This window comes from Leucopleurus acutus, assembly GCF_964270905.1.
Source record: "Leucopleurus acutus genome assembly, chromosome: 11".
Taxonomy (NCBI): Eukaryota; Metazoa; Chordata; class Mammalia; order Artiodactyla; family Delphinidae; genus Leucopleurus; species Leucopleurus acutus.
In genome coordinates, this window is record NC_139152.1 from 88,715,922 (window position 1) to 89,292,637 (window position 576,716).

Genomic DNA, 576,716 nt, shown 5'->3' on the forward strand with positions numbered 1-576,716 from the left:
TCCATGGGCCCAATATGGCTACTGGAGGTCCAGCCATCACATCTTCTTTCCAGAAAGGAAGAAGAGGGAGAGCAAGGGTCAAGAGAGAGGCCTCATCCTGCTGAGCTGTCTTCTTTAAGCAGCTCTCCTGAAAGCCCCACCCAAATATTTACATTTATATATCCCTAGCTGCAAGGGAGACTGGGAGAAGGAGACTTTTAGCTAAACATATTGCTGCCCTGAATAAGATCAGAATTCTGTTACTGATGAAGAAGGTGAGAAAGGATGATGGGTAGATACCTGCTGTCTCTAACACAGATAAAATTTCTTTTAAACATTCTTTGTTTTGTTTTGATTTCTTAGGGCTGAGTGGGTAGGCATGCAAACTCACTTGTCAGAGTTAGGTCAGCACCAAAACTAAGTGGTTTTCCCCCAGCTGATTAGTTTTCTTTCAACTATATCAAAGGTCTGGATTATAGGAAATGAAGGGGAAAAAAAAAAGATGTAAATTTCTCCCACTATTCTTAGCTATGCCTTTAGTTTCTACTTCCTTCTTGGTAGTTTCATTGCAATTTGGGTTTTTACACCTGAAGTTTCTCCTATCAAGGTCTCCTTTGATCTTCCCATTGTCTAGATTTAAGGGTTCCACTTCAGTACATATCTTTCCTGAACTCCTATAGCTTGGCACCAATGACCGCCCTGTGGTCTTGAAATCATTGACTCCCTCCTGCTTCTAGCTTTCAACTCTTTTTTCATTGTCTCCCTGACCCCCAGGTCCTATCCCAAACCCCTCTTCTCTTCTTCCTCCAACACACTTCCTGAGGAATGTCAGTCATTCCAATGACCATATGCTAAAGCTACCAAATCTGTACTTCGAGCTCAAACTTCTCTCTTGAGATCTGGAATTATATATTCGAAGGCTCATTGGACATCTCCACTTGGAAGACTCAGAGATCCCTCTAGCTTAAGTTCAAAACCGAGCTCATCATCTTTCCCCTCAAATCTATTCCTCCATCTTTTTCTGTTGAGGGCCACCTCACCCACTCCAGGTACTCATGCGGAAACTTGGAAACTATTCTTTTTCTTGTCCTCCCTCTCCACAACCGATCTTAAAATCCCACTGTTCTGATTTCCTTCATATCTCTTGAATCTGTCCCCTCCTCCTATTTCCCCTTTCATTCCCTGGGCTCTGGTTTGCATGGTCTTTCTCTGTGCCTTTTTTTTTTGGCCACATCTGCTCCCTTGGCTTGTGGGATCTTAGTTCCCCAAAAAGGGATCAGAACCTGGGCCCCCAGCAGTGGAAGCAGAGTCCAAACCACTGGACCACCAGGGAATTCCCTTTCTCAGTGCCTTTTGTAGTAGCTCAGTGCCTTTTGTAGTAGCTCCCTTACTGCCTTCTTCTCTCCTTCATCTCAAATGCATTCTCCCCACTACTGACAGAGTTTACTTTTTAAATGCAAATATGATTTTGTTGTTTCCCTGATTAAAGATGTTCTTTGGCTCCTGCTTAGGCAACAATGGAATTTAAAACTGTAACATGGCACACAGGGATCTTCATGATATGATCTCTTTTCCTTGTCTTGCCTAATCCCCTAAGATTCTCTCCTGAGTGTTCCACCACCAAATCTATAACTGAAGTCCTACATTTATCAAATATTTTAATTCATTCATCAAATGAATGTTTATTGACCACCTACTGTCCTGGGTATGGGGATACAGCGGTGAACAAAACAAAATCCCTGGCTTCATGAGGCTTCCATTTCTGGTGGGTGATGGTAGTGGTGGTGAAAGGCATAAACAGATAAATAACATGTCAAGTGGTGATAAGTGCCATAAACAAAAATAAAGAGACTCAAAAGAGTGTTGGAGGGAGGTTGCTATTTTACATAGGGTGGTCAGGGAAGACCTCTTTAATGAGGTGACTTTTGAACAGGAACCTGAAAATAACGAGAGGGGGAGCCATGAGGATATGTGGGAAAATGGCATATGTCAGGGAGGTTGCAGTGATTGCAAAGGCTTTGGGACAGGAGCGTGTTTGGCAAGAGCATAAAGGAGGCCTGTATAGCAGGAGTAAAGTGAGCAAGGGGAACAGTGGCTGAGGATGAGGCCAGAGAAGTAGAAGGGAAACCAGATCATATAGGTTCTTACAAAGCCATGGGAAGGATTTGGATTGGTCTGAGTAAGATGGGAAGTCATTGGGGAGATTTGAGACAAAGAAGGACAAGATATGACAATGTTTTGAAATGATCTCTCCAGTGCAGTGTGTGGCATCCACACTGTAGTGGGCAAGCATGGAAGCAAAGATGCCAGATGGAGGACCACATAAGTAAATTGGGCAACAGATAATGGTGGCTTGGACAGGATGGTTGCCATGGAGATGGTGAGATGTGGTCAGAGTCTGTATATAATCTGAAGGTAGAGCTAACAGGATTTGCTGTGGAGCTGGATTATATGAGAGGAAGAGAGTCATGACTCCAAATTTATGGCTTATCAGCCACATGGAATAATATGGCACCACTAAAGCCATAATTATGAAGACTGAAAATAGGAAAAATATTTATGGTAAATGTTAAGTGAAAAGAGTACAATTCAAAACAGTGTTTTTTTTTTTTTTTTTTTTTTTGCGGTACGCGAGCCTCTCACTGTTGTGGCCTCTCCCGTTGCGGAGCACAGGCTCCGGACGCGCAGGCCCAGCGGCCATGGCTCACAGGTGCAGCCGCTCCGCGACATGTGGGATCTTCCCGGACCGGGGCATGAACCCGTGTCCCCTGCATCGGCAGGTGGACTCTCAACCACTGCACCACCAGGGAAGCTCCAAAACAGTATGTTTTTGATGATTCCAAATCTGTACATTGCCAACAAGTAACATGGTAATATGCCAACAAGGTAATATGCCAAAATAATAATAATTCTGTGATCAATAAAATTTATTTAAAAATTTATCAGCCTTGGGACTTCACTGGTGGCGCAGTGGTTAAGAATCTGCCTGCCAGTGAAGGGGACACAGGTTCGAGCCCTGCTCCGGGAAGATCCCACATGCCGCAGAGCAACTAAGCCCGTGCGCCACAACTACTGAGCCTGCTCTCTAAAGCCCACGAGAGACAACTGCTGAGCCCAAGTGCCACAACTACTGAAGCCCATGCGCCTAGAGCCTGTGCTCTGCAACAAAGTCAAGCCACCGCAACGAAGAGTAGCCCCCGCTTGCCACAACTAGAGAAACACGCACACATCAATGAAGACCCCACATAGCCAAAAATAAATAAAATAAATTAATATATATATATATCAGCCTTAAATCCAAGGGTAACAGTGGCAAAAGGTTAGTGTGCCCTTTTCAGGATTTGGCCGTCATATAACTTCACAAATTAGCTCTTTTGATCTCATTGCATAAGAAATGGAATCACAGAATTTAGACATGAACAGGGCTTTGAAGATCACCTAGTACAACCCTCTCCTCTTACAGAACTGAAGCCCCTAAATGTTAAAGGGTTTCCATAAGGTCACACCACTAATTATGAGCAGAACCCAACCTAAAGCACAGCCTACTAATTCCTCACACACTAGTCCATATAAATTCTTGCATCCAATTTTATTTTCTGGTTTTAAAATTATCCTGGAAATACATTTCTTATAGTTTACTCAAACCTTGTCTCTTGGTGATTTATTCAAAATCACTATACTCAGACTTGTTTGCATGCAAAGTATACCCTATTTTCAAAGTCGAGAAGATGTGAAATGTCTTTTGCTTTGCAAAGCCTTGCACAATATGTAAATCCTAATATTAGACCTTCAAATGTGGAAACTTGGTAAATCCCATATATGCATAACAAATGCTTACTCCACATTTTTTCAGGGTCTCTGATTTATTCAGCAGGGCAAGTTATTAATAACTCTGTAGTGTTGAGTGAGAGAAAGTTACCTGTCATAATACATTTGAGTCTGGAAGTAAGTTAAGTCAAAAACTGGGAAAACCCCACAAAACCCACAACCACCTATTTTTATTATATTTCCATCAATGTCACATTCCTGTTACCAAGGTTTTTGAGTGAATACTAAGGAGGAATTGGAGAGAAAACCCCCAATAATAGGATTGGTTACATATCTTTTAGAGGTATTCAGATACTGCAGAGAGAGAGAGAACAATGAGTCTTGAAGAGAACGTAGAACCAAATACTGGTATTACTGGATTTATGATATTGAGGTAGTACTAGGTGGTAGAAAGAGCTTTGGGTTGGAATTCAGCATACCTAAGTCCCAGCCCCTGTTCTCCCACTAGGATGAGCTAGTTTACTCATTCAGCTTTGAATGCCTAGTGCTGACATTCAGTCTACAAATATTTATCAAGCTTCAACTATGTCACAGACTGCTGCAGACACTGTGAGTGGCCAACTCAATATTCATCCCCTCTTCTTACTCGCTCACAGATCCCTGGGTTTTTGAGGGGAGGTAATGTGCTCAGTTAAAAAAATCTCTTTCCCAACTTCTCATGCAGCTAGGGGTGATCATGTGACACAGTTTGGGCCAATGAAATAGAAGCAGAAGATGGCTGGAGATTTACATGGAGGTCAGAGGTTCCTGGGATGCAGAGAAGAATTGGTTCCTTCCTACAAGGAGTTCAGAGTCTTGTTCTGTCTATTACCAAGTTCTGTGGCAGAGGAAGGGTACCCTGCTCAGCCTGTGAGGGAGAAGAGAAAACAGAAAAGTTATTGGAGGAGGTGATACTTAAACTGGGTCATGAAATATCTCTGGGCTTCTCTTTCCTCATTTATAAAACAAGAGGAATGAACTAGATCCACTATTTATGTCTTGAGTTAAAAAAAAACCCAGTGATTAAAAAAATCATAAACACAGAGGAAATTGAAAACAACAACAAAAAACACATTCTATTGGGAGCCAGGGCAAAGAATGAGCTGTATTGCAAACCGTGGCCCCAAGATGTACAGAAGTCATTTCTATTAATTTGTTTTGGACTCATTTTTTAAAATCATTCTTCCTTGGGCCAAACTCAAATTGCAAAAACTCCAAACAGTGAAAAAAACTACTTTCCTGTTAATAGAGGTGAGAGAGAATGGAAGGAAGTGAACCTGACCACCTGAGAGAAAAGGAGGGGGGAATTAACTTGACAGCACCATGACCAGAGAGAAGGAACTTAAGAAGGCAAATGCAAATTTGACTCTCTGTTACTGGAGATGAGAACTAATCTTGTCTAAAGCTTTATTGTGAACAAAATGTTTCCATATCCCTTATCTTATTTGATCCTCGCAACAACCTGACAGAAAGACATTATTAATAACCTTGTTAGACAGAGAAGAGAGATGATGGGATCTGAGCAAGGTCAGGCAGCATAAGTAAGTGGTAGAACTTGAACTCATACTCCAAATACTGTATTCTTTATATGATTCCAGAACTGCATAAAAAGAAAAAATTTGGATGTCCCCTAACAGAAAAAAAAAAAAAAAATCCATGCAAATATTTCCTACACAAAATGGTCAAAACAAAAATCTTGGTTAAGGAAGCAAGTAGACAATTTTCTACTCCAGTCTTTTATTACAGCTATTATAATTTGAAGCCAAGAGTGGGGAATTTGAAAGTGGAATTGCAGGAGGTAACTACAGAGAAAAGTGCCTTACATTAATCAGGATAGGCTAACTGCTATAATAAAGAACCATTAACTCTTATCAAAATAAAAGTTTACTGGTCACTTTCAAAATGTGGCTTTTCCTGGTCACGTGACTGGATGTTTTTTATGTGAGTAGTGATTTAGATATTAGGGTCTTTCCTGTATGACACCACAATCTTTGCACCTGATCTCCAATGTCACTGTGGAAAGAGAGTGAGCATAGGTCACACTGCATACCTAAGTCTTGGCTCTGCAGAGACACACATCACCTCTTCTTTCATTTCATTGGCCAGAACTAGTCACCTGATCCCCATCTAGAGGAACGTGAGGCTGGGTAATGTAGTTCCTGACTGGGTGGCCACTTCCCACTACCAAGGGTACATAATGGAAGGGAAACATGGATTTTTGGTGGCAGCTGTCTCTGAGGTAGGCTTCAAAGTAATCAGGCATGTGGTTCTTCTCACCCTACTAAAACCTAGAGAGGCCTAAAAACATTGTCCCATTGCAGCAATCTAGAAGGAAGGCATTTTGTACCAGGGATATTTGCAGAATTAGAGGTGTATTGCACCATCCTCATTGGCTCAGATAAAATAAGCAAAGCAAAAGTAGCTAGCTAGAGCCAGAGCAATGCTGAGAAGTCTGTGCTTTAAAGATGTGTTGGTGGTTACCATTTGGTACCCGCTTCATGTGGTAGTTTTTGAAGCACAGTGTCATTGAGGCTGCATGCTAACCATCTCCTGTGCACCCCCTAGATCACTCTCACCGTTTTCTGCTCTGCTCTGTGCCCTAGGAGCTTCCCTATATGTTCTACGTTAAATGGTTCCATTGCCCTCTGCATCCTAGATGGGTTTGGCCAAGGGGAGTCCTTGCAGGAGACTGGAGGGAAGGGACAGGGACTTATGCAACCCCTACCACCACCCTATTCCTGCAAGGTCCCTCTACTGAAGGTTACTGCTCTCTCTCAAGGCTCCTTGCTCTATATGACCCTCTCTTCTTCCAGGTTCTTGTCATCTCTCCTCGGGTCCCTTCAGTCCTAGGTGTGGTAACAACTCCTCTGTTGCTAGCGCCAGGATTTCTGCACCATCTTTGTGGTCCCCCTGGATCCCATTCACATTTTCATTCTTAGTTTCTTTGTAAACATATTATTCTAATTTTATTTTACCATTTGTTTCCATTTGTTACTTCTTCTTTTATCTGTTAACATTGTGGTTCCAGCCCCAAGCAGCAGGCCTATTCTCTGTATAAACTTCAAGAATCCTTTTTTATTGTTCTTAGCATTTTTAAATAAGCCTTAGAGATTTGGGGCTTTAGCCTCTCGGACATTATGGACATTATTCTTACCGGCCTTTGCTAGTCTTTGTACATTCAGATTGGTTCTGTGTCCCTCATCCCTCCTCTTGTACATGCCCTTTGAAAATATGAGCTCATCAGCACACTCTCCATCCAGTCACATGTCTCTCATCATTGCTCCCTGGATCTTCTAAAAGAAGAAATTGCTAACAAGGCAAGTGAAACATTCATCAAATATTTTGCTTTTTGCAGAATGAGAGTTCCATCAGATATGAAAAAAAAGCTGAATTAGGACAAACCCAGTACAGGAGGTAAAAACTTGTTTTGAGATTTCCTGTTACCAGAGAAATCCAGATACATTGGATACCAGAATTCAGCTGTGCTTTGTCCAGTTCTTTTTCTCCCTGATTATTTTAGAAGTCTGTATTTGACTTTTCGGTTTTACCTGTTTCTATCCCAGTTCCAAACTGAGTCATCTCCCTCCCCCAATTCTCTCAAATCTCCAAGGAAGATTTTGTTCAATTTCCAGTTCCTGCTCCTAGCCTACACTTCTTTGATCCTGCCTAGCTGAGAAGCAACTTTCTTCTAGCCTTGACTGTACTGAACCCTCTCTTCCTTTTCATTTTCCTCTTCTTTTTATTCTCCTGAGCAGCAGTGTAGTACAGTGGTAAACAAAAGGGTTTTTCAGTCAGATAGATCTAAGCTTGAATCCTGGCTCTGTTGCTTTCTGAGTGACCTTGGGGAGGTTACTTAACCCAATTCTCAGTTTCCTTATTTATAAAATGGAGATATAAAGATTCTAAATTTAGAGAACTATTATGAGGATTCAATGAGAAAATGAATGTACGATGTGTGGCACATAGTGATCCCTCAATAAACCTTGGTCATTTTTTTATTATAACCCTCTGCATGTCACTCAAATACAGGGCTGTAAATTTGATCTGTTGTTCAAAGTGGGACCTGAAGTCTTTATATTGCTTCCAGAAGACCCCATAAGTGTTCTTGTTTGTTCATTGCCCACTGCTGCCCATTAATTACTTCTGGTTATTGCTCTGAATAGAGAATAGGCACTAAAAATATGTTATGCAGAATCAGATCCAATCAGTATTCATGGAGTACTAAAATCAGGTATTTTGCTTATAGATTTTCTACCAAAAAGGTTAATGCCACCACAGAATCAGACACAAATAATGAGTCGCTTTGTTTTGTAGTACTGTAGATAATCTTCAACTCTTTTATTCCTTATTCTGGCTTGACATGCAACTTATCCTAACCATCTGACCCATAGATGATCTTTTCTAGTAAGATGGCAGTTTTAAAAATCAACCATAGGCACATAAAATTTAGATGGGAAGGGGTCATTTTGAAGTCAGTTGTTTTCAGAACTCTTTTACTTATCAAAAGACAGCACTTACTTTGAATATAATTTCAAAAGGCTTTTTTATGGTGATTTGTTTCTTGATAAAGCTGTACATTTGTTCGGGTTCTATTTACCCTCTAATTCTGTTCCTGCAAACTGTGCCAGCTCTTTTCCCTCCTCCATAGAGACCTGGCCCAATTTTCGTTTCTATGGGCATTCCAATGTTCATTTCAGCTCTTTATCCTTGTCACCTGGTTGATATATCTAAGTTTAGCCACCTCCAATTGTTTTTTCCTCTTTTTAAACTTTTCCTATCCCTTCATATATTCCAGGACAGTTGCCTTTTTTTCCCCCCTTTTGAAATGTTGTTTAATACTCTGATAATTTTGGGCCTGGAAACACCTCTGAAAGTTATCTGCTTTGTTAGGAATGTTCTTGGCTGTAAGTAACAGGATATGCAAATAAACTGGTTCAAACAATAGGGGTTCATGTTTTTCAAGTAACTCTTGAAAGGCACTTCCAAGACTGGAAATAGGTTGTCCTGGGCTTGTTTCAAAGGCTCAAAAATGCCATTGAGGACCCTGGCTCCTCCAATCTTGCTGTGCTGGATCTTTAGTGTGCATACAATGTCTCCTTTCAAGGACCCAGACAAGCTGCAGCAGCTCCAGGTTGTACAATCTCACATCTCAGAATTCCAAGAAGAAGGAAATGGATAGGGCCAAAAGGTCCTTCTCATGCAGCTTTCTCTTTTATCAGGGAGGACTTTTCCTGAAAGCCTCCAGTAGATTTCCTCTTAATTCCATTGGCCATAACCTGATCACAACCTTTAGATCAATTAGTGCCATCGCTGGCTTAAGCTAATCGTTATCCCCTGAGGGTGGGCACATTGACACCAACAAACGATTGGGGTTCTGTTGTTCAAGAAGAAGGTGAAAGGACTGCTGGATAGGCATATATTTTCTCCCACCACCATTTATAGATGAGGAATCTGAGGTTCACTGAGGTGAAGGGCTTTGTTAATGACCACGTACCTAGAAAATATCAAAGCCAAGACCAAACCCTTGGTTTTATGTTCTAGAGTTAATTTCTCTATCCTATGCTCTTTACCATAAAAGTTCTGGGGAAGAAATGGAAGTCAGTGAGCAGCCAGGTCAAGGGGAATTTCTGTTTGTATTTCTAAGTCTAAGACTAACAGGGTGATGAACTTGTCATGTCCCAATGTGTGAAGTTATTTCATTCGTTCACTCAACAAATCTTTATTTTCCTCTTACAGTATGTTAGGAATAGTGGTAGGTGCTAGAGATACAGTTCATTTGGTTCATTTTCATAATTGCCTCCGCAAATATTAAATGGAAATCTAGGGGTAAAATTATAGAAATCATTGTGATTGGGGAAAGAGGTAACCTATACATTTCTCAAGTCTATTTATTTTCCTCTTCCTAGTCACATAGGAAGACTCCATTTCCCAGACTACTTTGCAATTGCAATTAGGTTGGACCATGTGACTGGCATGTGGCCAATGGGATGTGAGCAGAACTAGTGTATGCCATTTCCAGACCTGGCTGTAAAACATATTATACTCTTTTTTTTTTTTTTTTTTTTCCAGTACGCGGGCCTCTCACTGTTGTGGCCTCGCCCGTTGCAGAGCACAGTCTCCAGACACGCAGGCCCAGCGGCCATGGCTCACGGGCCCAGCCACTCCGCGGCATGTGGGATCTTCCCGGACTGTGGCACGAACCTGTGTCCCCTGCATTGGCAGGTGGACTCTCAACAACTGTGCCACCAGGGAAGCCCTATACTCTTTTTTTTTAAAAAAAATATTTATTTATTTATTTGGCTGTGCTGGGTCTTAGTTGAGGCATGTGGGAGTTTTGTTGCCGCATGTGGGATCTTTAGTTGCGGCATGCAAACTCCTAGTTGTGACATGCGAACTCTTAGTTACGGCATGTTGGATCTAGTTCCCTGACCACAGATCAAACCTAGCCCCCCTGCACTGGGAGCATGGAGTCTTAGCCACTGGACCACCAGGGAAGTCCTGTAAAACCTCTTGTACTCTTGACAGGGGTCTCAAGGTTAAAGCAAGGCCATCTCTGCTAGTCATTTTGCCAGTTGTTTGGATTGTGAAATAATACCTCCACCTTTTCCCCCTTTAGCTTCATATGATTTAGAAAACTGATAGCTGTGGGGGTAGTCTTGAACTCTCATAGCTTTTTTGTTTTTGTTTTTTTTTTGTCTGTACGCGGGCCTCTCACTGCTGTGGCCTCTCCCGTTGCGGAGCACAGGCTCCGGATGCGCAGGCTCAGCAGCCACGGCTCACGGGCCCAGCCGCTCCGCGGCATATGAGATCTTCCCGGACCAGGGCACGAACCCATGTCCCCTGCATCGGCAGGCGGACTCTCAACCACTGCGCCACCAGGGAAGCCCTCTCATAGCTTTTTAATTTAAATCTTTCCCATGGATTCCTTTTAACTAATAGCTTCATCTTGTTTTACTTCAGCTTCTTTAAAATGAGGAAAGGTTTTCCTCTTTAAAATCTTAAACAGAACTAATCTTCCATCCAGGGAGGAAGGTCTAGAAGTAATGACCTTGTTAGTGGAGGTTCAAGCCAGTCAGAGAAAGTGGAGAATGGGGTTGAGGCTCCTGTCAGGGCTTAGGCTTTAGTTATTGCTTAAAAGCCTTTCATTCTTGAGATTCTATGTTTTCAAGCATTCATCCTGTTTCTCCCTCCTAACACCAACAACCCAATGGGGACAGGAAAGAAAGCAATAACAAGTGACAAGATAAATCTAAGCCTTTTAAAGGTCTAAGCTCCTCACCTTTAAAATGGCAATAGCAAACCCAACTTCACTGGGTTGTTGGAAAGATTAATGAGATAAAAGATGAGATGGTCTCACAATAGGGCCTAGAATAAAATAAGAGCTTAAAAATGATGTTATTTAAATTATTATGCTGTTGTTGAGAGACCTCAGAGCGCAGAGGTTAAGAACCTGGACCGCCTGTATTCCAATCCCTGCTCAGCCATTTACTTTTTATGTCACTGTGTATTACACATTGCTCCACTCTCACACTGCATGTTGTCCCCATCTGCAAAATGACAATAATGATATTAACTCTTTCACGAAGTTGTTTTAAGGATTGAGTTAAGCACCCCAAAAATCTTAGCTATTAGTGTAGAAGTTTTAAGTTCCCTTGGCCTAATTCCATCTCTTTCTCAAATGTGGTAGCATGGCACCTAATAGCCATCATGACTCAATATAAGCCAAGTTATATTGGCCCTTTTGAGTTCTTCATGTTAGAAAATGGGAAAATCTTTATTCTGGTTTTCTACATGCAGCTTACTCTTGCTGTGTCTTTTAATTCTCTGTTCAGTGCTTGATATTAATAATAGGTTCATAATCAATTCTGTATTAAAATTATATGCCTATCCTTGATTATATATGCATAAATGTTTTTTCATATGAAATGTTTGGTTTTGTGACTGTTTCACATGTTCTAGTATCCAAAAGTGTTAAATCATTTCTAAAATCCATCTAATACTTGTGTGAATGAAAACTACATTCTCATAGAAGTTGAAGAAAACGCAAATTGTTAGCCTTTGAAAACTTAGTGTACCATGAAGTGCTTTGAATTTTTACCCCTCTTCAACTGAAACTTTAACTTCTCAGTTAGTGATTCAGTGTTAGCTATTGGCTACATATAAAACATCTCATAGGGCTTCCCTGGTGGCGCAGTGGTTGAGAGTCTGCCTGACATTGCAGGGGACACGGGTTCGAGCCCTGGTCTGGGAGGATCCCACGTGCCACGGAGCAACTAGGCCTGTGGGCCACGGTTCCTGAGCATGCACTCTGTAGCCTGCGAACCACAGCTACTGAGGCCTGTGCGCCTGCAGCCCATGCTCTGCAGCGAGTGGGGGGGCCACCTCAATGAGAGGCCCGCGCACCGCGGCGGGGAGTGGCCCCTGCTTGCCGCAGCTGGAGGGGGCCTGCGCGCAGCAGTGAAGATCCAACGCAGCCAAAAATAAATAAATAAATAATATTAAAAAAAAATCTCATAAGTAAGCACTGGAGATTGAGTCTTAACCAATATGTCATTAAAATGCATGGGAACATTGAAAAGATAACCGATGATAACCAGTGACCTATGTACTATAGGGAAAGGTTATCCAACTTCTAAGCCATTTATAGCTGATTTGAACATAAAAAGAAGATAAACTACAATACTTTTGAATCTTCTGAATTGACAATAGAATCAATTCCATTAAGTCTTTGTTCTAATAACACAAGTGTTCAAGCTAGCCTGATATGGGTTTCATTAAAGATAATCTATTTGTGGAGATTAAAACCAGGGACAGAAAAAGCAATAGATTGACTCTCACTCCACTTCCTCAGTTTAATAGGAGTCAAGTTCAAGAGGACACAAGAACAACAAAGTCAGTGGAAGAACCCGCAGAAACCAATTATTCATGAGCCCTTGTGTTGCTCTTATCTACCTAACTCAGGAGGATGGGAGACCAGTATTGGTTATTACAACACAATGAAATTGTATAGGGTTGTGGCTTTAACATAAAACTAGAACTGGATTTGAGTCCTGGCTCCATTATTTCCTGGTTATATGGCTCTGGGGCTCACTGCTTCATCTCTACAGTGTCACATTTTCCTCATCTGTAACACAGGGATAACATAAGAAGTATGAGAATTATAAAACACTTTGCAATGGATTTGTGAAGTAGTAAGTGCAAAATAAATGTATCTATTATCATCATTATGTTTAATTTTCATTAGGTAAGTTACCTTGGCTCTCTGGGCCTCAGTTTGCCTCAGAAGTCAAAAGGAATATGACTATTTGTACTCATCTGAGGGTACCAGGCTGCATTAGATGACCTTCCAAGGTTATGTTTTTCTTGGATGGACATATATATATATATATATATTCACCTACTTGTCTTGAGAAGAGCATAGGATTAAGGCTGATTCCATAATGAATCAGGAAATGCACAAAGCCAGCCCCATGATGGGGTCATTTTGATAGCTCTCTTTTCCTCACACCTCATATTCAATGTATTATTCATTAAACAAATACATAACAAGTATATATTGAGTGCCGGTTGTATGGCAGGCATTATTTTAGGAACTTGGAAAAAAGTGATGAAAAGTCAGACAAAACAAAAACTCAAAGTTCTTGCCTTTTTGGAGGTCATTTCCTACCACCAGAAATGGACAATAAACAAACAAGTAAATGAATACCATGGCAGCAAGTCCTGGGGACTGTATCTTCAAACTATATCTCAAATCTGACCACGGCTACTGCCTTTCCTGATACCAGTGTACAAACCACCATCATTTCTGGCCTTGGTTACTGAGCCAGCCTCCTAACTGGCTGCCCTGTGTCCACTCCTGGTTCCCTAAGGTCTAGTCTCCACCCAGCAACATATGGGGATATCACATCATATCACTTCCTTTTGAAAAGCTGCAGATGGCTTCCTATCACACTTAAAACAAAAGTCAAAGTCTTTCTATACATGATAACCTTTGGCAATCTCTTCAAAGTCTTCCGACCACTCACCCCCACAGAGAGGTCTTCCCAACTACTCTTTTGAAAAAAGGTCACCAATCCATCTCTCTTTAGTCCTTTATCCTGCTTTATTTCTTTTCATAGCACTTATAATCCCATGGCATTCCATAGTTATTGGTTTGCTTGTTGATTGCTGTCTCCCTGCAGTGGAATATAAGCTCCAAGAAGGTTGGGGTTTTGCTTCACTGCTGAACCTCCAGCCTCTAGCACTGTCTCTGATCCACTGTGGGCCACCCACACATGAGGAGCACACGTTCTGGAGCTGGATGGCCCAGGTTTGAAGCTCCTTCCCCTCCGTTGTGAGATCTTAGGCAAGTCCCTTAACTTCTCCTCATCTGTACAGTGGGGATAATAACAGGCATGTAGATATAAGGTAGTTATTATGAGGATTAAATTGGTTAATGTTTGTAAAGTGCTTAGAACAGTGCTTAATGCATGATAGGAGTATGCAAGTATTTGCTAAATTAAAAAAAACTCTGTGAAACGAATGATGACATGAGGCCTACCTGTCCACAAACATCTTACACAGCCAGCCTCAGTGTCTTGAACTCTACCATTATTGATGAATTAATGAATTTGTTTTACTGCTTAATGAATGCTTATCATATCCTGCCTTTTATTGTCTAACTTTCCCCCAAGGATATGTCTTATTTCTCTAGCTGGATTGTCAACTGGTAGAGGACATGGACTTTTTTTTGGCCATGACACATGGCATGTGGGATCTTAGTTCCCCAAACAGGGATCAAACCTGTGCCCTCTGCAGTGGAAGCCTAGAGTCCTAACCGCTGGACCAGCACAGAATTCCCCAGGGACTTTTTATTATACTTAGAAACTTTCACTCTCCTTCTAGCTAGCATCTCCCCTTAGTCTCCCTCTCACGCCCCCCTCCTCATCCCTGGATCCACACACACACGGCACCTATTCTTAAGAAATATTCCTAAAAACATAGCACCTTAGGTATAGAAGATCCCTTAGAGCCCATCAAGTTACCATCTGATTTGTGAGTCCCTCTACCTCTCTGCCCAAGTGGCTGTCTGCTTTTATGCTTTCAGTTACCAGGAACTCTTATTTTTTAACCAACATTTTGTTTTACTACAATTTATTGACCACTTACTACATGCCAAGTACTGCAATAAGTGTTTGATATGCATTATCTTCTCTAATCCTGACAACAACTCCAGGGTATAAATATGGACATTATGCCATTTGCAACTGAATTGCAGGAACTCCGTAACGGAACTGGGTTCTGAGCCCAAGCTGACAGTCTGACTACTACGTATTACTACACTGCCCCTAGAAAATTCCTCCTTTATATGATTCCTTTGGTACTGGAAAGCTTCTTAAAATTTCCTTTTAATCTTCCCTATCTACATAAGAGTATCTGTTCTGATATATCTGTTTATCCCATCGCTATGAGCCTTTAAAGCTGGGGATGGAGTCTTATTCATTTTTGCACCTCCACCATCTAGCAGAGCCTGGCAGGTAATAAGCATTCAGTAAACGTCTACTGAACTGACCTCTGTTAAAATGTGAACAAAGCTGGGAGGGGCTTGCTAGGCAGAGTGCAGCCTCAGCCCTTCCTTCCCCTCCCCTCTCTCTTAGTCAGCCTCCCTCATGCCTCGTCAATGCCACACTGTTCAAAAGTTTTCCAGGATGTGGATTTTTAAAACTAAAGATTATAAATAATAGTCACAGAAGTGGACTCTCTTTGGCTCTGCTCTAGTCTGTGAGAGGAATACAGAACAGCAGTGGGTGGGCGGCCAGAGGAGGAGCGGCTCTGATGTATAAGTTAGGTGAACTGGGAAGTTTGGACATGGTGTATGCACACAGACACACATGTATCCTTTTTATATACAGAGAGAAACAAAGCGAAAGATTTTCCCCATTTCTCCTGCTTTAACCGCAGAATGTTGTTTTAGTTTGCTGGAGTGGGTGATTATCTACTCCATAGAAAATTACTGTTTTGGTTTTTGCTGAAGGGTAGTTTGTTCTACAGTAGAGAAGTTCAAAAAGACTAAGTTTCCAGACGGAGTATTTTTGTCATATAGCAGAGCACCAGGGCGTGGAAGAAAGGATGCTTGCTGGCTTGGGGGTCAGGAGTCCTACATGTACACCCTCCTTGGCCCTGGGCAAACTATTGCATTGGGGGCAAGTCTCCTTTCTGGGTATCAGAGTCTTGCCTGGGATTATTGCTCACCTATAAAAGAAATGCTAGGGAAGTAACCCTTATCTCCCGTTCTCTCCTCTGCAATCCGACCTATGGTAACTCTTGGGAACCAGGAGTGCAGGTTTGGGGGAAGATGGAGCTAAGACTCAGCTTGGCTGCTTCATGCTGGAGAGTGAGCCTCTGGGAGCCCCCGTGTCCTCCTCTATGAACCCGGTAATAGTTGTGCCCACTTTCTAATGTTGCTGTAAGGATTAAGAAGGGATGTGTGAGCACACTTGGTTCGGTGTTTGACACAAGGTGTATGTCCTTGACAAGCGTTAAGTATAAGAATAGTAGCAATGACAGTAATTATCAAAAGAACAAACTGTCAAAAATTATCAAAATAACAGAATAATGATCAAAAGAGCAATAATTATCAAAACCATGTGCCAGAAAAGAGATGGGAGGTACAAAGCAGAAGACACAGTCCCGGACCTTGAGGAGACAAGATGTATAAAATATGAAAACAATAAAAGCCAATGTGAACTGAGCACCAGGAAGGGGTAGAGAGAAGTGATATCAGGATTCAGAGGCAGCGAGAGCCCCTCAAACTGACCTGGTCCACAGAAGCTTCCCAGAGGTGGTGGGAGAGGAGCTAATATAATAAATATCTGGGTGCCAGGAAGGAAGATGGTGAGATTTCCAGGAGAGGATGTAATGGGCTCTCAGGGGTCAAGACACAAACTGCTTTGACAGACCAGAGGGTTTTTGATAAAATATAAGTGGATCAAAGGCCTGTCTGGCTTTTTTCCCAGCGAATACAGATCAATAGTCATTGTTTTCTTTCTATACAAAATTCTAAATCTGAAATTTACTTCAGTGAAAGGCTGGCTTTGTGCTGGGGATTGCGTCAATATGGCTGGAGCAATGAGATGTCTGCCCCCTCCTGGGGTGTGTGTGTAACTTATGGACACAGCCTGGACCGGCTGGGGGCAGGGGACAGTGAATGTGCTCACAAGAGCCAATGCCAGCTGTCCAGCTGGCCAGGGCCTCCAGGTACACAGAGAATTTGGCTGGAGAGTACTGGAAGGTGAGTCCTTCTTGCTATGTCACTTTTATGGGCTTGCACCATTATCGGTGGTTTGGATCCCCTGTGGTGGCCACCCAGGAGGCCACGTGTCCAGAATTATTCTGTTGAAGAGGCCTTGAGTCTGTGTGTTGAGCCTCACAGTTGGCTAAGATTCGGAAACAGTGTAAGTTATTAAACACACACATACAAGACTAGCTTAGTTAGTATCTAGTTTCTCCCCTCACCCCTAGGGTCTCTCACTGTGGTCTAAAGGACAGTTGTTGAGTAGGCCCATCCCCTGAGAGCAGAGACTGCCCAGGAACCAGGTCAGGTGACAAGTAAGCACGGTGTTTGTGCTTACCAGGCCCAGACGCTTCAGTGTCTCAAAGGGTCACGTTACAATTGCAGAATTTACAAAACAAATTTCCAAGGACAATTCTGAATTGTGATCCTTGAATCCCTCAGCCAGATTAAGGGTATAAAAAAGGGCCAGAGTGTGGGAGAGGTTTGTTGAGAAGGTACTTTGGGGAGGTACTGTGCAAGTCCTGTCTATCTCCCTAGGAGGGGAAGGGAGTTCAACCTTCTTCACCACAAGTTTAGGTCAGTCACAGCCACAATCAATTTTACAACATTTTCATCACCCCAAAAAGAAACCCCATACTCATTGGCAGTCACTCTCCATTTTCCGCCAAGCACCTCAACCCTAGGCAACTACTAATTACCTTTCTGTTTCCATAGATTTGCTTATTCTGGGCATTTCATATAAATGGAATCATATATTACATGGTATTTTGTGACTGACTTCTTTCACATAGCATAATTGGTTTCAAGGTTCATCCATGCTATATCATAAATCAGTACTTCATTCCTTTTTCTTGCCCAATAATATTCCGTTATATGAATGTACCACATTTCCTTTATCCATTTTTCAGTTGATGGACATTTGGGTTGTTTCCACTTTCTGGCTATTATGAATAATGCTGCTATGAACATTGGTGTACAAGTTTGTGTTTGGACATATGTTTTCATTTCTCTTGGGTATATATACCTAGGAGTGAAATTGCTGGATCATATGATAACTCTATGTTGTAACCTTTTGAGGAACTACCAGACAGGAGACAAATATAAAATTGTGTTTTGATTATGTCACAAGTTGTGCTTGTTCAACATACTGACCGCAGTTGAATTCATCCCCCACCTCACCTCAGCCACCCTCTGTGGTCAGGACAAGATCACTAAGTGAAAGAGAGAGAGAGAGAGAGAGAGAGAAAGGGAGAGACAGAGACACACAGAGAGAGAGACAGAGAGAGAGACAGAGAGAGGGAATAAGCAAACAGGAGGCTAAAAACAAGGCATAGAGACAGCAGATGAGACCTCAGGAGTGGTCAGAACTGGGTAAGAAGTGGTTTGGATCTAGAGGTCTGTGAATCAATTGAGCTAACAGTATGTACTTGGAAATTAACATAGCATTTAATGCCTGTGTGCCTACTACTAGGACTACTGTGTGCCAGGTGAGGCTATGATTATGCATACACTGTTTTACCTCATCATCACAAACTATGCTGTGGCTATCATTATCCCATTTTACAAATGAGAAAACTCGGGCTCAGGTAAACAACTTGGTTGGAGTCCTACAACTATAAGTGGCAAGCTGAGATCAGAAACCTGTCTGCCTGACCCTGAGGCCAGTGTTCTTAACCACTATTTACCTCTCAGTTAGCCTGGACTTCTGGGCTTCCCCTGCCAGATCCTGAGTGACTAGTTCCGCATGCCTCCCCAAACCCTTCTATGTTGTGTGGTGCACTGGTAAAATGGCCCTCAAAAAGAGGGTGGGGGCAAAATATGTAGTACATGCCAATTTCTATGGTGTAAATATTCCCACCACAGCAGGTTTCAGGCTACTATCATTTTAAAAAGTAGCTCACAAAATTCCTGAATATTTAACAATTAGCTTTCATGAACCAGTATTAGCAACTTAGAGCATATCCCTGCTTCTACGCCTTCGAGTTGTATGGACCTTTGCGCTTAGACTTTTGAGTGTGATGACCAAAGTTCCTGGATGACATGCATCCTTGAGTGTTCTGGTTAATTGAAGGGTTTAACCTGTAATACTAACTCAACAAACCATCTTTTGGGGGAAGACATGCCTGTAAAACCTGGTGTTTCGTGACCCGCAGAAATAGAAGCAAAGTCATATTAAAGAAATGCACTAAATTTGTATGCATTTTCCTCTTTTACCTCTAAGTAATAGTTAACATACTTTTAGGCTGATTCCAGAAATGTCAGTTATAAGCCAGTGACCATATGATAGAAGCTAAAATTGAGGGAAGCCAGATCTTCTTCAACAGGGTATTTCTCAAACTGGGGTCTGCATGTTCCACCAGAATTAAAAAATGTAGTACATATTTTCTTCAAAAAACTTTATCAGTTATAAAGATAAAGGTAAAATTTGTGCATGATTCGCAGCCATTTAGTAAAAAGGCTTTAGTTTTTTATGGGAATAAATTCTTGGTGGGGGGAGAGGGGAGTAACAGCTTTTTCCTTTAAAATGGGTGTGTACACACTTAGAATCTGATCACCTTTTTTTTTTTAATCACCCTTCTATATTGTTTCCAGATTTTTTTTTACAGACTCTTTTCAGCTTTATTCAGCTTCTTTTGTTTGCATACAAACAGGCAACTGGTGACAACCCTCAGCTCTCATTATGTGACAGATCAGTGAGAGCAGGATAAATTGGCAATCTGTAATCCTACAACCAATTTCACGTGGTTCACCAGAGCAAGAGCTGCAGGAATGGTGTTTCCTAACTGCTAATGACCAACTTCATTACCACACCACCCTGAGCTAACATTTTGCCTTTGGCTTATAATGGGAGTCATTAGATTCTAGAAAATTCCCTGTTTGTCCTGTTTCTAAATTTGATTTCCCGAGAATCAGAGAGAATACAAATTCTTCTGAGCTTTGTGTATGACAAGCGAACGTGTGAATGAAACAAGAACCTGCATCACCTCGGTGCTGCCTGAGTTCCGTGCCTGATCCAACTGAAAGGAGTCAAGCTCCAAATGGACACTGCAGCTTGGGCTTGCTGGTATAGCACACGTGGGATTTTCCCTAGGAAGTCAACTAAATAACACTCACATTTTTTCCCTTCTCTCCTTTCCACTCTTCACTTCCCCCTGTAATGAAACAGCTTAAGCTCAGCACTTTAGCTCTCTGGCAGGGGCAAAGCACTTGACAATTTCATTCTCTTGTGACCCTCTGATCAAAACGTCTCTTCTCTCCTTCACTTGCTTATTCCATAAAGTGCCTCTCATCAAAGCTATTGTATTTCACTGAAGACGCAACTTTCTGAAAACAAGATGCCCTGAAATGATAGTTCAAAGATGCATTCCTTAAAAAAAAATGGCAAAAGTGGCTCTTTAAAGAGAACCCAATCACATTGTAAGTGGATCTGGTCCTGTATTCAACAAAATAATTGTGGCACAGTCAAATAGCAGGTTGCTAATGCCGTAGACATAAAATCATCCAATGAATCGAAATGAGGGTCAGATCTTCCCCAAGTAGTCATTCTCTTGTTTAATGTCTGTGCTCCTTCTTCATAATGAACCCAGTAATGGAAGGTTTAAATGGAAATGTTCAGTAGCAATTTAAAAATATTGATGGAGTGCCTGGTAGGTGCAAAGCTACTATCTATCCACTTTAGAGACACAGTTCAGCGTGGACATGACCTACAAGGCACAAAACTCTAACAGGTGATATGGGGTATATGTGTAGGTGGTCCCTTCCCTCAGAGAGTTTGCCATTTAGAGTAGAAGAGAACTAAGTATAGAAATAACCAAAATGCAGGTAATTAACCATGCAATGTATATTCCCTGAACTCCTCTGATGGGCCAGGCACTTTGCTACAATGATTGAGACACTGGTGAGCCAAGGAGAACTGGTACCTCCCTTAAGGGAAAATGCAAGTGTTAAAATTCTGTCCTTCTTTCAACAAATATTTATGAGCATGTGCTATATGTCAGTTGCTCTTCTTGGATCTGTGGATATAGCCATGAGCAAAAACAAACTCCCGATTCTCACAGAGATTATGTTCTATTGTGGAGGTAGAAAAACAAGCAAACGCATATACAGTTTCAGGTAGGAGTAAGTGCTATGAAGAATATAGAAAGGGGTCAGTGGATTAAAAGTGACAGAAGGCGCTACATTAGATAGAGTGGTTGGGGAAGTCCTCTCTGGGAAGACCTTTGAGCAGGGACCTGGTTGTGGAAGAGAGAAGCCCATGCAGATCTCTTAGTTAGAGGGAGTCTCAAGTGTAAAGGCCCTGAGGTGGGAAGGAGCTTGGTGTGTTTGTGGAAGAGCAAAGAGGCCCATGTGGCTGGAGAAGGTGGAACCAGGCGAGAGGGGAGTTGGAGAGGTAGCCGAGGTCAGATCGTGTGAGGCCTTGAAGGCCTCGGTAAGGACTTTAATTGCTGTTCTGAGGGTTATGGGAAACCAGTGGAGGGTCTTGAGCAGGAGAATGATCTTACTTGATTATTATTTTTGCATTATTCTGGATGTTGTGTGCGGAATAGATGGTGTGTGGGAAACAGCAAGGGTAGAAGGCAGGAGGAAGCTAACTCTCCTCCAAGTAAGAGAGAATTCCTCCCACCTGACTGCCTTGCATCTGGGACCTCAGCTTTTCCTGCCTTAGAACTTGAACTGAACTGTTTTTTCTTCCTGAGTCTCAAGCCTGCTGGCCTTTGGACTAGGATGAGGCCATTGACCCTCCTGGGTCTCCAGCTTGCTGACTCATCCTGTGGATCTTGGGACCTGTCAGCCTCCATAATCATGTGAGTCTTTTTGTTCTATTCAAGAACAACTAATTGGATGAGGTTCCCCCACATTAGGGAAGACAATCTGCTTTAATCAATCTACCCATTTAAATGTTAGTCATCCTAAGATACCCTCACAGAAACATCCAGAGTAATATTCGACCAAATACCTGGACACCCTGTAGCCCAGTCAAGTTGACATATAAAATTAACCATCACACTACTGTTGGGGTGCCCCCCACCTCTTTTTCCAGCCCCATCTCTCAGTCACTCTTGTATACACTCTACGCCCCAGTTGAACAGGACTCCCAACTGCTTTTTAATCAGGCCCACCTCCCTTCCTTGGTCCAGAGGGGTCCCTGCCCCGTCTCTGCCTGTCCAGCTCCTGCCCACTTGTTGAGGCAAATGCCACCTCCTCCAAGCAGTGGGTCCTGCTCTCCTTACTGCTCTGTGTCTCACCTCTCCTTTGTCCCTCCTTTGTTTATGTCTCTCTTTAGCATTTAACACACTTCCGTCATATAGCCATGATTACTTGTTTGTAATTGAAGTGAGATACTTAGCAAGAACTATCTTTTTCCTCACACTCTTCTGAGAGATGTTCTAGGGAGTCACCTAGGAGCCACTGGAAGGATGGAATCCCTTGTGAAGTTCTTCTACAGGAATAAATCGCCTTGGCAAATGGTTTGCTGTCTCTTGCTTCCTCCTCTGGAAAGTGAGGATAATGACAGTACATACCTCAGAAGACTGTTGTGGAGACTAAATGAGATGATGATGTATCGCGGTCACCGAACACAGGATGTGGTGAAGAGTAAAGAGGAATTGTTGCCATGGCCACCGAGGAGAACCTCCCTCTGAGAGGTAGATGCATGGCTCCCACGAGGGGAGTTTCGCACAGGAAGGTGGAGCAAATAGGTGGGGCAGATAGACTGGAAAGGGTGTGAATTGAGAAATACATCTTTTGTCTAAGATTGAAAAGGAACTGGTCTGTCCCCTCTGTATTTCCCAGGAAAAGGCAAGTGGTTCTGGATAGGAAAGAAGTTGATGCTTAAATGATTTCGAAAAAAACCCTTACGGGGCAGCTGGACCGTGGAAGGTGGAGGATGGGAGAGAAAGGGCTGTGCAGGGAGCTGAGGACCTGGGGAGGCTGAGGCATCCTGGGTCCTGCTTAGCTTGGGGGAGGGGAGAGAGTGGAGCTGGCATCACTCAGAGGACCGTATCAGCCTTCTGACACGGGAGCTGAGCTGGGCCACAGAGGCAGCACTGACATGGGAGTGAACTGGTTTGTCCTGTCAGGACTCTGGCAGGCCTTGCCCCAACCCTATTTATTTACATTTTTTTTCATTTCATTTATTTAAATGAACATATTTTGAAAGTCTAATACATATGCAGAAAAGTGTAAAGATCAAAGTATAACAGCTCAGTGAAGTTTTATAAAGTGAACCCACCCCTGTAGCTACCACTTAGGTCAAAAAATAGATCATCACCAGCAACCCAGAACCCTTCTGCCCTGTCACTCGTCTCCACCCCCATCCCAAGAAAGAATCACTAGCCTGACTTCGAGAGCATAGATTAATCTTGCCTGTTCTTCATCTAAATGGAATCATACAGAATGTGTTTTTATGCGTCTGACTTCTCTGGCTCAAGTTATTTTCAAGAGAGTCATTCATTTATTAAGTATAAGATTATTTCATTCATTCTCATTGCCGAATAGAATTCTACCATATGAATATGTCGCAGTTTGCCCATTCTACTGTTAATGGACATTTGGGAAGTTTCTGGTTTGGGGCTATTGTAAACAATGCTATTATAAGCATTCTAGTACATTCCTTTTGGTGCCTATACCTTTGCATTTCTGTTGGGTAAATACCAAGAAATTAAATCCTGGGACTTAGGAAATGCATATGTTTAGTTTTCATAGTAAAGTGGTTGTGCTAATTTATACTCTCACAAAGAGCGTATGAGTGTATCCATTTCTTCATAGCAGTTTCTCTACAGCGTTGCCAATACTTGGGGTTGGAAGACTTCTAAACCTTGGCCATTATACTGTGTGTGGTAGGATGACCAGTTTTTAATAGCGCTGCAGTGTAGCAGTGGAAAGTAATTGCCAGAATGGGTCTGGCCCATTACCCTTGAGGTCCTCAAAGTGAGATGTGCTTCCCTAAGAAGGCACAAAACAAGAGGTAAGAGGAGGAAAGATAACTTCTATTGCATATATTTTAAATTTATTTATTTATTCATTAACTTTTGGCTGCATTGGGTCTTCGCTGCTGCACACGGGCTTTCTCTAGTTGCGGCGAGCAGGGGCTACTCTTCGTTGCGGTACACGGGCTTCTCATTGCGGTGGCCGCTCTTGTTGTGGAGCATGGGCTCTAGGCACGCAGGCTTCAGTAGTTGTGGCTCGCAGGCTCTAGAGCGCAGGCTCAGTAGTTGTGGAGCATGGACTTAGTCGCTTGGCGGCATGTGGGATCTTCCTGGACCAGGGCTCAAACTCGTGTCCCCTGCATTGGCAGGCAAATTCCCAACAACCGTGCCACCAGGAAAGCCCCCTGAGTATATTTTAAAAACAGCTTTATTGAGATATAATTCATATACCATAAAATGCACTCATTTAATGTATACAATTCAGTGGTCTTTAGTATATTCATAGATATGTGCAACCATCATCATAGTCAATTTCAGGAACCCATACTCTTTAGTGTTATCCCCACCGGTCCTAAGCAACCACTAACCTACGTTCTCTTTCTATAGATTTTCCTAACCTGAACTTTCCTATGAGTGAAATCACATTCTGTGTGGTCTTTTGTGACTGGATTCTTTCACTTAGCATAATGTTTTCAAGGTTCATTCATGTATAACATGCACCAGTAGTCCATTCCTTTTTATGACTGAATAATTTTCCACTTATGGACATACCACGTTTTGTTTATCCAGTCATTTTTTTGGTGGACTAGATGTATTTTTAATCATTTAAATAGTTGATGTTTTTTGTGTTTTATAATATGACACACTATACTAATATATAATTTAATATATTAATATAGAAGGACTCATCTGTGATTTATAAATAAGTAAATGTATACATATATTCATACAACCTCAGAAAGGCTTTACTGATAGGAGTTCACAATCAACAGTGTTTTAAGATTCCTGCTTTAGAACAAATGTTCTCTTTCCCTTGGAGTTAAAAGTTAAATTGACTCTCCTTTTGGGCTGCCTAATTCCAAGAGTTTGTTAATTTCAGATACTCAAGGTGGAAAAGGGAACCAAAAGAGTGAGTATTTCTGCTAATGTGGCAAATGAGAGTTCCAGCTAGTTAAATTTAAACTTAAAAAAATAAAAGAAATATGACCATATTTCTACCTCGAATGTTAAGGAGCTGTTCATTCTAAAATTATTCTCTCTCTAGTAGCCTCTAACAGCAGAGGCCGTGTTTCTCTCAATTTTGTGTCTTCTCAAGTCCAGCCTGGCTCTTCTGTCTGGAACACCCTTTCCGCTGTCAATGATCTGGCAACGCTTAGGGAGCACCCAGCCTCCTCCAGGAAGGATCTCAGTCAAAGCCCTTTGGGGTGCAAATAATAGAAGCTCACTCACTCTAGCACAGTGGTTGTCTACAGAGGTGCAGCTTTGCCACCTCTCCCATCCCCCAGGGACATGTGGCATTGTTTGGAGACATTTCTGATTATTACAACTAGAGAGTGCTATCGACATCTGGTGGGTCAAAGCCAGGTAGAGGCCAAGGATGCTGCAAAACATCCTACAGTGCACATGGTAGTCCTCAACAAGAAAGAATTATCCAGCCCCCAATGCCAGTAGAGCCAGTCTATGGCACAATAGCGCCAGCACCCCTTCCCCCCCCGCCCCCCGCCCCAATCTCTGGCTTATCTTTCCATGTAGTAGCCTGTCTTTGCATCTCTCTGGCTGTGAGTTTTATTCTCCCCTGTTTACAGACTGGCTGTCTGTTTCTCTAAGCAGCAGTAGAGGGTGACCTCCCACAGCTCTTAAATTCACAGGTTCTTAGTTCAAGTGAACAGTAAAGACTAACGAGCATCCCTGAACCCCAGTTCCAAAGGGGAGAAACCAAAGTCATCCAGCCTAGGAGAGTTATCCACCTCTTATCCCATCTGTTATGACCGATGGCAGGATCACTGTCCCACATCTTTGCCAGGTCTTATTCCTGTGGATCCGAAGGGGCAGTTTTCAGCGAAATGAGAGCCTGGGTGGAACATACTGTGGTTAACTGTTTCATAATGCCCACCACACTTTCTAGAAATCTTTTGCTATACTCTTTTGGCTCCTCTACTAGACCATAAGCCCCCGAGGGCTAATCTCTATAGCTCCAGTGCCAAGCACGGCACCTGGCACATTGTGGACCCCCAACAAAGACTCCTTGAATGAAGGGGCATTTACTCATTTGCTTCCAGATATAAATGATCATGGAAACCTCTGTTTACAAACCTCTCAAAACACTGCAAAACAAAATGCAGTAAGTAAACAATGACAACAACAGTGAGGGTCTTGAGGCACATCCTTTGAACAGAGAGAAAAACAAACCTGAAAAGTGCTTGCCTGGAAAGTTACTGACAGTGGAAAACTTTTCCTTATAAGACAATCACTGTCAGTCATGGGCAGGACAACTATTACATATGAAAATATTGGTGTCAAACCTCATTATGGAAGATAACTTAAAACTTCACTTGGCATTTCCTTCCATATTCTGAAACCAGAACTTCTTTACATAAAAAAGAAAAAAGACCACAGACATTGCAGTCTCGGAAACAACCTCTGTGTTAGGGCCTCTTACCAACAATCTTCTCAGCCCAGGCTTTACTATCTAAAGCCTGCTTGTGCAAAAGTCCCCTGTGTTGAGGACAGAGTGATCATAGACATTAAAAAATGAAAACAATATTATTAAATCACTGTTGTGAGCTGAATTGTGTGCCCCCAAAATTTATATGTTGAATCCCTAACCCTCAGTGCCTCAGAATGTGACTGTCTTTGAAAATAGGACCCTTAAGTAGAGGTGATTAAGTTAAAATAAGGTCATTAGGTTGACCCTTAATCCCATCTGGCTAGTGTCCTTATAAGAAGAGGAGATTAGGACACACGGAGACACAAGGGATGCCCATTTGCAGTCACAGGGAGAAGGTGGTCATTGCAAGCCAAGGAGAGGGACCTCAGAAGATACCAACATGGTCAGCCCCTTGATCTTGGACCTCCAGTCTCCAGAACTCTGAGTAAATAAATTTCTGTTGTTTAAGCCACACAGTTCTGTGGTGTTTTGTTATGGCTGCCCCAGCAAAGCTAATACAATCACTCTCTCTAATGGCTCCTCATCCTTTCAAGTATAAGGACTTTTAATTTTATTATTTGCTTATTATATAAATTTACTTAATTCAACAGGCAAAGGAAAAGCACAGAAAATTTAACTCCATAATAAGTTTATCAGACATGCCCAGAAAGAAAGCCTGAAAAACCAAGGATTAGGACCCATCCTAATCTAGGATGACCTCATCTTAACTTGATTATGGCTACAAAGACCCTATGTCCAAATAAGGTCCCACTCACAGGTACCAGGGGTGAGGACTCATATATATTTATGTGGGGTGGGGGGCACAATTCTACCCACTACAAATGGCAAAGCTTGAGAGGAGTTGAAGAGTGATTGTAAGAAGCACAAAGAATCTTCTGGAGTGCTGGTGACGTTCTTGTTCTTGATCTAGGTGCTGGTTATACTGTGGTTTCAGCTTATGGGAATTCATCCAGCTATTCCCTTATGACGTGTGCACTTTTCTCTATGGATGTTATGCCTCAATAGAAAAAAATTTTTAAGTCACTTTTGTTTAGAATTCGCACTTGTTTATTCTTTTGATTTACGTCTCTCTAAAATGTTAGGGAAAAGCAAATCTATCAGTGTCTTGAAATAAAACAAAAGAAGACTGTAATTAGATATATCACCACGGGCTTTGATTTCTCCCCTGTATCTGTAATCAAGAAACTCTATAATGAGTAAAAGCCACAATGTGTTCAATATTTTAAAACTGATATCTTTCTCTTCATAACAGCATCTATATAAATTTGAAAAATATTTGTACATAAATGTCTCAAGTATTATATATCTGTTTATAGGTTATGCTTGCCTGCCGTACGGATTCACAGACATTTTGTACTGGTTCCACGGCCACTCTATAGTCACGGGTCATGGATCACTTGTCTACAGCCCTTCAGGGAAAAATGTACAGTGGTGAAGAGCCTGGAATTTAGAGTTAGTCTGTCTGGGTTAGAATCCCAGATTGTCATTCTTCTGGTATAGGAAATTGGTGTGTGCCTCATTTTTTCCACCTGTAAAATGGAGTGATAATAATAGTATCTAACTCATAGATTGTAGTAAAAAGATGAGTTAATACATGTTAATACACTGTAATTGGGCCTGATTATATATAGATATTAGCTATTATTATTATCAAGATTTGTAAGCCAGAGTGATGGTCCAAGGCTGGTAGCTGCCCTGCTCCTGATTGGAGTAGATATTAGGGGTACATATTACTCCAGGGGAGTCTTGTCTTTTGGCTATTGTGAATAATGCTGCCATGAAGATGAGTGTACAGATATCTGTTCCAGTTCCTGCTTTCAGTTCTTTTGTGTACATACCCAGAAATGGAATTGCTAATCAAATGATAATTCTGTTTAATTTTTTGATGATTCGATTTGCTAATTATTCATTTTTGAACTGTCATACTATTTTCCACAACAGCTCACTGTTGTATATTCCTACCAGCAATGCACAGGTGTTCTCATTTCTCCACATCCTTGCCAACATTCGTTTTCTATCTTGTTTTGTGTGTGTGTGTGTGTGTGTGTGTGTGTGTGCTTGTTTATAAGAGCTGTGATGGTTAATTTTATGTGTGAACTCACTGGGCCACAGTGCCCAGATAGTTGGTCAGACATTTTTCTGGATGTTTCTGTGGGGATGTTTTTGGATGAGACTAACATTTAAGCTGGTGGACTTTGAATAAAGCAGATTTCCCTTCATAATGGGACTGGGTCTCATCCAATCAGTTGAAGGCCTGATTAGAACAGAAAGACCTACAAGTAGTGGGAATTCTCCAGCAGTTGGCTCTTGGACTAGAACTGGAGCACTGGCTCTTCCTGGTCCTCCGGCCTGACAGGCTTTGAACTGGAACAGCATCAGCTGTCCTGGTGCTCCAGCCTCCTGGCCCACCCTGCAGATTTTGGACTTGTCAGCTTTATAATCACATGACTCAATTCCAGAGCAAATATGTAATATCGTATTGGTTCTATTTCTCTGGAGAACCCTGACTTATATAATAGCCATCCTCATGGGTGTGAAAGTCTCATTATTATTTGAATATGTATATAAGTACATGGCATATACACACTGTATCTAAAACCTTTATTGAGACTTACCATGAGCCAGGTACTGCCCTAAGCACTTCACATGTCTTAACTCATGTGATGTGCACAGCAGCACCCTGAAGCAGGCATTAGCACGACCTCTAATCTATAGAAGGGAAGAATGCCCTGAAGCAGGCATTAGCACGACCTCTAATCTAATCTGTAGAAGCAAGCACATAGAGGTTGAATAACACTGGTCTAAAGTCATGCAGCTGGTGCGTGATGATTTGAACTCAGCAGTCTGGTTCCGGAATCTTTGCTTTTGCCAAATCATGCTCAGACACCTTCTGTTCTAGTAGTTGTACAAGTTGTTCTAATCATCTTGGTGACCTCTTATGCACTAGATTTCCCTTTCCATCACCTCCCCTCTTCCTGAAAGTCCTTCTGTACTTCTGTTCCCCCAAATCAGTCAAGGCTGGGTGCTACAATATTCCCTACTGTGGCTTCTGGTGTCAAGGGGAAGAATGATGGTTTCTGGTTCCAACAAAACCCTGAAAATATGCCCTTGAGAAAAAAAAAATTAGGAACTGCTGAATCCTTTACCCTGGAAGGGGAAAAGTTAAATCGCTTAAAAATGAAAATTGTTCCCATAGTGTATTTCAGCCAAATAATTAAAGTGTATTCATGTATTAATTACACTTCAAGACTCTCCTTGCCCTGCTTTGTGAGGTTCTCCTTTTTCCTGGGGTTAAGTGAGGACAAGCTTTTTGAGGCACTGAATTCCAGTTCAAGAAAAGCCTCACAAGTCTGGTTAGATGAAGATTCCCAACCAAAAGAATTGCCCAGCCAAGCAATTAAGTCACTTTCAGAAGTTACTAACTTCCAGCTGACTTTTGTGGAAGCCATAGCTGCAGTTATAACTCACAGGTTTGATTTTTTTAAAAGATCAAACTCCCCTCCAGGAAAAATATATCTAGCACTTGACACTTGGAAACAGTACTAAGTCAGATTCCTCTCTTTAGAATTGCTGCAAATGTTTTCACATCCAGTTGACCTTACTGTGTCCCATCTTTCAAAACCAAAGCCTGAATAATTTCATCAACGCCATTTGCTTTGACCTTGATGGGTTTCCCAGGATAATTGTCTTCTGCAATGTATCTTGGGAACGTGGACTCCCCCCAGGATGCAAAGCTTTAGCTACTGCTAGAGGCACAGCAGGGCATGTCACATCTCGAATGGTATCAGAGACTTTTAAATCAGAGAGGGCTCTCAAAAACCATCAAATTATACTCCTTAACTTTACAGATGAGGAAATGGAAGCTCAGGATGGTCATAGGAAGACGCTGAAGGATTTTAAACAGGAATGGGCCAACAGGGCTCTTCTGTTGAACTCACTTATTAAATTTATGGGTGAGACAAAGCAAAGACTCAGATTCCATTATAGGTTGAACAAACCAGCATGATAAAACTTAACAAACAGTAATGATAAAGCACTGCTTCCAGCTGCAGAACCAGCAAGGCTCTCTAATAACCTGAGGATATGGAACAGATGGGGTTTGGCTGACCGCAATCTCTATATGAGTCTGCAGAGACAGTGGCCAGCCAGATGTTTACAAACCTAATTAAATTCTAATAATGGCACAATCACGTTGTGTTAGTATATGGATGCATTCTTGAAGGACACATAAAATTGTTCATGGTAGTTATCTCTGGGCAGTAGAACTAAGAGGAAGAGAGGGCTGTACTTTTTACTTTAGACATTTAGATATTGTATTACTTGACTTATTTTATGATGAATACTTCCTTAATTTTGTAGTAAGCAAATCTTAAAAACTTAAAAAATAGTGATTAACAAAACCTGGAGCTGAAGGAGAGTATCCAGATGAAGGACAGGAATGTGCTAGATAGAGTATATGGGATGTCTACTGTCTAGTCTTGGGTATCCAAGGGATATCAATAATTTTAAGTATCATATTTAGGAGGCGTGAGATCACGGTGCTGGAGGGGGCTGTGAATCAGGTCACAGGGGGAATTATTGAGCAAATTTAACTAACGTCAAATTTTCAAAAACTCAGCATGTAAAACAGACTCATTGTCTGTCTCATTCTGAAGAGCTGGTCCACGGAAATTCATTTGTTCATTCATTCATAAAATAGCCTAAGTGTAACTTCCTTAAAAAGGCATTTGAGAACGTATTTCCCCTAGCAAAGAACTGGGCTACTTTCAGAAGAATGAGCTGCTTATTCTGAAATGTATTCAAGAAATGGTTGGCTTGAATTTCAGAGACAGACAGCTGCGTTTTTAAGGAGGATGGACTAGGAAATATCTAATGATTCTTATCCGTTTATACTTATACCATTTTCCTGCTCAAAAATACTGTGAAGGCTCCATAACAATGTCAAGGAAGGTCAAATTACTCACTGTGATGTTCAAGGCCCTTCAGAATGTTGCTCCAATGGCCTTTTCCAATTTATCTTCTGCCATTCCCCATTAGGCACCCACTTCCCAGTCTCACTGGTCCATTTGTCAGGTACCTTCTTGCCTCCTTGTTTTTTCTTTTTCACACTGTTCTTTTCTAGAATGCCCTTTTGGCTTTTCTTGACTTAGTGAAATGCAACTCATTTTTCAATTGGGATCATCAAATACTACCTTGCTTTAAGGCTTTCCCTCTCTCCTAGGTATTACTTTTGAAAACTGACAGTCGCTGGTAGGAATTCACAGTCATACCAGTAATTTAGAGCTAGGGTCCACTCTACTTGGTTGGTCGGTGCCCACACGATAGTAGAGGTTAAAAATGTAAAACACTACCCTGCTGTCACTGTAATATATCTAATATTGTGTTATGGTTAATTTTCTATGTTCCTGTATCTGCTGTTAGACCTGGAGCCCCTTGAGGTCAGGATCATGTCCATTCAAATCCAGAGCCCAAGCGCTTAGTAAAAGGCCTGTCACTCCACAGCTATCTGGAAATCTGAGTTGAATGAATTAATGGACTTTAAATAGCTCTGGTTCTAACAGTCACCAGCCGGTTAACATTTCCAACTTCAGAAAGCAGTTACCTCCTTCATGTTTAGAGACTTTAGCTGAAATTGGTATAATATACCAATGCAGTATGTCTTACCACTTTAGAGGTCTTTGGGAACATTCTGCGAATACACCTAGTTGATGTAGTTAAACTTTCAAAGAGGCAGAGATAGCTATGATCCCCATTCTCAGAAGGGGTAGAATGAGCCCTGTAGAAGGAATCTACTGTATAGGACCATCCAAATTAAGAATCCAACAAATTTGAATTCTGTTTATGCCAAGTGCTGGCCATGTGAGCTTGAGTAAGTTATTACTGTATCTAAGCCTCAGTTTCCTCATCTATATAAAGGGGATAAAGATGGTTGTTGGAAGGAGGATTCCATAAGATACTGCATACAAAGTACTAAGCCCAATGCTGGCATGAAAGTAGATACTATTGCAGTGTTCTGGATTTGGCAGCTGTAAAAACAACCTTGGATTCATGAGCAGCTACTACCTGTTGTACCTTCCTCGGCTTCTCATAATACATATACATATTTCTACTGCCTGGTTCCTAAAAGGCATTGTAAGATGTTGAATACACTCAAATATATATTTCAATGTTTGCAGCATTTAGATTCCAAGGAATATGCTTTTATGTTTGCTATGTTTTAATGTTACAGTTTTTGCCTTAAATTCAGCAACAGGTTGACTTGACCCATTTGTGTTAAGCCCTTTACATGAGCAGAGCATTGTGGCTTGCACTTACTCAAATCCAAATTAAGATCTAAATCTGAAGAAAGAAAATCACCTTTTTAAAGAACCAAACTCCATGAGGAGAGAAAGTAGGCCAAGCACCCGCTGGACAAACTGTTAGAAGGGATCCATCATTTCTTTTAACTTTTGTTACTTGTTACTGGCGCTAAAATAAATCCATTTGTGCCAACACCTATTATTTACCCACTTCCAAAAAAGGTCAGCATTCAAACAATACAGAAGATTCTGGATAGGACCTCATAATAATGATTTTTCTCATGGAAAGTTTAAGTTCTGGTTCTGCATATTTCTGGCTGTGTGATTTTGCCATACCTCAACCCTTTAGAAGACTAAATGAAATATATATATATATATAAAAAATATTTATACTATATATTATATATACTAGTAATTAGTATATATAATATATATACTATATACTGTATGTATATACATAATACATAAATATATACTAATTACTAGTATATATAATATATATATTCTAGTAGATTGTATTATAGCCATTCTAGTGGATGTGTAGTGGTATCACACTATAGTTTTTTTTTTTAATCTTGCATCTAGTATTTATTGTCTAACATCTTAGGAACTTCTTTTGTAATTTTTAAAATTAAAGTATAGTTGATGTACAATATTTTATAAGTTACAGGTGCATAATATTAGCGATTCACAATTTTTTTCTTTTTGCGGTACGCGGGCCCCTCACTGCTGTGGCCCCTCCCGTTGCGGAGCACAGACTCTGGATGTGTAAGCCCAGCGGCCATGGCTCACGGGCCCAGCCGCTCCGCGGCATGTGGGATCCTCCCGGACCGGGGCACAAACCCGCGTCTCCTGCATCGGCAGGCGGACTCTCAACCACTGCGCCACCAGGGAAGCCCCGTAGTGATTCACAATTTTTAAAGGTTATACTCCATTTATAGTTATTATAAAATATTGGCTATATTCCCTGTATTGTATAATATACCCTTGCGGCTTATTTTATACATAATAATTTGTGCCTGTTACTCCCCTACCACTATATTTTCTCTCTTCCCCTCTCCCCACTGGTAACTACCAGTTTGTTCTCTATATCTGTAAGTCTTTCTCTTTTTTGTTGTATTCACTGGTTTGTTGTATTTTTTAGATTCCTCATATAAGTGGTATCATACAGTATTTGTCTATCTCTGTCTGACTTGTTCCACTTAGCATAACACCCCCCAAGTCCATCCATGTTGCTACAAGTAGCAAAAATTTCATTCTTTTTACGGCTGAGTAGTATTCCATTTTAATATTTATATACTACATCTTCTTTATCCATTAAGCTGTTGATGGACACTTAGGTTGCTTTTATCTTGGCTATTGTAAATAATTCTGCTATGAACATTGGGGTGCATGTATCTTTTCAAATTGGTGTTTTTTGGGGTTTTTTTTTTGGATATATATGCAGGAGTGGAATAGTTGGATCATATAGTAGTTCTATTTTTAATTTTTTGAGAACCCTCCATACTGTTTTACACAGTGGCTGCACCAACTTACATTCCCACCAGCAGTGTAGGAGGGTTCCCCTTTCTCCACATCCTTGCCAACATTTGTTATTTGTGTTCTTTTGGATGTCAGCCATTCCGACTGGTGTGAAGTGATATCTCTTTGTGGGTTTGATTTGCATTTCTCTGATAATTAGCGATCTTGAGCATCTTTTCATGTGCCTGTTGGCCATCTGCATGTCCTCTTTGGAGAAATGTCTATTCAGCTGTTCTGCCCATTTTTTAATTGGGTTGTTTGTTTTTTTGTTGTTGAGTTGTATGGGCTGTTTATATATTTTAGATAGGAACCCCTTGTCAGTTGCATCATTTGCAAATATTTTCTCCCATTCCATAGGTTGTCTTTTTGTTTTGTTGATGGTTTCCTTTGCTGTGCAAACACTTATAAGTTTGATTAGGTCCCAGTTGTTTATTTTTGCTTTTATTTCTTTTGCCTTGGGAGACCGATCTAAAAAAATATTGCTGCAATTTGTGTCAGAGAATATTTTGCCTATGTTCTCTTCTAGGAGTTTTATGGTGTCATGTCTTATATTTAGGTCTTTAAATCAGTTTGAATTTATTTTTGTATATGGTGTGAGGGAGTGTTCTAATGTCATTGATTTACATGTAGCCGTCCAGCTGTCCCAACACCACTTGTTGAAGAGACTGTCTTTTCTCCATTGTATATTCTTGCCTCCTTTGTTGTACATTAATTGACCATAGATGCTTGGGTTTACTTCTGAACTCTCTATTCTGTTCCATTGATCTATGTGTCTGTTTTGTGCCAGTACCTCACTATAGTTTTAATTTGCATTTTATAATGATTGGTAATATTGAGCATCTTTTTATTTACACATTAACTATTTGTATGTCTCCTTTGGTGAAATGTCTATTCAAATATTTTGCCAGGGCTTCTCTTGTGGTGCAGTGGTTGAGGGTCTGCCTGCTGATGCAGGGGGCACGGGTTCGTGGCCCAGTCCGGGAGAGTCCCGCGTGCCGCGCAGCGGCTGGGCCCGTGAGCCGTGGCCGCTGAGCCTGCGCGTCCGGAGCCTGTGCTCCGCAACGGGAGAGGCCACAACAGTGAGAAGCCCGCGTACCGCAAAAAAAAAAAAAAAAAAAAAATTTTTTTGCCAATTTGGCAAATATTTTGCCAATTTTGTCTTTTTAGAGCTGTAAGAGTTCTTTGTATACTCTGAATATAAGTTCTTCAACAGATACGTGATTTGTAAATATTTTTTCTCAATCTATAGCTTACCTTTTTATAGTCCTAGGTGTTTTGTTCTTTTTGATGCTACTGTGAATGGAGTTGTTTTCTTAATTTCATTTTCAAGTTGTTTGCTATCAGTATATAGAAATACAACTGATTTTTGTATATTGATCCTGTTTCTTGTGACCTTGCTATAATCATATATTAGTTCTAGTAGGGCTTTTAAAAAATTTTTGGTGGATTCCTTAGGATTTTCTACATACAAGATCTTATGTTTTAAATTAGGGTGAAATTCACATAACATAAAAATTAGTTATTTAAAAGTATACAGTTTGGTGGCATTTAGTGCATTCACATTGTTATGCAGTTACCACCCCTGTCTACTTCCAAAACATAACACCCTCAAAGAAAACCCCGTGCCCATTAAGCGGTCACTCCCCATTCCCGCCTCAAACCTCCAGGCCCTGGCAACCGTCTGCTTTCTGTCTCTATGGATTTGCCTGTTTTGGATATTTCCCATAAATGGAATCATACAATATGTGACCTTTTATGTCTAGTCAGCATGTTTTCTAGGTTGATCTGCATCGTAGTATGTATCAGTACTTTATTCCTTTTTAAGGCTGAATAATAGACCTTTGTATGTATAGATCACATTTTATTTATCCACTCATCCATTCATGGACATGTGGGTTGTTTCCTTTGGCAGCTGCACATAAGCACTTGTGACAAGTATCTCTTCGAGTCCCTGTTTTCATTTCTTTTGGGTATACACCTAGGGAGTGGAATCAACATATTATATAGTAATTCTGTGTTTAATTTCTATAATTTTATAAATTATTTCTATAAGTTATTTCTATAATTGTATTTTTTATTGAAGTATAGTTGATTAACAATGCTGTGCCAATCTCTGCTATATAGCAAAGCGACTCAGTTATACACATGCAGACATTCTTTTATGTTTAACGTCTTGCTTTCCACAGCATTTGCAGTATTTGACATCCTCACCAGCAATGTATGTGGGCTCCAAATTTGCACATCCTCACCAAACCTTGTTACTTTCTTTTCTTTTTTCATTATAACCATCCTAGTGGATGTGAAGTGGTATCTCATTGTGGTTTTGATTTGTATTTCCCTAATGAGATCATATTTTGTAACTCTCTATATTTTTAGTTGTTTTCTTAGCGATTGCTTTAGGAATTATGTGTCTTAACTTATCATATTTTACTCGAGGTTATTCCTGACTTAATTTGAGTAACATATATTCCCCCCCTTTTGTGCTATTATTTTGTGCTATTATTCTCATATACATCATACTTATATATACATATTATAAACCAGGTAATACCAGTGTTATAATTACTGCTTTACACAGTTTATGTCTTTTAAAGACACTAAGGAAAGAGAAGAGACAAAATATGTTTATACAGTTTTTTATATTTACCATTTGTCTCTGTCCATTCAAATTATCATCTGGTGTCATTTTCTTTCAGTCTCATGTACTTCCTTTGGCATTTAGTTTAAGGCAAGTCTCCTAGCAACACACTCCCTCAAACTGTTTATCTGCTAATATTGTTATTTTGCCTTCATTTTTGAAGGATGGCTTTGTTAGATATAGAATTCTCTTTTGACAGTTTATTCTTTCAGCACTTTGAATGTGTTATTCCACTGCCAATTGCCCTCTGTTGTTTCTGATGAGAAGTCAGCCATTAATCGTACTGCTGTTTTACTGTAGGTGATGTCATTTTCCTCTTGCTGCTTTTAAGATTTTATCTTTGGTTTTGGCATTCAGTAGCTTGGCTCAGGGGTTTTACAACTTCCCGGATCTAAAGATTAAAGCACGCAGGCTCTGAATTAGCCAGGGATGTGTGGAGAACTTATCTAGCTCTTGTGACTCATTTCCAGGAGCTCCCTATTAAATTTCTGGGTAGTCCCCCATTCTGCCACTCACCCCAACCAGCAATGCAACTTCAAACTATAGTAACTGTGGGCTTTCCCTGTTTGTTTCCTACCAAGTTTGTTACTTTTACTGACAATGTGCTGGTCACAAGTTTCTTTTCCTCCACTCCAAATCAAGCCTCCTCCAGCAGCAAAGCTGCTGGTATTTAGAGACTACCCCACCCTGGTAGCACTACTATGCCATGAGCTAGGTGGGAGGAGAGGTGCAGCTCCAGGCAAGAATGCCATAGAGTCCTTCTGTCTTACCCAATGTTCACCAGTTTTTCATGAATAAATAGTTTTTCTATTTCCTATTTGCCTTTAGTCAATTTCCAGAACTCTGAGATGATCATTTTCCAAAATTTTGTCCAGTTTTATTGTTTTGTTTTTTTTTGGGGGGGTGAGAATTTACCTACCTGTTCTCTCTGTCCTAGCCAGAGGTTTTGCCTACACATGCATTTTTTTTTAATACTTTTGACACAGAGAGACAAATTTCTCTCCAGAAAGAATGACACCAATTTGTGCTTCTGTCAGTAGTATGTGAGAGTGCCAATTTCCACATAATTTTTCCAGGATTGGATAATAGCTTTAAATAAATCTATCATAATTTATAGGTGAAAATCTTACAATACTACAAGTTTAATTTAAATTTCTCTAATTGCTATTACATCAAGGATCTTACTCAAGAATAAGATGAGATGATATTATATGTGTTAAAATCCTCTGGATGTAAAAATTTTCTATAGAAATGCAAAGCACATACTATTATCTTGCAATACTTTAAAGTCTGACCGCAAACCAAATTGTTCTCACAAATCCTTGTGTTCAAGATACTTAGGATAAGCCCAGAAAGATCCTTTCTATATATATGGAGAACTCAGGGTTTAATGCATGAATCATACTCATCCTTGGGGAACATTAGTGATGATGTTCCAGAAAACCAAGGCTAGAATAATTTCTTAGTAAATGCAGGAACTGCAGGATTTGGCAGGAAATTGGGGGAGGGAGAACAAACCACAATTCCCCCTGACAGCTCGGAGATTGCAGACCAGTTCTGATATCGATTTAACATATCAAAGTGTCAAGACAACAGTTCTATGACAGTGTCTTATGACCTTCCAGGAATGATGTATGAAATGCGGAAGTTCATTCACCATTTCCTCTGAAGGGAAAAGGGAATAAGAAGGAAAATCCTTGGAAAGTCCATAAAACCTGGAAGATGAGGGCATGGACTTCTTTCTCTTTATAACATAATATATTTTTACTGTAGAAAACACAGAAAATTCAGATATGCAAAAGAACACAACATCTATTCACAGTCTTGTCACCCAATGATAACTATTGTTATAAGTTTGTGTATACCCTTCTTGGTTTTATATATGGGAAAAGGAAAGAGAGGAAGAGATATTTCATAATCCATGTGAGATTTTTTTTTAACTCTGCACTTCTTTTTAGCCCTTCAGTTGGGAGAGGAGGCTGCCAAGGAGAAGTCAGAACAGTGGAACCCGAGCTAAGACACAGAATCAATTTTTAAAGCCCATGTGGTAAGATGCTGATGAAGAATCTATGTACACTTAGATAATGAGATGTTCCATACCTGGAAAGATAATATCAGTATCTGTAGTAGGAGGGGAGAAGTGTGGAACAATGAACCATGAGTGTGAGCAGTACTTCTCAAATCACCTGTGGTGATGGATCTGTTTTAAATTTCCAGTCCATGCTAGACTGATGCTTTTGTGAAATATTTTAAAAATTATGCCTTGGGATGTCACAGCAATTTCAAATTGCTATAAATTACTGTAAATTTCTGAAGTTATTGCATAATCATAATAAATAGTTGATAGGCCAGCACAGGTCTATGGATCCCACATTGGGTAGGACTGTTGTAAGTACTTGTCTTGTTACAGCAACAATTTAGATATCAATAAGGGTAAAGACAGTGTGCTAGTAAATGTTTAACTGGTTCTCTGGAGGGGAAAACCCCTGATTTTAGCATTTGATGATATCCGTGGTGTAAATACTCCCACCGTGACAGATTTCAGGCTACTAAGATGAAGTCGATGAATGCAAAGTAGAGAGAGATGAGTACAAGTTGTCTGAAGCACATTGTTATATAACAAAACTTACAAATGGGCCTCTAGTTAATGGAACCTTCATAAGGACAAAAATAGAATATATGATTTTTAAACCAGCAGAAGAAAACTCACTCTATTCAATGGAAAGCAGGAAAGCAAGATAAAAAGAAACACCCTTCCTTTGACTGGAGTATTTCTCACATTATACAACCTGCCCCTTACGACAGAAGACAGAATTCACTTTCCAGCTTCCTCTGCAGCGTAGATGCAGACATGTGACTTAGGCTCAGCCAATCAGATGGCTTCTTTCTAGACCTCTATTCAGAAGAGAGCATCATGAGGAAGCTTTGTGTAAACCTTAGAGACAAAGATGTCCAGATCTTGGCAAGTAGCAGCAAAAGGAAACTAACATCAGTTCCAAACCTCATTAGTGAGAGCTGAAGAGTCTGTGGTGAGTGGTGGTTGCCCTGGAGGAGTTCCCAAGGTGTGGTTTGGGGACTGACACCTTGACTCTCCTGGAAAGTCTGTGGGATTCCTAATAGCCTTAAGATGCCCTTTTCTGCTTAAACCATCAACAGTAGATTCTGTTGTTTGCAACCAAGAACATGATTGATACGGCATCTGTATCTCATTTTAAAAATAACGTATTTATTGAGATATAATTTATATACCATACAACTCACATATTTAAAGTGTATAATTCAATGATTTTTAGTATATATATTAGCATTACTTCCTAAAAGGAAGCAGATATCAACTCTCTATAAGCTACAATATTCTAATAGTAAAGCTGGAATGGAAGGTGGTGAGCTTCTAATCACTGCAAAATCAAAATCAGGAAATTGGACTGACCAACTGTTAAGATGTTGAAGAGGAAACATCTGCACTGGATTACATGGTTTCCAAGATCCTCTTCTAATCTAAGATTCTATTCATTCATTCACTCATTTATCCATCCATCCATCCATTCTTTCTTTGTCCCAAGAAAAATGTTAAGAATCTTACAGGGGGCTTTGCTGGTGGCGCAGTGACTGGGAATCCGCCTGCCAATGCAGGGGACACAGGTTCGAGCCCTGGTCCGGGAGGATTCCACATGCCGCGGAGTGGCCGGGCCCATGCGCCACAACTACTGAGCCTGCGCTCTAGAGCCCGCAAGCCACAACTACTGAAGCCCATGTGCCTAGAGCCCATGCTCCACAACAAGAAAGGCCACCACGGTGAGAAGCCTGCTCACTGCAGCGAGGAGTGGCCCCCAACTGCTGCAACTAGAGAAAGCCCACGCACAGAAACAAAGACACAATGCAGCCAAAAAAAATAAATTAATTAAATAAAAATTAAAAAAAAAAAAGAATCTTACAGGAATTTACAAAATGCCACAAGAGAACACAAATTAGAAGAAGTGAGAAATAGAAACAAAATAAGCCAGGTTATAGATATTAAATGAAGTCAGGAGTTAGGCAAATGCAAAAGGGCCTGTCTTACCAGCCTTTATGTAGTTAGATGTAAACCCACACATCTGGCTTCCAGTTTTCCAGTAGTCAAGGCCAAGAGGGCGACTTGATCAGCTACAAAATTTACAGTGTCCATTAGGTGCAATTCTTTTTGGTTCTAAGACCAGAAAGAAATGTCCCCTGATCCCAGCCACACAAAAGTCACTCCTTTATATGACGGCATTTCCTTTTCCAGTTCCCCTTTGGGCTTTTAATCACTTTTGCTAACTGCCTTCTCTCTCATATTGGGTGGCACTTGGGAATGCTGACAGCTCTGAAGCTGAGAGCTATTGCCCCACAAATGAAAATAATAAAAATGCCTTTCCTCCTAAGAGTCCCAACACTCAAGTCCTCCTTGAATTGGCTCTTATGATGATGCCTTTTGAGTGATAACCACAACTACCATTTATTAAGCATCCGGGCACTTTACTGTCGTGACCTCTAGTCTTCACAATAATCCCGAACAAGATAGCATTTCCCTGTTTTATAGATGGGGAAACAGACTCAGGGGAAGTGGTCTGTTCAAGGTCACAGAGCTGGTAAGCAGCAGAGCCAGGGTTCAAATCTAGGCCTGTCAGGCTCCATAGGCTGTCTTCTTTCAATACAATCCCACTACTGTTTCTAACTTTTTCCCTGATGATTGTTACTTTCTAACTTCTTAGAGCTTTACCTAAAGACCTTCATGTTAGTTAGGCTAAAGTTAATCTGCTGTAACAGGGAGAGCCAAATGTAGTTTCTTTTTTAAAAAATTTTTATTGGAGTATAGTTGATTTACAATGTTATGTTAGTTTCAGGTGTACAGCAAAGTGAATCAGTTATACATATATCCATTCTTTTCTTTTTTTTAGATTCTTTGCCCATATAGGCCATTACAGAGTACTGAGTAGAGTTCCCTGTGCTATATAGCCGGTTCTTATTAGTTATCTATTTTATATATAGTAGTGTGTATATGTCAATCCCAGTCTCCTAATTTATCCCTTCCCCCCCTTATACCCCGGTGGCCCTAAGTTTGTTTTCTACATTCGTGACTCTACTTCTGTTTTTTGGGGTTTTTTTTTGCGGTACGCGGGCCTCTCACTGTTGTGACCTCTCCCGTTGCGGAGCACAGGCTCCAGATGCTCAGACTCAGCGGCCATGGCTCACGGGCACAGCCGCTCCACGGCATGTGGGATCTTCCCGGACCAGGGCACGAACCTGTGTCCCCTGCATTGGCAGGCAGACACTCAACCACTGCACCACCAGGGAAGCCCTGTACCCTTCTTTTTAGATTCCACATAAAAGCAATATCATATGATATTTGTCTTTCTGTGTCTGACTTAGTTCACTAGTATGACAATCTTTAGGTCCATCCATGTTGCTGTAAATGGCATTATTTTGTTCTTTTTTATGGCTGAGTAATGTTCTATTGTATATATATACTACATCTTCTTTATCCATTCCTCTGCTGATGGACACTTAGGTTGCTTCCATGTCCTGGCTATTGTAAATAGTGCTGCAGTGAACACTGAGGTGCATGTATCTTTTCGAATTATGGTTTTCTCTGGGTATATACCCAGGAGTGGGATTGCTGGGTCATATGGTAATTCTATTTTTAGTTTTTTGAGGAAACTCCATACTGTTCTCCATAGTGGCTGTACAAATTTATGTTCCTACCGACAGTGTAGAAGGATTCCCTTTTCTCCACACCCTCTCCAGCATTTATTGTTTGTAGATTTTTTGATGATGGCCATTCTGACTGGTGTGAGGTGATACCTCACTGTAGTTTTGATTTGCAAAATGCAGTTTCTTTAACAATGTAGGAGTGTTTTTTCTCTCTCATGAAGAAGTGTAGCCTTGAGTGGTCTGGGACAGCAGGAAGGCTTTGTCACTCATCACATAGCTTCTCTCATCACCATAGATCAGCTGGTGGGAAATGGGAGAAAGAAAAAGTCAACCAAGGACAAGTAAATTTAAGGAAAGGGTGTAGAAATTGCACACAACATTACTGCTCATATATCATTGTGATGAATGGACCATTGTAGCCCATTCTTCAAGGGCTACAAGGAACTCTGGGAGATTTTGGTTCTAGATGGATGATCAAGTGCCCAGCTAAAATTTGACGTGTTTGTTTGAATGGGGGTGAGGTTCTCTAACCTAAAAGAAAAGGGGGAAACAGTCTGCTGGGAATGGTTACAGGCTCCATCACAGTCCCCCTAGGAATAGTTTTCGTCTTTCTGATTCTGAATTTTCCTATGAATCAGCATTCAACCACCAGTGACCAGATAGCCTTTTTGCTATTTGCTTTATATCTTGCTGAGAAAAAGCAAGATTCTATGTCTCTTGTTTTTTTCAAGTTTTATTCCTTTTTTATTTCTTCCCTCTGCCCTTTAAAGCAAAGCCATTATTTACATAGAAATTTGGAGCTAGAAAAGACTTTCTGATTTTACAGATGGATAAATTGGGATTCAAACTGAGTGACTTATCCAGGGTCACTCAAATAAGTTAGTAACAGAGGTAGGACTTCAACCTGGGTAGTTTGGTTCCACCCCATCAGATGGATATAAGTCCTTCTCCACCTAAGCCCCTTCCTTTGCCTTTTTTTTTTTTTTTGGTGGGGGACAATGGCAGGAAAATTAACAACACATCTGGACAGCTCTAAAATTTTCCTTAGAAAATCATTGAAGATGAGGCTAATCAGAACACAGACAAAACCTTCCACCTGGATAAAGCACAGTCATGCTCATTTGAAAACTTGTAGAAGCACTCCAAAATAACCCCTAGTCATTTCCAGGCTTCCTACAAATCCTCCTGACACACCTGAAGGTATCCTTCCTAATCAGTCTTGTAGTCTTGTCTCTGTTAACTGACCTGTAAAAGGTTACTGGAAGCATCAGAAATTCCTGCTCCTGTTAGCACCCAAGATAACACTGCTTTTTCTCCTTTTCTGTCTACTTTTCTCAGCTCAAATTCAATGCTGCTTGAAGGGCTGGAGGAATTCCATGAGCTCTAGGGTCTGGATGAACTAGCTTCTCAACAGCATTGAGATCAGATGGGCAGCCGTCAACAGGGTTGCTCAGCCTGGCATTTCAAAGGCTGGCTTTTCTTCATTGAAGAGGAGAAACAAAGAACAGAGGGAGGGATGCAGAGTGTGATAGACACTCCGCTCTAGGGGTGTATGTGTGAGGGGATGTGGGTGCAGTGTGTACAACAAGTGTGGGTGAGGGTGTGAAATGGGTCTGTGTATTGTACAGAGGAGAGAAAGAGAAGAGGAAAAGAGAAAAAGAAAGAAGAGAAAGAAAAAGAGGAAGAAGGACTTCCCTCGTGGTCCAGTGGTTAAGCCTCTGTGCTTCCACTGCAGGGGGCACAGGTTTGATCCCTGGTCAAGGAACTAAGATCCTGCATGAACCTCGGAGCAGCCAAAAAAAAAAAGGAAGAATTCTAGAATGTGTGTCAGCAAAGTAAGCTAAAGGGGAACACAAGCGGTAGAGTGAAAGTGAGACAGCAACAGAGAGCAGGTAAGAATGTGTGGGAGGAAGGAGGGGGAATAAAGCACAGCTGGGGGAGCTCTTGATAGGGAGAGGCCCAATTTAAGAGCAAATACTCCTTTAAGAGACTGGCTGTCAGCCTGTCTGTCCGTGTATCAGTCAGTCACTGGCAGTGTTGTACAGGCTGTAGGAATGTCAGATGTTTGGGGGTCATGGTCCCACCCACAAGGAGCTTATAAGGAGATGGGGAGCTCCAGGAGAAATACCTGAGGGCTCCAACACAAGGGGTAAGTGAGAACGAGTATCAGCTGTGGGGCAAAGTTGTTAGTTTGCTGGGGGGTAAGGGTTGGGGAGGGAAGAGGACTCTAGTCCAGCACTGAGTTCAACAAGAGGGAACTGTTAAATAAATTATAATCTGCCATATAATGTACCACTAGGAATAATGACATAGATGCATATTGATTGCCATAGCAAGAGATCCACAATTTAATGTGAAGTAGAGAAAAACCAGCAGGTTGTGAAACAGTACATATGGTATGATGCAATTTTATTAAAAAATTATACGTTTAGATATATGAAAAAGGATACATGTAGAATTGTTAACAGTGATGATTTTTGGATGGAGGGATCTTGATTTCCTTATTTATTTTCTTTTATTTTTTTCAGTAGGCATGTATTTATTTTACAATCAGGAAAATAGGAAAGAATGTGTATGAGAGAGAGAATGAGAGGCTGTGGATGGGATAAGAGCAAGTGCACATTTATCAGTTCTGTCTTGGAGGGTGCAAAAGGCTCTACTTGAAAGCCCAGAACTAACCAATGACCACCCATGGCTGATCAGTGACCAACCAGTGATGACACCATTGTGTCTTCCATCTCCCCCTCCCCCTCCTTTTCTCCTACCCTCCCTGGTCCCCTGCTTCCCCCTCTCCTGGCACTGGGGGACGGTCCTGCTGATCTTTGGGAAGGTGCCCCCCTAAACCTGTGCTGAGTCGGACCCAGATGGAACATGCCCTTGACCCCAGGGAGGAGGAGGAGAAGGAAGGAACAGTGGGGTTCCCTTCAGGTTTTCCCCCTCCATTTCGCAGGAAGCAGAGCTGAGCCAGACCCCAGGGAAACAAGGACACACATTCTCCTGCTCAGATGGACTCAGAGGATGACTTTGTCCTGCCCCATGTGACACCTAGATTGGAAGTTCTTGTGGAGAAAAACCAGGGAGCATGTTCTCGGCAGCTGACTAATCTGATTAATTCTTTTGTAGTTTGGGTCTGAGGTTGGCTCACACCGCTGAGGCCGTCTGCCAGGTGGGCAGGTGTAGCTCAAAAATCAGCACACTGCGGGGCTGGTGTAAAGGGAGACTGTGATAAACACCTTTTGGGGCTAACCCATCTCAGAAGGTGGACTTACTTTGGGCTCTTCTTGTTCATCTTGTTCAAGCCCGTCACTGGGCATACAAATGAGTTTTTTAAACTATGCATATCAAACAAAAACAGACCTTACTTAAAACACAGTTGCTAACAGCTGTTTCTGCTCGCAGTGATATACATTCTCTCCAGAGCAGGTGGCCTTTTGGTTAGCAAAATTCAATTCAATTAGGAGCTCAAGCAAGCACCCCTCCCTGTGCCCCCTCCTGCCCCAACCAGGGGTGGTTGAGAAAGTGACAAGAAAGCAGAGAGAGTTAAACTCTCTGATAAGAAATGAATAGAGGGAGACGCAAGAGGGAAGAGATATGGGAACATATATATGTATATGTATAACCGATTCACTTTGTTATAAAGCAGAAACTAACACACCATTGTAAAGCAATTATACGCCAACAAAGATGTAAAAAAAAAAAAGAAGAAATGAATAGAAACTTTGGGACGTGGAGAAGGGAGAGCTTAAAAATGAAATGGTGGCAGGTAGAAGCTATGGAGAAACATGCCTAGAAGGGTCCTAGTGTCTAAGGTGGCTTAAGGACAACTAAAACCAAGTGTATTTTATATTCAGTGGTTTTGTTTTTGAATCAGTTCTGAGACTGTAGCCCCCCTCTGTCGCTCCATTATAAAGAGCATTGTTCAAGTGACAGAGTGAAGCACCAGTGGTTTAGAAATTGGGTTCTGGGTCAGGCTGCCCAGTTTGAGACCCGGCTATGCCACTTGGGGGCTCTGTAACTTTGAATAAGTTCCTTTACTTCTCAAAGCCTTAGTTCTTTCACCTGGAAAATGAAAGTAATGGTATTTGTGAGGATTAAATGAGATCAGCTGTATAAAGCACTTAGTACAGAGCTTGGCTTATAGTAAACGCTTAGTGTCAGTGGTGGTCATGGTGATGGTGATGGTGATGTTGGAGGAGGAGGAGACAATGATAACACAGCAGCTGCAGCTGCTTTATATAGTCTTTCATCTGCCAGTATTTAATATCAACTAGAGAAACCATAGAAGACCTAGCTGGACATTGGACTTTAGATGAATTTGTACAGTGGTTTTCAAAGTGTGGTCCCTGAACCAGCAGGATCAGCAGCCCCTGGGAACTTGTTAGAAATGCTGGTTCTAGGCCCCGCCCCAGATCTACTGAAACAGAAAATCTGGGTATGGGTCCTGTAATCAGCATTCTAAAAAGCCTTTCAGATGATTCTGGTGCCCACTTTAAATTTGAGAACTACTGAATTCGTGAACGCTGCTTTAGTGACTTGCAAGAAAGGAGCCCAATTGCCGGTGGGTTAATTTTTTTCACACGTGTTCTAACGTGGCCAGTATACAATCATCATAATTTCACTGCATGCGATTATAAAATATATAGTGGAGTCAAAATTTATCCAGGTGTGAAAACTAGTACTTCCGTTTTCTAAAACTGATCTCATCTTGCTCTGGAGTTCCCATTCTTCTGGGGAAAGTCTTTTTCAGTTTAGCTCATTGATTTACTTCATCAATTCAAAGTTCAAACTCCTGTTGGGGAAGTATTTTGTCCTCCCCTCACCACCTTTCTAGGATGGCATCTGGTGCTAGAGGGAGCTAAGGCAGCCTCATGGTAGCAGGGAGAGGTCTTCGCACATGCTGGGTGTCCTCCCACCGTGGGTGTTTCTTATCCCTCTGGGCTCACAGATGTGACTTTGCTCCAAGACTCTGGGCTCCAGCCATTCCCACCTGGTCTTTTGGTGCCTTGTGCTGGCACCTGCTGCTGGAAGCTGTGATCCCTGTCACAGTTTGCCCCACTGTAGCCTTCTCATCCCAATCCTACTACCTAGACCTCCTTGGATCCTGGTGACCTGGACAGCAGACAGAGCCCAGACTGCTTCAAACCAGGGAGGAGGCAAGGGAGAAATGCAGTTAGTAAGAAAGGACAAAAATCAATGTATCCCATAGCTATTCACCCTCCTCCCTCCCTTCCTCTTCTCTCTTTCTTCCTTTATTTCTTTTTTAAAAGAATTATATATATATATATTTTTATCAAAGTATAGTTGATTTACAATGTTGTGTTAGTTTCAGGTGTACAGCAAAGTGATTCAGTTATATATATATATATATATATATATATATATATATATATCAGATTCTTTTCTTTAATGAAAAGCCAAAAGGGAAGACATCTGTCTTGGAAATTGAGATTTAATAAAAGCAGGTAATACTCGGGGAGGACCTGGTTGCTAAAATTGCTTAAATATTCAATTCAAGATTATTCCCAAGAACTCAGGGTCTAGGTTATATGACAAGACACATCAGGAATTAAATTTTCTTTTTACATAGGTAGAACAAAAATTAAAGTCTTGGTAATTTGGGTTTAATATAAAACCAGACCTTTTCTAGTTATTGTAGGACAATCTCTTTCTCTTCACTGCCTTCTAGAATATGTACTATATTAAAATTTTTCATTTATTTAGCACTTCTAATAAGCAGTGAAGACTTATTTAATATTTCATTTTTCTTAAGTCTTGCTTCTGTTCTACAGGAGTTATAAGCTGCTCAAGGGCAATGATTGTAATAATGATAGCTGATAGTAATTTGAGAGGTTGCTGTGTACCAGGTTTGTTAGGCAGGGTGGACTAGGTTATGCTGTAATAACAAATGACCTCAAAATCTCAGTGGCTTAACACAATAAAAGTTTTCTTCTTGCTCATTGTGTATGTCCACTGGGGTCATCAGGCAACCTCTGCTTCAGATAAACTCCCTGGATCCAGGTTGACAAAGGGACCTGTGCTCCCACAGTCTCCCCAGCAGAGCGAAGGGGATGTGGAAGATTGTACAGCATTGCTTAAAACTTCTGCCTGGAAGTGACATTTCAGTCCTGCTCACATTTCATTGGCCAAAGCAAGTCATACAGTCACTCCTTACTTTAAATTGGGAAGGTACACACTTACCGTGTACTTGGAAGGAGGAGAGAGAAAAATATTTGGGGAGTAGCACTAATGATTATACCAGGCAATATGTTAAGCTCTTGATTCATGTCTCCATCTTTACAACTCCATGATGGAGGAACTGTATTAGTCTCATTTTTTATAATATGAGAAACCAAGGCCTCATGATTTGTAAATGGTCAAACAGGATTCAAGACCAGATCTGCTGGATTCCAATATTTGTGCTTATAACCAAAAGGTTATTCTGCTTCTTAAAGTATAGTGAGTTAACTTTTATTGAGCTCAGAGATTATCGAGGCACAACATCTAAGTGTTTTGTACACTTTGTCTCATTCCATCCTCACAGCGTTGTGAAGTAGATTCAATTACTGGTCCATGCTAAGGGAAACCGAAGCTTAGAGAAGTTACAGTCTCACAAGGAAACTTCACCCTCCTCTAACTCCAAAGACTATTGCCTCAATCTACACTGAACTGCACTGTTTCTCAGAGTGAATGTTCTTTATGAGAAGCACAGGGTGCTTATTCACTGCTGGCTCCTGGACCCGCTACTGACCCACTGAATCAGCCTTCTAGGGAGGGGCTTGGGAAGGACAGCTCTGATGTTCACAGGAGTTTGATATCGACAGTCCTCTTATCACTCTCATCCATGGTTGTCCCACTGCCCCGGCATGGCAGTTTGCTTCTGGTGGCAACTAAGCTAGTAAAAAACAACCCTCTATCCCACCACCAGACCAAAAAGAGATGATTATTTCTTTGCCACTTTGCTGGCACTTACGGGAGAAGATGAAGAAATGAATACATTCAGCACCGGGCTCCTAAGCAAAATCCCCACCATCAACACTTTTTAAGACTTAAGGCAATAAAGGAGGGGGAAAAGTGAACATTATTTCTCACTGAAATTAACTCCACAATTTAAGTCATAATTACAGAACTCATTACTGACCTAAAGCAAAATCGAAAGACATTAAGATTCTGTGAGTGTATACGGTGGGTCCCTTTCTCCCTCCATACCCTACATGAAGGCAGCTAGATTCTGATGCTCTGAACACAGAAAGGGCAGGTCCATTGTACACAGCTGTGCAGGCTGAGCAGTGCATGATGAGGATGCCATTCCCATAGCCTGTGATGTACCTGCTCTGAGGAGGGGTCACAGATGTGGTTAAGGGACCTGATTTCTGAGCCCGTCTTGGGCTTACACCTTCCTAGCTGGCGTGGCTTGCGCAGACTCTTACCTTTTCTGGACCTACAAAATGTCATGATTTTGTGAGGTGCACTATATGGAGATTTTACGGATTATTACATTTACTGAATACTTTATATGCCCCAAGCCCTATGCCAGTACTTTGTCATGTAAATTTCAAAATAACCCCTTGAATTAGGTACTGTCTCCTTTTCACGGATGAGGAAACAGGCACAGAGAGGTTAAATGATTTGCGCAAGGCCTCCCAGCTGCTACGTTATAGAAACAGGATTCAAATACAGGCGGTTGGCTCCTTAGCTCAGGTCTAAATAGCCCTTATACGCTATCAGCTCTATTCTATGGTACCCAAAGGCAGCAGGTGCAAAACTTGGCATCCAGAATGAACTAGTCCGATTTACTTGAGCAGGCCAGACCACAGTCAGTGGTAGGCTTAGCGCTAGGTGATTTACTTTAAAAGAGGCGTGGACTAATTGGAGGTGATTCAGAGAAGGCTGGTTAGTACAGTAAGGAAGCTGGAGCCCTGTCATCAATAATAAACTCATGGGCTTCCCTGGTGGCGCAGTGGTGGAGAGTCCACCTGCCGATGCAGGGGACACGGGTTCGTGCCCCGGTCCGGGAAGATCCCACATGCCGCGGAGCGGCTGGGCCCGTGAGCCATGGCCGCTGAGCCTGCGCATCTGGAACCTGTGCTCCGCAACGGGAGAGGCCACAACAGTGAGAGGCCCGCGTACCACAAAAAAAAAAAACGAAAAAACTCACACTTACTTAGTGCCTGACTATATGAAGTGCTTTACCTGGATTGATTTATTTAAGCCTTTATGACATCCTTGTGGAGTAAGTCCTAAAATTATTCCCATTTGATAGAAAAAGAAACTGAGGCACAGAGAGGTTAAATAATCTGCCCACACACAGCTAATAAGTATCAGGGCCAGAGTGCAAACCCTGGCAGTGTGAATCCAAACTGTAATTTACATCAGTCCTGTGCACAAATCATGGAGGGATCCTGTTAAAAATGCAGTCTCTGATTCAGTAGAGCTGGGGTGAGTCTGAGATTTTGAATTTCTCACAGTTCCCAGGTGATGCTGCTGGTCTACAGGCCACACTTTGAGTAGCAAGGCTTTCAACCACTCTGCTTTACTGCCCCCCAGGTGAGAGGAGATGGGAGGAACCAAGAGAGTTTAGCCTTCAGGCAGCTCAGTAGGTAGGGTTGAAGAAGGTCATGGCTGTCCTCAAGTATTTAAAGGACCTCTGTGTGAAAAGCAAATCAGACTTCATTTATCAGCCCCAAGGGTCAGAACGACACTGACATATCCCTGACCTTGCCCCTGAGCTTCAGACTTCTATATCTAACTGCCTACAGGACCAGCCCCCTGGGTGTGTCCCTCAGGCAACTCTAACTCGATGCGTCCATGTACACCCATTGACTTTCCCCTGATTTTCCACCCCAGTCACCCACATCAGGAACTTGAACCATCCTAGACTACACTCAGTCACCCCAAATCCCATCAGCCATCAAGCCCATTTTACTTTCTGTTTCTTCTTTTTTAATTTTTCAAATTGAGATATAATTGACATATCACATTGTATTCGCTTTAGGTGTACAGCATAAGGGTTTGATATATGTATATGATGTATGTATATATGTATTACAAAATGATTACTACAAGTTTAGTTAACATCACTACATATAGTTACAATTTTTTCTTCTCATGATGAGATCTTTTCAGATCTACTCTCTCAGCAACTTTTAAATATAAAATAAAGTTCTGTCAACTACAATCACCATATTGTACATGACATCCCTAGGACTTATTTGTCCTAAAATTGGAAGTTTGTACCTTTGGATCCCTTTCACCCATTTTGTCTGCCCCCGACCCCTGCCTCTGGTAACCATCCATTTGTTCTCTGTATCTATGAGTTAGAGTTTTTTGGGTTCCACATATATGTGATATCACACAGTGTTTGACTTATTCACTTAGCACAATGCCTTCAAGGTCCCTCCTACCTTCTATTTCAACACATCCTCCCTCAGTTTCTTTGCCCCTATCTACTGTGTTCCTTGAGTCCCTTAGCATTTTTTTACCTGAACTACTATTATAGCTTCTACACTGACCTCCAATCTAATTGCAACTCCTTTCTCCACACTTTGCCAGAATGATCTTTCTGAAGTCCACACCTCACCGTAGATGTTCTTGTTTTAACACCGACCCACAGCCCCTCACTGTTCTCAGGATAAAACCCCACCTCCTTAGAATGGCCAAGACTCCTCCCGGCTTGTGCTCTGTGCACTGTTCCAAACTCATTTCCTTCCACGTCCTTGCACACTCACTTCTGTCATGCCTGGTGCTTAGTGTTTTCCTCAACACCTCCCTAATTTTCCTGCTTCCAGGCCTCAGTCAGGCTAAGTCCAACCCCCTGGAAAGATCTTCACCTGCCAACCTTACAAACCCAAGCTTCATATAGCTGTTTCTCCCTTAGGAAGCCCTTCCTACCCTTTTCCTGGGTTTCTAAGTATATTCATTTTAATATTTAGCCTATTTAATAGTCTTTAATGTTACTGTTTTTTAATCTTGAAAATAGAAACTTTTAAAACTTTTTTTTTGCAGGGTCTTTAATATATTAGGCCCTAATATATAAAAATGATCTGGGAATGTGTCTGTCTCTTTTTGGGGAGTACATAAACCAACTGTGTTTTATTCATAGGGTATCCCCACCATCTTACACGAATATTTGTTGACGTAGGTTGCTTGTGGAATTATCTCTGACTCTCTTCTCACTTTCATACCCACATCTAATCCAACAAGTACTGTTGGTTCCACCTTTAAAATACATTCAGAATCCAACCACTTCTAACCCATTTGCTTCCTGGACAACTAGAGCAACGTCTGCACTGGTCTCCCCTCCCTCCCTCTTCCTCACCCTTCTGTTCCCACACAGCAGCTGGGGTGATGCTTTGAAGACATCAATCAGCTCATGCCATTCCTCTGCTCAAAAGCCTCTGGCAGTTTCCCATTACTCTTAGCGTGAAATCCAAAGTCCAAAGTGTGGCCTTCAAGGTCTTCACGCTCTGCACTCACAATCTTCCCTGACGTCTTTCTCCTGCCTTTCTCTCCCGTATTCACCACTGTCCAGTCATCCTGGCCTTCCTGCTTTCACTCAGATGTGCTGAGCAGGCTTCTGCTTCAGAACTGCACCCTTGATGCTCCTCCATCTGGAATGTTCTTCCCTCAGATATTTATAAGATGCCCTCTCTCACTTCAGTCGGGCCTCCAGGGTCACCTCCCCAGGGTGGCCTTCCCTGACCATCTTTTTAAAAATTGTACTGTCCTCACTCTCAATCTCCTTGCCTTGATTTATTTTCCTCATAGTTCTTAGTACTATCTGTTTTTATCTTTATATATAAACTGTGCATCTCTCCCACTAGAATCTAAGCTCCTTGGAAATAAGTCTTTATCTGTCTTGCTCTCTGTTGTGTCCCAGGACTTAGAACAACGCATGGCACGTAGTAGGCCTTTGACAAAGACTTCATGAATATTTATTTCATGAATAAGACCAGTGAGTGGAAGACTTTGTGTCATGGGAGGCTGAAGATGGAAAGCACTGGCTCTGGATGGGATAAATCCCCTGTCATGGAGACCTTTCATTCACAGAAAAGCTGGGCAACAACTGTCTCATGGGCTTGCATACAGGGGATTTAGAGCAGCTGGGGGGCTGGACGGGACGGTCTCTAGCACCCCTCAAGGCTTTGGCTGTATTTGGTTTCATGTACCAGCAAATGATCCTCGGGAAAGCCTGATGGGCACCCTTGAACTTGACTGAAGGAGCCGGGATGCCAAAAAAGTCACAGTTAAATGCTTTTCAACATAAAATTTATTTTTTCAGTTTTTCAAGGAAATATATGATCATTCAGTAAATTCAGAAGGAAGGGGAAGGAAGAAAACATATACACATAATCCCCCTGGAGATGATCACTGTTAATACTTTGGGGTATCTGCTTCTTATTTTTTTTAATGTATTTTTTGCTGTTACTTTATATAGTTATATATTTTGTATACTTATATATTAGTTATCTATTGCTGAATAAGAAATCGCACTAAAACTCAGTGCCATAAAACAGCAACAGTCATTTATTATCTGTGGGTCAGGAATACAGGAGCAGCTCACCTGGGACTTCTGGCTGGGGTCGTTCATGTGGTTGCAGTTTGGCTAGGGCTGGGACGAGACTCCTTTCGATGGCTTCTACATTCATGAATCTGGTGCCTGGGCTTGAAGACTCAAGTAGCTGGGATTCCTCAGGCATCTTTCTCTCTTTGTGGTCTGGCCACATAGTCTTTCCAGCATGTGCTTGGGGGACAAGGTGGACATCTAGATGGCAGCTCAGGTTTCCAAAGGTAGTTGTCTCAAGAGAGAGAACCAGGCAAGGTTCTTTAATGAGCTAGTTTTGGAAGTCAATAGCATTTCTGTCACTTTTACTGGTAGAGGCAATTACAAAGTTCCACCAAGGGAGGAAGGTTAATGTAACATTGTGAAAAAAGTATCTATCCATCCATCCATCATCTATCTGTCTATCCATCCATTCTCTCTCTCTCCCTCCCCCCCACCCCAGCTTTGGAAAATCCAGTGCCTATAAGTTATAATCATAAAATGTTTCCTATATTTAACAAATTTATTATAACATAAGCCTCCCCTCAAACTATAAACCCTTTTAAACATTTTAATTGCCAATAATATTTTGTTCTAATTAATTGTACTTGGTTTTGGACCTATATTTGGTTTCTAGTTTTTTTCCCTACTATAAACAATCATGCAATGAACATATTTATTAATTATGAAGCTTTCCCTTCTTTATCTCAACAATCGGGGTTATGAAACTATTCTATAAAATTACTGATTTAAAAAGTATGAACATAGGGCTTCCCTGGTTGCACGGTGGTTGAGAGTCCGCCTGCCGATGCAGGGGACGCGGGTTCGTGCCCCGGTCCGGGAAGATCCCACGTGCCATGGAGTGGCTGGGCCCGTGAGCCATGGCCTCTGAGCCTGCGCGTCCAGAGCCTGTGCTCTGCAACGGGAGAGGCCACAACAGTGAGAGGCCTGCGTACTGCAAAAAAAAAAAAAAAAAAAAAGTATGAACATAAAATCTATGTTTCCCTCTTCTAAATAGGATAGAAATGTTTCTTTTAATATTCTCAGTACATATTACCAAATTGATTTCCCAAAGTGTTGTGCCGACCAATTTATATTCCTGCTACAATGTATGCAAGTGTCTGTTTCACCTAACCTTAGAAATTACCACTAAAATAAAATGGTTGCTAATTCGACAGGCCAAAAAAGTATCTTGTGTTACATTTCTTGAATTACTAGCAAGAATGAGCATGTTTGCCTCTTTCTGATAGCCTGCAACATTCAAACATTCTCTTCTTAAAAAACATTTTATAATTGAAAACATAAAGCATTCAGAAAAGTAGAGAGAATATTGTAGTGAACCTCCATGTACCCATCATCCAGCTTTATGACATCCAACCCATGGATGGATGGATTTCATCTATTACCTGCTTACTCTGCCTCCTACATTAGATTATTTTTAAGGAAATCCCAGACATCATATCTTTTCCTTATAAATATTTCAGAATGTACCTCTAAAAGATAGATATTTTTATAAAATATAACCATAAAACCATTATGACACCTAAAATATTATTATAATGTTAATACCAAAATATTCTTTAATGTTCAATATCCAGTCAATATTCAAGTTTCCCTGCTTGTCTCAGAATATTTTTTTAAAGTGGAATTTGCTTGATGTGTATCTTAAGCCTCTTTTAAATTTATAGATTTCTCCCCCTCTCTCTTTTTTTTTTTAGTTTTTGCAATTTATTTTTTTAAGAAAACAGGTCACTTGTCCTACAGAATTTCCCATATTCTGAATTTTGCTAATTGCATCCTTCTGCTGTTCAACGTTGCTCTGTCCTACGTATTTTCTGTGAATTAGTAATTAGATCGAGAGAACTGATCTGGTTCAGGTTTGAGTTTTGGCAAACAGTAATTTACAGATGACATTGTACACGTCCGCTAGGAGCCATGACGTTTAGTTCTCTCTTTTTGTGGTGGTAGCTGCTGTTGATGACCATTGCCTGGAAACGTTGTTTCCTAAAGGGCTTTGCAAAATAGTTATTTAAAAGATGTTTTCATCCCTTCTTGATTTATTATATGGAAAATATCCATATAATATCCATATCCATATAACATAGTTTTCTTCATCAACTATTTGTTTACCTCGAGGTATATAGGAAAGGCAGGTTAAATGCTTGATTCTTTCCCTTTATTTACCAAATTTCAGAATTATGAGTTGATGTATTAGTTTGCTAGGGCTGCCACAACAAGTACCACAGACTGGGTGACTTAAAAAACAGAAATTAATTGGGGCTTCCCTGGTGGCGCAGTGGTTGAGAGTCCACCTGCTGATGCGAGGGACAGGGGTTCGTGCCCTGGTCCGGGAGGATCCCACATGCTGCGGAGCGGCTAGGCCTGTGATCCATGGCAGCTGAGCCTGCGCGTCCGGAGCCTGTGCTCTGCAACAGGAGAGGCTGCAGCAGTGAGAGGTCCGCGTACAGCAAAAAAAAAAAAAAAAAGAAAGAAAGAAATTAATTTTCTCACAGTTCTGGAGGCTGGAAGTCTGATACCAAGGTGTTGGCAGAGTTGGTTTCTTCTAAGCCTCTCTCCTTGGCTTGTAGGTGGCTGTCTTCTTGCTGTGTCTTCACATGGTCATCCCTCTGTGTGTGTCTATGTCCTAATCTCCTCTTCTCATAAGGACAGCAGCCATATTGGATTAGGATCTACCCCGATGATGTTATTTAACCTTAATTACCTCTTTAAAGGTCCTGTCTCCAAAAATGGTCATGTTCTGAGATACTGTGTGTTAGGACTTCAACATATGGGACACAATTCAGCCCCTAACAGTTGATTCCCTATCATTCTCCAGAGGTGACCAGTGAGAATCCGCCCCCCTAGTATCATTATGAACTCATGGCTTTTAACGTATTTGATATAATTTAATTAATTGTGGTTATTACTCTAATTGGTGCTTAAATTGTCCCATCTTTGACTAGTGGAAGACTCTTAAAGTTGACTCCTGAGTCCTTTAGACATAGCACAGTTGTCTTTGATAGATTTCTTGTGTTTTGGCATAACAAAATGTTCCAGGTTCATCTATATATGTCTTGCCTCAGACAAAGAATCAGCCATTTCTCTGAGTAGCCTTGCTCCTTTTCATGGGAAATGGCGATCAGGGCCCACAATATAGGTATAAGGGATGCTCAATACTACTGGGTTGGTTATTGAAATATTCATATTTTTACAAGTAAAATGCCAAAATATTGATGGGAGGTGATGGGATTATACAGTAACCAGAAAACCCAAACTCCTAGAAGGATGGGAGACAATCCTTTACTCACACCAGATCTGCTTCACCGATTCACACTTTCATTGCTGTCAATGTCATTTGGCTTTACAAGTATGAACTGAGTGATTCCTAAGGGCAGGGCACCTGCAATGTGCTGGGGACCCAAAGATGAGTAAGGCATGGTTCCTCTTGGCAATTTGTTTTCAATCTAGTGGCTGCACCCACATACCATTATTTTCTTTGGGTTGCTTCAATTATGTTCAATTACTTCAATAATAGGTCTAACATTGATCGGGTGCTTCAAACCCTGGTTCTGTGAGTTGCTAACAGGTTTAAATGAATTAATCCATAAAAAGCACTCAGCCCAGTGCCTGGCTTATGGTGAGGGCTCAGTAATGTCAGTATTTGCTGGTTAACTGCCTGTTTGCACTCCGATTCCCCCCTGCCCTTCTCTTGCTCTGATCTGTATTTCAGGGAACAACATTTTCCCAGCTCTTTGACCCTATAGCTCCCAGGGAGGTTCAGCCATGAAAGATTTTGGTGGAAAACTGGAAGACAGGATTTGGGGAGAGGCCAGAGTATTTCTCCTCTTTCTATCTGCATCCTGTGGCATCTCCTCCACGGCTCCAGCTCAGACCCTGCTGTGGTTTCAGCCCCTGCAGGACAGCCTCCTACTGTCCCTCCAGCCCTAACAGTGTCCCACTATTTCTAATGTCTGAGTTGCTTTATGGGCATCCGTTTGGTGTCTCAGCTCTGTTGTCTCCTGGATCACTTATTTCCTGTATTAAATTCCGGTTGATTGAAAGACCTAGAGTGGTTCATATTTCCTTGCTGGAAGAGTTAGATGCTAATGTTAATATTTGTATCTCATTTAACTGTATAATCACTCTATCGGGTGAATGCTATTATTATCCACATTGTATAGGTGAGGAAACTGAGGCAGAGGGAGGTTAAGTCACTTGTCTCCAGTCAGATACTTAGTAAGTGGTGGAGCCAGTATATGAATCCAGAAGTATCTGTCTTCAGTCTGGTTTTGACATGCGTGATTAGGTAAGACAACCATCTTCCCACTCACTGTGCTTTAAGAAACCTCTTCTTATGCTTTCTAGCCAGTTCCTAACCTGAGGAGAGGCACCTCTTGGTATCTTGGTGTTATTTCTCTTCTGGGAGTTTTTCCAGGCCATTTTCTCATGAAGCTCCTCTCCCTGGAAATTCATGAATGAATAAAATGTCATGGTTCATCTGCATTGTTCTGTTTTAGTGATTTATCAATAATTTAGAAGGCTTTGCTGTCTAATGTACAGGCATATAACGGAAAGTTGATTAAGCACAGGGTTTGTGGTTACATCTATAAAACATGGAGTATCAGCCCTCGGAAGGAACGTAACTCCACATGGTAAGTGTTTCCCTCATGTACCTAGAATCAACTGACAATATCTTTTTCTAAAATGCCATCCATAATAGTCCCAGGAATGCTCATGTTATTCAAAAAGACACTCAAGGGCTTCCCTGGTGGCGCAGTGGTTGAGAGTCCGCCTGCCGATGCGGGGGACGCGGGTTCGTGCCCCGGACTGGGAGGGTCCCGCGTGCCGCGGAGCGTCTGGGCCCGTGAGCCATGGCCGCTGGGCCTGCGCGTCCGGAGCCTGTGCTCCGCGGCGGGAGAGGCCGCAACAGTGAGAGGCCCGCGTACTGCAAAAAAAAAAAAAAAAAAAAAGACACTCAAAATTTAGAACAGCTGCCTTTGAGTGGGATGAAAAGTGAGAGAAAGCTTTACAAAGTGGAAAATTACTATTGTTCCCTAGAGCCCAGTGTGAGAAATGGAACATCAGATTAGTCTCATACATGAAATAAAAAGTATTAAAAGTCCCTATCGTCCCAGAAAGGCATTAAACATGGACACTGATGAAAGATTACTTTCTTTCAGAGAACTGGGGCTTTTTCCTTACAACTGATAGCATTGCTATAAGAAGGCATTTGACCACTTTAATCATGAATCTACTCTCGGATTTTGCCAGTTAGGCGGGGACTAAATTTGGGGTGAGCTGATAACTCAGGACTTTACGAGAGCCCATGTCACCTTGGCAAGTCCGGTTGAGCCCGTTGTGTAACAGGGTTGCTGGGTTTGTGGGTTCTGCCTTCCTAGGCTCCAGCCATGAAAATCATTTCTACCCAGCACCTTGGGTGATTTGAAGATTGGTTACATCCTCCCTAGTTTGGTGTTTCTACTGTAAACAATACTGGAATGAGAGTCTTTAATGAGGACTTTTGAAACAGGATCCAATTACAACGGGATGCTAGAGAGGCTCGGGAGAAAGACATCCCATCCCGTACATCACACGCCCTGCTCCCTGCCCCCTGCCCCAGGAAACTAGTGAATCCTTTCTTTATGGTCTTTTCCTGTTTCTCAATTCAAAGTATCCTCTGTTCACAATTATAATAAAGCTGATAGGGCTCAAGGCCACATTTAGATAGCATATTTAGAGAAACCATTCTGCACTTTTAATTCTTTCGCATTTTCTTTTTCCTGACCACTATTCATGGTTGCAAGACACTGTAGCCAATTAATTTTCACTTTATCACTCACCTGATAATTCTGTTGGCTCCTTTTCTGTGGTAATTCCAAAGGACCGAAGTCGGTTCAAGCCCACGATCAGTCTCATTAGATCCCAAACTCACCAAATTAGAATCATGGGGCCAGGCGTGATGTACAAGCCCCTGCTCGAATAAGTCAGTAGAGGCTGGCTCACTGTGCTGACCTTTCAGAGTCTCTGCCATCTTATCAATAATGCAAAGAGCAGCCCTCACAGCTTAGGGCAGGCACAGAACAGATAACTCCTAAGGATCAGAAGGCATCCCTACCACTGTTCCAGAGGATAAATATGGAAAAGGGGGGCCAGCGTGTATCAAGAGAGCAGGCTGCAGCCAGCACCTTGACCAAGGGCCCAGGCTGACCCTGACAGTAGCTAATTAGTGAGGAACAGAAAGAAGTTATTAGCCTATTTGCACGTCACAGTATGACACCATCTCAATTTTTAGCACAAGGCAGAGAACTTTTCCAACTTATGACCATCAAGCTCAGAAGAGAAGAATCTTCCAGGCTTCCTGCTTCCAGTCCCATCACACCCAGTGAGCAGAGTTCTTGAGGCCACTATGGGGATAAGGCTTTGCTGTAATAGTCAGTGATTGCTAATAAATGTAAATCTCCTCCTTTCAAGAGACATTCGGAATGAACTAAAATCTTGTAGTCCCAATCCCAAACACCCAGGATATGGATTCTGATTTGTTCAGCATGAGTCACCTATTCATAATTGGTCCAATCAACTTTGAGTAGGGTGACAGAAGCCTCATAGAACACACATGGCTGCCTGGGCCCATCCCTGTAGGTGAGGGGCAAACTAGGATCCTTGTGAGCTGAGGAGAACATGCAAATAGTATATACTATGATTGTTTGGCAAGAAAAGTCTGGATAGCAATTCCTGTTCTTAGAATAGAACACCACAGCTCTAACACTATATCTTCCTTCTTTAAATTCTCCACTTTCTGATTTAATTGTACTTTCAGAATTCAGAGCATCTACTGTTAGATGGACACAATGCTAAGGATTCCAGATCCTAGGTTTTGAATTCTGCAACATGGCTGCACATTTTTCTAGGCTCAGTATTAGCTAGGTCCACCCACACAAGAGCCACATTAAATGAAGAGCCAGACTGTAATGCGTAGGTGCCAAGGTATGCCAGACATTTTCAATCTCTCATCCTTTGTTCCTGCTGTCTTCTCAGCCTGGAATAGTCTTAAATAATCCAGCTATTGAAATCCTATTCATTATCCCTCGAGGCACAATTCAAATGCCAATTTCTCTCTGAAGTCTCCCTTGATCCTCCCAAGTTTAGAGTTGCCAGATTTAGCAAATAAAAATATAGGATACCCAGTTAAATTTGAGTTTCAGATCCACAATGAATAATTTATAAGTATTCCTCAACTATTTCATAGGACATACATACACTAAAATTTTATTTGCTGTTTATCTGAAAATAAACTTTAACTGGGTATCCTATATTTTTATCTGGTAACTCAACTTCAGTTGGATTTAGGTACAATCTCTTCTCACTCCCATCATTTAGCCTACACTCTTTTTTCACATTTATTTTATTCTGCTGTGGATTAGTTGATTGTTCCTGTTTCCTTCTTTCTCACTAAATTGTAAGGTACTTGAGGGCAATATTCTTCCTTGTTTTTTAAAGACTTTTTTAGAAGGGCAGTTTTAGGTTTACGATAAAATCAAGAGGATTACCCATATAAGCCCCTCCTTCCCCCCCCCCCCCCCCGTGCATAGTATCTGCAATGTCAACGTCACTCATCAGATTGGTACCTTTTTTTTTTTTTTTTTACCAAGAATGAACCTACATTGACACATCATAATCACCCAAAGTCTATAGTTTACCTTAGGGTTCACTATTGGTGTTGTATACTCTATGACTTTGGACAAACGTATGATGACAATTATCCATCATCATAATATCACAGAGTATTTTTACTTGCCTTAAAAATCCTCTGTGCCCTGCCTATTTATCACTACCCTCCCAGAACCACTGATCTCTTTATCATTTCTGTAGTTTTGCCTTCTCCAGAATGCCGTATAGTTGGAATCATGCCGTATAGTTGGAATCATGCCATATAGTTGGAATCATACCGTATGTAGCCTTCTCTGATTGGCTATTTTACTTAGTTGTTAATATGCATTTAAATTTCCTCTATGTCTTTTCATGGCTTGATAGCTCATTTGTTTTTAGCGCTAAATAATATATTCCGTTGTCTGGATGTACCACAGTTTATTTATCCATTCACCCACTGAAGGACATGTTGGTTGCTCCCAAGTTTTGGCCAGAACTTAGGCACAGAGCCACATCTTGCTGCAAGAGAAGCTGGGGAATGTCATCTTGTGGTTGTCCACATGCCCAGCTAAAGCTCAAGGGTTCTTTACAGGAGGGAAGAAGTGGAGAATGGGTTTTGGGCGCATCCAGCAGTCTCTGTGATAAGCGTCAGAGTAAAGGAGGCAGAGGAGCTGTTAGAGTATGAGACTATGAATTCAGGGAAATGGAGAGTCAGAGGGGTGAGAATATAGAGAAAATAAGGGAAGTCACAGGTGAATGGCTTAGTCAAAGGCTGTGCTGGATTTTCACATCTCCCTGAGCTCCCTGGAATCTCCCTGAAGGTGGGTGTAGTGGACGTTTGCCATTCTTTATGGCCACCCAATACCTTGAACATCCTTCCTATGCTTGAGAAATTCTATACTTAATGAGTCAACTTCCCCACCTTCATCCTAGGTAGAAGCCAGAAACTTGCTTTTGCAGCCTCCTTGGTAACCAGGATACAGTCAATGGGATGCACCTGCTCTAAATAGTAAACTGGAAACTAGTGAAGCAGAAAAGCAGTTTCTGGGTAGAATCCATTCTGATGAGAATGCTGGCAAACACCTCCACTTACAAGAGGCAGTAAGGACAGAGGTTCCAGGAGTTGCATCTAGGGCCCAGCATTGGTGGTGTAAACTGAAGAGGATATGCCCATGGGTGGCAGCATTGGGAGTATGATAGACTGGAAAACTGTCTCCACTCTTCACTGTCTCCCTATCATAGAATCCATGCCTTTGGACCGGTAACTTGCAGTGCCTCCCATGACAGTAGACAAAGTCTACATTCCAGACCCATTCGCCTTGAGCTGGGCTATATGACTTATTTTGAGCCATGGAAAGTAGATGGGAGGGATGGTGTCTTAATTCTATCTAGGCTGAGGGTTTTAGAAGCATGGTGAGTTTCCATTAGCCCACTGGAGCCTCCACCCTCACCATGAGAAAAGCATGCTCCATGTAGCCGTTGTCCCTTCAGCCTGGGTCCTAGGATGAAGATACCTGAAACAAACCTGAACCTGACCCGAAATCTGGACCCAAATCCCAACGAAGCTCAGCTGAGCCCAGCCAAGATGAGCCAAACCACAACTGATCCGCTGAAGATAAAATAAAATGCTTGTTGTTGAGATTGGAGAATAATTTGTTATGTTGCATTATCATAGAAGAAACCTGACTAATACAATGTTCCTATTGGAATGTGTCCAAAGTATGATTTGGACAGGGCTGATATCCAGCGATTATGTTCCAGAACAGCTGTAGAGGTTATTTACCATGTTCCACTATTCTGATTAGTTGGAGTCTACGTCAGATGGTTGTCAAATATTTGACAATCATCCCTAGGTTCAGTTGTCCCTGGCTATGTGGCTTCTAAGCCTGGTTCTTTAGCCTTTCTGGACTTCTGTGATGTACCTAATATCCTTGAAGAAATTAAGTTTTCTGCTTAATAAAAGGAGAGAGCATGTGTTGATTTGCAACTTAAAACCTTGACTAAAAGAGATGAGAGTGCCAAGGTCGAGGCCATTGAGAGGGTCTCTCATGTCCCTCAGTGACCACAAAACATTTTCAGATTTGTTTCATGAAAGCATTTCAGCAATTCCTATCTTTGGACTTCGGGTAAAAATGTCAACAACCTGAGAACTATGATTCCACATTTTACAAACTTGGCACCAGTACTCAAGACTCTTCTCTTTGGTGCCCCTGGGACAGATTTCCAGTTCAGTGGAAAGAAGACTTGGCCATGACCCAAGAGACCTAGGCTCCAATCCCAGTTGTGCTAGCAAAATCTGTGTGACCTTGAGAAAGTGACTTTACTTCTTTGGGTCATAGTTTCCCTGGATGCAGAATCCCAGGACACGAACATCTGCTTTCCTTTTTATGATGGTGGCCAGAGAAAAAGAAATGATGGGACTATGTCATGGAAAGTCACAAGATCTAAATATATGCAAAGTATATGGCATGCATCTCTGTTTAATATGAAGTCCGGCACTAATTATGTACGAATGTATGTATAAGCACACATAAATAACAGTCTAAAAGGAAATGTGCCAATATGCTATTTATGGTTTCCTCAGGGCTCTGAGATTATGGGTGATGTAAATATTCTTTCTTAAATGCTCCTGAATTTTCCACATTTTCTATAAGGAGCATTTATTACTTTCATAATGAGGATATTATTTTTTAAAAGAAAAGGAAGGCACTAATATACTATCTTAATGTAGGGCATTTATTATAAGTTCTCTTGAAAGCGCTTTGACTCAAAGTGGGACCTCTTTTCAAGTAAAAGTAAACATAAGGAAAGGCAGGGGAAATGGAAAGAGGGAGCAAGAAATGGTAGCAGGGAAGGGCCCCCATTTCAGTCAGGGAACTGGCCCCTTGCAGGAAGGGAGATGAGGAGAGGGAATAAGGATCGCCCTTGTAAGTCCAGGACCCACCCCCTCCCCTTAATGTGGCACTTTGAGTCGTGGAATCATTCATTAGCAGTTAAGCCACGACCACCAAATGTACAGGAAGTCGAGCAGAAACCTGACCGCCCAGCATTAAGCTATAGTGACTGTTATTCCTGCCCCCCAGCACAGGGCCATAAAGGATCTGGTTACACACATCCTCAGGAAATCCTCAGGAAATAATCTGGGCACATGACCCCGGTGAAGAGGGGCCAAAAACTTTCTCTTGGTCTTGGGTTTTTCGAGATGCCTGCAGCAGCCAACTTCCAAAAAGCTTTCCCATTGTAAATGCAATGGAGATGAGGGAAACTGAGGCTACAGTCTGAGAGTGGGCAGAGGCTGTAGAGTTTGGTTGCCGCCTGACCCTTACTTTTTCATCCCATCAAGACAACCCTGGCCGTACCAAAAAAAAAAAAAAAATGAGAGAGGAAAATCAGTTATGGGCATATTGCTTCTAAGCCTAAGGACAGCCCTCTCCTCCCCTCCTTCAATGCATGCTTCCTGAAAAGTTGCCAGATTCATTCCACAAACCTTTATGGAGCACATCCTGTGTTCCAGGCGCAGGGCAAGGCTAGGAGTACAATGGGTGTGTCAAGATTACGGTCTGGTGAGAGAGATAAACAGACACACAGGTTTCAATACCAACTGGTGGGTTCTCTAAGAAAGAGTTAGTAATGATAATTGCTAATATTTAGTGAGGGTTCAATATATACCAGGTATGTGCTGGGTTCTTCACATGGGTTATCTCATTTAAGCTTCACACCAATACATGATGTAGGTACTATCATCGACCCTATTTTACAGATGAGAAAACCACAGCTTGGGGAGTTTAAGTAACTGGCTGAGGTCACACAGTTTACTAGTAGAGGAGGAGATGTGTGAATCTAACTCAGCTGACTCCAAGCCCACTTGCCTAATCCCTCTGCTGTACGACACAGAGAGGGAAGACAGAGGAAGAGCAGTCCAGTTGGCCTGGGGAAGGTCAGAGAAAGCTTCATGGAGGCGGTGACTCTTGAGCTGGGTCTTGAAGGATGATCAGGAGTTTGCTTGAGGACAAGGAGGCAAGAAGGACATGCCAGGCAGGGAAGCAGAATATTGAGGCAAGGGGTGGAGAAGCAACTTGGCTTCTTCTGGAAATACCAAATATTCTGGTACAGCTGGAAGGTAGGGGGCCAGCAAAGGTAGGCTGTGTAGATGAGGAGCTTGCTGAGACCCTTGGCTCAGCAACTCCTTGCACCTGGTGGCTTCTCCTTGGAATCCTCACCAATATGTGGCGATGCCAACAGGCAGGGTGTGAGCCAGCAGTGGCCCGTAGGGTCTGGCGCTCCCAGCCCAGTTGGGGCTCCTTTCCAAGGAGCTAGATTGGGTGTTTTCCAAGATGTTCCCTGGTGAACCTGAAGGCAGCCTGTCTGAGTGCCAGATACAGCAGCGGTATTGGAATGTGAGAGGGAAAGTTCTGGCAAGGAAAGGCAGGAGAAATCTTTCACCTGACTGCAGGCTTTGCCTACAGAATGGTGGACTGGAAGCCCAGCTCCTCCATTTACCTACTCTGTGACCTTGAGCACGTCACTTAGCTGCTCTGCCCCTCCCTGTGGGCACCATCACACTGATTTCTTAGGCCATTTGTGAAGATTAAATGAAGCAATTCATATCAAGTACTTAGCCTAATGCCTTGCACAGAATAAACACTCAGTTTATAGTGGTCTTTATTATAAGCAGTCATGGTTACTCATTCAACATTCATTAGGCAAAGATTTATTGAGTGTTTTCTCAGGCCTGCCCTGGATTACGGCCATGAACAAGGAACACTAAGTCCTTGTCTTCCTGGAGCTTATGTTCTAGGGAGGGAGACAGAAAATAAGCAATTAATATGCCTAATAATTTCAGATAATGATGAATGCTATGCAGATAGTAAAAGGATAAAGAGTGAAACATGCATGTGTGTGTGCACATGTGAGCTTTAGGTAAGATAATCAGCTAAGGTCTCCTTGAGGAGGTGACATCTGAGCAAAGACCTGAATCAAAGGAGTTTATCTCATGCAAATGTAGAGCAAAAATGATGCAGGCCGAGGACACTGCAAATGTAAAGGCCCAGAGGCAGATAAGAACTTAACATATTCAAAGAATTACAAGAAAGCCAGTGGCCTGGTAGGGGGGGAGAGTGATAAGAAATGAGGGAGTAATGGTAATAGTAATAATAACAACAATGATAATAATTTTACGGAACATCTGCTCAGGGTTAGATGATTCATACTCATCTTCACAACTCCTCTCTGAGGACAGGGATATCAGGGTTCCTTTTTTTTTTGTTTTTGCGGTATGCGGGCCTCTCACTGTTGTGGCCTCTCCCGTTGTAGAGCGCAGGCTCAGCGGCCATGGCTCACGGGCCCAGATCCCATGTGGGATCTTCCCGGACCGGGGCACGAACCCATGTCCCCTGCATCGGCAGGCAGACTCTCAACCCCTGCACCACCAGGGAAGCCCTAGAGTTCCCATTTTTAAATTGGGAAATTAAGATTCATCGAAGCAAAGAAACTTGCCCAAGGTCACACAGCCCACATAGGACTGCAGAGCCAGGATTTGAGCCCACAAGATGGCTCCAGAACCCATTCACAATCACTGCCCTATTCTACCTCCACTGGGAAGGCACTCAACTATGTATCCAGACCTGTGTGTAGCAGAGGAATGTGCAAGTGTGTGTGTGCACGCATGTGAGTGTGTGTGTGCATGCACGTGGGATCAGAGGAGGTGGAGGACAGTGAGAATTACAGATGTGTCTGAGCTCTGAGTTGTGGAGGCGAGACTAACATGCCAGCCAGCATAGTGACTAATTCAGGACAAAATACTATTAGGTGACAAGTTTCCCCTAGTACCTTAGGAACTCTCTAGAGAAGGGGGAATTGATGAAGCGAGCAGAGGGAAGCAGTACAGTTTACTGATAAAAAGAAAGGACTCCAGACTCTATGGATAGGGCTCAAATCTCAACTGCTCCACCTGTCAGTTTAAACTCTCGGCACCAGTTTCCTCATCTGTAAATTGGGAATAATAACAATATTGTGAGGATTAAGTGAATTAATCTACATGAAGTACTTAACATAGTGCCGAACAGAGAGTATTTGCCATTAAGATTTTTTTTTTTTTTGCTATTTGGTTCTAGATTTTTAAAAATCACTTCACCAATAAAACATACATTTTCATTAATAACCTCTTTACTTATAATTTATTAATTTATTTCTACTACCGCTCAGTGCTGCAGTTTCAATACGGATGATCCATCCCCCTTCCCCACCACCCGACACCTTGGTGTTTCAACTCCTTGAACTTCTTTCCTCCAACAACCTTCTTCTTCACCCTCTGTCAGTCACTCTCATAGCCACATCCTGTAACCGCACTCCATCCCGAATCTTGATTTCTGTGTCTACTCTCTAACCACTATGGTCTTTCTCTAAAGTTCCCCAATGCCAACAACACTTTGTCCCCACTGGGACCTCCAGTTCATTGATCCTACCATGTCACTACCCATGGCCAACAATTATAGTACTATAGTATGTCATGTAGTATATAAATACCATATATATAGTATATACACACATATATGCTATATATTACATACTATTACATGTACTACCACCCTTATAGTATGTAGTATATACTATATACAGTATATACTTATAGTACGTATATATAGCATATACACTATAGTATAGTATATACTGTATACAGTATATACTTATAGTATAGTATATATACTATATATATAGCATATATAGTATAGTATATACTGTATACAGTATAGTATCAACTCCCTTGCCCCCTTTAGCTCTGTCATCCTTTCTGGGCAAAATGAAACCCTGGTTAAATCCAGCACCACTGACTCCATATCCAAACCCACACAGCTAAATGTGGCTGGAGAGAATTCACACAGACTTCTTGCTGGTTTCACTTTAAATTCATGACCACAAACTTCACATGATATGTCTCTAATGAAATGTAGATGAACTTTGGCTTCGATTTAAAGCCAGTCCCTCCTCCTGTACACAAAATCTCATCCCCTGTATTGAAGGGCATCATTTCAGCAATTCTCTCCTTTCTCTCCTGGATTTTTCCCTCTACAAGATCATTTACAACAGCATACAAACCTGTTTTCTTTCTCTCTTCTTAATAAACCTTTATCTAGTCCCACTATATTAGGTATCTATTGCTACTTACCAAATTACACCCCAAAATTCACAGCTTAAGATAATAAACACTTATTATTTCACAGTTATTTTGGGTCAGGAATCCAGGCATGGCTTAGTTGGATGTCTCTGGCTCAAGGTCTCCCTCAAGGCTGCAGTCAAGATGTCCACGGGGCTACAGTCATCTCAAGGCTCGAGAGGGGATGATCCGCTTCCAAGCACACACACTTGGCGGTTGGCAGGCCTCGGGTGCTTCTTGGCTGTTGGCTGGACCCATTAGTTTCTTGCCATGTGGGCCTCTCCATAGGGCAGCTCACAATATGGCAGTTTGCTTCCGTCAGAGTCAGCAGACCAAGAGTGTGCCCAAGACAAGCCTTTTATAACCAGCGTTGGAGGTGACAGCCTGTTATTTCTGCCTTATTCTATTTGTTAGAAGCAAGTCAGTAAGTCAGCCTGGGAAAAATTGTGCACCAGGAATGTAAAATGGTGCAGCCATTGTGGAAAACAGAATGGTGGTTCCTCACAAAATTAAAAACTAGAATGACCATAGGATCCAGCAATTCCACTTCTGGTTATGTACACAAAAGAATTGAAAGCAGGGACTCAAATACTATCTATAAACCCATGTTCAAACAGCATTATTCACAATAGCTAAAAGGTACAAACAACACAAATGCCCATTAATAAATGAACAGATAAACAAAATGTGGTATGTGCATACAACTGAAAATTTTTCAGCTTTAAGAAAGAATGAAATTCTAATATATGTTACACCATGGATGAACCTTGAAGATGTTATGCCAAGTGAAATGAGGAATCTGGAATAGTCAAATTCATAAAGACAGAAAGAAAGTAGAACAGTGGTTACCAGGGGCTGGGGGAGAGGTGGGGAGTGGTGCGTTAGTGTTTAATGGGTACAGAGTTTCAGTTTGGGATGATGAGAAAGTTCTAGAGATGGATAGTGTTGATGGTTGCACCACAATGTGAATATACGTAATGCCACTCAACTGTACACTTAAAATGGTAAATTTTACGTTAAGTATGTTTTACCACATTTTTTTAACTGGTAGGGGAAAAAAGTCAGCCCACACTCAAGGGAGGGAATGAATATGTGAACACAAGGTCATGAACACCAGAGAGCAGCTCTAGTTGGTGGGTGGTAAATGTTGGGGTTTATGTTGGTGGTAGATGTATACCCCCATCTGTTTCATCTGGTTTGGATGCCCCCAACTAGAAGAAAGTTGATTCTTGGTGGGAGAGAGAAAAATCTTACTTATTTTTTATGTAAATATAAAGCACAGACGCATACATAGTACCTAACCAGATGGACAGTATATCTGTATTATTGACATTTCATGGGAAAGCTATTAGAAAAAAATGTTTTCAAATGCTCCTTTGGGGAGGGCCATAATAACACTGGGTTAAGGCAGAAAGCTGGCCTCTTCCGGCCACAGTTTTGTGAGGTGGGGTTGTGGGAACCCAAAATCAATGATGAGAATCCCATATATTGATCTTACTCCATAGAATTTACCAAGGGCTCTTGAGTATGGCGGGTGTTCTTAACTCTAGATCTGTGGACTTTTAAGTGACAGTGGATGGGCTTTAGGGGGATAAATCTGTGACTTTCCTGAATTGTAGGCACAGTCTAGGTACTCCTGTATGAGGAGCAGTGAAGCATCGTTGTTAAATCACTGAGTTTAAGTCAGATGACCTGGGTTCAAATTCTGGCCTTGCTGCTTACTGTGTGACTTGGACATGTTACTTAAACTCTCTGAGTTAGTAACAAATCATAGGTTTGCTGTGATGATTAAATAAATGAAGCTGCTAGAACATAGTTAAGTATTTAGCGAATGTTAGCTATTATGTCCACACATGTTAATATTTCTGGGAAGAGAGTATACAGATTTCAGAAATTCTGAAAGGGATCCATGACTTCCAAAAGGTTAAGAATCTTGGAAATGCAAGAGTTATTCTCATCAGAAACCCACAAGGTAATATACAATTCTCATCCTGTTTGTCCATAACCAAAGAACCACCATGTTCTGTCCATTCAACTACTATATCATCCACTACCTTAGCTCAGTCACTCACCATCTCACTCCTGGACAGTTTCAACAGCCACTTCCCCCAATCCCTCACTCCTACCACCACTTCATCCCTTCATCTCCCATCTTGCCCTCTTTCAATCATCTGGAATTGTTATTAGTTTATTCGTCGGGTTTTTAAAATCTTTCAACTCCTAGCCAATCTCTCCCCTCCTGAAAATTCTTTGGTGGCTCACCATGACTTTTAGAATAAAGGCCCAACTCCTTTGCATGACATAGTCATGACCTGGCCCCATCCACCCCTCCCGGCTCATGGTGGCCACTCCCGGCTTCCTACACTATGCTGGAGCTGTCCTGAGCCTACTCCTCTCCACACTTCATGCCTTTGCAGATGCTCTTCTCTGTCTAGAATGCCCTTATCTCTCTAGAAGCAGGTCTCAAGCTCAAAGCATTGCCTGGTATAGTCTGCCAGACAGACTTTTGTGCTTTCTCTATACTCCTGTTGAATTTTTTTTTTTTTTTTTTGCGGTACGCGGGCTTCTCACTATTGTGGCCTCTCCCGTTGTGGAGAACAGGCTCCAGATGCACAGGCTCAGCGGCCATGGCCCACGGGCCCAGCCGCTCCGCGGCATGTGGGATCCTCCCGGACTGGGGCACAAACCCGTGTCCCCTGCATCGGCAGGCGGACTCTCAACCACTGCACCACCATGGAAGCCCTCCCATTGAATTTTAAAACAATTTTTCCACTGTTTTTTGGTCTTTTTATTTATTTTTTTGGCTCCCCAAAAGACAGGGATCAAATAGTTTCATCTTTCAGCATCAGTGCAAGCTCAGTGTCTAGCACTTAATATATGCTCAATAAATACGTGAATAAATGAATAAAGTTTAATAACTTGCCCAGGCTCATATGTTAGTAAGTGGAACAGCTGAATCTAGAATTCAGTAAATTCAGACTCTTTTGGATCATAAGGGACAGCAAAACCCCAAGTCAGCGTAGCTTAATTGAAAAGAGCAATAGGCCCCAAACAGTGGGTTTCAGTCCAGGTGCAGCTGGGCCCTGGGGGTCCAATGACAGCATCAGCATTCTATGCCTCCCTCTCCACACCTCAGCTCTGTTTTCTTCTCAGCTCTTCAGTCTTCCATAGGCTCTGTCCACTGCTGATGGCCTCTATCAGCAACAGGCGTAGTTCATCCTTAGAGCTCCATGACTCTAGAAGAAACAAAGAAACTCTCCCTGCTGGCCACCACAGATTGAATTACAGATCTTCCTTGACTTACAGTGGGGTTACATCCTGATAAACCCATCGTAAGTTGAAAACATTGTAAGTCAAAAATGCATTTAATACACCTCACCTACCGAACATCATGGCTTGGCCTAGCCAACCTTAAACGTGCCAGAACACTTACATTAGCCTACAGTTGGGCAAAATCATCTGACACAAAGCCTATTCTATAATAAAATGTTGACTATCTCATGTAATCTATTGAACATGGTACTGAATGTGAAAAACAGAATGGTTGTAAGTGTGTCTGGTTGTTTACCATCATGATCGCATGCTGACTCGGAGCTGCATGAGAGCATTGGACCACATATCCCTAGCCCAGGAAAAGGTCAAATTCAAAATGTGAAGTACAGTTTCTACTGAACGTGTGTCGCTTTAGCACCATCATAAAGTTGAAAAGTCGTAAGTCCAATCACCATAAGTCAGGGATTGTATGCACTTGGAGGGGCTCTCCTTGGGTCTTGTGTCCCCCCAACCCCACCCCATTACAATGAATCACTGTAAGAAGGAGCTGGGGTTGGCCAAGCCTGAATCACAAGTCCATCCTTGTGGCCTCTGTCTGATGACGTGTTCTGTGTAGAGGATATAGGTGGTTATCTAGGGGCAATATTGAGCCTCATCTTGATCCCCGCTGCCCTGCGGGGATCTCTTGGCACCCTTGGACAGCCCACGTCTCCTACCCTTTCCTCTAACCCCTGCTGCCTGACAGGGTGCCTTGGGAGTCTCTTACTTCCTCTTTTACACTCTCAGATAGCTGCAGGAAAGTGGGCTGGGGTAGAGGATGCCCCATTCTCTTCCTGTGCTCATTATCCATGGCTCCTTCTCTCTCAGCCATCACGGGCTACTCCAACAAGCCTCTTGCCTTCAGAGATCTCCAGGCAAGAAGCCCCTGGGTGCATGCCAGACTCCCCCCCCCCCCCCCCCACCGAGAGCTTCCACTAAATACACACTCTGCCTTATGCAGACCGTAAAAGGGCACCCCATCTGAGTGGACAAATTACCAAAAAGTTTCCCTTTCCAATCGCTCCTCAGCCTCTATTCACTCCTTCAGCCAGGCATCCTAATGCAGGGCAAAAATGCACAATCCTATACTGCAGCCTTCGCAAATTCTGGGGGACACACACCAAGTTCTCCCAAGAATCCCCTCACCCCTGATGGCAGCCCACAGTTTGCCTACTGACTGCAGTTCCTCAAGCATCCAGAGAGGGAGCCAGTCTCTACTTCTTGCATGCATCCCCTGCTCAGTGATTTTCTTGATGTTTCAACTTCTCTCAATTTACTAGGACAGTGGTTCTTATAGTGTGGTCCGTGGACCCCTGGCGGTTTTCAAGACCCTTTCATGGGGTCCACAAGGTCAAAATTATTTTAATAATAAAATATTATTGCCCTTTCACTGTGTTGACATTTGCACTAATAGTACAAAAATAATTGGTGTGTAAAACTGCTGGTCCCTTAGCATGAAGTAAGGCAGTGGCACCTGAATGTTCTAGTTGTCATTGGATTCTTCACCACCACGCATGGAGCAGCAGAAAAAACTCCAGTGTCACTTAAGAATGTCTTGATGAAGCAGTAAAAATGATTAAATTTAATCTCAGCCCTTGAGTATGTCTTTATAATAATATTTTGTGTGGCAGAATGGGAAGTACATGAAAAGCATTTCTGCTACATGCTGAAGTATGATGGTTGTCTTAAGAAATGAACACTTTTGCAACTGGGTTGTGGCCTGAACTAGCCTCTTCTTTCACGGAACACCGTTTTTTACTTGAAAGAAATACTGACATATAAACTATTGTTGTTCCGAATTGGGTAGTTGGCAGTAATTTTCCTGAAAATGTACAAAGAGACCTTGTCAGTTCCTGAAAAAATATCTGACAGTATTTGTCACCAGTGATAAAAGTTGAGTTTTCAAACAGTAATTGGAATTTTGCAAAAACTTGCATCTGAAACCATGAATTTGATAGCTTCCTTTACTTAAAAGACTTCTCTGATGTCACTGCTAGTGATGATAATGAATGTGATTTTTTAAATAGTAGATGTAATGTTTTTATTTGAAAGATCTACATACTCAGTGAACTAATATTTTCAAATGACCAATCAATGAATGATGTTCCAAAAAATTGGTAAAAGCTTCATTCCTGGTAGAAGATAGACCAATGGATTAAAACAATTTTTTAAATTGAGATATAATGACATATAACATTATATTAGCTTCAGATATATAATACAATGATTTGATATATTTATTGCAAAATGGTCATCACAATATGCCTAGTTAACATCCATTACCACACGTAGTTTCAAAATTCTTTTGAATTTTGAAGATTACTCTGTTAGTGACTTTCATATATATTTTTGCTAAATGACTACCATGATAAGTTTAGTTAACATCCATACCACACATAGTCACAACTTTTTTCTTGTGACGAGAACTTTTAAGATCTTTTCTCTTAGCAACTTTCAGATATACAATACAGTATTGTTAACTATAGTCACTATGCTGTACATTTACATCCCCAGGACTTATTTGTCTTAAAACTGGAAATTTGTGTCTTTTGGCAAACTTACCCATTTCACTCAGTGGATTTTAATATAACAAAGTACAAAAAGGATTGAAACAGTTTCAGATTCCACTTAAGAAATTACCACTTGTTGAGTTTTGGTGTAATATCAAAGGAGAATATCCACAGTTATATAAAAGGCTATGAAATATTACTCTTTTCCAGCTACATATCTGTATGAGGCCAGATTTTCTTCATATTCTTTAATCAAAGAAATATATTGCAACAGATCAAATGCAGAAGCAGACATGAGAACCCAGTTGTTTGCTATTAAACTAGAGATTAAAGAGATTTTCAAAAATGTAAAACAATGGTACTCTTCTCATTAATTTTTTCTTTTTTTATTGAAATATAGTTGATTTACAATATCATGTTCATTTCAGGTATATAGCACCATGATATATATATATATATATATTTTATATTATATATATTTTATATATATATATATTCTTTTTCAGATTCTCTTCCCTTATAGGTTATTACAAAATATTGAGTATAATTCCCTGTGCTATACAGTAGGTCCTTGTTGGTTATCTATTTTATATATAGTAGTGTGTATCTGTTAATCCCAAATTCCTTATTTATCCCTCCCCCCTGCTCTCCCCTTTGGTAAACCTAAGTTTGTTTTATATGTCTGTGAGTCTCTTTCTGTTTTGTAAATAAGTTCATTTGTGTCTTTTTTTCTCTTTTTTTAGATTCCACGTATAAGCAATATCATTATATTTGTCTTGCTCTGTCTGGTTTATTTCACTTAGTATGATAATCTCTAGGTCCAGCCATGTTGCTGCAAATGGCATTATTTCATTCTTTTTTATGGCTGAATAATATTCCATCTTCTTTAGCCATTCCTCTGTTGATGGACATTTAGATTGCTTCCATGTCTTGGCTATTGTAAATAGTGCTGCAATGAACACTGGGGTGCACATATCTTTTTGAATTATGGTTTTCTCTGGATTTATGCCCAAGAGTGGGATTGCAGTCATTAATTTTTTATTCTTGGAAAATAAAATTATTTTTCACTAAAATGTTATTTATGTTAACATGTAATATATTTATTATTTTTTAATGAATTAATAAGTGTATAATTTAAAATTTTCTAGTTTTAATTTCTAATACTGTGAATATTCATAGATAGAATTCATGTAAACAAAAGCTCCTTAGGGTCATCAATCATTTTTAAGAGTATAAAGGAGTCTTAAGTCTAAAAAATTTGTTAACTGCTGTGCTAGGAAATGAGGAAGCACCCCTCCCATCCACTGTAGAAGAAAAATTCTCTGATCCCAAATCAGTAGGAGCCACTAGGCCTGTGACTAACTACCCAAACCTCCCACAACTCCTCCCCTCCGGTATAGAACCAGTCCTTCTGTGGCTCTTATGAAGTCCTGGGTGGTTAACTGGCCCAGTTATTTGTGGCTCTATTTAGAAGGTTGGGTATGTGGAACCTTCATTCCATCTTAGTTATCAATTCCAGGAACTAAGAAGCTTCCTGCTTAATATCTTATTAAATAATCTTTAATAGTTGGACGGTATTTATTTTTGTTCCTTTGTGGGAGAATAGTTATTCTGTTGTAGTGTAGACTCACTCTCATTTAAAAATGTTCATATTATTTGGTATGACAAGGAAGAGAAGTCAGAAGATAGGGTAGTGTTTTGAAAAGAGCATGGGCTTTAATTTAGAATCCCAGCTTCGCCATTTACAGAGTAACTGACCTTTCTAACTTTGTTTTCTTATCTGTAAAGTTGGGATAAAAATATACCTGCCTTTCAGGTTGCTTAGGGATAATGCATATAAATTGTCTGACACATAATAGCCAATCAAATGAACTATCATCATCATCATCATCATCATCATCATTATCCTAGTACAGGAGTTGGGAAAGGGTTTCTGTTGGAATCCTCTGAGACAAGTATGATAAATCCTTTTTGGTGCCCTTGCTAATTTCCTAGTGGCCTCTTATTTACTTTCTCACCAGAAACTCAGAGTTTCTCTCTGAATACTGGGGAACAGCAGATCGATTGGACAAGATGAATATCTGCCACCTTCTTCCACATTCTGTCTTGACAAAGAGGGATTGTTTCACCCTGATCGAAGGTCATTCTCCCTAAGAGCCTTCTTACCTCTAATGCCCCTCAAGGCAAACACCTTTCTCTGGGCTTCTCCTAAATTCTAGGCCTCAGTGTAGGCTAGAATGAACCAAAAAACCACCACTGAATGCCATGTTTGGCTGACAGTGGAAAAAATAAACAGCTGGGTGGATTTTATGGGGCAAGATTTGCTAAATAAAGAGCTTTGTGAAGCTGCAGAGAATGTTCCCTTGAGTATTTTTTTTTTTTTTTCCTTAGATAAGGGCTCCAGGAGGGGATTTTTTAACGGAATGATGCATGGGAATGGTATGCTTCCTCATGCTGCTAAAATGGAAGCCCTGGGTTCCTTTCGTGGCTAAGGGAGACAGATTAACGGGTTGGGGTGTGTGGCTCCTGCCTCCCAGCAGCTGGCTCAATTACCTCTCCTGCTCGAGTTGGGCTGTCGGCCTCGGCACACAAGTCTGATGGAATTCTGACCTTGCTGGAGGACTTTGCTCCTTCACTGAGGCTGCCTACTTCTAGCTTGAATATGTCCTTTACTTCTCATAGATAGGTTTGCTGGAAACATGGGTGTGAGGGAATTGTCCAGTGAGTTTCTTTTTAAAAACAAGGAGAGTAAATGAGATCATGAGGATGTTAACAAATGAGAAGCTCTGGGAAGAAAAGTTATATCTATTTGGGAAAGGATCTTAGTACACTTTATTCTAATGAAGCATTTTGGTGGGAGAAGTGGCTTGTCCCAAGAGGTTGGTCAGAAATCATTTGATTGCAAGTGCCAGAAACCCACTCAGATTAACTCAGGTAAAACGTGGCTCTCATGTAAGACATTAGGTACACCTCATGGATTCCAAATACAGAAAGAAGAACTGAGAATTAAGAGGTTTATAGTTCTATGGCTAAGTGTAGGTTTCTAACTCAAGTTGCCTGGTTTCAAATTCTGGATCTATCACTTACTCTGCATGGCTTTGAACAAGGTACTTTTCTCTCTATGCATCAGTTCTCTTCTCTGTAAAGTGAGGGAAAATAAGAATTTAAGAAATAAGCATTATATTTTAGAATTGTGTTGAGGGTTAAATGAGTAGACACCCATGAAGTACATGGAGCAGTGCCTGGCACATGTTAAGCTCTTAATAAATGTCAGGTATAGAGGGTTTCCATAACAGCGATCTTGTCTCACCAAATACAATGAGAAAAGCTGAATGAAAATGTCAAAAATCATTCCAAAGATATTGGAAAACTATCAAGGCTGAGAGGCCTTTAAGAGCCTAAGATCTCAGAGAGAAGGAAACAGAGAACAATGAGCCTGAAATTCTGTGCTGCTTTTCCTCCAGGGCGTTTGCTAGTTGACAAGCATTACCTAAGATACTGAGAGGCTGCAGAGAAAAGACCGACAGGTGAAAAGCTGAGCATCGCTTCTGGCAGTTTTATGGGGGTGGAGGAGACACCAGTGAAATTTAGGGTCTACCAAAGGGGAGGAACCATGGTGTTTACCCTACTCTTTCAGTTAGAACTCCCAAGGGTTATAATCCAGAAATATGGATGAACTATAAATACATCAACCCTCATAAAGACTGAAGCCTGGTTCTGAATCTGTTCACTGATATAATTAAGGTGGGCCCATCTTGCCAGAAGCAAAAATAATCCTCTCCAGAGGAAGATAACACCATCCAGAGCCTTATATATCTCATATCCAATCCAAAATTACCAGACTCACCTGGAGGCAAGACGAAATGTCCGAAAACTATGAGGGAAAGAAACTAAGACAATATAAAGAAACCAACAGGAAATAAAAAATATTGGAGTTAACACAGACACTAAAACGTCTGTCATTAATGTAGTCAAGAAGTTAGATGATGAAGTGGTAATTTTCAGCATCGATTAAGAAACTATTAAAAATGGCCAAATTAAAATACTAGAACTGAAAAATACAGTAGCCAAAATTTAAAAAAAAACAAAACTTAATATATGGAGTTACTAGCAGGTTAGAAAGAGCTGAGGAAAGGTTAGTGAACTGAAGAATTTGACAGAAGAAAACATCTGGACTGGAGCATGGAGAGATGAAAGAATGAAAAATACAGAAATGAACCTAAGAAACATGGGACAGAGTGAAAAGTTGAACAAATAAGTGGTTAGAGTCACAGAAGAACAAGAGGGGTAGAATGGGGGAAAGCAATGTATGAAAAAGGGATAGTGGATGAAATTTTTCCAAAACTGATCAAATACATTGCACCACAGATTCAAGAACTTTTATGAACTCCAAGGAGGATAAGTAGAAAGGAAACCACACATAGGCACATCATAGTAAAACTACTCAGAATCAAGGATAAACATTTTAAAAGCAACCAGAGGAAAAAGGCATACTACCTTTAAAGAAGCAACAATAATTTAATAGATGACTTCTCACAAGAGCAATGGAAGCTCCACCGTGGAAGAAGACAAGTGAATGACATCTTCAAAGTGATGAAAGATAATAGTTGGCATCTAGACTTCTGAACCCACTGATAATAACTTTAAAAATAAAAGTGAAATTAAGCCATTTATAGACAAAGAAAAATGAGAGAATTCGTCACCAGCAGACCCTCACTAAAGAAATACTAAAGGGTGTTCTTTAGGCAGAAAGTAAATGATATCACAGGGAAACATGGGAAAACAGGAAAGAATGAAGATGAATGGAAAGCAAAACATGAATATATATCTAAATGAATGTTGAACATTTAAAACAATATCTTATATGTTTGAAAATAATTATAGAATTAAAGTATATGACAATAATAGCATTAAAGGTGGGAGGGTGGTGAATGGAATTAAAGTGTTAAGTTCCTTGAATTTTCAGGAAGGAGTAAAATTACTAATTTATACTGGACTTTGGGAAGTCTTTCTGTATAATTGTCTTCAGGACAAGCAGTGACAGAATAAAGAATAAATGTGTAAAACTATGCTAATGGATAGGTGGAATAATTAAAAATACATAATTTATCCAGAAGGGGAAAAACTGAAAAAGGAACACAAAACAGGTGAAACAGTGAAAACAAACTCATAGTCAAATTTAAAAATTAACCCAAATGTGTAGGTAATTCCATGAAATACAAAAGACGTACTACTCTGATTAAAAGCCAAAGGTTGTCAGACTAAAAAAGAAAATAAAGCCATATTCTTCTTATAACACACACTTTAAACACTAAGATGCAGAGAACTGAAAGCAAAATGTCAGGAAAAAAAGGTATACCATGTAATGCCAACCAAAAGAGAGCTGACATAGTTATACTAGTAGCAGACTAAGTAAGTAGACTTTAGGCAAGAAGAATTACTAGAGATAAGAGGAGCACTTCAAAATGATAACACAGTCCATCCACAGGAAAATGTAAATTTTCTGTTTGTATGAACCCATTAACAACACCTCAAAAAATATGAAGCAATAATGACAGAACTAAAAGAAATAGACAAATCTATAAGCATACTTGGAGATTTCAGCATTCATTTCTCAGTAACTGACAGAACAAGCAGACAAAAAGTTGACATGGGGCTTCCCTGGTGACGCAGTGGTTGAGAGTCCCCCTGCCGATGCAGAGGACACGCATTCGTGCCCCGGTCCAGGAAGATCCCACATGCCGCGGAGCAGCTGCGCCCGTGAGCCATGGCCGCTGAGCCTGCGCGTCCTGAGCCTGTGCTCCGCAACGGGAGAGGCCACAACAGTGAGAGGCCCGCATACCGAAAAAAAAAAAAAAGTTGAGATGATTATAAAGCTTGGCTTAGTTGAAATATCTAGAACTCTACATCTAAAAACTGCAGAATACAAACTCTTTCCAAGTACACATGGACATTTACCAAAATTGGCCATGTGCTGAGCCTTAAAGCAATTCTCAACAAGTTTTAAAGGATTGAAATTAAAAAAATATATCTATTGTCTAGCCACAATCGAATTGAGCTCAAAATAAATAACAATGGGCAACTAGAATATCACCAAATATTTGGAAATGAAGCAACACACTTCTAAGTCGTCCATAAATCAAAGATAAAAATCACACTGGAAATCAGAAAATATTTAGAATTGGATGGTTATGAAAATATGACATATCAAAACTTGTGGGCTACAACTAAAGAAGTGCTTAACAGGAAATATGTAACCTTAAGTGCATATATTGGAAAAGATGAAAGGTTGAAGTTCAATTATGTATGTATCCATTTTGAGAAATTTAAAAATATCCAGCAAGTTAAACCCATAGAAAGTAGAAGGAAAGAAGTAATAAGTATAAGAGCATAAATTAATAAAACTGAAAATAAATGTACAGGGACTTCCCTGGCGGTCCAGTGGTTAAGACTTCGCCTTCCAATGCAGGGGGTGTGGGTTCGATCCCTGGTCGGGGTGCTAGGATCCCACATGCCTCATGGCCAAGAAACCAAAACTTAGAACAGAAGCAATATTGTAACAAATTCAGTTAAGACTTTAAAAATGGTCCACATCAAAAAAAATCGTTAAAAAAAGGAAAGAAATGTACAATAAAGGAAATCAAGAAAACCAAAAGTTATTTGAGAAGACTCATGAAATCAATAAATCATGTGAAGAAAGAAGAAGAAAAGAAACGAAGAAAATAGGTACAGATTTCAGGGACAGAAAAGGAGATGTTACTACAGATTCTGTGAGTATTAAGAACATACTAAACAACTCAAGACTATTTGAAAACTTGGAGTTTTAAAGGAAATGAACAAATCCCTAGGAAAGCAAAGCTTAATAAAATTGACATATGAGGAAATGAAAGATATGAACAGTATTATACCTATAAAAGAAATATAAATAATGATTTATAATTTTCCTACACTTTAACCTTCAGGCCCAGACAGTTTAATGTTGAGAGTGGTGGAAGAAATTTTCACATATTGAGGTATGGGGAAGTCATTCTTGCTTATACCTGATTTGGCTTGAACTTTATGCGTTGTGCATCTGCTTTAACCATTAAAGAAAAGAATGAATTTAAAAATCAAAATGGAGTAATTGTGGTTCAGGCATTCAAAATGGAACCAGGTGGCCATTGTAGATGTGGTTTCAGACACGTTCCTGAATCACTGAGAACTTGAGTTTTCTGAACTGTATCAAATTCAAGGATACCACCAGCCGTTTTCTAAACAATGTCTGCTAGCAGCTACCAGCTGCACCTTTATGGTCTTAAGGTCTCCCCTTGTAACTATGCAACCATTTAGGACCCCAACCAATCCTTGCTTAACAAGCACGCTTACTTCTTGCCAGCTCCGATCCTAATTCTTGACAAACAACTTATGTAGCTTTGAGATTTTTGCATATATAAGCCTCCCCCATTTTGTAGTCTGGTGGAACACAATTCAGGTGCTTCTTCAATCTGTGTCTCCAGGACTATAGTCCTCAGTTTGACTTGAATAAAACTCTCTTCTATTCTTATTATAGATTGTTGACTATTTGCATCAACAAGAGAATAGGCAAAGCAGGAACACCTCTCAGCTTCTTTGTTACAAAAAAGAAAAATCACCAATGAATTTATCTAATAATTGTAGATCTAAAAAAATCCTAAGCTGGAACATCCCCAGTGGCGCAATGGATAAGAATCCACCTGCCAATGCAGGGGACACGGGTTCAATCCCTGGTCCAGGAAGATCCCACATGCCGTGGAGTGACTGAGCCCATGCACCACAACTACTGAGCCTGCGCTCTAGAGCCCACGTGCCGCAACTACTGAGTCCACGTGCCGCAACTACTGAAGCCGGCGTGCCTAGAGCCCATGCTCCACAACAAGAGAAGCCACCACAAGGAGAAGCCCGCGCACTGCAAGGAAGAGTAGCCCCCGCTCGCCGCAACTAGAGAAAGCCTGAGCACAACAACGAAGACCCAACACAGCCAAAATTAAAAATAAAATTAAATCTTTAAAAAAAATCCTAAGCTAAATATTAGCAAATCAAATTTAGCAACATATTAAAAGGATAATACATTACATCTAAGTTAGATTTACTCCAGGAATGCACAGTGGATTTAACAGTAGAGAGTAATCAATGTAATTCATTATATTCACAGAATAAAGAGGAAAAGTCATAAGCATGAAATAGTTACAGAGGAAATTTGCTAAAACATCCAGGAGCACATCAGGTTTTTGTAAGGCCCAAAGCTGGTACAATTTCTAATATTAATAAAAGTGATATAAAATTACCAGCAAAAACCAAAAGACATGGAAGTGAAGGTTTATCTAGCATGAGAAAAGAAATCCCAACAAGTTACAAACAGTAAAAAGCTGACAAATCCCACAGGCATCACAGAGCCCGGAAAAATTTTAAATTACTTTGATTATCTGTCTGACATAACTCTACAATAGTTTTCCTTACATTTTTTGGCTGAATAAATCTTTGGTCACTCCCTTTTATGATAATTATTTGTGCAATACTTTCTATAGAGAAAATAAAAAGATAACTTGGTCTTTTTTCTAGCATGATTTATTTTAAAAATTTTATTACTTATTTAGAAAAAGTGTATTTTATCTTTAAAGCTTGTTATCAGCAATGAAATGTAAATACCTAGGATTGTTGTCAATGTGGGGAAAATCTATCAAATTTCTTTCATATAAAATTTCTGACATTACAGGGCATATGAATTTTTCTTCTGTAGTGGCTCTTCTAAAGAACTCTTTGACTTGATGACATTCATTAATCAATAGGCATATTCTCAGAAGTCATTCCTACAGTAGGACAGCAGCAATGACTCAACTATTCACAGATCTGACTGAAAACTACATAAATATCCCATTAAACACTAAGTATATTCCAAACTCAATTGCTACCTTCCCTACATCCCCACAAATGCTCATGGCCACTTCAATGCTACCTGCCATAAAGGGAAGTATAATGAGAGCAAGCTGGAATGGAAAAACACGCTGATCTTAACTGACTGTAGTGAGTATATCTTTTTCACATTTCACATAGTACATCTTCATGTAAACACATTGCTAGGGCCTTTCTCAGAGCCCTAAGGAAAAGATTAATGAATTGGTCTATATGAAAAAAATGAATTTTTGTTCATCTAAAGACACCATTAAGAGAGTGAAATGCGAGCCAAAGAGCAGGAGAAGGTATATATATTAGATGTAATCAGCAATGGAGTTGTGTCTGCAATACATAAAGAACTGCAAACCAAAAGGAAGAAAACAGAGAACCCAATTTTTAAAAGTGATGGCTTACAAAAGGGGAGGATATTCAAATGTCTAACAAGTATATGAAAACATTATTATAACAATTTATTAATAATCATTAACATTATTCACAAAGGAAATGTCAATCAAAACCACAAAGAGACACCCATAAACACCCACCAAAATGCCTAAAATGAAAAAAGAAACACACCCGACTATATCAAGTAGTTGTTGAGGATATGGAGTAACTGGAACTCTCATACATTGCTGATAGGGATGGAAATTGGTACAAACTCTTGGGGAGACTTCCTGCAGTGTCTATTAAAGCTGAATGTATCCATAAACTAAGACATCCATAAACAACCCCACCCCTAGGAGCATATACTCAACGGAACGGAAATGAGTTTATATGGACACCAAAGGACACAAAGAAGAATAGTCACAGCAGCATTACTCTTCGTAGCTCTAAGTAAAAACAATCCAAATGTCTACCAGTGATAGAATGAGTAAATGAGAGGTGGTATTTTCATTCACTGGGATACTAGAGAGAAATGAAATTGAGTGAACTAGTTCTACGTGAAGTAACACGGGTGAACATCATAAAGATAATATTGAGGAGGAAAAGCCAGATGTAAAAGAATACATATGATATGATGCCATTTATATGAAGTTCAAAAATGGGCAAAATAAAGAGAGAATGTTGGCTACCTTTGGAAAGGATGGAGGGGGTAGTCATTGGAAGGGGGCATGGATGCTGGGTAATGTCCTATGTATTTAGTTGCTTATTACATGGATGTGTTGATGATTGTGCACTTTTATGTATGTATCTTACACTTCAATAAGAGTTTTATGTATGTATGTTATGTTACAATAAGAATTTTATTTTTAAAAGGTTAGCTATTATCATCATCATTATTATTATAAGGGACTGGTGAGGAAAGCAGCTTAGGGTTAATTCATACTATACATGTTTCCTCAGACCCTCCCCTAACATTTGAGGGTCCTGGAATGAGGATACCTCTAGAGTGTACCCAAATACCATTTATATAAGTATTTAAAAGTTATAGATCAGGCTGAGACTGTTCACTAAAATATGCTCTATCTTCCTACTTGGAGAAATATGCCTTTATACTGCCCTTGAAGGCTGGGTGAGAATTTAGAATTCTCAGTTTCCTCCAAGTTCAGAGCTGTCAGTAACAGCCCAGGGAGAGGCAGCCCTCAGTCCCCAGCCTCCAGCCCACTCTGCCTCTCTTCCCATATCTGACTCTCTGCAAGGAACCTCGTGCATTCCCGTGGACATGCCAGCCTGCACAGGCAAGCTCCTTCCACACTCCCAGCAAACAGCTACCCCATGGCCACCCCTCAGGTCCAGGGGTACATAAACCATCAGCGTGGCTCAGCTTTGGGAGGACAGATCTGAAGAAGCCTGCAAGGCCCTGGGGACAGACCCAGGGACATTGTGGCAGAGGATACAGAGTCAGGGATACCAAGAGCATGGTGTAGGAGGATAGCATGCAGCTTTGGAGTGGATGTATGTCCTTGGCCTCATGGACTCCTCTCTCGGTGTGCAGGCGCACGGGCAGAGGAAGGTCAGAACAGGACCCTCCAAAGTGTGGGCCAAGGGTAGAGTCTCTTGCCCAGTTGTAAGGGAAATAGTGCATTTTCTTATAAAAAGCCAACTATGCATTTTCAACCATTAAAGAAATAGAGGGAGACAGAGGTAAACATACATATAGAGAGAAACAATGAGAGAGGCAGAAAAAGATTTCTAAGTAGAATGGGGTATACCACTCAATAAGCATATGTCCTGATACAAATCTCCCTTCAGGTTATAAATACAATAAATATGGGGATTTTTGATTCATTTTTCTCACTGCTATATGCACCCAGAGCCTGTTCCTGGTAGGACTCAATAAATATTTGACCAAAAAATGGATCTGCATTTCCCTCAGTTGTTATCAGGTGCTTCTTCTAGCGTCAGCATCTTGCTAATGCCAGTGTTTAAAGACACAGCACAAGTATTTTGAACAACAGTGAAAAGGGGGTGAAGTCTGCTGGCCCCAGATTGAAGGGTTTGGGATTACAGACCTGAAACCTGGAAAGGCCCTTATTCGTCCTTTAGGCAAGCATCTCAGGGAATCCAAGCACCCCAGAAGCTGGGTGCAAATCTGAGTGTACAAATGTTCATTTTTCTGGTGAGATGTCCAGAGCTTTCATACAATTTCTAAGGTGTCCACGACTCCCAAAATGTCAAAAGCAGAGCTGTCAGTGACAACTCTTGTTTCACAGATGGGAGGTGTGTAGCACGAGGAATTGAAGTAATTGAAGTTCACTCAGAGCTCTACTTACATCTACTGATTCCTGAAGCTTCTTTTTATTGCCTCATAACAGAACTCACGTCCTCAGGTGGAATGGGGTAGGAGACATTATTAAGCTCTCCTTTGCAAAGGTTCTCAAATGTAGCCACACATTAGAACCATAGTGATTTCAGGTGGGGAAGGTGTTTCCCACGTGCAGCCCGGGTTGCAAATCACTAGGTTAGAATATTTCCCTCAGAAGTGTGCTGTGGACATGGTGGGGTGAGACTAGTGCCAAATCCTGTTCCAGGAGTCTCCTCATCCCAGAATTTTGACTGTGAGAATCCAGAGTTTAGATAACAAGGAAAAAGACCTAAATGAAAAATAAAGTTCCACTCTATTAATGGATGAGCAGGTGCCCCATTACCCCACGGTCAGTCATGCAAGTTAGCCGTTTCTGGTAAACAGAGCCCAATAGCTGAACTTCAGCTGGGAAACCCAACTAGTACTTCCTATTTCTTTGCCCCTGAAAAGATAATATAGCCCACAGAGCACACCCCACCTGGCTGACCTACGTGGGTACAGGTGAAGAGGCTGGCACAGGGATGGGAGGATGGCTGGGCTTGCAGGGCAGGGCTGCCTGGTCTCTGTCGTACCCCGGGCTGCATATTCTCTTACTTTACCAACTGTACAGAAGAGAAGAAGTGGAAAAAAGAGAACGTTGACCAAGTTACCTCCCAGACCCTCTGTTAGTGGCAGGGGAAGCCCAGAAAAGTCCTGACCCTCTTCAGGAAGGATAAAGATTTTTTGACCATGGCAACCTCGCTCACTAATGAAATGTGGCCGAGTCAATATCTCAGGTGCATCAAGTTAGCAATTACTTTCCCATTAGGTGGGGGAGGGGAAAAGGTGGGAATTAGAAAAGAGTGACCTGGCATGGGAAGGAGAAGAACATCTCACCTCAACAGCAAAGAGTGATGAGAGTTAACGTCAGGCTTTATTGGGCTGTAGAGGAAAGAGCTACTGACCTGTGTGGGGCAGAGAGTGAAAGGCCAAGGGCGGCTTTATGGAGGAAGTGCCTTTCTAGCTGGATTCTGAAGGAAGAATGCAAGTTTTCCAGATGAACAGGTGGAGGGAAGTGAATTTTCACATGCATTATGGCATAGAGAGTGAGTAATATGGTATTTGAGAGGACTGTAAGAGTTGAGTCTGACTAGAATGTAGAATGCCTGAAGGTGTATTTGTAATGGGTTATTAAAGTCTAAGAATTAGGTGTGGCAACCACTCCATGAATATTGCTTAGGATGAATGAATTACTTAGCTGAAATTAAAGAAATTCTTTTCATCTTCTTGGTTTGGAAAATTTCCACTAATTTTGATCAGCTTCTCTTTTTTCACTAGACTTTGAATAATTCTCTAAGGACAAGACTGCTTTGAATTTGACCCAATATGAGTCACAAATAACAATGCCTGACTTTTCATCAATTCTGAATTAGTGCATTCTAAATACACTTTCTAGGCCTGAACCTCCACAGGAGAATCTCAGAATTACTGAAAGCTCTTGAATTGGCCCATGTATAAACAAAGTGTAATCCCCAGAGTGGAGATGTCTTGTGCAGGTTACAAAGAAAATGTTCTTGCGATCAGCTGTTGATGCCAACACTGACAAGGTCCCCTATGGGGGTGTGTGGTGAAGTAGAAGTCTTTGGAGCCAAACAGGCCTGGGTTTGAATCCCTGATCAACCATTTACTGGCTAAGAGCTTCAGCAGGTCATGTTGCCCCTCTAAGCTTTGGTATTTGGTACATTAATAATGAGAAATAGGGGCTTCCCTGGTGGCACAGTGGTTGGGAGTCCGCCTGCCAATGCTGGGGACACGGGTTCATGCCCCGGTCTGGGAGGATCCCACGTGTCGCGGAGTGGCTGGGCCCGTGAGCCATGGCTGCTGGGCCTGCGTGTCCGGAGCCTGTGCTCCGCAACGGTAGAGGCCGCAGCAGTGAGGGGCCCGTGTACCGCAAAAAAAAAAAGAGATATAATACTTATCTCATGGAATTGTTGTGAGGATTAAGCTGGAAAAATGTTTGTGAACAGACCATCCTGGCCAAGGCTCTTTTTATTGCAAGGAACAGGAAACCACTGAAACTAGTTCAACTGAAATCAAGGAACAGAAAATAAAATAGTCCTTGGGGAGTAACCAAGAACTGGATTGCTGGAATCCAGGTACATGCTCCGTCTCCCAGGAGCCACAGAGTCTGCCTTATGGGGTCTCCATCTGTTCCTCTTTGCACATTCTCCCCTCTTTGCTCTCCACAGACTGGTGTCCTTAGCTTTCCTCAGCTCCTTTCCACCTCTCACTCCTTCCCCCTTCTCTAGACCTTTCTACACCCTGGCCTTTCCACAGAAAGTCCTGTTCAGCTTTCTGGTGACCAATGCTATATTTCTGGGAGAAGAACTGGATCAACTGAGTTTAGGTCCAGGGTCCACCCCTGGTCCAATGATCTGTGACCAGGATGTGAGACTGTCATGTAGTATAAACATGGCCCTGGCTAGCCCACCCCTTCAGCTCTGTATGGGGGTGATTCCTAGAGACAGGGCCTGCAGGAGTGCAGACACCAAAACATTTCAGATGCATCTTGCACAACAAACATTATCCTCCATCTCTTTCCCCTCTCCTTACTTTACCAGAGCAGGTTTCCATAATGAGCCCCATACAAATTTATGATTAACTTTAGGTTTTCACTTTTACTTGGACTATACCTCTCAGTAAGGATATCCTACTCAATCCACCCCTCCCTCCATCCACCCCTCCCTCCATCCACCCCTCCCTCCATCCACCCATCCCTCTATCCATCCATCCCTCTATCCATCCATCCCTCCATCCCTCCATCCCTCCCTCCATCTATCCTTCCATCCACCCATCCCTCCCTCCATCTATCCTTCCATCCACCCACCCACCCATCCCTCCCTCCACCCGTCCCTCTATCTGTCCATCCCTCCATCCACCCGTCCCTCCCTCCATCTCTATCTTCCTTTTATCTTCTATGTCCTCTAGGAAATCTTCAATGATATCTTCAACCCCTCTTGATCCTCTTCATTTCTGACAATTCCTTATAGTCTGTAGCATAAAATTTCACACAAAATTATACAATGGTTTGGATTTTTCTCTCAGTCACTTTTAAGGTATTAGTCTTATAGTTTCATCTAGATTATAAATGCATTCAGAGCAGAGAGTACCACTGGGCTAAGAACAGAGAGGAACAAAGAACGAATGTTCAATGAATGGAGAAAATTCCAGCACAGTAAAAATTCTATAGCTGGAAGGGATTTCAAAAATAATTTAGTCTAATCTCCTTGATTTCAGAAGAACTGAGATCAAAATAGAAGAAGTACTTTGGGTTGATTGAATATAAAGAATGAAATGGAGACTAGATGTTATATATGTAACAGAAGAATCCTCTGCAATCATACTATGGAGTAGCATCTGAAGAATCACAATACATTTGACCTGGAAGGGAACTTAGAGGTGTGCTAGGATGTGCTGTTCAGATTTATGGATGAGGAAAGCCTCTCCCACGAAAAGGAAGTGATTTGTCCAAGCTCATCCACATATTCAGTGGCAGAGCTGGGATCAGGCTCTACATCTCCTGCTCACTCCTATGATTTTCCCTTGCCCTCCACTGTCACCAAATCCCTGCCAGTAGCATTAGGTATTCTCATTCCCTCCCTAAACCATGCACCTGGCACCACGAAAGAGGTGAGCACCAGACTCATTTGCCCTTCACAGTCATTTTCTGTATTAGCTGCCCTGACCCGTTCCTTGCACTGTAGTCCTTTTTGGCCTCCTCTTCCTCCTGTCTGTTTTTACCTCTGCTCTCCTTGTCACATTTTGCCTTGCCTTGCCCTGTGGACTAAATGGTTGGTCCTGTCTCCTTGGCTATAACTGATTTTGCTCCTGACCTCTGGCTGGTGTAAATACCCTTCCCAGTTCAGCCTGGCCTCAGGAATCGGTATTGCCCACTATTGGCTAATTTGTGCATTGATTCAATACAAATGTACTGTGCATGTCCTCTGTGAGAGGTTCTGAATTCTGAGGGATTCAGAGATGAAGAACACTTAGTCCCCACCTCAGTAGGCTCACAATCTGGTGGTGAGAGGTAGACATTTTAAGACAATGTGACGTGTGTATTCATTTCAGAGCTTTATTCATAAGGGAGCCCCAAACAGAGCCTGGAGTGGTGGAAAGGTGACCATTCATGGAAGACTTCCTGGATGAGGTGTCCCTAAGATGAGGCATTAAGAACAGATTGGTGGATAAGTGTTAGCAGATTGGGCAGTAGGGTGGGGGAGAATGGATATGCAGTCAGAAGGAATAACACAAGCAAAGACATAAAATTATGAAATAGCAAGGAGCATGAAAGAAATTACAAGCATCCTGACATCCTTGAAGGATAAAAGGAGGGCAATGGGCAGTGTGAGATGAAGCTGATGAGGTGGGTAAACCAAATGGGAGGGCCTGTCTGCAAGTAAGATAATTCTACTGTTGGGACTTAGGGCACTAATAAATGACACCCATGTTCCCTGCCCAGGTTCCTAATTAATTGAGAAAAACCCAAAGAAGTCATCCCGATGGAAATTAAAATGTCAGGTTTATTGCTGATGAAACAATAAGCATGGCTTAGATCTGGCCAAATTGCTTGCTAACACTTCCCAGTACTGAACTTAATTCCCAAACACAGGCGTCTCCTACAGGGACAGACCTGCTTAGAGCTGATGAGCATCTGGCCCCCGGAGAAAGAGAGAGATGAAACTGAGCATGCTCACCTCCTTGTCCTAAATTTGCCAATCAGATAAGGCACTCCTCATCTGGGAGAAGAGGGAAGAACTGTTACTTGAATGGTGGTCCCTCTACTTGGAAACATGAAGCAAGGGGAAAGGAGGTTCCCACTTAAAATATATGCACCATTTACTGAGCACCTACTGTGTGCTGCCATGCAGAATGCCCTGGTTTCACAAACTGGAACTGGACAGAATCAGAATTAGGTTGGGAAGATTCTCTAACAGAATGGGTAAAAGGACATGGAAACCTCCACCCTAGAATGTCAGGAATGAAAGAAACCCAAAAACTCATTGAATCTTGTTTTCCATCAATGCTTGAAAATATCTATAGCATCTTATCCTTGCAAAATGGCCATTCACCCTCTGCTTGGATGTGTCATTGACAGGAAACTCACTATCTCCCATAGCACAGACACAGCAGAGAAAATGGCTGGGGTGGGGCTATCTACCTTAGATGGGGTGGGGCTCCCTAGAAAATAATGCCCATAGTGTTTGTTTTCACCTTCTACTTTGCTGAAATTTTCACAATTTTATTTTACTGTGGAACAAAGAGAAAACACTGCTTTATAGTTTCCATGTTTGCTTTGGCGGACTTTTGACAGGTCTATGGAATATCCAGTTCTTACCATTTTTTTCCTTCCAGGACAGTCAGACGTTATTTTGGGATGTTGTAGGAAAGGCAGCCCCACCGCCACAGAGCTCCTGCCGCTGGGTTTATGTGGATCTATCAACAAACTGTTCTGACTTTAAGAAAGTTCCTCCTGACTTTGAATCTCCATGGTCTCTTTGTAGCTCTCACTGTGGTCTTGGTTGCAGAGCCTGAAGCATTGTGGGCTAGTTCTGGCATCCCCCTCTCCTCTGGCAGACCGAGCTGGTCTTCGAGATTCATCAGATGTTGAGAAATACAACACACGAGTTAGTCTTCTGAGCCCAGCCCTGACTGTCCAGTTACAACTCCTTAGAGATCCACGTGGAGACCAGACTAGACATGGATGGCACAGGCCTCTACGCTTGTACAGTGCTGCAGCCAGAGTTCTATGACCTTGCATTAGAAACCTTCCTCAAAGGAGGGGCTGCAGCCCATTAATCAATATCCTTTGGGCACAGTCATTTGGCCAGTTATACATCCACCTAATCCAACTACCATCCATACTGTACAGCTCTATCTAATCTCTAAATCTCAAGGATATATCAAGAGACCCTGACAAACCCCTGTCTTAACTGCTTAAGCACGACTACAGGAGACTTGGAACCAAATAATCCAGGTTTGGATTCTAATACCAGCACTTACTTTCTGTTTTGTATCATGCAAATGACTTAATGTCTTTCAGTCTCAGATTCCTTATCTGTATATTGAAGATAAAAGTATTTCCTGCTTCCTAGGATTATGGTGAGCATGAAGTGTGGTAACATACCTGACTCACAGGGTTAGCAGAGCAGAGTGGTTACGCTTGCTGTTGGCTTCAGAGTCAGGTTACCTGGGCTCACAATCCATTTCCACTGCTGACTTAATCCTGAGGGACAGAGGTGAGGGTGTGCCCTTTAATAAATGTATTTTTTTATGTTCGTGTTATGTGAAACCTTCCAAGGAGCAGGGCCCGGGGCAGAGGTCCCATCAGGCCAGGTCTAACAGAAGCACTGGAATTAAGAGTGGAGGGTGACGTGCAAGGGTGTGTAGCAATCTTTTCTTATGTTTTATCTTGGTGAGAGAGCTTTGGTGTGATGATGTCTAGTACAGTGCCTGCCCGGTGGTAGGTGCTCAGTAGTAATAATAACAACAGCAAGGATAGCAGCCAATATTTCTTGAGTGCCTACCAAGATCCTGGCATTGTTCTAAGTGCTTTATATAAGATTCTATCATTTAACCCTTGCAACAGCCTTATAAGGTAGAGAATATTAATTGCCTAATTTCATTAGAAGTTAAAACACAGAAAGGCTTTAATTTACTCAGAGTCATATATAGCCAGTAACTAGAAAAGCTGGGAAACAAACCTATGCAGCTTCATGCTAGAGCCATACTCTTAAGCACTTTACTATTCTGCCCCAATCATTTTTGTGTTGTTATTGAATTGCTGAGCAGGAAGAGTGCTGGGGTGGGGTAGCTTATTCTGAGGGTGGGGGACAGGGTGATGCCAGGATGCATGGGTTCGTTCCAAATTGACAAGTGAAGAAAAGTAGCTCTTTGATTATCCTAGAGAATCAGTGTAGGTTGCCATGCGAGGGAAGAAGATGGGAGTACAGAAGGGAATTCTATTTGAGTGGTGCAGACTGTATCTTACTGGAGCGTCCACCTCCCCTATTCCATCGTGGGCACGTCCAATCAACTCTACCTCTGCAGTGTTTCCCAAAGACTTTTCCTCTTTAGTCTCCAGCCACTGCCCTAGGTCAGGCTTTTATAATTTCTCACTTGGACTTTTGCTTTCATCTCTTAAATGTGATCCTTGCTTCCTGTCTCTGCACCTTCTAATCCATCCTCTGCTCAGCTACATATAAAACCTCTAATGTCTCCCCACTGCCTACAAGACAAGGTCAAATCCTGGCATGAAATTCAAGCTCCTTTGAGGACCTTCCCTAGCCCATCATATTTACCATTTCAGATTCCTCTTTAGATACTACTCGCATCTCCCTTGTAACCTGAAACCCAACCACAGAAACTTACTCTTTGTGCCCCTAATACACCACACTTCTAGGATTTTGCATAAGTCCCTCCCTCTTCTTTCAATGCCCTTTATCTCCCTTCTCTGCCTAGCTGGTCAACAGAAATGGCATAACCCTTCCATACTGCAGAGTTGCTGCCCATGGAGATGGGACCATGCAACTAGCACCAATGGAATATAAGCAGAAATGTACAGCACTTCAGGCTGATGTGGTCTCTGTTTGGGGTTCACAATCCTTTGCACACTTTCTCTTCACTCAGTGGCCACTGGATTCAGAGTATCCGGAAAGGACTCTGAGGCCTCAGGGGACAGTGGAGCCACTAGATGGAAGAGGCTGCACCCCCTGAGTCACCAGGTGATGGAGAGGTACCCAGGAGAGACTCCTGACCAGTTATGTCTGTATTCACTTCTGCGTGAGTGTGAAACTTCTATTTGTGCTAGTCCCCTGAGATTTGGGGATTTACTTGTTACCACAGCACAGCACACCCTATCCTGACTTACACTTACTCTCTCTTCGAGGTCCAGGCCAAAGGTCACCTCCTCTCTGAAGCTTCCCCTGACTCCCCTGTGCAGGTGGCCTTAGCTACCACTCCCTGGACCATGCTCCTATTGTTCTATGAACCTACAGCTAAAACCCCATTCACCAGATTTATATTGTAACAGTTTCTTTTGGTCTATCTTCTCCATTCATTAACTTCATTCATCTTCTTCTTCATTAACCTTCATTTGGTCTATCTTCTTCATTAACCTCCATTAATCTTCTTCATTAACCTTCTTCATTAATCTTCTTCATTAACCTTCATTCTTTTGGTCTATCTTCTTCATTAACCTTCATTAACCTTCTAGCTCCTTCTGTGCAGAAATCATCTCTTAGTATTTCTGTAATCTCACATTGCTTAGCACAATACCTGGCAATGCGTTGACTGGGTAAATGAATAAACAACTTAATTAATGAATTAACTGATTAATTAATTAATATTTGTCTGTAACTAAGAGTTTGATAGGAAATATAAGGTGAGGCCCTTTGGGGTTCAGGTAAACCTGCCGAATGGAGGTTAGGAGTATGGCAAGCATTGCTAGTTTCCTGTCTAATATTCATTCTCTGTCTTCCTTACTAAAGAACCCTGACTTTCTTCAGGGTAGCAACACACCCAGATGAAAACAGCTACATTCCTAGACTTCCAGCAGCTGTATTTGGACATAGAATATATAAACTTTTATTGGGAAAGCTTTTATATTTCTGATATAGATACCACCTCTTCCTGCTTCCCTCTGCTACTCCCTGGATGGAATGCAGAAGTCATGGCTAGAGTTATAGCAGCCATCTTGTGTCCATGAGAATGAACGCTAATCATCTATGGCTAGCAGAGCAGACAGGAAGATCCAGGATCCCTGATGGCATTGCAGTCTCCACACAGCCGGAATTGCCTTCTTCCAACATTCAGTTGTGCGACAAAGGTAAACATCGTGTGCTTAAGCTACCACAACTTGGAATTTCTGTTGTTTAAGCTGATGCAAACCAGTTGATATTAAAAGGAGAATTCTGAAGTACTGGTAATCCTACCCTCTACTAGGCCAAATTTAAATTAATGACAACCCCTTCAAAATAATGGATGGTGAGCTAGATCTAAATTCTTTGATTCTCTAAGGGAATTTGATAAATCTGAGTAAGTTAAGGATAGATTAAGTCCTTAGATAGCTGGGTAACCTGGAAAATCTTATGTTTCTCTGATGTATAATATATACATTTGGAACTGTCATTTTCTAAGCACCTAGAATATAGCAGGCTAAATGGTAAATGAGTTACAATAGGTTAAGTTGCACAACAACCTGATAATGTAGATATTTTAAACTTCTATTTGGAGATATGAGGAAATTAGGCCTCAACAAGTTTACTTACCCAGTGCCACAGAGAGGTGAAGCCAGGATTTGAACACACAGTTTTGACTCCTAAACTGTACCCTTAATCATTATTATACTTGCTTGGACTAGTAGGCACTTGATAGATTTTCATTTAGTGATCATATGAATAAGTGAATACAACTATCCCTTTCTGTTCTAATATCTGATATTGCTATAGATATGGGGGTCAAGGCTTAATTAATCTGTGTTGGTCAAGAACATTTCCCTGCAAGTAGAAGAAACTCAATTCAAACTAGTTTAAGAAAATTTTTAAAATGCACGGGGTAAGGGAGGGATATGTAATTTTTGGCCCTGAATAATCAAGGAGTTGTACAGGCTAGTCTCCAAGACATCTGCCCCAAGGAGGCTCAAATGCTATTATGTCTCTCTGCTTCTTGTTCTGCTGTCTCTCCTTGTGTGGGCTCTATTCTCCCCTAGTGGGGCATCAAGCCACCAGCAGCTGCAGGTTCCGAATCTATGACCAGAATGAATGAAGCTGAAGGGCGATAGGTTCAGCTGATGTCACATGCTCATCATTGAACCAATCACTATGACCAGAAGAAACTGGCCTTCTTATTCGTCCATCTTGTGTGACTGTGGCAACCCCAGAGGCCAGAGTATGGAACATGGCTAGTAGCCTCTGTCAAGGGGTGGTCCCTCAAAAAAGGGAGGAACATCTATCAGTTGAAAGAGGGTAACTGTGGAGACCTCCAAACCCCCATTAGTTGCCAACTACAGAACCCAGCCTCCAGTGTCTAAGTGTCTGTCATCCCTTCTAATTCTGAGAGTTCTTTCCTGCCACAGAGGAAACGGTTCAGAAAAGAAAAAGCCAGTGGGAAGCTAATTCTTTGTAGGAGCAGAAGTTGATACAATGCATATGAATACAGACTCAGAGAATATGTGCTGCGGCCTGACTCAAAGAATCCAAAGCTGGGTGGAGAGTTCTGAAGGAAGGCAATAGCTGAGTCAGCCTTGACAAGAAACCCAAGGAAAATGCCAGAAGGGAAGACAATGAACCGGTTTAGCAAGAAGTTGGGAAGACTTGGCAGATGTAATTTTGCTTTTATTCATAAAACTCATCAAGTTCCAGTAAATAATCAGCTTGTGAGCAGGTTAAAGGGCAGTGGAGGTGGCCTCTGGGTTTGTACCTGTGCAGGTTTTCAAGGTGTGCAAGTCTTTTCCTTGACTGCCTTCATCTCTGTCCAAATAAAAATGAAAGTTCCCTTTCAATCCCCTTTTGTAGTGAAAGTACAATTCCTTTCACTATCCTTTGCTTTTCCTTCATTGTGCTTGGACCAGTTAGGATGCTTTGAACAGAACAATCAGGATGTTCCTAGAAAAGTTAGGTTGCAGTGAACAGAACACCTGACTAAATATAACTTCAATAACAGCATTTTATGAGTCTCATGTAATAAGAGGTTTACAAACAATGCTAGGGTTGGTGCAGTGGCTCAATTGTGTGGTTGGGATGAGGGACAGGTGCCTTGTGCCCCTTCCTGAAGTTTCCTTCCATTTGAAGGAAGCTTAATCACTGTAACTCCTCTCTTTCTTCCCCTTTATTCTCTCTGTCCCTGGCGAGGAAAAGTGGCTTATCTGTTTGGTAAATTTGGTCAAGTTCCTCTTGGGACGGAACTTACCACACGCAGCCCTTGGTCTCTGCTGCTCTGGGTGTGAGCTCTAACTTGGTGCTAAGTCTGCCTAACCTGGGGGCTCAGACCCAACTGGTTCTTGCATTAAGTTACATCCTCATAGTTAGCATTTATCAGCAACCAAGGTGATATTTTCCCCTTCATCTCTGCCTCCCTTATCCGATTTCTCAATTTGTTCAGAACTCAGAATGGGAAAAAGGGAGCTATTCATTGGGTTCAAACAGATGCTATCAAGAACCAAGCTATGTTCAGTCTGCCTGCTCTGCCATCATCAGTCTGTCAACAATGTGTCCCCTTGGTGTCACACGATGACTGCCACAGCTGCAAATATCACATCACCACATGACTGCATCCCAAGCAAGAAGGATGGAGAAAGGGGCAAAAGGGATTTTCTCTTGAAAATATTTCTTAGAAGCCCCCAGTAGACTCTCCCTGACAACCTATTGGTCAGAACTGGGTCACATGTCCACTCCAGACCAATGACTGGCAGAGAGAAATGGAAGTATCATGACAGTTTAGTTCAATTCAACTAAATGATGTTGAGTCACTCAGAACCGGGGATATGGCCTCTCAAACAAAGCAGGGCTCTGTTAGCCAAAGAAAGAAGGGAGCGATGATCTCAATAGGCAGCTACTAGTGTTTGTTGCATTAACTATTCACAATTTATGGTTGACTATTTATCGGTTTGACAGTTCATTAATGATCTGACTATCCTTTCCAGCCTAAGTCCCAGGAGGCAGGATGGGCGGCTGTGTTGTTCAGTGCTGTGTCCTCAGCACCTGTTATAGTGCCTTCCACAAAGTCGGGGCTCAATAAATATTCATGAGAACGTATGAATAATTACATGCTCAGAATTGCTGGGCACTGTAGTGAATACCAAGCGAAATGTCAGACACACTCCTTGTTTCAAAAGACTTTATGGTACAGATGAGGCAAGACTAATACATTTAAATCCTTTTCTATCAACATGAGACAAGGTGTCTCCCTTCCTTCTTCCAAATAATACTTATCAGGTGTCTGCTACATGCAGACACAATGACAGGTGCTGGGGATGTAAGCAAGACCCGATGGTGAAGGGTTAGTGAGGGAGATGAATGAAGAAACCACCATGATAAAGACAAGTAGGGTGGCTGGGGGAGCATAGGAGAGGAAGTTCTGTATTTCTTCTTTGCCCCCAAATCCACAGGTTCCAGCCCAGGGCCTCGTACCTCATAAACACTCAGATAATAGTGGCTATTGATTGTTGCAGGGGAAAAAATACACACACACACACACACACACACACACACACAAACTTATCAAACATTTAGGGCAGGCATTGTTGATCCACTTTGCAGATCAGGAAATTGAGACCCAGAAACACTAAATGACCTTCTACAAATAACAAGGGACATAACCAGGAGGAGATCCCGGCTCTGCTTATGGCTTGCTCCTTGTTTCTGCTCCTCCCTGCTTTCCTGGTGAGGTGACCAGCTGACATCAGATTCTTAGTCTCGGGAGTTGTTCTGTGTCTGGCGTCCTCATGTGACCCATGAACGTCTAGACCCATCTTCTCACATGAAGTTCAGAAAGCAGCATTCATTTCCCTCCTGTCATTTCAGCTATAGCAGCCCAGCACGCGCAGACGGAGACAGCCAGTGCTGGGAGACCAAGGTCTAAACGTGTAAGATTTATTTTTCTCCTTTTCTTTTAATGACAGTATGTCTTTTGTATTTAAGCACTAGTTATAATTAGTCACTTCCTAGAAAGTGTGCAAACATCACAGCACAGCTGGGAGCCTGCATAATTTAACCACGATTGCTCATTTAACTTCACAATCTGGGATTGTGTGGGTTTTACAAAAGATACCTCCAACCCTGGAAGGTGGGGAGGAAAGTCCTTTATCTTCTTATCAGAATCTTTCTCCTAGTGCTCTGCACAGGCCTTTGTATGGATTTATAAGATTTCACATGAAAATGCTAACAATCAAAATATTTAAATACTATTATTACACTAAGCTTTCAAAGAGGCTTGGTTTGCCAATTCCCAGCTATAATTTTTATACTTTAACGGGTATGAATAAGCTGTTCTCTAACTTGGGTATACAGGAAATAGCATTTTTTAATTTCCTTTAAATCACCTTCATTATGACACTAGACCCTTATTCCCCGGGGATGTGGAAAATTTAATCTCAGACTTTATTGGAACGTCTTCAAGTTCCAAGGCTTTAACAGGACCTGGGAGACTGAAGTGGTCAGACGTCCTTACTGTCCAAGCTCGCGGGGGAGAGGGGACCTTGAGGTCCAGAAGTCCCTGTTTCTGGGCCAGTCATGGGGTTTGGGAGTTTTTTCCTGATGGGGCCAGGGTTTCCCTGCCTCAGGCACACCAACCAGTCATCCTCTCGGAAGCTCTTCCATCTTCTAGACTAGGCCACAGAACAGTGCGTGGGGCTCCGTGCATGGAGAATCCACGTCAGTACTCCCCTCCCTGGCTGGGCAAGTCATCCTCTTTCCAGAGTCTCTCTATCCTCCCTTCTCAAAGTCTCCCTGTCCTCCTTGGCGTTTTCTCTTCAAGTGGCTGAGGCTTCAATAAAAGATTGGAAAAGCTCTCAGCTCCAGGTTGCTTTGGCTCTTCCACCCCGTAAGCAAGCACGCAAGTCCACCTGGCTCCCTGCTGTAACTGCAAGGAGGGAAAGGTTTAGGAAGAACAAACACAAATTCATCTCTTGATATATGATCCTGCCACATTAGGTAATCCTCACCAACCAGTAGTTTTTTTTCTCAACCTAGAGAGATTAATTTACTAAGAATACCCTATATATTTATTCAAGCAATATTAGCATCTCATGTGCAGTGCAGTGTGCTGTCTACTGCAGGCACAGCCATGTAATGCAGTGCATTATTGTTCCCAATTCTTCACCCATCCCTGTACCTGCGCCCTTTGCAACTGTCCCTACTAGAGGCGGAGTATGTTACTCCCCATGTTACTGAGGTCAGGCTTGGCCATGTGGCCCACTTTAGCCCATGGGTTGTGGACAGAAGTGACTGTGTGCCAATTCCAAGACTTGGCCTTGAGAGACTTTATTTGCTTTCAATGCCTCTTGCACTTCTGTCAGTGCCATGAGAAAAACACGCCAGTGGTTCTAAAGAATAAGAAGTACTGTCAGCTTGGAGTTAAGTTCAGTGGAGACCAGCCTAAATGTATCAAACTGCAGCCAACCTGTGGCTATATGAGTGAGAATAAATAATTGTTGTAAGTTACCATGTTAGGGCATTGTTTATTATGCAGCATTAGCTGACTGATACAAGTGGTGAATGAAAAAGACATATCTCTGCCCTCATGGAATTTATAGTCTAGAGGGAGAGGCAGACATTAAACCAATTATTACACAAGCAATTTTAAAAATTATAATTGTCATGAGTGTCATGAAGGAAGTACACTAGAATACATAGTGCTGAAAGAGTGTGTGACAGGAACATCTAGCCAAGTCTTTTTTTTCCCCCGCAGGGGGAAGATAGTTCTAGAAAGAGTAACACTGAGGTTTCCTATCTGTAGCTAACTAATTATACTGTCAAATTCCTTCAGATAGTTGACATTGTTGCATTTGTACGAACGTTTTAAGCTATCTTAATCCTAAGAAAGAAAACAACTAAAATACACGAATAGATACTGATGATGTGTACATGTCTATGGCAGAGCTCTGGAGCATTCAGGTAGTATGAGATTTGATGTGCTCTCTAGCTACTGGGGTTGGGGGAAGCAATATGCAAATTTAACAATATGAAGTGGTATACTATTAGTCTCAGAGTGTCCCAGGTAAACCTTGATGGACAGGTGAGCTACACATCGCTTGTGGCCTGCTTCTCTTCTTTCCCTTTTCTATCCTAGGAGAAAGCAGTGTGTGTGCCCAAAGATTTGGGAGTTGAGAGACTTTTTAGGCAAAATCCCATGAGGATATGCCAATAACATATTCTGCAGACGCAAGTGGTCTTATGGGAGTGGGTACTTCAAATTCATTAATGCCCACAGTACAAGATGGAATAGGAGATGCAAATAGAGCCAAGTGGGGCAGTGAATAAAAGTGGATGTCAGTGCCAGACCAGCCTAGGTTTGAGGTGCCACTTAGTAGTATATGATCTTAGGGAAGTGCTGTAACTTCTCTGAGTCTCATTTTCCTCCTCTGGGAAATGGGAATGACGACTATGGCTGAGGCTGCTAGAGTTTACCAATATCTGCTTCTGCTCCTTCCTGGGCACACAGCCTGACTATATTTGATTGAGTTCTGGTCCCTAGAATGTAAGTGGAGGTGATGTGAGCTCTTCCAGGACTGGTTGATATAACTCTCCCATGTGCTGTCCTCATTCTCTCTCTCCCCATCTTGCAGCTGAATAGAGAGGATCCTGATACCCTAAAGGAGGGTCCAGCCACAAGGTGGAAGGATCCTGGGTCCCTAAATGACTGCATAGAGCAGAGCTTCCCCTCTTAACCCAAATGACCTAACCCTTGTGAGGTGAGCAAGATATAAATTTTCATCGTGTTCAACTGCTGGAATTTTAGGGGTTGTCTTGTTATAGCCATAAACTTATCCTGATTAATCCAGTCATCTACTTTGCATGATTGTTGTGAGAAAGCTTGTGAAATGCCTAGCTTAGGTGTTCAATACATGGTCCCCTTGTTACTGTTAAGATTATTAATAAGTCCTATAAGAATGGTGCCAAACAAAGATCTGGGGCTTCAGGGGAGCATGGTGGTTTCCTGTCTGGCCCTCAGTTCCTTGAGTGTGGGCCCTGCCAAGCCACTGAGATTATACGAAGTTTAAGAAGCTGGGAGACTGGGCCTCGGAGTTTTCTGCTACCTGCCCAGAGGCCAGCAGAGTGATTGCTCAGTGCAGGAGACAGAGGAAATGAGAACAGCCTCGGAAATCGATGTACTCAGAAAAAAGCAATGCCATTGTCTCCAGAATACAGACAAACAGAGGGTTCCCATTCTCAGAAAGCTCTTCCCTCTTTTCCCAGATGATGATTGATGCCGGAAATGGGGAGCCTAGACATGGCAAAGCCACAAAGTGCCTTCTGAATCAACCCCAGAACCAGCCTTAAATGGATTGTAGGATGCTGTAATTCTTGGAGAGCCAGCCATCTTTGACTGAGTATAAGTCTGGTGTCTGGTAAGTCAATTAACTAGCATTTTTCACTTAAACAGAATACAGTATTCTCCAATCCCACACTTCCAACTTGCAGCCCAACTTTAAAAAATTGAGCTAGTTGCCAATTTTTAAAAACTGGAAGACTTCACATAAACATTTATATTTCTAGCATCGCTCTAATAATCAAATGACCTGGTAATGCTGGGCCCACATTTCCAACTGGCAGCGGTTGGCTGCCGCTGAGTAGAAGCTGCCTCCATGAGATATGGCAGACATCGTAGCATTGGCCACTGTACTTACCCAACCCTGTTTTACCATTTACACTACTTTCTTGGCCTTGATAGTCTCCTGAGTTTGCAACCCCTAGATTAACTTACGATAAACATGACTTCGGTATATGGTATAATTGTTGGCGATTATGACTTATGGTTATCATCTTTATGCCAATGGTATTTTAAATACACTCATTTATTTGTTCAAGAAATGCTAATCGGGCAGTTGTTATGTGCAATGCACAGTGCTGCATATTGCAGTGATACAAAGATGCATTGTATTCTCAAGAAGTCCTAGTCCAATATGAGAGATATAATATGTACAAAAACTATACTAAAAGCTACAAAAGTATCCATTTCTAGGGATGGAGAAGGGAAATATTGCTTTCTCCTGAAAAGATAAAATAAGCCTTATGGAGGAGGAAGTATTTATGCTGGGCTTTGAAGATTTGGTATGAGTTAGGTGTGTAGAAATTGCAGGGATAGACTGCTAGGAAGGGGAAACTGCATGAACAAAGGCATGGAGGTATTCAAGTACTCAGTGTGCACAAGGAATAAAGAATAGTTAAGTTTGATGGGACATAGGACTCATGAATGAACGTGGTGGCAAATAAACTGGAAAGCTGGATGAGACCAGAGCATGAAGGTCTTTGAGACAATCTAGAGAATTCAAACGATTTCTGTGGACAATGGGGAGCCACTGAGAGGTTTTGAGCAGGAGAAAGCCAGGCTCAGAACTGTGATTCAGAGAGAAGAGTTCAGAAATGATATGGAATGTAGATTAGTAAAGAAAGCGACCGGAGATTATTGCAACTTCCTAAAAAAAAAAAAAAAAAAGTATCAAAACCAAGGTCATAGACATCCAAACAAGACAATGGAAGTGAGAGATATTAAGGATGTAAAGTCTCTGGGCTTTTATAAACAGTTGGTTGTTGGGGACCAAGAAACAACTAGAATTGAATGCTTCTGAGAAGTGAAGGCAAACATGGAGAGTTAGGAAGAAGTGGGACATGTAGGCAACTCTCTGAAGAAGTGTTGCAGGAAAGGAAGGAGGGCGAGCGTGGCCCGGTGGAGAGATGGTTTTGTAATAAGGGTGCTTGAGCACGTTTGGATTCAGGGAGAGGCAGGGCTTTAAGAGGCAAGAGGGAGGAATCAATGAGGCAGGGCCTTGGAGGAAGCAGGAGGTGGGATCAGAGAACAGGAGGAGGAGCAACCCTCAGATGCTGTCTGGCTGGTGAGAGTGACCCTTATCCAGATCAGCCACTGTTGGTCTCAGGACCATGTCTAACAGGTAGGACACATTGACCATTTACTTCTGCTGAGTGGAGTGCTGCTGGTTGATGCCTCCTTGTGCTGTTGTGGATGATGCCAGCCTGGGAGGCCATCTCTGGGACGCTGGTAACACCAGCCTGACAGTTTCTTAGCTTCTGGCTATCCTTTTCAATCCATCACCTGAAAAGTGATTTCCAACCAAAGCACGTCATGCCCCATGGAACATGTTATGTTCTCTGGTTCTTCCCTACAACAGATGCAACTTACTAACCACAGCAGACTGTCAACACAAGGCTCTATAAAAGTTCTTATATATCCTCACCAGGCCATGCTTTCCAGGCTGCTTCTATTTCCTTTTTGCTTTTATTCTCTGTTCTCCATATATGAATATGTTGGTGATTACAACTAAAAGCTGCAGAGAGAGTGTTTAACATCTACGAAGTGTTTTCTCATTTGATTCTTATAACAACCTATGTGGTGGGTATAATCATTAAACCCATCCTACAGATAAGGAAACTGAGGCTCAGAGAAGTGAAATATTTTGTGCAATCATTGACAGGTAATAAATTGCAGAGCTGGGATTTAAATACAAGATACAAGTTTCCAGAGTTTGTGTTGGAAGGAGCTAAACCATCCAGACACTCCATCTGAATGATTGATTTTGAAGTTTCAGGAGTTTAGATTTAAGCAGCTTCAGTTTGAAGTGTATGTCAGTTATCTATTTCCACTATAATGCTGTGTAACAAATAACCAGAAAACCTCAATGACATGTGACAATAAACATTTATTAGCTAACAAGTCTGCACGGTCAGACTGTTCTGGGCTGGGCTGGGCTGATCTTGTCTGGGCTCACTCACGTGCCTGTGATCAGTTGTGTTTTGGCTAATCAGTTCTGCTAAACTCACTTCCAGGTATGGGAACTGGCTGGCTGTTGGCTGATCTAGGATGGCCTTGAGATGACTGGGTCCCAGCTCTGATCCATGTCTTTCTCCTTCCAGCTAGCCCAGATATGTTTTATGATGACAGAGGAAGTAGAAACATGAAAGTGCTTTTCCAAGTCTCTGCTTGCATCACATTTACTAACAGTCCTTTCAAGGTAAGTCATACGTCCAGCCCAGATTTCAGGTAAATCTTTATTGAGAATTGGAAAGTCACATGAAAAAGCACATGGATATAGAGAGGGGTGAAGAATTGAGGTTATTAATTCAATCAGCCTACCATGAGATGAATGTCCAAATTGAGACTTTCACATTTCTACAGATTTACTATAACATCAAAATACAGCTAGAAAGCAATGCATTTCAAGTTCAGTGGCTTCCTGTGGCACTCAGAGTAAAAGTCAGCTCCTTCCCATGACTACAAGGCCCTCCATTAGCTGGCTGACAACCTCTGCAAACTCAGCTCTGACCACTCTCTTCGTCTCTCCCTGTGCTCCAGCCACACTGGCCTCCTTAGCTCTTCAAACAGGCCCAAATTTCCTGTCTCAGGGCTTGGCACGTGGCTGTTCCCTTTACCTTGGAACCTTCCCCACCCCCACTCCTCACCCTTTGTTTGCCGCCTCCTCTGCATCCTTTAGGACTAGGCTTAAATGTCGCCTCCTCAGAGGGGCCTCCCTGCAACTCCTGAACCAAAGTTTTAGTCTCTATCTCAGCCTCCTATTTGGACTCCTACTTAATCCTCATCACCCTTTGCAGTAACATGTTTTATTTGTATGCCCGTCTTTTTGTCTGTCTTCCCCACTGGACCACAAGGCCTAGGACGACAGGAACCACTTCTATCATGTTCACCATTGTATCCTTGCACCCAGCACAGCTCTTGATACATAGCAGGCCCTCATCACACACTGGAATGAATGAATGAGTGAAGATCTTGAATAGAGTGTTTTCTTTCTGATAAACTCCTAAAAATAGAGACCAAGCTCTCTGGACTTGGAATTCAAGGTCCTGCATCCTCAGAGACACCCCCATGACCTTAGACAGAATTTCTAGATGCTTGGCTTATCAGGGAGAGCAACAACACAGAATGTCTTTCCTCTTGTGTGGTAGGGGTAGGTGGTAGGGGTAGAGCAGGACCAGAGGAGCCATCCCAAACCCTTGGCCATGAGCAGCGGGGAGAGCCATGGAATCTGTGATGGGGGAGGGTAAGTACCACAGAGCACTAGAGATGGATTCAGGGAATTGGAGCTCTAGCCCTGCTCTGCCCCTGTCCTGCCCTGTGTCCTTGGGAAAGTCCCTTGGAACTTGTGTGCCTCAGTTTCCTCATCTGTGAAAAGGGAATAAGAATCTCCAGCTTGCAGGATAGATGCGAGGGTGAAATGCTCATGGCATAGGCACCTCTCTCCAAGGATCAAGTTCAGGGCCAGTTCAATGAGGATCGGTTCTCCATTATTTCTTCTTCCCCGCAAAGGTTCAGGGTGTTTCCCTTCCTTTTCATACCTTCTCTGGAGCACTGATCACTCTGGATCTATTTCCTAGCGGCCCAGGTTTGCCAAACACTCTCATGTCAGACCAGGGAGCTGCACCTACTGCAGACAATTGAAGTCATTTCTGAGCAAGTGTAGGATGTTACTCAGCACCATCCCTAAGCCCGTGGACAGACTGGGGAAATGGTAGGAACATTGGCCAACACTGGCAAACAAGGCCCTTAAAGTTGGCCTGCTGATCCCTCCATGTCCAACAACTGGGTGTGGGGAAGAGAGTTAAACATATTGAGCACCCACTGGTGGCCTGACCCTCTGCTACACACATTCACACACATTTCCTAGTGCAAGTCTCACACTAATCCTATTAGTATCATCCCCATTTTACAGATCAAGAAGCTGAGGCTCGGGGACATCAGGTGTCTTTAGCCACTGCCCAACTTTTATACAAATGACCTGCTGAAAATGTGTTAAGTTAAATGTCATAAGAGGTGAAGGAGGGGAGGCTTCCTCCCAGTTGCAGAAACACAGTGGAATTTCTAGTCATGCATCATCTTTGATGATATAGGTCCCTTACTTTGTACGTGTTCTGTCATCTTATTCTTTTCCTTCACCAATGGATATGGTTGGTCAGCTTACGTCAGTAAGCGTCAACATGAGGCTGAAAATCCACTGATTTGTCTGCTCCATGTTCTCCCTCTTGGTTCTTAATATTGTGTTACATTTCTGAGAGCCATGTTTCTTAGTACTAATACCCATGTTATCAATTTTCTATTTTCCACTCATTTTTGTAGAACAATGAGGGCAAAATGAAATAAAGTAGCTAACATTCATTAAGCGCCTTACTGTTTTGTGCACTACCCGTAAAAAAATGTATAGTGCATTCACAGTCACGTATGCTGCATGATGAAGTATTTTCCTGAAAAGAGAGAAATTCTGGTTTGATTAGACTTGGCTGAGAACCCAGTCCTCCACTAAGAAATTGACGTGTCTGATGCTTTAAGGAATTTTCCGCAGACAGGGCAATGCCTTGCTACATTTTAAGCCTGTTTCTCCCTGCCACCCACTTGCTTCCAGTGCCAGGCTCTGTAGGACACTTTCCTGGCACTGTGTCATCTTTAGCCCTACACCTTCAGGTTACGATGATGGACGGGTGCCACAGTGGGTCATAGGAGTGCTCTGGAAGCCATTCCCACACTAGGTGGCAGGCAATAGCCTAACCACACACATATAAGACTGTGAACCGCAAAAATATACCCCTGGAACCAAACTAAATTGTTCCTCTTAGGCCAGACCCCCAAAATGCCCATGACCATTTCAATGCCTCCTGCATGAGGGGAAGTAGGAGGAAAAGGAGGTATTGTTAAAATATATTTCTTACGCAAATCAAATATATCTATATCTGTATATATCTCCCTCTGCAATTGCTAGAGACCCACCTAGGGCCTTAGAAGAAGCCTGTACAAGTGCCCTGATGTAGCTGAAGCTTCAGTAGCTCCATAGTAATCTTCCTGTGCTGTCACAACTGAACTGGAGTCATCTGGACTCCGTATGTCACCAGGAATGGGCATGGTTGTAGCAGGTGGTAGAAGCAATGGGAGAGCTAATAGGAGAAGCAAGTGAGTGATGACATAGTGCAGAGGTCAGCAGACTATATGGCCCACAAACCAAGTCAGGCCCACTGCCTGATTCTGCAAATAAAGTTTTATTGGAACACAGCTACACTCATTGTCATGGCGATCTTTGCACTGCAATGGCAGAGTGGAATCATTGTACCAGAGACTTGTCCGTGAAGCTGAAAATATTGACTATCTGGCCTTTTATATTAAAAGTTTGGGGAAAATTAAGAAGGCCTTGAAATAGAAGAAAATGAGGCAAGAAGAAGCTAGCGCTAGATTCAAATTATTGAGATTTGATTCTGGCTCCATCATTTCACAACTATGTGACTTTGGGCAAGTTATTCAACTTTTATGAACCTCAATTTCCTAATCTGTAAAAGGGGATAACAGTTCTTCTAAGGAAGCAGGAGGTGGGATCAGAGAACAGGAGGAGGAACAACCCTCACAAACTTTCTATGAGGATTAAGTGAAACCCTGTGTGTAAAGTGCTAGTACAGTGCCTGACATAAACCCGGGGCTCAATACATGCCATTGGCTATTATTAGCTGACAGCCACCAAGATACCAGTTTTTATTGTTGGTCCAGGTAGAGGATTTTATGTGTGCCATGAAGGCCTATGGTTCAATGCCAGTGCTTTTTCCCTTGCGAAGTTCTCATTGCTGCATTCCTGCTGTCTCTCCACCAATTCATTGCTCCATGTCACAACCAAAGTCTAGATCATTTTCCTCTTCTTTAGGACCCTCACCATTTTCCCAGAGGCAAGTGAATTCTGCAACTCCTTCATTCATTCACCTCATCTTAGAAGAATGGCTGGATTTTCCAAGGAAACATCAGCTGTGCAGACCCAATTGTTCTGCAGTTACCACCTTGCCTTTCCTTTCTTTTCTTATCCCAGACCTATCTTCTTCATCTAATGCATAACAGAGAATGGGGTTGGCAGATGAAACCTTTTCAGAAATAAATCTGTATCAGTTAAAACACTTTGGGTTACAAATAAAAGAAAGCCCAACTAAATTTGGCTTATGGAATAAGAACATTTATTAGTTTGTTAGCTCTTATAACCCTAAATGCAGAGATAGGGTACTTCCAGAGTTGGAAACTCAGGTAGCTCAGAAACATCAACAAGCATGTGTTCCTTCCATTGTGTTGGCTCATTCTCTTGGGCTGGCTCCCCTCATGGTCCCAGGATAGCTGCCCCAGCTCCAGTCATCACATGTTGATGGCAACATCAAGAGCAGAGGCAGATTGCCATGAAGCTAATGAAACTTGAGCTTCAGTGTCCCTCACTTTCATAGGACCCTTCAAGGCTTAGCAATGTACTCAAATGGCCATATGCTTTTGTGAAATTTTCAAAAATAAAAGGTATATGTATTCTTTTACATAAAGAAGGTGTTTCAAATTATGTAAGCTATATGCTCCACAAAATCTGGACCTATCCCTAGTGCTAAGACAGAAAAAAAATTGTCCTACCCTGAATTCCTTTTCTAAGAACAAAGACAAGCTTCCTGGGAGCCGCTCCTCCCACCCAACTTCACTTTGCATTGCATTGGCCAAAATTGTATCACATGCCTACACTTTGTTACTTGGTGTGTTGGTTCAGGTTCTCTAAGAAGCACATGCTGAGATAGGATTAAACAAGCTAGAAATTTATTAGGGGAAATGCCTGTGAGGGAAAATGGGGAGGGAGCTGGAGTCTGGGAGAGCCATCAGATAGCAATGCAGGTCTGACCCTGAGTGAAGAGGGGAGAGAAGCAAGGAAGGTTGGGTGAAAGCATCTTACCCTGCAGCGCAGCCTAAGGAAAGTTTGGCAAAACCTTTGGGGAGCACTCAAGGTGAAGTGACCTGCCGGAGAGTCCTGTGTCTCCCAGGAACAAGCCTGCCTTAATATCCCTGCCACATACTGTCATTGGCTGGGAGCAGCCCATGGGAAGCATGAGTCAGGACCAAATCAATGACAGCTTTTCAAGCACAGCAGGTGGGCCGATGTCCAGTTATGCTCCCTGCATTAGAGGATCTAAGAGATGCATTCTCATGGCCACCACAGTTACCAAGGAGAACAAGAACCCACAGCTGTCAAAGACCAATAAAGAGTCATCCCTGGGGCAGAGAAGGGGCCGGTCTGCACAGGGACTTGGCCATTCAGAGCAGAGAGGATAAAGGTGAGGATTCCCCTTAGTAGAAGGAAGAGAGGAGTGGTGATGGGGAGGCAACAAGAGTGTCTGCCCAGAGAGATCAGACTTGTGGTTGCCAAGGGGGAGGGGGTCAGGAGAGGGATGGACTGGGAGTTTGGGGTTGGTAGGTGCAAACTAGTACATTTAGAATGGATAAACAACAAGGTGCTACTGTATAGCACAGAGAAGTATATCCGATCTCCTGGGATAAATCATAATGGAAAAGAATATTAAAAAAAGAATGTCTATACGTGTATAACTGAATCACTTTGCTGTACAGCAGGGATTGCCACAACATTGTAAATCAACTAGACTTGAATTTAAAAAAAAAAAAAAGAGTGTCTGCCAACCTCTTCCCCCGACTCCACCACTCAACAAATCTCTGGTACCAATAGATGGCCACTGAGTACATCTGTCTCAGCCAGACCCAATCAGATACGACTGCCAATTATCAGGAGACTTTCCTGACCCCAGGGCCAGCTTAATATGTGCAGTAGAAGGGGGAAAATATCTCTTCCTTTTGGCTATCCAAATCTCAATATTTGTGATGCACCCCTTCTATCATGAAGTCAACAAAAAGCCTTGGTCCCAGGTCTTCTCTGCAGATCACCTGAGTCTGGGGCTGGGCTGCTTTTGTTTTTGATTTTTGTAGGGGGTGTGAGCCTTGTTGTCCTGTGTCTATTCTAATTTGGCTAATTGCATGTTGCCTATTTAAAATCTCCCCCACTCTTTCAATTAGATAAGGACTTGACAAGTCAGGTTGCAAAGCACTTGGGGTCCTCCCCTTTGGAGGGGAGGTGGGTATCATTAATTGTGCATGAGGTGTGGTGGGTTGAATAAATCATTTGAGTAATGTTGTCATACTCTTGTCGATAATTTGGAAAGCAAGGAAACATTTTATGTGGCACAAACCTGGATTATTGCAGTTGTCTCCTAACTGGTCTCCAGGCTTTCACTCTTACCCCCCACTCTCTATTTTCTATTCTCTACTCAACACCCAGAGCGATCCTGGTAAGATGCAATTCAGATCATGTCACTCCTATGCTCCTACCAATCGCTAACCAGTTACTTCTAGTAAATCCAAGGTCCTTATACTGATCTACAAGGCCCTGCATTAGATCAGCAAACTATGACCCTCCAGCCAAATCCAGCTGCCTGCTGCCTGCTTTCGTAAATAAAGTTTGGGAACGTGGCCACGCCCATTTGTTTACTTAGTGTCTATGGCTGTGCTTTCTTGTAGAGTTGAGCTGTTGCAGCAAAGACCACGTGGGCTGCAAAGACTAAAATCAAACGGCCCTTTACAGCAAAGGCTTGCCAACCCCTGCCCTATACGATCGCCTCATCCATACTCCCCACGGTCACCTCTCAGACCCCTGTCCTCCTACCCTGCTCACTTTGCTCCATCCACACACTCGGATCTATGCTAGTCCCCTAACTTAGGACACATCTTTCCACCTCAGCCTTGAAAGGCTGGTCCACATCTGTGGGGATATCCTTCCCCTCAGTATCCTCATGACTTGCTCCCTAACTGCCTGCAGGTCTTGATTCAATGAGTCTCCTCACCAAAGACTTTCCTGGTCACCCCATTTAAATTGCAACCCTCCCTCTCCCAACAGCCTCCATCCTCCTTTCATGGTTTACTTTCCTCCTTAGAGCTGCGCACTAACGTAATACATATTTCACTGCTTGTCTTGCTTATACCCTTGACCCCAAAAGTAAGCTCCTTGAAGACAAGTATTTTTGTCTTTTTTGCTCTGCTCTATCCCTAGGGCTTAGAATAGTGCCTGGCACATAGTAGACGCTCATTAAATGTTTGTCAGATGGATAAATATAACATCAAAGGCTCATAATTCTGCTGCCCAACAGAAGACCCAAAAAATAGTGGCTTATTCAGTGATATCATGTGACATTTGTCTTGCTCTGTCTGACTTACTTCACTCAGTATGACAATCTCTAGGTCCATCCATGTCGCTGCAAATGGCATTATTTCATTCTTTTTTATGGCTGAGTAATGTTCCAATATATATCTTTAATATAGTGGCTTTTTCAGGTCGTAGGGTGGCTTCGCCATCAGGACCCCTTGGCCCCTCCTCCACCTCCCCTCCCTGCCGTCTTTGGTGGTTGGCTTTCTTTTCCCTATGGTGTCCTCTTGAACACAGGATGTTCACTCCACTCTGGTCTCCCCTTCATGCTGGTTAAAGTAGGAGGTGACAGGGAGGAGGAGGTGACACTTACATCAGGAAAGAAATCTTTCCCAGAAATGCCTAGCATGCTCCTGCTGACATCTCTTAGGCCAGAACCAAGTCCCACAGCCACCCTCAGCTGCAGGAGAGGTTAGGAAATGTGGTCTTACAGCAGGACACATGACTATCCTAAAGAACATATCAAGTTTCTAGGAGTAAGGAGAAAAGAGAAATGGATATTGGAGAGGTGACTTATAGCATTTGCCTCATCTGCCTTTTGATTTTTTTTTCTCAGCTGGGAGAAATATAGAGGGTGGGACTTGGGAGAACTTCCAGGACTTTGGAAGTTCTGATTGCTGATTTTATAAGAGTTCAGCCCAAACTTTCCCTGTAGTGTAGTCTCCTAGCTTGCTGAACGTCCCTTGTCATCCTACTTCTTGTGAGCTTTATGTCATGCTCGCCACTAAGCATGTCCTCGGCAGTGTGTGTCCCATGAGGTAGATGCTCAAGAACTATTTCTACATGAGTTAATAAATGAAGTGAAATGTGTATACACCCTGAGGAGTGTATACACACACATAGGTACATATATGTGGGTGTCTAAATGCCTCTATTTCATTTATTGCATGTTTCCTATATGCCGTCACATATATTCAATTCTGCCAACAATCCTGGGAAACCAATAATAGCATCTCCATTTTTGTGGTGAGGTGTCTCTGTTCCATGGCTCAGTAACCATAAGGAACGTGTACAGCAGCACACAGCTAATAAATGTTAGAGGCAAGACTCAAACCCTAAGTCACTGAATCTAAAACTTATGTGCCCCTGATCACGTTCATTCAGTGAATCATTCAACAAATATATACTCACTGCTTCCTGTGCGCCAGGTACTGTTGCAATAATCATATTTCCTGTGTCAAGAAAATATTGCTCAAATCAAAAGACAAATTTTGTCAAGTAAAGTGCAGCCTCTCACTGTTGTGGCCTCTCCCGTTGCGGAGCACAGGCTCCGGACGCGCAGGCTCAGCGGCCATGGCTCACAGGCCCAGCCGCTCCGCGGCATGTGGGATCTTCCCGGACCGGGGCACGAACCTGTGTCCCCTGAATCGGCAGGCAGACTCTCAACCACTGCGCCACCAGGGAAGCCCCCTATCTCTTTTTTATCTGTGTGTTTCTTCTGAACATTTCTAGGTAAAGAACCCACCCATGTGCCTTCAGGGTCACATGACTTATTTTAAATTTCTTAACTAGTTTCATTTAATTCTCAATTTGTATGCATATTATTTGTTTAAAGAGATTGTAGGTTACTTGAGATGAGGTGTGTCTTATTCATTACTGAGTTCCAATTTTAAACTTGCCTGAAGTTAAGACAATGATAGGCACTCTGGGCTCAATAGACTCCTATTGCATGAAACAGAACTAACTAGTATTAGGCAGGGTTTGGGGCTGCAAGCCATGGAAACCTGTCCTGAGTGATTTATGCAGGAAAGGGATTTATTGGAAGGATATAGCTTGCAGGAAGAAAGCAGGAAGGAAGTGAGTGTAGGTAGAAAAAATACAGCCAATATCATGGCTGGTTAAGCTACTACCACTGGCAGCACCACTGCTGGACACTCAATCTACCATTTGCTGGACACTGAATGCTGATGTTCACTGCTGGACTACTGTATCAGTGAGATTATGCTGCAATGACAAACAGCCCCAACATCTCAATGGCTTAGATGACAGAGGTTCATTTCTCACTCCCGTTATATGTCTACAATCATGGGCCCAGGCCAGCGGACGCCTCACGCTTCCATGATCTCAGAAACTGGAAAAGGGAAAGGCATGAAGCCAACTGCAGCTAGCCAACCTAACAGCTCTTAAAGCTTCTTTCTGATGTAGCACATGCTACTTTCCCTCACATCTAACTGACCAAAGCAAGGGAGGCCTAATCTTTTACAGGATGAGAAAATACAATTCTACTAAGCACCCAGATTGAGAATTTTTATACTTGTCATCAGCTTTGATGACTCTGACAGTTCCAATACCACTTCTACCATGAACACTTGCTCACTAGCTTTGCACTTTATGTGACTCATTTAGAATTCAAAATCCTGGTGGAGCATCCCACCAGCCAAGATAAGGTCATGTTCAGTGCTCCATCAAGAAGGCACATGAGGGAGGGCACATGCTAGTCAGTCAGAAGGCTACAACATGACAGAATCCTTCCCCATCTTTTTCGGTTGGAATCTGTACTGCTGATCAATTAAGCCTGCTTCTTCTAGGATGATGCATTCTCAGAGGGACTCCTCAAATATGAGCTAAACTCTGAGCTCTTCAAGGAGGCAGTGCTACATACTCAAAACATATATTTTTAAAAGGAATAAATTTAAAAATGAATTGTCTTATATATTCTTATGCCTTAGGACCTAGCACTCAATACATATTAGTTTTGCATGTTTCCTGAAGTGTTTTTCTAAGTTAAAAGCTATTACTTGAAAAAAGTTAGGAGGTCAAATAAGTGTGGAAAATGCTGGGTTGTTTCAGTCATTCTTTGTGGTAGGCAGCCTCTAAGCTGGTCAGTGACCCCCATCTCCCAATAATCACACCCTGTGTAAGCCTCTCCCCTGGGGTGTAGGTTGGAGTTATTGACACATCTAACAAACAGAATATGACTGAAGTGATGGATGTCAATTCTGATGTTAGGTTATAAAAAGACTGTGGCTTCCGTCCTGGGTATCTTGATCTTTTGCTCAGAGAGCAGCCAGCTGTCATGTTGTGAGCTGCCCACGTGCAAAGAACTGAAGCCTCCAGCCAATAGCCAGTTAGGACCTGCAGGCTTTCAACAGCTGTAACTAATCTTGAAAGTGGGTCCTCCCCAAACGAAGCTTGAGATGACTGCAGCCCAGCCAACACATTGACTGCAGCCTGGGAGACCCTGAGCTAAGGACCCATCTAAACTGTGCCTGGGTTCCTGATGCACAACTGTGAGCTAATAACTGTTTGTTGTTTTATACCACTAAGTTTTGGGGGTAATTCTTTATCAGCAACAGATAAAGAATTCAATATATACCTAACAGCAGTATGTGAAGCTCTTGTGACACATTAATGGGCACAACAGACCTGACTTATGCCCTTATGGAGTTTAAATTAATTTAAATGTGTTTCTATGCTGCGGGAATAGACAGAGCCTTTAATATGCAAGTGTACACCATCAGTCTCTAAGAGGGGGAGGATGGGTCTCTTACTTTTAAACTTTTTTTTTTGCTCTGCATTTCATAGGGCTAATGTTTTATGGAATACACACTGGAAAATTCTCTTATTAGCTAAATGAGTAAATGAATTAAAGTTGTAATTTTAAAGGTTTAAGCTCCCCTGCAAAAATTTCAGAGTATGCCACCCTTTGTTCATTATAGACTTAATAGCTATTCTTCTTTTCCTGGACCCCATGCACATTTTCACTAATTTACTTAAGCAAACATTGACCGATTATCTACTACAGGCACCGAATAGTTACTTGGGCGATGGGGCTGCTGTATTTCTCCTGAAGTGTATTTGGAAATGCACTAATTGTTTCGTTTTGTGAGTAATGGTTTCAGCCACAATATTTGGACAAAGAGCCACGGAGAGAAAGAATGGGATTGGTTAATGTTAAAATCAAAGCTTTGCTGAAAACTGTAATGTGTATTGAAGCAAAGCATTGTGCTCAAGGAGAGAAGACATAATCGGTATTGAAACAGTGCCTGAAACACTTCATCGGACTGTATTTAAAATGTTTGAGGAACTCTTGGAACAAATAAAGCCCTGAAAAGTTCTTTCAAATTGAAATGAATTCTTGGCATGCTTTCCCCTCAACTACCACCGCTCTCCACACAATAGCCTGCTTCAGAGAAGCCTGTGGAAGCAGGGCTTTTGTCTTAATTGTCAAACATGTGTCAAGTGTTTCATATTTTAGGTGAAAAGCAGGAGAAAAAAGGTACCTCATTTATGAAACAGATTGAAATGGCAATCCTATTTTGTCTTTGGTGCACCGCTCCTTGGGATTGCACATGACATTTCCAGATTTAATGAAGTAAGAGATGTCCCGGGACCAACCCCTCAGCAAACTGTGTCCCATTTCTATCCCTGGTAGGCATGAGGCAATGCCGGTGTTGGCAAAGACACAGAGAAGTGGGATGGGTTGAAGATTTAAAAGTAAAATGTGAAGATGTAAGATAGGATAATATTTATCCTCTTGGGAGGAAGGCAGACTTTTCTAACTTACCAACATTAAATGAAAGAATTGACAGTTTTGGGCTTCCCTGGTGGCGCAGTGGTTGAGAGTCTGCCTGCCGATGCAGGGGACACGGGTTCGTGCCCTGGTCCGGGAAGATCCCACATGCTGCAGAGCAGTTGGGCCCGTGAGCCATGCCCGCTGAGCCTGCACGTCCGGAGCCTGTGCTCGGCAACGGGAGAGGCCACAGCAGTGAGAGGCCCGCGTACCGCAAAAAAAAAAAAAAAAAAAAAAAGAATTGACAGTTTTAACAGTGAGAAAATTAAAATCTTATGCTAAACAAACAAATAAATAAATACAAATGGCAAGCCATGGAGCATTACCTGCAGTGTATATGACAGAGAGAGTATTTTTATTCTGTAAGTGGTTCCTAAAAGTCATTAGGAAAAAGACAAACATCTTAGGATGCTCCCTCCCCACTCCAAAAAGAGAAATGACATAAACAGGGAATTCTTATGGGCAAAGATATAAAAGACAAACAAGTGAAAAAATTCATCTTCTGGGTTGATTAAGTAAATGTTAGACTCTATATTGAAAGGTAAGAGCATAAAGCAAATAGTGGCACAGTCTTTGGATTCAGGCTGCCTGGGTTGCTGCCTCAGTCTCCTCATTGATATCATACAATTGTAATAGTGCCTGGCACACCAGGAGTGGTATATAAATGCTAGTTATTATTTCTCGTATTAAATTGATAAATACAAAAATGATAATAGCCAGTGGTATCAAAGGAGTGAGACAGGCACTCTTGTACACTGCTGGGGGGTATAAATTGGTACAATCTTCTTGGAGGGCAATTTGGCACTGTGCATTAAGCTCTTAGAATGCTACATTGCCTTGTGCCAAACTCCATGGTAGGCATTTTCCCCAAGGAAATGAGAGGTCAAATATATAAAGAAAAAGCTGCTGCAAAGACTTTTCTTCTGATCTGGATATAATTGTGCAATGCTGGAAAGAACTTAAAGGTCTAACAATAGATTCATTGAACAAATTACTGGACATCCATTAGGTAGAATTCTACGTAGTCATCAAATGACATAAAGACCCACTAAAAGGGCATTTGGGGAACAATTGAAATATGACTTAGATGATGTTATTTTATCAGTGCCATTTCTTGAGTGTGGTAATGGTCCTACAGCTCTTTGTAGGAAAATGTAGGATACATGCTGAAATGCCATGATGTTTACAGCTTACTTTCAAATGGTTCAGGAAAAAAAGAACATAACACACCATACACACACACACACACACACACACACACACACACACACACACACACACACACACACATCATATATATATCCATAAATATCTCACAGAGAGAGAAAGCAATGGTGAATCTGGGTGAAGGGTAGATAGGATGTTTATTTTATCTATCAACATTTCTGTCTGTTTGAAATTTTTCAAAATAAAAAGTTGGAAAAATGTAAGAAAACATTTAAGGACAGGAAGAAATGATATATTTTAAGGAAAAATGTAGTTTACAAAACAGTATATACAATATGATCTCAATTTTTTTGTTGAAAGATTAGGATTAGCTGGTATTTATTGGAGCCTTCCCACATGCCAGACACTGTGTTAAGTGTGCGTTGTCTCACGTAGCTAAAACCCTATGAAGTTCTGAGACATTATGATTTTCCCTACATAAAAGATTAACAGATAGAAATTCAGAGATTAAAATCTTACTAAAGGGGATTCCCTGGCGGTCCAGTGGTTAAGACTTGGTGCTTTCACTGCTGTGGCCCGGGTTCAATCCCTGGTTGGGGAACTAAGATCCTGCAAGCTGTACTGCATGGCCAAAAAAAAATAAAAATAAAAACTTACTAAAATCACATGGCCAGCCACTTGTACTCAAACGTGGGTCTTTATGACCTCAAGTCCACACTCTCTTTTTTTTAATTGAATGAACGATTCTTTAAATTTTATAGTGCTTTACAATTTTCAAAAGGTTCACACACATGATTTCATATAATCCCATAACAACCCTTTTGTTCCCCCTACCCCTATCTTGCCCCTCCCCCCTTCCCTTTCCCCACTGGTAACCACTAGTTTGTTTTCTATATCTGTGAGTCTGCTTCTTTTCTGTTTTATTCACTAGATTGTTGTATTGTTTAGATTCCACATATAAGTGATATCGTACAGTATTTGTCTCTCTGTGTCTGGCTTATTTCGCTCAAGTCCACACTCTTAACTACCACGCTATTGCACAAAGAGCAGGAGGCTGCTGGAGCTGCTGACCGTGATATTGATTATGGCTAAGAATTATTGATAAGGGCTGTAATGGAGATACATAGTCAATGTTTTAAAGAAGCAAAAGCAAAGGGAGAGGCTAGTTCTATCGGGCAGGAGGACAGGAGGAGTGTAGTACTTACTACAGTGGTACCATTTGGGATCGGCTTTGAAGGATCCATAGGAGTACAATAGGGGGAACAGCATGAGTAAAGACACTGTATTTAAGAAAACCAGAATTAGTTTGTAGGGAGTGTAGGGGCAGTTAACCAGGGAAGATGGCAACTTATAAGACTGGACGGGGACCAGCATTCCTCCCTTCTGATGGTGAGGGGAACTGCTTATGGAAAATGACCCAGGCAGCAGAGTAGTCCAGATGGGAAAGTGAGACTGTCACTGGGGAGACCAAGCGAGGGGCTTTTGGGAACCATCCCAATAGGAGGTGATGAACAATTCTACCAGAGTAAGAACAGTGGGAATGAAGAGGGGACAGAATCGAAGCTTCCTCCTCTGAAAGTTTGCAGTATTACTCGGGGACATGCCATAATAGATACATGTCTTGAAATATCATCTTATCTTCCTGAGTTGGTCCTTTGCTTGTTTGTGCTCATATCCATCTAGTTTGTATCACAGGAACTACCTTTCCCGGACTCCCTCACCCTCCAACTTCTTGGTGGGTTTGGCCAGCGGGAGACACTGGCAGGAGATGTGGGGCAGAAGGAGGGGTGAGCCCGGGGCTTTTCTGTTCCTCTCTGTCTGCTACAGGTCGTGTTCCTGGCAGCAGCTGTGTCTCATCCATGAGCCCAGATCCTGCTGGGCAGCCCTCCCAACACGGAGCTACCTCTCCTGCTTGGTCTCCACTGCAGCTCTAGATCCTAACAGACGGCTTGGCTTCTGGGCTCTGGTAACACCATCTTCTCTCTGTCCTTCCAGCCCTGAGCATGGCAGAAGCTTCTTGCTGATGCTACTTTCCCCCTTGTCTCCTTCCTGTCCCATTTAGCTCCTCAGCTCTCCCATCCTCTCTGGAACTGATTCCTTGCATTAGATTCCTTCAGATTGAAACACCTAGAGTATTTCTGTTTCCTGGCTAGACTCCCCACCCATAGCAGAATTTCCTAATGGACAGGCACTGTATCTCTCCATTTTTATAATTCTACAAGGAGAAAGATAGAATTACTCAAGGAATAGTTGATTGATACCTGGCCTTGGATCCCAACAGTAAGGATCCCAACAGTAATCCTCATTGGCTCACTTGTGTGGGATCTGAAAAGAGAAGACACGAAAGAAATGAGTTCTAATTCCTTCTTCCAGGTGCTTAGCTTGGATTATGGTGTAGTTTCCACCCATTCATTGATTCATCCAATCAACAAACATGTATTGAGTGCCTAGCAAGTACTAGGCACTTTCCTAGCTGCTGGGGATATAGCAATGATCCTTTCCTTGAGGAGTTTACATTTTAGTAGAGGACTTTAATGCACCAGTAAGCCACTGGGGAGAAGGGGCTGGCTCATTTTTTCTAGTCACTGCCTGGAGATCCCCCATCAGATAATCTGGTTAGGAGATGGAGACTTTCAGGTAGAAAATAAAAATAACAGTAATATCATTTGGGGGGCAGATTCTGTGCTAAGACACCTATCCATCCAATCCAATAAGCATTTCTTGAGTACCCACTATGTAATAGGTAATGTGGTTTACAGAAGTGAGCAAGACAAATAGGTCCACACCCTCTGGATCATATAGTCTAGTTGCAATGAAAGACATTAAGCAAATAGTAAGGTGTATATATAATTAAAATTAGGGCACACGCTCTGAAGGAGAAGTAAATGTGCTATGAGAGCTGATAATAGGGGAACTTGACCTAGCCTAGGGGTACTGGTGGTCAGCTAAGGCCCCCCCAGGGAAGTCAAGTTTTGGCTAAGCCTTGAGAGCCCAGTGGGTTGGGTGGTAGAAAGTGTTCTGGAGCAGTTTTCATTTGCCATCTCATTTAACACTGCCATCAGAGGGTCCAGAAACTCGAGAAGCAATTTCCTATTTTCTTACTGCTCTCTAAGGGCTTGTCACCAACATTCTCAGATTTTAACAGACCAGATTGCTTGCAAATAATGAACTTGGAAAGATCAGCATCTCCTCCAGAGTCTGTCAATTAAACTGTCCTCCTATGGAATAACACTCCTAGTAGAGCAAAAGCTGCATTTGTGGTAGCCATTATGATTGTTCACAAATATTCCAGTTTCCTTTCTGGGTACATGTGAGATTATGCTTTCAAGTTCTTTTGCAATTAGATGCAGTCATATGAATGGTGTTAGTCAATGAAACATGGGCGGAAGTGATGTGTGTGTAACTTCCAGGTGAAAACTTTGAAAGTCAAGAGTGTTACTCTTATGTCCTCACCCCTTTTCCTGCCTCATCAATTTTGGAAGCGTGTGTTGAGATGGTGCTTCCAGCAGCCTGGGTCCCTAAGTGAACACTGTAAGTAGTGTAGCCAACCCTATCGACCCACATTGCACATTGGAGCCTGAGCAAGAAAGAAACATTTGCTGTTTTAGCCTGCTGAGATTTGGGGACTGCTTGTTACTGAAGCATAACCTAGTATATCCTGACTGATACAGGATTGTTTGTGTATTTTCTTTTCCTCTTCTCAGTGATGAGTGACCAGTTGCTCTCAAACAGACAAGCCAGGCATATTACGTACCTTATGTTAATGAACTCTCCTAACTCTAACAGTTTGAGGTAAGCATTATATTTCCCAGTTTTGCAGCTGGAAGTCAAGAGCCATCACAGATAGGGCTGCCACTGGGCTTTGCACACAGGACCCTACAGTATCACCTGGCTCCTAAGGAAGAAGGGCAAGGGGTTTATGGAGCTGAGAAAAGGGAAAACCTTTGGCTTGGGTAAGGCCATTTACAGCTTTACCTAAAATCTCTGGGCTCTTATGGGCGTAAGGCGAATTGGTTCTGAATGACTGTGGCCCTGCCTTCCTTCTCATAGTTAATCTTGTAGGTCTACTGATTTTTGGATTTCAGGGAGGCAGGGCATATTGGCCAACCGTGGTCTGAAATTGGTTCAGGATTAAGTCCAAACTCCGTAAAATACCCTCTGGGACTTTACGCTGGCCTGTGCCTTCCTTCTCCGTCTCATTTTACAAATCCCTTTTTCTGCCTCTGAGCTCAGCAACACTGACCTTCTGCCAGTTCCTCCAAACAACTGAGTTCTCTTTTGCCCTGGGACCCTTGTATGTGCCATTTCTGCTTTTTGGGAATATTTCCCATAGTGGGTAAGTTCCTACTCGTTCTTAAAGTCTGACCATCTGTGTCACTTCTTCCAGAAATCCGTCTCTGACTCATCCACTGTGGGTTAGGATCCCCTCCTCAGAACTCCCTTGGCATACAAAATGTCCCCTATCACAGCCCCGTGGTACTGATTCAGGAAATGGAATGGAGTTGGAATGTCTGGGTTAAAATTCTATGTCCACATTTCGTAGCTCTTTGACTTTGGGTAAGTTGCTCAGCTTCCTTGCACCTCAACTTTCTCATCTATAAAGTGGGGATTCTGTGGGGAAGGTACATGAACGGTGCATAGAACCGTTGTCTGGCACAAAGTACATTCTCAATAAGGGTTAGAGTTTATAATGATTATCATATTAATTGACAATTAGGACAATTACAGGTGTAATCTTGGGGGTCAGTGAACCCCAGATATTGTATACCAGTTGAATACAAATAATGTTTATGCACACGCATGCAGCTCTACCCGTTTATCAAAGGATGTATGACCCTAAGACACGAAGACTCACTGCCATGAGGGTCATGCTTGCACTGGGATCTGCTCTCAGAGCTGCCTTGTATTAAGAGGTGCAACTCTACCCCTTGCTTAAAAGTTACCTCTTTATAGCTCCTTGAGTTGTGTGACCTATCTGCTCTGCAAATGAGCAAGCCATTATGTTGACTCTGTAATTCTTTCTTTCAGGACAAAGTTCAGAAGAAGTAGGCACATACGTCCCTTTCTGATGTGGAGCAGATTGAAATTGGGTTGGACTCATCAGTAGTCTTCTACCTAGTGATAGAGTCTTCCACTCACAAAGACACTCACATGGCAAAGGGCTCATTGCAGAGCTTTATACACACTGACTGTACATCCAGGAAACAGCTGGTATTTGCCAGGGGCTTGCTCAGAAATGGTGCAGTGAAACATACACAATCTGTTTAATTTGTGTGTGTAATTCTTGAACTTCCTCTTTCCTGAAATTCATTGCACTTGCAGCTTTTATTAACATCTGTCTTTCAACTAAAAGCTCAACAAGGGCAGGACCCAGAAGGAAAGCTGAGTCCCCATTGCCCCCAACAACCAGCACTGTGCCTGACCCATAATAGAAGTAACCAACCCTAGTTGAGCATTTACAGTGCTGGCCAGACACTGTTCTAATGATCTCATTTAGTCCTCACAGCCAACCAGTCAAGGTATTGTTATTATCCCCAATTAAAGATGAAGAACGGAGGCATGGAGAGGCACAGAGAGGCTAAGAAACTTGCTCAGGATTACATAGCTAGAAAGTAGTGAAGCCAGGCTTCAAACCCAAGCGGCCCTGTTTGCTCCTGCACAGTAGACGCATAGAAAGCACGTGACGAAGCTCTCAACGCGTGTGACCCTAGCTAAATGAGGCCGGCTCACATTATGGTTGTCGGGTTGGTTGCTATGCTTGCTGCTTGGTTTCTAGAATGCTGAAGGACGAAAGATTATATTAATACTTTGATTGACAGGTAGGCTTCAGAATAATGGGCAGAAAATTATATAATTTTCTTCGGAAAATAGCTTTCTGGCTCTGGTAAAAATCCCTATTTATTGTAAAAAGTTCAGAAGTATGAAGAAGAAAGTTAAAAAAAGATCATAAGAAAACAAAAGAAAAAGAAAAAAACATCAGGGATAGAACTAGAATCAATAAAGCTCCTTTAAAAAAAAATCACCAGAAATCCAACAAACTAGTTATAGCTATTATTTCCACCCTTTGAGGCAAGTTTACATATTTATATACATATTTAGCTCTACATAAAGTATTTTACATAAATGGGATCATATTATATGTGCAATTCCAAAACCTATTTTTAAAAACTTCTTCACTCGCCAATATGCTGTGGAAATAAAGATCACCATCATTATTCTTTGCAACTGCTAAATATTTCCTTGTATGAATTAATATAATTCATTTCATCAGGCCTTATTGAAAGACATTTAGGTTGTTTCCCAAAGTCCTGTGTTAAAGCAGCATTACAAAGAACATTGTGTATACTTTTGAAAAATTTACAAGGATCCCCTTAGATAATATCAGAAGATATGACTTCTGGGAAGTCCCAAGGAGTGCACACTGACATTTTGATACATATTGACAAACTGCCCTCCCAAAAGATTGCCCCAATTTATGTCCCATTGTGACACACATTCAGCACGACTGACTTTATAAATCTTTGCTAATCTGATAGGCAAAATAACCCCAGTAATTTATTTCTGTTTTCAAAAAATCTTTAGTATATGTTTATTGTTGATCTGCATTTCTCCAAGGATAACATAGATAAAACTTCTAGTTTTGAAGAAGAGAGTTATTTATGTACAAAGAGGTTCATCCCAGCATTACTTACACCAGTTAACAACCAAATAGGGAATCAACCCACCAGTTAAGGTATAAACATATGTTGGAATATTTCATAGTGACAAAAAAGAATGTTTTGGATGAATATTTACTAGCATGGGGAAATGATTATAGTATCAAGTTTGAGAAAACTTCTTAAGGAAAAAGTCGAAATGCAAAATGATTTACAGAATAATTCCAACTCTGTTAAAATATATATGTTAAAAGAAAAAGATGGGAAAAAATTAGAAAGACTTGAAGGAAACACAAATCATTAATGCTGATCTCTGTAAGATGGAATTTGGGATGATTTGAATTTTCTTCAGACTTTTTTGCAGATGCCAAATTTTCTCATAGTATGGGGCTAATATTGAACACATGGTTGGTGTGTTTATTATTCTCAGTGCTTGGGCTCACTTGCCCTCAGTCACTTAGCGTTATCATTAATGATCTATTTCAGTAAACTAAACAGACATATGCTTTGGTTTATCCATAAAACTAACTAAGGGACATGCTCATTAGTACTGGAACTGTGTTGGGGGCAAGGCCTGGCTTGCAAGGAGTGTGACTTCTGAAAGGGGAGAGGAGCCATCTGCACATCTGTAGCACAACAGGCAACAGCATGTCTACTAAGATATGGCCAAGCCTCCTAGACAAGGTGGCATTTCAGCCCAGCCCTGAAGGATCATTTGGATTTTATATGTAACATTTGTCATTTGTTTCTGACTCTATAAGAAATGTGTTTATTACAGAAAATAGGAAAATGTATAAGATAATAACAGACACGTATAGGGTTATTATCATGTGTGGAACACTGTGCTAAATCCTATATACAGAAAAATCTCATTTAACCCCCCAGCAACCCAAAAAGATGGGTGTGATTATTTATGCATTTCAAAGGCAAAGGAAGAGACTATAAAAGCGATTGAATATACATGATTGGAAAACTGGCAGAGGCAGTAATGGAACCCAAGTTGACCTGGTGCCATCAAAAAAGTAAATCAATCAATGTTAAGCCCATTGCTTTCAGTCTCTTTTCTTCCCTGTGTATGAGCTTTTCTTGGGTTCTTTTGCTGCTTACACTCTGAGTGGTCATCACTCAAGCATCATCGGCACATAGGTGGGAACTGAAGGCATACAAGTGGACGAGATCTCCAGGGAAACACACAGAGAAGAGAAAAGGCTCTGGGAACAAATCCCAAACAACAGAGATGGAGACACCCTCCCAGGTCTGGGCTGGGTGGACAGGAAGCAACATCAGGGAAAACTTCACTGTGGCGGTAACCTTGGAGCTGAATCTTAGAGGATGAGGTTTGCCAGGTTCAGAAGACGAAGACAAGGTCTTTGAGCAAAGTGAGCAAAGGAAAGAACATCTGCAAAGACTTATCGGATGCAAGGGACAACATGTTAACTTGGAAAACCAGCAAGTGATTTCAGTATGGCTAGAACATAAGCGTGTGTGTGTCTGTGTGTTCATGTGTGTGCAGGTATCTGTGTGGGAGTGCATCTGTGTGTTTATGTGACTGTGAATATGTGTTCAGGAGGCTAGGGTGATGACGGAGAGCCTAGAGGGGGAAGCAGGGTTCAGATCATTAAAGACTGTGTATCCTTGTATTCGATGGTATATGAAAAATACATATAGAAAAAGACTTATTATGAGGAATTGGTTCATATAATTATGGAGAATGAGAAGTCTCACGATCTGATGTCTGCAAGCTGGAGGCCCAGGAAAGCTGCTGGTATAATTCAGTCCAAGGCCAAAGACCTGAGAACCAGGGGAGCAGGTGATGTAAATTCTAGTCTGAGGGCTGGAGAAGATGAGATGTCCCAGTTCAGTCCGTGATGGGGGGTGGGGAGTGATGAATTCTTCCTGCCTCCACCTTTTGTTTTATTCAGTCCCTCGCAGATTGGATGATGCTCAACCACATTTGGGAGAGCAATTTACTGAGTCCATTGATTCAAATCCTAATCCCACCTGGAGACACCCTCACAGACATACCCAGAAACCATGTTTAATCTGGGCACCTGTGGCCCATTCAAATTGACACATAAAATTAACCATCACAATCCCTTTTAAAAGGTTTGGAATGTTATGGAAAAAGTCTGGGAACAAAGGGTGGAGATCCTGAAGGCCACTAATCAGTATAAACTTTATTTATTTGGAAGGCAAATGGGAACTTTTGAATTTTTTTCAAGAGAGAAATGACAAGGTGAGAATTGGGCTTTTGGAAGATTCTCGGGCTGGATAGTTTGGAGAAGGAAGAGGCAGGAGAGGAGACCAGTTGGTAGAATATTATAATAGTCAATAGAGAGAGGTGATGAGCATATGCATTAGGATGATAGCTACAGGGTGATGGTAGTATACTGGGGTGAAGGGATGGGTGATGGTGGATTTGGGCTGACAGAGATGAGAAACATCAGACAATCTCCTGGGTTATCTGGCAAAATCCACTGTTGAACATCAAACCAACAGTTCAAAATCATGTCCTTCTTTCCTTTCATGCATTTACGACAGATATTTACTGACTGACTACTCTGTGTCAGGCCTATTCATGGGGAACCCCTAGTTCAGTGTGGAATCTAACAAGTAAGCAGACTGTAGTAACCTAGTGTTACAAGGGGCCAGAAATCAACAGCCTCGGAAGTGGTGGAGGCAGCTGAAACACCCAGGACAGTATTGAGTGTTAACAAGTACCAGGCCCCAAATGGAGTCACTTATGCTAAGCTCCACTTCACCAAACTGAGACACTTAATTACAGTTTTGGCTCTCCCAGAAATGGAATCTTAAACTAGTCAATCAGGAATCACCTGATCAGCAGTAGTTAGGTAATCTGCCTTATAGACCCCTGCCACCTCCTAGAGGAAAGTAACCTTGCAATAAGCAACCTGCTTTTTAACCTAGTATAAATTCCTTGTTCCTTCTCCATTGTGTCTATGAAAAGTCTTTCATTTTGTACAGCTCCTCCAAGCTCCCTTCTATCTGCTAGATTGGATACTGCCAGATTCGTGAATTGTTGAATAAAGCCAATAAAGAGCTTTAAAATTTACTCAGTTGAATTTTGTTTTTTAACATGAAGGATATGGGCTACCTTCTTGTAGAATGGCACTTCTAAGCTGGAAACTCAGAGGAGAGTCGCCTACAGGCAGAGACAGTGGGAGCTGGTGATCCCCAGGTGAATAAGATATGGTTTCTGCCCTGGTGGATGGGGACAAATAAATAAGACAACGCCACTGGACATAAATGCAACTAAGTCATGCATATATACCATTCTTTATTCAAAAAAGAAACCTCTCCTCTGTGCAAATTTATCCTTTTTAAAGCTGAGCTCTCTGGACCATTACCCACCAGAACGTCAAAGTGGGACATAAGCCTTCCCTCCAGTGTACCCCCAGGCATTTGAAGGATGGGCTCAGCGTCCTCCTTGCTACTGAAGGAACGTAGTTAATGAGTGCTGGTGGCAGACGGCTAACGTCCAGAGACTCAGCCTTCCAGTGATGTCCACTTCCCTGATCCCTCTGCTTGCCTGGTTTCTTAGTTCCCTCCGCTCTGGGGCAAACTGGGACTGAAAGAGGACCGTATTAATTGGTTTGGGGACCCGAAGGTGAGGGAGGCTGGAGAGGGAGAAAAAATATGCTTTGTGTACTAGAGAAAGAAAAAGGAAAGTGAAATCCGAAACGCAGGGGCAGAAAGCGACCCCAGGCAGACACTTTGTAAACCGCTGGGGGGAGCACAACTCGGTGGGTGGGTGGGTGGGTGGGTCACATGCCCAACCTACCATTCTCCAGTTCTGGTATCAAAGCCGAAGGCTCAAGGGCAGGGACAGCAGAGGAGGGGTGGGGTAGCATCTGCGTCTCTACGCTCCCACAGGTCCCCCAATTCTCAGGCCCTGGCTCCCCACTTCATGGAGCCTCGGTCACGGGCCGGGGGCGTGTATGAGGGGCGGGGCTGCGTGGAGCTGAGGAATAAAAAAAGAGGTAATTAGCATCCTCCAATCCCATTGGCTCTCCGCCGGCCCTGCTTTACATACGCCCGCCCCCTCGGGCTGCCCGGGGCTTGCGGGGTTTTGTAGGGTTTGCAGCTGTCGCGGTCGTTGCTGCGCTTCAGTGCCGGGCAGGCGAGCGCCGAGCGAACCCCGGGCCGGGAACCGGGAGCCGGGGAGCCGAGAGCCGAGAGCCAGCTGCCGGCAGAGGTGCTGCCGCGGGCATCTGGGTCGATTTCCGTCCTACGAACACCGAGGCCGGCGCCCAGTGGTTTCTGCGCCCAGCCCGGCTCGGTGGGGAGCGGGTCAGACAGTTTTATTTTATTTTGGAAGAAAGGGACGAGTCCGGCGTGAGCTTCACCCCCGGCCTGGCTCACTCCTCAGCGTGTCCCAGCTCCGGCCCGGGCTCTGGAAGATGACTCTCTGCTCTGCCCTGCGTATTGCAGCGGCGACGGCTTGGGGAGGCATCCGAAAGTAGTAACAGTAGGTAGTAGCGTCTGGTGGAAAAGTGAGCCGAGGCAGCGCGGACTCGGTTCTTCCTGCGCCCCGGCGCCCGCTTTTCCTCGCTGCTGCTTCCCCTCGGCTCCCCGGCGGCCGCAGCATGAAGTGGCGCAGCGATGGCCAGGAGAGGTAAGAAACCCGTGGTTCGGACGCTGGAGGATCTGACGCTGGACTCGGGTTATGGTGGCGCGGCGGACTCGGTGCGCTCCTCCAACTTGTCCCTGTGCTGTTCCGACTCGCACCCGGCGTCCCCGTATGGCGGGAGCTGCTGGCCGCCTCTAGCTGACTCCATGCACAGCCGGCACAACAGCTTTGACACTGTCAACACTGCCCTGGTGGAAGACTCCGAGGGGCTGGACTGCGCCGGCCAGCATTGCTCGCGGCTGCTGCCGGACCTCGACGAGGTCCCCTGGACCCTCCAGGAGCTGGAGGCGCTGCTACTGCGCTCGCGGGATCCCCGGGCAGGCTCGGTGCCCCCCGGCGGCCTACCCAAAGACGCGCTGGCCAAGCTGTCGACGCTGGTGAGCCGGGCGCTGGTACGCATCGCCAAAGAGGCGCAGCGCCTGAGCCTGCGCTTCGCTAAGTGCACCAAGTACGAGATCCAGAGCGCCATGGAGATCGTGCTGTCCTGGGGCCTAGCGGCTCACTGCACGGCGGCCGCGCTGGCCGCGCTGTCCCTCTACAACATGAGCAGTGCCGGTGGCGACCGCCTGGGCCGCGGCAAATCGGCGCGCTGCGGCCTCACCTTCTCCGTGGGCCGCGTGTACCGCTGGATGGTGGACAGCCGCGTGGCGCTGCGCATCCACGAGCACGCAGCCATCTACCTGACGGCCTGCATGGAGAGCCTTTTCCGGGACATCTACGCGCGGGTCGTGGCCTCCGGGCTGCCCAGGAGCTGCAGCGGCCCGGGCCCGGGCTCCAGCTCCAGCTCCGGCCCGGGTCAGGGCTCGGGCCCCGGAGCAGCCCCCGTGGCGGATAAGGAGCGGGAGGCGCCGGGAGGGGGAGCGGCTAGCGGCGGCGCCTGCAGCGCAGCCAGCAGCGCCAGCGGGGGCAGCAGCTGTTGCGCCCCGCCGGCCGCCGCTGCCGCCGCCGCCGCCGCAGCCCCACCGGCAGCCGCCGCCAACCACCACCATCACCACCACCACGCGCTCCACGAGGCGCCCAAGTTCACCGTGGAGACGCTGGAGCACACGGTCAACAACGACTCCGAGATCTGGGGGCTGCTGCAGCCCTACCAGCACCTCATCTGCGGGAAGAACGCCAGCGGTAAGTGGCTGCGCGGGTGCTGCCCCCTCCCACCCAATCGGGCCAACTCTCGTCGTAAGTTTGCCTCCCGGCCCCCTCCCGCGCCCTTCCGGCTGCCCGCTGCAGTCTTAAGCCTCCGAGGGAACCGCCGAGCTGGAGGCGGCTAGAAACATTCCTGGTCCCTCCTGCTTTCGGGATCCGCGTACTTTACGCCGATGGTAGGGTCCCAAGTCCGAGAGGGCGCGGTTCCGCCCCGGATTCGGGGCGGGACAGCGGCTGCCTCAGGCAGGCGGTGGGAAGAACCCAGCATCACTTTGGAGGCACAGGTGTGCGATCATTTGCGCCTAGTACATATTTCTGCCAGAGCCCTGTGTTTCGTTGTTGTTGTTTTTTTATTTTAAACATTTTATTTATTTAAATTTATTTTTGACCTTGAAGATGCCACATACCCGGGCGCAGGAGTTTGGCTCCTTGGAACTCAGGAGGAGGCGCATTCCGCCCTCGCCGCCCAGTTAGCATACTTCCCCGAGCTCTCGGGGACACCGTCGGTGAGCGCAGGAAGGCAGGGCCCTGCGGCCGTAAAGGCAGAATGTTTGAGAGCTCGCTCGGCCTAGAAACAGTCAGGGAGAGGTGGGACCTATAAGCGGGAAGGCTTATAGGTCCCGAGTTTTTTCCGGGGCAGTTTTTGAGGGCCAGAGCTCACAGCTGGTGGCTGCTGCGCAATGGGCTGACCCCCCAGATTCCGACCTCTTGCCTCTGTCGGTTGGCTAGGAGGTGCAGGCGTCACCACTTGGCTTAAGGAGCGCCACAAGGGACCCGGTCAAGATGGGAGTGGGGCGGGGCTCCGAAGGGACTGTCAGTTTAAGAGGTCGTTTCCAGCAGCTTCTGTCATTCCTTTCCGCACCCCTTGTTTAGAAGGCCGGAGCTGGGTGGGTTTGAACCTGCAGTTCTGGTGGCGGAGGGGTGGGGCCCGGGGCTCTTGTTTTGGAGAGCTCCAGCTGGCGGTCCTGCGTGTCTGCGAAAGCCGGAGCTAGACACTTCAAAGCTTCAGTTTTCCACAGGAAATGGTAGAAGCGTAACTGGAGACTCCAAAAGCGAAATAAAACTTTGTTGCATATTCGGCGGTTTGGCTGGAGGTTGCGTGGTTGGAGCTGAAATGCAGTCTTTCTGGGCAGATTTCATTCATGTTGCTGCCTGTCGTTTCCCCGGGGCTGCAGCAGAGATGCGGCGGGCGTGGCCCGGCCTCTTGTGGGTGCCAAGTGTGTGCATAGGAGTGTGTGCGTATTTGTGAGAGTCTGTGTGCGCGCGTCCGTGCGTGTGTATGTAAGTGTGCCTGTGAGTGTGCGCAGAGGCAAGCAGCTCCCGCAGAAGCCCTTCGGAAACAGAACCTCCAGTTGTCAATCCCCTCACCTGGCTTTGGTCATCGTTGGGGGAGGGGAAGGAAGAAGCAAAGCTTGTGTGTGTGTGTGTGTGTGTGTGTGTGTGTGTGTGTGTGTGTGTGCGCGCGCGCGCGCGCGCGTGCTCGTGTGGTGGGGGCAGGATGGCGACTTCTGCGTTTGATCGCCAAGACTCCTCTGGCCTCCTTGGCAGAGCCCTTCCCCCTCTGCTGCCAGTAGAGGGCTAAAGCTCTAAAGGGAGGGTGCCTGTGAGGCTCCCCGTGCCTGCCCACCTCCACCCGTAAACTCCTGATGAAATGGAAACACCTGGGAGAAGGCATTGGTCTTTGTGTGTGCTTCTTCCGGAGGAGGAGTCGGATTCATCTGCAAAACCCAGGAGCTTTGGACTGGACAGTTCTTTGTTTGAAGCCCTACCCCAATAAAAAGTGCAGAGAGGCGTAATTTTCTTCCCTCTGCATGCGCCCACCACCCCTGTTCTTACCTCCCCATTACAATCTACTGGCCCCCCAGAACCTTACCTGCTGGAATCTCCTCCCACTCCTGTGTGTCCTTTGGGAAGAAGGAGCATTCCCCTTTGGGCTCCAGTTTGGGATGCTGGGTGCCCTGGTCCAACTCTGCCTTGGCCGTTCTCTTGAAGTTATGACTGCGGGTCATAACTCACTTTCCTTCTCTGGGTCTCAGTCTCCTCATCTATAAAATAAGGGCCTAGATCTGTGATACACCCCCAGGTCCGCTTGTAGCTCTGTCTGTTTTTGTTAGTAGCCTCTGCATTTTTTCAAATTGGTTTTACTTTTATGATCTTTAACATCTTTTAAAGACAGATTTTGTGTTTATCCTTTTTGGAATAAGTATAATTTGAGGAAGGAGAAGACCGCAGAGCTGGTTTGGGGCAGGGTGAATGTGTGGTGGTTAGGGTTTGCTGCCATCACAGCATTTCCCACACCACAGAGCTTAACTCGTAGGTTTCAGGGCCCCTTCGCCATCTCCTGGTATGAGATATACTGTAATTTCATTGTGATCTCTTCATCTCTTTTCCTTGGGCTTGTTAAAAATGGCAGGAAGCAGTAAGAAATGAACAGTTAATTTCTTAGGTATCTGAAACATACATTAAACATCAAACCTATTTCTTCAACTACTTTGCATGACATTCTTTCTGATATGCAAGCTTTATTAAGGAGCCCATGCTTTACATAACCTTTTCCCCCCTTTAACTCAGTAGCCTCACTTATTCATTCGTGAATTCATTTGTTCATCAATATTTATTGAGCAGCTACTAAATCTAGGGGCTGCTCAAGTACTGACGTACAAGCTAATAACAGCTAACATGCATCCAACACTACTCTATATATTGACCCATTTACTCTTCAACATTCCCTTGAAAAAGTACTGCTATTATCCCCATGATACAGAGGAGGAAACTGAGGCACAGGCAACTTAACTGTTTTTCTCTTTAGTGACAGATGAGTTCCCTGCCTTCAGGCCATCCTCCCTGCCCTTCATTACCTACTCAGTTGACCAAGGCCCTTGATAGCCTGACAGTCCTTCTGTTCTAACACACCATATGTTCCTATTAAACTGAACTGGGCAGTACTGGATTTCACGTTTTTATATCCTCTGTCAAGTCTGAGAGGGCCTGGTACACAGTTGGAGCTTATTAGATGCCTGTTGAGTTGAGCAATCTATTGTGTAATATTGTACAATGATATCCTGAAAGAAACTATTGAATTATGAGTTCCTTGAATCATCTTTTCAAGTCTTTTTACCTTGGTTGCCCATTCTTACTGCCATCTCTGCACCTGTCCGCCTTTCTAATTTGCTGCTGCTATGGCTCGAGGAATCAGGAAACGGATCACATGGGACACATGGGGTGATAGCAATGTCTCTTCTATCTATAGGGATGTGGGTTCAGGGGTACTTGCATTTGTCAAAATGCATTGCATTGTAACGTTAAGATATGTGTGTTTCGCTGTATTGCAAATTACACTTCAGTAAAAAAAGGAAACATAAAAAAGCCATAGGCATCCTTGGATGAAATTTTGTTTTAAATGCAGAAAGAATTTGAAGGGAAGACTGCAAGAGGCAGTGTGGTGTGATGAAAGGGAGAAGGGCTTTACACTTAGAGAGATCTAGCCTCAAATTTCGGCTCTGCCACTTTCTAGCAAGTGACTTAATTTTGCTGAATTTGTTTTTCTCATCTGCACAGTAAGGATTACAAAACAAAAAAAGACATGAAAAAGGAAGAAAACCCAAACCTACCACATAGGGTGATTAAAAGCATTAAATCAGATCAGATATGTGAAAACCACTGTCACATAGTAGGCACTCGATAATAATGGCTCTTCCTTAAAAAACAGATTATTCAGGCTGGTGATAATAATAATAAGGTGATTTGGAATAGTCTCTTTCATTGCTGGGATCCCCAGTCACTTTATAAATTTTAATTAACATGAGCCCTCGCCGCACCAGCACTGGTTTGGTGGGTAAGTTGGTGTTCAGGTCTTTTGCTCATAAACTAAATGCTTACTCAGCAGTTTTGCTGCCTGCCCCCCCGGCCCCGCCCATCACCCCATCCACATCCCCGGAGCTGGTTCCACTGTTCCATGGTACAGTGTTGCTGTGCTGGACAAAAACATCACAGAAGAAACCCAGCTTTTTACAAAGAACTGCAAAAGCTATCTCAGCAGCCAGCCATGTCAGTGTCTGTGCTCACAGAGCATGTTTTTAATTAACTAGCTTAATGTAAATTAAAACTTGGAATTCAGGTCAGTGGAGGGTTATTTGGTTTTCTATTCAGATTTGCCAGTTCAGTGCTGGGGCATTTGTAAGTAGAATGTTTCCTGAAACACACCATAAAAATAACAACAAAATAAACAATGGTGGACCAACCTGGAGATCTGGGGTCAGGGGCGGGGTGGCTAATGGCCTTTGAATAGAAGAAAGGCCTCTAATTCTGGGTCTGTTATTATTTGTGACCTTGAGCCAGGCACCAAACTTACCTATAAAATGGGTCTGATTATCATTTACTGAGAGGTAAATATAAAATAGTAATTGACTTTGGAGTCAGACACACCCATAACTTGCAGTTTCCCTGTCTGTAAAATGAGTATTATAATAATAATAGCTACACTTGTATAGTGCTTATTATGTGCCAGGCACTTTTCGAAGAGTGCTATATGTTATAATTGTTGTCGTTACATTAGCTATTATAGAAGGCAAGCCCCAAATCTTAGGAACTTAACACAATAGAAGGTCCTTTCTTACTCACTAAAGTCTGATTGTGGGAGGAGTGTGGTGGGAGGGTGCTGGAGGGTCATTTAAGTACCACGACTGATGGAGGGAGTGCTTTCTTTACCTTCCATATGTGGACTTTAGGGCCTTCCTTGGACACTTATCCAGCCCGTAGGTAGAGAAAGAAGGAGAGTATGGAGGATCTTAAGAAAGGTGTTATGGGCTAAGCCTGAAAGGAACCTTCATCACTATGCCCATATACCATTGGCCAGATGTGTCACTGGCCCCCTTGGCCACCAGATATCTATGTGCCTCCTTCTTCTCACACACAAAACATGCTTCCCTTCCCCTGAGGGAGGATATTCATGTTCTGGCCAATCAGTGCTTCCAACTTAAAGTGCAAGATCTTTGGGTGAATTCCTGTCCTGTCCATGGGATTGAATATGGCTTCTTATGGTTCAGAGACCCATGAGCTAAAAGAGACTCATTATCTTCCCCTCTGTGCCCATATACCATATTGGAGGATAACCCCTTAGGAAAAGGCAACAGTGGAAGACGCACAGAAGTCACCGGCCCTTAGGAGTTATGAAACCTTGCCAAGCAGACACTGTGTGGCCATGACCTGGAAGTGGCTGAGGCTCCTTGCTTAAGCCCTGATTCTGCTCTCTGGAAGCAGTTTCCTGGTTCACTGTCCTCCATGGTCGTGGCTCTGCCCTGTGGCAGGATTTTCTTTGTCCATTATTCCTCTCGGCCACACTTGAAATAGGTCTTGGGGAATATGACCTCCTTGAGGCTCTAAATCTGGTGTAACCTAGTTCCTGCCCTTGAACTTCAAGGGGCCCAAGGATTGTTTTAATGCTTTAACAGTAAAAGGTTTTTAAAATCCAAGCTTATAGATTTTGCCAGAACAATTCCCACAACACCTTAGTAGGATTTTCATCTATGACGGCTAGTGTGCCAGCAGTCAAAGTTATTTCCTAGACCTAATTCTCAAGCCTGGATTATTTCTTGGCTTTCTTAACCCCATACCTCAATTTCTCACTCAACTTAATGACGGCTACCTTGAGGCCATCAGGCTTATGTGGTGGGAAGCTTATACACTTCATCTGATATTTATTTCACTTAGAAGTCTGCTCAATCTTTACTCTTATTGTTTGGGATCTAGGAATATCGTCTTCTTCATGTCTACACTATTCCTTTCCAGTTTTACTTGCAAACTGACTAATTCATGCCTGAGATCCTCTCTTTCCCTAATACCTTGCTAAACTCAGCCAGGAACGAGCAGCAAACTCTCCTACCATTATTTTTCAGTCCTTTTTCCTCTAGCACTTACAGGCTCAGTAGACATGAGTTCTGCCTTCTAAGTTGTGATAGGTGACAGTTTAAGCAAACCTTTTATTGCTGTATAACATGGTGCTCCAGTTTTCCAGCCTCCAACATCATAACCCACCATCTGACTTCTAAGCCAATGCCACATACGTAAGGAGCCCACTCACGGTGTCAATTTCTTTATTAGTCAGGGTAATGCAAGCTGTGGCATCAGATAAACCCTAGCATCTTAGTGGCTAAACACAATAAAAGTTGTTTTCTCATTCCTGTTGAGTCCCGTTGAAGGTAGGGGAGGGAGGCGCTGTGTTCCATGGAATCTGATGGAGGGTCTGCCCTCTGGAACACGTGACTCCCAGGAGCTTCCTTGATTGGGGTCAACAGTGTGGAGGATGGGGATGTTTTTATAGGAGAGTCTGGGATGTGGGTATATTAATTGCTTCCACATTCCAGACACCAGAATTGAGTCATGTGGCCTCAACTAGATATCAGAGGCTGGGAATTATGGTCTCTGGCAAGGCAGCCACTCCCAGCCACAATTCTGTACTGTTAGAGGGGCATCAATTTTTGGTAGAGTGCTAGATATCTCCGCCATCATATATTAACTGTTTGAATCCTCACCACAACTATATGAAATAGGTGCTATTATTATTATTGTTCCCATTTTACAGGTTAGGAAGTCAATTAGGAAGTAAATTCAAGAATTTGACTAAGGCGACACAGCTAGCAAGTGTTTGGGTCACATTTGAACCGGGGCAGTCTGGCTCTGGACTGCCTTATGGAATGTTTATGAAGATCAAAGTAATATTAAAATAATAATATGGTGGGTGCAACGTGTTTTCCCCAGTGTCTCGTACCTGGTACATACTTAACAACTGTTATCCTTTATCTTTATTATTCTTGTTATTATCATCCTGTTCTGGAAGTGGGATGCTATATGGATTAACAACGAATTGGTGTGAAGGTCTCAGGCATGGTTAAAATATGAATCCAAAAGAGTGGGTGCTCCAGGCAAATTGTACTACACGCCTGTCTTCTCCCCTCTGCCACCCCCTGCATTTCATCCACTCGGGGAACTAACAGTTGCTGAGCCAGGTACTGCATGGGGCCTTTCACACACGTTAGCTCATTTAATCTTCACACTGTTCTTGTGAGGTGGGTGTTTCTTATCCCCATTTTATTGGGGGAGGAAACTGAGGCTCAGACAGGTTCAGTGACCAGTCCGAGATGCCATAGCTACTAAGGGGTAGAGTTGGCATTTGGGGTCCAGAGCCTGTGCTCTGAACAGCTATGGCACAGTGGTGAAATCCAGTTCAAATGAGACTCTGAGAGGATCCCAGATGGACTCCAGGGCAGCTTGAGGAGCGTGTGGAGTGGAAGCGGGGCTTGCCCTGGTGCTGGTGGTCATGGTTGATGATGCACCTTTGTATAATGTGTGGTCCTACGTCTTTTTTTAGCCCCTGCTGGCTTCCTCTTCCCTGGCTGCCCCGTGAGTCACTGCCCAGCTGTCCATGACGTTGCTGTGTAGCCTCTTCAGCCGAGACCCTGGAGCAGCGGGTGGCTTTGTGGCCTCCAGGGGACAGCTCCTTCCATATCCTGTCTAGCTGGGTAGGCTCAGTGCCAGAAGGAGCTCAGGCCTTCTTACCAGAACTGAATGTAGAAATCTGAGGCTTGGTGGGGAATCTGTCCTCCCTGAGAATCACAGACTGAGTTTTCCCAGACTCTGGAATTAGGTGGACCAAGTCTCTACCACCCATAAGCCAGGTGACCATGGGCAAGCCAGTCAATCTTTCTGAGTCTCAGTTTCCTCATCTGTTAAATGAGGATAATGGTAGTGCTCCCCCCTCCACCACTGAGGGTCACTGGGAGCATGAGTTAATTTATGAAAAATCCTCAGAATAATATTGAACGTATCATAAAAACTCACTGTCTGTTAGCAATTATTATTATTATTAAATGCTTAAGAAGTACCAGCCTCCTTGCTTAAAGACCTGTCCCCTGTCCCCTGCTTCATTTATTGAGTGAAAGGTTTTAAGTAGTTTGCCAGTAACCAGACTTACATGATTTGACCACTCACTAGCTGTGTGATATTGGGCAAGTTACCTAACCTCTCTGTTATTCAGTCTTCTCTTTTGTTAAATGAGAAAAATAATAAAACCTAATTCTTAGAGCTTTTGGGAGGTGCCTGGCATGTAGAAATTGCTTAATAAATGTTGGCATTGTTGGATTTTATTATGTTCATGAAGACTTTTTCTACAGGCACTGTGTTAGATGTTAAGCAACATGGTCTCTGCCCTCATGGAGATTGCAGGCCTGTAGTGGACTTAGTTTTGTCATCAAACAATCAATCATGCAGATGTAAATTTACAGCTGTGGCAGTAGCTACAAAAGAGAGATGAATGAGGCTGTAAGAGTCTTTACTGAGGCTCTGGATGTAGTCAGGAGTGAGGAAGGGAAGCAAGGAACAGTGAGGCTTGAATGAGGTTGAAGAATGGTGTATTTGGTTGAAAAGGTAGAAGAGTACTCCATGAATGCAAACAGAATGCGCAAAGGGCCTGTGGCAGAAGGGAGCTCGGTAAGGAGGAAAGCAGCCAGTGTGGCTGGAATGGGAGAACCAAGTGAGTGGAGCTGGTTAGAGGTTGGACTAAGCGTCTGCCAGATTAAGGAGTCTGTCTTTCCCAAGGACACTGTAGAGCCTTTGGAAGCTTTTAAGGAGGGAGATGCTGTGATCAGATTTGTGTTCTAAAAAGCTCATGTTGGCTGCAGTACAGAAAGCAGACAGGAAGGGAAGGGTGAATGTGGGAAGGGCAGTCAGGTATTGTTATCACCTCCATCTTACACAAGAAGAATCTGAGGCTATGAAACATTTAGTAGCTTTCCCAGAGTTGCTAAGACAATAAATGGCAGAGCAGGGATTTGAACTTGAGGGACTTCACATTCCACCTTCCTCCCACCCGTGCCATGCCTCGTCCCAACGGAGCTTCTGGTTCAACTCTCACATTTTACAGATGGGAAAACTGAGGCCCAGAGCGAGATACTGCCTTGCCCAAGGTCACAAGGTCACGTGGTAGATCTGGACCAGTATCCCAGGTTTCTGGATGCTTAGCCCATCTCCCCTCCACTGTGATGCATTGTCTCCTCCAAACCAGATCACTCCTGGGAGGCAGAGTGGGGTGAGAGGCTGCCTTGACGACAGACAGCAGTTTTGGAGATTAATTTGCCACCTGGGTGTCACATTGCGGGTTTTACTCTACGTACGTCTCACAGCAGAAGGGAATGCGAGTCTGGAAGCTTGCAGAGGTCTCCATAGCTTGTGCCAGGGAAAGCAATTACTGTGCAGATCAGGTGAGCCGAAGGTAGAATCAAATTAGTGGTTCCCCAGCGCATTAACGTCTGAAAGCAAATCAGAGAGGCAGCTCTACGGGGTGAGTGGAATCTTAAGGAGGCTGAGGTTGCTTGGATTCAGCGGGGGTTCTTGGGTAGCGTGTGCCATTGTTTCTTCCTAATCCCAGCTCACAGTGCCACCCAGGGGCGCAGGATGTGTGTGACCATCGCGCACACACAGATCACCTCCTGCCTCCCTCTCTCTCTCTCTCTCTCTCTCTCTCTCTCCCCGTCTCCCTCTCTGTCTCCCACTCTCTCTCTGCCTCTCTGTCTTTCTGTCTCTGTCTCTGTCTGTCTCTCCCTCTCCCTCTGTCTCTCTCCCGATACCTCTAAAATGTCAAGCACTGGGGAGCATACATGGATACATGGTTTTTCCCTCCCTCGGCCTCCTCCCTCAGCCCCTTCACTTTGAGGGTTAGGGCCTGGGTTCATCCTTGTGAGCAAAACTACACATGGTTCCTGCCCTCATGCAGCTTGCGGGCCTGAGGCAGGTTTAGTTTATTCACAAAGTATCACCCAGATGTAAAACTGCACCCATGGCAGGACCTACTTAGGAGCGGTTCATGGGGCCCGAGGACAAAGCCCCCTCCGGTGCGGGCTGAGTCCAGCTGCCCCTCCCTTGTGCTTCTGGGATGGCTGTGGCCAGCACAGGGAGACTAGACATTTGGGGCCCGGGGTGGGGTTGGGGTTAAGACTCAAAATTCTCTTCCCATGTTGGAGTTTGCCATCAGGGCCGGCAGGGGAGAAGGACCGGGCATCTCCTCCGCGGGTCGGCGTCTCCGAATTCTGCATCTGTTCCTCTGTCTTTAGAAACCTACCCTCACCCCCACTCCTGCTCGCTCCGTCCTGCAGCTGCCATATTGGGGGCCAGTTTATGAGTCCCTCGATGCTTCATATTCAGGTCACGGGGGCAGGTGTGGGGCCAAAGGCTCAGTTCCAGGGGCCGGGGCGGGGCCCCAGCCTCTCTCTGCATCGCGACCTCCCCCACGCCTCCCCACCTGCTTCCACTGCTGTTGCTGATTTGGTTGCTGTTCTAAGTCCTCCTTCCTCCCAGCACGAGAGCTGTGGATTAAGGAACAGACCAAGAGCAAGCTGGTGATTTCATGGCCTCTGATGGTCCCATCATGTGGAACCTCTGGGGGCTTCTGGGAGCCTGAGGAGGGGGGAGGAGGGGGTACAGGAGGGGAGATGAGTCCTCCAGTGAGTGGGAAGACCTGGGCTCAGGCGTAGCAGGGGGTACCCATGCTGTGCAACCTTGGACAGGCTGCCATCCCTCTGAACCTGTTTTCTCATGTAAGAATGGGAAATCATGATACTACCAGGTTCTGGTATTCATACAAAGTTACGTGTCAAAAGAGGCAACACTTTGGAAAACCATTACCAGCCCTTAGGAATGGTAAAAGCTAACACTGATTGAGTCATGTGGTTATGGAGGCCAAGAAATCCCACAATTTGCCACCTGCGAGTCAGAGAACCAGGGCCCCAGGGGGTCTCTGGTATAGGTCCTGGAGTCTGAAGACCTGAAAACCAGGATTTGCTGCCCTCGGGTTTCCCAGTAGCCTGTGCAAAAAAGGAGCCGTCGTGAGCAGATACACAATTCAGTGTGATGGATGAGACAGAGATAAACTAGCTGCTGTAGCTGTTCCTGGGGCTCAGGCCCAAAAGAAATTTCTCAGCAGGAGGCTAGAAGCAGTTATTAAGTTGTACTTGTGACCTCACATTTCAGCCTCTGATTGGTAAGAAAGAACAAGGAGGACCTCTTCTTGTTTTGCAGTGTCTCTCTCCGCTCCCTGCTGCCCGCACCTCCTCCCTCATTCCTTACAGAATGTCCAGTTGTGGTGATAATGTGTTTTCACAGAAGCCTGGGGGTGGGCAGCGTATCAGTGTCCTTCCTGTATTTGGGAGGAGGGTCTTGGGGTTAGAATCTGGCCTTGGAAGCTGATGTCTCTGTCACATGGTCCCTAGAAACCAGATATGAGTTCATTTGAGTGAAAGTGTACAAATGCTCCTCTGGGTGGTGGTGGGGGGAAGCATCCTGTGTACTGAGCCTGTAAATGTGGTCCCCAGCAAGCCGGGCTATGAGTTTGGGGAGGCAGGTGGGGCCTGGGCCTTGGAGAGATTGGCACCAGTGTGGTCAGATCAGATGCACTTGAGGGTTTAAGGACAGAAGAGGAGGGCATGAGACCCACTGTGGAACAAGCTGTGTGATCTTAGGCTAGCGATTTAGTCTCTCTGGGCTTGTTTTCTTATCTGAAAAAAACCAGCAGAGTTTTTTTTTTTTTTTGGAGCAGAAGAAGGTTTATTGCAGGGCCAAGGAAGGAGAATGAGTGGCTCGTGCACAAAAACCCCTGAATTCCCTCTAAGGGTTTCAGCAAAGCATTTTTAAAGGCCAGATGAGGGGGAGGGGGGTTGCAGGGTATGTGATCAGGTCACCCACAATTCTCTGACTGGTTGATGGTGAGGTAACAGGGAGTTAACCTTAACAATCTTTGGGCACCAATAGGTCTGGGGGCTCATGATCAACAACTAATTAATTTCTTCCATTTGGTGGGGGATTTTAGCATCTGAAAAACTTAGGAAATATGCATCAGATACTATTATCTGGGTACTTCAGAGAGGAGCTACAGCAGAGGATATGGCAGGGCGGGGGGTGGGGCCCTGTCCTGGGAAGGCCCCATAGGGTCCTGCTGGGTTACTGGGAGGATTTAATTACCAGCAGAGTTTTGAGGCTCAAATGAGTCCTCAGATGTGAAAGTGATCTGCAAGCTGCAAGCTAATCATTCATTCATTCAAAAGATGTTTACTGAGAGCCTATTATGGAAGAGGCATGGTTCTGGGCACTGAGCATACACCAGTGTGCAAACAGACAAAAATTCTTGCCTTCATAGAACTTGCATTCTAGTGGAGGGAGGCCCTAAACAATCAACATAAGTGAATAATATAGGATGTTAGAGGTTGATATCTACCATGCAAGAGATAAATCAGAGTAAGGGGGATCTGGAGGGCTGGTGATGTTTGGTTGTAATTATAAATAGTGTGGTCAGGGTGGTCTCACTGACAATGTGATGTTGGTGCAGGGAGAGGTGAAGGTGCTGAGGGATTTACCATGTGAGTATCTGTGGGAAGAGTGTTCCAGGCAGAGAGAATAACCAGTATAAAGGCTCTGAGGCAGGAATAGCAAAGAAGCCATTGTGATGGAGAGAAGTGAGTGAGCCAAGAGGGATAAGACAGGAAAACAGAGAGTCCCTAGGAGCCAGCTTGGGTAGGTCCTCATAGGCTATTGTAGACTTTGGGTTTTGCTCTCAGTGAACTAGGAAGCCACTGCAGGATTTTGACTCAGGATCTGAAGGTCTGACTTAGGATTTAAAAAGCATCACTTTGGGATCTTCCCTGGTGGCACAGTGGTTAAGAATCCACCTGCCAATTCAGGGGAACACGGGTTTGAGCCTTGGTCCAGGAAGATCCCACATGCCAGGGAGCAACTAGGCCCACGCGCCACAACTGCTGAAGCCTGTGTGCTAGAGCCCGTGCTCCGCAACAAGAGAAGCCACCGCAATGAGAAGCCCACGCACCGCAACGAAGAGTAGCACCCGCTCGCTGCAACTAGAGAAAAGCCCGCGCACAGCAATGGAGACCAACGCAGCCAAAAATAAATATATAAATAAAAGAAGATCCCATTCTTCCTTTAAAAATAAAATAAAAAGAATCACTTTGGCTGCTGGTCAAAAGTAGACTCTAGAAGAGCAGGAGGGAAGGCAGGGAGGCCAGTGTGTGGAGGCTCTTACAGTAATCCAGACAGGAGATGATGGTGGCCTGGACCAGGGTGGTAGCAGTGCAGGTGTGCTAAGAAGTGATTGGATTTGGGTCATTATGGAAAGGAAGAGTCAGCAAGATGTTGCCGCACTGGGTGTGGGGTGTGAGAGAACTAGAGGAGTCAAGGATGCCTCCAGGGACAGTGTGGAGAAAAGGGAACCTCCTATACTGTTGGTGGGAATGTAAATTGGTGCAGCCACTATGGAAAACTGTGGAGCTTCCTTAGAAAACTAAAATCAGAGTTACCATATGATCCATCAATCCCACTCCTGGGTATATATACAGAAAACTCTAATTCGAAAAGATACGTGCCCCCCAATGTTCATAGTCGTACTATTTATAATTGCCAAGACATGGAAGCACCCTAAGTCTCCATCAACAGCTGAATGGATAAAGATGTGGCACATATATACAATGGAATATTGCTCAGGCATAAAAAGAATGAAATAATGCCACTTGCAGCAACATGGATGGACCTAGAGATGATCATACTAAGTGAAGTAAGCCAGACAGAGAAAGACAAATATATGACATCACTTATATGTGGAATCTAAAAAACAGTGCAAATGAACTCATTTACCAAACAGAAGCAAACTCACAGACATAGAAAACAAACTTATGGTTACCAAAGGCGGGGGGATAACTTGGGGAAAAAAAAAAAGGATGTCTCCAGGGTTCAGTCTGAACAAAGGGAAGGGTAGAGTTGCCATAAACTAGGTGGGAAAGACCTTGGAAAGAGCAGGTTTGGAATAGTGGAAAGATCTGAAGTCCAGATCGGGATGTACTAAGTTTGAGGTGCCTTTCAGACATCCAGGCGGAGATGTCAGGTAATAGTTGGATAGCCATGGCTGGTGTTCAGGAGAGAGGATGGTTTGGAGATACAAATTTGGGAGCTGGGAGCATGTGAGTTGTTTTAAAAGCCATGAGAAAGGACAAGGTCACCTAAGGAGTGAATGTAGAAGAGACCGGAGGACCAAGGATGGAGCCCTTCCTTGACCTGGGCAGAAGAGGAGAACCCAGCAAAGGAGACTGAGAAGGAACAGCCAGTAAGATGGAGAGCCAGAAATATCCCAAAAGTCAACAGAAGAAAATATCTAGGAGGAGGAAGTGATCAACTGCATCATGTGACAAGAGAGGTAGTTCCCACCACTGCTCCCCGAGCTGTGGGAGTATTTCTGCCTGCTACCCCTGGGCACTGTTTGAGGCCCAGTGAACAAGCATCACTGATGTGCTTAATGGGAATCACACTAACCATAGTGAACCAGAAGGATGTTTTGGATGTTTTCTCAAAGGGATGGAGGCAAAATGGCCTCAGTGTGTCATCTATAAATTGAGGGAATTAGGCCAAATTGGTGACTTCAGTCTGGGCTTTCTTGAGTCTTAGGTTCCTATAAAGGGCCTTAGGGAGTCCTATAGGGGTCACATGGGGAGACTCCCCGCACACACACACATTTCATCAGAGTTGCTACCCTTTCATCTGTTTTTATATCGGACTTTTGCATAAGATGCATTTGAAAAAGGGATTCTGTTGCCAGATCAAGTTTGAAAGGCACTGGCCTGGAGGATTAGCAAGTCCTTGCTGCTCTGACATCCCAGGAGGCTCAGGCTACCCAGGGAGCAGGGATCACACAGTGTGCTTTGGCTTTGGCTGTGGAGACAATCCAGGAGAGCGTGTCCCGCTGAGGCTTGGAGAAGCACTGAGCGAGGTTGGGTGGCGAGAGGGGAGAAAGCTAAGTGCTGTGCTTGGAATCTTGTAGAGCTCCTGGACCCAAAAGAGATGGAAAAGAGAAAAAGGGAATGAGGGGAACCAATACTGGGAAGAGACAGAACTGGTAAGAATGCAGGGTCCACTAACCAGATGTTTCAGAGTCGAACGTGACTCTCCTCTCCCCATCCTCACAATTATTTGCAGCTCTGCGTGCTGCCTGATGCAAAGCTCTTCTTTTTGTTCCTCCTCCGCTGACTGCTGCATCCTCACCTCCCAGGTGGCATTTCTGATATAAGGGAGCAGAGGTAGAACTCTGCTATCAAAGCTGTCTTGTTACCCAAAATAACCCTGTCCAGCCAGACACATTCCAACTTTCCACGCCAAAGGGCTTGCTTTCATTTGTTGAAGTCGGCACATTCACCTGTGGTTTTCAAAGGTCTGAGGTTCAAACTGGCTTGCCTCTGTATTAAAGAAACATGTATATTTTTTTTTCTAAGGGGTTTTGTGGCTAAACCAATTTTACATAAACAGAAAGGATCAGTCCTGAATTCCTAAACCCCGACATAGGAGATGGTGACTTTAGGATATTGTGACTCACGGGCTATTAAGTTATTTACTCACCAACATGTCTAATCTGGTTGATGGTTTGGAGAGCAGTCAACATGGTGTATCGTGTCATGTAACCAAGGGTCTGAGGCCAGAAGCCTGGGTGCCCATCCCAGTGCCATCCCTTACTGGCTGTGCCACCTTGGACAAGGTCTTCTCTCTCAGCCTCAGTTTCCTCCTCTGTAAGAGTGGCCACCTCGTAGGAGTATCTTGGGGATAAAAAATGAAGTGACATGACATTTCTATGCACTGAGTTTGGGGTAGTGAATGCCCGATGCATGTCAGCTGTTATTGTTGGGATTATCATTCCCCAGTCATCTGAAACCTCTATTATTATTGCACTCGTCAGGTTATACTGAATAGTTCACTCGCCTGTTAATCCTTACAAGTCAGACTATGTCTTCTTCATCTTTGCATCTCTGGTACCACATCTGGCACATAGTAGGCACTTAAACATATTTGTTCAATGAATGAAGGAGGCCATAGAATGTAAGCTCCATTCAAGCAGGGGAGCTTGTCTGATTCATTCACCACAATCACCTGGCATATAGTGGGCATGGAATAAATACTTGTGGTCTGTGAAATGAACCATGAATCAATGGAACTTCATGGACAGGAAGGCCGGTGCTAACCATTGGCTAACTGGCTGGGTGTCTTCCCCTGTTTCTGAATTCTCCGCACTGAAAATCTCTCCTTTTCAAAGCTTCCTTCTCTTTGAAGAACAGAAAAGAAATGATTGCTCGTTATTCCTTTATACCCGGTTTCTTCCTGTGAGATGGCACCTTGCTCTAATTCAAAGTTGAAAGCTGTGTCTGCAGAGACCCTTGCATCTTAGAACTGGAAGGAGCCTGCCCAGCTCTCCTGATGCAGCATAGTCTGGGTATCAGGCGGATTTTTCAAAGCAGACACCTGAGAACCACAGGGATGAATAGACATGTGTGAGGCCACACAGCCACCGGCAGATGAGCGAGCTCTGTGGGTGAGACAAGATCCCGAGTTTTAGAGGTAGAAAGTTCTGAGTTCATGGTGGGGCCAGCCTCAGCTCCCCGAACCCCCAGGTTGGCATCTCTCCACGATGCCATGCTGCCCCAGGAACAAAACAAACACGGCTTTGTTTTCTTTCCTTAGTTGTGAGTAACCCCGGGTCCCATTGATGGAGGCCTGCTGCGCCAGGACTTGTGCTGAGCAATTTCCCGGTATTCTCTCATTAAGCCCTCCAACCCCGCCGTTGAGGTCAGCGTTGTTAGTTCCACGCCTCAGTCAGGGAAACCGACTCAGACACGCTCAGGGACTCACTGCAGGCCACGCACTGGGGGAGCAGGAACTGGGATTCCCACCCCAGTCACCTGGTGCGTTATCCTCAGGCGTTCCCGTTAACCCTGTTGGCTGCTCTCTCTGTGCTTCCCAATACCACTCCGTGAGCATTCTTGGCGCTCAAGTATTTTGAGAACTTGGATTGACTATCGCAAGGGGATGTGTGAATAGTACACAGCGGCCCCACCTGAAGACTCATCAGGAGGTAGAGATTAGCCCAGCCTTTGGATCCCCCAACCTTTGGATGTATGGAGTTATTCTCTCCCTCCCCTGCATCCTCTCAGGTCTCAGTGGAACCTTGAGTCTGACCCTGGCTCCCACCTTTCCATTTTCAGCCGTAGGAGGGACCACCCAGACCATTCTGATTTGGGCTTCAGGTGCTGCTCCTTGAAGGTCAGTAAGTGTGTGGAGTGTCCACTCAGAAGAGAGAAGGGACCGTGGGAGGAGGTAACCTCTGAATTATCAGAGCTTCTGTGGGCTCTGCAGACTGCAGATGGACCCTTCACCAACTTCCCACTGGCCCCAAAGGAAGGGGCCTCCATCGTGGGCCACTTGAGCCTCCCCCATAGCGGAACTTTCTAGAGGAACAGGTGGCCCAGCCTGAGCTCACTCTTGCTGAAGGAAAACGCATGTAGAGGCTCACAAAGCCCAGGGTGCTCAGCTCAGCTGTAAAATCCATTCCGTCCCCACACCAAAGAGGTCTTTCCTGGATACCTGGAAAGATGGGTGTGCCCTGTGGTAGACACGCTGCCGGCTAGGTCTTCAATTTGCCAAAAGTTTTCCATTGCAAGGACTGTCACAGTCAGAAATCCTTATGTATTCCATCCACAGGGTCTCTGTTATGGATCTTAATCACTCATCATGTTTGCCTTAAAGTAAAATGAGTTTTCTATGAAAAGAGAAGTGGGAGGTTATTGATCATGCGTCGTACATCAAGGAAAGCTTCAGTTTGTTTTCGTTTGGATAAAGTGAAGGAAAGTAGTTGTTACTGCAGCAGAGACCCGGGAAACAGGCAGCCACTGTGTGTGTGTGTGTGTGTGTGTGTGTGTGTGTGTGTGTACGCACGCACATGCACAAGTGCCTACATCAGCTCAGCAGAATTGTCAGAAATCAAACATTTGCCATATCTTCTGAGTTTTGATAGCTAACATTTTGTAGACTGTCATATAGGTGGTTTTAACATTTTCCAAAACTCTAGCCACCCTATCTTTGGAGGGACCATCCTGTGTCACCCTCAAACATACCCATTAAGTGTGTGTTATGGCTGGAAAAAATTGTACTGGTTTTGCTTTGAGAATTATTTTGCTCTGTGTGTATCTTACCTGTTTTACCGTGGGCTTTGATTTCTCTCCCATCGTCACGTGTCCTCAGGAATTCTCACAAAATGAGAAAAACCTAACCAGCTTCCCTACCCTCACCCCAACAGTAATGAGACTGTTAAGAATATTGAAGTCAGCAATTCATGATGTTGAATTCATGATATGTATTTTAGTCACTTAATTACACTTAATTACAGTTATTAATTATGGCCTTGCAGTTTTCTTTTCATGTTTTATAGCCGATAATTTTAACTTATAAGGCATCAGATAGTTTAGTAGGCCCAAGAAGAGGCCCTAAAACTGAGTTGCCCAGTGGAAAGAAAAGGCCCTGTGCGGTGACATCAAGAAACTGAGTTGAGATTGGCCTCAGAAAGGTCATTCTGAGAGTTTCAATGCCCAACTGAGGTATCACACACACACACACACACACACACACACACACACACGCGCTATATAGTTGTTGAGGTCATTGGAATCTCATGCAAAGTCAATAGTGAGTCCTCTCCTGCATCTCCCGCTCCCTGTGGGTGGTGCGGCATGTCTTCTACAAATCTGGATAGGAAGTCTCATTCTACAGGTGTTTGGGCTCAGAGATGTGGAATGAAAACACAGTTGGTGCCTGCAATGTGATTCCTTGTTTATACACTTCACCGGGCTCTTTTCCTGCAACTACATGGAGCATTGATGCTGCCCTCAGGGGTTGATTAAGGCCAACCTTCCCATTTTAGAGAGAAGAAGAGAAATGAACACTCAGGCAGGAAAAAAAAAAAAAAAACCACTCCTGGGAGATTCACCAGAGATTTCCCAAGATGGAGAATTTTTCTAGCTTAGTAACTTTACCATCTGCACATTCTCAACTGCATTTTCAAAGACTTGCCAAATGTTTGTAAAAGATCACGAATTTGGTGAAGAGAAGCAGAAAGGCAGTGCTGAGTGCCTGTTCTCGGCCAGGCTTGGTGCTGGAGAGACACGATGGATGTGATGCAGTTGGTGCCCTTGATGAGCTTGAACCATTACTCAAGCATAGGATGCCGTGAGCTGTAATGCAGGTTGGAGACAGTGGCGTGGGAAGGCCTGGGGCACAGACTCCAAGCCCTGCCGTAGGTAACTGGGAACTCTGAGTCAAGGAGCCAAGGATGCCCTGTTAACCACGTGCCCGAGCTCGGTCGCCTGCAATGACTGGGTGCGGTCCAGGCTTGAGTAACCGTGGCTCTGCCACTGTTGCACTGAAAGCCGTCTCCAGCCCCTTTCAGTCATAGCTCTGTTTAGTAGATGCTTATGGAGCACCTACCTTGTGGTGGGTTTTGTGCCAGGAGCTGGGGGTCCAGCAGTGAATGGGAATAGCCTTGCCCCAAACTTGTGAGGCTGTCTGGGAAATGTAAATGTTAGCTGAGTCATTACAAGTTCAATGGGGGTGACAAAAAAGGGAGTGCACCGTTCAGTGGGCTTCAGTAAGATGAGGGATTTGCTTTTAAAATCGCTCTGGTGGGTAAAGAGACTCTAAAAGAAATTAGCATTGGACCAGAGTTGTTTGTCGGTGGCTTTCAGACTTGGTGGTGACCCTTTGGCTTGGAATACAGCTTTTTGGGGAACATCAGGACGTGAAACAGGAAAAAGCAGAGTTGTTTTGCTTTGTGTATAGGGGACCCTACTGCTGTACTGAACCCACTTTGAAAACTGGTGGGTGAGATGGTCCTTCAGGAGCCTTCCAGGAGCCCATGCTATTCTAGAATTCTGTGACTTCTTGATGACAGATGAGGTCCCTTCCATTTCAAGTCATCACGATCTTGTGTCTGGAATCCTGAACTGTCAGTTGGAGCAGGGCTGGCTAGCATCTTTCTTTCTGTATGGATGCCAGACTCACACTCTTTATTCTTCCTTGGGGGACTGGAGGAGTATGAATGTCAAAGCTTCCATCCAAGGAGCCTGCCTGCAGGGGAGGAGAAGAGGGATGATGTGCAGTCAGTTTGCTCTGTCCCTCTAGCTGTCCAGAGTGACCCTCAGCCGGACAGACCGTGGTGGTACCGTTGCTCCTGTCATCCCATCTGCTACACTGGCCCCACCCCCACGCACAATGTCCCAGGAGCCCACAGACCACAGTCAGCCTCCTTACTGGAGCCTCACCTTAGTCTTGTTTTCCGCCTCCTCCTCGTCTCAGTCTGTTCTTCCTGACACCCCCGATTAGCCTTGCTCTGATAGTATGGTTTCCGTCTTGGCTGCACGGTCAAGTCCAAGCTCCTCATCCTGGCACCCCCTAATCCTGCCTCAGTGGAACCTCTGTAGCCTCCAAGGCTACTCTCATCCTCCCGTGAACACTTTCATTCCTTCTTCTAAGCTTCTCCTCAGGCTGTTTGTCCACCTGGAATGGCTCCTTTCCTACCTCCTTTCAGTTGCACTGCTCCAGGCCAAGCCCTTCCTTTGTCCTGGGGCTGCCCCAGGACAAGCAGCTTTCCCTGTCTTTGAAGTCCCACAGCATTTGCTTACTGTCTGAAACACGTCGGCTGTGGGTCATACAGGTCCTTATGCTGTTGGAAATCTTTTGCTGTGACTGTGACCTGCCTCTCCCATTAGACCATAAACTCGTTGAGGGAAGAGTCTGGATCTTCCAGTTCTTTTGTCCCCTTTTCTGCCCTATACTCACTGAAGCTATTACTTGATCAGCTCGCCCTGAACTGGAGCACAATCCAGTGTATTCAGTTAGAGCATTCTGATTGCTAAAGGTGACCAGAGGTGAAGGTGCCATCCTTGACCAATAAGAACACTTGATTTTAACTGGCCAATCTGATGTCAGATTGTATTTGACTGCTAAGTGTCAGAGACCAAACTAACAGTGGCTTAAACAAGACAGCGAGGTGGTCTTCTCTTTTATAACAGTCCAAGGCATGTAGGCAGTCCAAGATCAGGAAGGTGGTTCTACAACATCTCAGGATCCTTTGTCTTTCTTCTCTGCCATCCTTAGCATGTGGTTTGCATTCTTAAGGTACCCTTGTGGTCCCAAGATGGCTGCTACAGCTCCAGTCATCACTTCTACATCTTAAGCAGGATGAAGAGTGATGAAGGGTGGGGGAAAGGGTGCCTGCCGGTGGAGTCAGCCCTTCTTTTAAGGAACTTCACCGATGCCTCACCCAGTAATCCTGCTTTTTATCTTTCTGGCCAACAGTTAGCCCCCCAGCCACCATTTTTCCAAGGGAGGCTAAGAAATGTAGTTCTTTAGCTGGACGTATTTTTCTCACCACCACTACTCAGTCGGAGGTCTCTTAGTAAGGAAGAAGGCAGGGAGGAATATTGATTGGGTTGGCAGCCAGCTGCTGTAGCTGGTTAATGACACTGTTGTGTTTCAGGCTGAGTAGGTGTCTGTCAAAGAAGGCAACAGATTTGTCCAGTCCATACTTTGCAGTTTTCTGCCAGTGAATCCAAGGACTTCAAAGGTTGGGTTTCTCCACAACCTCATCCTCAGATGAGTGTTTCTTGAATGATTCACCCTGAGCCCCCAAAGTCACTGAACTGTAATTGCCCTCGTAAAGGGGTGATGGCTGACACCCTTGTCATGGCCGGCTCAGCCTTTAGCACTAAGGAAAGGTCCTGGTGTTCTGGATCACTTTAAAGATTTGCTAAAGCCAGGCCACACCCTCTACATTAAATTCATTGTCCCTAGTACTTGATTATGAGCATAATCTTGATTACACACAACTATGAGCTTCAACAAAGATTTCCTTTAATATTTCTGTAGATTTTAATTTGACAACCTGATTAACAAGAGTAAATTTTGATTTTTAAAAATGATCGATTTGCTTTTAAAATCACTCTGGTGGGTAAAAGGACTCTAAAAGAAATTAGCATTGGACCAGAAAGCACCCCACCTCATGATTTTATGGTCAGACCTTGTTTATTTCCAAAGGAAGACAATGATCTTCCAGCCTGTCGTTTCATCCCAGCTCACCGAATAAGCCTTTCAGCTGGATCCCACCCCTGCTTTTACCATTGCTTATTATGTTCTCTGCCTGGAAGGAGAGTCCCTTTTTACCCATCTCTGTTTTCTGTTTGCAGGGCGTTTAGTGTTGAGAGATGAGAGTAAAGTATCTTGTTTGTGGATTACCATGGTTTGTCTCAAGGTTGAAAAGATGGGCGAAATCAAGTGTGATGGAGGCAAGAGATCCTTTATAAACAAGCAGACACTTCGGTGGGCCTGAAAAATGTATCTGTGAGGCCACTTGTAAGAGAAGTAGATGCTTCATTCCCTGGCTTTAGAGCTCTCTGTGAAGGAAGAGTTCTATAGGATTTGTCCGGCAAAGAGAATTGGTTTTGTCCTTGGATAAAAAGGGCCTTGTGTCTTCGGATTCTTTCAGATGCGAGTGATGAAATATCCAACCCAAACATCCATGTAGGGGAGACACTGGCTCATGTAAATGAGAGGTCCAGAGACAGGGCTGGTTCAGGGGCTGCTGGATTGAGGCTTCATCATGTCCTCGGGCCTCAGCTGCTCTTGGTACCTTTCAGCGGCCCCTTCCTCCCTGTGTGGGTTTATCTTCAGCTCGTCTTCTCACGTGCTAGCCAGATGGCTGTCAATACCCCAGACCTGACTCCCTCATATCATATCAGGAGGAGAGAAGGACCTTCCCCTCCGCAGACATCCTGATAAACATCTGGTGTTCACTGGTCCTGACCGAGTATTGGTTGGGCCCATCCCTGACCCAGTCAGTGTGGTAGGGAGGTTACCCATGCTGAAATGAGGTTTCCTCCAAAAGGAGGGTGGCCCCAGAGAGCTGGAGACCAAACAGTTCCAACATCCAGAAATCCCAGAAGATGGAATTGGGATCTAGAATGGCCAAGAAGGGAAGTTTTGTGGGGCCCCAGAGCCTGCAGCAAGAAAGCCGTTCCTTCAGGGTGTCGTGTGCTCTGTTCTCACCAGCGTGTCCATTCATTCATTCATTCATTCAATTGTTTGTTCATTCACTGCCCTGCCCCACACAAATGCTGGGCCCCTGCTCAGGCCAGACCCTGTGCTAGGCTCTGGGACCATGAAGATGAAACATTCATTCCCTGACTCTGAGAACTTACAGCTAAGTGGAGGAGACAGGGCACCTGGGCAAGTGCGATAAGAGACTCAAAAGTGTGGATTAGGAGCATGGAAAGGGAGACTGGGAGGTGGGGGGTGGCGGGATGAAGGAAGTTCTGTATTAGACCAATCAGGCTTTGAGGAGGGAAGCAGAAGGGCAGGGGTGCCTTCTCCCCCCTAATTTGAACTGACATTGGGCAGGTATTGGGGGTGGGCCTCGGGGGGTGGGCAGAGTGCAGAGGGAGCTAAGCAAGAACACTGGGGAGAAGAAAATGAAGGGTGAACCGGACAGACTGCTCATAAGCGGGGAGATGGTCTCCCACTCCTGGTCTGTGCCGTCTGTTCAGCTAGAGCAGCTCCTTTCATTGAACATTTACTACCTTCTAAGCGGTTCACAAGACGTTATCTCACGCAATCTTCACAGTAGTCCCCTGAGGTATGAGCTGTCCTTGGCCCCCATGGACCCAGTGAGGTCACGTGACTTGTCTCAGGCTCCATCGTCTGTAAGTAGCAGAATCGGGACTCACACCTGGGGCTGCTGAGATGGAGTTTGTACCTGTTCCCTCTGCCGCCCAGCACACCAGAAGTGTCCGGTTGAAAAAGGCCAGGGCTCCTGAGCAAGGATTCGACCAGGCCCTGGCATAGGGGGCCCCGAGGGCCCTTTTGGTGCTGAGTTTATGATTTGGAGGAAGATGGAGGTCTGGATTTGGGTGGGGCTGAACTGAGAGGACTTGGGAGGCATGCTGGTGCAGAGCATGGCCTTGTGGTGGTCCAACAAAGGCATCCTGTAGCCAGATCTCTCAGCTACAGGCGGTATCCCATGACAGGAAGCCCTTGTAATTGAGTCTGCCTCTGAATTTTTACCAATAAAAAGCAAATGCAGGGCTTCCCTGGTGGCGCAGTGGTTGAGAGTCCACCTGCCGATGCAGGGGACACGGGTTCGTGCCCCGGTCTGGGAAGATCCCACATGCCGCGGAGCAGCTGGGCCCGTGAGCCATGGCCGCTGAGCCTGCGCGTCCGGAGCCTGTGCTCCGCAACGGGAGAGGCTACAACAGTGAGAGGCCCGCGTAACGCAAAAAACAAACAAACAAAAAAAAGCAAATGCAATTTTCCTGGAGGCAGACACCCTGACTTGCCAGACAGACTCTGTCTCTGAATGCCTGGGAGTAAATAGCCAAGGCCATAGGAACACATCTCCATTCTGGTCCTGCAGGCAATGAAGAAATTGTCAGGGCTTCCTAGTACCAGACACAAAAATGGGGTATTTTTATGCGATGTTTTTGTAGTAACTGTCATAACCGGCAATATTCCTAAAACTTACTGGGGGTAATCATGGTTTTACTTCATCCCTACAAAAGTCTTTTGTTTAGAGCAGTGAATAATATCCTGTAAATCTCCGTATAAATGCTACCCATTCATTTTTCACACGGGCCAGGTAGTAGCTTCAGCTGATTGCAGAGGACAGTTTAGTTTTATTTATTGAAGTAGTCCTCCTAACTTGGGGAAAATCTAACACGTCATTACTTGTATTTAATGTTTTATATGTGTGTGTATGTGGCTATATATAAATATATGTGTATATTTACATAGGTGTATATAAATATATATATACATATACACATACCCATATAAATGTATGTGTGTGTATATATATGTGTGTGTGTGTATATATATATATATATATATATATATATACACATAAAATTTTTTTTACACCGAGACCTCCGTTCAGTCTTTCACTCAGCAAACATGTCCTGAGCGCCTAATGTATGCCAGACAGTGTTCTAGATGCTGAGGATGTGGTGGTGAGGAAAACAAAAGCGGTGAACAAGAGGCTGTTCTTGGAGCTTACATGTTATGCGGGAGACCAGCAGTCAACAAGTGGACAGTTCAATCGTGATGTGATTTCGGGTAGTGCTGAGCCATAAGGTGGAGATCTTATCTGTTTTAGACAGAGCAGCTGGAAAGCCTCTCTTGGGAGGTGACACTTAAGCAAAAGTGGGGATGCTCTTGGGCAGAGAATTCCGGGAAGAGGGAACAGCAGGGCCTGTGTGAACTGCTTTGGCACGTATTGTCCACCTCGCACCCTGGTTCTCTCTGTAAACCTGCCTTGTTGCACCGTGGGCTCTCTGAGGTCACAGGCTAGAGCGAGGGGCGGGGGACCCCTGTCCGGAGCTCTGCTGCTCTGAGCCAGAGGAGGGCAGCTGCAGGTGGGGGATGGTCAGCTTCCAGGCCTCGAGCTCTAGGGCGATGGCTTCCCAGGGTAGTGAGCAGCCTGTTCTGTCCAGACACCCCCCCCCCACTCCACCCTGCCGCCCCCCGCTGTTCTGGCACCAGGAGATTTGCTTTCACTTAGGGAGAACCTGACCTCATCTACAGCATCAGTGTTGTTCTCGGGAAGCTGGCCCTTTCCCAAGAGGAGGAATGTGGGGCAGGGTCATTGCGGTGAGCAATCTTGCTAATAAGGAAGTGTGGCTGGGATTCCAGAGAGGGAGGGAATGATGACTCAGAGCAAGGCGCATAACAGGTTCTCTAGCTACTCATCTTCTGCAGGTGTGCATTCATTCGTTCTTTCTCCAAACCGTCTACCAAGCATGTAGATGGAAAGTCAGAGGTTCAAATTCAGCTCTGCCACCTACTAGCTGTGGAATCTCAGCAGGTTGTTTAGCCTCTCTAAGCCTTTGTTTCTTTAACTATAAAATGAGTATTATACCTATTTTTCAGAGCTGTGAGGATCAGATGAGAAGAAGCCCTGGGGATAAGATTGCCAGATTTAGCAAATAGAAAGGATGAGATGCCAATGAAATTTGAATGTCAGATAAACAAGGGGTATTTTTTAGTATAAGTTATGTCCCCAATATTGCATGCTTATCTGACGTTCACTTTTAACTGTTCATCCAGTATTTTAACCAGCAACCCTACCTGGGGATAAAGATGACGGAAAAAAAAATGCCTGCCTTTGAGGAGCCCGTGGTAGTGGTCAGACAGACATGAAGAACGTCACTGCCATGCTGGGTGACGTGAGTCATGTCAGAGGTACAGACAGAGTGCGGTGGAAACAGACATCCCCCTCTGGGCTCTTAAGAAATCCAGACTCACTCACCCTTGCGGATTGCTGCCTTGCTTGTTGAGCCCCCACAGTGACCGTAGGATTGACGCCACGAGAGCACAGGGTGTGAGCAATTAACTGAGACGGACAATTGAAGTTTGCTTTTCTATCAAGTCATCGGGAAGATGAACTCTTCTTCCCTCTCAAAGCAAAGGGTGATTTTTGTTGATCAGGAAACAGACAATCCGTTACTTATACTCTTTTTCTATAAGCTATTTAAAAATAAAATGAAATTAATTTGAGGGGATTGTTGCCCGACTTTATGGTCTGTGCATCTCTCAGATAAAATGCTGATAATTCATTATTCTGCTTCCCTGCAGATCTAGAGATAAATTTGCCATGCGCCACCCAGGGATCTAATAGGAGACACACAATTGGAGTCTGGCTCCGAACTACAGTCTACCCAAAGCCTCTCTGGGTAAAGCTGCAAGCATCAAAACGCGGGGAGGAGAGTTTGGGAATATTTTGCAGAAGGTGAAGCTGCCAGACACATTCTTGTCTCCCCTTGCAGATGCACCGCCTGGGCTGGAGCGTGGTCTGATCAGCATTACTGAAGGCTCCCTCTTCTTTCCCAGATATGGCAGGGGATAGTTTAGTTTTTTTTAAATTTTTTTTGCTGTTTTTTTTTTAACATCTTTATTGGAGTATAATTGCTTTACAATGATGTGTTAGTTTCTGCTTTATAATACAGTGAATCAGCTATACATATACATATATCCCCATATCCCCTCCCTCTTGCGTCTCCCTCCCACCCTCCCTATCCCACCCCTCTAGGTGGTCACAAAGCACCGAGCTGATCTCCCTGTGCTATGTGGCTGCTTCCCACTAGCTATCTATTTTACATTTGGTAGTGTATATATGTCCGTGCCACTCTCTCACTTTGTCCCAGCTTACCCTTCCCCCTCCCCGTGTCCTCAAGTCCATTTTCTACATCTGCGTCTTTTTTCCTGTCCAGCAGGAGATATTTTAGATAGAGGGTTTTTTTTTTTTGAAAACCCTGGAAGCCTCAAGGCCATTTTGGAGTCCCCTCAGTTGCCTGAAGCTGCCCTCAGAAACCGAACCCCCTGTGAGGTTTGAGTTTTCCCCTGTACCATGGTGAGGGATGGGAGGGAGTCAAAGGTAGGATTTGTGCTGATGGGATTGGCAAAGGGGAGAAAGCAGGGCCTGGGGTTGAGTCCGGGGTGGAGGGAGGGTGCATCATGGGGTTATAAAAAGCATTGTTCCGTTACAGGATTCACAGATAGTTTTAATTGACTAGTAAGTGTCCGGCACTGTGCTAAGTGCTTTTCATACAGCATCTCTTTGATCCCACTCATACCTCATGCAGTAGGTGCCTGGGTTCCGTTTTACAGAGTGGAGACTCAGTGTTCAAATTAGCTGCCCAAGGAAACATGGTTAATAAGTAGCCCTGGGCTTTCTGATTGCAAAGCTCTTGTGCTTAACCACTGTGTTCTACTGCATTTTGCCATCAGAGTTTCTCTAAAGGAGTGTTCCGTGTGCTTCAGGTACTTCTGCTGTCTCTGTCTGCTGTGGTAGGTGGAGGATTGGCCTGGCTTCTAATGCCCTCTCCCAATGGACCGCACATGCGTGACCTGAGGAAAGACGTGGAACCTCCCTAAGGCGTCAGCCTCCTTCTCCATAAAATGATGGGTCAGGCTGAGTTAGTAGGAGTCTTCTGATCCAAAATCCTGGTGTGTCCTACCAATGACAAGCAATTTTGTTTCATTCACTTACCTCTTCATTAGTTGATGAATTCATTTATTCAATAAATGTCTCCCTTGTGCCAAGTATGTGCCCCAGATACAATGGTGAATTGGTGAATAAGCAGCTGGTTCTCGCCCTTGCAGAGCAGTGGGTCTGGGGGAGAGACAGCAGAGTAAACAGGCTATCGTGGTACTGGGTGAAAAGAGCTATAGGAGGGAGGTGCCAGGTGCCCTGGGGTCACCCATCTAGGACTTGGTGGGGTGAGGGGAGGCTCTAGTGAAGTGGGGGACATCTAAGGTAAGGGCTGAGGGATGTGCAGGACTTGGCCGGGCTTGGAGGGAACAGTTTGTGCAAAGGGAGGGCATGCATGGAATGCTTGGGGGATTGAGAACTGTGCTGACTGTCTGGATGGAGGATGGAGTGCAGTGGGGAGGGAACAGACTGGAGGGGGAAGAGCATGCAGAAATAGACAGGGACCACATTGTGCAGGACCTCAGGATCCCCTGGCAGGAGTTTGGTGTTTGTTCTCAGAGCATTAGGCAGACACTGTAGGTCAGGGCCGCCCTGGGCGGTTTCCCAGGTTGTGTCCTGCACAAGGGTGCCAGCTAAGGGGAGCCCCTCCACCCACCAGGGCGTGGGCCCCAGTGTAGGGCCCGTGTCTGCCTGGAGGAGGGCACCTTTTTCTCATTCTTATCAAGGAACCTTAAGGGTCGGTGCTTTCCTTGATATCAGGAGAATGATGTGATCAGATTTGTGTTTTCAACCCTTTTCTCTGGTTGCAGCATTTGCTGGATGACGGATCAGGAGGGAGGGGGAGAATGGTGGGGTGGGGGGAGGGTTGGGCATGAAAGAGATGGTGGCAGCCTGGGAGGCAGTTAGGATGGAAACAGGTGAATGGGTCTGAGATGCAGAAGTCGTGGCCTGTACGAACCGCCTGGTTCTCATTGCCTCCTATGACTTAACGAGATGAGGACATTCTTTCTGGAGCAGAAATACTAAATCGCGAAGGAACACAGCCTACAGGATTAGTGTTTCGCCCCCTGGCTCCTGAGAGAGCCAGAGTTAGGTGTGGTCCCTTGCTCTCCAGCTCACACTCAGGTATTTGATCCAACGGTAGGAGGCCCATCAGATGGTGACTGTGTGGTCTAGTTGCCAGACTCAAGGCCGAGTGCCAGGGGACCCAGGCATGGGGTTCATCATAGCTCTTCTACATTTCCGAATGGCATTTTCCCTGCCTGTCTTTCGTTATCCCCTGATTATACCCAAATATTCGTGCACTGCCTGCTAAGTGCCTGGCTGTGTGCCCAGCGCAGTGGGGGATACAGGGTCCAGAGGCACAGAGGTCCAGAGGGTCTTGGCCCTCAAGGGACTCACCAGTGGGGCAGTAATGAGACTTCTGAGAGGTGCACAAGGAATGTTCCAGATTATCAGTGTGCAGGCGGGCAGAGCACGTGGGATCTGGAGTCAGAACTGAGTTCAGAATCTGACTTTGAAAACACTTCCTAGTTGTGATCCTGGGCCAGTCACACAGCCTCTCTGAGCCTCAGTTTGCCCACCTGTAACATGGGGATAGTAATACTTCAGTGGTTTGAGGATTAAATAATTCGAGGCATATAAGGTACTTAGCAGAGTGTCTACTAGAGGGCAACCGTTTTTAATACCGATTAGGTTAGGCTTTTTTTTTTGTAGCTTTGGTGTAGAGTTCTGAATTTTGACAAGTTCATAATCATGTAACCAGTACCACAAACCAGATACACATTATTCTACGACCTCCCTCCAGATTCCCTTGTCTTATCCCTTTGTAGTAAACCCTCCCTCCTTTTGTTTGTTTTTTATCACAAACAAAAACTCTTGTTTTCTTTGTGATAATTTATTCTCTTAGTTTTTGCAACAGCTTTCTTGAGATGTAATTCACACACTGTACAGTTCACTTATTTAAAGTGTACAGTTGTGTGGTTTTGCAGTACCTTCACAGCATTGTACAGCCATCAGCACAATTTTAGGACAGTTTCATCGCTGCCACAAGAAACTCTGGACGCTTTAGCGGTCACAGTCCTTTCCTGTGAGCTCTCCCCTCCTCCCCTGCCCCAGCCCCTGACAAACACTGACCTACTTCCTATGGATTTGCCTACTCTGGACACTTCATATAAATGGAATCATACACTATCTGGTCTTCTGTGACTGGCTTCTTTCACTGAGCAGAATAGTTTTCAGGGTTCACCCATGTTGTAGCATGTATCAGGACTGCACTCCTTTTTATTGCTGAATGATATTCTGTTTTATATGGATATACAGCATTTTGGTTATCTATTTGGGTTGTTTCTGCTTTGGGGCTATTATAAATAATGCTGCTGTGAACATTAGTGTACCACTTTTTTTGTGGACATATGTTTTCCTGTGGAAGTGCTGGGTCATAGGGTAACTCTGTATAACCTTTTAGAGGAACTGCCAGACTCTTCCACAGCAGCTGCAACATTTTACAGTCTCTCGAGCAGTGTCTGAGGGTTCCAGCCTCTCCACATCCTTGCCAATACCTGTTATTATCTGTATTTTTTATCCTAGCCATCCTAGTGGTTGTGAAGTGGTGTCTCAGTGTATAATCTCCCCATACATGTCCTTCTTCCCTGGCAACCACTGATTTACTCTCTGGTCCTCTCGTTTTGCCTTTTCCAGAAGGTGATAGCTGTAACCATACACGATGTAGCCTTTTGATTCTCCTTCTTCCCTCCAGCATAAGCCCCTGGAGGTCCATCCATGTGGTTGTGCGCCTTTTCATGGCTGAATTGCATTCCTTCCCTCGCATGGATGTACCCCTGCCCCTATGCACAGTAGAGTTAGACGGACCCCTTGCCCAGGGAATCAAAGACTAAGGCTCACTCCTTGCCAGGGCCTTTTATAGTTTGGGAGGCCTTTTCCCAGCCTCCCTGGGCTGCCAGCATTGCAGGACTCCCAGGCTGTTCCTCTTAGAGGTCCCTCTGAGCTGCAGAGCTGAGTCCAGTGAGCTGGAGCCGCTGGGGAGTGGAGACCCACCCGGGGTTAGAATTTATGTATCGTGGCTCTGACATGCCATTCTTGGCACGATGCCTCTGTATGGGGGCTGCAGCCCAGTGAGACAGGTGGGCCTCGACCACTGAGGCAGCTGCTGCTGCGGACCCTGGGCCTCCGCTGCCCAGCTGTCTCCCTTCTCATCAGGGAGCCCCGGAAGCTCCTTGGGCTCATAAATAAAGCCATTTTCTTGTTCCCTTATCTGTCTGCATGGCTGGTGGACAACTTGGAGCATTTGCCAGCCCCCTGCCCCAAGTACAGCAGCTTCCCAACTCTCTGTTATAGGCACAGGGAGAATATGATGTAACGATAATAAACTAATAATGACTTTGCACCTACCAGGTTTATTATCTACAGCAGAATCCACAAGGTAGACATAATCACTTTATGCAGGAAGAAATCAAGGTCCCAGGTGGGTAAATAACAAGTTCAAAGTCACCCTGCTGGTAAGCAGCAGACTTGGGATTTGAACCCGCCATCTGCGCTTTCATCCACTCCCAGTGGGTTTCAGACCTCAGTCATCTGCATCCCACCTTTGTGAGTTCCTTCTACCACCTGCGCTCTAGTTATCTAACATTTTTATTATCATCAACTTCGCAAGAACGGTTTTTGTTCATCACAAACAAGGCCAGTGCACAAATTCACATAACACAGAGGGTTTGATGTGCTCGTTGTGCTTTGGGGGGATTCTACATGAAAACAAACACATAACTCAAGATAAAAATGTTCATCCATATATCACCTAAAACCAGCTCATGTCTACCAGTGCTATGTGGATCACACTTTGGGGAAAGAAACACATGATGTGCAGTGATTTGCTTACAGGGCTGTCTTTCCCCCTCGATGAGGAGTGACAAGTAGGCTGTGCCTGGGATTTATTCATCTTGGCATCTTCAGCATCCAGCGCCGTAACAGACCCATTATAGGCGCTTGCTACATGAATAATGGGTACATGACAGAATGAATGGAGCCATAAAGAGGAAGGGGAAGAGTGAGTGGCGTTTCCCCTTCCTTATGGAGAAGACCGGAAGAAAGCCTCTTTCCCTGACCGTTGATGAGATGGGGAGGCTGGCAGGGAGCTGGAGCCTTAGCACCAGGGGTACAAGAGTGCTTAGAAGCTACGATGCCTGTGGTCACCACGGAGGTGTTGGGAGGCTGACATTCTCCACGTGAAGTCCTTCCTGCTCTCTCAAGCTCTTGGTTTGTGGGACCGTGGACACTGTCATCTTCCTCCAGTCCATCCAGCCGCTTTGATCTCTGGATGTGGAAGGATCAGCCTGCTTCTGGCTGTTTCCCTTGCCAAAAGAGTTCCCACCCTGTGTACCACTGGCTGCTTTCCTTCCTCCTCCAGCCTCTTCACAAAGTCTGACAGTGCTCCAGGCAGATTCTGCACCATCCCCCCTAGCGGAAAATGCAGCAGCAACTATTTCAAGAGCTGGTGAGACCACAGAGTCCTGTTCGATATCTGGATGAGTCAGAAGATCTGTCAGTGAACTCACCAGCCAACATTTATTGAGGACCTACTATGTGCCAAGCACTGGGCTAAGTGCCCCTAATTCTCTCCTACTTTAGGATCAGACCATCTAGGCATAGACGTTGAAGCCAGAACTTGATTTCTGAGTTGAAAAGGAAAAACTCAGCTCAACAAATATTTATTGAAGCCCGACTGTATGGGGGTGGGAAGGCTGAACTCAGACTTGAGAATACAAAGATAATAAGTACCCGCACTCAAGGAGCTCAGAGGAGCCTGAGGAATCTTGTTGACTTACAGCTTGGGAAGTTGCATGTGTGTTGGGCAGTGTCTTGAAATGTCGTCATACTTGCACCCTTAGACAGCCAGCATATTATGGGCACATTCAACAGGCAAATGTCATTCATGGGTTCAACCAACACTTACGGGGCATCTTCTGGCAAGTGTATGGCTCACGTGTGCTCCCATTGTCACCATCTGCCCCACAGTGGGGGTCCTGGAGGTGGCCTCTGCATCCTTTAGTACCCCAGGCATTCAGAGTTGGTATTTGAAGTGAAATCTACAGCCCTTTCTCTGATACTTGAAAGGCGCTGGGACTAAAATGTCCTTTCTTTAATGAAATGATGGTGCTCAGAACACTGTGTGGCACCACGCGTGCTGTGTATCGTCCAATTCCTGGGGCACTATTCACTCAGGCTACCATGTGCTCAGCAGCCTCTGGTCCACCCTGTGGGGTCCTGAAGGGATAGGAGATGGTAATTGATGTTTCTGGGCTTTTAAAGCACTTACTCGGCAAAATAACAAAGTCAGTACCCACACTGTTGATCTGCAGCTATTACAAGAATATTACTTGTCTGTGAAATTCCTTTCTTCCTCCTTTGCTTCCTTCTTCCCTTCTCACTCTTTTTCCCTCCTTCCTTCTCTTCTCTCTCTTCCTCTCCTCCCTGCATCCCTTTGCCCTTTTCTCTCTCCCTTCCACAAATGCTAGATTATCTACAATATACCAGATACTATTCTGGGATACAGCAGTAAATAAAATAGACAACCCCACTTGCCCTCATGGAGCCCACATTCTGGTGGGGTGATACAAAAATAAATACAATCAATGATATAAAATATATAGTATGGGGACTTCCCTGGTGGTCCAGTGGTTAAGAATCCATGCTCCCAAAACAGGGGACCTGGGTTCGATCCCTGGTCAGGGAACTAGATTCCGCATGCATGCCGCAACTAAGAGTCTGTATGCTGCAACTAAAGATCCCATGTGCCACAACTAAGACATGGCATAGCCAAATAAATAAATATAAAATAAAATAAAATAAATAGTATGTTATGCGGGGATAAGTGCTACAGAGAAAACAAAGCAGGGAATGGGGATAGTAAATGTTGGGAGATGGTGATTGTAGATAGGGCGGCAGGGGAAAGCCTCATTGACAGAGTGACATTTTAGTAAAGACCTTTAAAGAGGTTAGGGAATGAGCTATACAGGTAACTAAGGAAGGGCCCTCTAGGCAATGGGACAGCACATGCAAAGGCCCCTGTGCCTGGCATGTTTGAAGAATAGTGAGGAGGAACAAGGGGAAAGTGTAGGAGACAACTTCACGCAGGTAATGAGGGATCAGGCCCAGACCTTGCAAGGGTTTGGGAATTCTATCCAAATTAATGGTTCTCAAAGTGTAGTCTCTGAACCACCCCAGATCCACTGAATCAGAAACTCTGGGGGTGGGGTCCACAATCTTTGTTTAAAGAAACCCTCCAGGGGGTTTCTGATGCCCGCTGAAACGTGAGAGCCACTGATAGCGAACATCTGGGCCACTCCTGACCATCCCCGCATGGTCTACCGTTCCCTCTGGTGTGCAGTATAAAACAGAGGACGTAATCATCACTGACCTCCCTCCTCACCCCCAGAAACGCCATCATCTTAGTGTCTGGACGTTGACATTTAGACTAATAAAAAAAAGTCAGACGCTGCGCCTGTGCTCAAACTGAGGTCAGGTGAGTTGGAGGGACGGAAGGTAGGAAGAGAAGGCAGGGATGGGTGGCCCAGTGCCTCTGCGCTGGGATCATTGATTGTCAGGGTGGAGAGACCCTGAGGACATCCGGTCCTGTCCCCAAATTTGTCAGAAAAGACTGAGGCCTAGAAGGGGGAAAGGACTGCTAATTGGATACACGGTGGGTTCCTGAGGGCCCTCTGGACTTCTGGGCACCTGCTTCGTTTCAAATTGTGCCTGTAGGCTCAGAGCTTTGTGGCACCCAGACACCATTGCTGCTGGATAGATGCAGGGGATGTCGGCAGTGTAGGTAGCTGTAGGGGGCATTAGTGGTGTAGGTAAGTGTAGGGGATGTAGGTGGTGCGGGATCAGAAAGAGGTGGAGGATGTTGAGAAGAAACACTGCAGCAGGGGCTTTGAGGGACCGGTGTCTGGACCATTTGAGGAATGGCTAGAGCTTTGTGGAGCTGAGCCAGTGGGGTAAGGATGAGGGCCAGATCCAAAGGCCACGAATGCCGAGCTAAATGGATGGGACTTTAACCTTCGGCGGTGAAGGCCCCAAAGTCCCGGGTGCCCATTTCCTGATAGTTGTTTCCAGGCTGTTCTCAGCCCCTTTCTTGGGTCACCGCCTCCCCTACTCGGCCACGACTGACTGTCCCACAGGGCTCCTACGGAACCCTGCCCCGACTTCTATCAGAACAGTCAGAACAACCAGACCTCAATGACAAGTCAGGGAGGACCCCAGACGATCTGAGCACAGTCCCGTTTACCTAATGGCTCAGTTTCCAAAACGAGGCCATGTCCATCTGCGGCTGAGAAGTACAGGTTGAGCTCTCTGAAGGAGTTCTTGCCGCCAGCCACTGCACCCTTGGCTTTTGAAAAATGAAAAATACGTTCTTTTCTTATTTTGAAGGAAACACATGTACGTTAGGGGAAAAAGCATTTACCTAAGCAATAAAAGAAAAAATTTAAATGACCCACCATCTCACCATCTAGAGAGAAAGTGTTAACAGCTTGTTGTATATCCTTTCCAAACGTTTTTACGCATTTCATGTTTTCCTTACAAAATAGAATCATCTCGTACATATTGTTCTGTACTTGCTTTGTTCACTTAGATTATGAACATCTTTACATGCTGTTACATACTGTTTGGTAGCATCGCTTTAAATGGCTGTATGATGTGCTATCTCACAGTCAGTTCCCTAATGTTGGACATTTAGGTTGTTTCCCATTTTTCGATTCTATAATCAGCTCTGTCGTGAATTGCCCTGTAATACAACTTTCACGTGGGATTGCTTATATGCTAAGGTTAAATTTCTAAATGTGGGATTGCTGGATCCGACCAGCCAGCTCATAAAAGGCCTTGAATGCCCACCAGAAAGATTGTAGTGACCATAATCGAGGTTGGAGGCAATCCAATAAACAGCACTTCTTTCTCTACACCAGTTCTCATATAACTGAGATAGACACGGGAGAGATCAGGTAGATGGAGGTGAAAATGCTGCTTTTATTATTAATAAAGACTAGTTAGGAGAACGTGGCTTAGATGTGCAGCTACGATTGGCTTTCTAATACTGGACCCTGCCACTCATCAGAGGTGAGCACCTACTCGTGGGCTGTGCTGGAAGACTGCAGACCTCACCCTGGAAAACTATGGCAGAGCAGGAGCTCAGAGGACCACTCCCTTCTTGTAGGCAGCTGGCTTCCCGGGAGAAGGTAGGAGGAGCTAAGCGAGGCCTGCCCAGCACCTCCTCCCACGCTTACTAACAGGATGAGTCATTCCACCTCGCCAGGGAAGGAGAAAGAGGGTAAAGAAAAGCCAAGACTGTTATACAAATGGATGTCCCTCCACATGGCAGGAAAAGAGCAAGGGAGGGCAATAACCATTCTCTAGTAATAATTATAAAAATGATAGCTCATTTGTATTGAGTACTATGCTAGGCTTTGTGCATGCATCTTCTCCTTCGATCCTTCTAACAATGAAATAGCCATTCTGGCCATGTCTATCTTGTAAATGAGGAAACAGGCTTAGAGGATTAAGTAAGATGTCCCCAGTCTTCTAGCTGAGGGGGAGGGGGAGCTGGGATTTGAACCCAGACAGTGCGACTCCAGAGACCAGTCATTAGGAATCTGCTTCCCACCATCAGCATCACCTGACTTTTGAAAGGTTGACAACCCCTAAACTTAGAGGAAGAGTGAGCTAAGAGCCAGACCTGCCAGCCTGTGAGTGTCCCCAGGTTGAAAAGGCATGCCCCTCACTGGCAGACCTTCTGACCAGCCCTGTTCCCATGGAATTCATTAATTGCTTTTGAGAGAACCACTTAACCAAGTGTCCTGAATTACAACGAGCGGCGATTATGATGGACCGCACAGGACAGAGAGGACCTTGACAAGTGTCCTTTTTCACAGAGAACTCAGACACATTCAAGTTCACGATGTGAGGTTTCTGATGATTCCATTCTATCTTAAGGATCTCAGCAATTCGTTAAGGATTTGCTTGGATTTAGGGAGAAAATAATGAATCTGTTAAAGAAAAATTTTTTTCAATCAGAAAGAAAACATGTAATTTGGGGGGATGGGGTGAGAACACTAATTATACTTTTAATTGTATCTATTGCCCTTTAGGGTAAACTCTAAGGAATTGGGTAAAGAAAGAGAAACTGAGTTTTTCTTTAAGTGGCTTACGATCGTTCCAGGCAATTCCCTAAAGAACAGTCACCTCTGTTGCAACCCATTTTTGGTTTTAATTGCTTTACAAGCAGAAGCTAGGCTTTTGTCTTCTTCTTCTTCTTTTTTAAAGCAAGCAATTTTGGTGCTTCTTTAATTATATGTTCTTATAATTCCTTTGTTCTTTAAACATTGGCTAAGATTTACCAAGAAACTTATAGACCTTGATCTTTATGCATTAGTATATCTGACTGGTAAAAATGTTAGTGAGGAAATGTAGGGTACTGACTAAGAACATAGATTCTGGAGTTTCCATTCTTGAGGTTCACAGCTGCTCTACCTTTTATTAGCTGTCTGATCTTTGGCAAGTGACCTAACTTCTCTGTGCTTTAGTTTCTTGTCTATAAAATGGGCATAGCAACAGCACCCCCATCATAGTTGTTACAAGGATTCAAGATAGTCAAGATGGGCTAGCTTATGCTCCAGTAACAAATCTCAAATCTCAGAAGTTCGATGCTACCAAAGTGTATTTCTCACTCCTGCAGAGTCCTCCAAAGATCTGGATGATTCTCAGTGCAGTTGCTGTCCATGTGTTGGCTCAACATATTCATTACAGCCCCTTCATATCAACATGCTTCCATGCTTGCTACAGTGGAGAAGACAGATGGGGAATTATGTACTGGCTCTCAAAGGTTTTGACAGGCAGTGACACAAATCATTTCTGCTTGTGTTTCATTGGGGAAAGCAAACTGCATGGTGATACATAAATTCAAGGTGGCAGAAAGGGGCTAGAAGCAGAGGAAAACCAGGGACATGGGTGAGCAGCGGTATGTCCACCACCATGTGCATAGCGCTTGTTAGAAATAAGCATGAAATAAGAGTAAGCTGTCATTGCTAATGGCTAGCACTGCCAAAATATAATTTTAATTTCTATTGAGGCTGTTTTTTCTTTTTTAAAAAATAAATATATATATATATTTATTTATTTATTTTCAGCTGCATTGGGTCTTTGTTGCTGCAGGCAGGCTTTCTCTAGTTGCAGTGAGCAGGGGCTACTGTTCGTTGCGGTGCATGGGCTTCTCATCGCGGTGGCTTCTCTTGTTGCGGAGCACGGGCTCTAGGTGCATGGACTTCAGTAGTTGTGGCATGCAGGCTCAGTAGTTGTGGCTTGCAGGCTCTAGAGAACAGGCTCAGTAGTTGCGGTGCACGGGCTTAGTTGCTCTGTGGCATGTGAGATATTCCCAGAGCAGGGCTCGAACCCATGTCCCCTGCATTGGCAGGTGGATTCTTAACCACTGTACCACCAGGGAAGTCCCGAGGCTGTTTTATCTTTCTTTTTAGATTTGGTCTAAGGAATAACTTCTACATACTCAAAGAGGCCCAAATAGACTCCCCTGGGAGGTAGTGGGTGTAGCTACTGTCACAGTGGTTGCTTTAGTGTCCTGTCACTTAGTAGGTGGCACATATTTGAAAGGTAGCATTAGTTGTGTTTGAGAACCTGGGCTTAGCGTCAGGTGGACTTGCATTTGAATCCCAGAACTAACACCTACTGAATGTAATCTTGACAAGGTGATTTAACCTTTCCTGGACTCAGTGACTTCCCAGTTAAATGGGGTCGTCTTTCTAATTTTGTTATTCATTTTTCATTATGTCCTTTTTAATATCTGTCTTTTATTTTTCATTGGTTTATTTTTCATTATTTTATCTTTTATGGCAAAATTGCCTTACAGCCAATTAGTTATGCAGTGAAAATGTTGGTGGCAAAAATGTTGGCAGCAAAGATGTTTACAGCAAAGAAGTTCACAGAGGTAATACAGGACACAGATTAACAATTTCCTGAACCCTCAGCTTGCTCATCTGCAAAATGAGAATAATAACACTAACAGTTTAGAGCTTTTTACATCACATACGTGGACGCTTAATACACAAAGTGAACACCAAAAGAATTTTTTTTCCCTCTCTCTCCACCTGCTTCATAATTGTGTCAGACTGTGATCCTGATCTAGCTGTAGGAGAGCCATTCGGGACATGTGCAACTCTTCCCTGCCTCTCAAAGTTGCTGAGGGGTAAACGAGCTGATAACATTTACCAGTGTGGGTGCATAGCAGCTGCTCAGTAGATGTTGTTTTCCATCACTTTCCTCCGTCCCATCATGTCCTCTTACTACAATGCTCTTCCCACAATGGGATGGAGTTGCAAACATCAGGGAGGGAGATGTTTCACGACATTGGGTGGGTCCAGCTTGGCACTGCACACATCTCACCAGACAACTGCCCGTTCCACCTGCTGCAGTGAATTGACCCAGCACAAAGTGAAAGGTTATATTTCACTCACAAATGGGCGGCATTCATGGAATTCGACTGCCTTTGAAAGAATACTGGCAGCCAGCGACCACCTCACACTAAGACTGACCAGTAGTTGGCTGAGGTGCCCACGGGTACCCATGGGAGCTGATGAAGCCAGAGTGAGGATCATGTAACGTGAGAACACATCACACATCCCTGATAACATTCCTACCACCAGCACCTTTCCACACTGTGTCTTCTAGAAGGCTTCTGAGAATGTTCCCCGCTTCTCTGAAGCCCTTTCCTCCCCTTCCCGGCCAGTCGGCCACTCCTTGCTTTGTGCCCTACTTAAACATCTGGTCAGTATCCATCAGTGAGCCTTCTGGAGGGGAACTGGATCTCATTCATCTTGGCACCCCAGACACTAGCACACAGTAGGCAGTTAACAGATGATTATTGAATGAATAATTACGGGAGGAAATCAGGGACCTTGAAAACAGCGATTTTCCAGAGAAAACATCTTACATAAACCCTTTGGATATAATGAGTCTCCTGAGAAGAGAAGAGTGAATATTTTCCTTCTCATCTAATTTTTTTTTTTTTAAAAAAAGGAAGAAAATGAAAGTAAAAAAGGAAAAACTTACCACCAGGAAACTCTGCAGGGTACCATTTGAGGCTGCGGAAAAGGTTCAGTGATTGATTAGTCATGCCTGCTGGGGAGAGGGCAGGGAGGAGGGCAGCATTCATGCCTGACAGCTGCCATCTCTCTTAAACCTTTAACTAGTGACCAAATTAGTGAAAATGCAGCTTAAACAGTGAAGTATGGCCTTTGCTTCAATGTTTAATTGGGACATTTAACAAATGTGTTTTACTGTTAGAACGAAAATGGGGTGGAAAAGAAACTTCATTTTATAATCCATTTTTTTTTTTTTTTTTTTTTTTTTTTTGCGGTACGCGGGCCTCTCACTGTTGTGGCCTCTCCCCCTGCGGAGCACAGGCTCCGGATGCTCAGGCTCAGCGGCCATGGCTCACGGGCCCAGCCGCTCCGCGGCATGTGGGATCTTCCCGGACCGGGGCACGAACCCGTGTCCCCTGCATCGGCAGGCGGACTCTCAACCACTGCGCCACCAGGGAAGCCCTATAATCCATTTTGAGTATATATTGGTACCCTATCAACAGAAAAGATTCTGAGAAGGAATGCAGCCCCCTATATCTGAATGACTGATTATTCTTTCTGGCTAGAAAGGGATCTGATGATAGTCCTGGGGACAGGGAGGAGGAATGTTGCTTATACACCAATAGCCACCTATAGGGGTGGGTCAGTATCCCACGTTATCCTTGGCCTTAAAATCACAACACCTATGTTTTCCTTCCAACTTTTTTTTAATTGAAAATTTTCAAACCTACAGAAAAGTTGAAGGACTAGTACAGTAAATACCTGTATACCCCTTATCTTTAGCTTGATTCACAAACTGTTAGCATTTTGTCCCATTTGTATGCCCCCCTCCCTTTCTCTCTCTTTACACATACACACGCACACACATTTCTCTTTTGCTGAACCATTTAAAAGTAAGTTTGAGGTATCATGACACTTTATCCCTCATCTTCACTGCATATGTTTCAGCTGCTTTTCCTCACGACATGGATATTCTCCTACATAATTATAAGACCATTACCACAATCAAGAGATTTAACATTAATACAATATTATCATGCCTCAGAAAATTATTTATTCATTATTCATACTGAATGAAAATTATTCATTCAGTTATGTCATCTGCTACTCAGTCTTTATTTAATTTTCCTGAAATGGCCCAAGAATGATTTTTATAATTTTTAACAAATCTAGGAAGCAACGTATTACATTTGATTGTGAGATCTCTTTAGTCTCTTTAAACCTAAAACACCTCCCCTGCCTTTTTATGTTTTCATGACACTTTTTTTTTTTTTACTTTTGGCCACACCACACAGCATGCGGGCTCTTAGTTCCTCGACCAGGGATTGAACCTGCATGCCCTGCAGTGGAAGCCCGGAGTCTTAACCTCTGGACCTCCAGGGAAGTCCCTTCATGATGCTGTTTTTGAGGAAGAACAGACCGCGTGTCTTGTAGAGGGTCTCACATTCTGGATTTGTCTGATGGTTTCCTCGTGGTTATAGTAACGTGAAACACGTTGGGCAGGAATACCCACAGGTGTTGCTTTGTATTTGTTAATACATCCCTTTGGGAGCACATAGCATCGGGTTGTCCCACAGTTGGAGACATTAAGTTTGATTTCTTGGCTAAAGGTAGTGACAGCAAGAGCTCGCCACTGTAAAGACACATTTCCCTTTGTAACTATTAACCTGTGAGTGATATTTTGAGAGCATGTGAATATCCTGTTCTCCAACAGTTTTCCTCCCAGAAGTCTTAGCCTCTGTTGATGATCCTGACCTGAGTCAATGATTACGCTGAAGATTGCAAAAGGGTGATTTTTCTAGTTCTATTATTCCTTCCACATTGATTAGCTTACATTCCAGAAAACTGTGGGTTGATTACTTACCCTCTTTGAGCTTTACCCTACTTATCTATATAAAAAGCATAATAAAAGAGTGTTGATATAAAGATTAATCTTGTTAGTGAAGAACCTTGTATCACATGTTTGACAATTGAAAGGAATTACTATTATTTACATTCTGTGTGTGGGGGGTGCCTCAAATAAAATGAATGCATTTATCTAAGTTGGTGGTTTCTAAAAGAAAATGAATTAGAAGCATACAAACAGTTCAGTTCAATTCAGCAAATATGTATAAGCTTCTGCTGTGTGCCTGACACAGTGCTAGGCATAGAGATAAATAGCTGCAATGTCCTGAGTTAATTGGATGCCTAGGGGGAAAGAAGATGTGTAAACTAGAGATCATTGGAAGAAAAATTAATTTGTTAATCAGTTAACTCATTTGCTCATTCATTACTTTATTCATTCAATAGACATTTGATGAGGTGCTAGGGATGTTAAGTCAAATAATCCCTGGTCCCTGCCCCCAGAGAGCCAACAGTCTGGTGCAGAGACTTACAGCTTCTTTCTGGGGCGCCCCCTGAATTCAGACTCAGGTCTGCCTGACTCCAAGCCCAGCTTCTTTACAGTACTCCAAGGAAAGAAACGATGGCAGGGACCTTCTCCGGTGAACTGTTTGGGCTGAGCTGTGTTTGTTGCACAGTCACTGCTGTAATGTGTCTACAGAGTGGATTTCCAAGCCAGCCTACTGAACCCCACTTCCTCTTGGGACCCAGCAAATTCAGGCTGAAAGTCTTGCATCATCTCCTGCCGGTGCGCACCTGAGCATGACTTGCTGGCTCACCCACTGGCTGACCATTTGTTCTCAGCTGAGATCCTCTCAGGAGCCGGGATCACTCCCCACAAGGGGGGATGGAGCCCATCAAAGCCATCGACTTGTGCCATTCGGGTCTTGCTTCTCCATTCCGCTTGTTTGCTGCCCTGTTCCCTCACAGGGGTGCCTTTCCTCAGATCACGGTGAAATGAGGTATTGGCAGTAGCTGCTGTGGCTGTAATCTTTGTACCAAGGAAGCGTAGTAACCGTGGAGGTTGTAAAGTGAAAGTCTGTCTGGGTCAATTAAAACTTGGTGGGGAAAGGGAAACTCTGTGCTTTCAAGTCTCATTGGCATGAAGACTGATTGCCATAAAATGCGTACAGAAATTAAATAAGGAAAGTTATGTACAACTCTTCCCCTTGCCTTTTCTCCTTTGATCTCAGATATAATGGAGAGTTGAGTAATTCATACTCATAAGTTTATGGAAGTTTCATTTTGATCAATGCAAAGTTCTCTCTTGTTTTAGTTCTTAATTTTTTTGTCTTCATCTGTGATCCCCACTCCCCTATAGGTACCCATGTAAGGTGTCTAATATATGCCCTCAAAAGGGCGTGTGTCCGAAAAAATACAGTATTGTTTTGTGTGTGTGTATTAATGATTTATAGAAAGGATATTCTGTCAAGGACCTTGTTTCTGTTCTTACCATTTTCACCCATGTTCTCACTCAGGTTTTAAGATCTATCCATGTTGTTGGCTGTACATCTAGTTTATTGCTTCTAACAGCTGCATAGTTGTCTCAATCAAGGTAGGCTATGTTATGGTACATTAACAACACCAAATTCTTAATGGCTTAAAATGATAAAGGTTTACTGCTTGGCCATACTATGTGTCCATCAGGTCAGCGCGAACTTTGCTTCACATCTCACTCAGGTCATAGGCTGATGGGGCTTCCACCATTCACCATGGCGGGGAGAGGAGAAAGTGGCAAATAACACACTGGCTGGTAAAGACTGTCCAGAAGGTAGCAGATAGCACACTGGTCCACAGGTGGCCACAGCAAGTCACATGGCCGTTCCCAGTTTCATAAGGGATGGGAAGTATAATCCTACCATGAACCTAGAAGGAGGAAAACTGGAAATAATTGGTGAAAGGTGCTGATAACTACCACAAAGTAGGTGCCCACCATATTTTGCGTTTATCCATTCTTTAGCCATAGGCAACTAGTTGCTTCCAATTCCCCATCACCACGAGCAGTGCTATCACAAATACCCTTGGCTTGTCCCCTTATAAACCTGTGCAGGTATCTCTCTGAGCTCTATCCCCAAGTGTGTGTGTTTTTAGTCATAGGGTTTATACGCACTTGGTTTCAATAATCACTGCCAGATGAGTCTCTAGAATGGTCACACCAATCTAGACTCCCACCAGTGGTGCGTGGGTTCCCATTTACCCATACCCTCTCCAACATTCAGTATTAAACATTCTAATTTTGCCAATCTGTTGGGTGTAATGAGGAGTCGCGTCATTGCTTTCATTTTCATTTCTCTCATTACCATGAATTTGAGCATTTTCTATATATCTGTTGAGCAAGCTAGAATTCTAGCTTCCACTTTTTTTGTACTGCCTGTTCATATTCACAGACCATTGTTCTGTTGTTTCCTGTTGATTTATTGGTGTTTCTTGAGTAGTTGAATGTTAATCGTTTGTTGGGTGTAGATGTTGAAAAATCTATATCTTTTTATACTATGCCACTTCTCTGTTAACTTTATCCATAGTGCCTTTTGTTGAATGGAAGCCCTTCATTTTGATGTAATCAAATCCATCTTTTTTTTTTTTTTTTGCTTTATGAATTGTGCTTTGGGAATCTTGTTTAAGAGGTTCCCCCATACCCTAAGTTCATGAATATAGTCTCTCACACTTTCTTCTATTAGCTTATAGATTTCTTTCTCCACATCTATGTTTTTTATTCATTTGGAGTCTACCTTTATATATGTGGGGTATGGGAGGTATCCAAATTCATTTAGTGAGTCAGTTTTCTCAACATTATTAAAGAGTCGGTCCTTTCTCCATTGATATAAGAAGCAACTTTATCATAAATCAGGTTCTTGTGTGCATGGGTTTGTTTCTGAGCTTTTTGTTCTCTTCTGAGATCTCTGAACCTTACCATTTGAAAACTAAAGAAGAATGAGGTTTCTGTTTTGCACAATTTGTACGTTGTGTCCTGAGCAAGGGAGCCTTGACAATTTCCTGTAATGCTGAGAGGTGGTGAGGCATAACGAAAGCAGCAGGGTTCTTGGGGTCAGATAAACCTGCCCTCAGCCCTGGCTCCACCACTTCCCAGCCACGTGAACTTGAGCAACCCCTCTGAGCCTCCATCTCTTCATCTGTAAAACAGGGAGGATAGTATGCACCTCCTAGGATTATTGTAAGAATTAAAAGCTATAATGTATACGAATGCATAACACTCAATAAATGTTATTTCCCCTCAGATCATCATCATCAATGACTTAAAAAAAATTTTTTAAATTGAAATATAGTTGATTTATAACGTTGTGTTAGTTTCAGGTGTACAGCAAAGTGATTTCGTTTTATTATGTGTGTATACGTATGTATGATATACATATATACACACATACATATATTCTTTTTCAGATTCTTTTCCATTATAGGTTATTACAAGATATTGAATATAGTTCCCTGTGCTATACAGTAGGTCCTTGTTGTTTATTTTATATACAGTAATGTGTATCTGTTAATCCCAAACTCCTAATTTATCCCTCCACCTGCTATCCCCTTTGGTAACTATAAGTTTGTTTTCTATGTCTGTGGCTCTATTTCTGTTTTGTAAATAAGTTCATTTGTATCATTTTTTTAGATTGCATGTATAAGTGATATCATATGGTATTTGTCTTTCTCTGTAAGTGTTTAACTTACTTCACTTAGTACGATACTGTCTAGGTCCATCCATGTTGCTGCAAATGGCATTATTTCATTCCTTTTCATGGCTGAGTAGTATTCCATTGTATATATGTACCACATCCTCTTTATCCATTCATCTCAGACAGTGCCTTTAAGGGTGCTCTGAGCTATTTCCCCAGGCCTCACCAAGGTGTGGGTATAAATGGGGGAGCATGTTACCCTCAATCCCCCCAATGTCATTGCCTCTTGCCCCCACCTGCTAATCCATGACTTCCACTCAATTATTTCTGGTGTCCCATGTTGTCCCACGTGGGCTCGTGAAAGCTTCCGCTGGCCTTTCCACCAGCACGTCTGTGGGCACCGCCAAGGCCTCCATAGAGCACCTGCTCTGTCCAGCCCCATGGGGCTCTGAGACGAGGGCCTGGCACATGGCAGATGCTTAGCTGGGCCCGTGGAATGAATCATCCGGATGCTCGTCTTGCCTGGCCATTTCTGCACGTGGGCTTCAGGAACACGTAGTATTTCTGCTTGGCTCCCCTGCCCCTCTCAGCCCTTTCTCCTGAAATGAAAATAAAAATAGAAACAAAATAAAGCAGGGTCTCTGGGCCACAGGTTTGAGAGCAGCACCAACGACTTCACAACCAGGCTCTGGGCTGCTCAGCCTGTGCCTCTGGAAATAGTTTGGTTTAAAGGTGGCACAGAGCTGGCTCTGTGAAGGCACTTTTTTTTGGCTGCCTTTCAAAAAAGGACTTTTTGAAAAAACTTTTGTGATTTAAGCTTTTGATCCCTTGGTTGCGGCTCTGTTCTGTCCCCTTCTTTCCTGAGCTTTGGAGGGCTGTCCCTCTAGGTGAGAGGACACATGGTTCCTCTTCACTTGGCGCACTGGCCAGCAAGGGCGACTGCCCCCTCCCAGCACGGCTGCGCTTGGAGGGCGAAGGGCGTGCCTCTGGGGGATCCCCCTGACCCTTCTCTCCCCTCCCTTCCCATTGTGTGTGTGGTTTTTTTTTTTCCCGTTGTGTTTTGAAGTACCGCTGGCCCAGCAGAGCAAGAACACTCTCTTTCCCCTTTCCCTTTGCGATATTAATAAAGCAATTCCATCTCTCTCTGGATCCTGAGACCCGTGTGCTGCCTTTGGCTCAGTCCCAGCTTGCCTAGCAAGTGGGAATATCATTCTGGAGCTTTGTTGTGTCAGAATCAGACTCAATCCCATCTCTGGGCTGCTGTTCTTTTTTTTTTTTTTGCGGTACGCGGGCCTCTCCCTGCTGCGGCCTCTCCCGTTGCGGAGCACAGGCTCTGGACGCGCAGGCTCAGTGGCCATGGCTCACGGGCCCAGCCGCTCCGCGGCACGTGGGATCTTCCCGGACCGGGGCACGAACCCGTGTCCCCTGCATCAGCAGGCGGACTCTCAACCACTGCGCCACCAGGGAAGCCCTGGGCTGCTGTTCTTGAAACAGCCTGAAAAAAGGGCAGTGGACAGAATCCCAGAGATAGGAGACTTGGGAAGTTGGTCCCAAACCTGTTGCTGAGCAAGTTTGTGAAGGACCAGGCGGTAGCAGGGTATCTTGTCCTGTCTCTCCAGGCCCTGGGAGGGAAGGATTTGACTGGCAAACCCAGTTCTCAGAAGAGATTTCACTGCTTTCCTGCCAGACTCCTCAGTACGGCCTCCTGTGGAGCTCTGGGGAGGAGAGGTGGGAGGGTGAGGTGTCTGGGGAGGGATCCTCTGTCCAGAGCTCGGCCCCCAGATTTTAAGTGGTGACACCCTGGCGGAGTCTTACTTGTAATTAATCATTTAGTAGCAGAGAATTCCTTGCTCTCTCTCTTATTTCTTAAATACTCCTAGAGTTGAAGAGGTAAATAAATGTACACTCAATGTTATGAAATTGAGTTTTTTATGCTCCTCTGTTTCCACTTCAGTAGTGTAGCATATTAATTATATTTCTATGTTCATCATGAAAAGGAAGGACATAATTCACTTTTAAAGCCACATTTCCACTTATTTGGTCTCCACTTAAGCTTGGATGACAAAAAAAATACTTGGAATGTCTGCCACGTGGCTTCCTTGTTCATAGCAGACCCAAGTAATTGAGCACAGCTCTTTTTCTCACTGAGTTCATATAGGATATCAGAAGTCTTCTTAACACTGTTCTAGGCACCTCTGTTGATCAGTTGGCAAGTGAGATGAAAGCTTATGCTATCCAGCCTTATATGTAGTCATCTGTTCTTCATAGTTCTTTGTTACTTCTCTTCAGCTGGTACTTTGTACCTTATATTATTAATTAGATATACATTTTAACTTTTCTACTACCCCATAAGTTGCTGGAGAGAAGAATCTGTGCGTGATTCATTGTTGCATTACCCCAGCTCTGCCCTGAGGTTATCTCCAATAACTACTTGTTGGATCAGTGAATAGATAGATACGTCTTCTCATTAGGACTAAGAGGACAGTGCAGAAATTCTATTCACAACCAGCTCTGGGGCTTGTGACTCCCTCCTCAGTGATACTTATCATTATATTCTCTCTCCTGAAATGAATGAAAGCCAACCAGCAATCACAAAATGAAAACTAAAAGCACATTTAAACTCATTTCCTGCCCAAACCAGAACAAAGTAGGGGCAATTTGTCTTATGCAAATTTCACAATACAGGAAACTGCCTTCCCTGAGTCAAAATACAACTCAGCTTGGCGTCTTCCTCAGCTTGGGTCCAGCAAGTGTGTGGCACTGAGAGGTTGCATACAAGGGCATGACCTCTGTCCTCAAGGAGTGCACCACCCCTGGGGGCCAGAAGATATCCACACAACTAAATAAATTGTCCCAGTCACTTTCTGACCTCATGTCCGACCACTCACTCCCGGCTCGCGGGCCTCCTGCTTCACCTGAGGATGCTCGTGTGTTCTACCCGGGGCTTTTGCCCATCACATCAGGCAGCTATTGGTTCACTCCTCATTCCCCTCTGGTCTCTCCTCAATGTCCCCTTTGTCCCTGGTGAACGTGTCACTCTTCCCTCCTGTCCTACTGTGTTTTTCTCCTTAGCGCTTTGTGCCGACAGACCCCATTTTCTGTCCACTCTTCTGGGATGTGAGCTCCAGGAACACTGGCCTGTTTGGTGCACCACTGGATCCCCAGGGCCTGGAGCAGAGTTTCTCAGCCTCAGCACTACTGACACTTTGGACCAGATAGTTCCCTGTTTTCGGGGGGCCTCCCTATGCTTTGTGAGATGTTGAGCAGCATTCCTGGCCTCTACCCCCTAGATGCCAGTAGCACTGCCCCCTCCAAGTCATGACTTTGGATTCCAGGTGCCTGGGCTGTACGTGCTTGAGAAAGGGATGATCTTGTAACTCAGCATCCTTCACAGCTCCCAGCCCAGTGCCTTCTTCATGCTCAATAAATATTTGTGGAAGAATTGAGTGCACAACCCAGCAAATAAAAGGGACAAAATCACCTCTGGTTGAGAACCACTGGCCTAGAAACATGTCGCACATAGTAAACATGAGTATGTGTCTAGAGAATGAATTAATTCAGCATTTATTCACACTCCTACCATGTGCCAAGCACCGTGCAAGATCACTCCCATTTACCATTGCGTCTGTGTGCAGGCGGAGCAATTCCCACTTTGTGGGGTGATGGCAGGGCTTAGGAATAATATCCATAAAGCAACTGAAACAGTTCTGGACACTTACTAGTAGGTGCTCAATAAATGGCAATTATGATGTTGTGCAATGGCCCTGACCTGACCCCTATTTGCCCTTTAGGCTTATCACTCCATATCCCCACCTCCAAGCCCCTCCATTCTACAGAAAAAGAACTGAAATTGAGACAGCTGGAGGAATTTCTTCAAGGTCACACAGTTAGGAAGTCTTGGAGCTGGACTTTGGATCCCAGGTGCCTGGGCTGTACCTCCTTGAGAGAGAGATGACCTTGTAACTCAGCCTCCTTCACAGCCCGCAGCCCAGAGCCTTATTCATGCTCAATAAATATTTGTGGAAGAATTGATGCACGACTCAGCAAATAAAAGTCAGACAGGATAAATGCTGGAGTGGAGTTTATGCAGGGAGCTCAGGGTACGTGGGAGGGAGATATTCTGGCAGAGAGGACTTTTAGTGAATTATTTTTATTTTTTTATTATTTTTTTGTGGTACGCGGGCCTCTCACTGTTGAGGCCTCTCCCGTTGTGGAGCACAGGCTCCGGACGCGCAGGCTCAGCGGCCATGGCTCATGGGCCCACCCGCTCCGCGGCATGTGGGATCTTCCCGGACCGGGGCACGAACCCGTGTCCCCTGCATCGGCAGGCGGACTCTCAACCACTTTGCCACCAGGGAAGCCCTAGTGAATTATTAGTGAGTGTCCTGGGCAGCAGCCTGGCCTCGGGTCTCCGTGTGTCTCCTCGGTAGGAAGGGATGCTCGGCTCCTGTACCACTTAGCCCCGGTGTCTGTGGGCGTGGGCAGGGGAGGGGCTGCTGGCAACTCTGCCTCTGCTCAGCCTGCCTCCCCAGCACCCCTCACCCTGCTTCATCAGAGCAATTCTTTATTCTTCCCCCTCTGCTCCTTTTCCAAATCAGAAGCTTTGAGTCCCACTTGGTCCTTTGCGCATTCTACTTCCTGTCGCTTACGGCCGCTGCCTGACTTCCCGACAGGCAAGCCCCAGCTTCAGAACTGCCCTAGATGCCTAACCTACATTTCCTTCCCCTGCTGCGCGCACCTGTCAGGCCCCTCCTGGAGCTGCGAATGATTTCTGCCCTGCTCCACAGTGCGGGGTAGATTCCGAGGCCTTGCGCACATCCTCACATCATTTCCCTGCTCCTCGCCCTGCAGGGCTGGGACCCTCCCCACCCTGAGCCCAAGACTGGGCTTTCAAACCTTTGCACGTGGGTGGGCCGGGCGGGGAGAGGGGGGTGTGTTGACGGGTGGACTTTTCCTCAGTGCTCTCCTTCCTCCTGGCCTTCTCCAAAGGAGCTGCTGTGTTCCCAGTCCCTGACGTGGTAGCCCCTCCCATTCTGTTGGGACAGGGGTTCTCCGCTGCCCTGCTTGCAAGTGATGCTTAATGTATAGAAAGTGAACCTCAGGGGTGCATTTGCTTTCTGGGCCCTGGCAGAGTAAGATGGACTCAAACGAGCGGCTTCATGGCTTATGGCCCTGAATCTTCTCATGCCTTTCTCCGCAGGCACCCCTCAGCCGGAACAGTTAGGAGCAGAGCCTCTCCGTGGTGAATTGTCTGATTATTTCATACATTGGAGACTCTCTGGTAGCCACACTCCCTGAGAGTTGGGCTGTTTTCTCTCTTGGGTCCTGGGCTGGACCCACGGATGGAGGAAGCAGGCAGCTCTGGGGAAAGGTTAAGTCTTTTTGGCCTCCTCCCATGTTTGGAACAGAGAGTGTCTGGTCAGAGGCCACAGAGAAACCATTTAACTGGCACCTCAGCTGCTGTGACTGAGGAACCTCCCTGAAATGTTTCTTTTTACAGCTTACGTTAGTATTAGGGCTTGCCTTAGAACAGAACGGCAACAGCAACAAAAACCGAAACCCGTTCGGTCCTCAGCGTGGGCTGGCTGGCGGAGCACTTCCAGAGGAGAAGAGAGAGTCCTGGCCCCCGTTCTGCCTCTCACTGGCCACAGAACCCTCGGCAGATCTCTTGACGTCTCTGGGCTCAGATTACTCCTCCACCACATGGCGATATTCATCCCTTAGTTGCTGGAAGGCAAGCAGCTGGGCCAGATGCTCTCAGGAGACTTCTTACTGCTCTGGGATCTGGGATCCTCTCCCTTCTTCCTCCACTGACGGGTGATTTTTAGTTATGAGACTTCTCTTGTGTCTTGGAATCCCATGCACCCCAGCAGGGTTCCTCTCCTGCTCAAAAACTTGCCAGGGGCTTCCTTCCCATCACCCTTGGAGGAGGAGCCAGAGTTCTCACTCGGCCTGAGGCTCTGTATGGTCCAGCTGGGCTGCCTCTTCAGCCTCAGGGCCCTCCCCCTTGTTTATGGTTTTCCGAGCCCCGGGGGCCCTTTTTGACATTCCCCGAATATGACAGGCAGCTCCCAACCACCAGGAAGGCGTCCCCCAGACACCCTGCGGCTCCCTTCCTCACTTCCGTCTGGAGTTTGCTCACTGCCCAAGATGCTTCCCTGATCATTCTGTCCAAAACAGCCCTCCCCTTCCCCACCATTCCGCCCCCAGCCAGCCGCCTCTGTCCTCATGCCTGGCTATGTGTTCCTTCTTAGGGCCTGTGTTACAAACATACAGTAAGTCCCCTACGTATGAACCTTCAAGTTGCGAACGTTCAAAGATGCGAACGTGCGTTCACATGTCCAATCACATAAGTTAGTTCATGTGTCTGGTGTACATTGTCACATGCGTGCATCCTCTACCAGTGGTTGTGCTTTTGTGTACTTTACTGTGCAGTATTGTATAGAGTACAGGAGTACAGTATCTTTATTTCAAGCCCAGGATGTCCAGAAGCAAGCGTAAAAGCAGCGGTGATGTAGCTGGTACTGCTAAGAAGCGGCAAGAGAGACGAGGAAGAGGTAACTGAAGAACCGGAGAGATTCACGACGCAGGGAACGGCGAGGGGATTTTCTTTATTGACGAGGCACTGTTAGTTTTTGAGGCACAGGATCTGAACATAGAACGGTGCGCGAAGGTTGCAGCAGCCGTTCAGAATGCAATCCAGTGCTACTGTGTCATCTATGACGAGAAAAAGAGCTACTACCCAGACATCACTGGGTCATTTTTTCAAGAGGGTGGATAGAATCGAATCCAGCAAGGAACCAGAACCTGTGCCATCCACGTCAGGTGTGAGTGGAATTGCAGCTCGCCCTCCATCTCCTATTGCTGACGATCCTTCAGCTCTACCATCTCCCACCTCCTCTCCCTCCTCCAGTCAGTAACTCTTCTTGCCTGTTCACTTGATTCCAGCCCCTGTATGCCAGCTGTTATACTGTACTACTGTACTTTTCAAGGGACTGTACTGTAAGATTAAAAATGTTTTCTTGGGCTTCCCTGGTGGCACAGTGGTTGAGAGTCCGCCTGCCGATGCAGGGAACGCGGGTTCGTGCCCCGGTCTGGGAGGATCCCACGTGCCGCGGAGCGGCTGGGCCTGCGGGCCATGGCCACTGGGCCTGCGCGTCCGGAGCCTGTGCTCCGCAGTGGGAGGGTCCGCGGCAGTGAGAGGCCCGCGTACCGCAAAAAAAAAAGTTTTCTTTATTTTTTGTGTTTGCTTGTTTTTTTATGTATTATTTGTGTGAAAGGTATTGTAAACCTATTACAGTACAGGACTATATAGCTGTACAGTATACTACTATATAGTTGGGTACCTAGGCTAACATTGTTGGACTTACGAACATGCTCTCAGAACGGAACTCGTTCACGTGTAGGGGACTTACTGTATTGGTTCTTTTGTTCCACTCAACTCCATGAGGGCCAGGCTTTCTCCATGGGTCACGACAGTACTCCTGGGACCTAGAATTGTTCCCTGTATATAATTGTAGGCCCTGAATAAATTTCTGATGGATTTGTACATATGCTGCAGACCCTGTGAGACTAAGAAATACACGACTGCTGTGCCCTGAAGTAAGCAGTGTCTGCCTCCATTGTGGGCTTGTAACAATGACCAGAGTTGCCTTTTATGGAGTGATTACTGTATTCAGGCACGTGTGTTGTCTTATCCAGTCCTACAGCAGCTGAATGTGGAGATGTTATTAGTGGCCCCCTTTTACAGGTGAGGGGCTTAGAGGTGTAACGGGCAGGTTCTCCACTGGAGCCCAAGCCTGTCTGATTCCAGAGCTCAACATCTCAACCACTGCCCTGTTCTGCTCTTCAATGGGGAAAAAGAGTCAGTGGCTGTCCCTAGGGCTCTCGGACTAGAGGTGTGCTACTGGGGACCCCTTCAGGACTGAAGGCCACTCCTCGCTGTTTGAAGTGCTGCTGGTACAGCCCTGGGCTTGCAGCCGTCTTCAGAAATTGCCTCTGTTCAGAAGAGTATCTGGGCCTGCATGGTATCACTTATATGTGGAATCTAAAAATTACAACAAACTGGTGAATATAATGAAAAAGAATCAGACTCACAGGCAGAGAGAACAAACTAGTGGTTTCCAGTGGGGAGAGGGAAGTGGGAGGGGAAATATCAGGATGGGGGAGAAAAGAGTTATTATGGGATTATGTGAAATCAGGCGTGTGAAACTTTTGAAAACTGTAAAGCACTAAAGAATTTAAAGAAGCTTTCATTCAATTAAAAAAAAAAAAAAAAGAGTATCTAGGCCAAAGTCATGTCCCTTCTGTAGGGAGCCCTCACTCAGCGACCGTTGAGTCTGCTTCTTTTTTATTTTATGTCGGGGATCTAAAACCTGGGCCGCCACTCACCAGCTCAGGACAGCTCTGAAGGGTCACCCCAGCTTCTGAGCACCCAGTGGGCTGGGCTGAGGCCTCCGCTGAGACCGCATCGCAGCCCAACTTCTGCCACTGCCCAATCTTGCTTCTCACCTTCCCTTAGGCAGGGCCGAGCCCAAGAGCACTGCTTTGTCTCTGTGCGCCTAAGTCCTACAGATACACCTCCACCTGCTCAACTCCATCTGCTTTTCTGCTTCTCAGGGAACCCACCTTGCCGTGTGACTGCCCCCTGCATCCCCTCAGAAGTGTCTTGAGTCTTGGAGGGCCAGCATGTGCTGGTTGAAGCCTTGGGACTGTTCATTGGTAGCGATGACCAGAGGGAGGGGACCGTCGAGTGTAAGACTCAGCATAGTTTCTCCTTGCGGTTCTGAGTTGTGATGGTCTACTGATGAGATGAATAACTCTTTGCTGTGAGCCACTGTGAGCCCATACTTGGGTCTCCTTAGGAAATGCTTGTTGAGGGAACAAGAGAGGCAGAAATGAAATTGCTCTTTTAAGATTTCACACACAGCCCGCACAGGAGAGGGAAGGACCTTATTTTGGGTGGGCAGTGGGATGTGGCCAAGTGGAATGCATAGGTCACCTTCTGGTTGTTCAATGCTTATGTCCGGTTGCTTCATTTTCAGCCCTGTCCCAGACTCCTTTTAATGCTCTTCTAGTTTCCAGCAGTACCACACCAATAGATGGTGTGGGAGCATCTATTGGTCTCCGCCACCAATAGATGCTCAAGAAGTGTGGGAAGAAGCTCAATGAATCAGCAGGGAGGGGAGTCATGGGAGACCAAGCCAAGGGAGAAAGTAGGGAATATAATCTCACCATGGACTTTGGGAGACCCACCACTTGGACATTTCTCGAACCTTGGTGGAGTGCTCACTCTGCAAAGGCGATGTCAGGGGCTGGAATATCAGATGATTCAGCCGCGGTCCCTGCCCAGAAAATGCTGTGACTCAGCCTTGGGCATGTTCCTTAATGACGGTCTTTGCCTTGGCTGTATTCAGACGTCGTCTGTTAACCTCATGTCACTTAAAGCTTGGGGGGTGATGCCACTGCACCTTCTTCCATCTCACCTGCTCATGCCTTTGCCTCCCCTTACTTTGCACACCAGTTACATGACTGGACCACCACCACTCTTACTGGTTGAGCACTTCCCATATGCCAGCTCCTGTGCTTGAAGCAGTTTGTATACACTACTGAATCCTTATCACAGCTCTGTAAGGTAGGTACTATTATTATCCCCATTTTATAGATGAGCGCCTGGAGCTCTGGGAGGTCCAAGGTCTCACAGCAAGTGAGCGGCCAATTGATGTAGCCCCTTCTCTTGGTGCTTCTTCATCCGTTGAACCTCCTGGTTCCAGCTCCACACACTGGCTTGTCCTCCCTGTTTCTCCTTTCTCATCTGCGTCCTGACTGTTCATGCCCAAATCTACAACTGCGCTGGCTCCTTTTGCCTTTGGGGATGAGAGTGGATCTTCTGTCACGTGAGAATGTCCCCTGACAGGGCTTTGGCTGCACGCCCTGCCCTGTAGACAGACACTGGGGTTCCCCAGGGGTATCCCAGGAGTCACCGAGTTGCTGCCTCCACCTGGTGTGAGAACTGCTCCCGCCCTTACAGCACAGAGTAGCAGAGGGTGCCGGAAAGAACTCAAGAAGCACGGTTTCTGCTCCCAGTGGCAGGCAGGGTGGGGTGGTGGTTAAGCATCGGAGCTGTCAGAGCTGACGTTCTGGGTTGACCACGTACCTGCCGAGTGACCTTGGGCAAGTTACTGAACCTCTCTGTGCCTCCATTTCCCCTTCCCCTTCTAAACAATGGGGATTACAACAGTACCCTCCCCAGAGACTGCTGGAAAGAGTAGCAGAGACATTGCTTTTAAAGCACTGGTTGCTCCAGCTGATGTGAGGTAAGGGTTCTGTGAACGATTGTTTTTAGCACTGTTCTTAGTATTGGCAGACAAGACATAAACTGAATTTCCCTCTCTCATCTCCCTCCATCCCTTCCTCAATGTTAGTCACCTTCTTCTACCGGCAAAGCCTTGTGCTGGGGAGTGAGAGGCAGAGATGACAAAGACCGACTCAGCCTTGAGCTTACAGAGCCTTCCAAGGAGAATGAGGATTCGTGGGTCAGGCTGCCGGGAAGCCTTGGCCTTAAGTCTCGCCTCCACTCCTCGCTGTGTGACTCTGGGACAAGTTGGTTTCTTGGAGCCCCAGGTTCCTGAACCTAACAATGGGCTTTACTCGCATCCACCCTGACCCCTCACAGTACTGTCTGGCCACAGTCCAGGGATCCAGCAAACCTCCACCATCTACGTACTTTGCAGCAACAGAATTCCCAGGCCCCTGGCATCCCTGGCGTTGACGATGCTGAGATTCACCTGTGACACTTAAAGGACCTGCCCTTAACCCCAGCGGGCGTGCGGAACAACAGAACGGGTTCTCAGCGCCAGCAAATGTGCTCTGAACGGAACGCCAATAAACGGACCTGGGATTTCTGAATGGGCGTCACTGGCCTGCTGTTTTACGTTTTATCACCAAAGAATTATGGAAGATTGGGAGCTCTTATTTCAGCGGATGCTTTATGGTTTTCATTACTCTCTTGCATCTCTGCATAATTCGCTGGGGTTAGAGATGGAGTGCCTTTGTTTCTTTGTTTGCATTTTTTTCCCTTTCTGTGTAAACCAGTAAAAATCAACAAAAGGCCAGCAAATGAAAGCCCTGCCCACACCAGAGCTTGGATGAGTGTTGCTTCAGGACCAAGTGGGCCCCCTTCTAGGTTGGAGAACAGTGGTGCGGTTCAGGTTGAGGGAACCTGAGCCAGGGTCTCTGGGCCCTTGGGGATTTAGACCACAACCTGCGTTTACAGATGGGGAAACTGAGATCAAGAATTAGGAAATGACTGTCTGGGCTGACTTACCTAGCGTCTACTGAACCCCATTTCCTGAGTCACCTGACAGATTATTTTGGGGTGTCTGCTACGTTTAATTAGCCAGGATCAGGGAGTGGCCTTGTTACTTTGTTTGCGGTTTTCCTTTTTAACACTAAGTGGAGCTGACATTCTGGCACGGTGGTCTCTCAATCAGGGTACACGCGTGAGTGTGCAGGATGAGGCACCAGGAGGAAGGAGGAACGTTCCAGAACGCCTCTTCCTCGTCATTTTTTTCTCATCCTTGTGGTATTTCTATATTTTGTGTCTATTTTATAATGAACTGTAGAACAGAGTAGTACGGCAGTGATTAGGATAGTCTATGATTATGTGTTCATATACTGGAGAGGTACCCTCAAGAATTATAGGGTAGATTCCATATAGACTTGAGGACACCAGGAGGGGGAAGGGTAAGCTGGGAGGAAGTGAGAGAGTGGCATGGACATATATATACTACCAAACGTAAAATAGATAGCTAGTGGGAAGCAGCCACATAGCACAGGGAGATCAGCTCGTGCTTTGTGTCCACCTGGAGGGGTGGGATAGGGAGGGTGGGAGGGAGACGCAAGAGGGAGGAGATATGGGGACGTATGTATACGTATAGCTGATTCACTTTGTTATGCAGCAGAAACTAACACACCATTGTAAAGCAATTATACTCCAATAAAGGTGTTTAAAAAAAAGAAGAATTATAGAGTATATGATCAAAAAAATTTGGAGACCATTGGTTTAATGAGTGGATGGCCATCCCCAACCATGCTAATATAGCCTCACCCCATTACTCTCTTTCCCTCTCCTCTGCCTTTGTCTCCATCGTTCTCCCTGACATTATATTATATTTTTGTTTCTTTCTCATGCGTCTCCTGCATTAGAACGTCAGGTCTGCATGGTTGGAGATTTTGGTTTGCACGCTGCTGTCTCCCCAGCACCTGCAAGGCTGGGCATGTAGTAGGCATGCAGTAAATATCTGCTGAAACAAATGAATGGTTGGGGAGCCACTGCAGATGAGTGAACACACATGCCCACTAGAGTGGGCTACACACAGGGTTTGGGGGAGTGCAGGGTCCTAGGAGGACGCCAAGGGGGCACCTGACCCAAGCCTTTGGGGAAGCTTGCTAAGCTGGAACCCTGAGCTGGAACCTGCAGAGTAAGAAAGGAGTTGGTCAAGAAAGATGAGAACTCCAGGTAGAGAACGGCAAAGGCAAATGGCAGAAACAACAAAGGACAGGGTCTTCCAGAAGTTTCCTCGGGACTGGAACTTAGTGTGTGCATCAGGGAATGGCCAGAATGAGGCTGGAAAGGAGACTAGATCTGATCACCAAAGGCTTCCTCATCGTGTCAGGGAGTTGAGGCTGCATCCTGAGGGCTAGTGAGAACTATTCGAACCGCTGTGTGGTGTGGAGCAAGGACTTGGCAAGCAGACTGCCTGGATTCTCATCCTGGCTCTGTCACTTAGGCAAGATATTTAACCCCTTCTGCCTCCACTCCCTCATCTGTAAAATGGGGAGGTAATTAAGACCAGCTGCAGCAGGGTGATGTGAGGATTAAATGAGCTAATTCATGTTCATCACAGAGCTTGTTCCTGGCGTGGAATAACTGCTCTGCAAGTCTTATTATAATTCATTCAACAAATATTAACTGCATATCCTACCGTTCTCCAGGCTGGGGTTACATCGTGACCAAATTATACATAAACCATCGTGGCATGGAGCTTGCATTCTAATTAGGGGAGAAAAATAGTAGATGAATAAATAAATGAACAGGAACAAATCAGCCAGCGATAAGACTAAGGGGAGAATTAGAGCAGGGATGTACAGAGGTGCAGGGGGCTCCCTTGTGTTTGGTGTCCAGGAAGGGCCTCCCGGAGGAGGTGACTTATCTGCAGTGAGATTGTGAGATTGGGTATATGCGAGGGCCCAGAAGAATCAGAGTGTTGGAGATGAAGCAAGGGATGGGGAGGGAGGCCAGGATCTGGTCTATGAAGGTAAGGGGTTCGGGTAGAAATGCACTGGAGGGCTTAGGAGGTGATGGGATTTGGCTCCTTTTATTTTCTTTCCATTTTAGAAGTTATTTAATGAATAATTTGCATATGTATTCTCATGTAGAAATGAGTACAGGTTTCACATTTGACTTTATCAATTAATAGAGTCTAATATTAACATTGTCAGACTCTTCAGTACATTTTTTTTTTTTTTTTTTTTTTGCGGTACGCGGACCTCTCACTGTTGTGGCCTCTCCTGCTGCAGAGCACAGGCTCCGGACGCGCAGGCTCAGCGGCCATGGCTCACGGGCCCAGCCGCTCCACGGCATGTGGGATCCTCCCGGACCGGGGCACAAACCCACGTCCCCTGCATCGGCAGGCGGACTCTCAACCACTGCACCACCAGGGAAGCCCTCTTCAGTACATTTTAAAATCACTAATCATGTCTTAAGTTGAAATTTAGCTGTAAAATAATATATATATTTTTTAAGTATGAAAACTTTACTACAAGGAAAATAGCACATATATTTTACAATAGCTGTTAAATATTTCAGTTTAGTCAGTCCTCCCTACCCCCTTTTTTCTTAACATCTTTATTGGAGTATAATTGCTTTACAATGTTGTATTAGCTTCTGCTATATAACAAAGTGAATCAGCTATATGTATACGCATATCCCCATATCTCCTCCCTCTTGCGTCTCCCTCCCACCCTCCCTATCCCACCCCTCTAGGTGGTCACAAAGCACCGAGCTGACCTCCCTGTGCTGAGCCGATCTCCCTGTGCTATGCGGCTGCTTCCCACTAGCTATCTGTTTTACATTTGGTAGTGTATATATGTCCATGCCGCTCTCTCACTTGGTCCCATCTCATCCTTTCCCCTCCCTGTGTCCTCAAGTCCATTCTCTACATCTGATTCTTTATTCCTGTCCTTTTGGCTGCTTTTAAAAAGACGCTTGTGGCTGCTGCCTGGACTCATTGCAGAATGGGAAGCAAAGATGAGATGGAGAGAAAGACGTGTTTATCTGTGTCGCTCTTGCGATGGCACTTGGCCTGCCATTGCTACCAGTGCCCGTGTGTTGTCTCCCTGACCCCGTGTCATGCTCTGATGCTCATTCAGGCAAAGATCTGAATGTCGGCAATAGCCTACTTAGGGGCTCTTGGTTTGAGGCAAGATCAGCCAGCGAGTGAAAGCCACGTTTGGGGCACAGACCCAGTCCTGAAGCTGGGGTCGTAGGACTTCCCTGCTCCTGCATGGATAGCTGGTCTGAGACTGTCACCCTCCCTGGCATGTCTTCTATCCACAGCTCTGACTTTTGCATTTGTCCCTGGTGACACTTTGCCTCTTGGGTTTGGGGAGGCCACCAGCTGCAGGGAGTAAATGAGCAGTCCCCTGGGTCAGGGCCTGCTTCCACTCCTGCTGGCTGGGTGACCTCGGCAAATTCCTTAACCTCTCTAGATCTTAGTTGCCTCTGTACAGTGAGGATAACAATAGAGGTAACCACTTCACAGAGTTGTAAGTGAATTAAAATTTACAAAGCCCTTGAAACAGGGCCCCGCGCAGAATAAGTGATCGGTGAGTATTGTATTTGCCATTACTGTCAGTATTATTTTCCTACCTATTCAAGGGGAGAAGCGCCTGTTCTCTGCCTACCTTTCAGAGATGGCTACAGGATTAATGAGATAATGATTGTTGACTGTCTGGAGGTTTGCAGAACAAAGGCACTGCATAAATACACATGATTATCATTGTCATCTTTATGCTTTGTGGACAGGCCGATTGTGTGGTTGGTTGATTTATGGAAATGGCGTGTCCCTAGTTGATCTGAATCAGTGATAAGCAAATTTCAGACAGTTCAAATAACAGTATTTTCCATGTGCTCCGGGTCTTTCATTCTGAAAGCTTCTAGAAGGCTGCTAAGGAGGAACAGCAAGAGGACACCCATGCAAGCGTCGCTCCTAGCATCTAGGCATCACTCCCAGCATCTAGGCATGCGCGCAGCCATTTACCATCCACCCAGTGATGAGCGTCAGGCCCAGGCTGTGGTGGGCTTGTCGGGCTGCACCCCTGCACATTGGCACCCCTGCACACCGGCACCCCTGCACCCTGCACACCAGCACCCCTGCACACCTGCACCCCTGCACATTGGCACCCCTGCACACCGGCACCCCTGCACACTGGCAACCCTGCACACTGGCACCCCTGCACCCCTGCACACCGGCACCCCTGCACACCAGCACCCCTGCACCCTGCACACCTGCACCCCTGCACACTGGCACCCCTGCACCCTGCACACCTGCACCCCTGCACACTGGCACCCCTGCACCCCTGCAGTCCCTCTAGGAGAGAAAAGACAAACATACACCTTGTAGAATTGGCCACAGCTAAGAGCTAATGTGTCTGGGGCACTTGCAGTGTGACGGGCTGTGTTCTGAAGACTTCCTATGTATTGATGTGTGTGATCTTCAATGTCCCGTGACAGAGGATTTCATTTTACAAAGGAGAAGACAGAAAAGACTTAGGCGTAGGCTCATGTAGCCAGGAAGGGTGAAGCTGAGTTTTGAACTCAGGCAGCCTGGCTCCAGAGGCAACTATGTCCTTAACTAGCCCAAGGCCATTTCTAGCCAAAAACAAAAAACCCCCAGGTCTCAGTGGGCTGAGGAACGGGTTGCCTGGGAGCCATGGCACTGACCCAAAATTGAGGTCCTGGTCAGGTTTCCTTGGTTTCCAAAGTGCATCTTGGGAGGTGTCTTAGGTTGGGTTTCCTGGCAAGGAGACTCTCGGATTTGCCTTCAGGGGGATGGGTGGAGCGTGCTCCTGCGATCGGCATGGGGAAGCAGAAATGGACAGATGCGGAGGTTGAACTGCAATAGAGGTCTCTGCTAGTGCCCTGGGGAGCTCCAAAGCTGGAATGTCCCTTCAGGGCTGTCCCCAATTCAGGGAAGGGGGCCAGGCCATTGTACCTCCACGTGGACCAGTCATTAGACACAGCTGTCCTGTGCTGGGACATGATCGTGGGCAAGGCCCTTCCTTACGCTGAGCAGTTCCTGGAAAGGGTTTCAGCAGCTGGGGGCAGGGTGCCTTGAATCTGAAAAGGGGGCCTTGGGAGGAAGCCCTACAGACTCTATCTACTACATGAGGCATTACTGACTCTGACCAATTTTGTATCTTTTATTCCCTATGGAGTCACTGTGGAATCAGGAGTCATAACCAGAAACCAAGAGAATAGCTTGGACTTCGTGTCTTTCTCAGCCCTGTGCTGCACCACCAAGTCATGCCATTTCTCCTCGGGCACATCCTTCCTTGCCGCCACTCCTCCGCATCACCATCCTTGGGCTGGGTTCAGCACTTCTCCCTGGACTAGACGTAGGCTCCGAAGCTTACTGGGCATTGGGAATAAGTCCAGCCTTTCGGGGGGTGATGCGCGTTAGTGGGATAATGTATAAAGCTCTCCCAGCCCAGGGCCTGGCACGTGTACAAACTCCACACTAGTTATCTTTCTTCTTTCCTTGAAGGCAACCTTCCTCCCTCCCTCCCCCCTCCCTCCCTCCCCCCTCCCCCTCCCTCCCCCTCCCTCCCTCCCTCCCCCTCCCTCCCTCCTCCCTCCCTCCCTCCCCCTTCCTTCCTTCCTTCCTTCCTCCCTCCCTCCCTCCCTCCCTTCCTTCCTTCCCTCCTTTCTCTTTCTGTTTATTGTTCACTCATTCCACAGCTATTTACAGAGTAAGTGCCGGGTTCTGGGATACAGCAGTGAGAAGGCAGGCAATATGGGCTGTCTTCATGGCGTTTACCTTCTCCTGGCAGACAAGTTAACACGTGGGATAATTTCCAGCAGTGATGAGTGCTGTGATGAAAATAAAGCAAGGTGTTGGGGGTAGTGACTGGAGGGCCTCTCGGTGACAGAGACAAGTTTGTGGCTTACACATCTTTGCATTCCCTGCTGCCTAATGCAGTCTCCCCTTACATGATAAATATTCAACATTTGAGTGCAGCTGAATGACAGGCTGGCCTAACTGCCATTGTCAAGGCTGGGAAGCCTGTCTTTCCTTCCTGCTGGCTGGGGTGGGGCTCCACAAAGCTGCTCCGGGGGTGTGGTGCCTGCTCACTGGGCTGTCCTCTGCCTGGCAGGGCTGAGATGCTCCTTGGAAAACCTCCCACCTTGGTCCTTGCCCAGTGCCTCATGTAGTGCCCTAGAAGTGAGGATCAGAGCAGCTCTGCCATGAAGACAGCTCTTGGGGCCTGATGGCGACACATACCCTCCCTACCACCCTCCCCAAGGCCAAACACAAGTTGGGCAATCTTGTGAGAATGGGCGTTCTCTGCTGTTTCCTGCTTCTCGCTGGCCTGGAATGCCTTGTGAGAACAGCCCTGCCCCTACCCTGCTGCCATCCCCACCAGCACGCCCAACCTAGCCTGAGCCAGGACCATGGCAGACCCGGAAAGGGGATCCTGGGGGCTTTGAAGATTTCATGGAGTTTCAAAAACCAGGTTTTGAGTCAGAACTCTGGGTTCTGATCCTGATTCTGCTGTGTGGTTCTCTGGGTTTTAGTCCCTCATCTGTAAAATGGGGATAAGGTGAACACAGCCTTACCTGCCTCCCAAGGTATTCTTTCCTGCCTCAGTGCCTTTGCACAGGCTCTTCTCTCTGTTAGAATGCTCTTCCTCACCCCTTTCCCTTTTACCTAATGGATCCCATTCCTCCTTCATGTCTCAGTCAATCATCACACCTGCCTAACCGGTCAGTTCCCCATTATCCACTCTCATGGGCCTCCACAGAGCTGCATTCCTTCTCTTGGTCACTGGTCAGTTGTCAGCCGGCATTTGTTTGTGGGATTCTTGGATCAGTGACATCCTTATTTGCTCCATTGAAGGCAGGCACCTTGTTGTCTTGTCCGTGGCTATATCCCCAGCATGCAGCAGAGTGCTTGGCGTATAGTAGATGCCCAATAAATGTTTGTTGCTGAATGCCTATTCAGATGAGATTATGTAGGTGAAGACCTTTGTAAATGAAAAACACTAAACAAAAGGGAGGTGTGTTATCAACAGGATCGTAACATCGACCTGGGGGAAGCATCTCAGTATCTTCAGGGGTTTGGGTAATTCGTCTAGAACCTAAAAGAACACTTGTCCAACTCTGTCTTGTGTCAGCCTGTGCTCAGTGAGCTGACAGTACTGACCAATCATTCCTTGGCCCTTGTTGCAGACCAGGCGAGGGGAGGTGTTCCCGAGGCCCTGGAAGATCGGCTTGCTCAGCCGCTCCCTACTCCATCCTTTGACTGCAGCTGCCACACACAGTTTTCTAATTGCATCATGTCACAGTGATATCCTTGGTATGTCACAGCAGCCTGGGCCTCCCGGGGTGGGAGGCTGAGAAGTCAAAGGAAATGGAAAGTGTGTGTGTGTGTGTGTGTGTGTGTGTGTCTGTGTGTGTGTCTGTGTGTGTGTCTGTGTGTGTGTGGTGTGGTGTGGTGTGGTATGGATAAGACACGCAGCTGCATTCCAAACCCACGTTAAACCTTCACATCTTCGCAAGCCCGATCCTGCAGACAGGGCTCTTCTGCCCCTCTTAATATTAGGCAGTCTCTGTCCCTAAGTCAGTGCGAATCAGTGAGTACTGTGTGTCAGGTGCCTGACTAGGTGCGGAGGACTCCCTGGTAACAACACAGGCAGGATTCTTGCCAGCCTGCAGGGGACTATTCAGTGAGAAGACAGATGTTAAATGAATCACCAGATGTAGTTGTCATTCGGTCTCAAGGTATCAAGTGTTCCAGGTGCTGCAAGGAAAGGCGACAGGGTAGGTCCGTTGTTTTTAAGTTCATCCGTTCATTTGTTCAATAATCTCTTGAAGCACCCACTCTGCCAGGAAGTGTGTTAGATAATTAATAAGCACATTTCCTTCTGGAAGCTTCCTAGACCACCAGGCCAGAGTAATAACTCCCTTTCCTCTGAATAGCCCACATCAGCTGCATCTCCCATTTGAGATGTGGGAACTTTTGACTTTGCCAATTAGCACTGATTTAGCACTGATAAGCATGCATATATATTGAGAACAGTCAACACATCAGGCCCTAAGTTCTGGGAGATGAAGATGTGTAAGAGCCTTTCCTGTCCTCCAGCATCTTGTACAAGAGCTTTGTTGCCTTTTTCGTAGGTTTGGTTTTTATTCCACCAAAGAGTTTGAGGATCCCTTCTTCCTTCTTTCCTTCTCTTCCTCTTCCCCCTTCTCCTCTTCCTCCCTCCTCCCCTCTTTTTTTTTTTTTTTTTTTGCGGTACGAGGGCCTCTCACTGTTGTGGCCTCTCCCATTGCGGAGCACAGGCTCCGGACGCGCAGGCCCAGCAGCCATGGCTCACGGGCCCAGCCGCTCCGCGGCACGTGGGATCCTCCCAGACCGGGGCACGAACCCGCGTCCCCCGCATTGGCAGGCGGACTCTCAACCACTGTGCCACCAGGGAAGCCCCTCCCCCCTTTTTCTCCCCCTCATCCTCCCTTCTTCTGGAGTCCTGGCCCAGCTGTTCTTGAGCTCTTGACGGCCTCTGCTGGGGGCTGGGTGAGTGTCATCTGTGTAGCACCGAAAGGTCTCCTTTGCTGAGTGTTCCTTATCTGCCCAACGTCCATATCCTGGATGGCCCCAGGGCTCTATTAATAGGTATAAAGTGCTTTGCTCAGTGTCTGGCGCATAGTCAGTACTGATCATGTTGGTTATTAGGAACCAAGGTTTCCTCTTCAGTTCTTTCATGGATACGTTCCTTTAACAAAGATCAGATAGGTTTCTCAGATCTTGTGTTCCTTGAGGGAAAAGCATTCAGTGTTTATGTTTTTCATGTTGGAGTGAATCAACATTAAACATCAGAGTTCAACTTTTTGGATTTCGTTTTTCAAAGAAACAGGCATGGGCTGCAGATGAGGATTAACCCATGGTAACTGGGGCTACACCTCTGTGCCTTGGACATCACAAGCCAGCTCTGTTTGTATGCTTGGGGATGGAAAATGGAGCCAGAGGGTAATGGGATTGACCTCAATAAATTTGCAACAATATTTGGGAAAATTTTTTTAATTAAACAAAGACTCCTCAAAGAAGCTGTATCATTCAAGCTGTAACTCCCTACTTCCTCCAGTCTTTTCCCCATAATAGCTAACAATTTTTATTTCTTATGTACCAGGCATTTTGCATCTTTTATCTCATTTATACTTCCAAAAACCGTATTTTTCTGTTTTACAGGTAAGCAAACTGAGATATAAGCAGGAATTCTTCCCAAGGGTCACATAGCATATAGATGACAGAGCCCGGACTCACACCCAGGCAGCCTGACACCTGAGACTCCACACTTCCCCACAGTGACATTCTGCCCCCCCAACAAGAACCTGTTAGCTTACAGATTCTGAAACTGGCATGGCAGTTGTCTCTCCTCAACTGGCAGTTGAGTTGGATCTCCTCCCATGGTCCTGTCCAGAGTGAATATTTTGGTTATCAATTGCTACATAACAAACTACGCAAACTATAGTGACTTAACAGTGTCTTATCTCTGGGAGTTCTCGGTGTTGGCTGGGCTCAGCTGGGTGGATATTCTGCTTCAGTGATGTCAGCTGGGGCTGTGGTCAGCTGGGGGCTCTGCTGGACTGGCATCTCTAGGACAGCTCACTGATGTGTCCAGTGTCTTAAATCTGAAGTCAAATGGGATGCTGGGACACCTGGGGTGTGTGTCTGTCTGTTCCCGTCCCCTCATAGAGGCCTCTTCATGTGGCCTTTCCACGTGGTCCCTCCACATGGTCTTTCTAGCACAGTAACTGACCTGGTGATTCAAGGCTCCCAAAAGCTCAGAAGCAGAAGTTGCCAAGCCTTAGTCTATGGCCAAGGTGGTTCAAGGCTCCCAAAAGCTCAGAAGCAGAAGTTGCCAAGCCTTAGTCTATGGCCAAAGTCCTGTCTAGTTCATTGTGGGAGGAGACTAAACACGGGCATGACATTGGGAGGGATGGTCTTTCCGGGGTTACCTTTGGAGCCCAGCTAGCCTGGTCAGGCTGGTTAGTGCTGACACGGTACTTCTGAGGATGGAGAGAGAGTCCAAGGACTGATGACCTCAGATGATGCTTCTTGGAGGCAGTGGGACTTACACTGGACCTTAAAGAGTGATCGGGATTTGGAAAGAAGTCTGAGTCCAGGGTGGTGATCATTGAACTTACATGTGCTACATAGGGCACTTGTAGCTTTATATGAATTAATTCATTTAACCCTCAAACAACCCAAAGGACTGAGTGCCACCATTATTGCCACTTTGCAGATGAGGAAATTGGGGCACAGAGAAGTTGTAGCTTGGCCAAGTACGTACAGCTCCTAACATCATGGAGCTGGATTCAAACCCAGTCAGGCACCCAAGTCGGGATCCTAATCATCAGGCTTTCCCACCTCTCATAAGGGAGGCTGGCTTTAGAGGGAGGTCCTTGTGGGGGGGTCGTGGGTAAACCAGCTTGACCAAAATATTAAGTGCTTATAGGGCAGGAATGGGCAGAACCATACTCAGCACTTAAATAGTGTCCGCTTAATTCCTGATTAATGCCTGTCTCCTCTGTAAGACCGTATACTCCCTGAGGGCAGGAATCACATCCACTGATGAGCCGAGTCCAGCGTTGGTCACAGAGTAGGCATTTACTACGTGTTTACTAGAGTGAATGGAAGTGTAAAGTATAGGCTGTGTTCACAGGGAAAAGGTCAGTCCTTTTTTCGGGTATCAGAGTTTCTCTGATCCGGGGGAGGTCTTCCTCCCAGTAGGAGCCCTGTTACAGACTCACGGTGGACAGGTCACCAAAAGGCCCAAGGAAGATGGCGGACGGAAAACTGTGAGGTGCTTTGGTTCTTTCTGGATTTGGCCTCAGAACAAGAACCGCTGGTGAGGTGAAAGAGGAGGCAGGTGTGCAGGACGTGCCCATCCCAGGTCCCCCTCGGTGCCTCTGCAGCAGCTGTTGAAAAAGCTGTTGATTGGCATGTAGGTGACTCAGGAAATGCTTCCTTGAGGGACGCCGGGGGCGATCGGGCAGGCACGGGAGCTCCTGCTCAGCAAAATGCAACCATCATTCCTCGTCTTAAAAATAAATCTTCTGTGGTTTTCTAATGAGGTCACAGGAAGAATGCTCTGCGCTTTCTAGTAGGAAGGGTGAGCAGGGCAGGGGAGACGATCTCTGAGTCTCATTTCACATCTCAGGCAGAGGCGCACAGGGGTGTGTAGGTGTCGGGGAGATGGGAATCCAGAAGCATCTAGGCCTCCCCCAACTCATGCACTGTGGAGCAACAGGGGCAGGAGACAAAGAGCTCTGAGTGATGACGGGGACCCTGGGCTCTAGCATTTACAGTAGTTTCCCCAACGGCACTGACTGTGGCCAGGCAAGGTGGGATGCCCTCCGCGGAGGTGATGTCATTTAATCTTCACTGCAGTCCACTCCACTTTACAAAATCACACCTGTCCCGTGTCAGGGTCATAGTAGGTGCTCGGTAAATGCAAATGAATGAATGACAAGACCAAGGCTCAGAGAGGTGAATTCACTTCCTCAAGGTTGCACAGCCAGCAGGGTTCACATTCTCACCCAGGGCTGCCTGACTCCAAAGCCAGGGTTCTTAACCATATGGAACAAGGCCCATACTGGCTCATTTTTTCAGACGGGAAAACTAAGGCTTAGAGAGGATCATCCACTTACCCAGGGTCACACAGTAATTGCTGATAGAATTCCAGAGTCGAACCAAGTATTATAAAGACATTTCTTGAGGGAAGTTTGCATCCTGTTAGCTTAGTTCTTCCTCCTGAACCAGAATTTCTGTCTGTTCTGACCCCAGCCAGCCAGGTAATGGTGGGTACAGCATCACTGCATTAAGACCACTTGAGGCTCGAATGAGGAAATGAATACCGATGTGCTTCTGTTAACACTAAAGTGCTGTTCAATGTGAACTGGTTTTTATAGCCTGACTGTTGGAAAATGGGCTTTCGAGCCAAACCATGGGGTTCACATTCCAGCTCTGCTACCAGCGGTGTTACTTAACCTGTGCCTCCGTTTCTTCCTCTGCATGATACTACTACTTTCCTCGTCAGGCTGTTGAAGTTAGTTAATGCATGTGAAGCGTTTAGAACAATGCCCGGCACAGAGCAAGCTCTCAGTAAGTGGCAGCTCTTGTCACCTTCACCATCATCATGATCATCAAGAACATTATTATTCTTCAAAATACAGGTGGGCCGGGGCTTCCCTTGGGGTAGCGTGAAGGCTCCCAGCAGAGCCAGCGCAGCCCTGCGGTCAGCCCTGGAGGCTGCTCTGGGCAAAGGTCCGGGGGCTTTTACCAGGGCTCTTGTTCTTACCATTACGTTTTACTCTCCTCTGGCCTTTCTGTGGAGCCCTGAGCTCCGCCCACCTGCACACCTGGCCCAGCCCAGTCTCTGACCTAGGTATTTGCCTTTGCAGCCCCCCTGCCCCCCATCAGCAGGTGGCATCTGGAAGTGCTCCTGTTGTCCTCACCTGTCGGAGTCCCAAACACCCACCTGCACCTGCATTGAGCGTTAGTCCCTGCCCCACTGGTTTACCTGTTCATATGCTGGGGCTTCCTGGCTTGGCCTTTAGGTCACCTGCTAATGCTGTCTAGAGGTCTAGGTTATTTGCCTGTGGCCGTGACACCCCCTCCCATACACACACACCCCTGGGATTCACCTGTGCTGCTTGCACGCCTAGCCAGTAGCTCCAAACTGGTTTGTTACGTGTGTTTATTGAACACCTACTCGGTGCACTGTTTGAAGCCAACTGTCTGTGCCAGCTGTGTCCAAGCATTTCCTCAATTGCAAGCACCTCCCTGCTCAGGTGGGTGCTGCCACCCACCCATCAGAGGATCTTTCTGTGTATGTCCATGGCCTCCCTAATCGGCCATACTCCCAGGTGCCGTGGGGATGACGACCACCCCCAGCAGGGCCAGCCCTAGTCCCTTCCCTCACTCCAGGCCCGTCCATCCCAAGCTGCCTTTCCTCTCATACCCAGTGTCCTTTAAGTTCCCATTTTTTTCCCACAAGGGAGCCAAGGCACAGAGAGTGTAAGTAATTCACAGAAGGCAGCACGGAAACCACATGTGGGGCAAATGGATGGTGACCAGAGACACTCAGATCACGGTGTGATGGGCACCGGAGGGCTGGGCCGGGAAGGATGCTGGGAATGATAGGACCAGGACCTGGGCACTCTCCCAAAGTGGGCAGGGAGCCGTGAAGGTGCAGGCGTGGCCAGGGCAAGCAGGTGTTTCCTCTTAGCTCCCCACTCCAGCCGGACCTCATCCTGCCTAAAACCTGGGAGGTCCTGGGCCAAGCGTGCTCAGCCTTTGCATTTCAGACCCTTTACAACCCAACCCAACCTCTCTCTGCCTCTCCTCTTTGTCCTCTGCTTGTTAATAATACTTTCCTCGTAGGGCTGTTGTCTTGTTTTAATAGGTTACTGCATATGAAGAATTTAGAACAATGCCTGCAGCTCATGTGCTCTGCCCCACCTTCTCCCCAGCCTCCTGCTTCTCGTGTAAGTGTATGCCCTGAACTTTGCCCACCTGTGTGGAGTTAGATCCAAGTTCAAAGTCTGCTTGCCTTGTGGGCTTGGGCAAATCTCTTCACCTTCCCAAACTGTAGCTGTCTCATCTGTACAATGGGGGTGCTTTCAAAGACTGCTGTGAGGACCAAATGAGGTAATGCATTAAAAAGGTCTGTTCAGCCAGCGCCGCAGACTGTGGCCAGCACTCTGCGGAGCTCTGCATTTGTACCAAAACACGAGATCCCAAGCTCCGCCCTCCGGGGAGGTGGACCCGAACTAAATAGTGTGACATGGATGATTTTTTCACACGATGAATTTTAATTTTATTTGCTTTGGGATTAATGTTCTTTACAGTAATTAACAACACAGAGTATATGAAAAACCCAGTAGAATTAACAGTAGTTAATAATTTCTCATATTTGCATGATTTTCTCAGATAAAAGAAGGAACACATTTTAGTAAGAGCTGAAATCCCTTTTGTTAGCCACACCCCCAGTCCTTCCCCCTTCCCTAGAGGCAAGTACGATCTTGAATTTGGGGGAAGTCTTCCAATCTGTCTTTATACTTTGCGCTCTCTCTCTGTGTGCATAATTCATGGATGGTCTTTTCTGTGTTATATTTACGATATATAACATCAAACTGTGGGTGATATTCTGCAACTCAGTGTTTTCACCCAGTATTGTGTTTCAGATCCATTCATGTTGAAACATTGAGTTCACTCATTGGATTGCTACATGCTATTCTGTCAATTCCCCACCTTTGCTCTCTCCCAGGGCTGTCAGTGATCAGGCGGGTGTGCCTCTCTTCCAGCTCCCATGGGAGGTATTCCTAGAGGTAGAATTGCTGAATCACAGGGCGTGCGCGTTTGCGGCTTGGCTGGACAGCGCCAACTTGTTTTCCCAAGTGTTTGTACCGATTTACTGTAGCAACATATGAGAGTTCTTGTTTCTCCACATTCTCACCAGTGCTTGGTATTATTAGACTTTTTAATTTGTGCCAATCTGATCGGATGTGGAATGGCATCTCATCCCTGTCTTCATGGTCACATCTCTGATCACCAGCAAGTTGGACATGATTCTAAGCTTTCTGAATATTCGGGTCTCCTATTCAACAAAATACCTGTTCATATTCTTTACCCACTTTTTTTTCCTGTGGGCGTTCCTGATACATCTTGGGGACTGATTCTCTATCTGTTGTGTATTTTTCAAATGCCTTTTCCCAGTGTATTGCTTATCGCTGAGCCTTATTCATTAGGCTTTTTGTCATGCGGAAGGTTTTAATTTTGTTACGGTCAAATTGATCAGTCTTTTAGGATTACAACTTTCTTGTCTTGATTAAGACCTAAGATTGTAAAGTTACTCTCCTATGTTTCCTCCTCATAATTTTGAAGTTTGTTGTTTTAGTTTCACGTGTGGGTGGTTGATCCATTGGGAACTTATTTTCGTGTGTAGTGTGAGGTGGTTATCTAATTTAATTTTTTTCCCCTAGGGAAAGCCGTTTGTCCCAGCACTGTTCTGTAACACCACCTCTGTTCTATACTGAGTTGATATGTTTATGTGGTCTTCTTCTAGGCTCACTGTTTTGTTCTCTCTATCTAGACGTAAAGTATTACTTAATCATAATTGGGGCAAATGTCATCGTAGAAAAGCCCAGGATGCTATGAGAACACACAGCAGGGGGACTGGCAGGCCCTTCATTCCTTTGCTCTATTCTGCTGCTTTCTTAGCTTTTATATGAGTTACAGACCTCTTCATTACACAGCCTGATCGCCTTATGTAAACTGTCTGCCCTGACATGGGGGTGGGGCTGGATGGGAGAAGAAAGCCTGACCCATTGAGCAGTGACAGATGCCACACCAGCCTGGGTGGCCGTGTGCAGGCAAGGTCCAAGTTTGTTTGCAGAAGCCTGGTGTTTATGCCCACCTGTCCTCACTGCCATAGAGTAATTTTTCAGAGCAATTTAACCATGGCCACGGGCCTGTCCCCACAGAGACTGGATAACACAGACGCAGGACAGCACAAATTGGCTCCCACAGAAAACTTTAAGGTCTGTGAGCTCATTGGCAGGACAAGTGGGCATCTTCCGACTGAACGAGGAGGCCAGAGGTAAACTCCCAGGATGGGTTCTCCCATCGGTTCCCAGGAGCAGAGCCCATCAGTTGGAAAGCAAGCACGCTGACTGCCCGGGCCGCGCGGAGGCTGCATTTCATGTGCCACGTCCCTCCCTCAGCACTGGCCTTGGCCCTGGGGTGTCCAGAACCATCTCTTCATTTCCCGCTTCTGGCTCTTGCATCCAGGGCGCTGCATCGCACGCAGTCCTCACGCTGCTCAATCTCACTTTACAATCCAGTGCGTGCAATTTAGGAGACCACTAAAGTGGGGCTGACGGGGACTTGGAGGGGGCGGGGGAAGGTGATTATTTATATTTTACACTGAGGGTCTAAACTCACGCGGGACTGACTTAGCAGGGAGTTCCAGGGAGCTCTGTACAATTCACAAGGCCCAGTCTGGCTTCCTAGTACCTTCTAAGAATCAGTACAATCAGTAAAACGTTAAGAGCCTGGACTCTGGACAGCAGACCAGGGTTGAGTTCTGTGTGATCCTAAACAAGCTACAGTGAAGTCCCATCTTGCGTGGGGTGTGGGCAGGGGATTATGTCTAACATCAGTGCTTTAAGTGAGAGTCTACACTATGCTGGAAAAATCCCTTACATTATCTACAAAGTGTGACGTATAGACATCCATTCTCAACACAGGTCCACTGCAGCTAGTTTTTCCTCTGTTATTGGAGCAGACCACCATTTCTTTGGTGGAGCCCCAGATTCCCCAGCAGGGGCACAGCTCCCCATCCCCAAGCCTCTTCCCTCTAGTGTTAGAACCTGGCTCCGCCTCTGTCTTTGAACACTGGGCTGACACTCAGGGCCAGGAGGGGAGCCCATTTAGGGAGAGGGGAGTCCTAGAGGAAGCAGAACACTCAAGACCCCCATCTCCCCTATACTCCGGGCATGAGCTTATCGATTAGAAGAGTGGGTGGAATCACCTGCCCCCAAAATGGTAATGAAATCATACCACTCATATTATTACAGCTAATGCTCTGTGTCCAGCACTGTTGTAAATGCTCTCTCTGTATTAACTTACTTAATAATATGTATGTAATAAACACTGCAGTGTGCTCCATGATAAGATCGCCTGGGGTGCTCATTCACCAGACAGGTTGCCAGGCCTCTCTGCTGGGATTTCTGATTGAGTAGATCTGGGTCAGGGCCCAGAAATCTGTGTTTTTTAACAAGTACTCCAGGGAATGCTTGTATACGGGCTGGTTTCGGAAATGCAGAATTATTTCTCTCCGTTTGTTTGCTGCGCTGGCACGGTGAAGTTTGTGTCAGTTTCCACGCGTGTGCCTGTTCCCCTGAACTGAGCCTTTCTGAGCCTGTCTCCTCTTCTGTGAAATTCGAATGGTAACAGGATCTACTGCCCAGTAGATGATGAAGACGAAGAGATGAAGTAGAGATGAAGCATTCAAAGCGTGAGGTCTGGTACCTGGTAAGTGGCCAGCGCTACCATTGTTATTGCTATTATTTAGAGGCGTACAGAGCCCTAAGAGAGGCTCACACCCCTGCATCAGTGTTACCGGTTGGAGTGGACTTTACCCAGTTTACTGCCAGGATATGCCCAAGCTAATCTCCTTTTCGCCGGTTCTCACATGTGGATCTCGCACCTGGAGGAAAATGGATTGGCAGAGAGTTGATTACTTCCTAACTCCCTCAGCAGCCACGTTTCAAAAGGTCCCAGTCAAATTAAAATGCATTAACTGCGTTTGTCAAGGAGCCACCAGCCATCTGGGAAGGCCCGTGCCCCGCCTGCCTGTGCCAGGCCACCGACCGTTCACGTTCACATGCAGGACCACGCAGTTCCAGGACCTTTCCTGTGGCTGTAGCCCGGCTCCCATGGAAACCTGGGGTTTGGTTCTGAGCCTGGAGACAAATGAGGTGGCTGTCTGTACCGTGTTCCCAGATGGGTTCTCTTTCATGTCCAGTATTTTCCCTGCCTATTGTAGAGGCTCAGCCTCAGAAAGCAAAAGCAAAAGCACACAAAAGCCAAACGGAGAAATAGAGCAACGGAAAGGGAGCCAAGGAGAGATGATTACATAAGCCGGCAGCTAGGCTGTCTGCAAGCCGTATGACTTATTTAGCTGTCTGTCTTTGCGGGACATCAGACTCCATCCTTTCCAGCTGGCTCTCTGCTTCGGTGATTACATTAACACTCAGTAATTATAGGAAATAGACACCTCTCTAGTCACCAGCATTCCCAAGTGGCGGGATGGGGGAGATTCAATACCAGGAATGCCTGATCGCTGGTCCGCACGCTGGTCCCCTACCCAAGGTCTCGACCATCTGTGGCAAAATGAGACAGAAATAAGGGGAGAGTAGTGAGTTTGCCCCCGAATACTGCAAAATATATACAGCTTGAAGGCTGGTGCTTGATCTTGAGCTGATGTCAGAATGTCCTTTAAGAAATCCAAAATGATGGTGATAATAATTTGTGGTTGCCTCTGTCATTTTGATACGACACAAAGTTGGGCCCTAATAATGGTTTCTACTTTGGGGTGAAATTCCTGATCTATGAAATCCTCAAGTCTGAGAATCACTGCTTTATATAGAAAGGAATAGTGTCATGTAATAAACCAAATGAAATAATAAGGTATAAAAGCAACCTCTCTCCTTTTTTAACCCACGTGCATAGCATTTTTAGCCTTGACCTCTGCTCTTTACACAGTAGGTAATGCCCGCATAGGGAATGACTCCTGCTGGCTCCTCCTGCTTTGTTTCCTACGGCCCCCAACCCTGCCTTACCCCACTGAAGACAGAATTTCTAGCTAATGACATCCTTGCACTTCTGCTAACCCCTAAATTCCTCCTCTTCCTGGGTTTACATCTCTGTGGCTGGCCCAGTGGGTTGGAAACCTGTGAGGCCAGCAGTTTCCAGGAGGGTAACTGTAGCTCTTGGGTTTGTTCCCTTCCCACGCTGTGCTGTTGGGAGTTGGGGAGGGGTGGTCCCCAGCCGCAGCATACCTTAGGCACAGATCCTAGGTCCTTCTCCCCGCTTTGCCGCACGTTGCTGAGAGGGCCCCTGCAGGCCTTGGGTCCAGGTCATGCATCTGTTTGCGTGGATGCCCTTTAGCGTGGCACCTGTGATGCCTCAGACGTGGTCTGTAGATCCCATATGTAAGTGAATTCTCCTGACTGCTTGTGAGGTGGGTCTCATTGGTTCCATTTGACAGATGAACACACCGAGGCCTGGCAAGGGCAGAGAGAGATGTGCATGTCGCTCATAGCCCATTCGTCATAGATCTGCCCTTGCACAGTCTAAATATCCTGTGCCTCATATGACACAGGCTAGAAATGCAGTGGGTGTTTAACCAGGCTCCCTCAATTTCCAGAATCCATAAGAAAGCTTGGGGGATGGGTGGCCCCAGCTCCCTGCTGGCTCCATCTGCCCAGGGTATGCCTTCACCTCTCCAATGAGCCTTGGTTTTCTCATCCCTCAAGTGGGTCTACAGATGCCTAATAATACCTCCTAGGGCTGTAAGGAAAATAAAATGAGATTGTGTCTAAAACGTGTTCACCAACAGCAGACATTTAATAAATGTTATTCTCCTTATTCTTGATAAAATCCTCCATCCTCCAGCAACATTCTTGTTTTAAAAACAAACAAACAAACATACAGCTCTCTGAGGGCACAGACTGGGTGGTCAGGGAGCCCTTTGCAATCACAGATCCCAGAGGGCAGAGGGAATGCCAGGCAAGGAATACACTTCTCCAAAGGCTGCCCGTTTACTCGAAACTCTGAGGATACCAGTGAGAGACCCTCCTTTCCAGGCCTCCTCCCCAAATCAGAAGTGCACAGTTAGAGGAGACCAGATAAGATGCCTGGAAGTCTTTGGAATTTATGGATAAACCAAAGTCAATGGCAACCAGATTTTATTCTAATGATCCACGTCCCATCTGTTGGAAAGAACTTGTTCCCACAAGTTCTTTCTATGCTCTCCTGAGCAGGGTGAGAGGGGCCAAAGAAATTGCAGTTTTGGAAATTGGCTCCATGAAGACACGGCCTCTGCTCCAGACAGGCAGTGTGGCGGCTGTGCTGTCTCCCCATTGCCTCTCACGAGCTCTCACTGCCTCCTGTCTCTTTAAAATGCGTAATCAAGACAGATCTGCTCAAGACTGCCTTTGAAAGCGGCGCCAGCATCTCACGTAGCACCGCAAAAGATGGAGTATTTTGAAACTGCCTGCTGGATTTGACTCTCCTGGGGCTTCCTCTGGCTTCTAGGAATGATGCATACCCAGTTTTCCTACCTGCTTGAGGAGCACTGATTAATGGAGCTGTGACGCTCATTGGAAGCAGGTGCTTTTTCACTGCTCAACTGGCCCTGATGGATGGCACAGCCTCTTCCCTGGCTGGGGTGACCTCAATCGAGGCTCCCTCTCCTCATTCCAAGCTTCATTCGTCACAGTAGCTACTATGGCCCCAATGCCGGCTGCATTGGAGGCACTGTTCCTGTGTCTGTGCTCCTGTAAACTTCATAATCACCCACAGGGAAAGCACTATTATTATGGTCTATTTTGCAGTTGAGGACAGTAAGGTCTGGTGAGGTTTAGGAACTCCCCCAGGCCTTGCATCCGTATAATGTGGCAGATCCACGGTGCAAACTCAGGTTGGTACGAGCCCAGGGCCCTGCTGTTTTGCTGCAACGCTCTGCTTCAGTGAGCAGATCTTGGGAGTGATGTAGACAAAGTGCTGGTTTGATTTAGCTGCCTTAGGAGGCACCTCTGTCTGGGCCGTGGCATACAGTTGGCCAGGCTGTACACTGCACAACCACAGAGGGTATCGATCACAGTGTAGTGTTTTGTGAATAGCACCCTCTAGAATTGTGCAGTGCACAAGCTGTGCAACCAAAATAGTGGCCCTGGAATTCTAGCTGTTTTCAGCTGTTTACTCATAGGTGGGCTCAGGAGAACGTACACCATCCCATCAGGTCTGGGTTGGACAGCTGGCTCTCTGCTTCCACTTGTGTGACCTAGGACAAGTTCCTTAACCCTTCTGTGCCTCAGTTTTCTCATCTATGAAATAAAGAATGAGAGCACTGTCTTTCTCCGGAGGTTGGTGTGACGATTACGTGAGTTCATCCATGTACAGTGATTGGGACAATCCTGGCCTATAGTAAACGCCCCGTGAATGTTGGCTGCTTACGTTTGCTGTTGTTTTTATAACCTGCACAACTTTACTTCCCACCGTCCCTTTCTCTACCCACCTTCTAGACAAATGAATTTCCTCACACATTCCTCTACTTTCCTACCTCGGTGCCTCTGCTCATGTTACTTGCCTCATGTAGAATGCCATTCCTCATTTTTACCGTGTCCAAATTCTACTGTCAAGGTCTTGCTCGGGTACAGCCTCTTGCACGAAGCCTTCTCTGATCCCCCCTCCCCTGCTCTAAGCTTTCTTATCATATAACTTGCTTGTCTCTGACAGTGATCATATCACAGCTATGCCTCCTGTGTGAGGTGTCTCCCCCACCAGGCTTTGAGCTGGTTGAGGACATGACCAGTTGATCTGGCCATACGTCTTAGTCCCCACAGTACCTTTGCCCAGGGCTTAGCACATAGTAGGTCTTTAATAAATGGTTTGCATTTTTAGTTGAATGAATAGGTTAATATCCCCCTAATGGTAACCTAACAGCTGGAGTTTTGTATATGATGGGCACAACCATATACATTTTCCTTTTTGTTTTAAAATGTAAACAGCTATCATTTATTTCACCTCATCTTATTTTTCTTTTTTGAATTCTTTTTAATTTTTTAAGTGTAGAATTCAGTTGTTTTTAGTATAGTCACAAAGTTTTCATAACCTCAGGAAGAAATCCCATTCTCATGAGCAGTTCATCATAATCTTCCCCTCCCCCCAGCCCCTGGCAATGGCTAATCGACTTCTGTCTCTAAGGATTTTCCTTTTCTGGACATTTCATATAAGTGGAATCATACAGTATGTCGCCTTTTGTGTTTGGCTTCTGTCGCTTGGCAGTATGTCACGGTTCATCTGCGTTGCAGCGTGTATGAGAACTTCGTTCCTTTTTATGGCTGGACAATATTCCATTGGATGGACAGGCCACATTTTGGTTATTCCTTCCTTAGTTGATGGACATTTGGGTTGTTTCCACTTTTTGGTGATTGTCAATAACACTGCTATATGAATATTCACGTACAAGTTTCTGTGTGCCCTTTTCATACTGCCCCTGACATTTCTACATGTTCAGAAGAACAGTATGAAAGGGACTGTTGCAGAGAGTGGTGAGAAGGAGGAAGTTTTGATTGAGATTGCCTCCCAAGTGCCAGGCTCTGTGCTGGGTGGTAGGTATCAGCTGTCAGCTATCTCCTTTCAACTTCACAAAGCTCAGTGAGGGTCTCAGAGAGGCCGAGTGCCGTGCTTAAGGACCTGTCATGGGTAGGATCCGAACCCACACTTCTGTGTCTTTGAAGTTTATGTCCAAGCCGCTGCCTGGCCGTGGCTGCCTCTGTGAAGTGAGCAAATCCACTTAATGAAAGATGCCCCTTTCTTCTTCCCAGAGAACTCATGCCTTTCCAGCCTGTCCCCAAGCAATCACGGATGGGGGTGCTCTTCCCTGTTTGTCCTGGGCCACCCCAGCCGGCATCCTGGGCCTCTCAGGCATGGGCCACCTAAAGCCCAACATTCAGGCTGCTACCTGCCAGTGTTCATAAGGATTGATGTGGGGTGGAAGAAACCAAGTATCTGTCCCAGCCGGGAGTGCCAACTGTGACCCAGCAAGCCGTGAAGAAGCTCTGCCAGACAGGAGCTCTGGGCAGGGAGGGCCCCCCGTGCTCAGCAGACACCATGACGACAAGTTTATGTGGCCCAACCTTATGAAGACGGACAAGGGCTGCAGAGACTTCTGCTAGGTGTGGCTTACTCTCTGTCTTGGCAATGGTGACATGAACTGAGCATCTGAAGGGGGCTCACTCTTCTTTTTGAAGCAGGGGATGCAGGGCCAGAGGCTGACGGTTGGTAGCGTAGTGCAGTAAGTGTCATCAGGGTCCAGAGGAGGGCAAGGTGGGGTCTGGGCAGAATTGACAACCGTGTACATTGTCACGCAATGTCAGAGGCCCGTGCAAAAAGACACAGGCAGAGGACCGCGCTGTGGCCAAATCTTCCACCAGGTGGGGAAGGCAGCAGGCCCCTTCCAGAACACTGGTGAGACCCAGCGCTGAGCTTCTTGGCCCAGGACAAGCTTCGGATCACAGCTTCCAAAGGATCCATCTGAGGTTGTGAAGGGAAGGTGATCTGTTCCCTGGAGGGTGGGTGAACTGGCCCACGGGGTGTGTGTGTGTGTGTGTGTGTGTGTGTGTGTGTGTGTGTGTGTGTGTGTGTGTGTGTGTGTGTGTGTGTGTGTGTGTGTGTGTGTGTTTGTGTGTGTGTGTGTGTATGAGAGAGACAGACAAACGGATAGACCCTAAACCAACTGACGAATGCACGTGGGCTCTACCTAGAGAAGGCTCAGGCTGCGGCTCAGAGGCCATCGTAACGGCTGACATTGGTTGGACGCCTACTGTGTCACGTGTCTCAGGAATGACCACATCTCGTTTATTCCCTACAAACAACCCTATGTGGTGTTAACATTCATTTTATTTTACAGCTGAGAAAATTGAGCGCCTGGGAACAGCTCCTCTAAGGCAGCAGAAGCAGTGGTGCTGCGATCTGGACCCAGGCCATGGGGTGCCCCACCCCAGCCCCTTAGTCATTACCCCCTCCTCCCTCTGCAACCCTGGCCACGCCCAAGGCTTTGCCAGCCTGCTCGTGGCCCAGCTGGCCAGGAGGCTGCCTGGGTCTGGCCCCAGCATGGTTACTCATTTGCTGTGTGACCTTGGGCAAATCACTTCTCCTCTCTGAGCCTTAGTTTTCTCATCTGTAAAATGAGGGTTTGGCCCCAAGCAGTGGTTTTCAGAGTGGGTTCCCCAACCCCCAAGGATCCTATGGGGACTCAGAGACCGCTGACACTAGAGCACTACCCGTGTTATTTGTTTTGTTTATCAGATTTCTGAGGAAGACTTTAATTAAAGGCTTCTGGTAGTTATAAATAAACAAATAAGTAAGCATTAAAAAACCTCCAAACTAGATACTAAGGAATTTCCCAGCTTTGACTACCTGAGATTCAGAGAAGCAGCCCTGAACTCCCTACCAGCAAGCTCCAGGGGAGACTGGACCTGTATGCTGGGCTGTCCCATTCGGAGGGGCTGCATTGGTGTGAGGGTGCGGCATGCCCAAAGAGGCCAGCCACGAACGGGCTGGGACAAGACAGGTCTTAGGATGACCCTGAGGTGGTGGAGTCACCTGAGTGGCCACAACAAACCCAGGCAGTGTTTCCCCAGCTCCAGTTATTTGAGCGCTAAGCCATGATTTTTGCTGCGTCTCCGGTACAAGAGGCAGTATAGCCTGATGGTTAGCAGTCAGGCTCCCTGGGTCATCTACTTATTATCTGCTGCCTTGGGCAAGGTACTTAATCTCTCTGAGCCTCAGTTTCCTTCTCTGTACAATGGGGATGAGAGTAGGGCCTGTCCATGGTGTTCTCATGATTTAAGACATGCAAAGCATTTGGCACAGTACTGGGCCCACTGTTAGTGCTGATTATTACTGAAGTGATGTGACCTTGGCTCTTTCCTTCTATTTCCACATCTGTTAAATGGGGATAATGATGAAGGCAACCTATCAGGTCTTTGTCAGGATCGAATAGAAAGTCATCATTAAATGGTCGAAATGGTCGCTATTTTTATTTACTTGTATTTTTCTTTAAATCCATGCACACCTTCTCCTTTGTTTAGCCTCATCCTCTCTTGAAAGCAACCACCATCTGAGCGGTGGGCACAGGTGAGTGGTCAGTGCTGGTGAGGGTGCCCAGGGCTGTCCTGCCGGGCAACTGAAGGAGAGCCGCAGAACAGCAGAGGTGGAAATCCTCAAGTCTGGGCCAGAGCCACAGCGGCCGTCTGACCCGCCAGCTCACGCTGGGAGGGGAAGCCAGTCCCTGGAGGGGTGCTGTGCTATAGACAGACACAAGCCTGGCATGGACGCTGGCCAAGGAAGTCCTCCCTGCCTGGAGTTGGTGGAGTTGGCTCCTCTGTTTCCCTGCCTTCCCAGGGTCCATCGTCCGCATGTCCCATGAAAGAGGGATTGAGCTGGGCCTTTAGAGATCCAGTGCAGGTCCCTTTTCTGCTCCTGACCAGCGCCCTGACTTGGGTGTGATGCTCCCACTCTCTGTCCTCAGTTTCCCCATCAGTAAGTGAGGACGTGGTCCAGATGACCTTGGAAACTCTCTTCTTTCCCTTCTCTGGTTTGTTTGAGGGGCAGCATAGGGTAGTGGTTAAGTGAAATGGAGTCATACATACTCCTGTGTTCTAATTCTGGTTTCGCCACTTCTTAGCTGGGGGACAGGTTACTTCACCTCTCTGGGTATCAGTCTCCTCATCTGTAAAATGGGTTGGTGGTGGGGCTGTGATAGTACCTATCCCAGGGGCTTGTTGTGAGGATTATGAGGGTGTTTAGAATGATGCCTGGCACCAGCAGCGCTCCACCATTGGAGCTAGTTACTTACCAGGCTGCTCCTTAAAGATCCCCTGGTTTTCCTACTTGAAGAGTTAGTCCCACCGTCCCAGGCCTCAGGGTCTAGCTGCTGTTAAGTCCAGGAGTCGCCAGCCTTAAGTCAGCTCAGTATGCTGGGGTGGTCTCATGCAATCCACGGTCTTCATTCACTGAGTACTCCTTCATTCATTCGTTCAGGACTGCCTAGTGAGCACCTGGGGTGTGCCAGGCCCTGCTCTAGGCACTGGAGATGTGTCTGTGATCAGAACAGGCAGAAATACCTGTTCTCATGGAGCCTGCAGTCTCGTGGGGGACAACAGATACCCAACAAATAAGCAAGTAGAATATAAACAGGAATCTCCATGCGTTGCTTTGGAAAAACCATAGGTGACTTTCTGATTCCTACCATCCCCATCACCGGTTGAGACTCATTGATCTAGAAGCCCCTACTGTATTCCTCTGGGAGTTCTGAGTCACCCTCCTCCAAACTAAGCTCTCATTCCATTATTCCTCCTGAGCTTGGGCTCTGGAGTCAGACAGCCTGGGCTTTGAGTCCTGGTTCTGCCAATCCCTGGCTGCTTGACCTTGGGCAAGTCACTTGACCTTTCCATTCCTGTTTCCTCATCTTTAAAATAACATCGCCCACATCCTAGGACTGTCAGGAGGATGCAGGGAGTTAATACATGTAAAGCATTTAGAACACTGCTTGCCCCTGTATGACCTTGGGCAAGTTACTCTTGGAGCCTCAGTTTGCTCATCTGTAAAATGGGTGTAAAATAGTTCCTAACTCACAGTGGGAGCCCGAGATGTGATAATGTATGTGAAACACTTGGCTTAGCACAGAGTGGTGGTTTTTCCTCCTCTCCTGTATTGATTAATTATTGCTGCATAACAAATCACCCTGAAACGGGGTGGCTTATAACAACTATTTATAATTGTTTACATACCTGTGGGTGAGATAAGGCAGCTGAATTATTCTAGGCTAGACTGGACTGCTGTGCTTTAAAGCACAGATCTAGCAGGACTTGGCTCCTCGCTGGGGTTTGGGCTCAGATGGCTCCACGTGTGGTCCATCTTGGGGCTTGTCTCAGAGAACAGTAGCTGCCCAGAGAATATGCTTCTCATTGCAATGCAAAGGTAAAAGAGGGCAAACATGCAAGGCCCCTGAAGGCTCGGGCTGGGACAGTACTGTCCCTTGCACCTCATTCTGCCTGTAAAAACAATCACATGGTCAAACCCAATGTCAGGAGGTAGAGAAATAGATTCCAGTCTTTTAGTGGAAGGAACTGCAGTCACATGGCAGGGGGTGTGAAGAATCTCAGGGACATTAATGGGCTCTGCTGGGCCTCCCAAGAACCCCCAGGAGAGGACCAGTGTAAGAACTGCAGCGAGGGGCAGTGATTTGGGGAGTCCTTTATATTTTCAATTGTACATGGGGACAATAGCCCTGAAACACTCACTGGATCATCGCTCCAGAAAATTGCTCCCATCTTGCACCCAGATTGCCTGGGGTTGTAGCCTGGGATTTTTTCCCCAGGAATGTTGTGCAGAAGTGGAGGATGGGTACAGGGAAGCTGGACTGCAAAGCCCTGGGATGCCACCCTCTGACCAACCTGTCTTCACCACAAAATGAATAAAACTGTCAGCTGGAAAAATGAGGGGCCAGCCGACCAAATATGATAAACTGTCTCTAGCTGTGTATTGTACTCTCCACGATAAAACCCCAAGCAGATGCTAAAAATGTATGCAGCTTGGTGAGGAAACAAGCAGGCTCTGTGTGGCCGAGATTTCTGAGAAAGGTAATTTAACTGCAACACGCATAAAGGAAAGACATGCATAGAGCGGTAATTTGGAAATTGTACATCAGGTGCTTTTAAAAAATTGATATTGTTGGTTATTTTTCTTTTATTAAAACCCACAGTCCTGCAGACTGCTGTCCCATCCTTATCTAGTTCATTGGAGGTGCATGTTGACATTTCTAATTTGCACATTTAAAGATTGTCAGGAAATGGTTTAAACACGTTGGGGAGCTCTGTTAGTGAGGAGAGCATCTCTGGGAAGACGGTTGTGTACGGGCGGGGCAGGGAGAGCTGGGCTGGATTTGGGGAGACTTGGGAAGAGCTAACATTTACTGAGCACTTAGTGTCAGACATTACTCTATGTGTTCTACACATATATTTTATTTTACATTAAACCTGTGGTTTCCATTTTGCAGATAAGGGCAATGAGACACTGGAAGGTTAAATAACCTGCCCAAGGTCACGCAGCTCCTAAGTGGCAGAGCTGGCATTGGAACCAGGCGTTCCAGTCATTTCACTGCCTGAGCATTAGTTTTCTCCTCTGTGTAGATAGTAATACCTACCTCGTGCGTAGATTAATTGCGTTAAATGCCATAATACGTGTAAGGCACCTGGTACGTGCCTGGCCGTCCTTAAACGTTGCCTGAGTGAAAGTGGGATATTCACTCGGTAGGCACTCAATAAACATTAGCATCCCCTTCTTTCTTACTTTCCTTCGGAGCCTGCAACTGGCAAGCTCTGTTGCCTTGGTGAGTCTTGTTACCCCTCTGGTCCTCACTTTCCCCATCCGTGGGAGGACTGTCAGCCTCTGGGCCACCATCTCTGATCCTGTGGTCCGTCAGCTGCAGGGTCCTATGGAACCGGACAGATTTATGCCCCTGGCTTCCCCTTACCTCATCCCTCAGCCCTGCAGGACTGACTGACCAGTGGTACCCAGTGGGGTGCATTTTAACTGCACTGACGAGTGGATGGCGTGGTTTCTGATCTGAGCTCCATCTAGCCCTGCTCAACCGGTGGTTCTGGCGGCGGAGAGCAAGCGAGTCCCCTTGTGGCCTGTAGCCCTGGGAGCCACAGAGCAGTGACTCACTTTGTGTTGGGAGTGTTTGCTCCTGTGTCAAGAATGCCAGGGCCCCAGCAAACCCTGACTCAGCAGGAGAGATGAGCAGCTTCAGTGTCGTTTAGGAATTGTGGGCCTTATGACAGCCATTGGCAGTGTTTAGAGGGCGGCCCTCTATTACTCTACCTCACTGCCACCATCAACAGCAGACATTTATTGAGCTCCTCATGTTTGCCAGGCACTCTGCTAACCCTCTGTATACAACCCCTCTTTGTATTCCTGCAACCGCCTGTGTGGTGTGCGTAACGCACTTTTCTGTATTTTGTAGATAAGGAAGCTGAGGTTTGGCAAGTTCAAGTTACCTGCTCCAGGCCACACAGCTCGTGGTCTGAGCCTGGCCCAGATGCCAGAGCCAGCATTCTTCCTGTTGGATATTATTCATCCAAGCAGGACACATCAGTCTTACCAGGTTGAAAGAGGCAGTGGAGAGGAGCCATTTGTGCTTAGCATCTTCCAAGGGGTGATGCATTCATGAAAATGCATTAACAGAGGAACGCAGAGATGTAGGAGGTTGGAACAGGGCCTCAGAAATCCTTTCGTTATTTTGCGAATGAGAAAACCGAGGCCCAGGTTGATGAAGGGCTGTAAGGTGATATACACAGATTAATGAAGACGCATCCTTCCCTGACCACGGTCAAACTCGAAGCCTAGCTCCCTGCTCAGTTAGGGTGCTCCTGCTGGGGGCAGCAGCATGGGGTTGAGGTGGTAGGAAGGTCAGAGACCCCCATATTAGAGAAGCTCTGAGTTGAGGGACTTCACCTTCACTTGGTGGCCTCCACCCTCCACCCTACCCATCTGGTGCCTGAATTATCTAAATGGATGGCCCCCAAACTCATGGATCATCAGAATCACCTGGCAGACCGGTTAGAACTGCAGACTCCCAGGCTACGGCCCTAGGGCTCCAGATGCGGTATGCCTGGGCTTGCCTCTGGGAAATGGAGCGCCTTTAAAGGCCCCGCTGATATTAACATGCAGTCAAATTTGGGAACTGCTGCCGCCTCAGTCCAGCATGCCTCAGAATGTGCTTCGCAGAACACCAGCTCAGCTCAGTTCCATGGGGAGATGAATAAGTATATGTAAAACAAACAAACAAACAAATTTCCGGGCAAGCAGGTTTGGAAACTGTTGAGTGAAAGGAGTGATTCCCAACTGTAGCTGCACATTGGAACTACCGGGGAAGCTTTGACATCTGCTCCTGTTCAGGCTACACCCCTGAGTCCCTCTTTAGAGGCGGGACTCAGGCATGAGGATTTTATAAGGCTCCCCAGCCACTAGGTTAGACAAAGTTAGACAGGTTTTTTTTTTTTTTTAACTTCAGAACTGCTCAGGGCCTCTAATACCCAATGTGCACTGTGGATCTCCAAAAAGAGAAATAAACAGAGGATTTTCTGATCTGGTGATCAGGGGCATGGGAGAGAAAAGAAGGCGTGGCTGGAAAAGGAAGGGCCCTTTTCAATATGGAGAGAGTATGTGTTAGGAGGAGGTGATGGTAGGCCATGTGAAACTTAACAGGCCAGTAGAATTTTTGAACTCAAATGAGCATGAATGTTTTGTGTAATGGGGATAATTTGGTAATTGGTAATGGTTCTAATACATTTTACGCTATACAGACAGCTTTTCTGTAAGCGATAAGCACAGTGTTACCTGTATCATCTTGCTGGGGCCTCCAGACACACTGGGTGGGTCTTATGGGCCGGGCAATTTGCTCCATTCTGTAAGGAGTGATGCTTTAAATTTTAAAGTTTAAAAATATCAACCAGCTCCTCTCATTCTCCCATTTAAAACTCGTGGAAGAAAAAAAACAAAACAACAAACAAACAAAAAAAACTCCTGGAAGGCTCACGATCCCACTCCACACGCTTTTTCACAAAGTTCTACTTTAGCGATGTCTAAAGTGTTTTTACGTACCCCGCCCCCAAAATTTGAGCACGCACCTTCATTATATGCCTATTCATTTAGAACTTACATACCTGTACTACCAACAATAATATAGTGAAATTCGTTGAGTTTAATTTCTTAGATTGTTAGATCCGCAAATCAGTGTAGCCGGAAGTTCTCATTTTTTCCTACACCCAGTCATCATAGCGTGGAACCCTCATGTGGTTTGGTCCCTTCCTTTCTCCAGCATCACCTTTCCCCAGCTTATCCCTCGCCCACTATACTCCAGCCCCACAGCTCCTATCCAGATTTTCAAGTGTGGCTCAGCCTTTGGGCCTTTACACGAGCCGTTCCCCCTTCTTGGAATGCTTCTCCTCCTGCTTTCTGTGTAACTGGCTGCTGCTTGTCCCTCAGATCTTATTTACAATGTTACCTCCTCCGAGGGGCCACCACTCCATCTAAAGCTGCAGTTCCGCTACTGTGCCCGCCCCTGCCCATTTTAATTCTCTGAATAGCATTTATCGCCATCTGGGATTTTTCTTGTTGTTTGTTTATGGCCTGGCTCCTTCCGCAGAAAGGAGCAGTGCTGGCCACAGGGTGAGAGCTCAGTAGCTATTGAATAAACACACAGACTGAGACTCAGAGGTTAGAACACTGGTCTAGGCCTTGCTGTCAGTAAACGGTGGGGCTAGGCTTTGAACTCCAACCTGTGTGCCCCCAAGTTCAAGGTTCTTTGCATCACACCAAGCTGGCTCTTGTCCTTCAGAGGCTGGCTGAGCATTGTTTGAGCCCAGATTCTGACAGTTTGAGTCTGAAATCTGTTATGATGTCAGACGACTATGGAATGTGAAAGAGAGAAAAAAAAAAAATGACTGGCATTTTACGCTCTGTTTCACAACCAGCCAGTAATGTGAGTTTGGAAAAAATTCCAGAGTCTGAAAGAATTCAGGCAGGCCCAGCAGCAAACTGGAAAGACTGTGGTCAGGAACCGCAGCAGGTAAACGCAGCCTGAAGAAATGCCTGGTCCGCGTGTCATACGAAGCCCAGAATGGGAGGAGAGGCACCGGGGTCCATGTGTTTGTTGCAGTGAGAAGAAAGTCCCTCCATCTTCCCTTCTGTTTCTTGTGCAGTTTTGAAGTGTGATGTCAAGAACTGAGCCCTAGATAAAGAGATATTGGACATCCACTTCCTTCTTGAGCACTGCAGCTTGAGAACATGTACCAGGTTCTGGAAATCCAGCTGGTCGGCCCTTCCTCTAACTGGAAGCCACCGCGCCCATCCCTGAGGCCTGGGGAAGGAGACAGTAGAAAAGAGATTGAACTCCTGAGGCCCTTGACCTTTGGAAGAATGAACGGCTCCTTGTGATGCCTAGTTAGGTATGCGTGTTAAGACACCTGTCACTTCTTTGCACGACCTCTTTCTCTCCTTCCAGGTGTGACCCGCTCACGTTTGAGCTGAAAAGCAGTTGGTTGCCTGACTCGGGCTGGTGTTCATCTTATTTCACTTCATGGCCTCTTCATGCAAAACGTGCTGTTCCCTTCTTCCCTTTCTATTGAGCACGGGGAGCCCTAGTGGCGAATGAACAGGCAGAATTAAGAGTGTTAAATTTGACACCTGAAGGCAAAGAAGTGCAATTGAATTTTTTTTTTTTTTTTTTTGGCCTGGATCTCCCTCCTTTCTATCCTGTCACTGAAACAATATAGATCTTCTGCTGTAGTGAGGTTTCCTCATTCCTTCCTTCCTTCATTCATTCGTCAAACCGTGGATCCATTCATTCATGGTTAAAAGCACAGCATTTGGGGTCAAACGGACCCACCTCTGCCACCCACTAGTTTTGTGACCTGCATTAGTGTCCTAGGGCTGCTGTGACAAATTACCTTAAAACAATAGAAATGTATTCTCCCAGTTCTGGAGGCTAGACACCCAAAATCAAGGTGTCGCCGCAGGGCTGCGCTCCCTCTGAAGGCTCTGGGGGAGAATCCTTCCTCTCCTCTTCCAGCTTCTGGCAACTCCAGGTGCTCCTTGGCTTGTAGCCACCGTTCTCCAAGCTCTCCCTCTGTCTTCTCATGGCCTCCTCCTCTCTGTCTTCTCTTCTGCCTCTTATAAGGACATTTGTCATTGGATTTTGCACCCTCCCAGAAAATCCAGAATGATCTCAAGATCCTTACCTAACTACCTCTGCAAAGACTCTTTTTTCCAAGTAAGGTCACATTCACAGGTCCCGCCATTCAACCCACTGTTCAACCTTAGGGAGGTTATTCAACCTTCCTGAGCCTCAATAACTTTAGCTGTGAAACGGAGGTGCCCCTGCTATATACCTCATAGGAATAGTGTGTGGAAAGCTTTCTCAGTGCCCATTCATAGCTCACACTCCATCGATGGCCATTACTCTTACTTACTGAGTGTCCGGTGTATGCTGAGATATCGTGCTGGGCCCACACGGTCTCCCCTGACACCCCTTTCTGATACAGTCTGAAGAACCTGTGTTTAATTCCTACGTGCATCCAAGGCCTTCCCAGTTACGCGAGTGCCCAGAAGTTCTGCAAAACCCAGTTTTCCTGTATACGTGTGGAATGACCCACGGCCCCACCTGTAGGGACAGTTCTAGAAAATTCCTCAGCTTATCGTAGGATACCTTTCTGGGGATTGTCAGGACAGAGGAAACCAATGCTTGGCTTTTGGAAGTCATTCCAGCCCTGCATCCTGTCCCCCTACCCTAGCCCCGAGGGTCTTTTCTCCGTGTTTGGAATTGATGAGGACCCTTCTCATCCACCACCTGGTGGGTAGGGCACAGATGACAGGGCTGTGAACACTCTGAGAGCAGGAGCAGCATGTTGTAGCCTAGAAACTGGACAGCCGAGAAGGAGTTGGCCTGATGGAGAGCTGGCAGGAGTGTTCAGCCTGCTCTGCAATTTCCTTGTATGACCTTGGGCAAGATTCCGAACTTCTAAGGCCCAGATATTCAGCTGGAGGTGCACTGGGGCCTGCCTTAGAGCGGAAGTTCTCCTGCTTTTTAAAAAAGCAGTAAAGCTGCTTTAAAAGCTTTCCCAGAATCCCATTTTGCATAACCAGATGTCTGCTCAGGGCTCCCTGGCCTCAGTCCTACCCCCTGTGAGAGTCCACTGGTTTCCCCATGATTTTTTTCAAGTGTCCGCACTTGCTTCCTCATTTGCAAGTACCTTCCTTGATATCAGAATGCAGAACTCACCTCCCTTCCTCTCTGGCAAGAACTCCCCTCACCCTGAGAATTTCTGTGGACTTTACTGAAGGTGAAAGAGGGCCATGAGAAGGGGTCACATCCTGGCCCGAGCTGGACTGGCACCCTCCACATGCCTCACCCGTACCCTTTTCCTCTCTCTACTGCCTGTCTTAATGCCCCATCATCACCCCCTGTCTCAACATCCCCTCACCATCCCCACTCCCGACCCACACCACCACTACCAAGGGAACTGCCACATTCCTTCCATGGTCGCCCACAGGGCTGTTCTACCCCTGCACCATCCCCGCCAACAGGCCCAGAGCAGACGTGACTAACCCATCACAGTACTTCTTCCCACAGACCCTGAGTGTGGTGAACACGACCCTCCAGGTGGTCCTGGAGCCGGCCCTTCAGATGAAACCTCTCTGCCCTCCCATTCGTGAAGGGGAGAATGGGGACTGGTGTGGGGCAGACACACTGCAGGGCTGCAAGTTGGCCTCCGCAGCTTGTCAGGAGCAGGATTTCTCCTTGTTATGGGCCGTGATCCCCAAGTTATGGGTTTTGGGGTTCCTTGTGCTTTACCTCCTTTCTTCCCATTTTTCTTTCACACTGCTTTCACTACCACCACGAGAGTTATCTTTCTCAAGTACAGATCTGATCAGGTCACTGCCCTAACTTATCAGGCTTAAAAATCTCCTGGCACTCCCTAGTGCCCACAGAGATATTCCCAAGTTGCAGACATGGCATCAAAGGCCTAGAAAGCCCAGCCCCAAATACTTTTCAGTGTCACCTCCAGCCAATCTCTGCATGTACCCTATGGCCAAGCCCCCTCTTGGTTTTCTAAACCCAACTGTGCCTTTTAGGCCTCTGTGCCTCTGTGTGTGCTGTTCCTCCTGCCTGGGAATGCCCTTCCCTACTGCATTAGTTTCCTATTGCTGCCATAACATATCACCACAAACTCAGTGGCTTAAAATAACACAGATTTAGTATCTTACAGTTCTGGGGCTGAGAAGTCCAAGGTGGGTCTCACTGGGCTAAAATGAAGGTGTCATCAAGGCTGTGTTCCTTTTGGAGACTCTTGGGGAGACTCTGTTTCTTGCCTTTTCCAGGTTTAAGAGGATCCTGCATTTCTTGACTGGTGGCCCCTACCTCCATCTTCAAAGCCAGCGAAGGCCCGTCTAGTCTTTCTTACGTGACATCACTCTGACTTCACATCTCTTTCTCTGACTCTGACCCTCCTGTCTTCCTCTTATAAGGACCTTTAGGATGACACTGAGTTCACCCAGATAACCCAGGATGATCTCCCCATCACAAGATCCTCAGTTTAATCCCATCTGCAAAGTCCAGTTTGCCCTGTAAGGGAACATAATCCCAGGTTCCTGGGCTTCGGGCATGGACATCCTTGTAGGGCCGTTATTCTACTATTCCACCCACCTTTTTCTGTCTGTTGAATTAGCCCTTTAGGGGCATTTCAAGTGTTCTCTCCTGTCTATAGCATCCTCTGTTTCTTCGACAGAATTACTCTTTCATCTTTTTTTTTAGTCCATGGCGTTTGAGCGTCATTCTGTTAGACCACGTACTGCCTGCTATTGTGGTTCCTTGTGTGCAGTCTTGCTGCCTTGGCAGACTGTGAGCCCACTGGAGGCAGAATCCTGAGACCATCGTCTTTGGGACTCAGTGTCTTCCATAGTCAAATATTTAAGGAATTCGTTGCATTTGTCTTTCCTTCAAGAGGCATCTCATGTGCCACCTCCCCCGCTATGCTCTTCCATTCCCTTTAAAATGAACTTTCCCCTCTTATGAATCCCAGCACTAACCACATCCTGGTGCAGAGCCAAGGCCCAATGGATCCGGAAGAGCTGACAACCTCTTCTAGCCTCTGATTACACAGTGGAGCCACACCTCACCCAGGCATTGTGTTCAAAAGTGGTGTCACAGTCAAAATTACCCTTGACACGGCAGAATCACACCCAGGATCCAAGATGCTCCCCTTCTGCTGAGCCCGTGGAAACCCCAGGTTCCTGTCTCCCATCTCTCCCGTATTCCCTGGCATCTGCACATCGACTGGGATTGTGGATAAATCTGCCCACACTGTCTGGATTAGTTTTTTCTCTCCCTCCCTGCGTTGCTGGGTGGGAGCGGTTGGATTTGCATAAGGAGAATAACTGTAGGAGGAAACACCGTGGACATCCACTTCCCCCAACTCAGGCTGCGTCCCCGCTCCTCTGTTCCCAGGTAGCAGATGGCCTGCTAATTTAATGCCATTACAGGGAGCAGGTCACTGAAATTTAATTAAAAAACAAAAACACTTTGAGAATGCCTGTTCTCAGAGACAAGTGTGAGGACAGGGTGAGCAAGGTCACTGGGATTCCCAGTCCCAGGGGCTGCATTCACAGCAGAGCCCAGGTGCACAGCCCCCCACAATGTGGTGTGGAGCGTGGCCTGTGTGGCTATGTGCAGTGGCCTGCAATGGAGGGAAAGATGTTTGTTCTGAGACCTTTTCCTCTCCCATCCCACTCCTCAGAGCACGACCTGCTTGGTCTCCTAGTAGGCCAATGGGACGCTTAGAATAAAATCCAGATCCTTTTTAATGGCCTAAGAAGTCTGGTCCCTACCTGCGTCTCCAGACCCTCCTAGTACCAGTCTCCCTTTGCTCACTACACTTCTGTTTCTCTAACATGTGGGATGATTCGTGTCACAGGACCTTTGCACCTGCTGTTCCCTCTGCCTGGATTGTTTTTCCCCAGATATTCCCGTGACCACCCCACACTCCTCATTTAGATCTCAGCTGAAATGTTACCTACTCTGAGAGGGCTGCCTGGAGTGCTCTATTTTTGCTGCTCCCTATATTAGTCAGTTTAGGCTGCCCTAACCAAATACCATAGACCTGGTGGCTTAAAGAGCAGAAATGCATCTTCCCACAGTTCTAGGAGGCTAGAAGTCCAAGATTAAGGTTGTGGCTGATCAGTTTCTGGTAGGAATTCTCTTCCTAGCTTACAGATAACTGTCTTCTTGCTGGGTCCTCACATGGCAGGAGGGAGAGAAAAGGAGGGTGGAGCACTCTGGTGTATCTTCTTATAAGGACACTAATCCTATCAGATCAGGGCCCCACCTGTATAACCTTATTTAACCTTAATTACTTCCGTATAGGCCCTATCTCCAAATATAGTCACTTTGGGATTAGGGTTCCAACATATGAATTTTAGGGGTACACACACATTGAGTCCATAATACCCCCCATTACCACCCTGTCACTCTCTATCCTGTTACCCTCAGCTACTTAACTCCCCTGTGCCTTGTCTTCTCACCTATGAATTAGTGACACCTTACCACCCAGGATGGTTATAAGGATTGAATGAGTTACTACACGATGAACACAGACCAGTCTAGCACGGAGTGGGTATTCCATAGTGTTAGTTAATTTCATTGTCACTCTCATCATTATTTCCAGTCCAGACTTACCCTGACTTATGGCTTCAAAGAACGCTGTTTTGAACACATGCTGCAAGAACAAGAGTATTAATGTAGGTACAGGAGTTGAGTGAGGAGTTGGGGGAAGGGCCTGCCTGACAGAGGGAAGAGCATGAGCAAAGGCAAGACGCAGCATCGTGAGCTGAGAGAGCCCAGTGAGTGATATTAATAAAGTGGAGTGTTTGAGGAGGGAGAAGGGAGACGAGGGTGGGGGAGTCCCCGAAGCCCCTGTCGGCCAAGTTGGGAGGTTGGCCGTGGGGAACCAGTGAAGGGTTTTCAGCAGGGTAAGTTGTGGCCAGATTTGCGTGTGGAATGATGGCTCTGCACCATTTTCCCCACACGAGGATGAAACCCAAGACAAGGGTCCCCATTACTTCCCTGCTCTCTCAGGGACCCCAGTTTGCTAATCCAGCGGTGGGTTTTCAGTGATGTCCTTCCTGATCTTTCTGCCGCACATGATGGTTGACCACACGCCGTTCCTCCCAAGCCTTCCACATCCTTGGCATCCCTGGCCTTTTACTAGGTTTCCTGGGAGGTGGTGCAGGGTGCTGGAGAGAACTCTGACCTTGGTCCTGAGGTGGAATCACGGCCCCATCCCTGTCTCTGCTGTGGGACTCAGGCAAACCCCCTACCTGTCTCCTTCAGAAGCTCCTTCGTTCTCTGGAGATGAAAAGAACTGCCTGGGGATTGACATGAAGTAAATAGAAGTCATTCCCCAGCCCCCGTTTTCTTCCATCTCCGGCATTCCTTTCTCCTCCTGCCACCAAATGCGGGTATTCTCCAAGGGAGCTGCCTGAATCAATACTGTTCAAATTACATAAGCCTTGGTTCCCAATTTTGCTTGTCTTCTCTGCCAGCTTTTTGAGCTATTGTAAAAGAGGAGTGAGGTCTCAGAGCCTCTTTCCTGGGAGAAGGCCACTGAAGGGTTATTGCCTGAGGTTCACAAGGTTAACAAGGTTATCGCCTTGTTTTTCTTTTTTCTTTTTCATGTGCTCAATATGCTGAGTCTATGGAGGAAAGTTTTGCCTCAAAGAGAAGGTGCAAGAATAGGCAAGAAGCACAGTCCTACTGAGACGCTTTTTAATTAGCCTCATACACGGATCGATTTTCTCTTCCTGTTTAAACTTAACGTCTCTGCAGTTTTAGAGAAATTTGCCAATTTCTCTAAATTGCATGCGGTAAAAGAAAAAGGAGAGATTATTTTGCCCTGTAAGGAGGAGGGAAGGGATTTCCTTTAAACACCCATAACACGGGGATCTCTCTGCTGAGACCTTCCATGGCAGAGGGGGTTGGTTGATATTATATTGTATGCCAGATAATATATTGGCACCAGAAGCCAGTAACCCCTCTGTGCTACTTTAATGAAAAGAAAGAGAATCTGCTTAGACTTTCTCAGAGTTTAAGGCAAAGAGAAAAAGCCTGCAAAGCTTTTCTGCTACGAGAAAATGTAAAAAGTGCTGAAATGACTTAGAGAAATGGGAACTGTGGACTTGTAGGCCCAGCACTGAAGTCATCCAGCCTTCTCAGCCACCTCATAATAGCGGTACACTTTTGTTTCTTCTGTGGAACCCAATATATAAAAATAAAAATTGAGGGGCTCTGTCAAAGCAGGGAGGTGGCCCCAGAGTGCCCCCGAACCCCACTCAATCTAAAAGTGAACTATACTTTGAAAACCGTAGATCTCATCTGATCTCTTCCTTCACACATGGAAAAACGAATGGACCATAGAGGCTGCTAATTACCCAAGGTCATTCAGCACACGTTCAGCACTTACTCAGGCTCCTGACAAAGACTTATTGAGCACCTGTGGTGTGCCAGGCACTGTTCTGGGCCCCGGGCTACAGCAGCGCGCAGGACCAGTCAAGGCCCTGTCCTATGGAACCTACACTCCAGTGGGGAAGACAAGCAGTATACAAATGGAAAAATGGATTATGTCAGACAGTAGAAAGTGCTACAGAATAAAGTAAAGTAAGGCAAGGGAGTAGGAGTGAGGGGGGCTAATTTGGATGAGATGGTCAAGGAAGTCCTCCAGGAGGTGAAATTTGAGCAAAGAGAGGGAGGCGGGAGAATATGGGGAGAAGAGGGTTGCAGACAGAGGAAGGAGCAGGTGTACAAACACAGAACAGCAGGGAGGCCAGCCTGGAGGACGAGGATGGGAGAAGGGTCAAAGAGGAAGCTGGGCTAGCTCTGCCTGGGTTTGCAGGTCGTGATAAAGTCCTACAGGTGCTGGAAGGCCTTTGGATTTTATCCAAAGTGGCATGGCAGCCATTGCATGGTTCTGAGCAGAAGAGTGACGTGGTCTGAGATTTTAAAAGGCTCTTTCTGCCTGCCTGCCTGCGAAGTGGAGAATAGTCTGTAGAGAGATAAGAAGGAAAACTGTAAGACCCAGTGGGAGACTCATGGTAGTTTAGGTAAGAGATATTGGTGGTTTGGACCTTGATGGTAGCAACAGAGGTGATGAGAAGTGATAAAATTTGGGATAGATTTTGAAGACAGATCCAGCATGATTTGCTAATAGAATGAATGAAGACATAACTCCTTACACTTCCTCTGTGCAAAGCACTGTAGTATGTTATATGGGTCAGGACTCTTGCTTTGTAAGAGCAGAAAACCAGCTCACACTGACTCCAGTCACTGAAGCTGTACATGGGCTTCAGGTATGGCTGGTTCCAGGAGCATGGATGATATCTTCAGGATTTAGTCACTTCTCTCTTTTCATATATTAGTTTGGCTTCATTTCTCACATGGTGGCCCCCAGCGGCTCCAGGCTGACATGAACCTTACAGATAACAATTGCTGTAGGAAAGGGGTATTTTTTGCTCAATGGTTTCAATAGAATTGACAATTCACCCACCTTAAGTCATCTGCACATCACTCTGTCCAAGGAAATAAAATACACTGATTGGTGCCCTGTGTCTTGTGCTCAACCTGGAATCAGGGCTGGTGGCAGAGAAGAACACTCTCCCTTCCCCGAGAAAATAATTGCATCACTAGGAGAAGGGAAAATGAATGCTGTGTAGGCAAAAATAACCTTAGCCCTAACCCTAACCTGAACCCTAACCCTAACCTTAACTCTACCCTAACCCTAACTTTAGCCCTAACCCTAACCCTAACCCAGGCATAATGAGATTTTTTTTTAAAAATAAATGAGAATTCTGCCTTCTCGTTTTTCTTGGGTCACAGAATATGCTTTCCTGGAGACACAGAAAGTAATTGTAGCCATGAGAACTACAATATGCTGGATTCCAGTTTTCAAGGAACCTCCTCTCACAGGATCCAGCTGCAGGGCATGATAGCTCCATGCCAGGAAAGGAGCTGGAGACTGAAAGGCTGATGGTCACATGTTCTGTAGCCACCTGATGAGTCCAGTGAGAGCAGAAAGAAGCACAGTATTTCCTGCATTCTGAAGGGACAGAACACTGTATTGTATAAGGAGAGTGGAGAATCATAATCGCCATGGTGGGGGGGGGGGGGACGGGGCAGGAGAGGAGCTGGCTCAGACAGCAGGGGGGACCATTGCACAGAGGTCCAGATTTGTAGCCTGTGATGCCTAATGACCCCTGGACATCAGGTTTTCTGTTTAAAAAAAAGGATGGCTGAGTCACTTTGAATTATTCAAATGCAAGTTCAGTGATAACCTGATACCATTCCAAGCCTGGCCCTCGGAGGCCTGGGCTGTTTGGCCTTGAGAATGCAAGCTGGACTCATTTAAAGAAGCATTCTGAGAAGATGCTGTTTTTTGCTTCATTAAAATAACGGTTCCCCCATTGCCACTCTTGCTTTGAATGATACCTGATCACGTCCCCAAGTTGCCTTCTTTGGGTAGTTTTGCTCTTGCCTAGGTTTTGTTTGCTTCTGAGGCTGCTTTATTCGTGCCAGTTAAGAAGCTCCCCAAAGCTCCAAATTTGCCCATGAAGTTGTTAACTTGCGTCTTCCTCCCCACCATGACACCGTAAGCTGAGCCACGTGACAGGGGGAGGGAATCAGCTAACACCATTACCTTGAGAGGCCAGAGTGGGCACTTAAGTGGTGTAAAAAACATACATAGTTCTGACTCTCCAGCCTGGGGACGTCTGCCTGGTTACCTTACCTGAGGCTGCTTCGTCCTTGTGACTCTGGGGTCTGATTCAGGTTCAGCACCATCTCCAGTGCATCCCGGCAGATTTTAAGTGTTTACTGGGAAAACGTTGTCCTCCCCGTTGTTTTTCCTTTCTCCACCACCCTCCCCCCACCCACTGCACTTGAACATCAAGATGGAAAAATTGCTGCTCTGTGGTATGGTCAGGCCCATATTCCATCTCCCATGGATGTGCTGAGTGGATTTAGAGCTTGAGGAGAGGAGTGGGAGCTGCCAGGAAAGGATTGAAAGGCAGCTGGGCTTAACGGAAAGTTCAGAGGCTTTCGAATCAACCAAATATGGGTTCACACCCCAGCTCTGCTATGTGAAAAAAAGCCATATCGCACTTCTTAGCTCTGTGGCCTTGCGTATGTGGCTTAATTTCTCTGAGTCTCTGATTTCCCGTCTGTGGAATGGGAACCCCATCCATTCTGTAATGCAGACTTCTGTAAGGAATCAATGGAGCAAGATTCATAAACGTTTCTCTTCAGCCCAGGCTCCTCTCCTGACCCAGACCCAGGTGCCACCCAACTGCTGCAGGAAGGGTCCACCTGGACGACCCACAGAACCCTGAAACCCAACTCGCCCACAGCAGATCACCTCAGCTCCTCTCATTTCCACCCTCAGGGCATCTCCTCCTAGAACTCATCTGAGACTCCTGCATCTCACGGTGCAGGGTGGGTGGGCCAAGTCTGCTATGTTCGCCTGCCTAACACACTGGCAGCTGGTCCTGCCTCTATGTCCCCACAGCTCCTGCCTTGGTCCTGGCCCCATCACCTCCCAGGAGCCGCCCAACTGGTCTCCCCGCATCAGTGGTCCATGCCGCAGCCAGTACTTCTTTTCTAAAACGCAAGCCTGGTCATGTCACAGCCTGGTTTGCCTTCCATGGCCCCTGTTACCCAAGCAGAGAGCCCCTTAGCTTGCTCGGCCCTGCCTACCTTCCAAGCCTCGTCGTTTGCTGCACATCACCCCTCCAGCCATCCTGACCTCCGTGCGGTCCCCGGAGGATACCCGCTGTTTCATGCCTCCATGCCTTTGCTGATACCCCCTCCTCCACCATGAACGGCCATCCCTCCTTGGTCTCCCTGGCTCACTCGCACCTACTCATTTTTCAAGATCGGCTCAAGAATCAGAATCACCTCCTCTATTATTCACCCATGAAAAGGAGTGAAGTATTGATACATTTTACAACATGGATGAACCTTGAAAACATTATACGGAGTGGAAAAAGTCAGACACAAAAGGTCACCTATTGTCTGATTCTATTTACAGAAATGACCAGAAAAGGTAAAAAAATACATAGAGACAGAAAGCAGATGGGTGGCTGCCAGGGGAATGAGAACTGTTTAATGGGTATAGGGTTTCCTTTGGGGGATGACGGAAATGTTTTAGAGCTACATAGAGGTGGTGGTTGTACAACATTATGAATGTACTAAATGCCGTTGAATCGTTCACTTTACAATAGTTTATTTTATGTTTGTGTGAATTTCACCTCAATTAAACAAACAAAAAGAATCTCCTATTCTATAAAGACTCTCTGAACCACCCAGGTGAAACAGACTCCTCTTTCCAGGGTGCCCCTATGCCCACCATATGCCGTCTAGATTTTTATCAGATCCCCTCCCCCCGCAGGACTTCACTGCGCTCATTTATTTCCACATCTGTGCCCCCGGCGGCCTGTGCGCATCTTGAGGGCATCCATCCAGCTCCATCCAGCCTGCATCCTCTGCTTTAGCACAGGGCCAGGCACCAGGTGATGCTCAGATGTTGAACCTCCTACCCCACCTTGTCTTCCTAGGAGGTTGTAACCTTTCAAGTCCTCCTGTTCTGGAGAGGGGAGGCGCCCTCTGCCCGCTTGGGTCGGACCATCGATCACAGCCTCAGGAGATGCCCAGAATATAGACTTCCAAGGATCTCTCCTGCGCTGAGAAGGCATTTGCATCTCCCACACGGGCTTCCAGACCCATCTCCCTCCCACCCTCTAGCAGGGGGATTCACAGAGCTCTGGCCTAGTTGCATAAATGCTGGCATCTCCTTTTCGCCTCCTCTCCCAGGCGTTTCCTTTCTATTTACTATTCTCTCCAATTCTGTGCCATCAGCACTTCACAGCAGAGCTCCCTCCCACTTTTTGGAGCAGTTTAAACTGATTAAGGACAGAACTAGGGCCAAGTAGTGGCCCGCTGGCCACATTGTGTCTGGCCAGGCTGAAGGTGGATGGATGGGGACAAGGGAGGGGTGACTCCGTGCTTGTGGTGGGGACTTTGAGGCTGCTGTGAGTCAGCGCAGATCCCTCCGGGCCGCCTTCCCCATCCCTGGTGTGACACAGCCTGCGAATCGACGCATGGACTGATTCCAGCTAGAGGTCTGTAGTGGGCTCCCAGCCTGCTGTGCAGGGTCAGCTCCAAAGCTCGGGTCCAGGGGCACTGCTGACCTCTCTTCCCGCTCTCCCAACCCACATCCTCTCCCCTTCCTTCCCTGGTCACCCAGGCAACATCCAGATGTTGTTTCTGCAGCCTCCCACTAGGGTGTCTTGCACAGCTTGACTGGGTTGGTTTTCTGGATTAGCTCCCTGGCATGCAGTGGCCTTGCTGAGGGTCAGGGTGCAAAGAAAGGCAGCCATTATGGAGAGGGAGGGTCAGCACTGCCTTGACCCCTGGGGGCAAGAGGGCTGGAACTTGAGTCTCCCCCAGGTAGACCTCAGCCTTCTCTTCCTCCCACCATCCTCTGCTCCCTCACCCAAACCAGAAACCTGGGCATAACTTTGCCTCCACCATCCCCCTACTCTCCCACCTCTGCCAAGCCCTGGGGGTCCTGTCCTCATAATTCCTTTCCAGTCACCCACTCCCCCATGCCCCTATGGCTTCACCCTTAGGTCACCATCCCCTGAGACCTGGCAGCAGCCCCCTTACTCTCCTGCTCTTTTCTCAATTTCATCCATTTTCCCCAGTGCCCCCAGAGCCTTTGTATCAGTTTTCTTGTTGCTGTTGTAATGAATTATCATAAACTTTGTGGCTTAAAGCAACACAGGCGTATTCTCTGATAGTTATGGAAGTCAGAAGTCCAAAATGAGTCTATGGGCCCAAAATCAAGGTGTCAGTAGTACTGGTTCCTCCTGGAGATTCTCCAGGGGAGAATTTGTCCCTTGCGTCTTCCAGTTTCTAGAGGCTGTCGACATTCCTTGGCTTGTGGCTACAGCACTCCATCCTCTGCTTCCAACATCACATTGCCTTCTCCTCTCTGACCTCTGACCCTCCTGTATCCCTCTTATAAGGACCCTTGTGATTACACTGGGCCCACCGAGATAATCCAGGTTAACCTCCCCCATTTCAAGATTCTGAATTTAATCACATCTGCAAAGTCCCTTTTACCATGTAAGGTAACTTATTCACAGGTTGCAGAGATTAGGTTGGGGGTTCCCTTGGAGGCAGCGGGTCGGGGGTCATTATTCAGCCCACCACAGCTATCTTCCTAAAATACTCACCATTCTCCCTTTAGAAATCTGTGGTGGCTCTCAGTTGCTTACAGATCAAAGTCTAATTCTGACAGCCGGGTGGATGGAGTGTTCAACGTGTGCCCGGTGTGTCCCCAGCACATTAGCTTCTCCTCACAAGAGTCAGAATCCTCCAGGACAGCCTTAACCCCCTTGCCCTCCTTGTCTCCACCTCATTTTTTCATGTGTCCCAGGTCCAGCCAGGCTAAACCACTTGCTCCCTCTTCCATACCATGGGGGCTTCTCCTCTAAGTCTTTGCTGAGCTGGGCCCTCTGCGTGGAATGCCTTTCCCTCTCTTCTCTGCCTTTAAAAACCCACCTCCTTCCTCTTTGACTCTCACAGTGTGTCTGGCACAGCAGTCAGTAGGTACTCATTAGGTGCTTGGTGAATGGGTGGATGAAAGATGCAAGAAATGAACAAATATATGAATGGAATAAGGAAAACAGCTTACCTGGCTAAGCCCTGAAATGGCTTGCAAATCTCAGCACAATTGACATCCAGGGATCGCATTGGCCAATACCACTCTCCCATTGTAACAGGTGCTGTCAGTGTCCCACCTGTGTCCTCAGCTCCCTCCTGAGTACTCCTGCATGTCTGCCCTGTGTGTCCTCTGGCCACTAGAGCGTGTTCAGTCTGGCAGGAAGTAGGGGAGTTAACACCCCAGGAGTGACCCTCCACCAACGAAGGATGGGAATCGGTGGATAACCCTCTGGCGTCGTCACCCTCTTGGTGGGACAGTTCTGGGTGCATTCACACATCTCAGAGGGTCCCCAGCAAGGCTGAGACCCAGTTGCCTATAGTGTAACCCTCTCATTAAAGCGACCTTGGGCTTTCCTCTCTACTCTCTTACCTCCCAGAATGACCTCCCAAATCAATGACTCACACAAAAACCCCTGCCTCAGGGTCTGCTTTGGGGGACTCCAGACAGAAATACCACACTGCGAAGAGACAGCATCAGGTTAAAATAATAAAATCTAACATCACATGCCAGGCACTGTGATTAGCCACCAGCACTCATATCGTTTGATCCTCACAGCAACCCTGTGAGGTGGCTGCTGTTGTCAGTCCTGTTTTGTTTTTTTTTTAATTTTTATTAGAGTATAGTTGATTTGCACTGTTGTGTTAGTTTCTGCTGTACAGCAAAGTGAATCAGTTATACATATATGAACTCTTTTTTAGATTCTTTTCCCATATAAGTTATTACAGAGTATTGAATAGAGTTTCTTGTGCTATACAGTAGGTCCTTATTAGTAGTCCTCTTTTATAGATGAGAAAACGGAGGCTGAGAGAGGTGTTGAGACTTGTTCAAAGTCACGTAGCTGTTATACATTGCTTCACCAAACCTCCAGTCCCAGCATCCAGGGCAGGGAGGTCCAGAGGAATGGGGTAGTGGTGAGAGGGAACATCCTTCAAGGAGGACTTGTTGCCAGGGGGAAGGGGGTGTGGGGTTGTTTTTCTGGTTTAAAGCACAGAAAGCGCTGGTCTTCTTTTACCATCAGCTGGTAGGTGTCCACTCCTTCTGTCTCTGCTCTGCTTCTGAGTTGAGTCAGCCTGCCCCAGCCTGGGCGGTGCCTATGGAAGGTGATGGGACCAGCTGACCCTTGGCTGCCCCCGTCCAGGGGCTTACACTCCCCTCCCCTCCCTTCAGCCTCAGAAGCCCAGGTCAGTAGCCCTCTGGGTCTCTTCCTTGCTCTGGACTTGAGATGAGAACCTCTCCGCTGTCTGCCTGGTTGACTATACTTCTCAGCCCACACCATTTAAAATTTTTCACTCTCTATTTTATATACAGTAGTGTGTATATAAAATGTTTGTATATACACACTACTGTATATAAAATAGATAACTAGTAAGAACCTGCTGTATAGCACAGGGAACTCTACTCAATACTCTCTAATAGCCTATATGGGCAAAGAATCTAAAAAAAAAACAAAGAATGGATGTGTGTATATGTATAACTGATTCACTTTGCTGTACACCTGAAACTAACGCAACATTGTAAATCAACTATACTCCAATAAAAATTAAAAATAAAATAAAATAAATTTTTTCATTCTCTTGCCTAGTCTGCCCTCTTCACTGGGAGGCAGGGAAGTGAAGTGTGCAGTGAATCACAGCTGTCTCATCCTCTCACCCGGGCCAAACGGTTCATCACCCTGCGGGCTGGGCTCTCGGAAGTTCTGGCATTTGTCCTCACCTGCCAGGTTCAAATTGCAAGGTCAGCTCCTCAGAAACTGCTGATTTCTTGGAACTCCACGAGCTGCCCCTGGGTGAATGACGATTTATGAGAGATTCGGTCACTGGGTTAGGTTTTCTTCAAGGCTCAGCACACAAGACAGTCTGTTTTATGATTGTGTAGATTTGGTTTTTCTTCACAGATATATAGGGCCTGAGTCAGCCATGATGCAGAAAAGGCTGTTGGCCTGTCACTGGCCATGGACAGGGGTTGCCATGTCCAGCATTGGGTTCCCATTGTGGGTGTGACCTTCTGAGACAAAGCATGGCAGACTACTTATTTCTTAGATAGCATGTTTTGTTTTCTAATTGCTTACTAATAAGCACAAAGAAAAGGTAAACAAAACCACCGAGATAATCGGTTTTCACACTTGCTTGGGAGTCTTTCTAGTCTGTTTTCTATGCTTATAGCTGTAATTTACAAAATCGGATTATCTTAAGCATACCGTTTATATCGTGCCTTTTTCATTTAGTGATGTATCATGACCTCTTTCTTGCAGTAAGTATTGCTCTCCTAAAATATAATTTTAAAGTACTGTTTTATATTCCATCTATCTCCTAGGGAAATCATAATTTATTTACCCAGTCCCCTTTTGCTGGAAATTTGAGTTGTTCCTGCTTTTTGCTTTTATAAATAGCATAATGTTGTACATCTTTGAACATAAATATACCCATGCAGCTCAGATTTTTTCTCCTGAAGAAAAATTTCTAGATTAAAAGGTCCGAAAAAGACTTTTGCTTTTAATGTTTGTTGTTTCAGTATTATACTTGAAAATTAAGAGTACCCATTTCCCCACACTTCTGGCTTTCTAAGTCAGCTGTCACCACACCTGCATATATTCATGACTTGGGCCCCTACTTTCTAATATTTGTCTTTCTTCCATCTATCCTTCCATCATCCTTTCCTCAATGTATTAGCTACAATTTCTAAAATAATCTTAAAAAGTTACAGTGAAGGGTCACTTATTCTTGTTTCTGAATTTAGTGGGAATCTCTAGTGTTTCACCGTTAAGTATGATGTTGATTAGTAGTTACAGAGACATTCTCCATAACAGTAAAAAAAAAATATTTTCTGTGCTCTTAGTTTTTCAAATCTTAAAGCAGATCACAAAATACCTTTTATCATCCACAGAGAAAATCCTTTGTTTATCTCTTTGGATCAGTCAGTGTGATTGAACCATATTATTTCCCTAACATGAAACCACATTTTATTATTGGGATAAACATTTCTTAGTCAAGACTTACTATGATTTTTTTATTTTATTTTATTTTATTTATTTACTTTTTTGCGGTACGCCGGCATCTCACTGTTGTGGCCTCTCCCGTTGTGGAGCACAGGCTCCGGACGCGCAGGCTCAGCGGTCATGGCTCACGGGCCCAGCCGCTCCGCGGCATGTGGGATCTTCCCGGACTGGGGCACGAACGCGTGCCCCCTGCATCAGCAGGCGGACTCTCAACCACTGCGCCACCAGGGAAGCCCCTATTATGATTTTTAGAACATACAACTGCGTATGTTTTTAAGGTGATGTTAGATTAACTTTATAAAATAAATGGAAAAGCTTCCTGGCTGTCCGGTCTCAGAGACACTCACCAGAAGCATGTGAACATGTAAGTGCTTGTGCTCCTTCTGGATATTTCCAGTAAATCAATCAGGGTCTACCTGACCTGGATGAGTAGCAGGTGAAGCCTGGCAGACCCCGGGGAGAAGGGGTTATTGTTCTGTGCTGAAAAAATGACTCACTCAATTTGATTCCTTTTCCTGTTCCTGGCTGACCAGTGGGTGGCAGTGCACAAAGGATTGCACAAATGCTCATTCTGTCCCATAAGCAGGCTTTGTTTAGTCACCTCTACACCCTTGGGAGTTCTGGCACATAGTAGGTGCTTTAAAAAAAGTCAACCCAAAGAATTATAAATGGTGACTTTTTTTCTGGGCAACAAGTAGGTAAGTCAGATCCCTGTGTTCAGACACATCTAGGTTGCATTGCCTCCCTCCAACCCGATTCTCCCTCCCTTGTGTAGCCAGAGGTGGTCCTGAGGATGGAAAGCCCTAGAAGCAGAAGTCACTCTGAGGCTTGAGGGGACTGACGGGGGTTGGGAGAGAAGGAAAGAGCCGTTTTTGTTTGTGAGAGTAGGATAAAGTGTGTGAAGAAAGTGGGTTATGAGCTGATTTTGTGAAGAAGACCCTCTGGTACATTTTAACGTCTTGGAGGCTCCATAAAACTATGAAGTCCTCCGCGAGGCAGGCCCCCAGACTCCTTTCTTTACCCTGGGAAGGTCCTGGCAGCCCTTGAGTCTTCGTTGAGGACCTCCTGTGTGTTTGATGCTGGTTCCCAGTGTGTTGAAAGCGGCAGATATGGCTCCTGTTCTCATTTGGCAAACGTACGGTAGTCCCAGTGCACAGTGTTGTGGCTGGGACACAGGAGGTGTGCAATGAGAGATGGTGGATGGATGAGTGGATGGAAGTTTACACTGATCCAGGCGCTGGACACTGGGGAACGTTGGTGCCCAGAAGGAACAAAGGGACCCTGTTTCTTCAAGTGTGTCCTGGGAGGTCCCCTGCTTCAGAATCCCTTGGGAAAATTGCTAAAATGCAAATTCCTGGGCTCCATCCAGATGTTCTGTATCAGAATTTCTACAGAGGGACCCGGGGATATGCATTTATAATAAGTTAACCCTGGGAGGTTCTGATACACCCTTCAATTTGAGATCCATGCTCTAGGTGATCTTCCTTAATGAGATTATGTCGTGGAAAGCTTCCTGTTCACAGCCCACTCATTAACAAGCGCACCTCTTTGCATGCCTCTTTTTCACAGTAGAATGTGGTTAACATTCAAGACAAGACGAGGAATAGAGGTTTGTCAGAGGTGGCTCTAATGGATTTATCCAAATCATGAAGATGAGTTACAATTAGAATCTGTAATTACCCGTCAGCTGCTGGGGAAATAGTAGAGCATGACATGGGCATCCCAGGAAGGCTTCGTGGGGCTCGACGGACAAGGTGGTGAAGGGAACAGATAGAACTAAGGGGAGCAGCGGTCCCCATGGAAAGGACGTCTGATTTGCTGAGTGCCTACTGTGTGCCAGTCTGGGTGTGCGATGTCTGTTCTCTCCTCTGAATGCCCATAACAGCCTTACATAGGGTAGGTTTCTAACCTAACCTTGTCTTAGGTTGGGTTTCCCCCAGAAACAGATCCTAAGTGAGGATTTGAGTGCTAGAGATTCATCTGGGAGGTGAAAGTAGAGGAGTGGAGACTGAATCAAGGAAGGGAAGACCACCACTAAAGGGTGTGTTAGCAAGCCAGCTACCACGGTGGGCGCCTGGGACTTATTCCCACCAGGGAAACTGGCAGCCAGCGTAGAACATATATCTCAGAATTATCCTCCCTGCAGGGCAAGGCACCTGGGGTATTTATACACCAGCTTCTGTCAATCTCAGCTGCTCCATCCAAATAGTTAAAGCAGACCCAGGAGACAGATGCTCACTATAATTCAGTGTCCAAGAATCAAATCTGTGTTAGCAATAAAGGCTGATGGGAACATGGAAGAGAAAATAATTCATTCTGCTCAGGACGGGTAGCCTAGGAAGTGGCAAGTTGGCTCCGGAATGTGACCAGCGCCACCCCTAGATGGCCACCATGTGCCCCATGAACATGTCAGCATGGCCCTAATTTTGGAGCCCTTTAGACTCAGCTGAAGTTTCTTCTTTGAAACTATGAACTTCAACAGCATTGCAAAAACACAGACCAAAACCATGCTTGCCAAAGTTAATTAAACATAAGCACCTCTGGGGACTTCCCTGGTGGCGCAATGGTTAAGAATCTGCCTGCCGATGCAGGGGACATGGGTTTGATCCCTGGCCCGGGGAAGATCCCACGTGCCGCGGAGCAACTAAGCCCATGCGCCACAACTACTGAAGCCTGCGCTCCTAGAGCCCGTGCTCCGCAACAAGAGAAGCCAGTGCAATGGGAAGCCCACGCACCGCAATGAAGACCCAACGCAGCCAAAAATAAATAAAATTTTAAAAACTTAAAAAACAAAAACACGTAAGCGCCTCTGAATTCTCTTGCCGTGTTGTTGCTCCATGCACACGTGTTTCTCTGGAAATTTAATTGTTGCATGCTGGCCATTTCTCCTGCTGCTTACACGTGACAGTGTGTGCACATATTCCCAGGCCCTGACTGTAATCCACATTCCCCAAGAGAAGCCACTGCATCCTCACAGGGTGAGGGAAGCGATACACATGAGAACCCTTTATAAATAGCACCTTCCCCCTGTCAGCCCCCATCACTCTCTGTGGCTTCCAGCTTTTTATTTCTTTGATGTACTTAATACATTTTTAAATAATCTTCTTGATTCATTCATTGACTTGTTTGTCACCTGGCTCTCCTGCTCTGGAATAAAAAGACCACAAGGACAGAGATGTCACCTACCTCCTGCACTTGACACAGGGTCTGGTGCACAGTAGGTCCTCAATAAATATTTGTTGAATGAGTGAACAGATACAAATATGAGGGTCGTTACTGTTTTCTTCATGTTAATACAGTTTGTTTAGCCAGTGTCCTATGTGGAAGCGTTTGGGGTGTTTCCAGTTTTCCCTTGTTTTAGATGGTGCACTCTGTCAACCCTCAGAATGGGAGAAAATATTTGCAAATGAATCAACGGACAAAAGATTAATCTCCAAAATATATAAACAGCCCATGCACCTCAATATCAAGAAAACAAACAACCCAATCAAAAAATTGGCAGAAGACCTAAATAGACATTTCTCCAAAGAAGACATACAGATTGCCAACAAACACATGAAAGGATGCTCAACATCACTAATCATTAGAGAAATGCAAATCAAAACTACAGTGAGTTATCACCTCACACTGGTTAGAATAGGCATCATCAGAAAATGTACAAACAACAAATGCTGGAGAGGGTGTGGAGAAAAGGGAACCCTCTTGCACTGTTGGTGGGAATGTGAATTGATACAGCCACTATGGAGCACAGTATGTAGGTTCCTTAAAAAACAAAAATAGAATTACCATATGACCCAGCAATCGCACTACTGGGCATATACCCTGAGAAACCCATAATTCAAAAAGAGTCATGTACCACAATGTTCATTGCAGATCTATTTACAATAGCCAGGACATGGAAGCAACCTAAATGCCCATTGACAGACGAATGGATAAAGAAGAGGTGGTACATATATACAATGGAATATTACTCAGCCATAAAAAGGAACGAAATTGGGTCATTTGTAGAGACGTGGATGGACCTAGAGACTGTCATACAGAGTGAAGGAAGTCAGAAAGAGAAAAACAAATATCGTATATTAACACATATATGTGGAATCTAGAAAAATGGTACAGATGAACTGGTTTGCAAGGCAAAAATAGAGACACAGATAGAGTCTACATTGTAGAGAACAAACATATGGACACCAAGGGGAGAAAGTGCAGGTGGGGATGAACTGGGAGATTGGGATTGACATATATCCACTAATATGTATAAATAGATAACTAATAAGAACCTGCTGTATTAAAAAAAATTAGAAAAAAAAAAAAAAAGATGGTGCCCTCTGTACAGGATACTTTGCTCTTCCTTTATTGTTTCCCCAGGATGTAATTCCTGAAGTGGACTTATGGGGCCAGAGGGCATAGCCCTGCTCTGTCCAATAGAACCTTCTGCTCTGACGGGAATGTTCTATAGCTGTGCTGTCCAATGCAAATGCCTTTTGCCCCATATGGCTATTAAGTACTTAAGGTGTGGCTAGTGTGACTGAGAAATTGCATTTTTAACTTTTTAAAATTTTAATTAATTTAAACCTAACTAGCCCATGTGGGTGCCACACTGGACAGTGAAAGTGTAGTCTGTTTTCAACTCTTTCTCTGCATGTCCAGGGCATTCTCCTCAAAAAAAGCAGCCAAGGCACTGTGCCACCAGCACTGTCCATGTGCATCCACATACCCACAGCTGCCCACGTGGAGTTTTTATGGTTCATCTTAAGCCAAGGTGGAAGGAATGGGAACAGGGACAAGTTCACTGGCTCACTTCTTCATTCAGGAAACACCTACTGAATACTCTCCGAGGTGCCAGATATGGTACTGGGAGATGAGAATTCAGAACTGACACTCAACCCCTCCCTCAAGCAGCTTATCAATGAGTAACACTGTTCCTTTTAGGAATGATGTGACAGACACAAAAGAGGCCTAATTAAAGGCTGATGGGAGTACTGAGGAGGGAGGGACAAACTGGGCTTGGGGATCTGAGTTTGGCCCCCAGTTAGCTCTGGGATTGTGTTTTCTACCCCAAGATTGGGTCACATGGTCTGAACAAGGATTAGGGACTACTTCTGGGTGAGACAGGCAGTCGGGGGTATGTTCGCCATAGTGGAGTCTCTGGAGGCCTGTAAGGGTGTGAGGGCTTTTACCTGGTAACATAGTCAAGCCTATGACTGACTCAGAGCATCCGGGAGGCTTATCCTGCCCACCACACTCTTCCAGATGCAATGAGCAGTCAAGCCCTAAAGGGATTTGTGGCAGAAAATCCAGATGTTGGACTCTCTCTGTGTCTGTATTTTCCCAGCGTGTAGTGGGAAATCTATCAGCTCTGCTTATATAGTGCACAGCTGCACACCTGGCACATTAGGTGCTTTATAAATCTTTGCAGGATGACTTCTAGAATAAGTGAGTGAATAAATGATGAGCTGTGTGACCCTGCACGGCTCTGGGCCGTCAGGGAGATCTGTGGTGTTTGGTAATTTCTGGGGTCCTGGTCCCATTTGAGAATCTGACGAAAACTGTGGACACTTTCCTCTCAAAAATGCACGACTGTTTAGTCACACAGAATATGTATATGATTTCGGGGTAGAAAGCCATCCCTGAGCTCGTAGGGGTCCATGGATCCTTCCTGGGAAAGGCTGGGCTGTAGATAGTGCTAAGCTCCTTTGGGGAATGTCCTCTGATTGTGTGTATTAGTTTCCTGTAACTGATGTAACACCTTACCACTAACTGGGTGGCTTAAAACAGTAGAAATTTGTTCTCTCACGAAATTCTGGAGACTGAAAGTTCAAAATTGAGGTGTCAGCAGGGCAGCACTCGTTTGGGGTTCTAGGGGGAGAATCAGTTCTTTGCCCCCTCCAGCTTCCGGTGGCTGCCGGCATTCTTTCTCTTGTGGCTGCATGGCTCCAGTTTCTGCTTCCCTGGTCACATTACCTCTTTGTTCTCTGTCTGTCTCCAAGCTCCCTCTGCTTTTCTCTTATCAGGACACTTGTCATTGGTTCAGGGCCTGCCTGGATAATCCAGGAGGATTCCTCATCTCATGATCCTTAATTTAATCACATCTGCAAAGAACCTTTCCCCAAAGAAGGTCACATTCACAGGTTCTGGGAATTAGGATGTGGACATATCTGTTTGGGGTGCCACCATTCAACCTGCTCCAGTGAATATGGGGGCTTGTTTGCCTTTTCTTACTGTTGTCCCAGGGCTACCTCCAAACAGCCTTGACCTTGATTGGAACTGTTCAGTCAGAAACCACAGACACTGGTTTGCATTTTTCCTGTTTCTTCTGGTCCCAGCTGGTCTCTCCTGAGGATATTCTCTCATGGGGAGGCCATTCAGAGGTGACACAGAGACCCTGAGCTGGGTTAGGCTCAGCTCTAAGGTGATACAGCCAGGCTCAAGGCACTGAGTTACCCCTGTATCCCTGTTTCTGCTCTGGGTCACAGTCACTGTGAACCCTCTATGTGATGTTATTTTCTGGAAACATGAAGGGGGCTTGAGTTGGGGGGCTCACATATCACACCCTTTTCGTGCATTGGCAAGCATGGATGAGACTGTATGTAAGCCATTCTCCTGAGGATGGGGAGTCATCAAGTCCTACCTTTCCAGGCCACAGAAACAAGATTGCCTTTTAAAAGTTGTCTTAGATCAACTCTGCCCAACCTTGCGATGGATTCCTTTAGTGGGGGTGTGGCGTTTAACTCAAATGCAGCTGTGTGAATGAATCAATTCTCAGAAGAAACCTGCACTTCTCCTGCTTCGCTGCTCTGTCAGAAACTTGAGTCCTGCAGCCTTGAGAGACGTTGGAATATTCTTTACATGCTTAATGCTTTGTCCTCAGGAAATGCAAATATCCGTGCTTTCTGGAAACACATCTTCCAGCAGATAAAAGGCATCAGCCCTCTGAGAACGTCTCCCTCTCTTTCTCCCTCTCTCTTTTTTTTAAACCAGTAAACTGCTAGGATTGTCCCTACTCCCCCATGAATTCTTGGAGCCATTCCACTTAGTGACCCCCAAGTTCTCACCAAAGATGGAACAAAATGACACATTAGCACCAGATCCTTTGTAGTGATTATCTTGGTGGAAAAATAACTTCTAGCCTCAGAAGGCTACATACAGCTGCTTGCCGCTCAGAAAGCAGTTGCCCCAGGTGAAATGACTTTGAATGCCGAGCAACGGCACCACCTTTCCAAAAAGTCTGATTTAATATCTGTTTAGCTGAAGAAAGCACCCGTTTGTGCCAATATTAGGCAATTAGCAAATGGAAATGCGTTTTGCAAACGTAAGGCATCCCCCGTTTTATTTTATTCTTGTGGTGGTTAACAGCCATGGAAGTGTGGCTAATATTTGTCTCTGGAAGAACAAACTATTTGTTTGGGGCTTGAACATAAAGACCGTCACCCACGCACGTGAAGTGCTAATAATTGCGCATCTTTAATGGTGCTGTAATTTGTAGATAACAGCACTTCAAATGTCTATGTTTTTAATTCTTCCAGGATTTAACCTTAACTAGACATGCCTGGCTTAATAATAAGGTTGACTGTCTCGTTTTGACACTAGCTGGGTCTGAACCTTGGCTGGGGAAATGTTCGGAATGAATAAGGAAGGATTCAGATCACTCAGCCTCTCACTTCTCACCTTAGGCCTCTTACTCCCGGGGAGGGATCTGCAGGTCAGAAATCTCACCTCCACCTGTCTGTTCGCTTGCTGGCTGGGATGCTCAGGCCACACATTCCCCTCTGCTGAGCCCTTGTGGATGCCCGGAGCCCATCGGTGGGGTGGGCTCCAGTGCACCTTGGGTACCCCACAGGCAGGGCTGAGACTACCCAATAGCCCCACCTCTCCTCCTCCACTGCCCCATCTCTGGCCCCCCATCTCTCCTGGACCAGCACAGAGGCCTCCTCCCTGCTTCCCCTCCCACTCTTGCCCCTGCCATTCATCTGCACACAGCAACCAGAGCGGGCTTTTAAAAATGTCCTCCTGCTGGTCTTATTCCCCTGTTGCTTTGCTCATCCGTGGCTTCCTGTCGTGCCTGGAATAAAATCTAAATGCCTTCATATGATTTATTTGACAGCCTGATACTCAGCTGGTGTTCGTTGTTAAGGTGATACCGGTTGTTAGAAGTCTTATCTGGCTCATTACCTAGGGACCCCTCCACCCTCCCACAGCTCTGCATAATCCATCAGTGAAGGGTTAACACCTGGTGCCTTGGGGCCTCCAGGCGCTGCTTCAGCACTGTGGTCAGCATCCCTTCTGATGCTGTGGAGACCTGATAAATATTCCACCCATCACGCAGCTTTTAAGGCTCTGCGCCAGCTCCCCGCTCCAGGTTCATACCTTTGCCTTCTCCATCCGGCCACACTGACCTCTTTCAGCTCTCCAAACACCCCAAGCTCATGCCTGCTTTCCTGAGCATTTGCCCCTGCTGTTCCCTCTGCCTGGAAGGTTCTCATCTTCAAGACCTTCTTATCATTCCAGCCTCCGTTTGGCTGTTGTTGCCTCTTCAAAGAGGCCTTCCTTTACCATGCGTCCTCCTTAGGGTTCCTCTCTCACTCTCTGTCTCTGTGCCACCCTTATTTCATTCATAGAAGTTAGCCCAGCCTTGGTTATTTTGTGTGTTCACTCTTATAAACTCTTCCCCATGAGAATGTATGTTCTACTGGGCCAGGAACCTTGTCTGTGATGACCACCCTTGAACTCCCCAACTACCTAACACAGTGCCAGATCCCACAAGTCACAGGGCGAGTCTCTCAAATGGAAGAAGTAAAGAAGGGAGACAGGGAAAGGAAGGAGGGGGAGAGACAGTGGAAGTGAGTGGAAGGGGTGGGACCCCACCAGACGGAAGACAAGAAGGTGACAGCTGCACACAACGCTTGCACCACGCTGGACCCTGAGTCAAAGGCGTGACGGACACACCCCTTAGATTCTCACAATGACCTTTGCAAGTTTTTAGTATTTCTCCCATTTTATGGATGAGGAGAATGAGGCTCCAAATTGGAAGTGGCTTTTGCCCAAAGCCACAGCTAGGCAGTGCCGAGGTTAGGGGTCAGTCCAAAGCCGGCCTGCTGCTTTCCCCCTGAGCTGGGCACTGGAGGAAGAGACAGAGCCAGGCTCAGCCACGGCGGGCCAGTGGTTCTCAAACATTAAGTTAAGCTTCTTAAATGCTTAAGAATTACCTGTAGTGTTTACTTAAAATGCAGACTTCCGATTTCACCCCAGAAGTTCTGATTTCAGTAGGTCTGGGATGGGGGCCCTAGAATCACTTTTTTTTTTTGACAACCTTGGTGTACAGCCTTTTCTTTTCTTACTCTTTTTTTTTTTTTTTGCGGTACGCGGGCCTTTCACTGTTCTGGCCTCTCCCGTTGCGGAGCACAGGCTCCGGACGCGCAGTCTCAGCGGCCATGGCTCACGGGCCCAGCCGCTCCACGGCATGTGGGATATTCCCAGACCGGGGCACGAACCCGTGTCCTCTGCATCGACAGGTGGACTCTCAACCACTGCGCCACCAGGGAAGCCCTCTTTTCTTACTCTTGAGGACAGCGAGGGCTCATCCTACCTTTGCATTTCCAGGGTCCAGCGTGGGGTATGTAGCTGGTGTTCAGTAAGCATTAGCTCAATGAATAGATGAGTAAATGAATGAATAAGTAAGTGATTTCATTTTGGATCCTTTTTTCCCCCCAGTTAAGTCAGAAATTTTGAAAATAATTCGGGTCCTGTTGAAATTTAATAGTGTGTTAGCTCTAATCACTTTCCCCCTCTCTAGGCTGTAACCTAATTTATGTTTGAAAAGTAGAGAAAACTGTAGATTTCATTTCCTTTTTTGCCCATTGGAAGCCAAACACCTTTTGGTTGCTGTTTAATTGTGTCCTGCTAATGGTGGAGGATTGATTTTGAAGGCTTTTTTGATATTATTTATTTGGCCAAATAGCCTAACATCTGCTAGCTTTTCTTCAAGAGGTTCCAACATTTTAGGAAATAGAGTAGCAAATAAAGAGGTCTATGGGGGGGGGGGGTTCCTTTCTCCCATTTTTCCTTCCTTTCTCTTCCTCCCAGCCAGTCATAGTTCCAGGATAGGTGATAAGGGACTCATGAAAAGCTTAAAGCATGTAAATCCTGGGAGATAGCTGTGCTTTGTGGATGCCCAGGAGGACTCTTAGGCAAAGAGCATGGAGGAGGGGTGGGACACTTGGCCTGCTCACCATCCTGGATCTTCTCAACTTGACTTGGTGTACATGATCCCCAGGGCAGCCACACTGCTATTAAAAATCTGCAGAAGGGCTTCCCTGGTGGCGCAGTGGTTGGGAGTCCGCCTGACGATGCAGGGGACGCGGGTTCGTGCGCCCGTCCGGGAAGATCCCACATGCCGCGGAGCGGCTGGGCCTGTGAGCCATGGCCGCTGGGCCTGTGCGTCCGGAGCCTGTGCTCCGCAACGGGAGAGGCCACAACAGTGAAAGGCCCGCATACCGCAAAAAAGAAAAAAAAAAAAATCTGCAAAGGATTGGGATGCATTTGGTCAGAAGGAGTTGGAGAAAATGACATGGCATGGCTTGTCTTCTTAGGTTTCTCAAGAGCAAAGGAGAAACTTGGGAGGACCAGGCAGTGGGCAGGGTGGAGGGACTGGGATGCCCCACACTGCCCATCGGGGAAGCCAGAAACTAGACGAGCCGCCTTGGGAAGCATGTGACCAGGAGGATAGGCACTCACTTATTCACTCGTTCGTTCATTCATTCATTCCACAGCTATTTATTCCATTCCATTATGCTTTGTTCCTTGCTGTAGCCTCAGTGCCTAGAAAAGGATACAGCCATGAACATAACAAAGTCCCTGCCCTCACTGAGCTTATATTCTAGTGGGGGAGAAAGAATATATGTAAGTAAATAAGCTTTTAAAAAATTAAATAAATAAATAAATTGCAGACTGTTGGATGGCGATAAGTTCTATGTAGAGAAAGCAAGAAGTCGGGGAGGCAGAGAGTTTCTGGGGCAGAGGAAGTGGACATTTTAATAGGGCACTCCGGAAAAGTCTCCTTGGGAAGGTGACATTTGAGCAAAGACCTTGTAGGAGGTTAGATTCCTGGAAAGCCAACTCTGAGACTCATGGAGAATGGTCACAAATTTCATGATTTTAAATAACATAAATGTATTACTTTACAGTTCTGGACATCAGAAGCCCTAAAGTCAAGGTATCGGTAGAGCTTTGTAACTTCTGGAGGCCTTAGGGAGAACCTACTTCCTCACCTTTTCCAGTCTCTAGAGACCACATGCATTCCTTGATTTGCGGCCCCTAACTCCATCTTTAAATCAGTAGCATAGCAGCTTCAAAATCTCTCTCTCTCTGACCTCTGCTTCTGTCATCCCCTCTCCTTCTCTGTCTCTGACCCTCCTGCCTCCCTCTTATAAGGACCCTTGTAATCACATTGGATCCACCCAGGTAATCCAGAATAATCTCCCCATCTCAAGGTCCTTCATGTAATCATATCTGCAAAGTCCCTTTTGCCCTGTAAGGGGACATATTCACAGGTCCTGGCCCCATCTTCAGGGGCTATAATTCTGCCTACCACAGATGGGAGGGCATTTCAGACAGGAGAAACTGCTTAAACAAAGGCGTAATAAACATAGTGCCAAGAGCTATGTGAATGCGTGGGAAGAAAAATTAGAGCATTTCGGGGCCTCCTCTTAGGTGAGAAGCGGTTTTTGGCTCTGAGTTCTGTGATAGGAGGGGCTGGGGGGTTAGTCTAGGTAGAACCGTGAGCCAGGGGATGTGTTCTGAAGCTACCATATCGTGTGCCAAGCACGCTGTCTTTACTTAAATGGTGTGTCTATTTGTGGTGGCTTGTGGGGGGAGGGATGGTTCGGAGATTAAGAAGGGCCTAATGCCATGCAGACTGGGAGGGAGAGTGGGTACATCTATGCCAGGTTTTATAAGCTACAGAGACTGGAAATCCACTGTATGCTAGAGCATGGACACAATAAGTGAGACACCAAGGAAGCCAGGATCGTTTCCTCCCGTGTCCCCCACCATATGGGCAGGCAGGCAAACCCCAGGAGACCATGAGGAGATCAGAGCAGCTCCTGGGTCCCTCCTGGGGTCGGCAGAGCTGCAGCGCAGGCTCCAGCCGCCTCTGTGTCTGTCCCCAGAGTGACCACTGAGGCCAACAAAGTACTTAATCCCAGAGAAGATAATTGCCTCTGTCAAATGGAGTATCTAGTAGACATGGGGTCACAGGAAGAGGCTGCACCCAAATTCTGAGGATTTGTACAGATTCCAGCTGTCTTGCAGGCAGACGAAGCAGACCTGGGCGTTACTTAACCTCTCAGAGTCTCAATTTCCTCATCTAGAAAGTATGGATAATAACTTCTACTCCACTGGGCTGTTGGGAAGATTTGATAATGTAATGCTTTGGAAAGTGCCTTCCAAATAAAAGCTTTATAATTTTTTTAAGTGTAGAGTTTTTGGAAGTGGATTCTAACTTGGAAGGTGTTCAACCTCTTAGGATCCCATAGCCCCTCTCAGTTAACCAGAACACTCTGTTTTCCAGAGCAGTGTGTTCCAGGACATTATGGGGGGACAGAATATATGGTCCCAGGCATCTGTCCCCTGGCTGAGAAGAGGAGGTGGAGACCCTTAAGGTTGACTTTCTCTCCCCCTCCCTGAGCCCTGCCTGGTTCTTCATATTGGAGGTTACCTGAGAATCCAGGTCCTCCACACCCGCACCCCAAGCCAGTGGTTGGGGGGTCCAGGAAGTGAGACAGTGAAATGTACCCTCTCCTGCACCCGGGGATGCTTCCAGCAGCTTTGCCATATTTGAAATTCAAATAGCTGCAGCACTTCCTGCATTGTATTAACTTTCACGATTACCAGGGAGAAAGTCTCCCGACAGAACTCACAGGTCGACCATGTAATGGTTTTGTCTCCATGAATTATGGAGCCCGCCCCAGGTCCCCTCTGCTGAGAGAGGGAGAGATCAGGGCAGCCAGGCACAGCCTCTTCGTTAAGGCATCCTGCAAGCTAAAAACGAGATTTGGAACTTGCTTATTCAAGCCCAGAGAGAACTTGAACCTCGACCTCCGACCCACGGCCAGGTGGGCCCAGGATTCTTGGCCAGGGCAGGTCTCAGGGGCCCCATGCTCAGCCCAGGCTCGGGATATCGTCCTCTCCTCCCAAATATTTATGAAGGAATTGATGGGCCAAGCATGGGCTAAGGGCCTCTCCGTAACTGTCTTCAGTGCACTTCAGAGCAACCCTGTGAAAGCAAGTTCTGTAATCCCCATTTCAGAGATTGGAAGAATGAGGCCCAGATGGACATGGAATCATACTGACCTGAGTTAGAAATCCATCTCCCAAACCAGGCTCCACAGGCGAGTGACTTGCACTGATCCTGGCCCTCTCAGCTTCGGCTTATTCACCTGCAAAAATGGGGATCATTTACTGACTTGAGCGGTTGCTGTGAGAAATAAATGAATGAAGGTGTGTAATTACGGTGGGAACTCCACGAGCGGCAGCTGTGTGATTGACCTGCCTGAATCTCGTGGTTCTGTGGAGCCCCCATCTTTGACCACTAGTTCCATGCTCTGCCCCCAGGGGGCGACATTCAGAGCCTTCGTTCTAACACCCACTCCTGTCTCCGTAAAAGGCACCCAGAAAGAAAGGAGGGCAGTTTCCAAAGAAATTAGAAGAGATGGGAACAAAATAATTTAAACTTAAAGCAAAACTCCAAACGGAACCCAAAGCAAGGCCTTCAAAGCACCCAGCATCTGCTACGTCTGCAAGGAGCACCTGGGCTGGGGAAGGGCCTACAGTTTGTTTATCGTAGGGCCTTAGGACCTCACAGGATAGGAGCTCAGTGGTGGGTTCTCGAATGAATGAATGAATGAACCCAAGCAGTATCTGGAGGAGCATGAGAAAGCCCAGTTCTGAGAAGTAAGAGGCATTAAGAAGGAGGCCTTGGCCAGGTGACCCTGGGCCACCCTTGTGCTGCCACCTGCCAGTCATGTGACCCCGGGCGAGGCAGTCATGTGCCTGGGCCCTTAGGTTTCCTGCTTGTAAAATTGCAGCTGGGGGCAGTCTAGACTCCAGCACTTTTGGACCCACTGTCTGCATCCAGGAAGCCCGGACAGCACCATAGGGAGAGCCTCTGCCGTGGGATTTCTTTTTGTCCTGTAGTGGGTCTGTTTCCCAGAGCAGGGACAGGCCACACTGCTCTGATGAAGCAGGACTCTTAAATCTGAACTGCTCACGTCAGCATCTTATCTCCAGATGGCATGTGGGACCAGTAACAAATGGACATCCCAAAATGTAGAAATGTAAGGCTGCAGGGAACCTCTCCCCCGCTTCTCATTTCTCTGCCTATATCTTCCTTCCCAGCCCAGGAGACGCTGAGCTACAGAAGTGAGGGGCCCCACCTTCCACTTCGTTGAGATCCCTCCAAGTAGCCCACTGCGCTGGCCGTGGAACATAATAACATCCACAGTCCTGTGCAGTCTGCATACGTAAGCCACATCCCCTCATTTTCAGACCTCTGTTTTCGCATCTGAAGATAAGGGTAATAAGATTTCTTCATTTCTGAAGGAAAGACATGAGGTTTAACTGAATTGATGTTTAGCACAGTGCCTGGTATGCAGTAGGTGCTCAATAAATGTCAATGCTCTTCTTCTCTTAATAGTAAATCTTCACTGTCCAAATGATTAATGTGTGGTTGCTGGAATTCTGACTCATGAACAGCCCACGGGGACAGGTAGGAAACGATCTGAGGGATTTCTTGGGGGTCACTTGTCTCTGGTCTACCTTATTCTTACTGATTCTCTCTCTCTCTCTTTCTCCTTCCTCCCTCCCTCCCTTCCTTCCTTCCTTTCCATTTTCTTCTCTTCCCATAATAGGGGGGAAGAAAATTCTAATTCCCCCTCTGGATTAAGATATGTTTTCTAAACAGTAGGGGGTCATGTGAAATATTTCTACAGTTTCTCACGTCAAGGAATTCAATATTGGAAATGGTGCCCTTTCACAGAGCAGATGGAGCCCATATAGCAGCCCCGAGCTATTATGCAACGTCATGTACAGCATGCTTTGCTTTGATAGGTTTGAAAGAAGTGACATTAAAGAAAGAAAACTATGGCACCAGAGAGGATGGATTTTCTTCCTCGTGCTCACGACATAATCCGAGGCAAGATTGGTGAGCTTTGATAGCTCTTTTCGCTTTCTTCCTTGCAATGTGCAAGATGGAAACCTCTTTTTCAGCTGGGGGCTGAGACTCCGAAGGTGAGCCTGGTTAGAGCATGTTGAAGGCAGGGCTGTCTGCGATGCCTGCCACCCTCCCGCCGCCTCCCGTGGTCCTAAATACTCCTAAGGATTGCGCGAAATGGATGCGTGTGCTCCCTGGGGCTCGTAAATAACTGTCTTCGCCTGCCCCCTTCTAATTCATCCTCCACACAACCGCCACAGCACACTATTAGACACAGATCCTGTCTCGCTTTAAATTCTCCGTAGGTTTCCCACTGCCCTCTAAGTCCGGGCCCCTTAGCGTGGCTGACAAGGCCTTTGAGATCTGACCCCTGCCGGCTTCCCCAGCCCCAGCCCTTGCTGCTGTCCCTCTACCCACCCAGTGCTCCTTCCAGATAGCCGGACACATGTGCTCTTTCCTGCCTCCCTGCTTTCTACTCATTCATTCATTCATTCACTCAGCAAACAAGTATTGAGCACCAAACATGTGCCAGGCACTGTATTTGCTACCAGGGTTAAGAATGACACACAGAGAGAGATCAAAAGGTCTCTGCCCTCATGGAGCTTACAGTCTCCAGGGGTGGACCATGGAGGGGAGATTCTTAAATCTTTAGAAAGATGTATCAATAAAATAATCACCAACGGTGATAAGTGATGGATAAAAAAAAAACCAAGATGAGATATGGGATAATGGGGTGGGGCTGAAACACCCTTAGACAGAGTGGTCAGGGAAGGCTTCTCTGAGGCTATGACATTTCTATTCAGAAAGGACCAGCTCATATGGAACAGCCAGGGGAACATGACCCAGGTCTAAGGAACAGCATGGGCAAAGACCCTGAGATGCAGAACAGTTTGATGTACTCAGAGAATTGAAAGGAGGCCAGGTTGTCTGTATAGTCATGAGCAAGGGGGGTTGGAAGACCAGATCCTGAGGCTCTGAGGCCAAGGTTAGGAGCTGAGATTTTTTGCCACAGGCAAGAGAAGGTGATCAGAGGGCTTTAAACAAGGGAGTGATATCTTATTTTCATTTTAATTCCTCTGGTAAGAAAGAATGATTGGGCTGGGGCAAGAATGAAAGTGGGAACCCCCCAGATAAGAGGGGATGTGGCCTGGAGGAGGGGTACTAGTGGGGATAGAGAGAATGGAGATTGGAGCTAAATTTGGAGGGTAAAACCCACAGGACTTGCTACTGTTCTGCAAGGGGGGCAGGGAGGTAGGATCCAGATGACTTTTGGCTTTCCAACTGGAGAGATTGGGAGGATGGTGGTACCACTTACTGAGTGGGAGAGGTACAGGGGCAGAAGAAGGGAGCAGGTTTAAAGGAAATCAAGAGTGCACTTGGGGTGTGCAAACTTCTTGAAACACCAAGTTCTTGTGTTATTCATTATACATACCCCAGCTCTCAGCCCTGTACCCAGCACACAGTGGGTGCTCATAAGTGCTTGTTGAATGAATAGACACCCAAGTCTACCTAACCAGTAACGCTACAGCTTTGGTCCCTGCTGATGCAGATCTGTCTGGGGGTTCCCAGAGTATCCACACTTGCATAGGCCCGAGGAGGACAGTCTGCATGGTTCCCAGGGCCCACTGCCACATGAGAATGCAGGCCCCTTGTTCGAAATTGTTAAGAAATTCAAGATGGTGACAGGAGAGCATTAAACCAAACAGGAGGTGCTGTGTGACTGCACAGGCCTTGCTCCTAGGCAGGAAGCCGCGAACACTTGAGGACAAATATGGGTTCATCCAGGGTTTCTGAGATAAAGTCTGATGTAGAACTTTTTGAGAGCCAGCAGAAGGAGCCCAGATGTTCAAGGAGCCCAGTGGGGACTGACTGTGTGCAGCCTGCAAGTCCTGGGAAGCAGTTCAGCCATGCATGTCTGCATTTTCACTCCTTTCCTTTAGTCTCTTTTTCCCTGTAAAATTTGTATCTCTGTTAAATTAGGTTGCTTTGAATTATAATTATTCACTATTATAAATAATAATAACAAATGGCTTCTAATTATTCAGCTCTTGGTATGTGTCACCTTATCTGCAGGTCATTTAGCAAGTGAGGGGAAAAAAAGAAAACAAAAACTAGTGAGGGGTTTGAACTCCTGTCTCTGATTCCAGAGCTGGGGCACGGTGGGAGATGATCTGTACCACCTCTTAACTCTATGGTTTGAGGCAAGTCTCCTAATTTCTGAAAAATCTTACCACCTAAGTTGTTGAGATGATTACATGACTCCATTTAAAGTGCCGAGCTCTTGTGTTGACACAGAGAAGGTCATTTGGTACTTGTTTTTCCTCCCTATTCCTTCACTGTTGAGGTATGGGATGCTCAGATCCCCTGCTCATTGGAGAATGGCAATAGGTGGGAGAGAGATACTTTTATGCCTCTGTGCCTTTGCCCATGCTGGTCTTTCTGCCTGGAATGCCCCTTCTCCTTGGGAGGGATCCTTCAAGGCCCAGTTATGATGGGATTATTTTTTTGGTGGTGTTTCCCCAACTTGAGAGCAGACTCCTGAAGGTGTGAGCAACATCTTATTCAATACTGTTTCCTCTGTGTCTACTACAGCTCTCAGTAGGTAGTTGGTCCTGTATCAGCTAGGTATTGCTGTGTAACAAACTATTCCCAAACTCCAAATGACTTAAACGAAAGCATTTATTGATACTCACAAGTCTGGGGACAGCTGGATGGTTCTTCTGGTCTCACACATCCTCAGAGTCAGCTGTCATTTGGTGCACCAGCTCTGCTTTCTGGACTGGGCTGTCTCGCAGGTTTGGGAGCTGGCTAGCTGCAGGCAGGTCTAGGATGGCTCAGATGGCACATCTGATGGCCCAGAGCCTCACCTGAGCCCTCCTCACAGTCACTCCTCCTGCAGCAGGCTAGCCTAGGTTCGTTTACTTGGCTACCCTGGGGCTCCAAGAGAGGGAGTGGAATTGAACAATATTTCTCTAGATCCAGGCTCAGAACTGGAGCACCGTCACATCTACTGCATTCTCTAATGAAGTCACAAGGTCTGGCTCAGAATCAGTAGGGAAGGGCACTCCCAGAGAGTATGGATCAGAGATATGAAAAATTAGAGACATAATGCACAATAGATGTTTATTAAGTAAATGGATATGCCCTTACTTATGGGGACCATTTTAAGCCTTTTCCATTGCTATAGGCTGAATGTCTGTGTCCCCCCTAAAATTTATGGCTTATGTTGAAGCCTAAACTCCCAATGTGATGATGTTTGGAGGTGGGGCCTTTGGAAGGTGCTTCGGTCATGAGGGTGGAGCCCTTGTGAATGGGATTAGTGCTCTTATAAAAGAGACCCAGGAAAGCTCCCCTACACCTTCTGCCGTGTGAGGTTATGGCAGAAAGATGGCCCTTTATGAACCAGAAAGCAGGTCCTCGCCAGACACTGAATCTGCCAGTGCCTTGATCTTCCAGCTGCCAGAATTGTGAGATTTAAATTTCTGTTTCTGTGCCACCCAGTCTATGGTATTTTGTTTTATGGCCCAAATGGACTAAGACATCCATATTAACACATCTGATCATGACAACAACCCCCTGAAGTAGTTACTAAATGTTATCCCCTCTTTATAAGTGAAGAAACTGAAACATGGAGGGGTTATGTAACTGGCCCAACGTCACACAGCTAGGAGGCGGTAGAACCTGGATTTGAACTTGGGCAGTTAGTTGGCTCCAGGGACCGTGTATGTGGCCACTACGGTAGTCTTACTGCCTCTGCATAATCCTGGGTAGCCCTTAGTGTTGTTCACAACCACTTACGTTAGCCTGGAATAATTGTTTGACAAGCTTGTTTTTGGTGGCGGTTGTTTTTAATCCGAGGGTGTGGAACTTTGAGATATGGCACTCACGGCTCATTTAAATACAAACTGCTTCAAAGGCTGTCCCAAATTTTACTGCCTGGCAGCAGAGCTGGCTTGCCAAAAGACTCCGAAGTTTTATTATCTGTCACCGTGGCAATTTCAAAGACATTGGTCATGCCGAAAGATTTCCTGACACTTCTTATTCATAATGGCGCTGGCAGGTCCCAGGCAGGCTGATCTATAGCTTTTAATCAACTAATGGATAGGATCTCCAGGTACAGACTCACAGCATTCAATCTTGTTAGAGCAGAAAGAATTCTGCAAGCTTAGAGCCATCCCAGCTCCCAGCCCAGAGCTAGAGTCTTTCGGGGCAGACAGTGGTAACGTGGCCCTCCTTAGCCCGATAAAAAGCAGCAGTGTCACCTGCAGCCCTGGAAGCACGGCCTCAGCTGCCTGCTGTATGCCAAGCCTCATGCCCTGTCCCTCCTTCTGTACCTTCTGCTTAGCCATGTGGACCAAGAGAACCAGTGGCTCAAGTGTTCACCCCATGAGAGGCAGTCAGGACGTGACAGTTACAACAAGGTCTTTGGCAACAGAAAAAAATGATGTTGGGGTCCTGCCACGTCCGTTAGTGGCTATGTGACCTTGGGTAGCTCGCTTGACCTTGCCGAGCCTCAGGTTCTTCATCTGTGAAATGGGAATAATAGTGCTGTGAAGATTGAAATGGGTGATACATTTAACTTTGCAAAAGGTTCTCTGCTGCCGTCTTCATTCGCTTCTTCCTCCTCATCACTGCTGAGGCCGTCTGTTCCTCCCAGGCTGGGTAAGAAGGGAAGTAATAGGTACTGAGTCCCTACTGTGCGCCAGGCAGTGTTGTGAGTGTTTCATGCAGGCTCTTTTATTTCACTGTCACAGTTCCTTGTGGGATATAGGGGTTTTATTGTGGTTTGACAGGCAAAGAGAGTGGGATCAGAGAAGTTAAGTGACTTTTGTCAGGTCACTCAGCAAGCAGGAGCAGAGCTGGGACTGGAGCCCAGTCCAGCTAAGACCAAGGTCCACACCCTCTGGGCAGTTGGCAGTAGGATTGGACCCAGATCAGCAACCTCAACAGTACTTGTTTAATGAGACAGGACAGAATCTGGTGGGATGGGTCTCCTCCTGAAAGTCTTCAAGGTGGAAACTCAGCATGGTTGGGTCAATGGAGACCACCAAGGACCCGAGAGTGTCACAGCTAGAAGGGGCTCTACTGCCTCACACTGCTGATGGGGACACTGAGACCCAGAATTGTCAAGGGACTTGTCCCAGAGACATGCAGCCAGCTGGGGGCAGGGCCAGGACTTAAACCGAGATGTCCCAGGAAGCTTCTGTAGCCAGGAGGGCTCTGTAGGGCAAGGGAGAGCCCACGGACAACCTACTCCATCTGGACACACCCTCTCCAACTCCCCTCACCACCCAGTTATCTGCTGTCTTCCAAGGTTGAGACCATGGAATACAGAACCATCCTCTGTCAGGGGTCCTGGGATGATGCACTTCTGTTCATTCATCTGCCACTTCCTCCACGCCCACTCTGTGCTAGGCACTGGGATAGATGATGGCAGCTTGGTGGATGCCTGGAAGCTCTAAGGTCCCTGAGGATGGGGGACATGTCTCCCTTTCCTCATCCTCTCCTGCAAAACTTTGCAATGTTCTACCCCAAATGGTAATAAAAATCCAGTAGTAATAAAAATAGCTGATATATATGTGAGGGGTTGGCAGTGTACCAGGCACTTCAGATTCATCTCGTTGATCCTCCTCGCAACCCTATGAGGTAGCAATGTTATTATCCCCTTTTTACAGATGAGCAAACTGAGGCCCAGAGACAGTAAGTGATTTGCTCAGGTCCCATGCCGGGCAGTAAGGAGTTAGATTCAATTTCTAGAGAATCTGAATCCAGGGCCTCTTGTTGCTGCACTGAATCCTGTCGTAAATGCTTTCATCCGTGTGTTGATTTATTTAACAAGTATTTATTGAGTGCCAGGGAATATGACAGACACTAGAGATTCAACGGTGAATAAAATGGACAAAAATCCCTGCTCTCATGGACGTGCCAATCTGGAGGGATAGACCATAAACAAAATTTAAAACTAAAATACATAAGACGTTAAGAGAAAAATGCAGGGAGGGAGCTAGGGAGTGCTGGGGGTGCAATTTTAAGAAGGCTGGTCAGAGATGGCTTCGAAGATGAGGTGATTTTCAGCAGAGCCTTGAATCAAGTGAGGAAGTGCCCATATGCCTGTCTAGGGGAAAAGTATTCCAGGCAGAGGGAACAGCAGATGCAGCAAACCACAAGGCAGGTGGGGGCAAAGAGGCCATTTATCCAACTCTAGCCTATAGCCATTCATTAAACCACAGGATTATGCCTGCTCTGCCTTCAGGGGGAAACCTGGGCTTGCTGGCTGGCACGTGTGGCCTTTTGTGGTCCAGCCTGTGTGATGCAGTGTTGAAGGGATGCGGCCAGACCCCAGAGCACCCCCCTGCAGGCTGGCTGGCTGAGCAAGATCCTCCCACCCTCCAGGCGCACATCAGCCCCTCACTTTCATCTCTCAGTAGATTTTTAAGCTGCACTGGGGGAATCAAAAGAGTTAGCATAATGAACCTGCAGCAGGATTTTGAGGAGAGCTAATCTGAGAGATCGATGGGAAAGGGGACCCAGCAACGTCTGACTTCTCTTGATTTTCTTCTTTCTTTTTTTAAAGTTTTCAGAAACTGTTTATTCATAAATTCTTTTTTTTAAACATCTTTATTGGAGTATAATTGCTTTACAATGTTGTGTTAGTTTCTGCTGTATAACAAAGTGAATCAGCTATATGTATACGCATATCCCCATATCTCCTCCCTCTTGCGTCTCCCTCACACCCTCCCTAACCCACCCCTCTAGGTGGTCACAAAACACAGAGCTGATCTCCCTGTGCTATGCGGCTATCTGTTTTACATTTGGTAGTGTATATATGTCCATGCCACTCTCTCACTTTGTCCAAGCTTACCTTTCCCCCTCCCTGCTTCCTCAAGTCCATTCTCTAAGTCTCCGTCTTTATTCCTGTCCTGCCCCTAGGTTCTTCAGAATCGTTTTTTCTCTTAGATTCCATATATATGTGTTAGCATACGGTATTTGTTTTTCTCTTTCTGACTTATTTCACTCTGTATGACAGACTCTAGGTCCATCCACCTCACTACAAATAACTCAATTTCATCTCTTTTCATGGCTGAGTAATATTCCATTGTGTATAGGTGCCACATCAAGGGAAGACAGCCTGGGTCCCTTCACCCTGCCAGTGCTCTGCCATTGTGTCTGGAAAGTGGCTAGTGTCTCAAGAGGCAATTTCTCCCCAGACCCCCAACAGGTTTCCAAGCCATCTGTTTTCTGTTACCAACTCACCAGCCCTGTTCTTTCCTTGGTAAGAAAATGGGGAAAGAGAAAGAGCCTTGCACTGGGGAGAGAAGGCCTGGGTTCTAGGCCCAGTTCTCCACATAGCAGCTGTGTGACCTTAGGCAAGTGGCCCAACCTCTCTGAGCTGTTTCCTCATTGGATGATTAGAAAGTCCACTCTCCCTCTGTGGTCATTATGAGGTTACACTGGTGTACTAGCTGGGGGAAATTGTTTGAAAACTCCAAGTTCTCCCTCAGTGGGGCCACAGCATTGCTTCTGTTGCTAACTTGACATCTCCTTTTGCCATCTTACACTGGGGGGCTGGAGACTGTGCAAGGCACTCAGAGAGGGTCCCAGTGTGGGCAAGGTACTAAATAATTTGTTTAAATTCTTGCCCCCTCTACTGGGTTGAATAGTATCCCCCCCAAATGAATGTCTACCCGGAACCTCAGAATGTGACCTTGTTTGGAAATTGGGCCATTGCAGATGTCATGAGTTAAGATGAGGTCATACTGGACTAGGGTGGGCCTCTAATCCAATATGATTGGTGTCCTTATAAGAAGAGTGGACACACAGAGGACAGACACAGATGGGAGAAGGCCATGTGAAGACGGAGGCAGAGATGGGAAAAATGCAGCTACCAGCCAAGGAATGAACGCCAAGACTGCTGGGAACCCCCAGAAGCTGGGAGGGGCCTGGGACAGATTCTTCCTCAGAGCCTCGGAAAGGGAGCACCCTGCTGACACCTTGATTTCAGACTTCTGGCCTCCAGACTAGGAAAGAATGGATTTCTGTTATTGAAGCCTCCCAGTTGGTGGCAATTCTTGACGGTAGCCCTGGGGAACAGACAGCCCAGCTCTCCTTGTTTTTCAAATCCTTGATTCTGTGGCTTCTGCATAATCAACTTTCTACTTGAGACTTCTCTGGCAGATTTGCACAGCAAAAGAAAGACAGTTTTTCAAGTGGGGAAGTTGGGGAGAAGAAGGACATGGATTAGCCTGGAAGTAAGAAACCCAAACTTCAGAGATTCACAGCAGCCCCACAGCTTCCAGAGAAAGAAAATAAATCAGGCTTGGAGCTGGGAATCTTGAGTGTGGCGCCCCTGGCATAATCAAGTGATCCCCCCGGTGAGATTCCAAAGTCAGCTAGACTTAAAAGTGTGCTAATGAATAAATAAGGAGAGCCAACAGGAACCAAGGTTTCTCCGGAGAGTTCCATTGATTTTGCATTGTGGGTGGGGACAGAGAAGAGGGCGTTCCAGGAGAAGATGTCTGCATGGGGAGAAGAGACTGAGCCCTTCCTGACTGATTGTTTCCCTTTGGGCCCCCGGGGAGAATCCTGAGATTGAAATCTGCCTCAGTTTAGAAATCTCTTCAGTAGAGGACAGAGTGGGGCTTTGCAGCCCTGGGAATCTTTTTGCACTGACTTTTTACTTGCAGAAAATTTAAAGTCTATTTTTATTAATGCCTTTAAAAAGAGGTGAGATTTTAATATTGATTTAATATTCAATGAATAAAACTATCTAGCGTGGATCTTTCAGCCTTCCTGTGATTTCTCTTATCTTTGGAACAGTTTTGTTTTGTTTTGAGTGTTGAGAAATCCTCTAAGCAAACGTTTGGGGAGAAGCAAAAGCTTCCCTGGGAATCAATGGGTGGGGACTTGAAAGTCAGTCAACAAGTAGATTTGTGGAGCCCTTCACTGTGCTGCATTTCATGTCAAGTTGGAATGATGAGAATGGTGATAATGGGAATGATGATGATGATGACAGTGATAAGGTTGATGGGATGATGATGAAGATGGCGATAATAGTGATGATGATGATGGTGGTGATAATGGTGATTGGGATGATGGGGATGGTGATGGTCATGGTCATGGTCATGGTCATGATGATGGTGATCATAACCTTTAATGACTGGCTATTGTCCTGGCCACCTTGCTAAGCACTTTGCCCACATGATCTCCTTTCATCCTTACAAGCTTCCTATGAGGTAGGTTCTAGGATTTACCCCTATTTTATGTGTGAGATAACTGAGACACAGAGGGGTTAAGTAACTTGCCCAGAATCACACAGCCAGTAATCAACAGAACTGGGATTTGAACCAAGACACTCAGACTCCAAAGCCTGTACCTAAACCACATAAACTTGGTGTGAGACAAGGGCTTGCAACAATGATGACGACACCAGCAATAACAAATGTGATCTGTTAAGCTCCTACTTTGTACCAGGCATGTGCTGGGCTCTTCATAAACATTCCCATTTAATCTCAACAACCCCTCAAGGGGCTTCTGTCCCCAATTATCAGATCAAGAGCTTTCCCTAATGCTGTGCTAAGGGACCTCAACCAGCCTCTCTTTCACTTTTGCTTCTAGAGACCGCCATTCCTGCCTGGGATCAGAGAAGATGGGGATTCTGGTCCCTGGATTGCCACCAACTCCCTGTAGGACTGTGGGAAAATCTGCCCCATCTCTGGGCCTCTTGTCATTTCATCTGAAAATGAGGGGGAGACACAGATGACCTCCATGGCTTGTCTGATTCGGTCCAGGGAAGGGAAGCACAGTGGGGCCCCACTGGAGCCACGTTTGGGGGCAGCTGCAGCCTAGCTTTGCACTTTGCCATGCATCGGACCCTCAGCCTTCTGAGTCAGGACAGCTCTAACTCTGGTCAGATGTAGATAAGCTACAAGGTGGAGGGTGAAGAGGAGCTTGAGAGCCATGAAATGTGTATGGTGTGTGTGTGTGTGTGTGTGTGTGTGTGTGTGTGTGTGTGTGTGTGTGTGTGTGTGTGTGTGTGTGTGTGTGTGTGTGTGTGTGTGTGTGTGTGTGTGTGTGTTGCATGTTGCAGTGGTCAGAAGCCTCTCAGAGGAGGTGGTGACATGTGAGCAGAGGGACTGAGCCAACCTGGTTATCTGGGGGAAGAGCATCCCAGGTAGAGGGAACTGCAGGTGCTAAGACCCTGGGGTCTGTGTAGGCTTATTTATTTGAGAAACAGCAGGGAAATCAGTATGTCTCGAGCAGTGATTCTCAACTTGGGTCCTTTTTACCTGCCCAGGGGATGTTTGGCAATACCTGGAAACATATTTGGATGACGCAGCTTGCGGGGGGGAGGGGGCATTGTTGGTGATGCTACTGGTATTTAGAGGCCAAGGATGCTACTAAACATCCTTACAGTGCACAGGACAGCCCCACCCCCAGCCCCAAGCACACACCACCCAAGTTTATCTCTAATCCCAAATGCCAGTCATGTTCAGGTTGAGAAACCCCAGTCTGGAGCGAGTGGGGTGGGGAGAGGGTGTTAAGAGCTGAGGTCAGAGAGGGGCTAGGTCACATAGCAACAACTGCCATAGCGTTTGTCCCAGGGTAATACTATTTACTGTCATCATTAGTTGCAGTAGAATATGAAACTCATGCAGAACATGCTGCAAACCGTACAGTGTTCTGAAGACTTGATACATAATCACTTGTTTGAAACTCCCAAGGGCCCAGTGATGTAGGCATCGTTACTAGGCGCCTATTAGGATCCAAGGACTTGAAGCGCAGAGGTAAAATGATTTTTGCAACATCATGCATTTAAGGGATGGAGCCCAGTGTCAACTGAAAAAAGGCACAACTTAAAAGTTGAAAATTGTGTTTTATTTGGAGGACTTACTGAGGACTTAAGCCTGAGACGCAGCCTCTCAGGTAGCCCTGAGGGCTCATTCAGAAGAGGTAAGGGAAGAGCCAGCACATATAGGTGTTTTTGCAAAAACAAAAACAAAACACCCAGGTAGTTTGAACATCAAAAGATTACTGCTAATTAAAGAAAACCAGACATTTCGTGTTTATGAATTTAGCAGATTTCTATGTATGGGAAAGATGCAAGAATCTGGGCTCAATGAAATCATTCCTATCTAGGGCCAAGATCCTGTTTTTCTCTGTCCTGAATCGCCTCAAGGTGCACCTCAGGGGCGGCTGTAGTGGAGGACGGCTCGATGGCTGCAACATCCTTTACCAGTAGGACGGGTGACATTCTTTGTCCACACCAGCATCTTACTAGGCAGCCTGGCTCCAGAGCACAAGTTCATGGCCACTAGGTTGCACTCTCTGTGTTAGGATCATTTGTTTTTGTCTGGGTTCCCCTACCCCACAATTGTAAGCCCCTTGATACCTTTGTCTCCCCAGCATGGGTGTGCTCAGTAATGGCTCTTTGGATGCAAATGGGCACGCAGCTCTTAAATTTAAAAACAAAGGCAGAGTCCCATCATCTGAAAAGTGTAGGCAGCCCTCTAAGGGGAAGGGGGTGCTGGAGGACAGACTTACCTGATGATGCTCTGTCCTCATCTACATACCAGAGTGGAAAAAGTCACAACCAGGACCACTGCCCTGGGGTCAGGCTCAGCACTGGTGTCCCTTGATCACTAGGCCACCTTCTTTGACTCAAACCTCAGGTGCTAGGCTTGCCCACCTGATCTCATGGGCCTGGCTTGTCTCGTCTCTTCCTACCTCACATATTTCCAGGCCTGACATCCATGACCCAACTTCCAGAAAATACACACACACGTGCGCGCGTGTGTGCGCGCGCGCGCGCGCACACACACACACACACACACACACAGGCTTCTATTTATGCCTTTTATGCTCCTGTACGAAATAAATCTTCTCTGCATTTTGTTCTGCCTCTCAGAGCTATTCTTCATTCATCATTAATTCATTCACTTCACCATCGCTTATTGAAGCCCTACTATGTGTCCAGCATTTGCTAGAGACTGAGGACACTCAGCTGAGCAAAGCAGACCAGTGCAGGGAAGACAGACAAGTAAACAACTCTAATAAGCTGAACCATATTTATAATCCTAGCTGCTGACTTCAGCATCCCCCGGGCGGATGCTGATCACTTTGAGAAGCCTTGATGAGCTGCTTGTGATAGGAAGTAGAGCCTGAGGCCCAGGGGATGGGGTGGGAGGGTATTAGGAGGGTCTAGAAAGGGAAAAGCTGGTCAGTTTCTCTGCAAGGAGGAAACAGGAGTTGGGCCTTCTCCTAAGAGGGTGGAGCAGGAGCGAGAAGGCAGAGTAGAGGGGAGGGGAGGGGAGGGGAGAGGAGAGGAGGGGAAGGACCAGTGAGATAAGGAGGCTTGGGACCCGGGGTGGGGGGAGGACCAGAAAATTCTCCTGTGGGGACATTTAAGAACAGGACCCCACATTCAGCTTGAGGTGGGTTGTATTTCTACAGTGTGACTATCCCCTCTGCTCCGCCCACCCCAACGGCAAATGTCCAGCAAAGGCTTGTCTTCTCACATATGCTTTGTGTAGTGGATTCAGGTGGGCATCGCGGAAAGCGCTGGTTATCATGTGAATGAGACCACTGGGAGGAAGAGGAGCTGGAGGCTGCAGTGATCACAGATGAGACCCACCCCTGGGAATCTTGCAGACAGCTTGAGGGAGTGTCTTCTGAGTGGTGTGGAATTGGGCCTTGGTGCCTGGCTTGTCCAGATTCCAAAGAGCAGACAGGGTCCCCTGGCATCTGGTTAATGCTCAGTGGAAAGTGTTTCTGGCGAGTTAACAAGGAGCCATGCAGGTCTGAGCAGGGCCGAGAAGGATATAGCAATTCATTCTGGGCCAAGTGAAATGAGCATGTGCCTCACCAAGGAAGGGGTATTTGAGTGGCTTTTGAAGGATGAATAGGAGTTGGCCAAACAGTGAAAGAAGTTGGGGGTATTCAAGGCAGTAGGAAGAGTATTTGCAAAAGACAAAAGGAGGGAAAGATTCTGGTGTATTCAGAAACCTGTGTGATTGGCTCCTAGGGTAGGAAAAGAAGTGTATGAAAAGCAGTCTGCTGGGGAGGTATGGTGGGAGCAGAACCTGCAGGCCTTTGCATCTCTGAAGGTAATTTTTTAGTTCTCACGTATACATGAGGGAGGCCATGCCGTGTGTGAGGCTGAGAGCCCAGATCCAGAGCCAGTTGGCCTGGGTGTGAAGCTGGCCCCTACGCTTACCAGCTTTACCTCTCAAGTTTCACTATGCTCTGCAAACAGGGCTTCATATTCCATTATCTGCAAATGCAAAACCCCCAAAGCTCTGGAAACCAGAGGTTTTTTTCATAAACTTGGCACAAATTCATTTAGCAGCTGAACCCGGCCCAGGGGTCATGAGGCTGTCTGTAGTCTTCTTGTTCCAAGTGGGCAGAGTCCTACGAGTGGCTGCAGGAGCGTTAAGGGGATGGATCCTCTGAGTGTTAGTAATCTACGGCACATCCGCGATATCATCTTTCTAAAATTCAAAAAGTTCTCAATTCCAAAACACATCTGGGCCCCAGGGCCATGGAAAAGCGATTGTGTATCTGTAGCATCTATCTCATGGGGTTGCCGAGGGGGATAAAAATCAGTTTATTCAAGTGAAGTACTGAGAACAGCGCCTGACAGCACGTGGGTGACAGTAGATGGGAGCTGCCTGTGTCATTAGTTGGATGAACTATCAAACTCTAACATCCTTTGGTGCCAGAGCCTGCTGTCTGCAGAGCTGGGGTGCAGCGAGCAGCCAGGTAGGGAAGGAGAGCCAACTGCACAGGCGGTTGGCCTCAGCTTCGAGGGGACCAAATGAAAGCAGGCCTTTGTGCAGTGCTGTTTCGGAGACCAGCAGGCATGCCCGCTTCTGGCCAGCGCTCCCAGTGGGTGTCCTGTGCCTGCAGCAGGCCGGGCCTGGCCTGGCGTGTGGCAGACAGCCTGTGAGCTCCTGGCAGCCCCGGGCTGTCTTGTCACTCTCTTGTCCTCAGCACCAGCTGGGACATTTGATAATTGTTCACTGAATTGCATCCACACACACACACCAAGACCCAACCTATATTTTGACCCACTCAGGGCTCCAGAGAAACCAGTTTCTTGAAGCGACACTCCTTTTCCTCCTGCTTTTCTTTATCAGAGACTTTTAGAGAAAGGACCATGCTTTGTTTTACATCAAAGGTCATCCCCTCCTTTTGTTTATGGTAACTGTTTCCTTGTACACTTTCCCTTTCTGGAGCCGCTTCACTGCCTGCTGCCCACCAGTCACAAAGAGCAGAGGCATGGCTGGCTCCAGGCGCTCCAGAAGTGGCCACCAACCATCCCTCCAGATGGGATCCTCGTGACCAGGCCAGAAGTGGCCCCCCTCACCGTGTGCAAAAGCAAAAGGACGTGCCTGCAGAGACCCTTTCCCCTCTTGTCTTTGCCTTGATTTGAAAGATTCTTGGGCTTTGCTAAAACTCATCCAGACATTTTACAACCAGGACATGTCCAATCCAGCCTCTGCCCCTGGATTTTTGCATATGAGCCCTTCCTGCAGGAGCTGAGGTCAGCTGCATTAAAAGCAAATATGCGCCCCTCAGAAGACTGAGCAGCAGGGAATTGGCATTCTATTAATCAAGCAAAACAGGGGAAAATCTGAAGAGCAAGCGCTCCCTGGCAGCAGTGAAGGTGGAACTGGAGCCAGCCAGCACGGGCTGTTTATTTTTCACTTCTGTGGACCTGGCAAGGGAAAGGCGCTGATTTGCTGGGAGAGAGGGAAGCTGGCCAGACAGTGACCTCGTGAGTGAGTTGAGTTGAAGGGGGCTCTGGCTTCTGGCAGAGGACCCCCAGGGCCACAGGAATTGCAGACAGCCAGGAAAGCGAGTGTGACCAACGTGCTGCGGGGGGAGCTATGGGCCGGGGCAGGGAGCCTTGGAGGGTGACCTTGAAAACAAACAGCACCTCTTCAAAGACCCACTGTGGATGAGGCTGGATGAGAAGGGATGATCTGTAAGATGAGCGGCTCTGGGCTATGGACTGTGAGCTGAGTGACGCTTCATACTCGGTGAAGGGAAGGGCGTGGTCATTTATTAATACACTATGAGTATTTATTGAGTAGCTACTATGTGCCAGGCACTCTTTTAGGCAACGCGGGTAGAGAGATGAACAGAAGGCCCTGCTTTGTGGGGCTTACATCTTGGTGGGAGGAAAATAATAAGTAAGTAAAGAAATCCATAAATACCACATGTACTATGGCAAAAATAGAGCGGGGGGGGGGGTCGAAGGAGGGGTAGGTGTTCTTCCTGTTTCTGTCTCTCTGATATTTAACATTAATGGACTATTTGCATCAAACAGTTTTCTAGGAGTCTTGAAACTAGGATGGATAACATTTAACCCTCACAGCCACTCTGTGATCTGAATGTTGTTGTTCTGTGTCATCTTCGGGGCCCTGACCCTGGGCCCTGAGGACGGCCCTGCCACCCAGCAGTGCTGTGGTGCCTGAACAGCAGGTGTGAGAAGTGCAGTCACAGGAAGCAGTGTGGATGCGACCCTTGGCAGAACTGGACGCTCCCAATTTATCACTCGGAGCCGAGCAGGCAGCCACCTGCGGGTCACCCCGGGGCCGCAGGCCCCTGCAGGTCACTTAGCGCGTCTGCTAATTAAAGGCAAGATTAAAGACCCTGGTCTGGTGGTACCTCGCCCGGTGCCTGGCTCTGGCTGGCGGGGCCCCAGCTGGGAGAGGTTGCCTCTGCTACTTGGGCTGGTGGCCAGAGAGGAGGAAACCCACCCAGAATGGAGGCTCGGGGGAGAAAGCACTGAGCCATCTGGGAAGCTGTGGATAGCCCGATGCCTCACTGGCCACCTGGGTGAAATGAGATCTTGGTCTAAAACGGGAGTGACAGGGGAGGGAGGCTGGCATGTGGGCATCTTATTCCCATTCGTATCTCCAGCGCCTTACAACAGTTGTTGGGAATTGTTGCTGTCAGAGAGAACAGATGTGAAGTACTGAGTGTGCCAGGCACGGAGGAGGCATTTAATGAATAATAAGTTGAATGGCTTGATGCATGGATGGTGGGGCTATAAGCACACAGCCGGTCCTCTGTGTTTTCTGTGTAAATTATAACAGCAAACCCTTATCTGGCGCTTTGAGTCAGGTGTTAAACTAAGCATTTATTTGTTTGTTTAATTACATACTTACTCACTCAATGGATTCTCACAAGAACTCTATGGAAGATATTATTACCCCATTTTACAGCTGAGGAAACTAAGGCAGAGAGGAGTTAAGTAGCCAGCATAAAGTCATTCAACTAAGAAGTATTAGGGGTAAGAGAGGGATCACAATATTTAGGGATCTAGAAGGATTGTCTGGGTGAACTTAATCTTCCAGACTTAATTCTTCCAGACTTCTTCCAGAATCTGCTTTTCATTTACTTGGAATCTCAGGATTGGGAACAGAAGTAGGGGCTCCCACTGCAATTCAAGGGGAGCAAAGAAAAAAAAAAGAGTGTAGAGGATAGGAAGTAGTTGGATTAAAAAAAAAGTACCTAGGAGTTACTGAGCCTTTTCTGTGTGCCGAGTTCTATACTGAGCCCTTGAGCTGGTTCATCTTATTTAATCCTTAGAGCAGCAATACTTTGAGTTGGTGTGAATTTTGCCCCCAGTGTGCAATGTAGCTTTTACAAATGGGACACATGGCAAATGGCCCTGGAGACCCTGGAAAGGAGATACAGCAGCAGCTTCTCCCTCTGCTATCCAGAAGGTCAGGCTTTAAGGTGGCCCCCTGGGGCTCCCTGGGCTCCTCCATCCTGACACCACGGTGAGTGAGTTCTCTATGCCTCAGTATCTTCGTCTGTGAGATGGGACTAAGAATGCCTCCCTCACAAAGCTGTGAGGCTCGGTGGCACAGTGGCGCTAACTGCCCCCAGCACCCGGAGTTCTAAAGAGCTGATTCCCTTGCCTTACAGCTTTCCATACAACTGCAGATTGACCCTAGCCATTGAGGCTCCTGGACTGTCCTGGTGGACCTGGTTATAACCCCGCCCCCTGCAGTAGACAGAGCAGACATAATCTCCCCACTTTTCAGGTGCAGAAACTGAGACTCAGGGGCTGACTGGAACCCAGCACTCCTCAACACCTCTTGAACCTAAAGACAAAATAGCTGGCCATTACCAGGAGGGTTGTTGGGACCAAAGAGAAAACACCGAGGGGCCCTTGAACATGTCTCGTGCGACAGAGCCTAGAAGGCAGCCTGTGCATCCATTCCTGTCATTTCTGCAGCAGACACAGAGCAAGGAACTTAAACAATGAAGGGCTCTGAGCAGCTGCCATGGGTGTGGACTGGTAAACCTTAAAGGCCTCTTCAGTCTAGGAGGATAAAGGCCAAGAGGGGCAATGATGGGCACCTATACAAGGTGGAAGGGAAAGTGTGGATGGAGCAAACAGGACAGTAGATGCCTTGGCCTTGCCAGTGGCCGGGACAAATCAAAGGCCAGCCAGCTTTAGGGAGAGGGTAAAACACATGAACTCTGGAGCCAGACTCCCCGAGTTTGAAACCCCACCCTGACATTTACTAGCTGCGTGAGCTCAGGCAGTTCAGTCAGCCCCTCTGTTCTTCAGTTCACGAGTGTAAAATGGGCTGGTAGATAAAACCTGCCTGGAAAGGGCTTAGAACAGTGCCTGGCACAAACATAGGAAGGGTTGTATGTGCGTGGGCTGTTGCTGTGACTGTTACTGCACCTAGTGGGAACATCAGCAGTTCAGGTTCAACACAGGTTTATCTGATCCTATACTTAGAGCTGGGCCCTCACGGTGCACAGAGGAACGCTCCTCGGAGGGACTCACAGGCTGGTGGGATGAGACATAAAGACAAAATTGAGCATCAGGAAGCCCATAAGGCTTAGCTGACTCTAGGGATGTTCTGTGGAGCTGTCAGAGGTCTCTGGGGTTTGACCTTGACCTTTTGAGCTCCCTTAGCACCATCAGCAGAGACAGTCCCCACCAGACCACAGAGGTCATCCCATCCCAGTGCCTCTGCTCTGTAGATGAAAGATGACACTCAGGCCCTGGGAGACCTAGGGACCGAGGGAGGCCACAGCAAGCCAGTAGCCGAGAGAGGACAGAGGAGTACCACGTGGAAGTTTTTTGGATCCTTTGTACCTTTTTTTTTTTTTCATTCATGAACATCTCTGGGGTGAGATGTTTTTCACTTGAAGTGTAATAGACGCAGAGAAAATACACATATCCAAAGTGTAGAGCTCAGTGCATTTCCACCACCAGAGCAGACCTGTATGCTGCTGTCCCGACTCCTACAGCATAGATTAGTCTCGCCGCTCTGTGATTCCATAAATGGAATCACACAATACGTACTCTTTTGTGTCTGGCTTCTTCCGTTCAGTATTATGTTTATTTGACTCACCCATGTTGTTGGGTGTAGCTGTGTTTGATTGCATGGGATGAGGAAACCACATTTTGGTTTATCCATTCTACTGTTGATGGACATTAGGTGGTTTCATACTGGGTCTCCCATGGGTGGTAATGCTGTGAACATTCTAGAACATGTTTCTAGTGCCAGTTTGCCTGCTGTCCTGCTGGGTATGTTCCTGGAAGTGGGATGGCTGAGCCCTCTGGACTTGACCTCTAGCATGGGACTCAAGGACAGCCCCTCAGCCCACATTTATTGGACACAGATTCTAAGCTAAATCCTGTGCAGGGCTCTCATCCATCTGCTGCATCTGAGAGCCACCTCAGCTCACTGTTTCTCTCATGAGGGTGTGACCCTGAGTCAGACCCCTGGGACGGAGCAGCATGGAAGGTTTATAAGGAGATACTGACACATGTAAGGGAGACACTTCCTGCAAACAGCAGGCTCTTTTCAAATGATTAAAAGCTATGGGCGGCAGGGATACTTGAGCAAAGATATCAGAGCCTGTTTTCTTAAATGGCTCAGCCCTGGGGCAAACAGGATGGGACCGTGGACCTGTAGCTGGACCAGTGATGTTGGGAAGGAGAATGGTCAGCCATGCAGGAGAGGCGGGGCATTCAAGAGAAATCCAGAAAGGTTAAAAGTTAGGATGCCCTTGGCCCTAGGGGGACAGGTAAGAAGGGGATGGCCAAACATAAAATGAATTAGAGAGACTAATACGATGAACCTCCACTTGTTACCACCATTTTACCAACCCTCCACTCAGTGCTTGGTACCAGCCTCCCAGAGCAGCAGAAGTCCCTTCCCCACCCACCCCAGAGTTGAGGTTAACACAGACATCTGGTCCACCACTTCCCACTGAATCATATTCTCCCAGGCTGGGACCAGAGATGCAACATTTTTGTACAAGTCCCAGTAGTCATTCTGATTCTCATCTGGAGACTACTGTTTTAAGATACCAGTCTCTTTGGCCCACACTGGGCCCCATCACAAAGAGACTCAAGCTTTCCCAACTCACAGCCTCAGCTCACTTCCCGATTTTCTCAGCTCTCCTGACACCGAGTTTACCCTTCACTTTCAGGATCTCTTCACCTTGTGCCATATCTGACTGCAGCTTTAGTGCAACTCTGCAGTGAAACTCCATCCCAGCTTAGCTTCTTGAGGCTGTTTTTTTTTCCAATTGTAACAAAAGTTCATTCTTGTTTTATTGAGTGATATTTCATTGTCTGATTATACCACAGTTTTTCTTACTGAGATATAGTTGATGCATAATATTATATGTTTCAGGTATATAACATAGTGCTTCACAATTTTTAAAGGTTATATTTTGTTTATAGTTATTATAAAATATTGACTATATTCCCTGTGCAATACAATATATCCTTGCAACTTATTTATTTTATACAGAGTAGTTTGTACTTCTTAATCCCTTACCCCTACCTTGCCCCTCTCTCCTTCCCACTCCCTACTGGTAACCACTAGTTTGTTCTCTATATCTATGAGTCTGTTTCTTTTTGTTATATTCACTGGTTTGTTGTTTTTAGATTCTACATATAAGTGATATCAAACAGTATTCGTCTTTCACTGACTTATTTCACTTAGTGTAATACCCTCCAAGTCCATCCATGTTGTTGCAGATAGCAAAATTTCATTCTTTTTTATGGCTGAGTAGTATTCCATTTTATATGCATAGGTATATGTATGCGTATATATATATATGTCTCCTTTATCCATTCATCTGTTGATGGACACTTAGGTTGCTTCCATATCTTGACAATTGTAAATAATCCTGCTATGAACATTGAGATGCAGGTATGATTTCAAATTAGTGTTTTTGTTTTGGGGGGATAAATACTCTGGAGTGGAATTTCTGGGTCATATGGTAGTTCTACTTTTAGTTTTTTGAGAAACCTCCATACTGTTTTCCATAGTGGCTGCACTTTTAAATAACAACACCCCTTCACGTTGACTTCCCTCTGGTACCTTTTATGGGAGAGTATCTCCCTGGGTGCAAGGTCAGGAATCAGTATCTGCGTGCGATTGGGTTCGGAATGGAAATCTGACTTGACCTAGATCTTCTTTGGCCTCAGTTTCCTCACCTATAGAGAAAAAAGACCTAGATCAGCAAGTTGTCGTGATTTCCAAAGGATACAGTGGACATAAGTTGCCAGGCGTGGTTTATCTGATCAGTTAGGTACTCAGAGCAGCCAGGAGCAGACAGAACCCAAGAGTGAGTGTGAGCCATTTCCTGTCTCACCAGCCTCCTGCCCAGTAGCCCTGTGTCCAGTTTTGTCCCTTCTGGTCCTCCTCCACACAGCTCCCAGTGAGATCCTAGTAGAACCCAGATCTGACCCAGACCCTTCCTGCACTGTAGCCCCTCAGGAGCAAGAGAACTAGGGTGAATCCTGCAGCATCCACAGGCCAGACCCTGTGGTGTAGGGACTTTACATGGGTTATTGCATGTCCTCTTCAGAGCAAACGTCTCCAGACAGTATTATTGTTCTCTTCGTTTTTAAGAATGAGGAAACTGAGACACAAAGAGGTCAGCAGTAAAGCTAGGCCTTGCACCCAAGGCTTCTGACACCAAAGCCCACGTTCTTGCCTTTATGCAGATTGGTTCTCTGGCCTTCCCTGGGTACACAGGCCACGGTGGGTGAATGTTAACAACAGCACATGCCGCGCCAGCTGAAGGTTACAAAATGCCTCAGGATAGGACCGCCTGGCCTGGCCAGAGAACATTCTTACAGCCCCCAGGTCCCTGGAGCTCACCGTGTTGGCGCCTGAGCTGTTGGTTCTAGATGGCTGGGGATTAAAGCCATAGATGACATTTCTGCAGGAGGGGGCAAGATGCAAACATTCTCCCAGCAGCTGCAGCCCTGATTTGCCTACTTTGCAGTGTCAAACCACCACTTCATTCAGTAGGCTAAGGAGAGAGACAAGCAAAGGAGGGGACCTGGCTAGGTGAGAGCTAGGGCAGCCTCACTGGCTGGCCAATGAGGGCCCCTGGCTGGCCCAGGCCCAGCAGACTGTGCTCAGGGCTGACTCAGGATGCTGGGCCCACTGCCTGCCCCTCCCTGAAGGGGCTTCTGGGCATGGTGAGATGTCAGATGTGAGCAGGGAGCTATCCAGCTGGGTCTCCACCACCCCCAAAACCTTCTAAATTGTGATCTGAGACTTCAATTTCCTGAAAAAAATCACAGAACCAAAAGTTCTGGCCAAAGCCAGAGGTGAGTACCTTGGAAACCGTCTACTCATTGAATCCCTCATTTTAACCTTTCAGTGTTAGGAGGCCTGGATTCAGTCCCAGTTCCTCCTTTGCCTGGAGGTGAAAACTGGACGTGTCAGACAATCTCCTAGGATCTCAGTTTTGCCGTCTGCAAAATGGAGATGATAATAGTTCCCAGTTCGTAAGGCTCTTGTAGATAAGAATTAAATAAGATAATATGTGAAAAGCATTTAACACCATGCCTGACTCACAGCATCAAAAGCGATAGTTCTGGTACAATGTTGCTAGGGAAACAGCAACATCATTCATTCACTCACTCATATATTCACTCACTCATTCACTCCTTCATTCTGCAGATATTTATTAAGCGTAACTTGCATGTCAGATATACCCCATAACATCAGTAAACTGTCACCAGACCCACACGACACCCGACCTGTTTGGGAGGAGACTTGGCCGAGGTATCAGAACAGGCTTCCCAGGAGGAATGAGGCTTAAGCTACCTTCTAGAGTCTCTGTAGAAACTAGTGGAATATAGAGAGCAAGGATTGTAGGCGGGTGCCTATCCCCCTGCCCCCAACTGGATGGTGAGCTCCTTGAAGGCAGGGGAACGTGTGTAGGCATGAGGGAATGCACGAAGTGTGCGTGCAGGGATTTACTCGCTAGTTTGCTTATTTGTGCATGCACAAACACACATCTGTACTCCTTGTTCATTTCATGTCTGTATGCTTGTGTCTAATAGGATGTTCACATAGTAGGTGCTCAAGAAATATTTGTTGAATTGAACTACAGAAAAGCAGCTTTGTTTTCCGGTTGGGGATCGGCTTTTGGAAGAAATTCACATCAGCGGCCGTCTGCAGGACTGCTGGTGCTTGGCGCTGGCAACTCAGGGGCGTTTAAATAAAACTGTGCCCTGTGTCTGAATATGCTGGGCCTTTGTGCTTAAAAACGGAGGCGCTGGCGCTCATGCCTTAAAAGATTGCAAAAGGCCACTTGTGTCTCTCACCTCTGGCCAAAGTATGGTCAAGGGGGCCTGTGGCCTCTCTCCTGCTGTTGCCTCTAGCATGTGTCCATGATACAGAGTTCAATGGGTAGGTGGAGAGACATCACTGTGAAAAGCAAAGGAACAGAAAACTGACTACCTCTTAATGCTTGTTAGTGGGAAAATGGTGTTGAAAGCTAGCTTTTCTTGGGCTGGGAAGGTCATGTGGGTAAGCAGACACACTGGCACTAAAACTTGCTCCTGCCAAATGCATCAGTTGAGATGGGAATATTAACCCATCAGTACTGATGGGCCTTTGGAAAGAAGATGCTAGAATATATTCTGTATTTTAGTGTGAATTCCAGAGGTTAGGGTTAGGGTAGACCAGGAATTTTTCAAAATTTCAAACTCAAAACCGTTATTTTATTTTATTCTACTTTATGCTATTTCATTCCATTCCACTTCACTCCATTTTATGCACCATCATGCTCCGAAAAGGACTAAAGTTTGCTTTCAAGGTTATATAATGTATGGCAGGATAAAGTAAATGTGAACTTAATGGCAGAGATAAAAGGAAAACAAGGATGAAGACACCAAAAGGTACCAGGAATGAGCTGAATTTTAAAATGAATATTCTACCACTCTATATGCTTGTTCTGCCGAGCTATAAACAGGGCCCCGAGCTTCCAAGAAGGCATTGTGAAAAGGGAAATGCAGTCAGTTACATTGTCCCAGTGATGATCAAACAAACCTGTTGATCAGGACAAGCAAAACTCTGGCTGATACTGAGACCTGAGGGGATCTCCTCTGAGCCCTTTGTGGAGAAGACCCAGTGTCTTCTCCAGCCCCCTAGAAGAATCCTTACAGAAAGCCTGACATTGCACTAAATAGCTCTACTGTGGTAATGTGCAGTCTTGACCTTCCTGAGAGCACAATTCAGAGGGATATGTTATGGTCCAGATGCCCAACTCTGCCACTCTTGCTAAATTACTTGGGCTGGTTTAGCACAGGTATTCTTGTCCCAAAGCTGAAACTATTAGTGTTTAGTTATATGTCATACATGTTTTAAAGAAGACATGATCTTCTTTGAATTTCGAAAGTTGTAACTTTTGGATGGAGAGGAGTTACAAGGGGGATATAGAGCTAGGAGCCCATCAAACCAGACCACATGGTCAGGCCCACGAAACTCAGGGCCACATGGGTCCAGTGTACTGCTGTGCCTCCCACGCCTAGTCTGGCATGTGACACATAGTAGGTGCTCATAGGAGGTGTTTGTAGAATGAATGGGTGGAGACATGGCTGGAATAAACAAATGAGTAACTGTCTAAAGAGAAGAATTAATTAATCCAGTCACATTAAGACAGTCAGTGGACAACTGCTGAACGCTTTTTCTTTTCCATCATTTGAAGAGTCTGAATAAAGGGACGATGACTTAAACTTAGGAAGGATTGCATCTCAGAAAATAATCTAGTCTCATCCCTTCCCCCATTTTTATATATTATATAACTAATATATTTGTGAAGTGAGCTTGAAACCCCTCTCATCTTACCTCTTAAAGAAGGGACTCTAGGGCTTCCTTGGTGGCGCAGTGGTTGAGAGTCCGCCTGCCGATGCAGGGGACATGGATTCGTGCCCGGGTCCGGGAAGATCCCACATGCCGCGGAGGGGCTGCGCCCGTGAGCCATGGCCGCTGAGCCTGCGCGTCCGGAGCCTGTGCTCCGCAACAGGAGAGGCCACAACAGTGAGAGGCTCGCGTACCACAAAACAAAAAAAAAAGAAGGGACTCTGGGGACTTCCCTGGTGGTCCAGTGGTAAAGAATCTGCCTTCCTATGCAGGGGATGTGGGTTCGATCCCTGGTCAGGGAAATAAGATCCCACATGCCGCGGGGCAACTAAGCCTGCGTGCCACAACTGCTGAACTCGCGCGCCTCAACTAGAGAGGCTGCGTGCTGCAACCTACAGAGCCCGCGTGCCCTGGAGCCCGTGCCACAACTAGAGAAGAGAAAACCCGTGTGTCACAACTAGAGAGAAGCCTGTGTGCTGCAACGAAAGATCCTGCATGCCTCAGCAAAGATCCCGCGTGCCACAACTAAGACCCAATGCAGACAAAAATAAATAAAATAAATTAATTTTTTAAAAAAGAAGGGACTCTAGGTGCATCGTCATCTGGAATCCCAGAGTGGTCTCCTGCCTTGGCAGCCCTGGATTCCCACCTTCTCAGCCTCTGGCCCCTCAGAATGGCGTGAGCTCAACCAACTTCTAGGTTTGCCCTAAGACACACTGACCCGGGAGCAACCTTTGAACTGCCTGGTCCTCCAGAACTTTGAAACTAACAGGGGAAATGAGATTTGTTTGAGATTCTTCCCGAAGATGTTCTTTGTAACTCTGCTCCGCACCCTCCTTCTTCCTCCTTCCTACAAAGTATTTAAAATACTTTGAGAACCAACAAGTTTTGAAAATTGTGCATACATTTACTTGGCCCAGGGAGTGATGGACACATCTGGGCTCCAGATGTTTTCCAGCCCTGCAGAGTGGTAGCTGATCGCAGGTGGTTGTGGACAGAGCTCAGACTAAACAGTGGATAGCCCTGCATAAAGGCATCTTTCAGATTCATGTATGGCCTTTGCTACTGCCTTCTCCAGTTCTGGGATGCCCCTGAAGAGCCTCCCAAGGTCTCTGTCCCAAGAGACATCACAAATGCACCCTGTTAGGATGCAAATGTGAAGGGGCTGAAGAGCCACATGACCTGGGATTGAATCCCAGCTCAGCTGTGTGATCTCAGGTGAGTTACTTGCCCTCTCTGTGTTTCAGTGTTCACATCTCCAAAGGAGAGCTAATGGTCTCTACCTTATAGGGCCATGGTGAGAATTATAGAGTAAATGCATTAAAATGCTTAGGACAGTGCCTGCCCCATACTCAGCACAAAGTAGGTGTTTGCTGTTATTATTTCTAATTTCCTTCTTCTCCGGGGGCCACTGAGGAAGTTGGCCCATGTCCTCTAATTGGTCATTATCACCTTAGCCCTGTGGAATGGTCTTTTTTCCTAATCCTTCCCCAGGGGCTGGTAATGATGGCTATGATTGTATTGAAATTTATTGAGTACTTCCTCTGTGCCAGGCACTGTGATATAAGCATTTTGTATATACTTACTTGACATATATATCCTATATGAGATCCTATACCTTGGCTCAGTGCCTGACACAGTTTAACGCATACAATAATTCTGTGAAGTAGGCAATGTTATTAGCTCTGTTTTTCAACTGTGGAAAAGAAGGGTGATTGAGGAACTGAGGAAGCAGGTGGTATCCAGGACTTGATCCAGGATAGTCAACGCCAGATCCCATGTTCTCAGCCACTACGCAGAGTGGGATCCTTAGGTAAGAAGCATTGGTGTGGGATACAGGCAGAACAAGTGATGCCAAGTGCTATAGGAACTTGGGGGAGGAGTAAGCTGTGTCTACCTCCAGAGGAGGTGGCCTTAAAAAGGATGGGTAGAGAAAAGAATTCCAGATGGAAGAAGCAGCAGGAACAAAGATACGAAAGTAAAAACCCCAGAAAATGTTTAAGCAGAAATAGTTAGCTTTAGCTAGAATTTAGGCAAGTAGAAAGCTAACACACGACCTGACTGTGGAGGGCATTGGATGAAAAAAAGGATGTTAGCCTCTAGGAAGTAGTAAGCCATGGAGTGCTTTTGAACAGAGGAGAATATGCCCACAGCTGTGCTCTAGGAAGATTAACCTGGAAGAGGAACGTCAAGTGGAATGAAAGGTGGAGGGAATGGACACTGGGAGATCATTGGATTTGATGGTGCCTGTTTTTCCTTGCAGCCCTAAAGCAATGAGGCATTCCCAGTTTCCTAGAACTGAGGTCAGATGACGTGTCCAAAGTCACATATCTAATGAAGTAGTAGAGCCCAAACTCCAGCCGGGTCTTCTGACTATAAATTCTGTGTTTATTCTGCTGCAACAGGCAAAGACATGGCTGAGTCTGTTAGGTCTGAAAGGGTTAAGTCCCCTGAACTCTGAAGGGTCATGGCTCTTGCAATAAGGGGTTTGAGGACTACCTGACATTGTAGGCAGAATGGCGTGTGTGTGTGTGTGTGTGTGTGCGCGTGTCCTGGGAAAGTGCACACAGGTGGCATTTGACTCGGGAGATGGTCCATTGCATCAGCTTCTTAGAGGAATCCATGATCCATGACCACAAAAACAGTGTTGACGTGCTGGGATGCCTCAGGGATCACACCCAAAGGTGAAGCCCAGGATTCTGCAGGAACAATTCCTGGAATCCAAAAGCAAGGATAAAGAGAATAGAGATGATAGATAGATGATAGATAGATAGATAGATAGATAGATAGGTTGGTTTTGGAAGGAAGGTTAGAGGTGAAATGAACACTCCAGGCTTAGGAACCAAGAGTTGTCCTCTGGTCTGTCAACATGTTTTAGAGCAGTGATTCTCTACCAGGGGTGACCTTGCCCCCCCAGGGGACATGTGGCAATGTCTGAAGACATTTTGGGCTGTCACAACTAGGGGAGATTGTGCTATTGGTATGTCATGGTTAGAGATCTGAGATGATGCTGAACACTAAAATGCACAGAACAGCCACCAACAAAGAATTATCAACCCGTGTCAACAGTGCTGAGGGTGAGAAACCCTGCTTTAGAGAAAAAAGAAGTCTTTCCTTTTAACTATGCACAGAGGCTCAGCCGGACCACTGGGTTCACGCCTTCCCCTGTAAGCTTCCAGAAGAGGCTGAGGGCTAATTGACCTCCTCTGGAGTGACAGACTTATATCAGAAGCAGGCACCTGGAAGGCTTTGTGTTATCCATTAACCCTCAGTAAAAAGGGGACCATGCAGGACCCAGGCCTGGTTCCCTCTGGACACCAGCTCACATCTCCCCCTCATCGTTGGGAATTCAGGACTTGAGCCGATAGTGGTGGCCCTTTGCACAGACCCATAGGGCAGAACTGGAGGGGAGCTGGGAGGTCATCAGGTTCCCCTCACCCGCACCCAATACTGAGAGAGGAAGGCACTGAATCCCAGGGAAGTGAACTGACTCGCCCTAGCCTGTGGCTGTGCATCCACGAGGACTCCTCTGGCACAGAGGAATCCTGCTCAGACTGGATTGATTCAGGTGTCTTCATTCAATAACCACAGCATTCAGGGTTACAGCTTCAGACACAGCTGGATCCAGGAGCCCTGACAATGTCACTAGATCCCACTGCTGCCCACCTCTTGGCTCTGCCTTCCTGTCCTCAGCTCTGCTCTCTCCCAGGACATTCTGAGTCTTGCCCTTCTGGGCGGCAAGATAGTGGCTGGGTTTACAGGCTATACCTTCACAGCTCCCAGTGAGGAGGAAATAAAGTGCCTCTCTCTCAGCTGTCCCTACATGTACCTTTTGGCTCTGAATTAGCGAACACATCCATCCCTGATCCAACCCCTGTTGCTGGAGGGAAAGGATACTCTGAACGACCAAACAGGTTGGCCACAGTGCCTGCACAGGGAGTGGGAGAGGGGTGTTCCTCCAGGGGAAGTTCGGGGATGCTGCTACCAGAAGCAGTAGGGGTGGACGCTGGGGGACTGAAATGACACATGGTCACCACCCCAGCCAGTAAGTGGCCGAGTGGGCACTCAGCCCAGGTGTTCTGTTATCTGCCTGGTCTTTCATCTCTGCTATGCTGCCTCCTAAGGGAGAGCTGCTGCCTCCTAAGGTCCCACCCACGGCATTGACGCTTGGCCCAGGGGAGCGGAGTTAGAGGAGAGGGTGAGAAGGTGGTCCAGGGCTGGGAGCTCAGCCCAGTGGAGTCTGAGGTCTGGCCCCACTCTCTTCAAGGCTCGGACTGGGGCTAAGGGAATAGGGGCAGGTGGCTGTGATTAGGCAGTGACTCGGGGAGACAGAGGGCCAGAAGGGCCTGGGTCCCGGACTTGGGAAATGACTTCACAGTCATTTATGGCCTTCCTTCCAGTAAATACAAACTGCACGCATACCGTCTGCTCCCTCACCTTCCCCTCCGGCCGGGGGTCCAGTGTAGGATATCTCCTCCTCTTAGCAGCCCCTCCGGAGCTCTCCTTGATGCTCACTCGAATCCCCTTTCATGTGTAAGGCAAGTCGGAGGGGACGGCTCCCACCTGTGGTCTCCTTGGCCCCTGCTCTTCCCAGGACCTGTGTGTGGTCGGACCCTCTGGCATTACAGATACTTCCCGCCCATTCCCGGCCCGCTGCCCGGTGCCAGGCCCCCCAGCCTCTGTCCTGCAGCCTCTTCCCCTGCCCCAACACACCCCTGGCAGCTCCCTGACTGGGATCAACTAGAAGCAGAACAAACTTGTTTGCTCGGATTCCAAAATGCCTGCCTGAAGCTCCTTCCTGATGTAGAGGAGAGGGTATTGATGACATGGGTCCAGGTTTGCTTATAATCCAGTACAAACAGGCATATCAAGGGTGCTTCCACCTCATAAAGAAACATCTGTAAGTCCTTCCACGGGTGTCCATTGAGTCTTTACTCTGTGCCGTACATCATTTTAGGCTCTGGGGATGGTGATGGAAACACGAGACATCCCTCCATGCCTTCGTGGAGCTGCCCATGAACATGTTAAGGTGTCAGGTAGACAGCATGTCAGATCAGAAAGGCTCAGTGGAGAAAAACAAAGTGGGTTGAGGACAGAAGATAAAGAGACAGAAGCTGCGACTTCAGACAGGGAGTTCCAGAGCCTGTGAGAAGGTGACGTTTGCACACACACCTGAAGGAGGGGAGGGAGAGAGCCGTGTGATGTCTGGGGAGAGGCTCCAGGCAGAGTGATGAGCCCACGTCACTGCCTGAGGGTGAGTTCGGGAGGTGGCAGCCGTGCCCCAGAGGTGAATGAACCCTCTTCCCAAAGGAATTGTAAGGACTTCAGCCTTTACCCCAGTGGGATGGCAGCCATTGGAGGGTTTTGAGCAGAGGAGGGACCCGGTCTGATTTTTTTTTTGTCGGAATCACTCTGGCTGCCGTGTTGAGAATAAACCTGGGTGAGGGTGGGGACAAGGACGGAAGCAGGGGAACCACTCCTGACGGTACAGCTGTAACCCCAGTCAGAGATGGGATGGCAGGACTGGGGGCAGCAGTGGGGATATTGAGAAGCAATTGGATTCTGAGGAAAGAGGCCACAGGATTTGCTGATGGACTTGATGTGGAGTAGAAGAGAATGGCGGAGTCAAGGCTGACTCCCAGATCTTTGTCCCAAGCATCGAAGGATGGAGTTGTTGTTTACTGAGATGGAGAAGCAGGTTGGGGGATGGGCATTGATCAGCGGTCGGTGTGGGATGTGTTACCTGTGAGATGCCCTTGAACATCAAGGGATGATGTCCAGTCGGCATCCACCAAGATGGAGAAGGCTACAGGAGGCATACTCTAGGGCTTACAAAAAGACCTTCATACATGTTCTTTCCTTTAATGCAGATAAGAATCGTGGGCTGGTAGATCAGTTTATACCCATTTTAGAGATGAATAAACTGAGGGTCACAGGGGTAAATAACTAGTCAGAGGTCATAGGATGCCTATGTGGCAAAACAGGCCAAGCCCCTCTGATTTCAAATCCATTTCCTTTTTCCTTTCTGTCATTCTGCTCCCTCCAGATTTCCAGGAGATTTTAAAAATTGGTGGGGAAAAGCATGATCAGTGAATGTCATCATTGTCTCGAGCTAAGAGAGAAGAACCCCCAGCTGCACCTCAAGACCCCAGTCCTCCCTTGCTGCTGCTGTGTCTGGTGCAGTCTGGGCTGTGGGTGACAAGGGCACAGGCACCGCTCCCGAGATCAGAGTAATGGAGCTGTTTGGTTCACATGGATTGCCCTTCCTTTAATGCCTCTTTCTTCTGGCTCTCTGCCACTTGCTTCTTGACAAGGAAGTTCTTTTTGGGAACCCTGAGTATGTCTGTCTGTGTCTCTGTATCTGTTTTTGTACACTGTAGGCTAGAACAGTGAAAATAGCAGAATGCTTGAACTTGGGAAACGAATAACCCAACCTTGCAAATAAATCAACTATTCTACCAGCCCAAGAGGGATTACACCTGTAGGGCAAGAAATGAGATCATTGTTTTCTTCTTCTTATTTCTTTTATTTTTTCATATTCTCTTGACATACAATATAACTTTTTCTGGAAGGCAATGTTTCCAGGACTGAAACATGAAAGAAAATATATTGTCTCTATGGTTAACCTGAAGAAATGACTTTATGTATCTGTCTTACTCTCTTAAATGTTTCTCTGAGCATGCTGAGGTGGCAGGGATTTTTCTGATTCCAAGTTCCTAATAACAGAATACTTGAGCCGTGGAGGGCAGATACCTGAGTGTGGAGCAGGAAAATAACTGGTTGGAAGGTGTATATTGAGAGCATAAAGATAACCGACATCCTCAGATTTTCAATAATGTGTTTGACATTGTTTCTTGGTATCCGTTACCTCATTAAATTCTCATAACAACCCATTTTACAGGTAAGAAAATGAGGCTCAGGGGAGCCCTAGATCACTTACCTAGGAAATGGCAGAGCTGGAATTTGAATCTGGCTCCAAAGCCTATGATTTTTCTACTGCACTGCATTTATAAATCCCATCCAGGCTCCATGGATGACATTGGAAAATTCTACCCAGGTGTGGGGTCAGGGGACACAGTGAGTGGCCCTGATGCTGGGGGACACACACATTATCCCCCAGGCCCAGCCTTTCCATGTAGCAGCTCTGAGGGGTCCCACGACCAGCTGGGCCATGAAGGGGTTTTCTCAGCAGAGGCTACAGAGCACCTGCGTCCTGCCTCCCTCCTCGACAGGGTGTGTATTGAGGACTTCTGGAAGAGGTGGCCTTCATGCCATACACAGCTACCATTTTGAAATCCATGGCTCCCAGGAATGATGTGAGTTAGGAAGGAAAGATGTTGGGGTGTTTTCCAGGGATGGCCAGGGATGCAGATCTCTCTCTCTCTCTGTCTCTCTCTCTCTCATACACACACACACACACACACACACACACACACAGCACAGCACAGGGATGTTTATCTGAGCATTAATTTCCCCTCTAGTTGTTTTTAAGAATTCTGAAAGAAATGTTTACAAGTCAACTGTGTAAAAGAGCCATGCCTGAGGATCAGTTCTGCAAAAGACACCATTAACCTCAGTGGGCATGGCCAGGTCTAGTACTGCCATAAATCTGGGTTTGTGTCCCGTTAGTCCTCTAATTCAGGGATTGGCAAACTATGGCCCGAGGGCCTATTTTTGTAAATCAAGTGTTATTGGAACACAACCACTCCCATTCAACAGCAGAATTGAGTAGTTATCCAAAAAGCTGAAAATATTTACTGTCTGGCCTTTTATAGGACAAGTTGGATAACATTTGCTCTAATCCAGTATACACACACACACACACACACACACACACACGAATTTTATCTAGCAAACTCCTATGCATACTATACGGCCCAACTTGTAGTATTTTCTCTACTGAGAAGCTTCTGTAGCCACCCAAGCCCAAAACAAAGCTAACCACATCCTCCTCAGGCCCCCAAGGGACTTTGAATAGCAAATAATCACTGATGTTCATAGAACACCATGTGCCAGCCACTGTTTCTAAGCACGTCACATGGACTAACTTAACTTTCATAGCAATTCTAAGTAGTAGGTACCTTTATTATCACCTTTTTACAGATGAGGAAACCAAGGCACAGAGAGGTTAAGTAACTTTCGCACAGTCACACAGCTGGTAAAAAGGCGAGCTGGAGTTTGAACCCAGGAAGTCTGTCTCCAGAGGCCAGTTTGTTCACCATTTTGTCATAGATGTTGTTATTATCTCCATCTTACAGATGTAAACAAAAACTGCTACAGAGCACATATTCCATTGTGTTATAATAACGTGCATCCACATCTGCATCTTCCCAGTTTTCCCTCAAGGGCAGAGTAACGCTCTTTCTCACCCCAGACCCTCGTGCCTGGCACACAGCAGGTGCTCAGTGGATAAAGACTTAGATGGGGTCACTTTCTGGACTGTAAGCCCCTCAGACGCAGGGAGGTCATGTCATTTATCACCAGATCCCCAGTGCCCAGCACTGTGCCCTCCTCAGAGAAGTGGGCTCAGCAAAGGGACAAGGAAGAAAGGAATTTTTCCAGAATATTCTTCATTCTTTTCAGCTCATCATTTCTACACGGTGTTGGCCATTGAGGCTTGAGGCCTCTACCTTTCAGACTGACTGCTGTTAGGAAGAGGTGAGCCGCACCTCTGTGCCAGAGTCTGTTTAACTTGGCTGGGAGCATCCTCAGAGAAGGAAAGGATGTTACCTGCCATGTTCACTGGTGCTTAATGTGATCTGGCCACCTCCTCACTGATTGCACTTAAGGAATAAGTCAGCATAAATTCTGCTGGCACCAGGAAATATTTCAGCAAAAATTTAAAAAATTTACCCCCTTTCATTCCAGTGAGATTGATCTTTGAGGAAACGAGTTGATTGACAAAGACCCCAGATACACTTTTGCATTCACAAAACCACAGGCATTTTCAGAAAAACCCTCAGGGATCATCTGGTCCATTGGAGGGAAGGGACAGTTTTTAAAAAATCAACTAAATACAAACAGTATTTGATCACCATCAATTGAGTATTTATTTGAGCAGCGAGCCAAGGGTGACACAGATAACAAGGTGGTGGACATCCAGGGGAGAGGTGGCCTGCCCTTGGGCTGGCTGGGGCAGGGCAGAAAGACTTCCTAGAAGAGAAGGATTAAAGCCAGGCTCCCAGGGAGGAGTAGGTCTAGACCAAGCAGGAGGGACGCCATTGTGGTGTGGGAAGCAGCATTTACAAAGGTGCAGAGTGGCAGGTAGAAGGTATGGTTCAGGTACAAGGGGCTGGCTTCAGGGGGACACATCCAAGGAGGTACAGCTGGAAGGTGGTGGGAGATTTGGGGGGATAGAGTGGCTAAGAGCTTGGTTCGGGATCAGACCTGGGTTCTGCTCTCAGCCAGTTCCTTTGCAAGCTTCATACCCTTAGCTGACAACTTCAATCTTTGTGCTTGGGGATGATGGAAATGTACTATGACTTTGTTACCAAAAGTGTGGTCCGGCTGCTCGCCGCTCTAAAACCCATACTAGAGAGGCAAGGTTGGTGGAAAGGAAAGTTTGCTTTATTTCAGAGGCTGGCAACTCAAGAGAGAGTAGACTCATGTCCAAAGGCCAATTCCCCCACTGACAATCAGTGGGCAAGAGCTTTTAAAGGGGAGTTTCAGGTGTGTATAGGCGGAGGGAGGGGGCTACATGCAGAAACAGCACAGTCAGCTCTGACAGTCTTCTCAAAATTGGTCATGCGGTGGTCTGATCAGCGTCATCTTGTTTTAAGTACAGTTAGCCTTTAGTTCCAGGGTCTATTGGTTCCCATTTCTTTGAGGCCAGTTCTCGGAATCGTGGCCGCTTATGTCATGGCTACAGTCTGGTCATCATGTAGTTAACTTCTTCCACCTGGTGAGGGTTTCAGTATCTACAAAACAGCTCACAGGATATGGCTCAGAATATTGTCTATAGCCCTTGAAGAGGAACTAAAAGTCCTTGACTTTGCTTAATGACTAAAGTATTATTATTTTGTTCTGTTTGACTGTTTTCCTTTGCTTCTGCATTTTCTCATTTCTCCGATTAAACTTATTCTTTGGCTAAAGTTTTTCTACACACAAAAGGCAGGCAGAGGTAATTGGCCGGGGGGAACATAGGGTCCTGCTCAGTTTCAACTTGATTGGAGTCTTACTTGCATAGGTTGTACATTTGTCGAAACTCATCAAGCTGTACACTTAAAATGGACATTTTATTAGATGTGAATTACACCACAAGAAAGTTGATTTTAAATGGAAAAAAATCTGTGCCCTGATTTCTTCATCTGAACATGGGAATAACAATAATGTCTACTTCATCAGATTGGGGTGAGGGTTGACAAGCCAATGCCTATAAATTGCTCAACCCAGCGTTGGCTCACATAAGGTTGCTGTGTTATAATCGCAGAGAATCTTAAAAGCCCGGCTGCACACTTTGAACTGTATCTGGTAGGCCCAGGGAGTCACTGAAGATTTCTGAGCAGGGAAACAATCCAAAGTTTTTTTTTTAAATTGTGGTAAAATATACATAATATAAAATTTACCATTTTGACCATTTAAAAAGCATACAGATTAGTGGCATTAAGTACATTCGCATTATTGTGCAGCCATCACCACCATCGAAAACTTTGCTTTTAAGAAAGGAGTGGGCAGGAAAACCCAGAGGAGGGAGAAACTCAAGTGAGACCCTCGGCAAGGTTGTTAGAGCAGTGCATACAGGAGATGTTTCGGGCCTGACCTAGGGATGAACTTACAGGAATGGAAAAAATACACAAGAAAAGTTAGGAAGAAGAAACCATAAGATTTAGTAAATGATTGAAAGTTGGATATAAGAAAGAAAGAAGAATCAAAGATGGCTGTGATTTCCAAGAAGAAAGAAAAAGACATCTCCAGTTCTCTTTGTGATACTTCTATTCACAACATATTACTTGGCTATGATCTTGGCAGCCCTAATAACACTTAATGCTGGGAAAGGTGTGGTGAAATTGGCACTTACGGACGTTACTTGGGGCACAACCTTTAGACAACTAATTTGGCAACACGTGTCAAAGGCCATTTAAAAAACGATTCTCACCCTGATCCAGTACTTTGACTTCTGAGGAATCATCCTCAGAGTAACACAGATTTCACAGGACTGTGTGCGTGTTGATATCCATGAACCTCAGTTACTGTTGTTTGTAATAGCTCCCAAGTGGAAGCAACCTGAGTGTCCCCGATTAATTGAAGAGTTCAAAAAAGCATAGTATTGAATCTTAAGAAAAATGTTTTTTAAAGATTTATTGCAGGTAGCAGGGCTCTGTTCCATTAGGAGATGCCCTGAGGCATTTAAAATATTGTTGACAAAAATTGTATTTATATACACTAGTTAAGGAATAATAGACCCATTGCAAACATAAAAGCCACTCATAGGTGGATCTCTGTTTGTCAACTCTTTAATCTTACCTTGCTCCAGGCACACTGACATGACTGGGAGAGTAACCCCCAAATTCCAGTGAATGCTTGGGCAGCTGTTCCTCAGCTGTCCTCCACTTTCCTAGGTTTATTGCCAGAAAACGGGACTGGTTAAGGAGACTGTGGGTTTGCACTGTGGGTGCACATTCCCAATCCCCAACCCAAGGTCAGCCAGGGCTCCCGAGAGGGAGTGTATCACAGGCAAGTGGTAGAGGGTGACAGCCCTGTCCTGGGTGACAGTCCAGCCATCATCACTGAGACTGGAAATCACCCCTGCAGTGGACTGAAGAGGGCATCTTCTACCCACTTTGGTAAGAATATTATTCCACCTGGACTGGGGGAATTGGCAGAGATGGTGGCCTCTGGATTTCTTGGGCTACAGGAACAGAAATGATAGTGGCCTGGAGAGAGGGATGGATATTCATCAGGATGAAGCCCACCCAGGAAGCTCTCTCTAATGCCCTTAATAATTGAATTGGAACAAATGGCGGTTGGAGTTAACCACAAAATAAAAACAACCCCTTTCGGTGCATTTATGCTTACAAAGCACTTTCATTTTCTTTTTTGTAAACAATTTTTTTATTGAAGTATAGTTGATTTACAATGTTATGTTCATTTCTGTTGTACAGCAAAGTGATTCAGTTATAAGTATACTGTATACATTCTTTTTTTAATACTCTTTTCCATTATGGTTTATCATAGGATACTGAATATAGTTCCCTGTGCTATACAGTAGGACCTTGTTGTGTATCCATCCTGTATATAATAGCTTACATCTGCTAACTCCAGCCTCCCACTCCATCCCTTCCCCAACCCCGTCCCCCTTGGCAACCACCAGTCTGTTCTCTATGTTAGTGATTCTGTTTCTGTTTCATAGGTAGGTTCATTTGTGTTATATTTTAGATTCCACATATAAGTGATATCATATGGTATTTATCTTTCTCTCTCTGACTTACTTCGCTTAGTATGACACTCTCTGGTTGCATCCATGTTGCTGCAAATGGCATTATTTCATTCTCTTTTTGTGGCTGAGTAGTATTTTATTGTATATATGTACTACCATCTTCTTTATCCATTCATCTGTCAATGGACATTTAGGTTGTTTCCATGTCTTGGCTATTGTGAATAGTGCTGCTATGAACATAGGGGAACATGTATCTTTTTGGATTAGAGTTTCGTCTAGATATATGCCCAGGAGTGGGACTGCTGGATCATATGGTAATTCTATTTTTAGTTTTCTGAGGAACCTCCATATGGTTTTCCACAGTAGCTGCACCAATTTACATTCCCACCAACAGGGTAGGAGGATTCCTTTTTCTCTACACCCTTTCTAGCATTTGTTATTGTATTTGTAGAGTTTTTAATAATGGCCATTCCGACCATTATTAAATGAGGTGTTACCTCATTGTATTTTTGATTTGCATTTCTCTAATAATTAGCGATGTTGAGCATTTTTTCATGTACCTGTTGGCCATTTGTATTTCTTCTTTGGAGAAATAGCACTTTCATTTTCTTTATCTCATTACAACAGTCCTGTGAGGGAGGCTGGGCAGATATCATTGACCCCACTTCACAGAGGGAGAAACAGAGGCATGGTTGGGCAAAGCAATTTGCTTCTCAACCTACAACAAGGATTAGGGGAGAAAGGGTGCTGTTGTGTATTGGCCACATTAAGTGTTTCCAGGGCTGCGCTGGGAACTTTGAAATAATTGCCTCACTTAATTCACTCTTCGCAACCACCCTGAAGTCTCGATAGCCCCTTGTGTAGGTGAGGAAAGAGGCCCAGAGGTTGAATCACTGGTCAAGACCACACAGCTTATGAGAGGCAGAGTCAGGATTAGAAGTCAGATTTGCTGGACTTCAAAGCCTGCTGGGACCACACCTTAATGTCATCATCACATAATAATAACTGTACATCTGAGTAGGTGGGCCTCTGTGGCTGAGGAGTCATCCTGCCTTCAAGACTAAGATAAGGAGAGGAACAGCTTTCCACTCTTCATTCATTCATCACCCAAGTGAATAGCTGCTGGGCTACATGCCTCAGCATCTTGGTTGCCCTGTTGAGAGCAGGTCCACACACCTGTTGTCACACTCTGTTCTTCGGGTCTACTGACAACATTAATAAACAGGAGGGAACATGGTACCAGTAGTGTGCAGTTTCCTTTTATTTATTTTTTATTTTTTGCTTTTTGGCCACACCACATGGTTTGTGGGATCTTAGTTCCCCGACCAGGGTTTGAACCCGGGCCCTCGGCAGTGAAAGTGCAGATTCCTAACCACTGGACCACCAGGGAATTCCCTGCAGTTTCCTTTTAAATGCATTCATTCTTTCTTTTGCTCATTCATTCATTTATTCATCCAACGAACACCAGCCAGGCAGTCCCTTTGTACTGGACCTTGAGCTAAGAGCCAGCACTGCCAGCTGAACAGAACCCAGTCCTTCCCCCACAGAGCACAGCCCAGTGGGTGGGATGGAGGAGTGAGCAGTGATATGCCATTTCATTTAAGAACTGGGTTGAGTCATGGCTTGGGCTTTGGGGAGACGGTTATAAAATGGAGCAATTCTCAGAGGAGACTTTATCAAATTATGTTTCTAAAGCCCTTGGATGAGAATTTAGATTTTGGGAGTGAAAAGAAGCCCCTCCCACTCTGCCCCTTTCCTGTGCTGCTGCATTCTCACCTCCAGGGATGGACACCTCCCAATAATTCATTGACCATTTTCTCACCTGAAGAATGGGAGTGATGCTGCCGACCCCGGGATGTTGCCCCATCCGGGTGCAGTGTGTGCTGTCCTCTCTCCACCTTCAGATGTGGAGGCTGAGGGTCAGAGTCCCTGGGGTGCCTTGCTCAGGGTGCCCCTTGGAAAGCCAGAGAAAGGATATGCACTTGGCTTTTCCCGGTTCCAAAGCTGGACCCTTTCCCGCCACACCACAGGACCCTCGTAAAGCCAGTGGCCCAGGTGCTGTCGTCCAAGCCTGCACCCCCTCCCACTCCGGCGTCCTGTGCCCCTGTCCCTCCGACCGCCCCCTGCCTGCTTGCTCTCCTGTCTTTATCCCCCTTCCATCGTAGGCATTCCCCCACACCCTGCACCACCCCCTAGGACTCTTTCAGACCCTCTAGAGGAGGCCGACCAACCCCACTCAGCACAACCAGAGAAAGCAGTGTCACAGTTCAAGCCAGCACATGCGGGGACCGTCGCGGGGCGGAACCTGTGCTGACCTCTCTGCTTATTTTTAGCTTTGTGCCCTTGGGCAGCTGCTCGCCTTCCCAGAGGTAACCCGGTGGGCAGCTGCCGTGCAGAATGAACAGAGGGCCTGGAAGGAACTTTGTGCTAATAAGTGCCACCCGGCATCAGTCTTTAGTAGGTATTGTTTTCGCGGTGCTGCTGTTAAGATCAGAATGACGTTAGACAAACAGGAAGCGCGGTAACCCCCAGGGCTGGAGAAATGAGCTGAGTTTCCCCAGGACCAAGCCGCAGAGAAAAGAATTCTCTTCCATCATAGAAAATAGAGGGAAAAGGCCAGGCTCCAGCCCAGAGGAGTCACCTGGGGACTGAGGTAGCTCTTGGGGCCTCCCAACTCAGGGTCCCTGCAGGGAAGGATGAGCAAGAAAGACGGAGAGCGGGTTGGCTTCTCCCTGCCAAGGCTTGGCCCTCTCCCTACACTGTCCCAGGCGGCGGGAGCCATGGTGCAGAAGATACCCTCTGTGTGGGGCAGGGAGGCACCCTCTGGGGCAGGACGTCCCTGATGGGTAAGTCGGGCTGGAGCACGAAGGGCTCTTGCAGGCAGCAACAAGTGGAGCCTGCAACCATCAGCAAAGCAACCCCAGAGCGCTGGAGCCTTCTCTCAGCCTCTGAGGCCAGCTCCTCTTTCATGGGAGAAGGAAAAGGGTCTGGCATTTTTTGAGAATCCATCCTATGCTTGGTATCTTTATGTATGTGTTATGGTTTGAATTGTGTCCTCCCAAAAGTCTTAACACCCAGCACTTCGGAATGTGACTTTATTTGGAAATAAGTTCATTGCAGATGTAGTTAGTTAAGATGAGGTCATACTGGAGTAGGATGGGCCCCTAATCCAATATGACTGATGCCCTTATAAAAAAGGCAAATTTGGACACAGGCATACATGCACACAGAAAGAACACCATGTGACAATGAAAGCCCAGATTAGGGTGATGCTTCTTCATGCCAAGGAATGCCAAGGATTACCAGCAAACCACCAGAATATAGGGGAGAGGCATGGGACAGATTCTCTGTCACAGCCCTTAGTAGGAACCAGCCCTGCCAACACTTTGATCTCAGATGTCTAGCCTCTAGAACTGTGAGATAATGAATGTCTTTAGTTTAAGCCACTGAGTTTGTGGTACTTTGTTATGACAGTCCTAGCAAACTAGAACGGTATATTACCTTCTTAGACCTCACAAGAAGCCTGCAAAGGGAGATATTATTATCCACACTTTACAGACATAGGAACTGAGACTCAGAGAGGTCAAGTGACTTGTCCAAAGCCACACAGTAAGTAAGAAAAGAGGACAGGTATGAGCCTAGCTCTGTTCAGCTCCAAGCACACAGACAGTGTAGGACCCACTTGAACATTGAATCCTGGGTCTTGGTTGGAAGCAAAGCAGATCTGAGAAGCACTTCGAGATTCCTAGGATCTCATGCAACAGCCTGGGATTCCTGGCCTACAAAATGAGTCCTGCCAAGACCTCCCCCTCCCACAATAAGTGGGGCTGGGACAGAAAAGTCAGGATGAGCCCAGAGCGTATGGAGCTGAGTCGCTGATGAGTGGTCTGGGAAAGTCAGGGGTAAGGAGCTGACCAGAAGGCAGAGGGTAGGGCTTCCCTGGTGGCGCAGTGGTTGAGAGTCCGCCTGCCAATGCAGGGGACGCAGGTTCGTGCCCCGGTCCGGGAAGATCCCACATGCCGTGGAGCAGCTGGGCCCGTGAGCCGTGGCCGCTGGGCCTGCACGTCCGGAGCCTGTGCTCCGCAACGGGAGAGGCCACAACAGTGAGAGGCCCGCGTACCGCAAAAAAAAAAAAAGTAGAGGGAGCCCCTCAGCCAGCTGTCTGAAGGCCAAGGGCTTCCTCGGCCCAAGACAGGTGTGGCCAGGGAGCCGAGGGGCCCCAGCTATAAGGCTCGGCTTTGCAGGGGCCAGGAGCCGAGAGATCATCGGGGTGTCCTAAGGAAATCTGCCTCCCGCTGTCTTTAATATTCTTCTTCAGGCTTTCAAAGCCTGGGCCTTTCCTGCTTCTCTAAAACACCAAGTGATGACCCAAAGGCCTCCCTCTTCCCCGTGCCACCTCCCTCGGGCTCAAGCAGCTGTCCCCAGGCAGCACCTCCCTTCCCCGCTGAGGGCCAGGCTCTGTGACGCCCCTCCGTTTCCTGTATCCCTGTCAGAAGAGCTCATCCTCTCCCCTAGCAGGGCCCTGGGATCATTCTTAATCAAGGCACAGAAAGATGGCATCTCAGTCCCCCTGGAGCCTGCAGAATAGGCCCTTTAAGCTCTGTCTCCTGGCAGGGGACCGTGGGGGCCACAGGGGAGCTGTCACTGAAGAGCCAGGGGAATGCAGAGACAGGGTGCAGGCTGACTGTCCTTCTCAGGACCCAGGGTAAGGCAGGGGGTAGCCAGAACCCCCAGCTGCCCGAGGGTCCCCTCCCAGGCATTTTCGGATGGAGGCTGTCTGCACCTCCAGCTGTCCACGGGAGCCCCACCCCCTCTCCCTTGGTAACTGGGAAGCAGAGTAGGAGGGGGATGTGACATGTTTTACAGGGAGCAGAGCCAAATTGCAGTTGGGGTAATTACATTTTGCCTTAGCCGTTGCCTCCTGCTGGACCACTTGGCCAGCGTCCAGCCTGGGCGGGGTGCGGGGCAGAGCCAGGCCCACTCACGCTGGCTCAGCCGTGCTGTGGTGTGAACGGTCCTCTGTCTATGTGCTCTGCAGGTAGACCAGACTCGAGGCAAGCAGCAGAGGGGCTCAGAGACCCAGCCTGACCCCTCAACCTAGGGGAGATGGCCAGGCAGGCCAGCCCCAGCTGGTGGGAGGCCTGCAGAGGGGGTTCCTGGCTACCCATATGTGCTCATCCTAGCCCTGGCCTGCGTATGACAAGAGCGGGGCACAGCCATCCCAGGACTCCACCTCTCATGTAGGCCAGAGGGGCATCAGACAGGCTGGGACTGGCTGCCCTCATCAATTACCACTTCCAAGGCTCAGCCAGGACCTCACAGTCACATCTAAGGAGCTCCCCGGGCTTCCCTGGTGGCGCAGTGGTTGAGAGTCTGCCTGCCGATGCAGGGGACATGGGTTCGTGGCCTGGTCCGGGAAGATCCCACATGCCGCGGAGCAGCTAGGCCCGTGAGCCATGGCCGCTGAGCCTGCGCGTCCGGAGCCTGTGCTCCGCAACGGGAGAGGCCACAACAGTGAGAGGCCCGCGTACCGCAAAAAAAAAAGAAAAAAATAAGGGGCTCCCGTCCCTGAGTGCTCCCTGAACTTTGGGGAAGCCCTTCCTATCTTCAGCTGGTACTGCTGAAGGTACCAGGGCCTCTTAAGGTATTAGTTCCGATGTCCATTTCCCATGGGGTCAGCCAGGGCAGCTCCTCACTGTGCCTAATATAGTCTTTTACAAGCATCCAGGTCCTGGGTCTCTGGGTTCCAACTGTAGCTTTGCCCAAGTCACATAACTCTATCCTGCCTCTGTTTTCTCATCTGTAAAACGGGGATAATAATAGTAACTACCTCATATGGTTACTGTGAGGATTAAATGTGATAAGACTCAAAAGTATTTAGAATGGCACATAGTAAGTACTAAATGAAAGTAACTGTAAGAAAGATGGTGATGATGATGACGTCTGAGTTTCCGCAATGCTGCTGCTATTACTCCTACTACTGTGATTGCTGCTGTGACTATTAATGCCATTATTCCTACAGCTACCTTTTGTAGTGGTACTAATGCCACCACTAGGATAAGGGTGGTACTAATGCCACCCTCCAGGATATGCATAACAATTATGGGTTTATAAACCTTTGGAAATTTTAATGGCTCCCACTGAACCTGTAAAATGTTAATGTGCTGGTTAAGGGTTTTCATCCTATAGTTCTGCCTCCTGCCGCCTGGGCTCCTGCCTTATCCCCAGGCACCGCCTGCTGCCTGGCATTTCCCCAGGAATCACCTCTCTCCCCTACTTTCCCCCTCTAGCCAGACCAGCTCCTTCTTCCTTTTTTATTAACTCCCTCTCTTTTTAAAATTACACATTCCTATTACTCAGCCATAAAAAGAAATGAAATTGAGTTATTTGTAGGGAGGTGGATGGACCTAGAGTCTGTCATACAGAGTGAAGTAAGTCAGAAAGAGAAAAACAAATACTGTACGCTAACGCATATATATAGAATCTAAAAAAAAAAAAAATGAAGAACCTAGGGGCAAGACGGGTCATGAAGTCCTAGGGGCAAGACAGGAATAAAGACACAGACCTACTAGAGAATGGACTTGAGGATATGGGGAGGAAGAAGGGTAAGCTGAGAACAAGTGAGAGAGTGGCATGGACATATATACACTATCAAATGTAAGATAGATAGCTAGTGGGAAGCAGCCGCATAGAACAGGGAGATCAGCTTGGTGCTTTGTGACCACCTAGAGGGGTGGGATAGGGAGGGTGGGAGGGAGGGAGGTGCAAGAGGGAAGAGATATGGGAACATATGCGTATGTATAACTGATTCACTTTGTTATAAAGCAGAAACTAACACACCATTGTAAAGCGATTATACTCCAATAAAGATGTTAAAAAAAAATTGCACATTCCTAAGGACTCAGCTCAGATGTCATCTGTCTGCTGAAGTCTTCCTTGGCTGGGGAGAGATAAAGATGCAAAATAGGAAATCAGGTGTGGGGATTTTATTGTCCAGAATGGCAGCAAGAATAGAGGCAACAAAGACTCCTAATTAGATTCTGAGAACTGGTTTAGGAGAGAAGCCAAATTAGGAACCTGAAGCAACCAAATCTGCCTTCGAGTGGCTTAGATGAATTCTGCCGAGCATCTTGTAATAACAAGAAACCAGTTATTGAGCATCTACTATGTGCCAGATACCGTTCAGCTATGGATACATACAAAACAACCCTATGAGGTAAATGCTATTCTGATCATCCCCACTTTACAAATGAGGAAACTGAGGCACAGAGAGGTTCATTAATTTGGCTGGAGAGTTAATAGAAAACAGAGCTAGATTTAAACCCACTACTCTGTCTTTTTCTATCACAATTACTGTTTCTATTTCTATTTCCCCTCACCCATCTTCCCTTCATTCTGTGAGCTTAGGGTGGTAGAGACCAAGTCATTCACTATTCATTAATTCAGCAAATATTTCTTGCCCACCACCTGAAGATATAAAACATGTGAGTATATGAAAAGTACTTAGAAAAAAGTACTTAGTGCCTGGCACATAGTGGATGTTAGCTGCAGTCATCACCATCATCACCATCAGCATCAACATCACCATCATCACCGTCAGCATCATCACCATCATCACCATCAGCATCACCATCATCTTCATCATCTATACCCCCTGCACAAAACCTGGCACTAAGAAGGTTTTCAGTGAATATTTTGTTGAATGCTGGATGATGAGGCATTTCTCACAATCACTCATGTTCCCAGGAGGGACAGCTTTTCTGTGTCAGAAAAATCAACGCTCTTATTCTCTGAGTCCCCAGAGGAGCCATTTGCCACCATCTCCCTCCCTTGAAGTGGTGGATGCATCCTTCCTTCTCCTGGAAGGGGCTCGGTCCCACCTCAACTCTCTGAACCTAGTGGGCAGGAGTGATTCCCCCTTCTCATGCCAGAACACAGAGCCTGGCCCCGCTCCGTAAGCCCCTCTACCTTCCCTCCCCATTAGGAGGACCTCGAATCATAAGCACATCCCCAAAGCAGAAGACAGTCTCCAAACAGAAACTAACAAATGAAAGGAGGCTGGGGGCCCTGGGGAGAGCAACACTAACCCTCAAGGTCACTTCTTCAATGGGCTGCAGGGGATAAACGCCAAGAGCATCTCTGAAAATAAGTGCCAGATGCAATGATCTAAAAGCAGAGAGAGAAGCGTCTGGAAGAACAGAGGAAGAAAGTTATGAAAAATGGCATTCTTTGGTCATCTCTATTTCTGCGTTAAATGCTGGAATTTACCCAGAGGAGAAAAAGACAAAGGCTGAGAAGGTATTCCGACTGAAAATAGATAGTACAAAGTTTTAAAGTGAAATTAGATGTCTGGACTTCTAGAAAGATGATGTTCATTTCAGAATGGTTCTGTCAGGCGCCCAGCACCCTGCGGAGTTTTGTAAGGCTCAGTGTAATTATAGGGAGCGTTAGCCTCCTATGTCTGCTGTAACAAATGACTACAAGCTCAGTGACCTAAAACAGCATAAATTTCTTCTCTTACAGTTTGGGAGGTCAGAGTCCAAAATGAGTCTCACTGAGCCAAAACTAAGATGTCAGCTGGGCTGTGTTCCTTTCCGGAAAAGCCCTTTCCTTGCCTTTTCCAGCTTCTAGGGTTGCCCGCATTCCTTGGCTCTCGGCCTCCTTCCATCTTCAAGACCAGCTGTAGCTGGTCCAGTCTTTCTCACACGGCATCTCTCTGACACTGGTTCTTCTGCCTCCTTCTTCTCCATTTGAAGGACGCTTGTGATTACACTGGACCCACCCGGATAATCCAGAATAGTCTCCTAATCTTAAAATCACTTGATTAGCAACCTTAACTCTATCTGCTACCTTAATTCCTTCCACCCTTGCTATGTAACTTAACTTATTCACAGGTTCAAGGGATTAGGAAGTGGACATCTTTGGGGACCATGATGTTGCCCACCACATGGCATTATGACTATAGAATTATATGCTAGTTCTTTCAAAATTGGTAATTCATGTGGAATATTTCTCACCCATAAAAAAGAATGAAATAATGCCATTTGCAGCAACATGGATGGACCTAGAGATGATCATACTAAGTGAAGTAAGTCAGAGAGAGAAAGACAAATATCATATGATATCATGTATATGCGGAATCTAAGAAAATGATACAAATGAACTTATTTACAAAACAGAGACTCACAGACATAGAAAACAAACTTAAGTTTACCAAAGGGGAAAGGGGGTAGGGATAAATTAGGAGTTTGAGATTAACAGATACACACTACTATATATAAAATAGATGAATAAGGTCCTACTGTGTAGCACAGGGAACTATATTCAATATCTTGTAATAACCTATAGTGGAAAAGAATCTGAAAAAGAATATATATATATGAATATGTATATGACTATGTATATATATACACACATATACATATATAGGATATATATATACATATAGAAAGAAAACTGAATCACTTTGCTGTACACCTGAAACTAACACAACATTGTAAATCAACTGTATTTCAATTTAAAAAAAATTTTAATTGGTAATTCATCTCTGGAACTGGAAGTGGGTTTTCATTATCCATAAATGGGATTAAACCAAGTTCATGTGACCTCAGGAGAGTGACTTAACCTCTCTGGATAAACCTGTGTTTTCTCACCTCTAAAATAAAGAGTTTAGCGGTAAGCTCTGGTAATGAACGACTATGGCTTCACTATCTCATGCCCAGGGCCCAGCACGCAGTAGGCACTCAGAAAACGTTTGTGCTGACTTGGGGGAACTGGATTTAGTGGTATTTGAGGCTTCCCAGCCTTCAAGGTCTGTGGTTTCCTGACTCACGGTTCTAAATAACAGAACAGAACACAGATTTTCAAAATGGGTATTCACATCTGTCAGGAAACGCCTCCTGAGCAGAAGGTGTGTCATTTTTCTCTGTGGCACAAATCTTTGTACAAGAAGGCACCCGATGACACATACGCACACACACTAAACAGAAGGATGGACAACTGTGAATGTGTGTGTGTATATATACGTATACATGTATATATACATACACACACAGAGGGGGAGGGGGGAGAGAGAAGGAGAGAGAGAGACAGAGACAGAGACAGAGTGTGTGTGTGTGTGTGTGTGTGTGTGTGTGTATGGTGCTCAGTTTTGTCATCTGTAAGCTAAGAGCAAGAATAATAATACCAACTGCAGAAGGATGTTGTACGGATTAAACGAGTAGTTCATAGGGAACCCCCTGGTGGTCCAGCGGTTAGGACTCTGCGCTTTCACTGCCGAGGGCCCGGGTTCAGTCCCTGGTTGGGAAGTAAAATCCCACAAGCCATGTGTTGCGGCCAAATAAATAATACAATAGTTCCTACATGTAAAGAGTGCCTGGCTCCTAACAAGTGCCATATAAAACCTGAACTACTGTTTCTCATCAATATCATGATTCTCCTGCCACAGTACAGAATGGATGTGGGCGTTCTATGCGTCACCCTGCTGTGGGAAGTGGCGGGGGTCCCAGCCACCTGGGGAGACCTGGGGCAGCTGCTGAAGGAAGTGGCGTTTACGTTGTGCGTTGAGGAAAGGGGGACGCGCTCCCTGTTGAAAGCCGAGGACAGGGAGTTCTGGATGAGAGGAGCCATGGGGGCATGCGTGGAGGTGGAGAGCCGTGCTGAGGAAAGTGCATCCCTCAGTCACTTTGGGAGTGGTCTGAAATTCAGTTGGACAGCTAGGTTAGGTAAAGGTCGCAGGGGTGTCTAAATGCCTGGTGAAGAAGTTTCCATCTTATCCTCTAGGAAGTGGGGAGCCACTGAAGGTTGTTCGAGTGGAGAGGGTGGCCATGGGCTTAAGACTTTGCTCTAGGCAGTACGAAACATTTAAAATCACAGAGAAATAAGTTAGTCCTAAGGCTGCCGTAACAAATTACCGCAAACGGGGTGGTTTAATACAACTGTGAGAGAAATGTATTCTCTCATAGTTCTGGAGGTCAGAAATCTGAAATCAAGGTGTTGGCAGGGTTAGTTCCTACTGCAGGCTCTGAGGGTGAATCTGTGCTGTGCCTTTCTCCCAGCTCCTGGTGGCTGCTGGCCACCCTTGATCTTCCTTGGCTTGTAGACACATTACTTTAGTCTGTCTCCATCTTCACATGGCCATCTCCCCTCTGTCTCTGGGTCTCAAGTGGCCCTCTGCCTTTGTCTTATTAAGGACACATCATTGGATTCAGGGTCCAGCCTAAATCCAGGATGATCTCATCTTGAGATCCTGAATTACATCGGCAAGACCCTGTTAACAAATAAAAGATGTCCCGGGCTTAGGGCTCAGATTTGTCTCTTGAGGACCATCATTCAACTTACTACAGATGATTAAATCGATTGTCATATACACACTATTATATATAAAATACATAACCAACAAGGACCTACTGTAGAGCAAAGGGAACTATAGTCAATATTTTATAATAACCTGTAAGGGAAAAGAATCTGGAAAAATAGATATATATGTATGTATAACTGAATTACTTTGCTGTACACCTGAAACTAATACAATGTTGTAAATCAACTATACTTCAATTTAGCAAAAGAGAAAAAACAAAAAAAAAGTATAATGTAAAAAAACACACACAATTGTCCAGCACATGTCTACACACATGTCTACACATAAATGTACATTCCTGCCGTCAGCAGGATAGAGCTGTCGGAAGTATGGAAGTGCAAGGAGCCCTGAGTCATTTGGTTTTTTCCTGTGGTTCTTCTTATCTGTAAAAGTCAATGTGGTGTGTGTGGGCAGGCCTGGTGAGGGGGATGGAGGGAGCAACTGTGATCTCCACCTGGATGCACATGAGAGTCACTGGGGAGAACACTGAAAAAATACCAGTGCCTGGGCCCTGCCCCCCTAGAGATTCTGATTTCATTGGTCTGGAGTGGGGACTGGGTGTCAGTACTTTTTAATACTCTCTAAGTTATCCTCACGTGCAGTGCAGTTTGGTTCACTATGGGTATTTCAATGAGGGCAATATAGAGCCGAGGGAGTGAAAATTGGCTCTTGGGAGGCAAAAAAGCCCTTAGGATTACAATGGTTTGTGACCCTCCAAAGGGTCCCAGAACATAAACAGATACACAGTGTATCGATGCTAGTAAAATTCCATGGGGTGGGATGTTTTACAATATAGTATATTAATAGAAAATCTGAGGTACAGGGAGGCCAGCCGATCGGGAGACAATTGCCATCGAAAAGGTAGTCTGTTACTCTCGGCTCCCAAGAGGAGGGGCATGCCACACCTGGATGGGAGGGAGGATGGGTGGACACAGGGAAGCACCGGGGTTCAGCAGGCAGAGGAAGAGGGGGAAACGTGGGCAAGACCCTTTATTGTGGTCTTCAAAGGAACTGGCGAGGCAGGGTAAACAGATTTAGGATTGGCTAGTTTCAGTGGGCTCAGGGGCAGAGGGGTGTCCCTAATTGTTCTGTTACCTGCCGGCAGGGGGTGGGCGGGGTCAGTGATTAGGGTGGGTGGATAGTGGTCTGGAGCATGAGAGCCGGTTTAAGGAGGTGATTGTGAGTGTGGGCTCTGGATTGGTTGCTTTGCATTTGAAAAGCACGTTCACTAGCAAGTTGTTTGCTATCTCTAGGAACTGGCTAACCCTGGGAAGGATGGACCCTCCAGGGTCAGCAAGGACCCAGATGTCAAAGCATCAGAATATAGAAATAAGAGACATGGTGAATATAATGGAGGTATGGGTGGGGGACGGAAGAAAATGTCCAAAAAGACTTCTTGGGCAGAAGGAACCATAATAAAAAACGGTTGAGAAACATTGAGTTGTATCTGGGCTACATCATAGATTTCTTGATAGAACTCCCAGAACAGGTGCTAGGAGGAAGCATCTCCCTGGAAGCATCCTTATCCAGATGTACAGCTGGATAGGGCCACTCTTTGCCAGCAAGGACCATGAGCTTTCTTCCCGAGGGGCCCATGGCCTTGTCAAAAGTGCAGTACCTTTTTTTTTTTAGAAGCAAGGAAGGGGCGTGAACTTTGTGCCTTTTTTTTTTTTTAATTTATTTTTATATTTATTTTTGGCTGTGTTGGGTCTTCGTTTCTGTGTGAGGGCTTTCTGTAGTTGCGGCAAGCGGGGTCCACTCTTCATCGTGGTGCACGGGCCTCTCACTATCGTGGCCTCTCTTGTTGCGGAGCACAGGCTCCAGACGCGCAGGCTCAGTAGTTGTGGCTCATGGGCCTAGTTGCTCCGTGGCATGTGGGATCTTCCCGGACCAGGGCTCGAACCTGTGTCCCCTGCATTGGCAGGCAGATTCTCAACCACTGCGCCACCAGGGAAGCCCCCTACAGTACCTTTTAGCAGCAGCGACAAATGAGAATTTAGAGTCCTCTTGAGGTTGATTTTGCTCTGTAATCAGCTGCTGAGTTTTGGGCCTAATGGAAATGTAATGTTTTTAAAAGCCAATTTAGTAATCTTTGTATTTTCAACAGACTGTGAAAGCCCTATTAGTTATTTATATTCACTGTACACATGCATGCCTGCAAATGGCAGATTTATGCTTTTATGTGCCATTAATATCTACACTATGTTAACAGCAGCATTTAGCCAGCTCTCAGAATGTTGGCCTAATCTCCTCTATGCCTGTAGACACACATACACATACACACACACCCCTCTGTCATTCTGTGTGGTCAGCCATAGGGTATTTCAACTTGTTAAAGATCCTAGTGAATAGTTCCTCACTATATCGTATCAAATAAGTGATAAGTCTATAGTCACCAGGCTATTTAATTAAAGATAATCGGTCTTTGAAGACTTAGAATACAATTAAATATACTTAACACTGAAGCTCGGTTGAACATGATTTAATCTTTCTTGGGTGATTCAGGATCTTACAGACCTTGAGGGCCTTTGTTATGAATATAAACGATCTTCATGCTCTTACTCTGCAGAAGTTCCATTGGAAAGAAATTTCCAGTTGAAATCCTGCCAAATACACAGACTTTCACTGTAGAAGGTACCCTCGCAATTACTGGAAATGGTTTCTAGACATCCCAGGGATGACAAATCTGTGAACATTTGTCCTTGGCATAAAATGTTCTGACTGCTTCTGTGAAATCCGTTTTCCAGCCCCCTTTTCTTTCTCTATCAGGGAGAAATTCTCAGTGGGGTGCTAATGTATCATTAACACCATTCTTTAAAATGTACTAATCTTTCTTTTCCATCAAGAACTCTACCCAGGACTCATTCATTAATTCAACTTGTGTTTAGCAAGGAGGTCTCAGTGAGACACAGTAGAATTGAAGAGTTGGCAGCAGAGAAGGGTACAGCTAAATTTGTTTCAGGGCACATACTGTATATTCAAACAATGAATCCAGAAAGTCTCTTAAATGGATATATACATCCTTACCACTCCTCCTGCCTATCATTTCTTTCCTTCTTTTTCTAGTGTGATCACCTTCACTAGTTGAACCATATTCAAATACTTAATGATTCAGAATTTAAATTAATCTGGGAAAGAAACAGCTAAAAATAGCCCCAACATACGTTGTAAAAAGAAAAGGCAAAAACTGATAGAACTGCATGGAGAAATAGATAAATCCACTCTAATTGTTGGAGACTTTAACACCCCTCTATCAGAAATGGACAGATCCAACTGGTAGAAAATCAATAAGGACATAGTCGAACTCAGCACCATCAAACAACTGGATACAATGGACATCTATAGACTGCTTCATCCAACAACAACAGAATACACATTCTTCTCAAGCTCACATGGAACATTCACCAAGATAGACCACATTCTGGGACATGAAACACACCTTAACAACTTTAAAAGAATAGAAATCATACAATGTCTCTTTCTCAGACCACCGTGAAATTAAACTAGAAATCAATAACAGAGTGATAGCTGGAAAATCCCAAATACTTGGAGGTTAAACAACACTCTTCTGAATAACACATGGGTCAAAGAGAAAAAATCTCAAGAGAAGTTTTAAAAATATTTTGAACTAAGTGAAAACATAACAAAAATCTGTGGGATGCAGAAAAAGCAGTGCTTAGAGGGAAATTTATAGCAGTAAATTCATGTATTAAAAGAGAAGAAAGATGTAAAATCAAGAATCTAAGTTTTTGCATTAGGAAACTAGAAAGAGAAGAGCAAATTACATCAAAAGTAAGCAAATGAAAAGAAATAATAAGAATTAGAGCAGAAATCAATTAAAAACGGAAATGAATAGAGAAAATCGATGAAACCGAAAGCTGGTTCTTTGAAAAGACTGATAAAATTGATGAGCCTCTAGCCAGGCTAACTAAGAAAAAAAGAGAAATTACTAATATCAGAAATGGAAAAGGGGATATCACTATAGATCCCATGGACATTAAAAGAATAATAAAGAAATACTATGAACAACTCTCTGCTCACAAATTTGATAACTTAGGTGAAAGGTACCAATGCCTTGAGAGACCCAATCTACCAAGACTCACACAAGAAGAAACAGACGATCTAAATAGGCCTATATCTATTAAAGAAATTGAATCGACAGTTAATAACCTGCCAAAACAGAAAGCATCAGGCCCAGATAGTGAATGCTACCAAACATTTCAGGAAGAAATTATACCAATTCTCTACAACCTCTTTCAGAAGATAAAAGAAGAGGGAATACTTCCTAACTCATTCTATGAATCTACTATTACACTAATACCAAAACCAGACAACAATATTACAAGAAAACTACAGATAAATATCTCTTGTGAACATAGATGCAAAAATCCTGAACAAAATGTTAGTAAAACAAATCCAATAATGTATAAAAAGAACTTATCAGAGTCCTTCAATGCACCAGGAGTATTCTCGCCTCTGTGCCTTGGCTTTTGCTGCTCCCTCTGGTTTGCCTTTTCCTACACCATTCTCTTCCCCACCCCCCACCCAATTCACCTAGTGAACACCAGCTCATCTTTTAGTACTGATCCTAGGACAGTTCATCTATGAATCCTTTCCTGACACACCACTCAGGTAGAATATCCAATGTCTATTTGTGCTATTAGCGTAGCATGTACGAGCTTCTCTTACATCACCGGTGACACTCATGAGCATGTGTACTTATCCCACTAGATTATGAATTTCTTAAGGAGAGGGTCTGTGTCTTACTTTTCATCATAGTCCCAGTCTGGCACCTTATATGGGATGGATGGATGGAGGAATGGATGGATGGATGGAAGGAAGGGTAGGTGGGTGGATAATTAGATAGATGAATGGAAGTTAAGCTCCATGAGAGCAGCTACCCTCTATTGTCTTCTGCTGTATCTCCATCGTCTAGCACAATGTGTAGCACACAGCAGATGCTCAAAAATTAATTAATTACCCTTTAATTAATTAAAGGATGATCCAATTTAAAAGTGGAAGTTTGATCCTTCTCAAACACTTCCAAAATATAGCAGAGGGAGGAACACTCCCAAACTCATTCTACATGACCACCATCACTCTGATACCAAAACCAGACAAAGATGTCACAAAGAAAGAAAACTACAGGCCAATATCACTGATGAACATAGATGCAAAAATCCTCAACAAAATACTAGCAAACAGAATCCAACAGCACGTTAAAAGGATCATACACCATGATCAAGTGGGGTTTATCCCAGGAATGCAAGGATTCTTCAATATACGCGAACCAATCAACGTGATACACCATATTAACAAATTGAAGGAGAAAAACCATATGATCATCTCAATAGATGCAGAGAAAGCTTTCGACAAAATTCAACACCCATTTATGATAAAAACCCTCCAGAAAGTAGGCATAGAGGGAACTTTCCTCAACATGATAAAGGCCATATATGACAAAGGCCACAGCCAACATCATCCTCAATGGTGAAAAACTGAAACCATTTCCATTAAGATCAGGAAAAAGACAAGGTTGCCCACTCTCACCACTGTTATTCAACATAGTTTTGGAAGTTTTAGCCACAGCAAGCAGAGAAGAAAAAGAAATAAAAGGAATCCAAATCAGAAAAGAAGAAGTAAAGCTGTCACTGTTTGCAGATGACATGATACTATACGTAGAGAATCCTAAAGATGCTACCAGAAAACTACTAGAGCTAATCAATGAATTTGGTAAAGTAGCAGGATACAAAATTAATGCACAGAATTCTCTTGCATTCCTATACACTAATGATAAAAAATCTGAAAGTGAAATTAAGAAAACACTCCCATTTACCACTAGAACAAAAAGAATAAAATATCTAGGAATAAACCTACCTAAGGAGACCTGTATGCAGAAAATTATAAGACACTGATGAAAGAAATTAAAGATGATACAAATAGATGGAGAGATATACCATGTTCTTGTATTGGAAGAATCAATATTGTGAAAATGACTCTACTACCCAAAGCAATCTACAGATTCAATGCAATCCCTATCAAACTACCGCTGTCATTTTTCACAGAACTAGAACAAAAAATTTCACAATTTGTGTGGAAACACAAAAGACCCCGAATAGCCAAAACAATCTTGAGAAAGAAAAACGGAGCTGGAGGAATCAGGATTCCTGACTTCAGACTATACTACAAAGCTACAGTAATCAAGACAGTATGGTACTGGCACATAAACAGAAATATAGATCAATGGAACAGGATAGAAAGCCCAGAGATAAACCCACGCACATATGGTCACCTTATCTTTGATAAAGGAGGCAAGAATATACAGTGGAGAAAAGACAGCCTCTTCAATAAGTGGTGTTGGGCAAACTGGACAGCTACATGTAAAAGAATGAAATTAGAACACTCCCTAACACCGTACACAAAAATAAACTCAAAATGGATTAAAGACCTAAATGTAAGGCCAGACACCATCAATCTCTTAGAGGAAAACATAGGTAGAACACTCTATGACATAAATCACAACAAGATCCTTTTTGACCCACCTCCTAGAGAAATGGAAATAAAAACAAAAATAAACAAATGGGACCTAATGAAACTTAAAAGCTTTTGCACAGCAAAGGAAACCATAAACAAGACGAAAAGACAACCCTCAGAATGGGAGAAAATATTTGCAAATGAAGCAACTGACAAAGGATTAATCTCCAAAACATACAAGCAATTCATGCAGCTCAATATCAAACAAACAAACAACCTAATCCAAAAATGGGCAGAAGACCTAAATAGACATTTCTCCAAAGAAGATATACAAATTGCCAACAAACACATGAAAGAATGCACAACATCACTAATCATTAGAGAAAGGCAAATCAAAACTACAATGAGGTATCATCTCACGCCAGTCAGAATGGCCATCATCAAAAAATCTAGAAACAATAAATGCTGGAGAGGGTGTGGAGAAAAGGGAACCCTCTTGCACTGTTGGTGAGAACGTAAATTGATACAACCACTATGGCGAACAGTATGGAGGTTCCTTAAAAAACTAAAAATAGAACTACCATATGACCCAGCAATCCCACTACTGGGCATATACCCTGAGAAAACCAAAATTCAAAGAGTCATGTACCAAAATGTTCATTGCATCTCTATTTACAATAGCCAGGACATGGAAGCAACCTAAATGTCCATCAACAGATGAATGGATAAAGAAGATGTGGCACATATATACAATGGAATATTACTCAGCCGTAAAAAGGAACAAGACTGAGTTATTTGTAGTGAGGTGGATGGACCTAGAGTCTGTCATACAGAGTGAAGTAAGTCAGAAAGAGAAAAACAAATACCGTATGCTAAGATATATATATGGAATCTAAGAAAAAAAGAAAAAGAAAAAAAATGGTCAGAAAAACCTACGGGCAAGATGGGAATAAAGATTCAGACCTACTAGAGAATGGACTTGAGGATATGGGGAGGGGGAAGGGTAAGCTGGGACAAAGTGAGAGAGTGGTATGGACATATATACACTACCAAAGGTAAAATAGATAGCTGGTGGGAAGCAGCCTCATAGCAGCAGGAGATCAGCTCGGTGCTTTGTGACCACCTAGAGGGGTGCGATAGAGAGGGTGGGAGGGAGGGAGATGCAAGAGGGAAGAGATATGGGGACATATGTATATGTATAACTGATTCACTTTGTCATAAAGCAGAAACTAACACACCCTTGTAAAGCAATTATACTCTAATAAAGATGTTAAAAAAATTAAAAAATAAAAGTGGAAGTTCAGATGGATGGATAAATGAATGGTTGAATGGATGAACTGATTAATACATTTAAATTATAAGTATTCAAGAAGAAGATGCATGGCCACCTTGATGTAGAGCAAGAAAGTCTCCATCGTCCAAAAAGCTGTCTCCTCATTGTTTTACTCTGGCCTGTTGCCATGTGTTAATTGAAATGTCAAAGACTAGTTTTTCACTCAAAATAGTCTAACACACAGCTTCGCTGTCAGTAGCACCCAGTGCTGAGTTTTATCACCACCACATGAAAGTATGCCCACAAGTGTCACTGCTATATAACACTGGTAAACAAGGGAGACAGATGCTTTTCAGAGAACTCCCAAATGGCCACAGTCCATGGTCCTGGGAGCCAGATGATCTTCAAAATCTGATCAACCTCTGACATTTCCACAGCTACCCAAGACCCAGCTGGAGGTGGAAAATACCTCTTAGGAGGAGTCAGGGACTGAAGCAGAAACTCACAAGCCCTGCAGAGCCCCAGGTGCACTTCACTGCAGAGATTAGAAAACTGGGAAAATGAGTCTTTCTCTCTCCTCTTAAGCCCCTGCGAGATGGATGTAGCTCAGAACTCTATGGGGAAAGTTGCAAGGATAATGCAATAAAGACAGAACGCTGGGAGAGGAGGGAGCGCACAGGAAGTAACCAACAATCTTGTAAGGATGTTTAACTGTGCTTGCTAGTGACAGGGAAGAGGAAGAAGAGGGGGGAAAGCACAAACCACAGTGGGGCTTACATGACGAGGCTCTACATCATGGGAGGTCAGGAGAGAGCAGGAAAGCCTGTACAGCATCTCCACATGGGTGGCCAGTGGGTGTCTCAAGTTAAGGAAAACCAGAACTGAACTCCTGATCTTTACCCCAAACTTGACCCTCCTGCAATGTTCCCTGTTTCAGTAAATGGTAAACCCCTCCTTTCAATCATGCAGGTCAAAAACCTTGGACTTGCTCTTGTCTCCTTTTTTTCTTACACCTTGCACCCAATTGGCAACTCCATCAGCTTTTCCTTCACTTTTCTTTTTTTTTTTTAGATGTTTTTTTGATGTGGACCATTTTTTAAGTCTTTACTGAATTTGTTACAATATTGCTTCTGTTTTATGTTTTGGTATTTTTGGCCCCAAGGCATGGGGGATCTTAGCTCCCCGACCAGGGATTGAACCTGCACCCGCTGCGTTGGAAGACGAAGTCTCAACCACTGGACTGCCAGGGAAGTCCCCTCCTTCACTTTTCTAGCATCTCCACCATATCTACTCTGGTTCTGCCCTGGCCACTCCCTACAGTCTGTTCTCAACCCACCAGCTGGAGTGACCCTCAGAAAAGGTCAGGTCACACCCCCCCAAAACTCCAAACCCTCCAGCGGCTCCCATCTTGCTCAGAGTAAAAGCTAAAGTCCACGGGCTTCCCTGGTGGCGCAGTGGTTGAGAGTCCGCCTGCCGGTGCAGGGGACACGGGTTCGTGCCCTGATCTGGGAGGATCCCACATGCCGCGGAGCGGCTGGACCTGTGAGCCATGGCTGCTGAGCCTGCGCGTCCAGAGCACAGCAACGGGAGAGGCCACAAGAGTGAGAGGCCCGCATACCGCCAAAAAAAAAAAAAAAAAAAAAAAAAAAAAAAAAAAAAGCTAAAGTCCAGAGTTGCCTACGAGACTCCACCCAGTCCTCCTTCATCACTTCTCTTATCACTTCACTTCACTTCTCACTTCTCTTATCACCTACTGCTTTCCCCTCACTTTCTCTCTTCCTTCCTCTAACAAGCCAAACCCACCCCCTCAGACCTTTGCCCTCACATCCCCCCTGCTCGTCCCCCAAGATATCAGCCCTGCTCCCATGTTCACTCCCTTCAAGTCTCTCTTTGAATGTCCCCTTCTCCGTGTGACGCCGCTACCCCACCCAGCACTCCCCATCCTCCTTTCCTGCTCTGTTTTTCTCCATGGCGCTTACCACCCAGCTGGCTGCATATTCTAATTATGTATTTGGAACACACATACCAAGATGGCAAGAATTTCCAGTATTTTGCTGCTGGATCCTCAGTACCTAGAACTGTACCTAGCACCTAGTAGGCGCTCAGCTAATACTCACTGAATGAATGAATGAACAGAGTATTTTCCCTTTGTTTTTCTGCAGCTTTTCTTATTTATCCATCAGTGTTAGAGACGCACCATCACCCCAGTGTCCCTGTGTGCCACGCACCACGTACAATGCCTTAATAACATCATGGCTGCCTCTGTGGCCTGCTCTAAAGGCTGACACTCCCTGACCTAGACTTTAATTAGTCCCCTTCACTCCTGAGCTGACTGCGAGGGAAAGCTGGCTGCATCTGGCTCACGTGGGGAGGGCCGCGTGTGGGGTCACCTTGGACTACTTCCTCCTTCGTGGCCCCCACCCCCGTCCCCACCTTGTCCCTGCCTCTCTGCCTCAGTGCCCAGCATGCACACCGGGTACAGTTTTCTTACTGTCTCAGGATTTCCTCTCTGGACTGAGAGCTTCCTAAGAACAGGAACTTCTTTGAGTCTTGAGATCTCAAAAGTGGCATTTGAGTTGGGCCTTGAAGGATGAACATGAACTTGCTGGGCACCCGTCAAAAATGGAGATAATAGGTATAAAGATGAGGGAGAGGAAGAAATGGACATTGTGGGTGTCAACCACTCTTTCTAGAATTTCAGCTGAGAAAAGGGAAGAGAGAGAAACAGGATAGCTGGAAGGTAAAGATTTAGTTTTTAAGTCCAAACTTCTTTTGGCCCAATGCTCTCAATGGTCCACCCCTGCCTCCCGGTCCAGCCCCTTCTCCCAACTTCTGCACCCTCTTGTACCCTCTGTTCCAGCCACTCTTATATGCAAAGCACATACCTCTGGGCCTTTGCTTTTCTTTGGAATGTCCTTCTCTAATCATCATCATCTTTTTTTTTTTTTTTTTTTTTGCGATACGCGGGCCTCTCACTGTTGTGGCCTCTCCCGTTGTGGAGCACAGGCTCCGGACGCGCAGGCTCAGAGGCCGTGGCTCACAGGCCAGCCGCTCCGTGGCATGTGGGATCTTCCCAGACCGGGGCACGAACCTGTGTCCCCTGCATCGGCAGGTGAACTCTCAACCACTGCGCCACCAGGGAAGCCCCACCATCATCTTTATAATCATGATCACATTTGTTGAGCTATTTATAGGGTCCAAGATTTACATGTATTAAGTCATTTGATCTTCCAGCGGCCTTATAAGGATTGTACAGTGACCATTCCCATATTATTCACAGGGAAACGGAGGTACAGGGAGGCCAAATAGCATCCCTGGGCAACATTGCTGTGAAGTAGCACAGATGCAATTCAACCTGAACGTTCATTCGGGCTCCAGAATCCACACTCTTTCAACTCTGCTGTAAGGCATCTGCTTCCCCAGGTCCCCTAAGCTCCCCTGGGAAGCTGCCCTGAAGCTCCCAGGCCAACTTGGGTTCACCCACTGCGCTCCACGGGGACTTCATTAACGTCTCTGCTCTGGTGTTTCTCCCGTAGTGGTTCAATTGGTGGCGGGGGTGTCTCCCCTGCCAACCGGGAGCCTGTGAGAACAGAAATGTGTCCTGTCTTCATGGTGCTCAGTATTGGTGGTTGAATGAATGAATGGTCCATAGATCTCTTCATGTTCTTTTAAGGTTGGCAGGCTTATTCCTTCTGTGTACTTCAGCCTCCACGGATGGGCATGTTATTGAACCCATTCCTGAAAATTCTGCATCTTTGCGTTTTCTACCTCTTATTTCTTGTGATGGTTTGGCTTCAGACTTCCTAAGAACTTTCCCTTTGAATGTAATTCATTATGGGGCGGGGGGTGGGGGGTGGGGGCGGGGCAGGGCACGAAAATGAACCGTGGTCTGGATGTATCCTGACTGGAGTACGGCATGCCTCTCACAGATGAATGTGCTTGCCAAGACAGTCCTGAATTTGTCTCCCACTGCCAAGTCTCTTAAAATAAAAAGGAATTTCCAAGCCGCTTATGCAAACATTAAAAAAAATCTGATAACTTCCTATCTTGTTTCTTAATAAACTGAACAGTAAAAGAAAACACTCTGGCACCGTGTTATTGAATTTCTAAATCTTTACCTTCAAAGAACTTCACTTAGATTATTAGCAAACATTTCATATCCCATTACAGCCTCACAACCATGCTAGGAGGTAGATAGTATCAAACATGTTACAGAGGGAGAAACAGAGGCTCAGAGAGCCAAGTCGCAAGCCCCAGGCCACACAGCTGGAAGACGGCAAGGCGGGAATCTGAACCCAGCCAGGTCTGTCCGGTGCCAGTTTGAGGGCTGGTCTGCTGCACCCCAGCTGCTTCCTTCCCATTTCTTAAAGCTGGGACTGGTGCCAGGACGCTCCACTTTAAATTCTGGGGATAACTTAGCAGAAGACAAAGCCTAGCCTGGCAAGGAGGGCATAGGAGAGTCTGTTCCCTTCTCACAGCCAGAGACAGGCAAGGCAGAACCCCAGCCTGGGCCCAGGGTGCCAAGACCTATGTAGCCTCCTCCTCCATCACCACCGTCAACATCAAGGGGAGAATGGATGAGTGCTGATGGCTGTCTTATTTGGTTTTCTCTCGGTGGGTAAATAACATCCTAGTCCAGTGATAGCATGGAGACACAGAGAAAAGCTGAGAGGAGAAAAAGGATGGCATGGTTATATTTGCCAAGGAGCCATCCAATCATATAGGAAGGTAGGCATTCAGGGAGGCAGAATTGCCCTGATCGCCCCATCGGAGACAGAATGCCAGATGTGGTTGGTCCAGGGGCCCACCCAGAGGAGCGGTTTTCATATTTTCTGTTCTAAATGCCCTAACCAAAAAGTTGTCTGTCTCCAGTCGCACAAGGTTTTGGAAAGATGATCTGCAAGACTATTTGAATCCAGACATTAAATAAACAAAACTGCACATTTGTGGGAACAGGCCATTTAGTAGACGCTTACTATAGGCTGGAGGCCTTAAATATTTATCTAGTTTAATCACTGCAATAAACTGATGCAGTAGATATTTTAACCCCTCTTTGCAGACACAGAAGCTGACTGGGGATCTGGGAAGTGCTTTGTCCAGGTTGCCCAGGGGACTGGGGCAGGACTGGAGCCTGGCTCTGTCAAGAGCCCATGGTCATGCCTGGCCCCTCTGTCCCACCTACAGCCAGTCAGTCCCAGGTTGCTTATGGCTGGAAATGTGGACATTCAAAGGCATTGGTTCATCCTCTTTTAGCACTGGCCAACCCCTTTGAAAATGTGAATGGATTTTCCCTTAGACAACGTACAACCCACCCCAAAGTAATAGATTTCGGTAAGACCATGACCCCTTCAACATAGTGGACCCTCTCCTGTGATCACCTGCTCTCCAGGGGAATTATTTCCTTTAGGTCCAAAGACATATTTGAACCTTAGGTTCCCCCTGTTTTTAAACTTGAGTCTTAATCACCAGGCTGTGGCTGTCCTTGGCTCCAGTAATGGAAATTGATGAGTGGTCCAAAACGGAGACCTGCAGCTAACACTAAAATATGATACTGGGACCTTCTTAATGACCTAGTTGATTTTTATACAAAAAAATAAATGACTCTAGTTTATGTGTGTACTCCATATGAAGTCCTCAAAACAAAAGAAAAAAAAGGAAAACCCTGGTATATAATCTTTGCATAATAGATTAATTATAGACTTCCCAAATCCTAGTACTCTAGCTTTCAAAGCTTCTTGGAATAATTATATTTTCACATTTAAATTTCATAACCCTCTAAAAGAAGGAGGAATAATTCTGAGGGAAATTATTTATTCTTATGATGAAGCATAAAGTAGTGCAAAGCTGGGCTTATACACAGTAACTGATCTTCATCTCAGTTAACATATGTCAAGCATATACTATTACTCAGCACATGCAAAGTAAGTTCTTTAGTACACATTGTCTCACTTCATCCCCACCCGCAGCAGCGCCATGAGGGAGGCAAGGCCATTCCTATCACTCCCATTTCACAGAAGAGGAAACTGAGGTCCAGAGAGGCTCTGTGACCTGCCCAAGGTTAAACATGGGTGGGAAGTGGCAGAGCCAGGACTGAAGCTCTGGGTTCCAGCCTCCACATCCCGTTTGCTTCTGCCTCAACCAACATGTGAAGCAATGTTTCAGATACAGGCCTGGGCTAAGAACTTGCTGCACACAGTGCAATTACCAAGAAAGCAATCCTGTGAGCACATGTCAGGGCCATTTGTACTTCATCCTCCCTGACATTCAGGGCTCACTCGCAGGCCTCCTTTGCTGTGAAGCCCCTGATCACCACCCCGTCCCCCAGCGGAGGCCCTCATCCCCTGAACGTTGGGTCACTTGTCACACTGGGTCGTGGTCATCTGGTGTCATTTGCCGTGAGCACTTTTAAGGGAAGTAAATCTCTGAATCAAGAGTCAGGAACGTCAGAGGCGTCAGATGAGGGATTGGCCCAACATTCATTGCCCTGGCAATGGCTACTTGCCTTGGCCTCTGACCAGATGTCTGGGCAGGTGAGCAAGCAGGAGGAAACAGAGATGACTCAGGGCGTCCCTGCCTGGGGTGATCGGGGGGATGACTCAGCTGTTAAGAGAAAAGGACAGGCAGGAGGCCGGCCTTGGATGGTGGGCATTTCTGTGAAGGTCTTGTCTTTCCTAAAAAGCTGAGGGTTCCTGAAGTGCAGGGATCGCCTCTCAGCCATCTCTACGTCCCGTGTGGAGCCCGGCCCAGCGCTAAGTAGTAAATCGTCAATCTGTATTGTCCAATTAATGCCAAGTTGTGAACTGGCCCAGCCCACAGTGTTTTTCAGACTGCCAGTCATGACCCACTAGTCGACCATGAAATCACTTCTGGTGCTGCAGACAGCATTTTTTATTGATAAGATAGAAAAGAAGTGAAAAGAAAAAATTGAGAGTGCCTCATACATAGTAAGGATCAGTGTTATTTTTCATGAACTTTTTCATGGAAAACATGAAAAATGTGTGTAGTAGTAGTGGTGGCGATGGTGTGTGTGTGTGTGTACTGGGTCATGATGTAAAATACATTCTTTTTTTGTAGTTTTTTAAAATTTTTATCGGAGTACAGTTGCTTTGCAGTATTGTGTTAGTTTCTACTGTACAGCAAAGTGAATCCACTATATGTATACATATATCCCCTCTTTTTTGGATTTCCTTCCCATTTACGTCACCACAGAGCACTGAGTAGAGTTCCCTGTGCTATACAGTAGGTTCTGATTAGTTATCTATTTTATGCATAGCATCAGAAGTGTATACACTGTATCAATAGTGTATATACTATATCAATCCCAATCTCCCAATTCATCCCACCACCACCCCTTTCCCCCGTGGTATCCATACATTTGTTCTCTATGTCTGTGTCTCTATTTCTGCTTTGTAAATAAGATTGTCTATACCAATTTTTTCAGATTCCACATATATACGTTAATATACGATATTTATTTTTCTCTTTCTGACTTACTTCACTTTGTATGACAGTCTCTAGGTCCATCTACGTCTCTACAAATGACACAATTTCGTTCCTTTTTATGACTGTGTAATATTCCATTGTATATATGTACCACATCTTCTTTATCCATTCCTCTGTTGATGGGCATTTAGGTTGTTTCCATGTCCTAGCTATTGTAAATAGTGCTGCAATGAACACTGGGGTGCACGTGTTTTTGAATTATGGTTTTCTCAGGGTATATGACCAGTAGGGAGATTGCTGGGTCATATGGTAATTCTATTTTTAGTTTTTTAAGGAACCTCTATACTGTTCTCCACAGTGGCTGTACCAATTTACATTCCCACAAATAGTGCAAGAGGGTTCCCTTTTCTCCACACCTGCGCCAGCATTTATTGTTTGTAGATTTTGTGATGATGGCCTTTCTGACCAGGGTGAGGTGATACCTCATTTTAGTTTTGATTTGCATTTCTCTAATGATTAGTGATATTGAGCATCTTTTCATATCCTTGCTGACCATCTGTATGTCTTCTTTGGAGAAATGTCTATTTAGGTCTTCCACCCATTTTTGGATTGGGTTGTTTGTTTTTTTGATATTAAGCTGCATGAGCTGTTTGTATATTTTAGAGATTAATCCCTTGTCAGTTGGTTCGTTTGCAAATGTTTTCTCCCATTCTGAGGGGAGAAAACATTTGCATTTTCTCCCATTTTTGTCTTGTTTATGGTTTCCTTTGGTGTGCAAAAGCTTTTAAGTTTAATTAGTAAAATACATTCTTATTGAGTCTAAAATTTTTGGAAAACAATGGTTAGAGAACAATCTCAGTAACTTGAACAGCTTCCTGATTATAGGAACATTAACATCTAATGGTCATTTGCATTGTTCATCCATTTATTCATTATTCATTGAAAAAAAAAATCTACTATGGTTGCCTTCTCCACCGTGTCAGCCTGTTAGGTGTGAAGGTGAAACATTCAGAACAAGTGACTGGTTCAGTGTGGCTGGAGCCACTAACTAGGCAGCAGGGCCCAGAGGAGGTGTGTGTTGGGTGCCACCTCACGCCTGCCCATCTTCAAAGGAGAAGCCTCTGGTTGTTTTTTTTACCATCTTTATTGGAGTATAATTGCTTTCCAGTGTTGTGTTAGTTTCTGCTGTATAACAAAGTGAATCAGCTATACGTACACGTATATCCCCATGTCCCGTCCCTCTTACGTCTCCCTCCCACCCTCCCTATCCCACCCCTCTAGGTGGACACAAAGCACCGAGCTGATCTCCCTGTGCTATGCAGCTGCTTCCCACTAGCTGTCTATTTTACATTTGGTAGTGTATACATGTCAGTGCTACTCTCTCACTTCGTCCCAGAGGAGGCGTTGTTTGCTGAGCTTTTGTGTTTGGAGCAGGGTGAGAAGTGGACTTGAATTTTTTTTTTTTAACATCTTTATTGGAGTATAATTGCTTTACAATGGTGTGTTAGTTTCTGCTTTATAACAAAGTGAATCAGTTATGTATATACATATGATCCCATATCTCTTCCCTCTTGCGTCTCCCTCCCTCCCACACTCCCTATCCCACCCCTCTAGGTGGTCACAAAGCACCACCAAACGTAAAATAGATAGCTAGTGGGAAGCAGCCACATAGCACAGGGAGATCAGCTCTGTGCTTTGTGGACTTGAACTTCAACCTTTGTGTTCTGTCTGTCCCCTCACCCTGACAGTTGGCTTAAATAATTCAGCACCTGTATATTGATACTGCTTTATTGTACCTCAGTTGTTTTGTCACTGGCAGTCTTGTTTCTCCAGTGAGTTTATACTTGAATACGTCTTCTGCTTCTTTTCCATCTCCTAGCAGGATTGGGAATACTGTAGGCATTCAATAAGTGCTTCCTACTTATTGACAACTACCTTTGTTCAGGTCCCTGCTAAGATATCCCTTTATTCCTCATCTTCTCTTACCATAGAGCATGTGTCATTTGGCTTTGTGGTTATGTGTGTAACAGTCCATCTCCTTCACTTAGACTGTGAGCCCACTGAGAACAGGAAGTATGTGTATTCTGTCCATCACTGTATCCTCAGCCCCTAACTTAGCACAATGCCTGCCTTGTTCATTGTCTCCTCAGTGATTGACACTTGGTAGGTGTATCTGTTAGTTATCACCATAATAATGCTGAGTAGCAAATAACCCCAGTGACAAATTAAATTAGCATTTGCTTTTGTGGGGCAGCTCTAAGCTGCAGATTGTTACTGCATTGGCTCTGTCTGTCTCTCACCTTTCTTAGACCAGCAGGCTAACCAGGGTGTGTTTTTCTCATAACAATGGCAAAAACACGAAAGAGCAGGTTCAGCCACACAGGTGCTTTTCAGGCCTTTGGTTCCATCATGTCTCTTAATATACCTTTGGCCAAAGTTCATCAAGCCCAAAGTCAAGGAGCAAGAAAGCGCACTCTGCCTATGGAGGCTGGGGAGGATATGGGAACAGTGATTATTTCTGAATAATCAACAAAGTAAGTTCTCGCTAAATGTTCATGGAATGGGGAGGACAGGATGAAAATAATTGGATTCCAGGGATTTCCCATGGGTATTCACCATACAAGTTACAAAAGTCCGTGGGGACTTTTCACCTCCTGACATACAGCTCTCTGGAGAAAGCCAGGGCCTTGTCTAACAGATAACAGCCCAGCCACCCAGAGTTAAATTTGCTGGGCAAGTAAAGCAAGCTCTCAAAAGAATCCCAGCAGAGACGTCCTCCAGGGTGCTCTGGGAGGCAACTGCCTCTGGGACAGAGAGTGGGACAGTGACCGCTGGGTTCTCTGCGTGGAAGGAATCCCTGCCAGGTCTGAGGAGATGATTTTCTTTTGTGTCCTTTGGAAATGTGTGCATACAGACGGATGCCACCGTGTTTGTTAAAATCAGCAAAAGACCTTTTAAAAGAGCTAGACATCATCTCTAAGAGGATTCAGAGCCTTGGTTCCCATGTTGGCTTTGTGGTACCAGCCCTGGTGCGGTTTGAGGCTGTGCAAGGTTTTGCACCCCTCCTTTGGTTAACTGAACAATAACAATCTATTTTCCTTTCACTCTCTCTCCCCACCAACCATAGGGGTACTCTGCCTGCCAGACAGCCTGAACCTTCACCGAGACCCGCAGCGGACCAGCAAACCGGGAGAGCTGCCCATGTTCAGCCAGTCCGAGCTGAGGACCATCGAGCAATCCTTGTTGGCCACCCGCGTGGGCAGCATCGCGGAACTGAGTAAGTGGACGCTGGTTCTCTTACCCTGTCTGTTCCCAAGCGACCAGCTGCCCTTAGGGCAGTGCTTTGTAACCAGCCAGGGGATTCCTTTTATTGAGTGCCTGCTGTGTACACACACCTGTGCTGATGGCCGTGGTGAAGGCAGCAGCTCTGGAATCAGGCAGACTGGTAAAGTTCCTGGCTCGGCCTCTGATGTAGGTCAAGTTCCTACCCTTTTCTGAGCCTCCATTTCCTTTTCTATAAAATAGAGAAAATGATAATACTCAATAGTTGTGGCGATTTAGCAAGCTAATGCCCATGAAGGGGTTCACCACGGTACCTGGCACACAGTAAATCCTGCAAATGCTATTGATTTCTACAGTGGGATCACATCTGTCCTCTATTCAGAATCCTCCACGGGCTCCGCATCTGATCCGTAGGGAAAGCCAAAGTCCTCAGAATTACGTCCAGGCTCGCCCACCTGTATTCCTCAGACATCTTCTTCCACTCTCTCCCAAGGCCCACTTAACTCAGCCACACTGGCCCTTGTTGTTCCTTGGACATAGCAGGCACACCTTAGGGCCTTTGAATGTACTGTTCCTTCACCACTCTCATCCTCCAGATACCCACATAGCTTGCTCCCTAGTTATCTTCAAGTCTCACCCAAATGTTACCCCTTAATGAAGCTTTCCCTAACCACCCTATGTAAAATTATAGCACCCTGAGGACCCTAATCCCTCCTCACTGCTTTACCTTCCTTCCCAGCTGTTACCCTATGACATACTCTATTTTTTTGTTTGTTTTTTCAATAACAGCTCCACTGAGATAGAATTCATATCCAGTTCACCTACTTAAAGTGTATCATCATTCAGTGGCTTTTAGTATGTTAACCAAGCTATACAAGCATAACCACAGTCAATTTTAGAACATTTTCATCACCCCAACAAGAAAGCTGAAAACCATTAGCAATCATTCCCCTCCCTCCTTCCCCTAGTCACACTCTATAGTTTACTCATTATTTTTTTTAATTGTCTGTTTCCCACTACTAGAATATTTTTTCATGGAGAGTACACAATTTGTTTTGTTTGTTGTTGTAACCTCAACACCAAGAATTTTGCTTGACACATAGTAGGCCCTCAGGAAATATGAAGAAAGAAAGAGACAGAGACAGAGACAGAGAGACAGCAAGACAGTGGGAGAGAGAGAGAGGGAGAGAGAGAGAGAGAGGGAGAGAAAGGGGCAGAAAGGTGGAGAGAAGAAGGCTGGGGTGTCCCAAGTTTGAGCAATGATTGCTGTGCTTGTATATCCCCTAATTCGGGGCTGTGCTTTCTGAGTCTGGCCAACCAGAGGAAAATAAAACTGTATTTACTTATGATCCAATTGATTGTCAAATGACATAGCCATGTGTTAGTTCCGGATGGAACTGGAGCATTGATCTCAGAAATGCTAGAGTATGTTAAATTATGAGTTGGTGTGATATTCTAGAAAATTCTGAACTATGAAAGAATTCAGGACCCATAAAGCAACTTGTGCCTCTTCCCCAAAATTCCCTGTACACCCGGGACAAGCATCCACCCTTGAGTATACGACTCGCACCTCTGAAAAGGGAAGCAGTAGCCAATTCAAGCCGTAGGGGGACCTTATGGTCACTAGAGTTACTTTCCTGGCACCTGAATTTCGAAATTGTGCTTGCATTCCCATCAAACCCCTGAAGTCCTAAGATGCCTCCGATGACAGGGTCTTCCAGCCACTGGTCAGTTGTACGATTGTTCTTAAACTTTTTGCCGTGGACCCCTTTGGCAATCTGATGAAGCCTATGGACCCTGCCTCAGAATAATATTTTTAAATGCAAAAAATAAAGTGCGTAAGTTTATAAAGGAAGCTAATTATATTAAAATACAGTTATCAATATATTTTTACCTCAACTGTGATACAGTAATTCTATGCCTTTTTTATTGGAACATTGTAAAACAAGATCTAGCAGCAGCTCTGATGAGCCATTATTTTGAGGTAGTGATGTGTGTGAAGGATATTTTGAGATATCTGCAACAATTGGAATGGGATAAGGAAAGGTCTGTATTTTAACAGCTCCCCAGGGATTCAGATGTAGCTGGTCCAAGCAGCTCCCCTGGGGAAACATCTCAAAGAAGAAATGCCATACTGTTTGGGACTCTGCAAATTTCCAAGACATGCCCGTGACCTTGGAAAGGCCGAATCTGGCTACAGGGTTGGTTCATGTCTGTGTGGGCGCAACCTCGGAAGAGGTCCCCACGCATTCTTCTCTGGGGTCTCAAAAGTTTGTCCGGCGATATTTTAAGGGCCCCTCCTAGCACCTGGGCTGAGGCCCTGCTCAAATCCGGTTCTTCACTTGGAGGAAAGGATTTGCTAAACAAATCTGCCCTCCACCTAAGCAGGCAGCATGCGGGAGTGCCTTGCCACGTAAATGGTTTCTAAGGACAGTCTGCTCTGTAAATTAAATGCTGTCATCTTCGTTGAATGTTGACTTTCGCATATGAATTGTTGGCACACAGATGGGTGCTGCTAATTACGAATAGGTTCCCTACGTGCATCAAGTCAGCCCTGTAGAACGTGTGCACAGTAGCACGTTGATCAGCCACATGGGCGACAGAAGGTAATAAAATTGCCTTCTTTTCTGATCTGACTATAATTTAGACTGGCTTGCTCTGAGGTCTGAATCAATACAGCCTTGCTCTCTCTGTGTACATAGAGAGCTGTTCTTCATATGCAAAGGTTACTCTGCCAGTGTGGATTCCAGAAACCACTGTTGTTCCAGCAAAGGCGAGATGGAAAGAGTTTGTTCCCAGCCGTCCCTGCTCTTCTTGAACCAGGCTGTTCAGGGTTGAGGGCAGAGCCCCTGACTATGGCCTTCTTCATGGCCAACAATAATAATAGCAGCCCCTGATGCTGTTGACCTGGTGATCTATGAAAAATCTACGTGAGCTATTTCCAGTGTAACCATTATTATCCACATAGATGTGGGCATGGAGGCAGGAAGGGGACAAACGACTTGTCTAAGATCAACCACACCTGTGAGCTGATGGCTGCAATTGAGTCCAGTTCTCAAGGCAGAGCTTTCAACACTAGGCGTGACTCCCTGTCTCTGGGGGAAGCCCAGGTGTTTCTATATGATACAGGTGGAATGAGAGTCCGCCTCTGTAAGATCATCATGTTTGTCAGATCTGTGTTCCTTCCAGGTCTGAGGATCGCAGTTTGCTCTGTAGGATGTACTGGGGATGCTCTCCTCAAAACTAAACTGGAGACGTGAGAATTCACAAAGGTTACCTAGTATTTCACCAGCACCTAGATGGCAGGACCCCGCTGCCCGCTGAGACTTCTGCCTGTATTCCCCCTGCGTCTATCCTCAGGGCATCTTATTAGAATCCAGAACTGTCTTGATCAGTGGTGATGTCCAGAGCACTTTCTCTGTCCAGCCTGTTATGGCTTGAGGTGAAAATACATCCACTACTTCCCGACCACCTACTGCATGCCAAGTGCTTTAAATATATTAAAGGTATTTTTATTCTCATTTCATAGATAAGAAAACTAAGACCTGGAAGGATAAATGTTTTGCCCAGAGCCACACAGCTAGGAAGTGGCAGAGTCACATTTCAAACCGTTTTTCTTTTTCCACTTTTCTGCATCCAGTTCAGCTTTGCATTCTAAGCAACTAACACATCACCTGTAGCTTAGGAAATATCTGTTGAATGTCAAATGCAGACATGAATGACCCACAGTGAACTAGTCTGCGAAACAAAAGCTGAAGAAAATGCTACAGGGGAGGGGAACTCTTAATGAAACTCTCGTCAAATATTAAACTGAATTTTGAACTCAGAGAACTAGAGCTGAATCTCTGTATGTCAAATTATTTGAATGAGAAGCTAAATCAGGAGACCACAAAGGTCCACAAACTGACACAAGCCTGGTGATTCTTAACTGTGAGCCCGAAGAGATTCTCAAGGCAATGCTTAGAGTCTGGTGGGCAGACCAGGTCTTCTTACCTGAACCAGGTCAGGAGTAGGTCTGGGGGAAGCTGGTCTGTCCCGTCTCCTCCATTGAGGCCACAAGGAAAGCAGAGGCTCTGGCTATTCTCACTTTTTTTTTTTTTTGAGAGAACAGAAGTTAAGGCTACTTTAGTTTATTTTATTGGTTTTCTTTTTTTTAAAATTTTTATCAGGGTATAGTTGATTTACCATGTTGTGTTAGTTTCATTTGTACAGCAAAGTGAATCAGTTATACGTATACATATATCCACTCTTTTTTTTTTTTAGGTTCTTTCCCCATATAGGCCATTACAGAATATTGAGTAGAGTTCCTTGTTCTATATAACAAGTTCTTATTAGTTATCTATTTCATATACAGTAGTGTGTGTATGTCAGTCCCAATCTCCCAATTTATCCCTCCCTTCCTTATCCCCTGGTAACCATAAGTTTGTTTTCTACATCTGTGACTCTACTTCTGTTTGGTAAATAAGTTCATTTGTACCCTTTTTTTTAGATTCCACATATAAGCAACTTCATATGATATTTGTCTTTCTCCGTCTGACTTACTTCACTTAATATGACAGTCTCTAGGTCCAGCCATGTTGCTGCAGATGGCATTATTTTGTTCTTTTTTATGGCTGAGTAATATATACCACTGTATATATGTACCACATCTTCTTCATCCATTCCTCTGTACCAACTCGACTCTGCATTTGGTCCCATCAATCCCACATTTGTGTCCTCCAAGATCTTGCTGCAGCCCTTCTGCCCAACATTCCCTGCCTTGCCCCCAAGCTCCCAATTAAAACTGCATTGGACAGTCATTAATTAGAGTAATTGCTTTCTGCTGTTTAAAGGGGAAAACATGAGGGCTTCATCGAAAACTGCCTCTTTCTGTTTTCTTTTCACACTAAACTGTGAACTTGTTGTTCCCACTCAATGAGTTCATCAAAATGGGGCCATTAATTTACAACTGTGCATAAAAAGCTTTCTGGGTTGTCTCCCCTTGGTGTCACCAGAAAGAAAAACAGCCCTTATTGCTTGGACAAGGGGGTCTCTCAAATGCAAATGGGATCTTTTCACAAGGTCCTGCTGCCTCCAGCCCCTAGAATGCACTGTGACCTTTTCAGGTGGTCAAGTGGCCACTGGCCTCTTGGTATTTCTTGAATGTTCCACTCCACAACAGGGCCTTTGCACTTGCTCCTCCCTCTGCCTAGAAAGCTTTTCCCTTGATTTTTACAAAGCTCCTCCCTCATTTCATTCAGGCCTCTGCTTAAATGTCACCTCCTCAGAGAGGCCTTCCTATGACAGCCCCACTCACTTAACCCTCCCTGCATCACTGCTTTCTATACACACTTTCTGCTTTAATTTTCTTCATAGCACTTAGCACCACCTGACATATTATATATTTGTTTATTTTCTGTCCACCTCACCAAGACTGTAAACCCCGTAAGAGCTCAGACTTTTTTTTAACATCATTGACTGTATCCCCAGTGCCTAGACCAATGTCTGGCACATAGTAGGATGCAATAAATATTTGATGAATGAATGAATGCATGAATGGTAAGTTTCCTGCTGGATCCAGATTTCAGTCTTCCCTTGTCCATCCCTGTTTCTCCAGCTCTCCTTCTCCTTTAAAACAAATCTCCTCTCATTACTTTGTACTGGGCTATACATGGTCTTTCTTTTTTTCAAGGGGAGGAGTTTCAGTGAGGCAAGTTAAACTGCAGTTTATGATGCTGGGGAGTGCCTTGGCTTCCTTATCTTTGCTGTGTGACCTAGGGCAAGTGACGTGATCACTCGGATCCCCAGGGATCTGTGAAAAGAGGGTGATCATACCTCCTACCCCAGGGTCGTGTGAGGTTTTGAAAACGTACTATAGTAAGTGGTCTTTGACCGAGGATGAAGAGCGGCGAAGGAATTGAAGGTGCTGTCACAGCATAGGTTTTGGCAGAAGAAGCCCACGTTGGAATGTGCAGCCCTTTGTCTCAGGGGGATCACACTGGCATGCAGGAAGACGGCTTAGAGGGAGCTACACTGATAGCTTGAGCCTGGCAGGTTAGAGCAGCGTTTCCCAAAGGGTTGCATGGGAGATGATTGTAGGTGATACACAAAACACTTTCTCTTTTTAATTGCTATGAATTTTTCACAGGTACTAGAAAAATATTGGTTTTCCTTTTATGGCACTGATATGAAGTTTCCTTTTAAAATGAATTTATTGTGTGAAAGAATTAGCCGATTTAAGGAAAAATATTAAGTAAATAAACTGTACCTGTGGCACACAGGTATGTGAGAATTCATGATGCTGATTCTCAAATGGCTGACATTTGGAAAACCTGGTTATAAGTGGGTTCTCAAGTAGGTTCCTAGACCCAAACTCCAGACACTCAAACTCAGTGCAGCTAGTGACAAGTGGATTTGTTGTTTTGGGTTCATGACGCTGACAGGTGAAGCAGCAGATAGCACATACATAGAGTGGGATTTGAAATGGAGCTTGTGATTACAGAATCCCCGTGCCAATTTCATCTCCTATGGCCAGCCCTCATCAGAGACATCCTTTCGGCCTCTGATCCAGAGACTTGGCTGATAACAAGGATGATGATGATAATGATGTGGTGATGATGATAGTGATAATGATGAAGATAGAAATGATGGTGATGATGATGAAGATGATAATGAAAGTGATGATGATGGTGGTCATGATGTGGAAAAGATGATGGTGATGATGAAGATGATGATGCTGGTGATGATGATGATGGGATGATACAAAGTAAAAGAAATAGTGCTGAATACTTATTATATACACTTAGGATGTGCCAGACCCTATTCCAGGTGCTTTAAGTGATTTGTGATTGCTTCGTTTCATATTATGAGTTAGGCACTATTATTATCTCCATTTTTCAAATGAAGAAACCAATGCTGGGTACTTTATACATGTTATCAATTTAATCCACACAACAAATTCACAAAGGTCATAATCATCCCTGTATACAAAGAAGTAAACTCACCCAAGATCATGCAGCTAGTCAGTGGCAGGTTGGAGACTCAGACTCAGACAGTCTGACTCCAGAGAGCTTGTCCCTAACCACTACACTACACTACACTGCTCCTCCAAGAACAGGACAATGAATGAGTCGTGTCTCTGCCTGTGAAGCTCAGTAGGGGAAGTAGATGTGTGGGCACTTAAAACACGTCTGAGTTAAACAAGTAACATGTTAGACTTTATTAGTAGGTGGTGTGCGTACACAGGGGAATGGGAAGTTGATTCTGATCTGTGACATCCTGGAGGGCTCCAGGGAAGAAGTGGCATTTGATCACAGCCTTGAAGGTCGTCAGTAGTTGAGAGGATGAAGCAGGGTGGGGGGGCACTGTAAGATGAGAAAACAACAAGAGCAAAAGCAAAAGCAGGGAACCTGGAAGTGCAGGGTGAGCTGAACGATGCTCTGAGGAGATGGTTAGCCCAATCAAGGCCCACGCCTTCCCAGGGTCTTGGGGCACTTGAGGGGTGATGCACTGCCCCAAAACATGGATCCTCTTCTCATCTCCACCCCATTTTGATTTTCTTATTTTGAGCTTTTTTTTTTTTTTTGCTGTACACGGGCCTCTCACTGCTGTGGCCTCTCCCACCGCAGAGCACAGGCTCCAGACGCGCAGGCTCAGCGGCCATGGCCCACGGGCCCAACCTCTCCGCGGCATGTGGGATCTTCCCGGACCGGGGCACGAACCCATGTCCCCTGCATCAGCAGGCGGACTCTCAACCACTGCACCACCAGGGAAGCCCTTATTGTGAGCTTTTTTATGAGTGCTTTCAAGAAAGACAGAGGGGGACTTCCCTGGTGGTCCAGTGGTTAAGACTTTGCCTTCCAATGCAGGGGGTGCAGGTTCAATCCCTGGTCGGGGAGCTAAAATCCCACATGCCTCCTGGCCAAAAAACTAAATCATAAAACAGAAGCAATATTGTAACAGATTAAGTGTACCCCAACCTGACCCTAGATGGAAGGTACAAGAAATTTAAACACCACCTCGGTGAGCTTATTATTCCGATAATACCAAATAGCACATGGCATAATTCAAAATTCAGAAATGACAGGAAAGTTGGGAGGGAACGTCACCCACAATCCCGCTAGGCAGAGAAATCCCTGGTCAACATTTTGCTTTTTTTTTTCTCCTGGTATTTACTCAGAGCATATTTTTTAATAAAATAATCCTGATCACACTGTATGCAGTTTTGAATTTCACTTTTTTCCCCACTTACCATTTTAACACAAAGCTTTTCATCATTTATTGCCATTCTATGTAAACATTTTTAGTAACTGCATAAGTTTTATCACATACCAGAGTTTATTTAACCACGCTCTGATTTTCAAACATTTGTTTTCTTTGTCCAATTTTGGACCCTGTAAATAAGGTTTGGGTGAAAATCCTTGTGCATGAAGATTTTGCTGCATTTTGGATTCTAACATTGGGACAGAGTCCCAGAAATGGAATTACTGAATCAAGGGAAAGGAGCATACGTGAACACCTTGGCTACATAATGACAAATGGCCGCATCATAGACTTGGAGTTGGCCACAGATGCAGCAGGCTGTCTCTGAAAGAAGGACTCAGGTCAGTGTAGGGCGATGAGCACAGACATTAGAGTCAGACAGACCTGGGTTGGAATCTTATCTCTGCCTTGTGACCTTGAGCCTCAGTTTCCTCATCTGTAAAACAGGATTTCTCAACCTGGGCATTATTGACATTTGGGCTTAAATTCTTTCTTGTGGGGACTGATCTGTGCATTGTAGGATGTTTAAGAACATTTCTTCCCTCTACCCATTAGATGCAGTAACAGCCCCCCGGACATGGCACCAGAAATATCTCCAGATATTGCCAAACAGCCCCCCGGACATGGCACGAGAAATATCTCCAGATATTGCCAGACATCCCCTGGGAGGCAAAATCACCCTGGTTGCAGATCACTGCTCTAAAGCTAAAATAATGTAAACACACCCTATAGAGCCTTGTGAGGAAGAGAAACAAGGCACGTGAGGTGCTTTTTCACAGTGCCTGGTATAGGGTAGGCGCTCAATGAATGGCGGCTGGGACTCTTCATGTAGAGCCATGTTTCTCCACATTTTCCATCTGCAGGTCCCCTGGGGATCTTCCCTGCCCACCTGCCACTCAAAGAGAATTTCCTCCTCTGATTCTTTTTTGAGGTTCTTGCATATATTTTCCTGCTGTGGCAAATGGAGAGAAGGAGGGTCAGACTCTAGGTTAGGCTTGATAAGAGGCAGAGGGGTGTAGGGAAGCAAACCTTCCCCCCGCCACCCCACCCCACTGCTATCTGTTTAACTCCTGCATCACTGTGCAGATATTAAGCTTAGTGGATTGTACTCTGGTTAGGTCGTCTTGATGAGGCCTTAGGACTCTGGCAACATAGAAGTTTCCTTTCCTCTGACAACTCCTATCAGAAATAGTGGATACTTGGAATCTTGCCTCAAGAAGGATTTTTAAGGCTGCATCTACACTTAGTGGATACGGGCTCTGTGATTGACTAAGCATGTCTGCCATGGGCATGGAAGAGAAAGGGGAATATTTGCCATTTCTACCCTCAGGTGAGACCTCATCTCCATAGTCTCACTCCCACAGAGGGGGTGAATGGTCCTCTTGTCAATCTTCTTTTGAAGAAGTGGCCCTTTTCCTCAGATAGGAAATGGGAACCTAGAAGGCAGGCCCTGGGCCTTCAGAGGAGAAACTCCTGCCTCTCACCGAGCCTCACTTTCTTGGGTTTGGATTTTAGGTAGAAAGTGTCATGTTAAAAAGTACAGCTGGATGGCAGAGAACTGGTGGGCTCTGCAGGCTTGGTTTCAGCTGGGCAATGAAGGATTGGGAATGGGGGCTTTAAACTCCAGTAGGAGTTGATGTTTCAGTCATGAGTCTGAAGGCAGAATTCCTTCCTCTTCAAGGTCCTCTATCTTTTCTCCTAAGGCCTTCCTTCAACTGACTGGATGAGACCCACCCACATTATGGAGGGTAATCTGCTTTACTGAAAATCTACTGACTTAAATGTTGATCCCATGTAAAAAATAGCTTCACAGCAATATCTAGTCTAGTGTTTGACCAGCCAACTGGGCACCATAGCCTAGCCCAGTTGCCACATAAAATTCACCATCACAGGTATCTTAGAGGAGTGTCTCCCCAAGTGTGCAACACCTCCCACTGTGCGTGAGATGATTTCCAGCAGGACAGGGGCAGTGCCTTAAATAACATTGGTCATGGGAGTGACTCTTTTAAATTCTATTTTAATGCTAATTACTTTCAGAAGAAAGGCTCCACTTGATATGAGCCCCTAACAACGCTCTCACTCATTATTTATAAGAGTAGAAAGCAGGACCAGAATTCAGCTATAAATTGATTACACTGTTTCCTTTTCATCAGGTTAACTTTCACAGTGACCTTCTGTTTATGGCAGGTGATACTGATTTTCCGTTTATGGCAGTGACATAATGTTTCCTTTTTAGATACATGTATTTTTAAAAACAAAGGGAGTCCATTGAAGATTAAGTAAATAATGGTACGGGTGGTGTTTGGATTCAGCTACACTCACGAAGGTCGCTTACAAGCAATCCAAGTTTGAGAAACACCATCTTAGCCAAGAAAAGTCGGGGCTTCAGGCCCAGCCAGCATCCCACAGGAGGATCTTCCCTCCATGGCCAATCTGGGAGCATGCAGCTTTGGTTTGATTAAGGAGAAGGCTGGTTTCCTTCTGAGAAAGCGTGAGAAAGACCAGCGTGTTCTCAAGGTTTGCCAGCGCTGAGAAAAGTAAAACATGCCCCTCAAGGAGCACAGTTAAGTGCATGGATTCTGGAGCCAGACTGCCGGGGTCAAATCCTCCCTCTGCTGCTCATAGCTGTGCACCCCTGAGAAGTTATTTAACCTCTTTGAGCCTCTGTTTCCTCATCTGTAAAATGGGTTTATAAAGGTACCTACTTTATAGGGTATTGTGAGAATCAAATGAATTAGTGCTATCGCATAACAAGTGTCATTTAGGACTGAGTCGCTGTTGTTGGGAACGACTGACAAAGAAAAAGACACAGTGCTCTAAATGCTGTACCCAAGAAAGTACAGTGTGATATGAGACACAGGGGAGTGCGGGAGATTCCAGGATGGCTTCCTGGAGAAATTAATATATAAGCCGATACCTGGATAATCAGTAGGAGTTAGCCTGGAAAAGAGGAGAGAGAGAATGTTCTGGATAGATGGAATAGTGTATGCCCAGGCTTAAAGGCAAGTGACAGTTCTCGTGACTGCAAAGAAGGCAGTGCTGGTTACAGCAGAGGATGTGACAGAGGGTGTGTCCCAAGGTGAGGGAGGCCGGAGGCAGACACATACAAAGGGCTTTCTGTGCCTTGTTAGAAACAAGGGGTCCCAGAAGGGCAGGACTGGAGTTATCTTAGCAGCCCTCTGTGCCTGAAACAGCACCCCAGACCTGGAAAGCCCTTGACAGTCGTGTGGTGAATGAACAAATGCTTTCCTCTCTGCTTGATGTGTGACCTGGAGGTCTCATGGGACCACTCCCATTGAATGAGGGAATCTCAGGATGGAAACCTCTGCCGAGATCTCCAGGCACATCTTCTCTGCAAGCTTTGGCTGCCTGAAGGATCTGAACTGTTACTTCTGTCCACAGGTGACCTGGTGTCCCGAGCAATGCATCACCTGCAGCCCCTCAACGCCAAGCACCATGGCAATGGCACCCCCCTGCACCACAAGCAGGGGGCGCTCTACTGGGAGCCCGAGGCCCTGTACACCCTTTGCTATTTCATGCACTGCCCGCAGATGGAATGGGAAAATCCCAACGTGGAGCCCTCCAAAGTCAACCTCCAGGTGGAAAGGTAAGACTTGTGCTGGCTTTGGATGGCCAAAGAGAGGGGCTCCCTTCTGGCCAACACCACCTTATGGTGAGTAGGTATTGCCTCCAGGGTGGTGCAGGAGTGGGGGAGGAGAGGGATGCTGGGGGTCAGAACTGCCCAGTTTCCAGAAACTCACTGGAGGGGTCTAGATGACCTTGAGGGGTTATCAGAGACCTGGGTGGAATCTTTGAAATGGGTTTGCATAGGGCTGGCCCAGTTTGGGATAAAAGTGGCCTGGGTCAGAAGAGAGGGTCTGCAAATCTGGAGGGATGAGGCCTCTGCAGTGCAAGGGGGCTTCCTTGTGAAGGCAGCTTAGGGGGATCCCAGCTCCTTGGGTGGGAGATGTTTTATCTTCATTTCACCCTGTCTGCCCTGGGGATTCCAGGGGGAAACCATAACACTTGCTCAGCCAGAAGTAGGCCTCTCATGTGGGCAGAAGACAGCATAGCAGTTCCCATGAAGCAGAATCCTCATGGCAGAGAAGGAAGGGAGGGCTCCCTGGAAGAGGAAGCTCCCTCTGACCTGGCTTCTGCTGCTCCCCAGCGCCATCCGTCCACGTCCCCGTGCCTCAGCCTCCGTATCTGTAAACGAGTAGCTGCACTAATCGCTTTCCAGGTTGCCTTCTACCTGGAAAATCCCAAGATTTTCTGAGGATGGTTTCACCCTCTCAGAGGCAAGGAATCCAAACCACCATCAGGAAAGGAGGCTGCCTGGAGGCGTCCCCTCTTCCCCTGGGTACAGGTCCACAGAGATGTGGACCTGTTCCTAAGGGAACATCTCCCCCCAGCATCTCACAAATCAGGCCCCTCCTCCTGTGTACACAGGCTTGTTCACTCTAACTACTGCAGTAGTGACGCTGTTTATCGAGTGGTTAAAGAACAGGCTCTGTGATCCAGACTTCTGGGTTCAAATCCAGGCTCTTCCAATTAAAAGCCAGGGTGTCTTGGAAAAGTGCCTTTAACCTCCCCGTGCCTCAGTTTCTTCGTCTACAAAATAGAGGTCCTAAGAATAAATCCTTCATAAGGCTGTTTGAAGATTGAATGCATTGAACAGTGCCCAGCACGTAGTAAGTGCTCAATAAATGTTCCCTTTTATTATTGTTGTTGGAGATCTTATCCGCAAATAGCTGAACAACTCCCAGTTTGGGCTCAATGCACTTTTCTCTGTTAAATGGTTCCAAGTGGTTTTAAAACACTCACTGGATGCTCTGTTTCTGCCAGGATGGGTCGGGCTTAATTGGGCTCCTAAACCATGTCTCTTGGCTTTCAGTTTAGAGTAGAGGATGGAGGATGAGCGAGACAGAAGTTGACTCTTTTTTTTTTTTAATCCCAAGTTAGCATCAATATTTCAATCCAGTCTGGAATTAACTTAATCAGAGGATTACTCATGTCTCCCGCCATCCAGGCCAAATCAGTGGGTGCCGTGTGCATATTTTCATGTGCCAGATATGCCCAAAGTGGAGAGGTGGCAACGTGCCCGTGGTCCCTGGGCAGAAAACAACCTCAGTCAGACACACCAAGACGTTGCTTTCTATGAGTATGAATCGTGATGGCTGGGAGGATGGAAACTATTGGCCTTGGCCTTTGGGGTACCTAGTTCTTCAGCCCCCGTCCCTACCCCAGCAGCCTGTAGAATAGGGCAGTTTCTCTGACTCACCTACCCCGCCACTCTTCAATTCCCGCCTCTATGCAGATGACACCCCCTCCATCTCCAGCCAGACGTCACCACCTCTGAGCTCCAGAACCTGATCCAGCTCAGCCTTCCAGTTTCCACTGTCAAGTCTCACACTCTCAGGCTGGTTCTTCTCAGGGCACCTTATTCTCTTCTGCCCAACACAGCAAATGTGTGTGTGTGTGTGTGTTTATTGCCTGTGAGCTTCATGAGGGCACAGAACACATCTGTTTTTGTTGTCACGCCACACCTAATGCCAAGCTCAACATCTGGTATATATCACAAAGTCAGTAAATATTTGTAGGATGAAAGAAGGGACAAATCCGTTGACCCAACTGCCTATGGAACATTTCCATCAGGAGTGCCCACAACCACCTCAAAACTAAAGCCAACATCTTTACCCCCAAACCGACTGTTCCTCCTTTCCCCCCCGCCCCCAGTCTCTAAGAATGGCATCACCATCAACCCGGTCACCTAGGTCAGAAAACTGGGACTCACTCCACACTCCTTCCTCTTCTTCCCTCCTTCCTACAGCCAGCTGGTCAGTAGGTCTCACCGATGCTACTTCTGTGCCGTCTCCCGTTCCTCTAATCCTTCCTCCCCAGTTGGCTGCCTCACTGCATGGTTCAGTCCCTCGTTTCCTCTTACTGCTATTACTGCATTTGATTTCTAAATGGTCTCCTTGGACGGGAGGCTTAATATTCTCTGACCAGCTCCATCCTCATGGCCACCAGACTGAAACTTCTAAAATATGCATCTCATCGTGTGACATACCCCCTGCCCCCAACTCAACACAGTTGCATGGCTCCTGTTATATTTTCTGTTCTGTAGTTTCCATCTTCCCTTCCGGAATCTATTTCAGGATTCAGAGTGTAGTTGAAGTGGCTGTAAGTCTAGGGCGACCATCTAAGGATTCCAGACTTTCTGGGACAAGTTTTAAAGAGGCATGAGCTGCAAGGGGGAGCCGAGTAAAGAGAACATGTCCTAGAATTTGTCAGAGTCAATTATCTTGGTCTTTCCATTCCTCCTTGGCTGAATTTTCCGGGGACGACACAAAACAGAAAACGCTTGTCATTTTTTGAGCTCTGTTCACTTTGGTCCTCTGGAAAGAGTATGGATTTGGGAGTCAGATCGACCTTTGGGTTTGGATCCCAGCTCTGCTTCTTCTAGTTCTGGGACCTTGAATGAGTCATTTCACCCCTACTGAAACTCTTCTCCTCAACTGTGAAATGAGAACAAATCAGCCTCTTGGGACTGGTGTAAGCAATGAATTAGATACTGTAGCTAAGACATCTAGTGCCATGCCTGGCACAAGGGGAGCTCCCCTCACCCCCACCAAAAAGGAGCTGATATAATACATCTTCTTTTTATTTTTTGGCTCTAAAATGTTATTATCATTGTCCCTGAAGGAGCCTGTGTATGATTCCTTCCAGACGAAAAGCTGTTTCTTCCCGTTCCACGATAGGCTAGGCGTTGATATTCATTAGCGTCTGAAAACACACAGGTAAGGGCTTCAGAGGAGAGAGGACTCTTGTTTCCAGACAAGTGTTTACAGCAGCTTCATACCAAAACTTACAAACAAGACGTTTCCAGTGGGAGGTAGGATTCTAATTTGGAGCTGGGTTTTTTTTCTCTTTTTCTGTCTTCTTTTTCCCTCCAAATCAAAAACATTTCCTTGACTATCTCTGTCTGGCAAAGTCAAGTAAGGCCATGGTGTTTATATGGTTTTCCATAAACTCTTCAAGAACAGGAGCTGAATATTATGTGCTTTTTGTCCACGCCGAGCAGAAGGCCTGGAACATATTTGTTGACTGAAATACGGATTGTGTTGTGCCTCAAACCATCTCTGCTTGTCAGAAGAGCCTTTCTTGGCTGGAGTACTTGGAACTAGGCCTCCGTATACCATTTGACTCTTTCATGTGGGCATAGCTTTCCAGTTGCTACATTGGTTTTGGATAGCTTCATTTTTCATTGTGGGGTTTTGAAGAAGCTCAGTACCAGTATAAAATTTCTGTAGTTTAAGTTGTTCCAGGACTTTGGCTACTATTTTTTGAGCTTCTGAAATCTTTCAGTCCCTCAGATACTTTATTTAGGGGAAAAAAAAAAAAAAAAAACTCAGATAAATCTTGTATGATTATGATTAGGCTATATTCATTTTCCAAATAGTAATGATAAATGTAAACACCTCAGTTTTGAGGATGGGGGCCATGTGAAGCTACTACTATTTTTTAATAGAATCATCTTAAATCTATGACAGAATTTCCCTGCCCCAAATCATTACTGGAAAGACTAGTGATTCCTAGATGTGTTTGGCCATGAATGATTTCAGTAATTTGTCATCATAAAATTAAAAGGAGTAGGATAAATAGGAGTGTTTTGTTGCCTGCAGTAACTGATCGTGCCCGAGAGGAACAGAGATCAGCTTCACCTAGAAGGCTAGACAATTAGGTAGTTTTACTCTCCCCGAGTCTCATGGGAAACAAACCAGAATTTACATCTAGGCAGTGGCAGCTTTCGCCCCTTTTGTAACAGAGCTGTGTAAACAGATGTGGCAGACATCTGTTTCCCTGTGTCTACCAGGGAAATCTCAACCACAAACATGAGTATCCAATCACCAACTATTTGAGGAAAATGAATGGAAGAAACAGAACAGTCTTAACAAATGGAAGAATTTACACTTGAGGAAATAGAGTTAATAAAGAAAACATACCAGATATTAGAAGTTAATGGTACCCAAATACATCTTCTAAGAAACCCTCCCAAAAGATCACCCCAGCACATCAATATGTGACAGGTGATATCCAAATTTTAACACACTCCAACAGACATACCCAGGGTTATGCAAAATTTCCAGCCTTCTAATAACCCTTCCCCTTTCTTTCCCATCAAGGAATGTATATCAGAACACAAGTGAGCAGAGGTATCCTTGATATAAGCAGCACTACTAGTAGGAATGCTTAGTTACAAGAGTTGAACCTGCTGAGCAGAAAGAAAACCTCTGAGAGGCCCAGTGTAGGCAGAGGGTTAATAAATCCTTGCCACTCCTGCATGAGAACCTGACATTGGGTTAATTTTCTAGCTCTGTTCCCCTGGAAACATGATAAGAATTACAATATCAACTGTGTTACTAAGCAACATTGCTTATGGTCAGAATGACCCTAGGTTGGTACATTAGATCTGGCCTTGTAGTACTATAGATACTTGGTATAAATACCAAGTATCTATAGTACTTGGTATAGTACTTCCAGAGCTTTGGGCTTCCTTGAATTCACTGATCCTTATAACTGGCAATGTCCCTTGCAGGGACCTTGAAAGCTACTTCTGTGGAGTTGTTACAAGAGATATTGGGGTTCATAAAGCAGGGCAGTTCTCACAACCACCCAACTGGATCTTATCTCCTTGCACCTGAGTGTCACTGGGGCAGAAGATAGCTCTGAGACGGCTGGGTGAATCATTATAAAGACTCCCAGTAAAAGGAACGTCTGATGTTGTCATGAGGGACAAGTGTGGCCTATGATGGTCCCATGAGTCTAAATGTTTAGTAGAGCTTAAGAAGACTTCTGGAGGGCATTGAAGCTGGAGAAGCAGGCTTTGAGCCCACACAACCTGGAGCAGTGCCCAAGTTGCACCCCAGGATTGCTCAGAGCCATAGACAGTGGACTTTATACCGCTGAGGCTGAACTTTGGCCACTCCCAGCAGGACCTCTGTCACCATTACCCCTGAAAACTGAATGTCTCTGCTACCACTCTTGTCATGTTCCATCTATGTCACACCACTTGCTTCTAAATCAGTGGAGCCTGGGTCACATCCCTGCACCCTAGTAGCAGGGGTGTCTGGAAAGGTGAATTTCTACCTTGTTGAACTATGGAATAATAATATGGGAAATTCTCCAGACGGTAAGGTCATCAGTGGTTCCAAGCACCCAAAAAAGTTGACAAAGGTTCACTACACTCTTCTACTTTGCTCTTTTTTAAAATCAATAACACACAAGTGAATCATTTGCACAGTTCAGTACTTCTGGCCATTATTAGCCACACAGCTCACAACTGATGGGCTTACACACCAAGTGAATACTCGCCAACATAAAGACTGCTTGGGCTGACACCCTAGGAACCTCAACAGCAAGAAGGAGGAGACAGGAGGGCTGTTTTGTCCTGACATCTTCAGCAGCAGAGGAAGAATGCTACTTTCTCACCTTCTTGAGGGCGGTGATCACATCTGGCACGAGAGTCCCCTAAAATGTCCACCCAGTGCTAGTGGGTCCTGGAGAAATTCATAGTCAATGTACGAATGGGGACAACCCAGAGTGGGAGAAGCATATATTAGACCTGTTTTCTGCAGGGCTGCTTGTGGGCTTTTGTGGGCGCGCCTGGAATTCCAACCATTATGTAAATGGTTCTAATGAAAAACAAAATGCATGTTGAATTCTAAATAATTAACTTAAGAAACAAAGTTTTAAAACATGATCTATTTGTGACATGAGCGTTGCTGCAATTTATTTCATCTGGCCAGGGTAAAAGCAACTCTAATCCCAATATTTTTCAAACTGTAGGTTACAGCCCATTAATGGGCCATTAAACCAATGCAGTGCAGAGATTGGCAAACAATACCCCACAGACCAAGCCTGGCCTACTGTCTGTTTTTATAAAGTTTTATTGGAACACAGCCATACCCACTTGTTTACATATTATTTATGGCTGCTTTTGCACTTGTGGTTAGTTGTGACAGAGACCAAATGGCCCACAAGGCTGAAAATACTATTTAGCCCTTTCCCCTGATGCTGTGGGTTATAACCTGCATTTCTAAAACAATTAAGTAGAATTGAATAATAAAATAAATCGAAGTAGCTTGCATTGAGGGAAGGTAACTATGTTTCTTGAAAGTTTGTTGGGTTTTTTTTTTTTTTTTTTTTTTTGGTTACATTAACTTAACTGGAGTTGATTAACTTGCCAAGGTCATGCAGCTAACGTTGCAGAACTAGTGTCTGAACTCCTGGCATCAGGCCCTGCTCTGTGCTTGTCTTCGCTAGTCTGTCTTGCTGTCCATGGACTATGGTTTTAAAGAAATAATATTTGAAAGGCTCATCCCTAATCTCTAGAATCTTTTTATAATCTTTATGAATGTTTACAGGATATAAAACTAATATACTTATTAAATAAAATATAAGTACACAAAAACTTTAAAGAAGAAACTTTGAGTCACCCATAGTCTCTGCATCCAGGAATAAGCACTGAGACCATATGGGGTATTTCCTTCCAATCTTAGTTTTCTGTGTATATTCAAAACGTGTTTGGTTGTTTCACAAAATAAGGACTGTTCCATCATTGGATATGGAATTTCAAGTCAAGAGAAAAGCTGAGAACAGGCATGTCAAACATGCTTCATTCCTGTCGAAGATGATAAAACTGAGGCCTAGAGGGATGAGTGGACTTTTCTGGAGTCATAAGCATATTTTCAGTGGATTTGCAAGGCAGTGCCACAGTGCCTTGCACATGCTTTGCCCTCTTCTTGGACCACTGCCTCCCCTCTGCTCCGTCATCTCATTACCCCCATCCGTTCATCCTTCAAGACTCATTTTAGGCATCACCTCCTCCAAGATCCCTTTCTTACAACCTCAGGATGCACTGAGTGTCCAGGGCCTAGCTCAGTGGATAGCATATAGTAAGTGCTTAATAAACGCTTGCGGAACTGAACAGAGCTGGGTCTGAAACCTATATGTTCTGGCTTTCGGCCCAAAGAGCCACGTTGCCAGTGTCAACTCAGACAGCCCTTAGATTGCCACTGGCTCTACTGATCACATGCTTCAGGCCTCAGTTTTCTTAGCTGTACACAAAAAATAATCATTCCTACTTCATGGAGCTGTTTCAGTGACTAATGAGCTAACTTATGTAAGTGCCACACACAGTCACTGACACTTAGCAGGTGATCCGTCAACGGCAGGGGTTATTATTTACTTCTTTAAACCAGGTTGACCTCCTCTTAGACATTATAAGAGGTTTTGATCAACACTTAGTATGTGGCAGGTCCTGCTCTATACGTCGTGTGTATTAACTAATTCAATCATCACAGTACCCCTTGAGGCAGAAGCTAGCCTCACCTCTCCTCATTTCACAAATGAGGAAACTGAGGTGCAGTGAGGTTAAGTAAGTTGTACACTTGGGCAGGTCTGGGAGTATCAAAGACATCAAATGAATGCTGCATGGCTATAGGGAAGGAAGCTCTCTGCTAAGGGAACAGAATGCATACCATGGAGGGCAGGAAGGTGAGAAAACAGAAAGCGAGACCTTGTTCTGAAGAGGTGTTGGGTAGAGCAACAAATTGGACAGGAAAGAAGGTTGAGAGACCTGCCAAGGTGTCAGGACTTTCTCCTATAAGGAGTGAGGAGCTGGAAAGGATTCTGAGAAGGGGGGTGAAGAGACCAAAACTGCGTCTGATTCCTTGTAAGCCCTCCCTTGATGGAGGCATAAGGATGCCTGAAGGAAGGTAATGAACATTTGATGCACCTACTATGTGCCATGTGCTATGTGAGCTACTTTACTTTCAGAGTTTAATTTAATCCTTACACTCAACTTTGTGAGGTAGAAATGCCTTCGTCTACAGATGAGACGATTAAGTCTAGTTGCTACTAGTAGGAAAATGCTATTTGGAAGCTATTTAGGTAAAGCTAAGGACCTTCACAGCGCATTAATTATATCTCTGGATATTTTTTATCGTGGAGCCAGAGTTTATATCTTGGTTCTAACACTTACTAGCTCTGTGACCTTGAACAAGTTACTTAACCACTCTGAGCCTCAGTTTTCTTATCTGTAAAATGGGAGCTATCATAGAATCTGCTTCGGAGGGCTGTTGTGAAGCTATTATGTGTTAATATATAGAAAGCACTTAAAATCCATCATGCATTAGTCTCTTTATAGATAATGGCCATTATTATTCTCACTGTCATGGTGCTTATAACCTAGGTGTATGCTATAGCAGGCCTTCTCAAATTTTAACGTACATTTGAATCCCCTGGGACCTCATTAATATGCAGATTCTATTCATTAGGTCTGGGGTGGGGCCTGAAATGCTTCATTTCTAATAAGCTCCCAGGTGGTGCTGATGCTTCTGGTCCATGGAGCATCACGTGAATAACAAGATACTGTGTTGTCATTCATTTCCCCAACCTACTCCACCCCCCATTTTCAGTTACATAAGGGCAAGAAATAAGCCTTTTGTTGATTTTTGTCTCTCTGGTAGAGCTTAGCACATAGTAGGTGCCTAAGAAATATTTCTCAGGCTCTGGGGGCTGGATTGAGCCTTGCAGGGCCTCTACTCTTACCTCATGAGATGCTGGACCCCTCTGCAATTTGCCGAAATGAATGGATTTCAGAAGTCAGCTGTGGCCAGCCTGTGGAACTCTCAGGCTTTGGAGGGGCAGCCAAGGGAAGGTGCTGAGCATCCAAATATAACGATCATCTTCCACTTAACAAGGTGGCCAGCTCCTCTCAAGAGGCTTGGGAATAGCAAATTAGCCACAAGTGTGCAGGAGAAAGGTGAGGCAGGATTTGACAGGTGTCCTACCCGGGGAGAGGCAGCAGGGCAAATCCTAAACCACACCAGCTAAAGGGCTATTAAACACGTCCAGCCAAAAAAAAAAAAAAAAAAAAAAGGGCTTCCCTGGTGGCGCAGTGGTTGAGAGTCTGCCTGCCGACGAAGGGGACACGAGTTCGTGCCCCGGTCCCGGAAGATCCCACATGCCGCGGAGCGGCTGGGCCCGTGAACCATGGTCGCTGAGCCTGCGCATCCAGAGCCTGTGCTCCGCAACGGGAGAGGCCACAACAGTGAGAGGCCCGCGTATCGCAAAAAAAGAAAAAAAAAAAAACACATCCAGCCCTCAGGGCTTGTCAAACTGTTTACACGCAGTTGCCCAGGAGTTTTCTCCCAGCCAAAGGGGGTGCAGTTGCTCCTGACCACAGGTAATAAGCTGGGGGCTCAAGTTTAAAAACAGCCCCCTCTCCTAATATGGGGGGTTAGTCTGAACAAATGCATGTGCTTCACTTGTTCATTTCAATACCCAGGTCTTTTCTGAATCCCAGTTTACTGGCTGCCACAGCAGTCTGGTCTGGTCTGACACCAGCTTCTCTTTATTTAAGGGAAAAAGAAGGGAAACCTTACCTTTATGATACAAAGACTAAGGAACTAGTAGTGCTGCACTATCCAGTATAGTAACCACTAGCCATGCAAAGCTGTTTAAATTTAAATGAATTTAAATTGAATAAAACTAGAGCTTCAGTTCCTTAGTATCACTCGCCTCTTTTCAAATACTCAATAGCTAGATGTGGCTAGTGGTTCCTGCGTTGGATTCCGCAGAGATAGGACCTTTCCAACATCACAGAAACTTCTATTGGACGTCGCTGAACTAGAGACTCAGTGCACATAGTGTCCGCATTGCAGGAAAAAGAGCCCATGATAATCCCACTCCTGAAGCAATAAGGTAGGAAGTGTAGGGACCAGGGACCAGCTCCCCTACCAAGGCATTTTGCGTGTTTCCGTGTTTTGATCATCTTAGAGCTTTTTCAAAGCGGCCATCATCATCATCACGACCAAATTTTACCAAGTACTTACGACATGCTAGCCTCTCTTCTAAGTGCATTAGTCATTGGGTCCTCACGAGAATCCTGCAAGTGTAGTAGCATATCTTACACTATCGCAATCTCTTATCTTTTCCTGAGTAAATTCAGGCTCAGAGAGGTTGTGTAGCTTGCCCAGGTCACACAGCTAATCAGGGCAAAACTGAGACGCAAAGGTAGGAAGCTTGAGTCCAGAGTTTACTCTGTCAACGGGGTGCCGTGCCACGGGGATGGGAAGGATGTCGGATATGATGGGGAGGGCATAGGATTCCCTGCAAAGGTTAAAAGTCTGAAAATCTCCCAACAGGAACATTCTTGTTTTAATATGCTTCTTCCACCTCTACCCTTTTCCTTCTAAGATTTTCCCTGGCTTAGGCTTTAATAAATATCACTAATATAAGTGGAATAATAGTAATCAAATCATTTCATCAGATTAAACAACAGATAAAAACCTTTGAGAAACATGTTAACCTCCTGAAACGAATTGCTGGATATGTATATACAGACCCTGCCTCTTAAACCTTTACCTCAGTGCTACTTGAGCTTTTCATTTCTTACTATACTTTTCAAAATTGTTAATTACTTGTTTTATTTACTACTGGACTTTTCATTCAGTTGTTCATTCTTCATTCATTCATTGAACACGCATTGAGTGTCTGCCCTAAGCCTAGTAAAAGGAAGAGCTGGTCTTTCTCGGAGTCTTACGTGTGCCAGGCACCATTATAAGCACTTCACATGAATTAACTCATTTATCCCTCATGATAACTCCAGGAGGGAGGAATTGTTATTGTCGTCCCCAGTTTATAGATGTGGAAAGTGAGGCAGAGAGGATAAGCAACTTGCCCAAGTTCACAGGGCTCAGAAGTGGCCCCGTGCTGGGGAGGCGGGGCCCAGGGACCTCTCAGGACTCCCGCCTGAGCAGCTCATTTATCATCAAAGACAAGAAAGTGCCAAGGTTCAGAAGGGAGGTGCAGATAAACTGCTGAGGAACTCAGGGATGACGGTTTTTGAGTCAGGCTTTGAAAGATGGATAAGATCAGGCATTCTAAGGGGAAGGAGCAGCTGGCAAAGGCTCCAAGGTAGGAAATTGCAAGGTACATGGTGGGAAGCATGTACCATAGACCAGCTGAGTTGGACCAGAGGCCAGACTGACCTTCAGCTGCTTTGCAAAAGTGCAGATGGTTAGCCAGTTGTTAAAATGCTAAAATAATTCTCTATGAGTTGGTAAAACGCTGCTGCCCCAAATGTCCCCTCCACCACCCTCATCCCCCGCCTCGTGTCCTGCAGCTGCCCCATAGGAGGTCCTGTCTGCAGCAAGACCATAGGAGTTAGGTGGTACCTGGGCCTTCCCCACAGTCAAGTATTTAAAAAATCCTCGCTGAGTTGAAAGTCTATGGGAGAAATATACATCCTGCAGGTGTTGATGGGCCTCTGGTCCTTCCACAGTGGGGTTAGGGTGAAGGTTTGAACAAAGGAAGAAGCATAAGCAAAGTACAAATGCCTGCTCATCCTTCAGGACTCAACTGCATCCTCACCTGTGCTGTGAAACTTTGTGCCCCTCACCCCCAGTCCCCATGAAGCCCTCTGTGAATAATTATAACAACTCTTGAGTGCCAATGTGAGCCAGACCCTATGATAAGCTTTTCTAGATTATCCCACTGAAATGTCCCAATCACCCTCTGAGATACTGTAACTCTGACTATTCTACAGATGAGGAAAGTGAGGCTTCGAGAAGTCCAAGGATTGGACCAAGGTCACATAGCTAAGCTAGTAAGTGGCTGGGCTGGAGGCTGAGCCCAAGCACTGTGATTCCAGAGCCTGTGTGTTCTTGACCCCCTACCGTGTGGCCCCAGTCATCACTCTGGCTTCCAAATGGTACTCATTTGCTTCCAAATGTCTGTCTTTGCTGCCAGACTTTGAGCTCCTCGCCAGCAGGGACTGGACTTTGATCATCTCGTGCTCTCTCTGGCAGCCGGCCAGGCCTGGCACAGAGTGGAGGGGGCTATAAAGATCAATCTGAGTGCATGGCAGCAGGAGGATGTAGCAGAGGATGATGTAGGGACCAGTCAGAAGATTCCTGCAAAAGTCCCAAGAGAGATGACAAGTGCATGGCTTGGCGGAGTGCCAACCTCTCTGTCCCCCAGGCAAGAGATGTCACCAGTGGCCCCCTCCTTTTGCTGAATGGCCTGGAAGAAAGCTACGTTAGCCTTCCTGGATTTTTGATTCTCTCTCATTTGCCTAGAACCGGCAGCCCTTTGCTTGCCCTGTGTCTGGGGCCTCGGGCACCATATGTGAATGTTGTGAACGTGCAGGGAAATTCTTCTTGAAGAACATTAAAAGGGCGAAAATTAGCCCTTGAAGCTGCCTAGTGTAAACTGAGGGCTGGCCCAGGATGGCAAAGGCAAACGAGAGCCAGAGTGCGTGGGACCAGAAAGGCCTGCAGAGAGAGGGAGAAAGAGAGAGAGAGAGGAAGAGCATTCTCTGAGCTCAGCCCGCTTTCAAACCATCTGCCCCTGTGCCAAGTTTTCACTCTTCTTCATCCTTTCAGAAATAGTGACATTGACAGCTGCCAGCACATAGCTGGGTTCCACATGCTGTGGTTTCCCAGGCAGTAAAGCTGGTCATTTGCCCTGAGCATCAGAGCATCTGAGTTGCCCTTTCATTCTTCAAAGTCTGACTTCCCAAACGAAGACTATACATGTCTCCGTGTATCCTAGGCTATAGTTTTCCTAGGTTTCTTGATTTAATCACATTCTCCCCTCCATCCATTTTGCTCTCCTCATGGACTGCATATGTTTACAACTACAATACAGGTGCTATAAATACAAATTTTTATATGATCGTATCTTTTTACTGAAAAGCTATATATACTCCTTTTTTTTTTAATTTTGGAAAATACAGAAAAATGTAAGAAAGAAAATTAAAATTATCTACACTTCTACTACCCAGAGGTAGCCAAAATGATTATTTAGTCTATTTTCTTATCTCTTTTTTTCAAGACAAATTAGCCTTTTTAAAATAATTGTACTGTGTATATATAATTTTATATCTTTTTTATTTCACTTACTAGTATGCCATAAGCATTATCCTAGCACTACTACAGAACATTCATAAACATCATTTTTAATGACTGCAAAATATTCCATCTTGAGAAGGCATCATAATTTGCCTAACGGTTCCCAGGTTGCCGGGCATTTGGGTTGTTTCCAAGGTGTGAATTGCTGTTCTTTTAAAACTGCCCATAGTGGCATGACTAAAACACCAATGTTGAGGGAACGGATATAAAGAGAGTAGTCTGTCTGGAGCAGAGCAACGGAGGGGTTAATTTATGAGGCCTCTGATAGCCCGGGTGAGGGAGAAATTACAGAAGAAGCAGAGCACCAGGAGGTGGGCTTCCCCAGCCCCATCCCGTGCCACGTCTTTTTCCAGGAAGAAATGCCTTGTGGGAAACATCAGGAGTGGCCCCACCCAGCCTGTAAGGTTTCCAGCCACAGTCATTATCAAATCTCCTGGAGTGAGTGCTTCACGGTTTCCGGGGGTCTTCCACCCTTGCAATCTCCCTGGATTCCGGAAGTGGGAAGACCAGCCGCAGTTGCTTTTCACAACTTAAGAGACTGAAAGAAAAGTCTAGAAAAGTCGTGAGATTTGCCCAAAGCCATGCAATGGAGTGGTCAAATTGAAACCAGAGGGCTGCTCTAGGGATCCCTGGAATCCCCACCCTCCTTCCCACACTGCTTCTAGAATGGAGAAGAGCATTCCAGCATTATCAGAAAGCAAGTTTTGAGTCTGACCATGTACAGAGTTCATTGCACATGTACTTGGCCGTGTCTATAGATATGGAAGTTTCCACGATTCCAGGAACTGTTTGTTGGTTGGCTGGTTGGTCGGTCATGTTTGTAATTCTGGATTTAAAGTTTTCGCTCTGTTTTTAGGTTTTCCCCGCAGATAAGAAACATTCCCTGGGAAGGCTTCCTCAGTTCTTTCAAATTGGTGTGAGGAGTTCAGTCAAGATTCAGTAGGTCAGGTTCAGGCCTGCCCAGGAATTTAGGCAGAACATGCTGGCAAAAGAAGGTGGCTGTTTTCCCAGGCTTTGTTCTCACTGAAGAGTTTGAACTCCAAGGCTGGAGCTGGCCCTTTTGGCAGTCCTTTGTCACACTGCTCTCTACGAATTCCTTACACAGAATCCCACCCATCACATGGCCATTCCCCAATCCGTTATGGCAGCAGGGTGTGGAAAGAACATTTTTATGAAGAAAAAGGGAAACCAGGAAAGTATTGTCAAAGTCAAGGACCAACCTGTTGAAAACACTAACACCGACTGCAGATTCCACTGCCTCCAAAATCCATCCCCGGAGGCGCTGTCCTTGCTTCAGACCCCAGGGCACTTTACAAGAGCATCCCACAGGACACTTCTCATGGTCAGCCTTGCGTCATGGTCATCTGCCCTTCCTTCTTTGATGGCCACTTTACGCTCCCATCCACCAATCAGAAGTCATGGTCTAACAAGTATACAAGGATAATTAAGGGCAAACAGACATTGCAATTGGGGCTGCCCTGGGAAACTGGGGATGTGTGACTTGAACTCCCTTGCTAGGTTGAACATCAGGGTCCAGGTTTTAAATTCTTGCGTCTTCCACAAAACTCAGCATGGACCCTTGCTCCAAGGAGATAGTCAATAAATAGGGAACAAGTTAAATGATTGGCCTGCTCCATGAGTGGCCCTCCCTGTTCATGCCTTATCAGCCCCCAGGTTCATCGGCCACCATACCTCCCATCCTCTTATCCCTTCAGCTACTCCAGTCCCCACAGAGTCCCCTGAGCTTGCTCTGCATTTCCTCATCCTGGAATCCATCCTCTGCCTGGATTCTTCTTCCAAGCCCTTCTAGCTCTCCCCCTTCCAGGCTCAGGATGGCATTTTACAACATGCTCTTACCCCCTTCGGCTCCAGCTGATTTTGATTCATTCTCCCGTAAGACTTTGTACATTTCTTTATCAAAAGACTCTTCAGATAAGCTTCTTTTCTCATGTTTTTCACAGTAGACCATGAGTTTGTTGAGGGCTAGAATCGTTGCAGTATCACCAAGTATAGAAGCTGGTATATAGTAGGTGCTCATTTCATTCATTCATCTATTCGACATATATTTATAGCACATCTATTCTATGCCAGGCAAAATACCTGTCTTCATGGAGCTTACCTTTTACTAGGGGCTGCAGATGAGGAACAAATGCATAAATAATAAAATATCAGGCACAGGTAACTGATATAAAGAAAAACAAAACTGGGTACTTGAACCAGGTACAGGTGATGAGAGGTGTTATTTTAGCGAGGATGGTCAGGGAAGTTTTCTCTAAGGAAATAGAATTTGAGCAGAGAAATTAAGGAATCGAGGCAGTAAGCTATGTGGATATCTGACCAAAGGTCTTGCCAGGAAAAGAGAGCAGTAAGTGAAAGGCCCTGGGACAGGAACATTCTTGGAACATGCAAGGAACAGCAAGGAGTCCAGTGAGGCTGGCAGAGAATGAGTGAGCATGGTGGGAGATGAAGTCCAAGGTGGGCAGGCTTAGATCTTGCAGAACGTTTTGAGCATATGGAAGAGTTTGGTTTCTAGTCCACGTTTTTGAGAAGCTCAGTAAATGTTTGTTAATCTGAATTATTTGAGTCAGGTTGAATTGAATTGACCTGAATTGGGTTTTGCTGAACTGAACAGAATTGGGTCTCATCTTGGTATATGGACTGCATACAATTTTTGAAACGTGCAAAATCCCAAGTCTGCCCTTATTACCTACAAATGGCAAAGCACTATGAATAGCCCCATTTAGCAGTTGAAAACGTGTTAGTGTGTGAGTTCACCTGTTCTGGAACTGGCACAGCCTTGTAGATCGTTCCAAAAGTCTGTGGCCAGTGACACTTTTGCCAGCCCCTCCTACATGCACTAGTTTCATTGTGGTGGCAGATTGGGCACAGGGGACATCTCAACTCAAGAGGAATGTGGTCCTAATGCCTGCTCATCACTTATGTGTCATTTCTGACTTTCCCAGAGTCTGAAGTCTTTGATGCTCACTGGGATTTATTTGGGGCACTTGGCCAAGGTCTTGAACCTAACTTTTAACAGAGTTTTTACCCAAGCCTGGTTCTCACTGAATTTTTTTTAATAGATCTTCATTGGAGTATAATTGCTTCACAATACTATGTTAGTTTCTGTTGTACAACAAAGCGAATCAGCCATATGCACACACATGTCCCCATATCCCCCCCCTCTTGAGCCTCCCTCCCACCCTCCCTCTCCCACCCCTCTAGGTCATTGCAAAGCACCGAGCCGATCTCCCTGTGCTGTGCTGCTGCTTCCCACCAACCAACTCTTTTACATTCGGTGGTGTATATATGTCGGTGCTACTCTCACTTCACCCCAGCTTTGTCCTCCCACCCCATGTCCTCAAGTCCATTCTCTATATCTACCTCTTTATTCCTGCCCTGCAAGTAGGTTTATCAGTACCTTTTTTTTTTTTTTTAGACTCCATATATATGCGTTAGCATACGGTATTTGTTTTTCTCTTTCTGACTTACTTCACTCTGTATGACAGACTCTAGGTCCATCCACCTCGCTACAAGTAACTCAGTTTCGTTTCTTTTTATGGCTGAGTAATATTCCATTGTATATATGTGCCACATTGAATTTTAATGTGGATTCCTACCCTTAACACAACTGAAAATAAACTACATTTAACTATTTTTATCATTTTACTTAGTCTTTATAAAACCATCCCAGTTACCTGTCACCCCACAGTAAAGTGAGAAACCCACCAGAATTTAAGCTAAGCAAATTCACAGGATTCAATTGTACATTCATTGATTCATTTAACAAACATTCATTCATTCATTCACTCAAAGAATATTGGTTGAGGACCTAAGCAAATTCACAGGATTCAATCGTACATTCGTTGATTCAGTTAACAAACGTTCATTCATTCATTCACTCAGAGAATGTTGGTTGAGGACCTATGATGTACCAGGTACCACACTAAGTGCTGAGGATAAAGCAGAGCACAGGATAAGTTCCTGCTCTCATGAAACTGATAGTCTAGTGGAGGAGACAGAACAAACCAGGAAGGGACTTCCCTGGTGGTCCAGTGGTTAGGGCTCCACGCTCTCCCTGCCGAGGGTGTGGGTTCAATCCCTGGGTGGGGAACTCAGTTCCCACAAGCGGCCAAAAAACAAACAAGCAAACTAACAAACAAAACAGGACAAACCAGGACACTAACATAAAATGTCATCCTGAGTGGCAAGGGCTACAATATGCAAGTTTGGGGTATATAAAGATGAATAGTTCACGTCCCCGTGGTTAGCTGGGATGGTAGTAAAGACATAAATGATAACAATAACATGATATAAATGGTATTATGGAATTATGTACAAAATGCTTATCGAGTTAGAAGGAAACAAAGGACTAACTATATTGTGGGTATGGGGGTGGAGGTCTCTTGGGGAATAGTTCCCAGAGGAGGTGCTATTTGATTGGTGTCTTAAAGATGAGTAGGACTTAACTCGATGGACAGGATAGAAAGAGAGAGGGAACAACCGCAGGAGCAATGGAGGGAGATGTGAGCAGACACCTGTGTTCCAGAAATGGCTGGCCGTTTGGTGTGGCTGGAGCACACTGGTGCTGGACAGGCATGGAAGGGGCACGGGAGAGTGAAGATGTGGATTGAGGCCAGTTAACATATGCGCAGGCTGAGGAATTTATACTTTTATCAGATGACCACATTTACATGTTAGCACATTCATCATGGCAGCAATGTGAAAAGATGGAAGAGAAAAACCAGAACCCGGAAATTATTATGAAAATAATGCAATGGTCCAATCCTAGGAAGAGTCTTGTATCAGTGGCCAGTCAGTTAAATGTGGAGTGTTAGACTCTTACGGTGGGGAGGGACTCCAAAAAGTCATCTAGTCTAACCGCCCATTCGATGTTTAAATCCCCTTCCTAAGGTCCTCCCCAAGGGACTGCCCAACCTAGGCACCAGCCCTTGAGGCTTTCTTCCCATCCCAGCTCTAGAGAGCTGAGACTCCTCTGAGGTCTTACTGAAGTGATCCGAGATCTGCTCCCTGGAGCTACCACCACCACTCCTTCTTTTGCTCCTTGGGGCTTTCAGAACCAACCAGTCCAATTTCTAACCCAGATGCAACTTTTCACCATTTAAAAACAGTTGTAATTTACTGAGGACCTTCTGTGTGCCGGGCAAGCCTGCAGGGTGTGCATTTCCCCATTTCCCAATTGGACCCTGGGGCTCGTTGGCCATGTGACTTGCTGAAATTTGGTCACTGACCCAGGTAAGTGACAGCGCCAGGATCAAAACTCACAGCTGTCTGACACCTGCACCCTTAGAAAAAGCTATCAGTTCAACTTGACAAACATTTTTTCGCACCTGTTCCTTTGAATCCCCTGTCCTGGGTATCACAGAAGGGGAAAACTTAAGGTGAATAAGCATGGTTAATGAAGTCCGGCACTCCCCACTCTAGTGGTTTGGACAGTGGAGTCAATACCCAAGCATTGTGATAATGTATGCTTGACTTTGACCTGCCGTCTGGCTATTCCAGAAGACAAGTGATTCATGTTTGGCCCATTTCATGGGCCTGGTTCCTGCTGGTAGCACTGAGGCAAGCCCAGTGCAGGAGCTGTGTCTGGGAAAGAAGATCTCTATCCCGGGAGGACGCAGGAGGGGGGATGTACCTAGAAAGGTGGAAGGCACGAGACCCATGTTTATAATCACATTTGGGTAAAGCAAAGCTTCAACTTGGAGGTGTCCCAGTGATAGGCGAAGAGGAATACAGCAAGACGGAGAGGCTGGAAATCTGGAAGCAGAATGAGAACAGGTGTGAGGAACTGATAGGAAAAGCCAGGAGAGCCCAGCCTATGTGCTGAGCATGTGTACAGGAGCTCCCGCTGGGCGGTTTGTAGCATTGCTACAGTTGTAGCTGGAAAACCCTGATAAGATGAGGTTCTGGTTAGCAGAACCACCTTCCTCTTTGTGTTTTTCTTCATCTGGTGTTTAAGTCGGTAGCAACTTAGACTAGATGTGTTAGATGCCTGGTGTACATGAAGACGCCTGAATGTAAACCTTTCATATAACTGTAGTTCTGTACCTGTTACGTCATCTTCTCAGTGGCCCCGTAAAGAAGGACCAATGGACATTATCCTCAGTGTTTAGGTGAGAGAGGAATCTAAGGGTTAGGTGGCATCTTTGCCATATCCACTCACCATGCACCCAGCTTCCATTCAGAACCAACACCCGCACCCCAGACAAATATGGATACACACACACCCATACCCACCCCCTCACCCCACCCCCCAACCTCTTTGCCAGCCCATCCCTCCATCTCAGAGGAGTGCTACTCCAGACTTGGCCAGGCCTCCCCTCCCCAGCCTGGACTCATCCCTGGCTAGGATTTGCTTTGGTTACTCTCCCTCCCTTGGGGCTGGCCCCAGAACGTGACCCCTTCACTCGATGATTGGATGAGAGAGGCTGCAGGAATTCTCCTAAGAGGATTGGACAGGTCATGGTATGTGGGTAGGGGACGCACCCAGACCCCTTTCCATCTCATCAGAAAATCAGCCCTGAATATTTTGCCTGTGTAGATGGCGAGGGTCGCCCTGGAGTACTGACCTAGACGAGGAATCCTTTCCTAGATAGCACCAAAGTCCAGCTTAACAAATAGCCCTTTTGGTTTTCCTTTAATTAAAATCACAAGCTTCCTTCCTGGTTTCTGTCATCTTTCACTTCCAGATTCAGTGAAATGTAAAATTGGTAACGTTTAATCCAAGAAGTAAATTATGCATATGTTTTCTTCTCACGCGTATGGAGATTCCATAAATCTGCTAAATGGCCAAACGGTTGCTTTGTGTAGGCAGCAAAACTGCCTCCCTTCCTCCTCTAGTCTCTTCCGTGATTTTTTTTTTTAAATATACATTTGCAGCTGTATTTTATTTATCTATCTATCTATCTATCTATCTATCTATTTAGGCTGCACCAGGTCTTAGTTGTGACATGTGGACTCTCAGTTGTGGCATGTGGACTCCTCAGTTGCAGCATGCAGACTGTTAGTTGCAGCATGCATGCGGGATCTAGTTCCCTAATCAGGGATCGAACCCGGGCCCTCTGCATTGGGAGCACAGAGTCTTACACACTGGACAACCATGAAAGTCCCTCTTCCTTGATTTTTTAGGCTCTCTGGGGATTTCTCTTTTCTTTCCTTCCTTTCTCCATGTTCCTTTTTTATTTTTCTTTTTGCTGGGAAGTTCTATCCCATTTCTATCCCCCACATTTTCAAAGGACTCCCCCTCATTCTACATGGTGACATTCTCTTTTTTATTTTATTATCCCAGTTAATCTTGGGGCTTTGTCACAATCTGAGACAGATGATGTTTATCTACTCATCATTTATAATGAATTTATAATGAATCTAACTCTGAAAAAGGTTAGAACTAGACTCACATTATCAGTTAGATATAACAGAACCACAAAACAAGGATAACAATACAAAAACATGTCATTAACACTAAGGAAGACCACCATACCAGAAAAATCTCTCCTAAGGTTTACTGTTGCAATTGAACACAAAATTTAGCTTTGAGTTTCCTGGCCTCCAAGGCAAAAAGAGAAACATGCATTATAAAGCTCTCATTATCTTATTTTAAAAGGATCTTTTCTGACTTTACCAAGTTCAGTCCAGGACTAGGACTCTTAGATCATTCCCGTGATCTGAATCACCTGGGGAGTTTTTAAAAGCAATGTATAACCAAGTCCAGGGTCACACTGAGGGAAATCATTGAACTGTGCTGAGAGCGGTCAGGTACTGTTGGAGTCACATAGTCACATCTGTAAACAATAGCATTCATTATATAAAAGTGGCCCCCTGGGTGAGGGGTGGGGGTGGAGTTTAGGAATCATGGCTTTTTCCTGTGTGAGTGGATCTTAGAGTTCCTATGGCTCAGTTTCCTCCTCCACAGACGAGGAACTGAAGCTTCTCAAGGTCCCATGACTCAGCCAGTGGCACACTGGTCTTTGGAGAAGCCATATAAGAATGGCTAAGCATGTGGACTTTTGGCTTCTGGCAGACTTGGGATCAAATCCCAGTTCTGCACCAATACCTGTGGTATCCTGTAGTTACTGAGTCTTGCAAAGCCTCAGTTTGCTCATCTGTAAATAGGGATGATAATAATAATAACCTTCCAAGGTTGTTACTATAATTAAATGAAATAATACACATTTAAGCTTTCTGCACAGAGCCTGAAACATTGTAAGCACTTGAGTAGATGCTATAAAATCCTGATAACAACGGTGATGATGTAGATCATGATAATGGAAAGAAGACAGAGTCAAAAATTAGGTTACCTAATATCTACTGTAGCCCTTTTTCCACTTCCACCAGGATTCCTGTCTGGACCTATAGTGACCTGAAGGACATTCCTTACAACTGCACCATCCAGTAAGGTGGCCGCTAACCACGTGTGGCTATTTAAAGTTAAATTAATGAAAACTGAATAAAATTAGAATTTAGCTACTCAGTGGCACCAGCCACATTTCAGGGGTTCAGTAGCCACAGTGGCTTGTGGCCGTTGTATTAGACAGCACAGATTCAGAACATTTCCATCATAGCAGAAAGTTCTATTGGAAACTCCCTTCATGCCTTTTTCCCCCCCAACTTCCTCGTGGCAGTATGTTATTTCTTTCTTTATTTCAAAATATTATACTATTATTCTAAGCTAGAAGGGAGGGTTCTCTGGTCTCTTAACTCTACTGTGAGTATACGGGAGGCCCAAAAGCCTCAAGACACACAAGTCACGTGGCTAGTTAGCGGCAGAGCCTGCTCCAAAACATGCTTCTAACTCAATGCATGAGTCATTCCATGGAGGCCCGGGGAACCAGCTGTCTTAAGTCTGTGTTTTGATAAGTAGGGTTCTGATTGATCAGTGCTGGAGTATGAATTTAATCCATCCTGTCAGACTGCCAAATGCAGGGGAATGTGAGTTCAAGGGGTTTATTACAAGAGAACTAGAATATCATTTTCTCAAAGCCACAGCCCAGTGGCAAAGACACCAAGGGCATGTAGGGGAACCTCTAGACTATGCCCAGCCTCACTTTACCTCCTCTTTCTTTGTGTGAAGGAAGAGATTCTGCATGGTGTTTTAATTGATCTGTTAATGGGATATTATTCAGCCAAGAGGAAAAGAAAGAAAATCCTGCCATTTGTGACAACAGGGATGGACCCTGAGAGCATTATGCTAAGTGAACTAAGTCAGAAAGACAAATACTGTATGATCTCACTTATAAGTGGAATCTAAAATAGCTGAACTCAGAGAAACAGAGAGTAGAATGGTGGTTGCCAGGGGCTGGGGGTGGGGGAATTGGGGAGATGTTGGTTAAAGGGTACAAACTTCCAGTTATAAGAGGAATAAATTCTCGGGATCTAATGTACAGCTCGGCGACTATAGCTAGCAATCTTGTATTATATACTGGAAAATTGCTAAGAGAGTAGATTTTAAATGTTCTCACCACCAACACAAAATGGTAATTATGTGAGGTGATGGAGGTGTTAACTAACCCTACTGTGGTAGTCATAAAATATGTGTATCAAAGCATCACACTGTACACTTAACACTTACACTCTGGTGTATGTGAACTCTATCTCAATAAAGTTGAGGAAAAATAGCTAACATAAGCTAGCTATTTTTAAATAGCTTTTTAATTTTAATTTCTTACAAGAGAACTTTTGCAAGCATAAAGACTTTGAGATATGTTTCTGTCTCCAAGAGTATCTATATTGTGATTTTTTTAGGTTAATTTTGACAAGCTCAAAACCATTGTCAGTAAAATTTCGCAAGGTTGATGAACAAAATCAACTTCCTATGACATAGTTTACAGCTTTAAATGAACAAACAATTCACTGTGACAAATATTTTAATAAATGTAGTTTCTGGGAACAAATACAATCTCAAGGTTAAAATTTGTAGTCTTTAGAAGATAACTACTGAAAAGAAATGTTTCTGTCTTTTTTTGCTAAACAGAAAGAAACTCAAATCCATGGTGACACAATAAAGGAAAAATAGAGATTTAATATAAATGTTATGGAAACTGATATGAGTGTCACCTAGAATTAGATTTAGCTATCAGTGACAGAAAACTCAAATAGCAGGTGTTTACAGAAGATAGAAGCTTATTTCTCGTATAAACTAAGTCTGGAATTAAGAATCCAGGGCAGGTATGGCCACTTAACCAATCATCCTTCTACTATACTTTTGCTCTGCTGTCATCACATGTGGTTTCCACCTCATGGTTCAGTTTGGCTGCTTGAGCACCAGCCATTATGTCTACATTCTTGTCAGCAGAATGGAAAAAGACCAGAGAAAGTTGGGCCTCCTCTATTTAGGAACTTTCCTAAGAGTCTCACAAGAAACTTCTGCTTATATCTTTGTAAGAACCAGTCTCCTGGCTGCAAGGGAGGCTGAAAAATGGAAGCTGGGTAGTCCTGCTTATAGGACTGAAGATTGGGGGTTTTATTACTAAGGAAGAAGAGGACACATATAAAGGGACCCAAGCAGTCTCAGCCAGAGTATAAAAAATTCTCCACTAACTTTCTAAACAAACAGTTGTGGTGAACCCATTGTTTTGCATTCTCAGAGGTATTTTTGTCAACCCATTTTTGATGTTTCTGATTTTGTGTTTTCCAACTGCAATTCTCAGGGAAAATTAAAGTATTAGGAGTTCACAGTTTTATTGCAGGAGTTACAAGGCCCTGTGTGGTTCTTCTCCTGTCTCTCTCCAGTGTTGCCTCCTACCTGTCCTACCTCCTACCTCCCTCCACCACTATCTCCCCTCCATCTCAGCTCCAGCCACACCCAGCCTGGGTACACTGTAGCCTCTGCCTGGAAATGACATGGTTACTAGCCCCAGGGCTGGGTCCACCTGCCTGCATGTGTATCCCAGTACTGCTGCTTATAACTGCTTGCCCTTAGGCATGTTACATAACCTCTCTGTGCTTCCTTTCATTATCTGTAGAATGAAGATCATAACGGTACTTACTTTATGGTTCTAGTCATTATCTAATGAACCAATGAAAGGAACCCGCTCAGAACCATGCCTAGCATGTAATGAGCCCTCAATAATAGCTCCCTTTGTTGAGCATTTACTACGTGCTCAGCACCTTACAGGGATGCTCTCATTTAATATGCCCAACAACCCTGTGGGGTAGCCTTACTATTTCTCCCATTTTACATAGGAGGAAACTGGGGTACAGAGAAGTTCAGTAACTTGCCCAAGGTCCCACAGCAAATGATGGAGCCTGGGCTCAAATGTAGGGCCCTTCTGTCTTCAGGCTGTGTGTCCGTTCCACCACACCAGCATTAGATTCAAAGATGCAGTGGGTTTCTTTGTTAGGCCGTGTGCTGCCTTTTGGAGACTTCTATAATAATCCTCTTGGAGGCAGGGGCAGGCTCAGATGACCCCGGGAGCCCATCTCTGGCTTTTGCCTCTCGGCCTTGATGCGGCCAGGCCCTGCCTTTTTAGGTTTCTTGAGCCTCTGCTGCTCGGATATGAAGCTGTGCAGCCTTTGCCACCTCCCGGATGTTTATCTTTTGTACCCAAGGCTGCGAGGAAGGTTCTGCGGCAGCGTCCAACAGACCCTATGGCTTCCCCACTTCTGAAGCCACGGCTTCCCTCCCAGGGCCATTTATATCCCCTCTAGGCCCCATCATCATTCTACTCACTTGAGATCAGGTTCCCACCACAGAGGCCTCTGCACCCCTAAGCCAGGCTCGGCTGTGCTGTAGCCAACAGCCTACAGAGGAGAGGTGCAGGCTGGTCTCTGGGCCCTGCATGATGTGTGAGGAAGGACTTCGGGCTTGTCGAGCATCCCTCAGCTCAGAGCTGGCATTCTCTAGACCTGAGAGTCTCGGCCTCAGGTAGTCACCAGACACCCCTGCAGAGAATGGACTAGATGCAGATAGATGCCAAGTGTTAGTAGACCGAATAGTGGCCCCCAAAGAAAACAGGTCCTAATCCCCTGCAACCAATAGATGTTATTTTATAAAGAAAAAGGGTCTTTGCAGATGCAATTCAGTCAAGGGTCTTGACACCGGGAGATTATCCTGCATTATCTGGGTAGGCCCTAAATCCAATCACAAGTGTCCTTATAAGAAAAGGGAGATTTGACACACACAGACAAAGGAAGAAGTGATATAAACACAGAGGCAGAGATTAGAGTAATGTAGCCACAAGCTAAGGAATGCTAGCAACCACCAAAAGCTGGAAGAGGCAAGGAATGGGCTCTCCCCTAGATCCTCTGGAGGGAGCACAGCCCTGGGGACACCTTGATTTTGGACTTCTGGCCTCCAGCCTCTGTGAGAATAAATGTCTGTTGTTTTAAGCCACCAAGTTTGCGTAGTTTGTTACAGCAGCGACAGGAAACGAACACACCCAGCAAATGGCAGGAACTCAGGACTATGCATTTCAACCAGTTCCCCGGGTGATTTTTTGTTGTTGTTGTTGTTGTTTGTTTTTGGGGGGGTTTTTTTTGCGGTACGCGGGCCTCTCACTGTTGTGGCCTCTCCTGTTGCGGAGCACAGGCTCCGGACGCATAGGCTCAGCGGCCATGGCTCACGGGCCCAGCCGCTTCGCGGCGTGTGGGATCTTCCCGGACCGGGGCACGAACCCGTGTCCCCTGCATCGGCAGGCGGACTCTCAACCACTGCGCCACCAGGGAAGCCCCCCCGGGTGATTTTGAGCTCCCCCTGCTGAAGACTGAAAACTAGATGGAGAACCGAGACTGAAATTCCTGGAGGACTGTGAATTCTTACTCTCCATCAGTTTTTCTCCTCTCCTATTCAAATTGTGAGAGACGGGAGCATGTTGCGTGTTTAAATGCTGATGGGAAAGTCCAGAGAGGAAGTGGAGGTTGAGTTATGGCACCGCCGGGAGAGCAGTGATGGGGCCAGTGCCCAGGGAAGCGGGGGGCGGGGTGTGTGGAGGAGGAGACCTTCCTCTCCAGGGTGGGAGGGAAGATGAAGGCTGGGGGATGTGCAGCTGTTTGTCCGCAGCGAGGACACTGTTACTATTTGTATATCATTTTTGCTCTGCTTGCACCTCCGCGCTCCATTCATGGACCCCGCAGCCCCCTAAATCACCTTCTTCGGAATGTGTGACAGGAAAGCCAAAGAAGGCTGGGTGGTCAGTCACATGCACCTGCTGGCACTGTTAGGGGAAGTCACCTCCTCACCAGTACCCCTTGGCACTTGTCCCATTTCGGGGGATTTATATAATCACCCGTTGGTGGGGTGGACTTCCACACAGCAAGGGACTTGTCCTTTGGTATAGCATGGCTTACCCTTCCCTAAAAGCATTGACCGTACCCTACCCATGATGCCTTTGTCTCAGTTCCCAAGGGATGTGTCTGCACACTTGGGAAACTGGGAAGCGGTCCTCTGTGTGATCCGACCCCCAAGCTTCCTCCCTGCCCCTGCCAATTGTGCATGATGCGGAAGGGGGTGGGATCATCGTAGGAAGAGGAGGCTGCATCACTGCAAATAATTAATTCCCGTGGCACCCGTTGCAGGTTTGTATTAGGTAGGGTTTTCCAGAGAAGCAGAACCACTAGGTTGTGTGTATGATCCAGGAAAGAGTCAACGTTGCAGCTCAGATCTGAAGGCAGTGAGCTGGCAGGTTCCCTGTTTTTTGGAGAACAGTCTTTTTTTCTCTTCAGGCCTCTAATTGATTGGATGAGCCCTACCCACCTTATGGAGGACAACGTGCTTTACTCAAAGTCCACTGATTTAATTGTTAATCTCATCTAAAAAATACTTTCAACACCCAGCGACATCCGGACTACATATCTGGGTAATATATGTTTGACCATATCTCTGGGTAGCTGTGGCCTAACCAAGTTGACACATAAAATCAACTATCACAAAGTGTATTTTTTAAGCATTTACATTCCCGGGATGATGCTAAACACTGTCATGAATACAAAACACCTATCAGACAATGGGATGGGAGCTTAGCTCATAACAGACTCCCTAAGAATGGGATATGATGTTTCATAAGATTACTGGAAAACTAAAGGAGAATCGTGGTGGGAGGCAGAACCCACCTCCCCCAATAAAAGCCGAAATCACCAAACACTTGTTCTCCCAGCCTCCCCTACAGCTTGGTGCAGTCTTGTGACCTAGGTTCAGCCAATCCGACAGAGCCCCCAGGTTTAATCAGGAGGTCCAGGTACAAACAAGCTCCTTCTTCCCTTCTGTTGTCTCCTGGGCCTCTCTCCCCTCTTGCAGCTCTCTCCCTCCTTGCCTCACCTTCTCCCCCTTAAACATGATAACCAAATTCACCGTCCCTGGTTTCTGGCTTGAGTCATAATACTTCCTAGGGCCTCGTTATTTAAATGTGGTCAATAGATTGGCAGCTGCATCATTGCCAGGGAGTTTGATAGAAATGCGGAATCTCGGGCCCTACCTCAGACCCACTGAATCAGAATCTGCATTTTAAAAAGATTCCAGACTATTCGTATGCACATTAATATTCAGGAAGTTCTGACCTAGCCTACACCATTGCCGCCTCCTACTCCAGGCTGTCTGCAGGAACCACCCCTCAGGCAAGCCCACCATACTTTGCACAGTTGGGCTGTCACTATAGTAACCAGCCATGGCCACCTCTGACTTCTGCCATCGTCTTCCTAGCTTTGGTATCACAACTACAGTGAGATTACAGTGAATATTGCTATAGAAACCAGCACTGGATATTGTCTACTATCAGTGCTGCTGCTCGTCCTTCACTCCCTGTTTCTCTGAAATTATGAGCCTCCCAAACCACAGTCAAATATCTAAATTCCTCTCCAGCCAAAGAAAGACTTAACAAATAACAAACATGAAAAGTCAGGGCCACACAATTTATAAAGGAAAGGCAGAGCAACTGCAGAGATTTGCTTTGATTTGAAAAGAGAAGACGCAAGCGTTGCTCTGTGTAGCAAGGCCTTTTCTTCCATCTGGCAGAGAGAAGGTTGACTGATGCTAAAAACAACGTTGGTGATGATGATGATGACAGCTACCGCTTATGAGCACTTTCCTGGTACCAGGCACCAGGCTACATGGACCTCATCCCATCCAGTTCTTACAATAACCCTCTGTGTTAGTTTCCCATGGCTGCTGTAAAAAACTGCCACAGGGACTTCCCTGGCGGTCCAGCGGTTAAGACTTCACCTTCTAATGCAGAGGGTGCGGGTTCAATCCCTGGTCGGGGAGCTAAGATCCCACGTGCCTCGTGGCCAAAAAACCAAAACATAAAACAGAAGCAATATGGTAACAAATTCAATAAAGACTTAAAAAATTTTTTTTTTAATTTTTAATTAAAAAGAAAAAATCTGCCACAAACGTGCAGGCTCAAAACAACACAAACTGATGATCTTACGGTCTGGGGGGTCACAAGTATGAAATCAGTTTCACTAGGCTAAAGTTAAAGTGTCGGCAGGGCTGGTTCCTTCTGGAGGCTCCGGGGGAGAATCTACTTCCTTGCCTTTTCCAGCGTCTGGAGGCCACCTGTGTGCCGTGGCTCCTGGCCCGTTTCCTGCATTAGTCCAACTTGCTTCTGTTGTCGCATCTACTCCCTCCTTTGACCTTCTTGCCTCCCTCTTCTAACTTGGCTTGTGATTTCATTTGGGGCCCACCTGGATAATTCAAGATGGTCTTCCCTACTCAAAATCCTTAACATAATCACATGTGCAAACTCTGTTTCATCAGATAACATTGACAGGTTCTGGGGATTAGGATGTGGACATTTTGGGGGGCCCTTACACACCCTCTGACATAGGTACTGTGTCAGCCACACCCTCTGACATAGGTACTGTTATTATCCCCATTTTCCCGGTGAGAGAAGTGAGGCATGACCATCGGAATACAGTCATCCTCCATATCCGTGGGGTCCACGTCCACAGTTGATTGATTCTGCAGATGCAGAACCTGTGAATACAGAGCACCAACTGTACCATGCCATTTTATATAAGGGACTTGAGCATTTTGGTACCTGTGGAGGTCCTGGAACCAATTCCCCATGGATACCAAGGGACAACTGTCCTTTGTTCAAGGTCACACAGCTTGAAGGTGGAGCTGGAATCCAGCTCTTGGTCAGCCTGTCTCCAAAGCCCAAACTTCTGACTTCCGCATGGGACAGCTTTCAAATGGCTTTAACTTACCCACTATTGTCCCTAGGAAATGAACAGAAAACCATCACACTGTAAAGAGTGTGAGCTTCCAATAGAAGCTCCTCTACCACAGACTAAAACCTCAAGGGCAGGGCAAAATGTAAGTCAAGCCACAGGCATATTAGTCTGCTGGGGCTTCCATAATAAAAAAGGTGGCTCGTACAAAAGAAATTTATTTTCTCACAGTGCTGGAGGCTGGAAGTCCAAGATCCAAGTGTCAGCGAGTTTGGTGTTTTCTGAGGCCTCTCTCCTTGGCTTACAGACTGCCGCCCTCTTGCTGCATCTTTTACATGGCTGCCCCTCTGTGTCTCTTTTTGTGTCCCAGTCTCCCTTCTTATAAGGACACCAGTCACACTGAATTAGGGCCCACCCTAATGGCCTCATTTTAATACAGTTACATTCTGAGGTTCTGGGGGTTAGGGCTTCAACATATGAATTTGGGGTGGACACAGTTCAGCCCATATCAACAAGTAATGCTTGGACCTCAGGAACAAGGCAGTTTAGGCATCCGAGATGAATTCCAGAGCCCTGTGAATGCCCCCATTCCCAGCTTTAATACTTGATTCACATTCTCCACCCCCATGTCTCCAACCTCACCTGCAGCGACCCTGTCAATACCCTGGCTTAGTCTCCTGTGGCTGCTGTGACAAATGGCCACAGACTTGGTGGGTTAAAACAACACACATTTATTCTCGTACAGTTCTAGAGGTCAGTAGTCCAAAGTCAGTTTCACCAGGCCAAAATCAAGATGTCAGCAAGGCTGTTTTCTTCTGGAGGTTCTGAGGGAAGAATCCATTTCCTCATCTTTTCCAGCTTCTAAATCTGCATCCCTTGCATTCCTTGGCTTGTGGCCCCTTCTTTCCTCTTCAACCCAGCAGCAGAGCATCTTGCTTCCATATCACCTGTGTTGAATCTCCTTCTGTTTCCCTCTTATAAGGACCCTTGTGATTGCATTTAGGGCCTACCTGGATAATCCAGGCTAATCTTCTCAAGATCCTTAGCTGGGCCACATCTGCAGACTTTCTTTTGCTATCAGTATTCATAGGGAACTGACCGGATATCTTTGGGGGCCATTATCCAGCCAACCACAGTGATCCTTCCTCACACATGTCCTGGCTGCCCCATCTGTCCTGGAGGACATGATGTGTGTGAAAGGCCTTGGTTGAGCTGTAAAGGTCTCTTCTGCCTCAGGGCCTTTGCACAGTCTGTTGCTGCCACCTAGAACATCCATCTTTATACACACACATTCACGTATGGCCAATTCCTTCACATATTCAAGGTTTTGTCACCTCCTCAGAGAGGCCTTCCCACCAACCTATGTCAACCCTGTTTATTCTCTATCCCAGCACCCTGGCACTGATCACAGTTTGTAATTGCTTTATTACTTGTTAGTTTATGGGTTTCTTATCTGTCTCCCTGTTAGACTGTTAGCTCTATGAGAACATGGATGCATCCTGTTCTCCACTCCATCTCCAGCTCCTGGAAGCATACCTGCAATGTGGGTGCTCCCTAAAGGATTGTTGGATGAAAAAATGCTATTAATAGATGACATTTTATCAGTTACACACCCATGGCCAGGTTTGAGTTTTATCCTTGAAGGTTCTTCCTCTGAGTATGCCTGTAGCTCAATATTCCCCAGATCCAACCATGACCTCTTTTTGGAAGGGTCCTATTTTCTAATCTCTCCAAAGCTTTCTGTGCCCATTGCTAGGACCTTCATGTGCTTCTTCCCATCTTTCCTGATCTGCACACTAGACTCACCCTAAGTCCCCAGGCAGCTGACTATTTTGATAGAATCAAAGAATTTCAGAGTAGGAAGGAATCAAACAGACCCAGGGTTGGCCAACTGTGACCCACCATCTGATTTCGTGAATAAAGTTTTCTTGGAACACAGCCAGCTCTGTCATGTATGTATTGTCTGTGGTTGCTTACTCACTGCAATGGCAGAGTTGAGTAGTTGCAACAGAAATTGTATGGCCCATAAACCCTATTTACCACCTGGCCCTTTACAGAAAAGGTTTGCCAACCCCTGAAATAGACCCTCAGATCCAAACCCACCCACTTTACAGATGAAGACACTGAGAGCCAGAACTTGACAGACCAGAACCAGGGTCCTGCTGTGAGCTCTTGGCAGATTCAGGACTAGAATTCAGTTCCTCAGAATCCTGAACAAACCAGGCTCTCCCACATACCCCACCATCCTCTTTAGCACCCAGCCCCTCCCCCGCAAGACTCCCTTTCCACTCTGGGTGGTCACCCTCATCACCAGCTCTGTCTTCAGCATTTTAGAAAGGCCCCGCCCATGTATGTCCTTCTTGAATCTGGGCCCAACAACCTTCCTGAGCTGACTTGTTCTCTTGACCCTGCAAGAAACCCATCTAGGCTTTCTTTTCCCTTCTAGAACCTCTGGTCCCACTCCTACAAACCTTCTCTTCAAAAGCCTTAGCGACAATTTTTTTTTAGGGTTTACTTCTTTTTAATTTTTTATTGAAATATAGTTGATTTACAATGTTGTGCCAGTCCCAGGCTCACAGCCAAGTAATTCTTCTTCAGATTCCCTCCCTACTATAGGCTACTACAAGATATTGAGTAGAGGTCCCTGTGCTATACAGTAGGACCTTGTTGGTTATCTGTTTTATATATAGTAGTGTGTAATTTTAATCCTAAACCCCTGATTTATCCCTTCCCCCCTTTCCCCTTTGGTAATCATAAGTTTGTTTGCTATGTCTGTTAGTCTATTTCTGTTTTGTAAGTAAGTTCATTTGTATCTTTTTTTAGGTTTCACATATAAGTGATATCATGTGATGTTTGTCTTTGTCTGACTTATTTCATTCAGTATGATAATCTCTAGGTCCATCCATGTTGCTGCAAATTGCAATATTTCATTCTTTCTATGGCTGAGTAGTATTCCATTGTGCATATGTACCACATCTTCTTTATCCATTCATCTGTCAACGGACATTTAGCTTGTTTTCATGTCTTGACTATCATAAATAGTGCTGCTGTGAACATTGGGGTGCATGTATCTTTTCGAATTATAGTTTTCTCCAGATATATGCCCAGGAATGGGATCGCTGTATCATACGGTAACTCTATTTTTAGTTTTTTAAGACCATAGCAACAATTTTAATGGCCACTGGCCTGTTGAATGGACCGTGTCTCCCCTCCGTTCACCTCAGGCCACCTGCTCAGGGGTTATTAAACCTGGCTTGCTCCCAAATTTCCAGAGGAGCTTATTTAGAATACAGATGCCCAGGCCCCATCCCAGACCTGTTGAACCAAAACTCTGGGGGTCAAATTGAGGCCTTGGCAATTTTCACACACACACACAACCCCTTCCTAACCTCCCCCAACCCTTGACCCTGCAAGATTCTGAGGTTGAATCTACTTCACTAAGCCATGAGCTTCTTGGGCTTCCTCTAGGTTTTAGTTACTACAGACAACTTCAGAACAAAGTCCGTAGCCAGTGGAACATTGTTGTCTTAAAAAATATATCAGGAGAATACAGTATTCTCCACCCTCTCCTTAACTCAAGACCCTAGCATTCTTTCCCATCTCCAACTCCTCCAAAAGAAACATCACAAATAATACTATTTTTCTTTCCTTCTGAGTAGCCAAGATAAGAAGATTTTTAGATGAGTTGCTGGCAAAGAATTCATGAGCTTATGAACTATTGAGGTCAGAGTGACAAAAAGAAGGCAATGATGAAAGGGAAAAATAGGTACATAGAAAATTCCAGAAGAGGCCGGAATCCTGGGATTCAAGGTTTCTTACTCTGTTGCTCGCCGGCTGTCTTGGTAAAGGTGTTATTTTGAAGGCACTAGAGCCTCTTTTTCTCCTCTTTGGTATTCATCAGAAGTTGGCTGTGTGCCCTGGGCCTCAGCATCTAACATGAAAGGCAACCGCTGAAGGGCAGTCTGTGCTAGAGACGCAGCGCCCCCAGGGACCGGGAGTTGTGGGCTATGCTTTGGGGGGCACTGAGCAAAAGAAAGGCAGACCAGGCCTTGGGGGTGCTGCCTTTGAAAATACAACCCAGAGGGGCATTCTCTGAGTACCCGGGGCTGGTTTTAGCAGCAATGGAGACATGGTGACCAAAATAAGTCCTGCTCACCTGAGACTGTAGAATCCAATTCAATTTCAAGTCAGTGTGTTTATTGAGCACCTGATTAGGTTTGGGTGATGGAGAGACTGAGAGAATGAGGACGACAGCCTAAGCAGCAGGCTGATCTGGGCAGAAATTCCCAGGGAGCCTGCCCCACAGGTCCATGGGTCCAGAAGCTTGATTTTATCTGTTTCACCCAGTAAGGAATTGATAAATCTTAGTCCATTTCATGAACACATTATTTATTAAGTGCTCACAGCCTGCCAGGCTCTGCCCTGGGAGTAGGGATGGGGCTGGATCGGTGAACCCAGCAGTTCCAGGTCCCTGCCCCATGGAGCTTACATTGTAATGCGGAATCTGCAAGGCTGATGGGTAAGGCCACTGGGGTGAGGGCTACCATGGGAGGGGTCCATGCTGGGAGGAGTCCTCAGGAGAAATGTTTAGGCAGAGGTGGGATTCGAACTGTGGTTTGAAGGTTAAGTGGGGTGTGGCTTTTTAAAGGGCTGGAGGCCTTACAGACAGGGGATTGAGCTGCATGAGCAGGAATGAAAATGGCATGCCATCAAAGGTCCAAGACGAGATCGGCTTCCCCTGGTGCTGGGAAGGAAGTTGGACAAGAGAACGTGGATGGGAAACACATGGGGTTATAGCACATAGGCTATGTAGTCAAATGTCTTGGGTCTGACTCCCAGCTCTCGTACTTGCTAACCTTGTGATCCAGGGCATGTTACTTAACCTCAATAAACTTCATTCTCCTGATCTAGAAAATGGATAACTAGCTTGTAGGTTGGTCCTAAGCATTTAGATGAGATCATGAACGGGATTAACTGAGATGAATGTAAAAGCTGTTTAATCTTAACATTGGATAAATAGGTTGCTTTCTAAGAAAACTGGAACCTGCCACCAAAACTGGGGGGGAAGCTCGTGACATCTACATACTGTGAGGGGGGTGCTGCCTTGGGTAAAGAAACCCTTTATTTACCCACCTTTTCTCCCTCCCGTGGCAGCCATGCTGGACTGAATAGCACCACCGGGGCTAGGGTGAGGCAAGAGGGCTGCTAGAACATATTTACTTGATCTGACCCTCTTAAATTTTGCACCCAGGCGCCCCATGTGCCTCACCCTGGTCATAACCATGTTGAATGGTAGGACACCTGTTTGATCTACACCATGCGTTTCTCAAAGTGTGGCCCTTGGTATACCTAAATCAATATCATATGGGCTGCTTATTAAAATTATATTCGTGGACCCTATGCAATCAGCATCACTGGAGATAAGGCCAAGGAATCTGCATCCCCCACCACACACACACACTCACACACACTCACTCACACACTCACTCACACACACACACTCAAAATCAGGTGATTCTCAGGCCCTATACCATACCTTAGAGCAGAAGTTCTTCGAGTTTGCCCCTCCAGCCCGGCAGCATTAGCATGGCCCCAGAACTCATTAGAAGGGCAGATTCTTGGCCACCTCCCCTGATCTACTGAATCAGACCCTCTGGGGGTGGAGCCCAGCAATCTGCATTTTAACAAGCCCTCCGGAGAATTCTGATGTGCGTTAAAGTCACCTGGGGGATGTTTTTAAACACTACCAATGTCCAGCCCAATCCTAGATAAATTAAATCAGAATTCCTGGGATAGGACTCAGGTATCAGTATTTTCCAAAAGCTCCCCTGCCCTCAATCCTAATGTGAGGATGGAGTTTATGATAATCACCGGAAGAAATAAGAAGATGGCACAAATGTATTACACTTCGAAAGTTATAGTTCAGCCTTAAGCATTATCTCGTGAATTCTGGCGGCGAGTTGCACCACTGCTGTGATCCCTTGAGCCCCGTGGGAGCAGGAGACTTCCCAAAGCTTCAGCGGTGTGGCCGAGGCCCCAAAGTGCCGCCCCTTCCTCCCCCGCCCTTTGCTGGTAGTTCTGGGCTGCCCCGTCTCTCCGGGAAGGCTCCTCTGTTTCCAGACGCTAAAGCCTGCTGGCGGCTTGGTGCTTGGGCAGAGCTGAGGCCTGGGAGAGCTCCAGAATGATGACAGGGAGCAGCTAGGGGTGGGAAGAGAGAGTTGGAGGACGATTTACGATTGGCCTCACCATGGGGAGCCCCAAGTCCTAAAAACCCCAGGAGTTGATTGGATTTTATACTGAGCACCCGACTTTGTGCATGGTGCTTTAAGTGAGTCATCTCCTTCATGTTCACATGACCGCCGAGGAAGATTACACTCACAGAAGAGTCACATCGTGGCCTTTCAGTCACATTATCCCCGTTTTGCAGATGAGGAAACTGAGGCCCAAAGACTCAGGAGAGCCTGCCCCGAGGTCACCAGTGCGGTCCGGATGTCTCCAAAGGTCCTCCCACTTTGAATTGAGAGACAGGGTCTCCAGGGAAAAGGGGGTGGGGATAGGGAAGGGGGGGGTCGGCGATGAGCGGTGGGGGTGGGTCTGAGCCGGCAGCTCCCGCCGCGGCCCCCCTAACGCGTCTCGTTCCCTCCCCCGCCGCAGGCCCTTCCTCGTGCTGCCGCCACTGATGGAGTGGATCCGGGTGGCCGTGGCGCACGCCGGCCACCGCCGCAGCTTCTCCATGGACAGCGACGACGTCCGCCAGGCCGCCCGGCTGCTGCTGCCCGGCGTGGACTGCGAGCCGCGCCAGCTCAGGTAGGGCGGCGGGCGGGAGATCGGGGGCGGCGGGGCGCAGGGAGGGCGCCCTTCCCCGCACACCCAGCCCGTGTCCGGGTGCAGGGAGAGCGGCCGCAGCCCGTGGGGCTCGGGGCTGGTTGCGCCTGGGGCGGTATGCGCCGGCAGCCTTGCCGTCGCTGAGAGGCTTCGCTGGTTTAAAGGACAGACGCCGGCTTAACAATGACCAGGTTCCTCGAGTTGCAGGGATGGAGGAGGACAGGAGCAAGGCTCTGTGGGAAGGCTCCTGATTCTTCGATTGCAAGATATCGGTGTGCCTTGATTCGATTCATATTCTTTCTTTTCTATTCTACTTCTTCCTCTCTCTCCCTCCCTCTCCCCCTCCCTCCCTCTCCTTCCCTCTCTCTTTCTCTCCATTAGAAGTAAATTATTGTCTTCCTGTAGTTTTCTAGCAAAACCTTGCAGAGTAGAATTTCTGGCTGGGTCAGAGCCCGCCTGTGCTTTTTCACTTGCACGGGGATGGAGCGACTCTCCCACCATCTCTCACGCCTGCATCCAGGTCTCTCCTGCATCAGGGTGGGAATTATTCACAGGCTGCTCAGAGACCCCATGCAGGGGGGCTCACATTTATCCAAAGTGAAAGAAAGGAAACAACTCGCTCAGTTGAGTCAAAACCTGGTTCTAAACGCAGAAAATACAGACACACAGACATAGGTGTGTGTGCATATGTGGTGTACTTTCTTGACTCCCTGCACTGTTGTCCAGGTGATCATTGTCACCATTTTCAAATCCCCATTGCCCACCCGATGAGACACTGTCCTTCCTCTAAAGTTCATCTAGTCTGTGATGTGGCCAGGCTGCAGAGATGTCCACCCTTCCAGGATATGATTGGAGGTCTTCAAGGAAAGAGAGGGTTTGCAGTAGGAAGTATAGCCCATTGAAGGCCCAGAGATGCCCCGCAGCCCAGGAACATGCAGGGGCCTGATGGACGTCAGCAAGATTTATTGAAAGCTTACCATAAGCTGAGCACTGTTCTAAATGCTTTACACAGATTAATTAATATCGAATATTCTCCAACCTGTATGAAGTGGGCATTATTATTATGCCCACTTTACAGATAAGGAAACTGAGGCACAGATAGGTTAAGTTACATGCCCAAGGTCACAGGACTTGTAAGTGGTGGAGCCAGGATATGAATTCAGGCAGCCCAGACCCCCAGGCCCCCATAGTTCTAACCACTGAGTTGTACTTTCTTCAGGTTTCTGTCTAAACAGAATCTGTCTGTGCCACCATCCCTTACATCTTGTCACCTAGAATAACAAGAGGTCTCAGGGAGAGAGACAAGGGAGCAGCCACTTATTGAGCACCTACTATGTGCCTGTTATTAATTGCAACAAGAGATTTGCATTCATTACTTGTCTCCTTTGAGCCCTGAAGCAGCCTCCTGAGGTTAGTATAAGCTTCCCATTTTAACAGATTGGGAAGCCATTGCTGGGACAGCTTATAGGTGAAGATATCAGGGATGCGATCCTTGTAGCTCGTATTCCAAAGCCCATCCTCTGCCCACCAGACTCTCCTGCCTCCTGTTTCATGGGCATGGCTACGCTACCTGCAGGCTCACTCCCACTGCCCGTGCTCACTGTCCCCAGCTCCGACCTGGGATGACCTTCAGACTCCAGCTGTCTTCCTTGCAGCAAACCTGAAACTGCTGGGTGGCAGGGAAAGTAAGATGCTTCCTTAACTCTTGCCGACAAAGCACTTCTTGTTTGTCATGCTCTCAGGAAACCCCACAGCCTAAAGGTTAGGAGTCTGGGCTCCAGAGTCCTGTTGCCTGGGTCCAAATCTTACCACCATGGATAATTAGCTGTGCAACCTTGGGCAAGCTCGTTAACCTCTCTGGACCTTTTTCCCCACCCATACATGAACATAATAATAGCAGCTCCCTCGGAGACTGGTGCAAGCACAAAGCAGGGTCATGAACATGAAGGACCCACACAGACAATGACTAAAAGGAAGTGAACATTACCCTAAACCTCTACTATCCCTGCAGTAATAATGCAGGCTCATACCTAGGTATTGCTTTATCTTTTCTTTTTAAATAAATTTATTTATTTATTTATTTATGGCTGTGTTGGGTCTTCGTTGCTGCGCGGGCTTTCTCTAGTTGCGGTGAGTGGGGGTACTCTTTGTTGTGGTGTGCAGGCTTCTCATTGCGGTGGCTTCTGTTGCGGAGCACAGGTTCTAGGCACGTGGGCTTTAGTAGTTGTGGCACGTGGGCTCAGTAGTTGTGGTGCACGGACTTAGTTGCTCTGTGGCATGTGGGATCTTCCCTGACCAGAGATCGAACCCATGTCCCCTGCACTGGCAGGGGGATTCTTAACCACTGCGCCACCAGGGAAGTCCCGGTATTGCTTTATCTTAACACTTTCTCACATGAGCCTCAAACACTCTTGCTCTCTGGGAAGGTAGTGCTTCCCCATTTTACAGAGGAAGAAATCAAGGCCAACAAGATTAGGTAACTCTTCCAACGTCACACAGGTACTAAGTGACAGAGTTAGGAGCCGAATATCAAACCCAGACACCCAGAGATATAACCAACTTTTCTGGTCCTCACCCTAGACCTAGAGTCAGCCCTCTTGGTGGATGCTGATAACCTTCTTCCAGACGCTTCTATTTCATATGCTAATTCCATAGACTGAACAGGAGCTCCAAGGGCTGCTGTCATCTCTATGCTCTTTCCCCAACACAGAGCTTCTGCTACATGGTCTAGTGACCAGATATGTGCCGTTTGACAGTCACACCAAGGATTTCCATTTCAATGTCTGTCCAGTTTGAGGCATCAGCCCTGCCATTCGGGATGTGATTGTGATCACCTGGCAGGCCAAGATGCACACAGAGCAGCGAAACAAAGGAAGTGAGTTCCACTTGAGTCTCTAGGCTATTTTTAGTGATTTACCTCGCAATTCTTGACTCTTTTGTCTCCAGGATGATGATTTGTGTGTACAAACTATACGAATTGATTGTTCCAGCCAAATTTTCATCATTTGGAAATCATATTCCAAGAGAAAACTAAAATATAGTGTTTCATTACAAATTTTCCTAAATCGTAAGTGTAAGACAAGTTCCATTAACTAGACCAAATTCAGTACATGATACAATGAGCCAGTTTGTTTTTGTTTTTGTTTTTTAAAGAGTACCTATTTTTCAGTCTGGTCAACATACAGATACATCTATACATATATCTCCCAATCACATTTAGTGTGACGTGAAGTAGGAGTTACTGTCTCCAGTTTTCAGGGGATGGGATCAAAGAAGTTTTGTTCATTCAGATAGCCAACAAATAGGTATTGGACGCCCACCTTGCACTAACAGTCTTCATGGTGTGCCATCCCCAACAATTCCGCAAGGCAGACTTTATTATCCCATTTTACAGATAGAAGCACTGAGGCTAGTTGCGGTTATGGGACTTGTCCAAGGTCACACAGCTACTGTGAGGCAGATGAGGTGTAGGATGGAGGACTTGGCAAGTGGACTTGTCTTTCTACCCTCCCAGACATTCATCTTCAAAGTTGCCAGGCAGGCTCCTAGTTCTGACTCATTTGGAGCCAAACATACCTCTCTACGTAATCAGCCTTAGAAAAGTGTGGGTAGTTTGGTGTTCTAACGGATGCGGGAACTTGGGACGTGGTGTTGGCAGCTGGAGTGTCAGTGACTGTTAGCACATGTAATTACCTACCAGCTGGCTGAGGCTTCCTCGTGGGGAGGCAGCCTGGACACCAGCCGGGACAGAGCAAGCAGAGTCAAGGAATTCCAGGTCTGACGCTAGTGCTACACTGGTTTTCACAGTGACCTTGGTCAGTCCTATGGGAGCTCTGCTTTTGTCTTTATTCTGCTACAGTAAAGCCTCACCATGGCTATTGGGTTTATACCAAAGGAACACCATTTAATGCAGCTGCAGATTGTAAGCTGACAGAGGTGACCCATTTATTCTTCCTTAATTAAAGTATCAGATCATTGAAACCTGGGAATTTGGGCCCTTTCTTTTCTTTTTCATGTCCTTCGGGAAGTGGGGGAGGAGGGAAGTGAGAATAAAGGAAAGAACAAATAATACATCCTGGAGCAGTTTGTACATTTTCTTATTAGGCTTTGTACATTTTCTTATTAATAACGGGTTTTGAAACATTTCAGAAATACAAAGAGTGAATACTGTTGTTTTCCCCATATTTTTAAGGGGCAGTTTTTCTGCTCCAGAGTGAGGCTGTGTTAAAATAACGATAGTAAGGGGTGTTCTCAAATCCTATCTGAGCTGATAAACGACACCTACCAACAAGAACTGGGGGTTGTTAGAACGATGAGCTCACTCCAGGAAATGGTTCATCTTTTTGCAAGCGTTTCTTAGATTCAAACCAGATTTGGAGCAGTCCAGAATGGATGTTTGGGGTGATAGGATGCTAAGAGTATCAGGACGGAGACCTGGGTCATTATGTTCTTTCCTTTGCTCTTCTGGTACATTGTTTTTGAGCGCCTAAGGCCAAACCCCACACTAGATGCTCTCACCTGGGTCTGTTGCCTTCTAACGGGTCGCCTCTGGTAGGTCACCTTGCCCGTCTCACAGGGCCAGGTTCATCCCCTGTAAAGACGGGGGTGACGGCTGCTTCGTGGGGTGGGGAACCTCAGTAAGAGGTCACATATGAATTTTAAAAATTGCACCACTGCTTGCTGCCCCTTTTAACCCTTCCCAGGTCTCCTTGGCACCTCTTGAGGTTAATAGGTTTTGTTATTTGTCTGGTTTGGGTCAAGGTAGGTTCTAAGGCGAAGTTTATGCCACAGCAGCACCTGAAGTGAAATTCTGGTGCCTCTGAGACAGCCCTGTAAGGACAGCTGGAAGTTCGGGTTCATTTGCCAAACATGGGCCGAAAATGTATTGGGTGCTGATGGCCCACCAGAACCTGTGTGGGACCCAGGGACACCAAGTCAGGGAAAACCCAGCTGCTGCCCATCACATAGGAAGCAGGCCTGGTGCTGCTGGAGCCACTGGTCCCCGTTCCTGTAAGCACCCGTGGCCCTTTAAGAAGAGGATCACCCAGATGAGGGGAATTCCAGCCCTTGGTGCCAGAAGGAAAGATGCTTTCCACCCATTCCTTGCCCCATCTGTATGGAGCCAGGTCTTATTCTGGGCTCAGAGGAGACGGAGTCCCTGGTACTTACTTGCTGCTGGGGAGACACCAGTAATAGACAGTAGCCAACGGATTAGCAAAATAATCTCACAGAGTCTGAGTACTACAAAGAAAGTGAAACAGAGTCTGGGGTAGAGAGGAGTTGAGGAGAAAAGAGCAGGGCACCTTGGGACCTCGGAGAGGAAGGGACAGTGTCACAGGCTTGCTGTAAAGGAATACTTGGTATCCTGGCCAGTGGCTTATGGAGAAAACTGGGGGCTGGGGGGTGGGGGGAGATCTGGAGCCGCACCCACGCCAGCCATTTCCCTTGGTCAAGTCCACATCGACCCCTGAATTCAGACCTGGGCCTCCCTGTTCTCTCCCTCAAAAGGTCACCTGCAGAGGCCGAGCACCTGGGCCCTGCACGCGGCTCTGTGGGGCCCTGGAAGGCTCCCCAGCCTCTCAGAGCCGGACCCACGCTCTCCTCTCCCCTGGAGAGCCCTTGTCCTTGCTGCTCCCCAGCCTCTCCGGCTTGAAGTGCAGCCTCGCGATGCCAGCTCCTTCACCTCCAGCGGGCATTAAGCCTGTGCTGCCAGCCCCCGCGTGACCCCGTTGGAACCACTGCTGCCCCTGCACTGATGTCAGTGCATTAGCGCCTCCTGCGAGACAGGAAGCTGCCCTCTTCCTGACCCCAGGAGGGCTGCTCTTGGGCTCAGCTGTCCTCCCTAACAGTGTCAGGGACAGGCCACAGCACAGCTCCAGGAGCCGAGCTGGCGAGGCCGCCCTGCACTCAGCAGACACAGGCCAAGCACCCACTGTGCACCTGGCCTATTGTGAGTTAGACTGGAGGTGGGTGGGCAGAGAGGTCGAAGGAATTACAGAAAAATCTGGTAAACGCTCTAATAGAAGGCAGTAAAGATCTAGGTCTGGGAGAGCTCGAAATGCAAGAGGTACCGTTTAATCTGAATACTGAAGAACAAACAGATTTATCAGGTAGAGAAGGTGAAGCTAGGAGAGGAATGGAGAAACGGCATTAGAAAAAATAAGTCCACACAGAGGGAACCATGTATGTAAAGGGCAAGGTGAGAATGTGTGTTGGAGGAAACAAGGAATTCAAACTGAGAACACAGGGTTCAACCAACACGGCTCTGAGCACCTCCTGTGGGCCAGGCCCTGGACCGGGCATTGGCTACAGCGCAGAAAGCCGGGCTGAATTCCGCCCAGGGAGGGCCTTGTATGCCACGCCGAAGACTTTTGACTATATTCTGCAGGAGGTAGGAGCCATCACAGATGATTAAGTATGGGACTGACATCAGAGTTGTATTTTAGAAAGGGGGGCTGGTGGTGACAGGGAAGATGGGCTGAGGTGGGCCGGGGCCTCGAGTCAAGAAGTTCTTGCAGAGATCCAGGTGAGAGATGCTGACAGCCAGAGTGATGCAGAATCAGAGGGGATGGAGAGATGCTAGAGAAACAGAGAAGGTAGAAGCAGCAGGACTTGGGGGCACATGTCGGTGGGGGAGGGACGGAGCAGTGTTAGAGGTGGCCCTGGTGGGCGTGGGGGAGAGGGGCCTGGGGAGTTAGTGTTTCATGGGTACCGAGTTCCGGTTTGGGAGGACGAAAAGTTCTGCAGCTGGATGGTGGTGATGATTGCACAACAGTGTGAATGTACTTAATGCCACAGAACTGTACACTTAAGATGTTAACACGGTCAATTTTTATGTTATATATACTTTACCACAATTTAAAAGATTAGTCCTGGTGTGTTATCAAGTGAAAACGGTCATAAAGAATAGTGTATGACATGTCACCCTGTGTGAAATATATACATGAGTATTTGCTCTCCGTACTCAGACTGTGTCTGAGAGGGTAGGTATGAAACCAATGACCAGAGTCATACCAAGGAGGGGAATTAGAAACCTGGCTATATCGGTTTCTTATGGCTGCTGTAACAGAGTACCACAGACTGGGTGGCTTCAAGCAGTCATTATTGTCTCACCGTTCTGAAGGCTAGAGTCCAGAATCAAGGTGTCGGCAGGACCGTGCTCCCTCCGAAGTGTCTGGAGGCGGATCCTTCCTTTCCCTTCCAGCTTCTGGTAGCCCCCATGGTCCTTAGCTTGTGACAGCATCACTCCGATCCTTGCCTCCTTCTTCACATGGCTGTCTTCTCTCTGTTTCTCTGTCCAAATTTCCATCTTCCTGTAAAGGTCACCAGTCATGCTGGATGAGGGGCCACCCTAATGACCTCATCTAGTTTGATGGCATCTGCAAAGACTCTGTTTCCAAATAAAGTTACATTCACGTCACAGATGCAGGGTAGGGTGGTTAGGACTTCAACATATCTTTTGGGGAGTACATAATTCAATTACATTACACAGGAGTACAGAGATGGGAGGGAAACTTACTTGACTGTTGGACTTTGTAGCATGTACATGTGATACCTCTTCCCCTCACCAAACTTTTATGTTAAAAATTGACTCTGAGGGCTTCCCTGGTGGCGCAGTGGTTGAGAGTCCGCCTGCCGATGGAGGGGACACGGGTTCATGCCCCGGTCCGGGAAGATCCCACATGCCACGGAGCGGCTGGACCCGTGAGCCATGCCCACTGAGCCTGCGCGTCTGGAGCCTGTGCTCCACAATGGGAGAGGCCACAACAGTGAGAGGCCCACGTACAGCAAAAAAAAAAAAAATTGACTCTGAGGGGAGTGTGTAGCTAGGGATGCTTTTAACAAATACAGGACAAGGATAATGTCAGAGAAGTAATAATGGGGTCAGTTTTGAAAATGTTGAGTGCCAGATGCCGCCCACTTGGTTGTCCATGGAAATGAGAGTCTGTGTCAGGCTCGTCCATTGGAGGAAGGTTGCCAGGGAATTAGGTGCTTGTGTTATCATCTAATTAGAGGAGAAACAGAGCAGAGTGGCTAGGAATGCAGGCCCTGCAGCCCGACTGCCTGGGTTCCAATCTAGGCTCGACTGTTTACGCTCTGTGTGACCTTAGGCAAGTTACTCACCTCTCTGGGCCTCAGTCTCTGTATCTATATAATAGGCACAATAGTATGCCCACCTCATAAGGTTATAGGAAGAATTAAGTAAAATAATATATATAAAACATTTAACACCATGTAGCATGAAAACCATGTAGCATACTTGTGTCATAGTAAATGCACATTAAATATTAGTGACTATCCTTACTGCCCTACTCTGGACCAAGAAGGTCAGCTCCTCTCGATTGCCAAAACCGATCGCCTCAACTTCCTCTGAGAGAGAGGAGAAATATATATCTTGAAGAGATGTGCTAGTCGACCGTCAGGAATATGGTTTGTAGCCCGCGCTGCAGTCAGGTGTGTCTTGGCCCTTCTACCACTGCTGGTGGCTCAGTGCCCCCAGCGTGCAGGAAGACAACCGGGGCTGACGGGCTTGGGGGCCACTGTCCCTATTCCAGCGACTTTAGAGTTCCTCTGGATATTTTCTCTGACGTGTGAGATTTTTGAAAGCCATCATTGGCTGGAGTCCTGAACCTTGTAAGCAGTTGATCATACATCACCAGCTGCATTTGCAATCTTGGATGAGGTCACTAGCAGGAAGAGCTAAAAGAAGGGAAGAAAGACACGTAGACAACAAATATGGTCCCTCATCAGTGGGGTCTTGTCCTAAGTGAGCAGAGGTTAGGGGAGGGGGGCATAGAATATTTCCGAAGAAAGAGTCACAGCTTGGACTTTATCTCAGAGAGTAGCCTCCTTCTCTCATTAGGGCTGGGCCAGAAATCAGTTTCCTTGATTGGGGTGCCTACCACAGGGCCTGGCACATAGCTGGGGCCCAGTAAATCCTCGTCGAATGAATGAATGATGCAAAAGGCTGTCATCAAGTGTGTAGGTGATACTAGAAGTGACAGACTAAGACGTCCTGGACTAATTCAGAGGCAAAAAGGCTTCAACATGGAAACAGTGGTAGGTAGGTGAGATGCAGGCGTGGAACTCAGAAGAGAGGTCTTAACTAAAGAGGCTTTTGCGGGGTACGCTGGCAGACTAGTGGCCCCTGAAGTCATGGGTGGGGCCGAAGCCCAGGAAAAGGACCAACAAAGAGGTGTCATCATGAGATGAAGGAAGAGGACTCCCAGGTCCAAGAACAGCCTGAAGAAAGCAAGGTAGCAGACTTAGGAAACTAAGGTGGGGAGGGGTCACCAGGATCCAAGGCTACCCACAGGCAGAGAAAATGCAGACCGAAAGGAGGCCACAGGGCTTGACAGTGCAGGAGCCACCAGCTCCCTTAACGGCAGTTTCGACAGCCCGGTGTGGGCAGAGACCAGATTGCGGCAGCAGACAGTTTGCCGACACTTGGAATTTGTTTGGCGTTTCCAAGTGTTAAAAGCCAAAAAAAAAAAAAAAGAAACACATTTGGTGCTTACAGCAACACAGAGAACTACATCTTAAATGGCATTTGGGGCTCACTTCCAAACTGGGCCTTCAGATTCAGGCTGGCAGCTTGAGAGTATATAGTTTTCCATATGGGATTTGGCTTCCTGGGAACAGGGATTTTGTGGGGGGGGGGGGGTTTCCCCTCTTGAGTCTGTTAAATTTCTGTCAAAGATGCTTATTTACTTATCTGTGAGCAAGTCTCCCAAACTCTAGGTTAAAATATTAGTTACACAGGAGCATTATCTTCCCTTAGCAATTAGCCAGCCAACCAGTACTTACTGCAAAGCCATGTCCTTATACAAAGTCCTTCATATAAGGTCATGACAATGGTGTTTTTCGGTAACAATGAAAGAGTGGGTACCATCCTTCAGAAAGTTTGCAGTCATCACAACGTTTGGAGCATATGTGCCATTTTTCCAAAGTGAACTAGCCTCTCATCAGCTCATTAAATCACCCTATGAAAGGTTAAGAACCACCAGACTGGGTGATCTCCAAAGTCCTTTCTAACTCTGAAGATTATTCAGTTTTGTGGTCTGATGTTCTGTGTGCAAATGGTGGTGACACTTTTCCCTGTGCAGGAAACTGAGGCATGCAGAGGGTGAAGGAAATGAGCGGAGCTTCAGCTCACGTCTCTCCCATATCTCACAGAATAACAGAGGGAATGATTGCGAGTCGTGGGCCAGACACTGTCCTGGGTGCTTTTTGCACTGCGTTCAGTTTCCCCCAACTGCATGAGAGACTTTATTTTCCTCTTCACACCTGGGGAAACTGGGGCTCTGGGAGGTTGGGAAACCTGCCCACCATCACATGTAGAAAGAGCCCCATCTTGGATTTGAACCAAGTCTGTCTGACTCCAAAGCCCAGGTTCTCTCCACTAAAAAGGTAACTCAATCAAAGAATTGGCATTGGGAAATGGGAAAGTAACTTTTGAGTGAGGCCCACTGGTTCACCTTGGAAGGATTAGCTTCCAGCCTTAGTTTCCCTTAGGAATTTGTATGCCCGTCTGTCTCTTGTGTCAACCTACATTGTCAGCATCGTCCGAGGCCAAGGATCCCTGTGAAGAATTAACGTAGAAATAGTCCAAGAAATGTATGAAAAAGGCTCAACCTCACTAGTAATCCTAGAAATGCAATTCAAAACCACACCCCAGTATGCATTTCATAACCGTTAGATTAGCAAAAACAATTAAAGTCTGACGATATCAGATTTGAGAAAAGATATAGAAACGTGAGAACTCTTAAACATCACCGGAGGGGACTCTGAATCCACTTCCAAGTAAACTTGAAAACACATACCTAAACACATATCTAAGTCTATACCCTACAGAAACTCTCCCGTATGTACAAAGATGTTCATGGAAGCAGTGTTTGTAATAGCAAAATACAGAAAAAGAGAAAGGAACAAGCTTTCTACAGGAGAATGGATGAATAAATGCTGGTATGTTCATTCACGGGAATACAAAGTAGCTACGAAAATAAATGAACTAGAGCTACATGTTATTATATAACTAAATCCCAGAAACATAATATTGTGCAAAAAAAGCAAGTTGCGGCAGGATTTGGGTACAGTGCTAACATTTATATAAAGCTTACCAACGTGCAAAACAGTCTATATATTATTAGGAATTCATAAAAGTAGTAGAAAGTATAAAGCATGACAGTGATGATAAATGTCAAATTCAGGGAAGATGGTAATCTCAGGAAGGTAGAAGAGATGATGGAATCAAGAAGAGTGTGCAGAGGCCTTTGTACTTGTAGTATTTTATTTTTTCAGCTGGGTTGGGTGGTGAACATGTAGGCATCATTGTACTACTCTATATTTTATGTATGCCTAAAATAACCTATTAACAATAAAAGTTACTTAGCTGGTGTTTGCAACAGCACATTCAGAAGGCCAATTCTGGGATATTTATAAGCATTATTTTAAAAGTTGTAAGTGGTTCAATAAATTTGGGAAACGCTGGCTTAAATAAAATTAAACAGGCTTTTAAAAAATTCTCAGTGTTTTTTTTTATTTTTTGTTCTATCTTGTGTATTTTATTTTATTTATTTATTTATTGGCTGCGTTGGGTCTGTTGCTGCGCGGGCTTTCTCTAGTTGCGGCGAGCGGGGACTACTCTTCGTTGCGGTGCACTGGCTTCTCATTGAAGTGGCTTCTCTTGTTGCGGAGCATGGGTTCTAGGTGCTCCGGCTTCAGTAGTTGCAGCACGCAGCCTCAGTAGTTGAGGCATGCAGGCTCTAGAGCATGCGGGCTTCAGTAGTTGTGGCACAGGGGCTTAGTTGCTCCACCACACGTGGGGTCTTCCCGGACCGGGGATCGAACCCGTGTCTCCCGCATTGGCAGGCGGATTCTTAACCACTGTGCCACCAGGGAAGTCCCTCTCGGTGCTTTTAACATCCTGTCTTTCTTGTAAATCCCCAAAAGAAGGTTATCCTATTAAATTCTTTTACCATAGATGAGGAGTCAGCAAACTAGAGCTGCCTGCCACCTATTTTTGTAAAAGAAGTTGTATGGGGAAATAGCCGTACCCCTTTGTTTAGCATTGTTTATGACTGCTTTCACCACCGTAGCACAACTGAGTAGTTACGGCAGAGACCACTGGCCCATGAAGCCCAAAATGTTTACTTTGGCCCTTTACAGAAATAATGTGCAGATCTGTCATAGAGCAGTTTATGGCACTGGTGTTACTGGGAATTGTAACACTAGAACTTTGTAACACTAGAACTTTGCCCTTACACCTCAGGAACTGGTATGTTTATTTGTGAAAATTGTTATAAAGAAGACTATCCTTTCTTTCTAGAATTCCTTGGAAGATGGTGTTTCATCTTGGAATCTCCAGCACCTAGTGCAATAGCCTGCATATATTTAGTGCTTCCTGTGTGCTTCGTGGAATTGATTTAAATTAAAGAACCATTTGTGGAATGGATTAATTAGGATATAGATTCATTAGCTGTAACAGACATGCGAAGTACCTGTGGCTTGGATAAGAAAGGAGCTTAACATTTTCCTCATCTAACAATCCAGGCATAGGCAGTCTGGGCTGTTATGGCAACTCCAGGTCAGGGTCCCAGGTACCTTCCCTCTTGTTGCTCTGTGGTCCCTTAGGTGATACCTTTCTTTGCATGGCCGGACATCGCTGGCCCCACCCACCAGAACTACATCTATCTAGTGGGAAGAGGGAATGTAAGATAGGGCATGCCCCGGAGATTGCACACCATCACTCCCCCTTACTCCCTATTGGCCAGCACTTAGTCAGGTGGCCATGTCTAGCTGCAAGGGAACCTGGGAAATGTAGTCTTTATCTGGGCAGCCACGTGCCCAGCTAAAAATTCAGGTCCTACAACACATAAAGGAGGTAAAGGATTCTGGGGGAGAGCAATGAGTCTCTGCCAAAAAGGGATACATTAAGGGCTGCCAAAATCAAAGGTGACTCCTTTCTGTAGGGATAGGCCTTATTTTCAACTCTTTTAAAATAAGCCGTGGGCTTCCCTGGTGGCGCAGTGGTCGAGAGTCCGCCTGCTGATGCAGGGGACACGGGTTCGTGCCCCGGTCCGGGAAGATCCCACGTGCCACGGAGCGGCTGGGCCCGTGAGCCATGGCCGCTGAGCCTGCACGTCCGGAGCCTATACTCCGCAATGGGAGAGGCCACAACAGTGAGAGGCCCACGTACCACAAAAAAAAAAAAAAAAAACAGAAACAAAAACAAAATAAGCCGTGATGCCAGAGCAAGAGACATGTAACTCTGCTTCATTATTTTCTACTCAAAGTAACATGACAGCACGTTCAGATGCAACACGCTAGTTTTGTTCTCCTAGCCCTTGCATTTGAGATGTCTTTTTTCACGTATTTGAACAGACCCAGAATTTCTTTTTTGGTGAGGAGGTAAACAAAGTGGGTTTTGCCACTAACTGAGCATTTACTTCTAAGAAGGAGAGAGCTTCCAGGTCCCTTGCTATATCTCACGAGGCAGAAGATTGGCTGGGAGAAGGATGTGGAATCACACTTTTGTTACATTATTCAAGGCAGGTTTAATGAGCTGGCTCTTTTCTGTACTTTAGTAGCAGCATTAAACAGCAAGTGGGCACGATTGTTGGACAAAGATTTCTCCTAGGAACTTTGCAAGCATTGCATGTTCCAGTTGCAACAATCATATAATTTTCTTACAAAGGTGCACGGAGATCTCGGTGTGACTTACTTGAGTACAAAGTGGTCTCAATTTTTCATCTTTTTGCTACCCAGAAGAGAAGGAAAAACTCATTACTGGGGGGACTTGTAGGCTCTGAAAAGGAATTTGGCTTCCTTGGGAAAATGTGTTGAGGAGGGGGGCCAGGGGCCTCTATCCAAGTGAAGCCTAGAGTCCTCTGATTTTCCATTTCACGATTCATTTCTGAAGGTTCCATTTTATTGTCACGGTTACAGAATCCTGTAATGGGAACTGCCCACTGCATAAGAGATGATGCAAAAAAATTGTACTTCCCTCCACCAGCGTTTCTCAGCCTCAGCACTGTTGACATCTTGGGCTGGATCATTCTTTGTAGTGGGGGATGTCCTGTGCATTGTAAGATGTTTAGCAGCATCTTTTGCCTCTACCTACTAGACGCCAGTAGCAGGTCCCTAGTTGTCACAGCCAAAAATGTCTCCAGACAATGCCAAATGTCCCCTGGGAGACAGAATCACCCCCGTTTGAGAATCACTGCCCTGCAAAACCTACAGGTATCCATCCATAGAGAGACTTGCTAAATGACCTTAAAAGAAGACATGAATTCTGCTCCTAAATACATCTTTGACCCCTAAAAATTAGTTAACCCTTCTCAGGCTTCCAGTTTCCTGATCTGAAGAAGGTAGAGAGTTGAGCTGAGTGCTCTCCTTCAGCACTGACCTTCTGGGATTCTGCAGGTCAGAAGCTGCGATCTGGGACTTGGGTCTAGAATACAACTTGAAGGAAAGCAGATTCAGGGGAGAGAATTTGCAGTGAGGGACACACCATGCATGCAGGCAAGAAAGCGGTAGGGAAATGTGGGAAGAGACCCTGTGGCTGGAACGGTGAGAAGGAAGAAATGGTTGAGAAATGGGGAACTTTCCAGAGGGGCCACTGCAAGACAGCCTTGAATTTGAAGCCTGTGGTTGGGAATTTAGATTTCTTTGGCACCCAACTCAGGACCAGGCGTCTAGTAGTTACCCACGCAGCATTTGAACAGAATCTAAGTGAACGTGGAAGGCCTTTGGTAACACAGAGAGGCAGGGGAGTGAGGCAGTAAGAGCAGGGCTCCAGCAACAGTCGGCCTGGTTCAAATCTCAGTTCTACTTACTACTTTCAGGCTCTGTCACCTGGGGCAAGTTTCTTAGCCTCTCTATGCTGCAGTTTCTTCTTCTGAGCAGCGAAGATAAATTTTCTAGGGTTAAAGTAAGGATTGGATAAGTTCACATATATGAATGAGTATATATGTGGGTGTGTGGGGATGTGTGTGGGAGTGTGGGTGTATATATATATATATATATATACACACACACACACACACACACACATATAATAAAATTAGAACAGTTCCTAGTACACGATAAGTACTAATGTGTTTGGTATTGTTATTACTAGTATTACTATTATTTGAGAACCAATAAAATACTTTTAGTATGCCTTGCATACTGCTTGACATACAATAGGTGATCAGAATGAATTAATGAAGATTTCTTAAAACATTAGCTCCTTAATACCCATCTATGATACTAGAACTTATCCCATATCACCCTTCCCTAGTCCACGGTCCAAACGCAGATGCCCCAGAGCCAGACAGGGAACACCAATGAGTGGACCCAGCTGGAAGTGAGATAAGAGCTGGCATATGTATGCCCCACATCAAAGTTTTCCAACTGTTTTCAAGCCCTGTGCCAGTCAGCAGCATAGGTGCTAGGACTGCACTGGCCTAGAGTTTGCCCTTCTGCTCCCAAGCCCAGCACCTCTCCCTCCTTCCTGAAATTCTCTTCCTGGGCAGACTCCTGTGCTTCACAGCAGGGACAGAGTGTGGCTTTCTTTTTTGTGCTTTGAGAACCACTGGGCTGCTTTTAAATGAAAGTGTAAACTGGCAAATTCTTGGCCTTGTTTCTCCTCAAGCTGACCTCATCCAGGTGCCCAGTAAGCTGGGAAACTAGACGCATTTCTTTCCCAGGTGAGCCACTTGGCTACAGTAATAAGTGTTTGCATGAAATTAGAGCAAAAACCAAGAAGCTGAAACGTCAGGATGGAGTCAGGGAGAAGAGCTGTTGCACAGTAAAGAGTGGTACGTGAACACCAGAAAACATGTGATAAACTCAGAGAATGTCCGTGCTTGGAGGCACCCAAGAGCTTGACTAGCCCAACACCCTCATTTTATAGATAAGGATACTGAAGCTGTCAGTGGAAATGTGATGTATCCAAGGTCACAGCTAATGGGTGGTACAGCCACGACTTAAACCAGTGGGCCTATTCCTGCCTTACCAGTTGCTTTCAGAACCATTATGTAGGCCCCTGTTCTGTAGGGTTCCTCTTTCTTGGCTAAATCTGGTCATGGCCTCAGAATCCTGCTTAACACCTTTACTCTAATCATCCAATGAATCAGAGTTTGCCCAAGATGAACCCCGTTCCATCCCTAGCTTAGGTGTTGTTCACAGACAACACAACATTACCCTGAATTCCTAAAGAGGTAGTGGGAGTGCTGACTCCTTGTAATGTTTCTCCTGCATTTCCGATGACTGACATAGGCCCACATCTTCTAGAAATTCATAGTCTGTGTCACACATCCCACAGCTCCAGTTACGTATCTGTATTCAAACAGTACCTCCAGCATAGCAAGAGTAGATTCGTATGCACCCTCTCACTGATTCCTCACAAAAACCTTGACACGTATGTACTTCTCTCCCATTTCATGAATAGTTTTTTCTGCCACCCTTGGGTGAGTTCCAGGGTCGGCAGATAAATGAAATCAGCATCGTCGTCTTGCTCCTGGATGTCAGAAAGCTCCACGCCCACAGAGAAATATGAAGGGATGGCGACTTGATCCGCAATTACTATTTTGAGTTAGTGTTGTACTCTCAACCCTAGGCAACTTCATTTCCAGTTACATAGTCACCTATGTAGCCAAACATCTTGCTTAACATCCTTCTCCGTGACAGCCTGGGAGGGCAGGGCCCGTGTCTGGTCCACTTGCTGCGGGACCCCAGCACCTAACCCAGCGCCTGGCCTGTAGCTGGTGCTCAATACGTGGAATGAATGAATCATGGCACTTCGCTTAGCCTCTGAGGTTCTCCGGAGCCGAAATCTCATCCTTTTGGCCCCTCTGTATTCCCAGGGTGTGGCTCGTGGCATTCGATAGTGTTGGATTCAGAGGAGTTGGCCTGGGACCAGGTGTGGGACTCCTCACCAACCCGAGTCTTACTTAGGCCTAACTTTGTGACGAGACAGGCCTGGTGACTTGGAGATAGAAGAGCCAAGTGACTTTGGGGCAGGTTACTTCACGCCTCTCGGTCTCTGTTTCCTCACCTGTGAAATGGGCGTGTGGAAACCTGCCTTTTGGGTTTAACGGTTTTGGCAGGAAGTGAGCATGGGCTCAGGAGTCAGACCACCTGGGTTGAACCAGGCCTTGCCACCTACAAGCTGTGTGGCCTTGGGCGGGTGACATGACCTCCATGCCTCTGTTTTTTCGTCTGTAAAATGAAGAGAACAGTGCCCAGTTTTGAGGGCCATGTTGAGGATGAGATGGGTTATTACATGTGAAATGCTTAGCACGTGGAAAGCTGTCTATAAATGTCAGTTAGTAGTAGTAGTATTATATTAACTAGAGTGTGTTGGGAAACTGTAAATATTTACTAAATATTTACCCCAGGCCACTGCCTCTGAGAGGAGTCTCGAAAGTTGCTCTGTCTCAGGTTGCCAGCCTGCTGGCGAGACCTTGATGAACAAGAATAGAAACACGGGGAAAGGGAAGTGAGAAGCCATGAGAGAAACCGCAGAGCTTTCACAAGGCCCAGCAAACAAGAGGCTGCAGGGAGGGCTGGGTTCTGGGGGGCCGGGCTCTGGGATAGCTGGAAATCGCCTCGGGGGCCAAGGAAAGACCTGCCCTGGGACTGGAGGCTTGTGTGGTTGGAGGATGGGGGAGGGGAAGGGGGAAAGGGGAGATTCCAGATGGCCTGATTAAATCCCTAGAAAGAGGACCTGCAGTTATAAAATAATAGTATTGTAATAAATATGCCTCCCATGTATCAGGCAATTATGATCACACACTGTGCTGAGTGGTTCGAAAGTATCATCTCCTTTAATCCTCATTGCAGATATAGACGTTAAGTACTGGTGTTGTCAAGCCTGCTTTGCAGATGGAGAGACAGAGGCTTAGAGAGGTTAAGCTACCTGCCCAAGATAGCAGGTAAGAAGCCAAACAGGGATGTGGACTCTGGTGCTGGGGCCTGGGCTCTGCCTGCTGCGTAGGTGCACAGGCTTTGGTGTCAGACACTCAAACCTGGGCTTCAGCTTCCAGCAGTTCCTTCAAGGAGAGAATCCATTGAAGTGGTGGGAACCAAGCACTTTGTACAGCGCTTGGCATATAATGAGCGTGCAGTGAAGGGTAGCTTTTTTTTATTACTGATGAGAAAGTCATGGTTATGGGAACTGTTTAGGCCTTTTGGAGTTCAGATCCCAGGGTCATGAGGAGTCCCTTTGGAAGCCCAGTGGTTGCCAGCACATCACTAAGAACTGAGCAGTACGGACTAGTCAGTGGGACTGACCCCGGATCCAGACTGTCTCAGTTCACATCCTGACTCCTCCTTATTAGCTGTGTGACAATGAGCAAATTAATTAACCTCTCTGTGCCTCATTTTCCTTATCTGTAAAATAGGTTAGTAATAATAATGCTTTCCTCATAAGGATATCATGAGAGTTAAACAAGTCAATATTTGTAAAAAAAAAAAAAAAAACCTTACAATATGCCTGGTCCATGGTCATTGCTTTCTAAGTCTTTGTTGGATAAGTAAAACATTTAATGTTAGTGTCCCTATTTTACAGAGGAGAAAAATAAAGGAGATTGAGTAACCTGTGCAGCATTACCCAGGGAGTGAGGGCAGAGCCAAGCAGTGAACCCAGGCAGTCTGGCTTCTGAGCGCACACCCTGGGGGACGGGCTTAGCAGAGTTCCACTGGAGCTCAGGGATCCTGGGAGCTGCAGGTTACCTTCTCGTACCAGCGGGGTCAGGATTGGTCCTGGTGGTGGAGGAGGAAAGAGGGTGTGGGAGCCTGGCTGGGCAGGCCCATAGCATCCTGAGATTCTTGCTGTTGAACTGTTCCAGAAACTGTGCTTTCATCAAGTGTGACTCCCATTCCCCCCTCCCTCCCCAACCTCTGTCGTCATTTACAGTTTGCTTGCAGAAGCATACAGGACAGGAATGACAGCCCTTCTGGGGGCATGGTTTCCCCACTAGGAAAAGGACCGCCTTTATTCTGGTAGAATTTGTTAAATACAGTGTCTAATCTGAGACCTTAAGAAGTGCTATTCCTAAAACATTCTTTAGTCTCTGTGTCTCTGCATTTGCTTCTTTGAAATACAGTGTATTTTCTCCAGTCTGCACCTTGCTTTGTGATTTGTAATACTGATTATGGTATAAAATCTCTAACATTTAATGAGAGCTGTGTGCCAAGCTCTGTTCTCTTCCACACACTGTACGTGGCTTATCTCATTTAATCCACACTCAAAATCCTACAAGGAAGGTATCGTTACTAAAAGCTCATTTTACAGATGAGAAAACTGAATAACACAGAGGTTAAATAACTTGCCCCAAGGTCACATAGCTGCTAAACAGTAGAGCTGGGAAAACCAGAGTTCATGCTCGTAACTTCTGTGCTAGCTTTTAAAATTCATAAATGCATAAAATGTGTCTGACGCCACACCAGCTTGCATTTGTCACTTGGACTGCATCAAGATATCAGCAGAATGTGTCAGCTGGCACCTCAACGCCGCCTCCTTCCCCGGGGGAGAAAAGGCAGTGCAATCACTGCTGTCCTCAGGCCTGCAGGCCTCCTGGAAAACATCTTTCTGAAGTCATGTTCCTGAAGTAGTGGGAAATATTGAACCAGTCTCTTGGGGCCGGGGTCCTTGAGAAGTCAGAGAAATTGACCACCTTGGTAGCTGACCACTCTTACTTAAATTGATCAGATTTTTTTTATGGCATCATTGAAAGCCACTCAGAGGGAAAAACCACAAAGTTGATCACCTTCTAGTGAAGCCCCAGGTGACCGGCTTAATAGATTTCTACATAAATAAGTCCTGTACTTAGGCAGGCATGCTCATTTGTCCAGGCCACGGGGAACCTGCTGGTCTTCCGGGGCAGATCCCTCAGAGACTTTCCAGAAAGAGTAAATGGAGCTCTGAGTCGTGTCTGCAAGAATGCTGCAGGAATTAAGACTTTGCAGAGTTAAATTTTCTAACAAACCCAGTTGAACAGAAAGCCACATTTTCACATACCGCTATGGAAAATGTTTCTTACCTGTTTCAGTTTGCTGGCCTGCATTGGCTGGCAGAATTCAGTAGCCAGAACCATTACTTACTTTGTATGGCCGAGGGATTCTTGATGAACAGACGTTTCCTGGGGTCTGCTCTCAAGAATGAACAGTGGGTTGTGCGTGGATCACATATCTGTTAATGCCGTTATGCTTCAGGCACTGTTGGGGATACAATAGACAATAAGGTAGATGTGGTCCTGCCCCCAGGAGGCTGACATTCTCATGGAAAAAAAACCCAAAAAACAAAAAAAACAAGCTTTTTACAAGTGAAAAAATAAATTAATAAAATAGTCACAGACTTTGAAAGGTGCCAAGAAGGAGACAGATGAAATTGACCTGGAGCCAAGGTGTACAGAGATAGGGGAGAAACTTACCTCCTTTAGATGGTCAGAGACGACATCCTTTGGACATGACCTCCAAGCTCACACTTGAGGGGAGAGAAGGAGTCAGCCCTGCAAAGAGCCAGGGGAAGGGCATTCTAGCCAGGGGGAACAGCAGGAGGAAAGTCCTCCGGGCAGGACAGACGTTGGCCAGCTGAAGGTACAGAAGAGAGAGGAGAATTGCTCATACAGAGTGAAGGAGGCAGGGAAGTGCTGGAGAGCAGGGCCGGGCCGGTACCCCAGAGCCCGGCAGGCCATGCGTGGAGAGCTGGATTCTATTCTCAGTACATGGGAAGGCATTGAGAGGTGTTAAGCAGAGGCAGAACATGGTCCTATAGACTTTTTTTTTCCTTGGCCATGCTCCATGGCTTGTGGGATCTTAGTTCCCTGACCAGGGATTGAACCCGGGCCCTCGGCAGTGAGAGCGCAGAGTCCTAACCACTGGACCACCAGGGAATTCCCCTTATAGACGTTTTAAGTTCACTCTCACCTTGTGTAAGAGACTGGTTTGGATAGAGAGAAGAGTCAAATCACACGGAAAACTTTTTTAAATTTATTTTATTTATTTATTTTTTGGTTGCGTTGGGTCTTCGTTGCTGTGCACGGGCTTTCTCTAGTTGTGGCGAGCAGGGGCTACTCTTCGTTGTGGTGCATGGGCTTCTCATGTTGTGGAGCACGGGTTCTAGGCGCATGGGCTTCAGTAGTTGTGGCATGTGGGCTCAGTAGTTATGGCACATGGGCTTAGTTGCTCCACGGCATGTGGGATCTTCCCAGCCCAGGGATTGAACCCGTGTCCCCTGCATTGGCAGGCGAATTCTTAACCACTGTGCCACCAGGGAAGTCCCTCACACAGAAAACTTTTGTTAAAGCATTTCAAAATACAACTTTCCAAAATATAAAAGTCTAAACAACCGTCCCTTCCCAACCCTCCCCTGCCAACGACCCAAGCCAAAGCACTGTCACGAGAATTTGTCATCACAAATTCTTATGCCTATGCTTGGTGCAAGGCAGTCCTTGTTTGTCAGCAGCTGTCTAGGATATCACAGGCCTAAGAATTAAAATATGCCCAGACCTGAAAGTCTCTGCACTATGAGCACTTTAATAGGACTGAAATTATGACCTCTAGGCAAGAGATGCTGGTGTTGTATGGACACCAAGGGGGGAAAGCAGGAGTGGGGAGGTGGGATGAATTGGGAGATTGAGATTGACGTATGTACACTAATATGTATAAAAGAGATAACTAATAAGAACCTGCTGTATAGCCCAGGGGACTCTACTTCACTTCGCTGTACGGTAGAAACTAACACAACGTTGTAAAACAACCATACCCCCCCCCCCAAAAAAAAGATGCTGGTGTTTAGAAGCAGGGTACGGGTGGTGGAGGTGGAGAGAAGCGGGCGGATTTGGGATTTGGGTGGGAACATTAACAGCTGATGGAATGAATATGGGCATGAGAGAAGGTTCTGGCCTGAGCGCCTTGGGTGGACGGTGATGCCATTTACGGAGATGGGACGACTGGAGGACAAGGACGGAGGGTGGGGATGGACATAGAAACCTCCATTCTGGACGGGCCCAATTTGAGGGTCTGAGAGCCATCCAAGCAGCTTGGTCCAGTAGATGGTTGTATATGCCAGCATGATGGAGAAGTACCAGTGTCAGGCCGGGGTCTCAGATCAGCCAGGTCAGATCCTGGCTCGCCACATACCAGCCCTGTGACTTGGACAGTTTCCTCATCTCTGGAACGGGGCTCCCAATATCACCTACATTGTGGGCTTGTTGTACTGATCGTATGAGTTAATACGTGGGAAGAGCTTAGATTTCAATAGTCAGTATTCAATAAGCGTTGGATTCCTATAATAACAATTATCATCATCATCATCATCATCATCTTAGCGACAGTAATTTCTTGCCATTTCTCTCTTTCTAATTAAAATCAAGGACCTTTGTAGCTGGTAAACACTTCTCCTGGTGTTCCAGGAATTATCGCTTTACCAGTCTGGGAGCTCCGTGAACACGGGGTAGGGTCTGTGTCTCTCCTCCATAACCTCCCCTCCTGGTGCCCACACGCAGGATGTGCCGCAGTAACCCTCATCCAGTCACATGGAATTTAGCGTGATTCCGGAAAAGATGCTTATCTGAGAGAGTCAATCAGGCATTGAAGAGAGCAGAAGGGGCTTGGACACAGACAGGAGAGAGGAAATTGCAAATTCAGTGACGGTGACGATTCACAGCATCTTTGCTCCCCAAGAAGGAGGCTCTTGATTTCACAAAGCAACCTCTTCAAGAATTAGTTAGTGGTCTGTTAGAAGAAAGGTTTCCCTTCCAATTAGTCAAATCAGATACCTCCCCAAGATTTGCACACACACACCCCCATCAAGGCTCCAGACACCTCGGTGTGACACCTGCAGGCCCCCATCTCTCCCTCTCCGGAAGCCTCTGTGATGTGTGCCCCAGGATCTCACCCTGTTGCTCTCACCTTCTTCTCTCTGTTGTGTTCATTTTGCCTGAAGCATCTGCCTTAACCAGTTTCGGGGGAACATGGGTCCCTTAGATGCAGCCCACTGCCACACCAGGCACCTCCCCTCTTCCCCTGGAGATGGGTGCTGTCTACATTCAGTGAGATCCATGATCTCACCGTGTGCTCTTTTCAAATCATGGCACGTGGCTCTGCCCTTTCCCAGATTTTTTTTTTTAAGTTAAATTTCAATTTCAGATAAACAGTGAATAATGTTCTAGTATAAGTTTGTGTCACTCAGTATTTGCTAAAGTATATTTATTTGCTAAATCTGGCCACCGTAGCTGTAAGAATCCCAAGTCCAAATTCCCATGAACTGGACCAAGAAGCCCTAGGGCACAACCCCATTATGTGTCCTTAGAAGTTCACATCTTGGGTGCTGATGCCATGGTCTAAAGCCAGACCCGGAGTCTTCAGCCCTCCCCTACCCACACCTGGAGAGCTCTCAGGCTTCCTCGGAGAGTCTTCCAGCTGAGGTAGTCTTGGCTCCCCGACCTGCCATGAAAAGGTCTAATCCTGGAGTCCAGGGTCCAGGTCCAAGTCTCCTAAATACCTTTCTTAGTTCCTCCCAGGGCTGTCATACAAACAAGCCCTCGGATGGCCTGGCCTGACACGCAGTTCCTGAAGCATGTATGCAGATTAGACCCCACGTCAACACCAAGCTTCCTCTTTCTCTGGATTCCATCGTCACTGCATCAGCGCCCTCTGGTCCTCTAAGAGCCCTAACATCTCCTGTGACTGTGTTCCTATTTCCAGACAGCCTTCCTCCAAGGCTCCTTTGCCGGCTGAGATGAATGATAGGTCAGGAACCCAGTGAAGAGTCAAGGGCACACCCATCCCACGTGATTCCTAAGGTTCCCTCTGTTCTTCATCCCTCAGGTCCTCTGCCCCAGATCCTAGCCGTACTGAGGAGCCTTAGTGCCATAAACTTTCAGAACAACAGTCCGTCTCATTTCCTTCAAGGATTAACAAGAAGCTAGTTCCCTGGCAAAGTTAACCCTGCCTCACCAGAAAGTGGGTTATTTAGAGGCAGGAGTGGAACCAGGAATTCTGGAGCCCTGGCTCCTTTCCTGGGTATCCATGCCCAGCATTAGCAAAGAGCAGGAATATGAAGGGGTCCAGGACAGCACAGACTCCTGATGATGCAGGGTGTGTAGCTCACCAGCCTGAGGACAAGGGCCATCACCTGAGAAATGGGCACCTGCTCGTAGAAAAATGGAATCTTCGTCCTCTGCTCCGTCCCAGCACCCACTACCTTCACTCAGCCCCTTGTCACTTCACACTTGGGCAGTGACTTCTTTCTGTTTGGCTGTTTCTTTTAGCACTAACATCTCCCCACCTCTAGGGTCAGCTCCCCTCAAATCCATCCTCCACGGTCTCCCAGAGTTGGCCATCCAACCGTATCACTCAGTGGCTCTTACGGATAAAGTCTTAGGATTAAGTAAAGTTCCCCACCCTCAGCTTCTGGCCCTCTGCCTGGAAGTTTATGCCCCAGAAACACTAAAACCTCCATAGTTAGCTCTCAGAGCCCGCCACGTCTCGTGTCCATACCTTTGCTCATGCAAGCCCTGCTCCAAGTTCTCCTACCCTCTGTCCCTCTCTCTCCTTATTTAAGACACAGTTCAGTCTGTCATGCAGAGTGAAGTCAGTCAGAAAGAGAAAAACAAATACCGTATGCTAATGCACATATATGGAGTCTAAAAAAAAACGGTACTGATGAACCTAGTGGCAAGGCAGGAATAAAGACGGAGACGTAGAGAACGGACTTGAGGACACAGGTGGGGGAAGGGGAAGCTGGGATGAAGTGAGAGAGTAGCATGGACATATATACACTACCAAATGTAAAATAGACAGCTAGTGGGAAGCAGCCGCATAGCACAGGGAGATCAGCTCGATGCTTTGTGATGACCTAGAGGGGTTGGATAGGGAGAGTGGGAGGGAGGCTCAAGAGGGAGGGGATATGGGGATATATGTATACACGTAGCTGATTCACTTTGTTGTACGGCAGAAACTAACACAACATTGTAAAGCAATTATACTCCAATAAAGATATATATTTTAAAAAAGACAAAGCTCAGGGGTCACCTTCCCCAGGAAGCCTTGCTGGATCCCCTAGGCTCTGGTTGGTGTGTGTCTCTGAACACCTCAATCACTGCAATTGCCACATGGCATTACGGTTGCCAGGGCCTGTGCCCTCTCCCCTTCCAGGCATTGTGCGCCTCTTGCAAACAGGTGCTCAGTAAATGCTTGGTGATTTGATTTGACAATTCACCATAAGAAGGAAGTAACATCCTTTGCAAGTGTAGTTTGTATCCCCTTCTTGAATTCCTTGATTCTCCTCCCCACCCTTCCCTAACCTGGCTCACTTCGCCCAACTGGCTCGGTTAGTTTCCAAAGCATCTCACCACTAGTACTCTTATTTCATCTTGCCAGGTCTCCGCCCTGCTTCCACTTTGAAAGTAGAGACTCCAGCCATTCTGTGTTCACTCGGCTAACGTTTTTAACACCTCCACGTGCTGGGTGCTGTCTGGACTGTGATGCAGAGACTTGCTGGACAAGGTCCCTGCTCTCAGAAGTCCCCAGCCTGGAGGGGAAGTCAGACAAGGAAAGAGGCAAATAGTATATGCTGTGATGGGGGGGGGGGGGGGCGGGGAACACAGTATATACCCAGGTCAGCTCTCCACAGACTGCCTTGGGCTCACATCCCAGCTCACTGCTCTTTGCTGTGTGGCCTTGGGCAAGTCCCTTATCTGTGTCTGTTTCCCATGGTTAAAAGAGAGGGTAATGATAGTACTTACCTCTTAGGGTTATGTGGGGAGTGGAGTAAACGAATTAACTCATGTAAAGAGTTTAACCATAGTGAACAGTCAGTAAATATTAGCCATTATTATTCTCAGCTCAATATGCTGTGGGAGCAGAGGAGAGATAAGACAGATAAGCGCAGTTATAAAGGACAAGGATCAAGAGATATCCACATTCTAACTGGAGCCCAGAAACAAGCAATTGACATGAAAAGCAAATGGAAAGTCTCCTTGGTGCTTCCTAACTCGAGAGCCAGTCCTGGCGAAGCTGCTGCACACACCTGACCATCTCTCCCTTCCTTAGGGCCGACGACTGCTTTTGCGCTTCTCGGAAGCTGGACGCAGTGGCCATCGAAGCCAAGTTTAAGCAGGACCTGGGTTTCCGGATGCTGAACTGTGGGCGGACGGACCTGGTGAAGCAGGCAGTGTCTCTCCTGGGGCCCGATGGGATCAACACCATGAGCGAACAGGTACAGGGTCCTCGGAGTGTCTGAACAGGCACCCCACCTCCACCATGTGCCCTGCCCCAGGGCAGGATGGAAACAGCAGGCACTGAACAGAGGCTCCCCCTTCTGGTGACGTAGGGTGATTGTGTTGTTGTTGTTGTTTTCTTTTTTTTTTTAAGTTTTTAAAATATCTTATAAAAATACCCTTGTTCATCTGTACAGAAGTTGCACGTGATCCTTGCAGCTGAAATGGAAAATAGAGAAAAATAGACCTATTCCAGAAAGGAAATCATACCATCATCATCCACCATCATTTATATTTAGCTTGTGTCCTTCAAGCCCTTTTTCCAGCATAGTTAAAATTAGTTCTCCGCATCACAGAACAAATCCAAGCAGATTTTCACCAAACTTTCAGGGTGTGTTTAAGATACACAAAAGTCATTCTGAGGGACCCTAGGAGACACCTCAGAGACAGGCAGCCATCCCCCAAACCACTGAAACAGGTACAGTGAGAGGCTTGTGTATCTATCAGGGAGACACCCCGGGTGGGTGAAGATGTCACGGATGGAGAAAACAAACAGCAGCTTTCAATGTGAGCCCCAGATGGAAAGTCACAAAGGACAAATGGAATTGCTTCTCACGTGGGCAGCTCATGCAGCAAGTTCCAGGGAAGGGATAACAGCTAATAATTTTCTTGAGCAACACAAAGGAGCCGTAATACACACATACACACACACACACACACACACACACACACACACACACACATTATTTTTTAAGAACAAGGATTTATTATCTTTCTGGTTTTGGTATTTTGTATTAAAGATACTTTGCAGTATCATTAAATATTCTTTTTTTAACTCACTCTTAATGGCTACATAAAATGGTCATATTATTTGTTCAGTGAACCATACCTCAGTGTTGAATACTTAGATTGTTTCTAATTACTTATATCAGTAATGCTGAGCTACATTTGCTTACACAAACCTTTGTTCAAATCTCTGATTATTTCATTAGGGAACTTTTTTTTAAGTGGAAATAGTACTCAAATGCATCAACTTATCTTAAAGTTTTTGACCTCAAATTACTTTCCCAGAGACTGTTTCCTTGTACACACTCTCCAACTATTTATGTGTACCCTGTTAATCTTTTACTTAATTTAATTATCTTTTGCCTGTTTTTCATTAGAGCTTAAGTGTTTTTCTTCTTTATTTCAAAGAGCTCTTTACATATTAGACATATAACCCTCTGTTACAATATGACAAATATGTCTCAATTTATTGTTTACCTCTTAATTTTGTTTATGTTTTCAATTGCGTGTCCTCAACACTATAATGATTTTCTTTTGTGATTTCTTCCATTACTTTTACGCCTAGAAACGGATCCAGTTAGATGTCTTTTATGGTTTTAATTTTTTTCTCTATATCTCTAATCAAACTGGAAATGATTTTGGTGTATAGTGTGAGGTAAGGCTCTAACCTGAACATTTTCCCAAATAGCCACCTTCACAACACTGTTTATTGAAAAATCTATCCCTTACTTCTGTTGGTTGTGGTACTTTGTAATAAGCAGGAATCGTGGGCAGATATGGAATTCCTGAAAGTCATTCCTCGTTCCCTTGCCTTTTGCTTGTAAATGATAATGTCAAAGCTGACGTCATGCTGGGGTCATACTCAGAGGCACCAATTTCCCTTGACACTGACCAGCAGCTCACATAGAGCAAAGATGACACTTATATTGTGAAAGAGAAAATGTCAAGGAAACAGTGTTTACCAATTAGATAGCTTAGGGCTGATATTGCAGAATCCAGAAAGTTCCTAAGAGCTTTCAGTTGAAACCAGCCACTTGTTTTAGCAAACACTTTTAGATCTGTTGCACCCTAAGGCAAACAAAAAATCCTCCGACTTAAGCCAAGATAAATGCAAAAATAAGGCAATGTATGTTTCCCTTCTTGCTTCCCTTTTGGTTTTCAAAATATGGAGGATTATGACCTTATAGGGCTGTACATTTACTTTAAAATACTGGATTTTGAGTACAGTTATAGCCTTCTTCACACAAGTAAGATTTTCCGTTTGTTTTGTCAAGTGACACAGCCACCTGGTAAACCTCCATTCTCTGGTTTTTAACTCACTGCAGGGCATGACCCCCCTGATGTACGCCTGCGTCCGCGGGGACGAGGCAATGGTTCAGATGCTGCTGGATGCCGGAGCTGACCTGAATGTGGAGGTGAGGGTGCAGAGGGCTGCAGGGCCCCTGGGCCTGGCAGTCCCTCGGGAAGGCGAGCAAAGAGAGGGGGGCTTTATCTCCCAAAGAGCCACCGCTGAGGGTGCTCAGTCCAGCAAATAGGTCAGACCAGCTGTTGGATTTCCTCCGTCCTGAGGCCCCAGCCCAGCCAAACTCCAAGGAGCTGCCCCCAAACATTTTTCATTTAAAAACAACCAACGAGGCCACAAGGAGCCCTAGCTTTTCCCTCAGTTCAGCTGTACCCAATCTCTGATTCTTCTTGCTGATCCATTCCTTCTGGGGTCGGGAAGAGAGAGCTCTCCTGAGCCATCAGCCCTTTCCTCTGCCAAATACAAACTTGGTCCACGTACCCTGAGCTAAGGTGTAGCTCCCCCAGATCTTCCACCCTCCCCCACCGAATCCCGATTGGCTCACCCAGTTGACCGGTTTAAACCACAGGTCTTAAAGCTAATTGCAAAGCTTCCATGAGGCAGTGTGGTATAGTGGAAAGCACACTCCCCGCAGGCTTTAGAATTTGACATATGGGTTCAAATTCTGAAACTGCTGCATCTTAGTAACTTGCTTTTCTGCTTGGGCAAATAGTTTAACCTTCCTGAGCTTCGGTGTTCCCCTTTGCAAAATGGGAGAACAATCGCACCCATCTCAGAGAGTTGTTGGAAGAAATAAATACAGAGTAGCATCAATTTAGGACTCAGTTATTATTGGTTCCTGCCCTCACCAAGGCTTATAATAGGTAAAATTACACTTTTTGACCATGTTCTATGCTGACTTAAGACCCACTCTCACAAAAAAAAAAAAAAAAAAGAAGACCCACTCTCTTCCGGCAGCCTAATATTGGCAGTCTCAGAAGCTGAGAAGATCGATTGACATGCTGCACTCCTAACTCAGCCACCCCAGGAAACTTTTTTTAGTTCAAAATTAGATGCTCTTGTAGTCCTAGTACTGTGATTAAAAAAAAAAAAAAGCATGCTTTATATTCATCTGAGGAAAGCAGGCAATAGACATGGTTTTGGATCCAGAACCATTTTGGATCTTATAAATTTCAGGTATTGGGGATTTTTTTTCCTGCTATGAATCCCCCAAGCACTGTGCACATCCCTGCAAAGGCTTGCCAACTTTGGGTCCTGGTGGGGTTCTCTGGTCCTCTAGCCCATCCCACAGCTCCCAGCTCAAGGTCCTCCTCCCGCCGGTGATTAGTGAAATCAACTGCTATGAAAGCAGCAGGCATCGCGGCTATATGGCCCCAGGAATGTTTGGAAGAAAAGCCATGTGTAGGTGGCAATCCTGCAGGACCCTAACCTTTAGCTGTCCTGAAGCCTCTCTCTTGGCCTGGGGTGTTTTGAGGTCCCCTTATGGGAAGGCCAGTATCAGATTGCTCATTCGTGGTGTGCCCAGGGAAGGTTTGTGCCTAGGTTTCCAGTAGCATGAGGGTCCTTGTCAACCAGGAAGCCAGCAGAAGAATGAAGTGAGGACAGTGTGGGGTGAGCTGTGACCAGATGGTGATGTCCTCCATCAGAAGGCTGGTGGTATTGCTTGGCTTGAAAGCTCGAAGCAGACCTCCCCTTGCACGGGGTTTGCCACTGCCAAGAATTTCCCCTAAAGATGTGGATGTGATGGTAGTGGCCTCACACTACCTGACATCCTGTAGCTCTCAGAAGCATCACCCTCCCTTAAGCAGGAAGAGGAAACAGGCAGGGAAGCAGGCTCATTGTAGCCACCATTACAGCTTCTCCAAGGCTCCTTAGAGGTGGTCAGAAATCATCCATTCAACTCTTTTCAGATGAGAAGCAAAGGAGTCCTTATTGTGACGGAGGATATAAAGTCACTACCCCACATCTCCAGTGTTTCCCGAGGCGCCTTCTAGGACGTCCTTTTGTACATATCTGGCCCACATGCCCAGCCACAGATAGGTCAGATTTGCTGGTCTAAGTATTGTGAAGGTCACATTTTGAAAATAACTTCAATTTGTTTATAGGTTGTCAGTACTCCTCATAAATATCCATCCGTCCACCCTGAGACCCGCCATTGGACGGCTCTGACTTTTGCTGTGTTGCATGGACATATTCCTGTAGTTCAGGTATTAACATATTTCCCTATCCACATCTGACCTTTAATTTTACCTCTTTCATTACGCAAATTTGTACCTCTCCCAGCATGCCTATTCCCTAAGAGATTCATATTGGTTAATTGCAGTTAAATATAGCACATTCGTATCATATGAATGAAAATATTATATGTAATGCTCTATATGGCCTGGCTCTAACCAATATGAACTTAACACATACCCACATGCAGCCTCACACGCAGAGTGGCAAACTTATCAAGTTGTTCCCAGTTGCTCGGGGGTGGGGCCTGAGCTGTGATTTGTGGATTTGTTCATTTTTGCTTGTTGTAACATGAACGTAAGACCTGGCTGGTGTGAGACCTTAGAACCTTCCCTTAGGTGTGACCCCAGTGTTTGCATAGAGTCTAGTGGTTTCCAACCACTGGAAAGAAACATCCAGGTCTCCAAGGGAGTGGTTCCAAAAGATACTTGCTTGGATCCCACTTATGGAGAATCCCATCCAAGAGGTCTAGAGTAGGGTCTTCACATGTGTCTTCTGAAACAGCTCCCCGAGTATGTCCTCATCTGAGGTCCTTTGGGCACGTAAGTGTGTTTTGCCTGCACCTTCTCTGGCTGTTGTAGAGTTGGTGTTCAATGAATACCCATCTAGTATATTCTAGATCTTAAGCTCGGTTTATTCTAGATCTTAAAACTTTACTTCATTGGAAAAAAGAGATCAGCATCCAGGTCCCTGACCACATCTGACCCCCTAATAAATGCTGAGCTTTGGGTACATCGGGAACTCACCTCCTTTTACGTGGTCCAAGCCTCTTAGAAGTATGCAGAGCAGAAAATAGTGTGCTAGGGGCCCCTAGGCAATGTTGGAGTGCCACAGGAATCCTTCGTTGTTTCCTAGGTCGTGGGAATCCTTAAGACAGATCCGAAGTCATGTTTCAGGAGGTTGAGTGTGTGACATGTCACACCGAGAGCTGGCTTCTTTCTGCCTGTAGAATGTCATGACCAGCCCACTCCTAGTGGAGGGATCTAAGAAAGGAGGGGTCAGAGGGTGGCCTAGTGGACACCAATGCCATCCCTTAACATGCAGTGGAATCCCCAGCCTTTAAATCAGGAATAGGAGCAGTGGGTAGCCAAGCAAAGCCAAACAGAAGTCAGGTCACCTCTCTGCAGCAGGTGCACACATCATGGGATGCCAGGTAGGCAGCCCCTCCCTGGCTGTGCCCTCAGGTAGCCCTGAACAGGTAAGACAGATGTTTCCCCCTCATTTTACATCAGCGGTGCTGACAGCACGTTCACTGTGAGATCCAGCATGGACAGCATCTCTGTTTTTAGGAAGCCCAGATCTCTCAGAGATGCACAGAATGGAATCATATTCAGCAGCACTCTTGGAAGCTCACTCTGCCACTTTACTCACTGCTCTTGCTGGCCAGAAAGCTCAGCGTCTGCTGAGCTGTCCTCAGAGCCCTCCAGGATGTTCTAGAAGCGATTCTTGTCCTGGTTGGCCCTGGTGGTCCCCGAAGAGTTCTTCAGAACTCTTGGGTTGCTATGGCTCTAAGAGACCCCACTAATACTCTCCGAGGCTTTGTGTCACCGACCCCGAAAGGAAGTCCTCCAACCCTCTGGTGCCACGAGCTTCTAGCTCAGTGCTTCTAGAAACTTCTAATGTACATATAAATCACTTGGAGAACTTGCTGAAGTGCAGATTCCCATCATTCCGTCTGGGGTGGAGCCTCAGAGCCAGCATGTCAAACAAGCTCCCAGGGGATGCCGATGCTACTGTCCGGGGACCACAATTTGAGGGATCTGAGGCTCTAGAAGATACGAGAGGCTCTCGGTTTTTCCTCTGAGGTGCAATTGCCCTCCCCCGTGCACATGCTCACAGACCCAGAGGGAGGGCAGGAACACTGACGTCACACTGATTTCCACCACCTTTCCCTGACGTCCCCTCGCATGCATGTCCTTCAAACATCTCAATGGCCACTCTTCCTCCGCAGCTCCTCCTGGACGCTGGGGCCAAGGTGGAGGGCTCTGTGGAGCATGGCGAGGAGAACTATTCAGAAACGCCCCTCCAGCTCGCAGCCGCCGTAGGTAAGAGTTGCTGGTGCTCACGCCGGCCAAGGGGCTCCAGCGCGCTGGCCCTTGATGTGTCTGTGACTGTGTGTTTGCTTGATTCTCTTATAAAACCCCCTTCTCTGGGCTTGCAGGAAATTTTGAGCTGGTTAGTTTGCTGTTGGAGCGTGGCGCGGACCCCCTGATAGGAACCATGTACAGGAATGGAATTTCTACCACCCCCCAGGGTGATATGAACTCTTTCAGCCAGGCCGCAGCCCACGGACACAGGTAGGCTAGGACGGCCCAAAGCCACAAGGTCCCAAGTGGTGCTTGTTAAAAATGTAGATTCCCAAGCCTACCCCAGACCCACTGTATCTCTGGATGTGGGACCCAGAGGCAGACCAGTCCTGGCCAGCCAGCTTCATGCAGCACACGTCCACTCAGACTGGCTTGTCTGGTCCTTTCCCAACCGGCTTTCCTATCACAGAGACGTCACTCTCTGCCAGGGTTGGTCAGCACTCATCCTATCGCCTGTCGTGAAGTGAGAAGAATCCATTTTAAAGAATCGTAAAACCTCTCATGTTTGGTTACCTCCTGTCTACATTTCCTTCAGGATTTACCCCATCAGATTTTACTACACGTAACCCCAAGTGAAGCAAATTCACTATGGGGGGGGGGAACTGCAGGCAGACGGCCCTAGAACCTTCTAGATATTTGGGGAATGCACTTAGCTCCAAGTTGTCCTCAAGGAAACACAGCCAGACCTGCCCCACCATCTCGTCCATCCACCAAACGTAGTACCTGTGGTCAGGCCTCTGAAACCGCCACCCCGGAGTTGGTCCCGTCCTTCCCTTGTCCCAAGTGAGAGGTCTCCCCACTTCCCCTGCCTAGTCCCTGCCCTGGCTCAGCCCTTCCATCTCTGAGTGTCTTCATCTCTGGGTTTATGATTGACAGGAATGTGTTCCGCAAACTGCTCGCTCAGCCAGAGAAGGAGAAGAGTGATATCCTGTCCCTGGAGGAGATTCTGGCCGAGGGGACAGACCTGGCGGAGACAGCCCCGCCCCCCCTGTGTGCCAGCCGCAACAGCAAGGCCAAACTCAGAGCCCTGAGGGAGGCCATGTATCACAGCGCTGAGCATGGCTACGTGGATGTCACAATTGATATCAGGAGCATAGGTCAGTCTGGGGACCCTCCAAGGCTGGGCACAGAGCCTTTGCCCAGCTCCAGGTCACACGCACACACACACACACACACACACGCACGCACGCACGCACACACACCCCACGCAGCCCAGGGAACTTCTCATTTGCTGGTTGGAGCACTTCCAGGCTAAGTTCCCACACCATCCCCATAGACAGCAGCATCCTGCCAGCCCCAGAGTCCCATCCTCAGGTCACCTTTCCACGATTCCCAAACTCTGGACCCTGAGTTAGAAATTTGAATCACCTGGGGAGCTTGTCTGAATACAGATTGCCAGGCCCTACACCCAGAGGCTCTGCTTTCAAGGGTCTGGATGGATAAAGGCTGGAAATCTTTATATTTAACAATCATCCCAGGTGGTTCCCAGTGGTTGGGGAATCGCTGCCTGAGAGCCCCCAAATCCATGAAGCGGCCGCCGGCACCAGCTAGGATGAGGGCATCTCTTCCCTAGCAAGGCTGCACCCACTTCAGGGGCAAAGCCACCCTCGGGAAAAGTTAGGGGTGGCTCTCCCTTGAGTGAGCTATGCCGGAGCCATCTCCTCCGTGCGTCTGGGGAACAGGCTGGCCTGGCCTTCACCCCTCTAATGGCACTAGCCCCGGCCCAGACACAGCAGGATGGAGCACGGGCTGTAAACACAGGCTGTGGCAGCTCAGGGTAGGCTGAGGCCCCAAGGAGGGGCCCCCAGTGCTGTTCTGGAAACTGGTCTCTCTTGGAGGGTGGCCGTTTAGTGTGGCGGACGTTTATGCCATCGCCCTGGGAGCCTGTGACGCTTGATTCTGAAGCTCGAGACCCTGAATCGTGTGCGTGTTATAAACAGTAGCGAGTGCCTCAGTCTCACAGTGGGGCGGGGGGGGGGAGAAGCAAATCACAGCGATCAGCTGCTGGAGAGGCTTCTATCCAGGGAGAAAGACCTGATGAAGTGCCTGCAGGTGGAAATGTCGTTTTGCACATGGGGGCGGCAGCAGCATCCTCCCGTGTCTTCACATTCAGATGGAAATATCTGCCCTGACCAGAGCAGCGGATGGTGAGGTTTCACCACCTCTAAGCTCTGGGCACGGATGTAGAGGGGATGGAGACGAAGGAAGTCAGAACTCAGAAGGATGGGATCTGCATAAAGAGTGTGCATTAGAATTCCAATATTCTACACAAGGATTATACCTTGTAAAATGCAGCCCCTAATAACGTGAGTAGCGTGCAGAACTAAACACCCATAGTTAAGGGAATCGAATTACAACCTTTAATTTCAACTTCTGAGGGTCTTTGGGGGTAAAAAAAGCAACACTGGCTCTATTCATTGAAAGGCAGGCTCTTGGTCTCATGATGTGGTGATGTCCCCCGGAAAGGCCAGCTTCCAGATAAAAACACGCCTTCTCCTCTGGTTGTTTTCTGCCCTCCCCTCCCCTCCCCCACCCCCACCTGCCCCCTTTCCAGGTGTCCCGTGGACCCTGCACACCTGGCTGGAGTCTTTGCGGATCGCCTTCCAGCAGCACCGCCGGCCTCTCATTCAGTGCCTGTTGAAGGAGTTTAAGACCATTCAGGAGGAAGAGTACACGGAGGAGCTCGTCACCCAGGGCCTGCCCCTCATGTTCGAGATCTTGAAAGCCAGCAAGGTACGAGGGCTTAATGCCATTGTGCTTGTGGGCAGAGAGAAAGGCTGGGGGCTCTGATCTCCATGCTCCCTGAGCCTGACCCTGTCCCACGGAGGTGGGGGGGGCTGCCTGCAGTCACAGCGCTGGCACAAATGTACCCCAGCTGGTTACAGCTATTTGCAGAGCCTTTCATGGGGCAGCCGCTTTACTGAACACCTGTTACGTCCCAAGGCACTTGGGCACGTGGGACAAAGTAAAAGATACCTTCCAGCCTGGGGAATTTGCATGAAAGCTGGGGAGCTAAAGCCCACCCATGGGCCCCAAGGACATCTGAGGTGGTTTGTGAAACAATGTTAAATTGGGTGGCACAGGCTCTGAGGGGTGTGAGATGCTCAGGGAAGGCGTCACTGAGGCGCTGAGACCAGGGCAGGCCTGGATGGACATTAGGAACCCAGCAGGAAGAGAGAAATGGGTGTAGCTCTCTAGGTCGACAGGATGCAGACCTGCCAAGGTCCCTGGAAAGCCAGGCCCTGAGAAGGCTTTTCAGGTCTGAGGATCGCATGAGCCTAGCGCTTGAGGCTCACGCCTTCCTCGAGGACCTCTGAATTCCTGCTGGCACTATGCTCCCAGCAACGGGGAAATGCCGCAACCCCTTCACAACAGGCTTTGCAGGACCCGGGGGTCCTAAGATAGTGGGAGCCTGTGAAGTGTCAGGGAAGTAGGCAGGCCTCTGAACCAAAAGGGCAGCGTGGGTTCCCCTGCCAGGCTTGGCCAACAAGCTGTCACGAGTGGAGAAGGGGAGCAGCCTTCTCCAGGTGGCAGGGATGGCCCCGCAGCAAAGCAGCAGCAGCAACACACCCAGCTGCTCCCTGAGCCTTGGAGCACCTGGCCTGGGGTCCAGAGCGGGTCCCATTAGGTATTCTCATTAGCACCAGAGTCTCAGCCTCTGGGGGCTGGATTTGCGCTTGATGTCAGGCCCCACCGAGACCCAAAATGGGAGGAGGTGTGCCGGCCCTCGGGTAATGAGCCTCAGTGATTCCACAAAGAGCAAAACCTGCTGGAAGTATTTCAAAACCAAACTCTCCCTGCCCCTCACCCTGCAACTTGAAAAATAAATAAATAAGGCCTGAAACTACCTAAGAAACCACCTTAGTGAAAAATCATTGCTAGGTCTGTTCCCAGGGTCTTGGTGTTCTAATTGGTTTTTGGTTTGGTTTGGTTTTTTTCTCTTCTACGGGCTGTAGTGGGAGTTCCAGAAATTACTAAGGCATCCTATGTCTTGAGGAAAGCTAATCTATGGATTTTTTAAAGTAAACTTCACTTTGAAGAATGAGATACATCAGAAAAGTGCCCAGATCGTAACTATAGATCCTAATGAATTTTCACAAGGTAAACTTACCTGTGTGGTCAGCACCCAGACTGAGAAATGGAACATTGCTAGCACGCCAGCAGGCCCCTTATACCCCACTCAGCCACCACCCGGAAAGGGCAGCCAACAGCCTCTGAAAGTAGCAGCTGGAGGCCTGGAAGAAGCCAGGGGCCTTTGGCAGATGTGGACTAGAGCCTGCTCCCTGTCAGCTGTACTGATCTTGGAGGGTGGGGGGAGCCAGGGATGGGGCAGGAGCAGCGCGCGGTCAGGAGGGGGGGCAAGTCTGGGGAAAACGGTGCTTTCAAGAGTCAAGTTTGCCCTTACGGAGGGGGTGTCAATGGTAACCCCTACTGGTGAGATGTGGTATTACACCACCATGTACACTGACCACAGGGGACAAAGAGGTGATCAATTTCCCTTGGCTGCCGGGGCAAGTCAAGCAGTCCCCAAACATGGTGATGTTCCTGGGGTCAAAAGATGTCTAGAGAGAGATGGTGGCAGAGACGTTCAGAGAGTTGAGAAAGTGCTGCAAAGCTCTGCCTTCAGAAAGTGTCCTATTGGAGGAAAGGAGTAGCCATGCATCACACAACGAGCTAGCATTGTCCCTTCTCCCTCCATTAACGGATTCCTGTTCAAATCATGTCTGCTGTTCTGTGGGCACAGATACCTGGTTCTATCAGAGTAGTGGGTAAGAATATAGAATTCCTGTAAATAAATCCACTTTATGGTCAACTCACAGAAATACAGCCATCCTGTAAAATGAGGCGAGGCCTTCTCCGCATCCGTGACTCTTGCTCGGTCATACGTTACTTGAAATCTAGTTGCAGATGTGCTTTTTTGTCCCCAGTTATAAATTTTATCTTTAAAAGGGTTCAGTGTCTCTAGAGTTCCCCAGGAGTAGAACAATACAGTCATTTTTTAAAATACATCTATTTAAAGAGAGCTCCTGGCCCGTTTCTCCCACACATAACTCCTCTGGGCATTTATTCATGCTGTAGTCATGAGTGGCTACAGGGGTGACAGGACCTTCTTTACCTTCTTTATGGAACTTACTGTGGCCAGGGGAGGGGCAGACACATAGTACGCAAGGAAATACATCAGCAAAAGAGAGTGAGAGCATGATAAATGCTATGAAAAAAATGAACTTGGACAACGATGTAGTCTCTGGTGCAAGGTCTAATTTCGAGAGGATGGTAAGAAAAGTCTCCCAGAGGAGGGAGCATGTGAACAACCACCTAAGTGAGGAAAAGCTTCCAGCCACGCAGAGGTCTGGAGGGAAAGCATTCCCAGTGGGGGAACTGCAGGAGCTCAGGCTCCAGGTGGGAACGTGCTTGATGTGCTGGGGCAGCAGGAAGCAGTGGGACACAGGAGAAAGTGTAGGAGATGAAATCAAATGGCACGGAGCCTTTCTCAGAACATGGTGGACATTTGGGGTTTCTATTCAGTTCACATGGAGAGAAAAAAAAGACAAAACACATAGCTCATGTCCAGGGTGAGACATAAGCTATGTGTTTTGGGTTTTTTTTCCCTTGTGGTTTATACACGTTTTTAGGGGTTTTTCCCACTGTTTTAAAGTTGAGTTTTGTAAATTAAACTTTTTATTTTGAGACAATTGTAGAGTCACATGCAGTTGTAGGAAAACATACAGAGAGATACTTCATTTCCCCCATGGGCAATATCTTGCAAAATGACAGTTAAATATCACAACCAAGATATTGACATGATACAGTAAACATGCAGAAAACTCCCATCACCACAAGGATCCCTCCTGTTGCCCTTTTACAGCCACACCCATATCTCTTCTGCCCTCACTCCCTCCTTATGCCCCGGTAACCACTAATCCGGTCTCCATTTTTCTAATTTTGTCATTTCAAGCATGTGATTTAAGTGGAATCATACAGTATGTAACTTTTTAGGATTGGATTTTCTCACTCAGCATGATTCTCTGAAGATTCTTCCAGGTCGTTGCATGTGTTGATAGTTTGATTCTTTCTATTGCTGACTAGTACTCTGTGGTATGGACAGATCACAGTTTATTAACCACTCACCACTGAAGGACATCTGAGTTGTTTCCAGTTCTGAGCTATTACAAATAAAGCTGTTTAAACATTCCTGCACAGGTTTTTGATATGAATATAAGTCTTCATTTCTCTGGGATAAATGCTCAGGAGTGCAACTGCTGGATTGTATGGAAGTTGCATGTTTAGTTTTTAAAGAAACTGCTAAACTGGTTTTGAGAGTGGCTGCACCATTTTACATTCCCACCAGCAAAGTATGGGTAATGAAGTTTCTCCACATCCTCCCTGTTTGATGCTACTGCTATTTTTTATATTAGCCATTCTGGTAGATGTATAAGTGGTATCTCATTGTGGTTTTAATTTGCATTTCCCTAAATGGCTAATGATGTTGAACATATTTTCATGTGTTTATTTGCCATCTGTATATCCTCTTCAGTGAAATGTCTCTTTGTGTCTTTTGCCCGTGTTCTAATTAAATTGTTTGGTTTTTCACTGTTGAATTTTGAGAGTTCTTTGTAAATTCTAGAAAATAGTCTTTTGTCAGATACATGGTTTGCAAATACTTTCTCCCATTCTGCAGCTTGTCTTCTTATCCTCTTAACAGGGTCTTTCATGGAGCTTCCATTTTGAGGAAGTCCAATTTAAGTTTTTCCTTTTATGCAGCTTATGCTTTTGATGACAAGTATTAGAATGCTTTGCCTAGCCCTAAATCATGAAGATTTCCTCCTGCATTTTTTTCCTGGAATTTTTATAGTTTTCTGTTTTACGCTGAAGTCTGTGATTCATTTTCATTTTGAGTTAATTTTTGTATGAAATGCAGGACTCAGAGCAAAGTTGTTTTGTTTTTGTTTTTGTTTTGCCAGTGGATGTTCCATTGCTCCAGCACCATTTGTTGAAAAGACTATCTCTCTTTCATCAAATTACTATTGCAACTTTGTCAAGTCAGTTGGGCATGTTTGTGTGGGTCTGTTTCTGAGTTTTCCATTCTGTTCCATTGATCTATGTGTCTGTCCCTCCACCATTACCACACAGTCTTAATTACTATAGCTATAAAATAAATCTTGAAATTGGGTAAATTTGTTCCTTCCATTTTATTCTTCTTTCACAAAATGAATTTAGCTATGTTAGTTCTTTGCCTTTCCATATAAATTTTGGAACAAATTTGCTATATGAACAACAACAGAAATCTTGCTGAGACTGATAGGAATTGTGGTAAACCTCTATATCAGTTTAGGGAGAATTGACATCTTTTCTATGTTAAGTCTTTCAATCCATGAACATGTTAGTCTCTTGGTGTCTTTAGATCTTCTTTGATTCCTTTCATCAGTATTGTGAGTTTTCAGGGTACAAGTCCTGGACATGTTTTTTTCTCTTTTTTTTTGCGGTACGCGGGCCTCTCACTGTTGTGGCCTCTCCCGTTGTGGAGCACAGGCTCCGGACCCGCAGGCCCAGCGGCCATGGCTCACGGGCCCAGCCGCTCCGCGGTATGTGGGATCCTCCCGGACCGGGGCACGAACCCGCGTCCCCTGCATCGGCAGGCAGACTCTCAAGCACTGCGCCACCAGGGAAGCCCCTGGACATGTTTTATTAGACTTACACATAACTATTTCTCTTTTTTTAACAATTGTAAATGGTGTTATATTTTTAATTTTTTGTCCATGTGTTCATTGCTAGCATATGGAAATACAATTGATTTTTGTATGTTTATCTCGTATCCTGTGACCTTGCTGAACTCATTTATTAGTTCTAGGAGTTTTTTGCAGATTTATTGGGATTTTTCTACTTAGATAATCATGTAATCTGCAAGTAGAGATGGTTTCATTTCTTCCTTTTCAATCTGGTCTTGGAGATTTCTTTAAGGGAAGTTTTTTAAATTATAAATTCAATTTCTTTAATAGTTACAGAGCGATTCAAATTATCTACTTAATATTGAGTGAGGTGGGGTACTTTGTGTTTTTCAGGGAATTGGTCCGTTTCATCTACGTTGTCAAATGTATGTGTGTAGAGCTGCTCATCACATTCCCTTATTACCCTTCTGATGTCTACAGAGTCTGTAGTGATAGCCCCTGTTTCATTCTTGATTTTGTTAATTTGTGTCTTCTCTCTCTGCTACTCTTCTTTTTTAAGTTTCATTGATTGCTGCTCTCATCTTTATTATTTGCTTGCTTTGGGCTTATTTTGTTTTTCTTTTTTTTTTCTTATTTTGTTTTTCTTTTTCCAGGTTCTTTAGGTAGAAGCTTAGAATATTAATTTGAGACCTTTCCTCTTGTCTTATGTATGCATATCTTTCTCTGGCTGTGTACCACAAAATTTGATACCTTTTATTCTCATTTTCATTCAGTTCAGTGTGTTTTTTATTTCCCTTGGAACTTCCTTTTTGACTTATGAATTATTTAGAAATGTGTTGTTTAGTTTCCAAGTATTCGGAGATTTTCCTGTTATCTTTCTGTTATTGATTTCTAGGTTGATTCCATTGTGGTCAGAGAACACAGTCTGTATTATTTCAGTCCTTTTAAAATTTTGAGGTTGGTTTTATGGCCCAGGATATGGTCTATCTTGGTTTCACGGGCACTTAAAAAGAATGTTTTCAGAAATTCCCTGGTGGTCCAGTGGTTAGGACTCAGTGCTTTCACTGCTGGGAACCTGGGTTCGATCCCTGGTCTGGGAACTAAAATCCCACAAGCCATGCAATGTGGCCAAAAAAAAGGAAAGACTGTTTTCTGCCATTGTTGAGTGGAGTGTTTCCATAACTGTCGATAAGACCCTGTTGGTTGATGGTATTGTTGAGTTTTTCCATAGCCTACAGATTTTCTGTCTAGTTATTCTATCAGTTGAGAAAGAACCCAACTGTAATTGTGGGTTTGTCTATTTCTTCTTTTGGTTCTGTCAGTTTTTGATTCACATATTTTGCAGATCTGTTGTTTGGTGCATACACATTTAGGACTGCAATATCTTCTTGGTGAATTAACCCTTTTATCATTATATAATGCCCCTCTCTGCTTCTGCTAATTTTCCTTGCTCTGACATTTACTTTATCTAATATTTATATAGCCACTCCTGCTTTCCTTTGATTAATGTTCATGTGATATATTTTTTCCATCCTTTACTGTCACCTTGCCTGTTTTATTAGATTTGAAGTGACTTTCTTGTAAAAAGCATATAGTGGGGCTTTTCATCCACTCTGCCAATCTCTGTTTTTTAATTGGTATATTGAGACCATTTGTATTTTACTCAGTTATTGCTACTTTAGGGCTTAAGCCTGCCATCTTATTTTGGGTTTTCTGTTTGGTCTCTCTGTCTTTTTTCTCTTTTCTTTTTATGCCTTCTTGTGGAGTTGCTTGAACACTTTTTAAATTCCATTTTTATATGTCTGTAGTGTTTTTGATTGTATGCCTTTGTATAGTTTTTCTAGTGGTTGCTTGCAGTATTATAGTGTGTGTGTGTGTGTGTGTGTGTGTGTGTGTGTGTGTGTGTGTGTGTAACATCATAGACTACTGGTGTCTTCATTTTACCAGTTCAAGTAAAGTACAGAAACATTACTTCCCTTTATGTCCCTTTACCTCCCCCATTTATGACATAATTGTCTTTAAATATTTCATCTACATATTTAGAACCACATCAGACACTTATAATTTTTGCATCAACCATCAAACATAATTAGGAAACTCAAGAGAAGAAAGAAAACCTATTATGTTTATCCATATTTTTGTTTACCATGTTCTTTCTTCCTGATGTCCCAAGATTCCTTCCTCTATCCTTTCTGTTTAGAGAACTTTCTTCAGCTATTCTTTTAGGGTAGGTCTCCTGGTGACAAATTCTTTGAGTTTTCCTTCATCTGATAATGTCTGATTTCCCTTTCATTCCTCAAGGGTATTTCCACTGATATTTTTCTTTAAATCAATTTGCTTTCCATTAAATGTAGTTAGAAAGGAAACATTGTATTACTACCGTAAATTGAAAACCTTCCTCACTTGACATGAATAAAAGGTACATATCAAAACACACGGATGACTATTTAAAAGCACTTGAGTTCATCGTGTGTTCAATTTCATCTTGTGCACAACTCCAGTGGGGCTACATGCTGACCTCGCAGAACCCTCTGGAGGTGGGGACACTTCCCACCTCCACCTTTCCCAGGGATGTGGCAGCGCAGAGCAGCTCACTGCTCACAGGTCAGTGCATCCCGCAAGGGAGGGGCCTCTGTAGGGAAGAGTCAGTCCCTGTTGACAGTGGACTGAGGCAGAGAACTCCCTGCCAGTGTCCCCAGATAGTAACAGTAATTCCGCATTCTCTTGATTCTGAGACACAGCCTTTTCCACCTTCCAGCATTTCTCAAGTTAAATGGATCTTAAAAATGGGTGTGTGTGTTTAATGTGGTGAGTTTCTTTTTCCTCTTCCTAAAAGCTGCCATTAATTTTATGACATTTTAGGGTCTAGAAAAATAGGCATTCGTCTGAATTATGGGAAATTGCTGTTTTGGGGGTTAAAAATGGTCAAATCTCAGCACTTTCCTTTGGTTCAGCAGTATATTGGGATGTGTTATCCTTTTTAGCTCTCATAGCAACCTCACCAAGCAGGTAGTTTTAATCCACTTTAGAAGAGAATACCAAAACCCAGAGAGGCCGAGTCACTTTCCTAAGGTCACAGAGCTAGTGGGTGAGGAACCAGGACTGGGACCCAGTCCCATCTGGCCCCCTTGTCCAGGTTTTTACCACTGTGTAGAACCCCCCCCTAAGCCACCTGAAAAGGACCTTTGGGATCAATCCTAGCACTCCTTTGTGAAGAAGAGAAGGTGTTTCAGTATCTTTTTAGGAGAGGAGTGAGGGGTTAGAGGAGGAGAGGAAGGATGTCAGCCCCAAAGTCCACAGGAATCCATCTCAGGGGAGTCTCCTGGTAACCCTGGTGTTAGGAACTTGGCTTCATTCCTGTCTAGTTCTATGTAGCTGCACAGTTCCGAGTCCCGAGGACCCAAGTTCACCCCACGAGCACACATACCCAGCATTTTCCGTGAGAAACCTGAATTCCAGGTCCCCAGCGGCACGCCAATAACAACTGCTAACCGGCTGCCATGTACGTGAGCCTGGCCAGACCTACCTCTCCCAGCCCAGGCCTCCCAGGTCAGGGCCTACATGCTGAGGCTGGCCTGCTGCCCCTGGGGCTTGAGCCTTGTGGCCTTTTGAGCTAAAAGCGCCATGCTTAAATGTGTCACTCAGAGGAGAGCGTCAGCGTCTGTCCCAGCACAGCCACCCAACCCACGCCCACCCCCAGAAGAGAGTGAGCCTCAAGCTTGGCTAATTCCAGCCACTGTCTTGAGGTTTGGGTCCAGAGCTACCCAAATCCTTAGGGTAGAACAACCCCACAAGAGTTGTTAACTTACACGAATTACAGCGTGCCAGGGAAGCAGAGTGAATTATCCCAACAATCCCACAGTCTGGAGGAAGTGCACAGAAAAGGGCACAGAGCAGACACCTCGACAAACACAGATGAGTTCAAGGACACAGTGGGGAGGCTTCTCTTAGGGTTCTCATCTCTGAAAGAGAAGCGGCCAGAAAGCCTCGGAAATGGCAGCATCTTTGGTGCTGGCGTCGGGCTCATCAGCATCATCCTTCACACAGTGTCCAGCCCTCAGGGTCTAGCCAGTGCCTGGCACTTAGCAGATGCTCAATAAATATTTTGAAGAAAATTCACGAATGGATGAAAGCATAGCTTAGCGCATGAGGGAAAGTTTACATTCACGAAACCTTTGGGGGATGAATGAGTCAAGCCTAGGGAAATGTTGATGACCCGTCTTCTTTCCCTTTCTCTCCTGAACTTTTAGTGCTCTCATCATAATTTTCCTATTTCCTCATCGGGCAGCTTTTCTTGTAATCATAGACTTCATTTTTTGGAATGACTTTAGATTTACAGAAAAATGGAGAAGATAGCACAGAGAGTTCCCATACAACCCCTCACCTGCTTCCCCCAGTATTAACATCCTGCATCAGTGTGGTACATTTGTTATAATCAGTGAACCAACATGGGTACGTTATTGTTAGCTAAATACTTTATACCTGTTTCCTCGGTTTTTATCTAGTGTCTTTTTCTGCTCCGGGACACCAGGTTGCCTTTAGTCGTCATGCCTCCTTAAGCTCCTCTTGGCTGAGACAGTTTCTCAGATTTGCCTTGTTTTTGATGACCATGACCGTTTCTGAGGAGTACTGGTCACATGTTTTATAGGCTGCCCCTCTAGTGGAGCACGCAGTATCTGTCTCACGATTTAGACCGAGATTGTGGGTTTGGGAAGGATGCCCACCGAGGTAAAGCGCCTTTCTCATCACATCAGGTGTACATGCTATCAATATGACTCATCCCCGGTGATGATGACCTTGACCACCTGGCTGAGATTGTGTTTGTCGAGTTTCTCCACGGCAAACTTACTGTTGCCTCCCCCTCGCTTTCCAGACTGTGCTCTTTGGAATCAAGTCACTGTATGCAGCCCTCACTTAGGAGTGGGGAGTTACGTGCCTCCCAGATAATTTTTAAGTGCTTGAGGATTGTCCCTGTGGAACGGACAGCCCTTGTCTTCACTTTCTCAGGTGATACAACACATAGTGAAGTTAGGAAGTGAGGCCGAGCTGTGAGTTCCTGGAGAGACGGGATCTTGCTCTGCTGCCTCTGCTTGCCCCCAGTATGGCTCCTTTCACGGTGCCGGTCACCTCTTAGATGCTGAGTACAGCTTCTCTTACGGGTCACGAAATCCAGGAAGTGGATCTTCATTCCTTCCCCCGAGTTGATGAGATGGGCTGACTCACCAGCAAGCCTCCCAAGACAACCCCAGGTGCAGGTAGTGAGACCAGCACCATTCAGCACACAGTCTGCACAGAGCATCTTGCCGGTCACAGGTCTCATCTTTCTTGTGATCTGCAAGTGTTCACTGTGCATCCACAGTGTGTCGGGTATGCTGCGGTCAGAAGGAAGATGAAATAGGCAAACTCTAGATGAGCTGGATTAGTTTCTATTGCTGCGGTAACAAATGACCACAATCTAGAGGCTGAAGACAACAGCCATTTACTCTCTCATGGTTTCCATTGGTCAGAAGTCCAGGCACAAGGTCTCGGCTGAGCTCTCTACTTAGGGTCTCACAGGACCAAAATCAGGGGTATCAGCAGGGCTGAGTTCCTTTCCAGAGACCCGGGAAGAATCCACTTGCAAGCTCATTCAGGTTTGGGTAGAATTCAGTTCCTTGTGGCTGTAGGACTGAGGTCCCATTTCCTTCCTGGGGGTCAGCTGGGGGGTCACATTTTGTTCCTAGTGTTGGGGCCTACGTTCCCTCTCAAGCTCACCATGTGGCCCCCACCGTCTTCAAGGAACAGTGCATCAAGTCCTTCTCAGGCTTCCAGACCCTCTGACTTCCACGTCTCCCCCATCCCTTCTGAATTCCTCTTCTGCCTCTTAATTTTAAAGGCTCATGTGATTACAGTGAGCCCACCCAGATAATCCAAAGTAATCGCCCCCTTTTAAGGTCAACTACTTAGTGACCTTAATTACTCCTGCCAAGTCCCTTTTGCTCTGAAAGAGAACATATTCACAGGCATGGTATCTCATGATATCACAGCCCCAGGGATTAGGGCACGCAGTCCTCTAGGGGCCACAGTACTGCCAACCACCCCCGTGCTTCTCCAACATGAGTATGCATGGGGATCACCTGTAGAGCGTGTTAATGCGGATTCTGATTCAGTGGGCCTAGGAGGAGAGTCCGCATTTCTTGCAAGCTCCCAGGCAATACTGCTGCTGCTGGTCGATGGGGCACGTTTGTGTGGCAAGGCTTTAGACCAAAGGAAACAAATTGACAGTCCCCAGCCCAGGTCAAACCCAAGACAGGATTTCAATATATGAAACGTGTGGGTCTCAAAACAAAGGGAGCATCAGAAAACTTGTTAAAATATTGACTGGTGGGCCCCACCCCCAGCCCACCTGAGGCTGAAGTCTGGGATGGGACCTGCGGATCTGCAGTTCTAACAAGCTCCCAGGTGATGCTGATGCTGCTGGTCGCAAGGTATCATCTTTGAGAGCAGAATCCCTTTTTCTGTCCAATAGGATTGCATCTCCTTAGGCACCTCTGTGGACCCCCTCTGAGGTAACATGGTGCCTTGCAGGATCAAAGGGTTGGGTTTTCTTTCCATAGGTTGAGCTGTGATCCCTCTCTTTCAGAAACACAGTGAAGCAGATTCAAGAATCAGAACTGCTAACATCATTAGTCCCAAACCTGTCTTTTAAAATGAAAAATAACATGTATTGTTTTTATGACCAAAGCAACACCTGTTTATTACAGAAAATATAGATAAAAAGAAAAGGGAAGACATCATCATCCCACCCAACGGTAGCTACTCTTTTTCCAGACCTTTCTTTATACATCCAAATATATATGTAGCATTTTACTTCCAAAAATACATGGTACAAATTGTGTTGTAACCTACTTTTCTTAATATACTGTAAATGTCTAGCTATCTACCTCTGATTTTAGCCCCTAGTTTCAACCCCCTTCACCCAGTAAAAAGCATCCCAAAAAATGCTCTGATTCCTGAGCTTCCTTCCTGCACACCTGCAGTTGGAGGGAGATTAATGAACAGCACGGGCCCCAATGGGAAAGGAGGAGAGAACGTGAAGGGCGAAGGGCGATCAGAAACAGGCTCCCTGAGCAACTGGGGCAGCTGTAGTTTTGCCTCACAGAACTATTCCCCTCCCCACACACACTTTCTTTTGGAGGAAGTGATTCAGCTGAGCACTCCTGGCTCTGGAAATGCCTCAGCGCCAGAATCAAATTCAGAAGAAAACCGAATCAGGAGCGTTTGTATCTTGGTCATGGAGAGCACAAGAACAGGACCCACAGGGCTTCCTGCTGTGATTTTCGGGATAATTACTGCTGCCAGAATTTTGGAGTATTAATAAAGGTGTGTTTAGGGTGAAAAACTTATTTTCCATCCTGTGAGTTACAAAACTTGTTTTCTAATGGATAGTAAAGAAATGATTGGAGCAAGAAAGGATTTAATTACAAATTAAACTTCCACCAATGAACCTGCTAGAAATAGTGGACAAACAGAGCAAGCAAATCCAGGGCCGGAGGGGCAAAGTGAACGTGTGATGTCAGGGGAATTTCTCTGAGAATCTGCAGTAAGTCTGTGGGCTCCTCTCGCCTGGGGGGAGGAACCCATTGTTACAGCACAGCTTGGATGAGTGCACAGCCCCCAGCAGTGTGAGCCGTTCTTTCCTTTCCACAGAACGAAGTGATCAGCCAGCAGCTGTGTGTCATCTTCACTCACTGCTACGGGCCCTACCCCATCCCCAAGCTCACAGAGATCAAACGGAAACAGACCTCGCGCCTGGGTAAGTGCTTCCCGGGTCCTGCCCTGCGCTGTTGCTTTGTGATTGGAGGGCAGGGAGCAAGCAAACGCCATAAAAGAAGGTGGGAGTGTTGGAGGGCAGACGAGCTGGAGACTGGAGTGAGGTAGGTGGAGATGGGGATGTCACCTTTGCTATGCGATTAAGCTGTTTGGAGAACATACCTTGGGGGTGTGGACAAGGGAACTCGCCAAAATCTCATCCCTCCATTGAGTGCCTTTCTACTGCAAGTCACCGACAGTGACGGGCTGCCCAAGACCTTCTGAGCCCACGCACTTCCAGCAGCCAGGTAAAGTCCCGGAGAAGGCTGAGCTGTGCATGCATGGCTGCTCTCCCCCAGCCTCCCCTCTAAGAAGTTCCTCCTCCCTGAGATGGAACAAGCTGGGGACAGCGACAGTACTTTTCACCCTTCTTTGACCCTGGCATTGAGCTGGCCGCAGCAAAGCCCCTCACCTACTCTCTCTCAAGCAATCCCTGGGCCACCGCAGGAGGCACACAGTGTCATCCTGGTCAAAGCTGAAGAGAGGCTCTCAGAGGCTGCAGCATCAGTTCAGGTGGAACTGGAGCTTGAACCCAGGTCCCCCCAAAGCCACAATTCCATCATTCTCCAGTCCGGCTTCTGGGGTTTTCCAGAAGAAACCTTTCCATCAGGCACTGATTTCATTTGGAAGATCCTGAGTCTGCTTGCAACCTGGTTGATCAGCCTGGCAAGAAGGCAAACACCCAGCTGCCTTGAATCCTGAAGCATGAACCTTCTGTTGTGAGGGCCTGGGGGTTATAAAATATTAAAGATAAAGGACTCCCTTTGCCGTGAAGGTTGGGGACTTTCCTACTTCCTCTTTCCTCTTCCTGTAAAGACCAGGAAACTTTGGAGAAATGGAAGCATCTGAAAAATTCTACCCTTTAGCAAAAAAACCCTACTTTTGAAACAGGTGAGCTAGTTTAAATTAATGAAAAGGCTAAATTCATGAAACTGTTTTAAAGTATTTTTGTTCCTGTCATGAATAACCTGTTAATTTAAATGATACAACTTTTATGCTAAAATGAAAAACTTAGCAGTTGAATCCAAATTGTCTGGTTTTCTTTATGCCCATTCATGTAGGCAAACCAGAATGTACTAAAACTGCTAGTAGTTCTTACCTTGTAGAAAACAGGTGTTAATTAAAATATTATCAGGGCAACAAATTATAAAGATCAATCAAATTAACAGACTTTAGAGATTGAAGGTTACATTGCCAGGACATAGCAATAATCTCTGACAGCTGGTGCCTTCCAAGACACCCTTGTTAGAGCAAACATTTGCAAGGGCTGTTTCACTGATGCAGCATAAAATCTGCTTTCCTGTAGCTATAGGAGAGGAGGGAACATTTTTTTTTCCTCCTGAACCTGCTGAGATTTCTTTCACCAGCAATTAAAAGGGCCTGGTTTTCAGCCCAAGCATTGGAATCCCAAGGGTTATTAGCACCAAGAGAATAAAGGCAGGCCTGAGAGGCTCAAAGCTCACGAGATGAAAGAAAAAGGACATAATTACTAGTAAGTGGAATATGGAACAAATAGTGTTTTGCATCTTCAATACAGCATTTCAGGCTCAGATAACTAAAGGTGGCCAAATAGTAGTTCCTTAGGAATCTACTTGAAAGGAAAGATAAGAGTAGTGACAAAGGTTCCAAACTGGCGTCTCTGTAGGGCCAGGCAGGTCATAAAAATGATTGAAATGAGTTTGGTGTAAGACAATAGGGGAGTGGTGGGGACTATGGCAAACTGGAGAGCACATGCCTTATTTTTTATAGTATGTTGTCCTCTTGCCCTCCCAGTGAATTCTGGGGGAGAATGGTAAAAAGAGCTAAAGGTAGGAGATATTAGCAATTTGGGAAGCAGGAGTGGGGGCTAGTTGGAAGTGGACAGTGGGAATGAGAGAGACCCAGCGGAGGGAGGCAGGTGGCTGAGAAGAGGGAGAAAGTCACTCCAACCTGTTAACGGTCTTTAAAGCAAGTGGAGAAGTGTTAGTCAACGCTGGGGCCTTCCCCTATAGCCTCTCTTCCCTTTACCTGGAGAGTTTTAGAAGTTTGGGTTTTGTTGTTTTTTTATATTTTGCGGTACGCGGACCTCTTACTGTTGTGGTCTCTCCGGAGCGCAGGCTCAGCGGCCATGGCTCACGGGCCTAGCCGCTCCGCGGCATGTGGGATCTTCCCGGACTGGGGCACGAACCGGGTCCCCTGCATCGGCAGGCGGACTCTCAACCACTGCGTCACCAGGGAAGCCCGTGTTGTATTTTTTTTTAATAAAAAAAATTTTTTTAAGATAGAGGGATTACAGGTGATTTTGACTTTTTAATGCTTTTTTTGATGTTTTAAATTAAAACTTTTTTATTGGGAAGAGGTGAGGTGGCTGTAGGTATGGACAGAGAAATATGAGTGGAAGACATCCAGGACCACCCCCTGGGGCGAATCTGCCAGGAAGGCAAATTCTGGGTCCAAGTTACAGCAGGGCCTGGGCAAAATGGGGCCAGGCCAGGGGTCTGACTTAGAAGCCAGGTGGGGTGGAGCCGTGTAGGGGTGCACGGGAGTGTTGGTGGATTTTCCCAGTGAGGCAGAAGTGCTGAGCTGAGGACAGACTGGCACCTTCTGTAGCCCCAGGAAAAATGGCCAACACGACAGGCAAATCGGAGGATCCCAGTGCTTAGCAATGCAAGCCCTGGAGTCAGAATGTCTAGGTTCACATCCTGGCCTCTCCACCTGCCATTTGCTTGGCCAAGTCACTGTGACTCCTGGCGTCTCTGTCCCCAGCTGCACACCTGACAGCCGTCCCTTTCTCCCAGGACTGAATGAGTTTACATGTGTAAGTGGCAGCTCAGCAAGTACTAGAGTACTCGTTGTACAAGTAGTTATACAACTTCTTTATTCTTGGAGTTGAGGGCAGGGGCCTGGCTCGTTTGCCTCTGACCCTGAGAAAAGGGCTTGGATTTCGGATCGCCTGGAACGCAGCAGCAAGGGGACAGCTCTTCAGAAGCACTTCTCTCTGGCAGGAGGGCGCCGAGCTTGAGGAGGAGCGAGGTGGGGGGGTGACTTCCTTGGAGGTCAGCGGGGTGGATGGTCACCTTCCACACCTGACAGTCATCTGAACTCGGGCTGGGGGCGAGGCTTCTAAGGGGAAATGCTACTTTTAGTCGCGAGTAAGCTATGAAGGTTTCCTACGAGAAACTGAATTTCAGTGATTTGAGTGTTCCTTTAACTGATTCTGTCTCCTGTTTGGTCACTTTCTCTCCAATAAGTATTTTATCGCCATAGCCTCCCTGTCAGCTCTTACAGGCACTTTTCCAAAAGGGGAATCCAAACCTCACCCTTCTCTCCTCTAAAGCTACCCTTTCTCCCTTTCCTATTCCAGATCCTCATTTCCTTAACAATAAAGAAATGTCAGATGTTACCTTTCTGGTAGAAGGAAGACCATTTTATGCCCACAAAGTGCTGTTATTTACAGCCTCTCCAAGGTATGTGTCATCAATTTTGAAAGCACTGAATTACGAGGGTGGCTATTACTGTTCTCTGAAATTCAATTTGGGTGGTATCGTCACTGAACTGGCAGGTTTTCTTCTCAAAATCAAGGATCCAAGAGTACAGGGCATTTGTATACCGTGTTCAGGCAGCATGATTCACAAAGACAAAAGGGGGAAGCCACCCAGGAGTCCATCAGTGGAGGAATGAATTAAAAAATACATAGTGTATACATGTTGTTCAGCCTTAAAAAGGAAGGCAGTTTTGACACATGCTACAATATGAATGAACTTGGGAACATTATATGAAGTGAAATACGCTCGTCACAAAAAGACAAATACTGTATGTTTCCATTTATATGAACCTAGAGTAATCAACTTCATAGAGACAGCAAGTAGAAGGGTGGGGATGGTGGAGCTGGAGAGGGGAATGGGGAGTTGTTTAACGGGGACAGGGTAAGTCCTGGAGACTGATTGCACAGCGATGTGAGCACACTTCACGTGAACATTACACTTAAGAATGGTTAATACAGTAAATTTTATGTTACATGTTTAACCACAATTTGGAAAAAGAGTACAGGGCTGACACTAGCATAATCAGCAGCCTGATTATGTGGCTTAGACAGGGCACCGTTCCTCTAGGCAGACGAGGCACATATCGGGCAAAGAGCTTCGTGAGTAGAGCGTGGATTGGATTGTAGGTCCCTCAGCCAGGTGTCCTCATGCGGCCTGAAAGCTCATACACAAAAGCCTTGAAAGGCCTGCTCTCCAAACATCAGGGAACTTTGACATAAGCCACCCAAAACACAGAGGTCCTGAACCTTACTTTTCCCTGACTCTGGAGTGACAGTAGTATAACACCGTCCCTGCTAGCTCTGCTACAGCCCTTGCTTCTCCTTTTGATTTGAGTAGAGATAGAGTTGGCCATTTAGAACTGCATTATCCCGGGACCTGAACAGGGATCGGTGAAGGTGGGCAGAGAAGAAAGTGATGCTGAATGAGGAGAAGGCAGGCTGCCAGGGGGTGAGCAGAGGGTAAGGACACTGGGATCCAGAAACGGAACCCACTTCCAGGTCACTAATGAAGCTGTGTGGCCGACACTCCCTGGGTTCCTAAAAGCCTCCTGGCATCTCTGGTGTCCCCCCCAAAACCTAATACCCCAAATGTCTGCTTTGCCACTGCAAGAAAAATACACTGTCCCTTGCAAGGTTCTCGGTTGTGACACCATAGAAGAACTAGATCAGTATTGTACCAATGTTAATTTCTTAGTTTCAACAAAGGTACTGTGGCTGTGTAGGGTGTAACATTGGGGGAAGCTGGGTGAAGGGCATCCTGGAAGTCTCTGTATGATGTTTGCAACTCTTCTGTAAATCTAAAATTATTTCAGATTTAAAGTTTAATTTATAAAAAGAGACACAGCTTAGCTTATTTCTAAATGTATTGAGTATCCATGTGTTCCACTGACTGAGTCTCTACCCACAAGGAGCTTAGTTTAGTCAGTGGCAGGAAAATGCACCTCAAACCCCAGACAGAAGATCACCCACATAGGGAGGTGGTTAGGTAATCCACAGACGTTGATTAAATACCTACAGTGCATCAGGTCCAGCCTGGCATAGGCTCTGAGGAGGCAGCAGAGGCAGAAATGGCAGAAGTCCCTGCCCTCTTGGAGCAAAGGTTGTGTGGGAGGGGGGAAGAGGGAGGTGGAGAGCTCCGTGGGCTCCTGAGGAGCTTGAGGCCTGAATCAGGAAGGACTCCAGGAAGAAGGCAGCCTTTGTGATGGGCCCTACAAGGTGGACGGGGTTTTAAAAGGCATTTGTTCTTTTCCAATCACCTGTTTGAGAAATAATTTAACAGTTCCAAACACTGTTTTTAACTTTAGAGTTTTAGTTTTAACTTCAGATTGAATTATGGTATCATATCAGAAGGGGGAGTATTATGTTAAACCATCTATGGATATGTCATTGTATTTCAGAGTGGGAGGGGATACAAGACATTACATGTTCTGTCATCAGAGAGCTGAGTCTCTTGCAAGCTGTTGATGTCTTTCTGAGTCTTCTTATCTCCCTCTTTATGTTCCTCCTCAGGTTCAAAGCCCTCCTCTCTAACAAACCAACAAATGACAACACCTGCATAGAGATCGGATACGTGAAGTACCCCATCTTTCAGGTAAGCCCCTGCTGTGGCCTGGAACCCTGCTGGTAGGTGCGGGGCACCAGTGGGTCCCTCCACCTGTGGATCAGCCACTGTACTGAGTCATCAGCTCCTGCACTCTTGGCCCCCATCCGCACACTGCCCCTCCCACTTACCATCCATTCATGCCCACAGCATTAACTGAGCACCTACTATGTGCCCGACACTGTGTTGGGACCTGGAGACACAAGGATAAAGGACATTCTTCTCCTGGGGACTCACAGTCCAGAGGGGGTAACTCTGAGTTACAGTATAAAGTGGGCTGTGCATGAGAGAGGGGTGAACCAACAAGCTACGGCGACTCAGACCCGGGAGACTGGGGAAGGCCCCTGGATGAGGTGTCGCTGAAATATTGCAGGCTGAGGAGAAGCTGGCAAACCGTGGGGAGGCTTAGGGCTTAAGAAAGGGAGTTGGAACATTCCAGGCAGAGAACAGCAGGTATGAAGTCCCCAAAGGCGGTTGAGCCCAGTGTGATCAGGAACCAGTGGACTTCAGGGAATCCAGTGTCATTTTAACATTAGTCTGAACCTAATGTAAATAGGAAAGGAAGGTTTGTCAGAGGCCGGATGACATTGCCGTGTCTCCCTCCATTTGAAATCAGTACCGTTTGGTTTATGGGGCACCTCTAAGGGGGCACAGCAGCTTTCTTCCCCTTTCCTCCATTCTTCATGCCTGATTCATTTTTTTTTTTCTTTTTGGTGGTGGTGTCTTTGTCTGGTTTTGGTATCAGGCTAATGGTGGCTTCATAGAATGTCTTCGAGAGTGTTCCTTCCTCTTCAGTCTTTTGGAAGAGTTTCAGAAGGATTGGTATAAGTTCTTCTCTGTACGTTTGGTAGAATTTGCCTGTGAAGCCACCTGGCCCTGGATTTCATGCCTGATTCATAAATCCAGCCTTGCAATGACATTCTCGCCACTAGGAGAAATTCTCGCCACTAGGAGAAATTCACACCCCCATCTGGCCTTGCAGCCCTATCTCTGAAGCTCTGAGTCTCACTGGGGGCATGGAGGCTGGTGGGCTGCTTACGTCCAGCAGGGGGCCTACCGGGGAGACTGTGGCCCCTCCGTGCTGTCTTCCCACAGCCAGGGTTAGTCGGCCGATGTGGGTGATCTGGGGATGGAGTTTATAGGATTCTGAACAGGATCTGTTTCCTCTGGTTCAGTTCTGGAAGGACAGCCCTGGGGAAATGTGGGTAAGACTCAGGCTGGCCCTCGGGAGGCTCACATTCCAAGAGGGTTGAGGAGACCACTCAGACATAAGCAGGAGGCAAGCACGGCCGTAACCAGGGTCATAGGGCGGAGGTCGTGATCCGGGCTTTGAAGGACAGCTGCGTTTCAGGATCTAAATGCTACCTTCCCCAGTTTAAACAGCTGCATTCCCCTGTTTAAAATCATTGTCCCTCGTGTGACCTTGAACAAATTACCCAGACTATCTGAGCCTCAGCTTCCTCATCTGGTGAATAGGAGAGAGAGGGTATTCCAGAGGGAGAAACAGCATAAACAAAGGCACGAAAGTGGGAAATCGCGCTGTGTATTTGAGGGAAAGTGATAATAGTCCATTCGGCTGTGTCTTAAGGTATACTGGAGATGGAAAAGATGCATTGGAACCACATACTCTAAGCCAAGTGTGGCTGGCCAGATGATGGTTCTTCCCTCCACTGGTGATTGACCCTGGTCCCCCAGATCCTGTGATTCAGAGGGCTGCCAGGAAGCCACCATGACCTCACACTAAAGCCCTAAAGCCCACTGAGGTGTCAGTATTTCCACCATTAGAGATGCATTCCTTTGGTTATGTTGAAACTGCAAAATAAAGAATCCTTATGGAATAACCATGCACAAGACACTGTCTTCTCTGAGCCTCATTTTCCCCATTTTTAACTCCAACTATGAATGAGGCACTGACCTTTGCTTGCATGTGGTTATCTGGATTAATCTTGCCACTTTTAGAGGTGGGGAAACTGAGACCCAGAGAACTTAGTGCCGGTCAGTGACAGAGCCATTATTTGTACCCAGTCTGGTCCAAAGAGGAACAATAATAAGAGCAGCTCCCATTTCACGTGCTCCAGCTACGTGCAGGGCTCGAAACCAGTGGTTCTCAACCTCAGCTGAGCAGTGGAATCATTTGAGGAACTTTGACGATTCCCAGTGTCCAGGCTGTAAATCAGAATCTGGGCTGCGGCCCAGGCATCAGCATTTTGAAGTATCCACCCTCTGCCATCATTCAGAGGCGTGTGCAGCCAAGGTGGAGAACCAGTGCTCTAAGCTACAGTGGTTCTCGAAATTTAGGAGGCATCAGAAACTCCAGGGGAAGTGCTGGGGGGGTGAAGGGAGTTGCTTGTTAAGATGCAGAAAACTCTCTAAGATGCAGATTCCTGGGCCCCGCCCCCCAGAGTTCCTGATTCTGTAGGCCTGGGGTGGGGCCCGAGAATTCATGTTTCTTACAAGATCCCAGGTAATGTTGATGTGCTGCAGGGAGCCACTCTGAGCACCACTGCCCCACATCGTCTCATTCAGTCCTCCCAGCTCCCCCTCCAGGTGGCTCTTCTCCCACCCAGCAGACAAGGTAGAGGAAGTGGCCCGAGCTCCCACGGCTCATCACAGCCAAGCTGAGCTTCAGACCCAGGCCTGGCTGACTCCCAGACCTGACCTCTTAACTGCCTCCCTGCTCCGGGGCCTTGGGTCCTCCCTAAAAATCGCCCAGCCCGGGGGAAAGGTCCATTAGCATTTGGAGCATGAGCCAGATGCTGGAAACCACGTGCCCCCCCAGCTCTCCAAGTGCTCGTGGAGGGAGCACGTACGCCATCAAGCATGGGACTAATTGGGGAGGTTCTTGTCATCAGAACCCGGCTTGTAGTAGGCACTCAATAAATGTGTGCTGTGGGAGCTGGTTAAATGAGACACCTACGTGGAAAGGCACAGCCCCAGAGGAATCATAGGCCTGTAATTGCTTTTGGCTGGATTAGGCTTCCCGGCCACATTAGCCTCCAGTTACTGTAATGGGCAGAGAAGATTGCGCAGGCCCTGGGGACTCTTCCATGTGCCTGCCCCTTCCCCATAAAAGAAGAAAAGCCTCATTTGTGGCTCAAAATAGGCCAAGTAGGGCTGAATCTGACCCAGAAGGAGGCTCCCAGGGGCCTGCTCACTTCACTTCCATGCTGAACAGAAGAATTTTAGTAAATGAGGCAGCTTTGAGTTTCCTCCCTGCAAGAATATTTAACATCATACACGGGCAAGAGCCCCATGCAGCTGAGGCTGCACCTGGGAGCAGGGCCTCCACGAGGCTGTGGACGCCGTTTACATCCTGCTTCATGCAGGCGGACCGCTGCCAAGAAAAACAACTCCATAAACAGGCCCTTTGGCCTAATAAGGGTCCATTTCGCCCCCTTGCAGGAAAGGCTTGTGCTGGCCGAGTCTGAAGGTGACATGGCTCAGCCCAGTTTAAATTCCATGAGCCCCAGGTTCTCCATCCATGCTCTTGAAAGAAGCATTTCAAGTCAACAACCCAACGTGAGGAAATGAGATAACATGCTTTGTAACTGGAGCGGCCCTGTGTTCAGGACAGTTATTATTATGGCTCTTACCGTTATTATTGTTGGTTTGGCCTTTATAAAAGAGAGATGCTAGGGGAATAAATGGATTTCAATAAAACAAATGTCCCAGCATTCACCGATGTGGTGGTTTAGATGCTTATGACCCATCAGGTTTGGGGGGGCGGGGCGGGTAAATAACGCTACGATATCATTTCACAAAGCCTCAGCCATCACCATTAAAGCACCGCCATCTCTGCAACAGGCAGGTGGCCAGAGCTTGGGAGACTCAAATGCAAAAGAGGAAGGGCAGGCACTGGGGAGGCAGAGATGGACGAGACCCAGTCTGTGCCCTCAGACTCCAGTGGGAAGTAACACTGCAGTCACGCGTGATGGGCTGCCCGGCACGGGGTGGGAGGCAGCTGAGAGATCTGAGCAGATCTGAGGAGGCTTCACAGAGGTGACCACTGAGCTAGATCCCGAAGGAGGGGCCAGAGATCAACAGGTGGAGAAGAAGGGAAGGGCATCCAAGCAGAGGGAACAGCGTGGGCAAAAGCAGAGGAGTGAAAGAGTCGGTGGTGGTAGGTTCTGATCAAGGCAAATGGTTGGGAGTGGTCAGAGTGAAAAAGGCAGATGTTATCAAGGTTAGGAGGCGAGAAGGGCAGAGTGGCAGGTGAGATCTGACAAAGTAAATTGAGCCATAGTAGCCGTATTCATAACAGCAGAAAAGTGGAAACAACCCAAATGTCCATCGGCTGATGAATGGATACACAAAATGTGGTACATCCACACAACGGGATATTGTTCAGCAATAGAAAAGAGGTGCAAGAGTGATACATGTGACAGCAGGGTGAACCTTGAAAACATTCACCTAAGTGACAGAAGCCAGACACAAAAGAGCACATGCTGTATGATTCCGTCTGTATGAAATGTCCGGAACAGGCAAATCACAGTGGTTGTCAGCACAAGTAGGAAATGGGAGAGACTGCTGGTGGGCATGGGCTTTTTCCTGGGGGTGTTGAAAATGTTCTAAAATTAGATTGTGGTGATGGTTGCACAACATTGTGAGTATTCTAAAAACCATTGAACTGTATACTTTAGATCAAAGCATTTTGTGTCATATGAACTCTATTTCAATACAACTAAATAATATATACATATACATGTTTTTTGAACAATTACTGTTTTACTGAAGTATAGTTGATTTACAATGTTGCGTTTGTTTCTGGTGTACAACAAAGTGATTCAGTTATACATATATATACATATTCTTTTTCATATTCTTTTCCGTTATGGTTTATTACAGGATATTGAATATAGTTCCCTGTGCTATACAGTAGGACCTTGTTGTTTATCTATTTTATATATAGTAGTGTGTATATGTTGATCCCAAGCTCCTAATTTATCCCTCCCCCTCCCCCTTCCCCCTTTGGTCACCATAAGTTTGTTTTCTATGTCTGTGAGTCTGCTTCTGTTTCGTAAATAAGTTCATTTGTGTCATTTTAGATTCCACTTATAAGTGATATATGGTATTTGTCTTTCTCTGACTTAACTTCACTTAGTATGATAATCTCTAGGCCCACCCATGTTGCTGCAAATGGCATTATTTCATTCTTTTTGTGGCTGAGTAATATAGCACATCTTCTTTGTCTATTCATCTGTCAGTGGACATTTAGGTTGTTTCCATGTCTTGACTATTGTAAATAGTGCTGCTGTGAGCATTGGGGTGCATGTATCTTCTCGAATTAGAGTTTTCTCTGGATATATGCCCAGGAGTGAGATTGCTGTGTCATATGGTAGTTCTATTTTTAGTTTTTTAAGGAACCTCCATACTGTTCTCCATAGTGCCTGCACCAATTTACATTCCCACCAACAGTGTAGGAGGGTTCCCTTCCTCCACACCCTCTCCAGCATTTCTTATTTGTAGATTTTTTAATAATGGCCATTCTGACCTGTGTGAGGTGATACCTCATTATAGTTTTGATTTGCATTTCTCTAATATTTAGCAGTATTGAGCATCTTTGCATGTGCCTATTGGCCATCTGTATGTCTTCTTTGGAGAAATGTCTGTTTTAGTCTTCTGCCCAGTTTTTGGTTGGGTTGTCTTTTTTTGTTATTGAGTTATATGAGCTGAAAAATGATTACTTTAAACACACATGCAAAAAGTAGATTGAGATCAGTCACAAAGGATGTTAAATGGCCTGAGTAAGAAAGTGGCAGCACATGGCAGAAGCACTCCTGGAAGAAGATTTTTCAACCGCAGAGAAAATTGAAGACCTAACATTTATTGAGTTCTTGCCATGCTCCTGCCAGGCCCCTGTTAGGCCTGTTACATATATTAACTCATTTAATCCTGATCACAACTCCATGACGTAGGTCATATTATCCCCACTTTACAGATGATGAAACTGAGGCACAGAGAGCCTAACTTAATTCAGGTCAGCCAGCTTTTAAGTGGCAGAGCCAGATCAGAAACTGAGGCAGCCCAGCTCCAGGTTCCTTGCTCCTAACCACTGTTCTATATTAGTCACAGACTCTCAGAGCCTGAGGGACCATAGAGGGCAGCCCAGTCCAAGCACCTCATTTTATAGGCGCCCCAAAATGGAATGTAACAGTCTACAGATTTTTCTAGCACACCTTTATTAAGCCCAGGCAGGTAAAGTCAGTGTGTCATACAGGCAGGCAGAAAACATTAGAGAGTATTGGAGACAGTAGCCAACTGGGAAGGATACACACCACCTAAAAAATTTATACTCAGCTCCATGGGAGGTGGTGACAGCCAATACTAACACATCCTTAGGCTTCATTCTACTTGAGGGACACCCGTTTGCAAAGCTCTGGGACTCTGCACACCATCCCGCATCCTGAGTCACATGCACAAAGCCTGGCTTGGACAGTTGGACAGTTTACACCATCAATGAAACGTTGAAACCCTGGACCCCTGATGTCAAGTTATAATAAGCAGGTGGTTTCACCGTGGCTCAGTCACCCTCTGGAACTTAAACAAGAGGTTTCTAGTCAAACCGGGCCATGTTCCCAGGGGGACTGCCGCTGGTGTAGGGTCTTTAAGCCACACCACGTGTGCTGCAGTTCTGGGCAGCTCGGTGGGGTGGGAGGTAGGACAACCCGTGATTATCACTCATAGATGGGGGAAAGCCATCCTGGAGAGCAGAGCTTAGAATTGTTTAATTTGTCCCTGAGGATGAACCACAGGGAGACAGATGGCAGCACGGTGTAAGGAAAACTATTCAGCCTATAAAACGTTTAAAGGGAGCTTCTCCTGAAAGGCAGTGATCCGGAGGGAATGGCTGCCCTTAAAAAGGGGTGTCATACAGGGACTCAGAACCAGCCTGAGGGTTTGAGTGGATGGCTTCAAGATGACTGTGTCTGTGTGCCATTGACACTTTGCTCACTGTGTTCTGTCTTCCAGCTGGTCATGCAGTACCTCTACTACGGTGGCCCAGAGTCGCTTCTCATTAAAAACAACGAGATCATGGAGGTAAGGAATCCGCTGTGTCATTGAGTGGGTGGCACGCACGGGCGGTGTCTGGGGGGAGGCTGTGCTGGGTCTTCACTTGGATGCAGGCTTTGGGGTCCTGCCTGCCTCCTTAGATCTCCTAGGGGCTTCTCATCAGAGCCCCTCCCCTGGAAGGCTGGGGCGCTGGGTGCGCTAGTCTGATCCCTTTCAATAGCAACTGAGTGAAGCTGAGTGAAGCCCAATTTTAACTGGCTTTGGCGGGTGGAGGAAAGGAAATTTACTGAAGAGTCTGAGGCTAGCGCTAGCTTCAGGCACAGCTGGGGCTCAAATAGCATCATCAGGAACTATCTTTGACGACTTCTCCCTTGTCATTTGTAAGAGAAATATATGGTCTGAAAGCATTCCTCAAATCTCAGCACATCCACTGAGGCAGAAGCCAAGAACCAGTTACAAAGCTCTCCTGGCCTCACTCAGGCCCCTCATTCCTGCAGCTCCCTGGCTCTCCCTGTCTCCTGTCCACCTCTCGTAACTCTGCCTCTTCTGCCCTCCCTGCTCCTAACTAGAAGTGGAACTCGTGTCAAAGCTGGTAGCTTTGAACCAGAAGCCAAAATCACTTTGATATTCCTGAGCGAGAGAGCCAGGAGCCCATTCAGGTGCCTGAAGTCCAGGGTGGCTGATGAGAGATGTCAGAACACTATGAGTTGTTCAAGAGGTGACACCACGTGGTGGTTCAGACATGGGCTCTGGGCCAGACTGGGTTCAGATCCAGGCTCTCCCCCTTCTGAGCTGTGTGATCTTGGAGCAGTAATTTAACCTCTCTGATCCTCAGTTTCCCAACCTGTAGAATGGGGATAACAATATCTACCCCATTGGGTTTTGAAGATCTTAAGAGTTTCTATTTGTAAGGTGCTTACTACAGTGCCTGGCTTGTGTCACAGGGGCTGTGTGTTCACTGGGGGCCATTTATCCTTTTGTTCTTACTCTGTGAAACCTTCTGTGGTCACTCCCCCGCCCCCCAAAGTTACTCTCCTGTCTCTCTGGACGGCTCCTCTGACTCATCACAACCTCAGGACTAAACTACACTCTGAGGACTCAGACTCTTTTGTAAACCTTTTTAAAAATTATTTTCAAATTGAAATAATGAACGTACATTTCAATCATGTAGATAATACAGAAGAGCTTTACAGTACATAAAAAGCACCTCACCCAGCCACCCCCCACCCCATCCTCCCAGTCCTTTCCCCAAAGGCAATCCCTTTGAACTCTTGCTTCAGCCCTTTCTTCCCCTCCCCAGAGCCTCTGTTCAGCATCTTCCACGGCCAGGTGCCGTGCTCAGGGCTGGAATACAGCAGCTATGCAAAGGGACAGAGATGCCTGCCCTCCTGGTCTCTGGAGAGGGCGACAGGCATGACATCATGTCTGGTGTGAGAAGGGCTGTGAGGAAAACTCAGACAGGGTAGGGGGGCCAGATCGTGATGGAGGGAGGAGTCCTGAGGTGACATGTGTGTGGAGACATGCATAAATGGAGGGAGTGAGCCACATTGATACCCACCTTGCGGAATAAGAGCGTCACCCTTATTTCTGGATGTAACAATTTTAGGCATTTCTGCTTGACCTCTTACTGTAATAAATGTAAATTTTATTCACTTCGACCCCACCCCTCCCCCCTGCCATCTTCCCCTGCAGTTGAATTCTGTCACTGAGTCTTTAGTCCTCTAATGCCAGCAACAGCTCTAGTGTAACCTTCCGGCTTTAGAGTGATGTCCGACACTTTATTCGCGGTGCCTTCACCTTGGGTACCGCTGTGGGAGGTGAAGAGTTTTCTCACCATGGGCGTTGCTTTCCTTCCACCTCCCAACCTCTAACAGGCTCTTTTCATGGTTTTTAGCTTCTGTCTGCTGCTAAATTTTTCCAGCTGGAGGCTTTGCAGCGACACTGTGAGATTATCTGTGCAAAGAGCATCAATACCGACAACTGTGTGGATATTTACAACCACGCCAAGGTAATCGATCCCGTTCTCGCTTCCCGAGCACCCCCCGTGCCCTGACGCGGGAGAGGCTTTCTTTGCACACACTCTGAGTCCGGGTAGAGCGCGGATGCTGGGCCTGTGCATTTAGGCCAGCCGTCATCACTCCTCCCAAGGTCTGCTTCCTGCTTAGAAGAGCTGTCTTTCCCTTCATCCGCCCCTCCAGAACACAATGAAAGCAAGCAAGCAGAAGTTTCAAAAGCAGTCATTCTCAAACTGTGGCATACGTATGAGTCACATCGCAGACTCTGATTCAGCAGGCTCTGGGGTGGGCGCTGGTCCTGCGTTTCTAACAGGCTCCCAGGTGAAGCGTCTGCAGCTGGTCTAGGCCACACCTTGAGCAGCAAGCTTCTCGAACAGTGGTTCTCCAAGTGTTGTCTCCAATCCAGCAGCATCAGTATCAACCAGAAACTTGTCAGGAATGTATATTGTAGGCCCCACCCAGACCTGCTGAATCAGAAACTTTGTGAGTGAGGTCTGGCCGTCTATGGCTTCCCAGGCCCTCCAGGTGATTCTGGGGGTGTTCACAGGTGAGAACCATTATGCTAGAACTGAGGTTCCCAATGCTGGCTGCACGGTAGAATCACCTGGGCACTCACTTAAAATCCCCATGCCTGGGGCTTCCCTGGTGGCGCAGTGGTTGAGAGTCCGCCTGCCGATGCAGGGGACACGGGTTCGTGCCCCGGTCAGGGAGGATCCCACATGCCGCGGAGCGGCTGGGCCCGTGAGCCATGGCCGCTGAGCCTGCGCGTCCGGAGCCTGTGCTCCGCAACGGGAGAGGCCACAACAGTGAGAGGCCCGCGTACCGCCAAAAAAAAAAAAAAAAAAAAAAAATTCCCCATGCCTGGGACCTATCACAGACCAATTCATCATTCTCTGGGGGTGGAGCCTGGAAAAAAGGTATTTTTTTATAGCTTCCTGGGTGATTCTCAGATGTGCCAAGATTGAGAACAGGCTGTCAACACTAGACAGGTCCAAGGATTCCTCCTACTCAGGTGGCCCCAACACCTGGGGAGACATTTGGAATCTCGGTGTGGCCCTTCACCCCAAAGATCTCTGCAGGGAAGCCCAGGAATCTGTATTTTTAACAGGCTCCCAGGGCAACCTTTGTGATTTCAGCCCTAAGGCCAGTCTTCACTCCAGTTTCTGGAGTAAAATCAGTGAACCACCGATTTCATCCAATTCACTTCACAAGTGGGGATACTGGGACCAAGAGAATTAAAATCGTGTGTCCAGGTGCCACTTCATTTTGGTTCATGCACTCAGGACGGGGGGATTAGCATCTGCTGGGAAGAAACAATGAAATAAATTGAGATCAGTTAATTTGAATTTAAATTGAGTTAATTTAAAACAAAGCACTCTTCTTTGGTATAACTGGAGCTCAGCACACATGCCTCCCACATCCACGGTTGTAGAGTGACAACTGATGTGAATAATGGTTACTCTGCTCGTTGTGAAAACACAGGTTGCGTTTGAGATGTTATTTTCTGTTTTACACCAACATTCCCTGAGTCCTTTCCAGGTGCAGGCCTCTGTGCTTAAAGCTTTGTTGCATTACCTTTTTAAATCCTCACCACAACCCTTTCATTAGTCCCATGTTATAATAAGGAAACTGAGGCACAGAGAGGTGAAGTAACTTGCTTAAGGTCACACAGCTATTACAGAGATTTTTTTCCATTGTGGTAAAACATACGTAGTGTGAAACTTACCATTTTAACCATTTCTAAGTGTACACTTCAGCGGTATTACGTACATTCGCATTGTTGTGCAACCATCACTGCCATCCATCTCCAGAATTTTTCATCTTCCCAAACTGAAAATCTATACCCATTAAACACTAACTCCCCATTCTCCCCTCCTCCCCAGCCCTGGCAACCATCATTCTACTTTCTGTCTCTGTGAGTTTGCTCTAGGTACTTCATATAAATGGAATCATATGGTATTTGTCTGGCTTATTTTTGAGGCTGGCTTCTTTCAGTTAGCACAGTGTCCTCAGGGTTCATCCATGTTGTAGTGTATGTCAGAATTTCATTTCTTTTTCAGGCTGAATGATATTCCATTGTGTGTATGTACCGCATTGTGTTTATCCATTCATCCATCGGTGGATATACCTGGGTTGCATCCACCTTTTGGCTCTCGTGAATAGTGCTGCTGTGAACAGGGGTGTGCAAATATCTGTTCCAGCCCCTTCTTTCAGTTCTTTGGGATAGTTGCTCAGAATGTAAACCTAGATTTGCCTCACTCCAAAGCACAGGTTCTTCCTTGTGTTTATTGTCTGGCCTAATAACTGTTCAAAATATTTGCAATAACCCTTGCAATGATACTCAAAAAAGATTTTCTCATTGCTCATCAGTAAATCAAAAGGTTCAGCCAGGCTACTCTCTACCCACACACACTGGATGTTTGGGTTAAGTAAGGGTTTTACCAAAATCTGGTTTCTTGGGACACAGCAAAAGAAATTTTTTTTTAAATCTTGAACTGGTTACTTTGCAAAAAGTAACCAGAGAAACTGGTTACTGGCATCCAGAGAAACTCTCTACCCAGGAAGGGGCCCAATTAGTCTCACGGTCCTCTGCCCCCTCCCCTGGCCATTGGACACCCAGACAGCCCTGTGAACCCCCATCCACAGTGGCTTTGCTGTGGCCTGTCTCCTTGGCAGCAAGGCCTGCGTTCCACAGTCCCATTTTAATAACTTCAGGCTCCTTGGCAGGCAGCTTCTGTAGCTCTCTTTTTATTTAATAACACACCGGATGCAACGTGAGCCCGGGCTGGGAATACATTAGTGCTACAGGCTTGGAACACCTATGGCAAAGAACTGCCTCTTTCATGGATGTGCCTCTGCAGCCAGAGCTTGGTCTTTTGCAGACGCCAGCCTCTGTCTACCCTCCCAGGCCTCATCCTGGAATGTTTCCAAGGTCAACGCCTGCCCTTCCTGACACTTGCATGGAGAACGGGACAATGCCAGCACCCCTTGCCCTTTCTATGTGCCGCTTCCCCTGTGCTGTGGATCCTGCAGCTCCCGCTAATGATAACCTGCCACGTGGATTCTGTTACTGCCAGATTGTGCTGCATACTGAGGCTAGTTTAGTAAAAGAGACAGAAAAGAAACCAATACTCGGTTTGGAACCCCAGGAAATGCAGGCGTTGAGATACTAACAGCCACGCTTCAAATGTCAACAAGTTCTTGGCAACATTACCTCTGTTCTGCACCTAACCATTGGAGACAGCTGTGGAGTTTTCCAGCCCAGAGGAGAAGCCTAGCCCATAAATGCATGGCTTCCTCATCTTTCTTTTGCTAGCAAAGCTGTCCCGAACTATTCAGTCATGAAGAAGAGGCCCTGGAGCTTCTGATGGCCCTTTCAGGGTGTCTTTCAACTTGAGAATAAGACCAAGCTGGTTCATCAAATTGAATCTAAGCTAACGCAGTAAGCTCAACGGGGCACTGTGATGGAAAGAACATGTGTTTGGAAACCAAGGGATTCATTCCCTAGTGTTTATTGTGAGCCCACTGTTTACCAGGAGGTGTATATACATCTGAATAAGAAATTAGTAAGATATGGTCTCTGCACTTGAAAAAGGTACTGTCTAGGACAGGGGTCAGCACACTTCTTCTATGAAGGTCCAGATAAGTATTTTCACAGAGGCCATGCTGTCACTTTGATCCTACTCAATTCTGCCATTGTAGTGAAAAGCAGCCAGAGACAATATGTAAATGAATGGATGTGGCTGTCTCCCAATAAAACTTTATTTACAAAAACAGGTGGTGGGCCAGATTTGGCTCACAGGCCTGTAGTTTGTCAACCATTGGTCTAGAAGGTGAGAGGTCTGGTCCCAGTTCTGTCTGTAATTAGCTGTGTAAAGGTAGGCAAGCATCTGATATATACTCACCATTCAATAAATGTCACCAAATATAAATGTAAGTACTTATTGTGCTTATTCTTCTCCAATTACACTAACTTGTGATGAGAGACACCCCTATACAAAGCAAGTGCCTAGGTGTGGTAAGGGGTGTCCACAGAATCAGAGATAGGCAACTCTGAGCCTTAGTTTCCCCACATGTACAATGAGGCCTTTTCTCTGTGACTCTAAAAGGAGGGTTCATGTTGAAAGAATGAAAGCATTCCTAAGAACTCTTCCAGCTCCAGGATGCTAGCATCTCTGTGAACATTTGTGTGGTAGCAATCCTGCTCACCTGATAAAGCTCACCAGGCCCCCTAAGCCCCTCAGAGACCACAGAATTACCTGGTGTGTCCGTGTCCTAAATGCGCAGAGCATGGTCCCTCCAGTTCACACCCCCTCATTTTGTAGCTTGGGAAACTGAGGCCCAGAGAAGTGATTTGACTTGCCCAAAGTTGCACATGATTTTTATGAAGATAGGTCATTGACTCAGTGAATTAGCACATGGTGTCAGTGAGTTCGAGGTACAGGCTTGGGGGAGTTCCCCAGTGGCCTAGTGGTTAGGATTCCAGGCTTTCACTGCCGTGGCCTGGATTCAGTCCCTGGTCGGAGAACTGAGATCCCGCAAGCCATGTGATGCAGCCAAAAAATAATAATAATAGTTTTAAAAAAAAGTAAAAAAGGTTACAGGCTTGTTCCTTCTATGGGCCAGTTAGCTGAACTAGGTTCCATAGATACAGTCAACTCCTCTTATCCCAACCTAGGCACCTAGTTTGTCCACGTGGGTCCCTGGATTTAAATGAGTGAGATGAGGGTAATAATTATGAATAGTTTACATTTAGCATGCCAGCTAACATTGAGTGAGCACTGACTACAATGAGCCATTGTTCTGAATGTGCCATGTATTATCTCATTTAATGCCAGCGACAGCTTATTAGGTAGGTATTATTATCTTCCCCCATTTTAGGGACAGGAATATGGAGGCACAGAGAGATTAAATAACTTGCCCAGCAGCAGATGGCTGGAAGTGGCGAAGTCTGGATTAAAAACTCATGCAGATTCCAAAGCTCCCTCCCTTGGCTCCCTTCCTAACCTGCATCCCCTAAGTGTGACAGATGACAACTCTGCCATCAGTTATGTTCCATTCAATCCCCTCAACAGGTCTATGATGCAAGTGACATAGCTCCCATTTTGAAAATGAGGAACCTAAAGCCAGAGGCCAAGTGACCCAGCCCTGGTCACATATTCAGAAAAGTGGGGGAGCCTCAACTTGAATCCAGGTGTCCCGCTCATTCCACCACCGCCCTGTTGGCGCTGCCTCACCGTAATGCCACCATTCCACATGGGGCAGCTTAAAGTGCATCTCTGGCTTAAGGACAGCATATTGGGGAGTTCAGAATGATAAATTCCACATTTAGATAATTTAGATAATTTAGCATCTAAATAAAGCAGCAGGATATCCTCTCAGGGAGCATCCAGCTCATTGCAAAAGAGAGACTTACAAGCTTTGAAAACTGTAGAAAAGGTCTGAATACGGACACAGCGGACCCTCGTATGCACATTTGCTTCTGCATCTCAAACAGCACGCTTCCACCAAGCACACTTCCACCAAGCACGCTTCCAAGGTTGAATGGTATCAGGCCGGAGGCAGTGCATCCTAATGGTTAAACACACAGCCTTCAGGACTTGAGTTACCAGGGTTCAGCTCCTGGTTCTGTCCTTGGCATGTGTGAATTGTTGTCAGCTACTCCCTTGTCTCACTTTCCTCATCTATAAATCGAAGGTGGTAATAGTACCTGCCTCAAGGAAATTTGAGGACTTTGAGATGATGCACGTGCAGTGCCTGGCACGGTGCTCAGCACATGATATGCTGTCACTCAGTGTTTGCTGCTGGTGTCACTACTCTGAGAATTAACTGTTCATTCATACATTCAACAAATCCATATTGTGTCTACTGTCTACCAAGCCTTCTTCTTGGGCTTGTAAAGTGAGGCAGGTCAGTCATCCCTTCCGTATTGGTTTAGTCTGTCAGGAACTATGTCTCTTGATCAGTTTCTCAACCTTGGCACTACTGACAATGTGAGCTGTGTAATTCTCTGCCAGGGGGTCTGTCCTCTGCATGGTGGGGTATTTAGTGGCATCCCTGGCTTCTGCCCACTAGATGCCAGTAGTACACACTCCACCCCTGCCCCCGAGTTGTGACAACCAAAAATGTGTCCAGACTTCCAGATGTCGCCTGAGAGACAAAATCACCCCTGGTCGAGAACCAGTGCCCTAAATACAGGGGGTAGGTAGGCAGTGCCCACTCACAGGATGGTTGTGAGAATTAAGTGAGCTAATTGATACTTGTAAAGAGATTAGAACTGTGTCTGCAACTCCGTCAGTGCACCAGTTATCTGTAGTGGAGCAAAGAGACTCAAAACCCAGTGTTAGTGCATGAGTTGACAGCATGGGTGGGCTCTTCTGGTCTCAGCCAGCCTCGCTTCTGAGGTCAGCTGGCCGGTCGGCTGTGGCTGGCTGTGCTGATCCTGGCTGGGCTCTGTCGCTGTCGGGTCAGTTTCATGTGGTTGTTGAAGCTGCAAGCAGGCTAGCTCAGGCTTGTTTTTGAGGCAGAGGCAGGGTTCTGAGAGAGAGCACAGAAGCACACATGGCCACTTGAAGCCAGCTCAGAGCTGGCAGCTCTCGCTTCAACCACGTTCTCTTGGCCTGAGCAACTCACAAGGCCAAGGCAGGGAGAGATGGACTCAGCCCCTTGACGGGAGGAGCTGCAAAGTCACATACCCTGGGCGTGAATACAGCAAAGGATGCAGAATCGGGGCCACTGTCGCAGTCTGCTTTAACAGGTGTTCGCCATCAACACGTGTGAAAACAGGTGCTTTCAGAAACATAACCATCTCCTGCTTCTTCCCCACTCTCCACAGTTTCTTGGAGTCATGGAGCTCTCAGCATATTGCGAAGGCTACTTTCTCAAAAACATGATGGTCCTCATCGAAAACGAAGCATTCAAGCAGCTCCTATATGACAAAAATGGCGAAGGGACGGGCCAGGATGTGCTCCAGGACTTACAGAGGACGTTGGCCATCAGGATTCAGTCAATCCACTTGTCATCTTCCAAAGGTTCTGTTGTATGAAACGTCCAGTCCAAAGAATGTTCCCCGGGGACTTGCCAGTTCCGCTGCTGCATTGGCTTCACACGAACATACGAGTCTCACCTGGCGTCTGTTTTTGGCTGGGCCGAGGAGCTGCTCTTACTGCCTCAGCTGCTCTTGAATAAGCAAATGCAGCTCTCATGAGCTCCTGTTGAGAAACAAAGGACATGCCACTGGCCTGCAGGTCACATTACAGCTGGATCCAGAGCTAGAAGGCCAACGTGGGGCAGCCAAGCTGACCTCATCTGAAAGCACCCCTGGGGCAGTTGAACACCCCTTGCCAGGGACCGCTGTCCAGCAGATAGACTGAGAACTAAAGGTCGTTCAGGTTCCAGGTTGACAGTTGGAGAACTTCGCTGCACCGACCCTGAAAAGCATTATATTTATTACACATTACCTTAGTAGCTGCAATTCCGCAAGAGTTAAACCATGGTAGCAAATTGGTGAGACTGTTACCAATGACGAAGACATCATTTGGCATATTTTTAGGGGTGGGAACTTTTTAAAATGTTCATTAAAAAAAAAAACCCCAAAACAGGGTAGCCTTGTAGTTTAAAATATATTTCTAAAAGCTTAACAGTTCATTTTCAACTGGATTGTGTTTAGGGATCTGTGTTTTGAGATTTCTTTTTTTAAAAATACAGTTGCAGGTCTACACTGTATAAACATGCATCTGAGAAGATATTACCATATTCTACACAAGGTGAAATAATAACCTTGCCTTAGTGATCATGGTTACCCAAAAGAGCTGCACTGCCAATAATTAACTCAATAGTTGAAAAAAACCTGCATGCTAATCGTGATTTCGGGGTGAGAATAAAATCCCCCCACATAAAAAAAAAAAAAAACACATGCATTTGCATGGGCCTGAACCTGTAAAATGTTACGTTTGTGCTTCATTTTTGCCAAGGTAAAAATGTCCCATCACTTCTTGCTAAAAGTCCATTTGGTGAAACTAACATATCCATTTCCTTTCCTAGTTAGGAATGATGCTGGGATGCTTTTGCAGAAATGTGTTCATAGATGATGCTGCATAGGGGATGGGGGGGGGGGGGCACGTCAGAGAATTTACTATTAACCCCAGAGTTTCCTCTGTATTCTCAGAAGATGTTCATAGTTTGTTACTAGCCAGAGGATATGACTATGTTAGATTATTTTTAAAGATGAAACATGTATGATAGGATGGATTCTTTCTGTATTCTGAGAGTGTACAGTATAGGGTTATCTATAATGAGAGTTTATGTCGACAGGGTCCTGTTTGCTTTGCCATATCTTATAAGCAAAAGAGATTAGTGAAGTGCCACAATATTCCAAATAATTTTTGAGTCGCTGCCTTTTTTTTCTTGTCCTGTCATTTGAAACCTAGATAACATGCAGTAAAAACTAGGAGAATGACTCTTACCCTTTGGGATGGCAAAGTTTCGTTGACAAAACTATTTCCTAGCATGCCTTTGGGAACTTGTGCGCAGACCACAGAGTCTAAAGGAGCTGCTGTTCAAACGTTGTACTAGCTCCCTGAGCCATTGTTCAGAGGACCAATGTCAAGTCGTATTCCATGGGTATGACCCATGGGGTACTCGGGCCACATCTGTCTACAGCATTGGCGCTTCTGTGATGCTGATACACAAGGCCTCTCTTCCACTCGGTCATTTGCAAACCTCCCCAGCCCCCAGCATCCGATGAGGAAGGGGGAAAAAAAACTGCCTACAGAGGAGTCCAAGTCACAGATACACAGCACATCCTGAGTCATTGCTGTCTCTCGCCTCCTCCTGTCCGAGATGCTGCGTGGATGTTTCCTTAACCGCGACTGACTTCCCTGTGAATGTCTGATGCTAGCTCTGGGCCTCTGGGCATTGATTTGTACAGTGGCAACTCCTGACGGGCTTCTGTCATACTTTGGTGTGCTTTCTCTGTCATTAAAAGAAATGATTTTCCCAAGCCGTGCATTGTTTGTATGGTACCAGTGAGCTCTCACCCCACAGTTGGAGCCTGAGAACTTCACTCAGTTAAGAGATCGGAAAATGTGACCCTGCAGAAAAAAAAAATCAAGGGAAATGAAGATGCTAGATAAAAGATGGTTGCTCGTGTCACTGACTGCCTTCCACTCTGCCAACTAGAACTTGGCTAACCAAGCTCTAGTCCCCTGGGTCTGCAGACACCTCTGGGTGCCACCCTTGGATTTCCTTCCCATCAGGCAGAGGACATACAGGTGCCGCCTGTCATTGCCTCTTGCCTCCTGCAGCTAACTCGCCTGCAAAGGATGGAGTTCTGACTGTCATTGTGTGCCTTGATGAAGCTTTTGGGGAGTGGGGGAATGGAGAAAAACAGGTTATCTCAACCTGGCATGTCCCGCCCCAAAGGGCAGCATGAAGTGATATTTGTGGATGGTGGCAGCATTCTGGGATTAGGGGTGAGGGTCATGGAGGGACAAGCAGCTCTCCCCTTGGGGGTCAAACCAAGTCCCCAGCTGGTCCCCTCTGGCTCCTGACCCAGCCTGGGCCCAACCCAGGCCTGGTGGAGATGAATACCTCTGGCCTATCCACAGAGGCCTACAGAAAGCCAGGGGGAGGTCCAGGCAGCCCCTGGAGCCCTGGGCCAGTGAGGCCTGGTCAACAGCTGACATCACAAGCACCTCTGGCAAAGACTGATCACCCCTGCTTAGCAGTCGAGGTCTGTTTTCTTCTTTAGGAAGCAACCCAAGCAACTGAGTGCCAGGAGCCAGAACTCAGAGTCAGGCCAGGAGAACAGAAGGTCAGTTTATTTTTGACTCTGCATCACCCCCTGTGTAGCCTCGGGGTGAATAAGGCATCTGATGTGTTCCTTTTGGAAAGATAAAGCGTGTGCTGTGGCGTTTGCCTTTTACTTGTGGGATAGGGGGCTTTGTCCCTCTGTTCTTAGCTACTGCTCAAGGGCCCCTTAGCATGGGCGGGTAGGCGTAGGCGGGGGAGCCTACCTGCCTGCCACGTAGCTCCCCTGCGCCCCTTCCATTCGCAGTGGAAAACCAGAAGGCTCGTGTGCCTGCAGCCCCGGGAATCAACGTGAAGGGCTTGACTTGCCTTCTGCTACCCCCTCCCCAACTCAACGTGGGAAGGGTCTTATATACACCATGTTTGGGTGCCATCCGTTCTCCCCAAAAGAAGGAGGATTCTCCACCCAAAATAGAGATCAAGGTGTGAGCTCCCAACACAAGAGGGGCCCAGGCAGAAGCTGGAGGAAAGTGCAGTCAGGCCTCTGGTGCGGCTGGCTAGAGGGCCTCTACCAGAGTCTCTCCATCCCTGGGACTCCGGACTTCTGTGACTCTTGTAGCTTGCGTTTCTTTCCCGAGAAGGCCCCAGGCAAAAGTGTTACTCCAGCTGGGTGATATGCCATCCAGAGTTGTCTCGTCAAAGCTGTTACCACACAGCGCTTACTAACCTCAGGCCTCGTGCTTTCAGGGTGGGTGAAAGGTAAGGCTCCTAGGCAATTCTTTGAGGAAAATCTCCTCTTTCACCCATCTTGGGCTCCCAGCCTTCTTCAGAATCCGGTGCGCAGCTCCCCCGACCCCTCGCCCTACGTTCGCCAGCTTGAGTCACATGTGAGTGGTCAGAGAAGTGTTCACAGCCTCCCACTCCTACCTCCCCTTCCCACCCGCCCCGACGTGGACACCCTCCCCCGCTAGCAGACCGTTTCCTGAGCTTGTCAGCTTCAGCGTTCAAGTCGGGGAGAAATTCACCCAGCCCTTCTGTGCAGCGCCCACTGCTGGACGTCAGGCTCCAGTGCAGGCCTGAAACCTTCCCTTTCCCAGCTGATTCAGCCCCTGACTCACTTTGAAAACAGTGGACAGGTTATTACGCCATCTAGTTTTCATTTTCCTCTTTTGAGAAATTGGGTTTAAAAATAACTAGTGAACAGGGTTGTTGGGAGGATTAGAGGAGGTATTCTGTACAGGGCCTCTGCTTGTAGTAGTGGAGAAAAAGCGTTCCGAATTTCTAAGACTGAGCAGAGAGGAGAACATGATGACTCACACGAGGAAAGGAAGGTTAATGATTTTACCATTCATTTCTAGAACTTTTTTTTTTTTAATTTTTTGGCTGCGTTGGGTCTTCGTTGCTGCACACAGCCTTTCTCTAGTTGCGGCGAGCGGGGGCTGCTCGTTTTTGTAGTGCGCGGGCTTCTCATTGCGGTGGCTTCTCTTGTTGCGGAGCACGGGCTCTAGGCGCGCTGGCTCAGTAGTTGTGGCTCGCGGGCTCTAGGGCGCAGGCTCAGCAGTTGTGGAGCACGGGCTTAGCTTTTCCGCAGCATGTGGGAACTTCCCGGGCCAGGGGTTGAACCCGTGTCCCCTGAACTGGCAGGCAGATTCTTAACCACTGCGCCACCAGGGAAGTCACTTTCTAGAACTTTCTACGGCAGAATTTCCCATGGTGGTTTGTGATTCTCCGAGTTTTGTTGCTCTTCCAGGCGACGTGGGGAAATTGCCCCCCAAAAATTCTATTGCCAACCTCGTTCCTACTACAGTGCCTTAACACAAAGTCGGTGATCAAGAAATGTGTAACTTAATGGAAGCCAAGTTCAACTGGATTTCCTTTCAGATAAATACTTGATTTCCTAAGTACTAGAGTTGCAGGGGTTTGCTCTCCCAAACTCCTCATCAACTCAAGAATGTGAGACTCACGTTTGTGACTCATATGACACAAGGCCCCAAAAATGACCGGGCAGGGAACAGACTCATTGGGGCCGACTCTCAGTTCAGGTCTGGCGACCAACACGCTTTGGGGAGGAAGTGAGAGTCATAAATTCCCAAATGAAACAAACTGCTGGATGTCACCACCAAAAAAACTCTGGATCTCTGTCCTCGCCAAGTCAACAGCTAAGCTCAGGTCCTTTGCTGCCACTTGAGTGTGTGGACACTCATCCCCAATCCCTCCACCAGGAAATCTCCCTGGTAAGACTCCATGCCACCCCTGTTCCTCCGCAGCTGGCCAATGCCTTGAATAAAGTAGCACGTGCCTTTGGACAGGGCCGTTACAGAAGCTGGTAGGATGCCTATTTTTTCACCATCTTAAAATATAACCCAGCACATTTTAAACTTCCTGCTTCACAGGAAAAAAAAAAAAATAGAACTCAAACTCAGCAATCACATTGCACATTAGTTCCATTCCTGATGAGGCAGTCAGATAACGAGAACCCTGCAAAAGGACACGTCTCCAAGTTTAGCTCTGAATATGAAAAGTCAATCTGTCCACGTGAATAGGCAATTAAAAGAGATGCCCTGATGTCACTGATACGTTCTTTGGGTGTTGCTTTTCAGAGTTAACCTTTGGATGAGTTCTGCATTTTAATGCCATCTCAAACCTCTGGTACTAAGCTGCAGGTGCGATAACAGAGGGGCTCTGGGCTGGGTACCAGACCTCACCTGTGGGCTCACTGCTGCCATCAGCTACTTGGGTAACCTTGACTGGGCCTCTTCTCCACCCTGGACCAGTTTCCTCAACTCTAAATGGGAGTCCTTCTGAGATGATATTCTGTCACCTAGACTGGCACATGTCACACACATTCCTCTTACTACATATATATATTATACATTACATATATTAGAATGGTGGTGACGCTGTTTAGTGTGATAGGACGTTCTGGATTGCATACAGGATGACTTCAGTAAAGGGACCTCAGTGTATGATGATGTCTTCGGTAAAACAGGTGGGAAACCAAGTAAAGCCCTACAACCCGGCTCCCAGGACATTTTACTCTGAGGATGCATCTCACCAGATCACGGCCTCATGACGACCATCTCCTTTTCTTTTTCTCACTTTTTGTTTTTAAATAATTATAGATTCACAGGGAGTCACAAAGAGAGTACAGAGAGGTCCTGTGTACCCTTCACCCAGTTTCCCCCAATGGTAGCACCTCAAGTATCTCTAGTATAACATCAAACCAGGAAGTGGACATTGGCACGATGTGAGTTTGTAGCTCTGTGCCATTTTATGACATGTGTAGATCTGTTTAACCACCACCACAATCACTATTCCATCACCACAAAGATCTCCTTCGTGCCACCCCTGTATAGTCCCTCCTACCCCCTTCCTCCACACATACCATCCATAAGCCCTAGCAATCACTAATCTGTTTTCCATCTCTATAGTGTTGTCATTTTGAGAATGTTATATAAATGGAACCAGACAGTAAGTGGCTTTCTTCACTCAGCACAATGCCCTTGAGATCCATCCAAGCATGTTACATGTATCAAGAGTCTGTTCCTTTTTTATTGCTGAGCAGTATTCCCCGGTGTCTCATCTCCTTTTTACCTAATGCTCCAGCATGTCAGGAAGTATGGCAGTGAGACATACTGCCATACTCTGCCAGAGAGGCTCTGGCAGCTGCCTCTCTGGTCAGAGATCCCAGAAAACAATTCTGTCTCCCGAGAGCTGGACATGACTGCCTCACCCTGCAGCATCGAGGAATGTCCCATGATGTTAGTCCTACAATTCAGTGTTGGTGATGGATCACGGAGGTCCACTGCTCTCACTTGGGCTCACCTGGGTCTTTCAGCTCTGCGGTAAGGTCCTTCTATGATTGACTGACTTTTCCAAACATCTCACTGATGGTATTGGGAAAGGCTTCTCACACTCACTCTGTATACATATCACTGGGGATCTCGTTGATATGCAGGTTCTGACTCAGTGGGGCTGGTTCGGGCTTGAGAATCAGCATTTTGAACAAGCCTCCAGGTGATGTTGATGCTTCCGGTCCAGGGACCATACTTTGAGTAGCAAAGGTGTAGAGTATAGAGATTCATCTCAAAGACTTTCTCCTGCCAGACCAACCTGTGGCTTTTGTCCTGTCATCTGGCCTTTCTGGAATTTCAATCTTGTGGATTATTACGAGCCTTTCTTTCTGACCCAGACCATGAAGACATTTTAGCCATGTATCTGGGGGAATCATTTCAAATTATATTTTTCTAGGTGGTTCTGCATTATGCCTGAGGAATTATTCTCACAGAACTCCATACTACCCTCACCTTTTCCTGGTAGTATTTAGACCCTGCTTTGGCTCTAAATCAAAGGCATTTATCGCACAGGTATTTACTGATGTCGTAAGCTGCATAAGGGACCCTCCTCTCTGCCATCAAGTACCCAAACTCTCCCCCTCTTCTTTTCCCTTTTTCCTTCAGGGACGGCAGTAGAAGGAAAGGAGAAAATGCTTCTTTATTTTAAGGCTGTTTTATGAGGCTTCTTGCTGCTCAAGAGACACCCTGGGTCTCAGGAGGATGGCGAAGGGAACCGTCAAAGACAGCTGTCCCTTCTGTGTTCGCTTGAAAACTCTTTGATAGTGGAGAGGGATGAGTGACGCATCTGGTTCAAATGGCTGCCGGGTGACCTTGAGACTTGACAGCACGTGCTGCAGGGGAAGGAGGGGGTAGGATTTCACCCCTAATTACTCCTCTTTCCTTTCCTTGTCAAGGGAATGAGTGCATGTTTTCAATACTTCAAAGGAATCACTCTCATATACTAAATATTGTGATTGGAGGTGGGGGGAAATCTCAGACACCGTGTTCTGTTGAACACATAGTAAGAAAGTCCATGAGCTTCTGTTTTCCTAGAAATTCCTTGGACCAGGGAGTGACTCCCTGCCCGAGAAGTGTGAGGGTTTCAGTTAACCATTAAATTGAACGTAAGTCAGGTGTGTGATGTGGTCACTTAGGAGAGTTAATTTGGCTGTAGGCTACGTCAGTCGAAGCAGGATCACTGGAATGAGGCCGTGATGGTTCTCTCTGCTCCAGAGAGATCCCCACTGGAGCTGTGCGTTCAGTTCAGGGCCTGGATGAATCAGGGTTCCCAGCAGCAAGCAACTCTGACTAATTTGAGACAAAAGGGGGATTTATTCAAAGATATTAGATGATTCATACAATTGTTGAGAGGGCTAGAGAAACCATTTTAAAGGCGAGGCTTTTAGGAATAACATAAACTGTGATACAGAAAAGCCCTGATGATATCATTGCTGTCACTGCCACCACCAGATACAACGAAGGCAGAAATCAATAATGGCAGGTCTGCAGTTACCAGGAGCTTGATTTCTAAGACTGCTATGGCCGTGAGCACCAATACCATTCCTGCATCAGGAACTCAGCCTGCTCGAGAAGCTCAATGCTTTTACCTCCACCTGTAAGAACAGAGTTTCACCTCAGTGTATCCCACTGGCAGAACCTGGGTCATGTGACTGTGTCAGACACAGAGGAGGTTGGGAATTTCAGTTCTTACTGCTGCATTAGGGAGACAGGACCTACACCATGGGATTTCTACAAGTATAGAAAGATGATGGGTAGCCATGAACATGACACATGTCCCCTTCATTTAATGAAGGTCACAGAGAAACTGCAGCCTCATCAGAAGGAAATAGCCAGAAAGTGAAAGAACCGCTGAAGAAAATGGGATGTTTGGCCCGTAGAAGAGAAGACTTGGGTGACCATGATGGTTGCCTTTAAATAGGGGGAGAGATTTCATAGATAAGAGGAATTAGCCTGATTCAGTATGGCCACAAGGATTAGAGCTGTCCTAATGATGGACTCCTCAAGGATTCAGACTTCATCTAAGCATAAACAAGAACTTTTAAAAGTCAGATCAAAGCCTTCCCAAGACTGAATGACTTCTCTCATGGGGTAGTGAGTTCCCCATCACAGGAAGCATTCAAGAAAATGCTGGTCAACTGCAAGCAATAAAGCAGGGTAGAATATAAAGGTCTCTTACAAGTCAGGGATTTTGTCATTATTAGTTCTCTCCTTCTGATAGTAATCATCCATTTGGCCTCAGAAAAGAAATCAATCTTGATAGATCTTATGTAGAATTTGTAATGACCTCCCAGCCTTTGCTTTTTGCCAGGGCTGCATTGTATTAAAATCTGCCACCTATTTATCCTCATCCAGTTAGTGAGGCAGCAGATCTATTCATTATTATTACTTATCTAATACAGAAGGAAGAGAAATGTTCTATAAAACCTCACCAGCTGGCAAGAAAAAAAGTAGCTAGAAGTGATTCAGTCACTGAAAAATGGGACTTCTTTTTATAAAGGGGAAAAAAGTGGATTTCAGTAAAGTAATCAAGTTAGGGAGGGCCAGTTTTGAGAGTAGAAAGAAATCCAGGTATGTGAAATTGCATGTGTCAACACCACCCCTGTTATGCGTTTTTTAAACCAGACTCAACAGAGAAAAACCATGAGTGGTGCATTAGTCTGGCCACAAGTGCCTGGTGAGTGAGTTCCCCTGTCAGCCTCAGTCTTCCCACCTGCAGAATGGGAATGCCGCTGCATTGACAAAGCCAGAGGTGGAGAGGCAATCCTGCAGTAGTGCGGGGGAGGGGGGTTCTGTCAAAATGCAGAACGCAGTGTTCACCAAGGTCTGGACAAGCAGAGAGAAGCAAGAGGGAAACTAGGGTTTGCCCCTACCCTTGGAGCTGGCCGCCTCCAGTCTTCTCACTGATTGGTTAAATCCACCTCCCCCACAGCCTTGGGTCCCCAAAGGCCAGCAGGTGCTCTGTCAGCCATCCAGCCCGGAACAGCCCGACAGCCCCCCTCTTACTACACTATTGAGTTTGAGGAGTCACCCACTAGATTCCAGTTTGATTCATGACACCCTCTTGACAGCCTCATTCCCCGGAGTCCCCAGGGACTCCTGCTCTGAGCTCTCAGGTAAGGAATCTTACTCTGAGACTGTGAGCCGCTGTCACATTTCATTCCTGAGGCGATGGAAACAATACCCGAATATGGTGCCCCTGTGTGCTGCTTCCATGTGACTGAAATATCATTTTCAATGCACGAGAGAGTCGTGTGTTTCCCATTCCTTTATATTTCGCGTTCCTCTTTTATATCTTTGCAGAAATTGGCATGACAGGACAGGGCTGGTTTTAGAGAATGACTTCTTGACAGGTAAAGGACCACCACAGGGCAATCGTATACATTCCTACCATGGAAAGATACTCTGCAATGTGTGTGTGTGTGTGTGTGTGTGTGTATATATATATATATAAAATAACAGGTAAAACCCAGCATTGTTCTGACTTGGACAGAATAGTGAGAGCTAACATTTATGGAGCGTTTATCATGTGGCAGATACTGTACCAAGTACTTACATGCACTATCTCAGTCCTCACTGCGAATCCTACTTGATAAGGATCTGTATTTCCATTTTACAGATAGGGAAACTGAGGTGCAGAGAGCAAGGCTAAAAGATAAGTGCAGAGCTGGGCTGTGGATCTGGGCTGGTCTGACTTCTAAGCAAGCCCAGTCCTCTTGGTTTATTGCGTCCTGTAAAGAGAGGTGGGGAAAATATGATGCTTCTCTCTTGTCCACTGCTTGAAAAATGACCATTCAGATAACTATTCAGAAGTGGAAGATAAAGCCTTGTGGGCTAAGACAAAGGTTAATCGTGTGTACCTATGGTGAGCTATTAGGCCAAGGTCAGCTGCCTCTGGATGTAGTTTTTTTTTTTTTTTTGGATGTAGTTTTGTTGTGAGTTTTGTTTGGGGGAGAAAGGATTGTTGAGTGCTGTACGGGTTCCATCAGATCAGCCAATATTTAACGGGTATTGATTCCACTGGGGACAGAGATGAGGACGATGCATCCCTCAAAGGTGCTCCCTGACACACAGACACAGCCTAGGTACTGAGTTGCTGCCAGGCTGACTCGGTGCAAAGTGAGGTGGTGGGAGGTTGTCAGACAGCCTCCGAAGACCCACCACCCTGTCCAAGGACCCACCACCCTCCACACCTCGTTGACAGAGGGGTCACCAATTATCATCACTCTCAGCGAGGCGATGGGTCAAACAGGAGACGTGATTGGTCCCCTGTGCCTCTGAGTCCGCCCCTTTCCCAACTCAGATTTTTGGCTTTTGTTGGGCCAGGGTCCCACTGACCTGAGTTCTCAGCCTTGTTGACAAATAGAGAAAGCAGTGGGGGAATTTCCCTAAAGGCTGACTTCACCCCCAAACAGTGACTCAGTGATGGGCATCACTTCCCCAGGGGCATACACCTAAGAGGCATCTCCTGGACTCCAAGACTCTGCTACCTCGGGGTGCAGGGAGCAGAGTATGGTTGTGTTAACTCAAAGCGGGACGTAGTCCCCTTTCCAGGCACGGGGAACAACCTGAATTTGGGAGGTTTGGGTTTTAGTGTCTTGTTAGAGCTGAGAAAGACTTCAAAGGCTCAGCTGCTTCTTAGAGCTTTATAAACGAGGAAAGGCCCACAGAGCCAGCAGACGAAGGCCCCCTTTATTGCCTCTGAGGCTGCAGAAGAAGGCGTGCCCCGTGGCCCAGTTCCTGCAGTGCAGCAACCAGGCTGCTTATTTTGACTTCCATGTGGAGGACAAGAGACTTGCTTGCTTCCTGTTGCTGAGACTGCCCTAACCACAAATTTTGCTCTCAGTTGCAACCTTTCAGAAGCGCCTCAAGAATAAACCACCAGAAACTCCTCACACTTACACAGGCATTCTAATTTTTTCCTGGTTTTTGTTTGTTTTATTGTGTTTCTTTTAGTAGATCAGCTTGAGCTGAAACACGGTTCTGTTTCTCCCATTTTCTACTGTACATACAGCATCTTCATCTTCAATACATCTGTATTCAGGGGAACAAGAGTGGATTGAGAAAGCCCAGGAGGTACTTTTTTCTTTCTTTCTTTCTTTTTTTTTTTTTTTTAAGCAGAATCGGGAAATAAGTAAATAGCTGTGATGTCCAGGCAGTGGAAAATCAGGACATTGAACAACTTTGGTTCAGCGGTTCAGGGCTGAGCTGTAGGCAGGTGTCCTCAGTGCCAGCCTGGGGTTAGACGGACCAGCTTTTGTTTCTGACTTAGTTGCGCACACCGCAACAAAGAGTAGCCCCCGCTCGCCACAACTAGAGAAAGCCCGCGTGCAGCAACGAAGAACCAACGCAGGTAAAAATGAAAAAAAAAAAATTAAAACAACCCCCCCCCCAAAAAAGACCCAGAGCAGCCAAATAACTAAATAAATATTTTTAAATTTTTTTAATGTTTTATTTGTTCAGCTGTAATAAGTCTTTTTTTAAAATACATTTATTTATTCATTTATTTTGGCTGCGTTGGGTCTTTGTTGCTGAGCACAGGCTTTTCTCTAATTGCGGCGAGCGGGGGCTACTCTTCGTTGTGGAGCACGGGCTCTAGGCACACGGGCTTCAGTAGTTGTGGCGTGTGGGCTCAGTAGTTGCGGCTCGTGGGCTATAGAGCACAGGCTCAGCAGTTGTTGTGCACGGGCTTAGTTGCTCCTGTAATAAGTCATTTTAAGACCTCTGTGTTCTCAGAGACATTTTCTTTCTTTCTTTCTTTCTTTTGGCTGTGTTGAGTCTTTGTTGCTGCACACTGGCTTTATCTAGTTGCAGCGAGCAGGGGCTACTCTTCGTTGTGGTGCACGGGCTTCTCATTGCGGTGGCTTCTCTTGTTGTGGAGCACGGGCTCTGGGCACGTGGGCTTCAGTAGTTGCGGCACGTGGGCTCAGTAGTTGTGGCTCACGGGTTCTAGAGCGCAGGTTCAGTAGTTGTGGCACATGGGCTTAATTGCTCCGCTGCTTGTGGGATCTTCCCTGGCCGGGGATCGAACCCGTGTCCCCTGCATTGGCAGGTGGATTCTTAACCACTGCACCACCAGGGAAGTCCCTCAGAGACGTTTTCTGATAGTCATTTGTGCATCACTTTTTTACTGCCAATCACTTCTCCCCCGACTAGAAGTGTGAGATATTTTTCAAGTCCGCTGCAGAATGTCTGGTCAATCACCTTCCCTGCTGGGTGGCTTCTTTCCTGCTGTCTCTCACCAGGGGCATATTGTGAAGAAAGCTTTGGAACACCATATATATAAGCAATCATCCTTTCCAGCCACCTGTTTCTGCTGACAACTTTAGGAATTACCAAGCATTAGGTATAAATCACTCCATTCTGGGGAGAGATGACACAGAAAGCTAAGGGCGTTTTATAAAACCACATATGCATGCTTGAGATTTGCCAAAAGCAGCTTGTGTTCCATGTGGGACAGACAAGCCACTCAAGGGGCAGGAGCAGAGAAGGGAATTGAAGGGAGGGAAGTGTGATGGCTTGAAAGAGGATGTTTCAAGGGTACATGGGCAGGAGCGGGCGGGGGGGGGCGGGGGCTGACAATCTCAAACATCTTCCTTAGAAATGTCCTTTGAGAGCATAAAAGTTAAAACAAGAAACTGCGATGTGTACAGAATGCCCTAAACTCCTAGGATTGCAGCCTTTAGATTATGTCTCTACATACCTATTAATGAAACGTGATCTTTTCGCTTTTTGCAAAATTGCTTTTTTGTAAAAGCAATTCTTTTCATCCAAAGGAGATCAAGGCCCTGCCTACAATGCAGCGTAGAGAAGGAGTACTGATTAATTATCCGGATAGGCCACAGCCAACCTCCCCCAGCCCAACCACCTCTGCACACAAACCATCATCATGGACTTCTCCAAAAATATCTGACCAGAGGCACTAACCACGTGATTGGCACTTGGTTTAGCACAGGGGTTCCCAACTCCCGGGGCCGCGGTCCGGTATCAGCCCTCAGCCTGTTAGGAACCCGGCCGCACAGCAGGAGGTGAGTGGCAGGCGAGCGAGCGAGGCTTCATCTGCCGCCCCGCAACGCTCTCCATCGCTCGCATTACCGCCTGGACCATCGCCGCCCGCCCCCGCCCCGTCCGTGGAAAAATTGTCTTCCACGAAACCGGTCCCGGGTGCCAAAAAGGTTGGGGAGCGCTGGTTTAGCAAACCGGCTGCCTTGTGACTCCCACCATTTACTCTATGCTGGTGGTTCTCAACGAGGGGAGGGGGCTGTGAGGTTACCCCCGGGGCATTTGCCAAGGTCTGGAGACATTTTTGGTGTCACGAGAGAGAGGGTGCGGCTGGCATCTAGTGGCAGAGCTGGGGTGCTGCTAACTAAACATTCTACAATGCACAAGACAGGCTCCACTGCAGAATTATCCGGCCCCGAGTGTCAGTAGCAATGAGGTTGAGAAGCTTTGTTCTGGGGAGATGGGTTTGAGTCTCCATTCACCGCTCAGCACGGTGGTATTGAAGGAATTTGGGTCAGAACTTCCTCCCGTAGTTTCTTGGATCACAGGCAAGTCAGCATGAACAGGCTCAAGTGATGAGCCCAGGTTGCTTCGCACCCCAGGGCCAGGTCCTGGCCACTCAGCTGTGTCACCACACGGCCTCCTTGGAGGGCAGAGCCCCCTCATTTATATTTTAGTCTCCAAAGGGATTTCTGGGGAAATCTGGAGCTTCTTCCAACCCTGGTACCTTGGCATAGATCGGGGCCTCTGGGAGGTCAAGAGAAACCCAGGTCATGTCCATTTTAGAAGCTCCAGGTATAAAAATGAAGAAAGGCAGAAACAAGATTACAAAAATATCAATTAATTTTAAATATTTGCATATAAGGAATTAATATTTCTACCCTGGAGTAATAGAATGCAATATACTTGTGCTATTAAAACATCTATAAAATTCATATATTATTTCATAGTACCCTACAGACAAGGTTGTCCCGTAATGGGATACAACCTTATAGGTACACAGTGAAAGTTTTTTTCTCTTCAGTCTTAGTGTGTCTCTGTAGCTATAAATATACTTTACTTGGAAAAATATTAAAGATCTAAATTTACAGCTCTTTGAAGCTATGTCATTAGGAGCAGCAAAAGTTCCAAAGGCCGAAAATAATAGTTAAAACATATAAAGACCTACATATGTATATATGTATATGGCTAACTATATATTTATAGTTAAAACATATAAATACTGGGTATCCTGGGTAGTATTCTGAGTTAACTAAGTAATAAATATCCGTTGTTGTCAATCCCATTTTACAGATGGGAAAACTGAAATGGAGTGAAATCAAGTGATTTGCCAAAGGTCACATGCTTTACAAGTAGGTATGTTCATAGAATCAGGTATGTAAGTAAATTTAGGATTCAAACTGAGGGAGGTTGGCTCCAGGGGCCACACCCTTAAGTCTTTTGATATACAGCCTCTCAAAAGGAGAGACACAGGTTCAAGAAGATGTGCAGAACCATCGAATGGCTTTAGAAAGCATCAATGCAATGCCAGCAGTATAGGCACCGGAGTCAGACTGATCTGAATTCAAATCCTGATTCTCACCCTTGTTAGCTGTGAGGCCTTGGGCTCCTCACTTAATCTAAAGCAGATTTCCTCTGCTGTAACATGGGCAAGGTGGTCCCCACATGTCCAGTGAGGCTATGCTGGGATCTGAAGATTAGCGCAGGGGTACAAGGGGTACACAGCTGTGTGATGATAAAACTGAAGCTCAGAGAGAGCAAGTCAGTTGCCCAAGGCCACACAGCAAACTAGTGACAGTCCTCTGGACACCTGGTCCAGGGTTCTGGGCACAACTTCAGCCACTCTAAACCATTTCATATAGCTGGTCCCCTCCATCCTCTAACAGCATCTTTCTCAAATTGCTCATTTCAGGGCTGCATATAGGCTCTGCTCACCTGCAGGGCTAGACTGCCACACATGGTGGTCCGTGACAAACTGGGTAGAGTGGGGACAAGTAATTAGAGAAGCTACAGTTCAGGAACAAGTGGGGGCAAAATGTTCAAACTCCAGGCACAATCCTCAAGTATCCACTAGGTGGAGCCACACTTCTATTGATACATTCAGGGGGTTCTCAAACTGCTTCCAGAGGACAGCATGAATTTGGCCCCTAAGTGAGGGATGGAGGAGGCTCACTCATTCACTCACTCATCCATTCATCCAATAAATATTTACTGAGCACCTACTCTGTACTAAGCATGGTGATACAGCAGTGAACACTGTATTTACAAACCCTGTAAGGATCTGACGACTCTGCTTCTGGAATGTCTCATAGCCAGGCAACAGCTACATCATTCTACTCACTCCATCCTTAACAGAGGTCCAGAGATATCATTCTCCCATTTCTTATTCAAATATTCACTTAGCATGTATTCTCCACCAAGCTCTGGGAATCCTAAGAGGGATCAGGCACGGTCTGGTGGACAAGAAAAACACGTGCGTTCAGCTTGACCGGTGTGATGACTGATGCTTGCCAAAAGCTAGCCAGAGGAGCCCAGAATTTGACTTTAAAGGTCTCCTGGACCCTTTAAAGTCAAGTCGTTTCTCTGTTGGCACCCTGAAGTGGGGAGATCAAAACCTTTGCCCCACCCATCCTTTCTTGGCTTCTTGTGAACAGCTGGATCCATTTCCCAATCCCTGTTCTCATGAAAATGGAAATAAAGTCCTGTCTCCTCAGAAACCTCTGTTAGTGCCACTAGGTGGGGCTTGAGATGGCAGGGATGTGATTGATTTCTTTCATCTGGGGCTTTAGTGAAGCTTCGCTCTTCCTCTGGCACACATTTCTGCCTTCTCTTCTAGAAGGGGCTGTGTGGGTGTGGAGGGAGCCACATAAGACTGAAGTTGGAAGACTCAGGCTCTGACCCCCATCTTGACCCATATGTGGTGTGTGGTCTTGGATCAGTCTTATCCTTTTTCTGGGCCTCAGTCTTCTCATCTGTGGTAAGTTAAATACAGCCACCAGTTCTTTACAGACCATCCCATCAGGAGATGGGGACTTTCCCCACTTCCCTCCATCCTACAGTCAGCCATGCTCTAGTCCACGTGGCATCATCTCCCCCTAGATTAGCCATAGAGTAGCCTCCTAATGGTCCTCCCCACATTCACTCGGCTCCCCCCCCCGGTCACACATTCTACACACAGGAGATCGAATGGCATGAAAACATAAGTTAGATGTGCCCTTTGTCTGTCCTATGCCCCCTACTCACAGCCCCCAGCGTCCCTCACCATGAATTGCAAGATTGTCACCGTCTGGCTGCCCACCACCTCTCCACCTGTCTCCTCCTTGTTCATTCTGCTCCAGCCTCATGTCTGGGATTGGGACCCCAATACCACGCAGCTGGTCACCTGGAGAGAAATTGGAGCAGAAAACCAAGGTAGAACTGGAGTTAGAAACCTTATGGTATTGAAGTTTCAATTTAAGACAAATACTGAAGTGTTACCCAGAACTACTCCTTGAACCTGGGGAAAGGTTTTTTTTCTAAGAGGTGGAGATGGTGGTGGCATAAAGCAGGAAGGGTTTGGGGAAATGCGGAGTTTCTGGTGGAAGCTAAGGGGTCAGAAACCTCAGCTGTCATTTAGCATCTGGACGGGGAACAGGGTGAGTGAGTCAGCCATCAGGCTGCTGCAACCACATTGCTTGCACATCTTAGTTTTCCCTTGACTTTACACCTCTAGTCCTCCATTAGAGTATAAACTCCTCTCAGGAGAAGGACTATGGCATATTCATCTGTGTAGCTCCCTGTCTCTCAAACAGAGCTCTGCACAAAGATGGCAGAGAAAACGTTTGATGAATGTCCTGAGCATCGGTTCTTCCTGCCAGCCCACTGATGGGAGCAGCATCCCAATCCTCTCTAAAGAACTCTCCTGTCCCCACTCCCACTCACGTGCGCCATGTGACAGCTGACTCCTTCCCTGGCTCCAGAGCTGGACACATGCTCAGCCCCGGCCAAGCAAAACATCACCTTCACCTGACCACAGTGACTGCTTCAAGAATGGGCAAGTGACCGTTCCAGAACTGAAGAGACAAATGAGGCAGAGAGGCAGGGATAAAGGCAAGTGCTTTTCTGCTAGGATTGCAAGTAGTAAGGATACTGCAAGCTGGAAGCTGCTGAAGGCCTGAAATTAGCCAAGGCATTGGAAGACGGAGACAGAAGATGGGAGAGAGGTCAAATCCTGATGACGTGGGTTAAGCCCCTGGATCCAGCTGAGTCTGAAGCCATTTATGTCATTGCATTCTTGAGTCACCCGAGCACATAAATTCCATTTCTTGCCTAAGGCAATTAGAATTGGGTTATCTGTCACTTGCATCCGAAAGAGTCCTGACAGGCAAATGAATGAATGAATGAAAGAATGAATGCATCTACCGGAAAACTTGAGGCATAGAGGAAAGGATTCTGTGCTAAAAGTCAGCACGGTATGTTGCCATTTACTGGGTGACACTAGGCAAGTTGCCCGATGTCTCTGGACTTCAGTTTAGAACTCTGATATCATTCATTTATTCAACAAATATTTACAGTATTTATTGTGCCAGGCACCAAGCTAGGTGTTGGCTCTGCTGTACTAACAAAACCCTCATGGTTCCTATTTTCATGAAAATGGAAAAAGAGTTCAGTTCTAGAAAAATAACTTTGATTGTGTCACTGTAAAATCTGTTTGTGGTAGAAGTCTCTAGCACTTGGTAACTGGTAGCTATTATTATTCCTTCCACTCCTTATCAGCTAATACTGCAGGGTTAGCTATAGGAGGGGCAAGAAATAGAGCCTAGTGTAATGGGGGAGGGGGTACCACACACTTCACTCCCTTCCCTGGCTCAGGACAATCTGAAATCATGTTTAGGAGCCTAATTATACCCAGCACTGAGCTAGAGGGTGTAGTGAGAGCTTTGCATGGGCCTGGGTCCAATCCTCTGGGACCTTTAGCTATAAGAATAGCCAACATGCTACCAAGTACATTTTTTCTGGCCTCTGGCAAAGAGACTTTTCTGAGTTAAATATGCTCATCAGTGTGTCTAAGAATCAGGCTTAGAAATGGAACTACTTAAGCTCAATCTCTTTCTATTCTTGTAATAAGGAACTAACGATGCCAACTGCAGTTGGATTTTCAGTTCTAAAGGGAATTCACAGCTTGGGTTGAAGTGGCAGAATGTCAGATCTAAGCACAGTAAAAGAGTATAAGTTTAGTAGGCCAAAGTAGCCAGAGCCCTGCTGCACCTTCTAGTATTTAATTTATTCATCCATGTTAACAAATATTTATCAAGTACCTACTCTGCACCAGGCACCATCATGCGGCAGCAGCTGGCTCTGAAGAAGGCAGCCCCCAGAGAAAACAGATCTAGAGGCAAATACTCAAATATGATCCCACTCCCACGTAGCAGGTGTGCACACCTGACTAGGCTCAGCCAGGTGTTAACAAATCAGCCTTTTATATATATCAGCTCATGTGCTCTGTTCTAAATATAGCCCAGGTTCTTGCCTGTTTCAGGTATTATTGCTGCATTTTAAAATGACCTCAAAATAAAACAAAATGACCTCAAAACTTAGTGGTTTGGTATTTAATGCCACTGACTTATACACTTAAAAATGATTAAAATGGTAAATCTAATTATTAGATTATACTATGTATATTTTACCACAATAAAGAATTACAGAAGGATAAAAAAAACTTCATGGTTTGACACAACCATTTAACTATGCTCACAGATTTGGGGGTGTCAAAATTGGGGACAGGGCACAGTGGGGAGGATTCATCTCTGCTCCATGGTGTCTGGGCCTCAGGTGGAAAATCTCAAAGGCTGGGGGTGAGGGATTTAGTGTCTGGGTGCTGGAATCATCTGAAGGCTCTTTCAGTAACGTGTCTGGGTTGACTCAAAAACTAGGACTGTCTACTGGGGCACCCACATGTGGCCTCTCCACGTGGTTTGGCTTCCTCACAATATAGTGGCCTCAGGGTAGTCAAACTTTTTATATGGCAGCTCACAGCACCAAACATGAGTGTGTCAGGGGGAAAAAAAGGCAAAACCTGCATCCCATTTATGACCTAACCTTGGAATGTCTGTCATATTCTATATTGGTCAAAACAGTCATAAGCCTATCCAAACTCGAGGTTGGGGGGTGGATAGAATTACACTCCATGTTTTGATGGGAGAGCATCAAGATCACATTGTGGAAGAACATGTCTGAAGGAAAGATATTGTTGCAGCCACTTCTGAAAAATAGAACCTGTCATACCACCTTTCAAAATGGGCTGAAAGCAAAGAAGCTACAGAGGTATCAGTTTAGATGAACAGAGCCCTGGAAGAGCTGAACACAGTCCACCAACCCTAAGGATTAGCAGTTCACACCCGAGAGGATCCCTTCTCAGGCCGCGCAAGTGCCAAGGGCATCCGTCTGAGTGTACAGAGTTGCCGGTGTCTAGTTGTAGTTCTGTCGGTCCCTAACTGTGTGTAATCTCACAGTAGTAAGGCTTTTCATCACTGAACTTCCTCACCTTTAAAATGGAGGTAATGCGCGATCATGTTTCACCAGCATTGTTACAAGAACCAAGCAAAATATTGTATGTAAGAAAAATGTGTTGCGAAAGTGCCCGCAAATTGACCCCACAGGTGGGCAGCCCACTTTGACAATGCATCTGGGGCAAACCACATGCTGCAGGTTCACCTTTGCCACCACTCTCTCTCCACAGCAGCCACCCTCCTGTTTTTGCTTGCCTGTCTCAGAGGTAGGAGAGAGAGATGGAAGCTCAGAGAGGGCAAATGACCTGGACAGGGTCACACAGCCAAGAAAAAGATCAAAACCTAGACCTTTATGCAATGCTAAGACTTTCCATTCTAAAGTCTCCAGCCACTGACATTTTCTAGCAGATGACTCTGACCTTAGCTGAGAAGCCTGACAGATTATAGCCAGCATGTAGAGTCACACTGCCTGGGTTCATATCCTAGCTACTTACTAGCTGTGTGACCTTGGGAAGGATAATGTTTCCCCATATGTAAAATGGGAGCAAGACCTCCCACACAGGGTTAAGTAACCAAGTTAATATAAGGCACTTAAAACGCTATCAAGCACTTTGTGTTTGCTACTGCTAGCTACAACCACTACTGTATACTTAGTATATAAGTAACATCCAAGAATGTAATGAAATATAAAGGGCGGAAGTATCTCCTTGAAATGATAAATTCATTTCGGGGGAATTCCCTGGTGGTCCTAGGGTTAGGACTCAGCGCTTTCACTGCCAGAGGGGGTTCGATCCCCGGTTGGGGAACTAAGATCCCGCAAACCGCGCATCTCGGCAGGAAAAGAAAAAAAGATAAATTCATTTTGGAGAAAGCTTTAAAAATAAACCTAAAACCTCTACCATTTGTCAGCTTTTAGGCTATGGAGGCAAAATAAAGGTCGGTGGAAATTTGCCTCTGATCCCTACAGTTCCATTTTCACTTATTTAGTCATTGCTTCCACGAAGCCTGCACACACCGTCACAGGTGTCCCGTAGAGCCCATTCACATCATCCCACACAGCAGATTCCTCGCCCAGCTGCTTCAGCTTCCAGCCCTTTCTCCACCCCTTTCCCGTTTAGGCGCCTTCGATTGACGTCAGAAACGGGCGCCGACGCCACAGGAACCAGCGCCCCGCGCCTCTGCCCTGCCGAGGCGCCTCCTGGAGCCCGTTGGGGAGCGTGTGGACCCCAGCGCGGCGTGGCTTCGAGACCCGTTGGGGCCAAGTCTTTAGCTTGAGGCGTCGCTGCGCCGAGGACGATGAACCGCAGCCGCCAGGTGACGTGCGTGGCCTGGGTCCGCTGCGGCGTGGCCAAAGAGACGCCAGACAAGGTGAGGCCTGGTCGCTCCGAGGTAGGGGTAGCGGCCTCTTTGCAGCACCCTGAGTCAGCCCCACCTGGGGACCTGGACCCGGAACGCGCGGCCCTGGCGCGGCTGGTGGGACTGACGGGGTGAGGCCCGCTGTGGCCTGTTTGTCGTGATTAGGGCTGCGGCTCCGAGGGTCGAGGACTCCTGGGCCTGGGATCGGGGGCCCCGCCTCCTCACGGTCCCTTCCCCCAAGCCCAGCCCCACCCCCAGTTCGCAAACACGTGGACCTCACGGGCTGGAAGGGGGCGGGGTGTTGCTCGGAAGGGGAGCTCCCCCAGAGCCTTCCTGACGACACCACGTCGTCTCCCACCACCCCAGTGCGTTTCCAGGCATAAGGGGAAGAGGGGGCACATATGTGAAACTCCACTTTCCACTCCTCCGCTCGGCGTTCAGAGGAATAAACTGGATGAAAGTTGTGGTGTAGAAAAGCTGGTATGGAGACCACGGTGTCGTGAGGCTGGGAGTTGAATTAGGAATTTCTCGCAGTAGTCCAAGTGAGATGTTGATGTGGCAGTGGGAATGCGAGGTAAACGCGACACGTCATGAAGGGAAAGCCTACAGGAGTGAGAGGCTGAGTCTGTAGCAGAGGAGAAGATTAGTTAAGTTATTCAACAGATACTTAGGAAGCGCTTTCTCTGTACTAGGCATTGTTCAGTGTCCTGGGATAGGCATGAACAAAACAGGAAAAGTCCCTGCCTTTGTGGAGTTGATACGTGCATATATGATACTCTGTCCGTGGGAATAAATGCTATGAAACAAATAGGGACGGGGGAGTGTTTGTTTCAATGTTACTGAGCCAGTTTCACCAGGGCACAGACTGTTTTGTTCACCAGTTTCTCCAGTGTTTGGCCCACAGTAGGCAGTCAGTGCGGTATATGTAGAATAGGGACAGGAAACCATCTCATATTAAAAATTATTGAAGGAGGTAAGAGTTGTTGTTTAAAAGGAACATGCAGCCTTTCAAATACTTGAAGACAGTGATTTCCAAACATGTCTACACATTGGAACCACTTGTGGAGCTTAAAAAATACCAGCTCCCAAGTGTTGTGATTTAATTAGCCTGGAGTAGAGCCTGAAATTGTTAAAAGATTCCCCCATGTGATTCTAATGTGCAGACAAATTTGGAACCATTGCTTGAAGAGTTTATAGGAAGAAGAGATTGAATTTATTCTACAAAGTCCCAGAAAGGAAAACTCAAATCAGTAAGAGAAATTAGAAAAATAAGTATCTTTTGATTAAACTTAAGAACCTTTAGTTTCTGGAGCTAACAGTAGAATGTCATCACCCAAGAGGATTTCCACATTATTAAAGGCCTTTTAGCACAAACTGCATGATTGTTTGATTCATCATCTATCATCTACCATGGGCAGAAAACACAGTGACAAGGAGCTTACAGTTTAGCAGTGATACGGGCGTTTTTAAAAGGTACTGAAGCATTGATTAGGTGAGGGAATGCCAGTTTTTAAGTGAAGAGAATGACTTCAGTTTTGAACAGGATGTCCAAGTGGAGAGTCTTATAGGCAATTGGAAAAATGGACCTACAGTATACAGGGCTAGAGAAGGGAAAGTTTGGAGTAATCTGTTCAGAGATGGTGGTTTTAGTCTTGAGAATGAATGAGCTTTGCAAGGAAGTGACAGCGTAATGAGTGAATACTTGGCAGGGATACCAGGGGAAAGAGCAGAGGACCAAGGCAAGGGTGGTTTGTTTAGGAATATCCACAGGAAAAATGGGGAGAAGCGGCCAAGGAGTTGGGGTAAGTGGAAGAAAATGAGATGGGGTTTCATAGAAGCCAGTTTATACAAGTCTGTCTTTTTTGAAAAAGACTGGAGAGGTAGACCGAACATGATTTTTTTTAACAGTTTTAGGTGAGAAGGATCTTAATTTGTAAGGACCTGTGAAAACTCCATTTGACTTTTGATGTCTTTTGAAGCTATGTTTTTATGTTAGTTTGTAAACTTCTTTTAAATTCAAAGGCTTAAAATGATTTCCTTAAATATATCATAATGAAATGTTTGGTCTTTTATAGGTAGAGCTTAGTAAAGAAGAAGTAAAACGTCTCATTGCTGAAGCAAAGGAAAAATTACAGTAAGTTTTGGGATGTTGACGCCTGTAGTAAAGTCCAGATGAAATGTAAATCTTAAACGATGACGACAAGGCGGTCTTGTTATTGAACGGTGCCTTTTGGGTGATCTTTTTACTAGTTTTTTCATTGGCATAGAGAAGAAGGTGGCAGTGATGAAGAGGAGACAGGCAATCCTTCAGAAGATGGCATGCAGAGTGCCCGTACCCAGGCCCGACCTCAGGAGCCCCTGGAGGATGGCGACCCAGAGGATGACAGGACGCTGGATGATGATGAGCTGGCCGAGTACGCCTTAGATAAATATGATGAGGAAGGTGACCCAGGTTAGAATTCACCCACTTCTGCTGGTTTTTAATCACAAACTCAGTGCGTTAGATCATGCTTCTAGTGTTCCACCAAAGCTTTACTCTGAGAATCTGTTGTCCTTTATGTCAGTCAAATAATCGGGCTCAAGGAAGACAGCATGTTTCCTAAACTGATTTAAAAAAATCAGTTCAGCTCTCTAAGATCTAAAAAACGGGGCTTCCCTGGTGGCGCAGTGGTTGAGAGTCCACCTGCCGATGCAGGGGACGTGGGTTCATGCCCCGGTCCGGGAGGATCCCACGTGCTGCGGAGCGGCTGGGCCCATGAGCCATGGCCGCTGAGCCTGTGCATCCGGAGCCTGTGCTCCGTGACGGGAGAGGCCACAGCAGTGAGAGGCCCGCGTACCGCAAAAAAAAGATTTAAAAAACAAAAAAATGTTAGTATGGTATGTTTTATTGCAAGTAGTGGTTATGATAATCTGTAATTCATTTTTCTTCACCTGCAATGAGAGAGGAATTATTACCTCCATTTTACAGAAGAGAAAACAGGCTTACAGAGATGAAATAACTTTGCCAGTATCATGCAGCTGGTGATTAATGGAGCTGAGGTTTGAACATTCTCTGGCTCTAAAGCCTTCATGCTTTTCAGTGTACTTCACTAGATGCAGGGGATAGTTTTTTCCATTGGACTCTGGGTTATGGGCCCCTCTGGGTTGGCTTCCATCCTACATCCTACTAGGACAGAGGCCATGGGAATACAGAGAAAGAAGAGCTAACCAGCCTGGAGAAAAGCCATTCAGACACTGCTCCCTGATGCTCTCTATACCCTGCAGAGTATTGACTCTGTCTTTCTCATCCAGTAGAAATTCCCTTCTCTGTTGCCTGTCAGATGTTTAAGACGTATTAGCCCTCCCTCCTTAAAGTAGCTTCTCCTGAAAATTAAGAGTATCTTCCTTCTTCTGAGTTTCATGTTATTCGGGGTCTACTCTATGTCATCTTTGCAGACATGCCATAAAAGAATGCCATAAGTTTGGTGAAAAGGGCATGTAGTATCCTCTCTTGCAGATTCATTAGGCAAGTTAGCATATCAGTGGTTATGAGACATCTTGCAATAAAGAAACCTATTTAACTTTATGAGACTCATTATTTTTCAATTTTATTTGACCAAGCAACCCTTACTTCATTGTGTTGATACCAGTGCTTTAGGGACTTATTTATTTCCAGGTCTGCGAGGCCACCTCTCTGTAGCACTTTTGAATAATGAGTACAAGGAGCAAACTAGAGGATCTGAGTAGAGTTCTAACATTTTCTAAAAGGGAGTTTCTTGGTTTGATTTGATTCTTTTAATGGAAGATTGTGTATTCCAAGACGATCAGATGTGCATTCCAGGGCCAAATATAAATGGCTTTTAAACTCCTATTTATTATTATCCACTATTTCCTTTCCCAGTTGTGGATGATCCAGTGTTAGTTATGAAATAGATGGTTGGATCTAAGTCTAAAGATGGGATGCCTTAGGAAAAATGCTTTTGTCAAAATGACTGTTTTATTCATTTTGTTCTATGAATTCTTACAGATACTGAAACTCTTGGTGAATCTCTTTTGGGTCTTACAGTCTATGGGAGTAATGATCAAGATCCTTATGTTACTCTGAAAGATACGGTAAATATCTATATGGCTTTTCTAATTATGCTCCTTAAGTGTTTGAAAAACCTTCCCAAATATCTGATTCTAGTTAATGACTTTTTCTCTCTCCACTTAGGAGCAGTACGAACGTGAAGATTTCTTGATTAAGCCCAATGACAATCTCATAGTTTGTGGCAGAGCTGAACAGGACCAGTGCAATTTAGAGGTACATGGTAAGTGGGATACATCCCTTACTAAAAAGTTTTCTACTTAAGTGATACTAAAATAACCATCATAGTAAATATTATGGATTTCTAAGCACCAGAGCCTTCTGTATTTCATTTAAGTTGGTTACCTAGTTAAATCAGACTTCCTGGTTATTGTGCCTGGGCATGTGTAGTCCAATGTGTTAGTTTGGTACTTGACTTTACTTATGGAAATAGGTCACCTGGAAGGTTCTAACTGGGTTTATAAAATCTTTTGTTTAAACATTTTTGCCAGTTTTTAACTTTTTCCCCTCAATGGAGAAAACTTGGAAGTAAAACTATTTTAAAATGCAAGAAAAAATTAAAATCTCATTAGCGTAGGGTAACTTTTTACCCTGGCTCTTTACTCCAGTTTGCTTTCTGGCTGTTTTTTCTTTATGTGGCAAAGATTACATTCAATATAATTTATCCTGCTTTTTTTCAGAGTCATTTCAAATAGATCCTCTTTTGCAAAACATTTTATTCTTTTCATAAAACTTCAGCATAGAGGCCCACATTTTTCTTCAGAGACCAAAACATTTTGGTCACCTTTCTCGATGCAGAGAATGTTTGCACTAAAGCCAGAGGTGAATACAGTTGAACCTTGAACAACACGGGGTTGAACTGCATAGATCCACTTATATGCAGACTTTTGTTAATAGTAAATACTACAGTACTACACGATGCGAGTTTGGTTGGGATACAGAGGGTGGACTATAAGTTATACAGGGATTTTCTCCGGTGCAGAGGGTCAGCATCCCTAACTTCTGCATTGTTCAAGGGTCAGCTGTACTTTGAATCTGAAGTAGGCAATGATTTGAATTTTTCTTTTTTATTGGAATTCTTAAATCAGATATTTCTTAATGTTGATATTTATTAATTCAACAAACATTAATGACTATTTTCTTAAAATAGACCTTTAAGATATCTGGAATATTCTGCCACCATATTTTCCCTTTTTCTTTTTTTTGCCCCTTCCTGTGTGCACATGTCCTCAGACAGGTCCATTCGTGCCCAGATACTCTCCTTCCCCAACACTCTTCTGTTCATCTGTCTTAAAATTTTGAAGCTTTAAAGAGATTAATAGGCTAATGCCTTTTCTTATAGGAAACACAGTTTGAAAATTAAAACCCTTGGGTTTAATGTTTTACTCCATTTTTTAGCTTGAATTTCTTCAAGACTGCCCTCAGGAAGACTATCAATCAGGCCATTTTTATTCCGTGGCCCATTGTGATCTATTTATAAAGTCAAAAAGGCTTTAAATAGCAAATACGTCAATGTGAAGTTATTCTCCTAATTATCTTTGAACTATTTACATATTTCAAGTGTAAACCATGATGATGGAATTTTTAAAACACCAAATCTAATTTCAAAAAATTGCAACTATTACGGTTTGTCATCGTTGATTTTTATGCATTCTTATTTGAGAATTTACTGTAGTCATTCCTTTGAATCTCGTGAGCCTTAGACAGGAGCTGAGAAGTTGAAGTAAAGCAGTTGTATTCCTACGTTGTTCTAGATTAGGTCATTAATGATATATTTTACTTGGATTTGGTGTGAATCTCCAGATTACCTAGTGTATCTCTGTTCAAGAATAATTTCAAAATTGCACTCTAAATCAAATCTGAATAATAATCTGACATGGTTAAAAGAAGATTATTTTAAGGCATCATCATCATTTTTATTTAAAATGTAAGCTGAGTACATTGACCATAGTTGAGGTTCTTGCAGGGCCACAACCTAATCATTTTGAACACATTCTGATCATAACGTGATGTGATAGAGCATTACATGGAATCTGCTGATCCCAAGATCTGTCCCAGATGCAGTGGTCCGAAGAATTTTTAAAAAATCCTTAGCTTATCTTAACATTGCTTCTTTCTAGTAAAAAACATATTGGGGGAAATTTCTGACTACTTGGGCTCTATTTTTATCAGTGTTTCATTATATAATTTTTAAAAGGCTTCTTATTGATTTTAACAATAAATATTAAAGAAGCAGTTTTTGACAGGCATTTAGACTTCTAAATATGAGTTATTTCTCTCCAGTGCTGATTTGTTCTTCTTTACTTATGACCAGATAGACCTTTAAAAGATAAAATAATAATGAAGTACTTCTTATGGAGACCTCGTTTGTTTTCTGTAATTGGTGAACCAGCAGGTAGGACCATTTTAGCCGGGGAGCATGCAGATGGAGTATTGAGGCAGATGTCAATTCTCTCTCAGTGTTCCTGTTCCCCTTTGGGGCACACCAGGTGCTGGGAATATATTTGACATGAAAAATTTTTGCCTAGCAATAAATACTTTGGAATGTCTTTAATGTCATAAAATATGTCTCACTTTAAGCAAGTGTCTCCCATAGGTTTAAAAGGGAGAATCTTTTCTTTTGAGTGGGATATGATTTCTTATTCTGATGTAATAAATTCTCTTTTCCCAATCTTCTCAGTTTATAATCAAGAAGAAGATTCTTTTTATGTCCACCATGATATCCTGTTGTCTGCATACCCTTTGAGTGTGGAATGGCTGAATTTTGATCCTAGCCCAGATGATTCAACTGGTAATTAGAAAAGTTGAGATTGCTCAATGGTTCTACTCCTATGTGTTTTTCCTAGCCACATAAGTTACCTATTTTGTATGAATGTTTTCATAATTATTGATGTTTTATGAAGTTAATGTTATTTTATGAAGTTATATAGTTCTCCAAACACAATCACTTAATTGTTTTGGGTGTGTGTCTCCAGACTTTGGACAGGCTAAGGAGGTTGCTGCTCCACTATAGGCAGAAGGACAGGGCCTGGAAGCTTTGGGTCTGCAGAACTGTGTGAAGGTCTCCTAAAAACCCAAACCTATAAACTGGCATGGTGTGTCTGATGTTACCAGCTAGAGTTTAGTGCATGACCCTTTTCAGAAAACATCAAGGTAAACCAAAATGAAGAAAGAATTGGGCTCTTGTGTTAGTCCCTTTGGCCATAGCTGCACAGTACTAGTTGCCCCTGCATACTTCTTAACAAGGATAAAAACTGTTAATAGTCGTACCTTACATCTTGTTTGCAAAGCTTGTTCACATTCATGATATTCAAATTGTTATTCAAATTGTTATTCAAATTGTGGTCTGAGGACGGCAGCACAGCATTGCCATCACTTAGGAGCCAGTTAGAAATGCAGTTTTGGGGCCCCACCCAAGACCTGAAACTGAATCTGCATTTTAACAACATTCAGGTGGTGTACACACATACGAAAGTTTGAGAGAAACTGCTCTAAGCCATGACTCAGTTAATCTGAAGTGTAATGTATTTCATTAGGAGTTGTATTTTAAATCATAAGTATATCATCTCCTCCTGTAGGAAATTACATTGCTGTGGGAAACATGACCCCCGTTATTGAAGTGTGGGACCTTGATATAGTGGACTCTTTGGAGCCAGTCTTTACACTTGGAAGTAAGCTATCAAAAAAGAAGAAAAAGAAAGGAAAGAAGGTAAACAAGCTAATAGATATTTAAACTCTGATGACAAACAGAGAGGAGGTTTGTGGGGCTGGGGACGGGGGATGGGAACATGCACTTTCTCAGTTAGACACTTTTGGTGAAATAGGACAGGTAATTATGAAGTTACTCTAGTTTTGAAAAGCCCATCCAAAGAAAAATTGACTTCTGATTATATAAAACCTCCACTGGCACGTTATCCATCCTTACACAAAACAAATTACTCTTAAGGTTATGATCTTCCTTCATAGAGAGTAGCTGTTCACACTAAAATGCTATTTTTGAACTTTTAAAATATTTCTATTTAGCCTTGAGTACGTTGAATTCTAAATATCCATGTATTCCTGTAGCTTTGAAAACTGTCAGGTTTTTGGTGGGGGAGAGATGGGTGGGGTGAGGATTGACTTGTAGAATTATAGCACCTAGGTTAAGAACTACTATAGTTTCTTCCTTGTAAAGAACATTTATCACGTCTCTCAAGTAAGAGGAGGAAAAGGTGTTTCTTTCCCTAGATATTTGGGCAAGTTTACTTAAAATCAAAATAAGGTTTAAAGAATCTTTCAAATTAATATACCAATTTTATTTGGGGGTGTACTTTAATACCAAAAGTAATTAAACAATTATTACAGAATTCCTCAGCAGATGGGCATACCGATGCTGTCCTTGACCTTTCTTGGAATAAGCTGATCAGGTAAAAAATACCATTTGCAGGACTGTTAAAGACGGTAACCAGCGTGGTTTTACCTCCTGTCTACGCTTATCTCTCTACATTATGAGTTTCACATCTTTGTGTCCATGTTTTATTTTCTTTTCCTGCAGTACAAGCTGCTGGAAGGCAGGAGCTCTGCTGTCTGTATCCTTGCACCCCCCAGCATCACCTGCCAGCTCTTCACTTAGTAGATGCTCATTACATATTTGGGGACCAAGTGCCCTCCTCTCCAACACCACTGGGAAAAAGCAGTATGTACTGCAGTGCCAGTGGTGCAGTAGAATTGTTTCTTCAGGGAAGACGTTTTTCTCGTTTCATTTAGTTTTCACATCTCATCCACGTGTTCTTTATATATATATATATATTTTTTTTTTTAACTGGTAAAATATATGTAACATTACCATTTTAACCACGTTTAGGTATACAGTTCATTGGACATTTTTGCACATTGTGTGCAAAACGATCCACCATTCAACTCCAGAACCTTTTCATCTTCCAGAACTGAAACTATATGCCCATTAAACAGTAACTCCCCATTTCCTGCTCCCCCCAGGCCCTAGTAACTACCGTTCTACTTTCTGTCTCTATGAGTTGACTCCTCCAGGTACCTCTTTTTTTTTTTAACATCTTTATTGGAGTATAATTGCTTTACAGTGGTGTGTTAGTTTCTGCCTTATAACAAAGTGAATCAGCCATACATGTACATACATCCCCATATCTCCTCCCTCTTGCGTCTCCCTGTTATAAGTGGAATCATACAGCATTTGTCCTCTTGTGACTGGCTTACTTCACTTAGCAAAAGTTGTAGCATGTGGCAGTATTTCCTTCCTTTTTAAGGCTGAATAATATTCCATTGTACGTATATGCCATATTTTGTTTATCCATCTGTTGATGGACACCTGGGTTGCTTCCACCTCTTGGCTTTTGTGAATAATGCTGCTGTTATTGACACAGATATAAATAATGTGGGTTTATGTGTATCTGTTAGAGTCCCTGCTTTCAGTTCTTTTGAATATATAGCCAAAAATGGAATTGCTGGATCTAATGGTAGTTCTATGTTTACCTTTCTGAGGAACCACCATACTGTTTTCTACAGCAGTTGCACCATTTACCTCCCCTCCAGCAGTGCACAAGGGTTCCAGTTTTTCCACATCCTCTCCATCACTTGATACCTTCTGTTTTTGTTATTGTTGTTTTCATAATAGCCATCCAAACAGGTGTGATGCAGTATCTCATTGCAGTTTTTTATATAAATTTATTTATTTTTATTTATTTATTAGTTTTGGCTGTGTTGGGTCTTCGTTGCTGTGCGTGGGCTTTCTCTAGTTGCTGCAAGCAGGGGCTACTCTTCGTTGTGGTGCGCAGGCTTCTCACTGCGGTGGCTTCTCTTGTTGCAGAGCATGGGCCCTAGAGTGTGCGGGCTTCAGTAGTTGTGGCTTGTGGGCTCTAGAGTGCAGGCTCAGGAGTTGTGGCGCACGGGCTTAGTTGCTCTGCGGCATGTGGGATCTTCCTGGACTAGGGCTTGAATCCGTGTCCCCTGCATTGGCAGGCGGATTGTTAACCACTGCGCCACCAGGGAAGCCCTCATTGCAGTTTTGATTTGCATTTCCGTAATGATTAGTGCTGTTGATCATCTTTTCAAGTACTTATTGGCCATAATTATATATTCTTTGGAGAAATGCCTATCCAAGTCTTTTTGTCCATTTTTCAATTGGCTGTTTGGTTTTTTGTTTTTGAGTTGTGTGAGTTCTTTATATATTCTGAATGTTAATCTCTTATGAGATTTATGATTTGCCAATATTTTCCCCCATTCGATTGGTTGCCTTTAACTCTATTGAAGTGTCCTTTGATGCACAGAAGTTTTTCATTTTGATGTAGTACAGTTCATTTTTACTTTTGTTGCCTGTGCTTTTAGTATTATAGCCAAGAAATCATTGCCAAATCCATTGTCATGAAGATTTTCCCCTAAAAGTTTTATAGTTTTAGCTCTTAAGTCTTTGATCCATTTTGAGTTAATTTTTCTATACTGTGTAAGGTAAGGGTTCACCTTAATTCTTTTGCATGTCATCCACATATTTTACTTATCCTTAAACAACAATTATGCAAAGGGGCCATTTTCCTAATAGTGTAGTTGGTTTGAGGGGCTGCTAAGGCAAGGGAGGTAAGCATTAGGTTGAGTACAGCTTACTTAAGGGGGTAAGAACAAACTGGATTACCCAGGGCACTTTTTTTTTAAAGCATTTCTATTACACTGGACACTTTATAATTATGAGCATTCTAAGGAAGATCCCAGAGTGCTGGCTTAACTGAAGGATATCCTATCTTGTTTGTGTTCAGACCTCTTCAGAGTTACGACTATTTGGGGAAATGGACCTGAGAAAGTTGTTTAGGTTAGTATTTCCCAAACATAGCTGCAAATCAGAAACTTCTGGGTAACCCTTTAAGGTACAAGTTCCTAGTCTCTAATCCCCCAAGATTGAGTCAGTTGTTCTGGAGCAGGGGCCCAAGAATCTGTTGGTGTTTTTGTTTTTATTTTCAAAGCTTCCCCAGATGAACCTCTTGCTGCCGGGCTACAGGCAGTTGTTTGGGTTTTGCTTGAATTGGCTTCTGTCACTTAGCATAATGTTTTCAAGGTCCATCCATGTTGCAGCATCTATCAGTACCTCATTTTCTATTGCTGAATAATATTCTCTTGTATTGGATATACCACATTTTGTATATCCATTCACCAGTTAATGGACATTTAGTTTGTTTTTGCCTATTATGAATAATGCTGCTGTGAACATTCATGAACAAGTTTTTGCATGGACATATGTTTTCATTTCCTTGGATACATACCTAAGAGTTTAATTGCTAGGTCATGTGGTAGTGTCTCTACCATTTACATTCCCACCAGCAATGTAGGGGGGTTCCAGTTTCTCTACATCTTGCTAGCGCTTGTCTATCTTTTTCATTATAGAGATCCTATATGAAGTGGTCTCCCATTTTTTTGATTTTCATTTCCCTAATGACTAATGGTGTTGAGCATCTTTTCACGTGCTCATTGGCCATTTGTATATCTTCTTTGGAGAAATGTCTGTTCAGATCCTTTGCCCATCTTCTGATTGGGTTTGTCTGTTTATTTTTTGGTTGAGAGTTCTTTATGTATTCTAGATACAAGCACTTTATCACATATATGATTTACAAATATTTTCTCCAGTGGGTTGTTTTTTCACTTTCTAGGTAGTCTTATTTGCATCACAAAAGTTTTTCATGCTGATGATATCCAGTTTCTTTCTTTTGTTTTTGCTTTTGGTGTCATATCTAAGACCATTGCCTAACCCATTGTCATGAAGATTTATACCTGGGGTATTTTGGGTTTTTTTTTTTTTTTTTGAGTGCTTTAGAGTTTTAGCTGTTATGTTTAGTAGACCTGTGATCTATTTTGAATCCCTTTTTTTGTATAGTGTGAGGTGGGGCTCTATCTTCATTTTTTTGCTGTAGAATATCCAGTTGACCCTGAGTCATTTGTTGAAGATACTGTTTCTTTCCCCATTGAACTAAGCATAAATACTCTTGGCACCCTTGTCAAAAACCAGTGAACATAAGAACATAAATTTGAGGGTTTAATTCTGGACTTTTCTATTCTGTATGTCTGTCCTATGCCAGTACCACATTGTTACGATTACTGTTGTTTTTCAGTCAGTTTTGAAATCAGGAACTGTGAACTTTTCAACTTGCTCTCCTTTTTTCAAGATTATTTTGACTAGTCTGGGTCCCTTGCATTTCCATATCAGTTTTTAAAACCAGCATTCAGTTTTCTGCAAAAGGGTCAGCTGGGATTGTGGTTGAATCTGTAAATCAGTCTGTAGTTGGCAATATTTCTGTCTTAATGTTAAGCCTTCCAGTCCGTGAGCATGAAATGACCTTCCATTAATTTAGATACCTTTAATTTCCTTCAACAATCTTTGTTTTCAGTATATTAAAAATCTTACTTTTCTTTTGTTAAATTTATTCCTAAGTATTTTATTCTTTTTGATGGTATTGTAAATGGAATTCTTACATGTAATCCTCTTGATTTTTAAAAGATTACCTGATTTGTTTCCTTTCTCAGAAATGTGCTGGCCAGTGCATCAGCTGATAACACTGTTATCCTGTGGGATATGTCCTTGGGGAAACCAGCAGCCAGCCTTGCCGTACATACAGACAAGGTATGGTGATTTAATGGATAAAAGGGATTCTAAAAAATCTGAGACATATGTTGACTACAAATAATCCCAAACATTTATATATGGCTTTCTGTGAATTACAAAGTGCTTTGACATGCCATCTCACTGGATCCTTCACAGAGCCCTTCGTGATAGTTATAATTACCCACCTGAGAGATGCAAAAATGGGTGCAGAAAGGTGAAGTGACTAGGAACATTAGTGCTTTGCAGCATTTTTACAGAGGCCCCTAAAAAGGGATGAGGGGTATCAGTCACCAAATGGGGTTAAAGAATCTAACAGATGTTACTACAGAACCCAGGGATCTAATGTGCTAATGTACATTGTGAAACTTCCGGAACGTGTGGAGTTGCCCAGTAAGTTTGACAGCTCCCATTTTTTCTTCTGATTATAGTTTAGCATGAGGGACATAGGTATACTGCCAAGCACAATTTGGGTAGTGCTGCATTGTGTCTCTTAAGTGTCAGCCTTTATTCAGAAGTATGTTTTGTCCTTTTGATTATGCAGTACATTTACATTTCTTTAAATAGTACTACATTTCAAAGGGAAAAACCTGTAGAAACACTGCCAGATTGAGTCTCACCAAGTATAAGGCAGTTTTACCAAACCAAAACAAACATTGGTCTATTCATTTATGTTTCTTCTTTTTAGGTCCAGACTCTCCAGTTTCATCCATTTGAAGCACAGACTCTGATTTCTGGATCATATGATAAGTAAGAAAGCATTTCAGGAGTTATCGCTGTCGTTTTTATCCTCTTGAACTAATTCAGAAAGTGTCGCTTGATGCTCAGGTAGAATTTATTACTGAGGCATCGATGTGTTTAAATTTGTAGGACTACTTATTTGTCCTTTCAACTTGATCCTTTCAATCTGCAAGGGAATATGGTTCTGTTATAATGTAGTTCCTAACTAGCAACTACTTTGATTTTTTTTAGCAGGTGTATGAGTTAGACATTGCTGTGAAATAAGCCATCCCAAAATTCAGTGACTTAAAGCAGTGAACATTTATTTCTTATCACCTGCAGGGTTGAGCTAATCGAGGCTAGATTCAACTGGTAGCTCTGCTAATCTTGGCTTGTTCAGGCTGGGTCTGGAGACCTGGCTCTCCTTCCTCGTGTTTCACATCTTCCTGGGACCAGCGGGCTGGCCCACACGTGTTGCCATAGCAAGGTCGGGAGTACAAGCAGAGACACCAAGGCCTCTTAAGACCTGAGCTCAGACCTAATATACGTCTGTCTTACTCTTGGCCAAAATAGACATCACATGGAGTGGGAAATGAACTCTGCCTTTAGGGGAGGAACTGTCAGATCACTGACAGAAGGCATGGATGTAGGGAGAAGTGAAGAACTGGGACCACTATGGTCAACCACAGGGGGGTTTCCAGTCATATGTGTGCTTTTTACAGATTGGGTGTGAAGGTAGGGGAGAGGTAGCTAGTAGAAACAGAAACCAACTTGCAGTCTTTATTTTGATTCCTTACCCTTTTGAAGAGTCCTATATTTACATTTTTTAGTTGGGATTCATGCAAAAATTGCAAAAGTCTATTTATCAGTTCCCCCAACACAGTAGCCTGCTTGTAAACAGTAAATGTGGCTGAGATGTGAGTTATCTGGCTCTGAGCACTACTGGGGAAGGGGAAATTAGAAATTGTCCCATTCTTTTGGAAATAGAGAGGATTCATCTTGGAAGTAGAGGATTCAGTCTGGGGGAGGTCAAGGCCACTGTGACATCCAGAGCTACCAGTGTCTTCAAGTGACAGGACCAGAGTCCACCAATTAGTAAAAATCAACTCTTCTACTTTTAGATGAGTTGATTTTTCTACTTAAAATAGGCTTTAAATAATTGGATCTTGATTTCATGGTGGTGTTTTATTACCATTTCATTAAAAATAAATTAAAACATACAGGAAAGTTGAACCCTTAAAACCCTAACTTTGCCTGAACACATCCAGGTCGGTGGCTTTGTATGACTGCCGAAGTCCAGAGGAAAGCCATCGAATGTGGCGATTCAGTGGGCAGATCGAGAGAGTGACTTGGAATCACTTTTCACCTTGTCATTTTTTGGTAAGAGTGTGCATATCACTGTTCGTTTATCAGGTTATTAATGACTTTTTTTCTTTACTTCCATTGTAGAGAGAATCTCTGAAAAGCTTTTTCTGTATTAACAGAGTGAAGTATTTGGGTTTGGGTCTTCTTTAAAAACAAAAATATATTTTTAATAAGAGAACAGTGGATTTGCCACAAAAAGACGGTAAACATGTAAATGATTTTGCTAATTTCCAATCATATCAAAGTGTCACATTTTATTAGTTGTAATTAGTTGATCATTTTAAAATTACTTTGAAATACTAAGCATGACTAATATTTTTTGTTTTTTAATGGTTAAAGCAGTCCAAAAAAAAATTCCTTTATTTATATATTAGTACTTAAATGGAGCTCCAGTGATGCAAATGCTAGCCTATTTAACTAATATAGCACTTAATATACCACCATCTCCCAGATAGAAAGTTTACGATCATTTTGTAAATACCCTTAATATCTGTAGGATAACAGTTTTCCATGTAGGATCCAAAGATGCCACTGACATTTCAATCCATGGAAAAATAAAATCCCAGCTTTCATCCAGAAGGGAAGATTAATTAGAGAAATTGTGATACATCCATATATTGCCTAATTTCCCTAAAGCAAATATGTAGTGCTTTGTAAATGAGGAAAGGAATTCTTTAAAAAACAGCTTTCTTAAAATATGTGAACAATTTTAATAAGTTTCCTGCACTTGTGGGAACATTTAATCTCCTCTGTGTGGAGTTGCATGCAGTTCCCAGCTGAGCTCCCTTAAGCCAGATTTCATCTTAGTTACCAGGAGTGAAGTCCCCGTTATATTTGAATGTTGTACTGTACTTTGGCTCTCACAGGCAGGCACACGTATTTCCTGAGGTTATTTGCTAACAAATGGTTATCAGTACTAAATTCACAAACATTTAGGGAAATGGAAAGTAATCAGAATGGCTTACCTCTTTCCCTCCAGTCTCAAAGGATGGGATCTCCCTCTTCTGTTTTTATGCCCATCTGCAGCTCCACCTTCAAGACTGCATCAGTTGTCCTTTTTTCCCCTCCCTTTTTCCTGTCCTGGCTATTGCCCTTGGCCTGTATATAGGCTCAAGTTTCTGTCTCCTGTCCTTGACTAGGTCTCTTAATTCCTTCAAAATTTTCTCTTCCTTTCTTCAAAGTGGAACTGTAATCTGCCTTTCAGTCCTTATCTGATTAAATCTCTGCCAAAATATTGACAGCATTGTCACTCCTTTCTTCAGAACCCCTCTTTCCTTGGCTTCTTTAACACTGTCATTCCCTCCTCCCTCTTTGATTCTTACTTCTGTGAGCTCCTCCTCAGCCTCTACCATAAGTGGCTGTGCTCTCCAGGTCTCTGTCCTCAACACAGTGCTCTTAATTATACACTCCCGGGGTGTATCCCCTGTTCTCAATGGATGTAACTTCTGCCTCTGTGCTTCCATATCTCTGCAGTCTGTATCACTACCACAGCTTCATACTCATATCCAACTGCCTAATAGACATGTTAGCTAAACTAGTCCTTGTAAGAACCAACTCGACTTATCCACAAGTAAATTCTTTATGTCCATGTTAATTTGTAATAAGCTCTTCAGGTAAGTCAGGTACATAGCTGATTTTCACAATGATTTATACTGTTTACCCATTGCTAAATTTTATTGTCATGTAATATTACCTTGCCCATCTTTTACTCTTTCCAGGCCAGTACAGATGACGGCTTTGTATATAATTTGGATGCACGTTCAGATAAGCCAATTTTTACACTTAATGCACACAATGATGAAATTTCTGGTGAGCAAGAATACTGTTTCTTTCGTCTCTATTAACCTATGATGAAGTAAATTTATTTCAAAGTGAGAGTCTCTGAACTTATCTTCCTCTAGGTCTTGATCTAAGTAGTCAAATCAAGGGCTGTCTTGTGACTGCATCAGCGGACAAGTATGTGAAGATCTGGGACATATTAGGAGATAGGCCAAGCCTAGTTCACTCTAGGGACATGAAAATGGTAAGAATATCCCTGGGCATCTTGGTTTTTTTGTTTCTGATCTGTCGTGTCGTTTGTCTTTCTCTAGGAATCATTGCACTAAAGAATATGGATTTGTTGGGAGGTTAATTTGGGGCTTAGTCAAATTTGTGCAAGTTTTATAACTTAGGACAGTTTGGGGAGAAATCAATGACTAGCTGGTTCCTTTTCCAACTCACATGATTAACAGTTGCTGGGAAAAACAAGGATGATGAGGGGGTGGTTTTCAAGGACACAAGTGGAATGGCCACATTTTTTTTTTTAACTTTTTATTTTATATTGGAGTACAGATGATTAACAATGTTAGTTTCAGGTATACAGTAAAGTGATTCAGTTATACATACACATGTATCTGTTCTTTTTCAAATTCTTTTCCCATTTAGGTTGTTACATAGTACTGAGCAGAGTTCCCTGTGCTATACAGTAGGTTCTTGTTGGTTATCCATATTAAATATAGCACTGTGTCCATGTCAACCCAAATTCCCTAAGTATCCCTCTCCCCCTTTCCCCCCAGGTAACCATAAGTTCCACAATTTTTTAAAATTAAAATCAGGACCATCCCAGGAAATCTTGAACCTTTATAGGGCACCATAGTGGTTGAGGTCAGTTTATCACCTACTTCTTTGTATAACTAGTTCTTACTACACTGATTACTACATAGTAGCAAGAGTTTTAGAAGTAACTGGAATTCAATAATTCATTCATCAAATATTTATTGAGCATATACTGTATGCCAGGCACTAAATTATAAAATTTAAATTGCAGACATAGAACACTGCACACAGCTGTTTAAAATTATATATATGTATGTATATATATAAATATTTGTAGAAAGGCAGGTTACAGAGCAGTTTTTGTGAAAAGGCAGGTTACAGAGCAGTTTTTATAGCATCATTCCATGCATATATTTAAATACTTAAGTCTTTGAATGCTTATATTTAAATCTAGAAGACCCTGTCCCAAAACATGAACAGCTGGTTATCTCAGAGTGATTTTTATACTTTTTTGTATTTTCTATGATGCAAATGTTGTAATAGAGTTAAAAATTTTAAATGATTGAATAATGACATCTGCTATCAGCATCATTATGGGAATATTTAGCAGATTAGATTAATCAGGAGGTCCCTATTAGAATGACAGTGGAGATGAGAGACCTGAGTGGTCAGAGCATACACCTGTCCTCCCGGAATGTCCATCATGCTGAACTTGTCCAGCTTTGTATTGTAGAGATAGCCCTTCCAACTTGACTGTGACTACCTTTGCAAGAGCCTTGAAAGGGATTCTGGTGAGTTGGTTTTGAGTAACCATTCCAATCATAGGTTCTTGTAGACAGGAGTAGGGATCAAGATTAGAGCTTTCTGGAAAGACTGAAATCACTGACTTTGTATTCTCTTCTCAGGGAGTTCTCTTCTGTTCTTCCTGTTGCCCTGACTTACCATTTATTTATGCTTTTGGAGGTCAGAAAGAAGGGCTTCGGGTCTGGGATATAAGCACAATCTCTTCAGGTAAGAATCTTAATTTCCTGCTTTTTCTGGATGAGTTGTATAAGAGCTAAAGTAGTAGAATCTGTGGCTTGAATACATTAAGGAGATAACAAAGATGGATCCAGTGTTCATCCTCTAGTACAGTCTGCTTAGGAAACAGATAAGATCAAATTGTAATTTGGAAATGTTCATGTTCACAAATAAATTTGTCTTCACACTTTAAATGTAGATAATTTTTAAATATCTTTATGACAAAATTTGAATTTTAAAAACGAAAGATTTTATTGGAAAGCTGGAAGGATATATAGTGTAGTCTCAAAGAATGGCCCTCCTCTTCCCAGTGTGAATAAGTCTGCCTTTTTTCAACTACTTCCTAGAAAATCCAGCTTTCCTGAAGGGGCCACTCTGTTCCCTTCTATTACTTACTGATTCTTCCCTCCACTGGGGTCCTAAATCCACAAAGTTCTATTCTGATCATGATACAGAGAAAGATGAAGGTAGGAAACAATCAGAAGTACAATAAGGGAAGGATAGAGTCACTGTTATAAGGGCTTGGACATCTGTTATCAAGGTGGATTTGATAAATCCAGGACAAGGCAAAGTATTAAAAAAAGGACCAATTTAAAACATAGTTAAAACTTCAGAACATTATCTTGGACTTTTGAGCTGGTTACTTACCCATTTATAAAGTGCTAAATATATATTTTTCAAAACAAGATCTCCACCACAGGGTAGATAGAGAACCTCATTGCTCATGTCTACATTTTAGTCTCTTTTTATATTATAGGGTCTTAGTTTTCTGATCTGGTAGCTTCTTAACCATTTATTTATGTTTTAGTAAATGAAGCATTTGGAAGACGAGAGAGGCTTGTTCTCAGCAATACAAGAAATTCATCTGTTAGTGGCCCTTTTGGGAGCAGGAGCTCAGCAGCACCAATGGAGTCTTAATGAAGAGCATACAGCTTCCTGTTTTATTTACCCTAACTCAGTTTTTTAAAGCTGGCCTAAAGATGTTCCCTGCTGCAGCCATCAAAATGACTGAAACAAAATTGCCTGACATTCCTCTCTGCAGCTGTGGTGGCAGCACAAACAAACAGGGCTGGTCTTTGTACTAACCTTTCAAGCATGTGGTATTATAGGGCTCCACTTGCATTTCTTGAAAGGGATAATAAAAAAGGTTTTTTAAAAATAATTCCTTAAGTATGCCATCTGTCACAGGTAGTCTAGGTTTGTAAAATAAGTAGTACTTCATAGAATTTTAAAAGAGGAAAATCCTCTAATATCTTAAAAGATGGGTAAACCCAGGCCTGGAAAAGTGGTAATTAGGCCAAGATTGCACAGTAGACTATGAGCACAGGTAGGTCCCTCTGGGACTACACTTTCCTGACCAGCTGTTCTCCAGTTAGTGCTCATGACTTAGAAATGTTCTTAGTGCTACTCTCTTAAAAGTGGCATATGCCTTTTTTTGTCCATAGCATAGTATTCAGTGTTACCAAACAAAAGAGGCATTACATAATGATAGTCCAACAAGAGGATATAACATTTGTAAATAAATATTTAGGTACCCTTATGTTGGGTGAATAAATAAAGCAAATGGTAAAAGAGCTAAAAGGAGAAGTAGCAATACAATTACTAGTAGGAGACTTTAGTACCCTACTTTCACCAATGGGTAGCTCATTCAGACAGAAAATAAGGAAACAGCCTTAAACGATACACTTTCTAACTACAGTTATGAAACTAGACATAAGTTACAAGAAGAAAATTGGAAAATTTCACAAATATGTGAGGATTAAACAACATCCTATTGAACAACTAATGTGTCAAAGAAATCAAAAGAACAATGAAAATGGAAATACAACATACCATAATTTATGGGATGCAGCAAGGGTAGTTCTAAGAGGAAAGTTCTTAGCAATGCCTACCATCAAGAAACAAAGATTTCAAACAAATGACCTCACTTTACACCTCAAGGAACTAGAAAAAGAAGAACAAAGCCCGAAGTTAGTAGACAGAAGGAAAAAGATCATGGAAATAAATGGAATAGAGGCTAAAAAGACAATAGAAAAGATGAAACCAAGAGCTACTTTTCAAAAAGATAAAACTGACAAAACTTTTGCTTGACTCAGTACGGGGAAAAAAAAAAGAGATGAGGACTTAAAATCAGAACTGAAAGGGGAAATGTTATACCTCAATACCCCAGAAATACAAAGGATCATAAGAGACTACTATGAGCGCCGTACATCAACAAATTGGACAACTACCAAGACTGAATCACGAAGAAATAGAAAATCTGAACACACCAATTACTAGTAAGAATGTTGAGTCAGTAACCAAAACCCTTCCAGTAAAGTCCAGGACCAGATGTCTTCAATGGTGAATTATACCAAAGTTAATACCAATCCTCAAACTCTTCCAAAAAATATAAGTGGAGGGAATACTTCCAAACTCATTTTAGAAGGCCAGCATCACCCTGATACCAAAACCAGACAAGGATGCCCCAAGAAAAGAAAATTAAAGGCCAATATCCCTGATAAATATAGATGTGAAAATCCACAAAATATCAATATTAGCAAACTGGATTCAACAATACATTAAAAGGATCATACACCATGACTGAGTCAGATTTACCCCAAGGATGCAAGAATGGTTCAACATCTGCAAATCAATTAATATGATACACCACATTAACCAAAAAAAAAAAGGATAAAACTCATAGGATCATCCAATAGATGCAAAAAAAATCACATTTGACAAATTCAGCATCAATTTATGGTAAAAACAAGGTGGGTATAGAGGGAATGTACCTCAACATAATAAAGAACATATATGACAAGCCCACAGCTAACATCATATTCAGTGGTGAAAAGCTGAAAGCTTTTCGTCTAAGATCAGGAACAAGACAAGGATGCCGCCACTCACCACTTTTATTCAATGTAGTATTGGAAGCCCTAGCCAGGGCAATTAGGAAAAATAAAAATCCAAATCAGAAAGCAGTATAATTGTCACTGTTTGTGGATGACATAATATGTATAGAAAACTCTAAAGACTCTATTAAAAAAATTAGAATAAATTTAGTAAAGTTGCAGGATACAAAATCAATACACAGAAATGTGTTGCATTTCTATACACCAATAACCAACTATCAGAAAAAGAAGAAAGCAATGCCATTTACAATTGCATCAAAAAGAATAAACTACCTAGGAATAAATTTAATGAGGAGGTGAAAGACCTATACATTGCAAACTAAGACACTGATGAGAGAAACTGAAGACACAAATAAGTGGAAAGATATTCAGTGCTTGTGGAGGAGATGAATACTATTGAAATGCAGGAACTAACCAAAGCAATCTGCATCTTCAATGCAACCCCTGTTAAAATTCAAATGGCATTTTTCACAAAAGTTAAATAAATAATCCTGTAATTTGTGGGGAACCACAAAAGATCCTAAATAGCCAAAGAAATCTTGAGAAAGAACAAAGCTAAAAGCATATGCTTCTTGATTTCAAACTATATTACAAAGCTATAGTAATCAAAACAGTATGATACTGGCATAAAAACAGATACAGATCAATGGAATAAACAGCCTGGAAATAAACCCACGCATATGGTTAATTTACAACACAGGACCAAGAACATACAATGGGAAAAGGGCAGTCTCTCTTCAATAAATGGTGTTGGGAAACGACCACTATCTCACACCATACACAAAAATTAACTCAAAGTAGATTAAAGACTTGACTAGTAGACCTGAGACCATAAAACTCTTAGAAGAAAACATACACAGTAATTTCCTTGACATTGGTCTTAGCAATAATTTTTTTGGATCTGACAAAAAGCAAAGGGAACAAAAGTAAAAAACAAGTGGGGCTACATCAAACTAAAAAGCACCTACACAGCAAAAGAAACCAACGAAATGAAATGAAGAGGCAACCTACAGAATGGGAGCAAATATTTGCAAATTATATATCTGATAAGGGGTTAAGATCCAAAATGTATAAAGAACTCATAACTCAACAGCAAAAATCACCCAGTTTAAATATGGATAGAGGATATGAAAAGACATTTTTCCAAAGAAGACATACAGAAGCCACAGGTACATGAAAAGGTACTGAACATTACTAATCATCAGGTAAATGCAAGTCAAAACTACATCAGATGTCACCTCACCTGCTGGAATGGCTATTAATCAAAGACACATGAAATAATATGTTGGCAAAGATCTGAAAAGAAGGGAACCCTTGTGCACTGCTAGTGGGAGTGTAAATTGGTGCAGCTACTATGGAAAATGTATGGAGGTTCCTCAAAAAATTAAAAATAGCACTAACATATGATCCAGCAATTCTACTTCTAGGTATTCATTTGAAGGAAATGAAAACACTAAAACAGATACATGAACCACCAGTGTTCACTGTAGCATTACTTAAATAGCCAAGACATGGAAACAACCCAAGTGTCTGTCAATGGATGAATAAAGAAAATGTGGGGACTTACCTGGTGGTGCAGTAGTTAAGAATCCACCTGCCGGGTTTCCCCGGTGGTGCAGTGGTTGAGAGTCTGCCTGCCGATGCAGGGGACGTGGGTTTGTGCCCTGGTCTGGGAGGATCCTGCATGCTGCAGGGTGCCTGGGCCCGTGAGCCATGGTTGCTGGGCCTGCGCGTCCAGAGCCTGTGCTGCGCGACGGGAGAGGCCACAGTGGTGAGAGGCCCGCGTGCCGCAAAAAAAAAAAAAAAGAATCCACCTGCCAATGCAGGGGACACGGGTTCGATCCCTGGTCCGGGAAGATCCCACATGCAGCGAAGCAACTAAGCCCGTGTGCCACAACTACTGAGCCTGTGCTCTAGAGGCCACACACCTAGAGCCCATGCTCTGCAACAAGAGAAGCCACCGCAATGAGAAGCCCGTGCACCACAACGAAGAGTAGCACCCACTTGCCGCAACTAGAGAAACCCTGCGCACAGCATTGAAGACCCAACAGCAACAAATAAAAATAAATTTTTAAAAATGTGGTACACACACACAATGAGTCATAAAAAAGAAGGAAATCTTGCCACTTGTGACAGCATGGATATACCTTGAGGGCATTATGCTAAGTAAGTCAGAGAAAGACAGATATTGAACTGTATGATCTCACTTCTGTGTGGAATCCAAAACAAAATCCCCACTACCACCCAAGCTCATAGCTATAGAGAACAGACTGGTGGTTGCCAGAGGTGGGGAGAGTGGGTGAAATGGGTAAAGGGGGTCAAAAGGTATAAACTTCCAACTATAAAATTAAGTCCTGGGGATGTAATGTATAGCATGGTGACTATAGTTAATAATACTGAATTATGTATTTGAAAGTTGCTAAGAGTAATTTTTAAAGTTCTCATCACAAAAATTTGGAGTGATGTTAACTAGATTTATTGTAATCATTTCACAATATATACAAAATCTAATTATGTTGTACACCTGAAACTAATGTTGTATGTTATATCTCAGTTTTTTTAAAAAAGGAGAGAATGGGGGCTTCCCTGGTGGCGCAGTGGTTGAGAGTCCACCTGCCGATGCAGGGGACACAGGTTCGTACCCGGTCCAGGAGGATCCCACATGCCGCGGAGCGGCTGGGCCGGTGAGCCATGGCCGCTGGGCCTGTGTGTCCGGTGCCTGTGCTCCGCAACAGGAGAGGCCACAACAGTGAGAGGCCCGTGTACTGCAAAAAAAAAAAAAGAAAAAAAAAAAGGAGAGAATGTAAAACAGTAAAGATGTGCCCCCTCAGGCAAAAGACAAAGACAAAATATATCTTAATTGCCTCTGTCATAGCCAAAGTATATCACTTCTACCAAATGTTCTATTTCTCCTAACACGACTTCCTCTCCTCCTTTGTTATATGAGTTAAACATAACAAAAAGAAATGCTATGACTATATTAAAAGCAAAGTAGTGACTCATAAATATGGTTTTCTAGAACTCTGTGGTAGGTTAATTGGGAGTACTCTCTGAAACAAGACCTGTAAGGAAAGAGGGATGCAGAATTATGTGAAGGGATAAGCTGAACTGATAGGAACTTTCCACAGATGTCCCATTCGGATCTCTAACCCTAAAGCTGAAATGACCCTCCACCGAAGTCCTAAACTGAGGCACTGTCACTGAGCAACCAGTCGTTTGGTTTAGACTGCGTGCAGGAATGAGCAGGCATTGTCTCCCTGGGCAAGGCAATTGCCATAAGCTGAGAGCCATCTCCAGAGAAAAATTCAGCTATGAGCAGTCATAGGCCAGCACCTCTGGAAAGAGCTTGTTATTTGTGAAAGGGATTCTGGGTGGTTCATCCCAGCATCCACTACACAGTTCAACATCTATTTCCACAAATGCCAGACTAAGAAATACAGATCATAGAAAATCCCAAGGAACTAAGTCATTGAAATATTGCAGCAACAGCCAGGAGAAAACAAACAGAAAGTTGTACCCAATTTGGGGACTATTTTTTTTCTCGAGGAACATGTGCGGATTACAGAAAGGTAGCTAAAGGCCTGAAAAGCCAAGCATAGATTTTTTTCTTTATTAACAGTGAAGTGCTAGTGGGAAACAACTGGTATTGAGAGGCATCAAGTAGGTAGGTGGAGCTTGAATAACCTCCCAAGGCTTTGAGTTGATCTAGAAGTAATGACTAACCAGAAACTGTTCCTCCCACAAACAGATTGAAGGCCAGTTTTGAATCATCTGAATTATAATTCATTAATGTAATGCAGGATTGCTGATACCCTTACCTGCCTACCAAAATGACAAATCATTTGGAAGACAGAGGAAGACAGCATCATATGGGGCCACACATTTTTATTATAGTTTGATATGTAATAATCAGGGCATAAAAATAACCAGGTACAGAAGGAAACAAAACATAATTGAAAACTGGAAAAAAAAAAAAAAGACAATAGAAAGAAACACACAAGAGATCCAAATAAAGGAGTTATTGGAAACAGATTTTGCAATAACTATCTTTAATATGGTCAAGGAAACTTAAAAATGGAGAATCTTGGCCAAGAACTAGAAATTGTATTTAAAATATAGAACCTAGAACTGAAAGACATAATAATAGAAATGACAATCTCCATAAATGGCCTTAACAACAGATTAGATGTAACTGAGAAGAGATTCTCTAGAAGTAGAGGAGAAAAAGGAGAAAAATGGGACACAGAAGCAATATATGCAAAATTATTGGCTAAAAGTTTTCCAAGAATAATGACACCAAATTAATGATTTATCAAATGACAGATTTGAAAGCACCAGTAACCCCATGCAGAATATACCCAAAAAAACCGTATCTAAGCACATTGTGGTAAAGTGCTGAAAACTATAGCAAAGGCTAAGGCACAACCATAGTGAGGCAGGGAGGAGAATTTAAAGGAGCAACAACTCACCTTACAGATGAATTCGTAACAAAAATAATGGAAGCTGGAGGATAACAGAAGTATATAGTCCAGGTACTGAAAGTAAATAGCAGCCATATTTGAATTCTACACCTACAAAATGATTCTTCAAGAACAAAAGTGAAAGTTATTAAAAAACCCAGAGAACTTCCTGTCAGGAGGCCCACACTAGAATAAATGAAGAGGCAAATATTAAAATAGACAAAAGATAAATAATTCTGTGACAAAGAGAAATTGAATCTAAATGAAAGTGCCTGGAAAGTATTGGTCAACACGTTTTTATTATAATTTTTGATACGAATAATCAGGGCATAAAAATAATCAGATAAACAAAAAAACATAACTGAAAACAAAAAAACAATAGAAAGTGCTGAAAGAAGATAGTAGCCAAACTTGAATTCTATACCTAGCAAAAATGTCCTTCAAGAACCGTGAGGTGTTTCCTAATCACTATAACCTAAAATGGGGGTTGGTGAATTTTCCAAAAAATAGCCAGATAGTAAACATTCTGGATAGTTAGCTAGCTGCGTCTGTCACAACACTCAACGCAGTTGTAGCACAAAAGTAGCCATAGACAATACATAAATGGGTATTAAAAAGTGAGAGAGATAAAAGGGAGACTGTTCTTTCATTTTCAAATACTGAATGCCTATTCTGTATCTAGTGCCGTTCAGGCATGGGGAGATTCAGTGTGAATAAGAAAAGTCTTTGCTTTCCACCTAATGGGACAATTCTAATTACAGATTTTCTTCCTATTAAAAGTGAATTTTAGCAAGCAGTAAAAATTAGTTTGATTTATGAGACCCAATCCTAACTTGGTAGAATAAAAGAGCTATCAGTTCATGAACCATTAATATTTCCTGTTTAATTCATGAATATGACTTCAGTCATTTCAGTGTGAATCCTGCAGAATATCACTCCAAGTCAGACACTGGTATAAAGGTACAGCAACTTGGGTTCACCAAAATCTCTCTAGAAAGGACAACAGGCTGAAGGACGGAGTAACTATTTTGGTTTTCTTTGTTTTGATTTGGCTTTTAATTCAGTCTCAAAACCAGCCCCAGACTAGTGACAGCTAGAGGCAGACTTCTAATAGGTTTAAACTCAATAGTTAATTTTCTCTCAAATTTTGAATTCTCCTGTAAAGAATAGCTATAAAAAATGCATCTTTCCTGGACTTCTCAGGAAAAGTTAGGTATAAAAAGTAAAGAGGGCTTCCCTGGTGGCGCGGCGGTTAAGAATCCACCTGCCAATGCAGGGGACACAGGTTCGAGCCCTGGTCTGGGAAGATCCCACATGCCGCGCAGCAACTAAGCCCAGGCGCCACAACTATGGAGCCTGCGCTCTAGAGCCCGCGAGCCACAACTACTGAGCCCGCATGCCACAACTACTGAAGCCCATGCACCTAAAGCCGGTGCTCCGCAACTAGAGAAGCCACCGCAATGAGAAGCCCCTCAAGGAAGAGCAGCCCCCACTCGCCACAACTAGAGAAAGCCCACGTGGAGCAACGACCCAACGCAGCCAAAAAAAAGAAAAGAAATTTCACTGTTTTATATAGACATATGGCACTGCCTAAATATATATATAACTCATATTATTATACATATTAATATAAGAATTCATATTTAACACATTTTTGACTGGAGATGTATTACAGCCACAAGCATTAGTTTCTGCAAAATGAAAGCACTAGTTTCATTAGTCAATAATTTGTTAATACTTATAAAAATTTTAAATGGTAAAATAAGGGTGACATTCCTATTTCCAACTTGGAAAGTACTAGGTCTGATGAATGCTAAGCAAGGAGGTGCATTCAGAGCCAAGAGAATGTGCCTCTGAAGCTATTCCTTAGAGTATATCTGGACACCTGGCATCAAAGAACTGGCCTAGGCTTGCAGTTGCTGCCAAAAGCCAGCACAGGCAGTGGGTGAGACATCTGAGCAGACAGGCAACAGAGGCAGTCAAACGCAGGAGACTGGGGAACATGGGGATTCAAATACAAGTCAGGATTGTAGATTTAAAAGGAAGCTCAATTGTACCATGTGGACTGAGAAATTCCAATTGTTTCCTACCATAGGGATATACCACTCTTAAGTGTGGATAGATCTGAGCCCAAAGATTAGTGGCCTAGAGAGAGTGCCTATCTGGAAAGGAAAGTGGGAAAACGAGATGTAGCATTATTTTCATCATTGGTGGTTTGTTGGTGATTGGTGTTTTCATTAGGTAGTATGTGGAAATGCTATGGGGTTGATCCTGTCTGTCAAAGTGAAAAATCAATACTAACTTAAAAAAAAACAAAACAACCTAGATATAGGTAGGCTCCAGCTAATTATATATCAGAATTCAAATTCACTGAGACCAATTATTTTAAAAGCAGAATCAACTTATTTTGCTGGGGGGACGCATTACACAGGAGTAATGATCAGGCCGTAACTGTTCAGGACAACCCCAACTGTACGTTGTAAAGTTCATTATATCTTAAAGCTCATGTTATAAACATGACATCTTAAAGGTAGTACGTACTTTTTTTTTCCTGGTCTTTTCAAGACAAAGTAATAAAACAAAAAAACATAATGTCAGAGCAAACATCCAGAATGTGGGTTCAAAAATAACTCTATGTTTCCATTTCTAGCTATGACAAATTAGTGTGTTATGCTCTTCCACTGAAAACAAGAAAGGCTGAACAGAATGCATGCAACATCTATTTGAAGTCATTGGAGAGTTTCTAAGGCACCCGAGACTTGAGGGGCAAAGATCCTGGGAAAAGAGACCTGTAGAGAAGCAACCTAGGCTGGTTTTCTTCTCAGGCATTTACTAATTTTTATGTTGTATGAGGTGAGAAACTAAAAGGGAAAAAAATGTAGGTGAAAAGTACAGCAGAGCATTCAGCAGTCTCACAATGCTAAAAAAAAAAAAAAAAAATTGAACTTAAGGACCTCAAGGAGGGAGGTTTCCAAACACTTCAGGCTCTTATTGTGACCCCTAGACTAGAAGTTGAGGTGAACCAGACACAGAGCCAGCTTTATAAAATCAGAAGCCCAGCCTTGAATAAGATCAGTTCTTGACTGGATTGAGATGTTCCTGCTCTAGTTGTTTGCTAGAGAATATGGTGAATCCTTTCTGGAAGAGGATAATTTCATCCACAGCGTCCAGTTTTTCATATACAATCTCTAGCATCCCATCAAAAATTACCAAGCATAGGGACTTCCCTGGTGGTCCAGTGGTTAAGTCTCCGTGCTTCCACTGCAGGGGGCACAGGTTTGATCCCTGGTTGGGGAACTAACATCCCGCATGCCGCTCAGCGTGGCCAAAAAAAAAGTTAACAAGCATACTAGGAAATAGGACCAAAAGAGAAATGGACCTGAAAGGAATTCACACAATTGACTTCTACTGGACATGGACTTTGAAACAGCCAAGATTGATACATCCAAGAAAAGAGAAAACAAGATTGACTATGTCACCAGAAAACTGAAATCTGTAAAGAATTAAATGAGAATTCTAGAACTGATATATTAAATAGGGAATTTTATGTATGGGATTAATGAAAAATTAGACACAGGTGAGGAAAGATTAGTGAACTTGAGGGTAGGTCAACAGTAAATATCCAGGCTAAGTACAAAGAGAAAAAAGTATTTTTAAAAAATCATAAGATACATATTGGACATGGTACAAAAGTCTAAACTACATGTAATTGGAATCTGAGAATGGAATGAGAGAGAGTGATATTCAAAGAGATTATAGCTGAGAATTTTTCCCAAACTGATGAAAGGCATCAAGCCAATAAGCACTTGCGGAAAAATGCTCAACATCACTGGCCAGAAGGGGAATACAAAATAAAAACACAGTAAGATACCTCTTCATACCCACTAGAAAGGCTATAATTAAAAATACAAGTGTTGGTGAGGATATGGAGAAGCTGAAACCTTTCTATATAACTAGTAGGAATGTAAAGTGATGCAGCCACTTTGGGAAACAGTTTGGCAGTTTCTTAAAAAGTTAAACATAAATTTACCATGCAAACCTCCTAGGTATATACACAAGAGAAATAAAAATATATCCACACAAAGACTTGTATGCAAATGTTCAGCAGCATTATTCATAATAGCCAAAAAGTGGAAATAATCCAAATGTCTATCAACTGGTGAATGAACAGACAAGATGTGGTATATCCATACAATAGAATTCTGCGATAAACAAGAATAACTACTGACACATGCTGCAACACGAGTGGGCCTTTAAAACACACTAAATGAAAGAAGCCAGACACAAGGGGTCGACCACATATTGAATGAATTGCATTTACATTATCAGAAAAGGCAAATCTATAGAGTCAGTGGAATAATAATTTCCTGGGACTAGGGGTGAGAATGGGAATGAGTGCAAATGGACACAATGGATCTTTCTGGGGTGATGGAAATATTTTAAAATGGGATTGTGGCAGTGGTTGCACACCTCTGAACATACTAGAAACCATTAAATTGTACATTTTAAATGGATGTATTTTATGGTAAGTAAATTACCCTCAATAAAGCTGTTTTGTAAAAAGATAAAATAAAGACATTTTAAGACAGAATGTCTTAAAAGTGGGAAAATTCATTATCTTTAGACCTATATTAAACTTAAAAATGAAAAATGACCTCAGATGGGAACATGGAAATACAAGAAAGAATAATGATCAATACAGGTAAATTTAAATAAATATTATTTTGTAAAACAATAATAATCTTGTGTAGAATGTAAGATGTCTGTAAAATTAAAATGCCTGACAACAATATAAAAGGCTGGAAAGAGACGAATAGAGTCAGGTATTCTACAATACCAACATTCTTTTAAAAGCAATGAAAGTACTAATTGATATTACACTCTAATAAGTTAAAGATGCATGTTGTAATTTCTAGGCTAACTACTAAGAGAATAAAGAACATACAGAGCCAAAAGGGGGGAGGAGGAATGAATAATAAATACTTGATTAATCCAAAAGGAGAGAAAAAGGAATACAGAATGGAATAAATAGAAAACAAATTGTAAGATGGAAGATTTAAACCCAAATATATACATAAGTATAATATATATAAATGATCTAAGTAATTAAGGGCAGATTATCCAAATATGTAAAAAAAAACATAACTGTATGCCGCTTACAAGAGCCACACTTAAACATAAGGATACAGAAAAGTCAAAAGTCCTCAAAGAGTGGAAAGATACACACTATGCAAATATCAAGATTAATGTGATGCAGCTATTTTAATATCAAAGTAGACTTCAAAGAAAGACATTATAAAAGCAGTGTCCTTTTTACAATGATAAAAGGATCAATCCAACACAAAAATACATTTCTAAATTTTTAAACATCCAGAAACATAGCTCCAAAATACATAAAGCAAAAAGGACAACTAAAAGGAGAAACAGACAAATCTCCAATCAGACTGAAGATGTTTAATATACCTTTCTCAGTAACTGATACAAGCAGACAAAAAATTCAGTATGAGGCCTAGTTAACATGATTATCGAGTTGACTTGTTACTCATAGAACACTGTACCCAAGAAAAGCAGAACATACATTCTTTTCATATGGAACATTTTCCAAAATTGACCATATGCAGGGCCCTGAAGCAAGGTTCAACAAATTTTAGAGAACTGAAATTATTCAGTGTGTTCTCTGATCATCATGGAATTAAGCTAGAAATCAATTAGAAAAGATCAACTAGAAAATTCCTGAAAATTTGGAAATTAAGCCATTCATTTATAAATGATCCATGGGTCAAAGGAGAAAGCACAACAGAAATTAGAAAGTATTTTTAACAATGAAAAACAATGAAAGTCTAACATAAAAAAATAGGATGTAACTAAAGCTATATTGAGAAGATGATTTATAGCCTTAAAAGCATATTAGAAAAGAAATAAAATCAGTTATTCAAGCAGCCATCTTAAGAAGAAAAAGAATAGCAATTTAAACCTGAAAATGTGGACAGAAGGAAGTAAGAGTAGAAAGTAATGTCACAGAGACAGACATACAATACAGAAAATCATCAAAGCAAAAAACTGGTTCTTTAGAATACTAAGAAAGCTGATAAACCCAGGAGCAATACTGATAACAAAAGACACACACAAGTTATCAACACCAGGAACAAAAAAGGGGACATTGTTACAGATCCTAGAGACAAATAATAAGATATGAACTTTATGTGACTAAATTTACACATTTAAGATGGAAAACTTCCTAGAAAAACATAACTTACCAGAACTGATACAAGAAAAAATAGAAAATATGAATACTGAAACACACTTAATATTCATATCAAACTGCCTGATAGACACATAAGCTACGTCAGAGAACCATGGAGTTATCCCTGATTGCCCTGAAAGAATATCTTCCCTCTTGTAGCGGTAAGGCTGACACAGGGATAAACCAGAAGCAGTCAGATCCTGCAGGTTACTGACTTACAACACAGGTTGAATTCATAGCTTCAGCAGATTTCTTAAGTGAAAATTACAGTATTTGGGGGTAAAAGTGCAAAACTGAAAAGTAGAATGGTAATATTTGAGAGGATTCTAATAACTCCAATCACCCCCAAACCCCAAAGATTTCCCTAGTCAACAGAAGCAGCTCCTCCTCCACTATCTAATGAGAATGGCTTTGACTTTCTTGAATACCCTGTAATGACCACACCAAAATAAAATTCCAATTCCCCTCATTTACCAGTCCTACTACCTCCTACTGCCTCTAACCTATGACTAAGACAAACCCTCAAATTCTGTATAATTCCAAAGACAAACCTTGTAAAAGAAAGCTTATATATTAACAGAATTACAAGAATTGCCTAACTCTTGAGGAATATGTGTCCAAAGGATTCTGAGGATGCTGGACCGGGAAGGAGAAACATAATTTAGATGAAACTGAATTTATTGTTTTGGGCACATTTCAATTCAAGTGGTCACAGGTGATGATCTAACTCATGTTCCAACCATGGGGTCCAGGTACAATTTTGTACCCCATCCTCTAACAGTAGCTGGATCCTCAGTGCCTTGAAACCCAGCGAGGTCAGACAACTAATGCAAGATCCCATTTCCTTGTGGATCTAATTCCTGTAATATTTCTGGATACCAATTACTTGATCAGCATTCTTATTTTCAGAAAACAGAATCCCCTCAAGCTAGTTTAAGCAAAAAGAATTTATTATGCAGTATAGATAGCTCATAGAATCACTGAAAAGGTTTCAAATGGAGTCCAGGCTGAATTCTAGGAATGACTCCCAATCCCATACCACAGAAGTGAGCTTGCAAGGTACAGTGCTGCTTCTACAATCAGGAAGCGACCTGCCTCACCAGAAGGCCTCCATCCACACAGCCACCAGCTCCAAAATCACATCAGCCTCGGTAAGATCCAAGCCTGCATATTAAATAGACGCCTCAGGCCCTGCTTCTGTCCCCACATAACTCACTTCCGAATCAAAGTCTCACACAAGTGCATCTGATCAGAGAAACTATGGTTTTGTTTGGAATCTTAGCTCTAAAGGAGTCTGGGAAGCAGGCATCCTTTTTCATAACAACGTATTGCTCAGTATGAATGTGCCATAATTTATTCAACATTTCCGTTCTGGAAGACACTTAGGCTTCTTCTGTCTCCGCTGTTAAAAACTCTGATGTATACCTTCATCCTAACTACACACCTGTAAGAAAGGACTATGATCCTGAATATATCTTTTTTTTTTTTGCATGTGTGTATGCTTCTGGGCTTGAGATTGAATTTCCTGGTCATAAGCCATAGTTTTTTCATCTCCCTCCCCTACACTTTATCTCCCTCCTCTACCCCCCTTAAAGTCTAACATGTTCCTTTCCCAAAGAGAACAAATATATACTGAATGAGTGGGTCATCCTGCTTTTCTTTGGCCTCAAAATACTACTTGCATTTGGGAATTTCAGATGCAAAATAGCCTGGCTCACTTTCTTTTTGCTACAGCATATCTGGGTCAGGCATCTTGAAAAAGTCCCTAACAGAATATTATGTCATCTCCCACGCTTTTGACTAATTCATTTTTCATAGCTGAGTGCCAGTTGTCTGTAACCAATTAAGAGCAATGGCCCATAATGGTGCTCTCTGCTTATAAAAATGCATTTCACAACCCCAGCACAAATATGCAACTAGTAGAGGTAGCAGTGTGATACACCCTGAAATGAGGTGTCAGAACAGCAGCATGTGGAGTCACATGGAAGAGAACCCTGGAGGAGAAATATTTACATACATTTTAAAATGTACTTTTTAAAAAGTGCTCCCAGGCAGTGCAGTACTGAATATGAAATGTGGAACATCTTTATTTTTCTGAACTTCATTTTCAATAACCATAAACTGGGGGTAAAATCTACTTTTATAATGCTCTACGAGGATTAAACACATGTTAAACTAAACTATACTACTGCTGTTACAAACTATATCTGCAAATAAATGTGTCACAGATGTCCTAGAACATGTTAGCTAAGAAGGGCTGGAAGTTGTCTACTGACCAGTGATAGATCAGTCAAGAAGTAAATTTTCCCAAAGTTAGTACCCTTCTCCCTAAGTGATTTTCTCTCCTCATTCTGGCCATTAACAGATCTTGATGTTTGTGCTACCCCAAAGCCCAGCTCCAGCCTGTGCCTCAGCAAGTAGGCAGCAGCACGAAGCAGGTGGAGGGTGGAGAGGGCTGCTGCAGCAGAGAAGACAAAAACCAAAGCATGCTTTCCACGAGCTCCCTAACTCGTGTATATAAATATGTTTTGTCTAAATAGAATAATTTAAATGTTCTGTGTGACTGCCTTTAAAGACTTGTAGCCTGCCTATATGCCATGGTGAGATCCCAATTTTAGCCAGGCCACTACTGAAGAATCAATAAAGCTTGGTGGGCTAGGCGCAGACTGCACTTAACAGCCATGTAACTGTGTGTCAGTTACTTAACCTCTCTTGCACCTCTGTTTCTTCTTTATACTAGGGATCACCACAAGTCTACTGTGCAGGTTAAATGTGTTATTTAGAAAACATTTAGAACAATGCCTGCCACAAGGAAACACTACCAATGCAATTAAAAATAATCAAAAAGCAGCTATTGATTTGGTAAACTAGTCATTCTAAAATTTTTAGCCCTGGGACTTCCCTGGTGGTCCAGTGGTTAAGAATTCCGCCTTCCTTGGGGACTTCCCTGGCGGTCCAGTGATTAAGACTTTGCTTTCCAATGCAGGGGACGTGGGTTTGATCCCTGGTCGGGGAACTAAAATCCCACACGCTGCGGGGCAACTAAGCCCGCGTGCTCCAGAGCCCGCGCGTCACAACCAGAAAGAAGCCCGCATGCCACAATGAAGATCCTGCACGCCCGCAACTAAGACCCAATGCAACCAGATAAATATTTTTAAAAATAAATAAATAAAAATAAAAATTTTAGCCCTGTTATCTCAAATGTATTGCCCCAGCCTTATTTTACTACACCACAGATCCAGGATTGTTTTATCCACTTTTCCTTACTATTCTTCTCTTAGTATTACATTTTCACTCCTGCTCCTAGACTTTACTACTTCTTGTACCTGTAACACTTGCCATGGTCTGGCTTGCCTTGGGTATAGGTGTCTGCATCTGCATCTTGTGGGGTCTCCAACGTTTAAGACTCCTGTGGACTGCTTCAGGATCACCTGGGGAGCCCAGGAGGCTCATCAGTAGGCCTGGGGCTGACCTGGACACCTGACTTTTCTCATTTCCTCAGGTGATCCAGCTGTGCATTCAGATCTCTGCAAAATTTTGAGTTTCCAGAGGACAAGGGCATAAGTTCTAACCATTTTTCTGTTCCTTTACAATGCCTTAATTTGTGCCAGCACTCAATAAGTGTTTTGGGGTTTTTTTGGTTTTGTTTTTGCCAATATATGGTTTTTGAAAGAAAGTTGTCCTTATCTGAGGATGACATAGGCCTGGGGGCTTCATGACTGTCAAGTGTGTATATGCAAGAAAAGCAAAGGAACAAAAACATAGCTGAGGAGCAATTCTATCCTTTCAGCAGTCCAGACATCTGCCAGTGGCAAAACACACCACTACAGATTGTTACTGCCATTATGTTGCTCACGATTTGTAAAACTGAGGTTAAGCTGTAATCACTACTCTGGAAGCTGCTCCTCTATGAAGCAATCACCATAAAGATGGTCTATTCGGTTGGACAGTATTTAGTTTGCCAGGGCTGTCACAACAAAGTACCACAGACAGGGGCCGGGGGGGGGGGGGTGCTTAAACAAGAGAAATTAATTTTCTCACAGTTCTGGAGGCCAGAAGTCCGAGGTCAAGGGGTCAGCAGAGTTGTTTCTTCCGAGGCCTCTCTCCTTGGCTTGCACATAGCAATCTTCTTCCTGCGTCTTCACGTGATCTTCCTCCTGGGTCTCTCTGTTCAAATTTCCTCTTCTATAAGGAGACCAGTCATACAGGATTAAGGTATGCCCTAAGGACCTCATTTTAGCTTAATCACTCCTTTGGAGACCTTATCTCCAAATACACTCACATTCTGAGGTACTGGGGTTAGAATTTCAATACATGAATTTTGAAGGAACACAATTCTGCCCAAAACAGATGATATCATTTATATACCTGAAGTTGTTTTTGAGTGTTTGACTCTAAGATGCAGCTTGGTGATCAGGTAATACAAGTTTACATACTTAATAAGGGGCTGATAGCTCTGGCAACGTTTATGTTCCTCAAGACACACTAGCAAGTGTGAATATAGGTCAATAGGCTGAAAAGGCTGAAGCAGACTAGATCCTGTCACCTCTTTGTCCTCTGACGTACGGAGGAACTCAGCACACATGCAAGATTGAAACTCGCCTTTTAAGGAAGGAAACAGCAAACATACATATACTGATCCACAAGAAGACTACAAACTAAACAGTTTCTAGGCTTTGGCCTTGAAAATTCAAGTCACGTCAGTTTTACTTGTCTCACTAAAATCTAGGACTTCTTGGGTCATGAATAGCCATATTTTAAGGATAGAAATCTGTGCTACGATAACCTAAAAGAATATTAGCCAGTGCTCACTGTATGTTGAGCACTGTGCCAGCCCTTTACATGAATTAACATCAAACAATACTATGAAATGGGAACTCTTATTAGTAGTCTCTGCTTACAGTTAAGTAAAAAGAGGCACAGAGAGGTTACATAACTTGACTAAGCTTCCAAACCATCGTGCAGCAAAGCCCAGATTGGAGAACGTTCAGCAGGGCTACAGAGCCCACACTCATAATATCCTGCCTCTGAATGTGACCATTTACCCAACAGCAGACTGATCCCAGCAGCAGCAACAGATGAGGGCACCTGCAATGGGCAAGGAAGGCTCGGAGTTAAATCTTGTCAAAGGGGCAGCTACTAATTTACTCATCTTGTGAGAATGACTTATAATGTGTCACTTAAGTCTAAGAGGTAAAAAAAAAAAATGGAAGACACAGTTGTAAAGCAAGCAACAACAGCTACATTTTCACCTCAACTATTTCCCAGAATTCCTCTTTTACTGTTTTACGTAAGGTTTATCTATCTTGGGCAGCACTTCAACTAGCACCTGGAAATGAAGAAATTTAACCCAGCGTGAGCCGGAGTTAAAGGGAGAAAGGTGCTTGTAGTTCTAGCACCGATGGTTTCCTGGGGACAGGAGTCGCTGCCACCAGGATGCCTTTACCAGCTCAAAAGACTGAGATCTGAGTTGCCTCCGTCCCACCAGAGCTCCCTGATGAAGCCTTCATGGCCCAGTGTTGACAGCCACCTCTAACCACCATACCTCACCAACTCCCTCAACTGCAGACCTGTAGTTCTCCAAGGAGACAGCAAAGTAAAGGCACCACCTTAGGAAGGAAGAGGGCAGGGATGAGAGCTGGAAACACAGGGAGCATAGTTTATTTAAGCACTGTTATGCAGAAGCATGCGAAAATATAATTTCAAAGCTACAGTACTTAGGAAATACTTTCTCCACTTCTGACCTTAAGAAAAACTCAAGTTGTACCTCATTTTCCCTAAAAAGACTCATTCCTCTCCGTCCACAAAATGAGATTACAAGAGGAATTGTATTTTTTAAAAAGTTTTTATTTTAATCCTTCCTAGAGGAATACAGATTTGAATGAAATACATTCATTCCATAAATACATTAGCAGCAAAACCTTCCCACCAAGGTTCTCTCTACTCCAGCCCAGAGGTCGCGCCTTAGAGCAGGAGAGCATGTTCCATCAACCGTCAACTTCAAGATGTGTTTGCTTCTTGCTGAAAGCAGGAGATGCATGAGAGACAAGGTGAAAAGATCAGATGGGTAGATGAATTAAGTTGGGACCCTGGAAACACACCCACGTGGTGAACTTTAACCTTCTGCACTTCCCAAATCCTTTGGCATCCACCATGCTTAACTGATGAGGTCCTTCATTGTAGACAACTGGGAAGGCCTAATCTTGCAAATGCACCAATATGTCATCTGTCATTCTGAGTTGGCAACATTTTAATGGTGTCTTGATCCTTTTCATAGGGTAAGCCAGATAGGAAGAATCATTCCCTCCTTCCTTCCCTGGGCCAAGGTACCACTTTGCCAGCTGAGTCCACATGTCCTTGTTATCAGGAGACGATGCAGCAGGCATTACTTGGCTTGCTACACCCCCAGATCCCCTTTGTCTGGGTGCTGGAGGCTTCACTGGAGACAGAGACATGTCTAAACCTACAAAGACCTCTAAGGAACAACCACCAGATCTCTTACCCCAGCTTCAATCAAAGCTAGCTTCTTGGACAGTGGCCCAGGCATCTCTCCTTTTCTTCTCTCCATCAGTGCCTACTGCCTGGCTGCTCCCTTTTTTATCTGTCCTCTAGGTACCTGCTGAAATTTTGGGAAGCATGACCTACCCTAAACTCCCAAGCAGCCAGGAGAGATTAAGGTAGGTGGTGCTTTAAACTTGTTAGCTGCAGTCAAGAGTAACAAGCTTACGTTGTTATATTCCAATCCATTCTGGGATGAGCTTAAGTCACAAGTCTGCATAAAACAAAACACCAGAACCACAATCAGGATGACTGTAAGGCAGGGACCAAGTTTAGAGTGCTACCAAATCAGTGGCTTGGAATAAAAATGGAATGATGAAAGAATTTAAAATAAATCTGATTTGTTTGGGTAGAGAGCAGCTCTGACTCAGGCATAAATGTATCACCCAATTATGTAAATAAAAAATAGATCTCAGGGCTTCCCTGCTGGCGCAATGGTTGAGAGTCCGCCTGCCGATGCAGGGGACACGGGTTTGTGCCCTGGTCCGGGAAGATCCCACATGCCGTGGAGCAGCTAGGCCCATGAGCCATGGCCCCTGAGCCTGCGCATCCGGAACCTGTGCTCCGCAATGGGAGAGGCCACAACAGTGAGAGGCCCGTGTACAGCAAAAAAAAAAAAAAAGATCTCAAAAGTTGACACTTTCCTCCCCATACGCCACTTAAAAATAGGATACATGCTCTTTTCTCAATCTTTCTTAAAGTGTTTTCATTAGGATACTCTTCTATAAGTGCTTTATCCGTTCCCATTTAGTCTGTTTTGACTGTTGGCTGGAAGGAAATCAGAAATTATTTTATATAAAAAGCACGGTAGTGGATAACTGGTCATGTGTGTTTTTCCCTTTTGTATTTTCCATCCAAAACAGCTGGCGCCTTTTCCTTTCATTTATGTGTAGACAGAGCCTCGTCCGCGGGATACACAGCACTGCTAACCCGGCAGCCTTCTGCCCCCACAGGGTCCGCGAGCTCCTCCTCCTCCGAGTCGTCTTCCTCCTCCTCCTCCTGCGCTGATGAACTGGACGTGGGCCCTTTGCAGGTTTTCAGGTGGCGGGTGAGATGATATTTGGTTAGATAAGCCTTTGTACACTTTTCACAGACATAATCCCGTTTTCCTTCATGTGAATTGAGATGTTTCTTTAAGTGATTTGTTCTCAAGAACAGCTTATCACACTTGGGGCACTTGATCTGGCGTTCTCTAAGAGGAACACAAGAAAAAAACATTTGATTTGGGGTTACAAATGACAACTGAGGCACACACTTATTCTGCACAACCTCAGACCTTTGTCAGAGAAGCTCTACCCAAGTAGAATCAAACTTTTTTTTTTTTAACAGGAGATGTGTCATATAGAAGAGTCATAAAACATTTGTAGTTTAAACACCATAGACTGATTTTGCTTGTTTTAGAACTCTATGTAAATGGGATCGTACTGTATGTATCTCTCTTGTGTTTTGCTTCTTTCACTCAGTATGATGTTTCTGAATTTCAATCAAGTTGCTGTATCAGTAGTTTGCTCCCTTCCACGGCTGTAAGCTACTTACAAATATACCACAACTTATCTGTGGCACTGGCTCTGTCTGTTGTTAATGGGTATTCTGGTGCTTTCCAGTTCTTTATCACCACAGGCAAGACTGCTATGAACATTTCTACACTGGTGTGTGGATTTGCATACGCATCAGTTCCTCTAGGGCAGGGGTCCATGGCCTGTTCGGAACCGGGCCGCACAGCAGAGGTGAGCAAGAGAAGCTTCATCGGCCGCTCCCCATGGCTCGCATTAACGCCTGAACCATCCCCGTCCCCCATCCGTGGGAAAACCATCTTCCATGAAACTTGCCCCTGGTGCTGAAAAGGTTGGGGACCGCCGCTCTACGGCATATACTCAGGAGAGGCATAGCTGGATCAAAGGATATGTACATCTTCAATTTTACTAGATGATGCTACGCTGTTTTCCAACATGGCTGTATTGATACACACATCCATCAACAGCCATTTGTGAGTTCCCGTTGCCCCACATTCTTACCAACTGGAAAACTCAAATTTGAAAACATTTGCCAATTGACCAATACACAATGGTATCTAACTATGGTGTTATGGTAGCCCCTACAACAAAAAATTATCCGGCTAAAGATGTCAGTAGTGTCAAGGGTGGAGTAAACTTGGCCTAGACATTTAGAGCTGAAAAGAAACTTAGGGATCACACAGAGCAGGAATTTTTTAACTCTTTTTTTGAGCAGCTGAACCCTACGTCTTAATGAAAGTCCAATATGTGAAGCAAATAAAAGGGGGTTAAAATCCTTGATGGAGTGTGAGGGTGCAGCGGAAAGTTCTGAAGCCTGGTTCCTTAGCATTTCTACCACCTTCTCCCAGCAAGACATGGCAGAGAAGAATTCTGTGGAGCTACAGGACAGGGAAAACTCAGTCCCTGCCTTCATGGAGCTTACATTCTAGTGGAGGACTCACACCATAAACAAATTAAAAATATATAATGTGATATCAGACAGTAATAAATACTATTAAAAAAAAATGAAGCCAGGTAAGAGTGACAGAGTCCTGTTTTAGATGAGATAATCAAGGAAGGCCATTCTGAGGAAATGACAAACTTAAGCAGAAACCTGAATGAAGTGAGGGAGGAAGACAGGGAGATATCCAGAGGGAGAAGTTTCTAGGCAGAGGCAGAACAGTGCGAAGGCCCTGAGACTGTGTTCAGCATGCTGAAGTAGTAGCAAGGGGAGGCCCAATGTGGGTAAAATAGAACAGTATGAGAAAAGCAATAAAAGATGGAGTGGGACATGTAGTCAAGTACCACTACCACATCATGAAGGGACTTCTAGTCAATGAAGAATCACGACTGGAGCTGTGCACAATCTGACTTATGTTTTAAATATATCACTCTGGCCACTGTGGACGAATACAGCATGTGTGTGTGGCGCCTGTGTATATCTGTGTTGGGGAATGGATGAGGAGAGAGAAGAGCAGCAGGGAAGTCAGCTGCGACACTACTGAAGTTGTCCATAAAAAAGATGCTGGTGGTCTCAACCAGGCAAGAGCTGAATGAAGGAAAGAATGGAAGACTGAGTTGAGGATGACTCCAAGGTGTTTGGCTTGAGCCACTGGGATGAATGGTGGTATCATTTTCTGAGCCGGTGAACACTGGGGAAAATCAAGTTTGTTGGGTTAATACGAAGAGTTGAGGTTTGGACTTATCAGGTTTGAGCTGCCTAGCGGACATCCAGAACTCAGAGATGCTGAGTGAATGGTTAGTTATATAAGGCTGGGGATATAGATCACAAAGCCACAGGACTAAGATAACGACCTAGAGAATAAGCGCCCCACTCGTACTCTCAAGTTCCCTTCTTAGAGGAAGGGCAAAGTCCCATGCCTTATACTCCCAGGGGAACACTGGGAGAGGAACAACTCCTACATTTGGCTTTAGGGGCTATAGTTCTTTTCTAAGCAGATAAATAGAATGAATTCCAATACTAACATACGCATTTTGAAATGCCTAAAAGATACAAACAACTGAAAATTTTACCAATGATCTCTATAGGAAGTCTCATTCAAAAATATTGGTTGGGGGGGCTTCCCTGGTGGCGCAGTGGTTGGGAGTCCACCTGCCGATGCAGGGGACACGGGTTCGTGCCCCGGTCCAGTAGGATTCCACATGCCACAGAGCGGCTGGGCCCGTGAGCCATGGCCGCTGAGCCTGTGCATCCGGAGCCTGTGCTCCACAACGGGAGAGGCCACAACAGTGAGAGGCCCGCGTACCACCAAAAAAAAAAAAAAAAAAAAAAAAAAAATTGGTTGGGGAATTCTCCAGCAGTCCAGTGGTTAGGACGTTCACTGCCGAGGGCCTGGGTTCAATCCCTGGTTGGGGAACTAAGCCGTGTGGTGCAGCCAAAATGTGTGTGTGTGTGTGTGTGTGTGTGTGTGTGTGTGTGTGTGTGTGTGTGTGTGTGTGTGTGTGTGTGTGTGTGTGTGTGTGTGTGTGTGTGTGTGTGTGTGTGTGTGTGTGTGTAGGGTGAATGGTGCTTCTTTTATGAATGACTTATACTAGCATAAAGTCTTGACAGTCCTAAAACAACTTTTATACCATGGGAGTTTGGCAGAGGCTTATATTTTGTCATCATGAGAAAGTGTCCAGATCCACATTTAAGAAAACTGCTTTCACTGGTCAACATCTGATAAAGCCAATTTCCACCCCAAAAGGAGATAAGCAGTTATGACTAATCTCAAAATAATTTCTATTTCATTATGCTGTGAAATGGCTACCATAAAAGCAAGTGCAAATTTACACATCACTTGAAAGAATAGAAAGTTAAGGTCAAGAAAGATAATAACTCCTCTTTATGTGTGGTTTTCAAGAAGTAACAATATAGCCACTTGCCAGAGATACTGTGAAACAAGTCTTTCATTTGGATCAACTCAGTAGCACTCAACACTGACTGGACATTAGACTCACTTGGGGAGCTTTTTAAAAATACCAAGGCCAGGGCTCTACACCTGACCAACTAAATTAGAATCCCTGGAGCTGGGGCCCTGGCACCAATCACTGTTTTTCACATTTCCCAGCTGATTATCATGAGCAGTGTTATCGGTTGGATATTTGTCATCCTCCCACCCCCACTCCTAAATTGGTATGTTGAAGCTGTAACTCATAATGTGATGGTATTTGGAGGTGGGGGCCTGTGGAAGGTAATCAGGTTTAGATGAGGTCATAAGGATGGGACCCCCATGATGGGATTAGTGCCCTTATAAGAAGAGGAAGAGAGACCAGAGCTTGCTCGCTCTCTCCACCATGTGAGGACACAAGAAGGCAGCCATGCGCAAGCCAGGAAGAAGGCCCTCATCAAAACCCAACCATGCTGGCACCCTGATCTCGACTTCCAGCCTCCAGAAGTTTAAGAATATAAATTTCTTTTGTTTAAGCCACCACCCAGTCTATGGTATTTTGTTAATGGCAGCTCAAGCTGACTAATATAAGCAGCTAGACTAAATGATCCCAGAGATCTCTTTCAGCTCTAATTATGTACAATAATATCTAATATTTGATAATTAGTGTGTCAAATTTCTAAAATTTCATACTAAGAATGAAACCACTTAATGAAGACTTTGTTTTAAAAGGTCATTTTGAGAGTTTGGAATGTAGATCCAGACTCCTTGGATGTTTTAGTGTTTCAGGTTGCACTGTGGCTATGAATCAAAGAGCCAGTATAAAAGCAAAATATTTATCTAAAACCCGTAATAAGAATATAAAGTTTCCATTTTTTATGGATTTCTAAATAATAATTCAAGCTAATGTTTTCTCCCTCTTCTAACACTTGCTAAAAGCTCAGGACCACAAAATCTGTTCTCTTCTCTCTACTACTACTGTAACTAACACAGGCTGGGCAATTAATTACACTTGGATCCATGCAATAAAATCCTAATAGGTCTCCCAATACTTGGCCTTCTCCTCCTTCAATCACCCTTCCCTGCTGCCAGAGTAATCTTTACAAAATGAACATCTCAAAAAAAAAAAATACACGTAACATTACTAACTATATACTTAAAAATGGTTAAGACAGTAAAATTTGTGTTTTATGCCATAATTAAAATACACACATGCACGCACACACACAAAGCACAGAATAGTTCCTGGTACATAGGTAGGAAAAATGCTTCGGTGACTCTCCATTATTTCCAGAATGAAATTTAATTTTTTTAGTTGGATAAAAGGCTCTTCATGATTTGGCTGCTGCCTCTCTCTCCCTCGCTCTCATATACACCCAATGCTCTAATTATAAAGAACCACTAGCGGGACCTCCTTGGTGGTCCAGTGGTTACGACTCTGTGCTTCCACTGCAGGAGCACAGGTTCAATCCCTGGTCAGGGAACTAAGATCCTGCATGCCGCACGCACAGCCAAAAAAAAAAAAGAGAAAAGAAAAGAACCACTCGCATTTCACAGTCCTTTTCGCATACTCCGTTTCATCTGTCTAGAACAGTATTTTCATCCCTTACCCTTCACTGTCTCCCTGAATAACTCTAATTTATCTCCTTTAATGCTTGCTCAAACTACCAGGACACTTTCCCAGGACACTGCAGGCTGGGCTGGATCCTCCTCTCTGGTCTCTCAGGACCCAGCGCTTACCCTGACATCTGCAACACAGTATAGCAATTACTCTTCTGTCTCTTAATGCTCTCCAAGCTCTTTAAATCCAAGGACCATCTCATCTTTGTATTTTTACTACTTAGCACAGTGCTGGGCATCAAGGAGGTACTTAGAAATTTGTTAATGAAATGATGTTTTGAAAATATGAAAAAAAAGGAAATACAGAGAGTAGAGGTGAAAAATAAGAAAAACAAACAAGTGAAATCTTCCAGGATAAACCAAAACATTAGTTTTCCAACCTCTGCTTGGCTACGTGGAACACAGGAGGCACCGACGGGTGCCAAGGCAGGAGACAGATGACAAGCCTCGTTCCCCGCCCAAGGGGTGTTGGGCTGCGGGCGACTCACTGTGTGTGGATGAGCACGTGCTGCTTGAGGTCCTGCCTCCGCATGAACAGCTTGTCACAGTAATCACACTTGAGGTTCTTCTCGCCCGTGTGGATAACCATGTGGGACTCCAGGTGAGCCTTCTGGGTGAAAGACTTGTCACACAAAGTGCACCTGTAGTTCTTCTGACCTGCACAGCAACCCGAATTACCATACCATGAATAAAACTGCCACAAGCATTCTCAGGATGAAGAGGCACACTGTATGGGTATGTAGCAGAGGCAGGAATAAAACAGAACTGACTGTAAACTGGAACTTCACTTTCTGGGACTGTCTACCCAGAGCCACTCAGAGCCACTGAATTTATATTCTGCAACTAAAGCTAGTGAAGCTAACAAATCTGACCTCCTAGGACTGCTTACCTACACACACAGACACACACAGACACACACACACACACACACACACGTTAATGTTTATAGCTAACACATGATATAAACTCTGGAAAAAAAATCATTTATAACCCCAGTGCCCAACTTAATTCAATTATTTTTTTTAAAAACACTCATGAAATCTAGTACTTGCCTATAAGCAAACATATTTTTACAACCTACATTTTAGTATTCTTTTTTTTTTTTTGCGGTACGTGGGCCTCTCACTGTTGTGGCCTCTCCCGTTGCAGAGCACAGGCTCCGGACGCGCAGGCTCAGCGGCCATGGCTCACGGGCCCAGCTGCTCCGCGGCATGTGGGATCTTCCCGGACCGGGGCACAAACCTGCGTCCCCTGCATCGGCAGGCGGACTCCCAACCACTGCGCCACCAGGGAAGCCCTAGTATTCTTTTTTAAAACATTTAATATGACCTCATAAACCAGGGATGAAATAAAATCCTTTTAAGAATGCAGAAATAGGGACTTCCCTGGTGGCTCAGTGGTTAAGAATCCGCCTGCCAATGCAGGGGACACAGGTTCAAGCCCTGGCCCAGGAAGATCCCACATGCCGCGGAGCAATGAAGTCCGTGCACCACAACTACTGAGCCTGCACTCTACAGTCCGCGAGCCACAACTACTGAGCCCACGCACCGCAACTACTGAAGCCTGTGCACCTAGAGCCCATGCTCCGCAACAAGAGAAGCCACCGCACAGCAACCAAGAGTAACCCCGACTCGCGCCGCAACTAAAGAAAAGCCCACACGCAGCAACGACCCAACACAGCCAAAAGTAAATAAATAAATAAATTTATATTAAAAAAAAAAAGAAAGTAAGTTACTCTAAGTCAGGGGTTAGCAAACCTTTTCTTACAGGTTGGTCAGAATCTTAAGCTCTGTGAGCCATATGGTCTCTGCTGCGACTACTCAGTCTTAATGGAAAAGAATGAGGAAAAGCTTTACTTTCAAAGATTTGGAGAATGAATGACCCAGCCAAGAAAACGAAACTAAAGCAGTTACTTTATAGCAAAGTAAAAAAGTGAAAAAAGTAAGTGCTAAGAGAAAGGGGCTGGTTTGTATGGAGTTTAGAAAATAGAAACTCAACGAATTTTGGCACTGTTTACTGAGCAATATTCAAAGGAAAGAAACTGGCTGTGGCTGGTGACCAGGGGTGAGCTCTAATGGGAGGCTCAGGCTGTTTCTGTAGAATTCCCTTTAGGCCCAAACACATACACCAACTTCCTGATTATTAACTGCATTTTTCCAGTCACCTTCAAACTATGGTGGGGGCACCTGGAAAGTGAAGCAACTTAATAACAAGAAGTAATACTCTCTGAGGAGGCACAGTTATCCCACCAAGATTTATGACCCAACAAAGTCCTGCTGACAGCCAGCTGGATTGTTTCTAACATCTGATCTCAACTCTACCTGCAAGACTATCTTGCTGCCAAGGCCTTACTAATTTCTAATTTTTCAAAATTCCACTTTGATGGTCCAACACAACTTACCTGTATGTATCTTGAGGTGGGTCCGCAGGTTGCTGGGATCACTAAAAGCCTTGCTACAGAAATCACACTTGTGGGGCTTCATACCCATGTGACCCATAAAGTGAACATGAAGTTTGGAAGGAGAGATAAAAGCTTGGGGGCACATGGAGCACTTCCACTTCCTTTCTTTGCTGTGGCTTGGCCCATGGCCGCTGCTGTGGCCCTGGCTAGGAAGATGGTTATGGATGTGGCTGGTCAGGTGGGCTTTGAACTCTGTATAGGAACTGCACTCCTTGCCACAGTTACAGAGGTGCACATCTGGGTGTTCAGGAACACCTTAAGAGAAAGATTATTCAATGTCTCCTGATACTTAAATTTAAAAACTTGTTGATATTAGTAACTATTGCTTATAATTCTCCCTTCTACCAAAATTTCCAGCTTGCCCACTACCTGTAAAATTAAAACATCTTGTTCAATGCTCTAGTCCCAGCATCTCAGATAGCGTGTCAGGCACATACATAGGGAACACTTGGTAAATACTGGATTATAAGGTACCTTTCCTAGGAAAAAAACTTAAGATTTTGTAGTATACAAACTCCTAAACATCACTTGTCATCATGACACAGTGCAAGAAAAAGCCTATGAAGGTTAAACCAACTCAAGAAGCTTTGCTGTCCTTTATGAAATTAAATTGTAATGGTTCAAAAGGAACATAAGAACTTCAAATTCCACAAATCAAAGTCCTAACACAAAAGTTCATACTGTCTGGTCAATAACAATTAGCTTATGAAGAATCTCACGGATTTTAACACTTTTAACATGGGGTAATATCCTGCTTTTGTATACACAAAGGTATGGGATTTGTTTCAGCTTACATGTAAATCATTCCCAAAACTCTACTACTGGTCCTTGGTGCTTTTACTATGCTAGATTCATAGCAAACAAGTCTTACATAAACTTACCAATCTGCTGAGCATAATCCCGGCTGTAATAAAAAAGCAGTTCATTTTCAGGAGGGATATCTTGTGAGGTGCAGAAATAGATTTTTCCATCATGGGGATAAGCCACCAAATTCTGCTCTTCCCGATTCCTAAGTCATCACATTTAACAGATGAAGCATATTAAATTTATTTTATTAATTAAAAAAAATTTTTTTGGCTGTGCCACAAGGTTTGCGGGATCTCAGTTTCCCAACTAAGGAGTAAACCCAGGCCACAGCAGTGAAAGCCCAGAATGCTAACCACTAGGTCACCAGGGAACTCCCATCAAGCATATTAATTTTGAAATATACACTAAACACATCATACCCCTACAGCAAAATCCTATATGAAAACTTAGATGTACTATTTCTCTGGGTCATTTCTCTAATTCCCTATACTACCTATTAGGAGTAACTTGCATAGAAACAGAATTCTTACTTCAATATCATCCTTTATAGTCAGAAATACTACAGTCTGTTACTGGAAGAAAAATAAATAAAGTCTTAAAACAATATAACAAAGACACAGAAATAGATAGCTGAACAAGAATTAACCACAACAGCAGCCTAAGGGGTTGACTAATAGCTAATATAAAGAAAAGGTACCCGGGCTTCCCTGGTGCGCAGTGGTTAACAGTCCGCCTGCCGATGCAGGGGACACAGGTTCGTGCCCCGGTCCGGGAAGATCCCACATGCCGCGGGGCAAATGGGCCCATGAGCCATGGCCACTGAGCCTGCGCATCCGGAGCCTGTGCTCCGCAACGGGAGAGGCCACAACAGTGAGAGGCCCGCATACAGCAAAAAAAAAAAAAGAAAAGGTAGCCACTTGCAAGGTCAATGGTAATTGTATCATTCCTTACTGCATTAGTAAGTTGAATAAACTGTTCATAAAACAAGGATAGTTTCTTATATTTTGATTTATAATAACCCTTAGTCAACAACTACTGGGGTGAAGAAGGTGAAAAGTCTTAGGCTTTAAGGTATGTTCAGATATCACTGTCATTTGGATTCTTCGATTCTTCCCTATTTTATTCAAAGCTTCCTACCAAAAAACATCTGAATCGTAACTATTTCTTTCATCCAAGTCTACTCTTACCTGGCTTTGCGCACAAACATCATCCAATTACATTCATTTTCGTCAGTTGTAATGATGCAGAATTCTAGGACACCACTGTGGTATATCTATCAACAAAAGGCAAACATACACATCAGATGAACTGAAAAGTGATACACAATGCTACTAAGTTTAGTCTAGCAATAATCTCATTTACTTTGCAGTAGGTTCCAACTTTCCTAGTCAGTGTGAAAATACATGGTTGTCTTCTCAAATGTTTGTCATTTCACCAGTCCCCCTATTTCCAGCAGTACAATAAAGACCACTAGAGACCTACAGTTAGTGCTCAGTGTATAGAATCATGTTGCTCTTGATTATTCACATTTTGGCTTGACTGGAAAAGACATAAGAAACAGTCCGCTTGTCTTCACCACCTACCACATGAATGGACATTAAGGTCAGAGAACCACCTCTTCTCATTATTTCTCCAATGCATGTAGCATTCCTCTATGTTTACTCCTGGATACCACAATTAAAGTCCCCAATGCCAGTGGCACTCTACCTTTCCAACTATCACAAGACCCATTTCCCCCTTACTTCTATTTTTGCAGGCATCATTCTCAACCTATTGACTAAAATTCTATATAAACATGTTATAGGAATAGCTGTTTATATCAAAAACTTAAGTTTCTAGCCCCTTCTAGCCCCGTTAGAAAACTAGAGAAATAATCTTAGCTTCCAATTCTAGAATTGTTTCCCAAGCTAAATATTTGAGGAATGTTTTAGTTGATTACAAAATAAGACTTTCAACATATAAACAAAGTCCATGGCCTCAGCTGCCACAAGTAATAAAAATGAATAATCGTTGAGTTATCTAACAAAATGGAGACTAAAACAGTTTATCTTCCATATTCAATACCTGATGTTTTGCTATGTATAATAAGTTGGCTACTAAGAACAGAGAGAATGTACTATTAAATGACTGATAAGTGAAAGGCACTGTATGAATCTTGGCTAAGTTTTTAACTACCTCATTACAGTAAAAGCAACCAAAAGTCATAGAAAAGTTTCATAAACACTGACCTTCCAGATATGATTAACTGCCTTGTCTGTCCATTCTGCTACTTCCATGGAGTGACTTTGCTGGCCAATAAGAGGCCCAAAGCAAGTCCGCACAGGAATGGTTTCTCCAGTCCATACACCTATCAGTGGAAGGACATGAACTACACAATCAATGATTTAAACATCTAATCAGATAGAGAAGAGAGTAGCTTAACTCATACAAAGAATCTTATTTTCAATGAACCTAAGTTCTCCTGATATTCTAGCACTCCTGAGAGGTAGATAAGTCTTATGGGTCCTATCCTGTAAATAAGGAAAAAGTAATAAACAGATTAGATAGGGGCTCAGAAGAAATAAGCAGAGTAAGAAGCAGTATCAGAAATTCCTGAACCATTTTTATACACAAGGAACCAAACCATGTCCCTCCAAATACGTTATTTTGGAGTTGATACATAAAAAAGACTAGAGAACATCATTCTATCATAAAAAAGTAAAGCAATTACTACAAAATAAATCAAACTTCTAAGATCACTTGTGCTTAAAGCACTGCTCTTTACTATCTAAGCTGTTTATTGCTTTCAATTGACCCATGCCTAAGTTATACCTGAAAGAATAACGAACCTAGTATTGTATTTTCGAAGAATGGCACAGTGATTCAGATACCATGTGAAGTTCCAATATGGATAAGCATACTTTGGCAGTCTACATTTCTTATTACCTTTTCCTAAGGACTATTAGGCAATTTACAAACATCTAATGTAAGTATCTTTAGTGATAAAGAAGTTATCAATGGTGAATTTTCAATGTTTTATAAAAGAAACTAAGTTTCAAGGAGTGCTTTGTCATGATTATTGATAGTGGATGATACAGCTGAAAATAAAAGTCAAGTCTTCAAAGACTCAGGCTAGGATTCTCTCCTCTATTCAATTCTGATTCTAAGAAAGGGGAACTTTTCCAATAAAGTTTTCAACTTGATGTACTGCTGTCACCCCTGGACAAGACAAATATTCCGTAAAAGGATAAATCTCAGCTATAAACTGACTTCTGGATCAACCAAATAATCACTAAATTACACACATCCACTTTTACAACTTCACCCTACAAAGGAAGAAGAACCTCTGATGGGGTTTTATGGTTCCAAGGGTCTTACCAACATCTGCTCCCACAATTGACTGGCGGAGAACAAGCTGCTTTGGGAGAGAAAGCCTCGCTCTGCTCTCTATTGGAGTGTCAGGAACAAAAGTCACCGGTCCGTGATCTGGGCAGTCTGAGGGATAGGCTCGGTCACAGAGAGTGCACCCTGCAGATGGGAAATTTGAGACATAAATGGGGTCAGTTCTAGCAGGCAAATGAATGACCACCTGCTTTTTTATTTAAATACAAATTATTAAAATGTAACCAGTACAAAGCAAGGTTCTAGTAGAAATTCTCTGATCAAAGAACCACTTTCTTACACTAAAATATATATCCACTGTTATATCTCTCTTCAGCAACATTTGATATTTTTCTTTTGATCCAACTGGACAAGTTTTCTATTCAATGCATAAGAGAAAGACTGATCAAAAAATAAGCCTACATTACTTCAAGAATCAATCATATTATTCCTTGCATTGAGTAGATAAGTAATACCTTGAGATATGATGTTCTAAAGTCCAAAAGATTCCAATTCTACCAAACTATAAGAGGAAACTGAGTTGAAATGCTGTAGCGATGCAAAGCCAAAACAGAGATGACAACAGAGCACAACAAAGTCAGAGCCAGCTGCACCACTGCTCTCTTTTGCTTCACTATTAACAAACTGGCTGACCACGCTTTGATGACAAGCTCTTAAGACAAAAAAAATATGCAACCTGCTCTTTGGGACAGCAGGTGAATCATATTCTTGCAGACATATTTGCTTAACATTCTTAATTCTTATTGTTCATGCGGTCTTTTTGCATTGTCAGAAAAAACGCTGAATTCATATTGTGTTTTCTGTGCTTACTGTAACTTCACTTTTACAAGCTCAGGAGTGTCCTCCTTCTCTATAAATCTTCTGTTCTATTCTTTTACTTTCCTTTCTCACTGCTACCTTAACAGTAGTATTAATGACCCTATTTAGTCAATGATTGTGTTCAAACTTTGCAAATTCATTCACAAAATAGTTGTAAATACATAAACCTTAGAATCGCAGCCTTCTAGGTGCCTTTTTCTCCTAAGAAATCCATTAGAAATTACTGCTTAAGTGGCATAAAATATCAGTAAGTTTTCATATTTAGCCAAAGCAGTAATAATATATTACTTCTTCGAGTACTACTTGATTAAAAATTCTTTGAATATCAGACTAGAGATCCCCTACACTCTATGAGAACTTATTCTCCAATGCTCTTAATAAGAAACCATGTTAACTCTTCAAACAAAGGAGATTCAGAATTCATACTGCAAAAAATGCTTACAGGTTTCCTTCAAAGATATACAAATGGCCAATAAGTACATGTAAGATGTTCAACATCATTAGTCATTAAGGAAATGCAAATTAAAACCACAATGAGATGCCACTTCACACCCACTACAATGGGTATTAAAAAAAAAAAAAGTCTTGGCAAACATGTAGAGAAAATGGAACCCTCATACACAGATGCTGGGAATGTAAAATGGTGCAGCCACTTTGGAAAACAGTCTGGCAATTCCTCAAAACGAGGAATTCCACTCCTAATATACATCCAAGAAAATTAAAAACATATGTTCATACAAAAACTTGTACGTGAATGTTCCTACCAGCATTGAACATAATGGCCAAAAAGGAGAAACAAAATATTCATAAAAGATAAATGGATAAACAAAATGCGGTATATGCATACAATGGAATATTCTTCTTCCAAAAAGAGGAATAAAGTACTAATACATGCTATAACATGGATGAGCCATCCCAACATTATGCTGGAAAGAAGCCAGACACAGCCACATAATGTATGATTCCATCTATATGACATGTCTAATAGGCGAATCCAGAGAAAGTAGATTACTGGTTGCCTGAGAATGGGGGGCAGGGGTGAGAGTGACTGCTAATGGGGTTTCTTTATGGGGCGATAAAAATTTTGGAATTACACAGTGGTGATGGTTGCACAACCTTGTCAATATACTAAAAACCACTAAACTGTACACTTTAAAATGCATATGCGAATTATATTACACATGATCTAATAAATATGTCTTATGTTGAAAAAGCAAATAGCATGTCACACAGAAAACCTTACTGAAATTTACTTCTATAATTAACTATCTGTGAAATCTTGGCATTGTGAAATCTTAAGCATTATTAGGCTAAGCTTACCTGTAAAATACAGAAATGACTGTTTCCTTACTTCAGGAAGATGCTATAAGAAACAACAAAATGTCTATATACTGTTTGGCTTACCTGAAGAAAAGGCACCACATTAATACAAAGGACAATACAAAGGCAAATAAAAGTTCCAAAGTCTAGTTACTTTCTATACTCCCTTAACACCTGACTTTGTGACTAAACCTGTTAAGGATGATGGCCCTTTCTATCAATATCTCCAAAAGAAAAAGGCTAAGCACACTCACAAATTGTAAACAAGGTTGCCATATTTTCCTTGTTTGAATTGGAGTCTTCCATTTGCAGTGAAGGTGGTACAAAAGAAAGACTGTCTGAAGACACATCTACATGACCTGTCCCCATAGCAACCTCCTGGGTGATGGAGGAGACAGCCACAGGTTCTAGGCTTAGGCCAACTTCATGGAGGGAAACAGATTCTAGGGAGGCGAGGTTGTGTGAGGTAGAGAGTGCCACGCTTACAGAGTTGGTGCTCATGGCCACGGTGTGGATGGAGTCACTGAGGGCACTGTCAGACATTCCGTTGACCCGACTTGCAATGTGGTCTGTCTCCATGACCACAGGGAGCTCCAGGCCATTCCCATGAATGGGTATCACACCACCATGTCCTACAGTTTCTGCTGCAAGGTTGTTGCTCACAGAATCCACAGACAGAGGTTCATGACTTCTGGAGCCATTTGGGATTTGGGTATGCTCGCCTGCAACACCATCCATGGTAAGCTCTTCTGCCATTCCATCTGTAGAGATTGGGCTGGTGACCCTAGAGACGTTCTCCATAGTGATTGTTGTGTCCAAGGCCACCTCATGGCCATCAGTGGGATGAAGACTTTGGGCACCATGTGTGTTCACAGAGCGAGAGTCTATTGAAACAATGCCTGGTTCTAATCCAACATTTCCATTGGACTGATAGGGATCTAGCGCCGAAGGGTTATTGGTGATAGATAATGCTGTATTACCATCAACATTTATAGAGTTAGGGTGGATATACTGAGGAGGTGGTCTGTCAGCTAAATAAGATAAAATGCCTAAGAAAAGGAAAAGATGAGATATCAGGAATTTTTCAGTATATTGTTAAATATAAAGAATTCCAAATTCCTTACAAATGTAACTAAACTAAAATAATCTCCTACCTATTTCTTTGGTTTGATATCGATATATTTTATAAATAGCAACATACATATACCACAATTTAGTTTTTCCTGTGAAACTCAGAAATCATAAAAAATTAACTATGTTCCTTTGAAGTCACTGGAAATTAATCACTTATAAATGCTGCCTTTAATATATACATGGCTGGAGTTCCTGAGTCTTAAGATGCTGAAATCTGCTCTATAAGAGTTAAAAGGTAAAATCATTTAAAAGATTTTCCATGTGAAAAATAAAAATTAAATATAATTTTTAACTTATTAGACTATCATAAAACATTAGGCTCTATTCAAAACAAGTCACAATTATACCTGCTTTATTAAAACAGAAAAAAATATTTGAACACTCGTGCTTATGAAGATGTGGTGAAATGGTACTTGCTGCATTGCCAGTAGGAGCCTAAATTTCTAAATCCTCTTTGGAAAGTATCTACAATAATAACCTCAAAAATGTTCATACCCTCTTGCACAAGAAATTCCACTTATGGTAATCTCACCTAAATGCATTTTGTAAGTATTATACACAAAGACATTCATATATGGTTATTAAAAAAACTGGAAAAAACTGTCCAACAATAAAGATATAATAAACTATGGAATATCCACTCAGTAGAATATAATGCATCATTAAAAAGGATAATTATGAAAACCACACAGCAGTTGGGAAAAATAACTATGTAAAAATAGAGAAAAATATTAAGTAAAAAAAAGGGTACACAATTGTATAGAAAGTACTATATAGTGTTAATTATGAAAAACAGTAAAAACCTATACATACAAATAAAAGACAGGAAGGAAGTACACCAGAAAGATGGATGATGGGACTATGAATGATTCCCCTTCCTCCTTATTTGCTAAATTTTTTGAAATGAGTATATAATACTTCTAGAATAAAAATTCAATAAACTTTAATTTATAATAAACAATGACACTTGTAAGCAGGACATGTGGTTGATAGGAATTACAACTGCAGAATTATAAAAACTGAACCAAGGAGATGCTAGAGGAGACAAGAAAAATTGTTTATGTGCCATTAAGAAATTAAGCTTAGGGCTTCCCTGGTGGCGCAGTGGTTGGGAGTCCGCCTGCCGACACAAGGGACGCGGGTTTGTGCCCTGGTCTGGGAGGATCCCACATGCCGCGGAGCGGCTGGGCCCGTGAGCCATGGCCGCTGAGCCTGCGCGTCCAGAGCCTGTGCTCCGCAGCGGGAGAGGCCACAACAGTGAGAGGCCCGCGTACCGCAAAAAAAAAAAAAAAAAAAAAAAAAAAAAAAAAAAAAAGAAATTAAGCTTAGTCAAACTGCTATGTTAATATGTTACCTATATGTTCTAAGAGGAAAAGTACATAAATATGAACAATTTTTTCCCACAAAGATTAATGTCTAATAGTGACAAATAGAAAAAAGTGTTATTCAAGCCTTCAAGAACTGAAGTTAAGAGCTGGCTGAATTCTTTCTCCTAAATTCCTGAGTAACTGTAACACTTACCAGGTAGAATGGTTCTGAAGTAACTGCTCTCAAGGTGGGGGTAAGGTGGTGGAGGTAGGGTGTAGTTTCTTTCAGGTAACCCACACATCACCCCTCGATCCCCAATACCCATTGGGAGCATGAGAGACAAAGCAGAAGGCAGAGAGCTCAGGGAGGGACCCAGGTTTGGAATCGCCACTGGCAGCCCTACAAAAAAAAATTTTTTTTCTCCATTAAAAGTAAGTATCTTAGGGCTTCCCTAGTGGCGCAGTGGTTAAGAACCCGCCTGCCAGTGCAGGGGATATGGGTTCGATCCCTGGTCAGGGAAGATCCCACATGCCGCGGGAGCAACTAAGCCCGTGCGCCACAACTACTGAGCCAGCGCTCTAGAGCCCGCAAGGCACAACTACTGAAGCCTGCGTGCCTAGAGTCCGTGCTCCGCAACAAGAGAAGCCACTGCAATGAGAAGCCCGCACACCGCAATGGAGAGTAGCCCCTGCTCTCCGCAACTAGAGAAAGCCCGCTCGCAGCAACGAAGATCCAACACAGCCATAATTAATTTTTTTTAAAAAAGTAAGTACTTTAAAATTCTGTAATCACTTGCTCAACTCTTAGGAAGGTTTTTGCAATGGGCAAAAATCTCACCTAGCAGCCCTTTACATCCACAGATAGGTAGTGTTGTGCAGACATCCACAAACAAGTCCTACATTTAGTCAAGTTAGTTTTAAAATGCCAACTTGATCATCCAGTTGTCTATTGCTCTTAAGTATCAAAGCATTTAATTACAATTAAAAACCTAGTTTAAATACAATTTAAGAAAACAAATTATTAGAGATAAAAAGAATGGGAAGAAACATACCAAAGATCAAAGAAATATATCAAAGTTCAGAGTGGTCTCTGAGTACTGATAGAACAGTTGTTTGTTTTTCTAAGAATTTTCTTTCTTTCTTTCTTTATTTGGGTCTTTGTTGCTGCGCACAGGCTTTCTCTAGTTGTGGCGAGCAGGGGCCACACTTCGTTGCGGCACGTGGGCTTCTCACTGCGGTGGCTTCTCGTTGCGGAGCACGGGCTTCAGTAGTTGTAGAGTGCAGGCTCAGTAGTTGTGGCCTGCAGGCTCAGTAGTTGTGGCGCAGCACAGGCTTAGCTGCTCCACGGCATGTGGGATCTTCCCGAACCAGGGCTTGAACCCGTATCCCCTGCACTGGCAGGCGGATTCTTAACCACTGCGCCACCAGGGAAGTCCCCAGAGTTTTTAAATTTATTTTTGCACTTTACTATATTTTCCATTTTATATGGTGAGAACGATTCACTTAAAAAAAGATATGCTTCTGGGCTTCTGGGGGCTTCCCTGGTGGCGCAATGGTTGAGAGTCCGCCTGCCGATGCAAGGGACACGGGTTCATGCCCCAGTCCGGGAAGATCCCACATGCCGCAGAGCGGCTGGGCCCGTGAGCCATGGCTGCTGAGCCTGCGCGTCCGGAGCCTGTGCTCCGCAACGGGAGAGGCCACAACAGTGAGAGGCCCCCGTACCGCAAAAAACAAAAACAAAAACAAGAAGGCCTGGGCGCAGCAACAAAGACCCAATGCAGCCAAGAAAATTAATTAATTAATTTTTTAAAAAATGTTTCTACTTGGAAATTAATGTAAAGCCAAATGTAAAACTGTACATACATATTTTCATATAATCTTTTGTATATATGCTGTACTTCATGATTTTTAAAAATTTGTACTTTATATTTACCTTGGACTATATCTATCCGCAAGTGCTAAAGTGACCCTGTGCCTACGTATCATAATGAACAATCACCAACTTGGGCAGTGCTGATTCGCATTATTTTTGCCAGTGGCAGTATTTTTTAATAGGTTTTTCCTCCTCAATACGAGTGTCCACTAAATGGAATGCCTAAGAGATAATCAAATGAGTTAAGAAGTAATACTTTTTTTAAAAATTTCTTTTGTGGACACTAAAAGAAATGTGAAGACACCCTAGTTTAGACAAACCTTATTTAATGGCTGCATATTAGTAATTAAGCAGGTAATTCTCTATGGAGAACTAAACAACTTAATAGATTTAAAATACTCTTAAACATTAACTCTTACTTTGATAAAATCCAATACATTACAATGTCAAAGACCGAAGAATCACTATCTTGCCACTGTAAGACTCAATGGCTTACTTGTTTCATTTCTATTTCAGTAGAAAGAAAAAATTGAACTAGCCAGATAAAAAGGTTTTAAAAGTACAGGGATGGGGAAAAATTAGCTTTTCCTATACTATTATTCTGTCCCAGTACTGAGGCTCAGGGGGAGTTCTACGTAGGAGCTCCATCTCTGAAACCTCCTCTTTGACCATAATTCTAGGCCTGGTGTGTTTGCAGCTGTTGCCAGTTTGATATCATAGAAAATAAAGCTGAATTTCCCATGTGTTCTAGGAATAGTTATTACAGTAACTTTGATTCTCTCCTAATAACCCAGAGACAGAATGCCAAGGGGGAAAACAGATGAATGGGTAACCCTAGATAAAATGCCAAATCAACTACAGCTCTACAGACAAAAGGCCACTAACCCAAGAAGAGAACAACCAGAAAAAAACTGCTACTCCTATTCTATCCACTAGGACTTCAGTACTCTAGAAAAATTGCTGCCACATGTGGAACCACCATTTAGACCTGCTGGGCTTCTCCCTTCCACTCTTAAAGGGGCTTTCACCCCCCTGGAGGCTCCATTTAGAACTGATAATGCAATTAAGTGCTGAAATTCAGTCACTCTCCCTTACCACTCACCTGGGGCTGGGATGGCATTGTGAGTGGGTGAGGCAGCCAACCCCAGGTGACTCCCTGAGACTGGCAAGGCATTGCTCACAGAGGATGAAGTCAGCTGCTCCATCCCCACTGGGCTCAGGTTCATTTCATTCATCCTAAGAAAGAGCAGACACAACCAGTTATGCAAAAAATTACCTCAGTGACTCTGTTTAAGGTACTGAAGAACCTGAAACAATGGAGGTGGGGAAATGGGACTTAACCAACTATGACTTCATTTCTATGCTCACAGCTCCCTGATAACTAGTGTCATTGGGATTCAGAGATGTTAACTCAGCCATCAAATAGCAGAAACAGGATTTAACTCAGGTGTGCCTCGCTCCAAACCCTAAGCACACTATCTAAAGCAAAGTTTGCAATCCTTAGAGCACACTGGCAACAAGGGTTTGTTTTTTAAATTCACCTAAGTTTTTTCCTTCACAGTATTTAGTTTCTCCAACCGGCTTATTACTTTAAACCAGGAGTTTTATAGACAGTCTGTTTTAACTTACTCAAAGAATTTTTACTCATTCCTTTTACCAGGAGTTAAAGTGATACTGGGTGTGAATTAGATTACCAATCGTATAAAGAAGCACCATATCTTCTCCATGGATCAGCATTTTACTAAAATTCTGTATAGATACCTTAATAATTAATCAATAATTTTAGTAATATCCTCCACATATCAAGGTTCATTAGGCAAGCTAGCTACTTTATAAAAAATTACTTCATATTTGCTCACCAATTCTACAAAATAAGGTAACCAAGGAAACAGTGGCTCAAAGAGGGCTTGTCATATGCCCCAAATCACACAGCAATGAAATAACACAGATCATGCTGCAAAATACTGTCAGAAACTTTTTCAATACACCAAACTTTTTTTATCTAGAGACCATTTTTGGCTGAAGAATCTGAGAACTGCTTTTTCCATAAAATCCATCTTGTAGTGCCATTGACAAAGCCATTAGAATAAGAGTATACTGATTTGAATAAGATACTACTAGAGATTGTTATCAGTAAGTATTAGTTCCTATGTCAGAATTTAGAGACTGCCATATTATAAACAACTTCAAGAGGCCAGCCAACAGGCTATCCAAAGGAGGTCACCAGTACCGCCAATGCTTATACTGAGTTATCAGTGATTCAAGTTCATGCGCGTGCACCTATGTACATGGGAGGGGTGAAGAACAGGAAGGGGAACCAAATCGGTCTACACACTCCTTAGCAGTGAAGGCAAAACTTAATAGGTTTTTAATCTGAAAAATGGCAATATCAGCTGCCAATCAACATGAAAATAATAACAACTAATACTTATTACTCCCTTACTTTAGGTGTTAGGCACTGGGCTAAGTGATAACATGTAATTACCTCACCTAATCCTTATAACTATTGTGAGGTAGGTATTATTCTTAATCCCATTTTAGAGAGGAGAAAATTGAGACTCAGGCTAAGAAACTTAACCCCAAATTACATTAACTAGTAAGTGGTAGAGTCGGGATTTAAATCCAGGTCTGCCTAATTTAAGAAAACTAGTAAGTCGCAGAATTGGCATTTAAGTCCAGGTCTGCCTAATTTAAGAAATCTAAACTCTTAACTATGACTAGAAAAAGACAATTACAATAAAAGAAACTCTTTGCCTTTTACAGCCCCAACACTTATGATCTGTGTATTTATATTGTGGAGTATGTTTAAAGTCCCACATAGACCTATTCCTGAATTATTCTCTATCCATAAGCTTCAACCTTACTCCGGGCTAGGTATCTCATACAACTAGGCTCCCAGACGTTAATAAAGTGTACAAAGCTGAGGGCGACACCCTATATAGAGTAGGCATTCTGAAATATGTATTTGATTTGGATGAAGCAATGCAAACTCATCTTTACTAGAAAGACAACTAGCATCACATGGCAAATGAGATACACCTTATGAAAGGCAGCACATTAATAACAGTATTTAATTATGCTATAAAAGAATGCAAAAATCCTTATAGCCTAAAGAAGCGATAGCTAACAATTTTGAAGGTTTCTGGGTTTGGGGTGGTTTAAAACAGACTTTTCCTGTGACTTTTTATAGCTACAAACATTAACTAAAACTTTAGAACCACTGGAGCAGTAATGACCTACAAAAAAATGGTTACGATAATTTTTTTAAGTACAATTAAAAGTCTGTAGCTTCAAATTCCATGCTGAAAATTTCTGAGTATTAATCTGTGCACCTCATCTCAAGATGAAAATCAAAACGGTGCTTCTAGGTTGACTCTTAGGCCTTCTCAAACCAGTTCAAACCGGAGTTTAATGTGAGAGGCTCAGCAGATTTCTGCTTTGCTGTGAGTCACTAAAATGTGATGATCTCAGCAGCCATAAACCAAAGGTAACTAGTATCCCACAGAGAGAAAGCAGATGAAGGGAATTTACCGTATGAGCCTCAAAAGACTCCCTCATTCCAAAGTGCAAGTCTATTCTAGCTCCTTTTCTCATATGGGATGCTAGGAAGCAATCTTGGGAGAAGGGCCAGAATCAAGATACTAAGCTCGCTCTTCTTCCCTATGCATTCATTGTAGAATCATATCCTTCATCTTCTCTAGTTCATGTGACCTATGTATGAACCATTTGTTGATCTTAACGACTTTTTCTTAGAATGACATAAGCAGCTAACTGAAATGCAGCCACTTTGCAAATGCAATGGACAGTTTCAGTAATTTGGATGAACTTTTTTTAATCTTCCTTATCCTCAACGTACAGCCTATGAAAGGACTCATAAAGAATGGCCAAATGTAACTATTTCTCTGGCACACTTCTGTACTGTAGTGGCATGGTACCACAAAGTACTTTCAACATTAACACGGAGCCTGCACAATTAATAACTTAATTTCTCTACATTACCAGCCAAGCCAGACGGTAACCAGCAAAATTCAAGGTGAAACATGGTTTTGAGCTAAAAACACACTTCGAAATCCAGATAAAAATATTATTAAACGCGCAAATAACTCAAAGGCAAGGATAAAGATGTCCAACGAGCCAACAATCGACGTAATGGCTATTCGGAACAACTACTCACATTTGGAGTAAATCAAATTTAATGAGAGTATATTCAACCCAATACTGGTTTCTGGATGTTTTGTTCCCTTTGGGACAAACCCACTTGCCAATCGCACCTGTAACCTGCCCAATGGCACCAAAAACAAAAGCACTCTTAAGTCTCATTTGCCAAATGTTTTCCAAAGATGTCACCAACGCTGAGCTCACCAAGCTACTCACCTGTGATGCATCTGCTGGGGGCCAAGTGTCAGAGGAACGCGCACACGGGTGGTGGAGAACCGGCATCAGGGTTTGCGTTCCAGGGTCACGTGCTACCGCATCTTGCTTACAACCGCTGCACAAACGCGGCCATTCGTCCCCGGGGCCGCCCGGGGCACCCCAACTTCTCCCGAGGGCCGGCGGCCGCGCACCCCGCCGCGAGATAAGGCATGCCGGGGGACACCCGGGGCCTTTCCTCCAGAAGCTTCGGGAGGGGGGCTACCTAACCTGAGGGGGAGGACAAGGGCGGTCACCAAAACACGGGAAGGATGCAGCCCCCGTCCCCTCGCCGCCAGAGAGCCCAGGCTTGCTGACACTGCCTCCCAAGGGCGGCCAAGTCGCCCGCTCGCCGGCATGAGGCCCGTAGGCCGCCCTCGCCCCGCCCCGGCCGGGCCCGCGCGCAGCCCACCTGCCGGCCGCGCGGGGGTCGCGCACGCCTGCCCCACTGCTTTGTTCCTCATCCGGGCAAAGCTCGCCTCGGGGCCCTCCCCGCCAGCACGACCCCCCGCCCCGGGGCCCGGTCGCCTAACGTTTCCCGCCCGGCCCGGCCCGGCCCAACCCGCAGTGTCCTCAGGGCCGCACCCTCCAAGGCGCGTTTCCGGCTCCTCAGCCACTCTCGGCGCCCGCTGCCCCGCCCCTTGTGCGTGCGCCCCTCCCCGCCACGGCCCGCAACCGGCGCCAGCGCACCGACTCCCCTCCCCCCAACCCACCCCGTTCCGCGCTTGCGCGCCGCGGGGACGCGGGCCGGAGGGGGCGGGCCGTGAGAGGCTCGGCCCGGAACGCCTCGTCTCAGTCCGGCCGGGTCGAGTCGAGCGCCGAGCGATCGATCCCGTTGCTAAGTAACCAGGGCTGACGTGCGCGCAGGGAGTGAGTTCTGAGTCTTATAAATCCACCAGACTTAGGATTTCAGTCTTCCTGGCATTCTCCTAGTAGCAAAGCGTGGGTTCACGCAAGCCCACAAGATTTGAAATAAGGGACTTAACCTAGAGGTGTTGGTGGTGTTGCCCGGGAGGAGTTGAATATCCCGAATATTTGTCGTCATACGTTACATCTGAAGGTTGCTCAGTTTCCTTGCTTGAAGTCATAAAGAGTGGTGTTTGGGATTTTGTACAGATTTCCTTCCCCTTCTCTCTTTGCCGTTCGTTCCCTACTGCATGTCAGGCACTGGGCTAAGCCCTAGGGATACCGAGATGGCTTTAAAGGAAAGTGGTCCAAGTTCGTGAGGATTGGACAATGAAACTACAGCACACACTACCTGTTAGCTTCCATTCACCAGCAGAACAGCAGAGACCCAGGAATTCCTCCTTTCATTCAGAAGACATTTACTGAATTACATCTCAAACATAGGATACAAAATAACACGCAGGTCTTGACTTTCAACAGGTTGCAGTGTAGTAGGGACCGGTGAGTTTTGAAAATTCAGTCTCATGTGAAAGACAGAGGCTCATACAATGTTTTGGACGAGAGCCTGGAGTGGTGTCAACTCATGTAATGTCTCCCTTCCTTTACTTCTCAGAAGGAGAAAGAACATTCCAAGTTGAGGGAACTATTCACTGAACACTGGCAGGTCACGTTGGTTTTGCTCTCGTTGACAACAGATATCAATAGAAACCTAAATCAAGAAAGTCATCATATCACAACTAAGTGAGAGACAATATTCCCTAAAATGTCACATCAAACCTGGGGCCTAGGGAGAGATGATGTCTTACAAAGGCTAAATAATTTCATTCTGGTTTTCCATGCCTATTCTTTTTGAACAATTTTATCAATTTCAGAAGTGTATGTAAAAGTCAGGTCAGATAAATGTAAGAGCTAAAACTATAATACTTACAGAAGAAAATATAGGAGAAAATCTTTGTAATCTTGATAGGATACAAAAATCAGGAACCACTAAAAATTTGACAAATTGAACTTCATCAAAATTAAAACTTTCGGTCTTGAAAAGACACTGTTGACAAAATGAAATGTCAAGCCAGAGATGGGGAGAAAATATTTGCAAAACAAATATCTGACAAAGGACTTTTATTGGAATGTATATAAACCCCTTTAAACTAAATAATAAGGCAAACAACCCAACTTTTTTAAATGGGCAATATGTTTGAACAGCCACTTCACCAAAGAAGATATATGCATGGCAACTAAGCACACAAAAAGATGAGCAATTATTATTGATTAGGGAAATGCAAATCACAACACAATGAGATAACATTATACACATCCTGGAGTCGCCAAATTTTAAAAGGCCAACTACAACAAGTGTTGGTGCAGATACAAAACAACTGGAACCCTCACACTTTGCTGGTGGGAATGCAAAGTGCTGAAGCCATTTTAGAAAACAACTTAGCAATTTTTATACCATATGATTCAGTAATTAACACTTCTAGGTGTTTACCCAAGAGAAAATACAAACATATGTACAAAGACATGTACACAAATGTGCATAGAAGCTTTATTTATAATAACCTCAAACTGGAAATAACCCAAATGTCCATCCACTGGTGAATGAATAAACAAATTAGAGTATATCTACGCAGCGGAATACTATTCAGCAATAAGAAGGAAAAAGCTATTCATAGGTGAATCTCAACAGCATTAAGCTAAGTAAAAGAAACCATACACAAAAGACTACACAATATGTGTATCCATTTATATGAAATTCTAAAAAAGGAAAAACTGTAGTAATAAAAAGCAGGTAAGTGTTGGGAGTTGAGGATGAATGGGAGGAATGAGACTGCCTGCAAAGGGGCATGAGGGGACTTCTAAGGGTGATGTAATTATGTTGATTGTGGGAGTGGGTGTATGACTGCATACATTTGTCAAAATTCATCAAATAGTACATTTGAGATTGATGAGTTTTATTGTATGTCAAAATACCTCGAGTAAACAGTTCTCAGAGCTTTCTGAGATAGATGCTCTTCCGGGGTTATAATCCTCAAATTTGGCTTGAATAAAATTTTCCATTTCTTTCTTTTAAGAAAAAAACACTCAAAAAGTTGCTTTAAAAAGAAAATGATATCAGGGTCATCAAAAATTGAAGCATCCTAACCCCATTCCCCAGACCAGATTAGGTCCACCGTATGTTCTCTCACCATCCTTATCTTCATTGTAATTAATTGTTTAATTTTCTGTCTTGCCAAGTAGATTTTAAGTTTTGGGGACAAGACCCATGTCCATCTTACTTAATGCTATATGACATAGCACAATTTTCAGCATATATTAGGTTCTCAATAAATATTTGTTAAATGAATGAAAGTCAAACCGGCATAAATCAAAGCTATGCTTATTGACTCAAATATCTACTTACTTGGAGACCTACAGTAAAATGGATGCCCACAGTTGTCTAAGGAGCTGATTTAGGGTGACTTACCACTTAGGAGACACCAAGGTGCCACTGAGACAATAAAAACAATAGGAGAATTACTGACCAGTTAGACAAGTAGAAATGAAGAGCATAGCTGCTCTTTCAGAACCCAAGTATTAGAAAGACTGTGGAGCAAAGATGTAGCGTTGCAATCAAAGGTAAACCTTAGAGATAATTGTGTATAAGACAAGCCAGATAGCAAGCATTAATATTTTGCTGGATGGCAAAGACAGAAACAGCAAATTACCTTTTTTTTAAATTTATTTATTTTTTTACTTTTGTCTGCGTTGGGTCTTCGTTGCTGTGCGCGGGCTTTTCTCTGGTTGAGGCGAGCAGGGGCTACTGTTCATTGTGGTGCATGGGCTTCTCATTGCGGTGGCTTCTCTTGTTGCGGAGCATGGGCTCTAGGCGCACGGGCTTCAGTAGTTGTGCCGTACCGGCTTTGCTGCTCCACGGCATATGGGATCTTACCGGACCAGGGCTCGAACCCATGTCCCCTGCATTGGCAGGCGAATTCTTAACCACTGCACCACCAGGGAAACCGCGCAAGTTACCTTTAAACGTTATCTTCTAGCCCTGAAGACAAGGACAGTAATGGGTAAGTTTGGGCCTGGACTGGGCTTCTCAGGATATTTTTCTTTCAATTGACTCTAATTAAGGTTTCAAATCCTACTTCTGATCGCTCATGTAAGGGAGGGTCTGGAAATACGACTTCTTACGTGGGTAAACCTGTTCTTTGGAATTCTTGGGATTCTCATGCATAAGCCTGATTTGCTGTAAATCAGACTTATGATGTACAATCTGATATAATAAACTATAATTATCAAATATAACTCTAACTGACTTATTTCTTTAGTATTTGCAGAAAGGCATGGAAAGGCTAGAGTTGGTTCAACAAATATGTGTTGAGTGCCTACTATTGCTCTAGGCACTGGGGAGATAACAGTGAACTAAACAGGCAAAAGATGCCCAGTCTTTATGGAGCTTACATTACAGTGGAGAAAAATAACAAATAATTAAAATATAAAATATACGCGATAGCAATAAATACCATTAAAAGTATGGCAAGGAATATAGATAGAGCTCAGTGATAGGCGCTGCAATTTTAAACAGGGTAGACAGGGAAGTCATCATCCAAAATGTGACATTTGAAACAAATGAGATGAGGGAGTGACCCATCTGCACATCTGGAAGAGTGTTTCACTCAGAGGGAATGGCAAATGCAAAGGCCCCGAGGCAGGAGAATCCCTGACAGGTTTGAGGAATTGCAAGGAGGCCAGTGACACTAGCACTGGACGGTCTAACATGGGAGCCACTAGTCACGTGTGGTTATTGAGCCCCTGAAATGTCCCTAGTTCAAATTGTGTAATTATTTTAGAGTGATTACATTACTGGCCCCAGTTCTTCACTCCTCTTGTAACCATGCCCTTTACAAGGGGACTTCATAGCTCATCCTGGGAAAAGAAAAAAGTTTTTTCTGCCCCTTAATTCTAAGTTTGCCATGTTAGACATGTACTAGAATTCAGCCTAAATCATTGCCCCTCAGGCTCAAGAACTAAATAAATGCTTATTTTCTTAAGCTACTGAGTCTTGAGGTGGTTTATTGGATGGCAATTTTGAGGCTGCCTTCCTTTTCTTGGATGCCACTGATTTTCTGCTTTGACCTTTGGAAACTGTTACATGGGTATAAAATTAACCACTGGTATTTGGAACATTATTTCTCTTGGGTTAAGTTCCAAGTATTTGGTTTAACTTCTCTAAGGGCTGCAGAATGGCTTGTTTTCTAAATGGAGTGTGTATGGGACTAGAACTGGGATAATCTTGTGTGTTCTATGGACTTCAAAAGCAGAAAACATGTGGTGATAAACTAATTCAATTCCTCAGATTTGAAGAGACTACACGAATTTCAGTAGACGATCACCCAGGCTAAAACTGCTGAAGAAACCCTGACTTTGCTCAGACTGGGCAGTGTGACCCCTCTATTTGAGACTGAGCAGAATCGGAAACTGGGGGGAATGATCTGTGGAGTTTAACCAAAGAAATTTCGATGTTGATACCTTTGAATTTAAACCTATAGGGTAAGGTTATTTAAACTTTGGGTTTTAATTTATCCTTAGCAATTTGATAATGGGTGCTTTTTAAAATCTGAAGTATTGGGGACTTCCCTGGTGGTCCAGTGGTTGAGAATCTGCCTTCCAATGCAGGGGATGTGGGTTCGACCCCTGGTCGGGGAACTAAGATCCCACATGCCACAGGGCAACTAAGCTCACACGCCCTGGAGCCTGTGTGTGCGCACCAGAACTAGACAGAAGCCCGCGCTGCAAAGAAGAGCCCTCACGCTGCAACGAAAGATCCCGCGTGCCACAACAAAGATCCCATGTGCCTCAACTAAGACCGGATGCAGCCAAATAAATAAATAAATGATTTTTAAAAGTCTGAAGTATTATTCTACTGATAATTTATTTGATTGCATAATCTCTGGGCAGCTATATTGAAATGGTTTTCATTAGAGAAAGGAAAAGAATGCGCTTTTGGCCAAGGGACCACCAGGCTTTGAGGTTAATTTAACAAATGTATTGTTCTGATCTACTTTAGAGATTTTAATGGGGCAAAAGCTAAACTGGTGCAACATTAGATGCTTTCCCATAAAAAAGTACAAGGATGCTAGCATTGGACTAGAGATCTTAGGCAATGAAATTCAATAAGAAAAAATAAATGAGTTATACTAGAAAAGAAGAAACAAAATTATTATTACTTGTAGACGATCTGATTACAGTTTAAGAAATTGTAGAAAACGATCTTTAAAAAATAACTATTGGGGGACTTCCCTGGAGGTCCAGTGGATAAGACTCTGTGCTTCCAGGGCAGGGGGCACAGGTTCGACCCCTGGTTGGGGAACTGGGATTCCACATGCTTTGCGGCACGGCCAAAAAAACAAAAAACAAACAAAAACTATTGGCAATTCCCTGGCGGTCCAGTGGTTAGGGCTCCAAGCTCTCACTGCTGAGGACCCAGGTTCGAACCCTGGTCCGAGAACTAGAATTCCACAAGCTGTGTGGTGTGGCCCCCGAAAAACCTATTAGAACTATCTTGAGTGGGGTGTTGTTTCACAAGTGTATACATATATCAAAACTCATTGAATGATGTATTTAATATATGAGAGTTTAACTATATGTAGATTTTCACTCATTTAAAAATCATTAGAACTAGCAAGAGAGATCATGAGATGACTGGATTAAAAATTAACATGAAATAAGTCAATAGCTTTGAAAAAATTCTATTCACAGCAGCAATCACACCTGTAAAACATCCTGAGATAACCATAACAAGAAGCATGTAAGATCTACATGAAGAAACATATGAAACTTTATTAAAGGGCAAAAAGAAGGCCTGAATAAATGAGTTCTACTATGTTCTTATAGGAGAGATTCAATGTTAAAAAAAAAAGTAAATTCTCTCCAAATTAATCTGTATATTTAACACAATCCCAATTAGAATCCCAAAGTTTTCCTCTCTCACGGATATTAAAAGTGCATGTTGGGTTTCCCTGGTGGCACAGTGGTTAAGAATCCTCCTGCCAATGCAGGAGACACGGGTTTGAGCCCTGGTCCGGGAAGATCCCACATGCCGCGGAGCAACTAAGCCCGTGAGCCACAACTACTGAGCCCGCGAGCCACAACTACTGAAGCCCGCGTGCCTAAAGCCCGTGCTCTGTAACAAGAGAAGCCACTGCACTGAGAAGCCGATGCACTGCAACGAAGAGTAGCCCCCGCTCGCCGCAACTAGAGAAAAGCCCGCGCCCAGCACCGAAGACCCAGTGCAGCCCAAAATGAATGAATAAATAAATAACTTTTTTTAAACGTGCACGTTACTTTCCTCTTCTTTTCCAAATTTGGGCATCCTTGCTCAATAGTTCTTTCAGATAAATTGCAAAGTCAGCCATCCATTCTCCAAGCCTTGAATGTGGTACATTTTTCTGATTCACACCAAGATGCCACATAGACAAGGAAAGGCCTTGTAAATGTGTGGTAGGAGAAGGTAGCCTTAAGCAAGAGAGAAAAGACAAAAACCACAAGGGAAGGATTAATGGATCTGACTACATCAAAGCTTTAGATTTCTATTCAATAAAAGACTGCATAGGCAAGGTTAAGATGCAAATAGTGTTTGAGAAGTTCAGAAAAAAAAACCAGTAATAAATTGTACCTAAATATTTGTGGTTCTTTAAATCTTGCTGTAAATTATATTATCTTTAAAATAGAATGTAATGGTGTGGGTAAAGGATTAATAAAACTTTTCCTCTTCTTGCACAACAATTTGACCTTCAGTTAACTTGCTGTTATCTGTTTCTCTGAAACCTAATAAAGATCGAATGTCAGCTATGTTGTTAGGCAGCCTGACTTATATTAAAGCAATTACCTGATTGTTAGATTGCATCTGGGTTGCCACAACTATAGCTGGTGGGGGAGCATAGCTTTGGGCTTTTCTGAGTGTGAAGACTCTAATTGGGCCCGTGGTGAGGTCCCTGGAAGCTATGCCTATGGGGTCTTTACAAGACATACTGGCTCCGGAGGGGTACCAGACATCCAAGTCAGGGCAGCTGCCACACTGGTCTGATGTGAGTGGTCTTGCCTTGCACCTGAGCTGTCACTTGGCCGCAGGTGGGTTAAAGGGGAGCAGCTATGTAGATTTCTGCATAGATTACTGCAAGGACTCCCTGGGAGGTATAACACCTAATTCTGCCCTGCTCAGAGCTATTGTTCCTGACCTAAATCCTTCCAAATGAATCTGATGCTAAATGTGGCCCATGGTAGTCTTAATGAATCTTGAAGTTTAGTTGTGCCTGAGAAGACTCCTGGTGAATGCTGCAAATGGTAATACAAACAGTTTATACTTGGGCTATATAGAAAAGAACTAATTGGATAGAATTGTGTTACAGCATCAATTTGAGATTTATGTAACTACACCTGTGATAAATCTTACTTGGATCACGAGGTAATACATATGTTTCCCTGTTCCCCCATCAGTGGCAGCTGATGCAAATTGCAGGTATGGGGCCAGGGGGTATGCAGCCCTCTGTGCCATGGGTTTAGGATACCAAAATCTACAATGTGATATCAAATACTTCACAAGAAGGGCCAATCTAAGTCTCTTTATCTCACATATTTCAAGCAAGTGATGAGAGACCTGTCTGAGTTTTAGGGGTGGAAGTTTTCCTTGGCCTTAGGATACCTTTAAATCTCCTGAGCCTGGGTGAATCCCATCTGCCCTTTTACAAGCAGATCTAAGTAGGACTACATAACCCTAGTCCCAAACGCTCTTGGCGGTTTTGCCTATCTGTAACTTGATCTAGCCAGTCTTAAGAAAGACATCTTTAAAGTTGGCGAGAACATTTGTCTGGATGAAAACTGACTCGGGAGCGATGGGGAGTCAGAATCTCCTCTTTTGATCTCTTATATAAGAAAGAAGGCAGCCGCTCCCCCCATTCCCCCCCCCCCCCACATACACACTCACGCACATTGTGCGAGTAAAATGATGCTTCTCTCACTGGGATCTCACTGGGAAAACCACTTATTTCCAACGCACGTGCACCTTCAAAAAGTGTAAGAAAGAGTGTCAGCATTCTTTGTGACCATATAGATCATGTAGTAATCCTAACACTACTTGGACCCTCTAAAAAGACCACTATAGGATCAGGGTCCGGCCATTGTTGATTGTGGTATTAGTAGTGGGAAAAAAAAATCCTGTAGATATTTATTCCTCAGAGACAGAATTTAAAAGAAGCCGGAAAACTTGGCTCAAGAACTTTAAATTATAATGATAAATCTGTTTGTTTAGGTCAGACCAGCGTATCATTTGAGTTTTCTGTATATTTTACCTTAGTATTTTAAAGTTTACTAGATCAGAGAAAATCAAAAGTAATATTTGTTCTTTGTAATACTTTAAATAGTAGAAATATCCATAAAGAAAAGTGAACCACTCCCCCATCCCCAATGCCACCTTTTTTTTTTTTTTTTGCGGTTCGCGGGCCTCTCACTGTTGTGGCCTCTCCCGTTGCGGAGCACAGGCTCCGGACGCGCAGGCTCAGCGGCCATGGCTCACGGGCCCAGCCGCTCCGCGGCATGTGGGATCTTCCCGGACCGGGGCACGAACCCGTGTCCCCTGCATCGGCAGGCGGACTCTCAACCACTGCACCACCAGGGAAGCCCCCCAATGCCACCTTTTTTAGGCAACAAATGACAAAAGTTTAGAGTGTGTCTTTCTACTTTTTTCTCTGTGCTCATGTAAAGACATCGTGCAGAATAGTTTGTTTTAAGTTCATGCTGCATACGTTACCCTACAATTTGCTTTTTTTCACTTATCGTGTTATGGACATCTCTGCAAGTTCTTACATATAGATCTAACTCCTTATTTTTAATAAGACAGTATGTTAAAAGGATTAGCCCTTTCCCTATTGATGGACATTCATGCTATTTCCATTTATTCTCTTAATCACTACAAACAATGCTGTAATAAATATTATTGTACATATAAATCCATACTGGTGCATTTATTTTTGCAGGATAAAATTGTAGAGAACTCTGAGTCAAAGGATATGTGATGTGCACTATTAATATTATTTTCCCAAAAGCTTGCAGCAATTTATGCTTCTGCCCTTTCCCCCAATCCTTATTAGCAATCTTTTAAATTTTTGCCAATCTGAGGATGAAAAATGGTATCTTAACTATTCTCTTTTTTGTTCCCCTCCAATCTATTCTGCATTCTGCAGTGATCTTTTAGAAAAACAAATCTTACCACGTCACCTGTCTGCTCAAAACACCTCATTTATTTCCCATCACTCTTAGAGTAATGGCCAACATCTTTGACATGGCCCAAAAGCTCCTTGTGGTCTAATTGTCTGCCTCTCTGGTGGGCTTTTCGCCCAGTAGGGCTTCCTCCTGATAGGTCTCAACTCTACTGAGAAATCAAGATGACATATGTTTGTTTACTGGTACAAGCCTCAGAGGGAGCTACACCTTTTAAAATGTGACTAACTTATGCCTGAAAGGAATAATTGTTTCTATTTTACTTGCCTTGATGGAAGTGTTTTTCCAATTGCTTCAGGCAGATCATCAGAGTAAACAGGGAAGCATAGGACTTGTCAAAAAAACATGTTAGGGCGACACCTTGGCTCCCGAGGAATAGGCAGAAAGTCTGATTGAAAACGTAGGGGGTTTTTGCTTCTCTTGTTTTTAAGTCAGACTTTTAAAGTAGAAGCTGCCTTTAATGTGCTGGTTTGCAGAACAGGAAATCTGATTTTCAGTGTGATAACACATTCTTTGACATTAACCAGTACAGTTGGATTTTTAATGACACTTTCATCTTCAAAGCCCTTCACCAACACGGTGGATTAATTATTCATTTTTTGGTTGTGTGTTAAAAAGACAAATCTTCAAAGCCATCATCCTTTCTCCTCGGAACTGGGGCTCTCCACCTTTCAAATGTTGCTTTCTTACCCCCAAGGGAGAAAATAAATTACACCTTTTTTTTTAAGACAAAAAGAATACAATAGAAATATACTCTTTACACTATGGAAAGCTGATGTCCTTATATCCTGGGTGGGATCCGAAGAGGTCGGGAAGCGGTGCTTAAGCTGTGTTTACAGTAAGCACTGTGAGAAATAACTCTGGCTAAAAGTGTTTGTTACTGCTCAGTCTTTTGATGTGCTCTTAAAAAGTAGCACAAATACATCACGGCCCCCGTGTTCAACATAATAATATGCAGACCCTTATATTTGTTGCTAAAGTATATTTCTTTTCTGTTCTCTTCAAAAAATGTCTACTTGGGTTTTTAAAAGTTTTGGTTTTGGAGAAGAAAACCCTCAAGACTTCCCTGGGGTCCTCCTTAACTTGACACATTTTATAACCACAAGGGAGCAATCTTCCCTTTGATGAGGTCTTCTCTCCACCTCTCCCGAAATGAAAGAGCAAGTGTAAGTTTGCAAACAGCCTAAAAGCTCTTTCCATTAGCCCTGGACGCCGGAAACCACAAAGGGCAGTCAAGTCTTGATTTTCAAGGAGAAAGCCTCTGGTAAACTTTCGCTCAGCCGCCAGGAGATCTGTTGGTTCCTGGGAGGAGCTCTTCTGAAACCTTGACGATTCCTATGTTCATGAAGACACAGAGCGGTGGATTACAGTAATTGAAAAGCTTTGGTGGCTTTGGAAGATTACTATATGTTTGGTGTGCGCTCACATTTCCAGGCTAGGGGACCGCGTAGAGGAACCCCTTTTGTAATCTTTTGAAATAAGATCAGAAGGGAAGACAGGGTTTGAAGTGTGGATTGGGGGGGTCGCCTAAATCTTTGCCTATCACCTCCGCCTGGATCATTATAAAAAGATCGAGGAGTACAATGAACTTAGGGAATCATGCAACGTTTCCGTGAAGCCTGTTCTGGAACCTAGCTTCCGGATCCAGAACCTTCTCCAGAAGCAGACCAGCGGCGGTGCTAGGCAGTCTGAATGGACCAGCATCTCCGCTTTGAAGATTTATTTTCAGTCTTCTGCTGAGAGATTCACCTCTGGGGTGATTGGTTCGCTTTTCGGCGGATGATGGAGAAACGTAAACAGGCCGGACTGCTGACCCTGCCGTACCACCTGCTCCCGGGGCCCATGGGCGTGCCTGGGTCCCTGCCCCGCCTTCCCCTGCGGGACCCCTTCAGGGTCTCCTTGCGTCTGGACGCCGCGTGCTGGGAACGGGAGCGGGGCGGCTGCGCCCCGCGGCGGCCGTACTTGCCCCTGCCGCTGGACGGCGCCTTCGAGCCCGCCTTCCTCCGCAAGCGCAACGAACGCGAGCGGCAGCGGGTGCGCTGCGTGAACGAGGGCTACGCGCGCCTCCGAGCTCACCTGCCCCGCGAGCTGGCGGACAAGCGCCTCAGCAAAGTGGAGACGCTCCGCGCCGCCATCCGTTACATCAAGCACCTCCAGGAGCTGCTGGAGCGCCACGCGCGGAGTCAGGAGGGCGCGGCCGGCGCCGGCCCCTCACTCAGGGCAGAATGCAACAGCGACGGCGAGTCCAAGGCCTCGTCGGCGCCTTCACCCAGCAGCGAGCCCGAGGAGGGGGCCTGTTAGCGAGCGCTGGGCCGGCCCGGACCCCTCCCGCTGCGCCGCGCGCTTTTGGAGTCTGCTCTAAGGTTCCCTCCGGAGGTGGTTTGCATTTGCAATCTGTTTTTTTTTTTTTTTTTTTCTTTTCTCCAGAACTAAATCTTAGGAAAAAGAAATGAGTGCTTTAGGGGAAAAAAAAGATTTTGACATTCTAGTTGTTTCCACCCCCTCCACCCCCCCTATTGGTTATGTGCCTGCAACTGAAAAATGCTTATGAAACTCTTCCTGTACTTCTCAAAGACAAACTGTACCAGACTCTGAACTCCTCAAAGGGCGAAAACAACAAGGATTTGCCACAGTCAGCGGGGTGGGTAAATTAGGGACGTAAATACTGAAACAAATCCAATCTTAACCAAAGAAGAACTTTCCAAAACTAGCTAACTAACTAAATAACAGCCCTTAAGATGAGTGGAAGGTTTTTCCTGCATTCCTTCATTTGGGAATTGATGTGAAATGTAATTGACACCGTGCTTTGGAGGAAGGTGGCCCAAAGCTGACACCTGGGAACACGTTTGCCAGAGCACGCGGCCAGGCCAGCCCGTGCTGTTGACTAAGCGTGTGGATGGCGGTGCTAGAAAGGACATTCCATATTGGAAACATCCTGTTTTATCAAAAGAGTGGTCGTGTGGGAGCTTCATAGCATCTAGCAGATAGTAACGTGTCAGTGGCAATGATCTTTTTTTGGAAGAGAACTCAAGATTTGTATGAAAACTTACTTTTCCTCTCAGGTGTCTTGTGCATTGTGTTTTCATTTTCCTTTTCTTTGCACCCCTCACCTCCACCCCCTTGTTCTCACTCCATCTAACTTTCGGTTAAAGTGACACTGTGGCCTTAAAAAAAAAAAAAAAGGAAACGCTTAGATGGTTGAATGGGAGGGATTGACGTTGGGACATTCTCATACTTTTATTACCTTGAGGGCTTCCAGCTATACTGAAATTGTCTAGTGACTCTAGAAGTCTTTTAAAAATAATTAATTCTGGTCTTTTTTTTCCTGAGAAACAATTATAAATTCAGTAGGTAAGTCAAATGCTTGTTGACATATAAACTTCCTATCTCTAAAGTCTTCTAATATGCTGACTGTTCCTTTCCCTGGAGACAGCTTTGCTCTGGGGGTGAGGGGGCTTGGGGGTGCTGGGAAGAGGACAAAGAGAGAAAACTAACAGTGCTGAGCCCTTTCCAGGTATTATTTCATTAAGTCCCACACTGAGGTAGGTTTTATTACCCCCTTTCTGCAGATGTGTAAACAGAGGGAAGCAAATAAACAATAAACATCTTTTATGTGCCAGAAATTTTGTTGTGTGGTTTTCACATTTTGTCCTGTTTATTCTCATAAATCTGTGAAGTGGGTATTATACATATTTGTAGTTAAAAAAAAAAAAAAAAGGCTGGGAGAGGTTACATGCCTTGCCCAGGTTAGTGTTGCTAGAATTAGGTGAGCTGAGATCCAGTCCTAAGTCTGCCTGACCCTGAAGCCCAGGCTTGCTTTCTACCTGACTGTGCTCTCCCTTGCCCTGTCATTTGCTAGCTAGGTGACCAGCAAATGCTTCTTAACCTCTCTGCAACTCAGGTTCCTCCTCCTCATTCCACTACTTCACAGAAGCATAGGTTACAGACCTTGGTCATCTGCAAGCTACAATCCAATGATTAAGTTAGTAGTGTTAGCGTTAGTGTTTGGAGGAAGTACTATTCATTAGCTATACGGAGAGTAAGCCTGGTTAAAAATGATGTCTAGATGGAGTGAGTGTGATTTCTTCAGTGTTCAGAAGGATGGAGTAAACCACACTTTATTAGGGTTCTGTCTTCTATTGTAAGGTTCTAGGGGACATGACTGATGGAATGCTGAATCCATGTTGAAATGCATTACTACTAATATTTATGATGATGAATTATTATGGGATTCTATTGTTTCTTACTGCTCAGATAAATGCTGTGCAATGATTTACTACCAAACTACTTTTTCTTTAGAAGCAGGCAGAGCTCTGTGGTTTGAATGAGCAAGATGGAACAGCTATTTTCTCTTACCCATTACTTAGTTACATTCTGACAAACTCCTATAATGTATCCATTTTTTCTCCAGGCTGGTTCTTACTCCAGTTCAGGTTTCAGTGAAGCAAGTATAGGTAAGATATATTTGCTAATTAGGGGGAAAAAGAAAAGAAAAAGGGAAAGCACTCATGTTACCTCCTGGCTGTGTTGAAGAAGAGGCTAATTAATCAAGTTGTTAATTGGAGAACCTTGAGATACTTTTTTAGGGGTATTCGTTGGACAGTAATAACACTCTTTATTCCTTTTTTCTGCTCCAGCTAATGGGTGAGAACCTTGACATTCTCTTTTCTAAAGTAGGAATAATAATAAAAGAGTATATTTTGTTTAATCTATACAGGTTATGTGGTTGCTTTTAATGCAGGAAAAAAGAAATAAAGATTTCTTCATTTACTTCTTCAAAATATGTGTATAAAATGTGTGAATAAGTATAATATACTTGGCTGACATGAGTGGTTTATAAAGAGAAGGACAAAGGCAGTTTTAAAAGAGAACTTTTTTTCTGGATAAAATTTCTTGAGAGACTTCTAATGAGACTTTTCTTTAAAGTCCTATTGAAAAAAAATAAGTCCTATTGAGAATAAAGCAATGATTTTGAGAAACCTTTTGGAAAAAAAAAATCCTATCTCAATCATGTAACTTTTTTTAGAGGAAAAAAAAAAATCAGGCAGTTTTTCTGGAACTTTCCTAATGGCTTACAGGAGGAGCACCAATCCAGGAATGAGACCTTTTAAAATGTTTAGTCTTCCCTTTTTCTGTGACTGAACACTTAATGAACCACAGAACAATTTAACTCTCGGGAACCCCCTGGCTGTCCAGTGGTTAGGACTCCATGCTTTCACTGCCCAAGGCTCAGGTTTATTCAGGGAACTAGGATCCCGCAGGCTGCGTAGAATCAATGGAGTGGAGAGGAGTTTTATGGAAATGATGCATTCATGAAAGGAGAAACATTGCAAGTCCTTCAAGATCTTCCCTATTTCTTTGGACACTCAGCCCAGACATATCCATTGATTACATTGTATTGCTTTTAGAATATTCATAACACTGATTAATAACTGTGACACCTTACCCCCATCCCTTGGGTGCAAAGAAGGAGGGGCTGTAGAGGGGTGTGGGAGAGTGTGCCCTCGGGCTTGGCCTTTCACTGATCTGGTGACCTTGGGCGAGTCCCTAACTTTAGTGATCTCAGTTCCCTATGCTAGGGCACGTGAAGACTGGACTGCATGATCTTTTAGGCCTTCCAGCTAGAACATGCCATTCTTCTGACATGTGCAAAGTCCTAGACTAGGGGAAACAAATGGTGGTAAGACATGCCCACTTCCTGCCACACAGTGCAGTGGCTCTATGCTTCTGTATCATATTCTCCCTCTAGAAAGATCCAGTCCCAGAGCTGCAGTTTACACTTTGAGTCTAGTTGCTGTTACAATGCTTAATTTTAAAAAGCACAAACTTCATAATCTTCTGTGGAGTGGACTTTGAAGAATCTTACAATCTGGAGGAAAAATGAACCCATTTCACCTCAATATGAGGTAAAAAGGTGTAAGTGTTACAACTGGGGTCCAAAATGAAAAATGCTATGAGGATACAGAGAAAAGAGGGATTTGTTCTAACTTCAGGTGAGCAGAGGACTCGGAGGGAAGGCTTTGGGGGATATAGCATTGGGCAGGTGAAAATGGAATGAGAATTACAGGCAGAGAATCCAAGGGGAACAATTACAGGCAGAGCATCTAGCGGGGAATCGACTGGATTCCTACATAGAAGCAAGGAACTGTGTTTGGAGAATAGAAGCCGAGTAATAGGAGATTAGAAATGATGGCTGAGACTAGGTTCTAGGAGGCATTGAAAGCCCGGCTAAAATAACTTGAACTTTATTTTTAAGACAATGGGGAACTATTGGAAAAAAATGGTTTCTTTTGGCTTGCAGAGAGGGTGAACTGTTCATCGCTGTGGCTGAGGATCACTCTGGTGGCAGGAAGCAGCAGACTGATGGGGTATTGCAATAATGAAGGAAGAGGAAGTGAGGGCTTAAATGAAGGCAGTGGTGGTGGGGATGGGAAGGAAGGGATGGATGGATGAGGAGGTGATGTGGGAGTAGCACTAATAGGTCTTGGCTACTCAGAGGACAGGGCTGGGGATGAAGAAGAGGAAGAAGTTAGAGACAGCTCTAGTGAGTTCCCACTAACTGAAGTTGGGAATGCAGAAAGAGAGGCAGATTGAAAAGGTACCTGTCTTGATTTGGAGATGCTGGGTTTAAAATATTAATAGGTTACTCCTGCCCGGAAATGCTGACAGTGTGGTCAGGAGGGAAGTCAAGGACAGCTGTAGATTGAGAGGCATAAACATATAAGCAGCAGTAGGAGTAGAAGAGATCTCCCAGGGAGAGAAGAAAGCCGGGCAGGCCTACACTGAAGGAGTGGCAGAAGAAAAAATGTCTTTGAAGAGGACTGAGAAGTTGGAAGGAGAACCAGGCTGGTGTGAGATCATGGCAATTAAATGAAGATTTCATTTTGTAAGAAGGAGGCAGTGGACAGCATCAAGTGATTCAGATTGGATTTAGCCATTGAAAGATCACTAGAGGGACTTCCCTGGTGGCTCAGTGGTTAAGAATTCGCCTGCCAGCGCAGAAGACACAGGTTCAAGCCCTGGTTTGGGAAGATCCCACATGCCGTGGAGCAAATAAGCCCATGAGCCACGACTACTGAGCCTGCACTCTAGAGCCTGCGAGCCACAACTACTGAGCCCACATGCCAAAGAGCCCGTGCTCCACAACAAGAGAAGCCACTGCAATGAGAAGCCCGTGCACTGTGACGAAGAGTAGCCCCCGCTCGCCGCAACTAGAGAAAGCCCGCGCGCAGCAACGAAGAACCAACATGGCCATAAATAAATAAATAAATAAATTAAAAAAAATTCTCATGTAGAATAGTATTTACAGAACAACCGGTATAAAGTAACTGCAGTGGATCAAGCACTGATGAGAAAGAAGAAAACAGTATCTTATTTTCTTCCCTTTGTGGAATTATTTCTGGAGACAAGAAGAATAAAGTAACCTAGGAAAAAGGAACAAAGTTTGGAGGCGAGGAGAACTGAGATGCCCTTCAGTTATCTAGATCTGAAGAGACGGGGTCTGCTCCTCTGGCCTAGCCATTTGTGATTTTGGGGTAAAATAACTTCAACTCAGGACACTTGAATTTATCTCTCATCCTCCTGACTCCAGGTGCTATAAGTCTTAATTGAATTTGAGAGCAAAGTCCCATCAGACTGGGGAAGGCGTTTCATAGGATGAGTCAGCGTTACCCGGCTATAGCCAACCACGGTTTCAGATGGTGCATTTCAAAAGCTTTCTGAGCTTTTGAAACCTCTGAAGGTTTTTTTCAATGCTCCCAAAGTTATCATTTTCTCCCCAAATGGATAACAATCCCACTTGTCGCCCTGGGAATGAGACTTTTGATGGAAATGTGGCTCAAAGGACTCCTTCTCTGCAGAATGATCACTTCTCCACCCTTCTCTTTCAGGCATCACCGGCCCTTTTATCTCCATGTGAGGCGGACAGACTGCTGGAAGAGGGCAGAGGGCCTGAAATTGCTTTACATTTTCTTTATTGGTCCATGAAACCATAGAACCATTCCCAGCTCTTTGATTATCATCGCTGGGTTGTGTATGCGTTTTACACGCAGGCTCTCTGGGTGGTGAGATTGGTCTTTAATCCTTTCGTAGCTATTTAGCTGCGTCCTTTGCTGAAAACCTGTCAGCGGCCTTCTCATGTGGGGTTACTCACTGTCATTAACCACAGCTAAAATGAAACTGCAGTTGTGGCAGAACGAAGTGCGTCCAGACGATGAAACTCTCCAAACTGGTTTTTGCCTGCAGAGCAAGCCTTGAGGGGGCCACTGCTGAAGACATTTCTCATTTCCCTGACAGTGGAAACATCTCTGAAGAAGGAATCCTATCTCAGAGTCACAGGACTAGAAAGGGCCTTGGGAAATGACCTGATTCAACCCCAGGGGTTTTAGTGAAATGAAGGATTAAACCATGCAGGGCAGAAGCGTATCTGTTCTCTCTTAAAAGACCTCTAATGACAGAAATTCTCCACCAGTTGACATTTCCTGAGGGCCTACCAGACAGGAGGCTAGCCCTTCTCTGTATTATTCTCATCTGATCTTCACAACCATCCTACAAGGTATGTGTACCACTTCCATTTTAAAGATGAGGAAGTGAAGCTTAGAGAGGTTAAGTAGCATATCATACAGATCAGTGGTAGTAAACTGTCTCTGGTTGGTCTTCATCCATCCGTCCGTCCATCCACCCATTCATCAATCAGTAAATATTTACTGGTTGCCTACATGGAGCTTAATTTTAGGAGAGGAAGAAAATCAGTAAACAAGCATAAAAATGCTTCAGGTGGTGATAATGGCCAAGAAAAATAAAGCAAGGATTTTTGTAATTCAATTACTTTTCACTCTCATTTTCAATCAACATCTCTTCTCCTTCTACTGTTCTAAAGCAGCCCTGTGCAGATTTAAATGACTAGACAACTTTCAATCAGACCAGCGTATCTGAAGACTGACATTAAGTTCCCCTGTAAGCTCTTCTTGTTTGAGACCCATGGTTACCACACTCAGCTCAATATCCATGTAAAAAAATGAGGGACAAATGGAATAAAGTGGGGTCCTACTTGATAAGGGGATCCCCATCAATCCCCTTTCACATTCACAGCAACCAAAGTTGATTCAGAACATTAGAACACTTCCTGATGTAATTTCGGTTTGACATCTGCAGGTAAGCCAAGTGTTCCCCACAGAGGCCCATGACACTAGCTGCACCTTGACGGAGTAGAAAGGACCTGTGTTCCAGTCCTGACTTCAGCACTTATTGGTTGTTTCCTTGGGCAAGTGACAGGACTGCTCTGAACCTATTTTTCTCATCTGTAAAATTAAGGATAGTAACCCCTATTCCATCTCACAGGGTTGTGGTAAAGGCGAAATGAGGCTACATAAGTAAAATAGCTCTCTAAAAAGTGCTATTATCACTATTAACCCATATGCAAATCAAGTCTCCAATGAAAGTTAGGGATCGCTTTGCAGAGAAATACACTATCCAATTTGCGGAAAATTCTATTCAGCATAAAGTCAGTTGATATTGATTAAATTCTCAAGTATGAGGATGGAAATAGAAACATACTAGGTTTTCTAATGTGTAAGAAGTCACTCTAAAATTTACAACAGCAATTTATTGTTTCCCACAATTGAGACTGTGAGATTAACTGGGTGGTTCATCTGCTGGCCTCCCTTGGGGAGAAGAGAGGAGAAGAAGATTCTTTTATAAAGGAGAGGGGAAAATTGGGAGGGGCTGTTATAAACAAAGAATCCTCTGGAGGAAACTGGGAGTTCCAAGTATAGTAGCTTTTCATTAGCTGAGCCGTGACTGGCTCTCATTGGCTGGGCTGTCACTGGGCCGGGAGAAATTCTTCTTTCCTCCTGCTGGGTAGTAAAGTAGTAACCTTCTTGCTGTTGGGGTCTGCAGTTGATGGCAAGTGGTGGGCGTGAGAGCTCCCTCTTCTGGCCTCCTGACTCCATTTTAAATGAGGTTTCTGTTTTCTTATTTTTTTAACATCTTTATTGGAGTATAATTGCTTTCCAATGTTGTGTTCGTTTCTGCTGTATAACAAAGTGAATTACCTATACGTATATATATATCCCCTCCCTCTTGCGTCTCCCTCCCACCCCTCTAGGTGGTCACAAAACACGGAGCTGATCTCCCTGTGCTATGTAGCTGCTTCCCACCAGCTATCTTTTACATTTGGTAGTGTATATATGTCCATGCCACTCTCTCACTTTGTCCCAGCTTACCCTTCCCCCTCCCCGTGTCCTCAAGCCCATTCTCTACATCTGCGTCTTTATTCCTCTCCTGCCCCTAGGTTCTTCAGAACCTTTTTTTTTTTTTTTAGATTCCATATATATGTGTTAGCATAAGGCATTTTTTTTTCTCTTTCTGACTTACTTCACTCTGTGTGACAGAATCTAGGTCCATCCACCTCGCTACAAATAACGCAATTTCTTTTTACGGCTGAGTAATATTCCATTGTGTATATGTGCTACATCTTCTTTATCCATTCATCTGTCAGTGGACACTTAGGTTGCTTCCATGTCCTGGCTATTGTAAATAGTGCTGCAATGAACACTGTGGTACATGCTTCTTTTCGAATTATGGTTTTCTCAGGGTATATGCCCAGTAATGGGATTGCTGGGTCATATGGTAGTTCTATTTTTAGTTTTTTAAGGAACATGCATACTGTTCTCCATAGTGGCTGTATCAATTTACATTCCCACCAACAGTGCAAGAGGGGTCCCTTTTCTCCACACCGTCTCCAGCATTTACTGTTTGTAGATTTTTTTTTTTTTTTTTTTTTTTTTTGCTGTACGTGGGCCTCTCACTGTTGCGGCCTCTCCCGCTGCGGAGCACAGGCTCCGGACGTGCAGGCTCAGCAGCCATGGCTCACGGGCCCAGTCCCTCTGCAGCATGTGGGATCCTCCCGGACCGGGACACGAACCTGTGTCCCCTGCATCGGCAGGCGGACTCTCAACCACTGCACCACCAGGGAAGCCCAATTGTTTGTAGATTTTTTCATGATGGCCATTCTGAATAGTGCCAGGTGATATTTCATTGTAGTTTTTTGTTGTTGTTTAATTTTATTTTTATTTATTTATTGGTTGCGCTGGATCTTCATTGCCCCACATGGGCTCTCTCTAGTTGGACTGAGCAGGGGCTACTCTTTGTTGCGGTGTGTGGGCTTCTCATTGCAGTGGTTTCTCTTGTTGCAGAGCTCAGGCTTTAGGCGCGTGGGCTTCAGTAGTTGTGGCGCATGGGCTTAGTTGCTCCGCGGCATGTGGGATCTTCCCAGACCAGGGCTCGAACCCGTCCCCTGCACTGGCAGGTGGATTCTTAACCACTGCACCACCAGGGAAGTCCCTCTGGAGGGTTTTTTTAATCATAAACAGGTGTTGAATTTTGTCGAAAGCTTTCTCTGCATCTATTGAGATTATCATATGGTTTTTATCCTTCAATTTGTTAATATGTTGTTTCACATTGATAGATTTGTGTATATTGAAGAATCCTTGCATTCCTGGGATAAACCCCACTTGATCATGGTGTATGATCCTTTTAATGTGCTGTTGGATTCTGTTTGCTAGTATTTTGTTGAGGATTTTTGCATCTATGTTCATCAGTGATATTGGCCTATAGTTTTCTTTTTTTGTGACATCTTTGCCTGGTTTTGGTATCAGGATGATGGTGGCCTCGTAGAATGAGTTTGGGAGTGTTCCTCCCTCTGCTATATTTTGGAAGAGTTTGAGAAGGATAGGTGTTAGCTTTTCTCTAAATGTTTGACAGAATTCGCCTGTGAAGCCATCTGGTCCTGGGCTTTTGTTTGTTGGAAGATTTTTAATCACATTTTCAATTTCAGTGCTTGTGACTGGTCTGTTTATATTTTCTATTCCTTCCTGGTTCAGCCTCGTAATGTTGTGCTTTTCTAAGAATTTGTCCATTTCTTCCAGGTTGTCCATTTTATTGACATATAGTTGCTTGCAGTAATCTCTCATGATCCTTTGTATTTCTGCAGTGTCAGTTGTTACTTCTCCTTTTTCATTTCTAATTCTGTTGATTTGAGTCTTCTCCCTTTTTTTCTTGATGAGTCTGGCTAATGGTTTATCAATTTTGTTTATCTTCTCAAAGAACCGGCTTTTAGTTTTATTGATCTTTGTTATCATTTCCTTCATTTCTTTTTCATTTATTTCTGATCTGATCTTTACGATTTCTTTCCTTCTGCTAACTTTGTTTTTTGTTTTTTTGTCTTTCTCTAATTGCTGTAGGTGTAAGGTTAGGTTGTTTATTTGAGATTTTTCTTGTTTCTTGAGGTAGGGTTGTATTGCTATAAACTTCCCTCTTAGAACTGCTTTTGCTGCATCCCATAGGTTTTGGGTCGTGTTTCGTCATTTGCTTCTAGGTATTTTTTGATTTCGTCTTTGATTTCTTCAGTAATCAAATTATTTAGTAGTGCATTGTTTAGCTTCCATGTATTTGTATGTTTTAGTTTTTTTTTTCCTGTAATTGGTATCTAGTCACATAGTGTTGTGGTTGGAAAAGATACCTGATATGATTTCAATTTTCTTAAATTTACCAAGGCTTGATTTGTGACCCAAGATATGATCTCTCCTGGAGAATGTTCCATGAGCACTTGAGAAGAAAGCGTATTCTGTTGTTTTTGGATGGAATGTCATATAAATATCAATTAAGTCCATCTTGTTTAATGTGTCATTTAAGGCTTGTGTTTCCTTATTTATTTTCATTTTGGATGATCTGTCCATTGGTGAAAGTGGGGTGTTAGCGTCCCCTACTATTATTGTGCTATTGTCGATTTCCCCTTTTATGGCTGTTAGCATTTGCCTTATAGTATTGAGGTGCTCCTATGTTGGGTGCATATTCACAATTGTTATATCTTCTTCTTGGATCGATCCCTTGATCATTATGTAGTGTCTTTCTTTGTCTCTTATAATAGTCTTTATTTTAAAGTCTATTTTGTCTGATATGAGAATTGCTACTCCAGCTTTCTTTTGATTTCCATTTGAATGGAATATCTTTTTCCATCCCCTCACTTTCAGTCTGTATGTGTCCCTAGGTCTGAAGTGGGTCTCTTGTAGACAGCATATATACAGGTCTTGCTTTTGTATCCATTCAGTCAGTCTATGTCTTGGTTGAAGCATTTAATCCACTTACATTTAAGGTAATTATCGATATGCATGTTCCTATTACCATTTTCTTGTTTTGGGTTTGTTATTGTAGGTTTTTTCCTTCTCTTGTGTTTCCTGCCTAGAGAAGTTCCTTTAGCATTTGTTGTAAAGCTGGTTTGGTGGTGCTGAATTCTCTTAGCTTTTGCTTTCTGTAAAGGTTTTAATTTCTCCATTGAATCTGAATGAGACCCTTGCTGGGTAATCTTGGTTGTAGGTTTCTCCCTTTCCTCACTTAAAATATGTCCTGCCACTCCCTTCTGGCTTGCAGAGTTTCTGCTGAATGATCAGCTGTTAACCTTATGGGGATTCCACTGTGTGTTATTTGTTGCTTTTCCCTTGCTTTTAATATTTTTTCTTTGTATTTAATTTTTGATGGTTTGATTAATATGTGTCTTGGCGTGTTTCTCTTTGGGTTTATCCTGTGTGAGACCCTCTGTGCTTCCTGGACTTGATTATTTCCTTTCCCATATTAAGCAAGTTTTCAACTATAATCTCTTCAAATATTTTCTCAGACCCTTTCTTTTTCTCTTCTCCTTCTGGGACCCCTATAATTCAAATGTTGGTGCATTTAATGTTGTCCCAGAGGTCTCTGAGACTGTCCTCAATTCTTTTCATTCTTTTTTCTTTATGCTGCTCTGTGGTAGTTATTTCCACTATTTTATCTTCCAGGTCACTTATCCGTTCTTCTGCCTCAGTTATTCTGCTATGGATTCCTTCTAGAGAATTTTTAATTTCATTTATTGTGCTGCTCAGCATTGTTTGTTTGCTCTTTAGTTCTTCTAAGTCCTTCTTAAACGTTTCTTGTATTTTCTCCATTCTATTTCCAAGATTTTGGATCATCTTTACTATCATTACTCTGAATTCTTCTTCGGGTAGACTGCCTATTTTCTCTTCATTTGTTTGGTCTTGTGGGTCTTTACCTTGCTCCTTCATCTGCTGTGTGTTTTTCTGTCTTCTCATTTTGCTTAACTTACCGTGTTTGGGGTCTCCTTTTCGCAGACCGCAGGTTCGTAATTCCCATTGTTTTTGGTGTCTGCCCCCAGTGGGTAAGGTTGGTTCAGTGGGTTGTGTAGGCTTCCTGGTGGGGGGCACTGGTGCCTGTGCTCTGGTGGACGAGGCTGGATCTTGTCTTTTTGATGGCAGGACTGCATCCGGTGGTGTGTTTTGGGGTGTCTGTGAACTTATTATGATTTTAGGCAGCCTCTCTGCTAATGGGTGGGGTTTTGTTCCTGTCCTACTAGGTGTTTGGCATGGGGTGTCCAGCACTGGAGCTTGCTGGTTGTTGAATGGAGTTGGGTCTTAGCGTTGAGATGGAGATCTCTGGGAGAGCTCTCACCGATTGATGTTACATGGGGCCGGGAGGTCTGGTGGTTCAATATCCTGAACTCGGCTCTCCCACCTCAGAGGTTCACGCCTGACACCCAGCCGGAGCACCAAGACCCTGTCAGCCACACAGCTCGGGCAGCCATCCTGTCATGGAGTCACCTGAGGGTCAGGCGTCCTGTTGGGGGCTCCTCTTCTCGGGCCCCGGAGACTCCTGAGGGGCAGCCTCCTGTCAGGGGCTTCCTGGTCAGGTGCAGTTGCCTGAGGGACGGGTGTCAAGTCTGAGTCATGTGGGGTGTTGGGCACTCGCCTTTTCTGCTCCAGAGCGCAGCATCAGGGGGTTTGGCCGGCGTCTTAGCTCTGTTAATTTTCATTCACACTCCCAAACAAGGTCGAGGTCTGTGTTTTCCAACACCACCAAGCAATTCTCTAATTCTCAGTGGACACTGGCTGTCCTACAAATATAACTCAATTCTGACACTATGTACCTGGAGACAGCATCAGATCCCACAGGTTAGAGGCTCTGTCCACAGGTCTTCCCCCACTTCAGATGCCAGTCACAAGTCCGGGTTGTCACCTGTGCTTCTGACCCACTGGCTATAAATCAGAGGTTCCCATGACCCCCTTCCTTGGGTCTGATTAATTTACTAGGGCAGTTCACATAACCCAGGAAACCAGTTTACTTACTAGATTACTGGTTTGTTACAAAGAATATTAAAGGGTGCAAATGAACAGCGAGATGAGGAGATACAAAGGGAGAGGTCCAGAAAGGTCCTGAACACAGGAGCTTCTGTCCTCGTGGAGTTTCAGGTGTGCTACCCTATTGGCACGTGGATGTGTTCTGTTTCACCAACGTGGAAGCTCTCTGAACCTCTTTTGGGTCTTTATGGAGGCTTCATTACATAGGTATGATTGATTAAACTACTGGCCATTGGTGATTGAAGTCCATATCCAGCTCCTCACATTTCCCTGGAGGTCCAGGGTTGGGGCTGAAACTTCCAACCATCTAATCACGTGGTTGGCTCCCCTGGCAACCAGCCCCCCTCCTTAGGGGTTTTCCAAAAGTTATCTCATTGGTATAAACTCTGATGTGGTTGAAAGGGGCTTGTTATGAATAACAAGACACCTTTATCACTCATCACTTAGGAAATTCCAAGGGTTTAAGAGCTCTGTGCCAAAAGCCAGGGGTGAAGACCAAATTTATGTTAGTTGTTATAGATCACAATATCACACAAAGACACCACCCTGCATAACCAATGAATCAAGAAATCAATGTTGGTATATCCCTACTGGCCAGTTTATAGATTTTATTCAAATTTCACCAACTGTCCCAACAATGTCAGTGTTTCCTTTTTGGTCCAGGATCCTATCCAGGAATATACATTGCCTTTAGTTGTCATGTCTTTTCAGACTCCTTCCGTCTGAAACAGTTTGTCAGCCTCTCCCTGTCTTTCATTCCTTGACAGTTTTGAGTGCATAGGCTTTCGTTCTGTAGGATGACCTTCAACTTGGGTGTTTTCAATGTTTGCTCATGACCAGATTGAGGCCATGCGTTCTTGACAGGAACATCTCAGAGATGGTGCTGTGTTCCTCTCTGCCTCACACCAGATGTGAGTCATCCCACCATTGGCCATGTTAACCTTGATCAATCTGCCAGGTTTCCCTACCTTAAATTCACCTTTGTAATTGATTAGTCTTTGAGGGAGGGAGAGGTATTCTCATATTATGCCAATATCCTGTTTATCAAACTTCCACCAACTCGCCTTCATGTTTATTGACGACTCCTATCTGCATCAGTCACCTCCACAGTGGAAGAGCTTTCTCTACTTTCTCAATTAATTTATTCATTTATTTTTATCAGTATCGACTCATTCAGTAGGTTGTCACCTATTAATATCATTTTTGATAAATACTGTTCCTGAGTGTTCAGATTGTTTCTAACTTGACTGGGGGTAGAGAAACCCCTTCAAGCTGGTTCCTTTTACATGTCCCCATTATTCATTGAGCTTTTCCTTATTTTCTGGCACAAGAAGATGTTCCAGTCTTTATCCCTCTCTCTCTCTCTCACACACACATCCTTGTGATTTGACAAAGATGACCTCGGTAAACCCTATGAGTTATATGCAAACTTTTGTGTGATTGATTGTACATTTTTCTGGGGAGAGATCTAGCTTAGCTTTTACTGGATTCTCAAAGAATGTCCCTGACCTCCACAAGTTTAAGGACCACAACTAACATCTCAAGAAATGCCTATTGAGTCTTTCAGATCTACCATTTTTCAGGTTCCTTATTATTGGGTAGCTTGGAGGGGTGTTATTTCCTTTTGCTATCTCAATTACGTCCACCCTAAAACAATCTCCAGCTTATAGGAAATGCTCAATAAATGTTAACTATTAAGATTATTAGGGAAGATTCTCATGCTCTGGTGCTAGATTGCCTCAGAGTCTGAGTTCTGAAAAATCTCTTTCTCCGAAATCCAACAATCCATTTAGAGTCTCCCTTCTTAGTCCCTGTAATACATCTTCAGTTGCCTCCTCCATGGTCTGAAGCACCTTAAATTCAATGTGTCTAATGCCAAACTCACGACCCTCTTGAAATCACTTTTCCTCAGCAATCTCTGTTTCTCAGAGGGGAGCCATCCTTCTTTCAGTACGTCAGGTGCGAAACTGTGGATTCAGCTGACTCCTTTCTTCCTGCCTACTTCCATCATCTGATCACTGTGCCAGCCAGGAATCTTATGGTTGTAAGAAAATTCAACTCAAACTGACCTAAGCACAAAGGTACACTTTTTTCCTCTCACATAACTGAAAAGTCCAAGGGTATCCTGCTTTTGGGAAAGGGTAAGTCCAGTTCAAATCTGCTTTTTCAGCTCTGCTTTACCTTATGTGGGTTCCAGTTCTCAAGCAAGTTTGCTCAAATGGCAAGATGGCCAACAAGAGGCCCAGGCCTACATCATATCCTCTTAGCAACATCAGGGGAAAAAGGGCACCTTGCTCTTGGGTAACAGAAAAAACTCCCAGTTAGCTTTTATTCTAACTGGATCATGTGCCAATTCCTCAACCAGTTCCTGGGGCTGGGAGCTTGGGGCGGAGGAAGTGATGCAGGTACCCAGGTGTGAGTCTAGGGGTGGAGTCAGTCCACCCAACAAACCACATGAACTGAGAATGGAGGCGGAATGGTTTGCTAAGAAACATATGGGTTCTATTACTGGAAGAAAAGAGGATTTATGCGGGGCAGGCTACCAGCTAACGCATAGTCTCAGAGATGGCAGATAAGCATCTGAACAGGTAAGTGATGTAGGCACTGAAAATGAAGAGAGGAAAGCATTTTAGAGATAGCCAAGCATTAGAATAAGAGAGGCCAGAATCAAAGAAGACACTAATTTCTGGTTTAAGTGATCGGCTGGTGGTAGTGTCTTCCCTGAGACTGGGAACAGATCTTGAAAGAAGGAAAAATGATGAGTTGAATTTACATGTTGATTTTGAGGTGTCTATGGGATCTTTAGGTGGAGCTGTCCAGCAGGTGTGGGTTGGAGAGGTGAACGTGGGGTCACCAGCCATGGGAGTGGTTGACAATGGGCCATGAAGTATGTGCACAGTGGGAAGAGGGCCAGGATGTAGCCCAGTGAGAACACGTTTTTGTTTTAAATAAAATTTTTTGGCTGCACTGTGTGGCTTGTGGGATCTTAGTTCCCTGACCAGGGATCAAACCCGTGCCTCCTGCAATGGAAGTGCAGAGTCCTAACCACTGGACTGCCAGGGAATTCCCCCAGTGAAAACGTTTTAAGGGAGTGTTCCAAGAGTGAGTAATAGTACCAAATACTACACAAGGCAAATACAAACAAAAATTGGTCCATCTAACTAGCAACCAACTGGTGACGTTGGTGAGTAGTTTCCTTGGAGTTGTAAGGGCACAGCCAGGATTAAGAAGAATCAAGGACAGCATGGGAGAAGAGGAAGTGGAGGCTTAGAGCACACACACCCCTCTGAAGTAGCGTGGCTGTGTACAACGATGGGCTGGAATTCAGTGTCTTTTCCCTACAACACGTATTCTTCACACTTATCAGTCAATGCTTAAATTGCTTTGAGTTGCTTTTGTTTGAAAAGTATGCACATCTGTTCCACATTCTCAATTAGACTCTAAGTTCTTGAAGGTAGAATATGACAATCTCTGTGAACTTCCTTAGGATCTAGCACAGTGCTCTGCTCACGGTTAAGAATAAAACTACTGTTGATTAATAAATACTGATTTAGAATCGAGAGCAAAGGGGTCTCCTTCCCCCAGTAACTTGGGCAAGTGTCTTGGTGCCTGATTATACAAAAATTTTTCTCCCATTCTGGGAAAGAAACATGTAGCAACAGAGGGCAAATGTTTACAGGGTCCTGGGGTCCCTAGAGATGCTGTGTTTTGAGGGCTACCTGACATTTGCTGATTTGTGGGCTAGGACACAAAGCAAAAGGAGAGGCCTGTTTTATACACATTCATCAAGCAGAATAAAACCTTCATAGTTCACACGGAATCCTTAATGGTGGTCAAGATCTCTGACCTGCCTCAACAAGGCCAAGCAAGAAGACTAATCCCATTTGAAAGAAATTTCTGTGAGTGCTCCATGTTAAAAGTTCCAGACTGGTCTTGGCTGGTTCGTGTACTGATTAGAAAAAGCAGCACAAAGTGGTGAAATGAGGCAGTGTGACATCAAGAAAACAGGGGCAATTCCCTCACGGTCCAGTGCTTAAGACTCCGCATTTCCATTGCAGGGGGCGCGGGTTTGATCCCTGGTTGGGGAACCAAGATCTCGCATGCTGCGTGGTGCAAACAGAAATTAAAAAAAAAAAAAAAAAAAAATTAAACTTGGGAGTCAAAACACCTGGCTCTCTATGCCTGGCTTTGTCATTAGTTGGTGCCCTTGGGCAAGCTTGTCCTTGGGCAAACTGTTTTGATTTTTTTTTTTAAGTTTTGTTTTTGGCTGCGTTGGGTCTTCTCTAGTTGCAGCGAGTGGGGGCTACTCTTTGTTGTGGTGCGTGGGCTTCTCATTGTGATGGCTTCTCTTGTTGTGGAGCACGGGCTCTAGGCACGCAGGCTTCAGTAGTTGTGGCACACGGGCTCAGTAGCTGTGGCACACGGACTTGGTTGCTCCGTGGCATGTGGGATCTTCCCGGACCAGGGATCAAACCTGTGTCCCCTGCATTGGCAGGCGGATTCTTAACCACTGTACCACCAGGGAGGTCCCCAAGCTGCTTGATTTTTGAGGCTTCGTTCTAATTTGTAATGATGCGATAATACCTATCTTGCCAACTTCATTAAATTCCAGTGAATGGCTCACACAATCCTCCCTCCTTCCTTTTAGATAAGACGTGAACTTATTTAGAGAGATACACATTCCACATACAGAATGCAGTCCATCTCAAAAGGCTAGAGGCCCTGGAATATGCGGTTGTTAGTTTTTATGGGCTGGGTAATCTCATAGGCTAATGAGTGGGAGGATTATTCCAACTATTTTGGAGAAGGGGTGGAGATTTCCAGAAACTGGGCCACCACTCACTTTTTGACCTTTGATGGTCGGCCTAGGAACTGTCATGACACCTGTGGGTGTCATGTCATTTAGCATATGCTAATGTATTACAATGAGCATATAATGAGGCTCAAAGGTCCATTGGAAGGTGAATCTTTCACCATCTTGGATCTAGTTGGTTCTAACCAGTTTTTGTCATGTCCTATGGCTATGTCATTCTTTTAAAGGTTGTGCCCTGACCCCTCACCTCCTGTTTCATCCCCCCCTCAGAGATTTTACTCCCACATTCTAATGGGAAGCAAGGGGCAATGGTCAGTCTTCTGTAACTGCTTCAAGGCTGAGTAGGGGCGTCGACCCTGCCTGTCAGTCCTCCCTCATTTATTAAGGACTAAAACCATATGTAAAAATGTTGGGTAAACTGCAAAGCAGGAATGGTGATTTTTTCTTTTTCTCTGATCCCTCACCCCAGGAATGATGATTTTTAATGTGTTAAGCACCTACTATATGCTTGGCACTTTGTTCATTTACAACATGTCTGTCCGCAAGGTACAACTTCAATCACTACTCAGTTCTCTATGACATGTTCCCCTTATAACATTATCTTCTCTTCGGATCACTGGTGTTTCAGATATTAGTTTTAAAGCAAGATCTTTTTTTTTTTTTTTTTTTTTTTTTTTGCGGTATGCGGGCCTCTCACCGTTGTGGCCTCTCCTGTTGCAGAGCACAGGCTCCGGGCCATGGCTTACGGGCCCAGCCACTCCGCGGCATGTGGGATCTTCCCGGACCAGGGCACGAACCCGTGTCCCCTGCGTCGGCAGGCGGACTCTCAACCACTGTGCCACCAGGGAAGCCCTAAAGCAAGATCTTTTAAAGATCAGAATCCATCATAACAACTTTGCATACTCCAAGGTGCTTGATTAATAATTAACAGCATCTTCGAACTCAACTGATCCAGATGGACCCAAATCATGCTCTCTGGACAACATGAAAATCCCACATAGTCAAGCAATGGAGCAGATGTAACAATAAGGACATAGGTGAGAAGTACGGACAGAGAGGCTATGTTAGTTGTGTATTGGAATAGCAGGCACAGAGAGTTGCAAACACTCCAGCAATATAGGTGATGCTTAAAGGCAATTTTCAGAAATAGGAGAAAGAAACTTTAAAATGAACATGAGGGGAAAAAAGCAGTCTTACGCAAACAAAATAGGAAAACCTAAAAAAAAAACCTTCAGTTCCTGAATCTTCAATTCCTTGTTGCTCCACAAAATATTCACAAAATTAGAAAATTAGTGAATGTTCATACTTTGTTTATATCTCATGAACTGGTTTTCCCAACCATATGCTGATGACAGGAATGATACAGCCCATCATCAATGTGTGAACGGCAGTGCTTTTGAAAATATTAATGATAAACCTACTGACTTTAGAGGGCTGAAAAAGGGACAAATATGTGCATAGTAATAAGACTCATCTTCACGCCTGAGAAAACCAGACAGTGCCTTATCAAAGGGCTTTCCCAGCTGCGTCCATGCGCCCAGGCATGGGGTTCTTTTACTCAGGGCAGTAAAAACAGTCTGTTACATCAGCTTCATTTGAACATTCACTTTTAAGTGGCTTTTTGCCTCCAATGGGAAAATAACATCTTTAGAACAAGGAAAACAATGTTTGTAGTTTTCTTTTTGAACTCAAGATATTAACCATTACTTTCCAAGGTCATTAATAGGGTCAAGTTTGGTAGAAATGCTACGTATAAGAAAAGCTTATAATACAGAAATGCCATGGCACAAACCATCCTTCTCTATTTCTCCTCCTCACCTGCTCCCCTCTTCCCTTCCCAAAGAGTGACTTTCAAAGCATCCAATAAAACGCAACCTATGTATTTAAGACGATCTGCAGCATTTCTTGCACTGACATCAGTTAGTTTTGGGAGAGGACTTTGCTATGAATCTGTTTCAAACAACATCATTGGGAAAGCCCAGTTAGAGGAAGTCCACTCAGACACTCAGTGTTGCCTCATCTCTAGAGAATCTAGCACTTGCCAGAAGCCTGTTTCTCATCTTTAAATGCCCTCCAGCATTCACAGGTAACCTACATCCTTAAGTCATCTGTGCACAACAGTTGCTGGTCCAATCTGGAGGCATAACTAATGCATAATTATCACATTATGATTACTAACTTACTGATAACTTTCAAACTCTACCATCAAAACCATTAAAGTTACCGAGTGCTCAGAGTCAAGACATGCTATTTCATATCATACATTTTTCAGAGGAAGTCTGCTTTTCTCTAGTCTTCCAAACAGCATTTAGAAGACACTCCAATGGGGGGTCATTATATGTTGAGAGATAAGTGTTAGAAAAGAATATCTTTTAGGGTGCATCTCTGAAAGCAACCAGGGAGAAAATCAGAAAACAGAAGCACTGTCCAAAGTGAACCAAGAAAAAATACTAATTATCCTAAGCCATAAAACATTAAGCACAAAATATAAACAACGTATTACAACTTTATTAGATTCTTCTATTTTACTGGCTATTTAGACTCAACTATGGCCTTAGTAACCTATAACGTTAACATCTTTGGGTGTCACAGTATATATAATACCTAATCTGATTAGGTGGCACAAGGACTAGCCAACCTGTCAACACAGAGTAACCATTAACATCATAGCTGCGGCCTTTTGATGCTTTTATAATAATTCAATCATAAATGTAAAGATATCTGTATTATCTGAGGGTTCTCTGCTGCTGCTGTGCAAGTTATTATTCAAGAAAAGTCTTCCAGACTAGGCCTAATTAAAGATACCAGCTGATGCCACTTTTACACGGAAGTCAGAAGTCTGCCTCATAGTTAGAATGACAAAGGTAGCAAGTCTATGATGAATTGCTTTCTCTTTTGGGTCCCTATCCCTACGCCTCCACACATAACCCCTCCATAACGTGTCTCATTATCCATCTAACATCTTGCTATGACCCTTTTATATGCTCCAAGTAAGAATGGTATTTAGGGTTTTGCTCAGTGCAGGGGAAGCGGGTATATGAGTGGCTAAATGGATAAACTGACAAACAGAGGGCAAAAAGAAACATTCCCAAACCTTCCTATTTAATACAATGTTCTTCATGACACCTCTCAGGCTGGAAACAAAGGTTGGTGTAAAGAACTTCATTCTGATGATTAAAGACTTGTATGACTGAGTAAGGCAGTTTCTTGACTTACCCCCACCCCCTAACAGACTTTCCTAAAAACCTGTGGGATAATCAGGGAGGAAGCATATACATCCCTTTCCAAATGGAGGCATTGTGACTCCTCCCAGAAGGAAAGTTTACAACATTGGTTCCTGAATCAGGAGCCTCCCCACCAGCCATTCTGGAACGGGCAGCTACACCTGCACACCCTGGAACCTGTCAGGTCTCGAGTCTGATGTCTGAAGAGCATTTCAGTCCACGTCCACTTCAGTGAGGGTCAGTGGTGTCCAGTGGCTGCCGTCAGGGTTCTATCCTTTGATAACAGCAATCGGTGTCAGTTTAATGGCCTTCTTGCTGATTCCGGCATCATGGCAGGTGTTCACCACATCAGTCACATTCTTGTAAGATTCAGGTGCCTGCAGGGGAGGAAAAGTCTACTTAAAATGGAATCTTTAAAAGCATTAATGTTCACTTGTAATTTAAAAAATGCACATTCAAACAGTACTGAGCTGGTTTTGTTTTTTCTTTTTTTGCCTATCAAATAGGCAAAGGTTTAAAAAAAGATTAAGCTCAGTGTTGGTAAGGGAGTAGTATAATAACACTCTCATCTTGTTTTATATTTTTTCTGTATTTCTCTAAATTTCCCCAAAGAACATATATCACTTGTATAAGTAGGAAAAGCAGTAAATGTAATTGAATAAAGCATATACACTAATACCCAACTGGAAGGAAATGTACCAAATCATCCTGTTAGTGGTAACTGTCTTTGGATGGTGGAGTTATTAGCAGTTTTGATTTTCTTTTATTAGATATTTCTACAGTTGTCAAAATTCCTGGAATGACCATGTATAACCTTCACAATAAGGAAAGGTTATTACATTCATATATATAACTAACACTACATATATGCATGCATACATACATACACATACAATTTATTTCTGTGAGTTTCTAGTAAGACCTCCCCCCTTCCTTCTGTCTTGCCACCATTAGAACAAATCTCACCACACACACCCTTTATCTCCATTCATGTCAACACAGCAAGCTTAGGCCTCTCAGACTGATTCCCGTGGGGGCTCTGTACACACCCCTTTCTAGCCCATCTCCTATTCCCTTCCAGTTTCTGAAACATTTCTGTTTTGTAAAAACTGTGTTTTTTAAAAACTTTTAAGAACTGTGGCCTCTGAACTCCTTCCATTGAGTCAAAGGCAAAGAACTTCTTCCTTTCTTTTTTAAACACTCCCTTCACTTTCTTATTCTTGCTGAAACGTGGACCTCCGCTGAGGATATTACTTCTGCTTCCAACTATCTGAAGTGGTAGCTGTTTTCTCTCCCAAACTGGGTCATGCCATTAGGTTGAGAGGTGGGACAGGTGTCCTTGCTCTTCATGGTTCCTTTCAGACCATTCTCCCTCCTTTCTCCCAGTTTTGAATGTTGCAGTCACCATTTATACCACCCACTACTCTTGTTGCTGCAATCATCTGCTAGAGTCTGATCCCCATTGTTACTTAAAGTTTTGTAGCTCCTGGGTCACCCTCACCCTCTCCTGCTGTAATTCAGAACGATTTCAATATCCAGGAAGAGGATTCTTTCAGTAACTTGGCTTCCTAGTTTCTTGATTCCCTCTCCTTCAATGTTTACCTCTGCCATTCTCTCCCAGAGTCATCCCCAAGAACTCGTCATAACCAATGATTACAACTCCTCCACAGTCTCAGCTCCCAGCACCCCAGACAGCCTAGGTTTCCACCTCCAACAATCCTTTAACCCCATGAGACCCACAATCCCTTTGCAACACCCTTCAACAACCTTGCTTCTCCTTTACTTGCAACCCTGGTTAAAGGAAACTCAACATCTATTTCATGCCAGCACCTATACAGTTGGATGTAGCTGAAAAACACCCAACCACTGAATTTAAGCTCAAGTGGGCCCTTGACGCTGTCCTGGCAATCACCCAAAATTTCACTAGGCCAATCACTTTCTTAGATGATGATTTTATACCTTCTCCTGCATCCTCACTCTCAGTTGCTGGCCCTACTTCCTATTACACTGAAAAAACAGAAACAACCAGAAAAGAATCTCCATAAACTCTCTTGCCATATCTTCCCTGACTACCAGCATCTGTACCTTCTCTCCTTTTATTAAAGATGAATTACCTAAGCTCCTAGCAAAGACCAACCCCACCAGATCCCATCTCCTTTCATCTACTCAAGGACACTTCTCTAGTAATTCCCCACTCTTTCCTGCATCTTCAATTTCTCTTCTAGATTCTTCTCAACAGCATGCAAACACATCAGTTAGATCATGTTATTCTTCTGCTCAAAATTCTCCCAAGTCTTCCCGTCATCTCACTCAGAGGAAGAGCAAAAATCCATTTGTAAAGGAAAAAACAAGGACCCACACGATCTGGTGACCCTACCTCTCTAACCTCCTCTCCCTCTTGCTCGCTCCAGTCACGCTGGCCTCCACACTGTTTCTTGAACCTCCAAGTGTGATCTGGCCTCAGAGTTTCTGCACTTGCCATCCTCCCTGCCTGGAAAGCTTACCCCTAGATACCCACATAGCCTGTTCCCTTACCCCGCTCAGGTCTTCACTCAAATACCACCTCACTACACCCTATCTAAAACTGCACCCACTCCCAGTCTCTCCCTATCCCCCTTCCCATTTTTACTTTGTAGCACTTAGCATCATTCTACACACTATACATTTTACTATTTGGTAAGTTTCACAGGAAAGGATTTATGTTTGTTTTGTTCACTGCAATATCCCTAGCACCTAGAACAGTTCCTAACTATAGCAGATGTTTAATAAGTATTAGCTGGATGAGTGAAAAAAATCATATATAAAATGTGCAAGTAAAAAGTATACCAAATGTTAATAGTGGTTATCTCTGATTGGTGGAATTCTAGATGTTTTCTTCTTGGTATTTTCTAAAACCTCTTAATTAAAATCAGGTGAAAAATTAAGTTGTTATAAAATAAAGCTTTGGGGCTTCCCTGGTGGCGCAGTGGTTGAGAGTCCGCCTGCCGATGCAGGGGACGCGGGTTCATGTCCCGGTCCGGGAAGAACCCACATGCCGCAGAGCGGCTGGGCCCGTGAGCCAAGGTCACTGAGCCTGCGCGTCCGGAGCCTGTGCTCCACAACGGGAGAGGCCACAGCAGTGAGAGGCCTGCGTACCACACACACACACAAAAAACCCAAAAAAAAACAAAAAATAAAGCTTTGTCATACTCTTTAACGCAGTAATTCTGCTTTTGAGATTTCACTCTAATTATTAAAACATCTGAAGGAAAGATTCAGGCATGAAGACACACAGTACAACTTAATATAGAGTAGCAAAGATGTGGAAACTACTTGATTATCCACTATGGGCAGAAACTTACGGTACTTAGCTAGTAGAATATTTCTCAGTTGTTAAAAATGACGTAAACAATATTTTAATAATGTGTTAAATTTTAAAAAGGACTATAAAATGTTTGTAAACTATGATTATAAACAGTTTAAAAAAAGCATTTAGGGAAAAAATGGCAATAAGCATCTTAAAAAAAGGAGGTAATAGTTATGTCATGGCACAGAATTTCTGATGACAATTTTTCTTTTCTCTTAAACTTTTAAAAGGAAGTTATGTTGCTTCTAATTTAAATATGTACATATGTGTACATATACATACATGTAATTTAAACAAAATCTTTGCTCCCTTATGAATCAATAAAACCCATTTCCTCAAACATTCCCCCCCCTACCTTTTCAAATTTGCTTTCAAATTTAACTGTTAAGTATACAGTTGTGCAAAAGAAAGGTTAAGATGAGTTAGCTCAAACTAAATTTAAAGCTTGTAATATGTAGACAAAGACTATACATGAATGGTAAAAATCATTCTTATGGACCCAGCTCATAATTAACCTCCAAACAAAAGAGAAGACAATGATAGACTGTAACTGAGGTTACTTTTAAAAAAACCATTTCTATTAGCAATACTAAAAATTGCTGTCTCCGGGTACTGGCATAAATTATAAACAGTTTTATGCTGAATACTTATCAAAATTTCACTTACCTCTTCCATAACCAGCTTGGGTGAGGCAACACGGATTGCAATTCCCATGTCTGCCAATTTGTCTAGGACGTCCTGGAAATCTAAATTACGCCTTGACTTTGCTCGGGACAGTGCACGGCCCTAGATTGGGAAAGGAATGAACTTCATTTATAAATTCTGAGCTCCAATTTATGTTCAATCCCAGCAATTATTTAAACCCTTAGGATCATATGCCTTTTCCCTGACTTCTTTTTAAACTAAAAGAAGAAATAAGAGAGTCTTTTTCTATTTAATCAACACTGTAATGTGCTTTTTGTTTTAAGACTCATCCTTTTGGAAGACAAATTTACATCTACAAAGCATTTAGCATTTAAAGACTTAGTTTTGTGTATCTAATCACTACTAATTATCAATTACATATAAATATGTTAATTTAAAATTGTAATCAGTATGTCTATCATCACAAAAACTTTGTGCTCTTTGTGGTTTAAAACAGTTTCTCCACCTTAGCACTTACTGACATCTTGGATGAGGTAACTGTTGTGGGGACTGTCCCATACGTTATAAGATGTTTAGCGGCATCCTTGCCCTCTACCCACTAGATGCCAATAGCACAATTCCCCTCCCCCACTGCGACAACAGAAAATCCCCTGAGACACTGCTAATGTGTGTGGGGAGATGGTTTTGATCACTGGGTTAAAGTTAGGAGTTGGGAGGCAACTGAAAATGAGAAAGGATCAGAGGAAAAAAAGTAGGGTTAATATATATGTGAGGCTCTGTCCTACTGAGAAGGTATCATAGACAGTTTCTATTTTCCACTCCATCACCAGCTAAGAACTTTGATGGCTTAGAAGAGCAGCTGGAAAACTGGTTTGTGGGCCAAATCTGGCCTATTACCTGTTTTTGTAAATACAGTTTTATTAGTACACAGCAATACCTATTTGTTTATGTATTGTCTATGGCTGCTTTTCTACTAAAATGGCACAATAGAATAGCTGCTACAGAGATTTTATGGCCCCCAAAGCCTAAAATATTTACTGTCTGGTGCTTTATAGAAAGTTTACCAACCACTGGCTTAGAAGAGGCAATATATTGAAATAGGTGTGCAGTCTACACATGGGTCCTGATTTGCAAAATGGGGCATATCCTCCAAATCTCGAGTGGACCCACCCAGTAAGGAACAAATTATGCTAATGGCTAGGTCTGTGAATCATTGAGATACATTTTGATGTAAATTTGCATCAGGTAAAGTTTTATCAGTTACGGTAGTGTGATAATTTCTCGATCTGGATTTTGTGGACTCACAGAGTTGAGGAACAGTCCCTGGCTGTACAATGACCCCACTAAGGTCGAGATACTTGGTGACCTCAGTTAGTTCACTAGACAGTATATATTACGGGGAAAAATTCAGGTAGAAGACAAGACAAACCCAAACCTCAACTTTGTTAATGCTCAACCAAGTACATTTACCTGTCAAAATGCAAAACAATGACTACACTGAAGAGAACATTTCTAAGTAATTTTCTGTTTTCATAACTCACCGCTCCATGACAAGTTGTTCCAAAGGTCTCGGTCATGCCCTGCTCAGTGCCAGTGAGAACATAGCTACAGGTTCCCATGGTGCCGCCAATGAGCACAGGTTGTCCAGTGAGCTGAGGAAGCACACAAATCAAACATGTTAAAAATTTAGAAAAGCAGGAGCTTCCTATGTCTGAGATTTAAATTTCCTCTTGCATTGGAGGACTGTGGAGAAACCAGGGCCTTTAAATGCACTGTGCTCACAACTATATTAAGATATTATTCTGATTCTTTGATAGTTGAGAGGGAAGGGAAGAGGATGGGAGGAAAAATGTGAGGACCAGGAAGGCAGCAGAAGACAGCCTGAAGGTAAGAGCAAAGCAAAACTCAAATTTGTAGTGAAGTGTTTTAGGAAGAACCATCCCGAGCAAGGCATCTGCCCTCTCAGGCTTGTTTCCTCATCTGTGAAATGGTAGGTTAAGGGTCTTTCTAACTCTATCACAGCCAGACACCAAAAGGATAAGAGGAATGAAACAGACTGAGTTTAATCTTAATCCTGTCTTCTAATCATTCAAAGGCCTTAAAAAGATAATCTTAGTGCATCTTAATGGAGTAGAATATTCTCCATGCAGCACTATAGCACACTGCAAGCACAGATGAGGGGGGAGTCATGCTTCAGAGAAGACTGGAAATCACTGTTCTCATGGATGACAGACTGTTTTCTTTTCACAATTGCTGCTTTCCTGTTTAAATTCTTACGTATTTAGAACTGTCTAAATCATGCCCCCACTGCTTAAAACCACAAATGGCTCAGTACGTACTTGGTAATCAACCGCAATGAGGGGATGGTGAGGAGGGAAAGCTCGGGTGGATCCCTTCCTGTGTACTAACAGAGTCCGTTCCTTTCCATCCACCACATGCTGTTCTACTTTGGCAATATTGTGAGAAACATCATAGATCACATGTAGGTCCAAGTCATCAGGGGTTGTGTTGAAGACCTTGGCAAAAGCCTAAGAGAAAAAAAGCTTACGTTAAAAGTGGCAGAACCAGCTCTTCAGAACTTATCTTATTGATTCTGGAAGGTCTGTTGGAAGGGAGTGAAGGATTTAAGAGTTCAAAAATAGCAGAATTATTAACCTTCATGTAAAGGACAAAAACTGTCTTTAGACCACAGAGCAAACTCCACTCCATAAACTCCAACTAGTCTTGACCAAACCCGTCAGAGGTGCTTCTTCTTCAGCCTTCTGAATCTCAGTGAACGGCACTTCTACCCTCTCCGCTGCTCAAGGCAAATTCTAGGAATAATTCTGGCTTCTCTTCTCCCCTCTCCTGATACCCTGCTGAGTTAGCTTAAGGACACACCGAAAGCTTGGACACTTCGCCAATATTTTGAATATCTATTACATACATTTCCAAAACCAAATTCTACAGGCTTAGATTTGAATACACTATGTTTTAAATTACTTAACTTCACCATGTATAACTGGGAACAGACAAACAACCTCAACTGTACCTGACGGGTTAAGAAGGTCATGGAAGAGCGGTTGACCCAGGCATAGTTCCCGGCCGCTGCCATTCCCTTCAGGTAGTCCTGACCCTCTGCGGAAGCGATTCGAGCACAAGCCAACTGACGGTCATTGACTATAATCTTGTCTCTCTTCATGGCTTTTTCCATAGCTACCAGCGCATCTGAAAGGAGACAGCGCAACAAGTCCAAACCAGCCAGCTTTCCCTTTATAATTCAGATTTATTGCAGAAACGTGGGCTAGATTCAAAACCATTCTACAGAGAAACAAGTAAAATACCATTTTCCCTTTAAAGTGTTTCTGAGCTCATCTATTTATTGGTCAAGATATATTTACTGAGAATCTTCTGTCAGAGCTATGTGACACAATATATGCAGGCTCCAAAGAGAACACCTGCCCTCGAGGACTTGCAAGGGGAATGCAAGGTGGTCTGAGTTACTTACTCCCTTCCTGGCATGTGCATGAACGAGAAGTAATAAAATACGTTTTATTGCCATCATGGTTTTTAAAAATAATTTTTAGTGACTTAACTTACAAGAACTGGAGATAAGTTGCTAGACCTTCTGCATGCAAATCAAATCCATGATAAAGTGTAAAGCAGAACTCAGTAGAAAGTTCAGAAATACTAGTCAATGCTCCATATATTTGCTAGACAAAATATTCTAACAGGCCAGGCTGGCACAAATTTTTAGATTCCCATAGAATTAAATGTACATACAAGGATGAACCATAATTGCAATTTAGAGTTTACAGTAATTCCCACGTGTCTATATAACTTTTCCTATATTCATAAATCCTTTCACTCATCATACAAACGGTCCAAAGTGACCTTTCTACTATTTCCCTGCCTCCTGCTTTTGTTCACACTGTCTTTTGGTCATGAATGTTCTGCGTGTGTGATTGTTCAAACTGCACATGTTATGTGTCCATGAAGTCATCTCTAAAATCTTTTCCCTAAACACTTTATTTTGTCTCTTCCATAGTATCTTATCAATTACTATACCGTCTGTCTTTACTTTTTCTTCTTAATGAACATGACATCTCTCTCATGAGACAATTTGAGGGCAGAGCCCTTGCTATTTCATCTCTGAATCCACTATAACACTTAATCTTGCCGTACAGGTAGGTGTCTAAGACATATTCCCGCATATATCATAAACTCTACAATTTGAAGTCTTTACTGCTCTTTCTTGGTCAGACAGTAATAGTAACCTGTAAGAGTAAATATGGTAACTGGAGCCTTTGACAACACCATATGAAATAATTATTATTCCCATTTTTTTTCAGACAAGTAATTAAGGCCCAGTGCAGTTAATTTCTGCTAGTTAGGAAAACCAGGGTAAAAACCTGCACAGTACAGTTCCAGCACTTTCTCCCTTTAGTCTCTATATGGTTCCCCACAAAATGTACATTTTAGCACCAAGCCAAAAATTAGGTCCAGAAAATACCTGTGGCTACTTGGTGGCCCAAGCCTCTGCTTCCACTGTGGATCATCACACACACCTGTCCCTTATGGTCGATGCCCATTTTCCTAGCAGCATACTCATTGAAAATCTCATCCACAACCTGGATTTCTGCATAGTGGTTGCCTGCTCCCAGAGTCCCCAACTGCAAATGTGAGAATGTCTGATAAAATAGCTGCTATTCAGGTTTGAAAAAATCCATTTGCAAAGCAAATAGGTAAAAAAACCCAATAAAAATAAAAAGATAACCACACATATAGCGTTAACAAAAAAACTTCTAAGCTTAGAAACGCTTCATTCACTTAAAGTAATATCCCACACAACTAAAATAATGTAGACCAGTTCCTGCGTTTATTATATCATTATTTGCTTGAGGCACAGCACATTAAAAGCATCATAAATGAAAACTCAAACCACCAAATGGCTCACAGGACAATTTAAACATCACGGAGAGAAGGGTCAAATTTTGGGGTGAACTCTGGAGAATGTTGACTCTTACACAAAGTCCAAGTTCAAATGATTTTTGAAATATCTGTGAGTTCACTGACACCTACCACTATCCATCACTGGAAGAATATATCCCATAACTGGAGCTAACAGATGCTTTACGGACCCAAAGAACGGCAGTGTTGGAACAGTCTTAGAGACTGCCTAGTTTTAACTATCTCAATTTTGGGATGAGAAAATGAGACCCAGACAGGCAAAAGAGACTTGCCCAAGGTCACAGTGAATTAGTGGCAAAGCCATCACAATTTGCTGTAAATTTCAAACATCGGGTATATTTTTATCTCATGGACACCATGAACCGACAAGGTATCTGCTGTCATCTTGGATGCTAGAAAACTTTCAGCCAAATCTGTAGATTGTCCAAGTTTGTACATATGCAATTTTGGTATACATTTTTTTTTTTTGCGGTACGCGGGCCTCTCACTGTTGTGGCCTCTCCCGTTGCGGAGCACAGGCTCCGGACACGCAGGCTCAGTGGCCATGGCTCACGGGCCCAGCCGCTCCGCGGCATGTGGGATCTTTCCGGACCAGGGCACGAACCCGTGTTGTGTCCCCTGCATTGGCAGGCGGACTCTAAACCACTGCGCCACCAGGGAAGCCCTGGTATACATTTTAAGCCTTATAATCATATCCCATTTTCCTCCCATCCACTTCTAATTCATGATATCTTGTTTTATTTTATGAACATCTACAAGCTCCTGATAGCTTTTTAAAAGATTAACAATGAAGCATAAACAAATTTGTGTTCCTTTTGATGTGAAAAAAGCTGGGGTATATTTACTACATGGAAGACAGATTTTTTTCTTCCTCCCAACAAAAACAAAATATGAAAAAAAAGAACATTTCCCCTGCAAAGTGAGCGCTACCTGGGGAAGGCCTCTCTTTTTGGCCCTGGCAGAGACCTTACTGGGGTCGGCTTGCAGCATCCTTCCGTACTCCTCGCAGTGCTCCTTGTCTTCAGCCCAGGCATAGCCTTCCCTTAGGGACCAGTCCACACCCATCTCCAAGGCCTCCTCCAAATCTCTGAGTGAGTAACAAGGTGCAGGTCATTTCACAGCCAAGGCAGATCAAAATCTAAAGATGACCACATCTCAAAGGGCAAAAGAAAGAACTATATTGACTATGCCTGTGTATCAGGCATCGTGCTAGATGTAGTTCATGCTCTCAGCAACTCTAGTTTTTTGAGGAAAAGCGGTTACATAAATAATTGAATATTAAAATTATAAATGCCAATGTTCTTGACATTTACACAGCCCCTCATACTTTTCAAATCTTATTTATCTCTCTGATCCTGAATTCTATGAGGCAGTGATTAAGCAGCCACAGAAAATTTATAACCATAATCAAATATCATTATCTGCCACCAACTTTACTACAGCTACACTAACTTTTCATAGTAACTTATGAAAAATTACAACTAACAAACAAAGCTATCTCAATGTCCTCAGGCAACACAGGTTAAATTTTTTTTTTTTTTGCGGTACGCAGGCCTCTCACCGTTGTGGAGCACAGGTTCCGGACGCGCAGGCTCAGTGGCCATGGCTCACGGGCCCAGCTGCTCCGTGGCATGTGGGATCTTCCCGGACCAGGGCATGAACCCGTGTCCCCTGCATCAGCAGGCGGACTCTCAACCACTGCGCCACCAGGGAAGCCCAACACAGGTTAAATTTTAAGGTCTATTCCCACCTTCACAGAAGTACTACGTCGCTTTACTGCACCCGCACTTTGAAGCTGAGGTGCACAACGTTAAACCCTTAGAAGGAAAAGGCTCTGATCTTCACCTAAGGTCTAGCCCTCTTACAAAATACCATCCGGAGAGATTACAATGATCAATGGGCCCTCCCCACAACAGCCCATTTCAAACATTACTTATTAGGACAAAATTCCTACCTAAAATATTTGTAAAGATGCTTGGAATTTATTTAGATGTTCCAGGTATGCTTTTCAAAGTGGGACTGCATTCAGGGACCACATAAAGTCACAGAATAAGCATCTTCCAAATGTATCAATTTTACTCCACGTTTTTTTGTTTTGTTTTTTGGTAAAGGGGAGTTGTATAACAGGTAATAGCTAAAGACATTTTAATATTAATGTCTGTACATATATTTGAATAGAATGCAAAATTCACATGAACTTTTAGATAAAACAGAAGATATTAATGATACATACTTATTAAGCACACCCTTCTGCAAAGTGTAAGGTGCACAGCTTTATACGAGCTATGACAGTACATCAACGGCCATGTAAAAGGCCACTGTGCTGTAGCTTTACATTGAATTTTCTACTTTGGAAATACACAACATCTTAGGTGAAGAACACACTCAGTGCTATCATCCAAAAAGGAAGGTTGTCAATACAGGTTCACTGACAAAGGACAGTGGGGTTCAGAATACAGCCTCTGAAGCCAAAAGATCCTTGGTTTGAATCCTGACTTTACTTACTAGCTTATTTACTATTCTCTCTTTAAACTTCAGTTTCCTTTCTTGTGAACTAAGAATAATATTAGGGTTATTATCTACACAAAATGATATACACCTACACTACAGCACAGTGCTCTGCATATAGGAAGTGCTCAGTAATCATCAGCGGATATTATTCTATTATGAATTCTACCGTATGTCAAAGGCTGTCATGATGAACATGAATTGACTAATGTCTCTAATGAACGTTACAGACCTCATGCTTAAAAAAACAATTCGTTACCACTTCTTCAACAGTGACTGAACAATCCCCATCTCCTAAGTGTCCTACACTGGAAATGAACGTGAGGGTCGTGTGATTATTATCTCTCACTCCCTTTACTGGCAGCTTTCATTCTTACTTGGCATTCATTGGGATGACGCCTTTCGAGCCCACCCCAACAGGAATGTGGTCGAACATAGCTTGGGCAAGTTGCTCCTTCACAGGCTGGACATCACTTTCGTCTAAATTGGTTCTTAGCAAGCGGACACCACAGTTGATGTCAAATCCGACGCCACCTACAAAATAGAGAAAAGTTAGTCAAATATTAGCAAAACCAGGTAGTTAGGCTTTGTTACCTGTGGTTTCCCACTATTAATAAAGGGTTTAAAAGACAGCCACTCTTTTAAAAATAGCTATGTTTTAAAGGAGCCAACAAAGTGGTTCTCTGTGGGTAAAGTCTGAGGACAACAAAATTTAAAGTAAATACATACTAAAGGTACTTTGTGGATCAAGGAGGCAGTAATGAACAACAAGTAACATCTAGACTAGAGATTAAAATTTGTATTACATGCTTCTCTTTTTTTCTTGATCACTCTTGTCAGGGGTTTATGAATTCTATTAGTCTTTTCAAAGAACCAACTTTTGGCTTTGTTGGTCCTTACCACTGTATATTGTTTCATTAATCTTGCTCAATTATTTCCACCTATCTACATTTTCTGGGTTTAATTAGTTGTTCTTTTTCTAACTTTTTGAGATGGATGCTTAGATCATTGACACTGCAGCCTTTCTTCTTTTCTAATTTGTGCACTGAAGGCTAAATACTTCTATCCAAGTATGGTGTTAACAGTAACCCACAATTTTTAGACAGGTATTTTTTAAATTAACATCAGTTAAAATTATTCTGTAGTTTCCATTAGGATTTTTTGTTTTTGACCCATGGGTTATTTAAATGCATTGCTTAACTCATAAACATAGTTTTTTTTTCCCCCAGGTTTTTATTGTTATTAGTGATTTCTAACTTACTTCTGCTGTGGTAGGATAGTATCCTCTATATCAGTGGTTCTTGGGTGTGACCCAAGAATTCTTTCAGGCCTTTAGGATTAATTGTATAACAATACAATTCTCTCTACTGTACAGTGAAGTTTTCCAAAGGCTACATGACAAGTGATAACATGCTTGCTCTGAGGGGTAATGAGACATGTCCTTGTGTATTACTGTTTCTAAACTTTCTCAGTTTTAATTTCCAGTAAGGTAAACATTGATAAAAGCCTTTGAGATCAACCCTCAATAATTTTAAGAACGTAAAGGGGTCTTGGGCCCAAAGTTTGAGAACTGCTGATGTATGATTTCAATGCTTTGAAACTTGGGACATGCTTTACGGCTCAGTATATGGTCAATTTTGGTAAACATTCTGTGTGCACTTGAAAAGAATGTGTACTCTACAGTTCTTGGATGTACTGTAATGTGGATGCATGCACAACCACACATGTATATGAGAGATCAAGGTGTCAAGTTTGTAACAGGATTGTTCAAATCACGTGTCCTTACTGATTCAAATCTGCCATTTCCTCAAGAGAAAAATAGTGCTAAATGTTGGGCTCACGTATCTGCACTTTTCCTCTGGATCTTAGCCTCACAAATTCTTACTGCCTCTGTTTTATGGTTTCAACAGATGCATTTTTGGCTCTGTTTTAAAAATTTCACGCAGCTTTTCTCGTTGTTTTCGGCAAAGGATTGCCTGAAATGACCTTGTCCACTGCTGCTGGAGGCAGAACTCTCAAGACACAATTCAATCTTTCATCTTTTTTTCAGCCTCTGAACGCAAAGATATTACTTCCAGCGTGAAACATTTTCAGTGAAAGCACACCACAGCAGAAAAGAAGTATACAATTACAAGTGACTAATAATGATGCTAATGAGAGTAAACACTTATCAATTACTTCCTATGTGTCCAGCACTGTTCTAAGTATTTTAACAAAGCTTAATGAATTTAATCCTCACAATAATGCTATGTAGTAAATAACATTATTAACTACAATTTGCCTAAGAGATAACTGGGACACAAAGAAGATGTATAATTTGCCAGGGAAGTGTTTCAGTTTCTTTTGTAGCCCATGTCTAAATAGTGCCTGGCACACAGTAGGAGCCCAAATAACTTTAAATAAATATATGCTTTACTTGATATTTTAATAGCCTCTGAGTGTCCACAATTAATTCTCTCAGTAAATGGGGAAAAGAAATGATAGAATATGATGAGGCTGACATTCACACACAAAATGCAGCCGTGCTCTATTTTAGAAAGGCTACGATTCTGAGAAGCTACACACCTGACAGCAGACATGCACAGTGACCTTACCTGGGGATACCACTGCTTCAGGGTCATTCATATCAAAAGCTGCCATATTCCCAATAGCAAACCCATAACCTGAATGGACATCAGGAAGCCCAATGGATCGCTGAAAGAGAATTAGAAAATAAAATACAGTTTTCTCACTGGCACTCTGGCTGCCTGATAGACCTGACACTAACTCTCAAATAGGCTGGGGGGCTGAAGCCATCCCTAAATCAAGATTCTGTTTTCATGAAATCTTCTCTATTGGTGGAAATTAGGTGTAAAAAATTCCTAATCATAAAGCCAAATATAGCAGGAAAAACTTTTTTACAAAGTCCGACATTAACTAAGAAAACTGAAAAGAGAAAAACCTTAGTACCACATGATATAGGAGGACCACATACTAACTTTAACGCATTATTACATTTTAAAGATGATTGACAGATTGTGGTCATGTCAGGCTGACAGGAGGAAAATACCTGACTTACACAGGTCCTTAGTGTTTAAGCAATCAGAGACAAATGTAATCCATTTGATGGTATGAAAACTGTACAATTTCTACATCTGGGGCCTAGAAAAGGATACTGACCCAGGAAGAATGGAGGTCAAAACATGGTAGGAATACATGCAGACACCTGGACACTTACGAGTTCCTTAAATGCACAAGCCATGTCTTTTCACTTCTCCTCCCAAGTGCCCAGCAGAGAAACCGGCATAAAGACCTCAAAAAATGTCTGTTGAGTGGATTTAACATCTACCTCTAATGGTGGAATCTGAATGTAGACTCGGGTGAGGGCCCCACCTGTACCATCCAGTTCTATCCCCACCATCGCCACCACCCTCCTTTTCCAATCATATCCACAACAGCTATATTGCCCTTTGTCCCTCCCCTCAGTCCTAACCCTTACAATTCTTGCCAGTCTTTCTCGAATCAACCTCTTAAATGAGGCCACCGTGAAACTTTCACTGGTGGCAAACTGATATAAGAATAATGTGTACAACAAGAAAACAAAATCTACTTCAAAGGTTCTCAAACACTTATAGATTCTGGCTAAAGGCAACCAGAAACTGAGATGTTACCCAGACTCAGTTATTTCTTTAAATTCCATGGTTATTTCTAGATGTTTGAAGGTCACTGTCTAAATGACACCACTATCAGTTAGGCATGGCCATTCATCCATTCAACAAACTTTCAGACTAAAAAAAAATATGAGTGATTAAAACTGTGAACATAGACTCACATGAACAATCCCAGGCAGGGCGGCCACATTGCCAATTTGTTTCATGGCTGGCAGGAAGCCACCAACACCTGAAAACAAAATTTCAATATTAGAAAAGAGGACATATTTGATTTTTCGCTGAAGTGTATTCATACTTTTCTAGATTGCGTTAATGAAGGGGTAGTGGTTAGGACTGCTAACACAACAAAGCATAAAAGGGTGTTTGAGATGAAGTGGAAAAGAAGGCAGCATATGCACAGGAAGGTAGTGAGGGCAACCAGAATAATTACAAACATGCTGTCAGTATTCTGTGCATACCACGGAGGATTGCTTGCAAATACTGTACAGGGAGATGTGAAACATAATCATTATACCTTATGTTGTCAGTATAAAAAAAGGGTTCTTTTAACTGTTCATAATATATATCAAAAAAAAGTACTGGTTGTATTCTAAGTGACAAAGAAGGGCAATTTGGAAGAGTTGGGAAAACACTGGATGGAGAGTCAGGGGATCTGGAGTTCTAATCTCAGCTCTGTCACTGGCTGTGTGTCATTTCAGACAAGTCAGCACACCCTGGTGGGGGGCAGGATGAGACTTATTTATTTTAGGTTTGTTGACTAAAAAAATAAAAGGGCTAAAACTAGATTTCTATTCTACCATTACCACTAGAACATTATATTACAGTTTTATACATTTATCTCTAAACCTCCCTGTAGTCTTGCAAGATAGGTGTTATAAACTCTCTTTTACAGATGAGAAAACTGAAGTTCAATGAGGCTAATCAGTGCACTGACTTTGTAATCAGACACTCCTGATCTGAATTCTGATTCTGTCACTGAGAGACTGTGCAACCTTGGACAAATTAAAATGACTTAACTTCACTCAGCCTTGACTTAAACATCCGTAAAATGGAGATATCCTCTTAGAGTTACTTTAAGAATTATATGAGATAACCTATGTAAAGTGCCTGGCACATAGTAAGTGCACACTAAATGGTAGCTATTGTTATTACTGTCCGAGGTTAGGTGCAAAACCAATCAGGTCCATCCAGCTCCAAGTGCTTTCTACAAGGCCAGGTGGCTAACAATGTGATCACGAATAAGTAACGGGTTCTCGTCTCATTTGAAGTCTTGATCATTCCTTGACAACACTTTTGTATTTTTAAATTATAATTCTTTGAGTTACCATTTTTCAGGCCACAAGGTAGACACTACTTGTACCGCCACATGTCAAACTCTAATTTACTTACCACCACCTCGACAGGCATTCCTTAATTCTTCAAACATTAATTTTTCCAGAGCATCATTCACATAGAAAACTCCTTCAACCTGGTACCAAAGAAAAGGAAGAATTATGTCTGAGCTCACGGACCTGATGTATATAAGTACAGGATAGAATACAAACACTGTAGACAATATTTATTTTGCTTTACTCTTTATAAAACACTTTCACGCTACCTTAAACAAGCAGAAAACTTCTTACAAGATGTTCCCATCTTTATATCTTAAAAGTGTATTTTACAATGTTCACAAATCATTTTGTTTATTCTCCTACTCTCATAGGCCATATTTAAAAGTTCAACAGGTAAAATATTTTGTGTGTGTGTGTGATAAAGAAACGTCTTCCAACAATGCTCTAAGGCCAAAGGTCTCAGTATTCTTGTGCTTCTAAAATATCAGTAGGTTTTGAAAAAAATAAATGAATCAAAAACTCAGATCTAAACATAAAAATGCAGTCATCTGACCTAAGTGTACCTTTCCTAGGTCTAAGACAACAGCACACTACACTTTACTGTGTCCTATTCTGATTTACAAATCTGTACTTAGGTAAACAGTGAGTAAAAAAATTTTAACAGGTAGCTATATAGCTGTGTGCTTAGTTTTACCATCTAAGTAATTTTAAGGGGATAAAAAAGCTTGACAATAGAGGCACACAAAGGGCAATGGACGACATGATTATGTAACACCAAAGGACAGAACATTTTAATCAGAGATCAAATATTATGAAGGATCTGCCTAGCATTGAAGAACCAAAGATTTAACAATCATCTGGACAAGGAAATTTATTTATCAGAAAGATGACTTCTGCATCTTACCACTGCATGAATAACAATACCAGTTATGGAAAATGTCTCAATTTTCCAAAGGGCCACATTTATTAATTCACCAAACATTTGCTGAGGACTCAGTATGTGTCAGGCACTGTACTGCGCAGTAGGGGAGATACAGAGAATATGCAAGATCGTGATGTTGTGGAACTTCTAGTCTAGCATGAAGCTCAGACTAGAAAATGTAGAGTGCAATGAGGCCAGTGCTGTAATAGAAGCACAGAGTACTACGGAAGAATCTGATGAAGAAGGGGCTCAACAGTCTAGGGAGGCGGTAGCCGGGGTGGGGGTGCGCTTCACAGTTTGTTAATTTTTTGTGAACACTGAGCTGGCTCTTTAAAGACAAGAGACATTACTGGAGCAGCAGCAACACATTTAGGAGCTGAATGGAAAGATGACATAAAGATGGGAGAGAAGTATTTTTAAGGAACAAAGAGGAATTTTTAGTGCAGCACACGGTTCTTACAGGAGGAATGGAGATTAAGCAAGAGAGATAGGGAATTTTAAGTGTGAAGTTCACTACTCTCATGAGACTGGAAATACAACACAAGCCTACCATAAAGGTCAGTAACTTTTTAAGAGCAATATATCAAGATTTCAACTCTCCCTTCCCAAGGGAGGGGTGGTAGTAAAGTGTTGTTCAAATAGTTAAACTGGAACTGCCTAGCAAAAATCAGACTTGTCCCAAGCTGAATTAGCAGGAGTGTGTGCATCAAAAGTTAAGCCAGAATTGCTGACGGAACATAACAGTGTGTGTTACAATCCTCTTAGGATGGTCATATGCTTTTTATTTTCTACTCCATGCAGGGAACTGGATTCCATAAAAAGAAACTAGTCAAAGGAAAAAACAGAGCAAAAGGGAGGTTTGCGACTATGGGCTTTTTCTCCGCTCAGCGTCTAGCTAAGTGCTTTGCTCATAGGGGGCGCTCAATAAGTTTTAATATTGAGTAAAAGGGTGGAGCGGCTATCAGGAACTTTTACCAAGACACAGGATCACAAACCTTCAATACACTTGCAGGGCACCTAAAGGGATTTCAAAAGCCGTCTAACAACATATGCACCAAAACCTCACAAATGCCTTCTTCTTCACTTTAATGGAAGACCATAAGCACAAATGACAAGGAAGCCCAAGAGATACAGAGACCTGGCTTTCAAACTCTCTGGTATCGGGCTCCCAAGTCTCCATCGGGAAGACGTCATCCTGTCAGAGGAAAAATAAGTGAACTGGACATCACGTCTTAGCTGAGCTTCTACTGGGTGAGTAAAGGAAGCCATGTAACCGACTCACGCTCAAAGCCCTACTAAAAAGTGCATATTAAAAAGAAAAAACCTGCCCTGTGAACTTTCTAGGTTGCCACGAGAAGCAAGATCGTTGTATTAAAACCCCGCGCATGTCAATTAAAAAAACAACAACAAACCCAACACGGAGCAGTGAATGCTAGAAACTTGGTTCAGCGAACACAGGTCAGTAAACGTTATGTAAATGACTGGTATGACTCAGAGAAGCGGAGTTCAGTCCCAGCAACTGCACCCCGGACTGGCTGTGCCACCTAGTAAAAGCCCACTAATGTCTCTAAGGCTCAGGGACGTAACACATCTCACGGTGCGTTCATGAGACTTCTGTGTGAAGACGCTTTGCAAAGGCCAATTTCGTATTTACTGGGATTCCCTGGACGCACTCCGCTTTGCTCGTCCTCGCGGTTCGGGGACCGCTCCATCCGTGAGGTGGGGCCGGCCTAGGCTGGGCAGCCCCGGAGGCGGGAGGAGTGGGTGGGGTGGGAGTTGGGGGATGGGAACTTTGCTGTGGGCGGGGGCCTCTCCGGCGCGCGAGGGGTCGGGAGGGCTCGGAGGAGACCGGGTCGGGCCGGGTGGGTAAAGACGCGCCGCGGGCCCCCAGCCGGGAAGGCCCCGACACCGGGTCCTGCTCCCCTGCCTCACCTGCATGTTGGGCACGAAGCCCTTCTTGATTCTCCAGCAGCTTTTATTGACCTTTTCCAAGAACTGCAGTTCATCGTTATAACTGCGGCTCATGGCGGCGACAAGAGTGGCGAAAACTCCCGGCTTCGCTTTGAAGAGCCGCTGCCGCGTTGTCCTGCTGACCGAAACACCAACTTCCGGAACTCAACGCGCAGGCGCAGCCAGCTCCGCGGCAGGATGGGCGACGGCTAGCGCCGAGGCTCAAAACTCGTCGCACCAATCGCTTTTTTTTTTTTTTTTTTTTTTTTTTTTAAGTTAGACTGTCCTCTAGCGTTTACTTTTCGGATGTTAACTAGTCATTTTCTTCTAGGCTAAAGCTAGGCTAAATGCAGTGCAGTAGTTTTTAGTATGATCTAGTTATCCTTCGTTTTGGAAGTGTTTTCCAGCACTGAGAAACACACTGAATCGGGATCAGGTCCAGTTGTTCTAAAGAATCCATCTGCTTGGAGTTTACATCCCTAGTAGTGAGGGGGAAGAAATGTCTGCAGCTGAGAAAGAGAAACATGTTTAAATAAATACCACAACGGAAATTTTGTAATGTTTCAGAACGAATTTGTGAACACATTAAATAACTTTTCTTTCAGAAAAGGGCATTCCAAAGAATGAAACGTGACAGCTTATCATTTATTCCAACAACACTGACAGGGGCTTCTATTACGGGGGTATCTATTGCTATTTTATGAGCAATACGAAGATGGGTAAATGGCAGTCCCTATGGATAGCCAGAGCTTCCCAGTCCAGCCTTCTGTGATGACTAAGTACTCTTAGTCATCGTGCTTTTATCCAGTGTCACTTCTTCACAGTAATAAGTGAGCTTTAAGTGCCTTCGGTTTCTAATCCTACCTCATGTAAAGAACAGCGACTTTGAAATCAGAAAGGCTTTGATTGAATTTTTACCTCTGCTGTTTACTGGCTTTGTGTGATTCATCTCTTTTAACCTTTGTTTCCTTATCTATAAAATGGGATCATAATTCTTCACAGAGTGGCTGTGAGGATTAAATGAAATGACACTTGGTAAGCCCTCCAGTAAACAGCTCTCTTCCATTCCCCCACTGGATTGTCAGCACCACAATGCAAAGTGTGGTTTCTATTCATTCCCTACATTATCCATACGGGTTCCCCTTTCCTCCTCTTCTGCCCCAATTTCGCCCCATTGATTGGTTGCTTTAACTTAACCTACTGTGATTTATCTAGGTTTAGTACTCTTCACTGCCATTTCATTTAATTTGAAAGGGAAAACAGCCTAAAACTTAAGCGAGTGATACAACTTCTAGAGTTTCCTGTGTTCACTCTGTTTCTCTCTGGAAACATCTAAAGAGACAACATATTCCCTTTTTAAATCAAGGACTTAAAATTCTTGAATTCTGTACAAGCTCAGTTTGTGTTAATGTTAAGGACACTAAATTTTCTTCTTACCAGTCTTATTTTATTAAAAAAAAAATCTGGGGCAAGAAAATTTGCAAATAAAAAGGCAAAATTGACATTGATAGCAAACAGTTTTAATTAAATACAGGGGACAGTAACAGTAAATATAAAACATAAAATCCAATATGCAGGGAGGGGGGAACCCTAGAGAGCTGAAGGGGCTGAAGGGATCTCCGCTGATAACAACTGATGCAAATCTGTATTTGAGAGTTTCTCATGCACCTCCTTAGAAGTACATGCCTCACTCTTGGCCCCAGAATCTCACAGACACAGGAACATACAACATGCACTCAAACATGAATACACATTCAAACATATACCCCTCCACACACATGGGAACACACACATCCTGACTGAGCCCTTTCACCCAGTTTGCCTCCCTCTACATCCATGAGGGCTTGAAAAAGAAAACTTCCAGCAATTCACAATGGCTTTACAATTCCTGTGTGTACCATCTTCCCGCTCTGGCATTACAGGAGCTGTGGGATTAAGGGCGATTTACTTCCTGGAGTGGACTCCAAACAGGCAACCAAGGGGCTGGCTTCCCCCTCCACCGTCCACTTATCAGGTTCAGAGCTTCCCAACCATGGAAACTTGACTGCTGCTTTAAGGACGTTTTATACTTCAGGTCAGTGGAAATCAAAAGGAAACCCTGGAAAGGATGCAACAATGAAGATGATATCAAACTTGGGGCACCTGGAGCCATAGGATGTCTGAGTTTGCCTGAGGGGTTGGGGAGATGTGGTTTCTTTACCAGGTCCTACTGTGCAATACCCTTCCTAACCCCTGTCCCCCTTGTGAGTGCCTCAGACATAGGAACAGGCCATTTTGGATTCTTGTCACCTTATGTGACTTAAGCAGTTATAGAAAGGGACATGGGGAGGGAAGAGGGAGTGCAGGGTAGTATATAGGATTGGAGAACTCTGTCAGAATCTTATGTTCACCTCCCCAAACCAAAAAGCCCCAGAAAGGAAGAAACAAGGTATTCTGAAGTTTGTTAATAATGATTAACCAGGAAACAGCTCACAACAGATCCCTGAACCCAGAGGAGAGTCTTTGGTTCAGGCAAAAGTTTACTGACTGAGAGAATCAGAAGAGTCAGTCTAGTCTCAGATATGCCCTTTTCCAGGACACAAGCCACTTCACCTCTCTGGATCTTACTTTCCTCATCTATAAAATGGGATTAATAATCCCAGCCTTACAAGTTGTCTTGTGGAACAAATGAAATACAGTGCACTAGTGCATCTTTTTGTAGTGTGGTGTGAATAAACTTGGCTTCAAAGGGAAATCAGACTTGGTCTGATGGGGTTTTTTTCCACTTTGATCTGATTTTTAAACTCAAGTTTAAGTGCTTTTCATTGTTAATTATGGGCTTTAAGAGCTAAACATCTTATTTATGAAATTCTTCGGGCTGGGAAAAAACAAAGCAAAACAAAATAAAACAAAAAGTAAGCAAAATAGGAAGAGGTATATTTTACTATGAAAAGAAATGGGGCAATTAACATTGACAATTCTTACCTCAAGAACTTCAATATCTGAATTGACGAGTGAGATTTTGTGTGGATTGGGCAGAGGAAATCCTTGCTGCAATTTTGCTAAAATATAGAACAAGATATAAAATAATTGGGCATGGGCATGGAAGATTTAGTAAACCTTTTAGTAAGAGACTAACAAGAAACTTTTTGATAATTTATCTTTCCATTCTTCCTGGTTCTGTGTCTTCATTCTCTCTGATATGTCCCTAGCATTTCCCTGAAAGAATGGTTAATTAATCTGTGCTTAATAAAAATGCACCTGCAACTATGGGCATTTGGATGGCAGAAAAATGCTGGCAACTTGTCCAATTTGTATTTTGAAAATACCTTAACTAGTGGGTCCTGAGAATATTTTGATCTCCAGTACAAAGCATATTTTAACCAAGCCAAACTCAAGATCCGACAGTTTGTGAACAATTGCAGTGTAGGGAGAAGGCCTAGGATTGTCATTCATTAAAACTGTGTCTGTCCAGATGGTGGTCTTTGCATAAGAACCACAGAGACACCTTCTAAGGATCATCATCTCATTTCTGGTTGACCCGAAGGAGACTCTTGACTGCCTAAGGAGAGTGGTTTTAATCTCCTTAACTCAAACAGAGTTAGCTGTTCTTGCTGAGTCTGCAAGTAGAGTTGCTAACAAGGCCTGGACCTGGAATATCTAACTTCAAAACTGTATCGTTGTTGGTACAAACTCTGTCAATTCTGGTGCTGGCCTCGATTCATAAGAACACATTAGAAGTACAAGCTTCAGGATGGAAAAGTCCCAGACAATCACCAACACTTAGCCAATGTCAGTGTCACATTGTTTCCCAAGAATCCCTTACCATTGGCCAGTGGGAGGACTCCGAAGTGGAGAATGGAAGACAGAATATTCTCAAACCTGAAGACCTAAAATGAAAGGGGAAACTGAATCAGTTGCCGAATCAGGGCATTTTGAAAGCACCACACCTGGTTTGGACATGTACTCTCCCAGTCTTTATCAGGACTGAAAGCAATAATTAGCATCTCCCTATAGAGATACTCTAGCTTTCCAGACACTGAAAGCTATTTTGTGGAAAGCCATTTTACAGGGTTTCCTAATCTTTTTTCCTCTTTGAGGATGGACATTTTGGTTCCTCTCTACAGTAGATCGTGGTGACAACAAATGCAGAGGGACCACATGGTGGCAGCAAACATAACAGCTTAGATACTTATCAGGTAAGATAATCTTGAATGACTAATAGATATTCCAATTAGTAGTCTTCCATTAATTTATTGGGAACCCTGGCCACAGGAGTTTCCTTGTATTATATTATGCTCTATAGCTAATAGCACCACCAGAACATGTAATTTATCTTTAATAAACTATGGTAGTTGTATAATCTTAGCAAACTGCTGGTTCCTGGGACGATTTAGGTATTAAAAACAAATGCACTATGATGAACATCAGTTCATTCAGTGAATATTTTTTAAGCATCCTATATGCTTAGCAATAATAACCTCTTTGAAGCTTAGCAAGGGTGGCTCTGAAGCAGATGTCCTAGGTTTATCTCTTGTTTTTACCATTTTACTGTGTGATGTTGGGAAACATCTCTCTGTGCCTCAATTTCCTCAACTGTAAAATGAAGATAATAGTACTAATCTCAGAGGGTTGTTATCAGGATTAAACAAGTTAATATTATGTAAAATGCCCAGTATATAGCATTGTCATTTTTCAGAGATGTCTACAAACGCTGCCAAATGCCCGTGGAGGGGAAAATTGACCCTTGTTGAGAACCAGTGCTCTAGAACATAAGCGTTGAGAACCAGCGCTCTAGAACATGAGCGTTGAGAACCAGCGCTATAGAACATAAGCGTTGAGAACCAGCGCTCTAGAACATAAGCGTTGAGAACCAGTGCTCTAGAACATAAGCGTTGAGAACCAGTGCTCTAGAACATAAGCGACATGAGGGTAGGGGCACCAATTAGTGATCTGGCTGATCTTCCTGAAGCTTGGGGAGGGGAGTTTCCAAGTCGAATGTTGGGATGACCTCTTCCAGTCAGGAGGTCACCAGGCTAGACCCTCCGAAGAGGCACCTACACAACCTCCTGAAATTAGGCACCTTGACCTAATTTTAGGAGATGGGTAGATATCCTTTTAAGAGCAAACCTAATCGTAGTCTAATAATTATATAGAGCATCATCCTTTGGTAGTCTGAATCTTAAGTTTAACTCTAAAGGATTATTTTATCCACAAAATGAAATGTCTGGGTTCTTCTCCCCAATATTACACAGTCTTAACAGTCTTTTGAAAGTCTTTTTGAATAGATAAAAGTAAATTGGAGAGTTTAATAGTTAACAGGCTTGGTGGATGAGTAGCTACATAAAGAATTTTAAAGTTAAAACCTACAATCAGAGGCAAAGAAAACAATCATCCAGCTACTATATAGGAAAATTCTCATTTTTCCCTGTACGGGGACTCTGAGAGCTCTGATTCCTACCTCAATACTGCTGCGAATGGACTCTGGCAAAGAGAGGCGGAATCTGAAAACAAAACAAAGCAACAAAAACCAATGGGAAAAAGTTAAAGGAGGGAAGACTTAAAAACAACCGTATCGGAAGAAAGAAACAAAAAGGAAAGGGAACTTTTTTTTTTCTTTAGTTCAATAAGCCGTTATTCAAAAAACTACACAAACTTTTAAGAACATAGTGTTCTAGTACATCTTTACCCCTATATTTGCTGCTTAAGAAGAAGAGCAGGGGTAACAGAAAGCTTGGATTTGTAACCAGGATGGGTTGCCCAAGTGCATTTGCTATATGCAACTTACTGTTGGCCACTTGGAATGCAGAACATTCTTAAGAAACAGTTTTTAAGTCTTCTTGCTCTGAACTCAACCATATAACTTCCCCGAGTCAGGTCGGTCCCTTATTAATAAATATGACAATGATGGTGGTAGTGCCACTGCAGGACGTGGACTATTCTAGGAGCTTTGTAAACATTCAAAAATTTAATGTTCATAATGACCCTGTAAGAA

General features: G+C 44.6%; 6 protein-coding genes across 8 annotated transcripts in view; 3 read left to right on the plus strand and 3 right to left on the minus strand.

Annotated features, from left to right (window-relative positions):
- Positions 1-129,319: 129,319 nt before the first annotated feature.
- Positions 129,320-434,678, plus strand: ABTB3 (ankyrin repeat and BTB domain containing 3; the record flags this gene model as incomplete). Of its 2 annotated transcripts, XM_082850526.1 has the most annotated exons (17): positions 129,320-130,469; positions 316,517-316,666; positions 328,315-328,519; positions 364,671-364,823; positions 390,888-391,053; positions 393,166-393,255; positions 395,249-395,350; positions 397,330-397,423; positions 397,540-397,675; positions 398,342-398,562; positions 400,020-400,198; positions 412,822-412,927; positions 416,327-416,429; positions 418,517-418,598; positions 425,577-425,645; positions 427,513-427,626; positions 434,469-434,678. In XM_082850526.1, the coding sequence occupies 17 exons, from the start codon at positions 129,320-129,322 to the stop codon at positions 434,676-434,678; spliced, it is 3,330 nt and encodes a 1,109-aa protein (XP_082706652.1). The 2 variants fall into 2 exon arrangements, with proteins under 2 accessions (XP_082706652.1, XP_082706653.1); XM_082850527.1 differs by lacking the exons at positions 397,540-397,675; positions 398,342-398,562.
- Positions 434,679-455,896: 21,218 nt separating this feature from the next.
- On the plus strand, positions 455,897-475,547 carry PWP1 (PWP1 homolog, endonuclein). Its single transcript, XM_082849973.1, has 15 exons — positions 455,897-456,095; positions 458,159-458,217; positions 458,351-458,535; positions 460,090-460,175; positions 460,276-460,372; positions 462,830-462,940; positions 463,728-463,858; positions 464,494-464,555; positions 468,667-468,763; positions 469,431-469,492; positions 470,731-470,842; positions 472,546-472,636; positions 472,729-472,850; positions 474,268-474,373; positions 475,191-475,547. The coding sequence occupies exons 1-15, from the start codon at positions 456,024-456,026 to the stop codon at positions 475,298-475,300; spliced, it is 1,503 nt and encodes a 500-aa protein (XP_082706099.1). The 5' UTR covers positions 455,897-456,023; the 3' UTR covers positions 475,301-475,547.
- Positions 475,548-493,818: 18,271 nt separating this feature from the next.
- On the minus strand, positions 493,819-518,323 carry PRDM4 (PR/SET domain 4). Of its 2 annotated transcripts, XM_082850528.1 has the most exons (11): positions 518,019-518,323; positions 514,747-514,880; positions 511,986-512,171; positions 509,585-510,379; positions 507,168-507,317; positions 506,039-506,157; positions 504,998-505,083; positions 503,885-504,012; positions 502,944-503,258; positions 501,031-501,199; positions 493,819-495,730 (listed from the first exon to the last, which is right to left on the minus strand). In XM_082850528.1, exons 1-11 carry the CDS (start codon positions 518,027-518,029, stop codon positions 495,418-495,420), a joined length of 2,406 nt encoding a protein of 801 aa, XP_082706654.1. In that variant the 5' UTR covers positions 518,030-518,323; the 3' UTR covers positions 493,819-495,417. The 2 variants fall into 2 exon arrangements, with proteins under 2 accessions (XP_082706654.1, XP_082706655.1); XM_082850529.1 differs by lacking the exons at positions 511,986-512,171; positions 514,747-514,880 and having other exon boundaries at positions 518,019-518,033.
- Positions 518,324-530,000: 11,677 nt separating this feature from the next.
- Positions 530,001-530,714, plus strand: ASCL4 (achaete-scute family bHLH transcription factor 4; the record flags this gene model as incomplete). Its single annotated transcript, XM_082850702.1, has 1 exon — positions 530,001-530,714. The coding sequence occupies one exon, from the start codon at positions 530,001-530,003 to the stop codon at positions 530,520-530,522; it is 522 nt and encodes a 173-aa protein (XP_082706828.1). The 3' UTR covers positions 530,523-530,714.
- Positions 530,715-549,009: 18,295 nt separating this feature from the next.
- RTCB (RNA 2',3'-cyclic phosphate and 5'-OH ligase) lies at positions 549,010-571,120 on the minus strand. The gene is made up of 12 exons (XM_082850609.1): positions 570,725-571,120; positions 567,929-568,007; positions 566,701-566,768; positions 565,484-565,583; positions 563,267-563,423; positions 561,312-561,468; positions 559,924-560,083; positions 558,463-558,638; positions 557,771-557,959; positions 556,973-557,083; positions 555,453-555,572; positions 549,010-551,817 (listed from the first exon to the last, which is right to left on the minus strand). Exons 1-12 carry the CDS (start codon positions 570,815-570,817, stop codon positions 551,710-551,712), a joined length of 1,518 nt encoding a protein of 505 aa, XP_082706735.1. The 5' UTR covers positions 570,818-571,120; the 3' UTR covers positions 549,010-551,709.
- Positions 571,121-572,675: 1,555 nt separating this feature from the next.
- BPIFC (BPI fold containing family C) overlaps positions 572,676-576,716 on the minus strand; it is a gene marked incomplete at both ends in the record, with an annotated part of 39,472 nt that continues 35,431 nt past the window's right edge. The window contains 4 exons of the mRNA XM_082849732.1: positions 572,676-572,840; positions 573,707-573,783; positions 574,548-574,611; positions 576,183-576,225. Coding sequence (XP_082705858.1) covers positions 572,676-572,840; positions 573,707-573,783; positions 574,548-574,611; positions 576,183-576,225 — 349 coding nt within the window. The remainder of the gene's footprint in view (positions 572,841-573,706; positions 573,784-574,547; positions 574,612-576,182; positions 576,226-576,716) is intronic.

Bases quoted from the DNA above. Each gene is read 5' to 3' on its own strand.
- PWP1 (XM_082849973.1), top strand. From the start codon at position 456,024: ATGAACCGCAGCCGCCAGGTGACGTGCGTGGCCTGGGTCCGCTGCGGC. The intron at 472,851-474,267 runs GTAAGAATATCC...TTCTCTTCTCAG, and splicing joins ACTCTAGGGACATGAAAATG to GGAGTTCTCTTCTGTTCTTC. The intron at 474,374-475,190 runs GTAAGAATCTTA...TTTATGTTTTAG, and splicing joins TATAAGCACAATCTCTTCAG to TAAATGAAGCATTTGGAAGA.
- PRDM4 (XM_082850528.1), bottom strand. The intron at 505,084-506,038 runs GTCAGTGTTTAT...TTTTGTTGATAG, and splicing joins CAGTTAATCATATCTGGAAG to ATATACCACAGTGGTGTCCT. The intron at 503,259-503,884 runs GTAAGTTTATGT...CTTTCTCTTAAG, and splicing joins GGATTATGCTCAGCAGATTG to GTGTTCCTGAACACCCAGAT.
- RTCB (XM_082850609.1), bottom strand. From the start codon at position 570,817: ATGAGCCGCAGTTATAACGATGAACTGCAGTTCTTGGAAAAGGTCAAT. The intron at 566,769-567,928 runs GTAAGTAAATTA...TTTTGTTTTCAG, and splicing joins GAATGCCTGTCGAGGTGGTG to GTGTTGGTGGCTTCCTGCCA. The intron at 557,084-557,770 runs GTACGTACTGAG...GTGCTTCCTCAG, and splicing joins TCATTGCGGTTGATTACCAA to CTCACTGGACAACCTGTGCT.